The sequence below is a fragment of the Pan paniscus genome, chromosome 5, assembly GCF_029289425.2.
Source record: "Pan paniscus chromosome 5, NHGRI_mPanPan1-v2.0_pri, whole genome shotgun sequence".
Lineage (NCBI taxonomy): Eukaryota > Metazoa > Chordata > Mammalia > Primates > Hominidae > Pan > Pan paniscus.
Genome location: NC_073254.2, coordinates 129396587 through 129973302, shown reverse-complemented (window position 1 = coordinate 129973302; position 576716 = coordinate 129396587). Strand labels below are relative to the sequence as shown.

The 576716-nt window shown below is 41.0% G+C and overlaps 6 protein-coding genes and 2 long non-coding RNA genes across 25 annotated transcripts; 5 read left to right on the top strand and 3 right to left on the bottom strand.

Moving 5' to 3' along the window:
• Window positions 1-136495: 136495 nt before the first annotated feature.
• Window positions 136496-272094, bottom strand: FIG4 (FIG4 phosphoinositide 5-phosphatase). Of its 2 annotated transcripts, none has more exons than XM_003805509.4 (23): window positions 271814-272094; window positions 247910-248008; window positions 246518-246641; window positions 235758-235914; window positions 230328-230378; window positions 227727-227875; window positions 224558-224686; window positions 221492-221592; window positions 219769-219931; window positions 219269-219366; window positions 202387-202520; window positions 200564-200680; window positions 198783-198828; window positions 197617-197765; window positions 195882-196048; window positions 184696-184834; window positions 176762-176820; window positions 175341-175488; window positions 172025-172108; window positions 170131-170326; window positions 169039-169121; window positions 165030-165113; window positions 136496-136835 (listed from the first exon to the last, which is right to left on the bottom strand). In XM_003805509.4, exons 1-23 carry the CDS (start codon window positions 271877-271879, stop codon window positions 136658-136660), a joined length of 2721 nt encoding a protein of 906 aa, XP_003805557.4. In that variant the 5' UTR covers window positions 271880-272094; the 3' UTR covers window positions 136496-136657. The 2 variants fall into 2 exon arrangements, with proteins under 2 accessions (XP_003805557.4, XP_054970014.2); XM_055114039.2 differs by lacking the exon at window positions 271814-272094 and adding an exon at window positions 261592-261842.
• Window positions 245127-246077, top strand: LOC134730545 (uncharacterized). The gene is made up of 2 exons (XR_010112333.1): window positions 245127-245799; window positions 245849-246077. It is a non-coding gene; the product is annotated as an uncharacterized LOC134730545 (long non-coding RNA).
• AK9 (adenylate kinase 9) lies at window positions 272069-471603 on the top strand. Of its 2 annotated transcripts, none has more exons than XM_057302574.2 (41): window positions 272069-272168; window positions 287240-287367; window positions 288734-288797; window positions 290823-290875; window positions 290975-291071; window positions 300309-300421; window positions 303560-303745; window positions 306003-306131; window positions 318227-318301; window positions 321299-321397; window positions 329569-329708; window positions 329803-329983; window positions 342611-342755; window positions 347379-347474; window positions 347563-347676; window positions 349768-349851; window positions 351346-351494; window positions 378696-378852; window positions 379530-379641; window positions 385146-385222; window positions 391241-391393; window positions 399986-400075; window positions 400550-400750; window positions 401118-401233; window positions 414523-414735; window positions 418367-418627; window positions 422325-422449; window positions 430948-431167; window positions 435361-435423; window positions 447796-448008; window positions 448365-448583; window positions 450003-450216; window positions 455079-455280; window positions 457656-457802; window positions 457910-458130; window positions 465203-465399; window positions 466481-466650; window positions 466883-466981; window positions 469014-469116; window positions 470357-470471; window positions 470887-471603. In XM_057302574.2, exons 2-41 carry the CDS (start codon window positions 287251-287253, stop codon window positions 471087-471089), a joined length of 5733 nt encoding a protein of 1910 aa, XP_057158557.2. In that variant the 5' UTR covers window positions 272069-272168; window positions 287240-287250; the 3' UTR covers window positions 471090-471603. The 2 variants fall into 2 exon arrangements, with proteins under 2 accessions (XP_057158557.2, XP_054970013.2); XM_055114038.2 differs by having other exon boundaries at window positions 272142-272843; window positions 470887-471597.
• Window positions 457604-470347, bottom strand: LOC134730507 (uncharacterized). Its single transcript, XR_010112296.1, has 2 exons — window positions 469884-470347; window positions 457604-457779 (listed from the first exon to the last, which is right to left on the bottom strand). It is a non-coding gene; the product is annotated as an uncharacterized LOC134730507 (long non-coding RNA).
• A 9675-nt stretch (window positions 471604-481278) lies between the features above and the next one.
• On the top strand, window positions 481279-498913 carry ZBTB24 (zinc finger and BTB domain containing 24). 3 transcript variants are annotated; one of them, XM_008972076.5, is made up of 7 exons: window positions 481279-481491; window positions 482499-483478; window positions 487601-487768; window positions 488273-488356; window positions 489049-489132; window positions 496785-496866; window positions 497945-498913. In XM_008972076.5, exons 2-7 carry the CDS (start codon window positions 482527-482529, stop codon window positions 498666-498668), a joined length of 2094 nt encoding a protein of 697 aa, XP_008970324.1. In that variant the 5' UTR covers window positions 481279-481491; window positions 482499-482526; the 3' UTR covers window positions 498669-498913. The 3 variants fall into 3 exon arrangements, with proteins under 3 accessions (XP_008970324.1, XP_008970331.1, XP_034818579.1); XM_034962688.3 differs by having other exon boundaries at window positions 481287-481448; XM_008972083.6 differs by lacking the exon at window positions 487601-487768.
• MICAL1 (microtubule associated monooxygenase, calponin and LIM domain containing 1) lies at window positions 498551-520605 on the top strand. 8 transcript variants are annotated; one of them, XM_034962683.3, is made up of 25 exons: window positions 498551-498855; window positions 510277-510577; window positions 510671-510878; window positions 511149-511253; window positions 511901-512005; window positions 512115-512270; window positions 512815-512915; window positions 513960-514217; window positions 514432-514547; window positions 514734-514860; window positions 515036-515117; window positions 515637-515784; window positions 516123-516313; window positions 516682-516770; window positions 516923-516964; window positions 517205-517288; window positions 517416-517572; window positions 517873-517949; window positions 518255-518531; window positions 518805-518896; window positions 519138-519251; window positions 519377-519470; window positions 519672-519771; window positions 519869-519942; window positions 520328-520605. In XM_034962683.3, exons 1-25 carry the CDS (start codon window positions 498842-498844, stop codon window positions 520474-520476), a joined length of 3261 nt encoding a protein of 1086 aa, XP_034818574.1. In that variant the 5' UTR covers window positions 498551-498841; the 3' UTR covers window positions 520477-520605. The 8 variants fall into 8 exon arrangements, 7 of the variants coding, with proteins under 7 accessions (XP_034818574.1, XP_063461049.1, XP_003805558.1 ...); XM_063604979.1 differs by having other exon boundaries at window positions 498691-498855; window positions 517873-517966; window positions 518792-518896; XM_003805510.4 differs by lacking the exon at window positions 498551-498855 and adding an exon at window positions 507996-508795.
• Window positions 520606-520747: 142 nt separating this feature from the next.
• On the bottom strand, window positions 520748-523983 carry SMPD2 (sphingomyelin phosphodiesterase 2). The gene is made up of 10 exons (XM_003805514.5): window positions 523496-523983; window positions 523214-523310; window positions 523039-523115; window positions 522600-522693; window positions 522368-522457; window positions 522042-522124; window positions 521783-521915; window positions 521586-521690; window positions 521247-521400; window positions 520748-521150 (listed from the first exon to the last, which is right to left on the bottom strand). Exons 1-10 carry the CDS (start codon window positions 523543-523545, stop codon window positions 520762-520764), a joined length of 1272 nt encoding a protein of 423 aa, XP_003805562.1. The 5' UTR covers window positions 523546-523983; the 3' UTR covers window positions 520748-520761.
• Window positions 523984-524028: 45 nt separating this feature from the next.
• PPIL6 (peptidylprolyl isomerase like 6) lies at window positions 524029-571979 on the top strand. 7 transcript variants are annotated; one of them, XM_003805516.5, is made up of 9 exons: window positions 524078-524212; window positions 528461-528556; window positions 533342-533530; window positions 537535-537597; window positions 537698-537845; window positions 545471-545527; window positions 561585-561662; window positions 564533-564668; window positions 571777-571979. In XM_003805516.5, exons 1-9 carry the CDS (start codon window positions 524078-524080, stop codon window positions 571886-571888), a joined length of 1014 nt encoding a protein of 337 aa, XP_003805564.2. In that variant the 3' UTR covers window positions 571889-571979. The 7 variants fall into 7 exon arrangements, with proteins under 7 accessions (XP_003805563.1, XP_003805564.2, XP_008970362.1 ...); XM_003805515.3 differs by lacking the exon at window positions 561585-561662 and having other exon boundaries at window positions 524029-524212; XM_008972114.4 differs by lacking the exons at window positions 528461-528556; window positions 561585-561662.
• Window positions 571980-576716: the final 4737 nt, after the last annotated feature.

Here is a 576716-nt window from a genome sequence, read left to right as displayed (position 1 = left end):
CTCCATGGCTAACCCTTGCCCACCTTCCTTCCATTCTCAATGCTGCATACAGACAGCATTGCTGAGGTGGAAGTCAATTCTGTTCCTCCTCTGCTCAAAGACCTCTGAGACTCGCATCCCACCAGGCCCTGCAGTGGCCATGCAGGCTCGCCATGGTCTGGCCTCCCTCTCTCCTCTCCGAACACAGCTGCCACTTTCCTTTCCCTCCCTCCACTCCTGGCACATGGGTCTCCTTGTTCTTCCTCCAACACAGATGTGCATGCTCCCCAGCATAGGGCCTTTGAACTGGCCACTCCCTCAGCCTGGAATGCTGTTCCAGTAGACATCACAATGAACTCCCTCACTTCCTCAGAGTCTTTGCTCAAAGCCACCTTCTTGACGAGGCCCTCTGTGACCACTCTATTGACAATTGCAACTCACCCTGCCCCATGGCTCTCTGCAGTCGTCTTCCCCACTCTGCCTCTTCCCCATGCTCCTTATCAGATTTAACATGCTATATGTTAGTCATTTATTATGTTTCTTGTTCAATGTCTCTCTCACAAACACTAGAACCTAAGCTCTTTGAGGGCAGTGTCCCTGTATTGTTTACTGATGTATCCCAACTGCCTAGAACAGGGCCTGACACATGTCATGTGCCCAGAAAATATTTTCTGAGTCAATGAGGAGAGTGCCTGCAGCCTGCAAACCTGCTCATCTGTGGGTTTGGGGCTCTGGGGAGATTTCAGGGACCCTTTCAAGGTCCCAATGAGCTATGGTCCAGGGCTGGTGGAGGGAAGGCCCCACAAAGCTTCCTGGGCTCCAGGGGGAAGCCCTGTGTGCTCTGCTGGTTTGGCTGAACCATCGCTGCATCTGTGCAAAAGCGAGTGGCTTTATTGTGGTCTCACACTGCATCTGGACATTTTTTGAAATAAATGTACTAAGAACAGGAAATTGTTGGCAAATGCCATTTTGACTTACTCATGCAGACTGCCTTAGAGGAGGGAATATACGTCAAGTGTTTAGCATGGTGCTCGGCACACTTGAAGTGTCTGTAAAGGTCAGTTGTGGTTACCATTATCTACCTGTCTATAAAAGGAGGGAATTCTGGCCACTGCCATGAGCTTTCCTTCCTGTTTTTCCAAAGCAGCTCCATTTCTGCCTCCTGCCTTTGGGGCAAGGCTTGGGCTCAGACATCAAGTGCTATCTAGGAAGTGACTTAGCTGGAACGTAGTGATGTAAACCTGCCAGTCTGTGGAGGGAGACACCAGCCTGCAGCCAGAAAGCAGGACTGCTGAATATCGCCTCTCTCAGAGCTCAGAGGAAGCCTTGGGCAGATTGCCCTCTGGTTCAGGGGCCTTCTAACAGCCTCAGAGACTGAAGGGAAAGTAAGCCAATTTCTTTAGCAGCCGTAGATTTTACCACTTTAATATACCCCTCCCTCCAGACCGTCTCTAGGTATCAGACCAAATAGCTACGCAGTCCATCCAACTTGACCTCTTCTTTCTTCTGTCTGCCGCATGCACTGGCCGAGGCCCAGCTCTGAGGTTGCAGGAGTAGCCAAGAGATCCATTTCCACAATATTTCCAGTTGATAGGGGTGTGTTTGTTTGTTTGGCTTAAAATAACACAAATTTGTTATCTTGCAGCTCTTCCACCAAAGTCCCACATGGGTCTCACTGGGCTAAGGTCAAGGTATGGGCAGGGCTGCATTCCTTTCAGAGGCTCTAGTGGAGAATCGATTTCCTTGCCTTTTTCAGCTTCTTGAGTCTGCCTGCATTTCTTGCCTCCTGGGCCCTCTCTCCATCTTCAAGACCAGGAATTTCTCATCCTTCCAACCATTCTTCTGTGGTCACATCTCCCACTGATGACAGCCAGGAAAGGTTCCCTGCTTTCAAGGAACTGGGTAATTAGATGCCCTCCACCCCGCCCTGGACAATCTAGGATGCTCTCCCTATCTCAGGGAACTTAATCATATCCTCAACATCCCTTTTGTTATGTAAGGTAACATATTTACAAGTTGCAGGTACTGGGACAGGGGTCTCTTTGGGGTCCATTATTCTGCCTATCACAACCATCAAGATAAAATTGTCTTTTGGTCGTAAAATCATCTCTGTGTGTATGAAAGACCATCCACCCCAGTTTCACCTCTCGTTATCTCCAAATACTGGAACACATGCTAGCTGTTTTTGTTACACTTTGATAGGTTTTTCAAAGATGTCATTAAATGATTTTGTCCTCCTATCCTGACGCCTTGAGGATCTTCTATTAAGGGCAATGTTACGTCTGTCCTTTCTTTAGTGTTGCTGGAGTTCAGGAAGGGCCTTCCTTTTTTTTTTTTTTTCTAGAGCTGGAGGCTTGCTCTGTCACCCAGGCTGGAGTGCAGTGGTGTGATTTCGGCTCACTTGCAGCCTCTGCCTCCTGGGTTCAAATGATTCTCCTGCCTCAGCCCTGAGTAGCTGGGATTACAGGTGTGCGCTAACATGCCTGGCTTATTTTTGTATTTTTAGTAGAGACAGGGTTTCACCATGTTGGCCAGGCTGGTCTTGAACTCATGACCTCAAGTGATCCACCCACCTTGGCCTCCCAAAGTGCTGGGATTACAGGTGTGAGCCACCATGCCTGGCCTGTGAAGGGCCTTCGTTAAATGTAGAGGTGAGAGGCTCCAGCCAAGCCTGAGTAGCCAGGGAGGGTTCTATATGAATCAGGAACAGCAAAGGGGTCTGAGGCATGGGGTCTAGTCAGCTCCAGGACTTGTTATCTGGAATCAGTGTCTTGCAGGTGGACCACCTGGTAAAGGCAAGTCTAGATGGGGAAGAAGCAAATTCTGCCCCCTTTTGTCCACTGCTGGGGTGAAAAGACATGGGGGAAGGGAGGCTGATGAGAGTTGACTGGAAAGGTGAGTAATTTTTGATGGCTTCCTCCTGATCTAGGTCTGAGAAAAATTGTACAAGGACTGAAGAAGAGAATTTACCCTTCAGGTGCCTAAATGGCACAGAAATATATAATATTTTATTTGCTACTTTGGGTCAGAGCAGATGCTGGATAAAGGAGTGCAGGATGGTTGATGCAGAAGAGGCAAGAAGGAAGTGCGGGCTGGATGACCATCCCTGGACGGGAAGTGGGAGACAGGGCAAGGCATTAATGGAGATTGAGGGGGGCTCTCAGGGAAGAGCGGAATCTACTGAGAAATGGAAAGTTCCGTGAGGAGTCCTGGAAGCCCCATTCCTCTCCTCTTGGAACTTTAGACAAATAAACCTACTAGAATGCTGAGGAGAACTTTTTCCACCTTTCATTTCTGAAGAAGGCCCTGACTTTCTCAAAAAGCAGTTCACTTGTGAGTTGTACAGTAATACACCAGCTCTCTAGGAAACTCATCCATCAGAAACCTGACAACTGATGCCTGCATTCTATGCACAACATTTCTTGCCCCTTTAACCATAGGACAACCCCTCACTAGGATGCACTTTTAATTTCATCACAACTAGGGCAAGCTGAGGTCTTATTTTGAAGCAACATTTTAGAAAGCAAGGAGAGGGACTGTGGCCATGCTCAGAAGGACAGCTGGGAGCCTAATGGCAAGGATGATTCAACTTTCATAACCAGAACACAAGCTCCAAGGGTAGCCTAGGCTGGGACTTTGGAGTAGGCACAAACATCCCTCTACTTCCCAGGATACCAGGAGGGTTTCCTCTCCTCAGCACAGTACAGTCACTCTCACTTACAATCATGGCCCCAGCTCATCAGGAAAAGGTGAATTTGATCATTTAGCAGGAAGCTGGGAAGGGTGTCATGTGTTTTCAAACTTTCCATCAAATATGGAAGCTACTGAGAAACTCAGCTACCCAGAATGACACACTGCCTGAAAGCACTTGATGGCCAAAGCTTTTCTAAACTGTGGGAAGAGAACAGAGAAATTCACATGAGTGTGGCTCTTGTAGGCGGCAGCATCTTACCACCCCCTTATGACTCTCCAAGGTAGAGTTGAAGACATTCTCAAGCTGCAGAAGTTGTGCCATGTGTGGGAGGCTAAAAAACTGGGAGTTAACCTTGACTCTGCCTTCTTGTCTCATCCCATTTTTCTTATCTTGTCTCTTCCCATCTCATTCACTCATTCATCAAATGTTGGGTGCCTCCTGTGTGCCAGGTACTACTCTAATGCTGCAGATATATCTAAAAATAGCAAAAATCCCTCCTTTGATGGGAACGTTGGCTTTCACTGTTGGTGAGGTGGTGAGCCTTCAGAAAGTTTTGAAAGAGAAAGGATGGACTTATATTTTAACAAGATCACTCTGGCTTCTGTATTGAGGAGGAAAGACAAGTTAGCAGACTGTTATAATAATCTAGGAAAAAGATGAGGCCTCAAGGGCTTAGACTAAGCTGATAGCAGTCAAGATGGGGACTCTACATATATATATATATATTTTTTTTTAATGTTCTGAATTTTACATTTCATTTTAGTAACACTTTTCACACTAAGGTCTTATTATTTGTAAATTTTTTAGGATATAACAAACATGTTTTTTTCAACTTTTATGTTAGATTCAGGGGGTACATGTGCAGATGTGTTATTTGGGTACATTTCATGATGCTGGATTCGGGGTGTGAATGATCCTGTCACCCAGGTACTGAGCATAGTACCCAATAGTTAGTTTTCCAACCTTTCCCCCCTTCCTCGCTCCCTGTTTTAGTAGTTCCCAGTTTTGATTGTTGCCATCTTTATGTCCATGAGTACCTGATGTTTAGTTCTCACTTATAAGCGAGAACATTTGGTATTTGGTTTTCTGTTTCTGCATTGATTTGCTTAGGATAATGGCCTTCAGTTGCATCCCTGTTGCTGCAAAGGACATGATTTTGTTCTTTTTTATGCCTGTGTAGTATTCCATGGTGTGTATGTGCTACATTTTCTTTATCCAATCCACCACTGATGGACACCTAGGATGATTCCATGTCTTTGCTATTGTGAATAATGCTGAACATACAAGTGCATGTGTCTTTTTGGTAGAACAATTTGTTTTCTTTTGGGTATATACCCAGTAATGGTGGTTCTGTTTTAAGTTCTTGAGGAATCTCCAACAGCTTTCCACAGTGGCTGAACTAATTTACATTTCCACCAACAGTGTTTAAGCATTCCCTTTTCTCCACAGCCTCACCAGCATCTGTGTTTCTTTGACTTTTTAGTAATAGCCATTCTTACTGGTGTGAGATGGTATCTCATTGTGGTTTTGACTTGCATTTCTCTGATGATTAGTGATGTTGAGCATTTTTTCATATTTACATGTATATTTTGAAGGAAGTGCTAACAGAACTGGATTGGGGTAAGGATGACTCCAAAGCAACTAGAAGGATTTAGTTGCACTAACTGAGATGGAGAAGACTCTGGGAGGAACTGGTTTGCAGGGGAAAATGAGTTCAGTGTTGGACATGGTAAGTTTCACATGCCTGTTGGACATACCCAAGTGGCATTGCTGAGGAGTTGGATTTACCAGGCTGGACTTCAGGGAAGAGATCTGAGCTGGAGCCACCAGCTTACAGGTGATATTTAAGGCCACAGGACTAGATGTAATTACTGGGGCAGTGAGGGATAGAGACAGAGAAAAGTAGGGGTGCAGCTTCTGTGCTCTGAGCCTTTCTGTGTTAAAGAACAGAGGGATGAGGAAGAAACAGCAAGGGAGACTGAGAAGAAAGAGCCAGTGAGGTGGGAAGAAAACCAGGAGAGTATGATGTGCTTGAATTCAAGTAAGGGAAATATTTTCAGGGGAAAATGATCAATGGCATCAAATGCTGATGACGGGTCAAGTAATGCAAGGACCGAGAATTGATCTTCAGGAGAAAACAGTTCATTTGAGTCACTGAATGCTGTAGATTCTTTCTCCACGTTATTTTTCAAGTCAAGCCATGCTGCTCACCCCCTTGTTTCAAGCCACTGTCTTTTCTTGCCCTGCAATTGCTGCAGCTCTTAACTAGTTCTACTTCTAGTGGTGCCCTCAGTCTAGACCTGTGCTTTTCATTTCAGGAGCTGCTGGTCACACACGGGTGTTGAGCAACTGAAAATGTGGCCAGTCTGAATTAAGATGTGCTGTAAGTACACACTGGATTATGAAAACTTAGCATGAAAAGATAAAAAATTAAAAAGTAGACGTCTTATGAACAATATTTTATATTAATTTATGTTGAAATGAAAACAGTGGGAAATGAGAGCTAAGTAAAATATATTTTTAAGATTACTCACACATGAGATTTTTTTCTTTTTACAGTTTTTAATGTGGCTCCTAGAAAATTTGAAATTACATCCTTGACTTGCATTTGTGGCTTGTGTTATATTTCTATTGGATAGTGCTGGGACAGACCGTGTATGACCCTGCACCCAAAGTGATCTTTTAAAAGAACAAAATGACTGTGTCATGCTTCCTACTGCTTTTAAGATAAATCATCTCATCTTGAACGCAAGCCTCTGTGAAAACAGGGTTCTGTGTGTCCAGCCTTTCCTTGGGTCACTCTATTCCCCATTGCCTGTGCTCAGGGCACACTGACCACATCCCTTCTCACCCGGGCCTGCTAATGTGCACTCCACTCTGGCTGAAGCCCTCTTCTCTAACTTCTTTGCCTTGCCAGTGCCTACACATCTGTTGGGTCTCAGCTTAAGTGTCACTTCCTCAGGGCATCCTTCCTTGGTCCTCAAACTAGGTTAGGTGCTCCACTCCTAAGTCCTGAACTTTTCCTTTATAGTACTTTTTTCCCATCGTTATTTGCCAAATTAATTTTGCTCTTCCTCTACTAAACTGTTTGCTCCTTAAGGTAAGGGTTGGTGCTGTCTTGCTCATTAGAACATCATCTGCATCTGATGCTGCAGACAGAAAACTGAGTCTATGATTTTACATTACTGTGCTGTTCCTTCCTGATATTTCTTCATTTTTTTTTAAGTTGTTACATCAAACCTACTGATGTGGTGTTTTAGAAAGTGTTCTTGTTTTTAAGGGGAAGAGAGTTGCTTTCTGTTTTGTTTTGGGTTTGGGGTATTTTTTGCAATTTATTTTTCTTACTCTTTTAAAAAACTAAGGTTAAATTTGCATAGACACAAATGCACATGATATGGTTAGGCTGAGTCCCCAACCAAATTTCATCTTGAATTGTAGCTCCCATCATTCCCACATGTTGTGGGAGGGACCTTGTGGGAGATAATCAAATCATGGGGGCGGTTTCCCCCATACTGTTCTCATGGTAGTGAATAAGTCTCACGAGATCTGACGGTTTTTAAGGGGAAACCCCTTTCACTTGGCTCTCATTCTTTTTTGTCTGCTGCCATGTAAGACGTGCCTTTCACCTTCCACCATGATTGTGAGGCCTCCCCAGCCATGTGAAACTGTGAGTCCATTAAGCCTCTTTTTCTTTGTAAATTACCCAGTCTTGGGTATGTCTTAATCAGCAGTGTGAAAACAGACTAATACAGCACAAATATTAAATATATGATTCAGTGACTTTTGGCAAATTAATATATCCATGTAATCAACATTCCAATCAAGACATTGAAGATTCCCATGACTCCAAAGAAAGTGCCCCTTTATAGTCAATCCCTGCCCTCAAATACAACCACTTCCTGATTTCTACCATCATAGATTACTTTTGCCTCTTCATAAGCTTCATATTAAATAGAATCAGACAGTGCATGCTTTGTTCTGTCTGGCTTCTTTCACTCAGCGTCGTGTCATATGGTTCCATCATTTGTTCCTTTTATTGCTGAGTAACTGAATAGATATATTATAATTCGTGTGTCTATTTGCCTCTTTTTTAAAAATAATTTCAACTTCTAATTTAGATTCAGGGGGTACATGTGCAAGTTTGTTACATGGGTGAATTGTGTGATGCTAAGTTTTGAGGTGTGGATGACACCATCACCCAGGCAGTGAGCACAGTCCCCAATAGGGAGTTTTTTATCTCATGCCCCTTTCTCTCCCCTCTCCTTCTGGTAGTCTTCAGTGTCTTATTCCCATCTTTATGTCCGTCTGTACACAATGCTTAGCCCTCTCTGATAAGTGACACCATGTGGTATTTGGTTTTCTGTTCCTGCATTAATTTGCTTAGAACAATGGCCTCCTCTTTTTGTTGTAATGTCCTTATCTTCCTTCTCTCTCTTTTATGATGGATTTTGTGTAATGTTGGCAATATTTATAGATGTCATCAGAGAAATAATCTGAGCCTGGAATTTTCTTTTTGAAAAGGTTTGTAATCACATATTTCATTTCTTTAATACAGGAGATATTACTAGAACTAATATGTGAATTAGCAAAGTCACAGAATACAAGATCACTAATTCAAAAATCAATTGTTTTCTTATATTCTGGCAAAAAAAGAAAAATTTAAATACCCTTTAAAATAACATCAAAAACATAAAACATTTAGGAAAAAATTTAATGAAAGCCTACAGTTTGAAAACTGCCAAACACTGTTGAAATTAATATTTGCCCTTCTTTGTCCCTTTCTGTCTTCTTTTGCATTTAAAATTGGATTTTTAAAAGTCGTTTATTTTATTTCTTCTATTAGTGTTTCAGCTATACCATCTGTATTCATTAGTTGCTTGGTGGTTTTTAAATATGCACCAGTAACTTTTCACGGACTACTTAGAATTAATATTATTTCATTTCACTTATAATGTAAGAAGTTTATAACAGAATATTCAATTTATTCTTTCTGGTCTTTGTGCTATTGTCATATACTTTACTTATACTTACATTATGGAAGCCACAAAAAGTTATTTTTTTCTTTAAATAATCAATTGTCTTTCAAAGAAATTAGCAAATTTAAAACATTTTTTACATTTACCAACATCTTTGCTATTTCTAGGAATCTTCATTGTTTTTTGTAGACCTGAATTTTCATCTGATATCATTTCATTTCCTTTCAGTCTGAAGAACTCCTTGTAACTTTTTTTTTAAAGAGACAGAGTCTTGCTCTGTTGTGCACACTTCAATGCTGTGGCACGATCCTAGCTTGCTGCAGCCTCAGACTCCTGGGCTCAATAATCCTCCTGCCTCAGCCTCCCGAGTAGCTAGGACTGTATATAGGTACATGCCACCATGCCTGGATAATTTTTCTTTTTGTTTTTTTTGTAGAGATGGGGTATGTAGCCCAGGCTTGTCTTGAACTTCTTGTCTCAAGAGATTCTCCTGCCTTGGTCTTCCTTTTAGCATTTCTTACAGCACAGTTCTGTTGGCACTTAATTCTCTCAGAATTTATTTTTCTGAAAATTTTCTGAGACTTTCTATCTGTTGTCTTTCTGGCATCCATTGTTTCTAATAATATTACAAGTATCTTTCTTATCATTGTTCTTTTGTATACAATAATGGGTTTTTTTCTGGATGCTTTTAAGGTTTTCTTTTTATCTTTGGTTTCAAGAGCTTTATTATGACGTGCTTAGATGCATTTTTGTGTGTGTGTTTTAAAATTAATAGGAACTTAAGAAAGAAAAATCACATTTATAGTGCATCTACCTTCTGACAAATACCATAGAATGCACTGATACAGAAATGATCTCTTCTAATCCTTTCTGTGGATTAATAGTACCTCATTGATGAGGAACCAAGGCTCATTGGTTATGTATCCAGCCAAGACAGAGTGACTGATAATGGACCTATCATTTGGCCATAAACAATAATACAATCAGACAAGATACAGGAACCAACTGTTTCAGGCATTGGACAAAAGACAATACAAATCCATACTCTACACACCTACTATGTACTCACAAGAATTTTAAAAATAAAATAAAACAAATAAACAAAAAACCAAATCTGGGCTCTTTGAGAGAAAGGAAGACCCAAAGTGAGCTCTGCATTCTACTCCTACCTTATCCCTTCCCTCCCTTCTGCCCTGCTTTCTTAGATCTTGGTGCAGATAGGTGGAGGTTAAATGGAAAGCTACAATTTTACTGGTTGTGGGGAGCAGAGATCAGAGTTGGGGGCTTCTGGTGGTAGTGGTGCACTGGGATATGGAGAGTGGATTCTTCTTGGGCCCTGGGCCACTGAGTCCCAGAGAAGCAGGGGGAGACTTCACAGGGCCTGAGAGGCAGATGGTTGGAGGCTGAGAGCTGAATGGGGATACCAAAGATTGCCCAGTGCTAGGAGACACAGGAGTTTTGGCTCAGCCTGAGCAAAGAAAACTTGCTGAGACTCCCAAACATTCCATTGAGATCTGAGAAATGCTACATCTTAAGAGAAAGGACCACATTCAGAGGCAAGGGTTCTGCACTAAAACGAAGTACAAAGCTGAACTAGATATGCCCATTTCCCTTCACCTCACTCTGCATCCAATCACACTAAAGATAGTCAACACTTACTGCATGCTTACTATGTGCCAGGTAGGCTATTATTATTTAACTTTCATTGATTGAACATATCACCCCAACAACCCTGTGAGGCAAGTAATATTTTTATCTCCATTTCACAGGTGTGGAAACTGAGGTACGGAGAGAGTAAATAACTTGCCCAATACTGTACTGCTAAGCAGTAGTAGAGCTGGAACTCGAACTCACGTGAGCTGACTCCAAAATCTACACCTTCAACTACAACTCTCACTACTTCAGTGTTCTCTGAGTCGTTATTTCTAGGCTGAAAAATCTATAATGTCTGCTTTCCTTCTCCTGATGCACTGTCACCAGAACCTCAGTTCAGACGCTCCTCATCCCTGGCTGTATTAGTCCATTCTTGCATTGCTACAAAGAACCACCTGAGACTGGGTAATTTACAAAGAAAAGAGGTTTAATTGGATCACTGTTCCACAGGCTATACAGGCAGCATGACTGAGGAGGCCTCAGGAAACTTACAATCATGGTGGAAGGCCCTAAAGGGGAAGCCAGCATGTCCTACATGGCTGGAGCAGGAGGGAGAGAGAGAAAGGGGAGGTGCTGCACATTTTTAAACAAGCAGTACTAGGAGGATGGTGCTAAAACAATAGAAACTGCCCCCATGGCCCAATCACCTCCCACCAGGCCTCTCCTCCAACCCTGGGAATTACAATTCAACATGAGATTTGGGTGGGGGACACATAGCTAAGCCATATCACTTGCCTAGACTTTTATAATGATCTTCCTATAGGTTTCTCTGCCTCCATATTTTCTCAGAGGTGTATTTCTAAATTGCACATTCCATCATATAAACTATTTTCTGCTCAAAATCTTTGAATTACAGTACCTAATGTTCACTATGATCCACTCCCCCTCACCTTCCTATCCAGAATTTCCCCAAGTACTTTCTCCCACGTTTCTCTTTCTCTGTTTCCTTCTCCACCACTCCAGTAGTACATACCACTTGTGGTTTAACGAACCATGGTATTCATGCCTCTGAGCTTCTGCCCATGTTATTCCCTCTGCCTCAAATACATCCCCTACTTGTCAGCCTGGCAACCTTGCCTCATCTCTGAAGCTGTCTGACTCCTTCCAGGCATATGGGGGCCTTTCTTCCTCCATGAATCACAAACAGGCATCCACTAGCCCCCAACACAGAGCATGGCAAAGCTGTCTGTCTCTGGACATCTCATCCCTGGGGGTCTTAGTTATTGCCTAGCACCCAGCACAGGCTGGGCACACAGTAGGCACATAACAAATGTTCTTTGAAATTGCAAACCAAAAATAAAATTCTAAGGCCCCCCCCAACCATCTGAATAGACCCCTCCTCTTGGTCAAGGGCATTCCAAAGTTAACCTGAAAATCTAGTTCAGGCCATCATGGGAAGGGGGAGGTTCTATATTCCTCTTTACATGCTCCTCGCTTTTGGAATTCAGGAAAAGCTGACCAGCATTAACGTCAACACAGACCTTAAGTCTGTTAAGAAACATTTACACTCTATTCTCTCTGAGGCCTGCTACCTGGAGGCTTCATCTGCACAATAAACACTTGGTCTCCACAACTTCTTATAACCCAGACATTCCTTTCTATTGATAATAAGTCTTTCAACCAATTGCCAGTCAGAACTTTTTTTTTTTTTCTTGAGACGGAGTCTTGCTCTTGTTGCCCAGGCTGGAGTGCAATGGCACGATCTTGGCTCACTGCAACCTCTGCCTCCCGGGTTCAAGCAATTCTCCTGCCTCAGCCGCCTGAGTAGCTGGGATTACAGATGCACGCTACCACACTGGGCTAATTTTTGTATTTTTAGTAGAGATGGGGTTTCACCATGTTGACCAGGCTGATTTCGAACTCCTGACCTCTTGATCCACCTGCCTCGGCCTCCCAAAGTGCTGGGATTACAGGCATGAGCCACCGCACCTGGCAGTACATTTTAAAATCTACCCATGACCTGGAAGTCCCCCCACCCCCAGCTTTGAGTTGCCCCACCCTTCCAGAGTGAACCAGTGTGCATCCTGCATGTATTGATTGAGGTATTCTGTGTCCCTAGAATGTATAAAAGCAAGCTGGACCTTGACCACCTTGGGCACATGTTGTCAGGATCTCCTGAGGCTGTGTCATGGTCATGTTCTTAGCCTTGACAAAATGAACTTTCTGAATTGCTTAAGTCCTGTCTCAGACATTTTGGGGTTCACAAAATGTTATACACATCAAATTCCTAACGACAGCTGAGTGACATCATATTTTCTTCTCCTCAGGAAGGCAGAGAAGGGGTGGTACAGGGAGTCCTGAGAAACCTGCAGGCCTCAGGAGAGGAGGCGAGGAAGGTGGGAAATGTCTTTCTCAGGGGCGGCTCTGCTCTGTTAACAGAAGGTCAATATTCTCACAAGAATGAGAGACGTCTCTTTTCCTTGTTTCTAGACGAAGCTGAGATGTGACTTCAGCATTTCGTTGTTCTCTGGTCTGCATCCTTGGCCTAAAAGTTTTTCCTCGGAATTGTCTTTCTTTCAGAAGGCAGAGTTCACAAGACACAACTGATCACAAAGAGCTCGGTAATAGCTCCTTTGCGGGTGGCTCCTCAGCCCTGCGGCGCTGGGACAGTGGGAGTGGCACGGCCTCTTAGACTCTGTGCACCTGCAGTCCTCCTCCTGCCCATGTGCTGTGAATGGGGAGGGAGCATTGTCACTGTAGGTGCAGCTGAGCTGGCCAACCCACCTTCTCACTCCACCTTGCCAGAAAATTGGGTCAGTAGGAGAGTTTTTGTTTTTGTTCTTTAGATACTTTGTTTTTCCCCTCTACAGCATTTTTCTAAGATTCTGAGAAGGCGACTGTTAGACGAACATGCAGCTGTGACTCCTCATCTGATAGGAGAACTCATCAGCCAGCCAACCCTGGTGACCATGCTGGGGCAGGAGCTTTAGCCAGGATTCCCTCACAGAACAATTGCACTAAGGTTGGACTGTCCTGGGGTGGGTGGCAAGGGCCAAGGTGCCTCGTGCAGGGGGAAGCAGGCCTGTCATCTGGGCCCGCCGAGGCGCTCTGGATCCCTCTGACTGTTCTGCAGGGAGGAAGATTTTCACCCCCAGCTCGGGTCAGGTACAGCATTACACTGCCTCTCGCCACAGTATTTTTCTTTCACAGCACTCCCGGAGTTTGCAAGATGTAGTTGAAGGATTCTTTCATGTAATAATTATGTTTTCTAGTATTTGATGCTTTGACATCTATGTCTTGCAGTTCCTGGAGGGATTGCCCCTCCCAGGGCTAGCCAATTGCTGAAGATTAAGTAAACAACTCACCTGGGAGCAGATCCTTCCTATGCACAGCAACCAAGCCTGAGCCCCTAAGCCCCAACCACCTCCTTCTGCAGGCCCTCACACTCCTGGGCCAGTATTCCCCTGCCCTCATCAGTCCAGGGCCAGAGCCCATTGAAATTATTCAAACTTGCCAATGCTAAGCCTTCCCACCCTGCCTCATCTGTTCCTTTCCCGCCTCACCTGTTCCTTCCCTGCCTCACCTGTTCCTTCCCCGCCTCACCTGTTCCTTCCCCAGGAAGCCACAGTAAAGACTCTTGCCCATGTTTTCCCCTCCCTCCCTCCCTCCGCCTCCTGTCCTGACTTACCCTGCTGCTTTTCCTCATGGCCCTGCAGAGCATGCCCTGCCTCCTGTTTCTAGGGATCGGTGAGTACAAAAACTCCTTTCTCATGACAGTCATTTCCAAGTCTGCATGTCTTGCTATACCTGATTAAAAGAAAGCCTGGCTACCTTTACAACATCTTATTAATGATTCTCTCGTTCACTGGATGGTGACCTCCATGATGAAACAATGTATCTGTTTAATCCAGTCCCTGGCCCAGCACCTGGCTTGTAGCATTTGTTGAATAAATGATTGAATGAATAACTGAATGTTTTCAAGTTCCCTTAGCAATTCAGGGAAGAGGAAGAGTTTTATAAAATTTTTTTCATCTTAATGTATTGTCCATCTTTCAACAGACTGACACTCCAGTCCTTACTGATTGAGACGAGGCCCCTTCTGACCTGCTGTCCAGGAGTGGAGGTGGTTGGCCACATACTCAGCCCAAGCCAGTTTCCCCCTTTGCTGTGGACTATGCTGGACAATATGGCGGGGTACTGGGTAGAGCTTTACTGCAAAAATAAATAAGGAGAGGGAATCACTGCTTCTATGGGGTCTGCAAGACTTTGAGAAGAAGATAGTACTTAAGCTGGTCTTGAAGAAATGAAAGGACTTTAGCAGATTATGGAGCACCTTCCGTGTACCAAGCGCTGCTGATGTTTTATTTGTGTGACCTCCCTTGGGCTGAACTGCATCTTTGAGATATCTTTAATTTCTTTTTTAAAGATGAGGAAGTTGAAGCTAACTAAAGTTAAGTAACTTGTCTAAGGTTACACCATTACGTAGCAGAAGCAAAATTTGAATCCAAGAAGACTTTAGACCAAAGCCCATGATCTCTCTATTATGCCAGGCATGCTGTGTGTTCGATGATACTACCATGCCCAAAATTACATGTGCCTGGCATGCACAGAGGTCACACACATCATCTAATCTAATCATCTTCAAAACATGGGGTGATATTCTGACTATCTTCATTATACAAATTCCAAAAACAGGCAGAGAACAGTTTAATAACTTGTTTAAGTTCATACAACTACTAAGTGACAGAGCTAGGAATTGAATCCAGGCTGGTGTCAGAATCCACGTACTTAACCCAATCATTTAGTTTGTTCATATATGCACATGCGTAGGGGTTTGGGAATGGCATGGAGGGCAGGGGGCAGGGAGGAGTGGAGGCTGGATGCTGGCAGTTTTATCAATTTTGGCAAAAAATCTTTTTAGGATAGGATTGATTGGCAAAATTCTGTGTGAGCAGAAACAATAGTAATAATCAGCAATGATAAATATAGCTGAAGATTTGTTTTCTCTGAGGCAAACCAATTAGGGTAAGGACAGTGTGTCTCCCTAACTCTGCACTCCCAAATGGACACAATGTGCCTGGTATTTCTGGGATGGAAGGGGCTATGAACTGGGACCTGAGGTAGGTACTTCGGTGACTCACAATCCTTGACAATGCCACAGAGCCCTGGGCTCCTCTGCCTCACAGCTATGTCTGCTACCAAACTCCACAGCCAACAGCCAGCCATCAGCCTGGCAGTAAGAAAGGGGCTCGAGGCCTATGGCTGCAGGAACCTGTAGCTAGGGGCAGTGCCCTGGCTCAGCAGCCCTGGCCTCCTAGGCCGTGAATGTGCAGAATGGCCCCCTTCCGGCTACAGCACCTGGTGAGTCATCAGTGCTCCATCACTGCATGTTAAAGGTGAGCCTCTGTAGGAAAGATAGAACTTACATCGCTCTGTGCCATGAGTGCTCTCAGAAACAGGCCCTGGGCCTCCCTAGCTTTCCTATGTCTGCTGTCATCACCAGCAGTACCCACAGGAGCCTGGCGTGCTTGCTAGGCAACAACCCATCTTGGCATCCTCCTCCAATCTGTAGATGTCTTTACTCAGATTCCCTGTCTCTAGGTTCATCCTTCCTGCAGGAGAATTGGCCAGACCGGGGTCAGAGATTCTGTAGGACTCCTGCAGGATGCTTGGGTACTTCATCCAATAAAAGCCTCCCTTAGAACCAATCACTATCCCTTAGGTGCCTTCACCTTTCAGTATTTCCAGTGTTTTCATTTTCTAACATTGAAAATATGTGTCTTCCAGAGGCAATTCATTATGGAGAGGTTTATTAGCTCATGCATGAGTTATCTGGAAGTATTCCTCTTCTCTCTCCTATGGTTACTTTTATGGCCATTTTCTGCTAGGAACCAGAGGTCTGGGAGTAACAGAAGGGTAACCTATGTTTTATGACTTACTGCTGCTGGTTTTGGAGGCAATGTGTTATTGATTGAGTTAAAAAAATATATTTCTTTGGTCCGTGGTCAAAGGTGAACAGGTTGCAAAATTAAGAAGTAAAATATTGGCCAGGCATGGTGGTTTATGCCTGTAATCCCAGTACTTTGGGAGACCAAGGTGAGCAGATCACATGAGGCCAAGAGTTCAAGACCAGCCTGGCCAACATGGCGAATCCCCATCTCTACTAAAAATACAAAAATTAGCCGGGCATGGCAGTGCAAGCCTGTAGTCTTAGCTACTTGGGTGGCTGAGGCAAAAGAATTGCTTGAACCTGAATTGCTTGAACCCAGGAGGCGGAGTTTGCAGAGAGCTGAGATCACATCACTGCACTCCAGCATGGATGACAGAGCCAGACTCTGTCTCAAAACAAACAAACAAACAAATAAAAGGAGTAAAATATTAAATAAATTACCACCCTCCCCACCTCCCCACCCCCTATAACCTTCCCTTTCCCACCTGAGTCTTTTTCCTACTTATGAAGACAAAGTGTGTGGCCACTCTATCAGGAGGACCTGCAAAGATTGCACAGGCTGCCTTCATTTCTCCTCAATCTGCCATACTCAGTGGGGCTTCTTGACCCTCTGGCTTTAAACCTCATTTGCATTGCTCTGGTGAAACTCACAAGCAACACAAGACTGAAGAAGGTGGCAACTGGCAAGAAAGTACTGTTCAGACTTTTTAACACCAACAGGGGCATTTCTATCAAATATCCCAGAACCCATGCATGGGTCTTATTGGGCTGGACTCCACCAAACACATGCCCCACAACCCTGTCCCAAGGAACAGCATTCTTTGGTGTGCACCTCTCTCCCTCCCTGTCCATTAAAGCAGCTCTCTCTCCCCCCAATTTATTTGCCTCTATCTATGGAAGAGCCTGGCCTCCCGAAGGAGGGTGGTCTTAGGAGTAAGAGTTGAGGGGAAGAGAATCGGTATTTATGGAGACCTGTAACTGGCCAGGCAATGTGCTAGGTGCCTTCTCTACTTTTTTGCATTAAATCCTTAAAATAATCCTATAATGCATAAATCATAGTTTAGAAATAAGGAAGCAAAAACTTAGAGAGATTAAGACATTTCTTCTTATACCATCACACAGCTGGCAAAATCCCCAGCCCACTTGCCCTGTTTCTCAGCCAGTTCTTTTCACTAGAGGGAGTCTCCAGAGAAACAGGGGCTTGCTAATCCTCACACCTATCCATGACAATCATCCATGGTGCAAGCATGGAGAGAAAGGGAAATGGAGGGGTGGCAGCCAGGTTTCAAGCTCAGGTGCTAATACTTGCAATTAGCTGGCAAACAAAACAGAACTGACCAGAAAGCCTAGAAGAAGAGCAGAGGTTTAAGAGAAAAGCCAGCAGCAGGTGACAGGTTTCCATTCTCTTCCACCCCCTGGATGTCCTTGGGAGAGTTTGAAAATGCAGCCTTGAGGACCCTGGCTGTGTTTCCTGAACTGGTAGATCTGGAAGTTGAGTGGCGGTTACAGTATTCCTAAGAACATGATCATTTCCTTTTCAAGGAGAGCTTTAGTCTGAAAAGGAAGAATTCACCTACTACGTTCTATGATCCAGCAGAAGTGACTGACTTGAACTGCCAGCCTCTTGTTGCTATAGGAACGATTTCCTACCCATTTTCTGAAACACACGGGCCTGGGTAAATGCTGCCATTATTCATGAATGTACTTCCACTGGTGCAATTGGAAAAAGTCCGCCAGGTGGTCACCTATCAAAGACAGAACCTGAAGACCTCTTTCTAATGTGAAAACTATGTAACAATCCCATCTCAAATCACAGGGGTGTTTGTAGATTCTGTCCTGTGGTGCACTCAAACTTTCCTCTCAGCTTGTTTCCCAGGTAAACAATGATTGGTGAAGGAGGTGCTGTGAGATTCAGTTCAAGGAATGCAACCTGGTGGATATGACTCATCCGGGAGCCAGGGGTTCAGTGCAAGCACAAAGGAGCTGAGGATGAGTGGTGTGTGCACATACTCATTCAGGCCACACACACACACACGCACACACACGCAGCCCCCACCTTAATTGTTGTTGTGCTCCACTATGTTCCCTTCCTGGAGGTCACATCACATTTGGTCAACAGAAATTCCTCAGGGTGAGCCACCGAGCCTTAGGACTCAGACAAAGTTTGCTGCCTCCCTGCATTGAGACCCACGGTCCGCACACAATGTCTATTTTGCATGCGAGTGCAGGACATTTCCATTTTTTAAAGGTGGAATTCTCTATGTGGAGGCAGCCTCAACATAAGTGGAAAGGGGACTGGATTTAAACTCAGAAGACTTGCCATCCACTGAGCTAGCTCTGGGACCTTGAGCAAGTCGTCTGGTTCAACTGGATGACATTTTTCTCATCCATGAAAATGGATGATCAAGCCTCCTTCACAGGCCGATTGGCTCAGATAAGTAAATTGATTCATGCATTCAATAGTTGCCTAGGGCTGGGGATATTTCAAATGAAGATGGGAAAAGGTCCTGCTCTCATTCTAACATAAGGAAGTGAGAAAAATAATAAATAGGGGTAAATAATGTGAAGATAAATAACAGGGGAGTATGAAAGAGAGGATCTGGCAACTGCTTTAGATTGGGGGGTCCGAGAAGGCATCTCTGATGAAATGGCACCTAAGCTGAGATCTGAATGACAGGAACCAACCAGTCACACATGGGGGAAAAGCAATCAGCAGAAGGAATATGCAGTGCAATGACTGTGTTATGGGAATAAGCTTGGACTGTTTGAGAAAGCAAAAGAAAGGTGACACGGCTGGAGCATTGTTGGGGAGTGGGAGGGGGAGGCAGAGGCCAGCCCTGCAGCACTTTGTAAACCCAGGTAGTAAGCTGAAATTTTATTCTCATATATAGGAAGTCATGATAATGGTTTGAGAAAGGACAGGGCTGCATGGTTTGTTTTTAAAAGATTTCTGTGCTCACTCTAAGGAAAGTGGATTTAGAAACAAGAAAACAAGTTAGGAGGCAATTGTACTAGTCCTGGCAGAAGACAAGGGTGGGTTGGTCTAAGGTGATAGGAGAGAGATGCAGAGAAATGGGCACTTTGGGGCACTGTGTTGTAGATTGTGTCAATGAGTTCTACTCATGGATTGATATGTGGGGAAAAAATAATAGAGGATAGGTCAGATTTTGGGCTTGAGAAGACTGTTGAGTGAGATGAGGAAGCCTAGGGGAGGAGTGGGTTTGGAGGGATCAATAACTCTATTTATGATGAGCTTCTGCTATGTTTTAGATATCCAAGGAGAGACGTTATCTGGGCTGTTGATTACATGGTCTAAAGCTCAGGAGGCAGGTCGGAGCTGGAGATAGAAACAAGGAGTTTGTGAGCATAGAGAAGGTGTTGGAAGCCATGGGACTAGATAAGGTCACCTAAGGAGAGAGGAGAGGTGCAAGGGCTGAGTCCTGGCTCTCTCCAATCTCTAGAGATGATGTTTGAGGACAAGGATCCAGGAAAAGAAACTGAGAAGTAGCAGTCACTGCAGTCAGAGGAAAAGCAGAAGAGTGTGGTTTCCCTGAAGTCCTGTCACAAAATTGGTCCACCAAGAGGCCAAGTACAATGAGAAAAATAATGAGCCTGCATTTGGCAGCATGGAGGCAGTCTCACTGGGCAGCCATGTGGAATGTGAAAGTGCTTTGGAAACCGTGAAGTGTTATTGGTGCTTCTCAAAAAGGGACATTTGTGCAGATGTACCCAGGGAGAGCTTTTTCAAAATGCTCATGCCTGCACCTTAGCCCCTGATCAACTGAATCTGAATCTGAATCTTTAGGGTGCTTAGAAAGTTCTGCTGCAGCCCTAGTTAAGAGCCACTGTGCTATATGGCTATAAGTTACTGTTGCTATCACCTGCATGTCCCACTCCCAAGTATATTCTGAGCTACTTTCAGCCTCTTTGCAGATATCTTATGAACATCTCTGTGGGAGGATGGTTTATGTTCTTCTTACCAGACACATTGATAATATGTATAGAACAATCCTATTCAATGCCCCGACTGTAATTGTTCACACAAAAGGGTTCTTTGCATTGTCTAAATACCCTTGGAGCTCTGGAATTAACAACTGAAGAGTTCAAATTAAGTGTTGCAGACAGAGGTCTTCTTTGATTTGGTTTATTTATGAAATTTCCCTGCTCAAACATGAGTTCCAGTTGATTTAGATGAGAACATTAGTAGGTAATCCAAAATGCCCAGCAGACACATTTCAAGGCACAGCAAACAAGGCATGTTCCAGCCGATGGCAGGCAGGCATAGTGACCCCACAGAAAATTTGCTCATCATCCCACTTCTCTTCCCCCAGCTCTGTGCCTTTCACTTTGTTATTCTTCCATTTTAGGGGCTCTGGATCCATAAGCAGATGTGGATAGGGTGGAATGGTGAAGGGAATATTTTTAAAAATATCTCGCCAATGCTTAATTGATTTTATAAAATGTCACTCTAAAAGTAACTCTAATACTTGTCTGACGATTGCTTCTGAGAAGTCTGCTGAACGTTTGGGGAAACAGTTATGAACACATCGTTATGGCAATGATCACACAAATAATCAAATAGCTTTCTTCTCACACTCATACACCTGGATATGGCTCAGGAGGACTGTCACGGGAGTCTGCTCTGCCATGATATCTTTATTAATAAGCAAGAAGCAGAGGTAAATATTGTGCTAATTAGATCTACTGTGGATACTCATCTAGAAGGCACAGTTAGCCATGGGAAGCACAGATGCCGCACTAACTCACTCTGAGCGTTTTAAATATGTGGAATGAGAACAGCATAATGAGTTTTGATGACAGAGAATGAAAATGTGAGGGGAAAAAGATTCTAGATGTTCAGATTATTGGAAAGATGATAGGAAGAAGTAAACACCGACTCTTACCATTATGGCTCAGCAAGAACACTGAGATAGCATGGCCCTGCCCACAAACTGGATCTCCAGGGAAGACTGGAATATTAGCTGGAAGTTTAGTTTTTAAAGACAGAAAAGAGAAAGCCAGGGTGGTTTGAGACCAGATTTACTGAAAGGGAGCGGTTAAGATCAGGTCTGCTGGGCCCTGCTAGAAGATGCAGAGACCAGTTGAAGAGGCTTGTTTTAGAGAAAGAAGTTAAGAGGCAACTGAGGAAAAGGTGAATTAAGGTAGGACCTCTTTTCCTCAGGGTCCTGGGGATAAATGGTCAGTGGGAATCTTGCTGTGCAGAGATTGACATTAATATATGGGGATTGTGCCCAAGAGGGAAAGGCAGGTAAGTGTTTACCGCCTTGGTAGCATCAACCTCTTTTTACCTTTTCTTCCTTTTTTCCAAGCTCTCATCCCTTTAGCGGTACCCCCCTTCTGTCAGCCCTGGCCCTGGCCCCAAGAATGACTGTGAAGAAGATTTCCAGGAACCTAAAGAATTAACTAACCTTTTTCTGCTCCTTGCAGCACTTTCTGTGTCCGAAGAGACAACCCACCAACAGGCGGAGGGTTTAGGGAGAGGTGAGGACAGCAACTCTGACACGGACCACTGTGTCCAAACTCTTTGGAGGTGGGCCCCATGAGGAAGACTTGAGCCCTCCCCAGTAAAAGGCCAAATTCATCCACTCAATTAAATTCTATACACATTTACTGGGCAACTGCTAGTGCCAAGGTGTGTGTTAGGATCTTGGGACATAAGGAAGCAGAAAGAACAGATACATCAACAAACCATGTCAACACTGAGAGGTAAGCTCAGGCAATAGCCTGCCCATGCCCCAAGAGTGGCACTGAGGAGGGTGCAAACCACTTATTGTTGGGGGCAGAGGGCTGTGAGGGAAGGCCCCATAGCCTTCAGAACAAAGTGGGGTGTACTAGTCTGTTCTCACACTGCTAATAAAGACATAGCCGAGACTGGGTAATTTATAAAGGAAAGAGGTTTAACTGACTCTCAGTTTCACATGGCTGGGGAGGCCTCACAATCATGGCAGAAGGTGAAAGGTATGTCTTACATGATGGCAGGCAAGAGAGAGAACGAGAACCAAGTGAAAGGGGTTTCTCCTTATAAAACTATCAGATCCCATAAGACCCATTCACTACCATGAGAACAGCATGGGGGAAACTACCCCCAGGATTCAACCATCTCCACCAAGTCCCTCCCACAACACATGGGAATCATGGGAGCCACAATTCAAGATGAGATTTGGGTGGCGACACAGCCAAACCATATCATGGGGGGTTGGGTAAAACCAAGTTTCCCAGGAGATGTGCTGGCAGAGAAAGAAAGAATGGGATAGATGGGAGAGGGGAGGAGAGAGGTGTTCTAGAGAGTTGGAGCAGCACGTGCAAGACACAGGCATGGCATGGCAGGGTATGCTAAGGAGGGCACAAGGTTTTCAGCATGCTTAGAGCACCAGGGGCACCAACATCGGTAACATCTGGTTCTTTCTTTCCTGACCACACAAGAGACTACACTTCCTACCTCCTTTGAGTAGGGTAGGACCATAGTGAAGTTCTGGCCAGGGAAATGTGAGTGGAAGTGATGTATGTCACTTCCAGCCAGAGGCAGTGGAAGCCTTTGTGTCTCTAGTCTCTCTCCTCCTCTGTCTGAAAAACAGAGGACCAGATTGAGAGGACTGAGCCACAAGATCAAAGTGGCCTGAATCTCTGAGTCACTCTACCAAGGTTAGGTTCCTGGACCCACAGCAGTCTTTGCATGAACATAAACTTCTGGTATGTTATGTCACAGAGATTTTAAGAGCTGTTTATTCCTGCAGTAGATCCAAGCCTATCCTGACTCACAGGGGAATGTGGGAAATGGTAAGGAGTAGGGCTGGGGAGACTGGCAGGGGCCAGATCTTGGATGAGGATTACGGGGACATTTTCTCTCCCAGCTTAAGAGTGTAAATATTCTAGGCCATAGGGAGATGTAAAAGGTATTTTAAACACCAGAGTGACACGATCAGTTTCGGCAACTGTTTGAAAGGGTGTGAGAGCCGGCAGAGAGGCCAGGTAGGAGCAGCAGGGTGAAGCTAATGGCTTGAATAAGGTCATGGCAGTGAGGATGGGAACATGCTAGTATGCTAAAACTGAAGGCCTTGGAGATTGCTTAGATGGATGAAGAGAGGAGGAATTAATTCAAATGACTCTTTAGTGTTTGGCGTCAGTGATCGGATGGTTAGTTTCAGGATTTGGGGTAAGAATGAGTTTCGGTGACAGGTTATTTATCATTTATTTATTTTTCCCTGTAGCTTAGTGTTACATCCGGTAAAAGCCTCAGTCTACAGAGTCTAGCTTCCAGGTCCTTCCTCAATGGTGTTTCCCAGCCACAGCCTGGGCCTGGACCATATCTAGTTATTCCCAGTGTATCTTTCATCACCTTCCTGTCCCACTGATGGGAAAACCTGTTGAGACGTCAACGGCTGGGCTGTAAAATTAGGATCTCCCCAGCCTTCAAACCACACACTTGAGGCTTCTGGTGAAGTTATATCACTTGGAACAGTCAGTAGTAATGAGTCAGACCATGTTATACTCCAAAGCCTTGGAAGGCACCATTCACCAAAAGGAGGTGAGCCAGGTATGACCCTTGGCCCAGAAAAGTCACTCCAAAATTGTCTTGGTGAAAGGACTCTCCTGGACAGTTACCTAGGACCTAATGACTATCAAACACCAGGAGCAGTGGCTTCTCCATATATTACTTGGCCCTCTTCACCCCATTTCCATGTGCCTTTGGAATTCTATGGCTGAGTTGATGGGGCCTGGTTGTCACTTGGAACAATCATGTGCTAAACGTAAGAGTTTGGATATTGCTACCAATAATAACAATAATGAACACTCATTGAATACTGGCCCAATATATGGAGGCACTCAGCATCTGGACTCCCTGGTCAGCCTCTGGACTTATAGTTGGGTGGGCACATCCTACCCCTCAGGCTGTCTGTCCAGATTAGTGCAGGGTTCAAATTAGGGGTGGAAGGGAGGTGGGGAGAACTGGCTATTTACTTATTTTTTTATTATTATACTTTAAGTTCTAGGGTACATGTACACAACGTGCAGGTTTGTTACATCTGTATACATGTGCCATGTTGGTGTGCTGCACTCATTAACTCGTCATTTACATTAGGTATTTCTCCTAATGCTATCCCTCCCCCCTCCCCCCACCCCACAACAGGCCCTGGTGTGTGATGTTCCCCACCCTGTGACCAAGTGTTCTCATTGTTCAATTCCCACCTATGAGTGAGATGCAGTGTTTGGTTTTCTGTCCTTGTGATAGTTTGCTCAGAATGGTGGTTTCCGAGAACTGGCTATTTCTGATTGGGAATGAGAGTGTGGACCAAGAACCTAGTCAGAAACAGGTGTGGAAAGAGAGACAAAAAGTAACGGAGAAAAGGTGTAGCTTGATGCTCACATGACTGCCACATGGCTGCCAAGTGCATTCCACCCTCTGCTCACTGAGACGTTGGCTGGATTTGCTTGTCTCCCCTGGGTTTGGCAGCAGGAGCAAGCTACATCTATGGATAGCTGAGCAGGACAGGGTGGGCAGGGACAAACAGTGACCTCCAGGAGAAAAGTGAACCTGCAGTGCAGGCGACTTGCCCAGCCCAACACCTTTCTAGGGTTCCAGTCCTCTGAAAAGAAATATATGGGAAGTAGGGAGTATGATGATCATGGGGCTCTTGGAGCTGGCATTCGCATGCTCATGCTCTGCCCCCCTTGCCATCTTTGGACCTCATTGCAGCAGCTGAGGTCATATATTGAAGTCACTACTGCATATTTTTATATGTCATGTTTGAAAATGGTCACTTAACCTCTCTGAACCTTGTGTTTCTCAACTAAAAATTGCAGATATCAACACCTAATTGCAGATAACAATATAGAATTATTGTCGTGAGGATTAAATAAGATGATAAAGGTCTAGGGGAAGGTCCCCCTTCCCATCAGCAACATTATTCATGGAAAAGTGGTCTAAGAAATGAAGGATAGGGCCTGAGCACGGCAGCTCACACCTGTAATCCCAGCACCTTGGGAGGCTGAGGCAGGCGGATCACGATGTCAGGAGTTTGAGACCAGCCTGGCCAACATGGTGAAACCCTATCTCTACTAAAAATACAAAAATTAGCTGAGCGTGGTGGTGGGCAACTGTAATCCCAGCTACTCAGGAGACTGAGGCAGAAGAATCACTTGAACCCAGGAGGTGGGTGTTGCGGTGAGCTGAGATTGTGCCACCGCACTCCAGCCTGGGTGACAGAGCAAGACTCTGTCTCAAAAAAAAAAAAAGGATGGGAGCCCCCACCTGGGGCAGTTTTCAATAATGGAAGAAGAACTTGGAAAGCAAATGCAGGAAGCAACTGGTGGCTATAGACTTGGGTCCTACTAAGGCCTTTATATCTCTAATCTCTTCCAACTACAAATCTCTAGTATCAACTTGGTCAGAATCTGCATCCAGATACACTGACTTGCCTAGGGTTTTCTTTCATTCTTGGTTGCTGTGAATAAGTTCCATCTATGCGGTGCATTTTCTGCTTAGAAACATCTGCCCAGCAAGCTTAATACAAGATAAGTATTACCTTAGGCTGCAAAACAAGATCTCACTGCAGCTCCTGCAGCCACACAGGCTCTCTGAGCTCACACTGAGGGGAACATTTCGGCTCATGCCCATAGCCTCTGATGATGAGTTTGTAACACTGAATTGGATCATCATTTCAAAGAAGAGAAGTGAAGCAGAAGCCCTAAGCTAGCTGAAAATCTAGCTGATTAGCATAGCGTTTTTTAAAGATTAAGCGCATCAGAATCTCCCAGATTGCTTATTAAAAGTCAGATGTGGCCAGGTGAGGTGGCTCACGCCTGTAATACCAACACTTTGGGAGGCCAGGAGGGTGGATCACGAGGTCAAGAGTTCAAGACTAGCCTGACCAATATGGTGAAACCCTGTCTCTACTAAAAATACAAAAATTAGCCTGGCGTGGTGGCACGCACCTATAGTCCCAGCTACTTGGGAGGCTGAGGCAGGAGAATCGCTTGAACCCAGGAGGTGGAGGTTGCAGTGAGCCAAGATCATGCCACTGCACTCCAGCCTGGGTGACAGAGCAAGACTCCATTGGAAAAAAAAAAAAAAAAATCAGATGTGTGGGCCTCCCTCAGACCTACTGAATCAGAATCTCTGAGCTTGGGAGTTGGTACATTCCCAAATAAATTCCCTAGTTAATCTGATATACAGTAGTGTGAGAACTACTATAAGACCTATAAGGATGGAAGGGAAAAAACATTCACTTAAATAGAGTAAAACCAATTTGGTAGATTGAGTGGGTTAAGGGCCCCATTGTTCACCCCTTCCTGGATCCTTCCATTTGCAGGATCTTCTCTTACTCCAGGCTCAGCCATGTGAGTTGTTTTAGCCAATAGGATAAACTATACACAATCGTATAGTAAATGCTATATGAACAAGGACTTCTAAAGGGTTTGTGCAATTGGACCTCTGTTCCTGCACCTGCCATTTCCATGAGAATGCTACCTGGGCTAGCCTGCTGGAGGATGAAAGATACCTGGCTCGGAGTCAAGTCCCTCAGTAGTCTCAGCTAACAGACAGCCAACCCTACCCTGTGTCAGTGAGCCCAGCCAACATCAGCTGAGCTGCCTAGCTGGCCTACAGCTGACTGAAGATGTAGGAACAAGCCCAACTGACATCAGCAGAACCCTGCAGAATTGCTAGTTATATAAGTGTTTATTGTTGTATGCCACTGAAGTTTTGTGAGGTTTTTGTTGTTGTTATTGTTTTTTAAATGCAATTTGTGTTTATTGTATGCCACTGAAGTTTTTTTTTTGTATTTGTTTCTGTTTTAATGCAGTTTGTGTGTGATATGGTTTGACTGTGTCCCCACCGAAATCTCATCTTGAATTGTAGTTCCCAACATCCCCATGTGTCGTGGGAGGGACCTGGTAGGAGGTAACTGAATCATGGAGGCAGTTACCCCCATGCTACTGCTCTCATGATAGTGAGTGATTTCTCAGGAGATATGATGGTTTTATAAGGGGATATTCCTGCTTCACTCTGCACTTCTCCTTCCTGCCCCCATGTGAAGAAGGACATGTTTGCTTCTCCTTCCACCATGATTGTAAGTTTCCTGAGGCCTCCCCAGCCATGCTGAACTGTGAGTCAATTAAATCTCTTTCCTTTATAAATTACCCAGTCTCTGGTATGTCTTTATTAGCAGCGTGAGAATGGACTAATACAGTGTGTACGGCTTTTTTTTTCTAAAAGCAGACCACTGTAGCCATAGATAATTGATACAATGGAGGCAGGAAGTAGAGTTTGGTAACTAAAAACTTTGACTCCTGAGAAAGCCTGTACGACCTTAACTCCTCATCCCTCTGTGTGTGTGTTATGTGGCTATCGGTAAATTATGCAACCTTTCTGTGCTTGGATCCTTATCTGTAAAATGGAGGTGATGATAGTATCAGCCCCATAAAACTGTCCTGAGGATTAAAAAAAACTTAATGCACATAAAGTTCTTAAATAGTGCCTGACACACAGTGCTCAAAAATTACTAGCTATTTTTGCTGCTTTCTAAAGTGTACTCTCACTCTTGGGCAGGAATTCCTGTGTCTGTTAGTGAAGCAGTAAGCATTTGTTTCCCACCAACGATGTGCAGGGCCTGGGGGTGCTCACAGAGACACTTGCTCACCAGAAGGTGATCTGACCATTATTTGTTCTTTTATGCTATGATGATTTCTTCAAGGCCCAGGTTTTCCTCAGCTCACATCATAGTCTTAAGAGGTTGGTCAAAGAGGTGTGTGTTTCTATAAAAATATTATGGAACATCATCTGTGAGTTGTGCCCCTGTGAGTGGAATCCCTGGGATTCCAGCTTTTCCAAGCTATGACTCTGGGAAAATCACTCAACCTTTTAGAACCTTTGTTTGCTGCCCTATCAAATGGGGGCAAACCCTAGCTCAGAGGCTGGGAGAGGAGTAAACATGTTAACACTCACAAACAGCTCAGCATGGTGTGGGCCCTGCAGCAGGTGCTCAGTACACGTTAGCGCCCTCTTCCTGCACCCCCAGCCCCTCCCTGCAGCACCGGGTGCCTCCTGCATCCACTGTGCACAAGTCCTTCCCCATGTCAGGCCTGGTGGGGCCCTGACCTGGCAGCTTCCCCAGCGCTGCTCCCATCTCTCTGGATGGGTTAGGAGGGGTCTTCGAGATTGTCACTGGATTGCGTGTGTTCTCCAGCTCCACTGATGAGGGCCACTCCTCTCAGCCCATGAATGGGAACCGGCTCCCTTGTGTCAGCACTGCTGGGGGCTGCATCCCTGAGCTGCCATAGCTGTGGCAGGGCCAAGGTCTTCCCTCCCTCCCCATCCTTCCCAAACCAGTCACTTCATGGTTCCAGACAGGGCTTTCAGTTTCATGTAGCATCCCCTGAGGAGCACACCCAGGTTCATGCAGTTTCTCCCTCACCATGCTGGAGAATTTAGGACACTTTCGCTTGAGGCAGGGTCAAAGGTCAATGCAGAACAACACATGGGGGCCCCTCAGAAACCTCCCTCCCCTCCAGCAGCACTCCATGAGGGATTTGGCGCCTCGGTGCAAAACTCCCATAGCTACGTCCCCAGCTCAGGGGAGTCAGCCTCCAGGAGGCTGGGAGGGGCCTCTCACCTCTCCTCCTCCCATGGCAGCTACTGCTTTTGCAGCTTTCTGCCCACCTTCTCCAATCCCTTCTCCTGGCTGAGCAGGGGCTGAATAGTGGCCCTTAGGCTGAGCCAGATCCTAGGCCAGCTGAGAGGGGTAGAGGTGGGCTGAGAGGCTACTGTCTGCAGTCTAAAGTGGACTTGGATGAGGGGGACAAATAGAAGAGGAAGTATTTGAGGAAGAAGTCAAGTCAAAAAGTTGGCTTCACAGAAAGAAAGAAATAGGAATCAGCCTGAGCAGTCCATGCACTCCCTGAGCCTCTGCAGCCAGGCAGGCTTGTTTTCTTTTTTCTTCTTTTTTTTTTTTTTTTTTTTTGAGACAGAGTCTCGCTCTGTCACCCAGGCTGGAGTGCAGTGGCGCAATCTCGGCATACTGCAACCTCCGCCTCCTGGGTTCAAGCAATTCTCCTGCCTCAGCCTCCCAAGTAGCTGGGATTACAGGCACGTGCCACCACACCCAGCTAATTTTTGTATTTTTAGTAGAGACGGGGTTTCACCATGTTGGCCAGGCTGGTCTTGAACTCCTGACCTCAGGTGATCCACCCACCTTGGCCTCCCAAAGTGCTGGGATTACAGGTGTGAGCTACTGCACCCAGCTGGGAGGCCTGTTTTCTAAACCAGGCCTGTCAACAAACTTTTTCTATAAAGGACCAGGTAACAAATATTTTAGGCTTTGCAAACCATACAGTTGCATAGCAGTTGCTCAACTCTACCAATATAGTGCAAAAGCAACCATAGACAATATGTAAACAAATGAATGTGGTCGTGTTCTAGTAAAGTTGTATTAATTAATTCCAATAAAACTTTACTGAAAAATAGTCATGGACTTGTAAATATTTATGGACCTTGAAATTTAAATTTCCTATAATTATCATATCACAAAATATTCTTATTGTTTTTACGTATTTAAAAAATCATTAAAAAATGTAAAAGTATTCTTAACTTACAGGCCTTATTTAAAAAGGTGACAGGCCAGATTTGGCCTACAGTCCATAGTTTGCTGATCCCTGGTCTAAACGGTCTGTGGGCCATGGACAGGGCCAGTCCCTGGGCCTCAGAGACCATACTTGTTTCCTCTCATGAGGCCCATTGGATCCTCAAGGGGAATCCCAGGCAAGTAAAGGCAGTGTTTTTCAAACTGCAGATTTCCACCTACAGTACATATATGGGTTAGAAAATCAATTTAGTGGATTGCAACCAGCATCTTTTCAGTGAATTAAAATAAAGTAAAAAAGATTAGATTGCACTGTTCATAGTAAGGGTAAGTAATGCTTCATTAAATTTTCCTTTCTTTCTTTTTGTGTTTTTCTAGAGGCAATGGGTCTTGCTATGTTGCCCAAGCTGGACTTGAACTCCTGGGCTCAAGTGATCTTCCCGGCTCAGCCTTCAAAAGTTCTGGAACTACAGACATGAGCAACTACATCCAGCAGTTACATTAAATATTAATTTCATTTATATACATGTGTGATGGTTAATATTAGGTGTCAACTTGACTGGATTAAGAGATGCCTAGATGGCTGGTGAAGCATTATTTCTGGGTGGGTCTGTGAGGGTGTTGCCAGAAGAGATTGACATTTGAGTCAGCGAACAGGGAGAGAATGTTCAATGTGGGTGGCCACCATCCAATCAGCTGCCCGCATGGCTAGAACAAAGCAGGTGGAAAAAGGCGCGATAGCTTTGCTTGCTGAGTTTTCTGGCTCTCTTTTTTCTGCTGAGATGCTTGCTCCTCTCCTTCTGCCCTTGGACATCTGACTCCAGGTTCTTCGGCCTTTGGACTCTGGGACTTGCAGCAGTGGCTTCTGGGGGGCTCTCAGGCCTTCGGTGGCCTGAGACTGAAGGCTACACTGTGGGCTTCTCTGTTTTTGAGGCTTTCAGACTTGGACCGAGTCACTACCATTTTCCCTCTTCCCCAGCTTGCAGATGGCCTATCGTGGGATTTCACCTTGTCATCCTGTGAGCCAGTTCTCCCTCATAAACTCCCTTTTATATATACATATATCCTGTTGATTCTGTCCCTCTGGAGAACCCTGACTAATACAATATGTGATTGTGAATGGCTGTGTGTGTGTGTTTGAACAAGATCACCACATAAAATGTATTTCTTACTGAGGGTCACCATCCAAAAGTTTAAAACACATTACTTTAGAATTCTGTCTTTTGTTGTTGTCTTTGTGGTTCTGTTTTATCCCAATCTTACTTCCCAGTTCATATTTGATGCTAGATGATATTGGAATGGACTTGCCTTCCTTACCCACAAAATAACTGATGGCAGGACAGGAAGCCGAAGACCTCCTGGCATCTTATCTGCTTCAGATGATACACAGAGTAGAGCAATAGGCTTATGTGAATCAATGGGCCTGTGCCATGCAGACAAGTAGCATCACTTGAGCATGGCCTAACCCATAACTGGGAGCTGGAGGTGGTAGGGAAAGAACTAAACCTGGCAGCTGGACAGGCCCTGCCCCTCCAAGAGCCCTCTGAGATCTCTCTGCTGACTGTCCTATGAGTCTTGCTTCTTTTTATTTCTCATCTTGCCCCAAATAGCAAATCACTCATCACTCGCTACAGACTCCTGGCTCACTCACACCTTTGGGCCTTAGTTTGCTATTTCCTCTCTCTGCATTGCCTTCTCACTTTCCACCCTTCCCAACCTCAACTCAATCAACACTTCCTTCTTCCTAAAACTCTGTCTAGGTACTACCTCTATAAGGAAACCTTTACTGGTGACCTCTACCCCTCCCTAGTCTGAGTTTAGCCCCTTCCTCAGGTCCATCCTGACAACCTTGGCCATCAAAACCTATCATAGCTTTTACTACATTGCTTCCAAGTGACCTGTCTCCATATCCAGCTCTGCCACAGGGAGAAGCGAGTGGTGTATATTTATCTCTGCATCCCTAGAACCTAGTGCTGTGCTGAACAGATAAATGGGTGAATGAATGAATGAATGAGTGAATGCCTCAGTGGAGATGATGCAGTTAGGATTTGACCTTCCAATCTTGAAGATGGCCTAGAGTAGCCTTGTAACTAGCCATGCTATGCTGCTGGATGCTCTGCATCCTAGACATGAGGACCTAGTCCTCAGTTTTGTCTGATTTCTAGAGAATTTGCTGTAGCTTCAGGTCATTGATCTTGTAGACACACACTCGAAATAAGTTACCATTGCCAGAGGGTGAGAACAGGAAGGGAGTTGAGTAGAAGCTAGACTTTCCTGAATGAACCTTGTTTTAGAGTTGAATTTTGGAACCAGTGAATGTTTTATATAATTTTAATTAACGAAATAAAAAGAATTCCCTCAAAATCACAAACTGAAAAAGGAAATCTAATTATAAATCTAGTTTTTTGACTTGACCACACACAGAAGCCTTATTTCAAATGGCTTGAGACCACAATATTTTCACTACACATCTCTCGTGGAGTCTATCTTGAGAACCAAAAAGAACCACAGACATATCAATAAATCTTACTCTGCATTCAGTGGTCTTATTGTAGGTAGTATAATACAGTGATATTGTTATTTTGATACCAGAAAATAAGATAAAACAGATATATTTCTTCAATATTGTTAGGATAGAACCCAGATTTACAGTGTAAGGAGATAAAACATAGAGGTACAAATTATAAAATCAGGAAGGTTAAATAAAATCCTGTAATTCTTACTTTAAATTGAAAATATCAGTATCAACTCATGATTTTGGTGGGTTTTTTTGTTTTGTTTTGTTTTGTTTTTTGATTTTTGAGACAGAGTCTTGCTCTTGTTGCCCAGGCTGTAGTGCAATGGCGCAATCTCAGCTCACTGCAACTTCTGCCTCCCAGGTTCAAGCAATTCTCCTGCCTCAGTCTCTGGAGTAGCTGGGATTACAGGCACCTGCCCTACGCCCAGCTAATTTTTGTATTTTTTAGTAGAGATGAGGTTTCACCATGTTGGACAGGCTAGTCTCGAACTCATGACCTCAAGTGATCTGCCCGCCTCAGCCTCTCTAAGTGCTGGGATTATAGGCGTGAACCACCATGTCCGGCCTCATGATTTGTTTTTGTTTTCCTAAAAAATTAATATTTTCTAGTTATGTCCACTGAAAGCATTTAGAAGAAGCAATAACTTAATAACAAGAAACACCCCTAGTTCTTATACTGTGGACTCTAAATGCCATTTTCCACTAAAAAGAATAAGGACTTCTTGATCTGGAACATCTTGTCATACCTAAAAGCAAGGAAGCTGTCAAAGATTACTGTGATCATATCAAATGATATGGTAGCCAACTTGAAGGGGTTCCCATTGACCAGAGATGAGACAGCTTGAACATTTAAAACAATTACAACAACTGGCCAGGTGCAGTGGCTCAGGCCTATAATCCCAGCCCTTTGGAAGGCCAAGATGGCAGGATTGCTTGAGGCCAGGAGTTTGAGGCTTCAGTGAGCTATGATCATGCCACTGTGACACTCCAGTCTTGGTGATACAGCAAGACCTTGTCTCCAAAAATAAGTAAAATAAATAAAATTTACAGCAACGGATTGAAATATATTAAATATACAAAAGTCTCTGGGTTCAAAAATAATACTCCTCATCCCACTTCACTCTTCCCCCTCTGCCAGAATAGGTAAAACCTCCTTAGTCACCTTTGATAGTTGCTAGGACACCAACTCATTATTCTGAAAACTGACTAATAAAGAAAAAGAATCAAATAATTATCCTGCCTTCCCTATACAAACTGTACCTTATAACAATCAAATAGTTGCTATTTGCTTTTTTAGAGAAGCACAAGTAGTAAATGCAACCAGAATGATAAAATTGCAAAATCACCAGTTCTCAAACCCTAAAGAAATAAAGATTCCAGGCAACAGCCATCAATGACTGCTAAAGCCATTAAGTTAAAAGTTGCTGAGAAATTCTACATTGCATGGATCGAGTTGATACCACCTGAACTCAAAGGTCAAGGTTAAACTGGCCAGATGTTATGTGCACCCTGATGGATACAAAAGGAAGTATACAACATCACCTATGAAGTATTATCATGGAGTATTATTCTCCCCACCAAAAACCCAAGAACCTGAATGTAATGAATTATGTAATGAACTCCCAGTTCATAGGAAATATGAGACAGAGAAGAATACATTAAATGACACCATGAATAATGAATTGGAAATATTAAGTACATGGGAAATTCAACAGGTCAAATTACCTATTTTCATATAAAAATAAATGGCTCTTTTTAAAAAGAGATGGGAAACAATGACAGATGAAAAGAGATTTAAGAGACATACCAACTTCAGTAACTCTCGTTGAAAGGTAGACAGGTGTTCATTATACTATTCTCTCAACTTTTCTGTAGCTTTGAAAATTTTTCAAATTTTTTAAAATTAAAAACATATCTGCCAAATGTCATGTATAATCTTGTTTAGATGCTGATTTGAACAAGCCAACTAAAAATATATGTTAAAAATAAACAAATAAATAAATATGTGTATTTGAGACAACCAGGGAAAACGAAACATGGGCTTTATTGCGAATTATTGTTAATTTTGTCAGGTGCAATTACTGTACTGCAGTTATGTTTTTAAAAGTTGTTATTTATTAGAATGTACAGTTAAGGCCGGGGGCAGTGGCTCACACCTGTAATCCCAGCACTTTGGGAGGCCGAGGTAGGTGGATAACCTGAGGTCACGAGTTCGAGACTAGCCTGGCCAACATGGTGAAACCCCATCTCTACTAAAAATACAAAATTAGCCGGGTGTGGTGGCAGGTGTCTGTAATCACAGCTACTCAGGAGGCTGAGGCAGGAGAATCACTCGAACCAGGGAGGCAGAGGTTGCAGTGAGCCAAGATCGTACCATTGCACTCCAGCCTGGGCAACAAGAGTGAAACTCCGTCTCAAAAAAAAAAAAATTTTATGTATATAGTTAAGTAGTAATAAATGAAAAGATATTAACATAGTGCTAAGGTCATGAGGTACAGGAGGAGGAACCTGTTGGGTGTTGTTAGAGTTAGGATTTGGGCTCAAATCCTGGTATCGCCACTTTTTAACTGGGAGAACTTGAGTGAGTTTCTTGGTCTCTCTTAGCCTCAGTTTCCATCAAATACCACCTGCCTTGTAAGACTGTGGAAATTAAATGAAATAATGTTTATGTAAATGCCTGACACATAGTTGATATTTTTTTTTTTTTTTTTTTTTTTAGATGGAGTCTCGGTCTGTCACCCAGGCTGGAGTGCAGTGGTGCAATCTCGGCTCACCACAACCTCCACCTCCTGGGTTCAAGCGATTCCCTTGCCTCAGCCTCCTGAGTAGCTTGGACTGCAGGTGTGTGCCACCACACCCAGCTAATTTTTTGTATTTTTAGTAGAGACAGGGTTTCACCAAGTTGGCCAGGATGGGCTCGATTGTCTGACCTCATGATCCGCTCACCTTGGCCTCCCAAAGTGCTGGGATTACAGGCGTGAGCCACCACACCTGGAAGTTTATTTTTATCATTATTTTTTAATGTAAAGGGTTATCCCTTACAGACAGATTTGCATTTAGCCAATGTCAACATCTTTAGTGGCTCATGACAGATTTGCAAGCATTCAGTAAAGGTTGATGACTAAGTTATTCCTTACATCACATGAGCCCAGGTCACCTCTAGTTTCCATTGGTCCTGAAAGCATTACACTATAAATCAAGGAGAGACTTAGAGGAGTAGGCAGCCTGCACTGGTCATATCAGTGAGGTGGTCACACAGTGGTCAGATTAAATGAGTTAACATATGTAAGATGTTTGGAACAATGCCTGACTCATGATAATATTGTGTAAACATTATTATTATTATTAGAAATATCTAGCAGAATATAAGCCAACTTCAGCTTCTGCAAACTCCTACTTTTTCTGTTTCTCTGAACTCCCTCTCAGGTGCTGAGGTGACAATCTATAAATTGATATATTTTTTCTACGTTTAGAAAGGATGACTCAATCTCTTAATTCACAGATTCTGCTCTTGCCTTGGGCTTGAACCATTTTGAGTTTCCATTTTGACTGCATTATCGCTAATGGGTCTTTGACTCTCAGACTACTGCCTTGACCCATAATGATGAGGGAATCGATGGCCCCATGGAGTCTGCCCTCCAGGCTCATCCTGTTGCTCCAAGGGAAGTCTGGTCCTCATTGTAGCCAGTGGTAATCAGAGATAGATACACGATTAGTCTTTTACTAATACACTGAGAAGTTCTCAGAGGAAAGCATAGGCTATCACCCTAAGAAATCTGCCAGTTTGTAGCCTTTTTGCAGGGGAGGAAATTTCTATGTTTCGAATTCTTTCCCTGACCATGAGCTGCTCAGTATAAATCTCCATGTAATGTATTCAGTGAGCTGCTCTACGAATCGTCATTTTGGGCTTTGAACTTGGAGCTACTTCAGACAACGAATGTGGACTCAGAAACATGACCTACACAAGGACTTTGTGACATTGATGAAAGGGATCACCCTAAGACAAATGAGTCAGCAACAAGACCTATGATTCTGGGGCTACATCAGCCTGGGAGGAAAACATTTCATTGTCTTCACCTCAACCTGAAATTGCATGGACCTCAGCTCCCTCGAACCCACTACTGCCTGCTATTCCTGGATTCTCCAGGCCACGTCTCACATTTTCTCACAGTCCAGCCCTCCTGGCAGGGTGGTGACCAGCATTTGCCTCTTCTTTCTCTAGGCTCTCCCCACTGTGTCTCCTGCCTCGAGGTACCTCTGATGCTCACCCAGAGCAGTGTGGTTCCAATGTCACTATAAAGCCTCACTGTCCTCCTGGGACCTACTTCTGATGCTTTCTGGCCATCTGATGTCACATTGCTTTAAATTAGCAAGAATCCAAGTGAAATGAGGGCCAGTGTTGCTGGCTGCTTACTGCTTGGAGAAAAGCATCCAGTTAAGATGGCAGGATGGCTAGATCAAGGAGCCACTGAACCAAATTTGCTAGTGTTGATTGGTGAGGCCCCATCAGGGTGTGGGCTTCAGAGTGGCCAGGAAGAGAGGTCAGCAGAGCCTGGTGAAGGACTTTGAAAATAGCATGAAGACATCTTAATCTCACCCAAATGGAAAGTAGCAACCCTCTGCTGAGAGCAGCCCAGCAGAAGCTATCTAGCCTTGCTGGGGGTAAGTGACCTGAATTAGTGCAGTTGTCTTCCCAGCACCCTTTTTCTAGGAATAGCTGAATATTTTACTATATGGCAATCTCCCACTCCACCAGCATGTCATACACACATCCATTTCAGAGCCTCTGCTTTGAAATTACACTATTTGAGTTCAAAACCTGTTAGCATTGGAAGGTATCTCAGTCACATGGCACCAAAATATGTTACCAGTGGTGAATCCATACAGGTCTGCAGCGACCTCAATTCTTGCCTCCTCAGAAGAAAGAATTCAACTGAGAGGCAAGGAAGATTTTAGAACAGGAGTAAAAGTTTATTCAAAGCTTCAGAGCAGGAATGAAAGGAAGGAAAGTACACTTGGAAGAGGGCCAAGTAGGTGACCTGGGAGATCAAGTGCACGATTTGACTTTCTGACTTGGGGTTTTCTACACTGGCATACTTCCCAGGTCTTGTGTTAGTTCTCCCAACTCCTGAGATCTTATTGGGAAGCTGTGATCACCAGTTTCAGCTGTCTTCTATCTATTAGGAGACTGCCTTTCCCTGGTGCTGTCTGCGACTAATTATTACATTAGAGAGACTGTTAACAACAGCCCGACTATGACCTGACGGTCGCCTGACACTCCTGGTGTGTGTGGGAGCCCTCTCCTGCCCTGCTTATACCCGACTAGCTACCCACTGTAACAAACCTGGCTCTGACACAATAGAAATGTCTTTGGACTTATCATTTACCCTCTCTCAGCCTCAGTTTCCTCGTCTGTTGGTTGGTTTAAGTATCACAAGAATACCTCCCCTGTAGTATTTTTTGAACATCAAATGCACCTACACACTTAGCATAGAGCCTGGCGCATGGTAAGCATACCATCAGTGTTTTATGTCATCATTATAAATCACCACTGCCATTCTCAGTGCTTTTATTATTATCCCAGAATTTTGTGCCTGATATTAATAAAGCTTGCCATACTCACAACATGCCACAGATTACTACTTTAGAAGTGAGCTCCCAGTCACAGCTCTTGAATCACATGCAAATAGGACAATCGGTCCTGTTCTCTGCATAGGGTCGGATAGAAGTGTCCAAGAGCCAACATTAACTATAAAGGTTTCCCATGTTTATTCCAATATTTACTCACATTTCCTGAAGAACTTGAAAGAGATTCCAGTCCACAGCCCACCACAGTCTACTTCTGATCCTCCCCAGTTCCCTCTCTGCCTCAGCTTCTCTGAGGTCTCTTTCCATGCAACCCATCACCCCAGCACTCTGCCATACCTGGTCTGCTTATTTTTCTTCCTTTTGTCTTTCCTCCTGCCACTGCCTCTTTTTAACCTCTGCAGCCTCTCCCATCCAGCCTGTCTCTTTCCACCCTTTTCTCCCTCATTAAAATGTAGAGCAGGGCTGATTGGCCAAGAGGCAAGTCTTTTTAGGCAGCAGCTTGGGGATTTCTGTGATGAATTAAAGTAATAGAAATAATGTCACTAAAAATGTATATAGCGCCTTAACATATATTATCACATTTAGTTTTTAAATTTAATGCGGAGGGGATGACACAACATTCTCTTTGGAGGGCAGGGAAGGTAGAAAAGAATAAAAAATCAGAAATACCAGCAGGTTACTAAATCTTGGCTCCAAGAAATATACAGCAAGCATGTCCCGGGTGTTCTTCTGCCCCTCAGGCCTTTGCCAAAGCTCCTTGCCCCTCCCTCTTAGATCAAAACCTGACTCCCAGCTTTCCTTCCTAACCTTTGGGTACTACTGTGGCATTCTCATGGGGGGTGGGGGGGTGGGACTGCGAGTCCTGCGAAGGGCTTCATTTGAACCCAAGTGAAGTCACCACACTTGGCTTTCCAAAGGCTTGTCATCCCTACAATCTTCGGGGGACCTCCTCTGGGGATCTCCAAGCCACTTCTACAGCCTGATTGTCCTATTTGCATGTGTGATTCAAGAGCTGTGATTGGGAGCTCACTTCTAAAGTAGCAGTCTGTGGCATGTTGTGAGTAATAGTCATTTATTTCCACAGGTGTTACTATAGAAATAACACCTATAGAATTAATTATACTTTCCTTTGTAGAGAATCCATATATATACTTTATTTTTTAGAGTAGTTTTAGGTTCACAGAAAAATTTATTAGAAAGTACAGAGATTCTCCACATTCCCCTCTCCACCCTACACACAACCTCCTGCACTACCAGCATCCCCAGCAGAGGGGTCCATTTGTTATAACTGATGAATCTACATTGACACATCATTATCACCCAAAGTCCAGAGTTTACATTAGGGTTCATTCTTGGTGCTGTATATTCTATGGGTTTGGACAAATGTATAATGTGTGGGTTTGGACAAATGGTTCACCCTTGTAGTATCATACAGAATAGTTTCATCCCTGAAAATCCTCAGTGTTCAGTCTATTCATCCCTCCCTAACCCTGATTTCTTTACTGTCTCTGTAGTTTTGCCTTTTCCAGAATGTTAAATAGTTGGAATCATACAGCATGTAGCCTTTTCAGATTGGCTTCTTTCACTTAGTAATATGCATTTGACGTTCCTCCATGTCTTTTCATGGCTTGATAGTGCATTTCCTTTTAACACTGAACAATATTCCATGGTCTGGATATACTATAGTTTATCCATTCACCAAGTTCAGGAAGTCTTGGTTGCTTTCAAGTGTTAGCAATTATGAATGAAGCTGCTGTAAACATCTGTGTGCAAGTTTTTGTGTGGCCATAAGTGTTCAGCCTCTCTGAGTAAACACCAGCAGCAGGATCGCTGAATCATGTGGTCAAAGTAAGTTTAGTTTCATATGTGTTTTTAATGCACGTTGTCTAGTTTTATCTTGAAAGATCTAGTGTCACTTGGATGACTCTCCCATTTTGCATTTTAGCAACTGAGACTCCAAGGGGTGAAGGGATTTACCCAAGGCCACCAGACTGAGATGTAAATCTGCTGACTTGGAAGAGAATTCCTCCTTTGCCACCGCTGAATTTCAGCCCCTGGTGTCTTAACCCCTTGCCAGAAAGCCCTCTAAGCTGGCTCCCTCCCCACCATTCTTCTCTCAGGCTGTGGTTGACCAGGATGCCTAGAAAGGGAGGGGGGTTCAGCAAATCCCACTGCCCTTTCAGGGACTTTACTTAAAGCAACTCGTGCCCATTTCTCACTGCTCCCTCCCCTTGCATCCAGACTTTGCAGGGTCAAGAGACCATCTTTTTTCTTCAAGGCTTAGGGGTCTGCCTGGGGATTCATACACATGGATCAGAATTGGCTCAGACCACAGTTATCACCTAGATAGAAAACCCTTGTCCATTTCACAGTGCCCTACATCTGGCACTGTTCTGTGGATGCCCATGGTGAAAACCTGTTCCACGCCAGGAAGAAGGCTGAGTAGGGAGAGAGTTGCAGTTTATCACCATCCTGCTGCAAATCTGTGCAACAAGGGAGGCTGGAGTCTCGTTTCCTTTCTGAAGGACAAGCGACCTACGACAATAGGCAATCAGTTATCTTGTGGGTGTCTTCCTTTTTTTAAACTTTCTTTCAAGCTCTGTTCCTTTAGCAATTACTTGTTTAAAATCGTTTCTTCAGAATTGCCTGTTTATACTCCCCTAAATGTAGAACTTTGTGTTTCCTGTACAGTATGTCCTCTCCTGGGGACACAGAGAACCCATGCTAATAAGGGCTATGCACATTTTGTTGTTCTTTAAAATTTTTTCTCAGAGGGCAAAGCACTGAGAACCTGGGAATTTTCTTTTTGGTAAGAGAGATGAGCAATTGCAAGTGGTGTGATTAGGACTGTCTCTTCACAAATATGACTGAGATCAATTTATCTAGCCTGAGTAGCTCTAGGAAAACAGGAGGGTGGAGCTGCAGGGGGACAGAGCCATTCATCTCATTGCCACATCTTGATTTCTTCTTATTCCACGCAATAAGGAGACAGATGCAAAAGGAGGCAACAAAATGGCTTTTAAATGCTAACTAAGCATCAGGTGCACCCTGATTCCATGGCGATAGAAGCTTCTGCATTTGGGACCCTCCCACCTCCCAGACCTTGCCCTGTTCCACTCGGCTGTTGACTCTTCCATTTGGCTGTTCCTGAGTTGTATCCTTTATAATAAACCATAGTCATAAGTATTTAAAAAACAAAAAACAAAATTAACCTGCTGGGCACAGTGGCTCACACCTGTAATCCCAGCACTTTGGGAGGCCAAGGCGGGTGGATCACCTGAGGTCAGGAGTTCAAGACCAGCCTGGCCAACATGGTGAAACCCCGTCTCAACTAAAAATACAAAAAAAAAAAAAAAAAAAAAAAAAGCTGGGCGTGGTGGCAGGCGCCTGTAATCCCAGCTACTCTGGGAGGCTGAGGCAAGAGAATCACTTGAACCTAGGAGGCAGAGGTTGCAGTGAGCCGAGATGGTGCCATTGCACTCCAGCCTGGGCAACAAGAGTGAAACTCTGTCTTAAAAAAAAAAAAAATTAACCAAGTATCAGAATATATGTTGATCACTAAAGTGAGGATGGTAAATGTTTGCAATGATCTTTTTGAGAAGCCATTCCAGTGATTCAGAACTCTTAAAAATCTGATGAGTGAAACAGAAAGGGTGGACAAGGACAATGACTGTCCAGCCGTTGACAACCCTATCAGTCATCATGACAACACATCCTTCCAGCATGTAAATGCGGTGCTGGGCCTGTACCTCGGAACAGTGAGCATCGCATTTCTGACAACATGGATTCCTCAGGGCCAGTGATATGGCCCTTCTGTGTTTCTGTGCTAGGGAGAGCAGGAGAATTACTGGTCGATACCTTCATCGAAGGAATCAGGCACTGCGCACTGTGGAATCCAGGGGCAAAGAAAGGGCTGAGTGGCGGGAGTGGGGAGTGGGTCTGGTAAAGCTTCATAGTGGAAGGGACTTTTCTGTAGGGCTTTCGCAGAGAGAGGACATGTACAGGAGAGGAGGGCTTCCTGGTGTGTGCTGGGCTGAGGGGGTGTGAGATGAGACACAGGGTGAGAGAAGGAGTGCAGAGCTCTCTGGGCTGAAGAGTGATCCCGGGTGATGATGATCTTGGAGAAACAAGGTGTGTGACATGGAGTCAAATGGCAAGGGGACAGTGAGAACACTGTCATTCATACTAGGTGAGCAGCGATTTCCATTTCAGGCCCTAACCTGTACAGCTTGAAAAATGCTTTGCAAATGGTGAAGGGAGATCCTAGTACTAATGCTGTTGCCCTCAGCCAAGGTTTTTTTTGTTTTTGTTTTTGTTTTTTTTGGTAGAGATGGGGGTCTTACTTTGTTGCCCAGGTTCGTCTCAAACTCCTGGCCTCAAGCGATCCTCCCACCTTGGCCTCCAAAGCACTAAGATTACGGGCATAAGCCACCACGTCCAGCCCTATTAGCCAAGGTTTTTTTTCTGGAAGAAGCATAAGGGGCGTTTCTGCTTTTCTTTAGTTCTTTTCTCTCATTTAGTAAGAAAAACATGTTCTATTCAACTGTGGCCAGAAACAGAACTCACTAAACTGAGAATGTTTACCCTCTATCTCCAGGAAGTTTAAAAATGTTTTCAAAACCTTTAAAAATATAAGAATAATTTTATTAGAGAGGCTTTCAGGATGCTCCTATTAATGTATGTACATTTCAACAAATATTTATACACCTGTGTCATGTATGAGGTGCCCAGCTAGGTGCTGAGAATAAGGTGCACAGCAGGGATGAGAGCAGGAGTCAGGGCACACAGCACCCCAGAAGGACAACAGGAGTCAGGGCACACAGCACCCCTGGTGGGACGGCAGGAGTCAGGGCACACGGCACCCCAGAGGGAGAGCAGGAGTCAGGGCACACGGCACCCCAGAGGGACAGCAGGAGTCAGGGCACACAGCACCCCCGGTGGGATGGCAGGAGTCAGGGCACACGGCTACCCGCAGTGTGAGAGGACCACGCTACAGTGTGTGCACGCCAGAGACACAGGCACCCCTGACCGTAGTGGAGCTCCGCTGAGCCACTCCCTCTTCCAGCTTTTCTCTGAAGCCTATCAACACTCCCGGTAGACACCATGGACTCTTTCTTCACCTCTTAGCATCTACAAAATGGAGATAAGAATAATAATACCTACCTCACAATGTAGTGAGAATTAAATACAGTCATGCTCCATATAATGACTTTTTATGGTCAACAACGGACACATATAATGTCCGTTGTTGACCATATATAATGGTGATCCTATAAGATTATAGTGGAGCTGAAAAATTCCTATTGCTAGTGAAGTCATACCTTTTCTATGTTTAGATACACACAGAGTTACCATTGTGTTACAATTGCCTACAGCATTCATACAGTAACTTGCTATAGAGATTTGTAGCCTGGGAGCCATAGGCTGTACCATTATAGCCTGGGTGTATGGTAGGCTACACCATCTAGGTTTGTGTAAGTTCACTCCATCTGCACAAGGACAAAATCGCCTACCCACCCACTTCTCAGAGCCTAGCCCCATCATTAAGCAACGCATGACTGTAATTTAATACAGCCGAAGTAGTTAGAACAGTGCCTGGCACATAGTAAGCACCAGTAAGTGTGAGCGCTTATTATCAATTCAGTCTTAGGAGGGGATGGGAGGCAAATGCATCTACTTAGGCCACCAATCTTGAATCAGAAACTAGCATAGACATTAGCATAGAAAATTAGCATAGAAAAGCACATTTAAATTTTTTTAGAAAACAGGTTACCAAATTATAATTACATTCTAATCCTCATTTTGGGGAAAATGTGTCTTTATACATAAAGATTAATGGGTATTATGGGCTGGATTGTGTTTCTTCCCATGTCCTCAAAAAAATATGTTGAATTCCTAACCTTCATGTTTGGAGGTAGAGTCTTTAAGGAGGTAATTAGGGTTAAGTGAGGCATTTTGGGTGGTTCCTAATTCAATCCAATGGATACCTTTATAAGAAGGGGAAATTTAGACACAGACAGTATGTGTGCACAGAAGAAAGACCTCATGGGGACACAGAGTGGTATAGCCATGAGCAAGCCAAAAAGAGAGGCCTCAGGAGAAACCAAGCCTCTTGACACCTTGATCTTGGACTTCTGCCTCCAGAACCATGAGAAAATCAGTTTCATAGTTTTAAGCCACCCAATCTGTGTACTTTGTTATTCTCAGGGTAAAGGATTTGCAGCAGAGTTCAATTCAATTTATTTCCCAATTAAACAAAAAAACCCACTAGTTCTTCTATAAGAACTAGTTTTCACAAAGAATTACAAGACAAAGGAGTACCCTCAGGCTGAGCTCTTCAAAAGTTTAGATTTCAAATCTGTTTGCTGCCATTATGTCCCCTGGCTTTGTGCTTCTCTGGCTTGGAGGCCTGGTTGAGTGAGTGACTGGCCTGGGGCCAACCTGCCATGGTCATTACTCAAACACTATCATGGGTGTCCTCACCATAGGGTTTTCCTAGAAATTGAGCAGGGCTTCTGAAAATTATTCCATTCTAAAGAAACGATGGTCCATTTTTACCTAGTGAATGTTTGAGTCTTTGTTACATCCAAAATGTTAACTTTGGCTGGGCACCATGGCTTACGCCTGTAATCCCAGCACTCTGGGAAGCTGAGGTGGGCAGATCGCTTGAGTCCAGGAGTACAAGATCAGCCTGGCCAACATGGGACCCTGTCTTTACAAAAAAAAATTTTTAATTAGCCAGGTGTGGTGGCCCACACCTGTAGTCTCAGGTACTCAGGAGGCTGAGGTGGGAGGATCGGTTGAGCCTGAGAGTTTGAGAGGGCCATAATTGTGCCACTGCACTCCAGCCTGGACAACAGAGTGAGACACTGCCTCAAAATAAATAATAAATAAATAAATAAAATGTTAACTCTTCTTGTGGGAATTCTTCAGGGCCCTATCAGAAATACTCCAGAGCCCTGAATTTCCCGGCTCAGGTCCCTGGCATGGATCAGCGCCCTCGTCCATATGAACAACCTGCCTCTGTCACTCCGAATGAAAGGGCGTGAGACCAAATACCCTCTCTTCACGAAGCTCTTAGCAGCTTTTGCCTTTTTCTTGCACAAAACAGCTTTGATCCCTTACCTGAGGCAGCTGGACTTCAGCCAGATGAAGGGAGTGGTGGAAGGAGAGGGGGCAGTCAGACCACCGAGGGCACCAGCAGCCTCCACCCACATTTCATTCCATCCCCAGAGTAAAACCAAATAGATGAAAGCAAATCTGTGTGGAAGGAAGAAAACAAGAGCCCAGTTTCCCTCAAGGGTCCAGCCTCAGCTACTGCATGAACCCCTCACTGCCCCACCAAGGTAGGGGTGGGTGTCACCGAGGAGGGGTGTGTTGGCAGTAGATACCCCCACACAGACACTCTAATTTGCCCCTGCTCGAGCTGAGGGCTTCATTATCTCATCAGCAGGAGGAGAAGCAGGAGAACCTTTCCACCAGGCAGATGCGTCAAGCTTTGGGAAACTGTTAGTTCCTAGAGAGCCATTTCTGAGGAGGGCATTAGAGGGGAAGGCTGGGAGGGCCTGAACTGCTCTGCTGACCTAGCAAGAATAGGGTCAGAGGGGTGATTGGAAAGGCTGCTCCGTGACCTCCGAAGACTGCCACCTAAGCCAGAGAGAGCCAGCCATGTCCAACATTACTGTGGCTGAAGGCTGAGGAATGGTGCCCAGTATCCCATTCTATTTCTGTCCAGAGTCCAGCAGTGAATGTTTCTCCAGGGAGAGAGTAGCATCTACTGAGAAGCACCTCACATCAGCCGCAGCTCTGAGTTTCCACATACATTATCACCTATATCACCGCATGCTGGAGTTAACATCCTGAGCTAGTAAGCTCAGGCTTTGTGACTTCAACAAATGGCAGCTTGGTTTCCTCATCTATAAAATACAGATAAGAATGTGCATACCTCATCATTTTGTCAGGAGCAGGATAATAAGCATTCAATAAGTAAGCCATGATTAAAAATGAGGCAGAGCTACAGTACCAATATGGAAATAGCACTAAGCTATCTTCAGAAAAGAAAAAAGAAAAAAAGAGGGTTGGGGATGGTGGCAGAAGACAGGATACCCAGTACAAGCACACCTCAGAGACATTGTGGGTTCCGTTCCAGATCATGATGATAAAGCAAATATCGCAATAATATGAGTCTCATAGGGCCGGGCGTGGTGTCTCACGCCTGTAATCCCAGCACTTTGGGAGGCTGAGGCGGGCGGATCACCTGAGGTCAGGAGTTTGAGACCAGCCTGACTAACATGGTGAAACCCCATCTCTACTAAAAATACAAAATATTAGCTGGGCGTGGTGGCGCATGCCTGTAATCCCAGCTACTACGGAGGCTGAGGCAGGAGAATTGCTTGAACCCAGGCGGTGGAGGTTGCAGTGAATTGAAATTGTGCTATTGCACTCCAGCCTGGGCAACAAGAGTGAAACTCTGTCTCAAAAATAAATTAATAATTAATAAAATAAAATAAAATGCTTTATTGTTAAAAATGCTAAGGATTATCAGAGCCTTCAGCAAGTTGTAACCTTTTTGCTGGTGGAGGGTCTTGCCTCAATGCTCATGGCAGCTGATGGATCAAGGTGGTGGCTGCTGAAGGTTAGGGTGATTGTGGCAATTTCTTAAAATAAGACAACAATAAGCCTGGGCAATGTGGAGAAGCTCTGTCTCTACAAAAAAAAAAAACAAAAAAAAAAAATTAGTCTGGCATGGTGGTGCGTGCCTGTAGTCCCAGCTACTCAGGAGGTTGAGGTAGGAGGATGGCTTGAGCCCAGGAGGTCAAGGTTGTAGTGAGTTGTGATCGCACCACTACCCTCCAGCCTGGGTGACAGAGTGAGATTCTATCTCAATAATAATAATAAGAAGAAGAAAACAATAAGGTTTGCTGCATCAATTGACTCTCCTTTCATGAAAGATTTCTCTGTAGCATGGGATGCTGTTTGATAACATTTTACCCACAGTAGAACTTCTTTCAAAATTGGAGTCAGACCTCTCAAATCCTGCTGCTGCTTTACTAAGTTTATGGAATATTCTAAATCTTTTGTTGTCATTTCAACAATGTTCACAGCATCTTTACCAGGAGTAGAGGCCATCTCAAGAACACTCTCTCTGCTTATCCATGAGAAGCAACTCCTCATCTGTTCAAATTTGATCACGAGATTGCAGCAATTCAGTTACATCTTCAGGCTCCACTTTGAATCTAGCTCTTGCTATTTCTACCAAAGCTGCAGTGACTTCCTCCAGTGAAGGCTTAAAGCCCTCAAAATCATCCATGAGGGTTGGAATCAACTTTTTTCCAAACTTCAGTTATGTTGATATGCTGATTTCCTCCCATGAATCATGAATGTTCTTAATGGTATCTAGAATGATGAACGCTTTCCAGAAGATATTTAATTTACTTTGTCCAGATATAGGCGAGAAATCACTGTCTATGGCAGCTATAGCCCTATAAAATATATATCTTAGATGGAAAGTCTTAAAAGTAGAAATTGTTCCCTGATCCACAGGCTGCAAAATGGATGCTGTGTTAGCAGGCATGAAAACAACATTCATCATTGTCTTCTTTTTATTTTTAAGGGACGATGTCTCACTCTGTCACACAGGCTGGAGTGCAGTGGCATGATCATAGCTCACTATATCCTCGAACTAACTCCTAGGCTCAAGTGATTCTCTCGCTTCAGCCTCTCCAGTAATTAGGACTACCGGCACATACCACCATGCCCAGCTAAGTTTTAAGTTTTTGGTAGAGATGTGGTCTCACTATGTTGCTGAGGCTGATCTCAAACTCCTAGCCTCAAGAGTTTCTATTACCTTGGTCTCCCAAAGTGTTGGGATTATAGGCATGAGCCACCGTGCATGGTCAATTTAGCACAATTCTTAAGGGCCCTAGAATTTTCAGAATGGTATATAAACATTGGCTCCAACTTAAAATTACCAGCTGCATTAGCCCCTAACAAGAGAACCAGCCTGTCCTTGAAACTTTGAAGCCTAAATGCCAGGCATTGACTTCGCCTCTCTAGCTATGAAAGTCCTGGATGGCATCTTCTTCCAATATAATAGTGTTTCACTGACACTGAAAATCTGTTGTTTAGTGTAGCCACCTTCATCAGTGACCTTAGCTGAGTCTTCTGGATAACTTGCTGTAGCTTCTCCATCAGCACTTGCTGCTTCACCTTGCACTTTGATGTTATGGAGACAGCTTCTTTCCTTAAACCTCATGAACCTACCTGTACTAGTTTCAAACTTTTCTTCTGCAGCTTCCTCACCTCTCAGCCTTCACAGAATTGAAGAGAGTTAGGGCCTTGCTCTGGATTAGGCTTTGGCTTTAAAGGAGTGTTGTGGTTGGTTAGTTCTTCCAGCCAGACCATTCAAACTCTCTCCACATCAGCAATAAGACTGTTTCACCTTCTTATCATTCTTGTGTTTACTGGAGTAGCATTTTCCATTTCCTTCATGAAAGAACATTTTCTTGGCATTCACAGCCTGGCTAAGTGGCAGCAGAGGCCTAGGTTTCAGCCTACTTTGGCTCTCAACATGACTTCCTCACAAAATTTAACCATTTCTAGCTTTTTAATTAAAGCAACAGATGTGAGACTCTAACTTAGACACTTAGAGGCCACCATAGGGTTATTAGGTGGCCTAATATTAATATTGTTGTGTCCCAGGGAGTAGGAAGGCCTGAGGAGAAGGAGAGAGATGAGAGAGCAGCCGGTCAATGGGGCAGTCAGAACACACAACGTTTATGAAGTTTTCTGTCTTATATGGGTGTGGTTTGTGGCACCCCAAAACAATGACAATAGTAATATTAAAGATCACTGATCTCAGATTACCATGACAGATATAATAATAATGAAAAGACTTGAAATATTGCAAGAACCATCAAAATGTAGCACAGAGACATGAAGTGAACACACACTATTGGGAAATGGCACCCTAGGCTTCCTTGATGTAGGGTTGCCACAGACTTTCAATTTGTGAAAAAATGCAATATCTGTAAAGGGCAATAAGGCAAACTGCAATAAAATGAGGTCTGCTTGTACATTCCTATCTATTTAAAATGACAAGGATGCATAGGTGTATGTACATGCTTGTGTGGCTGAAGCATAGTCTGAGATTTTAACTTAGGTCTTTGTATTCTGTAAATTTTCCTCCTTTGCCTTGGGCCTGTTGGTCAGGAGAGCAAAGAAGGCAGCTTGGCAGCAATTCTCCACCTGCAGCCTCCTTCAACAGCCCTGGAGCCCTGGGGAAGCCAATGATACTCTCCCTGGTGTCAACAGCTCCAGTACCCCTGGTCAGGGCCTGCAATGGACAGTCCTTAAGCCAGCAGCCAAAAAAGTGGACTCTGCTACATCCCAGCCAGGGGCCTGACCCTGTATATATGTACCCCCTGGCCCCTGCAGTGTCCCAGCATAACCAAGAATTGTAGGTGGGCCCTGGATACCTGGGAAGGGACACCAGGGCACCCTGCCCCTCCAGCTGGGGAAAGACATGAGAACCTCTGAATCGTGGTTCTCTGGAGAAGGGCTCTGGGGAACTGGGAGTGGGGAGGAAGACTAACCTCCCTGAAGCCCTCTCCTCCCTCTTCACTCCCTTTGGCTCACCCCCTGAGTGTCACCTTCCACTGGGAGCTTCCCATGTCTTCTGGTATTCCATCATGACTCACATCTGCCCCACCTAGCAGAGGTTGAGGGCCTGTGGGTCCGGAGTATGAATCTCAGCTCCATCACTGTTATGACCATGAGAAATTACTTAATCTGTTTCCATTAGCTTCTGCATCCATAATATGGTGAGAATTATAGTATCGACTCTATAGGGTCCTAGGTGTAGATTAAATAAGATAATGCAGGTAAATGCACAACACAACAGCTGGCATGTAGCAAGCACTTAGTAAACATTCACTAGAATTACTGAGGACAAATCTTGAAACCAGTTGAATAATTTAATTACCTTCTATGTTAAGTGAAAGGGGCAAAAAGGGACGAAGAGAAAGTGGACAGAGGAGGGGGAGGGGAGGGGGAGGGAGAGGGAGAGGGAGAAGGAGGCCCCTCAGGACACAGGGTTGTGTTCTCCCAGCAAGCAGAGCTGTGTCCTTTTTGTGATGGGGGAAAAGAGTGGATGTGACGTCCCATGGTGCCTCCCAGCTCTGCTACAGTGAGAAGGAAGACTATGCCTGGCACAGGCAGGTGCTTACTAAAGTTTTATTGGTTGGTGTTGGGGAAATATAAGGAGTCTTCTCCTAGCTCAGAAAACCTCTCCACAAAGGTAGTAGAGACAAAATGGTTTTATTATCAAATAAGTGAAGGAAATAATGTATACAGTGGCCCATTTCCAAGACAAAGTGTCTTAAATAGGCTCAGGTCAGCAAACTACAGAAGAAACAGGATATATTAGGCCCCTGCTTGAATAATTGATGCCTGCTTGTCGGCCTCCCCCTTTCTCCCCCTTCCCCCGGGCTTAGTTGCCCTCACCCAAACCAAAGAAGTTTAGTCTAAGATAAAAGTTAACCGGTCTGTGATATAGCTCACTTTTTCTGTTCTTATCAGCCTGCCCAGCTGCTTAGGTCATTAAGTCAAATACTTGAAAAGCCCCTGAGCTAACTAGAATTGCATTGTGGGCTGCAACAAAATGCAGCAAGACAATCCCCGCCCCCGCCTCAAAAAGGCACCTAAAGCCCCTGTCTAACAATCAATAGGTGACGTCCAGGAAGATTGTGACCCCATAGTACTCAGCCTATGAGGAACCGGGGGAGGGACCTGCACACTAGGGGATAAATTGCTTGTTGAAATTGTGCTTGTTGAAATGCTGCCTGCAAGCCAGACACCCAATCTTGCAAGACCATCATTAAAAGTCTCACTTTCGCTGTTCTCTGGGTCTCTGAGTCCATTCTTTGGGTTTCGACAGGTGAGTTTGTTTCTCACAACAAGTATTAAACCAGAAAGTGATGCACAGTGAAGAGGTTCAGAATATGCCACCCCAAAATGTGCCACTCTGGCATAAGGATATTTTGCACTGAAGGCAACTGAGAAAAAGCAGACACAAAAAAAGCTCCCTCCTTCCCACCTCTACCATGGAAAGACTACTTGAATTGGCTTTAGCTGCAGGAGAAAAAAACTTCTCTCATCTTTATGACAGGAAGCAGTTTTGCAAATTGGAACAAGGTGCCCACTGAATTAGATGTCTACCCTTCCACAGTAATTGAGAGACAGGGGCACTATCTCATTTAATGCTCACATTTCAAAAAGACGTTTCCCAGGTCCTTGAGGAAACATTTCTCAGTGAGACTGGCAAGAGGCTTATTTTGTTATTATAAAGATTTACATACATTTGAAAAAGACAGAAAAAAATTCTGAAACAAAAAGGGAGAGGTAGGGAGAAGTGTCTTCCCTTATTTTCAAAATGGAGAACTAAGCTTTTATTTTAAATGTGTGCCTGCCTCTACAATCAAACTATGATTAAAAAGTAACAATAAATTAGTTAAAAACATTATTGAGTGCTTGTTAAGGGACAAATAGGTATTAACTGATTTAGTACCCACAAAACCCTATAAGATCCATACAATTATCCCCATTTTACAGATGAGGAAACTGATGCACTAGGAAACTGTTTTACTTGTTTATGGTCACATGGAAATGGAGCATGAACTTAAATCCAATCTCTCTTGATAGATGTATTAATGAGTGGATGAACAGATAAAGGAATGCAATCTGCCAAGAAATCAAGAATATTTCAAGCTGCAATTGAATTTGAAAATTGAGGCAGAGGGCTGTGGGAAGTCTGCAAAAGATGATACTTGTCTGAAAATAAATATTTTCTCTAAGTTCAGCAAGGTAATTCCTTCTCCATGACCTTTTCACTCCAGCATCTGAGTTCAGTACTCATCTCCTCCAATATGCCTCCAGCAGTAACAGTTTTTGATGTGTCTTAATGATAAAATTACAAAATCAGATGATTGCTGATTTTAATCTTTGCCCACACATCATGCCTTCAATGATTTATTCTCTGTGTCTACCCCAGCCTTCGCAGCTTGGGAAGAATAAGCTCAGTTTCGTTCCCCAGCTGTCACCACACACACTCCAGGGCTGCTGTTTTCTGCAGTCCTCAGGACAGAGGTGCTGAGGTTCTACTTTCAATGACCCTTTATCTTTAATTTATCTCCCCCATCATACTTAATCATGTCAGAGGATTCACTTGCGGGAAACAATGTCTTCTTTTTCTTGTCTCAGAAATTTGGTTCTGCATTTTGGGAATGCTAATTTTAAAATGTTTTTAATATTGCTTTTAAACAATGTCTTTCCACAAAGAACATAAGATTTGCTGGACGGCATTCTGATATTGTGCAGTGTAGATTGTAAAATTTAAATTGTGTTCAATCCTGCTTCCAGGCTGACATTTCCATTCTCATTTACCTGATTCACTATGGGTGTTTTAGGCAGATGTTTATAAAAGACATTGGATCACAACCTAAATGCATTTAGTCGGGCCCCATGGTACATCAAATGCTGAAATCGGCTTGATGCTGAATGTTGCTCAGAGTGGTCTCTGCTCCATCTACTCTCTAACAGGACAGTGAGGCAGGGGACAGCCTGAGAAGAACAGGAGGGAAGGAGATGAAACAATGACCCTATCCATGAGTAGGCCACAAAGCAGCATCACGTGGACATTAGCTGGGAGGTCAGCACACATGGAGCCAGTTCACTGTTGAGGTGGGCTGTGTAGGGTGAGTTGTGTAACCTCCCAAAAAAGACAATATTGAAGTTCTAACCCCTAGTACTTGCGAATGTGACCTTATTTTCAAATAAGACCTTTGCAGATTTAATCACGTTAAGATGTCATTAGTGTGGGCTTTGCTCCATTATGAGTGGTGTTCTTACATGAAGAGAAAATTTGAATGCAGACACACAAGGAGAATCCCATGCAAAGATACAGAGACATGCAGATACAGAGGAAAGACTTGTGAAGATGGAGACAGAGATTGGAGTGATGTTGCCACAAGCCAAGGAACACCTGTGGCAACCAGAAGCTGGAAGAGGCAAGGAAGGCTCCTTCCCTAGAGACCTCAGAGGAAGAATGGCCCTGCCACCATCTTGATTTTGCACCTGATCTTAGTCTGTTTGTACTGCTATAACAAGATTCTTGAGACTGGGTAATTTATAAAGAACCAAAATATATTTCTCACAGTTCTGGAAGCTGGGGAGTCCAAGATCAAGGTGCCAGCATAGGTGTCTGGGGAGGGGCAGTTTCTGCTTCCAAGATTGCACCTTGTTGCTGTGTCCTCACATGGTGGAGAGTGGAAGGGAGGAGGCCAAATGTTGGGAAACCTGTTTTATAAGGGTTTAATCTCATTCACTCAGGCTCTGCTCTTGTGACTTAATCACTTCCTAAAGGCCCCACCTCTTAATACTATGGATTTTGGAGGGGACATAAACATTCAAACCATAGCCTCTGTGGTACAGTGGCTTTAGGAAATTATTACATGAATTCCATATTATATAAGCAGAAACCAACTTTATTTTCTTTCCTCCACTGCTATTTTACACCCATACTATTAGACCATGCATCCCCAAGCCTGGATAAAATCTCGGGTAGATCCCTTAACTTTTCTGGTCATTTTGAGCTATTGAAAGTCAAATTCTATCTAAAATCAAAACTTTAGTCCTCATCCGATTTAGAGCTTCTTCCCATTCTGACTGTAGGCTTAACTTAAGCTCAAACCTGCAGAGGTAAAAGGCAACGTGGCTGCTTTTTCACCGTTTCCCACCTGCCTGTACACCCCTTTTTCCCTTTACACATCATATGGCCTCCAGTGTTGGAGCAAAGGGGAGAAATGAGGGAAAAAAGAGTATCTTTATGAAGCTACACTTATTGTCTGATAATGGGCCCTCCAAATAAGACCGAACCAAAGTCTGGCTTTTTCTTTTATGGGGCTCAGGATATAGTCACCCCAAATAATGGATCTACCCTGCAGGCTCTTGTTAGCTGGGGCCTTTCTACTCCAGCATACCCCAATATGGAAGATGGTCTTTCAGACAGAGCATTTATGACCCACCCCAGTGATACACCACCAGCCCCTGTCTGCTGTGGTTTCCGCTTCCCTTGCAGGAAGCTACAAAAGACACAGTCCTAGCCACTTCTCTTAGGCAAAGGTCTTACATTTCTCTAAAGAAATATACCATTGGAGGAGGAGGAGGAGGAGGAAGGAAGGAAGAAGGAAGGAGGAGGAGTCATTAAAAATAAAAATTAAAACAAAACGTGTTTTTTTTCATATGTCAAACTAACAAAGATTTTACTTTTAAATTACTCAGCATTGGTGAGGATACAGGTACAGTTTTATCCTCTTGCTAGGCATATGAACTAAAACAATGTTTCTGGATGATACTTGGACATACATATCAAAGTGTTAAAATAGGCACACCAGATGGCTGGAGAACGCTTACATTCCTGAAAGCCTTAAATTCAGGCACAAGCCATGAAGGAGTTTTCCTGAAGGCCAAAAAGAGGACAATCCTGGGAATCCTGAGACTAGCCTGGAGTTAGGAATATCCAATTTTTATCAAAAGAACCCAGCTGCACCCCATCAGAATTCCTGTTGCCATTCAACAATTTGATCTATAAAGATTTTCCTCTATAGGAAAACTGGGAGCCAGCTGTTCTGAAAGTTGGATTCCTTGGCACATGCTTTGCTATTGTAGGTAATAATTCTACTGAGTCCTAAAAAATCATTTTGAGTTTTTATTTTTCTTTCACAAAATGTATTGGTTTCTTGATGAGAAAAAAAGGCATTTAAAAATGATTTTTTAAAAAAGAAAACGTTTCTTGATTATCTCCAGAAAAACTAGTTTTGGATGTTCTATAATTAACAAAACAAAAACCCTATGTATCTCTGTAGATTGGGTCTGTCTTTGGTGCCCTATTCTAATTCACCTATTTGTTGCAGTTACTTAAGGATCTCTATTTGTAGAAGAGGTAAAAACTAGTCAATTTTGCCAGTTAGAACATTCAGTTAAAATGGCAGTCAATTTATTTTATTTTTATTTATTTTTATTTATTTATTTATTTTGAGATGGAGTCTCACTCTGTTTCCAGGCTGGAGTGCAGTGGCACAATCTTGACTCACTGCAACCTCCACCTCCCAGGTTCAAGCAATTCTCCTGCCTCAGCCTCCCAAGTAGCTGGGATTACAGGCACCTGCCATCATGCCCAGCTAATTTTTGTGTTTTTGTTGACCAGGCTGGTCTCAAACTCCTGACCTCAGGTGATCTGCCTGGGTTGGCCTCCCAAGTCAATTATTTAAAAAAAAAAAAAAAAAAAAGGCCAATGGGCAAAAGATCTGAACAGACACCTGACCAAGGGAGACGTACATATGGCAAATAAGCGTATGAAATACATCGTATCACTAGGGAATTGCCAACTACAACTATGAGATATTGTTACATCTAGAACACTGATAATGCCAAATGCTAATGAGGATATGGAGCAACAAGGAGTCTCATTCATTGCTGGTGGGAATGCAAAATAGTACCGCCACTTCGGAAGACAGCTTGATAGTTACTTACAAAACTAAGCATACTCTTACCATATGATCCAGCAATCATACTCCTTAATATTTACCCAAATGAGCTGAGAACTTATGTTCATCAAAAATCTGCACATGGATGTTTATAGCAGCTTTATTCATAATTCCCAAAACTTGGAAGCAACCAAGATGTCCTTTGGTAGGTGGATGGATAAATAAACTATGGTACATCCAGATCATGGAATATTATTCAGTGCTAAAAATGAATGGGCAATTAAGTCATGAAAAGACATGGAGGAAATTTTAAATGCATATTACTAAGTGAAAGAAGCCAATCCAAAAAGGCTGCATTTTTAATTATTCTAACTATATGGTGTTCTAGCAAAGGCAAAACCATGGAGACAGTGAAAAAAAAATTCCGTGGTTGCCAGAAGTTGGGAGGCAAGAGAGAAGGATGAATAGGGGATTTTTTAGGGCAGTGAAACTTCTCTGCATGATACTATTATGGTGGTTATATGTCATTATACATTAGTCTAAACCCATAGAATATACAACACAAAGAGTGAACCGTAATATAAACTATGGACCTTAATCAATATAATAGTAAAAAATATCATTTATTTAAAATAATATAATTTAAAGACATATAATTAAAATATAATAATAAATAAGGTATCAATATTGACCAATCAATTATAACAAATGTACCGCATTAATGCAAGACATTAATAGGGGAAACTGTGGGGGTGGGGCAGAGGAGTATATGAAAACTCTGTGCTTTCCACTCAATTTTTCTATAAACCTAAAACTGCTCCAAAAATGAAGTTTATTAATTTTTAAAAAAGTGTCAAGTTGATTGTTTTATTGAGTTAGTGCCTCAGAAAGGTAGATCCAGGATTTCAACAGAATCTTGGGGTAACTATATAATCTGTGGGGAGATTATTTTTTCTCTAGGACCCTAGACTAATATGACTGCATGTGTTAATTCTGTTGTGACTATATCCACAACTTTGCTATGGTTAGCGAGGACATTTTCAGGAACTGCAGTGGTGAAGGTAAATGGTTTCTCTCTGAATGTTTGGTTTGGGGTTGTCCCCAGTGGCAAGAATCTCCACATCTCTCCTTTTCCCCCTGCACACATCCCCACCTTCGCACAGCCTGCCTCCAACTGATGGAATGACATCGACTTCTCTAACTTGTCCTGAAAGCTCAGCTTCTTTCAACTTTTTCCCGTTTTTCATGTGTGAGAGAAAAAGTAGTATAGTGTTGCCTCATTCCCATAAAAACAGTCTTCTCCTACCCCCAGAGTGCATTCATGTGGGTCGGAAAGGCTGTAATTGTGCCTGTCTTGTCATTGGGTAGGCTGGAAGAGTACCCAAGCTGAGGATAAACCAGAACTCAGAGTGAACATTTGTGTTCATGGCTTCACAAGAATCTGTGAGACTGGACCTTGGAAAGGGCCTGGAGAGAGATGTGGCAGGACAGTCTGTGCAGACGCATATTGGTCCTGGGCTTCGAACCCCATACATAGGCTGCATCCCAAGTACTGGACATGGCCAGTCAGCCAGCCAGAAGGTCAGAATCCCAGACAGTTCTCACCGTGGGAGCAGGCAGCAGGCTGGAGACAGCATCAGGGGTCTGTAGCTGTAGGGGAGGCATGTGGCACATTTCCAAAGTTTATCCCTAAGTGCATGAAGCCATTCCTAACCTCCAGGGCTGCTTTGCAAAGATTCCCTGGCCAGCCTGGTTCTCCTCCTACCCCTACCACCTTCAGCTGGTAGAGCCTGTTCTTTAGCTCCTTTGCTTTTTTTGTCATCTGTATCTCCTTTTTTTAAAGCACCCTAATTTAGTACCTGAAATTATAATTGGGAAGAGGACATCCAAGAAATTTCATTTTATATGACTGAAATTGACTAGACCAGGGTGCAAAAGTGATCTGTTGGCCAGCATGCATTCCCTCAGCCAGTATGGATCAAGGGCCTCCTCCGTATCAGGCTCTGTATTTGATGCTAAAAATAAAATGGTGAGTTAAAAAAAAAATTTTTTTAAGCCCCCACCCTCAACAACTCACAGTCCATGAGAGAGACTGACACTAAAGAGATGAGTACCCTGGTACCCCTCCAGACAGTTTCCTCTACATGAAGTTGTAGCATATCCCTTATGAATTCTAGTTCTGATATCTATCCATTGAATCATCTCATTTGAGGTCATTAGCAGGGAGGGGAGGGAAGAAGACAGAGCTTGGGGCTGAGAAGAAACAAGGGAGACACTATGAATGGCAGGGGAGAAATGGAGACATTTTCAGTGGAACCCAGGGGAGAAAGCAAGGAAACTGAGGCAACACAAATGAGGAGCCTTCTTACAGAGGAAGACGAGAAGAAGTAGAGATGTTTATCAGAGAGGCTCACTGCAAGGGATTTGCGTGACACTATCATGGACAGAGCAAAGGCTAAATGACTTGTGCAGGAGGCAGGGAGTTAAGCCACTTCCATGCAGCCAAGTTTCTCAATGATCCACGCTGTTTGGAACCAGTGAGAGCTGGGCGACAGGAGTCAATAACTCCAAGATACAAAATCAGAAAAGCTTTGAGTGTTTGGGTAGAGAAGCAGGCAGAAAAGTACATTCCTTTTATTGGGCAAACTATCTATTTAAAAGTAAAATTTTTTCTTTTAATTATTTTATTGAAACAGCCAAGAAAGAAGAGCCTCAAGATTTTTCTTTCAACAAATGGATGTTAAGCATATAATGTACATTACTGCTAATGCAGAGTATGTAAATGTTATTAATATTTCTTTATATAAGGTACTGTCTTTATTATTTAATGGATGTAATAAATAGAGTGATAATCACTTATAACCTCTACTCCCCAAGGTACATTTTAATACAAGGTGCTAAACTTCTAACTATTGAATTATCTGGGGGTTTCTGGGGCCTGTGATATATAGCTAGAGAGAAATCTTATGGTGGGTACTAGTGTAGGACAAGGACAAATTCATTTTGACCTGGGGAATCCAAGGGTATCTTCTCAAGGAGATGATTTTTAGGCTGGGTCTTGGAAGATGAGATTACATGAGCCCAGGTGACTAAGGAGACATCATTGCTTTCTCATGCCTGCATCCTTCTCATGGTCACAGATCGTTCTGCCCTTATCTAGATGTGTTTCCAATTTAAGAAAGAGTTGAGTAGGGATGTCAGAGAACAGCAGTAATAATATTAGCAAACCACCCCTACCTACATAATCTCATTTGAGCCTCGCAAAAACCCTGTGAGATAAATACAAAGAGCCCATTTGATAAATGAGGAAGCTGAGGCTCAAAGAAACTGACTCAGTTGCTTAAAATTACACAGGTAGTGAGTCATAGAGCCAGGATTTTTCTTAGGTCTTCTGATGCTCAAACCTGTATACCATCAATACTGTTGTTGTTTTTTTTTATTACACTATGTATGTTGGGAACAATATACCATATCAGCATGGATGTACTCTATGTGACTAAAAGTGTACTGGATCAAAAGGGGACATTTAGAACTATTTTAGATTGGAAAAATCCATTTTTTGAAATCTTAAAAAAATATTTTGACGTAGATGCCTCCAATAAATGATGCTAAACAAGGCAAGTGGAGAAAGAGACAGAGCCAAAACCAGCATTACATATTTAGAGTAATATTAGTTGAAGCAACTTCTACAAACTAACAATAAAGGAAAAGTAAAGAGAGCATCAGAAATCAATAGCACAATTTTAGTGTTTGCTGCATTTAAGTGAGACAGCTCTGACTCATTCAACATGTGATGTCAGAACAAGCGGGTTGTAAGGGGCAAAAACGTATTTTTGGGAAAAGTTGGAAAAGGAACAAAAAATTTGAATATACCACATCTTAGCCACTCATCCCTATGGACAAAGATTTTTTAAAAATTTTAAGGGATCTTCCTGGAACCCTGAGGACTCTGTATCCATTCTTAAGTCTGCAGAGCAGGATAGAGCATGCACTGCCCTGTATAGGAAGCCAACACAATATGCAAATCACTGACAATAAGTGGAAGATGAAGGCTGGTAAGTCTGAAAGGGAGAAAGTCTTAGGGACAAAATGATGCTATGAGAAGAGTCTCAGTCGGTAGAACCCAGTTCCTTTAATCCCTACAAGCAAGGAGTGATCTAGGCCATCATAGGGAAGAAAAAGTAACAAAGAAAGGAGGGTCTCTAATGGCTCTTGGTGGTCCTGTCCACACTTTAATCACAGTTGCTCTCAGGAAGCATCTTCTTAATCCCTTGTTACATACAAGGTCAGCACCTGCCCCATCCGTGAAGTCTCTCCTTCTCCTTTCTTCGTTCTTTATCTCCTTGCTCTAACCAACATCTATGCCAGGGCTCCTTTCGTGTTGCTGTTGGGAGATGGGACTGACTGTTCTATCACATAACTGATGCTGCTGTTTTACTCTGACAGGCATAATTTGACCAAGGACTCTCAGTGCCATGCAATAAAAGATCTGTGTAGTTTTTGTTTTATTCTGCTTGCATTTGTTGTCGTCTTTGGTTGGGAAGGATGCTTCATTCAACACTATTCATGAGTTCCTTCCCTACATTATAAAAATTTCTGTTATGAATCTTACTTTTCTAACAATTGTTTTCTCCCTGCTGAATTATAGGAAGCTCATAGAAGAGAAAAGATTGTAAGATGGGCTATGAGATTTTAGTAGACCAGAGAAGGTGACTTTTGAGGCAGCTCTGCTTGGTTTATAGCTAAATTTATAGCACGGAGACTGTGTCTTCTGGGTACAGGCAGGAGAAGCTTCAGAATTGGCCCTTTGACTCCAGCATGAATGGAACTGAAGTCGTTGCTGACTACTGGTATGCCTTCCAGCTGTGAAATTGCTGCAGAGGCCACGGCAGCTTAACTGCGTTGATGGCCACTGGGGTTATTGCACCCTGCACTCCATGTTCTTGCAGTGCCTCTGTGTCTGTGCTGACAGGCCAGTCCAACCAGGAGCTGTAACTATGCACCACACCACTCCACTTTCTAAGTTGTTCGGGTTTTCCATCTCTAACACTCTCTCCTTAGATAACTGGGACCATGGGTGCCATGAAATAACAAATTTTCTTTTGAAATTCTTTCTTTCTTGTTACCTTGCAAAGGGCAAACCCACCCACACTTGTGGGTTTAGGCTGTCAGAAGCCTGGGAATGATTCATATCCACTGTAAAATGAAGTGTTTTTCATGATATGAAATACTATTGTTCAACAAGAAACCTCTAGATTGTTTATCCCCTTTTGCTTTATTGTGTTTTTTTAATACAAAAGTTATCCATGCTTGTTATTATAAATCCTACTGGAGAGAAGCTAATGTTTGATCAGTTGCATCCCCACCTCTAGCCCTACCTCATCCCCTTGCAGTAAAGTGTGTCCCAGCTGTGTGCACCCTTCTATGCCTTTCTTCAACACACATTCCAACATGCACACACAGGTGCATAAAGCTCAAATTTTGACCTCTTCTAGGAGCCTCTCCAACCTTTCCAGTTTGAGATCAGGTTTTCAACACTTCCATCATCTTAGGCATTTCCATCGCGTTCAGCATTCCTAGAATAGCCTTTACTCAATCTGCTGGGGAAACAATGAAACATGGTGGAAGAGTGACAGTCCCTGGGGAAAGCACTCTCTTCTTCCTGAAAGGCCAGTGGTCAAATAAATCTGAGTCACCGAACTCCTCTCTGAATCTGAACTTGTTGAAGGTGTGAGGATTGGCACATGAGATACCTGTGTAGACCCTGGGGCAAAGAGCAGATTGTAGAGGCTTCTAACCAAGCAGGAGAAGCCGGATAAAGGATGGTTGTTGCAGTTTGATAGCTGATTCTGGAATATTCGGTGACAGTGAGTGGATAATTCCTGACTCTTACTTCTCCTCCTGGGCCTCCTGCTGAGGACAGTGTTAGGGCTCATTAGCACTTCCACTAGAGGCGAGCCCTTGCTGGGAGAAGAGGTGAGAGCAGTCGATTTTGCCACTCATTAGCAACTCTGGACAGACAGTGGTGGGAAGATTGAACCTATTGGCAAAATGAGAGTTTGCTTCTCTGGGGGCACAGTTACCCATTCTAGTCCTTTCGCCATCAGCGTATCACCCAGAGTTGATTTTCTGCTGGTCTCACAGAGCAATGAGCAAGACAATATTTTTCAAAGGATTAGTTGCTTTATATAATAACTCAGTGAATAGTCAATGTTGTGACCTTCCAGTGGTGAGACTGAAGAAGGAAAAATGTCTCCTGGAAAACAGATGCCACAACCACCTTCGTGGTCTTACTGTTCTGGCCTAAAGGTCAAAGATTAAGTTTGTGAAGGACAAAATGTGTGTGTGTGTGTGTGCGCGCGCAATCTGGAATGCTGAAGTAAGTTTGCCAATGGATGCAAAACTGGTTAATATTCTATAAGACAACGCATGTTTGTTGGCATATTTCTACTGGGCAGAAAACTATCATATCTCTACTGGACACCAGCATTTACGTTGCTATGGATAAGAATAATTTCCATTACTGTTTTCTTCAACTTCTATAGTGTAAAATTGCTGGGTCATTAGAGAGACAGAGGGTCTACTAGACAATGCCCAGCACATCATTGAAAGGACACACAATGATGTTAATCTAAAGACAAAAAGATCTATAAACAAATCTTCAACTCCAATTTAGTAAAGGTGTTGTTGGTAGAGGTATGAATGTAGCAATTCTGGAATTATGTTGTGCTTTATTAGTGCAGCACTAAGCAAAAAAGTAAATAATTTGACTGTGGGCCAGGAGTGGCAGAGGGATTCAGGATTCTCACCATGAAAGAAAGAAGATACAAGCATAAACTAGGAAAAAGCAAAGAAGAACCATGTGGTATTGAATTGGGATTAGTGGTTACTCCTGGCTCTGTCCATTGAAATGGCAGTGACATCCCAGTAGCAATCAGCAGAGATCTTGGTTTCTAAATACCACTGCTGCCAAAAGAAGCCAGGACTTTTTGGAGAAATGGCTGATTCCAGGGTGGGGCAGGGCAAGTATAAGAACATTTGGTTGTTCTTAAAAGTAAGAAAGTGCTCATAAAATGATGGGAGGATGTTGCAAGAATATAAAAAGCAACTTGAAGGGCTTCCCAATGGCCAAATCTGTAATAATTTGATTATCAAAACAAATAAGAATAGTGATGAATTCTAACCCTTGGAAAAATAATATTTCATTGATTCATATTATACTAAATAAATAAATGAGAAAGAGAGGAAGGCTCTTCTTTAAAATAGAAAGCCAACTAATAAAAGTAAAATAGATAATGGAGTTAGATAATCAACATTTTGCAACATTGTAGTAGTAATTGATTCACACAGGAATTATTAATGGATGCTAAGACAGTGGAAGTCTCAAAGTATTTCTTTAGAGATGACTTATTAATTTCTTTCTTTTTTTTTTTTTGAGACAGAGTCTTGCTCTGTTGCCCAAGCTGGAGTGCAGTAGTGCAGTCTCTGCTCACTTCAATCTGCGCCTCCTGAGTTCAAGCGATCTTCCTGCCTCAGTCCCAAGTAGCTGGGATTACAGGCATGTGCCACCACACCTGGCTAATTTTTGTATTTTTAGTAGAGATGGGGTTTCACCATGTTAGCCGGGCTGGTCTTGAACTCCTCACCTCAGGTGATCCACCCATCTCAGTCTCCCAAAGTGCTGGGATTACAGATGTGAGCCACCATGCCCAGCCATGACTTATTAATTTCAAAGAGAAAAATAGTAACTTCATATTAGAATAACTTGGCTGACACTACTCTAACTAATTGATCAACATTAACATCACTAACGATGATGTGATACGCTGAGGACAAAACATGACTTATGTTATAAACCGCATAACCTGCATATAACCATCTAGAAACACCAGACACATTTAAATTGTGGAAATTCTACCAAATGCTTGGCTTGTGTTCTTTAAGATTGTCAATGTTATGAAAGACAAAGACAAAATAATTCAGTAAATTTTCCAGATTAAATGAGATAAGAGAAACAGGACAACTAAGTGTAATGCAAAATCCTGAATTAGATCTTCAATTTGGGGGAAAGTTGCCATAAAGGGCATTATTGGGGCAATTGGTGAAAGCTGACTATAAACTGTACCTTATCTTAAATAATAATATTGCATTAATGTTAAAGTTCCTAAAATTGATCATTGTACTATGGTTATGAAGAGAATGTCCTTGTTCTAAGGAGATCTATGCTGAATCATTTAAGGATAAAGGGGCATAATATATGCAATTTTCATTCATATGGCTCAGTAATACTAATTATAATAATTATTAGATATAGATAGAGAAAGCTGTGTCAAAATGTTAATTAGTAAATCTAAGTCAAGAGTATATGGGAGATTACTATATACCTTTTGCAACTTTTCTGTAAGTTTAAAATATTTTTCAAAATAAAAAAGGATTTTTTTTTAAGTATTGTATTCTGCTTTTCTAATCTCTCTATTGGAGAAATGAGGATTAGACACTTCAATTAGAACTGAAGATGTGGTCTGGGCGCAGTAATGCCTGTAATCCCAGCATGTTGAGAGGCTGAGGTGGGAAGATGGCTTAAGCCCAGGTGTTCAAGACCAGCCTGGGCAACATGGTGAAACACTGTCTCTACAAAAAATACAAAAATTAGCCAGGCATGGTCCACAACTGTAAACCCGGCTACTTGTGAGGCTAAGATGGGAGGATTGGTTGAGCCCAGGAGATTGAGAGATTGAGTCTGCAGTGAGCCCTGATTATGCCACTGCACTCCAGCCTGGGTGATAGAGCAAAACCCTGTCAAAAAAAAAAAAAAAAAGAATTGAAGTTGTGTGGAATCCCCAAAGAGGTCGGGTTGTGTGGGCAATATGCACCTTGCTAGGAAAGAGGGTCATCAGGGCACTAAAAATCCTTTTCTCAAGGTAATGTCCTGGGATGCCCAGTCCCCCAGCTGTGCTGGGTTGAGTTATCTAGGTGAACTGCAGGATTTTGGAGAAAGAAATGGTATTTTCCATGTAATTACTGTAACAGAAATGTGGGAGTCACCCTCAGTGCCAATCTCTCATTCAACTCGTCACCAAATCTTATGTATTGATTCCACCTTTTAGCTATAATCCAAATGTGTCCCCTCCCCTCTATGTCCTCTGCCAAGGTCCTCACTTCCTTGCCCACATTTCTGTGTCACCTCATCACCTGTCACCTGGTCTTCAGTGGCATCCCTCTGACCTATTCTTCCCACCCAGCCAGGTGCACAGTGAGTGAAGCTTGGTGCCTTGGTAGGGTGGCAGAGAGTGCCACCATGCCTGCTCCTACCTCTGCTGGAAATATCTCCCACCACCTCCTACCATTTCCTGCTGCCCTCTCTCCAACCCTCAATCCACACAGCCTTTGCTCCAACAATTTTGCACTATTTTTGAAGCCACCTTTGCAAAAATTATATCAGTGAAAAAATTATGACAGTGATCTGAGCTAACCCACCCCCATCTTGCCTTTCCTTTAATTATTCCTAGGCTATTGGGTCAGGATAACTCTGTTTTGTTGTTGTTTTTTTTTTTGAGACGGAGTTTTGATGTTGCCCAGGCTGGAGTACAATGGCACCATCTCAGCTCACCGCAACCTCTGCCTTAAGTGATTCTCCTGCCTCAGCCTCCCAAGTAGCTGGGATTACAGGCATGCACCACCACACCCAGCTGATTTTGTATTTTTAGTAGAGACGGGGTTTCTCCATGTTGGTCAGGCTGGTCTCTAACTCCCGACCTCAGGTGATCCATCTGCCTCGGCCTCCCAAAGTGCTGGGATTACAGGTGTGAGCCACCACACCCAGCTGGGCTGAGATAACTTTGAGAGGCATTTAGCCTATAGCTTAAACAATAATAGGCCTACCCCCAAACTCAACCACTTTTGCAAAACTAATGGGAGGTGATCAGGCTGGTGGGAGGAGGGGAGCCTGAATCCTGCCAAGGCACAGACATAAATGATTGTCAGCATTATTCCGGAGGTTATAAGATAGGCAACTTCCCAATTTCTCCTGAAAATAACATCACTATTGTCAAACCTAAGATTGGCCTTTTGATATCACTTTTCAGGTGTTTTGCATGTCTGACACCCATGGCTCCACTTGGACCAGCCAACCCTGCTCCTGTGGCCCCACCCAAAAGTGATTCAGCCCACAAGAGGACAGTTCAGCCCCCTGTGATTTCATCTCCACCCCAACCAATCAGCAGGAAGCACCTGTTACCTGGCCACCCCCAACCCCTTCCCCACAACTGCATTTGAAAAACTCCTAACCTAGGAGCCAATGTTAAATGAAATGATTTGAGTATGAACTCCACCTCCCACGTGGCATGACTGGTCTTGTGTTTATTAAACTCTTTCTTCACTGCAATGCTGTGGTCTTCAGCAGTGGACAGAAAGAATCCCTCAGGCAGTTACATTTTTATTAATAGTTTGCCGAACACATTGTCAAGGCCTCTGTGGAGTCCTGATAAGTAAGCAACAAGGAGGAAGGGGCCCCAGGTAGGGGAGGGCCCCAGATCAGGGAAGGCCCCAGATGGGAAAGAACAATGAACAACTGTTCTAAGAGATGGCTGATCACAAACTACCCAAGGGTATGACTACCTCAGTGGGCACAATGAATGGCTTCCTTCCTCAGGCACAAGAACCCTGCATGGAATCCCCTCCAGTACAACCCTAGAAAACTTCCCTCCAGCCCCACCTCTTTGCAGACAGCCCCTTTTCTGCTGTGCTGCCTGTTGTAACCTTTGAATGTATTTTCATACTTTCTCTAATAAATCTGCTTTTCTTTGCCTAGACTGCCACCCCCTCTTCCTGGCTCATGTTGGGAACAATTTGGAAAATAAAAGAATTAAGAAATTAAAGAAGTCACAGATAAAGGGAAAAATATGAATGGCTGAGTGAGGCTAAGCTGGAGGGTGTGGTTCAGGTCTGTCAGCCAGCAAGCTGGGGACAGCTCTGGGCAGAGCAAGCTACCTCCACCTGCCCAACTCACTCTGCAAGAGCTCCAACACCCAATGAGACAAAGCTCTCCACCTCCCCAGAGACCAGGAGGTATAGGGGCTAGGTTTGTGCTGAAGGAAATCCCTCCTGCGGGCTCCCTCTAACACGCCCCAGGCTGCAGCCTGCCCCTGTACCTTGTCTCAGCCTTCCCTCCCTGAAAAGCCGGGAAGTGAGCCGTCATCAGAAGCAGACCATGTGGGCCACCCTGATCTCAGGCTTCAAGCCTCCAGAACTGTGAGAAAATAAACTTTTCTTGCTTAAACCTCCCAGTCTATGATCCTTTGTTGTGCCAGCCTGAACAGACTGAGACATTGAGCATGTTCCATGTAAAGTTAATCACATCTTCCTTAGGTCTGTCTCCTTATATGAAACTTAAAATTTGTCTCCCAAATCAGATATTTATGTAATTTTGAAAGCCAAGTTATACCGAAAGCTTTATAATGAAAATAGTAGTCTACAGCTCTTTTCCTAACTCCTATTTTCAGCCCAGCTCTCTGGGGAAAAAAGCACTCTCCACTTTCTATTGTTTTTTTGATTAGGCAGACCACTCGGTGGTTCCAAGTAATGTTTACACCATGAATACCGGTGTCAAAAGAAAAATCTTGACCAAATTAAGTTTAACAAAGTTTAATTGAGCAAAGAATGATTCACAAATCAGGCAGCCTCTCAGGCCAGAGTAGGCTCAGAGACTCCAGTGCAGCCATATGTTGGAAGATTTGTGGAGAGTAAAAGCAAAGTGATGTACAGGAAATGGAAATGAGGTACAGAAACAGCAAGATTGGTTACAGCTCAGTGTTTGCCTTATTTGGACCTGGTTTGAACACTTGGCCACCTTTGATTGGCCAAAACTCAGTGATTGGCACAAGATTTGGCTACTGAGGACTAAGTTCTGATTTTTTCATCTTGCACAAATTCCTATCTAAAAGGTCTGGGGAGTCATGCCCTACAAACCATAACTTCTCATTGGATGGGTTTTACTTAATCCTCTATACTGTGACTTACTTTCCATCCTGACTCTGGTGTAATATTACAAAACAATGAAAAAAAGAAAAATCAAAATATTTTATCCCAAAACATGTTTCTTTGCCATATCTTGAAATGGCCCTTCAAAGCTGTCCTTTGCGGGGGAAAATCTCCATCTGTAGAGAATCTATTAACATAGCTAGATCTTTTCCTTCCAGGCCCTCCCAATCCTAAAGAGATTAACTAAAAGTCTCACATCTTTTAAAGATTTGAATAGGAAACATTTGTCATCTATTGTCTCTAAGGGAAGCCACTATAAGATTTCAAAGGGACCTTGTTCTCCAAAATATTTTATCTTAACCTGAACATTTCCTTTCTATCAATCCCAGGTCTTATACAAAATCAACCAATTGTCAACCAGAAAATGTTTAAATTTACCTATAGCCTGGAAGCCGCCCCCCAACCTTAGAGTTGTCCCACCTTTCTGGACCAAAGCAATGTATTTCTTAAATGTATTTGATTGGTGTCTCATGCCTCCCTAACATGTATAAAACCAAGCAGCACCCCGACCGTCTTGGGCACATGTTCTCAGGACCTCCTGAGGGCTGTATCACGGGCCATGGTCACTCATATTTGGCTCAGAATAAATCTCTTCAAATATTTTACAGAGTTTGGCTCTTTTCATTGACACTACAGTCTGTATACAACTCTATTTGGGTTATAGTTCATGGTGTAGAGAGGAACATTTAGGCTGAACTTAAAATATGTAAGGAGGCAGCTATCAGCTAAACTTGATTGAACAATTTCCTACTTTGGGTCATCCTCTCAATTTTGACAGATTGGCCAAAACTTTAGTCATTGATGTCACTATTACCATTGTCTGTACTTACTTGGTTTTGAGACCCACTGGGAAATAGCCGAACAGTGGGGTTTGTAAGGTGGGAATAAGAACTTTAGGGTTTTTTTTGTTTTTGTTTTTTGTTGTTGTTGTTGTTGTTGTTGTTGTAAGGTTTAGAGTAGAGGGTATCTCCTTATGCTGGAATGTGCTATATACAGAGGAAAAAACAAAAGCTAATCTGTTCTAGGATCGATGTGTTTCCTTAAAGTTTTACTTTGGTTATGTCACATTTAGTATGAGAGACTCCATTTTGGTTTGGTCTGGTCTGTTGCAGCCTAGTGCATAAGCTCAGTCCAAAACAATGGCCTTTCCACAATTTTGTTTAAAAATTCTCCCGTTTTGGTCAGGTTCTCACTTAGGTAAGAGTGTGACTGAAAATTAGGGCCTTAGCACTACTCTCAGTTACCATGATTTTGGGTTTCTGGTCTCAGCACATAATTCATAGGTTACAGTGCCCTTATGGTCACACATTTTTTCAGCTCTTGCCATTCCACTTGAAGACAGTGGAATGACATTCTAGAGATGGCTGCATGCAAACATTTAAAACTGTTGAGAGAATACAGCACACCAGACAGACTACTATTATAACTATCAGAAGGATATTACCAAGAGTTTGGAGTATCCTCCTTAGCCAGGGTCCCCATGAACCAAACCAACTAAAATCAAATAGGTCAAAGAACAAGCTAGATAAAGAATCTACTCACTTTAACTAAGCAGTCTCTTTGTTAATCCCCTACAACTGAATCTCTGTAATACCCAGTGTGATGTATTTCTCTATGAGCAATAAGAAGTGATAGCAGCTGCACAAATGAAGCAGAAGATACAGAAAAAACAAAACACAAGTTTTTCTTTTTCGGCCTCCCCCTTCAGATTCTTCTCCCTTACCATTGTTCCTTGTTCTGTTCTTATAATTATTTTTGCAAGTTTTGTAAGTTCCTGTTTTTCCCCTTCTGTGCAGCATTGTAAGGTCACAAGATATGCTTGAGTTACAAAACCTGTCACTGTTCAACAACTGCCTTTGTTCTGCTTCTGAAAGCTTGTTTGCCCGCACTACAGGTTTCGTGCCATCAAACTGGCCAACCTCCTCTCAGATGCATGTATAAAAGTCAAGCCCTGTCTTTGTTCGGGCTCAGCCTTCGGATGTTAATCTGCTGGGCCGGTGCGCTCCTAATAAAATCCTCCTGTCCCACTCATTGGTCTCTCCTGTCCCTTGATTCATGTAACATTTCTGGGGGCTCATCCAGGATTGGAGATGACAGGTTTGCTGTCTCCTTTGCCTGTGGGTCTGGGGACCCAAGCCAGGGGGAGACACATGACCTCAGGCGTGCCAAGGGGGGAACTTAAACCCAGGTGAGAGATGGGCTCTCCTGTCACCCAGTGCCCCTCCCCATCAGTGCAACAGAACCTAAGGGGCTACTGGATGATTCCAGGAACAGCACGCTACAGGACTGCAGTAAGGTTTGGGGCTCGAGGCAGGACCTGTCCCATAAGGATGGAAGGGGAGTCTGATCAACTCCCGGGATGTACCTAGTAGTCCAACCCAGGACATGAGAGTGGCTCGCTAAGTTGGTTGAAACCTACACCCCAACCTGAGAAGAAGAACTGGGAGTGGGAGAGTGTGTGAATGTGTGTGAATGAGTGGAGTGGAGCATGTGGGACTGCAAGTCTCCTAGTGTGAGACCATATGTCCCGAGCAAGTGTGGGACTGACTGGGACTAGTGGTGAACTGCATACAGCTTATGGAGGCTCCCCACAATTTAGTGATTGTGGGGTCCAGGTTTGGGGTTTATACGAACCCTCCAATGCTAAATGGCATCTGAAATACTCCCACGAGGGAGGTGGTCTAATTGGTCTGAAGTGAAAGCAAAAGAGAGTGAGTTGCCCCATAACTGGGAGGAAATGGGAGGGAAGCCGTCGAAACTCACCCCATTAGAATGTATGTTAAAGAACTTTAAGAAAGGTTATACAGGGGATTATGGGATCATGTTGACCCCCAAGAAGTTAAGAACCCTTTGTGAAATAGAATGGCCCTCTTTTCGTATCGGATGGCCAGCCGAAGGAACAATAGATGGGGGAACAACTGGCTGTATACATTGGGTGGTGACTGGGGTCAGAGGACAGCCAGGGCATCCAGACCAATTTCCTTATATTAATAGATGGCTGAATATAGTCCAAACCTGACCTGCATGACTACAGCCCTGCCTGGTGGCTAGTTACAAAATGCTTGTGGCTTGAGCCAAACCTAAAATGAAAGAAAAATCAGCTTCACCAGAAGCTACAGGGACAAAGGGAAAGCCACAGGAAAGACAGGAAAAACCGGTTTTGCAGGAACCACTGGAGGAAATAGAAATCCCTCCTCCCTATACCCCAATCTACCCCCCTTTACCAAGGCTGGCCCCTTAGGAGTCAGGTTCAGATAATGATGAGCCCCAGGCTTCACCCGAAAAGGAAAAATCAGAACCACTGCCCCAGGAGGTCAAGGAGGAAATTCAGGCTGATCAAGCAAGCTGCCTCCAGTCTGGCCGCACCTGGGCTTTGCAGATGCCTCTCTGGGAAACTTGGGGACCCCTCTATTATGATTAATATGGCCATATCCAAGGGGGGCAATGGACCTTCATCTACCAGCCTTTTTCAACCACTGATCTCCTAAACTGGAAACACCATACTCCCTCACACACAAAGAAGCCCCAGGCCTTCATAGATCTAATGCAGTCCATTTTTCAGACACATAATCCAACTTGGCCAGATTGCAAACAGCTCCTCCTGACACTGTTTAACAACGAACAGCGCCAAAGGGTGACCCAAGCAGCCCTCTGCTGGCTAGAAAACAATGCACCAGAAGGCACACTTAATGTCCAGGCATACGCTCAGGGCCAATTCCCAGAAGCAGACCCACACTGGGACCCAAATGTTGCAACCCAATTATAGCACCAGCAGAGGTACCGAGAGGCACTCTTGCAAGGACTAAGGGAGGGCGGAAAGAAGGCAGTCAATATGGGAAAAATCTCGGAAGTGCTTCAGGGAACTGATGAAAGCCCTAGCCAGTTTTATGAGAGACTCTGTGAGGTGTTCCAGCTCTACACTCCGTTTGATCCTCAGGCTACTGAGAATCAGTGCATGGTGAATGCGGCATTTGTAGGACAAACCCAGGGGGACATCAGGCAGAAACTACAAAAGCTAGAAAGTTTCACAGGCATGAATGCCACCCAGCTTTTGGAAGTGGTCACCAAGGTGTATGTTAACTGTGACCAGGAGGCAAAAAGGGAAGCAGATCAGAGACTCAGGAAGAAAGCTGATCTGCTAGCAGCAGCACTCATGGAAAGAGGAACGAGTATCACGAGAGGATGTGGATGCGGACACAGATGAGGAAGGGGCCAAACTGGGCAAAGACCCGAAAATTGGCCAAGACTGGATAGGGACCAATGTACATGATGTAAGAAGAAGGGACACTGGAAGAATAAATGTCTGAGGATGACGAGGGAAATGACAGAGGCTATAAAACTAGAAGACTGCCAGCCAAGGGCTACTGTACCCCAAAGGAGCCAGACGCCAACCTTATCGGGCTGGCAGGGACTGAAGGGTATGAAGACTAGGCAAGACCAGGCTCCATCTCCTTAGGCCCCCAGGAGCCCATGGTCATATTGGAAGTAGGGGGTCAAGTGATGGACTTTATGGTAGACACCAGGGCTGAACACTCGGTAGTGACACAGCCCATAGGGCCACTATCCATACATCGTGCAACTATTGTTGGAGCTGCAGGGGTCCCAGAGAAGAGGCCATTTTTCCGGCCTAGGAGTTGTGTCATGGGGGAAGAGAAGTCCAACATGAATTCCTATAACTCCCAAATTGCCCAGTTCCCTTGCTGGGAAGAGACCTCCTCCAAAAACTGCAAGCACAGATTGCTTTTGGGCCACAAGGGGATATGACTTTAAATCTGACTTACCCAAGGGCCATGGTGTTAACTCTTACCATCCCACAGGCTGAAGAATGGAGACTGCACATCAAGGAGTTACCAGAACTGGGACTGGATGAACTGTATGGGCTGCTTTGTAAGATTCCTGGAGTATAGGCCTAGGACAACCCACCTGGGCTAGCTGTAAACCAGGCACTGGTGATAGTAGAGCTAAAATCAGGAGCAACACTGGTCAGGTTCATCAATACCCACTACCCCAAGAAGCCATACAGGGCATTCAAGAACATTTGAAGTGGCTCTTGGAACATGGAATCTTAGCCTGATGCCAGTCATCCTGGAACACTCCAATTTTGCTGGTACAAATACCAGAGAGTAATCAATACAGACCAGTGCAGGACTTGCATGCTGTAACCAGTGCAGGTTACAGACCAGTGCAGGACTGAATGAACGAATACAGACTGGTGCAGGACTTGCAGGCTACTGTAACCATCCATCCAATGGTACCAAACCCGTACACATTGATGGGACTCATTCCAGCTAGTGCAGCCTGGTTTACTTGTCTGGACTTAAAAGACGCTTTCTTCTGCCTTCACCTGCCACCAATTAGTCAGCCCATTTTTGCATTTCAATGGGAGGATCCAGTCACAGGCAAAAAGGAACAGCTCACCTGGACTAGACTCCCACAAGGATAAAAAAAACTCTCCCACAATCTTTGCAGAGGCATTGGCTGCTGACCTCAAGGCCTACACCCCACCGGACGATAACTGCACCTTGCTACAATATGTGGATGACCTCCTTTTGACGGCCCCAACACGCAAGGACTGCTACTGAGGAACCCAAGGCCTCCCCCACCTCCTATAGAAGGCCAGATATAAGGTGTCCAAGAGAAAAGCTCAAATTTGCCAACAGAAGGTCAAATATTTGGGCTTCATAGTGACCCAAGGGGAACACCAGCTAGGCATTGAATGAAAACAGGCTGTTTGAACACTCCCAATTCCAACTACCTGGCACCAGATAAGAGAGTTCTCGGTGGTGGCAGGGTTCTGCCATATCTGGATCCCAAATTTCTCACTTATGGCCAAGCCCTTATATGAAGACACAAAAGGTGGGGAAAGGGAGCCCGTCCTCTGGGAGGCTGATCAGTAAAAGGCATTTAAACAAATCAAAGAAGCCATAACTTAGGCCCCAGCCTTAGGACTGCCGGATATAACTAAGCCTTTCTTTCTATATGTCCATGAATTAAAGGGAATGGCTATAGGAGTCCCGACTTAAGTCATAGAATCATTGCATCACCCGATGACATATTTATCCAAACAACAGGACTCCATGGTGCTAGGGTAGCTTCCTTGCCTTAGGGCACTAGCTGCCACCACCATACTGACACAGGAAGCTGACAAATTGACTTTAGGGCAAAACTGACTATTTGGGTACTGCATTCGATTATAACTTTAATGGATCAGAGAGGGCACCATTGGTTATTGAATCCAAGGATGACTCAGTACCAGGGGCTCCTATGTGAAAATCCCCACATAACTTTAGAAACAGTAAACACCCTTAACCCGGCCAACTTGCTCCCAATCGAACCGGGAGCCCCACTTCATAACTGTGTGGAAACAGTAGATGAGGTATTCTTGAGCCGGGAAGATCTCATGGACCACCCCCTTAGAGACCCAGATGTTGAATACTTCACAGATGGAAGCAGTTTTATACTGGAAGGGGTCCACTGGGCTGAGTATGTGGTGGTAACATTGGACTTAGTGGTGGAGGCTCAGCCTCTGCCCACCAGAACATCAGCCCAGAAGGCAGAACTAATATCCCTGACGAGGGCCTGTTTGCTGGCGAGGGGCAAAAGGGTCAATGTTTATACTGATTCTAAATATGCCTTTTCCACATTGCATGTTCATGGAGCTATATATAAGGAGAGAGAACCTTAACTGCTGGGGGTAAAGAAATAAAGTATAAGGAGGAAATTCTACAACTCTTAGATGCTGTATGGGCCCCGACGAAGGTAGCTATTATACACTGCAGGCGGAACCAAAGGGCAGGAACACTGGAGGCCAGCCCAAAGGAAACAAAAAGGTAGACAGGGAAGCAAAATGGGCAGCTATGACCACTCCGCATCTTAGGGAAGAAGCCCTGGCTATGGCCCTCCTCCCAAAGCCTCCCCTCCCGGTGGTCCTAAGTTATTCTCCAAATGCGAAGGCCTGGTTTGGCCGAGAATCTGGAAAATACATTGAGGGAGGTGGTGGAGATTCTCCAGTGGGAGATTAGCCATCCCTGAAATGGTGGCCCCCAAATTTGTAAAACAATTCCATCAAGGAAATCATATGGGGAAAACGGCACTGGAAACGCTACTGGGACACCATTTCTATGGACCACAGCTCACAGCCATCACCTGAGCCATTTGTGAACAATGTCTAATTTGTGCTCAGAACAACCCATGACAAGGGCCTACTCGGCCCCCGGGGATTCAGAAAATGGGAGCCACACCCTGTGAAAACCTACTTATAGACTTCACCGAGCTGCCCTGAGTGGAGGGCTGTCAGTACATGCTAGTATTCATCTGTACCTTTTTGGGATGGGTCGAGGCTTTCCCTATCCAAACAGAGAAAGCACGAGAAGTGACTAAAATACTGTTAAGAGACATTATCCCCAGATTTGGACTGCTCCTGGCTCTAGGTTCAGACAATAGACCAGCATTTGTAGCTGAAATATTTCAGGAACTAACATGGCTGTTAGTTCCTCACAGAGCTCAGGAAAAGTAGAGCACATGAACCAGACACTCAAACAGCTACTAAAGAAATATTGCTAGGAAACTCGTCTGAGATGGGGTCAAGTCCTGCCCATGGTCCTCCTCTGAGTCAGGTGTATCCCCATCAAACAAACTGGGTATTTACCCCATGAGATCTTGTTCGGCTGGCCACCCTCAATCATAGGTCAAATTAAGGGTGATGTCCATGAACTAGGGGAATTGACCTTGAGAAGGCAAATGCAGGCCTTAGGGATAGGCATGCAAGGTGTCCATGGCTAGGTACAGGAGAGAATACCCATAAGCCTGACAGACTCAGTATGCCCCCTTTAAACCTGGGGACTCTGTTTGGGTTGAGAAATGGAATCCAACCACTCTGGGACCCATATGGGAGTGCCCCCATACTGTGATCTTGGCTACTCCCACTGCTATTAAAGTTACAGGAATTGTGCCTTGGATCCACCACAGTCGGCTAAAACCAGCAATCCAAGACAAGTGGACCAGCCCACAGGACCCAGACCATCCAAGCTGGCTGATCCTACGACGGGACCAAGTTGCCATTAGGGACGACAGCAGCTTTGCTCTGGTCACTCCGGAAGCTGACCTGTCTATGCACAGCTGAAGCTTGAGGAGGCAACAGCCCTGCTCCAGTCACCCCAGAAGCAGACTAGTCTATGCACAGCCGAAGTTAGAGTGGAACATGCAAGTACGTCAACAATACATACTTCTTTTTCTCCTAACTATAATACTACCCTTATCCGTGTTGGGAGAGGGACCCATAGAAGGATGGCCCCCTGCACTCATACTATGGGGTCAGGGAGCACCATAACCAGAACTCTGTTGTATCACACTTATTATGAGTGTACAGGGACCCCCTGGGGGAACCTGTACACACAACCAGACAAACTACTCAATCTGTGACCCAGAAAATGGCCAGCCTTATATATTTTATGACCCTAAGTCCTCACCTTCTGAAGCCTGGTTTAAAGTTTATGTTGGGTCAAAAGAAGGAAGACTTCTGAACCAAACCAAAGTCCCTCCCTCCCAGGGGGAGGTCATTTCCTTATATTTTGATGCCTGCCAAGCAACATACATAGGTCCCTATCTCGTAGTCTCCTGTGGTAGCCTATCATGGGAGAGATGCTATAGTAACTGTCACAAATATATATGTGCTCCAAGGAAAGGAACCAATCAATAGGGAACCCCTCTTTGCGCCCCCTACTCCCCAGAAAAAGACTGTCAGGACTGCACAACATGGTCCACAGACCCTGTGGAAAGTGCAAGAACACCACAGGGGGCAGAAACTCTTACCAAAATGCCAGTAAAATCACATTGTAAGACAAAAACTTGCAATCCTTTAAATTTTGCTATCTTAAAGCAAGATCTTCCCATAGGGACTACAGGTTACCCCATGACATTACAGATCAGCGGTCAAGGAACAGATCCAGGAGTCTATTTATATATTATCCAAAAAAAACCCGGATTAAGCATTCAACCCAACAATTTCGAGTTTTTGAGTCATTCTATGAGCATATCCATCAGGAGTTGCCTAAACCCTTTCTCTTAGCCAGAAACCTGTTCACCCAACTGGCTGAAAACATAGCCAGCAGCTTACACATCTCCTCATGCTACATTTGTGGGGGAACCACCATAGGGGACCAATAGCCATGGGAGGCAAGAGAGCTGATGCCCCAAGATAACTTCACTCTGACTGTCTCTTCCCCTGAACCTACGTTCATGAGCCCAAGCATTTGGCTCTTAAAAACCTCTGTTATTGGGAAGTTCTGCATTGTTCACTGGGGAAAAGCATTTGCAGATCCAGTAGGAGAGTTAACTTGCCTAGGACAACAACATTACAATGAAATGCTAGGAAAGACTTTATGGTGGGGCAGAAAGAATGATTTCAAATCGCCCCACCCAGGTTCATTCTCCCGTTTCCCCTCTTTAAACCACTCTCGGTATCAACTTGAAGCTCCAAATACCTGGCAGGCGCCCTCTGGCCTCTATTGGATCTGTGGACTGCAGGCATATTGGCAGCTGCCAGCTAAATGCTCAGGGGCCTCCTGTCCAACCCATTGGTCTCTCCTGTCCTTTGATTCCCACAACACAGACACTTCTTTTTTCAGCCAGTAAGTCATCTAGAGCAATTCTATTATTTATCATAATGTTCACAAAAGAATTTAAAGTCTGCCTTGACAGTAGAATCTGCTATAGAACCTATCACTACGGATAAATTTCTAAACATTGCTTCACTTACTCCAAATCATAAAAAAAAAAAAGACCTAACAAATGACGCCCTTTAGAAGAGTGAAGGCCTCCTGGCAATGTTCTCTTCAACCCATGATGTAGGTAAGATGAGTGCATCAGTGTTTTGTTTCTGACTGATCATGAGTACGTACCATCGAAATTTCTCACCCACACTGGGCCTTCATCTTCCATATATCAAAGTATAAGATTAACCATGTAGAAGGCTGGCTGCAAAATCTTTCACAAGTAAAAGTAAACCCCATGAATTCACAAAACAGACCCCCTTTTCACTTCTATTGTTCATAGAGGCATAAGCAAGGGAAAAAAAATTAAAGAATCTCATAATAGTAGAGAAATCTTGATCTGTGATCTTGGGAAAAAGCTGTCCACATCAAAGATGCCATCTTCTGGGAAAAAAACTTCCCTGTTTAGCTTTACCTTAAGGTTTCCAATAGGTGTACAGTTCCAAGAATGTAGAGGGACCCTTCCGAGTTGTGAGATTATGAACCTAAAACTTTGGGTCAAGGTCCTGAAGTTTTGCTGCAGTGTGTATGGCAAGAACAGTCTTTCTCTGATGTTCTCAAAAGATCCAATCTTCAGGTTCTAGATTGTGAAGAGGTTGATTTTCCCCAGTCAGTAGACCATGAAGAGGTTGATTTTCCTCACTGAGTAGACCATGTATTTTTTTACCTGGTGAAAATATATATACTTTTGTAAAGTGAGCTATTACTGTTACAACAGCTCTCTTGCATGGGAAAGTTTTTATACAACCAGAAAACATGCACTGAAAATGACAATTGGCCAGGCGTGGTGGCCAATTACACCTGTAATCCCAACACTTTGGGAGGCCAAGACAGGTGGATCACCTGAGCTCACAAGTTTGAGACCAGTCTGGGCAACATGACAAAACATCATCTCTACCAAAAATATAAAAAATTAGCCAGACACGGTGGTACATGCCTGTGGTCTCAGCTACTCAGGAGGTTGAGGTGGGAGGATATGGCAGAACCCTGCCGCCACCAAGAACTCTCTTATCTTATCTCTTATCTGGTGCCAGGTAGTTGGAATTGGAGTGCACAAAGAGCCTGTTTTCATTCAATGCCTAGCTGGCTTTCCCCCTGGGTCACTATGAAGCCCAAATATTTGACCTTCTGTTGGCAAATTTGAGCTTTTCTCTTGGACACCTTATATCTGGCCTTCTATAGGAGGTGGGGGAGGCCTTGGGTTCCTCAGTAGCAGTCCTTGCGTGTTGGGGCCGTCAAAAGGAGGTCATCCACATATTGTAGCAAGGTGCAGTTGTCGTCCGGTGGGGTGTAGGCCTTGAGGTCAGCAGCCAATGCCTCTGCAAAGATTGTGGGAGAGTTTTTTTTATCCTTGTGGGAGTCTAGTCCAGGTGAGCTGTTCCTTTATGCCTGTGACCGGATCCTCCCTTTGAAATGCTCTCAGGTTCCCTGGTCAACTTAGCCAAAGATTTTTTCCTACTTGAATGCACAAGAAAAATAAAACAAAATGGGTAAACACAAAAATCCCTGCGAATTTCCAAAAGCCAAATTTTACAGCTACAGCCCCTGCAGTATTGCCATTCAGTCCTCCATAAGAATCATCTAACTGGATTCAAGCCAGTTAATTATCAGATCCAATTCAATCCTGGACCCAGTCCAGTTTCTGTTGGGACTTCCAAACCCAGTTTGGATCAGAAATTTACTCAAAGAAACTCAGAGAGCTCAAAATACAAATCCATAGAGCTTTGGAATTCAAGAGGGAATTTACCACAATCTCCAGCTGCTCTGAGAGAGCAATGTACATAATGGGCCCGGTGGGTACCTCACTTGGTCACTCAGCGCTCGGGGGGTTGTTAGAAGCTCTACTTCAGATCTCACTTCTCACACCATTTGTTAAAAGAATAACCTTAGCCAAATTAATTTTAAGAGTTTAATTGAGCAAAGAATAATCCACAAATTGAGCAGCATGTTAAGCCAGAGTAGGCTCAGAGACTCCAGTGGAGCTATGTGGTGGAAGATTTATGGACAGGAAATGGAAAGTGACGTACAGAAAACAGAAGTGAGCTACAGAAACACCTGGATTGGTGATAGCTGGGTGTTTGCCTTATTTGAACATGGTTTGAACACTTGGCCACCTTTGATTGCCCAAAACTCAGTAATTGGTACAAGAGTTGGCTATGGTCTGTATCAAACTCCATTTAGGCTATAGTTCACGATGTACAAAGAAACCTTTAGGCTGAACTTAAAATATGTAAGGAGGCAGCTGTAGGCTTAACTTGATTTAACATCAAATTTATCTACTTGATACATTAATTATTGACTTCTTATTATAAGGATTTGACACTTTTATTTTATGTCCTACTGCCACTTTCCCACCTTCCAACTCAGTGATAACAATCATTTTCAGTCAATGTTCAGTGTTTCTGCTATTTTGATCACATAATTGTTATTCACTGCCAAGCCAAATAATATAATTCTATTTTCTTTCTTGTACAACATTTTTGTGTTTTCCCATAGATACTGACATTTTATTTAAGCTTAACTTTATATTACTAGCACAAATTCTTCACAAATTTTCCAACAAAATTATAGAACTCCTCTGACTGCTATTTTTCATAGAGTTAAATCATCAGTTAGTCAGTTTATTTTTTGTTTCTGTTCCTGCTATCGTATTTTTAATGTCCATGAGTTTTTATATTGTTCTCCCAACATTCCTCTTTAATAGAAAACTCTTCTTGGTTTGAGGATGCTTTCTCTCTTCCAGGCTGTTGACCAGTCAGGCACTATACAACGATGTTTCAGTCAATCACAGACCACATATACGATGGTGGTCCCATAAAATTATAATGAAGCTGAAACGTTCCTATTGCCTAGTGATGTCCTAGCCGTCATAACATCATAGCACAATGTATTACTCACGTGCCTGAGGGAATAACTATGTAAACAAATCTACTGCATCACTAGTCATATAAAAGCACAGCACATACAATTACATACAGTACATAATACCTGTAATGATAATAAATGACAATGCTACTGGCTTACGTATTTACTATACTACATATATTTTTACATTTAGTCTTCACTTGAAACTCATATACTATACTTTTAATCATTATTTTAGAGTGTATTCCTACATATAAATACATACATATAGTTAACTGAAAAGCAGCCTCAGGCAGGACCTTCAGGAAGTATTCCAGAAGAAGGCGTCATTATCACATAGAAAATGACAGCTGCACATGTGTTAGTGCCCCTGAAGACCTCCAGTGGGACAAGATGTGGAGGTGGAAGACAGTGATATTGATGATCCTGACCTTGATGATTAGGCCTTGGCTAATGTGTGTGTTTGGGTTTTCATTTATTTTATTTATTTATTTTGAGATGGAGTTTCGCTCTTGTTGCCCAGGCTGGAGTGCAATGGCCCGATCTCAGCTCACTGCAACCTCCGCCTCCCAGGTTCAAGTGATTCTCCTGTCTCAGCCTCCCAAGTAGCTGAGATTACAGGCATGCGCCACCACACCTGGCTAATTTTGTATTTTTAGTAGAGATGGGGTTTCTCCATGTTGGTCATGCTGGTCTCAAACTCCTAATGTTAGGTGATCCGCCTGACTCGGCCTCCCAAAGTGCTGGGATTACAGGCATAAGCCACCATTCCCAGCCTGCATTTTCATTTTTAACAAACAAGTTTACAAAGTAAAGAATATTTTAAAAATTAAAAACAGAAAAAAAGCTTATAGAATAAGGATATAAAGAAGGAAACTATTTTGTATAGCTGGTAAATAGTTTAAAATAAGTTTCCTTGACTTTGAAAAACAAAACAAGGATCAGCAGTATTCCAAGCAAAAGACAAAAAGGTTGCTTCAGCTTTCTGAGTTCAGTCCATTTAGTTAACTCTTGTTTTGCTTGATATTTGTGAACATTTCCGCTCTTCATGAGTCTTGTACATTTTCCTTTATTCCAATGTTACAATCTCTAAAGTTATCAGAAGCCTGTATTTGAGACCTCCTGTTAAAGTTCTATAGCTCATTATAAACTGTAGAGAGTAGAAAAGTTCTTCTTCAAAGCTCGTCTTGGTTTAAAAATAAAATAATAGACACTAGGAATAATAGTTCCTTACTCTAAAGCCTCCTATCAACTATTAGTTCTTACACTTTAGCCCAGTTAGTTGCTTTGGCTTACTCAGGCATGTCTGGACAGGCCCAGGCAAGTCTTAGCTCATAGCTTATGCCCCTGGCTTATTTGGTAATGTTATTGCTTCCTTAAACCTTCTGTAAGCAACTTCCTCTCCTCCTTTGTTCTTCCCTGCACTTACCTATTTAGGAAAGTTTTAGGCTATTAGCAAATAGGGTATCAGTTTAAGAGTGTGAGGTCCAACTCCAGCCAATGCATACAGGACACAGCAGTAAGGATGACCCAAATCCATAAGTGATAAATATGTCTGCTTTTCCTTTGTTCAGGTGTGCTCTCACCATTGTTCCATCTGCGACTGAGCATCCTTTCTGCAGAAAGTAAAGATTGCCTTGCTGAGAGATCTTTTGTCTCCATGCTGACTCTTCTTCGTGGCACCAATTATCTATTTCTAACAATTTTGGTATTTTAACATAAACCATCTATGAAAAGGATTAGAACAAGACAACAATTGTCTGTGAATATCAAAATGTCCAGGATAGTTACAATTAGAAACACAATTGACAAATGTGGCACATATACACCATGAATACTATGCAGCCATAAAAAATGATGAGTTCATGTCCTTTGTAGGGACATGGATGAAGCTGGAAACCATCATTTTCAGCAAACTATCACAAGGACAAAAAACCAAATGAGAGGTGACAGCGTGCTGGCAGTCCTCACAGCCCTCACTCGCTCTCGGTGCCTCCTCTGCCTGGGCTCCCACTTTGGCGGCACTTGAGGAGCCCTTCAGCCTGCTGCTGCACTGTGGGAGCCCCTTTCTGGGCTGGCCAAGGCCGGAGCCCACTCCCTCAGCTTGCAGGGAGGTGTGGAGGGAGAGGCGCGAGCGGGAACGGGGGCTGCGTGCGGCCCTTGCAGGCCAGCTGGAGTTCTGGGTGGGCGTGGGCTTGGCGGGCTGCACTTGGAGCAGCCGGCCGACCCTGCTGGCCCCGGGCAATGAGGGACTTAGCACCCGGGCCAGCAGCTGCGGAGGGTGTACTGGGTCCCCAAGCAGTGCCAGCCCACCGGCGCTGTGCTCAATTTCTCACCGGGCCTTAACTGCCTTCCCGCGAGGCAGGGCTCGGGACCTGCAGCCCACCATGCCTAAGCCTCCCACCCCCTCCGTGGGCTCCTGTGCAGCCGAGCCTCCCTGACGAGTGCCACCCCCTGCTCCACGGCCCAGTCCCATCGACCACCCAAGGGCTGAGGAGTGCAAGCGCATGGCGCGGGACTGGCAGACAGCTCCACCTGCAGCCCTGGTGCGGGATCCACTGGGTGAAGCCAGCTGGGCTCCTGAGTCTGGTGGGTACGTGGAGAACCTTTATGTCTAGCTCAGGGATTGTAAATACACCAATCGGCACTCTGTATCTAGCTCAAGGTTTGTAAACACACCAATCAGCACCCTATGTCTAGCTCAGGGTTTCTGAATGCACCAATCGACACTCCATATCTAACTGCTCTGGTGGGGCCTTGAAGAACCTTTGTGTCCATACTCTGTATCTAACTGATGTGATGGGGATGTGGAGCACCTATATGTCTAGCTCAGGGATTGTAAACGCACCAATCAGCGCCCTGTCAAAACAGACCACTGGGCTCTACCAATCAGCAGGACGTGGGTGGGGCCAGATAAGAGAATAAAAGCAGGCTGCCCGAGCCAGCAGTGGCAACCCGCTCGGGTCTCCTTCCACTGTGTGGAAGCTTTGTTCTTTCGCTCTTTGCAGTAAATCTTGCTACTGGTCACTCTTTGGGTCCACACTGCTTTTATGAGCTGTAACACTCACCGTGAAAGTCTGCAGCTTCCCTCCTGAAGCCAGCGAGCCCACAAGCCCACTGGGAGGAACGAACAACTCCAGACACACTGCCTTAAGAGCTGTAACACTCACCACGAAGGTCTGCAGCTTCACTCCTGAGCCAGCGAGACCATGAACCCACCAGAAGGAAGAAACTCCGAACACATCTGAACATCAGAAGGAACAAACTGCAGGCGCGCCACCTTAAGAGCTGTAACACTCACCGCGAGGGTCCGCGGCTTCATTCTTGAAGTCAGTGAGACCAAGAACCCACCAATTCCGGACACACAAACACCGCATGTTCTCACTCATAAGTGGAAATTGAACAATGAGAACACATGGACACAGGAAGGGGAACATCACACACCAGGGCCTGTGGTGGGGTGGGGGGAGGGGGAAGGGATAGCATTAGGAGATATACCTAATGTTAAATGACTAGTTAATGGGTGCAGCACACCAACATGGCACACGTATACATATGTAACAAACCTCCATGTTGTGCACATGTACCCTAAAACTTAAAGTATAAAAAAAAAACCCACAATTGACAAAGAAGTTTGGTTATCTCTGTGGTTTACAATAACTTAACAACCTTAATTATGATTGGTAGCATATACTTAGACATTAGAATTTTAGAAAGTTCATACAATTTTGGAACATACATTAACATTGTTACTGGCAGGTCTTTGCTCCCAAGATGGTGGTGGTCCACTCCCAAGATGGCAGCAAGCCTCTTGCTCTCTGACCTGGGATCCTTGGCCTCACGGATTCCAAGAAATGGAACCTTGGGCCATGCAGTGTGTGTTATAGCTCTATTAGAAGCCATGGGTCACGGAAGAGAACCGTGGAACCCAGCAACTAGTGTTCAGCTCAATTAGGATGAACCCGGGCACTTAGCCACGGAGGAACAATGGTGAGCCTCTAGCCCGATTGGGAGCGGCAATGGGTGCCTCGCTGACTCAGAAGTGCAGCAGACACCCTGCCAGATCCAGAGGGGTGGAAGTCAGTGGCAGGTCTGCGACGGTGGTGATCAGCAGTGGTGGACGGCGAGCGAAAGCTCAGCTCAAGCCGGAACAAACACGGACCAGAAGAGTGTGCAGTTGCAAGATTTAGTAGAGTGAAAACAGAGCTCCCATACCAAGGGAGGGGACCCAAAGGGGGTTGCTTGATCCGGCTCGAATGCCTGGGTTTATATCCCAATCATTGTCCCTCCCCCTGTGCTCTCAGGCGATAGATGATTGACTATTTCTTTACCTGCTGCTTTTAGCCTAATTGGTATTTTAGTAAGCTGTCTTTACTACCTGATTGGTCGGGTGTGAGCTGAGTTACAAGCCCTGTCTGTGTTTAAAGGTGGGTATGGCCACCTTCCCCAGCTAGGCTTAGGAATTCTTAGTAAGCCTAGGAAATCCAGCTAGTCCTGTCTCTCAGCATTATTCACAAAAATATAATCTAAAGAATATTGAGCGTCATTTTGGCAATCCTATGTACCTAAACATGTCAAATAATCTTGTTTACCACTCTTTTTTGGACACTTAAGGGGCCCTCTGAAACATCTGAAAAGTCAGGCGCCAGGGAAGACAATTTTGAAACTGAACTTTGATTTTGGGAAGGCTGTTAAATGTTTGAGGTTTAAAACACTTGATATTATGAAATAGAATCCCAAATTACCATAAGTTATTTATTTTGCCAATATCGTGACTCAGAAATTTTAAAGAAGCAAAAACCTTTCATATGCCTTTACAAATTTTGCCAAAAAGCAGATTAGTGCCTTAGGAAAACCTTTTTATGCTTTTATTTCAATGCTCAATTTACAGAAAAATCATATAATACCCTTTTTTGAATTTAGTCAATATGTTCACACAGAGAACCTCTTTTGCAAGATTCAAGTTCCACAATTCTTCCACCACTTCTTTGAACCTTCAGCTTTTTCCCTCAAAACAATCCTTTAACCCTAGGAAAAGTTCACATTTCCATGCCTTCTTACAACCTTTTACTAAAAAACACAGTTTACTGTTCCCACACACCTTGCATGTAAATCTATTTCTAGTAGTTTCAATTAACTCCTAGCAAATTTTCACTTTAAGGTAAAACTTGTTAGGTTGCTTTAATTGTGTGCTAACTGCAGCCAAGGTTTGCCTTCTTAATTAAGGGTGCGGTTGGTTCCATATGTCCCCAGGCCCTACCAATTGTGAAGCTGGCACGTCAAATAGTTCTCAAAACCCCAAAAGCAGTTTATAACCTTAAAACACTTAGCAAACCTTGCATCTGACCTGCATTTTACCAATAGTCTTTAGGGCTGTCTTATTTCTTAAAGATTAAAGTCTCGTGAACTGAAAGGTACGACAGATTTTATCTTCCCTTTAAAAAATATTAGATCCAAGCACTCGTCTTTCTTTAGGCCAAATTAATTAGAGCTCTTTTTATAGACATTACACACAGTATACACACAGACAGGCAGAAGAAAACCCAGTTGCTGTGTGGGGCCCTTTAAGAGACAGTGTTGCGGGATTTTTAAGGAATCAGAGAGACTGATGGGGTTCAGGAGGATATTTATCATTTAGGTGCACCAGCCCAGTCGGATTAACATCCAAAGGACTGAGCCCTGAACAAAGAGTTACCTTTTAAGTATTTCGTGGGGCGGGGGGGGATCTGTGCAGGGGGAAGCATACTACAGAAGCGAGAAACACAGGCAGTTATCCAGTTAATTGAAACATGCATTACATCATTTCTTACTTTTCAAGGAAAAACATGACTTGCGTTTATCTGTCTAGTGACCTTGCAGCTGCACAGCTAGGGAAACAGGCTCTTCACAATGCCTAGGAAAGGAGGAGAGACAAGGCTCATTAGCCACAGAAAAACAGGCAGTTAATTTTTAAAGGACTCCAGCTCTCTCTCTTTCTCAGGGAGAATTGGGTTTTCTTACATACAACTGAGTTTCTGCTTACACACTGTTTAATTTCTTTTAATTCCTGTTCCAACAGGGCTAGGAAAACATGCAGATACGGAACATGAGAGGGCTCATCCCCTCCGGCAGGATTGCCAAACATAGCCTTGCCAAGAGGTTACCAGCCATGCCCTCCGGATGTAAAACAAGATGGAGGCTTGATTCCACCACCAAAACTTTGCAGAGAATACAGTGATAGTTGGGGGGTCCTAGCCTAGTACAATATCTTCTAAGAGAAAGAAAAATCCTTTTAAAAGTTAACTTGCTGATGGGGTAGAGAAGGGGAAAGAAAAGGCTTAAAAATGCCTGGGGAAGAATCGCTTATTCTTTTGCAAGTGGTTCCTCCACCAGGGAGAAAAGTTTAATTACTGTCCAATGGAGCTGAATCTCTTAGCCAGAAAAAGAGACTCCAGCGGCTCTTGGGGGAAAACGCCAGCCAGCCGCCCCTGGAACCTTGGGTCACGTGTTTCAGCCCCAGCAGGGAGGGGAGAGCGGTGGGGAGCTGCTGCTCTCCAATCTGTCCTGAAAAAGGAAGGAAAAGGCCATGAAAAGGCCCCAGAGCGATGAGGGTTGACGGCATGGTTTCCCCCACCCTCAAAAGTCCGAGGGTCTGAGGATGAAAAGGCTTAAGAGCAAGAGTGAGAGACTTTGAGTCCTCATTTCACTTGCGGCTTCTGGAGCCCCCAAGTTGCGCACCAAAAATGTTGCAGGACTTTTCCTAAGTTCAGCTAAAAACAGGGTTCTTTTTCCTGTGAAAGAAAAATACCCTGGGCTCCCAAAATCACTAAGGAAAACTCAAGCCGGAAACTGCTTAGGGCAAACCTGCCTTCCATTCTATTCAGAGTCACTTCTCTGCTCACTGAGATAGATGCATATCCGATTTGCCTCCTTTGGGAAGGCTAATCAGAAACTCAAAAGAATGTAACCATTTGTGTATCACCTATCTCTGACCTGGAAGCTCCTTCCCCGCTCCCAGTCTTCCTGCTTTGGCTTTAAGTTGTCCTGCCTTTTCCGACCAATCCAATGTACTTCTTACATATATTGATTGATGTGTCTTGTCTCCCTAAGTGTATAAAACCAAGCTGTGCCCTGACCACCTTGGGCACATGTCGTCAGGATTTCCTGAGGCTCTGTCACGGGTGCCTCCTCAACCTTGGCAAAATAAACTTTCTAAATTAACTACGACCTGTCTCAGATATTCTGGGTGCACAGTCCCATGGCCACACAAATTCAGGCTGGCAGACAATGTAAATGGTGAGTACAACAGGGTTTCACTGGGTAAAAAGGAAGAAAAGGGGGAAACAGGGACCCTCGCAAGACCAGAGTCCCTCTGCTAGAGCACTTCTCTCCAGCTGCTTGAATCCCAGGTTCCACCCAGGAAGAGGAGGGGCCAGGCTCCTCCCTGCTGCAAATGTCCTGAACTTCCCCAGGCTCCACCTCAGTGGGCACCTGGCTGGAGTTACTCCAGGGACCCCCTCCCACCGGGCTATCTCATCTGCACCCTTGGGATGCGGGGCAAAGAGGGCTGGGAGTCTTCCAGTTCAGCAGGTCAAGTGCCCTCAGTATGGCACTTTGCCCCACTCTGTGCTGTGGAGCCCCTCTGGATCCTCCTCTCCAAGAATAAGTCTCTGCTTGGGTAGGGAGGAGTGGCCTCCTAGCTGCTCCGGATGGTGAACAACCTGGGGTCTAATATCTACTTAAAACAGAACTTCAACCAAAACCTCTTGTTTTTCACTTTATGCCCATCATGACCTCTGATAGCTTATGTGTCTCCAGTTCTCCACCCTCTCTTTGGGTGGAGCTGGTTTCTCTGATCAATATCACCTCTGCAGGCACTTTGTAGTCAGATTTTTCTGTTCCTCTACTTCCTTTAGTTTCCATCCTACCAAATCCAATGGTGGTTTTCATTCATTGTGGTGTCTTCCCCAATTCTCTTGGTCCTTTTGGGTTTATGTATATTTATTTTTATTGCTCTTCTCTCATTTTAGTGCATTTTTCAGGACAGAGCAGATAAACATTCATGTACAATTCACCATCTAATAGGAAAGTCATTCCATGGTCCTCTAGCTCCAATGTATTTCTTCTGCTTTGAGCTCCTGCTCTGTGCTCTATCTAATGTGTTGTTACTTGTCTACCACCCCTGTGGTTTTCCTAAGGGTGGTGGTCACTTTGCATTCCCAGCCCCTATTATAGATCTAGGGCATGTGATAATTAATTATTCAGTTGAATGCAACTTAATTTACATAATTCGTGCTGTCCACCGGAAAGCTGGAGAATAAAGTAAATGACCACATAAGGCCTCTTCATCTCCCTTTCTCTATTAAAGATAGTGTCAATGAAAGAAATTTTCCAAGATTGAAGCAGAAATAGCAAACTCCTACTCATAGAGTGTCTTATTTACAGTATGCACAGCTTTATCTGACTCTTTCAGAGAAGTGCTTGTTTTACTTAGAAGTAATTGCTTTTCAAAAGCTGGCAATTATTATTAGTTATAAAGTGAGTGAATCTAATAAGAAAGGTCTCCTGACTGAGCTAGGAAAAGCAATGGAACAAAATGTATAGTGTGGGGGTTTTTTCCACCTTGCAAACCAAATAGGTCCTGTGTACACATAATTGAAAAAAAATTGACATGGATGGTGTAAGATGCATTTTTTTCCTATGCACACAAACAAAAGTGGGCATGCAAGACAGAGTCCTTTGAGGTCCAGTAAAGGCTGCACTGATGAGTCCATTACCTCTTGCAGAGCATCGTTTCACTGCTTCTGGGGTCAGACTTCTGAAACAGTTCTGAAACTAGCAGTTTCCCAGAGCTGCTGTAATAAAATCAAGATGTCAACAGGATTGATCCTTCCAGAGGCTCTGAGAGAATCTACTCCACGCCTCCCTTCTAGCTTCTGATGGGGCTGGCAGTTCTGAGCATTCCTTGGCTTGTAGTTGCATCACGGCAGATGGATTCCTGCCTCCATCTTCACATGGCCTTCTTCCCACTGTGTGTGTCTGTGTGCCTTCAAATCTCCCTCTTCTTATGAGGGCGCCAGTCATTCGCTTTGGGGTTTACCTTAATCGGTTCCAGTATGACCTTGTCTTCACTTCATTACCTCTGCAAAGACCCTATTTCCAAACAGGGTCATATTCTAAGGTTCCAGGTGGATATAAATCTTTTGGGGGACACTATTCAATCCAGCATATGGCCTAAAACTCTTTTTTCTTGCCCCCTACTTTGAGTTATAATTTTGGAGACTGCATTTGTAATCAAATGCTTTCAGACAATTCACGTAAGAGAAGACACAGGAAACTCCTGGAGAAGGTGCCTGGAAATCAGGTGAGGCTCCCACTCTCTGGCAAGAGTTCCTAATCTTGGCTGCACACTAGCATCACTCTGGTTTTTAAAATCCTGCTGCCTTAGGCATGAGTAGTTTTTAAAGTATGCCAGGTTGTTCCAATGTGCAACCTAGGATGCAAGCCACCACTCCAGGGACTCTTCCTGAAACCCTTGCTGCTGTGGCTGCCTTGTCTGAACTCCACTGGCCTCTGCTGCCGTGGGCCTTGCACCTGTGTGCTCTTGCTGACTGTGGAGAATTTAGCAGCAGCACATGTGGATTTTATTTCTGCTCCTTCACTTGCTTTGAAGGAGAACAGCTCCCTTGATATTGAAAACTCAAAAGGTATTAAAGAGAAAGAACATTTGTAGGAGAGTGTGGATAAAGAGGAGGTTTAACATTTAGTTTTATATTTCAGAAACAATTTTTAAGTTTATCAGAGTAACAGGTACTCATCATAGAAATTTGAAAACCCCAAAAAGCACAGAGAAGAAATCACCAATAATTCTATCCTTCTGAGAAAATGGTTTGGTGACTGTTCTTCTAATAATTTTTTTCTATGCATCTATAAATATATACTATGTATTTTATAAATGGGGAATTACGTGGTTTGGGCACATACATTACTCCTTTAGCAATACATCATTACACATATATCAATATGTGCATATCAATAAATATTTCCCATTAAGTTGTCCTTGGATTTTGAATGGCTACATTTTATCCATCATGGAGAATATTCTATGATTATTAAACCAATCACTATAAGACAATCTCAAACAAAACTTCTGTTGTTTGACTATTGGCCATAAAGCAAAGAGGCAAAGCATAGAGGCCCTGCCCGGCTCTCCATGCTATGGTCAATTCCACACTCCAGTCCAACCCCACAGTGCTCAGCCTCCTCTCCCCGGCCCCATGCCCACTCTCACTCCAGTCTCTATGAGCCCAAGATATGAAAACTGGAGGAATTAGGGAGTTTCTGACCTAGGGGAAAATGCTCCCCAGGCCCTGATCCAGATGAATCATAGAGTTTGGGAGTATTGTCGAAGAGAGACAGGCATCTCATTTTCTGAACATTTGCTTAAAGAGTGTATTGCTGATTCAGATTCTCTATCAGTTGAGCAGAAAAAAAGGAACTGGCTAGAGATGGCACCACAAAGAGAGGAAGCACTTGCTCTTGCTCCCACCTCCACCTTATTTGGTATGATAGGGATGCATGAGTTGCCCGTGGCCAAGTGGACACCGTGGAAGGAAGCCAGGCTTGTGCCGCCTTTGCTGACACCCTGCCTGGATATGACTCCCTACAGGGAGACAGACTGGCAGCAAGAGCCTCTGGGGTTCTCTAGCATGGGCTGGAGTTGGGGAGCAGGGGCAATAGAAGCACATGTTCCCTGTGAGGCACCTATGTTGAGGGAGGCATCCCAAAGACATCCCAAGGGACTTTCCCAAGTGCTCCACAAGAGACCTAGTGTATTCATGTCTAACACTTGGAGGACATGAAACCCCAAGAGATGACCATACCAGGTAAAAAGACTTTTGTCCTTTTCCTATCTTTTCCACCCCTCCCTAAACCCTGCTCTGGAGGACTTGGAAGCAGCAGAGTGAGGGGGAGGAGGAGGCAGGAAAGAGCAGTCCAAACCCCCACCCCAGGGCAGTCCCCAAGCCTGGAAGAGGAAGGGCGTTGAATGAGAAGCGGGTTTTGATAACCTGGTCATGTGAATCAGTGATCTCTAAAACATGCATGCCACTTGACCCAGCAGATCCATCTCTAGGAATTTATCTAAGGGAATAATCAGAGCTGTGTAGAAATATTTATGTAGTAAGATAATTGCCATGCATGAAAAATATTTCCATGCATCCTGTAAAACCATAATTTATTGCATTAAAAAAACCCTTCTTTCAATAATTAACAATTAACAGAATTCTGAGGGCCTAATTTTTATATACATTTGCAATATAATGGCCCTTAAATAGAATAACTTAAAGTAAAGAAAATGAGTTTTAAACAGCTGATCATTACACAATGTTGAGGACATGTGTTCTGGTTACTATTCCTGTGAAAAGCTACCCCATTCTCAGCAAACTAACACAGGAACAGAAAACCAAACACTGCATGTTCTTGCTCATAAGTGGGAGTTGAACAATGATAACACAGAGACACAGGGAGGGGAACATCACACACCGGGACCTGTCAGGGGGTGGTGGGGGGAAGGGGAGGGAGTACATTAGGACAAATACCTAATGCATGTGGGGCTTAAATCCTAGATGATGGGTTGATGGGTGCAGCAAACAACCATGGCACATGTATACCTATTAACAAACCTGCATGTTCTGCACATGTATCCCAGAACTTAAAGTAAAATAAAAATAAAAATAAAGAAAAGCTACCCCAAGTACATTGGTATAAAACAAAAGTCAGGAGATAATGCCCATAAATTTTGTGGGCCAGGAATTTGGTTGGCATGTCTCTGCTTCAGGATTCTGGGGCCTCAGCTGGGAAGTTGAATGGTTAGGGTGTCTCAAACATCTGGGGGCTGGAAACATCTGGAGGCTTCTGCATTCACATGGCTGGCACCTGGCAGGGATGACTTAATGGTCTGGCTCAGCTGAGACGCTTGACCAGAACACCCGCACATGGCTCTGCCTTGTAGCTGGGGTGTCTCACAGTATGGCAACTGGATTCCAAAAGGGATCCTCAGAGCAAGCATTCTAAGAAAGAACCAGATGGAAGCTGCATGACCTTTTATGACCTAGCCTTGGAAGTAAATGTGGAGTCCTGATAAGTTAGCAACAATGAAGTAGAGGCCTTTGGTGGAGGAAAGCAATTGTTCTAAGAGACAGCTAATCAAAAACATCTGTTTTCAAATACCTCTCTCTGCACATGGCCCCATCAGCATGATCCTATCTGCACATAACCCCTCCAGCACGACCCTATAAAACTTCCCTCCAGCCCCTGTTGCATTGCAGGCAGCCCCTTCTCTGCTGTGTGGCCGGTTGCTTCTTTGCAATGTGCTTTCTTTCTAATAAACTGGCCTTTTTAACTCATTATTGTTTTGGTAAATTATTTTACCACCTGCAACACTGGCCCCAGCCAATTGTCACCCATGATGGTAAATGGTGTCACTTCCACTACACATTCTTGGTTAAAACAGTTATAAACTTGTTCACATCCAAGGGAAGGGACATGGACCGTATCTTTCAACAGAAGGAATGTTAAACTGCCGTAGAATTCTTAATATTTAACAAAATTGGAGTAAATTCTGCAGTTAGAGCCAATTCAGGCTTTATGCTTTGCCTCAATTATTAGTCTAGTATATACGTGGTGGTATTTTTCCACAACAAATACAGTGTCCCAAGACCAACCAATTCTCTCATACCAACTGGGTGTTAAACAATTCAATTCAATTCTGACACTAAGTATCCGGAAACAGTGCAGGCCCCACAGCTTAAGGGCTCAGTACTACAAGACTGCCCTCACTTCAGACGCCAGTCACAAGTCCCAGGTCCCCAGGCTACCTACATGTCTGTCTAACCTGGAGACACATTTGGGGGCTCCCATGACTCCACTTCAGGGTTGGTAATATGCTAGAACAATTCACAGAACTCAGGAAAGCACTTTAATTACAATGACTGGTTTATTATCAAGGATAAACTCTGGAACAGCCAAATGGAAGAGACTCATGGGGCACAGTATCAGGGGAGTGATGGGGTACACCCCTGCCCAGCATGTGGATGTGTTCATCAACCCAGACGTTCCCTTAGCCTCATAGTGTCAATCAAAACCTCATTACTTAGACATGATTGATCGAATCATTGACCATTGGTGATTGAACTCAACTCCAACGCCTCTCCCCTTCATGGGGGCGGTGAAGTGTAGAGCTGAACATTCTAACCCTCTAATCATGTGATTGATTTTTCTGGTGATCAGCTGCCATCCTGAAGCTATAACCCCTGCTACCCCACCCCTTGAGTCCACTCACTAGCAGACAAATACATTCCTACCACTCAGGAAATTCGGAGGTTTTAAGAGCTCTGAGCCAGCAACCAGAGAGAAAGACTAAATATATATCTTATTTATTATATCGCACCATGATGCTCATTATCTGTCTGTGGAGCACAGAGCTGGGTGCTGGAAATCTAAAGAGAACCAAGACACAGTATCTGTTTTTGAAGAGCTCAGAACCTAGGAGGGGAGACAGGAATATAAACAAATTTCTGCAAAATACCATGAAATAAGCACCTACATGGACTCAAAGGAAGAATGAGTAAGTGCCGAGGAAGCATGTGCTTTTAGAAATTTTTTTCACAAAAGAAGCATATCTTGTTCATACTCCCCTGACTGCTCAGAAGGCTGCTGCAGGAGTGTCAGCATCAGCAGACTGCTCACAAAGTCACTGTGTTCATCCAAGGGGGCCACGTGACCATGGGAGCACATGCATTTCCAAGTCAGGCAGTGGAAAATCTGCTAGGGAGAAATGGAAATACTCAGGCACCTTCTTCATAATACACAACAAAAATGCAGAAAGCCCCTTGAGATGCGAGGACAGGCTGGGCTGTGTATTTTACATATGCAGCACTGTGTACACCTGAGCACTGCACTCTAAACCTTGTGAAAGAAAAATAAATTTGGGGGCCCCCAAATCACTAAGCTAAAGGGAAAAGTCAAGCTGGGAACTACTTAGGGCCAACATGCCTCCCATTCTATTCAAAGTCACCCGTCTGCTCCCTGAGATAAATGCATATCTGATTGCCTCCTTTGGAGAGGCTAATCAGAAACTCAAAAGAATGCAACCGTTTGTCTCTCACCTACCTGTGACCTGGAAGCCCCCTCCCCGCTTTGAGTTGTCCCACTTTCACTTTGAGTTGTCCCGCCTTTCTGGACCGAACCAATGTTCATTTTACATATGTTGATTGATGTCTCATGTCTCCCTAGAATGTATAAAACCAAACTGTGCTCTGACCACCTTGGGTATGTTGATTGATGTCTCATGTCTCCCTAGAATGTATAAAACCAAACTGTGCTCTGACCACCTTGGGTACATGTCATCAGGACCTCCTGAGGCTGTCACAGGCATGTGTCCTCAACCTTGGCAAAATAAACTTTCTAAAGTAACTGAGACCTGTCTCAGATTTTCTGGGTTCTCAACCTTCACGGGCCACTCCTAACATTTGCAAACTGGGGAAGGAATACAAAGGAAGGCCACATACCATGCCTCCAACTTCTGAGGAGTTATAAATCAAGTAAATAAACTGCCAAGTAAAGTATGTTCTATCTTTCTATTTTGAAAAATATATCTCAGGACACCGTGGAAGGGCCAGGTTCAAATTTAAAATCTCAGCGCCATGCCTGAATGACCTTCAAGGGCTGGCCTATGCATCATCTCAACCTTGCTTTCAGAGCCCACACATGTGGACAACCCAACATGCATGCCCACACGCCTGTAAATGGCCACCATCAGCCACCCCTTAGCTTCACGGGTACAAGCACCAGCACAGGGGTCAGGGTGGGAGGATGCCTTGGGGAAGGGGCCCACTCAGGGCCCAGAAGTGAGCCCAGGGCTACTGGGATAGGGAATACTGGGTCCCATATACCTGGTGCCTGGCCCAGAAGGGGAGCACACTGGCTCTGAGCGCAGACATCCTCTTGACCTTGTGAATTCCTGGCCCCTCTAAAGCTCAGAAATCCTGGGTTCAAGCCATCCTTCCACCTCAGCCTCCTGAGTAGCTGGAGTGCAGGAATGCACCATTGCACCCGGGTGACTTTTTTTTTTTTTTTTGAGATGGAGTTTCTCTCTTGTTGCCCAGGCTGGAGTGCAATGGTGCGATCTTGGCTCACTGCAACCTCCGCCTCCCAGTTCAAGCAATTCTCCTGCCTCAGCCTCCCAAGTAGCTGGGATTACAGGCATGTACCACCTCGCCTGGCTAACTTTGTATTTTTAGTAGAGATGGGGTTTCTCCATGTTGGTCAGGCTGGTCTTGAACTCCTGATCTTAGGTGATCTGCCTGCCTCAGCCTCCCAAAGTGCTGGGATTACAGGCATGAGCCACCGTGCCTGGCTGACTTTTTTTTTTTTTTAATAGCAACTTACTGAAAGTCTGTTAATACAGTAATTGTATGAATTAGGACATTCCCCCCCACCCCCACTGAATTTCCTGGGCTCAAACCAACATCATGAGCATCTTTGCTTCCCAGAACTGAACGATATTGGCTAAATAAGAAAAAAAAAAACACTCAAACCACAAAACTGTGCTTAATGTGTACTTAATGGCAGCAAATAAACCACTAAACAGGGAGGGAAGGAAAAACACTCCGTGAGCAAAAATAAATCTGGTTCCCACAGAGGGAGGCAGAGCCAAGATCAGTGGTTGAAACAGAGAGTTTTTTTTTCAGGTTACTGAGACATATATTGCAGCAACAGGACAGAATCAAACTAAACTGACGAGTAATTTTTAGGAAAAAAGATTTGAAGGAAGCACTGAAATCGAAGAAGAAACTCTAAGCCACACATAAGAATTTGCTAATTCAGCCAAGCTCAAAGACCAAAACCCCTTTCTTTCATGAAGCATGTTCCTGGAATTGCAAGGTGAATTGCTAAATCAGAACTTTCTAGGAGGTAAGATCCTTCCAGTGGCCAAAGGACCACTGTGGTGCCCAAGGTCACACCACAAGTAGGTGACAATGGTGGTAATTTAGGAGATGTTAAACCTACATCTCCTAAATTCCTAGTTACTCTCCTTCCACCTATCAGCACTCACTGGTTGTTAAAAAAAAAAAAAAAAAAATCCATGAGCAAGATTTGATTTACTAGATATAGTTAAAAATAAAAAGTGGAGAAATAATCTCTACCCATAAAAAATATAGCCAAGGGGCTTTCTGTATTTTTGTTGTGTATTATGAAGAAACTGCCTGAGTATTTCCATTTCTCCCTAGCAAATTTTCCACAGCTTGACTTGGAAATGCATGTGCTCCCACAGTCACGTGATCCCCTTGGACGACGAACACAGCGACTTTGTGAGCAGTCTGCCGATGATAACACTCCTGCAGCAGCCTTCTGAACAGTCAGGTCAGAGTCTCAGCCAAGAAAAGAGACCAAAACCCCTTTCTTTCATGAAGCTTTTTCCTGGAAGTGCAAGGTAAATTGCTAAACCAGAACTTTCTAGGAGGTAAGATCTTTCCAGTGGCTAGAGGACTGCTGTGGTGGCCCCTGTTCCATGTCTGCCTGCCACATACACAGGCTGAGAACAGATGAGAGCTCAGGCCACAACAAGTAGCCATAGGCACACACTTCTCTGGCTGTACTTCTTCTAGAACAACCGCCAGTCATGCATCCATTCAGCATGTTTTCCTTGAACATTCAATACTAGGCGTGTGTTAGTGCTGAGGTAGACACAAAGAAAGGTAAGGAATCATCCTGCCCCCAAGGAGGCTGTGGTCTGATGATATATCGCATCAAATGCAGATGAAAGAACACAGGCAAGAGGTGAGGGTCCTGACTTGGTGATTTGGAAATCACCCAGTGACTCAGTTTTCCCATTTAGACATTGAGGGTTTCAGGCTGGAGGAGAGGCCATGGTGCTTCTATGCCATTTGCTCTTCTCTTGTCACTGTGGGTGCCACTTAATTTTATATAAGCTCCTGTGCTCAGGTCTCTGAAGAAAGCAGAATAATTCCATAGGGTGGAACTTGAAATTCTAGACACAAACTGTATTTCCATAGGTCTCACTAAGCTTGGGGCAAAATGACCAGTTAGAAATAATTGGGCTTGCCCAGGTACAGTGGCTCACGCCTGTAATCCCAAAACTTTGGGAGGCTGAGGTGGGCAGATCACTTTGAGCTCAGGAGTTCAAGACCAGCCTGGGCAACACAGTGAAATCCTGACTCTACTAAAAATACAAAAATTAGCTGGGTGTGGTGGTGTGTGCCTGTAATCCCAGCTACTTGGGAGGCTGAGGCAGGAGAATCGCTTGAACCCGGGAGGCAGAGGTTGCAGTGAGCCGAGACTGTGCCATTGCACTCCAGCATGGGCAACAAGAGCAAAACTCTGTCTAAAAAAAAAAAAAGAAAAGAAAAAAAGAAAAGAAAGAAAGAAAAGAAAAGAAATTAAAGAAAAGAAAAGAAATAGTGGGGCTCTTGCTCTTTTCCACCTCTCAACCTGGGGCATCCTTGCTCCTTTCCAAGGAGTCTCTCAGGTACATCTTGGGACCACAGGTAGATCTCACAAATGCTCATAATCCCCTGGCTGCCCAGGTCCCTGCACCCCCATGCCACGCAGGGGCGCTGCAGCCTTCCCATGGTGTCTGGTATTGCAGGTGTTCCTTCCTCCCACAGCTACTGAAGCCCCTAAGACTTCACTGCCTCCTCTCCCAAAGGTGCAATTGCTGCTGCTCCCTGGAGATGCCCCAGTACCCCCACAGCCTTAGAACAGGTGGGGCCCTGACGTGACCACTGCCTCTGCCCCCAGTTGTCCACCCATTAAGGTGTTGCGTGTCAACATTCTCTGTGCTGTTTCAAAGGACTTCCCAGGGAAAGTTCTTTTCCCAAAACTTTTGGCCACATTCTGTTATACATGTCCCAAAGCAGCCCTACCTTGTCCTGGGGTTTGGTGAGAGACAGTAGAGTCTGGGCAGAGTGGTGAAGAACTCACAGTCAAGGGCCAGAAGGTCCGGTTTGAATCCTGGTTCCTCTACTTAGAAGCTGTGTGATGTAGGGCAAATTGCTTCTCCTCTCTGGGCTTCAGTTCCTCTTGCATCAAATGGGAATGACAACATTATTTATTTCAAGGGGATTGTGACAATCCATTGAGTCATCACATATCAAATGTTTGGAGCAGCATTTGGTGCACAGTAAATGCTTGATATGTCCTTGTATTTGTACTTTTAAAGATGGTGAATTCTCAAAGAGCCAGCAAGAGCTTGTGTTTATTTCTGTTTGTAGCTCTAGCTCATAGCACCTGCTTTGCACAGGACAGGTGCCCATTTGGTGAACAAGTGAGTTCATGAATAAATGAGTAAAACAAACATGAGCCCAGAAGACTGGATAGAGGAAGGCCATCAACCTGGAAAACAACCACAATGCCACCACTGGAAAGGCTCAAGGGCCTCAGAGGATTCTGGGAGAGTGACAGAGGAGGCAATGGGAAGAACAGAGCTCCACCCAGTTCATCCCTACACCCATGGTAAACTCCCAGTAACACACCCAGTAGTGGAGCCAACATGGATAAGAGAAATTTGGCTACACTGTGAATGGTTCCCATCCTCAGAGCAGCCCTGCCCTCAAAGGGTGGGAAGATGTTGTCTTCCTGGGGAGACGGAAAGTTAGGAAGGATGGGCATGGAGGCCTTAGGAAGAGATAGCCTTAATCATCTGAAACTTTGAGTTCCTTGTATAGTCAGTTGTGTATAAGTTTCACTTTATTTCTGTGCTTTTTGTGAGAATACAGACTGAAAAAATGGTTTTATCCACTCACATTAGGACAATTGAAATTTTCAGACTTCACTTGCATGCATGGCAGGGTTTCACTGTCCATATAGTTCTTGCCCCCACCTCTTAAAAGCATGCCCAAAGCTAAGACACTATAGATCTGGGTGACAACCTGCAGCTCCAAGCCTCTCTCGACAAGACCACTGCCCCCTCCCTTTTGTCTCCCCGTCTTACTTTTCTCTTCCACCACATCTGCCAACCACAGTTTTATTTTTTTGTATGTCCCTGCCTCTCCTGCAAGGAGTTAAGGGACTGGGTCACTGTCCTAGAACTGCTGACCTATATCTGTGCTATGAAAAGCAGCAGCTCATGGCTCAGGCCCTCAGGAAAAGTGACAGCAGTGATCTTGTGTGTTAACATCACTGCCTTCCACATTCATAGCTTCACATACTGCATCATTCATTGAAAAATTAAAATTCATCATCTTTCCCCAGAATGAGGCTAACAGACTTTAATTGTAAGAATCAGGAAAAGCTGTGACATTTTAATTATAACAGTTTTTAATTAAAGGAGTATTACCTCATTTGATCTGTTAAAGAAAAATTATTCATGATACTTGTCAAAGATGGCAAGGTAGGCTTTATGCAAGGGGTCCATGGTGATTGGCATCAGGTCTTGTAGTGAGGGAAAAAGACTGGACTCAACTCTGGCTCCAAAAAGGATAAGTAGGGATTTATTACAAGGAACAGGGTGGAGGTCAATAGATGGAAAATTACTATGAGGAATTGTTAGGGATAAGGGGTTTCTGGCTAAACTGACTTGACAGTTTATCGCTGAAGGCAAGGGTGGTCAGATACCAGAGCAGGGGTCTTGGTTAATTTGGCTTAGCAGGATTCTTGCTCAAACTGGATTCTGGCCGGGCATGGTGGCTCATGCTTGTAATCCCAGCATTTTGGGAGGCTGAGAAGGGCGATCACGAGGTCAGGAGTTCAAGACCAGCCTGGCCAACACAGTGAAACCCCATCTCTACTAAAAATACAAAAATTAGCTGAGTGTGGTGGCAGGTGTCTGTAATCCCAGCTACTCAGGAGGCTGAGGCAGGAGAATTGCTTGAACCTGGGAGGCAGAGGTTGCAGTAAGCTGAGATCACACCACTGCACTCCAGCCTGGGTGACAGAGCTAGACTCCGTCTCAAAAAAAAAAAAACAAAAAAAAACTGGATTCTATTATACAAGGACAGAGAGGGAAGCCCAAAGTCTGGCCTAGTCAAGCAAAGGGCTTGCAGAAGCTTGACTGACGTTTTGATGGAAGAGTCTTTGTCAGATCCAGTGCTATAAAGTAGCATTTGAAATTTTCTTTCCCAGTAATGCCAGGGTTGGAAAGTGGTTGCATAAAGTCTTGAATGTCCAGGGAACCGTTTGATGTCAAAATCAAACACTAACTTTTTGTGTTACCTTCTAGTTACCTCCAGTTGTTTTGCTTTGTTTTCTCTTATTAATGGCTTGTACCAAATAAAACATTCTCTTCTGCTTTGTCCCAGCAGAACTAGATAAGCTCACTACATTAATTTCAAAGTTGATTCTATTCTCTCTGTACCCAGGATTTCTCAGTATCAAAGTCCTAAGCATCCAACTATAGACTCAACAGAAAATATTCTTGAAGCATTTCAAGCTCTATATGGAGATAGATACATAAGCTCTTTCCTTTCCAGAATAGCTGTACCATGCTGGAATGATCTGATTTGTAAAACAGAAAATGTTTAACATAATTTTTAATCTCACATCAACCCATGTTAAATTGCTTAAAAAATTGAAACTACAGGAAAATATGTAGAAAAAATTTTAATTCACCCACAATTCTACTGACCAGAGGCAGCCATAATACAATTTTTTTTTTTTTTAAGAGTCAGGGTTTCATTCTGTCACTCAAGCCAGAATTCAGTGGCACCATCATGGCTCACTGCAGCCTTGAATTCCTGGGCTCAAGTGATCCTCCTGCCTTAGCCTCTTGAGTAGCTGGGACTACAGGAACACACCACTAAGCACAGCTAATTTTTTAATTTTTATTTTGTAGAGATGGAGGTCTTACTATGTTGCTTAGGCTGGTCTTGAACTCCTAGCCTCAAACCATCCTCCCACTTCAGTCTCCCAAAGTTTTGGGATTACAGGCATGAGCCATCATGCCCAGCTACATAATATGGTTTTCTTTTTCTTTTTTTTTTTTTAGATGGATTCTCGCTCTGTCACCAGGCTGGAGTGCAGTGGTGCGATCTTGGCTTACTACAACCTCCGACTCCCTGGTTCAAGTGAATCTCCTGCCTCAGCCTCTTGAGTAGCTGGGATTACAGGCATGCCCCACCACGCCCAGCTAATTTTTGTATTTTTCGTAGAGACAGATTTTCCCATGTTGGTCAGGATGATCTCTATCTCCTGACCTTGTGATCGGCCCGCCTTGGCCTCCCAAAATGCTGGGATAACAGGCGTGAGCCACCGTGCCTGGCCCATAATATGGTTTTCAATGAAACACTTAAAGAATCAAACTTGAAGTTTAAGTTTGGTGTGTCTTTAGGACATGTGGTAGGTGCTAAGACCATTCCAATCTCTCTGTAACCTTTCAAATAAGAGATTGTCTGAAAGGCCATGGATAAGTGCTACTTTGTGCAACTTAACCTGGTACAGTAGTTTCAAATCTTATAAAATCTGTGTTTGTAAAACAGCTATATTTTTGCAGGAAAGCAACCTTCTGTTGGGGTTCCAAACTTCTCAGATGGTAGTTGTAATATGGAGGAGCAGTTTGGTACAATGTAGTGCTACTGTCAAAGAGCAAAATTTTAGCAAATTGAGTTTTAAAGATCTAATTGGCTTTTATTAACAATTCATGAACTGGGAAGCATCCATTCTACAAAATAGGAGCTCCAAGGAGCATGGCAAGACATTGATTTTTGTGAGGTAGCTTGAGCAGAAACAATGAAACAGAATGGTGCAAAAAGTGGATTGGTTAACATCAGATTACTTCAGGTTTCTTTCTCCATATGGGGTAAAGCAGAAGGAATTTTCTTATCATGCTGGCTCAGATTGACTGGGTCCCTTTCTATTAGTTGCTGTGAATCTCCTGTTTATTTATTTATTTATTTATTTTGGAAAACGGGCCTGTTTAGGGATTTGGCTATCATCTCTCCCCTGATTTCTGGGAAAGTCAGATCTTTTTCTTTTTCTCTCTTTTTTTTTTTTTTTTTTTTGCGGGGATCAGAGGAGACAGGTCTCACTCTGTTGTCCAGGCTGTAGTGTAGTGGCACAATTTTGGCTCACTGCAGCCTCAACCTCCCCAGCTCAAGTGATCCTCCCACCTTAGTCCCCCAAGGAGCTGGGACTACAGGTGTGCACCACCATGCTCAGCTAATTTTTTTGTATTTTTTATAGAGATATGGTTTCACCATGTTGCCCAGGCTGATGTCAAACTCTTTGTCAGGCCTCTGAGCCCAAGCTGAGCCATCATATCCCCTGTGACCTGCACGTACACATCCAGATGGCCAGTTCCTGCCTTAACTGATGACATTCCACCACAAAAGAAGTGAAAATGGCCTGTTCCTGCCTTAACTGATGACACTGTCTTGTGAAATTCCTTCTCCTGGTTCATCCTGGCTCAAAAGCTCCCCAACTGAGCAACTTGTGACCCCCACTCCTGCTCACCAGAGAACAAACCCCCTTTGACTGTAATTTTCCTTTACCTGCCCAAATCTTATAAAACGGCCCCACCCTATCTCCCTTCGCTGACTCTCTTTTCGGACTCAGCCCGCCTGCACCCAGGTGAAATAAACAGCCATGTTGCTCACACAAAGCCTGTTTGGTGGTCTCTTCACACGGACGCGCATGAAATTTGGTGCTGTGACTCGGATCGGGGGACCTCCCTTGGGAATCAATCCCCTGTCCTGCTTTTTGCTCCATGAGAAAGATCCACCTACGACCTCAGGTCCTCAAACTGACCAGCCCAAGAAACATCTCACCAATTTCAAATCCGGCCTCTTTTTACTCTCTTCTCCAACCTCTCTCATTATCCCTCAACCTCTTTCTCCTTTCAATCTTGGCACCACATTTCAATCTCTCCCTTCTCTTAATTTCAATTCCTTTATTTTCTGGTAGAGACAAAGGAGACATGTTTTATCTGTGGACCCAAAACTCTGGCACCGGTCATGGACTGGGAAGGCAGCCTTCCCTTGGTGTTTAATCATTGCAGGGACACCTCTCTGATTATTCACCCACGTTTCAGAGGTGTCAGACCACGCAGGGACGCCTGCCTTGGTCCTTCATCCTTGGTGGCAAGTCCTACTTTTCTGGGGGAGGGGCAAGTACCCCAACCCCTTCTCTCCATGTCTCTACCCCTTCTCCACCTTTCTGGGGGGCAAGAAACCCCCAACCCCTCCTCCTTCACTCTTAGCGGCAAGTCCTGCTTTTCTAGAGGAGGGGAAAGTACCCCAACCTTGTATCTCTGCACCCCAATCCCTTATTTCCACACCCTGACCTCTTATCTCTGTGCCCCAAACCCTTATTTCCATGCCCCGACCTCTTATATCTCTGTGCCCCGATCCCTTATTTCCGTGCACCAACCTCTTATATCTCTGTGCCCTGATCCCTTATTTCCATGCCCTGACCTCGTATCTCTGCGCCCTGACCCCTTTCCCGCTTTTCTGGAGGGTAAGAACCCCCGAACTGCTTCCCTCCATGTCTCTACTCTCCCTTTTCTTTAAACTTGCCTCCTTCACTATGGGCAACCTTCCACCCTCCATTCCTCCTTCTTCTCCCTTAGCCTGTGTTCTTAACTTCAAACCTCTTCAACTCTCACCTGACCTAAAATCTAAGCGTCTTATTTTCTTCTGCAATGCCACTTGACCCCAATACAAACTCGATAGTAGTTCCAAATAGCCAGAAAACGGCACTTTCAATGTTTCCATCCTGCAAGATCTAAATAATTCTTGTTGTAAAATAGGCAAATGGTCTGAGGTGCCTGACGTCCAGGCATTCTTTTACACATCGGTCCCTTCCTAGTCTCTGTGCCCAATGCAACTCATCCCAAGTCTTCCTTCTTTCCCTCCCGCCTGTCCCCTCAGTCCCAACCCCAAGCGTTGCTGAGTCTTTCTAATCTTCCTTTTCTACAGACCTATCTGACCTCTCCCCTCCTGGCCAGGCTGAGCTAGGTCCCAATTCTTCCTCAGCCTCCACTCCTCCACCCTATAGCCCTTTTATCACCTCCCCTCCTCACACCCGGTCCCGCTTAGTTTCGTTCCATGACTAGCCCTCCCCCACCTGCCCAGCAATTTACTCTTAAAAAGGTGGCTGGAGCTAAAGGCATAGTCAAGGTTAATGCTCCCTTTTCTTTATCCCAAATTGGATAGCGTTTAGGCTCTTTTTCATCAAATATAAAAAACCCAGCCCAGTTCATGGCTCGTTCGGCAGCAACGCTGAGACAGACGCTTTACAGCCCTAGACCCTAAAAGGTCAAAAGGCCGTCTTATTCTCAATATACATTTTATTACCCAATCTGCTCCCTACATTAAATAAAACTCCAAAAATTAAATTCTGGCCCTCAAACCCCACAACGGGATTTAATTAACCTCGCCTTCAAGGTGTACAATAGAAAAAAGTTGCAATTCCTTGCCTCCACTGTGAGACAAACCCCAGCCACATCTCCAGCACACAAGAACTTCCAAATGCCTGAACCGCAGCGGCCAGGCGTTCCTCCAGAACCTCCTCCCCCAGGAGCTTGCTACAAGTGCCAGAAATCTGACCACCAGGCCAAGGAATGCCTGCAGCCCAGGATTCCTCCTAAGCTGTGTCCCATCTGTGTGGGACCCCACTGGAAATCGGACTGTTCAACTCACCTGGCAGCCACTCCCAGAGCCCCTGGAACTCTGGCCCAAGGCTCTCTGACTCCTTCTCGGCTTAGCGGCTGAAGACTGACGCTGCCCGATCGCCTCAGAAGCCCCCTAGACCATCATGGACGCCGAGCTTCGGGTAACTCTCACAGTGGAAGGTAAGTCCGTCCCCTTGTTAATCAATACGGAGGCTACCCACTCCACATTACCTTCTTTTCAAGGGCCTGTTTCCCTTGCCTCCATAACTGTTCTGGGTATTGACAGCCAGGCTTCTAAACCTCTTAAAACTCCCCAACTCTGGTGCCAACTTAGAGAATACTCTTTTAAGCACTCCTTTTAGTTATCCCCACCTGCCCAGTTCCCTTATTAGGCCGAGACACTTTAAGTAAATTATCTGCTTCCCTGACTATTCCTGGATTACAGCTGCATCTTATTGCCGCCCTTCTTCCCAATCCAAAGCCTCCTTTGCGTCTTCCTCTTGTATTCCCCCACCTTAACCCACAAGTATAAGATACCTCTACTCTCTCCTTGGCGACCGATCATGCGCCCCTTACTATCTCATTAAAACCTAATCACCCTTACCCTGATCAATGCCAATATCCCATCCCGCAGCATGCTTTGAAAGGTTTAAAGCCTGCTATCACTTGCCTACTACAGCATGGCCTTTTAAAGCCTATAAACTCTCCTTACAATTCCCCCATTTTACCTGTTCTAAAACCAGACAAGCCTTACAAGTTAGTTCAGGATCTATGCCTTATCAACCAAATTGTTTTGCCTATCCACCCCATGATGCCAAACCCATATACTCTCCTATCCTCAATACCTCCCTTCACAATCCATTATTCTGTTCTGGATCTCAAACATGCTTTCTTTACTATTCCTTTGCACCTGTCATCCCAGCCTCTCTTCACTTTCACTTGGACTGACCCTGACACCCAACAGGCTCAGCAAATTACCTGGGCTGTACTGCCACAGAGCTTCACAGACAGCCCCCATTACTTCAGTCAAGCCCAAATTTCTTCCTTATCTGTTACCTATCTCAGCATAATTCTCATAAAAACACACGTGCTCTCCCTGCTGATCGTGTCCGATTAATCTCCCAAACCTCAATCCCTTACAAAACAACAAATCCTTTCCTCCTAGGCATGGTTAGTGCGGTCAGAATTCTTACACAAGAGCCAGGACCTCACCCTGTAGCCTTTCTGTGCAAACAACTTGACCTTACTGTTTTAGCCTAGCCCTCATGTCTGCATGCAGTGGCTGCTGCCGCCCTAATACTTTTAAAGGCCCTAATACTTTTAGAGGCCCTCAAAATCACAAACTATGCTCAACTTACTCTCTACATTTCTCATAACTTCCAAAATCTATTTTCTTCCTCATACCTGACGCATATACTTTCTGCTCCCTGGCTCCTTCAGCTGTACTCACTCTTTAAGTTCCACAATTACCATTGTTTCTGGCCTGGACTTCAATCCGGCCTCCCACATTATTCTGGATACCACACCTGACCCTCATGACTGTATCTCTCTGATCCACCTGACATTCACCCCATTTCCCCATATTTCCTTTCCTGTTCCTCACCCTGATCATGCTTATCTATTGATGGCAGTTCCACCAGGCCTAATAGCCACACACCAGCAAAGGCAGGCTATGCTATAGTACAAGCCACTAGCTCACCTCTTGGAACTTCTCATTTTCTTTCCGTCGTGGAAATCTATCCTCAAGGAAATAACTTCTCAGCGTTCCATCTGCTATTCTACTATTCCTCAGGGATTATTCAGGCCCCCTCCCTTCCCTACACATCAAGCTCTAGGATTTGCCCCCACCCAGGACTGGCAAATTAGCTTTACTCAACATGCCCCGAGTCAGATAACTAAAATATCTCTTAGTCTAGGTAGACACTTTCACTGGATAGGTAGAGGCCTTTCCTACAGGGCCTGAGATGGCCACCACGGTCATTTCTTCCCTTCTGTCAGACATAATTCCTCAGTTTAGCCTTCCCACCTCTACAGTCTGATAACAGACCAGCCTTTATTAGTCAAATCAGCCAAGCAGTTTTTCAGGCTCTTAGTATTCAGTGAAACCTTTATATCCCTTATGGTCCTCCGTCTTCAGGAAAAGTAGAACGGACTAAAGGTCTTTTAAAAACACACCTCACAAAGCTCAGCCACCAACTTAAAAAGGACTGGAGAATACTTTTACCACTTTCCCTTCTCAGAAGTCAGACCTGTCCTTGGAATGCTACAGGGTACAGCCCATTTGAGCTCTTGTATAGATGCTCTTTTTTATTAGGCCCCAGTCTCATTCCAGACACCAGACTAACTTAGACTGTGCCCCAAAAAAACTTGTCATCCCTCCTATCTTCTCTGTAGTCATACTCCTATTCACCCTTCTCAACTACTCATACATGCCCTGCTCTTGTTTACACTGCCGGTTTACACTGTTTCTCCAAGCCATCACAGCTGATATTTCCTGGTGCTATCCCCAAACTGCCACTCTTAACTCTTGAAGTAAATAAATAATCTTTGCTGACAGGACTATGCTGAACCTCCTTAGGCACTTCCTAATTAGATGTCCTAGGTCCTCCCAATTCTTAGTCCTTTAATACCTGTTTTTCTCCTTCTCTTATTCCGTTTAGTTTTTCAATTCACACAAAACTGTATCCAGGCCATCACCAATAATTCTAAATGACAAATGTTTCTTCTAACAACCCCACGATATCACCCCTTACCACAAAATCTTCCTTCAGCTTAATCTCTCCCACTCTAGGTTCCCACGCCGCCCCTAATCCCGCTCGAAGCAGCCCTGAGAAACATTGCCCATTATCTCTCCATACCACCCCAAAAAAATTTTCACCGTCCCAACACTTTACCACTGTTTCATTTTATTTTTCTTATTAATATAAGAAGACAGGAATGTCAGGCCTCTGAGCCCAAGCTGAGCCATCATATCCCCTGTGACCTGCAAGTACACATCCAGATGGCCAGTTCCTGCCTTAACTGATGACATTCCACCACAAAAGAAGTGAAAATGGCCTGTTCCTGCCTAAACTGATGACATTGTCTTGTGAAATTCCTTCTCCTGGTTCATCCTGGCTCAAAAGCTCCCCCACTGAGTACCTTGTGACCCCCACTCCTGCCCATCAAAGAACAAACCCCCTTTGACTGTAATTTTCCTTTACCTGCCCAAATCTTATAAAATGGCCCCACTCTATCTCCCTTCGCTGACTCTCTTTTCGGACTCAGCCCACCTGCACCCAGGTGAAATAAACAGCCATGTTGCTCACACAAAGCCTGTTTGGTGGTCTCTTTACACGGACGCGCATGAAACTCTTGAGCTGAGGCAATCCACCTGCCTTGGCCTCCCAAAGTGCTGGGATTATAGGTGTGAGCCATCACACCCAAGGAAGGTCAGATCTTACAAGTAAACAGGTTAGGTTTCAGTTTGGTGACATGGAATCTTAGCACAGGTGACTCCATCTTGGGTTCATATGTTGGGGCCTAATGCAGCAGCTCAGTCCAAATTAGTGGGCTCCCATAGATTTTATTTAACACTAGTTAAGAGGATAATAGATTTTCCTTGAAAGTGCCCTGGAGCAGAGCCAGTTTCATGGGCATGTGACTTGTGCATGCGTACAGGGCTGGATGTTTAGAAGGATCCTATGTTTAATTTAATGCACTACTGTTGCTCTCTTGAAATTCTTGATAACTTTTGGACACAAGGTCCTGCATTTTAATTTTGCACTGGGCAAATTCTGTAGCCAATTCTGCACTGGAGTCCAACAAAACTGGTTCAAACCCTGGTCTACACATTATTATTACTACTACCACTTTTACTATTGTGCAACTATTACTACGGCTAGCTGTCATTTTTGGAGCACAATGTCAGAGCCTGTGCTAAACGCTTTTCAGGTGTTAATGCATTTAATGATCATCACAATTCTATGTGCTAGCTACCATTAGAACCCCCATTTTATGGATGATAAAACTGAGGCACAGAGGAATTAAGTAACTTTCTAAACTTGCATAAGATCCCAAACAGTTTAATTTCAGAACCCATGCTCTTAACCACTGTACTATTTCATCTGACTAGATTTGTGACTTTGAACAAGTTACTTCAAAGTTACAAGTAACTTTGAACACGTTACAAATTCAGAGGGGTCTGAACCCAAGGTCTCCTAAATGTAAAATGGGGATATACTAGTGAGAACAGAACCCACTGGCTCCCACACTCAGCCTGGATACTTAGAACCCAACCTGCCTTACAATCTAGTTAACAGGATTTCCCTACCTTCATTAGCAAATCTTTAACAAATCTTCATTAGCATGACTTTACTTTGATGGTATCCTCCAGCCCAAGGAAAAGCTTTCGTTGTCCATTACAGAAATTTCCTGTAAAAATTCTTTAAATTCCACTGCGCATGGTGGCTCACGCCTCTAATCCCAGCACTTTGGGAGCGGATCACCTGAGGTCAGGAGTTCAAGACCAGCCTAGCCAACACAGTGAAACCCCGTCTCTAAAAAAAAAAAATTAGCTAGGTGTGGTGGCATGTGCCTGTAATCCCAGCTACTTGGGAGGCTGAGGCAGGAGAATCGCTTGAACCTGGGAGGCAGAGGTTGCAGTGAGCCGAGATCGCACACTGGGCAACAGAATGAGACTCTGTCTAAAAAAAAAAAAAAAATTATTTAAATTCATCATCAACTAAATCTTCAATAGAAAGCATCAAAGACAAGATTCTTTGAATCTCTCATCTTGCTATTTCCACCAATCCTGTACTGTTGGATCATGACTACCCAAACCTAATCAAGTCCCACATTGTAAGACCTGCCTTAAACCAAGCTTCTAATTCTCAATCAATTTTTACCTTACCTTTTCCCCTCTGAGACACTGCCAAGTCAAAGGTGGCTTTCTCTTACTGCGTTGAGATGAACTCATCTGTCTTATTGACGATGACTCATTTGTCTTATTGACAGATTCTGTGGTATTTGGGGAGCCAGCTTTTGACAGTTTGTACAAATCTAACACCACACACTCATGTGTATATGAAATAAAAACATATAGAACTCTTTAGTTCTCTGTAATTCCATTTCTATATGTGGCCCCCATGTTCCTCAGGGCGATAGAGATTTAATTTCTGTCACTTTTGTGTCCTTGCCCTACATGTTATTGCATGTTATGAAAGTCCTAGGTGGTTCTCAATGTCATAAGCCTGTGCAGGCATCTACTAGAACATCTGTCACGCTCTCTGTGATTGGCCACAGGTTTGCACAGATCACCACTAAAACCTGTTCTGTTCCCTTCTGCAGGTTGTCCACACTGGAAGGCAATTTGTAACATCTAAGTCTCATATGGCTTGGGACCCACTGGAATAGAATGCCAAGATGTTACTGGAGAAGTCCAAAGGCCAATCTGCCTAGACACACCAGATGGTCATTCCCCCTCTGGATCAGGCCTTGTAAGGCCTCTATCCCATCTGCCTTTCCTCCCAGATCTTGGCAGCCTGATGCAGGAAAAGTGCAGGCATTGGCCGAGCCCACACTTCTGCAGGACACAGCATTCCCACCTCTGTTCCTTCTGTTGTCCAAGACATCCCCAACCCCCAGCCCACCTTGGCCTCCTCTGTACTAAGTGTAGGCTCCTTATAGGTATGGACCATCATGAGACTCTTGCTTTTTCTACAAGCAAAGCCGGAGAAGCATCTGTAGGAGAGGAAAGGTTTCTTTTCTCACTCATTGCTAGGTTCATGGCTGAAGCATTTATAACAAAAGACTGATCAACAAGATAAAAGCATACACATTGATTTAAGTTTTATGTGACATGGAAGTGTCCAGAAATGAAGACCCAAAGAAATAGAGAAGCCCATATATTTTTATGCTTAGGGTTGATGAAGAGTGGACAGTCATGCAGAAGTATGATTGAACAAAGAGGGTATGATCTAATGGCAATTAACTGGGGGAAACTTAGAGAGACCTGTTTGTTCAGATTCTTCTCTGTGTCCCTGTATCTTCAGTGATAAGGATGTTGCTTTCCTCTTGGTTTAGGGAGCGCACCTGTGGAATGAAGGTTTTATGACCTGCTTCATGGGAGAAGGGCAAGGGGAAAGTGAGAGTGACCTTCCTGCTTCTGCTGTTTTCTCAAATGCCAGGTGCCATATTTTGGGGAAGTATGTCCTGAACCCTTTCATAGGCTTGCAGTGCCCTTAGTAGGAGCTACCACCTGGGAGAAACGACAACTAAATACTGAAATAGAAAGCATTTCAACCTCTTCTCAGCACGCTGGTTCTTCCCTTTGCCCCAAAAAGTCTTGTCCCCAATCCTAGGGATCCAGAAGGGCCCTGTGGCATTAGAGGCATAGCCCAAGGGTTTTTAGTGGTGTCCCAATTCTAGGGGGCTTGCATATTGCCAAGCATTGGATGGGGGTGAGGCAGGGAGGGGCGTTTTGTCCTCAGTGCTGTCTGCTCACACAGGCTTTTTCAGAACCTCCTCTTCCAACTTTGGTCATCTGCCCTTAGAGGTCACCACTTCTTTCCCATTTGTATTAGTCAGGGTTCTCTAGAGGGACAGAACTAATAGTGTGTGTATATATACATGTTATATGTCTAATAGGATACATGTACAGGGGAGTTTATTCAGTATTAACTTACACAATTGCAAGGTCCCACAATAGGCTGTCTGCAAGCTGAGGAGCAAGGAGAGTCAGTTCGAGTCCCAAAGCTGAAGAACTTGGAGTCCGATGTCTGAGGGCAGGAAGCATCCAGCATGGGAGAAAGATGCAGCCTGGGAGGCTAAGCCAGTCTCTCCTTTTCATGTTTTTCTGCCTGTTTTATATTCACTGGCAGCTGATTAGATTGTGCCCACCAGATTAAGGATGGGTCTGCCTTTCCCAGCCCACTGACTCAAATGTTTATCTCTTTTGGCAACACCCACACAGACACACCCAGTATTAATACTTTGTATCTTTCAATCCAATCAAGTTGACACTCAGTATTAACCATCACAAGTCCACCCCTTGTCAACTTGAACACATACACACCTCCTGAGATCATACATATCTTCAAATAAAGACAATAATAAGGTCATAATTACACCTAATATAATACAGCTATCCTTCATACAACCGGAAATGCACCAATCCCCAACCCAAATACTATTACACAAAGTTAACAATATGTAAATGCTGATATGAAGTAAAATCTTATGTCACATGATAAAGGAAAAGGAAATAAACTACAGATATTTTCTCAGTAAAAATGTATACTTGCACAAACATGTTTTTCGCAAAAGAAGAAGGAAATGCCCATGACAATTACAGTCCCCATTTCTGCAGCTGGTCACGTGGTCGTAGCTGGTATTGATGACTACCTTCTTTTACTACCCATTCTGTATTCCCTTTGCCTACAGCAAGCACCTCAGCAGGTCATGGTTTTTTTCCTGGTGGAGTGACCCAAACCTTCATTCCTGAGGGGTCTGGGCCATTTGTAGTCCTGCCTGGATTGGGTTGTTGCAGTTACCCATTGACCTTAATCATAGTGCATGGTAATACCAAGGGATGCCCTAATGGATCTCCTGTATTCCATGCATACTCTTCCTTATCTTCGTTGTGGATTAGTAGACTGATTTCATCTTGATAGTTCAGGTCAATCACCCCAGCCAACACTGTAACTCCCTTCTTAGCCTGTTACCTTAAAGGTAGGAGGAGCCCAAAGTGTCCACGTGGCAATCTTAACTTCCCGTTTAATGGAATGGTTGTTGTGTCTCCTGGTGGCAGCATTCCTCCCTCTGGAATTAAGGCCTCTAGGCCAGCAGAACGTAATGTCGTGGGAACCGGAAGCAAAAATTTTGCTAGTGGATCACTACGGGTGATGGTAAGTGATGCCACTTCTACTTCCACCCCTTGATTCCTGGACCCATGAATCCTGGCTATGGGAGAAAGAGTACCATATATTGAACACTGATTCAGAGCATACACGGCCTTCTGGAGAATTTTGCCCCAGCCCTGCAAAGTATTGTCACTTAGTTGGCATTGTAATTGTGACTTCAAAAGGCCATTGCACTGTTCTATCAATCTAGCTGTTTCAGGATGATGAGGAACATGGTAAGACCAGTGAATTTGAAGAGCATGAGCCCACTGCCACACTTCTTTAGCCATAAAGTGAGTGCCTTGGTCAAAGGTAATGCTATGTGGAATACCATGATAGTGGATAAGGCATTCTGTGAGTTCACGGACGGTAGTCTTGCCAGAAGCATTGCGTGCAGGATAGGCAAACCCATATCTGGAGTAAGTATCTATTCCAGTGAGGACAAACCACTGCTGTTGGGTGCCATATTGAGGGCTCAGTGTTGGTCTCTGTTGTTGGCAAATTGGGCACTCAGCAGTGTCTGTAGCCAGGTCAGCCTTGGTGAGTGGAAGCCTATGTTGCTGAGCCCATGCATGACCTCCATCCCTGCCACCATGGCCACTTTGTTCATGGGCCCATTGGGTGATGACAGGGGTGGCTGGGGAAAGAGGCCAAGTGGTGTCCACAGAATGGGTCATCCTATCTACTTGATTATTAAAATCCTCCTCTGCTGAGATGACCCGTTGGTGAGCACTCACATGGGATACAAATATCTTCACTGTTCTTGACCACTCAGAGAGGTCCATCCACATACCTGTTCCCCAAATTTGTCATCAATTTTCCAATCATGCTTCTTCCAAATCCCTGACCATTCAGCCAAATCATTGGCTACAGTCCATGAATCAGTATATTATCACACATTTGGCCATTTCTCCTTCCACGCAAAGTGCACAGCCAGATGCACTACTCAAAGTTCTGCCCATTGGGAAGATTTCCCTTCACCACTATCCTTCAGGGATGTCCTACAAAGGGGCTGTAGTGCTGCAGCTGTCCACTTTCGGGTAGTGCCTGCATATCGTGCAGAACCATCTATGAGCCAGGCCCTAGTCTTCTCTTCCTCTGTCAACTGATCATAGGAAACTCCCCATGAGGCCATTGGTACAGGCTGGGGGAGAGAAGGCAGGGTGGCAGGAGTGGAGACTATGGGCATTTGAGCCATTTCCTCATGTAACTTACTTGTGCCTTCAGGACCTGCTCGAGCCTGATGATGTATATACCACTTCCATTTGATGATAGAATGCTGCTGTGCATGATCCACTTTATGGCTAGATGGATAAGAAAGTACCCAGCTCATAACAGGCAGTTCAGGTCATATGGTGACTTGATGACCCATAGTCAAACGTTCAGTTTCCACCAAAGCCCAGTAACTGGACAAGAACTGTCTCTCAAAAGGAGAGTAGTTATCTGTAGAAGATGGCAGGGCCTTGCTCCAAAATCCTAGAGGCTTCCACTGTGATTCACCTAGGGGGGCCTGCCAAAGGCTCCAAGGAGGATCCCTATCTACCACTGACACCTCAAGCACCATTGGATCTGCTGGGTCATATGGCCCAAGTGGCAGAGTAGCTTGCACAGCAGTCTGGATGTGTTGCTGAGCCTTTTCCTGTTCTGGACCCCACTCAACACTGGCAGCCTTTCAGGTCACTCGATAAATGGGCTGGAGTAACAGAGCCAAGTTAGGAATGTGTTGCCTCCAAAATCCAAATAGGCCCACTAGGCTTTAGGCCTCTTTCTTGGTTGTAGGAGGGACCAAATGCAGCAACATATCCTTCACCTTAGAAGGAGTATCTCGACAGGCCCCACACCACTGGACCCCTAGAAATTTTACTGAAGTTGAAGTTCCCTGAATTTTAGTTGGATTTATTTCCCAACCTCTGGCACATAAATGTCTCACCAATAAGACCAGTGTGTTTGCTACTTCATCCCTTCATATCTGTGCCATGCTTGCAGGTAGAGGAATCATCCTGCTAGTTCCAGACCATGGTAGGCTTCCAGAATCTAAGAGGCTGTCCAAGGCCCTGTCTACCATCATGTAGTTATTCTGTCTCTTAGATCTTACCCTAGAGCTCTCGGGAAGTACAGATCCTCTGTTCTGGCATTCTCAAATCCAAGAGTGTTTACCAGTTCCCTCAGTCCTGGTGAAAGAATACTGGGCCCTGTTTCAATTATTTCTGCATAACAAATTACTGCAAAATTTAGAGTCTTAAAACAACCACTTGATTATGCTCATGGAATCTATCTGTCAGAAATTTACAAAGAGCACGTGGGGACACCTTTCCTCTCTGCTGTGGTACGTGAGGCCTCAGATAGGCTCAACTTGATGGCTGGAAGCAGGAATCATCTAGAGGCTTCTACACTCACATGTGTGGTTGTTGATGGCAGTTGTTCAGCAGGGACCTCAGCTGGGGCCTGAACACCTCCACAAGGCCCCGCCATGCGACCTGAGCTTCCTCACAGCATGGCTGCCCTGGACTTACAGGTGAGAGTCTCAGCTCCCAAACCAGAGCTGCATGGCCCTTAAGAGCTACTGCTGCCAGAGTCTCCAGATTGCTCAGGACCACAGAAGGGGAAACCGGCCCCACCTCTCTTTGAAAGGTGTCACACTCACATTGCAAGAAGAGTGTGTGAGATGGGAGAGGTTGTTGTGACTCTCTTTAGACAATGGAACCTGGTGTAGCCCCTCTCTCCAGGGACCTCTAAAGGCCATTTTCTATTTATTTATTTATTTTCTAGAGGCAGGGTCTTGCTCCATCACCCAGGCTGGAGTGCAGTAGTACAATCATAGTTCACTGCAGCCTTGAGCTCCTGGGCTCAAGCAATCCTCCCACCTTAGCCTCCCAAGTAGTTGGAACTATAGGCATGCACCACCATACTTGGTTAATTCTTTTTTTTTTTTTTTTTTTTGGTAAGACAAGGTCTCACTAAGTTGCCTAAGCTGGTCTTGAACTCCCGGGATCAAGTGATCCTCCACCTTGGCCTCCCATACTGGGATTACAGGCATGAGCCACTGTGCCTGGACCCAAAGGTTATTCTTACTTCACCATCCTCTCTTCCCATTCTTTTCCTAGTGGAGAGTGGGTGTGGCAGGTATGCAAAAGAGAATTCCTCCTTAAAAAAAAAAAGTAAATCCTCCAACATTCTGGAAATGCCGATAGTCCTCTCCTTTCTCCAATATCACTGGTTTATGGAAACCAACATAGAAACGCTTCTTTCATTCCCTTTCCAATGGCATGGTTCCTAAAGCCTGGCCATGATAGGAGAGAGGGAGTGAAAACATAAACTGAAGAGGGAAAAGGTTACTATCCCAATATTCCCCTACCACAAGGAAAATAATAAGTATCTTATAAATGCATTGTGAGAATTAACATGAGAATGTATGCAAAGCCCTGGCGATTGAGTGAGGGTTCGCATCTGCCCTTACTCTCTGTGGAGACAACTCCATGTAGGTGTGGGCTCAGCAGTGGAGGAGCTGGTGCTGAGCTGGGTTAACTTGACGACAGTGAATTAATATGAACTTGGACTTGATGGTGGAGTTGACTTACATAACTTTTTAAAGAGCATTTGGAGAGAGAAATGCTATTTCCTAAGGCCCTTTATGGATCTAAAGTGCCTTTGCCGTTCTGAAAGCCCATTGTACTTAGATGCTTCCCACTGCCCTGAGAGTTACTCTGGCAGCTCCTCATTTCAGACTAGATCATCTTTGTGAGCTGATGGGAAAGCCCGTCTTGGGGGGCATTCAGGTCTAGTGCAGCATGGTGCTTTTTCAAAATCAATGTCTGGGTCTCCAAAGAGGAGAGTCTTCAAAGCTCTCCAGCCTGGGAGGTGGCTGCTAAGCACCACACCTGAGGATACTAAATGTGGGAATATAAGCAACCTTGGTTGGCAGGAAATCACTTTTCTCCTCCTCGGTGGGGGCCAACTTGCAAGGCGCTTGGCCACGAGTTGTGTTTGCTCAGGGCTCTTGCCTTGAAAGTCTTTGTGGATAATTTGTTGCCTGCAATGCCAAAGAATTTGTTAGTATCTCCTGTGCCCTCCTTTAGAAAGTAGGAGTAAAGTCAAACTCATAATGAAAACAATTTTTCAAAATATGGGTAGAGAAATTGCTTTGTCATTTACAGCAAAAGAAAAAGTTTGCCTACATTCTTTCATAAGGTGAACTTTTTACCCTCTCAGAGCAAGGAAGACATACATAATGGGCTCAGACCGAACTATTTGTTGTTACTGATGTTGGAAACAGAAAATGACACCTTTGCTTCTTTGTGATTTAGAATGTAATGCAGCAATTCTCAATTTTTTGGTGATCACAGCATTCTTTTTAATACCAACATGTTTGGTGAGGCACTAAAAGATGAAAACAATGCAACACCAATCAACAAGCTTTGCAACACAAACCTTACCACAAAATATCTATATATTGATATATATATCAATATATATCTATATATATTGATATATATATCAATATATATCTATATATATTGATATATATATCAATATATATCTATATATATTGATATATATATCAATATATATCGATATATATTGATATATATATCAATATATATCGATATATATTGATATATATATCAATATATATCTATATATTGATATATATATCAATATATATCTATATATTGATATATATATCAATATTTTTTAATATATATCTATATATAGATATATATATCAATCTATATATCAATATATTATTGATATCTATATCTATATATAGATATATCTATATATCTATATATATCAATATATATCTATATATCAGTATATCACATATATATCTATATATATGTATATATATATATATATCACATTTTCTTTATCCACTTGCTGATTGATGGGTATTTGGGCTGGTTCCATATTTTTGCAATTGCAAATTGTGCTGCTGTAAACATTCATGTACAAGTATATTTTTTGTATTATATAATGACTTCTTTTCCTCTGGGTAGATACCTAGTAGTAGGATTGCCGGATCAAATGGTAGATCTTTTAGTTCTTTAATGAATCTCCACACTGTTTTCCATAGTGGTTGTACTAGTTTACATTCCCACCAACAGTGTGTAAATGTTCCCTTTTCACTGCATCCATGCCAACATCTATTATTTTTTTATTTTTAAAGTATGATCATTCTTGCAGGAGTGAGGTGGTATCACATTGTGGGGTGTTTTTTTTTTGCTTGTTTTTTTTTTGTTTTTGTTTTTGAGACGAAGTTTCGCTCTTGTTGCCCAGGCTGGAGTGCAATGGCACAACCTTGGCTCACTGTAACCTCTGCCTCCCGGGTTCAAGAGATTCTCCTGCCTCAGCATCCTGAGTAGCTGGGATTACAGGCACCTGCCACCACGCCCAGCTAATTTTTGTATTTTTAGTAGAGACGGGATTTCGCCATGTTGTCCAGGCTGATCTCGAACTCCTGACCTCAGGTGATCCACTGACTCGGCCTCCCAAAGTGTTGGGATTACAGGCATGAGCCACCATGCCCAGTCGCATTGTGTTGTTGTTGTTGTTGTTGTTGTTGTTGTTGTTGTTGTTTGAGACGGAGTCTCGCTCTGTCACCCAGGCTGGAGTGCAGTGGTGCCATCTCTGCTCACTGCAAGCTCTGCCTCCCAGGTTCACGCCATTCTCCTGCCTCAGCCTCCCAAGTAGCTGGGACTACAGGCACCCACCACCACGCCCCGCCAATTTTTTGTATTTTTTTTTTCAGTAGAGACGGGGTTTCACGCATTGTGGTTTTGATTTGCACACAGAATCATGGTAAGTAGTTTGATGCTTTTGGCAGTATGGTCATTTTCACAACATTGTAGATTGCTTTTGTCAGTATGGTCATTTTCACAATATTGATTCTACCCATACAAATGGCCAAAAAGCATATGAAAAAATGCTCAACACCACTAATTATCAGGGAAATGCACTGTGGTTTTGATTTGCGTTTCCCTGATAATTAGTGATGTTGAGCATTTTTCCATATGCTTGTTGGCCATTTGTAAGAGCAGAATCAATACTGTGAAAATGACCATACTGACAAAAGCAATCTACAAATTTAATGCAATTCCCATCAAATTATTACCATCATTCTTCACAGAACTAGAAAAAGCAATCCTAAAATTCATATGGAATCAAAAAAAGAGCCTGCATAGCCAAAGAAAGACTAAGCAGAAAAAAGAAATCTGGAGGCATCATATTACCTGACTTCAAACTATACTATAAGGCCATAGTCACCAAAACAGCGTGTTACTGGTATAAAAATAGGCACATAGACCAATAGAAAAGAATAGAGAACCCAGAAATAAAGCCAAATACTTAAGGCCAACTGATCTTCGACAAAGCTAACAAAAATATAAAGTGGGGAAATGACACCCTACTCAACAAATTGTGCTGGGATAATTGGCAAGCCACATATAGAAGAATGAAACTGGATTCTCATCTCTCACCTTATACAAAAATCTGAGACCTGAAGATAACATTGGAAAAGCCCTTCTAGACATTCGCTTAGGCAAAGACTTCATGACCAAGAACCCTAAAGCAAATGCAACAAAAACAAAGATAAACACATGGGACTTAATTAAACTAAGAAACTTCTGTACAGCAAAAGAAACAATCAGCAGAGTTAACAGATAATCCACAGAGTGGGAGAAAATCTTCACAATCTACTAATAACCAGAATCTACAAAGAACTCAAACAAATCAACAAGAAAAAAAAAATCCCATCAAAAAGTGGGCTAAGGACATGAATAGACAATTCTCTTCCTGTATACTTTAAGTCATTTCTATATTACTTATAATATTTAAAACAATGTAAATGCTATATAAACAGTTGTTATAGTGTACCGTTTAGGGAATAATGACGGGAAAATATGCTCATGTTCAGTACACACACAATTTTTTTCTGAATATTTTCAATCCATGGTTGGTCTAACTTATGGATGTGGAATCCATGGATAAAGAGGGCTGATTGTGTGTGTGTGTGTGTGTGTGTGCGTGTACAGATACTCCTCCACTTATGCTGGGGTTATGTTCTGATAAACCCATCATAAGTTGAAATATTAACTCAAAAACATCATAAGTCAAAATGTATTTCATACATCCAACCTACCAAACATCATAGCTTAGCCTAGCCTACCTTAAACATGCTCAAAACATTGCCATTAGCCTAGCATTGAGCAAAACCATCTGGCAGTGCAGTACACTGTAGAGTATCCATTGCTTACCCTCATGATAGTGTGGCTGACTGGGAGTTACGGCTCACTGCCGCCGCCCAGAATTGCAAGAGACTATTGGACTACCTACCACTAGCCCAGGAAAAAAACCCAAAACTTAAAATTCAAAGTACAGTTTCTACTTTTACATCATTGTAAAGTCAAAAGTTGTAAGTGGAACTACCACAAGTTTGGGAATGGTGAGTGTGTGTGCGCGTGTGTGTGTGCATGTGTATATACATGTATATATATATATATATATATATGTATGTATGTATGTATTTCTGTTTCTCTGGAGAATACTGACTAATACAATAATGCTTACCATTATGAAGCTTAAGTGCCCTTTTCTTGCCTGTCTTTTTCACCAGGCTGTAAACTCTTTGAAAAAATGAGCTGTCTTGCTTGCCAGTGTGTTTTCAATCTCTAGCAAAGAGCCTAGTAATAGTAGATATTCAGGTCTAATCCTGTAATTGTCGTACTTTGCCATGTATCAGGGCTGCCTTTTCTTTTTGGTAGCTGGCAGACACATGTGGGGAGACCCAGTCCCTGCCTAACTCTCCAGCCTCTGTAGGCTTGCATCCGGCCTAGCACATAGAAAATACACACACACACACACACACACACGAGGTCTATTGAATGAATTAGCTGAAAGCATACTTAAGCCAAGGTGTAAATGGATGCATTCATAATAGTTAAGCAGCCGTCTTCTCACAGACTTGGGGGGCATCAGTTGGAGGAGAATGGGGACCTCTTGAGATGGGAAGAGTGACATAGAAGGCTGGTGGTTGTGTGGTGGGGGATGGGAAGGGTCAGAGCTCAGAGGATGGGGTTGTGGGACCAGCAAGTCAAAGCAAGAGGGAGAGAAGAAATCCAGACAGAAAGCTTTGGGCTCTTAAAGCGCTGGCAGTGTTCATCTCTAGAAGTGTCGAGATTTGTAGCTCACTCCTAAGGCTGAAGAGGGCTCTAGGTTTGTCTAATTCTTAGGGCAAGTTGCTTGTTAGTGATGCTTCCACCAGCCAAATATGAGCACCGGGGCTCCGGATTCCTTTTGTTTTCTTTGCTTTGTGGTCTCTGCGATAGAGGGTCAGCCCAGCAATGCCCACCACATAACAGCTGGACAGAGCTCCCCATTCTAAGTGTGCTCCTGAAAATACTACTTTTTTTTTTTTTGGAGATGGAGTCTTGCTCTGTCGCCAGGCTGGAATGCAGTGGTGCAATCTCGGCTCACTGCAACCTCTGACTCCCTGGTTCAAGTGATTCTCCTGCCTCAGCCTCCCAAGTAGCTGGGATTACAGGCGCATGCCACCATGTCTAGCTAATTTTTGTATTTTTAGTAGAGACGGGGTTTCACCATGTTGGTCAGGCTGGTCTCGAACTCCTAACCTCGTGAGCTGCCCACCTTGGCCTCCCAAAGTACTGAGATTACAGGTGTGAGCCACCGTGCCTAGCCCAATGCTACTTTTTAAAAGAGGAAGTCCATCCTACTGTATATTCCTCCACAGGAAATATTTGCCCCATTATAGGTTTGTTTATATTTTTATTTTCAATAGACAAATAATAATTGTATATATTTATGGGATACATTGCAATTATTTCATAAATGTTTACAACATACTATTTCATAAACATATTTGTCAAAAAAAAGAAGAGCTAAAATTGCTGGCTGCAGGAGTTCCAACCAGAAATCTTTTTCATGTTCAAGAATGCACACCTGTGTTTTTCAAATAGGTAGGTACTTTTTTCAAAGTTAGTTAAAAGGTAATCTACCTATTTGAAATAATAATTTATAATATTTAAGTTATTTAATATTTATAAATTATTTTAAAATGAAAATAAATATTTATTAAGTTATTGAATAATTATTTAATATTAATATTTAGTAATTCCAAAAATAGTATGCATAATTATATGTAAATTCACTGCTTCATGGGTTTCATTAAAAACTCCTTACCAATCACCTCTCTTCAGCCTCCCTTCCCCCATGTCTTTTCACCCCAGCAGTGGACAAAAGGGGGCAGAATTTGTTTCTTCCCCATCTAGACTTGCCTTTACCAGGTGGTCCACCTGCAAGGCACTGATTCCAGATAACAAGTCCTGGAGGTGACTAGACCCCATGCCTCAGACCCCTTTGCTGTTCCTGATTCATATAGAACCCTCCTCGGCTACTCAGGCTTGGCTGGAGCCTCTCACCTCTGTATTTAAAGAAGGCCCTTCACAGGCCAGACGCAGTGGCTCACGCCTGTAATCTCAGCACTTTGGGAGGCCAAGGCGGGCAGATCACTTGAGGTCAGGAGTTTGAGACAGCCTGGTCAACATAGTGAAACCCCATCTCTACTAAAAATACAAAAAAATTAGCTGGGTGTGGTGGCACGCACCTGTAATCCCAGCTACTGAGGTGGCTGAAGAGGGAGAATCTCTAGAACCCGGGAGGCAGAGGTAGTAGTAAGCTGAGATTGTGCCACTGCACTCCAGCCCGGGGGACAGAGCAAGATCCTATCTCAAAAAACAAAAACAACAACAAAAAACTGAGTTGACATGTATTAAATGGGATAGTCACAGATCCAGGACCATGTACAACCCTGATTCTACTCCATGTAGGGGCCTTGAGGAGTATATCTGGCAGACGGGGCTGCTCTGGCCCCCATAACAATGAGCAGCTGTCAGACAGTGCCAGCCACCATTTCCCTGCTCCTTCTAGTGCAGAGCTGGGCCTGAAACTGAGTTTTGAGGTTTGCAGCTCAGTGTGCCTGGGACCCAGTAAGTACTCAATAAATGTTTGTTGTCCAGCTCAATCAGATTGCAGTTGCTAAAAGGAGAGCCTAACATATGTAATTTTTAAATGACCTTAGATTTTCACATGGGGTTTTTGTGGGCACTAGATCAGCTTATCAGCAACTGTACCAAGAGGATTTTCAAAAACAGAAATGAAATTATCTCTAAGAGTTAGGTGAAGCATACCCTGGGGTGGCACTCCTGCTCTCCTCACTGGTGTATGTGACTCAGCTTAGCTCCACATTGTAAGAATCATCATTGATCCTATTGGGTCACTCCAATTATTCAGTTACTGGGTTGCTCTGCCCCCGCTCCCAAACAAAGAAGTCCTTTTTTTTTTTCTTAAATTCACGTGCACATGGCATCCCCAGGAGTTGCAATCCTGACATGTTTGCTGAGGTGAGGGGAGCATGCCTTCCATTCACCTCTTCCTAACTTCTCAGCAGAGCATCTTTTGGTGGAGAGGGCCAAGTGGTGGGCTGTGTCCTAGAGTTTGGAAAACATCTTGTCTTATCCTATCTGCATGGTTTCAGCTGAGGGAAAGTCCAGGGTCACTTTGCTCTGGGCTGCCGAGTCCAGCCACCAGGGTGATGATCTCCTGTGGTCTGGAAGCTCCTGCATCAGGGGCACAGGGTCTGGAGGCTCTGGTCAAAGATTCAGGGCACGATGGGCAGGGCTGGTAGCATCCACTGTGCAGCCGGGTTATGGAGAGGCAGGGATAGTGCTGCCCCACTGGCACAGTGAGAACAGCAACAGACTGTCAGGCTTCTAATCTCAGGCATTTGCCCTCAGTTCTATGTTACTCCTTGGCTTCAATGGCATAACCAGCCCTGTCACTGTGCCAGCCTTTGGAGATGTGCGTGTGTAACCCAAATACAACTGGGCCACCTCTAGAAACAGTCTCTGTATGGTGTCACATTAAAAAACCCAGCCATCCAGACCCCTCCCTCCAAACACAGCTCAGCCATGCTGAGCTGTAAACCTCAAAACTCAATTTCAGGCCCAGCTCTGCACTAGAAGGAGCAGGGAAATGGTGGCTGGCACTGTCTGACGGCTGCTCATTGTTATGGGTGCCAGAGCAGCCCCGTCTGCCAGATATACTCCTCAAGGCCCCTACATGGAGCAGAATCGGGGCTGTACATGGCCCTGGATCTGTGACTATCCCATTTAATACATGTCAACTCAGTTAGTTAAATTAATATAGTTAGTCAAATAAATATATTTATGTAAACAAACACAAATCCATACTCAAAAGCTAGTCAAATCCCATTTCAGACTCGGTTCTTGACCATCCTTTTCAGACAGCTCTCACTTTCATCTCACATCTCCCTCTCTCTTTACCACCTCCCCCAACGGGACTCCTCTCGCCAGGATGCTCTCCCTGGCTTCTTCCCCACCAGGCCTCACTGGTCAAGCACTCCATGCCCCCAACATGTGATCTCCCCATTGCATGCATCTTTCTTTCTCTAATCATTTTCCTAGTGAGAATCTGCCGCCCTGCAATTATGGTAAATAAGAATTCTCCACTTTGCTATATGCAGATGCATCAAGCCACCCAACCATGTCCTCCTCCCAAAGTCAGGGTGTCTCCCGTTTAGGCTGGCCTTCTCAGCCCATAAGATTGTTGGAAATCCCAGCCTTAGCAGCTTTGTGCCCTTCTTATAGCAAATATTTTCCAGTCCAGCAAAGGGGTTGGGCCTCCTTGCACAGTTGAAAGAACCATTCTAGGCCCTGCTTCCTCGGAGATATGTCCCAGGAGTGAGGTGCATTGCAATACATGGGTACTGCTCATCACCAGGAGTTTACTGACACCTAGGGCCATGTATGAGGGTCACGGGGGTCTCTCTGAAAAGTGCCCCTCAGCCATCTTGCTTGTTAGTTCTGTGGTCAAAACTCTTCTTGACATCAGTAGCCTTCCTCGGCCTCTCACCACCTCCCCACTATGCTTCTTCTTGTCTTTGGCTCTAAACCAGAGCAGAGCTAGGTGCTGAGATATGGAAGACTGTCTAATTTTTGTAGACTTCTCAGACTTTCAGCAAAGTACACCCCAGCTGGAGAATCTCAAATGGGCTTTAGTTTTTAGGAATACTAGCATATAAAAGTGCTTGCTATTATGGGCCAGGAATAATTCTAAACTCCTTACATAAAATGTCTCATTTAATCTTCATAAAATCCAAATGGGATTCATACTATTCTAAAAGTCATATCCCAGGCCATTTAATAGAAATAGAAAATGTGGCCGACAGAGGTTGAATATTGCTTGAAGTCCCTTGTTCACCAAGTGCTGGACCAGGGACTTGAACCCATGTTCTCTCCCAATCCCTGCACTTTAACCAGTTATTAGACAGGGGTCTGAGTTGACACTGACAGTTAGGGATGCAAAATGTCATCATGGCCCCACTGCTAGAGGGAGGGCTCACAGGGGCCAGGTAATAAATGCAGTCCAGGCCACAGGCCAGCACACCATGGGCCCCTTGGGCCTGTGTGGTCATTTTCTCCAGACTTGAGTGTATAGTTGGAACTGATACACCGCAGTGAAGAGTAACTTCCACATTAGATCCTTGGACTGCAGTTCAAGACCTCTCAGTGTGGGGAAGGTCAACTAGAAACTTTTGAAACTCCCCTTTCCTAGGGCCAGGATTGTGAATAAAAAATTCACATCCCAGGGCAGAAGGAGATTAGTGCCACTTTTAAAGAAAAAAGTAGTTTTCATAGAGCCCTAGATTGGTCCTAACCCCCAGGGTACATGAAGTTCCCCATATATAGAAATGCCCCCATATAGGGCACTTCTACTCGCAGCCAGTTCTGACCCAAGAGTAGATCCAGAAGAGTCCCTCACTGTGGCTGCCAACCTCCAGCAAGTTGATTTTGTTAAAAATAATTTTTAAAAAACTTACCCTAGTAAGGATGTAAAATAGGAGTCCTTTGTATATGTAATAATTTGAGTTTCCTGAATAGACATCTACATTTTTTTAATGCAGAAGACTCTCAGAAGATTTATAGAAACATCTGATTTAATTCTATCCCCAAAGATTTCATGAGGAAAAGATAAAATGGATTTTTACACAAGTTTAATTGACCTGAAACAATGATTCAAAAGGTCATATACTTCCATTTACTAAATGTTTTCTGTGAACAAGCTGACCTGTGAATTTCTCTCTCTGAAGATACAGACAAAATTAAATGTTTTATTGAACTGAATTAAAGATGACTTCATAATTAGGGAACAGCAATTCATAAGGGTTCTTTTCTATCACACGTGATTTGCCAACATGTGGTATCTTTTCTCCAATTTATTTTTCAGAGTCGTTGGATTTTATTAAGGCAGAACCAAATTTAACAAAATTGTTATCCATGTATCTTGCAAAAAACCAGACCTCCGTAGCTAGTCTGGAAGTGGAGAGTTACACCGTAATTCATAATTCTCCACAATTGAGTAAATAGCAAAATTTTAAAAACATGTTAATATAATTTATACAGGTGAGGGATGAGAAATTACTTTATGGGTACAATGTACATTATTAGGGTGATGGCTCCACTAAGGGTCCAGACTTCACCACTATGCAAGATATCCATGTAACCAAACTGTAGGTGAACCCCCGAATCTATAAACATAAGAAATATAATCTATAGATTATCTTTCTCTGCTACAAAACCTTCAAGAGTAAATAAATAAGAATAAAAATACATTGCCAAGAATTTTCAACATTGCTAATATAATTTTTATTATATTTCAATGACCAAGTCCAACGAAGTTAAGGTTCTGCACTAGTTGATTGTCTCGGATGTGATAAATAAAAGTGAATTGTATATTTACATAAATTTCTTCCCTCAAGAAAGACAAGCCATCTAGTCTGTATGCAGAACATTCCTGGGTGGTAGTAGAAAGAGGTATGCCACAGGCTGGGAAGACAGGGATTAAGGAAGGTGCAGTTACATCTTCCTTGGACATCTTTTAAAACAGGAATGAGTTAACATCTTTCTAAATGGATTAGACACTCAAAGGCAAGAGGATGATTGAAATCTCCTTCCGGCCCTGAGTTTCCAGAGTCAGTGCTGCTGCAGCCATCCTCAGGGCACTCACTCAACAGCATTTCTTGAGTGCCAGCTAAGTGAGCTCTGGGCTTGGGAGATGATGTGTGTGAATTAGTCTCTGCTCTCAAGATGCTCAGTTTTCTTGGGAGACAGACACATAAACACCACTGTTACAGAAGTGCGGTAAGTGCTGTAAGATCCGAAGTGCTGTGAGCACCCAGAGGAGAGTGTCTAACAGAGGCATTCTCTTTGAGACCCTCCATGGGTCCCAACTGTCTACAAGTTAGCACCCTGAGCCTGTAATCCCTTAGCATAGAGGCTCTCAAAACGTGGCTCGTAAACCCAGGGGAATTCCTGAGACCCATGCAGGCAGTCTGCCAGGTGAGAGCTATTTGTAGAATGATACTAAAATGTTATATGCCTTTTTCATTGTGTTGACATTTGCACTAATGGTGCAAAAGCGGTGAGGGCACAACTGCTGGAGTCAGCACCAATCAAGGCAGGGACATGAAAGCTTATTGGTAGTATAGTGTGCCTCACCACCACACACTCTCAAGAAACAACTGCTTCTTAAGTGAGAATGTCCTTGATGAAGCTAGTAAAATTCAATTTTATTAAATCTCTACCTTTGAGTATAGTCTTCTTAAATATTCTATGTGATATGATGGGAAGTATGCCAAAAGCACTTCAGGCTGCACACCCACGTGTAATGCTTGCCTTAAGGAATACTGCAACTGTTTGAGTTGCGAGCCACTAGCCACTTTTTCATGGAAGACTATTTTTACTTGAAAGAACAATTGTGAGACAAACTATAGTTATTCAGACTTGGGTATTTGGCAGACTTTTGCTTGAAAGTGAACAAAGGAAGCCTGCCTATCATTACGAGGAAAACTCTCAGTACTTGTTGCCAGTGATAAAATTTGAGCTTTTCAAACAAACATTAGAGTTTTGGAAAACTTGTATTCACCACTATGAGTTTGGCAGCTTCCCAATGCTTAAAAGCTTTTCTACAAGATGGGTTGGCTGTAAATGAATGTGTCAACATTTGGAAGATCTGCCAGGGACTCAGTGAACCAATTATTTTCCAAATTATCAATGCATGGTATTACACAGTCATGCATGGGTAGAAAAGCCAATCTAAATTCAAAATTAATCAATGGATTTTAATGTCTCACACTGAAAAGTTCATTGATAGTTTCAGATATCACAATGCAACTGACCTTTAAGAATCTATTGCTTAACTATCGCAAGGACAAAAACCAAACACCGCATGTTCTCACTCATAGGTGGGAATTGAACAATGAGAACACATGGACACAGGAAGGGGAACTTCACACACCGGGGCTTGTTGTGGGGTGGGGGGAGGGGGGAGGGATAGCATTAGGAGATATACCTAATGTTAAATGACGAGTTAATGGGTGCAGCACACCAACATGGCACATGTATACATATGTAACTAACCTGCACGTTGTGCACATGTACCCTAGAACTTAAAGTATAATTAAAAAAATAAAAATAAAAAAAGAATCTATTGCGTATTGAGTTTAGTATATTAAGAAAGAATATTCACAATTATCTAAAAACGCTATTTATTTATTTATTTTTTGAAACACAGTCTCGCTCTGTCACCAGGCTGAAGTGCAGTGGCACAATCTCAGCTCACTGCAATCTCTGCCTCCCAGGTTCAAGCGATTCTCCTTCCTCAGCCTCCCGAGTAGCTGGGACTACAGGCACACGCTTTCACGCCCAGCTAATTTTTGTATTTTTAGTAGAGACGGGGTTTCATCATGTTGGCCAGGATGGTCTTGATCTCCTGACCTCATGAACCACCCGCCTCAGTCTCCCAAAGTGCTGGGATTACAGGCGTGAGCCACTGTGCCCAGCCAAAAGGTCATTTAAATATTCCTTCCTCCTTTCTCCATCTTCATATCTGTGTAAAGATGGATTTTCTTCATGTGCTTCAACCAAAACAACATATCAAAACAGACTGAATACAGAAGAAAATGCAGGAATACAGCTGTCTTCCATTAAGCCAGATGTTAAAAAGATTTGAAAATGTAAAACAATGCCAATCTTTGTTAATCTTTTTGTTTTGGAAAAGTTATTTTTCATAAAAAATATGCTATTTGTGTTAGCATGATGAGTTTATTATGGTTCTTTTAAAATTAATAAATATTTTAAAAATCATCAGTTTCAATTTCTAAATGCGGTATACATCAATAGATAGAACCCATGTAAACAAAAGCGCTTCAGGCGTCTTCAACAATTTTTATGTTTGTAATGGAGTTCTGAGAGCCCCATTTGAGAAACACTGAGTTAGCATATCAAGCCCTTCACAATCTCACCAGACCTATCTTCCCAGCATTATTTCCTGACCTTTCCCTTCCCATCACCACCCTCCCCTTCCACTGCCATTCCCATGTCCAGAAATACCTGATGACTTTCAGGCCCCCTGTATTAGTCCGTTTTCACACTGCTGATAAAGACTTACCTGAGACTGGGAAAAAAAAGAGATTTAATTGGACTTACAGTTAGACATGGCTGGGGAGGTCTCAGAATCATGGCGGGCGGGGGAGGTGAAAGGCACTTCTTACATGGCAGTAGCAAGAGAAAATGAGGAAGAAGCAAAAGCAGAAACCCCTGATAAACCCATCAGATCTCGTGAGACTTATTCACTATCACGAGAATAGCATGGAAAAGATTGGCCACTATCATTCAATTACCTCCCCTTGGGTCCCTCTCACAACATGTGGGAATTCTGGGAAATAAAAGTCAAGTTGAGATTTGGGTGGGGACACAGCCAAACCATATCATTCTACCCCTGGCTCCTCCAAATCTCATGTCCTCACATTTCAAAATCAATCACGCCTTCCCAACAGTCCCCCAAAGTTTTAACTCATTTCAGCATTAACCCAAAAGTTCAGTCTAAAGTCTCATCTGAGACAAGGTGAGTCCCTTCTGCCTATGAGCCTGTAAAATCAAAAGCAAGCTAGTTACTTCCTAGATACAATGGGAATAGTACAGGTATTGGGTAAATACAGCCATTCCAAATGGGAGAAACTGGCCAAAAGGAAGGGGTTACAGGACCCATGCAAGTCTGAAATCCAGTGAGGCAGTCAAATTTTAAAGCTCTAAAATGATCTCCTTTGACTCCAGATCTCACATCCAGGTCATGCTGATTCAAGGGGTGGGTTCCCATGGTCTTGCCCCTGTGGCTTTGCAGGGTACAGTGTCTCTCCTGGCTACTTTCACGGGCTGGTGTTGAGTGTTTGTGGCTTTTCCAGGTGCATGGTGCAAGCTGTGGGTGGATCTACCATTCTGGGGTCTGGAGGATGGTGGCCCTCTTTTCACAGCTCCATTAGGCACTGCCCCAGTAGAGACTCTGTGTGGAGGCTCTGACCCCACATTTCCCTTCCACACTGCCCTAGCAGAGGTTCTCCATGAGAGCCCTGCCCCTGCAGCAAACTTTTGCCTGGGCATCCAAGTGTTTCCATACATCTTCTGAAATCTAAGCAGAGGTTCCCAAACCTCAATTCTTGACTTCTGTGCACCCTCAGGCTCAACACCAAATGGAAGCTGCCAAGGCTTGGGGCTTCCACCCTCTGAAGCAACAGTCCAAGGTGTACATTGGCTCCTTTCAGCCATGGCTGGAGAGGCTGGGACACAGGGCACCAAGTCCCTAGGCTGCACACAGCACAGGGACCCTGGGCCCAGCCCATGAAACCAATTTTTCCTCCTGGGCCTCTGGGCCTGTGATGGGAGGGTTCCCATGAAGGTCTCTGACATGGCCTGGAGACATTTTCTCCATGGTCTTGGGGATTAACATTAGGCTCCTTGCTACTTATGCAAATTTCTGCAGCTGGCTTGAATTTCTCCCCAGAAAATGGGTTTTTCTTTTCTACTGCATAGTCTGGCTGCAAATATTCCAAACTTTTATGCTCTGCTTCCCTTATAAAACTAAATGCCTTTAACAGCATCCAAGTCATCTCTTAAATGCTTTGCTGCTTAGAAATTTCTTCTGCCAGATACCTTAAATCATCTCTCTCAAGTTCAAAGTTCCACAAATCTCTAGGGCAAGGGCAAAATGCCTCCAGTCTCTTTGCTAAAACATAACAAGAGTCACCTTTGCTTCAGTTCCCAACAAGTTCCTCATCTCCATCTGAGACCACCTCAGCCTGGATTTTATTGTCCATATTGCTATCAGCATTTTGAGCAAAGTCATTCAAGTCTCTAGGAAGTTCCAAACTTTCCCACAATTTCCTGTCTTCTGAGCCCTCCAAACTGTTCCAATCTCTGCCTGTTACCCAGTTCCAAAGTCACTTCCACATTTTTGGGTATCTTTTCAGCAATGCCCCATTCTACTGGTACCAATTTACTGTATTAGGCCATTTTCACGCTGCTGATAAAGACATACCTGAGACTGGGAAGAAAAAGAGGTTTAATTGGACTTACAGCTCCACATGGCTGGGGAAGCCAGGGAATCATGGCAGGAAGCAGAAGTCACTTCTTACATGGCAGTGGCAAGAAGAAATGAGGAAGAAGCAAAAGTGGAAACCTCTGATAAACCCATCAGATCTTGTGAGACTTATTCACTATCAGGAGAATAGCATGGGAAAGACTGGCCCCCATGATTCAATTACCTCCCCCTGGGTCCCTCCCACAACTCGTGGGAATTCTGGGAGAGATTCCAGTTGAGATTTGGGTGGGGACACAGCCAAACCATGTCACCCCCAAATAGGCTACATTTCTTATTTCCATTGTTCTTTTGAATGCCCTCTCTACTACCCCTATGTGTCAAGTTTCTACTGGTTCTCTTAAAATCAAATTTAGTAAAATTTTCCTCCATTATCCTACAAAGTAAGTTACACCCTCCTGGGGCCCTGGGAGCTTTGTGCAGAGCTGATGATCCTAGGAAATCATTTTGTATTAGATTGTGTATTAGTCTGTTCTCATGCTGCTAATAAAGACATACCAGAGACTGGGTAATTTATAAAGAAAAAGAGGTTTAATGGACTCACAGTTCCACATGGCTGGGGAGGCCTTGCAATCATGGTGGAAGGCAAAGGAGGAGCAAAGTCACATCTTACATGGCAACAGGCAAGAGAGAGAACCATGTGCAGGGGAACTCCCCTTTATAAAACCATCAGATCTTGTGGGACTTATTCACTATCACTTTCCTGACCTGCCTTCATGATTCAATTACCCCCCACTGGGTCCCTCCCACAACACATGTGAATTATGGAAGCTAAAATTTGAGATTTGGGTGGGGACACAGCTAAACCTTATCACATTGTTTACACATCTGTCTTTCCTCTGTGCAGTGGGCTCCTCAGGTAAAGGAAGGGTATTCCAAAAAAGGAAGAGGAAAGAGAGAAGCAGAAATTTCATCTCACTCTCCTGCCCTGACCTAATGACTCTGGGTCAAAGGGAGGGCACATGGTTGTTGGTGTGGAAAAGGGGCAACCCCCTCAAAAAAGGGATGTGCTAGACAAGATAGGAGATATACACTTGAGCTACTAAGGGTAGCTGCCAGGCACACATAAAAACCTTCTTTCCCCAACACACTTCCAGAAATGTCTTCTTTTAACATGAGCCAAAGTTGTCCACATACAAATTTAATTATGCACCCCCTCCCCATAGGAAACCACCCAGAGAACTATCCAGCTATTGTAACCATAGGTGAGGTCAGGATACCATTGTTCCCAGAGTGCAGGATCTTTAGGATGCATCTGTGTTAGGTATTCTGCCAGCTTGGGACCAGATGGAAAATTTAATCACCAGCCCAATCATCTCTAAGACACAATGACTGGGGGTTAGGGGAGGAACAAGAGAAGAGAACTTTGTTTTCAAATTATAATTCCCATCTTAAAAGGAAAAATGATGGTGTTAGAGGAGTGCTGGACTTATTTGCTTCTTAGCAGAAAAGAAAATGCAAGTGAAATAATTTTCCTTGTCTCTGCAACTAACCTTGAGGCAACACCATTTGAGGTTCCTCTCTCCCATTATCCATGCCACGTTTCCCTGGCTTTTGACCAGAATCTTGGTTGCTGCCTAATTTAGCAAATCTGATTTCCTGGCCCTTCTCTTTCTCTATAAACTAAGGCAAGTGGTTTAGTTTTGTAATTTTTTTGTGAAAGAAATCTTCAACCCATGGGGGATCAATTAAGACAACAATTTTTATTTACCAGTTGGATTGCAATTACATTGGTGTTTCCTTGAATGTACTGAAGAAATGAACCCAAAAAAATTCTGTGTATGGGTAGCAAGAGTGAAATGACAGCTTACTATTCTCTATTAGCAAATGACCCTCAACTTCTGAAACGGAAAAGGGAGACTCAAAATTCTGTTAAAGAAAGCTGCTCAAGTGCAGATAGAAAAAACTGACCTATGCTAGGAGCACCTCAGAACCATGCAGTTTCTGAAATAATCCATTGTCTCTTCCAAAGGGAGGGTGATAAGTCTTGAAATAAGGAAAACAGATCATTTTTCCTTCAATAAACGATTCATTTAAGCAATACTTATCTCAACAGAACATATAAAAAATGCTAGGGGGCCAAACCAGAAAAAGAGAATGTATCTTTAAACTGATTTTAAAAGAGCAAAACATGATTTCAAGAAAAAGCATGTTCAGGACATAAGAACATCTTTGCCTTCTCTGGCCACTCTAAGCAATCTCATTCTGACCAGCTAACCTCGAAGGCACGTGTGGAGGCAATCGTGAGGCACATTACTTTCCAAAAGGAGAAAATACTTCTGATTCAGCATCTGGTAAATTCTAGGAAGAAGAAAACTCAGTGAGTTGGAGAAAAAAAGCTTTACTGTGAAACATATAATAAGATACAGGACAATTTTCGACTAAAGTTGGAATCTCATTTTCAAGTGGCATCTAATTTATTCACATGTAAGTGAAGAATAAAGTCTATTTGGATTCTAAGTGGAATCACTTTTCTATGGAGAAATGAACTTCACATAAAATAATTTCCATTTGGATCCACAAAACATAAGATTAAACTCTGAGGACAGAGCACAATCCTATGAATTCTGCCTCATGACAAATGAATGCTTTTCCATGCCAGAACAATTTGTTCAATACATGTGTCCAGTCTTCCCAACAGCATGGCAGGGAGTGTATAAGCTGGAAAAGTCCAACCAAGACGGAAGGATCTCCAGGTTTGACAAAATGATACATGACTTCCTCCGTAGTGGTGGCTAGATTTATATACTAAGTGGCTTTAAGAGACATGCCCCTCCAACCCTATCCTCCACCATCACACACACACACACACACACACACACACACACACACACACACGCATACCCTTAGGAAGTTCACATTGTTATTTTAATGTGAATGCTTTGCCCTTGGGTATACAACCAACAAAATTTTATTTCATGGGATCTCGCCATAATTTGCTGAGATTTCAATTTATGACCTACTGTGTCTCCAGATTCATTTAGATTGTCTTATTTAAAGAATTAAAATCTACAATGCCAAGCTGAACTAGGACATCTTCTCCTTTTTCAGTGACTAGGACATGGTGAGCATTAATATATAACCTTGTTCCGAGATGATGCTCAGGTACCAGGTTAGCAAGTGCTGGTGATTATATGTGATCAGTGATCTTTTAGTGAATATTTACGCTGTGCTAGACACCATGCCCAGTGCTTTACAGGTATCTTCTTTCTCTCAGCAACTATCTATACTAGATGAAAAAATTGAGGATTAGAGATGCTAAGTGATTGCTCAAAGACCCACAGCTACTAGTAAGTGATGGAGAGCAAAACTCCTGCTCTTAACCATATTTGCTTCCCTTTGGGTCTACAAATAAGAGCAGTTTCTATATTTTCCATGACATATTAGCTTTTTAGTACTTTCAGATACACATTTACTTTGTTTACATGCTCCTTGAGATCACTAACCTTTTTCTAGAGGTTAAATGTTATGTCTGGTTTGCTACCAATTTGTAAAGCCTTCCTTGTATATCCAAAGTTAAGTAATCTGAATGTCAAAAGTAATAGCTCAGATACCATCTTGTTACATCAAAATTGTGTTAACTCTGAAAAGGACATACACAGATGCCTTAAATTGAAAATATCGGGGTGTTGGTGCTGAGGACACCACCACTGTCACCAATACCAACCACTGCCATCATCAACAGCAGCTACCATTGACAGCATCATTTATGTGCCAGGAACCATGGAACCATGGCTGTATGTTTTACATGCAGAGTCTCTTAAGTGCCATAATAAGCCAGTAGAGCAGGGATTATTATCCTCATTTTACAGCTATGGAAAGTTAAGCTCAGGGAGGTTGTGAAAGAAGATCTGGATTTCAGATCTTCTCAAAGAACTTTAAGTTCATTCTTTTCCTAAGTAGGTGGACCTCTAGAAGCCATGTTAAAAATAAATTTTAAAAATGAAGATCAGTGTCTGATCTATAATTGGCACCTCTGCAGCAATTTGGGATTATTCTTTGACTTGGGAAGATTTATGTGAGATCCCACCCCCACACACAACAGCAAGCTATTGTGTTAGATATTCAACCTGCACCAAGGCAAAATTCCTCTTACCTATTATTTTGTCATTCTCTAATCTTTACTTCATGATGGCATCAATCAAAAATATCTGTCAAATGGGGACTTAACCTTTCTTTGCAATATAAAACCTTCCATAGAATCCCAGCATGTCAGGGTTGGTGATAGCTCACAGGTCATTTTGGCTAACCAGTTTTCCTTCTCCCATTAGAAGGCTTGGCTTTCTTCTCTATATTGTTTATGGGGAGGGAGAATGGGACAGTCTGTAACAAAAGTATAGACATAATGAGATCAAATCATTTGTGGTAAACTGTTAGGAAATGCAGAAAGTTGTCCACATTCATGTTTGACTATACAGAGAACAAAACACGTGCTGTGATCAGTCAACACCTGACTGAACACCAAATGTCAAAGTATGTAATGCAGCTGCATGCCACAGGAAGTCAACTGGAATAATAATTTTAACAATTTATTTTGATATAATTTTTTTTTTTTTTTGAGACGGGTTTCACTCTTGTTGCCCAGGCTGGAGTGCAATGGCCGATCTTGGCTTACTGCAACCTCCACCTCCCAGGTTCAAGTGATTCTCCTGCCTCAGCCTCCCTAGTAGCTGGGATTACAGGCATGCGCCACCACGCCCGGCTAGTTTTGTAGTTTTAGTAGAGACAAGGTTTCTCCATGTTGGTCAGGCTGGTCTTGAACTCCCGACCTCAGGTGATCCCCCCGCCTCAGCATCCCAAAGTGCTGGGATTACAGGCGTGAGCCACTGTGCCCAGCCTTGATATAATTTTATACTTACAGAAAAGCAGCACGAGTAGCTCAAAGAACTCCTGTTTACTTTTTACCTAGATTTACAAATTATTAATATTTTGCTTCATTTGATTTATCATTCATTCTTTTTATCCTGAACCACTGGAGAACACTTTTTTGACATCTTGTCCGTTTATCCATAAATATTTCAGCATTTGTTTCCTATAAACAAGGCCTTTTAGAATAATGAAATTTCTGATCAAAATACAAAGTTAACATAGAAGCCACCAGAATAAATGTCAAAATGTTAACTACAAGGAAACAATACTTTGCTTTCACAGATAAAGATAAGAAAAATACTTTGCCTTCATTCCTCACAAGAGAGGAATTTTTTGGCCTGTTTTGCTTACTGGGATGTTCCTAGACCTTGCCATGGTGCCTGGCACACAGCAGGTGCTCAGCAGATACCTGTGAATTTCTTAATGTGATGGTGTGATAGTATATTGACCACATTTGTAAACAAAGTATTTCTAAAATAAAGCAAAGGCAACAACAGCAAATTATCTAGTCATCTTTATTAGCTATAATTTGGAATTTGCAAGTGACAGAAAAGGAGAAAGGCTTCAGACGCAAAGGACTTTTAATAAGTTACCTTTTGAAGATGAGACAAGACAGGTTCTAAGCTAATCAGATGTGTCCACCAGGTGGACCTGCGCTCTTTTCACAGGTAGCGGTTCCTGATGTACTCTCGGTACATGGAGGAGTCCTCTTTTCCTAGGGGCTGCATGATACCTTGGCTGGCCTGGATGTGGGCTTGGAAGATCTCTGTAGATTTTCTGTCTACTCTTGGGGGCTGAACTTCATAGATGTTATCTTGCGAGAAAGCCGAGATGGGTGTTCTATAAAAGATGAATAAAGAGAGGGCTGCATTAAAGAAAATATAAGGAAGGACCACAGGGAGCAGTCTCAGAAGCACTTGAGAGTCGCTGGCATTGAATAAGCAGGCTGACTTTTGACAAGCTGCTGGGATGACCTCCCCAGTCCTTGCGAGGCTGGTTCTCTTCTCTGCCTGGAGGAGAGAGCTGGACCAACACCTCTGGGAGCCTTACCTGATTGCACAGGCAGGGCACACCCCTCTCCTCTGTTTCCACATCTCTGTGTACACTCATGTCTGCGCACCCATCTGTCTCCCTCACATGACTGGGAGCAACTTTAGCTAAGGCTGTATAGACTTTTTGCTCTTTTTCCTTGGCACACGCTAGGGACTCACTGGTTTTTAAGGGAAGATATAGTAGAAATCAGTGAAGCAAGGGAGAATAAGAATGCCTACCTCACATAGTTGTAAACAGGAATAAATGAGCTTATATGCATATTTACATGTATAAAGTGTTCACTTAGCGTACTGCCTGGGAGCTCAGTAAATGTGAACTGTTGTTAATAATTACAGGTACAGAATTTCTTACCGCAATTCTGAAATCCTAAAAGCTGAAACAACCAGAAGTTACTTTGCTTGCAAAATATAACCCAACTGAAACTCATTTTGTGGCACATCCTAATGAGCTGACAATAATCACCCCCACTTCCCGTGAATATTAATGTGTCTAACTATTGGACATGGCCTCCAATCACACTGGGGATGTATTAGAAGGTGTATGTACCATCCCGCTATGCTGATAATTCGGAATTCTGCGACTCATCTAGCCTCCGGCTTTTGGATGATGGCTTGTGGGTCTGTAATAGGCCACTTCCTTCCTTTCTGGGGTAATTTGAAAAGCACCCAATAATCTCTCTATTCAAAAATATCCCTCCATTCCCACCCCACTTGGGCTGCCATAGGCTTAAAATTTCCATCCACCCCGTGGGGAAGGCACTGTCTCCAGAAAGGCCTTGTTGAAATGCAGCTCCGTGTCTGACATCCTTAGCAAGAGGTAAGCCTTCAAGGGATGAGTCCACCAACAAGTCAGGTGTGATGCAGAGCATGTGTGTGTACGGAGTGTGCATGCACACGAGCATGTCCAGGAAGGTCACAAAAAGGGGACGATGGTAAGCTAACAAGGCAGTGTGAGGGGCTGGGGGGCACAATGACAACACACTCCGCTACTTGGCTCAGGGCTGGCCCTGTGAGAATGCGGGTGGTTGGCCATAACAGGGTGCCCAAGATAACACAGGGAAAGAAAATCTGGAGAATCTATTCTGCTGAGCTGAGACCTCAGCCTTGCTAGGGTGCATCTTATCAGAGGAATCAGAAACGCACCCTGGATGCCAAACCGTTTGGTCAGCTGGGACCCCTGTGGAGATTCCCTGCAGTCAGACACAGAACTGGACCTCAGACCCAGCTGGGTCTGTACTTGAAACATCAACATTTCACTGGACACTAGATAGTACGGTGACATACAAAGGAAGATGGAAGTTGTACAGTAAAACCCCCCCAAAAGGGCTCTATCTTCATAGGATGCGCTACAATTAAATGTGGGTCTTTTTAATGCTCCCAGCAAACAGCCAAGATAGCTTACTGTACTTTGCTTTTATCCACAACAATGACACATCCTGAGATGACTGGAGACTACATTCAATTGCATTAAAATAACACAGAACTAGGGGTGACCAGGGGAGCAGGTTGTCTGCTCATGAGGCCCTTCAAAGGATCAGTAATAAGGAATTTCAGCTCCTCAGAGTAGGCTGGGTCTTTAAAGACTTTGATAGGAAGAGAGTCGGTGACATTTTGGTTATAGAGAGAGCATGAGGACAGCAAAACTCTTACTGTACGTGTTTCTCAAACACTGATCTGTCTTCAACCTGTCAGGGAGCCACGTCAATGACAGACCAACAAGAAAGACACTGCAGTCTGGCAAAGGTTGAGGATTTTATCGCCAAGCCTAGGCAACATCAACAGCACAAAAAAATTATTTACAGATCAAAGTATACAATGACATTAATAGATATTAAAGAAATTTATGCATTTGTTATGTTTAAGGCTGCTAAACTCTATCTTTTGTAGACTCATTTGTCATCAGATTCACTAGATTAAAAAATAATGTGTATGCATGTGTGTAGATGAGATATGGTGTGTATATATATATACACACACTATATATATATAGTTATGCTTTATATCTATTTATATATGTATATGTATTCTTTAAAAACAATGCTGAAGCGATATATATATATATATATATACACATATACATATATATACTTCAACCATCCCCACCAAGTAATGTGCTTTAAGTGAAGCCATGTGAACTTTTATAATGGTCATTCTATTGTGCAGATATTAGAACAAAAATATAGTTAATAAGCATATGGGATTTGGAGCCAATAAATCTAGATAACATACTGTAAACCCTATTATTTCCTAGGTAAAGCTGGAACATCTTGTCCTTAAAATGTGACTGTTTTTTACACTGTTATATAGCAAAGATCAATGAAATACACAATAGAGATTTAGAGGCTGCTACAAGGTTGGTAAAGTTTTCAGTTGAAATACCATTATGTATACATTAATTAAATATAAAAACTAACAATATTTACCCAATATTTATCATAGAAAAACTACTGTGTTTCAGATTTATCAGTGCTTTTCACTTTTTTATTGCAAAATAAAATCGATACAGAAAATCACACAAAACAAACACATAATTATTATAAAGTGAACATCAGCCAGGTCAACAAACAGAAATTCTGACAACCAACCCAAAAGCCCCTTCCAGGTGCCCCAACCCCATCACAATCCCCTACCCTGACTCATAAGTAACCTTATCCTGACTTCTATAGTAGTCACTTGTTTGCACTTTTAAAAAAAGACACTGTCGTTCAAATGTGCATCCCTAGATTCTATAGTCTTGCTCATTTCAAAAGTGTGATATGCTTTTTAAACTACAAATGCTCTCATCTTTCTTTTTCTTTCTTTTTTTAAGACACAGGGTCTTCCTGTATCTCCTAGGCTGGAATGCAATGGAGCGATCATGGCTCAATGCAACCTCGAACTCCTGGGCTCAGGCGATCCTCCTGCCTTGCCCTCCCAAAGTGCTGGGATTACAGGCTTGAGCCACTGAACCCGGCCTCTCACTTTTCTTTTTCTTACAATTTATCTGTTGAAGAATCTGGGTTGTAGAGTTTCCCTCAGTTTGGATTTAGCTGCTTGCATAGTCAAGATGCAGTTCAAAGTGTTCCTCTGCCCTTTATATGCGCTGTGGGTCAGCAGTTGGACCCAGAGGCTGGTGAGATGCTGTTTTGATTGCTTTGGTAACACTATGGCTGGTGGTATATTGCTTCATCAGGAGGGTCACAGTCTCTAGTTGCTTATCTTTTTTATGTTAACAGTCATTGAGGTCAATGCCTAGATCCAGTAACCCATTGGGACTTGTCAAATTATCACTTGACACTTTGTCTGCAGTCCTTTTTAATGTCTTTCTTCATTTTGAAATAGTATGTTTCTGTTTTAACCTCTTTTATTAACTTGTCTTTCTGGCATGATTTCGTTGTCTGTAGGAATGTTATTTTGCTCTGTTCTTTATAATTCTATGATGAGATTGGCCCTTGATACTTTTCTGTTGCTTATTGTGCAAAATTAGTTTTGCAGAGCTGTAAGAAGACGTTGCTCAGGAAAGATTTACTTAACTTCACAGAACTCTCTTTGGTTGTTTCAGTGAAGTGTTGAAAACTGCCACAGCTTGCTCTCTGAGGTTTCCTCTCTGCTCCCCTTCCTCAGTGTTGTCTGGGCTTTCTCCTTCCTTCATCTCCATTGTCCTGCTCAATTTTAATGCCACTATCAGCAATTTCTCCTGCCATGTCCAGGTAGGGAGCTTTGGCCGTTTGGGTTCAAGAGTGTATGTGGCCCAGACGGCCTCAGCCCCTTTCAGAACTCACCAAAAATCCCTTGCACTCCCCTGGTATTGAATTGGGTGAACCCCTTCTGTTTCAGCTTCAATGATTTCTGGCGACTACCTGTGAGCTATTTTGGGGTTCTCCTATTCTCAGGCCTCTCAGATGCCCCACTGTTTCCTCCTGATTCTTCCTCTTGCACACACACTGCTATCATGCAGGTCTTATGGCTGTGGGGGGTTTACCTCCACATCTTCTTTAGATTTGGGGGTGTGTGGGGATACTGTATCGCACGGTTTTGAGGTAAGTGTTGTCTGTATGTGCCTGGTTTTGCTAACCAGTTGTTCTGTTTTTTTGTGTGAGTATTCAGAGAGATTTTAAAATGATGCTGCTGCTGCTGCCTTCTTCCAGAACCGACCAGGCTCTATTTTTAAAAGTGTATTTTTCACCCATCCCTCAAACTGAGCCCTACATTTGCTATACTGTCAGCTGCAGGGCTCCATTTTCCTTGTTCTGGAGATCGGCACTGCCACACCACCCCTCCTTACCCAGGGCTGCTCTCAGAGAAGCTCTTTCCCAGCTCAACTCCCACGTCTACTCTTGCTGGACCTGTTCCCTTCAGAGACAACGCATACTGCAGATGTTCAGATGGACTGGCTATCTGAGTGATGGGAGACTTGGGGGGTGCGGGTGAGGTGGTAACACTCTTAATCTCATGGTTCATCTGCATGTGGCTAATCAGGTATTGCCTACATAGCAGTAGAGGTACAAGAAGAGTTAGAGAAATGTTTTAAATGACTACTTATCAGATATACTTTTATTGCAGTTAATAGGAGATGGTATACCATCTATTCTCATGTGGTCTCAGAAGCATTTGACAGTCGCTAGATTGAAGAAGCAGGTTTACTATTAACAAGCTGCTGGAATGACCTCCCCAGTCCACTCAGGGCTGGTTTTTTTCTCTGCTTGGAGGACAGAGTTGGACCAGTACCTGCCTGGGAGCCCTGCCTGATGCATAGGTAGGGCAAGCCCCTCTCCTCTGTTCCCATAGCCTTGTGCACACCTATGTCTGTGCCCCCATCTGTCTCCCTCATGTGAGTGGGAGCAACTTTTGCTGAGGCTGTACAGACTTTTTGCTCTTTTTCCTTGGCATATGGTAGGGACTCAATGGCTTTTTAAGGAAGATTTAGTAGAAATCAATGAAGTAGGGGATACTAAGAATTCCTACCTCACACAGCTGTTGAGTGGAGTAAATGAGTTTAAGTTTATATGTATAGCATAGTGCCTGAGTGCTCAGTAAAGGTGAACTATTGTTAACAATTACATGGCCATGGTGGGTCATGCCTATAATCCCAGCACTTTGAGAGGCTGAGGCAGGCAGATCACTTGAGGTCAGGAGTTCGAGATCAGCCTGGCCAATATGGTGAAACCCCATTTCTACTAAAAATACACAAAATAGCAGCTCGTGGTGGCGGGCACCTGTAATCCCAGCTACTTCAGAGGCTGAGGCAGGAGAATTGTGTGAACCCGGGAGGCGGAGGCTGCAGTGAGCCGAGATCAGGCCATTGCATTCCAGTCTGGACAACAGAGTAAGACTCTGTCTCAAAACAAAAACAAAAACAAAAACAAAACTATAGATACATAATTCCTATCTGCAATTCTGAAATCCCAAAAGCTATAATAACCAAAAGTTACTTTCTGGCAAAATGTGACCCAACTGAAACTGATTTGGGCCTTAGGCTTCATGGACAAAGGAGCCCTGGATGGCTACCCAAGGACCTCACTCCACTATCTGAGCAAGGTGCCTTTACCATTGTTGCCTAGTGGGATGAGGTCACTACTAAGGACAAATAGCAGTTCTATGTTTCCCATACTCCTCCTTTCTGAATGAGAGTTTTAATTTTCCTTTGCCACCACTGTATATCGGGAGCAGAGGCAGTCTTTATTTATAGGTCACTAGGTGATAAAAAGCTCTATCTGGACCTAATGAAGAGAGCTACACATACCCAGAGATCCTGGACTTTGAATGGGATGCAGAAATTTACAGGGAATGGAGTGGGTCCTACTTATAGCAAGAAGAGTATGCATGGATAACCGGGAAGCTAAAGGGCAGACAGTGACATATGACATAGATGAGGCTCCTCAGCATCCACTGCATTCCCCGTCTAGTGTGCAGCAGCGGAAAAGCAAAAACTAATATCCCAGGATCCCTTGCAATTCAGGTTCAGAATGCAATTTAGGTTCTACCTGCGACTTGTACTCAAGTGCTTTGATTTGAAACTGGGTCATATGGAAAGCAGCAGGATGCAGGGTATGTGTTTTGCCGATTAGTGGCACAGGTGATGTGCTCTTGAGTTGGGCACTGTGGTAATGGCTTTTTGAATACAGTAGTTCCCCCTTATCCTTCAGGGATATGTTCCAAGACCCCCAATGGACGCTGGAAACTGCAGATAGCACCAACCCTCATATATCCTGTTTTCCTGTACATACATACCTATGACATGGTAATTTATAAATTAGGCACAGTAAGAGATTAACAGCATACCTAATAATATAATAGAACATGTATGACAATATTCTGTAATAAAAGTTATGTGAGGCCGGGTGTGGTGGCTCATGCCTGTAATCTCAGCACTTTGGGAGACTGAGGCAGGCAGATCACCTGAGGTCGGGAGTTCGAGACCAGCGTGACCAACATGGAGAAACCCCATCTCTACTAAAAATACAAAATTAGCCGGGCATGGTGGTGCATGCCTGTAATCCCAGCTACTTGGGAGGCTGAGGCAGGAGAATTGCTTGAACCCAGGAGGTGGAGGTTGTGGTGAGCCAAGATCGCGCCATTGCACTCCAACCTGGGCAACAAGAGCGAAACTCTGTCTTAAAAAAAAAAAAAAAAAGTTATGTGAATAGCGTCTCCATCTCTCAAAATGTCTTACTGTTCTGTACTTCAGGTAACTGAAACTGCAGAAAGAGAAACTGTGGATAAAGGGGGACAACTGTATAGCTGAGGTGGCTTGTTTTGGAGCCAGCAGCTGCTGTGATAGCTTCCTGATGAAGGCAGACACAGCAGCTCCTCTGATGGTTTGCCATATGGTTTTGGGAGTCATTTGTGGAAGTCTGGTCTAGGGTCTACTTCTTCAGCTCTCCAGTGATCCTGAAAGCTACCTAAAATCCTATAATAAATCACTTTCTATTTAATTTACCTAGAGCAGATTATGCTTTCTGCAGCTGAACCCTGGCCAACACAGCCAAGCTAACAGGTAAAGAAATCCAGCACCAGCCCTCTTATTTTAACCAGGAGCAAGCTCCCAGGCCGCCAGGAGACCTGTGTTCCTAGATGCTTCTGGCAGAGAGTGGACCCTTTCAGCAGCTGAGCACATGTATGTTTGCTCCTCAAGGAGAGAGAAAGGACAGTCTGCCATACGCACATATATGAGTGGCAATGGTGGCACTTTTTATGTTTTAGCCTTTGCCATTGATATTTCATGTTGGTCCAGGTATGGTAGAATTATACTGTTTTTTTTTTTTTACACACTCTCTGAGAGCTGTAAAATAAAAAGGTTATTTGTATTTTAAAAATAACTTTTGGCTTTAGAGAAATAAAGCTTGATGATTTTCTGACCTGAAATAGGTAAAATGCTTCCAATTCAGAATGCAATTTATAAACAGTACAATTTCCCTCCCATATGCTGGACATATTGTCTACCTTAGTATAAAAAGAAGTGCAGTTTTTCTCTGTTTCAGCTGCGTTTATTATCACAAACACTTGGGAAGCATCCACCAATATTCGGCTGCATTGTTTGTAGGCTCTAACTCAAACATTTCGGCTGTTGTTTAATGAGAGAGGGCTTGGCTCTGAGCCACAGGCAACATGGACTGGTTCTCCTGCACAGTACTGGGTCTGCTCTGAAAGGGCTTTTCTGCCAACAAAGGACAGGTGGCACATCAAGCACACAACAGCTGTTCTCAAAGGGCAAAGAACGTAAGTGCTCCTACCAGAGTCATCCTTTCTCCCTGCCTGGATGCAGGGCCAGATGCTTCCTCTGCACAACTGGTCATCCATCAGACATTTATACGGCGACCTTTTGGAGCAATCAGTCCCTTCTGTCCTCACGTTTCCTAGAACAGAAGCAGCGGTAGCCACTCCTGCTGTCACTCCTGGAAACTCAGACCAATGGATTGCAGTAATGGCGTGTGTCTTATCTCCCACATGGAGGTGATGACGCCCTACTTAGGTTCTTCATGTGCGTTCTGATAGTCTCATCTTTTTCTGGTTATTTATAAAGAGCTACCATTGACTTTGTCATGTCACATCATTACATTTCTTGTGACTTCCATCTTCTTTCTAATAAACTTTTAATTTTAGAACCACTTTAGATTTACAGAATTATTGTGCAGAGGACAGAGAGTTCCTACATATTCCATGTTGTTTAATGAGAGAGGGCTTGGCTGTGAGCCACAGGCAACAAGGACTGGGTATCCCACACAGCACTGGGTCTGTGCAGGATACAATTTCCTGTCTTATTAACACCTTCTTCCATTAGTACGGTACATTTGCTATACTTCATGACCCGATAGTGATACGTGATTATTACCTACAGTCCATACTTGGTTTTTGCCTAACGTCTTTTTACTGTCCCAGGATCCCATTTGGGACACATTTCATTTAGTCATCACGTCTCCTTAGGCTCCTCTGGGCAGTGAGTCTCAGGCTTTACTTGTTTTTGATGACGTTGATGGTTTGGAGGGATGCTTAACCTGCATCTTTTCAGAGTTTTCCTAAGAATCACAGAAAACTGTTTTTTGGAAGAAGGTATCAGTAGGATCATGAGCCTCCAAAACAAGACCTAAGTGTCCTGAGGTTGCAGACGGATGAAGTCAGGGGTGCTCTGCCCAGTGGATGTTCCATCGGCTACTGAGGACATTCCTGTGAAGGATCCAGTGGAGCAGCTCCCCAGCCTGGCTTATTGTTATATTCAAATGGAGAATTGTACAAAGCACAGATTTCCAGGCTTTGGCCCGAGTGTACTGGATTAGAATCTCTAGCAATGGGGCCTTGGATTCTGTATTTTTTTATCTTTTAAAAAATAATAATGCTAATTATTTTTAATACTGGCAATTATAAAGAAAACATGGCCTATAATCTGTTAGTATTATTAATATAAATAAAAGTGTAAATGTGGAAAATTTAAACAGTAGTCAAAAGTCAAAAATGAAAACTGAGTGCCCCCCCCATAATCTAAACATGCTCTAGGAACACTCTGGTTGCTCCCTGTTTTTATTGTTGTTTTTTTTTTTGTTTGCTTGCTTTAGAATTTGCATTTCAACAAGTTTCCTAAAATATGCCAGTATAACTGGAAAACTGGAACCCACTACTACAGAAAAAATGAAAAATTCAGCTGTTGGGGAGCACAATGTCCCTTTCAGTGCCGATGGCCTTTATGTGATCATAAAGCCGTGCTCTTCCCCTTCTCCACTGCACAGGCCAGTCCTAGAGCCCTCAGATGGGTATAATCTGCATGGAGAGGCAGCCTGTGACAGTCTGGGGGATGGTGGTACCAAGCAGCATGAGGAGGGCACTCTCATTAACGGGGGGGGTGGGCAGCCTGGAGTGGGGAGTTAGAACCCAGGCAAGAGAAGGCCATCCCTCCAGAGGACAGATCCAGTGTAGGGAATGAGAACCTGGATGGGGAGAGGAGGGCATGCATGTGGACGCAGCCGGAGGAAGTATGTCAGAGCCCAAGCAGGGAGAGGCAGGCATGGGAGTCCATATGGAAGGGTGGCCTGGAACCCAAGGAGAGGAGGAGGGCATCCCTGTGGGTGGGTGTCTCCATGAGTGGAGTCAGAGCCTGAAGGAAGGGCGTTCATGTCGGGGAAGGGGTGGATGCAGTGGTGACGGCCAATTGGTTATGTATGGGGGAATAAATCAAATAAACATAACGAGGGTAATGGGAGTCCAGTTTCCTAACTGTTGGAGAAGGCTAGAATAAACCCTGGATACCCTACAGTTAGAAGAATCAGTATGAACTTATGGATTTAAATATATATTTAGCTATATTTTATTTATAAAAATATTTGATATAATATATAAAATAGATATGCATGTATATACTTATACATACATTTACACATATATGTACATGTACACATAAATTTGTGAACGTTTTTTGAGTGGGCCTGGGGGCAGTGACCCTCCAATTGCAACAGGTATACCTAATGCTCAGATCTTGGCTTTAATGTCATTTTCCACTAAAAATAGTCAGGGAGCCTCAGAGAAATGATTTCAGGGCTGGGACAGACAAAGGACATGATGAGCCTAGAACATCTTGTGCCAGAAATCAAAGAAGTATTCAAACGCTGATGAGGACATATCCAAAGAACACAGAAGCCAGGCTGAGGAGACTCTGGTGAAATTTGGAACACTCTGAGCTTCACGACAAATAATGTCAGTAACAAAGTATATCCCATTGAATACACAGGACGTTAGGATCTCATAGTAAGAAAAACAATGAAAAAAATGGAAATGTGGTGAAGGATTTTTAGTTTCAAAGTACCTCCCATAAAATATTTATTAATTACAAGAAAAAAACAAGCAACTTCACAGTAGAAAAGCTCAGATGACATTGCTTACTCAAAGGATAAAAAAAAAATCATTAGGCCAGGCACGGTGGCTCAAGCCTATAATCCCAGCACTTTGGGAGGCTGAGGCAGGAGGGTCACTTGAGTCTGGGAGTTCAAAATCAGCCTGGGCAATATAGTGAGACTCCCATCTGTACAAAAAATAAAATAAAAAATTAGCTGGGTGTGGTGGCATGTGCTTGTGGGCCCAGCTAGTTGGGAAGTTGAGGTGGGAGGATCGCTTGAGCCGGGCAGGTCAAGGTTCTGTGATTATACTACTGCACTCCAGCCTGGGCTACAGAGCGAGACTGTCTTTAAATAAATAAATAAACATCATCAGTAATGGCACAGACTGAATTTGTGTGCCCATGGTAGGATGCAATAAAAAGAACTCACCATCACTTTTGTGATATTCCTGTCTGTATTTGTGATGTACCTTAAGCCAACGTTTATTATGTCACAGTTTCTGGAGGTCAGGGATCTGCGAGGGGCTTAGTTTAGTGGTTCTGGTTCCAGGTGTCCCAGGAGGTTGCAGTCAATCTGTTGGTTACAGCTACTGTCAACTCAAGGCTTAACGGAGGCTGGAGAATCCTCTTCCAAGTTTACTCACTTGGTTGACAGGCTCCAATTTCTCACTAGTTGTTGGCTGGACACATCAGTTCCTTATGGGCCTATCCATATGGCTGCTCACAACATGGAAGCTAGTTTCCTGGAGCAAGTGATCCAAGAGATAACTTTCACAACCTTATCACTTCTGCTGTATGCTCGTGGTCACAAAGACCAATCCCGGTACCATGTGGGAGGAGATTACAAGAGGATATGAATAACAGGAGGTGGGGCCAACTTGAAGGTGAGCTACCACACTGTTATCCCCTGATTCATAAGCTGAAGATAATCATAACAAACCCAAATCAATGCCTATTCTATAAAATAACTGGCCTGCATTCTTCAACGTGTCAAGGTCATAAAAATCAAGGAAGAGTGGAGAAGTGTACCAGAATGAAAAAGGCTAAAGAGACATGACAACTAAATGCAACATCAGATGCTGGACTGGATCCCTTTGCAATTAAGGACATTTTAGGGAGTACTGGCAAAAACTTGAATGGGTTTGAGGATTAGAAAGTTGCAGTGTACTGAGGTTAATTTCCCGATTTTCCTGATTGTATTGTGATTTTCTAGGAGAATATTCTTATGTATAAAAATACCCACAAAAGTGGTAGAGAGAGAGAGGATATCAGGCCTGAAACTCACTCTCAAATGATTGGCAGTGGGGAGGGAATGGTCTCTGTTTTATAATGGTAACTTTTAGATAAGCTTGAGATTCCCAATTTAAAATGTATATAAATTAAAAGGACCTATAAATATAAAATTGTCTAGGTTAAAATATTAGGTAGAATTATATGAAACTGCTACTTTTATAGGTAAAAAGTGTAAATATTGGTGATTTCATATGGTTCCATTTAATATGAGAAAATTACAACAAACTAATCAACACCAAAGATAATGAAATTCTAGATTTACATAAGAATACAAAATGATTCAGTGCCTTTTCAAGGATCTCTCTCCTGCAGTTATTCACCCTGTCCAGTGCCCAGCATCTGTCTCTGCCATCAGCATACAGAGAATCTGCTGTGTAACTCCTGTCTGAGGAACGATCATTCCTCAAGTTCATATTCCCCTCCAGATACTGTCCTATTCCTCTGCACCCCTTTATAGTAACATTTTTTGAAAGAATGGCTTCTACTCCTGATGCTCTCTTACTAGCCATTTTTTCCTAAATTCATTCCAAGTGGGCTTGCAAGGCTACCACCCACAGAAACGCTCTCATCAGGATCATTAATAACCTTCCTGTTGCCTAAACCAATAATCATTTTTCTGTATTCAACACTGCTGCCCATTTTCCTTCTTGAAACACTTTCTTCTCTTGGCTTCCATGAAACCAACTCCTCTTGAGTTTCCTCCTATTTCCCTCTTTGCTTATATCCTTGTCCACTACAATTCAGAAAGCACCCATGGTCATCTTTTAGAGATGTAAATCAGAGATGCAGCTCTCTACTTAAAACCTTCTGGATGAGTTCAGAGTAACAGCTAAGCTCCTGTGAGAGGTTCCCTGAGATCTGGCCCCTACCTATGCCTCACTCCATCCCACAGCACATGCCTCTGTGCCTTTGACCCAGGCTTCAGCTTGCATATTAGTCCATTTTTACACTGCTATAAAGAACTGCCTGAGACTGGCTGATTTACAGAGAAAAGGGGTTTGCTTGACTCACAGTTCAGCATGGCTAGGGAGGCCTCAGGAAATTTACAATCATGGAAAAGGGGAAGCAAGGCACCTTCTTCACAAGGTGGCAGAAAGGAGAAGTGACAAGTGAAAGGGAAGAGCTCCTTATAAAACCATCTCAAGAGAACTCACTCACTATCACGAGAACAGCATGGGGAAAAACCATCCCTGTGATTCAATTACCTCCACCTGGTCTCTCCCTTGACACATGGGGATTATAATTCAAGATGAGATTTGAGCGGGGACACAAAGCCTAACCATATCAGCTTGCTTCTCAAACATGCCAAGTTTATTCCTGCCCTGGTCTTTTGTGTATGTTCTCTCTGCTTCAAACACTCTTCCCCAGTCATCTCATGTAGACTGCTCTTTTTCATTAAGTTCTCAGCTTAAACATTAACTCCTCGGAGAAAACTTTCCTCTAAGCCTAATTTAAAACAGCTCCTGACCTGTACCTGCTCCAAGCACTCTCTCGCATTCCCCTGCTTTGTGTTCTTCAGGGTATTTACCCTAATATGAAACTGTCTTACTTATACATTTATTAGGTCAATACCAGTCTGCCTACTCTAAAACAGAAGGGCCCTGGGGAATCTTGTCAGTCTTGTTTTCTACTATGTCCCCAGTGACTAGAACAGTGCCTGACACATAGTAGGTGCTTAGGTATTTGGTGAATAAATGAATCACCTAAGTTCTTTCAAGCTGTTAATGATTCCAACTATTAGATGACTTGTGGCTATGATAATAATTATAGAATCTTTAAATGACCTTTATTCCAATCATCTTGTCCAACCTCAAACCAAATGAAGATGCTCTCCATCACATTGCTGATAGAAGGTCATCTGCCTCTGCTTGAGTACTCGAGTAATGGATACCCAGGACTTTCAATCATGGAATGTTTACAGGTCATTGTCGATAGCTCTGGTTGTTAGAAAGATGTCCTCTTCAGCAACCCTAAATCTTCCTCCCTGTATGTTTCACTTATTGGTCCCTGAAGCAACTCAAAAAGCTCTGCTTCACTTGACAGTGATTCGAATATTACTTGAGGGAATGATCACATGATTCCTAATTCTCTTTTCTGAGATAAATACTCCCAGTTATCTCAGCACTGCATGTGACATGAAAAATTAACCAACACTGCACATGAGAAAGGTCTGTGAAATTTTACCAGCTTGGTTTTAAAAAAATAAAACCTTTCTAAGCATCTTATCTGGGAACTACAACACAAGAGTGTCCTTGGATATTCCGAGAATGTGGTCTCATTTCTCACAGCTGTCTTTCTGTTCTCTGACCAGCCTGGTTCTCTGCCTCATACTCTTTCTGATACTGAGGGAACTGGGACAACTATAGACAGCTAGGCCCACAAGCATCTTTCCTGGGACAAAGACTTACCTTTTTCAGAACGTATTTTTCTGTTTTCATTTCTAAACAAATTTTATATTTAATAAGATGAGGGAAAACTTGGACTGCTCACTAATAAGCTTTGTGGCAAGGACTCTTTGCTGAGGGCACTAAACAATTTATTGCATGAGTATTCCATGAGTGAACAAACAGTTTGGATCTTAATTCCCATTGGGCTTTGAATGTGTATGCAGCACAGGAGGAAGAATGTCTGTCGTGGCTAAACAGGCAGCATTTTAGTGCTGATTTGTACCCTTCACGTGACTTAAACAACTGAGTGAGCACTCAATTATTATTGAATGGAGTGAGCAAGGGAATAAATGAACCAATGAACCAGACAATCCCAGAACTAATGCTCTAGCCCATGCACCAGCAAGGCAGCCACGACCTGGACAGGCAAGGACTCACAGCTCAGCAGCGGAAGGAATGGGATCAGATCCCAGGGTGCCTGATTCTCTGGCCTAGAATTCTTTCCACAGATTCATGCTACCTCTCTTTTTGGGCACCTGTGCAAATGAATTTCCAGTTAACTGGAAAAGTACAAAGGATTTTGTTTTTAATAACTAAGTCACTGTGATCAACTTCCCTACATCCATGCACCCTGAATGAGTATTCTAAGCCAATCACCATCAGCCCATACATAGCCTGGCAGTAACATACTTAGGGGTTAGCATGTGACCCAATCCTGGCCATTTGACATGAGAAATTTGCTGAGCAGGTTCTGGGACTCCTTGCCCCTAAGGAGGAGACACAGAGTCAATGTTTCCCTTCTGCCCTGGGCACTACTGTGTCTGACTGTGGCACCTGGAACTGCTGTGGCCATCTTCCTACCGGTCTGAAGATGGGGCAATACTGACAATGGGGCAGCAGAGAGATGGAAAAACCTGGGCATTTCATGATCACACGAAGCCCCTGAATCCACCAGCTCTGGAGCTTGCCCATCTGCAATCTTTCAGGGAAGTAAGATAATAAATTATCTTACTGTTTAAACCAGTTGAGTTAGAGGTTCTGTTATTTGGAGCTGAAAGCATCCTAAGAAGTTCAGACAGTTTTTGATAGAACCCTTTAAAAAGAGAACATTTGCTTCCTGAATTCCTTAAAAAATCATAAATCATAGAAAATAAGATTTCTTCAACCAGTCACAGATATCATCCTGCTGGCAAATACTGAGCAAGACTGTAACATAATAACGTCCCTGGTTGCCTTAGTAATGCATATTGACATAAATAATCAACTACCCTATGCGAACAAGTTCTCAAACTTTTCAGTCTCAGAATCCCTTCACACTCTTAAAAGCATTACTGAAGACCCCAATTAGCTTTGGTTAATATGGGTTATATCTAGTGATATTTACCATATAAGACATTAAGAAGAAGTTAAAAAATAATTATTAAAATAACAAACCCAACACATGATAGCATAAACAACTTCTTAATGAAAAATAACAATTTTTAAAACAAAAAAATTAGTGGCAAAAGAAGCAATGTTTCACAGCTTGCGAATCTTTTCTATATCTGGCTTAATAGAAGACAACTGGATTCTCAAATCTGCTTTTGCAGAATCTGTCGTGATACATTGTTTTGGTTGGCATATATGAAGAAAATATGGCCTCACAGAGATAAGTGGTTAGAAAAGGAAGCAGTATTTTAATAGCCTTCCAAATAAGCCTTCAAATATTTTTATTTGATACTACAACAAAATTTGACAAGTTTCTTAAAGGTTAGTTGCAATGTAGAACTGAAACTATATCAATGAACTTCTCATACTCTCTTATCCATTGATGCATGTCACACTTGGAATGAATGCTTTTTACCCGCGCATGAGTTTTTAACAGCATATATTGATCATTTGGAAAATACTGGTTCACCCAGATATGAATATCTTCTAAATGGTAACATATCTGATTATACATCAAAAAAATCACATTTGTTAAGACTGCTACTGATCTCATAAAACAATCTTAAGTATTGTTCATGGTGGTAGATATACGTGTTCAAAAATTCTAATTTTCACTCAAAAGATCTACTTTATCATTGGTAACAAACACTGTAAATTGTTTTTCTTGAAGTGACAGGCTTACTTTGTTCATTTTTGAAAAAGTGTCTGTCAAATATCCAAGCCCAAAGAAACACAGTTTGTCTGTCTGTCATTATTTCAATTGGTGTTTGGTGAAAAAAGCAATTAGCTCACAAAAAAAAAGCAATGAGTTAGCTCACAACTTAGACAATCACCACACAAGTCCTTTTCCTCAAGATAACCATAGTACTTTGAAATACAAGTATTATGATATGCAAGAAGTGCCTTATGCATATTTTCCATTTTGTCACAAAGAATACTAAAAATACATGCATTCAAGTGTTGATATTTAATAATTTTTACTGCTTTGTCATGACTTAATAAAACTGGCATTTTTTTCTTTCTTCTCTCTTTTTCTTTTCTTTTTTTTTTTTTGCTGTGAGTGTGTAGGAGTGAAGAAAATAATGATCACCAACATACTTTGGTGCCACTGCCTTGCTATCACAGACCCAATGAAAGGGTCTTGGAACCAGGGCCTACAGACCACATTTTGAGGGTTTTGCAGACCACCTTTTGAGGACCCTTGCTTTATGTTTTCTATCTTTTCCCTCTTCTTCTTTTGGTGACAGCTGCTAGCCATTTGCTCACATGGATATTTGCTACTCACCATGCTTCCTGTGGGTGCTCCTCCACTTTTAGCTGAACCCAGTAGGTGCCCAGGTTGGGTAAATTCCAGGTGCCTGGCTCAGCAGATTGTGTTATTGGACTTTCTGTTTGAGTCCCAAAGAAATGAATTTGAGTGCCAGCTTCACCACTTAAAAGTAACTCTGATCTGCTCTGTTCAGAACAGAGGCCTCAGAAATAACATCACACATCTACAATCAGCTGATCTTTGACAAATCTGACAAAACAAGCAATGGGGAAAGGATTCCCTATTTAAAAAATGTTGTTGGGAAAACTGGCTAGCCATATGTAGAAAACTGAAACTGGACCCCTTCCTTACACCTTATACAAAAATTAACTCCAGATGGATTAAATACTTAAACATAAGACCGAAAACCATAAAAACCCTAGAAGAAAACCTAGGCAATACCATTCAGAACATAGGCATGGGCAAACACTTCAGGACTAAAACACTAAAAGCAATGGCAACAAAAGCCAAAATAGACAAATGGGGTCTAATTCAACTAAAGAGCTTCTGCACAGTAAAAGAAACTATCATCAGAGTGAACAGGCAACCTACAGAACGGGAGAAAAGTTTTGCAATCTATCCATCTGACAAAGATCTAATATCCAGAATCTACAAGGAACTTAAACAAATTTACAAGAAACAAACAAACAAACCTGTCAAAAAGTGGGAGAAGGATATGAACAGACACTTCTCAAAAGAACATATTTATGCAGCCAACAAATATATATTAAAAAAGCTCATCATCACTGGTCATTAGAGAAATACAAATAAAAACCACAATAAGATACCATCTCATGCCAGTTAGAATGGTGATCATTTAAAAGTCAGGAAACAACAGATGCTGGAGAAGATGTGGAGAAATAGAAACACTTTTACACTGTTGGTGGGAGTGTAAATTAGTTCAACCACTGTGGAAGACAGTGTGACGATTCCTCAAGAATCTAGAACCAGAAATGCCATTTGACCCAGCAATCCCATTATTGGGTATGTACCCAAAGGATTATAAATCATTCTACTATAAAGACACATGCACACATATGTTTATTGTGACATTATTCACAATAGCAAAGACTTGGAACCAAACCAAATGCCTATCAATGATAGACTGGATAAAGAAAATGTGGCACAAATACACCATGGAATACTACGCAGCCATAAAAAGGATGAGTTCATGTCCTTTGCAGGGACATGGATGATGCTGGAAACAATCATTCTCAGCAACTAACACAGGAACAGAAAACCAAACACTGCATGTTCTCACTCAGAAGTGGGAGTTGAACAATGAGAACACATGGACACAGGGAGGGCCTGTTGGGGGTTGGGGGACTAGGGGAGGGATAGCATTAAGAGAAATACCTAATGTAGATGATGGGTTGATGGGTGCAGCAAACCACCATGGCACATGTATACCTATGTAACAAACCTATGCATTCTGTACATGTATCCCAGAACTTAAAAGTATAATTAAAAAAAAAAAAAAAGTAACCTGAATGAACTACTGTCCCTCTCCAGGACTCCTTATAAAATCAGAGGATGGAATCAGATGATACCTAATCATCTTCCAGTTCTCAGATTTCATAGTCTTAATACACTACACAAGCACATGCACACACACACACACTCGTGTGTGCACACATGTGTGCACATTATGGGGCATCCTGAAAATGCCATCTTGCACCTCTCCACACAAGTCTGATTATCCCTTTGTATCTTTAGAAGTCATTATAGAGCGGCTTTGGGAATAAATAAGTATGTGAATAATTCAGATTACACCGATTGAGTTTCTTATTATGGGTCTGCAGGGAAACATGTCCAAGGTTCCAGATAAACAAAAATAAAATTAAAGGTTGAACAATAAACCTAATAAACAATAAACTAAATTAAATCACCTACATGATTTATAAACAAACCAGTAACTGATTCTGTTATAGCATGACAAAGTCTAAGAAGAGTTAAAACTGTTTAAAACAAGTAAAAGCAAAATCTTTAGGCCAATAGGAATAATAATGAACAGATAAGCTGTGCAAAACAAAGTTACTGGGCCTAAGAAACTTCAATATAATTTTATGTAGAGCTGTCAAAAAGACATCTAAAATTACATTTTTTATTTTTTTCTATCTGTTAAACATTTACTGAAGCTTCTGAGATTATCAGAACGATTTTCCTAGCTCTATTCTATTATCAAAAATAAATGTATTTGAGCACACTAACTCTATTAAATGTACTTTTGTATTTTCAAGTCACATAATAAATGAGCTACCAATTTAGTTATTTATATTTTGAAATAAGCCTAAAAGTTTTATTGTAAAAAAAACTAATACATTTCTCTGATATACAATGCTTAAAAAGCATGAATTCATTTTATTTTGACATTAATACATTTTTAACATAAAGAGTAAAACAAAATCGTTAAGAAAGTCAAGATGGTCTCAATTACTTTTCTGAATAAGGACAGGATACATTTTATTCAGACATTTCAGGATTTAATTAGGATTTTGGTGACATCACACATACGGAATAGAAACTGCAACCCTTTAGTAATGGATGTAAAACCATCTTATAAAGAGTTTTTTGCAAGTTAACAGAAAGTGGGTTTGAGAGGCAAGATTTTTAAGAATATAAAAATTTCTACTCTTTCCAAGTAAGATCAAACCACAATAGTTGTCTAAAATCATAGGATTCTAAAAGTAAGTTAAATATAAAAACAAAGCAAATCCTCTTTTAGAGCTTCATGTATTTGGAAACAATAGGCAAATGCAAATCAGGAAATCATGGTTCTTCTCCAGTTATGTTGATTAAGGGACTTCAAGAGCTAATTGCCTATGGGAGGAAATTCTCTCATTAAGAGCTTCAGACATTTGGTAGCAGTAGGGAATCTAAAAATCAGAAAACCATGGTCCCTTGTAGCCTGTCCTTCTAACACAATGTGTAACTCAACTAATAAGGACAGGAGTAGTTTGTCAGTTGGGAATATCAAGGGATTCTGCTCAGAACTCTGAGCTGCTACACCTAAAACTGAAAATAAACCATAGTAAAGTAAAAACTTACAAATATTTATCATTTGCCTTGCCATTTGCTCCAATTTGTTAACCCTTGCATCTCTCCCTCACAATTACTGCATAAAATTCCTAAAAGAGGTAAAATTGTTGAATGCCAAATATTCCTCATTCATAATTTAATGTTATTAGTATCACGGTACGGACTGGGGATACAAAGACAGATGGGCCTTGCTCTCAAGAACTCAAAGTCTCTTTATATTAGTTTTAGATTAACAATACCACATAGTGGGTTCCATTTACAAGGACTTTCTGTTCCCATAAAATTGGGAGGGATAGCAGAAAGATGTTTATAAAATATGAGCAGATCTTTAATTATGAAAATAGAATGCAATTGATTTCCAGAGTATGATTTCTCAAATTTCTTCATAAGACCCTAAGGAAAATAAGTAATAATATTAAAATACTTAACGTGGAAAATTGCTTATATAATACTAAAAGATTTGTTGGTAAATTTTAAACACAATTTGGACTTAATGAAGTTTGAACTTTTTAAGGTTCTGAGTAACATGCAAAGGGCAGTGTGACTATATTTAAATATAAAATTGAAATGTGTTTTCTTGTATTTCAGCCAAAAGTTTATCTTAACTGAAAAGACTTCTAGTATATGCTCAGAGAAGACAAGGGCTATAAATACATCATACCTGGACACTCATCTTCATTGTACAAAAGGAATGGTTGTCAGGAAGCCATGGTGACACAGCACAAGGCTCAATAATCACTCCATCTGCCCCAAATCCTCCCACTCACCTTCCATACACAAAACTGATGATAATTTGGTAAACTAACAAAATAATAAAGGTTAAACCACTAAAAAATGTGGTTCTTGTATACAGAGCAAGGAAAACCAATGAGTAATACCCCTCATATGACCACATCAGATATCCAAATCTGCTCCCCCAGATTAACCTGCTTGCTCATGTAAAAGGTAAGAGTGTCTTATGAGACAAAAATACATTAAAAACCATAAAGTCTTCATCTCTATCAGTCATTAAAGAATGTTTTCCCTTTAATCTGACAAGAATCCATAGAAAATGTTTAAACCACATATAAATAATCTATTTAACTTGGGCCCCTTTAGTTTAGAGAAAGTTAAAGAAATTTAACTTGCGATAGTTTGCTGAGAATGATGGTTTCCAGCTTCATCCATGTCCCTACAAAGGACATGAACTATCAAACACAGCATGTTCTCACTCATAGGTGGGAACTGAACAACGAGAACACTTGGACACAGGAAGGGGAACATCACACACTGGGGACTGCTGTGGGGTGGGGGGAGGGGGGAAGGATAGCATTAGGAGATATACCTAATGTAAATGATGAGTTAATGGGTGCAGCACACCAACATGGCACATGTATACATATGTAACAAACCTGCACGTTGTGCACATGTACCCTAGAACTTAAAGTATAATAAAAAAAAAAAGAAAAAAGAAATTTAACTTACTTGCTTTTTAAATCAAGAGCCGAGAAAACCCAAATTATTGAATCTCTCTAATCTAAAACCACTTGAGGCCCAGACATATCATCTTAGGTTTCCCATTATTGTCTGAAACTCACCACCTTAGCCCCCAAACTTGCCCTTGTTGTATATTTGCTATCCTGGCAACTTGCCACTATAGCTGGTCAACCAAGCTATAAAACCCCTGGCCTCTCAAATATTCCTGAAACCCAATCCACTAACAAGTTTTGAGAAGACTTACAGATTCTACCTTTGTAAAAGAATACCCCATCTCTATTTCAACTGCCAACAGCAGACTCCAATCACTTTCTTGTCCTGATGTTTCCAACAGATATGTTGTTTATCGCCCGCCCTGCCTCTAATCCACTCTCCACACTACTTCCAGAGTGACCTTTCCAAAACGCAAATGTAAGCCTATTGCTCCCCTGATTAGAACAGAGCTTTTAGGATAAAGGCAATACTCTCTCCCTTAGCATCTCTTCCTGATCTTGTTTCTACCTGTCCCTTGGATTAAACACACAGAATTATGTATGGTTTTCCAAAAGTGGTGCAACAGGACCATCTCCCCATGTGAAGGGGGTACCTAAGCTCTGACATGAGCCCATGAAAGCTCTCGTTCGTGGTATGCTTTGTACTCACCAAAATAAAACGGGCAATATGTTAAATTGTAAAAAAAAAAAAAAAAAAAAAAAAAGGCTTTTTCATTTTGACTTTCAGCTGGGAGCTTCTTACTATTTTCTTCCCTCACATGCTTATCCCAGCTCCCAATTCACTGGAAATAATGGAAGCCTATTTTCCAAGGCCTGCATTTATTTTATCCACTATGGATGTATCACAGAAACCACTTACTCCTCTTCTCTTTTTCTAATTATCCCCAACAGGAGTCATTCACATGTCTTTCATTCATTCAACAAACAAAAAGTGCCTAGATGCCAGGAACAGAGCTAAGTTTTCTAATTCTTGTGGATCCAGAAGAGATGCATTCATATAAATCCAAACGGTGAAGTCACTCACAGTAAGAAATACATGTTGCATGGCAAACTGGTACACACATGCTAAACTTTTGCACAGAAACACAAGTTTCATGAAACAAGACTTATTCATAATATGTGCCTTGTGGTCATACTTTATATTGTATTCAGTTCAGTGCTATTTCATTTCACTGCATAGGCCTACTAAATTAATTTCACAACTAATTTTCAGAATTGTCCGAAAAACACTGACCTAGAATATGTATGGCAGGAACTTGTGTTTGGGAGTAATTACTGTATTTTTTTAGAGCTATAAATACCCTGGAGGGGATACAGAAAGGACAGTGAGGGGGAAGGAAGAAAAGCGAAAGGAAGGCAAAAATAAACAGGGAGGGGAGAAAGAGTAATTAGAAATAGAAAAGATATCTGGAAAAAGTCAGAGATGGGTAGAGGAAAAGAGAAAAGAAAGTAAATGTCAGGACAAAAGAGGAAGAAAGCCTATCTTGGTAATTTCTGGAGTGAGAGGAGAGGTCACATCCCAGTTTCCTTGGGCTGAGGAGCTCTTATCACTTATTATCTCCGCCTGTGGAGGGAATTAGCTGATTAATCATTGATCACTGCCTCCAAGCTGTTCTAATCCTTAAATGTTTGAAGACTGTATTCCAGGTGTTTGGAAAAGATAACAAGAATTATCCATTAAGGCAGAAATACTTATTCAGCTTGCTGCACAGAGACCACAGCAGTATCTACAAAGTTCCAGATGAAATCAATGGAGGTGGGAGGTCCTGGGTGTGACTTGTATGTGAAGAATGTGTTACTGAAAATTAACATCATGAAAAGTAAATGAAGTTGAGTTAATCGTGGCCATTGTGTCATGCCCATCTCATCAGTGTGAAGAAGTGCTCTAATTCTGTGTAACAGCATGCTCTGATCTGTAAAACACTTCCCCTGGTAGAAGCCCACACCGAAGGGCATTCACCCAGTCTTGAATGAATACCACTTTTTATGAGAGATTCTTAGGGGATAAATGCGACCGTATGGTCCTAAAACTGTAAGCGCACTTATTATTATTTTTTTTTGAGATGGATTCTCGCTCTGTAGCCCAGGCTGGAGTGCAGTGTCAAAATCTCGGCTCACTGGAACCTCCACCTCCTGGGTTCAAGCAATTCTCCAGCCTCAGCCTCCCGAGTAGCTGGGATTATAGGCGCCTGCCACCATGCCCGGCTAATTTTTGTATTTTTAGTAGAGATGGGGTTTCATCATACTGGTCAGGCTGGTCTCGAACTTCTAACCTCAGGTGATCCACCCTCCTCAGCCTCCAAAAGGGCTAGGATTACAGGTGTGAGCCACCACGCCTGGCCAAGCACACTAATTTACCCTGCATTACATGTCAGCTTATCCTGCGCTGGAAGAGTCCTAAAATACATGGTATTTATACAAACTGTATTATATTTTGAACCATTTCTTAGAGGTGATTTTTAAATGAGACATATTACTAGAATAGGTGAACCATAGAAAAGCAAGCACTAATGATATGTGTTCATGCCTTTTCAACCTACCACTGATTGGCTTAGTTAAAATCTCTCAAGAACTCATAGGAGTGAAAACGAGAACGTGTTGGTCTTGCACGAATATAGTGAATCACTGCCTGGCCCCACAGCACCTGCCTGCCAGGCACAGCAAGTCCTGCCACTCCGGTCCTTCTCACCTGGCATTTGGTCACAGGTGCAGTAGAGGCAGACTAAAGGGGAAAAAATGCTAACAACTTGGTGTGCTTATTTTTTTTTTTTCTCTCTCAGAAGGCAGCAGGGGAACAAAAAAACAGGAGGGGCAAAGGGTTTATAAGGAAAAAAACACAATAGAGAAAGAACTAAAAAGTGTTCAAGGATGCCCCCTTGAAAACCAGTGGGACATGGACGGAGCATTCTAGGGATGCTCATGGGGCCTCAGCCAGGCCCTGATGGTCATGGGTGTGATGGGGGATGAGAGTCAGTGCATTTCAGTAAATATTTACTGAGCACTCAATTTAAGTTACTGTTCTAGAGACACAAAGATGGGTTGCCCTCTAAAAATGTATAACCTTGTAAGATTATAATAATATCAGCAACACTGTTCCAGTGGTGGCTAATCAACCTCCATGCCATGTTACCAAATCAGTCAAGCAAAGTATGCTTGCCCAGGAAACTTAAGTGTGTCTACATTAGGGACAGTATGCTAGGTACTGAGGAAAGAATAAAGGTATGTTCTCCTTAAGTATTTTTTAAAACTCAAGATCAACAGAGCAGAAATATTAGAATTTCTGAATATTTCTGAATATAGAGGTGTCTAAAAATCCAGGTCATGTCAGATGCCCAAAATGAGGTCTGTTAATGCTAATAATCCAGCATTGCTACCCCAGTGATTGGAAAGCAGCTGGCAACAACGGGCATTGATAGCTTAGTGATGGAGATCATGGGCTCTGGAGCCATCCTGTGTGGGTTTAAATCCTGGTTCCTCTACTTGCTAGCTGTATGACCTTGGGCAAGTTACATAACTTCTCTGTGCCTCAGTTTCCCCATCTGTAAAATGGAGATGATAATAAGATCTACTTTATAGGGTTATTGTGAGAACTTAGAACAGGCTATGGTACACAGAACAGTGCCCATCACACAGTGTGTTCGGTCAATGTTGGCTGATGCCCTTTCTCCCTGATCACCACCCCTACACTCAGGGAGTGGTTATGACTCACAGGGAGGTGTCCCACTCACACAAACTACAGCTTAGGGTGCCTGGGCTGACAGTACAGACATTGACCAGTTTGGGGTTTAACATCCACTTCTAAGCAAAGTCCTACAAGACCGTGGTTGAAAGTGTCCAGCTGCCCATTCATGTCTCTGCACGCTCATTTCAAGAGCCCCTGTTCCACTGGCTTCTTGCCAATTATTTACTGTCAATATTTTTTACATTTGGTGTTATAAATATCTCATATTTAGAAAAGAAAAAAATGGTTTCTTCATGATTTCAAGAAAAACTGAGTAAGATTATGAACTATCCAGAGATGAGTAGATGCATATGTGTATGAACTTGAACTTATTATGACTCTTAAATATACTAGAAAATAAAACATAGCAAGAGGAGAATTTCAAGAATCCCATATAAATGTAATTTCTCTTGGTTTGGGCATAGCTTTAGAAATCTAAAAATGAATAGTCGACATTTTAAGAACCTGACTACAGTTTCAATTTAAAGCACGTCCCTGTGCACACGTGCGTGCACACACACACCCCCCAAAAACACCAAAAACATTCTTGGGCAGTTGCCATGACAACGTAATGCTGAGCTACCAAGCTCTTTGTTATCTTGCTGAAGATGCTGTGTAAAAACACCATTATGACAGATTCTTTACTAATTAAGTGGAAAAGGTTAAAGAATTCTAGATCCACGTGGTTTTCATCTGTGCTAGGACTCACAGGCAAATACTAAATATTTTAAGAAAAAGAATGCGCAAGTAGTAACTGTAAGATCAATTACAGATCAAATCAGAAATAATGTTGAGAAAACAGGGGGGAAATGTTTTGTTTTTATTTTGTATGCTATGTTCATTTCATCATCTCCTCCTAAGTTGTATCATATTATTTTAGTGGAATAATCACTTTGTATAATACAATTTGGTTAATAGAGTCTCTTATTTTACTAGCACATTTAAATAGTTTCCTTCCTTGGCCATATCTATTTCAATTCATTTGAGAGCCCATAGTTCCATATGCTAAATAGTTATAACAAAACAAAGTGGTCTCTAAATTAATAGGGGCTTATATGCCAAACAAAAAAAAAAGAGGAAAAAAAGAAAAAATAGTGTTGGGGAGAGAAAGAAGGATAAACAGCATTTTTGAAGGCTGTGATAAAATATGGTCTGGGGTTCTTTCCACTTCTCTGATTAGCCATCTCTGTTTCCCTTGTAGGTTTTTCTATGTCTCTGTCTCAGCCATTAGACCCAGATCCCTGCCAAGATCAGCTGCAGACTGTTCTCACTGTAGTCTCACTTCCTAGGTAGTCTTATCCTTAACTTATCCTTGACTTTCATTATTACTCATGAGCATTTACATCCCCAACCCAGGTTCTCTTCTGAGTTCCAGATTGGTTGATCCAACTGTCTCCTAAACTTCTCCACTTTGATGCTACATTAAAGGCAAACCAGGTCCTCTTGCAGTGCTCCTAACCTCAGTGAATGGCAGCTTTAAATGGTCCTAACACAGACATATTCAATACCTATATGTTGAATGAGTAGGCAAATGAATGCATGAATCAATCAAAACTGTTACACAAACCAAAAAACCTAAGGGTCATCCTTAATAACACCCTCTTGTTCCCCACTCTCTGAGTCAGGATCCAAGTTCTGTCCATTTCACCACTTAAGATTATTTTCCAGATCCATCCCATTCTCAAAATCCTCACAGTCACTACTCTCTAAAAGGCTTTTGCTGTATTACTGTAATAGTAATTACTATGAGCCATTACTAATAGTAATTACTGTGAGCCATCAATTAAGAACCTGCAGATGTGAGACACAGAGAAGTTAGGCAATCAATACCTATTCAAATAAACAATTAATTGATCAAACTGATAAAATTGATCAAGAAAAAGGAAGAGAACATTTACTAAATGTCAAGTGTATGCCAGACACTGATCTAGATGCCTCACATATACTACCTCACTGAATTTCCACAGTGACTCATTTTTTTTTTTTTTTTTGGAGACGGAGTCTCACTCTGTCACCCAAGCTGGAGTGCAGTGGTGCAATCTCGGTTCACTGCAACCTCCACCTCCCGAGTTCAAACAATTCTCCTGTCTCCACCTCCTGAGTATCTGGAATTACAGGCACGCACCACCATGCCCGGCTAATTTTTGTATTTTAAGTGGCCACCGGGTTTCATGATGTTGGCCAGGCTGGTCTCGAACTCCTGACCTCAGGTGATCCACCCATCTCAACTTCTCAAAGTGCTAGGATTACAGGCGTGAGCTACCATGCCCCGCCCACAGTGACCCATTTTATGGAAGCAACTCAACTGAGCATATGGCATCAGGGAGCCTCTTCTGGTCACAACCCTTTGCTTTGTTAGGTCCCAACAAGCAGGCAATAATGATGAATATGAAGAGGATGATGATGGTGATCACAACTATTTCAGAACGTATTCTAGACACTACTCTAAGCACTTTGTGTACATTATTTCATTTGAGTCTCATCACTGTCCTACAAAGTAGGTGCTATTATTCCCTTTTGCAGATGAGGAAACTCAACAACACAGCAGTTAAGTCATTTGCTCAAGGTAAAAAACTGGGAAGTAGTATGATTTGAACATAGTTCCATTTATTTAAGATTTCACAAAACACCTGTTTAACTTACAGCAAGTTATTAGAACTGATGGGGATATACAGCTAGAAGAGACAAATCGATCCATATCCTCAAAGGTCTTGTATTAAACTTGAGCATGTCTCCAGGATCAGAGCTGTTTCACCATCCCACTTCTACCCAGTGGAGGGCAGAGTTCATGGTTGGAAGCCTCCAACAATGCCAAACCCACCTCCAAAGATGCATTTCAGGACCATTAGGGCTGCCAACCTCTTCCCTATCCCTCAGAGACCCAGTTTTCCTCAAGTAAGGTACCACAAGGAGACACTTTGGTGCTTATACTAATTTGGTGACAAGAGTGAATCTTTTTCTTAAAAAGTCTTTAAAGAAAGCCCTATGAGTGGCATGAATACAAAGATTTCTTTAAAGATCTAATCTAGTACTTACAGTTTTATAACTCCATCTGAGCACCTAGAACAGGGCTGCTGGCTATTGTCTTGTTTATGTTGACTCTGCCCCAGCTGAACAAATCTACAAATTACAATGGATAAGAGTCAGCTAAAGAAGGGAGTACTTGCAATTAATTCAGTAGATCACACAAAATGGTGTAAGCTTTCAAATTTCAGTAGTATGCTTATTTCAGAAAAACACCTAAGAGTACTGTATGTAACATAAGACTTTGCCTGATTTTAAAGTGGGCTTGTTAAAAGTAGGAAAAGGGATTCTACTTAAAATGTAAGTCATAACCATGGATAAAAGAATGAAATCAAATGTGCATGCCATTGAACTTCTATTAATTTAAACATGGTGCAGAACTTGAACAGAAATGTTCCTGAAGCCAGGAAGATGATCTTGCAGAGCCTCACACATCTAAGGGTGACAAATATCTAATGCGTGGAATGCAGGAAGCATGGGGGGAAGCATGCAGGATGGTGCTGGCAGTGAGACAAGTGACATGGAAAGGGCAGGATCAGGCTGGGGATCCACCTCCTGAAGCAGGGACACTGCTAAGAGCCGGCCACAGACTAGGTTTCCTCTGGACCACAAGAATCCCCCCACCAAGTACTCTAGCCACTTCAAAGAGGAACACTTTCAACCAAGGATGGGGAGACCCATTGATGAGCACAACGGCCATAGGACCTCTTCTGAAAGGTCTTGAACAGCACTTCTCAGACTTGAACAGCACTAAGGCAGGCTTTGAGCTAAGAGCCAGAGGAAATGGCCTGGGCCAGCTCAGCAGGCAGAGAGGATACCCAGCAGCTTTCTGGAGTGCATATCTGCTGGAAGCCTGCTTGGACTGCATGGATCTGTCTTTCCTTCAAGGATACGGTTTTGTAGTTTTGTTCTAATTTGCCCATGGGAGGTTACAGGGCAGGACTGAAGAACTGATTTCCAGGCCACGCGCAGTGGCTCATGCCTGTAATCCCAGCACTTTGGGAGGCCGAGGCAGGCGGATCATGAGGTCAGGAGATCGAGACCATCCTGGCTAACACGGTGAAACCCCATCTCTACTAAAAATACAAAAAATTAGCTGGGCATGGTGGCATGCACCTGTAGTCCCAGCTACTCAGGAGGCTGAGGCAGGAGAATTGCTTGAACCCATGAGGCTGAGGTTGCAGTGAGCCGAGATCACGCCACTGCACTCCAGCCTGGGTGACAGAGAGAGACTGTCTCAAAAAAAAAAAAAAAAAAAAAAGACTGAAACCAAAAGAACTGATTTCCTTTCCATTTTTTTAACTACTTAAAAGTATTTTCTTTGAAGACTATGGAAAAGTTTACAATTTGTTTTTCATTAGCTTTTTTAAAGGTCAAGAAAGTGTTACAGAAACTACCAATTATTGTATCATTAGAGTGCTAAAGAAAAACTTTCAAACAGCTTACTTTTATCCAACTTTATATCTTCAGCAAGTAAAAAATGTTGATCCATTTTTTGGGAAGAATGCTACATAGTACTGATTATTTGTACAGAACTTTAAACTTCTTAAATCAGGTGTACAATCACTGCCAGAGTTTTCTAAAAACTGGCAAATGTATGAAGCTTTGAGGAAGTAAGTAGAAAGCTTTCAGGTCTGGTAAAATAGCAAACCAAAGATACTAGAAAAGGTGAGGGAAAAGGAAGACATAGACAGCGGGGCTCAGCAATTAGAATAAAACTACAAAACCGAGAAATCCTTAGGAGTCCAAAGGTGGGCAAGGCCTAAGGTAGGAAAAACAGGCAGAAGAATGGGAAGCTGGAAGACAGGCTGCGGAAACCACTTCTAGCTGTGCGACTTCCCTTCTCCACAGTGTTCTGTGATAGGCCAGGTGGGAGCTGTTACATGCAAGCCAGGCTAGGTCACTGTCTACTATGTGCACAAACATAGCCAGCCAACTGAGTGCAGAAACGGGGTGGCAGGGGCACCTGCCAATTCAGCGCAGAACTACCTGGGCTCTAGCCCTGCCTTGAAACTCTCCCCTTTGGATCAGAGGAGGCACTAAGAAAGCTCCAGAGCCTAGTTGAGCCAAAAGTGGGTGCCAATCAGTCCCTGAACATCCCTTGGTCACCCTCTGGCACAGTTACCCCACAGATACTGATGGAGGGAGGATTCCTCTGCCTACTGCAATGCCCATGGCAGATGGAGAGGGGAGATATTCCAGGGCAGGCAAGGCAGTAGGGGCAGTGTGCCCACAGGAAGGGGTGCTCACAGGGAAAGAATGGTCAGCCCCCTGTTTCTCCCCTTCCCCCAAGGTCTGCATCATAAGCAGAGGCAGCTGATTATGATCAAGAGAACAAAAAGGAGGGAACAGCCTAAAATCCCACGGTACCCAGAAACACAGGATATGACTGCCGGATAAGGCACTAAATGGCTCTACTTGCTGCGCTATTAGCCCATAAAAGGGGATAATATCTTTTTAATCTACTACAGAATTGCCTAAAGAACAAACAAAACAGTGTAAACTGTTATACAATGAAAGGAGGTATTATCTTCAGAATATCAAACACAGAATTTTATTCTAGGACATGGGTTCCTCCCTCCCCTGAAGTAACCCCTTCAATCCTTGGCACATACACTCATTCCCTCTGCAATAAACAAAGTCATATTACTCAGTCAGTAACTTCAGATAATTCATTCTTCAGGCCACATGGTTTGTAAAGGCCCACTTCAACTACTACAGAGTTTGGCTACAGAGTTCTGGCAGCCATGATGAATAAGTACTGTGTGTTTGTGTGTCAGAGTAAGGAGGGTGTGGCTGTGCTCTGATGACTAAATTGGCTTCCAGTCAATGACGCATATTCAAAAAAGTGCAAGTTACAGGAGCTGCTTTGGCAGTCAGGAAATGCTGTGCATTTTATATTTTATATATTATAGAGTAGTTTTTATTAATTGAAATGAAAAGCTGACAATATCTAATTCAATGGATTCTGTAAATGAAATGCCCTCATTTAAAAATAACTGAAGATCAGTGCTCATTTTATATTATACAATTTACATTTTACAGACACATTTACAAATTTGTGTAAGTGGAACTGTATTCATATGCAATAATCAAGTCTTCTAAATCCATGTATTAAGCTGAGGAGGTGTTTGCAATGTTCTCATCAGGTTCGTGGGGATTTCTGAGTGAAGGATTCTTTTAAGAATCTGCTAAATCTATCTTCTCAAAAGGACACACATACACACGAAATTATGCACATGATTTCAGGGAATGCCTTATGGGTATCCCCTCCTTTCAACTAGATTTGCCTAATAAAGGCCTATAACATTGTGAATTAGCACCCTATTATTACTGTTTTCTTTTTCCTCCTCAGTCACCACTCCCACCAGCATCCAGGACCTAAAGTGATGCAAGGTCCTCATTTGTCAATATCCCAGATTTATTTTGTGAGAAGGGACTTTGATCTTGAGGATTTAGAAATGCAGGAATGTACTGGTACTTTGGTTTGTAGTTTACATATGAGCAGTGCAGATACCTGCATGCATCATAAATTTTTATCATTGAGGGGCAGAGTCTCAGGCATTTAGCACTTTAACTCTGTATATAAATCAATGTTTCAGAATTTGACCGCCTCAGTGCTGAAACTGCATTTTAAGTGGAATTCATTTTCTTCTGTATTGTTGACTATTTTCATTTCTTAAAAGTTATATTAGGCTGGACGCAGTGGCTCACACCTGTAATCTTAGCACTTTGGGAGGCTGAGGTGGGCGGATTGCCTGAGCTCAGGAGTTTGAGGCTAGCCTGGGCAACACAGTGAAACCCCGTCTCTACTAAAATATAAAAAATTAGCCAGGCATAGTGGCGTGCACCTGCAATCCCAGCTACTCAGGAGCCGAGATCATACGACTGCACTCCAGCCTGGGCAACAGAGCAAGACTCTTGTCTCCAAAAAAAAAAAAAAAAAAAAGGTATAGTAGTTAGAAGTTACTGTAATTATAAATATTCATTTTTCTTTAATATCTACATGAAAGTATCTCACCTTGAATAAATGGAGAAATCTTCTTCTGAGAGGCCATCTGAGAGGTTAATTCCATATAGCTCCTTCATGGGTTGGACCACATTCTGGGGTTTAAAAAAAAAAAAAGAAGAACCAGGAAGAATTTTTAGACATATAGCATATCAATAATTTCCCAAAAAAAATGAAACTGTGAATTTTTCCACAAAAGCAATCACAGTGCTTCTTTAACCTGTTCATTAAACTTCTTAGTTGATGGTTTTAAAAAATTTTGATTTCTATTTCTGCTAAAAATAGTTTATTCTAGGATTTTAAAAAGCTGTTAAATAATTACTAGGTGTTTTTGTATAATGCAGGAGTTGGCAACCTTATCCTGTAAAAGGCCAGATAGCAAATATTTTAAACTTTTTTGGGTTATGCTGTCTCTGTTGCAAATACTCAGCTCTGCTGTTATAGTGCAAACGTAGTCACATACAATGAGTAAAAAAACAGGCATGGCTGGATTCCAGTGTAATTTTATTTACAAAAAAAGGCATCAGGCTGGATTTGGCCAATACGTCATAGTTTGCCAACTTCTGGAACATGGATTCAGCTCTTGTATTAACACATTTTTATTTGCCTTATCTATTTCTAAATGAGTTTTGGATATTTCTAGAAATCAAATTTCCCCAAAGCTAGAGTTAGTCCTTTTGTTGCTTATTTCTATTTGTTTCCCCCAATCTATCAGTAATATTGAATTGAACAGGATGAATTTCCCATTGCAGCCATTCAAACATTGTGAAGGCCACGTCTAAATCCTGTGATCCAACAATGTGCCCAGTAAGAGAATAAATGGACCTCAAGCGGATGGGCTGATCAAAGAGGGCCAGAATTTACTTGAAAATTCTGAAAGGATCAGAAATTCACCATTACACATGCGAGCAAAAACACCAATTTTATTTTGAAATGAAATAAAATCATGTAAATGCTAAATGTATTCATCTTATGCAGTGCCTCAAACACAACAGTGAGATAATGTGACATTTTCTTGCTCTCAGCCTTTTAACTGAAAGCGGAGTTGTAAAGATCATTTTCCAGGGCTTCAGGCTGGATGCCACAGGCTTCCCTCCCCCGCACCTCGGTCACTTTGGCACTGTCTCCTGCATCAGTCATCTTCACGGGAGTGGAGCGCTGAGACACAGAGCCCTCTTCTTCCCGATCAGTCCCAGAGTCATCCTCAGAGCTGCTGGACACAGCCTCCTCGCTGGGGGGCGGCGGGGCGCTGGCTGCCGTTTTCCGCTGTAATACAGCTTCTTCTCTATTGCTTTTGTTTCTTTTAAAAGAATAATATGGAAGTGAAGCATCTTTAAACTAACCCTCAACACCCACTGTCTATCACTCTGTCCCAAAGCCTTAGGCCTAGTGAAGCATAAGAAAATGACTGTGACACTAGCTTCTGGATTCAGGTTGTGCTACAGGGAAAAGGTTCATATTTCTCCATGTCCATGCACTGACCTTATATGAATATAAGCCCTGTTATAAATTCAAAAAATAAATGAAAATTACTTGCAGAGCGTGAAAAAATCTTCTCACCACTTGGTTACCATGCCTTCCTTTGGTAACTGATATCAATATTCTCAAAACTTACCCTACAATTATAGAAGACTGTATGTTTGGGATATTATTACAATTAGCTGTAACTCATAAAAGGTCCAAGAAAAAGTGGGTAGCCAAACCTATGTATATTTCTCTCCCTCCTATAAATTTTTTATCAATCATAGTGTATCCAAATAATGAACAACTGATGAACATAAACTACATTTTAAATTTTATTGTGTTATTAGTAAACAAGTGTATTTGCTGAACATTCCCTTTAATAGTAGGGAATAGAAGGGGGGAAAACCCTACACTTATAAAAGTATTTACTTTCATTTTAATGCCAAATTGGAAGAGTAGTAAGAATGCTGTTTTTTAAATTCAGAAAACCATTTATAGTAATACTTTTTGCTTTATGAAAAATGTTTAATATTTCACTCTTTAAAAAGTTCTCTATAAGGAGCTAAAAATACCATAATATTTTGAAATGTTCTAGGAAAGGAAAATGCAGTTTTATGTGACCATGAGTTAGATATTGCAGAAAACAAGCAGTCTCTGACCTTTTGCAACTAAAAATTAAAGTTGGTAACGTTTCTGTGACACACACTAATATAGCTGGTCATTTACTTATTTGTTCTGGGAATTCCCTGAATTCCAAACTCCTGAAGACCTTCCTTCTTTTAAACTCCTCATAGCATCTGGTCAGGGCTTAACATGAGCTATTTAAAGGCTACATATAAAAGCCACAGAAATAGTGTTTCTGGAAAATATCAATATATGTCCCATTGGATAAATCACACATAGCTAGAATACAATTAAGATTCCATACAATTAGGACTCTGTATCGGCAGTCTGGCTGGGGTATGTGGCCAGAGTCTAGAAGAAATCTGTCACTGAGACTAGGCAGGTCAGTGGAAGGGAAAGAGGTTCTCATGCCAGGAAACAATACATTTCACTCCAGTCTCTTAAGCATGAAGATGCAAACACAGTATATCTTCTTCTTTACTGGACTGAATAAAATAATAGTCTCCCCCCAAATAATGTTATAGCAATGCACAGAAAAATCTATTAAGTTCCGTAACAGGGTATATTTGCTTTTATATTACTGAGGATGCCAACAAAATAAATATAATAAATACAAATTTTTACTTAACTATTTCATGTTGGGAAACAGAGAATGCTGAGTTATTTATAAGACATCATATCTGTCACCTGCCTTTATGTCATCTGTTATATTCCCAATTTAAAACAATAAAATGCACTGTATTGCTGAAACTCCCATAAATTCTACTTTCAGTATTGAACACCTTAGTGATCCCAGTGTTATTAATAAACTATATATGACCTGAAGTTATTAGTTTTTGGTGGAAATCATATTGCAAGTACTATTCTTTTACACAAATCTTTAAAGTTTCGTTCTATACACAAATCTTACCCCAATACTGATTTTCCAGTTTCATCTGGTTTACGCACAGTAAATGGACTTGGATCAATTCCAACGGTCTTAGGCATAAAGTCACTAAAGAAAGGTGAAAACACAATTACATATGAATTACTGTCCATCCAGATGATATTGGCTTCCATCTCAGTTCACACTCTTACAATATTCCTTCTTAACTCTAGGAGTTACATATTATATATTCTGAGCCAACTGCTCAGGGACATAAAACCATGAATTAACAGTACTAGATAATTTCAGTGTTATCAGTCTTAATTGTGAATTCTCTATGATCACGAGGCCCAGTAGGGACATAAAACCATGAATTAACAGCACTAGATAATTTCAATGTTATCAGTCTTAATTGTGAATTCTCTATGATCACGAGGCCCAATAGGGACATAAAACCATGAATTAACAGCACTAGATAATTTCAATGTTATCAGTCTTAATTGTGAATTCTCTATGATCATGAGGCCCAGTAGTTTTGAATTTAAGTATCATCTACTATAACAGTGTTGACATCTGAACTTCTGCTAAGATGTATACCATCTGGTTAATCTGGTTATATATCATGATTAGTTCTCAGGTAAAATTTAAATTCCTAAAGGCCAATGACAAAACACTAAGCTGTTCAGTTTCATGGACAACATTTTTAAGCTATACCACCTAAGGAGGTAGACATAATGATCAAAAACACAGTGGTATGAACTGAAATATCAACATCTACCTCATTAGGCTGAGGTTAATTCATTAAAATACTGCCGGAACACTTTAAATAGACACTCTTTTAATTTACCACTTACTGAGATAAGCTAAAGCTTCCACATTATGCAAAGGCCACCTCACCATTACTGCTGAAGCCAGACCAGATTCCACAGTAGATGCCAAAAACGCAACAGTTCCAGGATTTCTGATGGATAAGACTCCTGGCTTCTGGCAAGGACACTGCTCCAAGCGTGTGACTGAATATCACATTATTTGAAGGAAAAGAAAGTAATCTTGATTCTGGCCTAAAATAGCTATTTTAACATTTGAAAATGTTTCAAAGATGTAACTGGCTTAAATTCTTTTCTTTTTGAACATACACAATTGATCCTTTTCATTTGCACATTCCATGTTTGTGAGACTGCTTGCTCACTAAGGTGTATCTGTAACCCCCAAATCAATCCTCGTGGTACTTTCACAGTCACTGCAGACATGTGCATGTACAGAGTGGTGAAAACTTTGAATCCCTTGCTTATGTTCTCAGCTGAGGCTGAACAAGGGGTACTCTGCTTCTTAATTTCTGCTCTCCTATCATAAATGAGTGTCTTTTTCACAGTCTATTTGACACCATGTTTTTCACATTTCTGGTGCCTTTTTTGGTGATCTTGCTATTTAAGATGGTCCCCACACATAGTGCTGAAGCTGTTTAGTGTTACTAAGCACAAGAAAGCTTGGATGCACCTGACAGAGAAAACACGTGTGTTAGATAAGCTTCATTCAGGCATGAGCTATAGTGCTGTTAGCCATGAGTGTTATGTTAATAAATCAACAATATACAGATGCTCCTCAACTTAGAATGGGGGTTACATCCTGACAAACCCATAGTAACTTGAATATGTATTTAGTACACCTAACCTACTGTACATCATAGCTTTGTGTAGCCTACCTTAAAAGTGCTCAGAACATTTACATTAGCTTATGGTTGTGCAAAGTTATCTAACACAAAGCCTGTTTTATAGCAAAGTTATTATAAAGAATTTTGAATCAAAATTCAAAATTCGAAGAACAGTTTCTAGCTAATGCATGTAACTTTTGCACCATCGTAAAGCTGAAAAATCGTAAGTTGAATCATTATAAGGCAGGGACTGATTGTATATTAACTACGTTTCTGTCTTTAAACAAAAACATACACAAAACTAGGTTATGTATTGATTGGTTGACAAATATGATGTGACCAGAGGCTCTCAGGAACCTAATCCTGTATTTCCCTTAGAAGCAATGGTCCAGTATTTACTAATTCAGTGTTTGCAATGACTTTATAGAACACAGCTACCACAAACACAATTAACTACAGTAAGTCCTCACTTAACGTCATTGATAGGTTCTTGGAAACTATGACTTCAAGTGAAACAATGTGCAGCAGGTCCTTAAATAATGTTGTTTTTTCCGACATCATTTCATTTAAAGTCAGTTTCCAAGAAGCTGTCAAAGATGTGAAGTGAGGGTTTATATGTATATAAACACATATACCTAATGTCATTTATCTTTTGCTAAGTTGAAAACTTCTACAAATGACAAAGGTCTCATAGTTAAAACTGCTAAACCTTAACAAGTTTACTTGAAAAATCAAGCAAGTAAGAATTTCAAACTGTTCCTAACTATCTGAAACTGAAGCAAAATGTAGAGTGATTTCTAGGAAACAAAACCACAGAATATGTTTCTATGTACCACACAAAGTATAAGCATATAAATACCACATCTGAAGAAAATGTGAAATATAAAAAATTAAATTTTAGTATAAAATATAACAAGTAATTTTCTTTGCTCGATTTTCTTATTCTGGTCCCAGCGTTTTTCCTAAAGGGTCCCATCAAATTCTAAAAGAGATACAGAAAATGAAATGTGTCTGAAGGTGAGAGACTAGGATGGAGAGAGAATGGAAACCATGCCACATAAGTTATGGAAGAACAAATGAAGGATATTTACCCTGAAAAAATGAATATTGCTTCCTCAAATATCTTGAGGCAAAAGAGAAACTAGATTTGTCCTATGACTAATAATAATAGTAATAATAATAGCTACCATTTATTAATCACCTGCCTGTACCAGGCACTACAAAGGCACTTGCGGGGCATGTGTGTGGGGGGGAGAGAGAGAGGAGAGAGACAGAGAAAGACAGATTAAGAAAATAATGCTCAGGTAAGTTGGATAATTTTCCCAAGGTCACACAGGAAGTGGCTGAACTAAGATGCACATCCTAGCCTTTCTAGTACCAAAGATGATGCTTTTCCCACTAATTTATGTCAACTCTCAATTTCTATGTTCAGTGAAAAAACTGAGTTTATTCCAAATGGCAAACTAGGACTAATAGGAGGCAGATTTCAACCTATCAAAGGGGAGAAATCAACTCCAACTGTCAATAGAACAATAGAAGGGGCTGCCTCTTGAAGTAGTGGGCTCCCCATCACAGGAGGTATTGAAAGGTGGACTACCCACCTGACAGAAGGCCTACAGAATAGATTTCTGGTAAAGACAGACATATATATACAAACTAGGAAAACTACAGTTCTCAAATACTTATGGTATCAGAATACACACAACATACCGTGCTGAGCTTGTCATAGCCAAGCAAAAGGTATCATCAAAGCTGCTCAACTCATATGGCCGAAAGAACTCATTGTGGATATCAATCTCTTCTTCATATTTGTGGAATTTCTTCACTATCAACTTCTTTAAGTTCGCAGCACAGATAACTAAGAGAGATACTGCATGTTACTTTTAAAGTCTGAGATTATATCAAGCAAACATTTCCATAATATTAACTGTGTTCACAGACAGCACTGTGATAAGCTCTGTGCGGGATACAGCCCTGACCGAGGGTAAGCTCCTGCCTCCAACACTTACACAGTTAGAAAGGAGATGAGATAGATGCATAGAAAATACAATGCAAAGCTGAGTTCAACAAGCTCTAAGGAGCCAGGAGGGCCTCACGAAGTCCAATGGGAGCAGGGAGTTATTTAGAGGAGGCTCTTTAAATTCCTTTTTGCTCTTAAATAAATGCCCTTTGTGTTTTAGCTAAAAATTGTACAGCTTTTTCCCTAAGTTTCCCTTTATATTTCAAATTCTGTTAATAGCCACTGTTAGTTAAAACCCTTTCCTTTCTCCCAGAACAACTAAACCTTTTCAGCAATATGAGTAATGATTTTGCCCAGAATTTCAAGTTACAAATACCTTCCAAAATGAATTTATAACTTAATAAGAACCAAAAATACTTTGTAATCTTACTTTCTGGCCTTCCCCACCCAAAGTTGGGATGCTGAAGCATGACTAGATGGAGTCCTCAACTGGAGCATTCCAGATTCGCAGGAGATCTTGCTAGGAACCCTTTACCAAATGGAAAATGAGCTTGCTCAAGGTCAGGGGAGTTAGTAACAAAGCCAGAACTAAGCTTTATTTAAAATTTGGCAATTATTTAAATTTGGAAACATCATTCTAATGTATTATACACTTGAAGGTATTCCTTTAACATAGAATGTTTCCTGCCCCTCTGACAAATTAATGAAATTTAATTTAAATGTGACTAAAATGTACTTTTATACATGCATCTGTACCTTTTTTCACTGCTTATTAGCACAGGAAAAAAGTTTTAAGTTCTCCTTGTGAATGGGTCCTTACTTCCTCCGCATTCTCCCAAAACATGTAGAAATATAAACTGTACTAGTTTAAAGTGATGAGCCGATATATCATATTTTACTGACTAAATATTTGACAGACACATAATAATTGTAAGACACAATACAAGGTATTGGCCTACATAGATAAAAAGAAGTATAATATAATTCCTGCCCTTTAAAAAGCTAAGAGATGTTATAATATCCTATCTATTAAAGCAGCAACATAATACTGAACAGCCATTCATTTGTTTCTAATAAAATACTATGTGCAAAGGATTTAATGCTTCAAGTTCATTAAGGTATAATTCCAAAATATGTTAGTGTAAAAACTAAAACACAAACAGTTACCTACCTTCATCATAGGGCAATGGTAAATGCTTTATCACCTCTGGAGTCCACCAGTAAGTATAACTATAAAATAAAAATTAAAAAAAAAAGATGAACCAAATGTAAATGTTGGTTTTCTAAAATTTACTGGATAAAATAATTTATATGGTCTATAGTAACATGTTCCTACTTCAAAGTTAATATTTTTCTTTTTAAAACATGTTTGCAAAGCTTTTGACACAGTAGGTCTTCAACATGGTAATTCCCTTCCCAACTGCTTTCTTCCTTCAACTATGTTGCAGATCTACAAAAATGCCATGAATATACCTGAGAGTCAAGATGCTCTGATATTATTTACTTTTAGCTAAAAAGGATTAGAAGGTAATAAGCTGACTCTATGAACTGCTGTTAACTTCTCCCAGGGACTGTGCCTACAGTGACTTACTCTGCCACCAGGTGAGTAGTGGGACCTTGACCCAAGTCCTACAACCAGGATTCCCTTGCGTGTAGTTATCTGATAGTTAGAATCTACTCTGCTGTATAGTACACACCTGTGTGTATAGTTAAAACAGTTAAGCAAAATCATTAAGGAACGAATTAGACAGTCCTAATGAACAAGTTCCCTTAGAAAGCAGTATAGACCGTTATTCTTTAACTGTAAATATGTGCTACTTGATTACAGAAGCTAGTCAGAGTAAGAGTAAAGAATGTCACCTGTCTGGATTTCTGCTAGAAGGCTCGTCTGCTATAAGCAAAGAATCTGAAAGAATCCTAAGTGGCCTTCTCTCTGAACACCTAATTTAATTCTCAATCAAATTCTAATGAAATGAATATTTAGAGGAAAAGGATATATGTCAAAGTTCATGAGAGCTAGGGAGGAGAAGAATTTTTTAAAAATCAGATTTCTAAAGATTAAAAAAAGAGCCTATAGCCAAAAATTGCTAAAAAGAGATTTTAATATAAATGAAAGGCTTTCTAAAAATATAAAGCTGAAATTACAATCTTGAATAATCCTGATTATGAAGCAACGGGAAACTGGCAACATAGGGAACTCTCCTAGAGATGGCAAGCAGAATACACAACCACTAATGATGAAAAAAGGAATATGAAGCCTAATGAATTGTGTGGGGCAAATCACTGTTCTAACAGGAAAGGTTCCTAAAGTTTTGTTTTAGACTGAAGTTATGCTTTACAGCAGTGCTACTCAAAATTCAATGTGCATGTAAATCACTTTGGGATCTTGTTAAAAGGCAGATGATTCAGTAGGTGGGGCCTGAGATTCTGCCTCTATGACAAACTCCTGAGCAAAACCAAAGGGGCGGATCCTCCAACCCCTTTTCAATAACAAGGCTTTGAATATGAAAAGAACAGAGCAAGGATAAGGCTCTTGCTTGTGAAGAATTCATTCAGTCATTCCACATTTATTAAGCACCTGCTATGTGTCAGACACTGCTCTATGTGTTGAAAGTGCCAAGCTGAAAGCAATGACAGAGAAAGTAGAGCTACTTAATTCCAGTACTGTTTCTATCCTCCCTAGCCATAACAAGTTTCGCACCTGAAAGAAAAAACACAAGAGGGAGCTGTGTATAACCCAGAAGACAGAAGGAGGCGCTAGAGCGTCTCTACAAGAGGCTAGTGTCCCGGTGTAGCTGAGATCTATAATCTTTACGGAACAGTGAAACATGGAGCTGATACTGGAAATGGGCCAATGCAGTCTTTAATTTTTACATTTAGCAGAATTTATTTATTTATTTACTTTTTTCAACTTTCATTAAGTTCAGGGGTACATGTGCGGAACGTGCAGGTTTGTTACATAGGTAAATGTGTGCCATAGTGGTTTGCTGCACAGATCATCCCATCACCTAGGTATTAAGCCCAGCATCCATTAGCTATTCATATTGATGCTCTCCCTTCCACCCTCACCACCGCAGGCCCTGGTGTGTGTTGTTCTCTCCCACCATGTGTCCATGTGTTCTCATCATTCAGCTCCCACTTCTAAGTGAGAACATGCGGTGTTTAGTTTTCTGTTCCTGCATTAGTTTGCTGAGGATAACAGGAGTCTTGATGCTCAGCAGTGAGAGGGTGACAGATTCCAAAAACCAGACATCAACAAGTGATGTAAGTGATGTTGATCCCAGCAACATAACAGAATCAAAAATGAGATCGAGATGTGTTGTAAGTGACCTAAAAAGATGGCCAATGCATTCTCTGAATTCACATCTATTCACAAAAACAAGCCACACCAAGCTAATATCATTTCCTTTCCTAATAGGAAAATCAGACTGTCAGATCAGGGGAATGAAAAAGACATGGACTAATTGTTTAAGAGGGGTGTATGCATGTGTGTATGCATGCATCTGAGTAAATCTAATTCTGTGATGATCTAACACTGGCAGACGAGTAAAGTAGAGAAGTTATCAGTATATGAGAAATTCCCTAAAGAATGTTGCTTACAATCAGCTTGCTTAGGAATAAGTAGACATTACAAAAAATGTGTTTTAACTCAGAATTCTTGTGGTGAGCAAAAATGAAAAGATAATCATGTATTCATGATTTAAGACCAGGCCATAAACTTTTAAAAAATATTACTAAATTGTATTTCCCTTACAATATGTAGCAATTTAACAACACTTTTAAAAGATTCCAAGTCTTTTGGGTGAGTCTCAGAAGCAAAGAAATATCTGCCTTGGGGAAGATAAGCTAAAATGGATGGAGGATAAGAGCATCTAAGATGACTAAGCCCAAGATAGGGGAATCTTTACCACCTCCACTACCAGGTACATTTATCCAGAGGAATAACAATGCACTGGGTCAGAAACCTGCTTTGGGACCAGGGATCAGAAAACAGGAGATTGCAAGTTAGTGTCACTCCCTTCTTTGCATACAAAAGAGCTAGTAAGTCGGATTCTCTTTTCTTTTTCAGTTCCTAGTATTATTAAGAGTTCTCGGTTCCACAGGAAGGTTAGGGAAAATTTTTACACTGTCTAATTTTCCTAGCTAACTTGGGAGCCCCCTGAAACATTCATGAATGTCAGCAGAGCAATCAATATTTGTGAACAAGACAGACTAATATGGGCAGGGCAATAGTATAGTTAAGTGAAATTACAGCTGTTTAAATGATTACAATCAAAGGCACTAAACAATGTTATGTGGAAGGAGTTGTCTGTGGGTAGAAATCAATGGGTTCTGCCATTTACCCTACTGTACTCAACATTTTTCATCAAGTACTTGAATTAGGATCAAGATGGTCAACTGATTAAATCTGAAGAAACTATAAAGCTAGAAGTATTCATTAAAGGTACACATTTCAATACTTTTTTTGGAAGTAGGCAAAGCATATACGAACATGACAAGAATGGTACAGATGTGGCAGAGCGGCAGCGGCACATGTTAAAAAGACTTAGGCGTTCTAACAGACAGGAAGCTTGGAGAGTGCACACTGTGATGGCAACACTGAGGATGGCTGGTGTGACCTTATGCTTATCAATGAAAACACAGCATCCAGGACAAAGGGAGTGATGGTCCCAGTGGTCTCAGAACAGCTAGCACAAATCAGACCAAATGCTGACCATTATTGGACCCAGATCTGGGGGCCACAGTTTAAGAAGAACATTGACCTCAACTGGAATATACACAGAGGAGAGTGTTGTTCCGAATGCTGGAGGGCCTTGAAACCACAGCATATGAGGAACAGCTGAAGAAACTGGGGCTATTTAACCAGTAGAAGAAGAGATTTTGAAAGTGTATGAACTCAACTTCAAATATTTAAAAGATTATCAAGTGGATGAGGAAATCTTGTTTTTAAGGTCTTTAACTAGGATTAATAGGTAAGATTACAGAGAAGCAGATCTCAGCATGACATGAGGAAGAATTGTGTAAGTGAACTGTTCCAAAACAACCGCCTCTTTAACAGTTGACAAACAAGAGCTTGTCAAGCATAGGCCAGATTACCTCTCTCTCTCCCTAGGGAAACAGAAAGGGAACTCACATATCAGACAGGGGGCAGGCCAAGAAATCTCCCAACTCTAGGAGTCAATGAAATAATTAATGCTTAATACCTAAAAACATCTTGGTGACATTCTAAACACCAGTTCATTAGATGGAATCTTAGATGATTGTATGCCATATTAATCAAATTCAGAACAAAGCTTCAATTAGTGGTTTCAGGCAGATCAGTCAATGTAAGATTTTGTGTCATCAAAGTACTTATCTCAAGAGGACCTTGTTCCAATGAACCCTAGGTAGAGTTAAGTTTATTCCCTCTTCCCTTATTGTGCAAGAAAAGTATTATTTCATGGCATAGATATGCCACGCCATTATCTATACCATTCCTGTATCATTGATAAACACAGTATAAGATACAGCATGCCACAAACTTCAAAACACTCATGAATAAATAATAAAGTCTTTATTAATATTACATTAATAAGTCACATTATCTAAGTTTCCAGACTTTATGGGCATCCCGTATGATCTTTAATAAATGTTAAAAACTAGGGAATGTTATCTCCTTAAAGAATAGTAACAGGTCAGGTGCAGTGGCTCACACCTGTAATCCCGGCAATTTGTGAGCCAAAATGGGCAGACTGCTTGAGCCCAGGAGTTGGAGGCCAGCCTGGGCAACATGACAAAACCCAGTCTCTACCAAAAATACAAAAATTAGCTGGGTGTGGTGGTGTCCACCTGTGGTCCTAGCTACTTGGAAGGCTAAGGTGAAAAGATGGCTTGAGCCCTGGGAGGCAGAGGCTGCAGTGAGCCGAGATCACGCCACTGCACTCCAGCCTAGGTGACAGAGCCAGACTCTGACTCAAAAACAAAGACAGTAACAATACTAACACCTATTGTATTTGCTAGGTGCTAACCATTTATATGATCTCATCTGATTCTCAGAGAAAGCTGTAAGTTAGGTACTACTATTGTCTCTATTTTAATGATGTGGAAACAGAATGAGACCAGTTAAGTGACTTGCCCAAGGTCACCCAGGTATTAACTGGAGGCAGGCTTTCCAGAGCCTGGCTACTTCAGTACAGGGTTTATTCTGTGTCAGACCCAGTATTAAGTACTTTCCATATATTTTCCCATTTAAGCCTCAATGACCCTGTGAGGTATGTATAGTCATCTCCATTTTATAGGTGAGAAAATGAGGTTGAGAGGTTAATGGGTCGCAGGCCACATACACTTGCAGAAATTCCAACTCAGCTCTACGTGAGCCTGAGCTCTGTGCTCTTGTCCTGTTGCTGCCTCTGGGTAAACTGTTCATTTCTTTTGAGAACTGTAATGCTGCTTTAACTGTCAGCAAAATAACCTGTACAGGTGGGTGACACTAGAAAGTTTTTTAAAAAACCCACTGAAATTTATCTTACAGTATTTATAAAAATTGTTTATGCACAGTATCAATTCCCTCTTCCCCTGACACCAAAAAATGGTTTTCAGAATTTTGACATTCTAGAGGAAAAACAAACAAACAGAAAAAGGAGACCTAAATCAACTGAGTAAGCCATATTATCTACTTTGATACAATTTTATTTTCAGTGGTAGGCTTAGAGCTGATTCTCACTGAATCATCTCACTCAATAATCTTAGCCAAGACATTATCTCTGCACCTCAATTTCCTTTTTTAGAAAATGGGGATGTAATACCAGCTTCCTTTTATTCCCACATATAAACTCCCAAACCACCTGCCTTTGTTATGTAACTCAAGGTGAGCAAGGGGTTTAAATTATGCTTTTAATACATAGCTAATTTCTGCAGTGGAAAATTGAGTTATGGCTGTTCCCAAGCTGTATCTAAATAGTTTCAATACTTTAAAGTAATACAAAATTTCAGAAAATCAACCATATTTACCTATGGTTAACTGTCATCAATAAATATAAATATAGGTATTTATATCCATCTCTCAACAAATAAAGTTTCAAATTTTTTGTCAGCAAAAATTCATGTAAATAATATTTTATTAACAATAAATTTAATGTAAAAATTAGCAGTGCTCCATTTATAGGGACAGTAAGCTCAATTAAGTTGGTTATTCCAATAATATGCATTGATAAGAATAAATTTGAGAAACATACAAATTCTGAGACCTTCCAAATATTTTAAATATTCCTGAAGCAACACAGAACTTAACAACAGCTGCAAGAAGCCGGGCACGGTGGCTCACGCCTGTAATCCCAGCACTTTGGGAGGCCAAGGCAGGCAGATCACGAGGGCAGGAGATCAAGATCATCCTAGCTAACACAGTGAAACCCCGTCTCTACTAAAAATACAAAAAAATTAGCTGGGCGTGGTGGTGGGCGCCTGTAGTCCCAGCTACTCGGGAGTCCGAGGCAGGAGAATGGCGTGAACCCGGGAGGCAGAGCTTGCAGTGAGCTGAGATGGCGCCACTGCACTCCAGCCTGGGCCACAGAGTGAGGCTCTGTCTCCGGGAAAAAAAAAAAACAACTGCAAGAGCTGTACTTGCAACTCTGTCTGTTGTTCATGGTCCCATACACACAATTAGCACAGACTGGCAATGATTCCTGTAGTGTTTAGTAGGTATCTTTTTTTTTTTTTTTTTTTTTTGAGACGGAGGTTTGTTCTTGTTGCCCAGGTTGGAGTGCCGTGGCACCATCTCGGCTCATGGCAACCTCTGCCTCCTGGGCTCAAGCGGTTCTCCTGCCTCAGCCTCCCGAGTAGCTGGGATTACAGGCACGTACCACCATGCCCAGCTATTTTTTGTATTTTTTTTTTTTTTAGTAGAGATGGGGTTTCACCATGTTGACCAGGCTGGTCTTGAAGTGCTGACCTCAGGTAATCCTCCCGCCTTGGCCTCCCAAAGTGTTGGGATTACAGGCATGAGCCACCACGCCCGGCCTGGTAGGTATCTTTGCGCAAAATTAGGGCTCTATCAAACTAATGCTGTAAGAGAAAAGCACGATGGGAGAACTTGACATTAGAGGCCTTTGAGTGCAATGGACTAGGCTCTAACTTCATGTATGGTATGTAAAAAATTTTGTTCATGTGGCAAAATTGATTATATTATTATAGTACATGACTCCTCAGTTAAAAACACTAAAAAGCCTCCTCATTAAATCCTCACAATGACTCTGTGAGGTGTGTCCAGGCATTTACATTTTCAGATAAGGAAAATAAGGCTTAGAGAGTTTAAATTACTCGACCCAGGTCACAGAACTGCAGAGATTCCAACTCAACTCTACCTGATCCTGAGGTTCACACCACAGAGCATCACACTAAACTGCTTCAGGTAAACTGTTTGTTTCTTCTGAGAATATTATATTACCAATTTAACTGTACTCGAAATAACCTGTACTGGCAAGTGACTCAAGCATGTGAGTGGTGGGGACATGAAAGTGGTTATCTGACGCTAGCTAGTAACACTGCTCTAGCTTCCCGTCTTCCCAGTGTCACTGAGACTGGTTGTTTCCTGGAGGAGAGAATATTGGAATTACAAGGTACATGCTGCTTAGCTGTCACACTTGAAAAATCTAAGACTGACTCTCTGCATCTTAGAGTCCTTGAGAGTTTCAAGTTTGTAGGAAACACTCAAAGATGATACTGTTGGTTTGCTTTAGTGGAGCTACAACTTCTGTTTAACAAGGAAGTTCTGAAACTTCATATCTTAGAGAAAATACAAAACAACAATTGCTAACCACATTTTCCCCAACCTACTATCAGGACATCAATAGTACGGAACTCATGGCAAGCATGTGGCCAGACTGACTGCTTTATGCATCGGAGGATGGATACCCCATTCTCCATGATGTACTTCCTTCCCATTGCATGCCTGTATCAAAACACTTCATGTACCCCATAAATATATACACCTACTACGTACCCACAAAAAATTTTAAACATTTTAAAAAATAAAACTACTTTAGCCTATGATTTCTCAAAATGAAAAGTATCTCATATTCAAAATAACACCAAATGGGAGTTTATATTACAGACTAGGAAGAAAAATACCTTCTTCTTGTTGGCAAAAGTCTCATGGTATTTTTGTGATGCAAATAAAAATCTGTTGGGAGCTCCCAGAGATGAGGTTTCCCTTCAGTGGGATGGAAAACTCCCAGGAAGAGATTAATGGAATCTTGTCTATCGGCATCTAAAAAGCAAAATATATATTTCAGAAAATCCATTACTGATGGATATATAACTCAAGAGAATATTTTCTTAGGAGGATAGTGGTACAAAAGTAGTATTTATAGTTCAAATACATACAAATACAAATACTTCATACACACATACATGTTACCAAGATTTGGAGCAGAATTAAAATCTTGCTTCAAAATGTTTCCTCTTTGTTCCATACCTCTCATAAAATATACAGATGATAGCGAACATAAACTGCTTGTTGAATTTGGAGACACTTAAACATCTTTAAGAACTCAGATAGTAAATACCTTAGATAGCGATTTTATTTTTAAAATGAAAATATATCCTCACCATTTGTTATTTTACCTGAAGTAAATGTATCTTCACTTTATTGCAAAGACAAGCAGAGACTTCAGAGACAAATAAAATGACCCAATTTCTATCCATATTCTGTTGCACAACCTTGAACAAGTCAGTTGCATTGTCTCCACTTTTAATCCTTGAAAAGATACTCTCCCTTTCTTTAACAGAGACAGTGTTTACAACACATTTTGTCCCTGTCAGCTGTGAGCCTGGCACATTCTCTTTTGTGGTTGAAAATGAAGGCAAAGAAGGCACATGATAACAGCCTCATTCTAACTATTCAAGCATTCCAAAATTACCTTTTAAACTATACTATGAAGTAACAAAACTGACTCTGTGTATGTTTTACTTCCTCTTCCTTTTCCTAATTATCTTTTGGTAACAATGATAATCTGCACTGAAGTGGTCTCACGAACCACCCATCCCATTCTACATTCTCCTCCCTAGTGCCCTTCGTTCTTTCTCCTCGTTTCCTTCTTTCCATTCTTGTCTCAGAGCCCTGTATATTCAAGTTTGTGGCAGACATCCACAATATAAATAATAACCTCTTTCCAAAAATGAGCATAGAACTAAAAAGATAGCACAGTAGAAATGACTGCATTTGGAACAAGGTAACATTATTATAAAATCAATTTTCTTCCAACAGTTATAGCGAGCAAGATATACCTGAAATTAGCAACATTGTTCTCATTGGGTTATTTGGTCATTACAGCAACACTAAATGAATGAAATATGAAATACGGTACATCAAACATGTATTTCAGATATTAGACAGGAAGCATTCCATTAAAACAGCACTTACCTTTCGGGCTAAAAGTAATATATAAAAAGGGACATGTTTATATGCTGAGCACGTTTGGGGACTTTCTTTGCACTTGTTGAGAGAAAACATCAAGCATTAAATAATGCATACATTACTGCCCCAATTTGTACCCTCTTTACATAATACAAAAGTAAACATGATGCTCTTATGGCAATTACATTCTTTCTGCTTCTTAAATAGCCTTAATAGCACCTAATAGTTCATTCTACGTAGTACCTCAAAATATCTTAATATAATCTAGAGAAGCTTTCCACTTTTCAGCCACGTTTTCTAGGAGTTTCTTTCATCCTTTAACAGCAGTTACCTTTAATTTTTAGCAAGTATGGTAAAATGTAAGATGTGAGAAACATAGCCAAAAAAAGAATATTCTTTCAAAGGATCATAAAGAAGCCTTTTTGGAAGTACTGCTGCTGCAACTGAAAATACATGTATGATGTTTACGGTCACTTACTAAGCTTGAGATATAAGGCCAGCCCTAATGAGCCCAAGGATCTTCTCCTGGCTACTTCTGACTGCAAATAAAACAATCACCTCCAGGAAGATGGTGGTACTCTGGATATGAACAAGGGTTTAAAACTGGTAGGCTCTCTGTGGTTGTGGATAAGAAGAGGGCGAAATGATTAGCCACTTTTATGTTTAATTGTGCTTGAAGGGAAGAAAGAATATGCACCATTCAAATACCATTCAAACAGGTTAAACATTAGCCAATTTTACTACTGACTACATTTAAATAGATCAGGTTTAAATATAACAATTCTTTTTAATTAGAGAAAAAAATTCATTTTTGAACTGAAATAGCTCTTATTCTAATATTAAGTTTATGATACAGTGTCCTCTGAAATCAGCAATGAAAGGAAGTATTATTCAATAAACAGTACAATAGTATTGGGGTGGGGGCAGAAGGGACAATGATGTTAGACCCCTACCTCACATCAGACATTGAAATAAATACCAACTAAATGTAGGAAAGACACAGATTAACCCCTAATAGAAAAAGAGGTACACACAATTTTCAAAAGAAACAGAAACAGCCAATGGATATATAAAAATCCAACTTCGCTAGTTATCAAATACTGCAAATTAAAACAACATACCATTTTCTGTCTGTTAAGTTGGCAAATACATTTCAAAACAGGCACTCCCATACTCTGCCAAGGGGAACATTAACTGTTTACATCCTTTCTGAAAGGCAATTTGGCAAATATATATCTATATAATATATATATAGATAGATATTTTAAGCCCTAAAAATTATTTTTACCCTCTGACCTAATAAATTTGCTTCTGAACTTTTCATAAGATCAAAATATGCAAAAAGGTATATGTTCAAAGATGTTTGTTTAGAACGACTCTAAATGCACAAAGCAAATAACTAAATTATGATGCTTCTCAAAGATAGAGTACCATAGGGCTACTAAAAATCATGTTATGGAAGAATATTTAAGGTTATAAAGATTCGTTACATTATCTAAAAGAGCAAAAGCAGATTATAAAGTACAGGTATAGTAAAACCAGAAGGATCATGTTCCCCTAAATATACAAGTGGCTATCTCTGGAAGGTGGGGATCATATGATTTATTTGTGAGCCATTCTGTACTTTGTATAATTAACATATATACTTTAGTAGTTGAAAAAAATGGCCAGGCATGGAGGCTCATGCCTGCAATCCCAGCACTTTGGGAGGCCGAGGCAGGCAGATTGCTTGAGCTCACAAGATTGAGACCAGCCTGGGGAACACAGGGAGATTCTGTCTCTACAAAAATAATAAAAAATATGAGCTGGGCATGGTGGCACACGCCTATAGTCCCAGCTACTTGGAAGGCTGGAAAGAGGGAGGATCACTTGAGCCCAGGAGTTAGGAACCAGCCTGGGCAACATAGGGAGACCCTATCTCTACAAAAAAATAAAAATAAATAAATAAATAAAAATTAGACGAGTGTGGTCCCAGCTACTCAGGAGGCTGAGGTGGGAAAATCACTTGAGTCTGGGAAGTCAAGGCTGCAGTAAGCTGTGATAGCACCACTGCACTCCAATCTGGGTGGCAGGGTAAGACTTCACTCAAACAAACAAACAACAAGAATAGCAAACCCCTGCAGCCATCCAGATAACAGTGGATGGCTGTGGCTGTGTGGACTAGCGTGTCAGAAGTAGGGATGAAACACAGAAGATATTATTTTGGAGGTATAACCAACAAGATTTGTTGATAGATGGGATTGGGGAACAGTGATGAGGAAAAGAAATAATGCAGGGAGAATTCCTAGGTTTTCTGAATTGATCAATGGGTGTTGAAGTAGAAAAAACAAGTAGAGAAACGGACTTGAGACAGAGTCAAGAGTTTCTGTCTCAGAAATGGTAAGTTTGTGATTTTGTTAGATTTCTGTGGTAGGAAGAAATTTGGCCCCCAAGACCTTTGCTCCCTAGTGTCATACCATGAATATTTTCTACTATATGGCAAAAAGGACTTTGCAGGTGTAATTAAGGTTACTCATCATCAACTGCAAGATAGAAAAATCCTAAATCATCTGGTTGGGTCCACTGTAATCACATTAATCCTTTAGAGGCTGAAGAGGAAGGCAGGAGGGGAAGGCAGAGAGATTTGAAGCACAAGATGTATTTGGTGCACTGTGGTAGGCTTTAAAATAGAGCAGGCCACAAGCCAAGAAATGCAGCAGCCTCTAGGAACTGACAGTGACCCCCAGCCAACTGCCAGCAAGGACATGGGACATCAGTCCAATAGCTGCATGGAATTCTGCCAACAATGAGAATGAGCCAGGAAGCCTCCAGGTAAGAGCCTAGGTCAGCTGACATTTTGACTTCATTTTAACGTCATGTGACATCATTTTTACTCTAGTCTTGTGAGAACCTAAGCAGGGAATACAGCTCAGTAATGCTGTGTCCATAGACTTCTGATCCTCAGAAACTCTAAGATAATGGGTATTGTTTTAAACCACTGAGTTTGTAGTAATTTGTCATGGCAATGATAAAAAACTAATTCAATGGCCAGGCATGGTGGCTCATACCTGTAATCCCAACACTTTGGGAGGCTGAGGCGGGCAGATCACCTGAGGTCGGGAGTTCAAGACCAGCCTGACCAACATGGAGAAACCCTGTCTCTACTAAAAATAAAAATCAGCCAGGTGGTGGCACATGCTTGTAATGCCAGCTACTCGGAAGGCTGAGGCAGGGGAGTCTCTTGAACCCAGGAAGCAGAGGTTGTGGTGAGCCGAGATTGCGCCACTGCACTCCAGTCTGGGCAACGAGAGCAAAACTCCACCTCAAAAAACAAAAAACAAAAAACAAAAAAACTAATTCAATATCCAGAGGAGATGCTAGGTAGACATTTAGATAAATGAGTCTGGAGTTCATGAGAAGTTAAAGTTAGAGATAAAAATCTGAGTGTCAAATGCACGGTGGTCAAAAGCTGAATGTGATATCCCTAGGACAAAACTGGAAAAAGAGAAGGGTTTAGAAACACAGCAGGGGAAGTCAATAGGAGACTGAGACTCTCTCCTATTGACAGAGATCTCAATATCCCACTGAGAGATCTCACAAAGTGAAGTTCAAGAAAGAGGAAGTGGTCAACTGTGATGAAAGTTGTTGAAAGGTTGAGTAAGATGGAGTCAGAAGAGTAAACATTAGATTTGGCAATGTGGGAATTGTTGGTAACCTGGACAAGTACAGTTTCGGTGTCATGGCAGGGCAGTTGCCAAGTGGAGCAGGTGGAGAGAACACAGTGGAGACAACCCTTTCAAGAGGTTTTGCTCATGAGAGCAGAAAAATAGGACTGTGGCTGGAGGGGCATGTGGGATTAGGAATAGCTGGAAAGGGTGGATGGAAAATGCTAAGGTATGCTTTTATGTTAATGGCAATGATGCATTAGAGACAGAGAAACTGATGATGTACAGCAACAAGCATATAGTTAGGGAACACAAGAAGGCATGGGATTCAAAGAAAAAGGCAAGGCTTGACTTAAGATGGAGCAGGGCCACCACAAGCATTGTAATACAATATAGGGTAGAAACTATGGGTGCAGAAAAGGATGGCCTCTGCATTTGATGGTAGAATTAGAGGAAGTCCTGGCTAACACGGTGAAACCCCGTCTCTACTAAAAATACAAAAAATTAGCCGGGCGCGGTGGCAGGCGCCTGTAGTCCCAGCTACTCGGGAGGCTGAGGCAGGGGAATGGCATGAACCCGGGAGGCGGAGCTTGCAGTGAGCCGAGATAGCGCCACTGCACTCCAGCCTGGGCCACAGAGCGAGACTCCGTCTCAAAAAAAAAAAAAAAAAAAAAAAGAATTAGAGGAAGTTCCCTTCCAATAACTTATTTTCTCACTGAAGCATGAAGCAAGGTCATCAGATGAGATTGAGGTGTTGTAGTTTTAAGGAGAGAGGACAAGTTATGAAATAGTCATTTTGGAGAGTGGAAGAATGAACTTACTATGGAAATGTCACAGGACAGTCAGTTGTCCTTTGGAGAACTGTAGTCAGTTTAAGAGTAATAAATTACAAACTGTTCTCTTGCCATGTACAACTGCTTTGGTTGCAGAAGAGGTGAAGAGTTGGGCTTTAACAAAAGTTACCAAGGGTATTAAAACAAACGTTATTAAAACAAAACATTTTTCCAACTGTTTTATTTCTGCTATTGCCAAATACAGCTTATTCACTCACAATCTGCTGTTTGAAGGATAACCTCATAAGGCTATCTCACTATTCTTGATAAATTAAAATGTTCTCAGCATGTTCCCTTTGATGTCCCTCTTTCAGCAGTGAGCAGAAAGGGGAAGAAACTGCTGGCAGTCCTTTAGAGTACTATCATAATGCCAGGTGAAGCCACCTCAGCACCATCTTCTGGGATCACTGTCTTCCACACGGGATAAGCTTTGAAATCCTGACCCTGTGATATAGTTTGGATATTTGTCTCTGCCGAACTCTGGTGTTGAAATGTAATCCACAATTTTGGAGATGGAGTCTGGCGGAAGGTGTTTGGGTTGATGCACTCCTTGCGATAGTGAGTTCTCAAGAGATCTGGTTGTTTAAAAGTGTGTGGCACCTCCTTCCCCTCACCCCTTGCCATGTGAGACACCTGCTCCCCCTTCTTCTGCCAGGATTAAAAGTTCCCTGAGGCCCCACCTAGAAACTGAGAAGATAATGGCACCATGTTTCCTGTACAACCTGCAAAATCATGGGCCAATTCAACCTCTCTTCTTTATGAAATTACTCAGTCTCAGGTATTTCTTTACAGCAACGCAAAAACAACCTAACACACCTTGGGAGCTTTTCTCTTTAGATCCCTGTTGAGAACATGATTCCCCTCCATGCATGCATACACACATTCACTACATTTAAATTATTATTATTATTATTATTATTTTAATTATACTTTAAGTTTTAGGGTACATGTGCACATTGTGCAGGTTAGTTACATATGTATACATGTGCCATGCTGGTGCGCTGCACCCACTAACTCGTCATCTAGCATTAGGTATATCTCCCAATGCTATCCCTCCCCCCTCCCCCCTCCCCACCACAGTCCCCAGAGTATGATATTCCCCTTCCTGTGTCCATGTGATCTCATTGTTCAATTCCCACCTATGAGTGAGAATATGCGGTGTTTGGTTTTTTGTTCTTGCGATAGTTTACTGAGAATGATGGTTTCCAATTTCATCCATGTCCCTACAAAGGATATGAACTCATCATTTTTTATGGCTGCATAGTATTCCATGGTGTATATGTGCCACATTTTCTTAATCCAGTCTATCATTGTTGGACATTTGGGTTGGTTCCAAGTCTTTGCTATTGTGAATAATGCCGCAATAAACATACGTGTGCATGTGTCTTTATAGCAGCATGATTTATAGTCCTTTGGGTATATACCCAGTAATGGGATGGCTGGGTCAAATGGTATTTCTAGTTCTAGATCCCTGAGGAATCGCCACACTGACTTCCACAATGGTTGAACTAGTTTACAGTCCCACCAACAGTGTAAAAGTGTTCCTATTTCTCCACATCCTCTCCAGCACCTGTTGTTTCCTGACTTTTTAATGATTGCCATTCTAACTGGTGTGAGATGATATCTCATAGTGGTTTTGATTTGCATTTCTCTGATGGCCAGTGATGATGAGCATTTTTTCATGTGTTTTTTGGCTGCATAAATGTCTTCTTTTGAGAAGTGCCTGTTCATGTCCTTCGCCCACTTTTTGATGGGGTTGTTTGTTTTTTTCTTGTAAATTTGTTTGAGTTCACTGTAGATTCTGGAGATTAGCCCTTTGTCAGATGAGTAGGTTGCAAAAATTTTCTCCCATGTTGTAGGTACATTTAAATTATGCACACGCATGTGGGTGTACATATTTATGTTAGGCATATATATACACACACACACATATATATACAGCAGATCTATTATTAACTGCTGTAGGTTTCTTATCTTTGTTTTATAATAGGATTTAAATTCAACAAGCTCCAGCAAGAAAATCCAGGCTTAAAAATTTGCATTTAAAAAAAAATAGAAAGAGCTTAGCAAGGCCCTTAAGGGAATTAAAAGCTCTCCCTAACATCTGAAGAGATACCTATGCTTTCCCTGTAAAGCATCCTCCAACTCCCTATGTAACTAGTTATATTAAAAACTAAAAGGTGCTTCCTAGACCAACATGCATGCTAGCATGTGAAGCCTCAAGAACAGTTTTTAAAATGAATAGAAAAAAGGGTCAGGTGAGTTGACCCCATAGCATCAGTCCATCCACATAAACCAAGGGTAAAATTCCTAACAACCTAATTTCACTATTCTAGTTGCTTTTGTTTGCTTGTTTTTTGAGAGACAGTCTCACTCTGTCACCCAGGCTAGAGTACAATGGAATGATCATAGTTCACTGCAGCCTCGAACTCCTGGGCTCAGGGGATCCTCTGCCCTTAGGCTCTCACATAGCTGGGACTACAGGTGTGCACTACCATGCCCGGTTAATTTTTATATTTGTTGTAGAGATGGGATCTCACTATGTTGCCCAGGCTGGTCTCAAACTCCTGGGCCAAGCAGTCCTCCTGTCTTAGTCTCCCAAAGTGCAGGATTACAGGTGTGAGCCACTGTGCCCAGTGCTTTTTTTTTTTTTAATCTAGTTAATCAGTGTGTTCCTGCCTAGCCCAGAGGCATAACATGAAAAGATTGATTAAGTTTTGCAAAGTTGTCTTGAGTGGTTTAAAGAAAATTCTTCTATATTGTCACCATTATATAACACCCATTGTAATTTAAAAATAAGTTGTACACCCCAATGATATCATGCTTCTTAAAATAAAGAAGCCTGTTTTAGCCACATTATTCATAAAATCATTCCTTTCACAGTAGTTCCTCTTTCAGTTGTGCATAATTTTGCCTTACCTTTCCATTTGTGCACATCATTTTCTCAGAATATCTTTATCTTTTATATTACTCCTTTCTTTTTTAAACATGGACAGCTACACAGTCATTCTGTCTGTCCTCTAGTCTTATTAAAAAGCACATTACACTCTGGAGGCTGAGGCAGGAGAATCGCTTGAACCCGGGAGGCGGAGTTTGCAGTGAGCCGAGTTTGAGCCACTGCACTCCAGCCTGGAGACAGAGCGAGACTCCCTCTCAAAAAAAAAAAAAAAAAAAAAGCACATTACTTGATCCTTAAGTGTCAATAATGACCCCTATTACAGGGACAATGACCACAGGAGAGGGCAAAAGAACAAATGCCCTTTTTCATGGTGATATACACCCTGAGGGATATGTACATATTAGCACATGACAGAAGTAGCCGATGAGGATTCTCCTCTCTGGATTTTCAGAGGGAGCATGGCCCTGTCGACACTTAGATTTCAGACTCCTAGCCTCCCGAACTGCAAGACAATACATTTCTATTGTTTTGAGCCACCGGTTTGTGCTGTTTTGATACAGCAGCCCTAGGAAATGGATGTGGATTTCCCCCGTGTGTGTGGGCAGGGGCACCTATGATTTGCTCCTGACCAAAGAAATACGGCAAAGATGACAGGACGTCACTCCCATTATTACATTACATTTATAAGAATCAGTCTTGCCAGCACACTCATCCTATTGTCAGCTGTGAAGAAGCACGCTGCTGTGAGTCCTACAGCCACAAGGAACTGAATTCTGCCAACACGTGGGCTGGGAAGTGGTTCTTTCTCAATGGCAGCCTTGAGAGACCCTAAGCAGGGGACCCAGTTAAGTTGTGCATAAATTTCTGATGCACAGAAATTGTGAGATAATGCATGTGTACTGTTTTAAGCTGCTACATTTACAGTCATTTGTTACACAGCACAGAAAACTAATACAGTTGGACAGGAGCATAACAGACCAGCTTTGCAAACTCTCTGGGCCTAGAAAATGTGGACAGCTGACTCTGATGGATGCTTTCCCAGATGCTTCTGAAGCTGCCAGAGCTGGGGACTCTCTTACAATTCCCTTTTATCAGGCAGTTTCTTGTAACTCCTTCCTTGGCTCCTTAGGTATCCAGTGTTTACCTCCTGGATCTTGCTGCTAAGGTCTCTCTGTCCTTCCAGGGGCCTTACTGGCCAGGACCCAGGCCAACCTTCCAGGGGCCTTACTGGCCAGGACCCAGGCCAACCCCATGCTGGCATCCTCCTCCATGAGGCCCACATCCGATTACCAGTCAACACTCAAGTATCCTTTGGCCTACCCAACTGGAGGAATGCAGACAATTCCCAATGTGGCACACTCTCCTCAGCCCATCCCTCTGCTTCAGATCTGCTGTGCAACAGTCCAAGGCCTACATGCTGTGTCTCTTCAACAGCAGGATACCATGTCAAGCTCACCCAGAGTCCTGTTGAAGCCCATTCTCTTTTCACTGAGGGTGGGTGTTATTGCAGGCAATAGTTCACTCCTAAGGACCTTTTTTTTTCTTTCCGAGATGGAGTCTTGCTCTGTCGCCCAGGCTGGAGTGCAGTGGCGCAATCTCGGCTCGCTGCAAGCTCTGCCTCCGGGGTTCACATCATTCTCCAGCCTCAGCCTCCCGAGTAGCTGGGACTACAGGCCCCCATCACCACGCCTAGCTAATTTTTGTATTTTTTTTAGTAGAGACGGGGTTTCACCATGTTAGCCAGGACGGTCTTGATCTCCTGACCTCGTAATCTGCCCACCTCGGCCTCCCAAAGTGCTGGGATTACAGGCATGAGCCACCACGCCCAGCCCCAAGGACCTCTTTACTAATCTCCATATTGTGTAAACTTTTCTATCCTTAATCTGGTACAAGAGCTGAAGACTCATAAAATCAATCACTGAGCACTTCCTTCATAAATTCTGTGCATGGGGGTTTGTCTCACAATCACTTTGGTCTGTGATACCTATTGTATTGGCAATTCCATCAGAATGGAGGCAGGAAAAGCACCATTTCAACACCCTGTTACATGTAGTATTCACAAGTCATAAAACAGTAGAATTTAATGAGTATAATTTAGTGCTAATATCACAATTTGTTTCTAGTTGACATTTAAAAAATTCAGTGATATTTACACTCTTAGACAATTGTCGAGACTTTGAACCCTATTTAAAAAAATGACTCAACACCCTCAAAAAATTTTATCTATATACTGCAAGCAGAAAAATAGAAAGAAGACAGAAGCCAAGGAATTAAAGTGTGTTGCATTATATAAAAACTCTAATTATGGGTACCAAAATGCAAAAGTGTCCTATTTAAAATACAAATGTTTATTCATTCATTTATTGGACAAATATTTACTGAGCACCTTCTAAGTGACAGACTGTTTTATCTAAACTTTTAAAATATTAAATTTTAATTTCACTTAGCCAGATAGCTTTAAAAGACGTATAAAAAATGCACGTCAGAGTAAGTCTTAAAAATAGCTATTACTTCAGAATTACCTGAAAAAGCATTGCTGTAATATCTAGACAGGGTTTGCATTATGTCTTTGGAGTGCTGGGTCCATGGTGCTATCTTTCTGTAGGTTTTCACACGATGAACAAGTTGAGAACCACCATACTGAAGGGATAGGGTATCACCATGATCTTCATAGAGTTCCTCAAATAACCTAAAAAAAGAAAAACCCGCATTAAAGAATTTCACCAAAATCAAAGCACAAGTTATTCACTTAGCCAAACTCCAAACAAGTCTTATACTTTAAAAATTCTTCTGAGTCTTTCAAGTTAGATTCTTCAATATCTTGCAAATAAATGCAAACGCTAATATATTTTAGAGTGATATTCCAGTAAACACCAAAGCCATAGAAAACACTAAAATGGAAGCAGGGGCACCAAAAACCTGGCCCACCAAAGCCAGACCAGGTTGTTTCTAACCATACTTAAAGACTCCTAACTTTCTGCAGCCTGCCAGAGCAATTCACTTCCCGTAACAGAATGTACTGTGCTCTCTGAATTGCCTCTGAAAAAAGAATATGCTCCTGTCACGGTGTCAGTCCATTCGAGCTGCTGCAACAAGACACCATAAACTGGGTGGCTTATAAACAGCAAACATTTCTCACATTTCTGGAGGCTGGGAAGTACAAGATCAAGGAGCTGGTAGATGTAGTGTCTGGTGAGGGCCCATTTCCTAGATCACAGATGGTCTTCTCACTGTGTCCTCACATGATGGAAGGGGCTAGCTAGCTCTCTTCAGTCTTTTATAATAAGGACACTAATCCCAGTCATGACGGTTCCTCTCAGCTCTACTCATTTTCCAAAGGTCCCACCTCCTAATACCATCCATTTGGGGGTTAGGGTTTCAGCATATGAACTTAGGGAAGACACAAACATTCAGATCACAGCAGACTAAGAAACCATATTCTTTCTTAGATATGTACTTTTGAAACCTGTGTTTCTTCAAGTGTCTGTTAATATTTCCAGTGCAGTGATATCTGTTGGTGTGGCCATTTGTAAACTGATTACTTTCCTCAGCTGAGCCTTTATGACAATTTCCGATGACCAGTATCAGCTATCATTAATTGTATTTTCAAAAAATAATACTTCATGGACTGTCATAGATCCAATAGACAGTGAAGAAATAGTAATCCTTAATGAAAAATCAATCTTTTATACATCTTAGATTTTTAGTATGTATGAAGACACAGTACTCTTTTTTAAAATGCCATCTGGATTTGTTTTAAAACAATGCCCACTAGTTTGTCTAAGTACTTTGGATTTATCTAAAGAATGTGGTGTTTGTTCATAATTAACACAAGCAAAAACAACAACAACAACAAAAGAAAAACCCAAAGCCCAAATCATGGCAAGAATACACAAATTTTTAATAGAAATATTTATTCTAAGACACCAAGAACATTCACTGGGGAAAGGACACCCTCTTCAACAAATGGGTGCTGGGAAAATTGGATATTCATATGCTGAAGAATGAAACTGAACCCCTGTCTCTCATCGTATACAAAAACCAACTCAAGACAGATTAAAGACTTAAACATAAGACCAAAAACTATAAAACTACTAGAAGAAAATATAAGAAAAACAGAATTAGTTTGAATAATGTTTTCTAGCAACATAATTTTTGAGAAGCTAAAAGTAGAAACGCTTTCATAAAAAAACTTATTAGTAACCAGGTTTGCCTTCTGCCATTATCAGCATTCAAATAGCAAAAAATAAGACTTACCTAACTGCATCTGTATCAAACTGTAGATTAGGTTTGTCAATCAGTCCCAGTGAATACAGCTGATAGGCCAGAGCACATTTTCCCACCATAAACTGTGCTGTGTTGGTGCGATCTAAACAGTCCACACAGTTGGTTCGAAGGATGCCAGTCTAAAGAGAAATACCTTAAGATTTTCAATCATTATTCCATCACCAAAGAACTTCCATACTACTTTAGATTTCTTTAAGAAACAAAAACAAAAACAAAAACAAAAAAAGTCTGTGGGCAGGTATTATTCCTGAACAAATATTATTCAGTTTTATGTAAAGTCAAAATAATGAAGAACATGTTTAAAGTTGCATAAGGTTATACATTGCTGTAACAGCACCGTTAAATCTTCTGGTCTATATTTGAATTTACTTTGTTAGTTTAACAAAATAAAACAAATAGCTAACAATTTGCTAATTTACCAGTTAGCAAAATATGGGCTTTTTTCTGACCTATCTCCTTATTATACAACGTAAATATTCAGTGGTTAGGGCCATATCATTCTTAAAGCATAGTTAACATATATAGTATATACACTTGGCTTCTTTTCCAAAGTCACTCTAATTTATTCTTTTCATGTTCTTGTTTGTGTTTCTATTTCCAGTAATAACATTTAATATATAGAAAAATTCCATAGGACATATTATTTCAGCTACACATTTTTCTTTTTTTTTTTTTTCTTTTTGAGACAGAGTCTTGCTCTGTCACCTAGGCTGGAGTGCAGTGGCATGATCTCGCCTCATTGCAACCTCCGCCTCCCAGATTCAAGCGATTCTCCTGCCTCAGACTCCCAAGTAGCTGGGACTAGAGGTGCATGCCACCAAGCCCGGATAATTTTTTGTATTTTTAGTAGAGACAGGGTTTCACCATGTTAGCCAGGATGATCTTGATCTTCTGATCTTGTAATCTGCCCACTCCGGCCTCCCAAAGTGTTGGGATTACAGGCGTGAGCCACCGCGCCCAGCCAGCTACACATTTTTCTTAAGCATTAAAGACTAGAAGTAAGGCTTTTAACAATCTTCTCAAATAATAATTCTGCATTAAATAAGACACAGGTCTTTCCATGATTGCTTACAGAAAACATACAGTACACAATGGATACAGATTCTATTCATTAAGAATTGTAATATTGTGTATACCTGCAGGCGACCAGTGGGAATCACACATCCTCCTAGTTCATTCCACCTGTGTTTAAAAATAAACACTTTTAAAAAACTTAATGGCAGAATACATATTTATTTTCAGTACCAGATCCTTGTTAAGAATCATAGAATTAAAGTAATAGAGCTGAAGGCTCCTGAAAAATCAGCTGATCCTGCCTACTCTCATTCTTTCAGGTAAGTGAACATGCAAATGACTGAGGCAGACTGCTTACCACACTCTCCTCAAAGACAGTCCAGGAAAGGGGCATTTTAATTTGCCTGAGTGCCCACTCTGGCATTTTGTTACCCATGCTCAACCAAAATCTCCCTTGCTTTCATTCAAACCCAATTCCTGTTTGGTCTCTATACACATGAATAATAATTGTAGGGCATCTTTCTAATAAAATCTTCCAAGCCTTAGCCTTCCCAACTCAACATTAGGATTCTCTACCTCCCCCAGCTTTTACTCATGGAGGCTTTGTTGTATTTCTTTGGTTGGTTTTGTAGATTTCCTTTTAGAGACTACTTATTTTCTCCATGTGCAATGAATACATAGGAATATGTTTTGTTATGAAATACTATAGATGATGTTAATATTTTAATTATTTAAAAGAAGGTGCTGTGCAGAAAAGAGTTAACCTAACAGGCCTAACTGCTATCCTTAGAAAGTCCTGCTTATAAGGTTGGCCCTTGGCCAATGTCTGGCAACTTAAATTTCAGGAGGGTTTCCACCATTCCCAGAACTGATAAGAGTGACTCACTGTGTTGAAATGGTTTGTAGAGATAATATGGTTTTTCCTGAATACCTTCTTTCCCTCTGGAAGTCAAGAATTTTGGTATATGCCAGGCAGAGGCTGCCTATGTGACCAGCCTCCAGTAAAAAAACAGAGTCTCCAACATGCTTCCTTGGCTGGCAACATTTCACCCATGCTTCACAACCTGTTTCTTGGGGAATTAAGTGTGTTCTATGCAACTCCACTGAGGAGAAGACTCTGGAAGCCTGTGCCTGGTTTCCTCTGGACTTTGCCCCTTTTGCCTTTTCCCTTTGTTAATGTCACTTTATATCCTTTCACCATAATAAATTATAGCCAGAATACAATAGGCAGAGTCCTTTCAGTTCTCCTAGTGAATCACTGAAATCTGGGACTAGTCTTGGGGGACCCCTGTCATGGGTACCCTAAAATTCAAACAATAAACAAGTGCAAACAATGCAAACTATAACAAAGGGATTACTTCCAAAGACATATACACTAGTAGTTAGTTCTTTTTTGTTGTCTTATGATTGTAGTTAACTACATTAACTGAAAATAAAATGCCATAAATACATAGTATTGGTTTCTTAAAAGATAAAGCATAAATCCTTGATCTGAAGAAGCTCCCAAAATAGTAATAAAAGATTTGTGAGTGAATAACTATAATACAATAATACTATTTTTATAAAAATGTTAGTATGTAATCTATAAGAAAAAAATGTCTGTTTCTATTCAATACTGAAAAATATTTCACTGTTGAAAATTTTACTTACAGAAATATTTTATGTAACATTTGTTCTATGAAGCAAGAGATGCAGATCCCATGGCTTACATCTCAAGGTATGTAGGTAACCACCAAAGGAATTCCCATGCCCCAGTGAACATTCAGCACTCAGTCATGTGAGCAGTGTGCCTCCCCGCAGGACTAAATTCATCCAATTTCCAAGTAGTACAAACTGCTGTATTTAGAATACCCATAAGAGCAAAAATCATCATTTATTATAAGTTTTAAAATACCATACATACTTTTCATCTGGCCGCAAAATGCTACAGTAAGAATCAGGGCGGTTTACAAAGAAACCTGTTTTCTTCACCACACTTTCTGCAATCACATTTAGTCGATCAAGAACATTACACAGCTTGCTGAGGAGAGAAGGAAGAATGAGAAAAGTGAGAAGCCAAGTTTTAATATATATTTATCCTTATATCTAAAGCCAGTAAAGTCTATAGCAATGATATTTAAAGACGTAATTTTTAAAATCTCTTGGCTGGTACTTGATAGAAACATGTAACAATGTCTAGAATATAATGTGTACTCAGTAACCAGCAACATTTGATGTGAAAGAGACACAAAAGACCTGCAACTTAATATCAAATATTGGTGATCCTTAATCTTGGCATATAACATCCCTGCCTGAGCTTTCTCCAAAGCCTTTCACTCCTCAAGAGTTGTCAAGTCAATATACATTCATAAAACAGTTGTGAAAAGAGCACCATGCACAGTGCAGGTGGCAGAGAAGAAAAAACTGGAAAATAATATGAATGGCAGCTGGGTGCAGTGGCTCACGCCTGTAATCCCAGCACTTTGGGAGGCCAATGCAGGTGGATCACTTAAGGTCAGGAGTTCGAGACCAGACTGGCCAACATGGTGAAACCCCATCTCCACTAAAAATATAAACAATTAGCAGGGCATGGTGGAGGGTGCCTGTAGTCCCAGCTACTTGGATGGCTAAGGCAGGAGAATGGCGTGAACCCGGGAGGTGGAGTTTGCAGTGAGCCGAGATTGCGCCACTGCACTCCAGCCTGGGCAACAGAGTGAGACTCCATCTCAAAAAACAAAAACAGAAACAAAAACAACAACAACAACAACAAAAAATTAGCCAGGCACGGTGGCACATGACTGCAGTCCCAGCTACTCAGGAGGCTGAGACAGGGGAATCGCTTGAACCCGGGAGGCAGAGTCTGCAATAAGCTGAGATCATACCACTGCACTCAAGCCTGGGCAACAGAGCAAGACTATGTTTGAAAAATGATAATAAAAAAAATAATATGAATGGCAATAACTCGTAACCAAACTTATACTCTGAGAAAGTGTGTGTGTATCTAACTGTATAAAATGACTCAGAAAAAAGTACAATAAGTACAAAACGATATAGTAACATCTTAAAAAATAAGACCTTAAGTAAACCTACAGCTTGTATGATTCTGTAGTAAGTGAACAAAAAGACAATGCAAGATTTAACAAAAGTAAGTTCCTTAGAAGAGATGAGTTTTGAATCAGATCTTGAAAGACAAAAGAGAGGTGGGAAAGCATCCCAGGGAGGGTGAAGAAGAGGAATGGAGGCTTAGGATGGGACTTTGGCTGCCACATTTGTGGCAGAGCATGAAAATTCAGTTTTCTGGAAGAGAACAGCCCTTGGGATAAATAAAAAGTGGTCACATTCTGAAGCCAACCAGATGACGAGCCTTTGACATTACACTAAGGAGTTTGGATCTACTATATACAGTCAGGAATTATCACAGGTTCATCCATGAGTGACATCTGAGAAAGTGTTTAAATAGTGAGACAGAATGATATAGAAAAAAGCAAAACTAATGCCTTTAAGGAACAGTTGCAGAGATGTTCTGAAATGACTAAATATTTCAAACAATTTGCAAATGGTTATATGATAGGCAAAAAGAAAAAAAAATGTTTGGTTAGTTTCTTGATGCACTCAAAACAGCCCCTCAACAGGTTCATGAAGGAAATTAACAGGGTAACATTTACTTTACCACAGAGGTCAGCTTCCTGTTATTTCTCATTACAAGAAAAGGAAACGATCATAGCCAGACAGATGAGTATCATTCACCTTTTGGTATACTTGGCCATGTCCCAGGGAATATAAACAATAGTGTGCTCAGGAGGCAAAAATTGGTTGAGATAGGTCACAGCAGCAACAAGTTCTTCACTCAGAATTCTTTCATGCTTTCTTTTCTCTCGTTCCTTTATCAAAAATTAAACATTTTCAGTGTTCTAATTTCCTTAAATCAGAGGAACAGGCTCAACATGTTTACTTTTAAGCTAAGCTAAGACAAAAAAATCCAAGTCTTAAATATACTAAAATGAAACCTAGCTACAATAATCAGAAATAATAAGAACACAAAGAAATAAATGCTCCATTGGATTAAAGTGAACAGCTAATGAACTTTGAAGATTCTAGGAGATCAGATTTCTTCCTGGTACTCTCCCTGCACCCTGAGAAACCCAGCTTACCCCACATGGGCCATGGCCCACACACTCCACACCTGACTCTGACAGAGGAGATCCCTCCCAAGGACCAGAAGAACGGAGCCCCCAACTTTAGCCAGCTGGAGGCCAGAAAGAAATCAACTAGTCTGGATGAACAATTCCCAAACTAGCACAGCAGAAAGCAGCTTCTCAGCCTTCACAGGACTTCATAAATTAGACTTGCAAATACTCTGTGAGATAACCAAGACAGGCATTTCTTTTTCTTTTTACACTGTGGTTGAATGAATTGAGGTTGAGAGGCATTCATGGAACTAAACCTTGCCTTCTGCCTCCTTGCCTGGGGCATCTCTTTAGTTAGACACTGCACTGCTTCTCATTCAAGAGAAGCTAGTACTTTACTGTACAGTTCTGTGGTTGGAATGGTGACTCTGCCACTCACTAGCCATGTGACCTTGGGCAATGTTCTCAATTTCCCTAGGCCTCCATTTTTTCATCTATAAAATAGGGTAAAAACTATCTTCCTTACAACATCAATGTGAGACTTAAATGAGATAGAGCATGGTGAGTTTTTTTTTCTTTTTTTTTTCTTAATACTTTAAGTTATGGGATACATGTGCAGAACGTGCAAGTTTGTTACATAGGTATACACGTGCCGTGGTGGTTTCCTGCATCCATCAGCCCAATATCTACATTAGGTAGTTCTCCTAATGCTATCCCTCCCCTAGCCCCCAACCCCCGACAGGCCCCAGTGTGTGATGTTTCCCTCCCTGTGTCCATGTGTTCTCATCGTTCAACTCCCACTTATAAGTGAGAACGTGCGGTGTTTGGTTTTCTGTTCCTGTGTTAGTTTGCTGAGAGTGATGGTTTCCAGCTTCATCCATGTCCCTGCAAAGGACATGAACTCATCCTTTTTTATGGCTGCATAGTATTCCATGGTGTATACATACCACATTTTCTTTATCCAGTCCATCACTGATGGGCAGTTGGGTTGGTTTCAAGTCTTTGCTATTGTGAATAGTGCTGCAATAAACATGTGTGCATGTGTCTTTATAGTAGCATGATTTCTAATCCTTTGAGTATATACCCAGTAATGGGATTGCTGGGTCAAATGGTATTTCTGGTTCTAGATCCTTGAGGAATCACCACACTGTCTTCCACAATGGTTGAACTAATTTACACTCCCACCAACAGTGTAAAAGCGTTCCTACTTCTCCACGTCCTCTCCAGCATCTGTTGTTTCCTGACTTAAATAATCACCATTCTAACTGGCGTGAGATGGTATCTCATTGTGGTTTTGATTTGCATTTTTCTAATGACCAGTGATGATGAGCCTTTTTTCATATGTTTGTTGGCCACATATAAATGTCTCCTTTTGAGAAGTGTCTGTTCATATCCTTCGCCTACTTTTTGATGGGGTATTTTCTTGTAAGTTTGTTTAAGTTCCTTGTAGATTCTGGATAGTAGCCCTTTGTGAGATGGAGAGATTGCAACAATTTTCTCCCATTCTATAGGCTGCCTGTTTACTCTGATGATAGTTTCTTTTACTGTGCAGAAGCTCTTTAGTTTAATCAGATCCCATTTGTCAATTTTGGCTTTTGTTGCCATTGCTTTTGGTGTTTTAGTCATGAAGTCTTTGCCTATGCCTATGTCCTGAATAGTATTGCCTAGGTTTTCTTCTAGGGCTTTTTTGGTTTTAGGTCTTACATTTAAGTGTTTAATCCATCTGGAGTTAATTTTTATATAAGGTGCAAGGAAAGGATCCAGTTTCTGTTTTCTGCATATGGCTAGCCAGTTTTCCCAGCACCATTTATTAAATAAGGAATCCTCTCCCCATTACTTGCTTTTGTCAAGTTTGTCAAAGATCAGATGGTTGTAGATGTGTGGTGTCATTTCTGAGGCCTCTGTTCTGTTCCATTGGTCTATATATGTGTTTTGGTACCAGTACCATGCTGTTTTGGTTACTGTAGCCTTGTAGTATAGTTTGAAGTCAGGTAGCATGATGCCTACAGCTTTGTTCTTTTTGCTTAGGATTGTCTTGGCTATACGGGCTCTTTTTTGGTTCCATATGAAATTTAAAGTTTTTTCTAATTCTGTGAAGAAAGTCAATGGTAGCTTGATGGGGATAGCACTGAATCTATAAATTACTTTGGGCAGTATGGCCATTTTCACAATATTGATTCTTCCTATCAATGAGCATGGAATGTTTTTCCATCTGTTTGTGTCCTCTCTTATTTCATTGGGCAGTGGTTTGTAGTTCTCCTTGAAGAGGTCCTTCATATCCCTTTTAAGTTGTATTTTTAAGTTATTTTATTCTCTTTGTAGCAATTCTGAATGGGAGTTCATTCATGATTTGACTCTCTGTCTATTATTGGTGTATAGGAATGCTTGTGATTTTTGCACATTGATTTTGTATCCTGAGACTTTGCTGAAGTTGCTTATCAGCTTAAGGAGTTTTGGGGCTGAGATGATGGGGTTTTCTAAATATACAATCATGTCCTCTGCAAACAGAGACAATTTGACTTCCTCTCTTCCTATCTGAATACCCCTTATTTCTTTCTCTTGCCTGATTGTTCTGGCCAGAACTTCCCATACCATGTTGAAGAGGAGTGGTGAGAGAGGGCATCCTTGTCTTGTGCTGATTTTCAAAGGGAATGCTTCCAGCTTTTGCCCATTCAGTATGCTATTGGCTGTGGGTTTGTTATAAATAGCTCTTATTATTTTGAGATATGTTCCATCAATACCTAGTTGAGAGTTTTTAGCATGAATGGGTGTTCAATTTTATTGCAGGCCTTTTCTGCATCTGTTGAGATAATCATGTAGTTTTTGTCATTGGTTCTGGTTATGTGATGGATTATGTTTATTGATTTGCGTATGTTGAACCAGCCTTGCATCCCAAGGATGAAGCTGACTTGATCATAGTGGAAGAGCAAATAAATTCAAAAGCTAGCAGAAAACAAGAAATAACTAAGATTAGAGCAGAACTGAAGGAGATACAGACATAAAAAACCCTTCAAAAAATCAATGAATCCAGGAGCTGATTTTTTGAAAAGACTAACAAAATAGACTGTTAGCCAGACTAATAAAGAAAAAAAGAGGGGGAGGAGCCAAGATGGCCGAATAGGAACAGCTCTGGTCTACAGCTCCCAGCATGAGCGACGCAGAAGACGGGTGATTTCTGCATTTCCATCTGAGGAACGCAGTTCCTCACCAGCAATGGAACAAAGCTGGACGGAGAATGACTTTGATGAGTTGAGAGAAGAAAGCTTCAGACGATCAAACTACTCCAACCTACAGGAGGAAATTCAAACCAAACACAAAGAAGTTGAAAACTTTGAAAAAAATTTAGACGAATGTATAACTAGAATAACCAATACAAAGAAGTGCTTAAAGGAGCTGACGGAGCTGAAAGCCAAGGCTCGAGAACTACGTGAAGAATGCAGAAGCCTCAGGAGCCGATGCGATCAACTGGAAGAAAGGGTATCAGTGATGGAAGATGAAATGAATGAAATGAAGCGAGAAGGGAAGTTTAGAGAACAAAGAATAAAAAGAAACGAACAAAGCCTCCAAGAAATATGGAACTATGTGAAAAGACCAAATCTGCATCTGATTGGTGTACCTGAAAGTGATGGGGAGAATGGAACCAAGTTGGAAAACACTCTGCAGGATATTATCCAGGAGAACTTCCCCAATCTAGCAAGGCAGGCCAACATTCAGATTCGGGAAATACAGAGAACGCCACAAAGATACTCCTCGAGAAGAGCAACTCCAAGACACATAATTGTCAGATTCACCAAAGTTGAAATGAAGGAAAAAGTGTTAAGGGCAGCCAGAGAGAAAGGTCGGGTTACCCACAAAGGGAAGCCCATCAGACTAACAGTGGATCTCTCGGCAGAAACTCTACAAGCCAGAAGAGAATGGGGGCCAATATTCAACATTCTTAAAGAAATTAATTTTCAACCCAGAATTTCATATCCAGCCAAACTAAGCTTCGTAAAGGAGAAATAAAATACTTTACAGACAAGCAAATGCTGAGAGATTTTGTCACCACCAGGCCTGCCCTAAAAGAGCTCCTGAAGGAAGCACTAAACATGGAAAGGAACAACCGGCACCAGCCACTGCAAAATCATGTCAAAATGTAAAGACCATCGAGACTAGGAAGAAACTGCATCAACTAACGAGCAAAATAACCAACTAACATCATAATGACAGGATCAAATTCACACATAACAATATTAACGTTAAATGTAAATGGACTAAATGCTCCAAGTAAAAGACACAGACTGGCAAATTGGATAAAGAGTCAAGACCCACCAGTGTGCTGTATTCAGGAGACCCATCTCACGTGCGGAGACACACATAGGCTCAAAATAAAAGGATGGAGGAAGATCTACCAAGCAAACAGAAAACAAAAAAAGGCAGGGGTTGCATTCCTAGTCTCTGATAAAACAGACTTGAAACCAACAAAGATCAAAAGAGACAAAGGAGGCCATTACATAATGGTAAAGGGATCAATTCAACAAGAAGAGCTAACTATCCTAAACATATATGCACCCAATACAGGAGCACCCAGATTCATTAAGCAAGTCCTGAGTGACCTACAAAGAGACTTTGACTCCCACACAATAATAATGGGAAACTTCAACACCCCACTGTCAACATTAGACAGATCAACGAGACAGAAAGTTAACAAGGATACCCAGGAATTGAACTCAGCTCTGAACCAAGCGGACCTAAAAGACATCTACAGAACTCTCCACCCCAAATCAACAGAATATACATTTTTTTCAGCACCACACCACACCTATTCCAAAATTGACCACATAGGTGGAAGTAAAGCTCTCCTCAGCAAATGTAAAAGAACAGAAATTATAACAAGCTGTCTCTCAGACCACAGTGCAATCAAACTAGAACTCAGGATTAAGAAACTCACTCAAAACCGATCAACTACATGGAAACTGAACAACCTGCTCCTGAATGACTACTGGGTACATAACGAAATGAAAGCAGAAATAAAGATGTTCTTTGAAACCAACGAGAACAAAGACACAACATACCAGAATCTCTGGGACACATTCAAAGCAGTGTGCAGAGTGAAATTTATAGCACTAAATGCCCACAAGAGAAAGCAGGAAAGATCCAAAATTGACACCCTAACATCACAATTAAAAGAACTAGAAAAGCAAGAGCAAACACATTCAAAAGCTAGCAGAAGGCAAGAAATAACTAAAATCAGAGCAGAACTGAAGGAAATAGAGACACAAAAAACCCTTCAAAAAATTAATGAATCCAGGAGCTGGTTTTTTGAAAGGATCAACAAAATTGATAGACTGCTAGCAAGACTAATAAAGAAAAAAGAGAGAAGAATCAAATAGACGCAATAAAAAATGATAAAGGAGGTGTCACCACCGATCCCACAGAAATACAAACTACCATCTGAGAATACTACAAACACCTCTACGCAAATAAAACTAGAAAATCTAGAAGAAATGGATAAATTCCTCGACACATACACCCTCCCAAGACTAAACCAGGAAGAAGTTGCATCTCTGAATAGACCAACAGGATCTGAAATTGTGGCAATAATCAATAGCTTACCAACAAAAAAGAGTCCAGGACCAGATGGATTCACAGCCGAATTCTACCAGAGGTACAAGGAGGAACTGGTACCATTCCTTCTGAAACTATTCCAATCAATAGAAAAAGAGGGAATCCTCCCTAACTCATTTTATGAGGCCAGCATCATCCTGATACCAAAGCTGGGCAGAGACACAACCAAAAAAGAGAATTTTAGACCAATATCCTTCATGAACATTGATGCAAAAATCCTCAATAAAATACTGGCAAACTGAATCCAGCAACATATCAAAAAGCTTATCCACCATGATCAAGTGGGCTTCATCCCTGGGATGCAAGGCTGGTTCAATATACGCAAATCAATAAATGTAATCCAGCATATAAACAGAACCAAAGACAAAAACCACATGATTATCTCAATAGATGCAGAAAAGGCCTTTGACAAAATTCAACAACCCTTCATGCTAAAAACTCTCAATAAATTAGGTATTGATGGGACGTATCTCAAAATAATAAGAGCTATCTGTGTCAAACCCACAGCCAATATCGTACTGAATGGGCAAAAACTGGAAGCATTCCCTTTGAAAACTGGCACAAGACAGGGATGCCCTCTCTCACCACTCCTATTCAACATAGTGTTGGAAGTTCTGGCCAGGGCAATCAGGCAGTAGAAGGAAATAAAGGGTATTCAATTCGGAAAAGAGGAAGTCAAATTGTCCCTGTTTGCAGATGACATGACTGTATATCTAGAAAACCCTATTGTCTCAGCTCAAAATCTCCTTAAGCTGATAAGCAACTTCAGCAAAGTCTCAGGATACAAAATCAATGTACAAAAATCACAAGCATTCTTATACATCAATAACAGACAGAGAGCCAAATCATGAGTGAACTCCCATTCACAATTGCTTCGAAGAGAATAAAATACCTAGGAATCCAACTTACAAGGGATGTGAAGGACCTCTTCAAGGAGAACTACAAACCACTGCTCAAGGAAATAAAAGAGGATACGAACAAATGGAAGAACATTCCATGCTCATGGGTAGGAAGAATCAATATCGTGAAAATGGCCCTATTGCCCAAGGTAATTTATAGATTCAATGCCATCCCCATCAAGCTACCAATGACTTTCTTCACAGAATTGGAAAAAACTACTTTAAAGTTCATATGGAACCAAAAAAGAGCCCGCATCGCCAAGTCAATCCTAAGCCAAAAGAACAAAGCTGGAGCATCATGCTACCTGACTTCAAACTATACTACAAGGCTACAGTAACCAAAACAGCATGGTACTGGTACCAAAACAGAGATATAGATCAATGGAACAGAACAGAGCCCTCAGAAATAACACCGCATCGTCTACAGCCATACCACCCTGAACGCGCCGGATCTCGTCTGATCTCAGAAGCTAAGCAGGGTCGGGCCTGGTTAGTACTTGGATGGGAGAAATAACACCGCATATCTACAACTATCTGATCTTTGACAAACCTGAGAAAAACAAGCAATGGGGAAAGGATTCCCTATTTAATAAATGGTGCTGGGAAAACTGGCTAGCCATATGTAGAAAGCTGAAAATGGATACCTTCCTTACACCTTATACAAAAATTAATTCAAGATGGATTAAAGACTTAAACATTAGACCTAAAACCATAAAAACCCTAGAAGAAAACCTAGGCAATACCATTCAGGACATAGGCATGGGCAAGGACTTCATGTCTAGAACACCAAAAGCAATGGCAACAAAAGCCAAAATTGACAAATGGGATCTAATTAAACTAAAGAGCTTCTGCACAGCAAAAGAAAGTACCATCAGAGTGAACAGGCAACCTACAAAATGGGAGAAATTCTTCGCAACCTACTCATCTGACAAAGGGCTAATATCTAGAATCTACAATGAACTCAAACAAATTTACAAGAAAAAAACAAACAACCCATCAAAAAGTGGGCAAAGGATATGAACAGACACTTCTCAAAAGAAGACATTTATGCAGCCAACAGACACATGAAAAAATGCTCATCATCACCGGCCATCAGAGAAATGCAAATCAAAACCACAATGAGATACCATCTCACACCAGTTAGAATGGCAATCATTAAAAAGTCAGGAAACGACAGGTGCTGGAGAGGATGTGGAGATATAGGAACACTTTTACACTGTTGGCGGGACTGTAAACTAGTTCAACCATTGTGGAAGTCACTGTGGCAATTCCTCAGGGACCTAGAACTAGAAATACCATTTCACCCAGCCATCCCATTACTGGGTATATACCCAAAGGACTATAAATCATGCTGCTATAAAGACACATGCACACGTATGTTTATTGTGGCACTATTCACAATAGCAAAGACTTGGAACCAACCCAAATGTCCAACAGTGATAGGCTGGATTAAGAAAATGTGGCACATATACACCATGGAATACTATGCAGCCATAAAAAATGATGAATTCATGTCCTTTGTAGGGACATGGATGAAATTGGAAATCATCATTCTCAGTAAACTATTGCAAGGACAAAAAACCAAACACCGAATGTTCTCACTCATAGGTGGGAATTGAACAATGAGAACACATGGACACAGGAAGGGGAACATCACACTCTGGGGACTGTTGTGGGGTGGGGGGAGGGGGGAGGGATAGCATTAGGAGATATACCTAATGCTAAATGACGAGTTAATGGGTGCAGCACACCAGCATAGCACATGTATACATATGTAACTAACGGGCACATTGTGCACACGTACCCTAAAACTTAAAGTATAATAATAATAAAAAAAAAGAAAAAAAATACTTAAAAAAAAAGAAAAAAAGAGAGAAGAATCAAATAGACACAATAAAAAATGTTAAAGAGCAGATCATCACTGATCCCACAGAAATACAAAATACCTCCAGAGATTACTATAAACACCTCTATGCAAATAAACTAGAAAATCTAGAAGAAATAGATAAATTCCTGCACACATACACCCTCCCAAGACTAAACCAGGAAGAGGTCAAATCCCTGAATAAACCAATAACAAGTTATGAAATTGAGGCAATAGTTAATAGGCTACGAACCAAAAAAAGCCCAGTACCAGACAGATTCACAGCCAAATTCTACCAGAGGTACAAAGAGGAGCTGGTACCATTCCTTCTGAAACTATTCCAAACAACAGAAAAAGAGGGACTCCTCCCTAACTCATTTTATGAGGCCAGCATCATCTTGATACCAAAACCTGGCAGAGACACAACAAAAAAAGAAAATTTCAGGCCAATATCCCTGATGAACATCGAGGCAAAAATCCTCAATAAAATACTGGCAAACCGAATCCAGCAGCAGAGCATGGTGAGTTTTTTTTTTTTATTATACTTTAAGTTTTAGGGTACATGTGCACATTGTGCAGGTTAGTTACATATGTATACATGTGCCAGCATGGTGAGTTTTTATAGAACAGCTGGCATATGGGAAGTACCTTATAAAAATTTGCCATTTTCATTATTACCCTGATCAAGCCTTCACTTAGAAACAAAGAAAAACAATTAATTTCACAATAGTGAGACTGAAATGGTGTTAAGGCACTATTGTTGGCATCAAAATTAGATTGTGCTGTTTTCAATCATGGAGATTACTTTTCAATTGTCATGAATTTAATGAGATAACTACTGTAGAAACAAAAAGGGGTAGCTATTGAGCACAGCTGAATACATCAAATGAAATAATTAGATAAGAATTAAGAACAGTGTTAAATCAGTTTAGGATGAAAATAAATTTTGCTTATTTATATATCTGAGAAAATTAAATTATATATCTGAAATTTTTCTCAAAAGCATTTAAAATCAACTAGGGAAACAAAATCTTTTTGAAATGCTTATATCAAATCTGACACTTCGTGGGATGGAGAGGAAATGTTGTTTGAGCAACCTTCGTTATCATCTCTGTGTGAAGAATCTGCTGTATGCATTGTCTGTCCATAGTGGAATAGTGTTAGTGGGTTGTTAGTCAACCTCTTTAGAGCCACAGACCCCTAACAAGTAAAGGAAAACTACTACACAAGTGATTTTGCATAACGTTTCTTTTTTCTTTTTTTATAAAGAGACAGGGTCTCACTCTGTCGCCCAGGCTGGAACGCAATGGTGCAATCATAGCTCACTGCATCCTGGAACTCCTGGACTCAAGTGATCCTCCCACTTCAGCCTCCAAGTAGCTGGGACTACAGGTGTGCATCATGCCCAACTAATTGAAAAAAAAATTTTTTGTAGAGACTGCGTCTCCTATGCTGCCCAGGCTGCTCTCAGACTCCTGGCCTCATGCAAGCCTCCCGCCTGTTTCCCAGGTCACTGGGATTATAGGCATGAGCCACCACATCCAGCTGCATATCATTTCAAAGGGTTCCAAGATCCCCCTAACAGCCATGCATGGCCCACAGATTAAAAACTTCTGATGTACAGTTATACTTGATCCTAGGTTGGCCTTCTGTTGATACAGTAGCAGCATTGAAGGCACATGGATTGCTGCAAACTGTCTTTCAACCAGTGCCTCAAACTTTCACAACTGGGAAGAAGTTCGCAACACAGGGTAAAAGAGAAATGAAATCATGAAAAGCATTTCGCTTTATTAACTTCTTCATATGGTGGTAGAATAAAGAGTGAGTATCCCCTAGGTATCATTCTATACACACATGTATTCTTTGGCTCTTTAATCACAATTAATAAGGTCTTCTACCAAGTGGCCTGAATAAACATCTTCTTTAATCCTATGAATAAAACTACTGCTATCAACAACCAAATATTTTCCTATTCCATGAAACAGCAACTTAATCTCCAAACTATTTCTGTAGCTAACTTCTAGTCATTGTCAGGATTTTTATTGCAATAGAACAATAAACAAGTACAACTTTAAAATCCACTGACTGACCTTTAAATATTCAAAAAAATAAATGTACATGTGAGATACCTGGCAAAGAATACATTATGATCACATGTATATGATAGTATTTTTTGAGTGTGCACAATTAATAGAGAATTATTTCAAGCATTGTAGACATGAATCTCCATTTAATGACAGCTTTTCAACCACACTATACGAACTCTGTAAAACATGAACTTATTTTATTTTATTTTATTTTATTTTATTTTATTTTATTTTATTATTGAGGCAGGGTCGTGCTCTGCCTAAATCCACTAATTTAAATCTAGGTTTCTAAACCAGTAACACTTTATAATTTAACACTTTAGCAATAATTTATTTCCATACTAACAATATCTTATTTTCTATAAATTTACTGGAAAACTGTCCATGAGCATTTTCACTAAAGTTTTCATATTTTAAATTTGCAATTATGTATACTACAGCTACTGTTTAATACTAGGCTGAGGTTAGAGATTATCCACCTTACATTATTCTGAGTTGATATGGAGAGAGATGTGAATATGAAACTTCTGAATTAATATGAACAAATGTCTAGAAAATGATTAATATCTGAATGATTTATTTTACAAAGTCAATCCCTAGTGGGATACAATTACAAAGAGCAACACAGGAAGAAATAAAGCTGACTGCCTCACTGTTTCACTCTTCTCCCCCAACTGCCAGTTTGGGGACATATTCCTCCATACTCTTGATTTAAAACACACACACACACACACACACACACACACACACACACACACAGAGCTCCTTTGAGCCCATGCATGTAGTTATACAGTCCTCTCCTAGGAACTGTCTCTTCCCCACCCCAAGCTTTGCCTCCATCCTGGGTGATATGGTTTGGCTGTGTCCCTACTCAAATCTCATCTTGAATTGTAGCGCCCATAATTCCCACGTGTTGTGGAGGGATCTGGTGGGAGATAACTGAATCATGGGGGTGGTCTCCCCCATACTGTTCTTGTGGTAGTGTATAAGTCTCACGAGAGCTGATGATTTTATAAGGGGTTTCTCTTTTCGCTTGGTTCTCATTCTCTCTTGTCTGCCGCCATGTAACACGTGTCTTTTGCTTTCCGATATGATTGTGAGACTTCCCCAGCCACGTGGAACCGTGAGTCCATTAAACCTCTTTTTCTTTATAAATTACCCAGGCTCAGGTATGTCTTTATCAGCAGTGTGCAAACAGACTAATACACTGGCTGACTTTCAGTATCTCCACCTCCTTTTCCATTCTAAATCCCCATTCCCACTCTCATATCTTACACCAATTCATTATCACAGGCTGCTCTTTCTTCAACATTTCTTACTCGTGACCTCTTTTATTTCCACACTGCTTGCTTTAAATACCCCACCTCGTGAGGACTGCAATCCACTGACATCTCCACTTTCTCCAGCAGCCTTGTTCTTTAAGCCCTGTCCTTACTTGGCTCAGATTTCATGGACCACTTCGATCACAGTATTGCCAAAATCCAAAATGCCTTTCATCCTGTCTTTTCATGTCACACCTGTCTGGCAAAACTAAATAAACCCAATTATTATTTTACCTGTGCTTATACTCATTCACAAGCCTGCTGGAAGAAGGCAGGCAAGAGCAAAATGGTTCCATTTAAGAAATCATGATCACCAACTTGAAATTGGCTCTTGGTACTTCCTGCAGGTTTCTAGTCAACTTACCCTCCCACGTACAAAAGACTTAAACCTTCTCCACTCCCTTCAAAGCTCCACTCTCAGCAGATGACCATTCCTCCTACCTTAAGGAGAAATTAAAGCCATCAGAATGGAATGTGCATGCTCACAAATACACACATGCCCGAACCCTTACTATTTTCTGTCTCTCCATTAAAATAATTCCAGCCAGGTGCCATGGTTCATGACTGTAATCCCAGCACTTTGGGAGACTGAGGTGGGAGGATTACTTAAGGCCAGGAGTTCAAGGTTGCAGCGAGCTATGATCTTGCCACTGCACTCCAGCCTAGGTGATAGAGCACGACCATGCCTCAAAAATAAAATAACAATTCTACCATGTATGCTTCAGATTTCATCATTTCCTACTTTCTTAAGTACATGAAATCACTGATCATTCCTTTTCTCTCCTGTGTCATACAACTATCCCTTTCACATGTATCCTCCCCATAGGCTTTTAAACATATTGATATGATCTCTTTCAAAAAATAAAAATGCCATCTTTCACTGGGTACTCCTATTGGGGGAAAAGTACAACACTTACTCACTGTTATCCCACACTCGGTCTACTTCAATCAGTGCCCTCCATGATGCTAACACTAATGGACAATCTTTCCATCCTCATCTTACTTGACCCCTCAGCATTTGATGCTGTTGATCATTTACTTCCTTCATTGTGAAACACGCTTTCTCCTGGCATTCCTGACACAGCACTTTCTGGTTTTCTTCCTACTCCTCTGGATGTTTTTTTCTCTGACTCCTTTGGAGATTCAGCCACTCTAAATGGGCATTAAGAGCAGGAGATCCCCAAGACTAGCTCTGAGGTTTTTCCTTCTCACTTTATACTCTCCACATGGGCATCTCATCCATGCCCATGCCTTCAAATGTCATCTGTACACAGAGTTACAAAAATCACATCTGGGCCTAGACCTCTCCTCTGAGCTCCAGAACCATGCCCTGACCTGTTACCTCCGTTTAGAGGACTCAAGCATCGCTTCTCGGCCTTTTGGCTAAGAACAAGTGTAGAGGACGCAAGCATACCTCAAACCTCACTCAGCATGTCCAAGCTACACTCATGATCTTCCCCCAACAAACCCAGTCAGTGTTCTGTATTTCAGTGAATGGCATCACCATTCACCCACCTGAGTAAGCCAGAAACCTGGGAATTGAGCCTGACACCCCCCACTCCCTCATTTCAAATCCAGCCCATCACCAACTCTACTGACTGTCCACTTCTCTACATCTCCACCACACCACCCTGGTTTAAGGCATAATCACCTCTTTTCTGGACAATTATAACAGCCTCCTATCTGGTCTTCCAGCATTGACGTTAGCCTTGTACTGATCCATTTGTTTTCTATGTTGAGGTCACAGTAATCTTTTCAAAACATAAATCTGACAATGATCCTCTCAACCACGCAAGACGCTTAATGACTTTCCATTACTCTCAGGAAGAAGGCCAGGCTCATTAATGCAGCCTACAATACTCTGCATGGTCTGGCCATAACCATCTCTTTAGCCTCATCTCAAAACAAGCATCTTGTCCTCACCCTCTGGGCCCCAGCCACAGGGAACCCCCTTTTCTTCCTCCAACCCACCACACTTCCTCCTGTCCTAGGGCCTTTGTACATGCTGCGCTCTGAGTTGAATACCATTCTTTCCCAGTGACCTGGTTAATGCCTCTTCCTTCAGGCTGATGCTAACTCATCCCGTCCTCAGGGAAGACTTCTCTCCATTATAAACTCTTATTGCACCATTTACCTTATATTGTTGCCTCTGCATTACCTCACCATCTCCTACAACAGGCTGTTAGCTCAAGGCAGGAGCTGTTTCTAGAACTGCCTTTGCGCATAGGAAACTCTCAAAAATACTTGTTAAATACTGACTATAAAGTGTAAGGAAGGGACCCAGTTTCAGTTTTCTGCATATGGCTAGCCGGTTTTCCCAAAACCATTTATTAAATAGGGAATCCTTTCCCCATTGCTTGTTTTTGTCAGGTTTGTCAAAGATCAGATGGTTGTAGATGTGTGGTGTTATTGCTGAGGCCTCTGTTCTGTTCCATTGGTCTATATATCTATTTTGGTACCAGTATCATGCTTTACTGTAGCCTTGTAGTATAGTTTGAAGTCAGGTAGCGTGATGCCTCCAGTTTTGTTCTTTTTGCTTAGGATTGTCTTGGCTACATGGGCTCTTTTTTGCTTCCACATGAAATTTAAAGTACCTTTTTCTAATTCTGTGAAGAAAGTCAATGATAGCTTGATGGGGATGGCACTGAATCTATAAATTATTTCCTTACACCTTATACAAAAATTAACTCGAGATGAATTAAAGACTTAAACGTAAGACCCAAAACCATAAAAACCCTAGAAGAAAACCTAGGCAATACCATTCAGGACATAGGCATGGTCAAAGACTTCATGACTAAAACACCAAAAGCAATGGCAACAAAAGCCAAAATTGACAAATGGGATCTAATTAAACTAAAGAGTTTCTGCACAGTAAAAGAAACTATCATCAGAGTAAACAGGCAACCTATAGAATGGGAGAAAATTGTTGCATCTCTCCATCTCACAAAGGGCTACTATCCAGAATCTACAAGGAACTTAAACAAATTTACAAGAAAAAAACAACCCCATCAAAAAGTAGGCGAAGGATATGAACAGACACTTCTCAAAAGAAGACATTTATATGTGGCCAACAAACATATGAAAAAAGGCTCATCATCACTGGTCATTAGAAAAATGCAAATCAAAACCACAATGAGATACCATCTCATGCCAGTTAGAACGGTGATCATTTAAAAGTCAGGAAACAACAGATGCTGGAGACGATGTGGAAAAATAGGAACACTTTTACACTGTTGGTGGGAGTGTAAATTAGTTCAACCATTGTGGAAGACAGTGTGGCGATTCCTCAAGGATCTAGAACTAGAAATACCATTTGACCCAGCAATCCCATTACTGGGTATATACCCAAAGGATTATGAATCATTCTACTATAAAGACACATGCACATATATGTTTATTGCAGCACTATTCACAATAGCAAAGACTTGGAACCAACCCAAATGCCCATCAATGATAGACTGGATAAAGAAAATGTGGCACATATACACCATGGAATACTATGCAGCCGTAAAAAAGGATGAGTCCATGTCCTTTGCAGGGACATGGATGACGCTGGAAACCATCATTCTCAGTAAACTAACACAGGAACAGGAAATCAAAAACTGCCATGTTCTGACTCATAAGTGGGAACTGAACAATGAGAACACATGGACACAGGGAGGGGAACATCACACACTGGGGCCTGTTGGGTGGTGGGGGGATAGGGGAAGGATAGCATTAGGAGAAATACCTAATGTAGATGACGGGTTGATGGGTGCAGCAAACCACCACGGCACTTGTATACCTATGTAACAAACCTGCACATTCTGCACATGTATCCGAGAACTTAAAGTATAATAAAAAATAAATAAATAAAAATAAATGACTGACTAAATGGACACACAGGGTAACAGGCTTCCTTGGTTTTTCAGTAAACTCATTTACATTTATTAACCAACCTCTCAGAATAACCTCAGACACTACTAGATTGTTGGACACCACCAAGAGCACATAACATGACAACACCCTTGCTTTTCATACTCTCAGGGTCTTCTTGGCTTCTGACTGAGAGTCTTTCAATTCACTTGGCTGCAACAGATGCAGATAAAACTTATTCTGTGGTTCCCTGCCTCCTATCCTCAGCCTTTGACCTGTATGCCCATTCATATAGATAGATACGCTGACCAGTCAGTGTACTCTGCCAAGAAAGCAGGGAACTACGAGGCTAATACCACCTTGTCTGGGCTTCTCACATGCCCACCTGATCCTTCAGTCACAACAGTACCCCAGTTTATGAATCTAGCCTTTGATCCTATTACTATAAATTAATTTGCCCAGGGGAGCTTATGGATTTTCAAGGGAGATGACTGTAAAGGTGAGGCTGTGATAGTTTGATTTTCATGCTTCTTTTTCCAAGTTGTCCTGGAAACTAAGGCAGAAATTTGACCTATATCTAATTCACACAAGGAAATCAGGACACAATGATTTCCTGATATACTGAATCACTCTACTCCCTTAGAGATATACTACTCATTTTTTTCAGCCATGCAGAGAAGAAGCCACATGGAATCTGAGGCCAAAGAAAAGTGACTCAGCTCAGACACAGTGAGCTGTCCCAGCATAATAATCTGCACGTCTCTCCACTAGGAAGAGGGAAAGCATGGCTTGTTAACCCCCTCTGTGTTGAGGAAGAGGCTTCCCAGAGTGTCTGAATCTCATAACCAAACAGATGAGCACATCATACCTTCACTAAATTCAAGATGATGATGGGAGAGCCAAACCTCTGGAACATCTGGTCAAAGTGAAGGGCAGCCACATGTGCAAATGGATCTGCCTGATCCACTGAGAAGGAAAAAAGATGAAAAAGCACCTGAATGAAAATTGCAAAGCAAAATAAAAGCAGCATAGGGTTTTTTTTTTTAAAGAAATGCAATTCAACTAATCTTTCAATAGTTTCACTTCCCAAACCCTTCTTAAGGTGCTCACTAGACACTTATTCATCATGTATTTATTACATTTGAATGATTCTTACATTTCTGAAGCAAAATAAAAATAATTTACTAACAGTCAAAATTAAACATAAATTTATTACATAAGAATAATGGAAATTCCTCTTCTAAACTATCTACCTTCCAGGACTAAAACCTCCTGAAAACCTAAGCATTTATGAGATTTCTGTGACAACAGTTCATTATCTCTAAATGTGAGGACAGGAGTTATTATTAAAAACACGGCTCCACACACATGTAATAGGTGGTTTAGGCATCATAGTTGAAATGTCCTGAGACCAGTATAAGGGCACAGATCCTCTAACTTGTACATATGAAGAATAACTTCCTGCAGTAAAAGACATCACAGAAGCATCGCAGAGTATTTGTTCAGTCTCCACTTCATTTGCAACATCACCCTGAAAAGAAAGGTGCATTGAAAAATATTTTATGTTATTAGAAATGTTTAATGAAATAACTTTCAATGAAGTTATAATTCCTATTCTTTCAATGAAGTTATAATTCCTATTCTTTGAAAGTCTTGAGAGGTAAATATTGATCAATATTCAATATGCACATTAGAAAAGCAAAACCATTAAAATATAATAAAGAAGGCAATTAAAAGTAGCAGAGAATAGACTAGAAAAAAATTAATCTCTAATAATACGAGTCAGATAGGAAACAGCTGGTTTAAATAAATGGGAGAGAGGGAAAGAAATGACAATTACATGAAATTATACAGGAGGTGAGGAAGACTAGAAGAATATCAAAATTCAATTCTGAAGACCAAAGTGAAATGAAAGGAGTGAGATTCAAATAATGCCTAATGGACAAAAGGAAAAAATAGGGTTTTGAGGTACTTACAGAAGTATATAAGGACATAATAAAGAATAATTTTAGAGGCAGTAATAACATGTCTGATTATCCTTTGAATATTCAAAAGTAAATAATATAGCTGCAAAATTCTGATATTTTAAAGCACCAGCTGTAACCATTTTCACTGTTGATATAATTTTAAGAACAATGTTGCTATTTTAAGCCAGGATCAAAACCCAGTGCCTCACTCAATCTGTCCACCGAATCACACATCCACTCAAGACTCAAGTTGTTTATTGCAAACAGAGACAGAGCACTCAAAGGACAGAACACGGCTGATAGAAGGATGGCTGCATTTTTGCTGTTGTTATTTTCTAGCGATGAACAGAAAAAGGAGTATGGGCAAAAAAGACGAAGAGGGCAAAGGGTTTCCTGAACCTTGCTCCACTTCGTCTTCTTATCAAGAATTGACTTCCCGTGATGAGTGCTGCCTTCTACTTGGGTGGAGGTGCTTTGCTATTTTTGTCTCTACATTAAACATGTACCGCATTTCATATATTATAGAAATGGCTCACCCTCCACAACATTAGACATTTTATAATTCCTCAAAGCACTGCATAACTCTAAGATAGCTGACTTTTCAGAACATCTGTATATTAGTCATATTTCCCACATGTTTCAGATGCACTGGAGTATTAATTATTGTCAGCCCCCCACATCCATGGGTTCCCTCCACAGAGTCAACCAATCTCAGACAGAAAATGTAGTTAGGCCTACGATGGTTGCATCTGAACTGAATATGTGCAGACCTTTTTATTGTCATTATTCCCTTAACAATACAGTATTAGAACTATTTGCATAGCATTTACATCATATTAGATATTAGAAGTAATCTAGAGATGATTTAAAGTAGACAGATGGATGTACATAGGTTATATGCAAGCACTAGGCCATATTATATAAGAGACTTCAGCATCTGTGGATTTTGGATGGGAAGAGGGTTCCTAGAACCAATCCCTTGTTGATACTAAAAGGCAACTGTATTCTCTTGATAATATCCCAAACTAAGAAATACCACTTTTTAAAATTTCACTGTGCTTCTACATCAGCAAAGCTGATATAAAAGGTTAAAAGGTCAGTGGAGATACTATTTGTCATCTTACCTCACAGTTTGCACCTCTTTTAAGAAAACGGGTGCCAGCAAATTTACTGGATCTTCTAGCTATTAGAGTGACATACACTGGTCGTCCATAGATCAACAGCTCTTAGAAATCAAGTTAAGGTTGTTTAGCATTCATGATTGTCACATAAGACCAAGAGAGTCATTATTCCTTAAATAAATGTTTAGATACAGCTTGTCCAACGGCTTAAAGAACACCAAAAGCTCCACCCAAGAATGGAACAGCACTTGATCTAATGGTTCTTCAGAATTGCAGTGCAGCTACAAAGGGAAGGCAACATCCAACCTGACTAAGGACTGCTTTCCATAAATTTCAGAGGAAATGGTAACCAGGTGTAGGAAAGCCCTATGGCCAAGTAAGGATGTAAACAAGTACAACTAATCCTTCTGATATGGTTTCGCTCTGTGTCCCCAGCCAACTCTCATTTCAAATTGTAATCCCCACGTGTCAGGGGAGGGTCTGGTGGGAGGTGATTGCATCACGGAGGCGGACTTCCCCCTTGCTGTTTTTGTGACAGTGAGTTCTCACAAGATCTGGTTGTTTGCAAGTGTGTGGCACTTCCCCCTTCGCTCGCTCTCTCTCTTGCTCTGCCATTGTGAAGACATGCGTGCTTCCCCTTCACCTTCCACCATGATTGTAAGTTTCCTGAGGCCTCCCAGTCATGCTTCCTGTTAATTAAACCTCTTTTCTTCATAAATTACCCAGTCTCAGGTAGTTCTTCATAGCTGTGTGAGAATGGACTAATACACCTTCCTTAGTCTTCCAAGATCATACACCTCTCAAAGAGAACATGTGTCATTTAATAGGCTGTTTCAATTATGAATAATATGTAATACTGAGGGGACAAACTGAGTATGAGACTCTAAAAGCAGTCAAAATTTGTCACCTACCTGCAAATTCTGAACACTGAATAATTTATTGTGAACTGCTTAACCAATATACAGCTTACTAGTTATGTCGCCTTACTTAACTTTCTGAGCCAAGTCTCATCTTCTATAAAATGGAGTAACAGTAAAGTAACCAAAGGAGGACTAGGTGAAGTAATGTGTGTACAACTAATGCCTGGCCTGTAGTATTCATAAACTACTCTTATCAAAAGCTACTCTTTTTATAATCATATAGAGTTCCAGAATTCATTAAATGCTTGATAACCAGGAAACTAGATTCATTGTTTAAACTTATGAGCTTTAAAATGATCATCTATGATGGTGCTCACTATTTTAAAAAACAAACATTTATTATGTTTAATATGTGCCAGGCCCCGAGTTAGCTCTTGGAAATACAAAACAGCTTAGAACTATCTTTTAGGAACTACCTTTAGAAATTGTAGCACATTCTTTTTGGTATCCTTGGTGGTGAAAAACCTGTGTTCTTCCCAGGTAGAATTTACTTTTGGAAAGAGAAAAAAGTAATTCAGGATCAAATCTCTTTATGCAGTAATGATCAACCAGATAATACCACTCACTGGTTGAAAGTGATTCTAAAGTAATGAGCCTGATTTTCAAGTGTAGCACATAAATCTCACTGATCTTCATTTCAAAATCCCTCTGTGCTTTTATCTAGCCTTTCGTCCCCCTCACAGAAGGCAGCCCTGCTGCTCTTCAAGGCTAACCTCGCCAGCTGTGCCCTTGGCACCACTCCTCTCAAATGCTCCTGGTACAAGAAAGCATAATAATGGTCAGTCACATTCACCCACTTAATAGTCTCAAAGCAACCACTCCTTTAAATTTTTTTTTGTACATTATTATTATTATTATTTTAATATAGATCTGTAACTTCGGTTCCAAGTACCAAGGGGGGCCAGGGCTGGCCTGAGTGGGGCCTCACAATGCGCTGGACAAAGTGACCGGTTTTTCTTCATAAATAAGACAAAGAAACCCTGGGGATCTGGAGAAAGATGTGAGGCCATTAAACTGCAAATCCCAACTGAAAATGAAGAAGCAAAAGTTTCTTTTTTGGTTCTTTTAAATGTCTAAAGAGAATAAAACTAAGAAAAATACAAATCCATTACAAATACTTCTTATCTGTGGGGGGAAAATGTACAAACGCCTTTTTCTTTAAAAGCCTAACATACTACAAAACATGCTGAATGCAAAAATGCCCTACATGATCTCAAAAGGTGATAGAAAAAATCGAAAAACCACTTCTAGATGGTACATGCTGCCTTCTTAAATCCCATAATTGCACTTTATTAAAAGGCTTCAATGTAGCTACAAATTAATGAGACATGAAGCTACTGAAGGAAATAAAAGTTTTTACAAAATTGAACTCATCAGCTTAACCCAAAGCTGAACCTACTTCTCTTTAATCTATTTTGCCCTCTTGCCTGGACTACTGCAATCTTTTCCTAACTCATGTTCCTTGTTCTAGTTTCATTTTACTTAATCCAGCTTGAAAACGGCTGTCAACTCAAGCATCCTAAATACTACTTTGCAAATGTCATTCTTCTGCACAAAACCTTTCAAAAGTTCTAGCACCAAACCCAAAGTCCTCAGCTTGACCACCAAGGCAATCTGGTGACTGGCCATCTGACTCCCACATACCAATCTCCTTCCCACTATATCCTACCTCCCGGGAGTTTTATGCACAAGCCATGAGAACACTCCCATGTGTTTTTCCACCTCTACACACACAGTGTTTCCCAGGCTGTGATCTCTCTCTCTCTGCTCGGCCTGCTGATCTCTCTCACTGCTAAGGCACTGACTTTTGTTTAGGGCCCAGGCCAAGTTCAACTATTCCCATGGGCCTGTCCCATCCTCTCCAACTATCAGTAATTCTCCTCCTTCTCCCAGATAAGCATGACACTTATTACCTATATCACATTGCATTTTCTTCCTTGTTATTTATTCATCTTTATGTGTATATAACAGGCCTGTTCAAATAGTCTGCATTCTTTTTGTATTTCTGCTACATAGTATCATGGGCAGGTTTTCCTGTTGGGGTGCACAGAGTGGTATTATAATCATATAATTCATATGTAGCTGTCTACAAATTGATACATCATAAGTTTAGTAATATGTATCTTACGTTTTTTTTCAGAAAGGATACTTGACTGCCCACAGAATCCATGAATAATATACAAAAGCCAGTCACGATGCACAGTACTTTTAATTATATCCAGAAGTTCACCATTCCATACATATTTCATATAAGGCTTACTACAGATCCCAAATACCCCTGAAAAATAAAAGTCTGTATCAGTCCATAAATACATAAAATATTTTGTATAAATTAAAAAAAAAGGTTGGTATCAGAAAGATATGGAAATTGGCTGACATTCAACTCATTTTTAAGTTAACTTCTGTTTTTAACTTCAAAGTAACATGCTTGGTTAATAGCATTGCCATTTTCAGTGGATATCATTCCTTTCATGCCCAGAACATTGTGTTGATTCTGTAAAAAGTCAAAGAAATCCCTTTTCTGACTTGTGAGAGTTCTTGAGAGAAAAGAAAATGACAAGGAAATTGAGGACATGTTACAAATATATAAATAAAGTCAAGAGGTGGCAGGAAGTAGCGGTTGAGCACACGGTTATGAGGTCAAAGTTCCTGGATCCAAATCCTGGCTCTGCCTCTCATCAGCAGGGTCAGGCACAATCAAGAGTGTTACTTACAGAGCACGGCACCTCTGCTCCCTCACCTGTACCATGTGGTTGTTTTAAGGATGAAATGAATTAATAATGCACGTAAGGGGCCTAGAATAAGCCTAGTGTATTACAAATACTTCCAATAGGTGGCAGTTATTATTATGTCAGGCCTTTTCTCTATGAATAAATTAATTTCATCAAACATAATTTTAGCATATCCAGATAAATGTATTAAACAGCAATGAGTTTTACAAAACTTACATGAAGTGAAAAATTAAAAGTATGTTTATAAGATAATAGCTTAAAAGACTGTAATGGTTCTGAATAGCAGTTAATAAAGACCTTTTTTTTCTCAAAACATGATCTGTTAAGAGTATTTGTTTATACACTATACCACACTTAGATTTGATTCATAAAAGCTAAACTTTCTCTGCCCTTTCAATGCATTACACGAGAGAATTAATAATAAAGACATCAATAGGAGTCCTGTTTTGTCACTTACTCTGTGACTTTAGGCAAGTTACTTAATGTCTTTGAATTTCAACTTTCTAAACTAGAAGATGATGTTAATACTACTCACCTCAAAGATATTGTTCAGATTAAATAGTATATGCAAAGTACCTGACATGCAGTAAAGATTATTTTAAAAATTTATTGTTTTCCTTTTCAACCTACTCTCACACCTTCTACCCTCACTCCCTGTTTCTTATCAGTTTACCCCTGTGCGATAAGAGAATAATCTCACCTTCGACAAAGATGTATGCAGGCTAATCACCAGAAACTGTGAATATGAACTGTTACGTTACATGGCAAGAAGAAATTAAAGCTGCAGATGAAGTTAAGGTTCCTAATCAGGACCTTGAGATGGGAAAATTATTCTGCATTATCTAAGTGGGTCCAATATAATCACAGGGTCCTTGTAAGTCAAAGAGGAAAATAGGAGTGTGAGTGTCAGGTAATGTAATGTAGCCTTAAAGATGGAAGGGAGCCATGAGCCAGGGGATGAATGCAGCCCCCAGAAGATGGAAAGGGCAAGAAAACTGATTCTCCCCTGGAGCCTCTGGAAAGGAATACAATCCTGCTGATATGCTAATTTTGGCTCACTGAGACCCACTGTGGACTTCTGTAAGATGATACATTTATGTTATTTTAGCAACTAAGCTAGGTAATCTGTCACAGCAACAAGAAGAAACTAATACACCCTGTTATTCATATCTATCAAGTAGAATTGCTCCAGAGACGGCAAAAAATTTAGTAGCATTGGAGGCTTAATTCACATCCCAGAACAGATATTCAAATTCAGATTTTGGATGGCATGTGGGGCAAATTTAGTGATACTTTCAGCTTTTGTGTTACAAATTGTGACATTCAGAAGCGTTGCAAGCAAATATTCAAACACACCAGTTGTCTTGCCCTCTATCTGTCTCTAGTGGTATGGGTTACCACCAGAGTGTCTGAACCAGGGCAAATGTATGTGATCTAATGATCTGGGAGTAGGGAGGGTGCCCTGGGTTTGACCTTAGCTCAAGTGATAATCAAGTAAACTAACAAGAGTCAAGGGGAATGCCAGGGATAAATTCAGTTTAAGTAACAGCCTAAACCTTTTTAGAGTTGATCACAACCTTTGGCAAACCATTAACAGAACACAGCTTCTTTTTGAGAGTGCTGCAAGGGCAGATCTTCTGGGACTACTTTAGATTGGATTCTACTTCTGCACCTCTGCACCCACATGTTCATCACTATCATTTAAGTTGCACAGAGCAAGGAGCCCAAAGACACTACTGACTTACTTTCCACAGTCAGCTGAACACAACTAAAGTGTCTTAACTATTGAAATACTTCCCTTACAACATTCATACTAGCAATGCCTCTAGCTTTACAGTGCTAGACCAACCCAAAAATCTGGCGATAAAGGTATTGCGTGACTGGTTTAGTCCAGGATTTCAGGGGCACCCTAGATGAGGCACTGAGTGGTCCCACAGTGGTCCTACAGCAGTCCTGCAGAGGCAAGACCTACGCAGGACTGATGGGTCAAGCTGGGACCAATCAAAGTAATAACGACCTCTGACCTGCTGCATTGATTCCCTGACATGGCTGTATGATCTTCATTTCCAGGCCTCCGTTTCCTACTTAGTCTTTAATTCTATAAAACTAGCATTATACCTACTAAGCAGATTTTTTATGAGGATTAGAGATATTACATGTAAATGTCTAGCACATAATAGGCAACCCATGGTAACTCTTTTTCAAAACTCAGACCATAACAAACTGGTCTCTGTGAAGGAAAATAAGTAGTGTGTATTATCTAATATTAAAAAAAATTATCCATGTAAACTTCACCTCTGCACACCATGTAAAAGTCTAGGCTTGAATGTATTCAATAAAAAGTACGTGAATAATTGCTAGAAAATGTCAGCATACAATTTTGTGGCTGGCCTACAAATGAAACCACATGGTGATTAATATCTCTATAAAAATGAATTGATCAACTTCACATATCCAAAACAACCCCACGTAAGGACAAACAGCAAAGAGGGATGGACAAATATGAGGGAAATGTGAGTGAATTTAATAAGATATCACTTCATGGATACCACATTAATATACATTAGATATATCAAGACCACCTACCGCTTCCACCTTGTGTAATTAATCCTTCATCTTCAAAGATGTCAAAGCTCTCTTGGCGATTCTGGGTCGTTTCTGACTTTAACATCTCCAGGGGCATTCGCAAGACAGTGAGATTATATTGAAGTGAGTGGGACAAATCATAGCTGTAACTGAGAACAGAATTGAAACTTAATAAGAATTACAAAAGCAAAGCATATTTCATGGTCTTGGCGCCCATATAGAATTAAAATCTGTGAACTAAATTACTTAGCACCTATTACTTTATTTGGAAGCAATGCTATTCAAATAAGCACTGTAAAACACAGCAAAATATAAATGTAATTGGAAATAAAAATCTCACTGCATGACTAGGCATCTGCATGACTGGAAATATACAATACAATGTCAGTAACCTACATTATTTGATTTGTACAATGTGCATTTTTTGCTTCATACTGAAATCAGTCTAAGTTGATGGTCTTGTGCAAACAGGGTCACACCTTCTATGAATCTGTATGGGGTTTTATAGATCTATAATATCCACTGCAATACTGCATAGTTCTGTACCCTAGTTTACCCAGGAGCAAAAATAATTCTATTAATTATTAATGGTGGTATCATAACTGACTTCATAAAACAGAAATAAGCAAATAATATAGGCCATTACAGTGAAACATGTTTTAGAAGAGTAAAAGGCATTTCAAAAATATAACCGTCTCTGTGCAAATTAAATTTCATTACAATTTTGATCTCACATAATACCTTTTAAATAAGCATCTCTAGCTCTCTCTCTATATATAGCTAGAGATATTTTAAAAGTATCTATATATAAATATATTTATACTCTATATTTATATATAGTATTTATATATGCATACTCTATATAAATATGCATATATAAATATGCATATATACATAGTTGTGTATATATACTATACTATATATATGTATAGTGTGTGTGTGTATATATATTTCTTAAGTGTTGAGGGGGCTTTCCAGTTTTTACTAGAAACTCTAAAGGAGCCTAGCTATATATTTTTAGCACAGAATTTCAGAAGGTATTTTGAATATTTTATACAAATTTGTTTTTAAAGTATTTTAGTCATATTTTAAAATGGTTACAATTGTGTCTGGAGAGTCACACACATTATTTTAATTATTATTTATTCATATAATTTGATTGAAATTGATTTGTTTCATCTGTGAAGTTCAATTGTATCACATTTGCTTGATGGATTCATTCATTTTAACAGCATCTAATCTCAAAGGGATAAAAGCTATATTAAGAAGTTGGTTTCTGATTTTTAACAATCAATTATTTCTATTTAAAACAATTCCTTTTTTCTAGAGAGTCTTAAGAATATATTATAACCTTTTTAAAAGCCTACTTATGAGGCACAAAAACTTTAACCTACATGTATTTACTTATAGAATGACTTGATCACAACTGAGTATAAAAATACAGACAAAACTGAGAAATATGAAGAAGGCCATTTCTAACAATAGCACTGAGCTTCAATAATAATTCACAAACACTACAAAGTTAGGCATAAAGACTGAAAACTAGAAGATGGCGAAAAATACAATGAAAATATACATTCAATAAACGTGTGTGGCAGTAAAAACTATTTCTTTAGGAGCCCTTCACTCCATTTCTGTTAAAATAATCAACTTCCTTCAGGTTTGCATCAATAAAGACATAATTCACCCCATGTAGTAGACATGTTTTTCTTTGTTTCATAAAGAAATAGTTAACTATATTAATAATTTAAAATAATTTTTAATGCAAAGCACCCTGTCAGTAGTATGTGACACCAACAGCTACAAATGCTCTAGGTCCTCCTTTAGTCCTTATGACTCAAGTCCTTACTGTGTTCTATTTTTATTTTGGATATTATAGCTGATAGAATTTTCCATCTATCACAATAATTGCATCTATCAGGCCCACATACTGGTCACATCAATGGTAGTAAAATACTTATCATGATGCTGTAATAATCTACTTGCCTGTTCTTCAATTATCAATATTTGGGATGTCCCGGGATTATCTGGTTTGCTTGTTTGGGCTATTATAAATAGAGAAGCAATAAATGTCTCTTTACCAATGGAGAGTTGTATTTTTGCTCCTGGTTATTTTCTTAGGACATATTTTCATATATGTTCAATGCCATTCAGGAAACTGTTAATTTACAATGCCACCAGCAGTACACCAGTATTGCAACAGTTCTTCCTATTTTTAATTTATTTTTACCCAATTTTGCCAGATTATTTACTAAAAGTTGAACAATGAAATTGTTACAACTCTTACTACAGGCTGAATGTAAATTTCATTTTTGTAATTTAAGATTACAAAATGAGAATATTTCTTTAAAATACATTAAGTCCTACCTAAAACAACGATGATTTTTATAATGAGAATAAATATCCTTTAATTTATCCATTTGGATTTTCAAATATAAGATTTTTAAAACGAAGAAATAGCCATATTTTAATGCTTTTAGATAAAACAAGTTGACTAAAAAGAAACAGAAGTACTACTATGTTCTCATTCTGCTTTTACCCGCTGCAAAATAATATAAAAGTTTATGTGATTGATAGGAGCAAAACTAACCTCACACTTACCTAAAGTAAAAATTGCTAGATAGGTCCACATTTTGAAATATTCGTATATACCTAAAAAAAAAAAAAGTACATTTCATTTGTCCAATACTATTATTTCTCACAGTTTAACATGAACCCATATGTACATTTATATTTGTAAATATGCTCATTAAAGCTGAGGAATTCAAACCATATCTAGATTACATCCAAAGCAATTCTAGGTCTGTTGATCATCCCTTTGGAGACCTTTAACTTTATAGTTTGGCTGTTCCTTACCACTGATTATGCCAGTGAGAGGCAAAGTCGTGCATCTACATGTAGGGGGCACAGCAGACTTTGGGCAAGACAGAAGTAAATGCTGTTTTTGCTTTTACAACATGCTTTGCAAATGCTTTGAGGATGGAGAGAGGAGAGCAACAACAACAAGCGCAATGTGGGTCACCACAATTTTAAGTTGGTAAGTTTTTACACCAAAAAAGGTATAGAATAAAATGTTCACATTTCTGTCACTCATGATTAATAAGTGTTCACATTTTAAAATATCTATTTCAACCTTTTTAAGATAAATAACAAACAATTTAAAAAGTTAACATTCCCTTTAGACTTCCCCAGTCCTGTTCTCTCGCTCCAAATGCAACCATTTTCCTGTCACTGATGTGAATCCTTCCAGTCCATGCATCTCTTTACTTTTATCACATTAGAGCCATCTTTAAATAATACATAGCATTATATTGTATATTTAAAATGTGTATGCAAATCATTACAAACTTTGTATACTGTCCTACTTTTTTCACTCATTTTTTGAAACCTAGTTACGTTGAAAGTTATAGATTTAATTTGTTCACTTTGTAATCAATGTTTGGTCTTCACTATATACAGTCATCCCTCGGTATCTGTGGGGGGTTGGTTTCAGGTCCTCCCTCAGATAACAAAATCTGCAGATGCTCGAGCACCTGATATAAAATGGCATAGTATTTGCACATAACGCACAATACACATCTTCCTGTATACTCTCAATTACCTCTAGATTACTTCTAATACCTAATACAATGTAAATGCTATGTAATTCTATAGTTGTTATACTCTATTGTTTAGGGAATAATGACAAGAAAAACATCTGTACATGTTCAGTACAGACACAATTTTTTTCAAGTATTTTCAATCTGTGGTTGGTTGAATTCACAGAGGTGGAACCCATGGATAAGGAAAGCCAACTACACATGACACACTTTATTTATCCATTGTCTGCTGATAGACCATTAGGTTCTTCCTAGTTCTCCACTATAAGATACAATGCTGCCAAGAGCATCCCATGCATGTTTTCCCATACACATGTGCAAGAGTTTCTCTAGGGCAGATACATGGAAACAAGAACCACTGTGCACTGTAGATAACGTGCATTTTCAATTATGCTGGAATTGCCAAAGTGTTCTTCTAAGTGGTTAAAATATCACTCCAACTCATAGTGTATAACTCATAGTATACAACTCATTTCCCACATCTCTGCTATAATTTGATGACAGCAGATATTCTGATTATTCCCAAACTGACTAATGAGAATAAAATGGTACCTTTTTAATTTGCATTTCCCAAATTACTAGGTAAGGTTCAGAACCTCTACTGTGAGCTGCCTGTTCCTTTTAACCATTTTTCAGTTATGTTGCTTATTTTTTTCTCACTGATTTGTAGAAATTCTTCCCACATTCTAAATAATAATCATTGTTATATGTTACAAATATCTACTTTCAGACTGCTGCTTGTTTCCTAAAATTTGTCTAGATTATAAATACATTTTGAATATTTACAGTATCAAATATAGCATTGTTTGCCTTATGGTTTACGCATTTTGTATTTTGTTTGTAAAATCCTTTTCCATACCAGGATTATAAAAATATTTACCTTTATTTTCTTAAAATTATCTTTGTACTTCTGGAATTGCTTCCTGAATATTATCAGAGAATGGAATCAAATTTCATTTTTGTCCAACTGGAAAACCAACACTATTTATCCCATCTTTTCCCCCAATGACTTGTAATGCTCACTCTATCATATTCCAGTTTGCCACATAAAATGGATCTTTTTCTAGGCTTTCTCAACACTGTTCATTGACCCCCATCAATTCCTCCACCAATACTTAGCAGTCTTATTTACTATAGCTTACTACCTGATTATCTTAATTATTATAGGTCTTACCATCTTGTTGACTTTATCCCTTCTTGTTTTTCTTGTTTAAATTGTCTGGACCATGCTTAGACATTTGCTTTTCCATATGACTTTTAAAATCATGTCAAGTTCCATTCTCAAAACATCCTCTTGGAATCTGGATCAATGTTACATTAAATTTATAAATTGGCCAGGCCCTGTGGCTCATGTCTGTAATCCCAGGACTTTGGGAGGCCAAGGTGGGAGGATTGTTTGAGCCCAGGTGTTCAAAACCTGCCTGGTCAACACAGAAAGACCCTATTTCTGCCAAAAATACAAAAATTAGTCAGGCGTGGTGGCATGTGTCCGTAGTCCCAGCTACTGGGGAGGCTGAGGTGGGCGGACCACTTGAGCCCAGGAGTTCAAAGCTGCAGTGAGCCAAGATTGCACCACTGCACTCCAGCCTGGGTAACAGAGTGAGACCTTGTCTCAAGAAAAAAAAATTATAAATTAATTTTGGAGAAAACTAACATCTTCAAGATATCAAGCCTCATCCATGAAAAAGGGACATCTCTCCAATTATTTAGAGATTTAAAAAATCTTTTAATAATGTTTGAAGTTTTTTCCATAAGGTTTTGGATAGCTTTTGTTATATTTATTGGCAGGTACCTTATACATTTTCTAGTTCGTTACTGCTAGTGTGTGGAAATATTACTGGTTCCTGTATGTCTTACATGTTGATCTTTTCTTTTTTCTTCTTTTAATCTTTTTTTTTTTTTTTTTTTTTTTTTGAGGCAGGGTCTCACTCTGTCACCCAGGCTGGAGTACAGTGGCACAAACATGGCTCATTGCAGCCTCAACCTCCTGGGCTCAATCATCCCACCTCAGCCTCCCAAAATACTGGGATTACAGGCGTGAGCCACCATGCCCAGCCATCTTTTCTTAGTCACCTTACTGAACTCTTTCATCAGTTCTGAGAATTTGTAGATATTCTCAAATTTTCCAAGTAGGAAATGATGCTGTTTGCATAATGACAGTAATTTTTCTTTTCAAGCTTTATGCCTTATTTTTCTAGTCTTGTGGCACTGCCTAGGGACTTTCAGTATGAGGCTGAATGTTAGTAGTGACGGCAGATACCTCTGTATTGTTCCTTACCTTGATTAAAAGTAATGCTTTTAAAGTTTCACTTCAAAGAACAATTTTGGATATAGGTTTTTAATAGGTATCATTTATCAGACTAAGAAAGTCTGCTTATATTCCTAGTTTGCTAAAACCTTTTATCACAAATGGGTATTGAATTTTGTCAAATATGTTTTCTGCAAACATTAAGAAGATAATTTTTCCAGCAATATTTTAATGTGGTGAACTGTTCTAGTAAATTTTCTAACATTGATAACAATCATGCATTACAGAGATAAACATTATGTATGAAATGTTTAATAGTACTGTATTTTATTTCCAAATATTTTACCAAATAGTTTTGCTTAGATACACTATTGGATTATATAGTTTTATAAGTGTTAAAAGTTTTTCCTATTTAGTAATATTACTTCAGTTTACCTATAAAAAACTATTAATATAATTGTATCTTATTCTGAATAAGTCCATTTACTACATGTTATTACTCATAATTTTACTCTTTAAAGATATCCAAATCACTGTATACAATAACATAATTTGTATTAGCATTCTTGGCTAAAGTATCATAAAGATGAGACTTATAAACAATATTAACTTCTTGAACTTTTCCTATCCCTGGGTTCGCATGCTCTGGTCAATCTGATTCACTTTTAGTCAATACACTGTATAGGCAGGCCTTCCTATCAGCTGTATCAGATATAACTTTTTTCAGTTAGTGCAAGAAAAAGGTCTACTCTGATAAACTGTACTTATCCTCAAATGAAACAAATTATTTTCTAATAACCGCCTTCCAAATCATCATCAAAAGCAACATCACAAGGGCCCAGAAAACCACTGTCTAAGATGGTCTCAAGCAACAGGGCTGCATCACCTTTAAATTTTGGTTCATGTATTGGAACACTACAAAAGTACAGGATATAATTAAAATCTAAACTGTTACCTATCCTAAAAACTCATAAATATTTCTTTGTTTCATTTTAATCTTCATAATATTAAATCAATTCAACCTTTACAATTTTATCAATTTGTTAATAGCTTTTCCCACGTTTCCAAGGTTCCAATAATTCCTCCAAAACTTTTGAACATTTCAGATATACAGGAAAAATTGCAGGGAAAAAAAAGTACAATTAACACCACTATGCCCTTCTTCTGAATTCACTTTTAGCGCTCTCTCCTTAAACACACAAACAAATATTATCTCTCTTTAAATATACAAGTACATTTTATTTTTCTAAACCACTTGACTGTAAGTAGCAGACATCATGACACTTCACTCCTAAATATTTTAGCATGTATCTGTTATAAACAAGGACAATCTCCTCAGTAACCGCAAACCATTATTATACTCCAAATTTAAATACTGATTCAAGATCACTAGTATGTAGTCCACATACAAACTGTCCAAATAAAGCCCTTTAGATCTTTGTGTGAGGATGTGTGTACAAGTACATGCACTTTTAACCCAGGATCCGACCAAAATCTGCATTTAGTTGTCACGTCTGTTTAAAAATCTGGAACAGTCCTTTGTTTTTTGTCTTTGATGACTTTTACATTCTTTTAAGAATCTAGGCCAGTTATCTTGCAGGAAGTCCAGTGGTATGTATTTATCTGATTAGTTCCCCATGCTTAGATTCAAGTTAAATATTTTTAGCAATATTTAACTACTAAGGTAAACTGTGTCCTTCCCACTGAGAGTCAAACAATGTCAGTTTCGTTTCATTATTGGTGATGCGAAGTTTGATTATTTGGATAAGAATGTCTGCTGTTTTTTTCATCATAAAAATACTTATTCCTCTGTAAATAACAAAGAGATCCATGGAGTTTAAAATGTTGGGACTATGTGATTATTCTATTCCTCAATAACAACCTCTCACCTAATAGTAGCCATTGTTGATTCTTGCCAATTGCTATAATGGAGGTTTTTAACAGCTCTTAACAAAAGTTCTAAAATTCTGAGCCAACATTTGATCTTTTTACATAACATTCGTAATATCTAAACTGTATTTTGTTTTCTACCTGATCTACGACATTAAAAAAAAGTACTTGAGCCTGGGAGCCCAAGGCTACAGCAAGCTATGACCATGCCATTATATTCCAGCCTTCCAGCCTGGGCAACAGGGCAAGACCTTGTCTCCAAAAAAAAAAAAAGGTAGTTACCACCATACATACCTAGCTTCATCAGGATGAGTAACCCGTACAGAATCATTGGGTATATAGATCATATTTGTATCTTCGACCTTATAGATTGCATGACCTCCAATATCCGCCATCTTCCTCCTTTTAGTTATTAACACAATATAATAGCCTTCTAAGAACCTGACAAAACCTATGCAACAAAAAATAAAGAGAAATATGCTTTATGAACTTAGTAATGGCTTTTAGATGCCTATTTAAAAGGCCAAAGACCTTTGATACATTTCTCACTTTATTATTTCTATGATTTATAGCCATACAAATTTTCAGGTGTCTTAGAATTATTCTCTAAGACTATCTATACTGACATTTATCTCACTTAAAAATATTACTGTAAACAGAGCCAAATCATGAGTGATCTCCCATTCACAATTGCTACAAAGAGAATAAAATACCTAGGAATACAACTTACAAGGCACGTGAAAGACCTCTTAAAGGAGAACTACAAACCACTGCTCAAGGAAGTAAGAGAGGACACAAACAAATGAAAAAACATTCTATGCCCATGGGTAAGAAGAATCAATATTGTGAAAATGCCCATACTTCCCAAAGTATTTATAGATTCAATGCTATTCTCATCAAGCTACCATTGACTTTCTTTGCAGAATTAGAAAAAACTACTTTAAATTTCATATGGAACCAAAAAAGAGCCCGCATAGCCAAGACACCAAGACAATCCTAAGCAAAAAGAACAAAGCTGGAGGCATCACACTACCTGACTTCAAACCATACTACAAGGCTACAGTAACCAAAACAGCATGGTACTGGTACCAAAACAGATATATAGACCAATGGAACAGAACAGAGGCCTCAGAAATAACACCACACATCTACAACCAACTGATCTTTGACAAATCTGACAAAAACAAGCAATGGGGAAAGGATTCCCTATTTAATAAATGGTGCTGGGAAAACCAGCTAGCTATATGCAGAAAACTGAAACTGGACCCCTTCCTTACACCTTATACAAAAATTAACTCAAGATGGATTAAAGACTTAAATATAAAACCTAAAACCATAAAATCCCTAGAAGAAAACGTAGGCAATACTATTCAAGACACAGGCGTGGACAAAGACTTCATGTCTAAAACACCAAAAGCAATGGCAATAAAAGCCAAAATTGACAAATGGGATTTAATTAAACTAAAGAGCTTCTGCACAGTAAAAGAAACTATCATCAGAGTGAACAGGTAACCTACAGAATGGGAGAAGATTGTTGCAATCTCTCCATCTCACAAAGGGCTAATATCCAGAATCTACAAGGAACTTAAACAAATTTACAAGAAAAAAACAAACAACCCCATCAAAAAGTGGGCAAAGGATATGAACAGACACTTCTCAAAAGAAGACATTTATGCGACCAACAAATATATGAAAAAAAGCTCATCATCACTTATCATTAAAGAAATGCAAATCAAAACCACAATGAGATACCATCTCACACCAGTTAGAATGGAAATCATTTAAAAGTCAGGAAACAACAGATGCTGGAGAGGATGTGGAGAAACAGGAAAACTTTTACACTTTTGGTGGAAATTAGTTCAACCATTGTGGAAGACAGTGTGGTGATTCCTCAAGAATCTAGACCCAGAAATACCATTTGACCCAGCAATCCCATTACTGGGTATATACCCAAAGGATTAGAAATCATGCTACTATAAAGACACATGCACACATATGTTTACTGCAGCATCATTTACAATAGCAAAAACTTGGAACCAACCCAAATGCTCATCAATGATAGACTGGATAAAGGAAACGTGGCACATATACACCATGGAATACTATGCAGCCATAAAAAAGGATGAGTTCATGTCCTTTGCAGGGACATGGATGAAGCAGGAAACCATCATTCTCAGCAAACTAACACAGGAACAGAAAACCAAATACAGCATGTTCTCACTCATAAGTGGGAGCTGAACAATGAGAACACATAGACATAGGGAGGGGAACATCACACACCAGGGCCTGTCGAGGGGTGGGGGCAAGGGGAGGAAGAGCATTACGACAAATACCTAACGCATGTGGGGCTCAAAACCTAGATGGTGGGTTGATAGGTACAGCAAACCACCACAGCACGTGTGTATACCTATGTAACAAACCTGCACATTCTGCACATGTATCCCAGAACTTAAATTTAAAAAAAAAATTACTCTAAACAATTTAATTCATTCATTCCTCTTAGTCTCACTGCAAATAGGACTGAGGTGCCTTAAGCACAAATAGATATAAGATTAAGAGGAGTTGTTGTTCCATGGGTATAGAGCTTTAGTTTTGCATAGATGAAAAAATTCTCAAGATCTGTTGCACAAGATGCATACAGTTAACACTGCTGTACTGTGCACTTAAAAATGATTGTGACAGTAAATTCTGTTTTTTACCAAAATTAAATATATATATATATATATGTACACACACACACACACACACACATACACACAAAGGATTATAAAACTGAAGAGGAAATTACAGTAAAAGAAATAATGTTTAAAAACATAGTAAGATGAGTCCAAGAATAAAAGTTGTACATAAGAATGCATCTTAAGATCCTATGTACTATTCCCCACATTTGGCTCTCCATTTTCTAACAGATAATGCAAAGAGGAACACACATCCAATTATACCATGCACAGTGGCTGAAAGATAAAAACTAAACCACTACTTGGAGAAGCTACAGTAGTTACAAGAACTGGGAGACAATTTCAGAGTGAGTCCACATAAAAAGATATGTGCTGTAGAGAACAACCTCAGGAGAATTCTCCAGCGATGTCAAGGACACATTTCTCAATGCTGTTTCATATGCCAAGGCACAATTCAATAAATGTAATTCTTTACAAACTAAAAGAATGCAGGCAAGGTACACAGCTGAACAGAGGTCTAATTTCATCTGAAGATAAAAATCTAAGTATCTCTGGTAACATTTCCCCAAATGTGTTCTCCATGAAATATTAGTTAATGGAATCCCAGCGGGGAGAGGAGTGGCAGTGAGCAAATAATACTGGACTAAGAAACTTAAAACAAAAATCCTGAGAACCTTATAGGACTGTGCTAAAGTACACCGTGAATCTTGATGGGAAATAAAAACCAAGTGCCTTTCCAGATTCGTTTGTTCATGGAACCTCCTCCCACCCCCTGCCTTAAAACAACAACAACAAAAACCAATGGATATACGTTCTGAGGAACATATTTTGGGAAATATTGCCCAAAAGAACAAACTTCATGGACTCTTGATAATTAATGTCAAAAACCAATTTGAGCCAGCTTAAACTAAAAAAAGGAATTTATATTAAGGATCCTGAAGTGATCCATTCCACACATGGGAAACAGTGTGACTGGGCCTCAGAAAAAGCCTAGTCAAGATATGTTTCCGAACATCTACTCCATTCTTCTCTCTCTCCATAGACCAAGCTCCTCCACTTCTCTGGATCATGTGGTAGGAAACACAACTGCTGACAGCTCTGGGCTTTCCATCCAAAACCTTTACTGGGAAGAAAAGGACATTTTTATCAAGTTCAATTTCAGAATTCCTGGGGAAGAACTTGGACCGACCCAACTTGGTTCAGGTGCCCAGCCCAGGCCCAATCAACTATGGCCAAAAAATAGAATCATGCAGCATTGGAAGCCATTTTATATGATAACTAGGTGGCCTAGATGAGGCCAGGGGACATGGTGCCAGTTCCCTGGAAAGTGAATAGGTTGGGCAAACAAAACAATGTATCAAGTAAATTACATATCCTTCATGCAATCTTCCACAAATATCATTTCTGATAGTTCAGTTTTTAAATGAATATTGGAGAGTTATAAATAGAGTTATATTTTATGTCAGATCATTAGAATATAGAGGTTCTATATTGGTGACTAAAGAAAGAGCCATATACATTAATGTTCAGCAGCATTATATTCTCAGCAACACACTAGTTGCCATACAATCTTGGTCAAAAACTTTCAGGTTCCCTGAACTTTGCTTTGGGAGTTAAAACTAACTTTCTTGGTGGTGGGGAAGAGGGGACACTTCTGAAATAGCAATGCAAGGAGCTCAGCAGACTCCTTCCTAGGAAAACAACCATAACTAGTAAAAATAATAAAAACAAAGGAAAACATTAAAAGTTTCTGGAAACTGCCCTAAGGGCATACAGAAAGTGGAGAAACATTTATCCAAGAAAATCTAATAAATCTTGTTAAGAACAGCAAGTCTGTGGCATTTGGATCATGGCCTGCTCCCCTTCCACACTGCCTCCCAGTTCAGCGTGACAGGATATCTACTCTGGGCAGGTGCAGCCAAGAAGGCAGGGCTCCTTCCTCTCTCTCCAGCTCCCAGTCTAGGACCACAATTGCTGCTCATGAGGGGTAGGCCACCAGCTTTTCTCATCCCCACCAACTCTGTGTTGTAAAAGCTCTATTCCAGGCAAGCATGGCTAAGGTCTGGGCTCCTTCCTTCAACCAAGCACCGACTCACAGGGTAGAGGCTCTACTCCAGGCATGTCAGGCCAAGAACACAAGGTCCCATCCCTGCCCAGCTCACTCACTCACAGGGCAAGCTAGATACAGTCATATACAGCTGTCTTCTCATCAGAAGCAATGAAAGCCAGAATGAAGAGGGATGCCATAAAGTACTAAAATATATATATATATAAGAATCTTATATCTAGCTATCTTTCAAAATGAACTTTCTTACACATACATTCTCTTTGTTTCTCTCTCTGTATGTGTGTGTGTGTCTCTCTCTCAGAGTGTTATAGTCTATAAAGTCTAAGCTAGGATCCTGGTGCTCTGTCTGAATTTTTGCTCTAGAATTGGCAAATACCTATGATCTATGTCTTGCTATTCTCAGCTGATGAAAAAAGAATGACTAATTGAATACATTAACATAAATGAGCTGAAATCTATAATGGAAAGATGCCTCAAGAATCTTATCGGCCATGCCACTGCGAAAAAAATGCTATTAAAATAATGAAAAATATTTGTATTTTAGAAATCCACAAAACACAAAGTGTTTTTTAAAAAAGGTTAGAGACTAGCCAAAAATGACCTCACTAAAGTTGAAGGACACAGGAATGGGAAGGAAGGAAAAAAAAAAGCTGATGACAACTTCACTAAAAGCAACTTAGGAAGTAGTCATCCTTTCAGAAATATAAAACTTACAAAAGTAAGCATTTCAGAAGCAGCACACACACCAAAAAACTTAAAAATGGAATGTAATTGGGATTAAATAATAAATATTTACAAGATAAATTAGTTTTCCTTTTATTCTTACTGTATATTTATTTTTTAGATAAAAATTCTTAGTAATAATTTCTCTCAACCTGCATTCTAATTGAATTTTAATTTTATGTTTTTAGCGCCAGGCTATTTATATCATTCTACACTTCCCTTCATAATTTGTATAAGGGAAAGTAAACATACTGCACAAAAGAGACACTCTTCTTCCAGCACAAATGGCTTCAGTATATTATAAATGAGATTATTTTCCACTTCCTTGTTACTACCAATTGGAAATGTCTCTCAACAATTAAAGGCTTCAGTTTGGCATAGACATCCACCAAGAATCAGCCTGTTCATCCCTCTAACATGATGAACACCAGAACAAGTTTCTTCATCTTCATTCTATGTACTTCTGACCCCAAACCAATTTCACTGAGTACTTTCCAGAAGACAAGATGATGGTCATCATGCAAAAGTGATTTCTCTCTCCAAAATAAAAAAGGCTGTGTCACTTGAGAGGGAAGCCAAGCAAAGTATATTAAAAAGGACAATAAGAGAGAATGGAGTAGTATGCAATTCTGGTGGCTGGAGAGGACCCTCATCAGCCCACTAACAGGGAATAGTGTAATATCCTGTATGGGGGGTCACCATGCCAGCCAGCTATTATCTTGAAAGCCTCCAGTGAGAACAGCACTCCAGCAGAGAAGGACCAAAACCCCCCACAAGGTACCCAGTGCCTTTGTACAACAGAGCTCTCTGGAACCAAAGTGACATCTTTACTATCAAATCATACTGCCCCCTAACTAGTCTGAGACTCACACTTTTTTGGTGTTTTCACTGTTATCTCGGATCTGCAGTCTATTTGTAAGGGTATTGTTTTAAATAATAGCTTAGTCCATCACAGTGTACCGTATTGACACTTCTTATTTTGCCACTCCCCTTCAACATACTAGAGGCTTAGAAGAGTGTCGTCTGACAGACGACAGTGGCAGAAAAAGGACACGTACCTAAGGGCTATGTATCAAAAGGAGCTGGGATGATAACAGAACTGAGTAGTATGGACTATAGGTCATTCCATTCATGTGCCCTAGGACCACATAAAACAACTTAGTGATGGATGCTCACGATCCCATCCAGTGGTTTCCCAAACTTCCTGCTGGCTGTCAAATAACAAAGGAACAGATCAGGAATTGGCCAGGCAGCTACAAGACTGGATCAATCCGTTTATAGCAAGGAAAACCCTCTAGGTCAGTAATATTCAAAATATGGCCTAGGGACCAGTGCTGGTCCATGAGCTTTCAGAACTGGCCCATGAAAAGACAAGTAAACAAATTGAGAGGAAGGATTTAGAAACTTTAGAACAATTTAGATTGCCCCACAACATCTGTGTGCATGATCAGTGAATCTGCCCTCACACAGGGCATAGACTAGTTTGGATAGTATTAAACTCGTGTTTTAAGTCACATGTGGTGTTGGTCTGCAACATGTGATATATGTGAGGGAGGGGGAGAAAAATGGTCCTTTATTACAGATCCTAGAGAAGTATTGTTCTAGATTCTCATGACGTGTACTAAATAAACCATGACAACAATCCAAAACATTCCAACAAAAATATTTTCCACCAATTCAGCATGTTCAAAAAGTTAGTGAAGAAAATATTTTAGCCACAGAATAGAACACAACCATTCTAGTCATTTCACACGTGTTATTTTAACAACTAGACTACACATTTTTCAAAGATAAGTATTTTGTGTTAATAATTTCAGTATCCACTACATTTCTAAGCTTGTACTAGAAAAATCGTAGACTTTTATTACTCCCTGTTTACTTTTCATGGATTCTTAACTTTATTTACATGATGAAGTAGGACACATAAGGCACATTTCCATAAAAATACTAAATGTTTACCAGTACATTATTGTCTTACTTTACTTGCAGGTTAATCTTACAGTGACTTCACCATACATGCACAGTCTCAAAGCTAAAAGGGCTCTAACTTCAACAGAAATAGCTAAGAATGTCACCTTTAAAAGAAACATGGGGACACCTTCAGCCCTCACCCAGAGTTTATTAACCAAAACTTGTGTGTAAATTAAACGTCTGGTTACAAACTTGGTTATCAATTGATTCAAAGAAAAGTTCTAGTTTTACAAGCTTGGTTATCAATAGATTAAAAATGAGGCTAGGAATATGCTAAAAGCAAACATGTCAAGAACAATAAAAGGTGACCAAAGTATTAAAAAAAAACAAAACAGTCCAGCAGTCTAGAGGCCATTTAATGTAAAGTCAAACAGCCCAATACAACTCTGGAATACCCAAGGACAGCTATTTTTAAACACAGTTCAGGCTGGGCACGGTGGCTTATGCCTGTAATCCTAACACTTTGGGAGGCCAAGGCAGGAGGATTGCTTGTGCTCAGCAGTTTGAGGCCAGCCTGGAAAACAAAGTGAGACCACCACCTCTAAAAAAAAAAAGAAAAGAAAAAACATTAGCTGGGCGTGGTGGCATATGCCTGTAGTCCCAGCTACTCAGGAGCCTGAGGCAGGTAGATCATTTGAGCCCAGGAGGTTGAGGTTGCAGCGAGCTATGATTGGCCACTGTATTCCAGCCTAGATGACAGAGCAAGGTCCTGTCTCAAAAAAAAAAAACACACACACACACAGACACAAACACACAAAACAAAACCCACGCAGTTCAATAAGTGATTTTCACTTTGTTACATTTAATCATCAAGAAAACTTCAATTTTGAATAATAAAATTTGGCCAATAAGGCATTCAATAGTATATACACATTACGAAATGCCTATCAAAAAAGTTGTGGCCAGGCATAGTGACTCACATCTGCAATCCCAGCACTTTGGGAGGCTGAGACAGGCAGATTGCTTGAGGCCAGGAGCTTGAGATCAGCCTGGCCAACATGGCAAAACCCCATCTCTATAAAAAATGCAATAACCAGCCAGGCATGGTGGCGCACACTGGTAATCCCAGCTACTCGGGAGGCTGAGGCACGAGAATGGCTTGAACTCGGGAGGTGGAGGTTGCAGTTAGCCAAGGTCGCGCCACTGCACTCCAGCCTGGGTGACACAGCAAGGCTCTGTCTCAAAAAAAAAAAAAAAAAAAAAAAAATGTAATAAGGTATCAACATTTAAGCTTAAACTATTAAGTAACTATTATTTAAATTAGAGTCTACTATATTTTAAACACATTTTATTTACAGTATTTTTTTCTTAAATTTAAAATATAAGCAGGACTGAAAGTGGAATTTAACATACTGGCATTTATGGCATTTAAGCACATGAACTCACATGACACATACAGACATACACATTCCCACAAACACTCATCCATTCAACATGTAACCTCAAGGGCCTTCTCAAGACTAAGCAAAAGGCATAGAAAAGGGGCCAGGCCTGAGGAGAAGAAACCAGTCATGTTATACTACTCTTTACCTTCCCCTGCAGCCACCTAACACACAAAATGAGCCTAAAGGGATTACGTATGAAGAGCAACGACAGTATTCTTAGAAAAGCAAACTCCAAGGATGGCAGAATATAATCAAAGTTTTCATAGACATACAGTCACAAAATAGAAAGTGCTAAACAGAAGACCCAAAATAAGAATCTGAAAACATATAGCATAGTCAAGTCCATATTAATTTTGTTAATATCTGTAGAAACCGCTGATATGGTTTGCATTTGTGTCTTCACACAAATCTCATGTTCCATTGTAATCCTCCATTGTTGGAGATGGGGCCTGGTGGGAGGTGCCTGGGTCATGGGGGTGGATGATTGAATGGTTTACAACCACCCCTTTGGTGCTGTTCTCGTGATACAGAGTTCTCATGAGATCTGGTTGCTTAAAAGTGTTGCTTAAAAATGTGTGGCACCTCCCCCACCCTTCCTTAATTAAGCTCCAGTCATCTAAGACACACCTGCTGTCCCTTCCCCTTCTGCCATAATTGTAAGTTTCCTGGGGCCTCCTAGAAGCAGAAGCTGCTATGCTTCCTGTACAGCCTGCAGAACCATGAGCCAATTAAGCCTCTTTTCTTTATAAATTACCCAGTCTCAGGTATTTCTTTATAGCAATGCGAGAACGAACCAATACAACCACTTAATATTACACACAGTCCAGTAGGTTTAAGAAACACAGAGATAATTTCCTAAGTGTTTACAGAAAAAAAGACTCAAAATAAGGTGCTGGCAGCAGAGATGCTAAAATACAATAGCCCCCTGCTTTGGCTTTCAAAGCCCAAAGCAATCTGGCCTTGCCTGACTACTCCCCAGCATTCCCAGCACCTCTGGGTACCTTCATGCATGTGCCTCTGCTGTCACCCTTACTGGAGTTCCCTCTTTTCTTCTCTGCATTTATCCATACCTTGTTCCTCCTTCAAGGTACAGCTCAAGTCTCATCTACTATAGGAAATCTTCCCTGGCCATTCCAGGTCCAAGTAATTTACCTCTTCTGTGACCTCCAACACCATTTAATTCATACTACACAGCTTGGCTCTTACTTATAATCTTAGAGTTGTTTTATGTACATTGGATTTTGTCCTCTGCCACAGACCAATCAGGGACAAACCCATAGTACAGTAAAGACAGGTTTATTGATCCACCACAAACAGGGACAATGCATATCAGAGAAACCATGGAGCATCTTGCTAAAGTAAAGGAGTTATTACAGAATTGGGGGAAAGGTGGAGCTTAGGTAAAATTTAAATGAAGAGGCTCAAACCAAAGCAAGGTGATATTTAAAGAGATCAATATCACGTTTGGACTATGAAGTAGACCAAGGGTCCTGTTTCCTTGAAAACAACACGTTTGGACTATGAAGTAGACCAAGGGTCCTGTTTCCTTGAAAACAACAGAATCATCATATCTATGGACTACTGTGTTCAGAAACCTTGTCTCTGAAGCTCTGCACCTGAGTTGGTAAACCAAAGCTGCTTCTCTGTGTCACAGTGACTTGGGTTGTCCAAGTAAATGTGGGATGTTTTATCTTACTAACACAATTTCAAACAGTGAAGTTTCTGATGGTCTGTGATTTTAGAAACCAAAGTTTCTCAGTGAGTAAAAAAAAAAAAAAAAAAAAAAAAAGCAGTCATCCAAAGAAGGGGGTTATGACATTTTATAACTATAGACTAACCTCAGGAGAAATTCCTATTAATTTTAAATCCAGTTTTATGTGATTTGTTACTCCAGCTGATGAATGGCAGGGTGGATGTTTACAGTCCAGTCCAAGCTAATTTTTACTTTTTCATTCATCAATGAGACAGACAGCAACTTCCTCAAAGGCCAAAAACATTTTGATATTTGTTTGTATCCTAAATAAAACTGAGCAGTGCTAAGTGCATAAGCAGATGCTACAGAAACACTGTTTGCTATCTGATTGATGGATAATGAAGTTTTAAATAACCAAAGCTACAGGTAATTATAATTTTAAAGCTTTATAGCCTTATAAACTCCTTTAAGTAGTCTATGTAGAGAAAACAAAAACAAAAAACAAGAGATTGTAAGAAGGGGGGCAGATTTCTTACCCACAACACCAAAAGCTGAAACCGCTCGAAATAAGCCCGAGGATCCTTTCTGTCCCATCTTTGTTCTATTTCCAAGATCCAAGCGGCCAAGAAGTTCCCTTACTTCTTGTTGAGTATAGACATGCTAAGAATAAGCACATTTACTCTGTAAGGTTGTACTTAGACTTTAGATTATTTATTATTTGTGCCTGAAAGTTAAAAAGTTACCTACAAGCATCATCAGCTATTTCATACAGAAGTATATAATAGTACACAAGTAAGCTACAATTTTAAAAAGCTAACAAGTTCTTTAACATTAGCAATTAAGGTTGGTTATTGGATCATGCTGCTATACTAAAAAAAGTGTCCAAACCTTATACTCTAAACCAGAGATGCAGAGATTTAAGGGATCTACAGGTAAATTTCAAGAGTCCATGAATCCCTTAAAACTATGTGCAAAATTTTGAGTAAATGTGCATCTTTAACAAGAAGGCCCATAGATTTTCTTAACATTTCAAAGGGCTCTCTGACCAATTGCTCCCATCTCCAAATAAAGCCAAGAACCATTACATTATATTGTTAAAAATGCTCAGATAGGTGGGGAGTAGAATGGACCCCAGGAGTAGCATGGGAAATCATAACAAAGAATTTATCTAAAATTATTACAACACAGAAAATAGTTTTGTTACAAGTAGCTTAGTGAAAATGGATTCCACACTGTAGTTACTACATATTTGAGAAACCAGGAATCTTTATGAATTCCGAAATATTCACAGACAGGAATTTCAACACAAAAGATAACTTGAGTTCTTTTGTGTGAAAAGTTAAACTTAACTGTTCAAACCACCATATAGTATTTCACTTTTGACTAACAGCTTCAGGTTTTTGTGACATCTGAATTTCAGCCTCTGTATTCTTGACTCTGGATAATCTAACTCTGGATAAGAACAGCTTAACATTTCCTTAGTGTATAGCAAATCATCAGTAAAGGTCCTAGAGGTGATTTTTAGGAGGAAAATAAAGTCTGTAGCATAGAAGTCCTCCCTGACTTCAAGTAGCTTGATATTAAAGAACCATAACAGATCGTCTCTTTGGCAGATGCAATATTAAGTTACACTGAATCTTTAAAATGTCAGCCCTCTTTAAGAAACAATACTCATTATCTTATCCTAAGAGTGTGTTTTCGAAAACAAGTCAAAACAAGGGGCAAAGTATAATTCTGGCATACTTCTTGACACCAGTGATTTCTAGAAATCAGATTGGAGATTCAAATTCTAGCCAACCAAGAAAAATAACGGAAACTTTTAGATTTATGATAAAAATAATATATCACTAAAAACTGTAAGGATATTTCATGTCCTTTAAACAACAGGTATTAAAGTTTTTTTGCAGTCAGGTTTGGAGGATACTTACCCTGTCATCAATTATGACCAAATCTTTTGGTTCTGTTCTATCAATCTTCAAGACACGATATTTCGTTTCTGCATTATTGCTCCCAACTAGAAAGTATCTCTATAAATAAAAAGGAATGTCATTAGTTTATCAAGGCATTTTGCCCTATACACATTTTATACCACTTCAGTTTTTGAAATTAAATACATTAATAAAGTCAGGTTACTTTTTAAAGAAATATTTCTGTTATGTATAACTGGCAGATTAAAGAAAAGCTGACTCCAAAAGGTCAATTTTAAAATTAAAATATTCCTAGTGGTTTCATGATAAAGATCAGTCTGATGTCTGAAATGTGCCCAGTAACCAGGTCAGATGAATTTAATTGTCATAAATTTAGAGATTAATCTAACTGATTGGAGGCTGATGTTTAAGCTTTACCAGGAAGAAGCTCTGGTAAAAATTCGAAAGCTCAACATATAATTAGGAATGCTTAGGCAATTATAGCTACTAAAGTACTGACAGCTTATCAAAAAACTACTTACAAATTTTCATAAATGTCTGCAAATGTCTTTAATATAGTAACTATAAAATCTACCCCAAAGTCCCATAAATGATTAAAATGGTTGTCCTTCCCAAATGACCTTTTATAGATAAGCTACAAGAAATTATCATCATTCTTTCTTTCCTAAAACAGTTCCTTGGAGCATTCTGACTAAACACAATCACATTAGTCTTATTAAATAAATACTGGAGGGGTGCTGGGCAAGATGGCTGACTAGAGGCAGCCAGGCGGAACAGCTGCCACCAAGGGACCAGGACAACTGGAGCACTCCTAACAGATCTTCAGAGGGAAGGCACTGAGAGTGGTGGAGGGAAGACACAGAAGCTGGGCTGAAGAGGGAAGAAGCTGGGAACCCTGCATGGGACTACCATGCACTGGCATTCATTCCTGGCCCCCAGTGACTCTGGGGGAATGGGTGAGTTGAACTGGTAAGGAGAAACTTACTCTCGCCAAGGCCTCTGGAATCCTGACAGAAGGAGACTCCCTGACCATCACAGACACTCGAGTTGGCAGGAAGAGCTGCTCAGAGAAGTGGTAGGGGCAACACGCTGGCTTATGCAGAGCCCAGAGGGTTTGGTATGGGAGCATTTGTAGTGGAGCACAGCCAGGGACACTCATCCCCCTAGGGTTGACTTGTTCCCATAGGAGACTTTAGCCCTAGGGGAACTGTCGGACCTGAACTCTGCAGGGCGCTCTTGCCCATCAGACTGGACAGTCGACCTGAGCACCCCTTGGTCTGCTGACCTCTCTCCCAGGGCCCCAGCCCTGCTTGCAGGGAAGCCTTAGGTGTCCTGGGGGCCTGCATCAGAGACCCTGTGCTGGTGGACTGGCACCTGATTGGTGAAGAGCTCTAGTGGGGTGGCCCCCACGGCCACCCAGCAGCCCACCCTCTCCCTCCCTCCACTGCAGCTTCCCGCAGGCTCACCGCCACTTCCAACATCACTCTGCCAACATGTGTGTGCGCAGGTGGGTTTTGTCTTCCTTGCCCTACCAGTGCACGTGTGCGCATGTACCCTGTCCTGCCACTGCTGCAGTTGGGGGTGCAATCCACCTCCCTCCTTCAGCTGCACTGCCATTGCAGCTGGAGCCTTGGTGGGCACAGAGCCAGCCTGCCCCGTCCTCATCCCACCCCTGTGCCAATGCTGCCATGGGAATGAAACTACGCACAGAGGCCAGTGGACCTTCCCCAGCCCTCAGTGACCACCACTGCCTGCAGCACACAGAGAGTGTATATAGACCTGCACCTACCAGTGCCCTGCCCCTGTGCTAACAGGATCACCATGATGACTGCATGCACAGTCACCAGCAGGGCCTCCCCCACCCCCTCAGCCATGCTGCCTCTGCTGCTGCTGTGAATGCCCACATGGAGGCAGGCACCTGCTGGCACCCTGCTGCAGCCACCATGCTTTCGCTGCCACTGGCACATGCGAATGAAGACATATCCCACCGCCACCGCACCATGAAATGCTTTGGCTGACACCACCCATCAAAGCATAGTGACCAGCAGTCACTACACGTTGGCACCCTCAGCGCATCGGATACCTAACCTCGAGGAGCCAGAGAACAAAGTCAGAGCCCAATACGAGTATTCCAGAGTTAGAGCACACAGTCCAGGAGTTGGCAGCTGAACGTTGGCCCCCTATAATCTTCCAGAAACAATACCTGTCGACTGAATCCACCTGATCCCACAATCGAACCCTTAAGGTCATCAAATAGGATAAAAGAAAAAAAGGCCATATAAAGGTCAACAGCTTCAAAGATTGAAGAAACATTAGCCCACAAAGATGAGAAAGAAACAGTGCAAAAACTCTGACAACTCAAAAAGCCAGAAGTGCCTTTTTTCCTCCAAAACAACTGCACTATTTCTCCAGCAAGGGTTCTGAACCTGGCTGAGATGGCTGACATGACAGAAATAGAATTCAGAATAGGAATAGAAATGAAGTTCATTGAGCTACAGGAAAATGTTGAAACCCAATCCAAGGAAGCTAAAAATCATGATAAAACATGACAGACAAAATAGCCAGCATAGAGAACATTTCTGACCTGATAGAACTGAAAAACATACTACAAGAATTTCATAATGTAATCACAAGTACTAATAGCAGAACAGACCAAGCGGAGGAAAGAATCTCAGAGCTTGAAGACTGGCTTTCTGAAATAAGACAAGAATAGAGAAAAAAAAAGAATGAAAAGGTATGAACAAACCCTCTGAGTAATGTGGGATTATGTAAAGAGACTGACTCTACGACTCACTGGTATACCAGAAAGAGAATGGAACCAACCTGGAAAACATATTTCAGGATATCATCCATGAGAAATTCCCCAACCCATCTAAAGAAGCCAACATTCAAATTAAAGAAATGCAGAGAACCCCAGTCAGATACTTCACTAGAAGATCATCCCCAAGGCACATTATCATCATATTCTCCAAGGCCAAATGAAAGAAACAATGTTAAAGGCAGCTAGAGAGAAAGGTCAGGTCACCTACAAAGGGAAGCCCATCAAACTAACAGTGGACCTCTCAGCTGAAGCCCTAAAAGCCAGAAGAGATTGGGGGCCAATATTCACCTTCTTGAAGAAAAGAATTTCCAACTCAGAATTTCATATGCAGCCAAACCAAGCTTCGTAAGCAAAGGAGAAATACATCCTTTTCAGACAAACATGCTGTGGGAATTTGTTACCACCAGAACTGCCTTGCAAGAGCTCCTGAAAGAAGCACTAAATATGGAAAGGAAAGACCATTCTCAGCCACTAGAAAAACACCCTGAAGTACACAGACCAATGACACTATAAAGCAACCACATAAACAAGTGTGCAAAATGACCGCTAACATCCTGATGATAGGTTCACACGTATCAATTCTAACCTTGAATGTAAATGGACTAAATACCCCATTTAAAAGGCACACAGTGGCAAACTGGATAAAGGACTAAGACCTATCAGTATGCTGTCTTCAACAGACCCATCTTACATGCAATGAAACCCACAGGCTCAAAATAAAGGGACAAAGTAAAATCTATCAAGCAAACGGGAAACAGAAAAAAGCAGGGGTTGCAATTCTAGTTTCTGACAAAACAGAGTTAAAACCAACAAAGCTTTAAAAAAAAAGACAAAGAATGGCATTACATAATGATAAAGGGTTCAATTCAACAAGAAGATATAACTATCCTAAATATATATGCACCCAACACAGGAACACTCAGATTAATAAAGCAAGTTTTTTGTTTTTTGTTTTTTTTTGAGATGGAGTCTTGCTCTGTCGCCCAGCCTGGAGTGCAGTGGCGCAATCTCGGCTCACTGCAAGCTCCACCTGGGTTCATGCCATTCTCCTGCCTCAGCCTCCTGAGTAGCTGGGAATACAGGTGCCTGCCACCACGTCCAGCTAATTTTTTGTATTTTGTTAGTAGAGACGGGGTTTCACCGTGTTAGCCAAGATGGTATCGATCTCCTGACCTTGTGATCCACCCATCTCAGCCTCCCAAAGTGCTGGGATTACAGGCATAAGCCACCACACCCGGCCATAATAAAGCAAGTTTTTAGAGACCTTCAAAGAGACTTAGACTCCCACACAATAATAGAGGGAGACTTTAACACCACACTGACAATAGTAGACAGATCATCAAGACAAAATTAACAAGGATACTCAACATCAGAGCTGAACTGAAGGAGACTGAGACACGAAAAACCATTCAAAAGGTCAATGAATCTGGCAGCTATTTTTTTTTTTTGAAAAACTAATAAAGTATATAGACCAGAGGCTAGACTAGTAAAGAAAGAATATTCAAACAAACACAATCAGAAGCAACAAGGGGGATATTAATGCTGACCCCACAGAAATACTAACAACCATCAGAGAATAGTATGAACACCTCTATTCACATACACTAGAAAATCTAGAAGAAATAGATAAATTCCTGGACATATACACCGTCCCATGACTGAACCAAGAAGAAACTCAATCCCTGAACAGACCAGTAATAAGCTCTGAAACTGAGGCAGTAATAAATAGCCTACAAGCAAAAAATGACAACAACAACAACAAAACAAAAATCCAGGTCCAGACAGATTCCAAGCTGAATTCTAGAAGATGTACAAAGAAGAACTAGTACCATTTCTACTGAAACTATTCCAAAAAAACTGAGGAGGAGGGACTCCTCTCTAACTCATTCTATGAGGCCAGCATCATCCTGATACCAAAACCTGTTAGAGATACAACAAAAAAAGAAAACTTCAGGCCAATATCCTTGTGAACACCAATGCAAAAATCCTCAACAAAATACTGGCAAATTGAATCCAGCAGCACATCAAAAAGCTTATCCACTACGATCAAGTAGGCTTTATCCCTAGGATGCAAGGTTGGTTCAACATATGCAAATCAATAAATGTGACTCACCATATAAACAGAACTAAAGACAAAAATCACATGATTATCTCAATAGACCCAGATGCTTTCAATAAAATTCAACATCCATTCATGTTAAAAACTCAATAAGCAAGGTATTGAAGGAACATACCTCAAAATAATAAAAACCATATATGACAAACCCACAGCCAACATCATACCAAATGGCCAGAAGCTGGAAGCATTCCCCTTGAAAACTGGCACAAGACAAGAATGTCTTCTCTCAACACTCCTATTCAACATAGTATTGCAAGTGCTGGCCAGGGTAATCGGGCAAGAGAAAGAAATAAAAGGTATCCAAATAGGAAGAGAGGAAGTCAAACTATCCCTTTTCGCAGATAATATGATTCTATTTCTAGAAAACCCAACAGTCTCAGCCCAAAGGTTCTTAAGCTGATAAACAACTTCAGTAAAGTCTAAGAACACAAAATCAATGTGCAAAAATCACTAGCATTCCTATACACCAACAACAGTCAAACTAAGAGCCAAATCAGGGACAAACTCCCATTCACAATTGCCACAAAAAAGAATAAAACACCTAGGAATACAGCTAACTAGGGAGGTGAAAGATCTCTACAAGAACTACAAACCACTGCTCAAAGAAATCAGAGATGACACAAATAAATGGAAAAACATTCCATGTTCATGGATAGGAAGAATCAATATTGTGAAAATGGCCATACTGCCCAAAGCAATTTACAGATTCGATGCTATTATTAAACTACCACTGACATTTTTCACAGAACTAGAAAAAACTATCTTAAAATTCATATGGAACCAAAAAAGAGCCCAAATAGCCAACACAATCCTCAGCAATAAGAACAAAGCTGGAGGCATCATGCTACCCAACTTCAAGCTACACTACAGGGCTAAAGTAACCAAAACAGCATGGTACTGGTACAAAAACAGACACGCAGACCAATAGAACAGAATAGAGAACCCAGAAATAAGGCCACACATCTACAACTATCTAGTCTTTGACAAACCTTACTAAAACAAGCAATGGGGAAAGGATTCCCTATTCAATAAATGATCCTGGGAGAATTGGCTAGCCATATGCAGAAGATTGAAACTGGACCCCTTCCTTACACCACATACAAAAATTAACTCAAGATGGATTAATGTCTTAAATGTAAAACCCAGAACTACAAAAACTCTGGAAGACAATATAGGCAATACCATTCAGGACATAGGCACAGGCAAAGATTTCATGATGAAGATCCAAAAGCAATTGCAACAGAAGCAAAAAATGACAAATGGGATCTAATTAAACTAAAGAGCTTCTGCACAGCAAAATAAACTATCAAGAGAGTAAACAGACAACTTACAGAATAGGAGAAAATTTTTACTAACTATACATCTGACAGAGATCTAATATCCACCATCTGTGAGGGACTTAAACAAATTTACAAGAAAAAAAATCATTAAAAAATGGGCAAAGGACATGAACAGACACTTTTCTAAAGAAGACATACATGCAGCCAACAATCATATGAAAAAAAAAGCTCTGCATCACTGATTATTAGAGAAATGCAAATCAAAACCACAATGAAAGCCCATCTCACACCAGTCAGAATGGCTATTACTAAAAAGTCAAAAAACAACAGATGCTGGAAAGGTTGCAGAGAAAAAGGAACACTTATACACTGTTAGCAGGAATGTATATTAGTTGAACCATTGTAGAAGACAGTGTGGCAATTCCTCTAAGACCTAAAGACAGAAATATCATTCGGCCCAGCAATCCCATTACTGGGTATACACTCAAAGGAAGAGAAGTTGTTCTATTATAAAGACACATGCACGTGTATGTTCACTGCAGTACTGTTCACAATAGCAAAGACATGGATTCAACCTAAATGCCCATCAGTGATAGACTGGATAAAGAAAATGTGGTACATATATACCATGGAATACTATGCAGCCATAAAAATATCCTTTGCAGGAACATGGATGGAGCTGGAGGCCATTATCCTTGGCAAACGAATGCAAAAACAAAAAACCAAATACTGCACGTTCTCACTTACAAGTGGGATGAGAACACATGGACACACAGAGGGAGCAACAGACACTGGGGTATTTTGGAGGGTGGGAGGAGGGAGAGGATCAGGAAAAATAACTAATGGGTAGTAGGCTTAATACCTGGGTGACAAAATAATCTGTACAACAAACCCCCATGACACAGTTTTACCTAGGTAACAAACCTGCACATGTATCCCAAACTTAAAAGTAAAAAAAAAAAAAAGAATACTGAGAATAAAATGAATAATCAAAATGTAGAAAAATATATTTAAATGAAAATGCTTTTAAGAAAAACTAAATGAAATGAATTATTCTAAAATTATATCTAAAAAATAAGTACTTAATTAGCAAAAATAAAGATATTTTGCTTCAAAAAGTCCTTTAAAAAGTGACACTTTTTAAACATTGCAAAAATTGAGAAAACACTGCCATAATCAACTCACATTGTGCCATTTACTATTGGACATATAAGGTGTAGATACACAAAGCAACTAAATAACAAACAAGTCTTTCGATATTAAAGGCCAAAATGAAGCATGTAGACCACAGGAAATCAGCGCAGGAAAGATTAATGTGGTTTACTATAGATGAGAAAAATGTCAGACGAGTTGGGTCTAGAATTGAACCTTCAAGAATAGGTAACACTTTAAAAGGTAAGAATTTACTGTATATTACAACATGAACACTTGGATATAGTTTTAACTTTAAATCTGTAGAAATACATGGAATTTTTACTATTAAGTATATATATGTGTATATATATGTATATATGTGTATATATATGTATATATGTGTATATATGTATATATGTGTATATATATGTATATATGTGTATATATGTATATGTATATATGTATATGTATGTATATATATGTGTATATATGTATATATACGTATATATATGTGTATATACGTATATATACGTATATATGTATGTATATACGTATATATACGTATATATGTATGTATATACGTATATATATACGTATATATGTATGTATATACGTATATATATACGTATATATGTATGTATATACGTATATATATACGTATATATGTATGTATATACGTATATATATACGTATATATGTATGTATATATGTATATATATACGTATGTATGTATATATGTATATATATACGTATACATATATATACATACACACACACACATCAGTTTATAAAGGTCTGATTTACTGATAGGTTATGAAGAGCAAAACAGTCTGTTAAAAATGATGGGTTAGCCTGACCTCAAGAGGAAAGCTAGTCAAGAAATTCAATCCCTCATCTCCTAGGAGAGGTACAGTCTAGATGACACTATGAGTTATAATGAGGTAGAAATAAAGCAATTATAATAAAAATTAGTAAACTAAGTTGGGACATCCAGTGACAGGATTCGATGTACTGGGGGTGCAGTTAGACAGACAGGCAAACAGGAAGAGAAAGGAAGTCAAAGAATCTCAGCCAGGCTTCAGCTAATTCCTGTCCGTGACACCCTACCCACCCACCACTGAGAGGAGAGGGGGTAACCAATCTAACAACGTTCACCTAAGAAGAATGGTTTGTAAACTATACGTGCTTGTTAGCAGAAAAGGGAGCCCTTCTTGAGGACTTAAAAAATGGCTTCTAGGAGAGGAAATAGCAAGTGCAAAGAACTGAAAAGGGAAGAAACTGGTATGTTTGTTACAGGCACAAGAATAAGCGAGAAAATGTTCGTTCACAAAGCACCTAACACAGTGACCACAGCAGTCAGCACAAAAAAGACACTCAATAAGTGTTAGTTCCTTTTCTGTCCTTCACTTTGTAAGATGTCAGTGAGACTATGCCGTTGTATTTGAGGAAAAAGACAAACGCCAGAGGAAAACAGAGAGTAGCTCAAAGGGAGGAAAGCATGTTCAGGACCAGAATGGACCCACAATGGGAGAATGCGCCAATCCGTTAGTAGTCAGTCTATGTCCTCGGGGGAGAAGAGCATGCAAATTGACAATCATGAATAGCATGCTATAACAGAGGCATGAACTAGATGCCATGAGAACACAGGAAGGGCACTTGACTTATCTGGGGATGGTCAGAGCAGGCTGGTGTTGTCCTGATTCTGAATTTGGCCTTGAGGAACCTCTAAGCAGGACTTTGGGCACTGAGCCAAGACAAGGCCAGTGAACCACCCATGTCCACCTGCACCAATCCCTACTCATCACCTGTTCTCCCCAAAGCACTTTTGTTTCTATCTAAATGTAGTACTTACTTCTGAAAGTCTTGTCTAAATTTGTTTGGGGCTTGTCTGCCCCCTACTATAAGCACCTCGGGAGACTGGGGCTAACTCCTTAACCTCTGTGGATTTTAATTCCCTAGTCTAGTAGCACAATATGGTGCCTCAGGCATTGGCTAAGTGTTAGGTGAAAGAACAACTATGTACCAAAGAGTAATCATTTCTGTGCTGGGTAATTTTCTAAGACATTTATACTAACCCAGCTTTTCTGGGTAAGCACATAGAAAAATGGCTCTTTTAAGTCAACCACTCAGTAAGGAGGAACATCCTAGGTTTAAAAGAGGTAAAATCCCTAAATGAAATTCCCTAGAATTTTATTTTTTAATTTTAACTTCTATTTTAGGTTTGGGGGTATATGTGAAGGTTTGCTACATAGGTAAACTCGTGTCACAGGGGTTTGTTGTACAGAATTTTAATAAATCCTATGAAACCTAAAGATTAATTGCAATGGGATGATACTTTGGCAGTTTGTGATTTTAAAAACAGATATAAATCCTGACATGCTCATGGGCAAATGCATTATTGGACTTCGAAACACATACTTAGGAAGGCAGATCTGTACTTCCAATATCTAGATCCTTCCAAAGAATCCATGAATCAGAGGAGCCAAAGGCTAAAACCCACAGAATCTGGAAATAGATCAGAGTGGAGGGAAAGAAATGGGAAGCACTATACCTACCCGCATTCTCTCTCTTCTCAAACAGTCTAAGAATCCTAAAAACGTTTTGTGCAGAGAATAGCGACCTCATGTGGAGCCAGTTATGAGGGAAAGAAAACCCCTGCTTTTCAGCGGGCCTACTGTAGACCGCGGAATCACTGCCTGCACTGCCCTCTGGTGGGCCGCTGACCATCCACTTTCACACCAATTTTTTAAGAGGTAACTTCCAGAAAGGCCTTGTTTCTACTCGTTCTTATTTCCTTCCTATTGAATATATCAACACTGTATATCCTCAGCCTTTGTTACATTTAATAGTATGTTTCAAAATGGACCTCAGCATTTTGGGGATTAAAAATTTCCCTAAAGTTTCCCTCCACTAAATTTTTCTCCACTGTTGATTTTTTTCCCAATTTTTAATTTAAAAAAATCTTCAAAGACAACAGAACAGTACAATGAACACCCATATACCCTTCATCTAGACTCACCAACTGTTAACATTTTGTTGCATTTGTTTTCTCCCTCCCCCACTCCTGATAGACGCTTTCTTCCTCTGAACCTCTGGAAATGAGTTGCAGGTATCGTAACACATAATCATAATATCATCAATACAATATATATGTACAATTTATATTCCAATTTTCCCCCCATCTCCCTATAATACCCTCTATAGCTGGATTTGATAAAGCCAGAATCTAATCAAGGATCATGTATTACATATCTTTATGTAAAGTTATGTTACATCTTTTTAAATCTTTTAATCTAGAATAGTTCGTCAGGCTTTGTTTTTCATGACTTCCCCATTTTTAAAGAGCCTACTTTTTTTTTTTTTTTTTTTTTTGAGATGGAGTCTCACTCTGTCACCCAGGCTGGAGTGCAGTGGTGTGATCTTGGCTCACCAGAACCTCCGCGTCCTGGCTTCCCAGGTTCAAGCAATTCTCCTCCCTCAGCCTCCCAAGTAGCTGGGATTACAGACGTGCACCACGACACGTGGCTAATTTTTTTTGTTGTTGTTGTATTTTTAGTAGAGACAGGGTTTCGCCATGTTGGCCTGGCTGGTCTTGAACTCCTGACCTCAAATGATCCACCTGCCTTGGCCTCCCAAAGTGCTGGGATTACAGGCATGAGCCACCATGCCTGGCCCCAAGCCCACATTTTTTTACATACATTTTCTTGGTGTTTCTATTGATGTCACTCATTGGACCACTGACTAGTAAATGCCTCATATGTGTCAGGCACTAGGCTCGATGCCTGAGGAAAAAGATAAACTGAAGATATATTTTGGATATATAACTTACTGGTAGATGGGATTAGGAAGGAGAGTAATAGATCCAATTACCTTTAAGCAGATAGCTAGATGATGGTGCCACTTACTGATGTCGAGATGACTGGAGAAGAAACAGGTTTGAAGGGAAACCAAGAGTTCTGTTCACAACATGCCCAGAGAGGCCAAGTGAGAACTCAGTGGGTAAAAGAGCTCAGTGGGTGCCATCAGCATGTATGCAGCATTTAAAGCCATGGGACTGGGTTAAACCTACTAGAGAGAGTAGGGAGAGTGACGAGAGCCCAAAAAAGCTAGCCTGAGGAACTCCATTATTTAGAGGCTGGATACGGAGAAGGAACCAGCTGAGAAGATTGGGAGGAATGGCTGGTGAATGAGAAAACCCCAGCACGAGGTGGACTCGTCAAAGCAAAGAAAGATCATCTGGGAAAGGAGAAAGCAGTCACATCAGATGCTGCTGAGAAGTCAAGTCGATAAGGACAGAGCATCTGATGACAGGCGCTTGTGAGTGGCCCTTCTGTGGGCAGTCTCAGGGACAGAGAGGGGGCAAGATCCACAACAGAGAAGTCTGAGGTGCAAAACAGGTAGAATCCTGGATAAAGATGGAGGAGTGGACACCTCTGGTCCTCCCAAACATCTTACTAAAACCATAGTAAAGTTTTTTATGTTTGTTTTTAGGCTCAAGCCCCAAGAGCAAAAGGAGGAACAAAGAAGATAAAGGAGAAAAATAAAAACCATTTGAAACTGAAAAGCATGTGTAACAAAGCTGACTCCTAAACTGGCAATGGAAAAGTCAAGAAGCAATCCAATTTACACAATAGAACCTCCAAAAGGCTTGGGAATTTGAAGCCCCTGATACCTCTGTAGTGTCAGAAGAAGATAAAAAGAAGAGAGCACAAAAAGAAGTTAGCACAGCTTCTGAAAAGAAAAAAAAAACAAGCTTCAAACTAAAGATCAAGAACAGAGTAACATTAGAAGCTCTCAGCAACAATGCTGGAAGGTGGAAGAGAATGACATAAGGCCTTCAAAACTCTAAAGGAAAATTCATTCCAATCCTTAATTCAGTATTTATTTTATCAATCAAACCTGAGGGTGGCATAGGACATTTTTAGATACTCATGGGCTTAAAAAAAAAAATGAACTTCTATGAACCCTTTCTCATGAAGTAATTAAAGGAAGTACTCTACCAAAACGAGGCCATAATCAAGAAACAGGAAGTGATGGGATCCAGGAAAACAGGGAAACTGTCATAGAGAATATGATATAGGGTAACGGTGAAGGGAAACCCCAGAATGGTGGCTGTAGTGCAGGCCTTGGGAGCATCCAGTCCGGACTAAAGCCATTGCTTCAAGATGAAACCCAGAAGAATACTTAAGGGGTGTGAATGTGTTGAGAGATGTTTACATCTAGGGGAAAGTCAGGGTTCAATTTATTACAAATTTGTAGTAAGAACTAGGGATTGAAAGAAGACAGAAAAGTCATCTCAAGTATTGGCAGAGTCTGAAGAAGCAAAGGGCCCCTAGTTCAAATGGTAGGGAAAGGAGATAAATAAAATATCCAAGAAGAATAGGGAAGGAAAGGGAGCAGTAACTGGAGCACACAGGATTTCCATAGATCAGGCATGCCTCAGCCAGACTCCCTAAAGGCATATATACATGCAAGTAGGTGCCTACGAATCAACACCACTAGGGAAAAGGTTTGTGTGTTTGTAGATATGCTGGGGCTTGGGATTTGGCAGGAGTTCAGGTGGAGAATTAGGATACCAAAGAAAAAAGCTACATTGAAATAATACCTGTTAAGATAGAAGATGAGCTAAGCTGGCTCTCTTCTGAAAGTTAAGTGTCATTGTTCAGGCAAAAGCTTACAATTTCAATATAGCTTTAATAGAGGTGACTTGGTATAAAGATGAGTATTTCTAAAATATATATGTGAAATCCAAATAGAATACAATAGGTAATCCATTTAACAGGAAATTCAGTATCTACTAACATTATCTTCTTTTATAATGACAGGCTAATTAATCACTCACTTTTCATCTGAGGGAGGAAAATCAGCCTTCTTGAAAGAAATTTTAGGTTGTATGACAGCTTCAATTCATGTTAAACTTCACTTGAACTTTCAGATTAAATGTATTATTTGTAAAGAGCACCATGAAGTTGCTTCTCCCAATCTAACAGTATTGCAAGACTGCCTCCTCACTTAGTCCAGTAATCCCAGTAATTGGGTAATGCCGCCCAGAAAGGGGAAGTGAGTCTCAAGAGAGGTCTGCAAGGCTATCCATTTGACCTTCAGGGCTTTACTCTGGGGAAGCTTCAAATCCTCTGTAGAAACAAATGTGAATGTCACCTCCAACCACACACTCTAAACCAGTTATTAATATAATCGCTGTTTCTCTCTCTCACTTTATATACTTTGGTTTCCTTTTCCAATCCTTAGTCAACTACACCCTATATTGCTCTCTCCCATTCCCTGATTACACAAATCAAGGCTAATTAAGAAAGGTGCATTTCCTCACCATGTGGTTCTTGTTTTATTCTACTTTCTGTGATGAGGGTGGGAGGGAGCTTCCTTAAATCCTTTTGGAACAAGGCAGGCAATAAATGCATACATATATGCTAACAATCTTGAACAAGTAAGAGTAAAAATTATCCTAATAACTTTCATCTCCCCGTCCCCTGCAAAATAGACACATGCAGACCTAGTTCTGTTTAGCTACCAATTTTAACGTCAACTATTATGTGTTCATTTCTTTGTTATGAAATGGTCACTTATTGTGATGCTAAGGTCCCTATGTCATCACATATTAAGCAAGGGCACCTTCTTGTAAAGGCAAACTGCAATTTCACCCAGGATAACTTCAGGTTGCTGAATCTCTGCTGGAAACTCCTAGTTGCACTGGGCTGTATGACTGTTAGTGCTGCGTTAGGCCTGGGCCACAAGGCATATTAGGGACCACAGACGAGTCACAAGAGCTAAGGAGCATATTGAAGGTGCTAGGTGCCAAAAAGAATAGGTTAGTTTGGGAAAGGGCCAACCCTCACAAGCTGGAACTACACTTCCTGCATGTCATCTGCCAACACAGCTCCCTTTCCTCTCCAAATGTTCCTCAAAATCCACCTCTATACACAGAGAACAATAACGACCTGAACTTCGCCTCCAGAGCAAGTCTACCCAATTATATTTCTAAATGAAGGCTCAGGACAAGAGACAGCCCATCTTGTCCACTGGCTCTTTTGCTTCTTAATGTGTCTCCTAATTCCTTTATAACTAATTAAAGGTAGAGTGTCCCTTATCTGAAATGCTTGGAACCAGAAGTAAATAAGATTTTCTGTTTTCTTAGATTTTGAAAATATACATAATGAGCTATCCTGGGGATGGGACCCAATCTAAACATAAAATTCATTTATGTTTCATATACACCTTATAGACATAGCCTAAAGGTAGTTTTACACAATGTCTTAAATAATTTTGTGCATGAAACAAAGTTTGTGTACACTGAACCATCAGAAAGCAAAGACATCACTAGCTCAGCCACCCATGTGGACAATCCATAGTTGTTGGCATTACCACTTGCGGTGTCATGTCATGTCCAAAAAAATTTTGGATTTTGGAGCATTTCAGATTTCATATTTTCAGATTAGGGATACTCAACCTCTAATACACCCCCACCAACCAAAATAAGAATGCCCATTTCTTTCAAATACTTCCCAGCAATGGCTTTGGCAAATCTTTGCCATTCTAACAGGCGGAAAAAGGGAATCTATTTTCATTTTATTGCTTTAATTATTTGCAAGTTGAACATTTTTTCATATTCAAACTTCTTTTTAGTGAGCTACTTGTTGATATCCTTGTCCTTTTTATTGGGTGTTTTATTTTTCAGATTGATTTTATAAGATATTTTTGCATGTAAGGATATACTGCTTTATCTGTTGTTCAGGCTACTAAGACTTTCACCATCTGTCATTAATCTTTTGACTACTTTTAAATTTACATTGATAGTTTTAAATGTTTTATATTAGAAAAAAATTAAGTCAACGGCATAAATTTCTATCTTATGAAGCTAGAGAAAGATAAGTTGATTGCTATGGTATACATGTCTGTGTCCTCCCAAACATTTAAAATTCATATGTTGAAACCTAATCCTTAATGCAATAGTATTCAGAAGTGGGACTTTTTGGAAGTGATTCAGTCCTGAGAGCAGAGCCCTCCTGAATGGGGATAGTGCACTTATGAAAGAGGTTCAAGGAAGCCTTATTTGCTCCTTCCATTGTGTGTGGACACAGCAGGTCCTCACCAGACACTCGATCTGCCAGTGCCTTGATCTTGGACTTACCAGCCTCCAAACTGTGAAAATCATAAGCCAACTAGTTGATGGGATTTTGTTACAGCAGCCTGAACGGAATAAGACACTGATTAATCCAAAATGCACATGAGAGGCCAGGCACGGTGGCTCACACCTGTAATCCCAGCACTTTGGGAGGCTGAGGCAGGCAAATCACTTGAAGTCAGGAGTTCGAGACCAGCCTAGCCAACATGGTGAAATCCTGTCTCTACCGAAAATTCAAAAAATTAGCCGGGCATGGTGGCGTGGGCCTGTAGTCCCAGTTACTTGGGAGGCTAAGGCAGGAGAATCACTTGAACCCAGGAGGCAGAGGCTGCAGTGAGCCGAGATCGAGCCACTGCACTCCAGCCTGGGCGACACAGCAAGACTCCGTCTCCAAAAAAATAAAAATTAAAAAACAAACAAACAAAAAAAAAACGCGTATGAGGAAAAAAAATAAGCCTAGGAGCAGAAATTAATTAACCAGAAAATACACAATAGAGAAAATTAACCAAGTCAAAAGTTTATTCTTTCAAATCCCTAGCAAGATGAATCAAAGCAAAATCAAAGAGAACACAAAACACCAATGTCAGAAATAAAAGTGAAAATTTTACTACAAATCCTATAGACATCAAAAGGATTATAAGGGAATATTATGGGCAACTTAATGCCAATAAATTCAACAACTAAGATGAAATGAACAAATTCCTGGAAAAATATAATTTGTCAAAACTGATTCTAGGTCCACTGAAAATGTGTATAGCCCTATATCTGTTATGGAAAATGATTGATATCATTATCAAAATTCACCCCACAAAGGAACTCTATTCACAAATCTTTCACTGGTGAATCCTAGCAAACATTGAAAAATAGAAGCAATACCAATCATATAATCACTTTCAGAAAATGAACACTTTTTAACTCATTTTATGAAGCTAGAGTTATCCTGATATCAAAATCAGACAAAGACATTAAGAAAATGATAGACCAATATCCTGAATGTATTAATAAAAGCAAAGATTCTTAACAAAATATTAGCATATAGAATCTAGCAATATATAAAAACAGTAATAAATCATGATCAAGTAGGGTATACCTCCAAAATCCAAGGTTTAACATTTGAAAATGAATTAATGTAATTGGCCATAATATGCAAATAAAGAAAATGTCAAGTGCAGATGTGAAAAAAACATTGGACAAAATTCAACATCCACTCACAATTTCTTTATAAAGTCTCATCAGACCAAAGCAAGAAATATTCCTCAATCTGAAAAAGGGTATCTAACCAATAGCTAACATCATACTCAACAGTGAAAGACTGAATACTTTCCCTCTAAGATAAAAAACAAGACAAGAATGTCTGTTCCGGTCACTTCTATTCAACTTTGTACTAGAGGTCCTGGCCAGGGCCATAGGTCAAGAGAAAGAAATAAATGGCATCAAGATGGGGAAGCAAAAAGTGTTCCTCTTTCTAGATTATACAATTTCAATTATCCCGAATTGGTCTACAGATTCCATGAAATTCAAATCACAATCCCAACAGGCTTTTTATTAGAAGTTGACAAGCCTATTGTAAAATTCATATGGAAACACAAAGGTTCTAGAATAGCCATAATAATTTGGGAAAAGAATAAAGTTGGAAAACTTCCTGATTTTAAGACTTACTATAAAACTACAATTATCAAGACAAGTTGGTAATGACACTAAAAAATAAAAAATTAAAAAAAAAAACAGGCCAGGCACGGTGGCTCAAGCCTGTAATCCCAGCACTTTGGGAGGCTGAGGCGGGCGGATCATGAGGTCAGAAGTTCAAGACCAGCCTGGCCAACATAGTGAAACCCCGTCTCTACTAAAAATACAAAAAATTAGCCAGATGTGGTGGTGTGCACCTGTAATCCCAGCTATCCGGGAGGCTAAGGCAGGAGAATCATGTGAACCCAGGAGGCAGAGGTTGCAGTGAGCCGAGATCGTGCCATTGCACTCCAGCCTGGGCGACAGTGCAAATCACCGTCTTAGAAAAAAAAAAAAATTGATCAATGGAAAGAGTTTAAGAAAAGATCCACATTTATTCAGTCAACTAGTTTTTTCAAAGGATGCCAAAGAAATTCAACAAAGGATAGTCATTTTTACAAATGATATGGGACAACTGAGGTACAGACAAAAGTGAACTTTAATCTCTGCAGCCTCCAAGAACTCTTAATGATTCTTGTCTCTTGGTATTCATGTCCTTCGTATGGCCCCCTTCCATATACTCAACAGGGCTAATCTGTGTAAGAATATTGTAGAAATGATAAGAGTGTGACTTCTGAGGCTCAGTCACAAAAGACATTGCAGTTTCCTCCTTGTTTCTCTTGCATAACTCTCTCTGGATGAAGCAGGCTACCACATTGTAAGGACAGACACTCAAGGAGTCCTGTGGAAATGTCCATGATGCAAGAAGGCAAAGCTCCTTGTCAACAGTCAGCTCAACTTGTCAGGCACGTGAGTTAGCTATTTGGGAAGTAAATCTGCCATTTCTTTCAAGCCTTCAGATGACTGCAACCCAGTTGAATCTTGACTGCAACTTCATGAGACCCTGAGCCAGAATCACTCAGCTAAGTCACTCCCAAAATCCTGATCTACTGAATCATACATTTTTCCCTTTTTTTTTTTTTTTTTTTTTTTTTGAGACAGAGTCTCACTCTGTCGCCCAGGCTGGAGTGCAGTGGCACAATCTCGGCCCACTGCAAGCTCCACCTCCCAGGTTCACGCCATTCTCCTGCCTCAGCCTCCCGAGTAGCTGGGACTACAGGCGCCCACCACCATGCCCAGCTAATTTTTTGTATTTTTAGTAGAGATGGGGTTTCACTGTGTTAGCCAGGATGGTCTCAATCTCCTGACCTCATTTTTCCCTTTTTTAGGTAACATGTAATAATTGTACATATAAAACATAGAGTGATATTTTAATACATGCATACACTGTGTAATGATCAAATCAGGGTAATTAGCATATCCATCACCTCAAACATCTATAATTTCTTTGTGTTGGGATCACTCAAAATCCTTTCTTCTAGCTAAGTAAAATCTATGATAAATTATTTACCTATAGTCAGCCTACAGTGCTATAAAACACTAGAGCTTATTCCTCTTATGTAGCTGTTATTTTATATCTGTTAACCCTCCCTCCCTATCATTCCCTCTTTCCTACCCTTCCTACCCTCGAATAACCACAATTCTACTCTCTGCTTCTATAAGCTCAACATTGTTTTTTAGCACCCACATATGAATGAGAACATTTATCTTTCTGTGCCTGCCTTATTTCATATAACATAATGTCCTCTAGACTCATCCATATTTGCTGTGAATGACAGAAATTCATTCTTTTTATGGCTGAATAGTATTCCATTGTGTGTATATATACCACATTTTTTAATCCATTCACCTGTCAATTCACATTTAGGCTGATTCCACATCTTAGCTATTGTGAATAGTGCTACAATAAACATGGAGGTGCTGATATGTCTTTGACATACTGATTTCCTTTCTTTTGAATACATAAGGGGACTTGATAAAGTTCATGGAAAATGCGTATTATAAAAAAGCTATGGATTTCAAAATTTTTTTGCACCAAAATAAACTGATACTAACTTGCTATAACATGTCTGAACAGGATCTAGTTTGAAGTACTAGGAAGGATAAGAGATCAGTTTGAAAACAGCCCGTCAGAGCAACATGAATTCTGCTAAAATTGAAACATGAACAAACGTCAAATCTATGGTAAAACTTGGGTGGAAAAAGGGTGAAATCATTGATGCTTATTAAAAGTTTATGGGGACAATGCCCCAAAGAAATATGCAGTTTACAAATGAATAACTTTAAGAAGGGATGAGACAATGTTGAAGATGAAGCCCACAGCAGCAGACCACCCATGTAAATTTTTCAGGAAAAAAATTCACTTGTTTGTTCCCTGATTAAAGAGAGCAGATGATTAACAGCAGAAATAAGAGCCAACACCATAGACATCTCAATTGGTACAACTTACACAATTCTGCCTGAAAATTTAAAGTTGAGCAAACTTTCCACTTGATGGCTCCCAATGCTGTTTCACCCAGATCAGCTGCAGACAAGAGCAGAGCCTTCTATAGAAATTTTAAACAAGTGAGATCAAGATCCTGAAGCATTTCTTCCAAGAACTGTATTAAACATGGCGTTACCAGTATGATCCTAAAGTCAAAGCACAATCAAAGCAATGGCTACCAACAGGTGGCAATGGTCCAATTAAAGCAAAGCAGACGGGCCAAGAGGAAAGGTCATGGCAACATTGTGTGTGTGTGTGTGTCTGTGTGTGTGTGTATTCACTGCATTTTGCTCGTTGACTTTCTGGAAAGCTAAAGAACAGTATCTGCTTATTATGAGAGTGTTTTGAGAGAGTCAGCCAACACTTTAGCAGAAAAATACCCAGGAAGCTCCATCACAGAGTCCTTCTCCACCACAACAATGCTGCTGCTCATTCCTCTCATCAAACATGGGAATTCTGCAAGAGTTTCAATGGAAAATAATTAGGCATCTGCCTTACAGTTCCAATTTTGCTCCTTCTGACTTCTTTTTGTTTCCTCATCTTAAAAAAAAATCCTTAAAGGGCACCCATTTTTCTTTAGTTAACAGAGTAAAAAAGACTGCACCAATATGGTTAAATTCCCAGGACCCTCGGTTCTTTGTGGATGAATTAAATGGCTGGTATCATTAGTTACAAAAATGTCTTGACCTTGACGGAAGTTAGCTTGAGAAATAAAGTTTACATTTGTTATTTTTATCTTTTAATTCCATTTTCCCATGAACTCTTTGAAATCCCCTCATATACACACCCAGTAGTGGGACTGCCGGATTTTTAGTTTTTTGAGGAACCTCCATACTGTTTTCTATAATGGCTATACTAATTTACATTACCACCAATACTATATAAGAATTCCCTTTCTCCATATCCTCACCAGCATTTGATAATTTTTGTCCTTTTGAAAATAGCCATTTTAACTGAGGTGACATGATATCTCACTGTGGTTTTAATTTGCATTTCCCTGATAATTAGTGACCTTGAGTAATTTTTCATATACCTGTTGGCCATTTGTATATCTTCTGTTGAGAAATGTCTACTCAGATCCTTGCCCATTTTTAATTGGATTATCTGGGGGTATTTGCTGTTGAGTTGTTGAATTCCTCGTATATTCTGGATATTAGTCCCTTCTTGGATGAAGAGTTTGCAAATATTTTCTCCATTCTATAGGTTGCCTCTTCACTCTGTTGATTGTTTCTTTTGCTGTGCAGAAGCTATTCAGCTTGATATAGTCCCATTGGTCTATTTTTGCGTTTGTTCCCTGTGCTTTTAAAGTCTTACTCATAAAATCTTTGCCTAGACCAATATCCTGAAGCATTTCCCCTATGTTTTCTTCTGGTAGTTTTACAGTTTTGGGTCTTGCACTTAAGCCTTTAATCCATTTTAAGTTGATCTGTGGATATGGCAAGAGAGAAGGGCCTTATTTCATTCTGCACACGGATATCCAGTTTTCTCAACACCATTTATTGAAGAGACTGTCCTTTCCCCAGTATACATTCTTAGCACCTGCATCACACCTTATGCCTAGTGTTCCGTTATTGGAACGCTAAGCTTGTGGGAGTTATTTATATCCTACTGCTCAAGGTCATTGCAAAGGTCTGATTTTTCACACAAAAAAATTTGCAACCTCTGGCATAAATGGGTTAAGTAACTGCCTTAAATTATCTTTGCCTCATTTTTTTTCTTTACTAAATAATATATATAGTAGTAGAATTAACAGCATGATCTCTTAGAGGTCTTATGAGGATTAAATAATAAAATATACGTAGAATATTTTGAGCTATTATCCTCATTATTACAACCTACTACAGTTTTTGTTTTTTTAATTCATAGCATTTATCCAGTTGCCTGTAATTTTATGCCTTTTTCTTATTTATTTATACTTTGAGCTTATTAGTAAAAACAAAACAAAACAAAACAAAACCTTTCTGCTTATATCTTTAACCAAAAAAAAAAAAAAATTATTTAACAACAAAACCGAGACTCAGTGATTCAATGCAGCAGACATTTTCAAGGGTGGTTGCCCAGCCCCAACCATTTGCTGAAACAAAGAGGATCCTGATTCCACAGCTAAATCATTCCTGCCAGAACCCCCCTGGCCATGAATGATTTGTCCACTCAGGGGATGATAACCAATCATAGTTGAGTCAATCAGATTCTTTCTCCCAGCACCTACACTGTTTTTGGCAGTACTCTGAGAGGGTTCTCAAACCTGTTATCTCTTTCCTGCTTTTCCAGAAGCTGGATACCATGCAATGGCTCCCCTAGCATCCCTCTGATAAATTTACCTTTTGTCTCTAAGCTGGCCAGAGTTAGTTTCCATTACTTAGGCGGTTGAGAGGGGTCACAGCTGAGTTCTGGAACACACCTCTATCTCTTTGTGTTAAAGCTCCTTAATCCACATCTATTGAGAGACTACTGTTTGCAAGGCATGACCAGATATGTGCTGTGAGGATCAGCAAGGTTTTGACAGGAAAAGAGGGGGTGTGGCATTAAGAGAATAGAGAACAGCAGAAAAACACAGGGCAGATATAGGGAACTGAAAGCAATACAGTTTTACTGCAGAATAAGGCATATGAAGGCACATGGTTGATCCTCAATAAATGTTTCATTAATTGACATTAAATTAGATGTAAAGCTAGATAGACAAGTTGAGGACAAATAATACATGGCTTTGAATGCCAAACTAAGGGATTCAGAGTTTACTTTCTTCAGAATTGGGACCACTGAAGATTTCTGAGCAGAAGAGCCCTATAATATGAATTGTGCTTTCTGAACACTAATATCTCACGCAGTCCTCATGAGTGATCAGCTTTTTAATGGGCTGAAATTTGTGTTTTATTTACGGCCAGATGCGGTGGCTCATGCCTGTAATCCCAACACTTTGGGAGGCTGAAGCCAGGAGTTTTAGACCAGCCTGGCCAACATGGAGAATCCCTGTTTTTTATTAAAAACACAAGAATTAGCCAGTCATGGTGTCACATTCCTGTAATCCTAGCTACTTGGGAGGCTGGGGTGCGAGAATTTCTTGAACCTGGGAAGCAGAGGTTGCAGTGAGTGAGCCGAGATAGCACCACTGCACTCCAGCCTGGGTGACAGAGCAAGACTCTGTCTCAAAGGGAAAAAAAAAAGTTATTTATGTTTCTAATGAGGGAAATTTAGCAGCATATTTTACAGAAAATAGGTTTCATTTCAATGACAAATGATACTTCTTTATGGCTCTCATTAGAGAACTGAAAATACTTGCAAATACAGTATATTTGATAATTTCATTTTCTGCTCTAGATCTAATCAAAGTTGTCAGCAAAATTAATTTAAGGTCAACAATTCTCTACTCATGTTAACCTGAGGGAGAGGTTATTGTGCTATTAGGACTATGTTATAACTGAGAAACTGTTAAATGCCTTCTCATACTCCTCTAATGGAGACAACCCAAGTTTCAGAGAAACAATTTATAAAGCACTCTATAACATAGTGAAGAGCATTATGCAAATATCTGGCATATGCAATCTTGTTAGCATGAAATGGGTAATATTAAACACAGTCCCTAATATCACTGTGGCACCCCAATTTAGAAGAGCTATACTGTACCAACTTTGCTTTCCACCCACAGAAAGGACCAAGTATGAAGTTCTATAAACACCATTCCCCCTTAATTGAGGAACTGGTAATCGAAATACAAACTGATCTGCTTATTCACTATTTACATGGCCATTCAAAGTAATAAAATTTTAAAAGTAAATGTTATGTTGAAAAAAGTCAAGTGAAAAGCAAGATGTTATCCAAACAAATTAGCTGTCTTTAAACAAAGTAAGTTTTCCTTTCCTTTCAAATAAGAAAAAAAGAGAACCAAAAAGTTCAGCAATAGAAGTGTAATTCACATGAATCGCAGTGATGGTATACCATGGAATAGGAAAAAATAAGTTACAAGTCATAGTTCAAATTTTTTTCATACCCCTGCCTGTACTGTAACTTGTGAACTCTAGAACTTTAACAGACTTTCTGAAAGCTGAAAAGAATCCAGTAACTCGTACAGAGAACCTCATGAACAGTTCCTCAGGTACCACAACCACCTGTTTCCAGCGTGTTCCAGCCATGGCTTGTAAGTGGACCTGCAAATGCTGCAATGTCCAGGGTACCAAAATAGGGGAAAGGCACCCAGGCACAGCTCAAGGGAGCTAGCTTACCCCAAGGCTGTGTTTGACAGGGATTTGGGAACTGGAGAGGAAGGAGGAGGAGGCAGAGTACAGCCTCTGTCCTACGGCCCCACACCCACCGGCAGACATCCATCCTCCCGCCTGCGCCCTGCCGCGAGGGGGTACTCACAGCTCTAGTCTCATACAGAACCAGCTTCTGGACCGAGCTGATGATGGGGGCGGCGGCCGTGGGCATGGCAGCGGCAAATGGGGGCCCCACAACAGGGCACGAGCCACCGGACCGCCCCAGGAGACTCGGCGAGAAAACCCCTCAGGCCCTGGACATCAAGTCCAGCCAGGAACAACACCCATTAGGCACTAAACCTATAGATGATCAGGTGTTTCCGGATCCCTGCGCCCCGCCTCCAGGCAAGCCCCGCCCCTCACGGCGGGAGCGGGGCTGGAGGACGTATCATAGAGAGGTCGGGTAGAGGCTCCCGGGACCTGCGTGCTGCCGAGAGAGGAAGCGAAGGGCACCATCTTTGGTAAGGACTGGAGGAAAACATGGGCGGAGAAAAAGTCGACGGATTAATTGAGTCTATTTATCTCCTCCCTCTCTTTGGAAAAAAGCGGAAGGTTTGGGATTGGGTAGCTTCTTTTGAAAAGGGTTCTCCGAGTTGCAGGATAGATCCCTGGGTTTTCCCTGCCTGCTGCGGCCCATTTTCCTGGAAGCCGGCCCTCTGACGGTCCTTCACTGAGTGTCAGTTTTCCCCTCACCTCTAATCCATGTTGTACCTACGCTGTGTGGCCCAAGAAATTGTTTTAAAATCACCTAAAGCTGGAAAGTGTGGCTTTGCCACACGTTTGTGCCTGAGGGTAGCCACTTGAAGTTGTCGACAGAGACTAGCGCAGTGTGGCGGAGCCGCGCTTGAAAGGAGGTTTCTTCATTTCATGTGTGCGACATAAATGGGCATGCGCGTACCCTCTCTTCCATAGTTGTGAAAATGAGTGTATTATAATTATGAATGCCAAATTAGGTACAAAAGTGACTATTTCGAATTGGAAAAGAAATGACAAAGAACTACAGCCCCGCCTCCCGAGGCCCCGCCCCCCCAAGCAGAAGGTGCGCGGCGGCCAGAGGTCTCCCCGGCAACCGCCCGACAGCCCCGCGGAGTCCCTGGAGGCAGTTGCTTCCCTGAGGAGGGTCCGGCTGCGGCCAGGTAAGGAGCCTTCCGGCGGCCCGCTGGGTCGTGGTCCGCCCTGGAGGCATCTTGGTATCTGTTGCACGGAACCCCGCCTCCTGCGGGGACCCCCAGACCAGCTTCTTTTCTTGCAAAACGGTCTCTTTGTAAATCCACTTTTTAAAACCACGTCTCCTTTCAACGACTGAAGTATTTATTCCACAAATATTTACTGAACACCTACTGCAAGAGTATAAGTTGTAGGGGAGAGGCAGCTATCCTATCTTAGGCGGCAATTTTAGGTTTCCCAGGAAACCTCTAAACCTCAGAAACCTCTGCTAGAGGGCTTCTCAACTGCTAAGTGTAAGGAAACTTTAAAAAAAATTTATAGAATTATAGCATACCCAGATAACATTCATGTAATACCAAAGATCATATTGTAAATTAAAATTTGAGAAATTACAAAAATTTTAAAGAAATACTTAAGTCTATGTTATTTTGCGCTTCGTTCCCCCTGTAGTTTGGTACTCCTTTTATTAAGAACTAGAAAGATGGCGGTGTCCGTTCTGGCATTTTGGACTTGGATCTTTTAACTGGGAAAAATAGTTAGCTGTGTTCTGTTTCATAATGAAACCAACTCTTCTGAATATTAGTTAAATGTTTGCACAGTGTTTTTATCTAGGATAGCAACTCTTAAAATACCTGAAGGATTCTAGTTTTCAATTATTATAGTTTAGCACTTCCATTTTAACTTTATCTTAGTTTCTTTCACCCGGAATCAGATCCTAAGACAAAACTTTGAGGGCAGGTTGTTTATATGAGACGTAATCCCAGGAAACAGCAGCAGGGAGGGGAAGAAAACTAATAAAGGAAATACTACCAAAGAAATTTCTTTGTGGGCTGAATTCACTAGGGAATACTGGGAGGCATGTCTCAGTTATCCCCTCTTGAGGGGCAAGGAAGCTGCAGTATTTATTCGCCAACTTCCATCAGTTATTGGATGAAGCCTGATAGGGCAGAACATTGATGCCCTAGAACTTCCAGTCTACCCTGTGTTCAGGGAGAATAGGTTCTGGCAGCCAGAGAAAGCCCTTAGGCAAAAAGTCACACATGCTAACATTTTGGAAGTTGGGCTGGTCGTGCATAGAAAAGGTGTATGTCAAGTGGATATGGGGAAGGCACTAATAGCAGCTGCTACATTCCACCCTTTGCAGCACTCGTATCCATTCTTCCTCCACATCATGTTCACACCATGCCACCCTAATTCTTTAAGGTAGTGGCTAGTCTCAATTTTTAAAAGAAAAGGACTTACAAAAAAAAAAGATTAATGGGACAAGCTGCAGAATCCACTACTGCAATTAATCTGTAATTGATCATCTCCTTCCTCTAACATCATTCTAGATTTTCCTTACTCTTGGCCAACACTTCTGCTGGTCTGTGTTTGCCCAGCAGGATAACAAGCTTTCATCCCTGAGGAGCATAAGCCCTTGGTTACTGTGTCATTGTAAGGTTTTGGTTGCTGCAATTACCCATTCACTGGACATGAAAGCATCAAGAGCTGTCTCAGAGAATCCCCTGAGTTCAAGAAATGCATCCCCTATCCCACTTATCTAGCAGTTTATGGCCATACCACCCTGAGCACTCCCAATCTCATCCAATCACATAGCAGCAACCCTATCTCCATCTGCCAGTGCAATAACTCCTTATGAGCTTTTGGAGTCAAAAATGACCAGGTGGCAGCAGTAGTTTTAAGATTTAATGAAACCTTTACTGGGTCCCCTGATAGAACCATCTCTCCCCTCCACCAGACCCAGGACCTCTTGTCCAGAAGTGAGGTGCAAATTTCCCAAGTCAATCACTGAGAGTATTAGTGAGAGGGGTCACTCCTACTTCCAGCCCTTGATTCAAAGCGTGTTCCTCATCTTGAAGTACATTGTCTCAATCCCACACAATCCCAAGCTAGCGCCTTAGCTGTGCCTTTAAGAGACCATTCCAACATTCTGTCAAACCAGTAGCTTCTAGGTAAAGTGGTATTGTAAAAAGGGTCCTCTGATCCAAGGCAATAGTATATGAGATCTCATGAAGATAAATGAGACATACTCTAAACCTTTAGGTAGTGGTGCTGGCCAAGGCACTGCAGGTAGGAAAAACAAGCCCATATTAGGAGCATTTGTCACTTGCCCCTTTAAAGGTGAAGGGGTCCTGTGTAATCAATTTGTCACTGAATGAATGTTTTGTCTCCTAAAGGGGTTGTACCATATTGAGGGCTCAATATGAACAGGTCTCAATTTGTAATCAGTTTGTCACTGAATGAATGTTTTGTCTCCTAAAGGGGTTGTACCGTATTGAGGGCTTCATATGAACAGGTCTCTGCCATGAACAGGTAGAACATTCAGCAGCAGTAGTGTAGCTAAACCAGCCTGGTGAAAGGAGGCCTTGATATGAGCCCATGCCTATCCTTCATCACCTTCATCCCTGCCACCATGCCTACTTCATTTACAAACCCATTATGCAAGCATTGAGGTGACCAGAAGCAAAGATTGGCTCATGTCTACTGGATAAATTATCCTGTCCACCTGGTTTTTTCAGTGCCTCTTCTGAGGTGGATGCTTTCTGAGATACAAATATCTATGTATTTTACATCCACTTACATTAGTTTTCTATGCTGCATAGCAAATTACTGCAAATTTAGCAGCTTAAAACAACACACATTTGTGATCGCACAGTTTCCACAGCCAGGAGCCCTGGCATCACTCACCTGGGTCGTCTGCTCAGGGTTTCACAAGGCTGCAATCTGGTGTTGGCTGAGATGTGCTTCCATCTGGAGACTTGACTAGGGAAGAATCCACTCCCAAGCTGATTCACATTGTTGGCAAGCATCATCATTTTGTGGTTGTAGGACTGAGGTCCCTGTTTTCTTACCAGCTGTTGGCAGGGGCTGCACTCACGTGCCACCCACTCTTCCTCATCACGTGGTCCTCTCACAACATGGCAGCTTACTTCTTCCAAGCCAACAGAAAGTCTCCCTCCAGTCCCCTAAAATGGAGTATTATACCATGTAGCATATTCATGAGACAGACATTCTGTCACCTTTGCTATATTTAGAAGCAAGTTACAGACCCCACTCCCACTCAAAGGAAGAGGATGATGCAAGGGTGTGACTCACTGGAGGTCAGATTAGGGTGTGTTTGCTACACCACCCTCATAGGCCCAATCACATGCTTCTTCCCCAGAACTCTTTTTCTCTTACCTTCTGATCTTGCACCTTCTAGGCCCTTGATGAAACCAGTCCGCATTGTCCTCCAAATTGAGGGCCTAGGAATACTGCTTAAAGCTCTGCCTGCCAGGAAGATTTCCCCTAATCACCATTTTTCAGGGCTACTTGTGAGAGGAACTAATGTCTGGAAGCATTACATTTACAGCTTTTACCAGTATATCGTGATTCATCCATGAATTTTGTTTTCATTTTCTGTCAGCTCTTCTTAGGGAATTCCACATGAGGTGTGAGCTGAAAGAGACATTGGTGCATGAGACAGGTGACATGGGCATATGGGCTGCTTATTTATGAAATTTATTTGTGCCCTGAAGACCTGTTTGAGCCTGATCCCATTGTTCCATTTTTATCATTTAATGGGTTGCTGCAGTGCCTGCCTGACTTTAGGACTTGACTTGTCTGACATAACCAGCTCATAGTGGATACTTCCAGTTGCATAGTCACTTGATATCCCATGACCAGGCATTCATTCTCTACCAGAGCCCAAGAGCATGCCAAGAGCTGTTTTTTGAATGGGGAATTGTTCTCTGCTGCAGACAGCAAGGATCTACAGAGAGAGGCTCCTGTTGTGGCTTTCCTAAGACTCCAGAAGGTATCCTTACATACCACAGCATTGTGGGACCTTTAGTATTGTGGGATCTAGCCAGATGTATGGCCCAGGAAGCAAAGCCTCTGGTACTACAACCTAAAACTACAGAGCTCTTTCTTGCTGTGTGCCCCACTCAAAAATGACAGCTTTCCATGTCACCCACTAAATGGGTCAAAACAGTATTCTTTAGTGCGCTTCATGCTCTCTTTGAAAACTAAAGAGGCCTACAAAATACTGTGCCTCTTTTTTAGAGGTTGAAGGTACAAGGTACAGTAACTCATCCTTTACCTTGGACAGAATGTCCCAGACCACTGGCCTTTTAAAACTTTACCAAAGTAATAAGACCTTCAAACTTTGTAGGTTTATCTCTCACTTTGTACTTACTGCTCATGTGTCTTTATAAGGGGATCCGGGACACTTGCAACTTCCTGCTCACTAGGTCTGATATTGTCAATATTGTGGATCAAGACCCCTTTATACTATATTGTCTCAAACAGCAGGAGAGTCCTTGGGTAAGACTGGATGTTCACTGTCACTGCTCTAAGTGAATACAAATTGCTTCCGATCCTCTTTCTTGATAGGGATTGAAAAGGATGCACACATTGCCAGATCATCAGCTGCATAAAAAATACAAGAGACTGTGTCTATCTAGTAAAGATCCCATCTGCACAGCAGTTGCAACTGAGACTACCAGCTTGTTAAATTTGCAGAAGTCTACCCTCATCTGTTGTGCTCTGTCTAGCTTCTACAAAAGCAAGACTGGAGAAATAAGCAGGATTGTACATCTTTTAAATTGTGGTTGGTATCACTCTTCATTCAGAATGATTTACTCTTGGTTATCTTGCCCAGGGGTGGAGGACCCAGTATGCAATGTCATGAGCTTCCACTTGGCCTTTTCTTTTTCTTTTTTTATTATTATATTTTAAGTTCTGGGGTACAAGTGCAGAACGTGCAGTTTTGTTACATAGGTATACATATGCCATGGTGGTTTGCTGCACCCATTAACCCATCACCTACGTTAGGTATTTCTCCTAGTGTTATCCCTCCCATAGCCCCCCACCCCCGAAAGGCCCCAGTGTGTGATGTTCCCCTCCCTACGTCCATGTGTTCTCATTTTTCAACTCCCACTTATGAGTGAGAACATGCAGTGTTTGGTTTTCTGTTCTTGTGCTAGTTTGCTGAGAATGATGGTTTCCAGCTTCATCCATGTCCCTGCAAAGGATGTGAATTCATCATTTTTTATGGCTGCATAGTATTCCATGGTGTATATATGCCACATTTTCTTTATCCAATCTATTATTGATGGACATTTAGGTTGGCTCCAAGTCTTTTCTGTAGTAAATACTGCTGCAGTAAACATATGTGTGCATGTGTCTTTATAGTAGAATGATTTCTAATCCTTTGGGTATATACCCAGTAATGAGATTACTGGGTAAAATGGTATTTCTGGTTCTAGATCCTTGAGGAATCGCCACACTGTCTTCCACAATGGTTGAACTAATTTACACTCCCACCAACAGTGTAAAAGCGTCTCTATTTCTCCACATCCTCTCCAGCATCTGTTGTTTCCTGACTTTTTAATGATCGCCATTCTAACTGGTGTGAGATGGTTTCACATTGTGGTTTTGCGTTTCTCCAATGACCAGTGATGATGAGCATTTTTTCCATATGTCTGTTGGCTGCATAAATGTCTTCTTTTGAGAAGTGTCTGTTCATATCCTTTGCCTACTTTTTGATGGGGTTTTTTTTTTTCTTGTAAGTTTGTTTAAGTTCTTTGTAGATTCTGGATATTAGCCCTTTGTCAGGGGGATAGATTGCAACAATTTTCTCCCATTCTGTAGGTTGCCTGTTCACTCTGATGGTAGTTTTTTTTGCTGTGCAGAACCTCTTTAATTTAATTAGATCCCATTAGTCAATTTTGGCTTTTGTTGCCATTGCTTTTGGTATTTTAGTCATGAAGTCTTTGCCCGTGCCTATGTCCTTAATGGTATTGCGCAGGTTTTCTTCTAGGATTTTTATGGTCCTGGGTCTTACGTTTAAGTCTTTCATCCATCTTGAGTTAATTTTTGTATCAAGTGTAAGGAAGGGGTCCAATTTCAGTTTTCTCCATTTGACTAGCCAGCTTTCCCAACACCATTTTTTAAATAGGGAATCTTTTCCCCATTGCTTTTTGTGTCAGGTTTGTCAAAGATCAGATGGTTGTAGATGTGTGGTGTTATTTCTGAGGCCTCTGTTCTGTTCCATTGGTCTATGTATCTGTTTTGGTACCAGTACCATGCTGTTTTAGTTACTGTAGCCTTGTAGTATAGTTTGAAGTCAGGTAGTGTGATGCCTCCAGCTTTGTTCTTATTGCTTAGGATTGTCTTGGCTATGAGAGCTCCTTTTTGGTTCCACATGAAGTTTAAAGTAGTTTTTCCCAATTCCATGAAGAAAGTCAGTGGTAGCTTGATGGGGATAGCATTGAATCTATAAATTACTTTGGGCAGTATGGCCATTTTCACAATATGATTCTTCCTATCCATGAGCATGGAATGTTTTTCCATTTGTTTGTGTCCTCTCCTATTTCCTTGAGCAGTGGTTTGTAATTCTCCTTGAAGAAGTCCTTCACATTTCTTGTAAGTTGTATTCCTAGGTATTTTATTCTCTTTGTGGCAGCTGTGAATGGGAGTTCACTCATAATTTGGCCCTCTGTTTGTCTGTTATTGGTGTACAGGAATGCTTGTGATTTTCGCACATTGATTTTGTATCCTGAGACTTTGCTGAAGTTGCTTATCAGCTTAAGGAGATTTTGGGCTGAGACAATGGGGTTTTCTAATATACAATCATGTCCTCTGCAAACAGAGACAATTTGACTTCCTCTCTCCCTATTTGAATACCCTTTATTTCTTTCTCTTGCCTGACTGCCCTGGCCAGAACTTCCAATTACTATGTTGAATAGGAGTGGTGAGAGTGGGCATCCTTGTTTTGTGCCAGTTTTCAAAGAAAATGCTTCCAGTTTTTGCCCATTCAATATGATATTGGCTGTGGGCTTGTCATAAATAGCTCTTATTATTTTGAGATACGTTCCATTGATACCTAGTTTATTGAGAGTTTTTAGCGTGAATGAGGTGTTGAATTTTGTTGAAGGCATTTTCTGCATCTATTGAGATAATCATGTGGTTTTTGTCATTGGTTCTATTTATGTGATGGATTACATTTATTGATTTGCATATGTTGAACCAGCCTTGCATCCCAGGGATAAAGCTGACTTGATTGTGGTGGATAAGCTTTTTGATGTGCTGCTGCATTCAGTTTGCCAGCATTTTATTGAGGACTTTTGCATTGATGTTCATCAGGGATATTGGCCTGAAATTTTCTTTTTTTGTTGTGTCTCTCCCAGGTTTTGGTATCAGGATGATGCTGGCTTCATAAAATGAGTTAGCGAGAATTCCCTCTTTTTCTATTGATTGGAATAGTTTCAGAAGGAATGGTACCAGCTCCTCTTTGTACCTCTGGTAGAATTTGGCTGTGAATCCGTCAGGTCCTGGACTTTTTTTGGTTGGTAGGCTATTAATCACTGCCTCAATTTCAGAGCTTGTTATTGGTTTATTCAGGGATTCGACTTTTCCTGGTTTAGACTTGGGAGGGTGTATGTGTCCAGGTATTTATCCATTTCTTCTAAATTTTCCAGTTTATTTGCTGAGAGGTGTTTATGGTATTCTCTGATGGTAGTTTGTATTTCTGTGGGATCGGTGGTGATATCCCCTATATCATTTTTTATTGCATCTATTTGATTCTTCTGTCTTTTATTCTTTATTAGTCTGGCTAGTGGTCTATATATTTTGTTGATCTTTTCAAAAAACCAGCTCCTGGATTCATTGATTTTTTTTTTTTTTTTTTTTTTTTTTGAGACAGAGTCTTGCTCTGTCACCCAGGCTGGAGTGCAGTGGCCCAATCTCGGCTCACTGCAAGCTCCGTCTCCCGGGTTCACGCCATTCTCCTGCCTCAGCCTCCCAAGTGGCTGGGACTACAGGCACCCGCCACCACGCCTGGCTAATTTTTTGTATTTTTTTAGTAGAGATGGGGTTTCACCCTGTTAGCCAGGATGGTCTTGATCTCCTGACCTTGTGATCCACCCACCTAGGCCTCCCAAAGTGCTGGGATTACAGGCATGAGCCACCACGCCCAGCCAATTCATTGATTTTTTGGAGGGTTTGTCGTGTCTCTCTTTCAGTTCTGCTCTCATCTTAGTTATTTCTTGTCTTCTGTACATTTTTAATTTGTTTACTGTTGCTTCTCTAGTTCTTTTAATTGTGATGTTAGGGTGTCAATTTTAGATCTTTCCTGCTTTCTCTTGTGGGCCTTTAGTGCTATAAATTTCCCTCTACACACTGCTTTAAATGTGTCCCAGAGATTCTCATACGTTGTGTCTTCATTCTCATTGGTTTCAAAGAACATCTTTATCTCTGCCTTAACTTCATTATTTACCCAGTAGTCATTCAGGAGCAGGTTAGTTTCCATGCAGTTGTGTGGCTTTGAGTGAGTTTCTTAATCCTGAGTTCTAATTTGATTGCACTGTGGTCTGAGAGACTGTTATGATTTCTGTTCTTTTGCATTTACTGAGGAGTGTTTTACTTCCAATTATGTGGTCAATTTTAGAATAAGTGCAGTGAGGTGCTGAGAAGAATGTATATTCTGTTGATTTGGGGTGGACAGTTCTATAGATGTCTATTAGGTCTGCTTGGTCCATAGCTGAGTTCAAGTCCTGAATATCATTATTAATTTTCTGTCTCATTGATCTGTCTAGTATTGACAATGGGGTGTTAAAGTCTCCCACTATTATTGTGTGGGAGTCTAAGTCTCTTTGTAGGTCTCTAAGAACTTGCTTTATGAATCTGGGTGCTCCTATATTGGGTGCATATATATTTATTATAGTTAGCTCTTCTTGCTGCATTGATCCCTTTACCACTATGTAATGACCTTCTTTGTCTCTTTTGATCTTTGTTGGTTTCAAGTCTGTTTTATCAGAGATTAGGATTGCAACTCCTGCCTTTTTTGCTTTCCATTTGCTTGGTAAATATTCCTCCATCCCTTTATTTTGCACCTATGTTTGTCTTTGCATGTGAGATGGGTCTCCTGAATGTAGCACACTGCTGGGTCTTGACTCTTTATCCAGTTTGCCAGTCTGTGTCTTTTAATCAGGGCATTTAGCCCATTTACTTTAAGGTTAATATTGTTATGTGTGAATTTGATCCTGTCACTATGATGCTAGCTGGCTGTTTTGCCCATTAGTTGATGCAGTTTCTTCATAGTGTCGATGTTCTTTACAATTTGGTATGTTTTTCAGTGGCTGGTACCAGTTGTTCCTTTCCATGTTTAGTGCTTCCTTCAGGAGCTCTTGGAAGCCTCGTTTTGACAAAATCTCTCAGCATTTGCTTGTCTGTAAAGGATTTTATTTCTCCTTCACTTATGAAGCTTAGTTTGGCTGGATATGAAATTCTGTGTTGAAAATTCTTTTCTTTAAGAATGTTGAATATTGGCCCCCACTCCCTTCTGGCTTGTAGGGTTTCTGCAGAGAGATCCACTGTTAGTCTGATGGGCTTCCCTTTGTGGGTAACCCAAGCTTTTTCTCTGGCTACCCTTAACATTTTTTCCTTCATTTCAACCTTGGTGAATCTGACGATTATGTGTCTTGGGGTTGCTCTTCTCAAGGGATATCTTCATGGTGTTCTCTGTATTTCCTGAATTTGAATGTTGGCCTGCCTTGCTAGGTTGGGGAAGTTATCCTGGATAATGTACTGAAGAGTGTTTTCCAACTTGATTCCATTCTCCTCATCACTTTCAGGTACACCAACCAAATGTAGATTTGGTCTTTTCACATAGTCCCATATTTCTTGGAGGCTTTGTTTGTTCCTTTTTATTCTTTTTTCTCTAATCTTGTCTTCTATCTTTATTTCATTAAGTTGATCTTCAGTCACTGATATGCTTTCTTCCACTTGATGGATTCGGCTATTGAAACTTGTGTATGCTTCATGAAGTTCTTGTGCTGTGTTTTTCAGCTCTGTCAGGTCATTTATGTTCTTCTCTACACTGGTTATTCTAGTTAGCAATTCATCTAACCTTTTATCAAGGTTCTTAGCTTCCTTGAGTTGGGTTAGAACATGCTCCTTTAGTTCAGAGGAGTTTGTTATTACCCACCTTCTGAAACCTACTTCTGTCAGTTCATCAAACTTATTCTCTGTCCAGTTTTGTTCCCATGCTGGCAAGGAGTTGTGATCCTGTGGAGGAGAAGAGGCATTCTGGTTTTTGGAAGTGTCAGCCTTTTTGTGCTGGTTTCTCCCCATCTTTGTGGATTTATCTACCTTTGGTCTTTGATGTTGGTGACCTTCGGATGGGGTTTCTGAGTGGACGTCCTTTTTGTTGATATTGATGCCATTCTTTTCTGTTTGTTAGTTTTCCTTCTAACAGTCAGGTTCCTCTGCTACAGTTCTGCTGGAGTTTGCTGGAGGTCCACTCTAGACTCTGTTTGCCTGGGTATCACCAACAGAGGCTGTAGAACAGCAAAAATTGCTGCCTGTTCCTTCCTCTGAAAGCTTTGTCCCAGAGGGGCACCTGCCAGATGCCAGCGGGAGCTCTCCTGTATGAGGTGTCTGTCGGCCCCTGCTGGGAGGTGTCTCCCAGTCAGGAGACATGGGGGTCAGGGACCCACTTCAGGAGGCAGTCTGACCCTTAGCAGAGCTCAAGCACTGTGCTAGGAGATCCCCTGCTCTCTTCAGAGCTGGCAGGCAGGGATGTTTAAGTCTGCTGAAGCTGTGCGCACAGCCACCCCTTCCCCCAGGTGCTCTGTCCCAGGGAGATAGGAATTTTATCTATAAGCCCCTGACTGGGGCTGCTGCCTTTTTTTTCAGAGATGCCCTGCCTAGAGAGGAGGAGTCTAGAGAGGCAGTCTGGCTACAGCGGCTTTGCTGAGCTGCGGGGGTGGGAGGAGGGCTCCGCCCAGTTGGAACTTCCCCAAGGCTTTGTTTACACTGTGAGGGGAAAATCACCTACTCAAGCCTCAGTAATGGCAGACTCCCCTCCCCCCCACCAGGCTCCAGCATCCCAGGTCACTTGAGACTGCGGTGCTGGCAGCGAGAATTTCAAGCCAGTGGATCTTAGCTTGCTGGGTTCTGTGGGGGTGGGATCCGCTGAGCTAGACCACTTGGCTCCCTGGCTTCAGCCCCCTTCCAGGGGAGTGAACAGTTCTGTCTCACTGGCGTTCCAGGCGCCACTGGGATATGAAAAAAATTCCTGCAGCTAGCTTGGTGTCTGCTCAAACAGCTGCCCAATTTTGTGCTTGAAACCCAGGGCCCTGGTGGCGTAGGCACCAGAGGGAATCTCCTGGTCTGCGGGTTGTGAAGACTGTGAGAAAAGCATAGTATCTGGGCCAGAGTGTACCGTTCCTCATGGCACAGTCCCTCACGGCTTCCCTTGGCTAGGGGAGGGAGTTCCCCGACCCCTTGCACTCCCTGGGTGAGGCGATGCCTCACCCCGCTTCAGCTTACCCTCCATGAGCTGCATCCACTGTCTAACCAGTCCCAGTGAGATGAGCTGGGTACCTCAGTTGCAAATGCAGAAATCACCCACCTTCTGTGTTGATCTCGCTGGGAGTTGCAGACCAGAGCTGTTCCTATTCAGCTATCTTGCCAGCCTCCTGCGTTAATCTTTTTTGGGGGGCGGCAACTAGTTAATATTTTTTAGTCAAACTTTTCATTTTGAGATAAGTGTAGATTTACATGGAGTTGTAAGAAATAATATAGAGGAATCTTGTGCCTTTATTTCTGTTATGATAATATTTTGCAAAACTATAGTATTGACATTGATACAGTCAAGATACAGAACGTTTCCATTCCATATGTTGCCCATATATAGTCATACCCACTTCCTTATTGCTCTACTCCCTGCTAACCCGTGGCAACCATTAATTTGTTCTCTATTTCTATATTTTTGTCATTTCAAGAATGTTACATAAATAAGACAATATGTAAACTGTGGGATTGACTTTAGTTGTTGTTTTGCTCTGTATAACTCTTTAGAGATTGATACACGTTGCTGCATGTATCAATAGTTTATTCATTTTTATTATTATCATATTCCATGGTATGGATGTACCACAGTTTGCTTAATTGTTCACCTTTTGAAGAACATCTAGGTTGTTTTCAGCTTTTGACTATTTTGAATAAAGCTGCGATGAACATTAATGTATATGTTTTTATGTGAACATAAATTTCCCTTTCTTTGAGATAAATGCCAAAAAGTGCAATGGCTAGTCATATGTAGTTGCATGTTTAGTTTTTTAAGAAACTTCCAAATATTTTCCAGACTATACCATTTTATATTCCCACCAGCAATGTATGAGGGATCCAGTTTCTCTGCATCCTCACCAACATCTGGTGTTGTCACTATTTTTTATTTTAGCCATTCTGATATGCATGTAATATTATCTGATTATTATTTTAATTGCATTTCTCTAATGGCTAGTGATTTTTAACATCTTTTCATGTGTTTGTCATCTGTATATCTTCTTTGATGAAATGTCTCTTCAGATATTTTGTGCATTTTCCAATTGAATCATGATATTTTTTTCCTGTTGACTTTTTTAAACTCAGTGAAAAGAATTCTGTTGACCTTTGATAGTTATTTATGCATAGCCAATTATTCTAAACAATTTATTTTTTATTCACCAATTTTAAATGCCTCCTTTATCATATTTTAGGCATGTATATATTTAGCAGGGCTAGGACTCCTTCATGCATGGCTCTTCACACACACATCACACACACACAGACTCTTAATTTTATGTATTAATTTGAACATAATAGATATCTTTACAAATTAAATCCTCTCGTCCAAAAATATATTACGGTTTTTTCTTCTTTAGTGTTCATCAGCAAAATGTTATAGTTAGTGCACATGATATATCACTAATGCACATTTTTACTAAAATTATTCATACCTTTTTATAGATTTGTGCAATTATGAGTTTTTGTTGTTATTAGTGTTGGTCTGAAAGAAAATTACTATTTTTAAAAAATATTTTTGCTATATCATTTTATTTTATTTTTTAACTTTTAGGTTCGGGGTACATGTGCAGGTTTACTATATAGGTAAATTGCATGTCATAGGAGTTTGGTGCACAGATTATTTCATCACTCAGATAATAAGCATAGTACCCAATAGGTAGTTTTTTGTATCCTCTTCCTCATCCTACCCTCTACCCTCAAGTAGGCCTTAGTATCAGTTGTTCCCTTCTTTGTGTCCTTGTGTACTTGATGTTTAGTTCCCACGTATAAGTGAGAACATGTAGTATTTGGTTTTCTGTTCTTGCATTAGTTTGCTTAGGATAATGGCTTCCAGCTTCATCCATGTTGCTGCAAAGGACATAATCTTATTTTTCATGGCTGCATAGTATTCCAATATATATATACCACATCTTCTTTATCTAGTCTACGTCTGATGGGCATTGAGGTTGATTCCATGTCTTTGCTGTTGTGAGTAGTGTTGTGATGAGCATATGTGTGCATGTGTGCAAAGGACATGATCTTGTTACTTTTTGCTATATCATTTTAACTAAATATTTAATAATACTATTATTTTGCTAATATTTTATTTCCATTTTAAAATTGTATTGATCAAGTAATATTTAGAAGAATATTGTTTTCATTTTTCTTTTTAATTTTCAACAATTAGGGATTTTTAAAAATACTTTTATTACTATTTTTTACATTATTTTATTGTGATCAAGAGATATGTCTCATGCTATTTTACTGTTTACATAATAGAAATATTCGATGGATATATATAAATATTTTATGAACATAAATATGTAGTCTACAAGTGCTTGAAAACAAGAGACAGTCTTTTTTCAAAAACAAATAAACTGTTATGACCTTATTTGTTTCTGATTGACTCCAAAAGAGTTGGACTAAGTTGAAAACTGTTCATGTTAAAATACTGAGGACTCAAGCTTCTGTGCCTAGAAATCCGCTTAAGAGCAAATCAAAATAGCAAAAGGTTTCTGAAAACAACTTTAAAATAAATATATGTTCTTACAGATATTTATAAAATATTACAAAAGAAAAAATGTAAAAACGACATTACTTTTGGAAAAGTTTTCTTCATGGAATTAACCAAAGCTTCCTAAAATATGAAAATATGAATCTAATACATTTAGCCAACATTACCTTTTCTATTTCTGGTAAAATTTATACATGCACCTATGTTGCATGTGCATGTACAACATATTTAACTTTAATTTGGTTTTTAATATAATACACACAAATCTGTATTTTTTCCTCAAGTTAGTCTTTCAGAAACACTTTGAGCTCTCTTTTATACAACATATAGTTGGATTTTGTTTTTGTCTCAAACTAAGAGCTTACTATTGTTTTTATAAATGAGTTAAACTTATTTGCAATTACTGACAAAATTCATGTGTTTAATGGTACGAAATGACTTCTGGGCTAAGAAAACTCACAGGTTATTTCAATTGTTCCTAGTCACCTCATCCAACCAAATTAGACAAGTTAACAATCTTACCCTTTTTTATTGTAGTATTTTGTGTCATGACTTCTCAAGAGAAGACAGAAGAGTATCCTTTTGCAGATATATTTGATGAAGATGAAACTGAAAGGAATTTTTTGTTGTCCAAACCTGTTTGCTTTGTTGTATTTGGGAAACCAGTAAGTTATCTCTTATTATTTGGTATAATTTTTTTTATTTTTAAAATCACAATTTTCTAAGTTACCATATAAAAATAAAAACCACATATTGTGCTCATTTTTTGAGTGTCTGATAAGCTTTTATTATATGACTTAAAATCTGACATAATATTGGTTATAAATTCGTAACTATCTCTTGCACACATGCATACATATGCTCATCGCAACATTACTCACAACAGCAAAGACATGGAATCAACCTAAATGCCCATCAGTGGTAGATTAGATAAAGAAGATGTGGTACATATATACCATAATACTATGTTATATGTTATAATTGAGAAGGAACCCAGACTATATTTAAATTTGCTTTTATATTATGACAAAATTAACTTACCAAAACACTGCACATGACAACTGTTAGTAATGTGTAATCTGAGGTTATTTCAGACTTGATTTGCATATGAAACTTCCTTTGCAATTTGTTTTGAGGCTCTGTGGATATGTGAAGGTAGGACACCATCAAGATGAGCCAGGAGGTTCTCCTGTTAATATCTGAGATCCTGAGAGGCACCATGCCTCAGGCTTTACCTACAGCATGTTAGGGGACCTATGTGTTGACTTTCCACAAATCAGAAAGAAACCAAAATGGCTATTATAATAAAGTTTGCTTTTCTAGACATTTCTAGTAAGAAACTCTAGATAAAAGCTACTGACAGCCACTGAGCTGGTTGATTAAAGAGCCTCTCCAGAATAGCAGAGATTAAGAGCTAGATCCCATCCTTGACTTATTTTACATGGACCCTGGGACAGGTACCAATAAATGGTTTCAACAACTTTCACTATGTTTCTAAAAACATAATGGGTTTTAAAAAGTCAACAGTGAAAGCAACCAGACACAAATGTTACTTCATCAAAACGACCTTTTATCTTTAAAGTATGATACTTTCCAAAGATGTCAGTTAAGAAGGATCTTTTTGCTCATCAAAATTACTAAATGGAAGCCTGTCAAAACATTCATGATTATGAACTTTAGAAAGGAAATAAAATGATGACTCTCCAATATAATCACAATGATTTGTAATCAAAATTATAAAAATTGACAGTTAAAATTGTGCAGTACCATAATGGTATAGCTTCTTGATTTTAGGGCTATGTACTTAATATTAAAAAGTTTATTTATATTACTTTGGGAGATGTGGCATATGCAAAAATTAGTAAAGAAAAACTAAACTGTACGTATCTAGGGTCATTCTTCATTTTTTATGGGAAAAATTATAACATTGATGTAATAGTAACTAGCAATAGAATCTTTAAAAATTGCTGTATCTGTTTCAGTGGCAAGTAACTGTTCTATTGGGCTTTAAATAACATTTTTCTTTTTAAGGGTGTTGGGAAAACAACATTAGCCCGTTACATAACACAGGCATGGAAATGTATTCGTGTTGAAGGTAAATTTTATCTTTTTTCTCTAATATTTTATTATGAAAACTTTCAAATATTCATAAAATGGAGATAATTATACAGTGAATGCCCATATACTCACCATCTAGAGTCTGTGATTAACGTTTTGCTATATTTGCTTTATCACACATTTGTCCACCTATCAACCCAGTGAATATTATCTGCTTGGGTTTTTATTTATATTTAATTTAATTAATTATTATTTTTTTTTTTTTGTAGAGACATGGTCTTGCTTTGTTGCCCAGGCTGGTTTCAAACTCCTGGGCTCAAACAGTCTTCCCACCTTGGCGTCCCAAAGTACTAGATTACAGGTGTGAGCCACAACACCCGGCCCAATATTATTTTTATAACAGCATTATCAATCCAATAATGTTTTGCCCTTCTGTTTGTCCTAGTTTTGTTCATAGCATTTATGAAATGTCATCAACTCTATTCTACTACCTCCAATTCTCTAATTTCGTAATTTAGAACTGTTTGGGATATGTGTGTTTGGGTGCCTTTTTATGAAAGCTCAAATGAGATGGAACTCTCACAGCTTTTCTTAGGAACATTTTTCAGAACTTAATTGTCTTCAATGATAACTTTTATTTTTTATTTATAAATTTTCTTGCATTCTTTGCAATATATAAGAGAATGGGTTGATATCTTTATATATAAATATTCATTTAATTAATAAAACTATTTATGCCCTAATAGAAAAATAAGAAAAAGAATGAATAGGCAATTCATAAAAGTAGAAATAAAAATAAACAATATAAGAAAAAAGAGTTTAACATCATTCTAAGAACTGTTAATTAACATAACACTGGTCCATATTTGCCTATCAAATTGGCAGTGAATCTTTACAATTACTACAATCACTGTAGGTAAGGATGTTATGAAATGGGCATTCCACATGCTGTTAGTAAAGTTGCAATCTGGTACAATTTTTTTGGAGAACAATTTGTAATACATAACACACACACACACACAACTCTAAAAGTTTCTTCTTTCTTTGTTCAAAAAGTTTACTTCTAGGAAATCTTAAAGAATACCAAACATCCCATAGATTATTAATAAATAATGATATAACAACTCTCCTGGGTCCTCCCCTGGGTCATGCCCCTGTCATTCCTATCCCAGGATGTCCTCTATCAAGGAATGATACATTTCCTCTTTTAAAGGAAATAAATCATTGGAATTTCAGCCTCAAGTACCCTCTTTCTAATCAGTGTTTACCCATTTTAACATTTCTTGATTCATTTCCTTTTACACCATGTGCAAAAGTAGCAGGCTTTGGATGTAATTGTATGGTTATGAAAATCTGGATTAATTAATACCAGTGCATACTTTTGTAACTATACTTAATGATTTAGAAATCACTGTCATATATACCACCTGATTTCATCCTTACGTTCTATTGTACACTACACAGTACATATGCATCCAAGGTGCAGAGGTGTTTACGGAGTTAGCTCCCCCAGGATTCTTTATTTTTTTATTTTTTATTTTTATTTTGAGACACGCCCTCACTTTGTCATCCAGGCTGGAGTGCAGTGACATGATCACAGCTCTCTGCAAACTTGACCTCCTGGGCTCAAGTGATCACCCCACCTCAGCTTCCTGAGTAGCAGGGACTATAGGCATGCACCATAATGCCCTGCTAATTTTTTAACTTTTTGTAGAAATGTAGTCTCCCTATGTTGCCTAGGCTGGTCTCAAACTCCTGGGCTCAAGCAATCCTCCTGCCTTGAACTCCCAAAGTACTGGGATTGCAGACATGAGTCACCATGTTCGCTTCTCCAAGATTCTTAAGCTTAGTAAGTGGCAGAGACAAGTTCTCTATGGAAGACATTCTGCTGCTTCTGCTTTGGTTAGGCTTAAGTGACGTAATATGCATACATTTGCATTATAAATTATAAAGTGATGCACAAATGTTAATCTTTGTTACCAGTTACAAGACACTAGAATGTGTTTCTTATTTTGGTGATCTTAATATCAGTCTGTATTAATATTTTGAATTCATGTTTTAGCTTTGCCAATTTTAGAAGAACAGATTGCTGCTGAAACCGAATCAGGAGTTATGGTAAACAAACCTAAATTTCAAAGTAACTATGATTACAAAAAAAGCTCTGTATCATAGATATATTATACAGTAATGTACAATATCTATGCTTGTCCTTAGTTGCAATCAATGTTGATCAGCGGTCAAAGCATTCCAGATGAACTTGTCATAAAGCTAATGTTGGAGAAGCTCAACTCCCCAGAAGTCTGTCACTTTGGTATGTTTATTTTAATATATTTACAGCCCACAAAGCAGCCTTAAAACTCATGCTTTATCTGAGGCAAAAATAGTTTCTGGAGTTGCCCTTTCTTTTGCCTTAGCACAAGAATCTCATTATCTCTATTCAGTTGAGCAGCTCAGATGGTTTTATTTGCTTGTTTTTATTTCTCAGATTGTACATTTGTTTTAAAAATAAGTTTATATGACCCAATCTTCTTTAACATTGTGTTATCCAATAAAAGCATCAGAAATCTGCTGTGGTCCATCTTGCAGTACTGCTAACTCTGCTGACTGCTTCCTCATACACCTTGGGTTATATCGCTAAGTCCTGACAATGGCTTGGGTTGTCTGCATTAATCCACACTTAGAAGGCGGGAATGGGAAGTGGAATGCCACTATCTTACTGTTGAGCTCCAGATATTGTCAGGCTTCAGCCTGTTCTTCCAGTCTGCCCTCTGACTCTGGACCTGAAACCTCTCCTGGTACTCAAATGGATGCTGAGCAAGGGCTTTGGATCTAATTTTTCAAGACAAAGACCACTGAAGCTCAAAATGATTAAAAAGAAAAGAGCAAACTCTAATACCTCTGCAAAAGAAGAGGAGAAGAATAATGACAAGTTTGGGATAAAATCATCCACCTGAAATGGATTTACTGAATGAAAAAAGAAAAATTAAGAAAGTTGCTTTATATTCTTAGGAAGTTAGAAGAAGACATTGTAACTATTAATGCAGGAATAAAAATACAGGAAAGTAAAAACCATAACTGCCAAAGCAAATCAATGATGGAAGCAGCAAACGCAGCCTTGTCAAACTGTATTTACTGGTCTCTATCTATAGACAAAAAGATTCCTCTTCATATAGCTCATATGTATAGAGAGATGATACATAGAATGTCCCATATCCACATATGTAGACAGGTCTCTATATGGATATATGGGTTTTTATATATAATACATATATAGAGATTAATATATATGGATTATAAATACATTATAAGTAGATAAGGTTTCTCTGTAAACTATCTACCTATCTATCCACTTATTACCTATTTGTTCAGCAGTGATAAAGAGACTGAACGGCAAAATATCCAGAATATGGAAGGCTGGATAGGTAAAAAGGCAAACAGGAATCACAGAATTCCAAATTACGTCAATAAATGACCTCAGAAAACATAGTATTTGAAACAGATATGTATATAGGTAGGTAAGTAAATACCTATTTGTTAACCTCACCTCTTGAAAAACTTAAATTGGTTTACATGGCTACAAAAAAGATGACATAAATTATAAGTATTGGCAAAAGGAGAAAGAAAAAAAACAACACGAAGAAACTCAGTTGTGCCTCTCATGGTGTTCATAATGTTTTACAGTTGTTATTAGGAAATAGTTCAAACAAAAGTAGGGAGATTAGTATAAAGATGCTTCCACATTACCACTCAGGTTCAGCATATGTCCAAAACCAACTCTAGTCTAATCTCGTTTCATCTACACTTCTACTTACTCCCTTCTCTCAACCTATGTTATTTTGAAGCTAATCCATATCATATCAGTTCATCTGTATAATGTTCCATTTATATCTCTAAAAGATAAGGACACTTAAACCTATTACACATTACCATTATCACACCTAAAAAATTGTTATTCCTTGATATCATCTACTAGATTTCATTAATTACCTCATAGATATTTTTTAGTTGATTTTTTTTTGAAGCAGGATCTAACCAGGTTTCACATAGTACAAGTGATTAGTATGTCTCAAGTCTCTTTATCTATAAGTTTCCCCTACTTCTTTCTATCTTATTGTTTCTTCTCTGATGAAGAAAACAGGTCATTTGTCTTGTAGAGTTTCCCACATTCTGGATTTGGGTGATTACATTCCTCAGACCCCAGTACTTCCTGTATGCCGATACTTGTCCTAGGAGCTGGCAGAGGAAAAGTGATATAAATGGTTTCCTGAGTCTGGGGGCCACACCCTCACCATTTGGTTACAAGGCCACGTTCTAGGCATGCACAAATGAGCTCATTTAAAGGCTGCAGTGGAGATGGAACCTAAAGTGCCTTCTGCCCAGCCACCCCTTAACCCATCCTGTAGCATCCCACAGGAATTTTTTTAGAACCTAGCACTCTGCTAAATACAGTTTGAAAATCTTTGCCCAAATTCCCAGCAAGGCTTCTCATCCTGATGTTTGCTCTCAACCCGTAGCCTGGTAGAAGGTAGAAGCAAAATTGGAAGTGAAGGGTTTTCAAAACAGGGATATAAACTTGATTAGGTCAATAGATGCAGAAAAGGCCTTCGACAAAATTCAACAGCCCTTCATGCTAAAAACTCTCAATAAATTAGGTATACATGGTATGTATCTAATCATAATTAAGCTATTTATGACAAACCCACAGCCAATATCATACTGAATGGGCAAAAACTGGAAGCATTCCCTTTGAAAACTGGCACAAGACAGGGATGCCCTCTCTCACCACTCCTATTCAACATAGTGTTGGAAGTTCTGGCCAGGGCAGTCAGGCAGGAGAAAGAAATAAAGGGTATTCAATTCGGAAAAGAGGAAGTCAAATTGTCCCTGTTTGCAGATGACATGATTGTATACCTAGAAAACCCCATCGTCTCAGCCCAAAATCTCCTTAAGCTGATAAGCAACTTCAGCAAAGTCTCAGGATACAAAATCAATGTGCAAAAATCACAAGCATTCTTATACACCAATAACAGACAAACAGCCAAATCATGAGTGAACTCCCATTCACAATTGCTTCAAAGAGAATAAAATACCTAGGAATCCAACTTACAAGGGATATGAAGGACCTCTTCAAGGAGAACTACAAACCACTGCTCAATGAAATAAAAGAGGACACAAACAAATGCAAGAACATTCCATGCTCATGGATAGGAAGAATCAATATCGTGAAAATGGCCATACTGCCCAAGGTAATTTATAGATTCAATGCCATCCCCATCAAGCTACCAATGACTTTCTTCACAGAATTGGAAAAAAACTACTTTAAAGTTCATATGGAACCAAAAAAGAGCCTGCATTGCCAAGACAATCCTAAGCCAAAAGAACAAAGCTGGAGGCATCATGCTACCTGACTTCAAACTATACTACAAGGCTACAGTAACCAAAACAGCGTGGTACTGGTACCCAAACAGAGATATAGACCAGTCGAACAGAACAGAGCCCTCAGAAATAATACCACACATCTACAACTATCCGATCTTTGACAAATCTGACAAAAACAAGAAATGAGGAAAGGATTCCCTGTTCAACAAAATGGTACTGGGAAAACTGGCTAGCCATATGTAGAAAGCTGAAACTGGATCCCTTCCTTACACCTTGTACAAAAATTAATTCAAGATGGATTAAAGACTTAAGTGTTAGACCTAAAACCATAAAAACCCTAGAAGAAAACCTAGGCAGTACCATTCAGGACAGAGGCATGGGCAAGGACTTCATGTCTAAAATACCAAAAGCAATGGCAACAAAAGTCAAAATTGACAAATGAAATCTAATTAGACTAAAGAGCTTCTGCCCAGCAAAAGAAACTACCATCAGAGTGAACAGGCAACCTACAGAATGGGAGAAAATTTTTGCAACCTACTCATCTGACAAAGGGCTAATATCCAGAATCTACAAAGAACTCAAACAAATTTGCAAGAAAAACCCCATCAACAAGTGGGTAAAGGATATGAACAGACACTTCTCAAAAGAAGACATTTCTGCAGCCAACAGACACATGAAAAAATGCTCATCATCACTGGCCGTCCAAGAAATGCAAATAAAAACCACAATGAGATATCATCTCACACCAGTTAGAATGGCAATCATTAAAAAGTCAGGAAACAACAGGTGCTGGAGAGGATGTGGTGAAATAGGAACACTTTTACATTGTTGGTGGGACTGTAAACTAGTTCAACCATTGTGGAAGACTGTGACGATTCCTCAGGGATCTAGAACTAGAAATATCATTTGACCCAGCCATCCCATTACTGGGTATATAGCCAAAGGAATATAAATCATGCTGTTATAAAGACACATGCACACATATGTTTATTGTGGCACTACTCACAATAGCAAAGACTTGGAACCAACCCAGATGTCCAACAATGATAGACTGGATTAAGAAAATGTGGCACATATACATCATGCAATACTATGCAGCCATAAAAAATGATGAATTCATGTCCTTTGTAGGTACATGGATGAAACTGGAAACCATCATTCTCAGCAAACTATCACAAGGACAAAAAACCAAACACTGCATGTTCTCACTCATAGGTGGGAATTGAACAATGAGAACACTTGGACACAGGAAGGGGAACATCACACACTGGAGCCTGTTGTGGGATGGGGGAGAGGGGAGGGAAAGGATTAGGAGATATAGCTAATATAAATGACGAGTTAATGGGTGCAGCACACCAACATGGCACACATATACATACGTAACAAACCTGCACATTGTGCACATGTACCCTAGAACTTAAAGTATAATTAAAAATAAATAAAATAAAACAAAATAAAAATTAAGCAAATGACAACTAAAATAGTAACTTCAAAATGAGATTAATGGAATAAAATAACAAAGAGAATTAAAAAAAAAAAACAACTTGAGTGGGGGGCTGGGTGAGGATGGATAATTGATGACTCCAAAATCCCTGAAGAGATATGTGCACTTCCAGGGACATCACACAGCAGAGTATTGCCAAATTCATCTTAATTTTGTTTTATACTAGAGCCCTTTTAATAATTGGTGTTTCCATCACTATTTTAAAAGGGCCTACACGATCTATAATTATCTTTTCATTCACAATCTGTTGTGTTGTTTTGGCCCTTAGCCAAAATCAGCTTCTCGGAGCTATATCCTTACCCAAGAGAAACAGATAGAGTCAATATGTGGCATCCTAAAAGCTCACTGCTCCCTGCTTCTTGATTCTGGAAAATCTCGTTTTCCCCAGTGAATGAACAGCCCCAGTCTGGGCATTCCCTGCCCCGAGTATATCTTTATGAATAGTCTTGCAAGTCATTGGTCACCAATGTGTCCACTCATATCAGCCTGGTCTGAGGTCAGATGGGTAGAAGAGATGGCTGGACACAAGGCTACATCAGCCTGGCCAGAGGTCAGATGGGTAGCAGGGATGGCTGAACACAAAGCTACCTGATGTCTCTGAATCTGTCATCACTTCAATCTGAAAGCAGTAGTCTGCCATCTTCATTTGTATGGAAATAGAAAATGCCTTCTTCCCACTGTGCCAAGAAATGGTGGCAAAGTGATGGTATGGGCCTGAGACAAGTCAGTTTCCTCTGGGCAGTGGTCTGGACAGTCTTACAGTTTCTCATTGGTTGGGCTAATGAGAGCTGGGCAATGGCCTACAAAGCACCTACTCTGCCTATGATGGAACATGCAAAGTCTCCCAGCAAGGACTGGCTTGGGGTGCGCCACTCCTCCATCGTTAGTGTGGAAGGGCAAGGGCTTGGTAATGATCTCAAGGATATGTGGGGTGGGAGCGAGGAGTTCCTCATCTGTGCTTTCATCCTCACATGTCTCTGGAATTGGAAAGGTTGACACTGGGCTCAGTAGTTCTGGTCTGTTTAACAAGCAGTGTGTCCCTGGGATCTTCCAGAATTGGGACTAGAGGACTAATCTATTCCACTTTACATCTGCAATGGTGACACAAACTTAGATGACGTAATTATCTATCCCACACCTCCTCCCATAGATACACCCCTAGGCTCTGGAATGATAATACTAGACATCTCTCAGAGGGTAGAGCCCCACAATTCATAGCTCAGAACATTCAGGCAGCCCAAACAATGGCCTTTCAAGAGAGAGCTAGATCAATGGAAATTACTTATTCTTCTGCCATTTCCATCAGTAAAGAGACCAAGTATGAACATCATTCCAATATACATGTACACCAGAAGTTCAGCATTCCTGCAAACAGTTGCACGTGGAATGCCTGACAAGCTCTCCAGGCAGTGGCAGTGGCAGTGGCTGTAGGAACAGGAAGGTTTTGGCAAGCACAGCAAACAGTGCCAAGCATCTTTCTGTGATCCACTTATGATACACAGATGTTGGGAAGTATTACCAGCATAGGGAATGGCAGGGAGATATTGTTGCTTTTGCTTACAAGGCAAGGGCAAGGACTCTGGAGATAGATGGTCTCTGGAACTGTCTAACTTGGAGGAGTTAGCTGGCCAAGGTCTGAGTTCCATCCAGAGCTAGGCATGCAGTCCCCTTCAGTGTAGTACCTACCATCACAATGTGTCAGACCAGGAGTTAATGCCAGCCATCGTGTCCCAGAGGAGATACTGGTCAAAGTCTTAAAAACCAGTTCAAACATGTTGTTAAGTAGAAGCTAGACTCACAACAAGAGCAAAGATGCCAAACCAAATGAGGGTGGTGTGGAGCCAGAAAAGCAGAAAGAGAACAAGAAGAGGCAGGTAGAGAAAGGTCTGGCCCTATTCTTGAGACAGTGCAGGCAGTGTCTACATTTTTTTAGGGATGTACTGAGCTAATTTAATGAACCTCCAATAGGATAGATGCCTTGGGGATACCACGCTATGTTTAAGACAATAGCAGGAGCATGTAAGTAAGTCAAGTTGGACACTAAGGATCATAGCAAGACAAGAGGGAATCATACCTACAGTTCATATATCTAAAACAAAGATGACAAGGTCATGCTTTCTGCCTTTTTAAGTTAAGTTAGGTAGGATTGCTTCTCTGGATAGAGCCCAACACACTGTTAGCAGAAAGTAAAGTGATCAAAAAAGCTTAGGAGACATTGTGTATGCCTAAGCATTTAATTAGGTTTTGAATTAGCATGATGGTTCTTGGTCTTCTTCTTCTTTATTTTTTTTGAGACAGAGTCTCGCTCTGTTGCCCAGGCTGGAGTGCAGTGGTGCGATCTCGGCTAACTGCAACCTCTGCCTCCAGGGTTCAAGCGATTCTCCTGCCTCAGCCTCCCGAGTAGCTGGGATTACAAGCACCCGCCACTACGCTTGGCTAATTTTTGTATTTTTTTTTTTTAGTAGAGATGGGGTTTCATCATGTTGGCCAGGCTGGTCTTGAACGCCTGACCTTGTGATCCACCCTCCTCGGCCTCCGAAAGTGCTGGGATTACAGGCATGACCCACCACACCTGGCCTGGTCTTCTTTTTTAAAAATAAAAGATTGTGGCCTGATGTGGTAGCTCATGCCTGTAATCCCAGCACTTTGAGAGGCGAGGCAGGCGGATCACGAGATCGGGAGATCGAGACCATCCTGGCCAACATGGTGAAACCCTGTCTCTACTGAAAATACAAAAATTAGCCAGGCATGGTAGCATGCGCCTGTAGTCCCAGCTACTCAGGAGGCTGAGGCAGGAGAATCACTTGAACCCCGGAGGCGGAGGTTGCAGTGAGCCGAGACCACACCACTGCCCTCCAGCCTGGGTGACAGAACAAGATTCCGTCTCAAAATAAATAAATAAATAAAAATAAAAATAAAAGATTGTGATGAGCATGTTCTGAGGTGAGGAATTTTAAGTTTGTTTTACACACATTCATTCACTCGTCTATCAACAGGTGCTTGGTAACTTTTTTTATTATGCTATTCTAGGCATTGCATTAAGATAGTGGTTCTCAAACTTTTGGGGCACAAGACTCTCTTACACTAATAAGAATTGTTGAGGCTCCATAAGTTGTTGTGCTTACATGGGCTATATGTATTTATATTTACCATATTAGAAATTAAAACAGAGACTTTAAAAAATATCTGTTTAGAAATCATAAAACCATGACTTGTTAACATAAATTGCATATTTTATGAAAGATAATTTTTCAAAACAAAAAATTAGAAAAGTGGCATTGCTTTACATTTTCACAATCTCTTCAATGTCCAACTTAATAGAAAGCTGGATTCTCACACCTGCTTCTGCTCAATCTGTTGCAATATATTGCTTTCGCTGAAATACATGAAGAAAATGTAGTTTCACATAGATATATTCTTGGAAAGGGAGGAGTATTTTAATAGCCTTTGGAATAATTGTGGATATTCTTGATTCTACATCAAAACCCAACAGGTGGAAGTTTCCTGAAGGTTGGTTGCATTGTGGAATCTGAAACTGTATCAGTGAACTTTTCAAAACTTGGTTACATTAAAATCCATTGGTCTGTCTTGCACTTGGAATGAGCCTGTAACCCATGCCTAATTTTTGTGGCACCATGCATTGGTCATTTGGAAAATGTTGGTTCACTGAGTTATACAGATCTTCCAAATGTTGACACATTTTACTATACAGTATCAAGAAATCACATTTGTTAATGTCACCACCAGTCTCATCAAGAAAAGCCCATTATTAAGCTTTTCTTAATAATGGATGTAAGTTTTTCAAAATTCAGATTTTCACTTGAATATTATAACTGGCAACAAATGCTATCAGTTTTTGTCCTTGCAGTGACAGGGTCATTCCATTCACTTTTCATAAGATTTCTGCCAAATACCCAGGGCTGAATAAACATAGTTTGTCTGTTGTTCTTCCAAGAAAAGATGTACAAAAGTAAGCTGAAAGCTTTTAATTCCCACTGAAGGAATTGAGACTTTATTAATAAGAGAAAAGTTTCTTGAGCAAGACAGTAACATAATTGAAGAAATATATTAAGGAAATTAATATGATGATGGTAAACGGTGAATTTCAGTGAGAAGATTGAGATTTCTGGGTGGGGATACAAGCCAATAACTGCACTAAACCAAAATCATATTGGCTGTTTAAAAAACAGAAAATTATAGTGTGTCCATGGGTGTTTTATTGCTCTCATAACTTATAAAAACATTATACACACATGTTCTACAATATTATGAAATATTAATATGAGAAAAAATAAATATGGCATGCAACCCCTATAATATACCTTTACCATTCATATGAGTAAACTTTCCTAACATGAGTTAAAATAATTACTAGCATGAAATTTCCTTCCCTAGGCACCTCATCTGTCTAAAATAAATTGACTTGGAGTTTTCAAAAATGTCTTCTTCTAGTCCAGTGATTTCTTTATCATCAGAAAAACATTATTCATAGTTACACTTCATGTGGCAATAACTTTAAGTGTTAATTTAAAATTTTTGACAGATAACTTTATGATAGATGAGTATAAAGTAATAATATAGTAAATATATATATAATACAATAAATCCATGCCCTCATATGTTGATAATTTTATAAAAGTTTTAAAATTATATTTTACTTTACAGGTTATATTATCACTGAAATACCATCACTTTCACAGGATGCCATGACTACCTTACAGCAAATAGAATTAATTAAAAACTTAAATCTGAAACCTGATGTTATAATCAATATAAAGGTAAGGATATTAATTGTTTTGCTAGTAGAGTAAACCGTTCTTTTTGATAGTAGTTAAATTCAAGGAATGCTTTAAACATTTTTAAATAGTTATGGAGATAATAACTTATGCATCAATCACAGGAACTGAGTCATACTTTCTCATAGTTCTGTGCTCTTGCTCCTACAGCTCCATCCACATGAGATACCTTCTTGCCTCTTCACCAGGCTTCCTCATAGCCATCCTTTGAAAGTCAGTTAATACATCATCTCTTTAGAACTTTCCCTGACAACTACCCCGCTCCACCACCTCTCTTTCTGTCTCTCCCTTCCACACCTTACTTATCATAAAAGAGTTAAATCCTTCTCTGATGACCATTCGTGGTGCTCTCCGCTCCCTATCATGTTACTCACCTTACTATATTATAATTATCCATTTTCCTCCTAGACTGTGTCTTACTTGAAGGTAGGAACCATGTCTTGCTCATATAAACATCAACCAGTATATTACGTGGTACGTAGTGGCACCTAGTAAGTTTACTAATAAAATGAAAGAATAGACACATGACATGAATGTATGAATGTTAAAGAACACTACTACATTAATTACGACTTAAGGTTGGGTCTTGTTCCTAATTCTCTCTTTTATTATTAGAATTTGGTAAATCACATCTAGAAGTCTTGATTTCCTTTTTACAAAAATGACAATAGCTGCCTCATGGGGTTGTGATAAGAATTTAGCAAGGTGGTGTCTTCTTGTTTATGTCAAAATGAATGATAAGCTTTTGTATCCATACTCGGCCAGGGTTTATGACAGCTCAAATAAACTAGATGGTTTTCAGCTCAGATGCTGGGACCCAGTGGAGTGTCAGGGTCAGCTGTGAGAGAGAGGTGGCCTTGCAGTGCTGAGTGTGGTGTAATCTGCAGCCCCAGCCACCACTCATGGCCAGGGGTCAATCACAATTGTGAGTGAACTTGAGAATGTCACACATGTGAATGTGGACATAACAGAGAGATCTCATTCAACTGAAACCACATACAAAAACTAAACCTAGGAAAAGACAGATTCAATAGAAAATTAAGATCTAATTGAGAGAGAGCACACAGTTGTACAGGCCAGAAGACCCCAAATGCTTACTAAGTTTGGGTCATAAATTTGGTTCTAGGTTTGATGAACTAAAGTAAAAGGGGAAATGTGACCAGTTATAAAATTCACATTGTCCATTAGAAGACAAGCCATTCCTCAGGCAAAACAAGACTGCCATTGAGAATGAGAGAAATACCTTAGATGGGTCTTAATGTAAGAGACTGCTTAATGTAGTGAATAAAGTCCTTAACCCCATTCATGTTATAAGTGTGATCATGAAGTGTCCTATGGCAGTTTCTACAGGGTAACCAGAGTATCATCAGAGGGCTTAATGTGAGACAGAATTCAGTGCAACACACATTTTTTGGATAGTTTGTCCTTATTGGGGAATAAGCCTGGAATTTCTAGAGCAGAAGCTCTTAGACCAAGATCCATAAATCCCTAAGCATTCATGAACCTCTTGGAATTATACATAAAACTTTATGCATATGTGAATTTTTCTGATGCAAAAACCTATGGCTTTCATCATATTCTAAAGGATTCTGTGCTACCAAAAACCTGGTTAAAGGCTAGCAATCTACTAGAGCAGTAGTTATCAGAGAGTGGTCCCAGTTCCAACAGCACCCAGAAGCTTAGTAGAAATGCAAATTCTCAGGCCCTACCCCAGAACTAAGAACCAGAATCTGTCAGGTGGAGCCCAGCTATTAGTGTTGCAAAGCCCTCCAGGTGACACTGAGCACTTCTGCTCTGAGTTATATCCTTCAGACTCACACTTTCATTAGTCACTTCCTGCAAATGAGAACGGGAGACAGCTGAAGGAGATAGTCCTTGTCAAGGTCCTAGAAGGTGGGTATCCTGGGTTGTAAAACAGATGTTTTAAAAAATTACCTGTGTAGGTTGAAATTCTTTTTGTGAAAAATTAGGAAGCCTAACAAAAGTCTTACCTCAATAATTACCCATCCCATCTCCACCTAGAGATGGCATGAAGAAATCAGAAAATGAGCAATGAAGGTTCCAACATTCCTGGCTTCCTTTGTTTCTCAATGTGTGGTACATGAACTGCCAGCATCAGAATCACTGAGGATGCTTGTTGAAGAATCTAAGCCTCACTCCAAACTTAATAAATGACAAGAGGAGCTGCAATTGATTTAACAAGCTCCTCAGATAGAGTTACATGCTCATATATCAGAATCACTGCCTCAGAAAACCATCTAGATTTTTTTTTATCCTGAAAAACATTCAGAGCACAATTTACAGCCTCAAACCATCATCATTAATAATGCACCATAGACCGTGGACTACAATCAGAAGGCTTGGTTCCAAGTTGCAGTTCCTCCATGTGACATTGTGACCTGAGATTGGTCTCTTAGTCTGCCATAGCTGTACTTCTCTGACCTGAAGGATGGTTTTAATTGTAATTTGGATTGCTTATCTTACAGGGTTAGTTGAGAATTCAGTAAAATCGCACGAGTGAAAGCACTTTGGAACAAGAAACTTACTTGTAGACTTTGGTTTTGGCTTTTTTACTACCTGGATTCAGTTTTCTCATTTACAAAATATAAATGTTATACTAGAATAGATGATCTTTGAGGTCCCATTTATGACTGGCATTGTATAAAACACCTCACCCATAAAGCTGTAAGTGATAGTAAATATTACAAATAAACAATATATTTTATTGGAAATATGTGGCTATTCCCCCCATTTTGCTCCATTCGTAAACTTTTCAAGCTAATCATAGAATTCTGTGTACCTTTGCAGAGTTAACTGATTTTCTATTCCATTTCTCTACTTTTTCTACTTTTCCAATCCTCTTTTCTCATCTTAAGACTTGTAATACTTTTTCACCTATATTAATTTTGGACAAATAAAAACATATAGCATAAAATTAGTGTCTGAGCCTCTCTTGGCATGTAATGAAACCTGATGCAAAATGCCAGTCACAATATTGCATTTGCTCAGGTTTTAAAGGAATTTTTTGGTTTATGTACTGTACAATATATTCAATAAATACACAGGGAATTAAAAGCATATTCAAAATGTTTTAAGTGATTTAATAATGTTGTTTCTTAGTGTCCTGACTATGATTTGTGCCAGAGAATTTCTGGGCAAAGACAGCACAATAATACGGGATACATATACAGTAGAGACCAGTGGGATCCTGAAGTCATTGAGAATCATAGGAAAAAGAAGAAAGAAGCCCAAAAGGACGGAAAAGGAGAAGAGGAAGAAGAGGAAGAAGAGCAAGAAGAAGAAGAGGTAATATCTCAATAGGTAACTACCATACACTACACTTTTTAAAATTGCTATAATTAAGGTAAATGATGGTATAGGTAATAGGAAATAGTAGATGCTATACATTTTCTTTAAGTTTTTATTGAGTTTGGGGGAAATAAGCAAAAATCTTTCATGTTTTCAAGGATTATGAGATCATAACCTTGAGGTCAAGTTTAGCCTTCCTGTCAGCATAGACGTGTCTCTACATTTCTGATGTTCTGACACCTAGTGTGCTTCATTTCATAACGATGGAGTTATTGGTCACCTACTGTGTGTCAAGCACTAGGCAAGGTAGAATAAGAAGTTAGAGCATTTCTTAGTCTATTTTCTGTTACCTACAGCAGAATACCTGAAACTGGGTAATTTATAAAGAGTGACTTTTTTTTTTTAATTTAAGCTTCATGCTTTTTAAAAGCAAAAAGAAACAAGTGAAAGTCATTTGAATAATGTATTTAATTAAATATATTAAAAAATTTTATTTCAACTTACAATCAACATAAACATTCTGAGAATGACATGTTCTATTTTCATCTAAGTTTTTGAAATCTGGTATGTATTTTACATTTACAGCACATTCCAGTCGCACTTGCCACATTTCAAGTGCGCAATGGGGAGATGTGGCTAATACATGCTGGATAGCCTAAGTCTAACCCTTTGCCCTGTTTTATTTTCCTTATAGCACTTATCACTTTCTGAAATTATGTTACTTTTGTTACTTGCTTATTATCTGTCTGCCCCACTGAATGAAAACTCTATGCAGCAGGGACTGTCTCCAGTGCCTGATAGTGGGTACTTAATATGAAGATGTGTAATGGCTGAATGAATGAACACCAGTGTGCTAGCAAAGCCCTCTACTAGGGAGAGAAGAATGGTAGCTTCTTTTGGAAAAGACGTGTATTAAGCCACTTTGAAATGTATAACCTTTGGTCCAGTAATTCTACTTGTAGGAACTATTCTAAGGGAAAATATTAGCCATATAAAGATTTATCTATGAAGCTACTTATTGCAACATTATTTGTAATTGTGAAAAGCCTGAAACATTGTTGTCCAACTATAGAGTAATTAAATAATTGTACATTCAAGGAAATTAATATATTATTTGACTATTAAAATAATACTTAAAACAGGTTATAAAATGGCTTATATAGAGAATATGGCTCAAGTAAAATATGTATGTGTGTACATTGATTAAAAATGGGAAAGAATGAATAATTAGCATCATAAATATGATATGGAACACTTATCCTGTGCCAGGCCCTGGGATGAGAACTTTTACACACGCTGTTCCCTCTACCTTAAAATGTTCTTTCTCTAGAAACTTGTGTGGCACATGTTCTCACTCATAGGTGAGAATTGAATAATGAGAACACTTGGACACAGGAAGGGGAACATCACACACCGGGGCCTGTCAGGGGGTAGGGGGAGGCAGGAGGGATAGCATTAGGAGATATACCTAATGTAAATGACGAGTTAATGGGTGTAGCACACCAACATGGCACATGTATACATATGTAACAAACCTGCATGTTGTGCACACATACCCTAGAACTTAAAGTATAATTAAAAAAAAAAAAGAAAGAAACTTGTGTGGCAGTTCTCTCTCCCTTATTTCCTTCAGATTTCAACTCAAATTCCATTTCTCTAGATAACCCTTTCATGACCACTTGATGTAAACAGCATCTTCTCCCACCACTCTTCATCCATGCTACCCTGCTTTATTTTTCTTCCTAGTACTTACCACCACCTAATATATTATATATTTATTTGTGTACTTGTTTATGCTGCCTTCCTCAACTGCAATGTGTGTGAGTGCTATGAGCCCAGGGTGTTAGTTGGTTTTGTTCACTGTTCTATCCCAAATCCTTAGAACAGTGCCTGATGCATAGAAGGCACTCAGTAAATTCTTGAATGAATGAACTACAAGCTCAGGTGTTCACAGGAAATCTAATTTCTCTATTTTGTCTCTGAAAATCTGATGTTCTTCCCCTACTCGTCCCTATTTATTGGGGAACAAACAGAAATGAGTAAATATCCAGGTCAATTTAAAGCTTTATTCCATCTGATGAAGACCCGTTAGGAGTCTTCCATTCTCTTAAATAAAAATCCTTAATCTTTAATCGTCCCCTCCCCCTGCTTCTCACCCCAAAATGATATCTAGGTGTAAGGAGTGGGGAATGTGGCTTGTAAATTGAATAGTCATTGACCTAAAGATATTTGAAATCTCTTCTTTTCCATTTAGGCATTTATTGCCGAAATGCAGATGGTGGCTGAAATTCTTCATCATCTAGTTCAGAGGCCTGAAGATTATTTGGAAAATGTTGAAAACATTGTTAAGCTTTATAAGGAAACAATTCTCCAAAATTTAGAAGTAAGAACAAAATATATTGCTGAAAATGAATATTGATATTTGTGTTTCATCACTGGTTAAGTAGCTTTCACATGTCTTCATCCCCATGTGTTATTATCTGTCTGATTCTCCCCTTGAGCTTTGTAGAAAGCTGTCAGAAAAAGGCCTCCATCCCAAAGACTGTTTCCCAGAACAATATTATTTTACTCTTACAAAGCAACTCTGTTACTGCAAAGTGACAAATGAACTGCATTTTTCAAAAGCCAGTGAGGAAATTCCTTTATAGATGGGAGTTGGGAAATTCATGTTAAAAGACTATGCTATAAAAGCATTTTCAATCTGTAAGTTATAGCTTTATCAAAACAAATATACATTTAAGGTACACCTTTTGTTTAAAAGGAATTGTTCATTTAGTTAAATTGCAATCTAAAGAATTTGTTACACTGATTGGTCTATGGTTATCCCATTATATGTAAACATGGTAAGACCATTATATAATGTAATAGGAAGGTTTTAATTAAAATAATTAGTATTTTTAAAGTATGATGACTGAGATTACAAGTGGCAAAAAGCATATTTTATATGGTAAAAAGTCCAGTTAAGACTCTACCAAATGTAATCATTTGTGTTGGAGATTTAGTCAACAAACATTTATTGAACTTGCGCATTTAGCCAGACTCTATGCTAAGCAGCAGAACTGTGAAGACAAATAAAACACAGTCCTCCAATTGCCTGTTCCCATATGACAGAGAAACTAAAGAATGTGTTTCATGCTGTCTCACAGTGTTTATATTATTTTAAAGATAAATGAGTGGATCATTTTCATTCTCAACATCCATCCCCCAAAATGAGAACCACACTTAATTGCTTTCATATGTATGACTTCTATTCCTCCCCACCTCTCCTATCACTGGCTTATAAACGTAGCTTCTGAAGCGTGAAGTACACGACTATCAATAACATCCTTTCTTCCTTCAATAAAAGTATCTTGACTACTCCTTAAGTGGCTGGCACTGGGTATGAAATAAAGCCAAATTAGAATCAGATTCAGAAAGTAGAAAATTGTATTTATGGGGGGAAAATGCAGAGGTTATCTTTTTAAGAACAAGCACCAGGTTATACTTCCTCACATTTGGGCAGTGCAGTGCCCAAAGTCTGGCAAGCAGTAAATACTTAACAAATGTTCATCAGCACAAATGACAAGATACAAAGGAAAAAGAATGATAGCTTCAATTTCGTTAAATGTACAACTTCCGGAAATTAAATAGATGAAACCACACTCAAACTAAAAGACAATAAACTGGAAAAATATTCACGTTAACTATGATGAAAGATTTAAAGCTTTGATATATTAAAAGGTCATAGAAATGATTTTTTAAAAACCTGTAAGTTCACTCTGTCTTGAGATAAATGGACAACAAATATGAGCAATTAACAAAAATGAAGAATGATAAGCCTGTAAAAAAAATGTTCAGCTTCACTGATAATAAAGAAATGCTAATCTAAGTAATGAAATATCATTTCCATGATGAAAATTTAAAAGATGAACAGGTAGTAAGAATTCCTGATGCTAGCAAGGATATGGTAAAGAACTCTTATACCCCAAATATGAATTTGTATGGCCATCCTTTGACAGGTTGTCCACAAAAACACCCAGAAGTAGAAAACTTCTAGGCCCTGCAGCAAAATATAGATAAGAATTCATTGCCCTAGTGCAACAAAGCAGTATTTCAAAGCCAAGAACCTAGACTTTAGGCCTAGATGACACTTGCTGAATAGCCAAGCAATTGCCTTATATGTTGAGGGAGGAGACCCATAAAGGGTAAGACCCTACAATTCCAGTCTCCTCTGACCTGGCTGAGATGTTACTTCACTTTTAGACCAAGACCACTAAAGTTCAGTGTGTCTCCAAGAGATACAAGGAAAGCAAGCAGGAGCAAACTGAGCTGCATCACTTTCTGGTATACATTCTGCAAACTGCTTCAGGGCTAAGCCAACACCATGTTCCCATTTTGGCCTGTCTTTGAATCCCAACTCAACTCCTGGTGCAGGTATCCATTTCCTTAAGAGTGTTGATACTCTCCAACTTAGTAGTTCACTCTTAAGATTGAACCTAGCTTAAGGAAACAGTAAAAAATATAGAACAGGCCGGGCGCGGTGGCTCATGCCTGTAATCCTAGCTCTTTGGGAGGCCAAGGGGGGTGGATTGCCTGAGCTCAGGAGTTTGAGACCAGCCTGGGCAACATGGTGAAACCCCATCTCTACTAAAATCCAAAAAACAGCCAGGCATGGTGGTGCAAACCTGTAATCCCAGCTACTTGGGAGGCTGAGGCAGGAGAATTGCTTGAACCCAGGAGACAGAGGTTGCGGTGAGCTGAGATTGTGCCTCCAACCTGGATGACAGAGCAAGACTCTGTCTCAAAAAAGAAAAAATATATATATATTATATATAAAACAATGCGATGTGAAGCCTTGTTCAAAACATGATTATTTATTGGTAAGTGAATAATGCTGATATAATCTGTTGTCGGTCTAGAGGAAAACACGTGGAATCTAACCTCACACAATATTGTGAAAAACAAAATACACTGGATAAACAGATGATTTTGTTCAAACTTGCAATAAGGAGAATGTTCATTAATAAGGACCTTCTAAAAGCAATGGAAGAGAGCTGGGTTTTATGGAAGCAGGTAAACAAGGGAGCCATCCTTGAGTCATGAGAAAAGATGGAGACAGACTTTATCTGAGTCCTTGAGGAAGGATGGAGGTGGGTCTTATTTCTCAGCCATCCCTGCTTTCCAGGAACACAGGGCTCAGAGTTCAACATTGTTGATGTACACAAATAAAATCCAGTAGATATTGGATTTTGTATTAAAAATAAAAACAAATAGTAGAAGAAAATTTAGAAGAATATTAATATAATCTTGAGATAAAGAAAATCTAATTTAGGCCGGGTGTGCTGGCTCATGCCTGTAATCCCAACACTTTGAGAGGCCAAGGTGGGCAGATCACTTGAGCCCAAGAGTTCAAGACCAGCCTGTGCCACATGGCAAAAAACATGGTGAAACCCTGTCTCTACAAAAAAGAGAGAGAGAGAGAAAAAAATCTAAACAAGAAAGGAAATCTACAAGTAATGAAAATGTATATTTGATTATAAAAATATTTTATCTTGCTGAAGATACCATAAATACATTCAAAAGATAAATCATAGAAAGGAAAAATGTTTGCAATCCACATGCCAGATAAGGGTTAAAAACTTTCCGTGAATGTCAGAGAAAGGAAACAATCCAAAAGAAAAATGCATAGAGGCTATGATAAGGCAGTTTACAGAGATGCATATCTGAATGCTGAACCTCGCCACAGGAATAAAAAGTAAAATAAACTGATTCCATTTTTTAACTCAGTTTGGCAGAAATTTAAAAGCTAAGATAACCAGTGATGGCAAGAAGAAATGAACCTTCTCATACGTTGCGGGTTAGGGCTTTGAATTGCCACCACCTTTGGAAAAACAACTGGCTATACCTACTTGTATTAATATTAAAACCTACTTTTGCCAGGCGTGTTGGCTCATGCCTGTAATCCCAGTACTTTGGGAGGCGGAGACGGGTGGATCACCTGAAGTCAGGAGTTCGAGACCAGCCTGGCCACCATGGTGAAACCGCCTCTCTACTAAAAATACAAAAATCAGCCAGGCATGGTGGCAGGCACCTATAATCCCAGCTACTCAGGAGGCTGAGGCAGGAGACTCACTTGAACCCAGTGGGTGGAGGTTGCAGTGAGCCAAGATCATGCCATGCAGTCCAGCCTGGGTGACAGTGAAACTCCGTCTCGAAAACAAAAAAAAAACACCTACTTTTACAAATCTGGCCCATATATCCAATATATCAGGATATACCAAAGGATATTCTGTGTTACTGAACATTTATATGTGTGCATATATTTATATCAGTGAGGTGAATGGTTGTATAAAAAGACGCACTGGGTTGTGCGGGCAGCATGGAGGAGCAGGGAGAAGTCGTGTTAACTGTTTCTATGTACTTTTTTGCATTCCTTCACTGGTTGCAGTTAGTACAAGTTATTTTTGTAATTATTAAAGAAGAAAGTAATTTTTAAAACTTTCATAAAAAGAAATGCTTGAAAATAACTAATAAAATATTGTAACATACCTAAATGTCAAACAGCAGAAGAATATGAAATAAATTATGCTATATCCACAGTACATAATCTTATAAAACCATTAAAATGTTACATTGACAGTGATCTTATAAAAAGTATAGGGGAAGTTTAGTTATAATGTTAAGTGAAAAAGTAAGCTCCATTATGATCTCGAACTCCTGAGCTGTGGGTTTGTCATAAATAGCTCTTATTATTTTGAGATGCATCCCATCAATACCTAGTTTATTGAGAGTTTTCAGCATGAAGGGCTGTTGAATTTTTTTGAAGGCCTTTTCTGCATCTATTGAGATAATCATGTGGTTTTTGTCTTTGGTTCTGTTTATATGATGGATTACATTTATTCATTTGCGTATGTTGAACCAGCCTTGCATCCCAGGGATGAAGCCCACTTGATCGTGGTGGATAAGCTTTTTGATGTGCTGTTGGATTCAGTTTGCCAGTATTTTATTGAGGATTTTTGCATCGATGTTCATCAGGGATCTTGGTCTAAAATTCTCTTTTTTTATTGTGTCTCTGACAGGCTTTGCTATCAGGATGATGCTGGCCTCATAAAATGAGTTAGGGAGGATTCCCTCTTTTTCTATTGATTGGAATAATTTCAGAAGGAATGGTACCAGCTCCTCTTTGTACCTCTGGTAGAATTTGGCTGTGAATCCATCAGGTCCTGGACTTTTTTTGGTTGGTAGGCTATTAATTATTGCCTCAATTTCAGAGCCTGTTATTGATCTATTCAGGAATTCAGCTTCTTCCTGGTTTAGTCTTGGGAGGGTGTATATGTCCAGGAATTTATCCATTTCTTCTAAATTTTCTAGTATTTATAGTAGTCTCTGATGGTAGTTTGCATTTCTGTGGGATCGGTGGTGATATCCCCTTTATCATTTTTTATTGCATCTATTTGATTTTTCTCTCTTTTCTTCTTTATTAGTCTTGTTAATGGTCTATCAATTTTGTTGATCTTTTCAAAAAACCAGCTTCTGGATTCATTGATTTTTTTTGAAGAGTTTTATGTGTCTCTATCTCCTTCAGTTCTGCTCTGATCTTAGTTATTTCTTGCCTTCTGCTAGCTTTTGAATTTGTTTGCTCTTGCTTCTCTAGTTCTTTTCATTGTGATGTTAGGTTGTCGATTTTAGATCGTTCCTGCTTTCTCTTGTGGGCATTTAGTGCTATAAATTTCCCTCTAAACACTGCTTTGAATATGTCCCAGAGATTCTGGTATGTTGTGTCTTTGTTCTCATTGGTTTCAAAGAACATCTTTATTTCTGCCTTCATTTCGTTATGTGCCCAGTAGTCACTCAGAAGCAGGTTGTTCAGTTTCCATGTAGTTCTGCGGCTTTTAGTGAGTTTCTTTTTTTTTTCTTTTAATTTTATTATTATTATTCTTTAAGTTTTAGGGTACATGTGCACAACGTGCAGGTTTGTTACATATGTATACATGTGCCATGTTGGTGTGCTGCACCCATTAACTCGTCACTTAGCATTAGGTATATCTCCTAATGCTATCCCTCCCCACTCCCCCCACCCCACAACAGTCCCCAGTGTGTGATGTTCCCATTCCTGTGTCCATGTGTTGTCATTGTTCAATTCCCATCTATGAGTGAGAACATGCAGTGTTTCGTTTTTTGTCCTTGCGATAGTTTGCTGAGAATGATGGTTTCCAGCTTCATCCATGTACCTACTAAGGACATGAACTCATCATTTTTATGGCTGCATAGTATTCCATGGTGTATATGTGCCACATTTTCTTAATCCAGTCTGTCGTTGTTGGACATTTGGGTTGGTTCCAAGTCTTTGCTATTGTGAATAGTGCCACTATAAACATACATTTGCATGTGTCTTTATAGCAGCATGATTTATAATCCTTTCGGTATATACCCAGTAATGGGATGGCTGGGTCAAATGGTATTTCCAGTTCTAGATCCCTGAGGAATCAAAACACTGACTTCCACAATGGTTGAACTAGTTTACAGTCCCACCAACAGTGTAAAAGTGTTCCTATTTCTCCACATCCTCTCCATCACCTGTTGTTTCCTGACTTTTTAATGATCACCATTGTAACTGGTGTGAGATGGTATCTCATTGTGGTTTTGAACTGCATTTCTCTGATGACCAGTGATGATGAGCATTTTTTCATCTGTTTTTTGGCTGCATAAATGTCTTCTTTTGAGAAATGTCTTTGCATATCCTTTCCCCACTTTTTGATGGGGTTGTTTGTTTTTTTCTTGTAAATTTGTTTGAGTTCATTGTAGATTGTGGATATTAGCCCTTTGTCAGATGAGTAGGTTGCGAAAATGAAAATTTTCTCCCATTCTGTAGGTTGCCTATTCACTCTGATGGTAGTTTCTTTTGCTGTGCAGAAGCTCTTTAGTTTAATTAGATCCCATTTGTCAATTTTGGCTTTTGTTGCCATTGCTTTTGGTGTTTTAGACATGAAGTCCTTGCCCATGCCTCTGTCCTGAATGGTATTGCCTAGGTTTGCTTCTAGGTTTTTTTATGGTTTTAGGTCTAACATTTAAGTCTTTAATGCATCTTGAATTAATTTTTGTATGAGGTGTAAGGAAGGGATCCAGTTTCAGCTTTCTACATATGGCTAGCCAGTTTTCCCAGTACCATTTATTAAATAGGGAATCCTTTCCCCATTTCTTGTTTTTGTCAGATTTGTCAAAGATCAGATAGTTGTAGATCTGCGGCATTATTTCTGAGGCCTCTGTTCTGTTCCATTGGTCTATATCTCTGTTTTGGTACCAGTACCACACTGTTTTGGTTACTGTAGCCTTGTAGTATAGTTTGAAGTCAGGTAGCGTGATGCCTCCAGCTTTGTTCTTTTGGCTTAGGATTGCCTTGGCGATGCGGGCTCTTTTTTGGTTCCATATGAACTTTAAAGTAGTTTTTTCCAATTCTGTGAAGAAAGTCATTGGTAGCTTGATGGGGATGGCATTGAATCTATAAATTACCTTGGGCAATATGGCCATTTTCACGATATTGATTGTTCCTACCCATGAGCATGGAATGTTCTTCCATTTGTTTGTGTCCTCTTTTATTTCATTGAGCAGTGGTTTGTAGTTCTCCTTGAAGAGGTCCTTCACATCCCTTGTAAGTTGGATTCCTAGGTATTTTATTCTCTTTGAAGCAATTGTGAATGGGAGTTCACTCATGATTTGGCTCTCTGTCTGTTATTGATGTATAAGAATGCTTGTGATTTTTATACATTGATTTTGTATCCTGAGACTTTGCTGAAGTTGCTTATCAGCTTGAGGAGATTTTGGGCTGAGACGATGGGGTTTTCTAGATATACAATCATGTCATCTGCAAACAGGGACAATTTGGCTTTCTCTTTTCCTAATTGAATACCCTTTATTTCCTTCTCCTGCCTGATTGCCCTGGCCAGAACTTCCAACACTATGTTGAATAGGAGTGGTGAGAGAGGGCATCCCTGTCTTGTGCCAGTTTTCAAAGGGAATGCTTCCAGTTTGTGTCCATTCAGTATGATATTTGCTGTGGGTTTGTCATAGATAGTTCTTATTATTTTGAAATATGTCCCATCAATACCTAATTTATTGAGAGTTTTTAGCGTGAACGGTTGTTGAATTTTGTCAAAGGCCTTTTCTGCATCTATTGAGATAATCATGTGGTTTTTGTCTTTGGTTCTGTTTATATGATGGATTACATTTATTGATTTGCGTGTGTTGAACCAGCCTTGCATCCCAGGGATGAAGCCCACTTGATCATGGTGGATAAACTTTTTGATGTGCTGCTGGATTCAGTTTGCCAGTATTTTATTGAGGACTTTTTGCATCGATGTTCATCAAGGATATTGGTCTAAAGTTCTCTTTTTTTGTTGTGTCTCTGCCAGTCTTTGGTATCAGGATGATGCTGACCTCATAAAATGAATTAGGGAGGATTCCCTCTTTTTCTATTGATTGGAATAGTTTCAGAAGGAATGGTACCAGCTCCTCTTTGTACCTCTGGTAGAATTTGGCTGTGAATCCATCTGGTCCTGGACTCTTTTTGGTTGGTAAGCTATTGATTATTGCCTCAATTTCAGAGCCTGTTATTGGTCTATTCAGAGATTCAACTTCTTCCTGGTTTAGTCTTGGGAGGGTGTATGTGTCGAGGAATTTATCTGTTTCTTCTAGATTTTCTAGTTTATTTGTGTAGAGGTATTTATAGTATTCTCTTATGATAGTTTCTATTTCTGTGGGATCGGTGGTGATATCCCCTTTATCATTTTTTATTGTGTCTATTTGATTCTTCTCTCTTTTCTTCATTAGTCTTGCTAGCATTCTATCAATTTTGTTGATCTTTTCAAAAAACTAGCTCCTGGATTCATTAATTTTTTGAAGGATTTTTTGTGTCTCTATTTCCTTCAGTTCTGCTCTGATCTTAGTTATTTCTTACCTTCTGCTAGCTTTTCAATGTGTTTGCTCTTGCTTTCCTAGTTCTTTTAATTGTGATGTTAGGGTGTCAATTTTAGATCTTGCCTGCTTTCTCTTGTGGGCATTTAGTGCTATAAATTTCCCTCTACTCACTGCTTTGAATGTGTCCCAGAGATTCTGGCATGTTGTGTCTTTGTTCTCGTTGGTTTCAAAGAACATCTTTATTTCTGCCTTCATTTCATTATGTACCCAGTAGTCATTCAGGAGCAGGTTGTTCAGTTTCCATGTAGTTGAGTGGTTTTGAGTGAGTTTCTTAATCCTGAGTTCTAGTTTGATTGCACTGTGGTCTGAGAGACAGTTTGTTATAATTTCTGTTCTTTTACATTTGCTGAGGAGTTCTTTACTTCCAACTATGTGGTCAGTTTTGGAGTAGGTGTGGTGTGGTGCTGAGAGGAATGTATATTCTGTTGATTTGGGGTGGAGAGTTCTTTAGATGTCTATTAGGTCCGCTTGTTGCGGAGCTGAGTTCAATTCCTGGGTATCCTTGTTAACTTTCTGTCTCGTTGATCTGTCTAATGTTGACAGTGGGGTGTTAAAGTCTCCCATTATTATTGTGTGGGAGTCTAAGTCTCTTTGTAAGTCACTAAGGACTTGCTTTATGAATCTGGGTTCTCCTGTATTGGGTGCATATATATTTAGGATAGTTAGCTCTTATTGTTGAATTGATCCCTTTACCATTATGTAATGGCCTTCCTTGTCTCTTTTGATCTTTGTTGGTTTCAAGTCTGTTTTATCAGAGACTAGGATTGCAACCCCTGCCTTTTTTTGTTTTCCATTTGCTTGGTAGATCTTTCTCCATCCCTTTATTTTGAGCCTATGTGTGTCTCTGCACGTGAGATGGGTCTCCTGAATACAGCACACTGATGGGTCTTGACTCTTTATCCAATTTGCCAGTCTGTGTCTTTTAATTGGAGCATTTAGCCCATTTACGTTTAAAATTAATATTGTTATGTGTGAATTTGATCCTGTCATTATGATGTTAGCTGGTTATTTTGCTCGTTAGTTGATGCAGTTTCTTCCTAGCCTTGATGCTCTTTACAACTTCGCATGTTTTTTCAGTGACTGTTACTGGTTGTTCCTTTCCATGCTTAGTGTTTCCTCAGGAGCTCTTGTAAGGCAGGCCTGGTGGTGACAAAATCTCTCAGCATTTGATTGTCTGTAAAGGATTTTATTTCTCCTTCAGTTATGAAGCTTAGTTTGGCTGGATATGAAATTCTGGGTTGAAAATTCTTTTCTTTAAGAATGTTGAATATTGGCCCCCACTCTCTTCTGGCTTGTGGAGTTTCTGCCAAGAGATCCACTGTTAGTCTGATGGGCTTCTCTTTGTGGGTAACCCAACCTTTCTCTCTGGCTGCCCTTAACATTTTTTCCTTCATTTTAACCTTGGTGAATCTGACAATTATGTGTCTTGGGGTTGCTCTTCTCAAGGAGTATCTTTGTAGCGTTCTCTGTATTTCCTGAATTTGAATGTTGGCCTGCCTTGCTAGGTTGGGGAAGTTTTCCTGGATAATATCCTGAAGAGTGTTTTCCAACTTAGGTCTGTTCTCCCCGTCACTTTCAGGTACACCAATCAAACTTAGGTTTGGTCTTTTCACATAGTCCCATATTTCTTGGAGGCTCTTTCATTTCTTTTTACTCTTTTTTTTCTAAACTTCTTGCTTCATTTCATTCATTTGATCTTCAATCACTGATACCCTTTCTTCCACTTGATTGAATCAGCTACTGAAGCTTGTGCATGCATCACGTAGTTCTCATGCCATGGTTTTCAGCTCCATCATGTCATTTAAGGTCTTGTCTACCCTGTTTATTCTAGTTAGCCATTCGTCTAACCTTTTTTCAAGGTTTTTACCTTCCTTGCAATGGGTCCGACATCCTCCTTTAGCTCAGAGAAGTTTGTTATTACCGACCTTCTGAAGCCTACGTCTGTCAACTCGTCAAAGTCATTCTCCATCCAGCTTTGTTCCATTGCTGGCAAGGGGCTGCAATCCTTTGGAGGATTAGAGGCACTCTGGTTTTTAGAATTTTCAGCTGTTCTGCTCTGGTTTCTCCCCATCTTTGTGATTTTATCTACCTTTGGTCTTTGATGATGGTGACTTACAGATGGGGTTTTGGTGTTAATGTCCTTTTTGTTGATGTTGATGCTACTCTTTTCTGTTTGTTAGTTTTCCTTCTAACAGTTAGGACCCTCAGCTGCAGGTCCTGGTGTAGTTTGCTGTTGGAGTTTGCTGGAGGTCCACTCTATGGATACCCTGTTTGCCTGGGTATCACCAGCAAACGCTGTAGAACAGAATATCAAATATTGCAGAACAGCAAATGTTGCTGCCTGATCCTTCCTCTGGAAGCTTCATCTCAGAGGGGCTCTTGGCTGTATGAGGTGTCAGTCAGCCCCTACTGGGAGGTGTCTCCAAGTTAGGCTACTCAAGGGTCAAAGACCCACTTGAGGAGGAAGTCTCTCCATTCTCAGAGCTCAAACTCTGTGCTGGGAGAACCACTGCTGTCTTCAAAGCTGTCAGACAGGGACGTTTAAGTCTGCACAAGTTTCTGCTGCCTTTTGTTCAGCTATGCCCTGCCCCCAGAGGTGGAGTCTACAGAGGCAGGCAGGCCTCTTTGAGCTGTGGTGGGCTCCACCCAGTTTGAGCTTCTGGCTGCTTTGTTTACCTAGTCAAGCCTCAGCAATGGCAGATGCCCCTCGCCCAGCCTGGCTGCTGCCTCGCAGTTGGATCTTGGACTGCTGTGCTAGCAGTGAGCAAGGCTCCGTGGGCATGGGGTGCTCTGAGCCATGCGCAGGATATAATCTCCTGGTGTGCCATTTGCTAAGACTGTTGGAAAAGCGCAGTATTAGGGCAGGAGTGTCCCGATTTTCCAGATACCCGTGGAAACAGTTTCCCTTGGCTAGGAAAGGGAAATCCCCCCACCCCTTGTGCTTCCCAGGTGAAGTGATGCCCTGCCCTGCTTCGGCTCGCCCTCCATGGGCTGCACCCACTGTCCAACCAGTCCCATTGAGATGAACCAAGTACCTCAGTTGGAAATGCAGAAATCACCCATCTTCTGCATCGATCACGCTGGGAGCTGTAGACCGGAACTGTTCCTATTTGGCCATCTTGGAACGATCAAAATACGTTGTATCTTCTAAATGATGCTAGTATCTATGTGAAGAAAGTCTGTGACTTAAAGTTTAATCAGATGCTTCCATGGTTTAGAAACCAAATAGCAAAGCTATGAACATATGCAGATAGATGCCCCAAAACATTTTGTATTGGAAAAAACATTAAGGCATCAAAGTAGAGAAAAAAGATTTTTTTTAACAGGAAAATAAAATTCATGGTGAGAAGATTAGTTTGAGCTTTTGCAAAAGATCTCTTGAGCATTGAAAATAACATACATTATAGCATGTATAAGGCAAACAATTTACTTTAAATATATCTGCACAGTATATTAAGATTCTGATCTTGTATTCAGTTTTTCTAGTGATCCTGTATTATAAAGTTTCTTTTCTATTATCTGCAGGAAGTAATGGCTGAACACAATCCCCAGTATCTCATTGAGCTAAATGGAAATAAACCAGCAGAGGAGCTCTTTATGGTGAGTGCAGTGTTAAGCAGGAATACTTCACAGCGTGGAAAATTTAAATCTATTGACAGTATTGTACTTCTTTTAATAAACAGAAGCATATTTATATTTGAACACCATTTATCTTTGAACAATCTGTCTTAACACTTAAAATTTTGATGTTCTGTTTATTCATCTGTCCATTTTAAAATCAAAACTACATTCGAATTTAAAATCTCTTTCAAAAGGCGTCTCAAAGAAAAGTAAAAGCAATGGTAACCAAAAGCACACGAGAAGATGCTGAACATCATTAGTCATTAGGGAAAGGCAGGTCAAAACCATAATGGGGAACCCCTTTTACCTTCTAGGTTGACCAAAGTAAAAACAAACAAACATAAAACAAATAATAAAAAGTGTTGGTGAGGATGTGGAGAAATTGGAACCCAAAAATGTTTTACAAAAATAATTCAATAATACAAAAATATAGTAACTATCTCTTAAATGTCAAATAAGTGTCTGGCATTATAATGGGCTCTAGGGATAAAGATAGGAAGGAGGCAGAAGGGTCCACACATCTCTCTGCTCATGCAGTATCCAATATGTTGGGGAAAATAAATCTCTAGAGAGCAGTTTGTGTTACAGTCAGGGATACACATGCATGGTATTATAGCAGTTCATAGCATAAAGACAAAACCTAGTCTGGTAAGGAGGACCACCAGTCTGAAACTATGTTTAAATAGAAACTTAAAGGACCAGTAAGAACTAGACCTTGAAGACAAGGGGAGGTGAGGGAAGTGAGACAGTGTTCCATGCTGAGGGAAGAGTCTGTGTCAAGGACCCAGAGGCCAGAAAGAGCATAGTGATTTGCAGGTACTGAATATAGGACTGGAACGTAGGAGGATGGGGCCGGAGGGGTGGAATAGAGCCAAGACTAGAAATAAGAAGGGGTTGCACCAAGAAAGACCTTGTAAACCATAGTAAGGAGTTTAGACCTTAACATGAGGGAATAGGCATCCAGTGAAAGGTTTTAAGCCAGAAAGTACAGATGATCCTATTTCTGTTTAAGAAAGTTCGCTCCGTTCCAAGCAAGGAAAAAAACGAAAGGAGAATCAAATTGGTGGTAGGAAAACTAGTTTTGGCTTTTGCCATTAATCAGGTATGAGATAGTGGCCTAACCTAGGGTAGTGACCACAGGAATGGACAGAAAAGGACAGATCTGAGAGACATTTAAGAAATCTACTTGACAGGACTTGGTGAGTAACTTAATATGGGAATTAAGGGAGAGAGAAAAGTCAAATATAATGCCCAGATTTCTGGCTTGATCTGACTGGTGGCAGCATGGTAACAGTGCATGCTAGTGGTGGAGCCACCTCAGGGAGAAGCTCCTCACTTCGGACATGCTCTTGCCAAGATCACCTGTGATCTCATGACCAAAGTCACTGCTCATTTTTCAGTCTTCATCTAATTCAATCTATAATAGAAGCAGCATTTGACACAACAGATCACTTCTTTTTTTCTGCACCCTTCTTCCCTTGGCTTCTTGGACCCCACACCACAGTAGTTCCATTACACCTCACTTCACACTCTAATTCGCTAACCTGCAGTGTTGCAGGACCCCAGAGTTCACAAGGCATGAGCCCTTCTCTGTTTACCCTCACTCGTTAAGAGATTTCATTCAGTTAGTAGCTTTAGATATCTTCTAACCACTGACATCTCTTAAATTCATGATGCTGTATCAGATCTTTCCCCTGAATTCCACACTTGTATACTTAATGGCTGCTCAACTGCTGTTTTTCCAATTGGATGTCTGCTAGTCATTTCAGATTTAAGTGTGCAAGATAGAACTTCACCACCACCACCCTGCCCCCAATGTGCTTCTCCCACCATTCTCCTTTTTCAGTAAATGCAAAAACCACCCAGCCAGCTGCCCTCCTTGACTTTTTTTTCTCACATCCCACATCCCATTCACCAGCATATACAGCAGGCTTCTCCTTCAAAATATGGCCAGAATTCTACCACTTTTTACTACCTGGGACACACTTTCCTCAAGGTAGAGGGCAGAAGCTCCAAGGGGCCTGGCTGGAACTTGCCAAACCTGTGAAGGTGCCCATGGGAACTGGTACTCTGCACTTCCACCCACATTCCATTGGCAGAGCAGGCTACATGGAGAAGCTTGACATTAGTGGAATAAGGAAGTGTACTCCACCCAGAATGAACTAGGGAATTAATCAGTGAAGGTTGCATTGTAACACAGTCTGTCACAGGCTACCACACACCATCAGGATTTTGGCCATCTCACTATCTCCCATCTCATGATCTATGTGCTGGCCTCTTTTATTTTTCCAGATTCTTCCATGTAGTGTCTGCATTAATTTCCTGGGGTTGCCATAACAAAGTGCCACAAACTGGTAGCTTAAAATGACAGATATTTATTCTCTCACAGTTCTGGAGGCTAAAAGTCCAAAATCAAGGTGTTGGCAGTGCCATGCTCCTTCCAAAGTCTCTTGGGGAGGCTCTATTTTTGTTTCTTCCAGCTTCTGGTAGCTCCCGACATTTCTTGACTTATGGCAGTAAAACTCCAATATTTGCCTCCATCTTCACATGGCAATCATCCCTTTGCCTGAAGAGGTCCCAGAGACCAAGACCTCTAAGGACATGAATATCTGGGGACCAGAGGGCAGACTGTTATGAGTTGAAATGTGTCCCTCAAAAAGATATGTTGAAGCCCTGAAGTCCAATACCTATGAATGTGACCTTATTTGGAAATAAGGTCTTTGCCTATAGATTAGGAGAAGAGACTCAGACACACAGGGAGAAGATGTTTCTGTGACAACAGAGGCAGAGATTGGAGTGATGCAAGCCAAGACATACCAAGGATTGTCAGCAAACAGCCAGAAGCCAGAAGAAGCAAGCAAGGATTTGACCCAGAGTCAGGGGGAGCATGGGCTTGGCTCATAAGCCCACCACTGTTTCAGAGTATTTGAGATATTCAGATGCCAATGTAGTTAAATATCTGTTCTTTAAATCTAGATTGTTATGGATCGACTTAAATATCTGAACCTGAAAAGAGCAGCTATTCTAACCAAACTTCAGGGTGCAGAGGAAGAAATTAATGACACAATGGAAAATGTAAGTTATATGGAACTGTCTGAAAGTCTAATTTTCAATATATGTTGTGGGCAGGGTGCAGTGGCTCACACCTGTAATCCCATGGGAGGATCACTGGAGCCCAGGAGTCTGAGACCAGCCTGGATGACCTAGTCAGAACCCATCTCTACAAAAAAGAAAAAAAAAAAAGAAAGAAAGAAAAAATTAGCCAGGTGTGGTGGTATGCACCTGTAGTCTCAGCTACTCAGGAGCTGAGACAGGAGGATTGCTTGAGCCCAGGAGGTTAAGGCTGCAGTGAGCCATGATCATGCCACTGCACTCCAGCCTGGGCAACAGAGCCAGATGCTATCTCAAAAAAATTATATATATATAAATGTATATATATATTTATTCATATATATATGTATGTTGTGGCTTTAATTTGTATTCTTTTATAAAAATGGATGTGATTTCTAGGAAGAAGCTGTAATATTAGCACAATATCCTTTTAGATATTAGACACAACACAAGTTTTGAAACAAAATCATAACAATTACATGTAGGAACAGTAAAAAAGAAAGAAATCCAAGTTCAGTTTAAAAATTTGCAGCACCAAAGAACGTGAAGACCTAAAAATTCTTAACTCTATTTCTTTAATCATTCAACCAATTTTTTTGAGTAACTAATGTGTTCCTGGCACTGATGTGCTACATATGTGATGGGTATCAGATTATAACTGCCAATTGCCAAAAGTGCCACAAGGAGTTTTAATTGGAGGATTTGACCTATTCTGAGAAGCTCAGTTTCACCTAAATGAGTAGAAATTATTTTTAAAAAACGCATACCAGGACTGGGCACAGTATCCCAGCACTTTGGAAGGCTGAGGTGGAAGGATCACTTGAGCCCAGGAGTTTCAGACCAGCCTGGGACATAGCGAGACTCTGGCCCTACAAAAAATAAAAAAAAAATTGGGGTGGAGTTCCAAGATGGCCAAATAGGAACAGCTCCAGTCTGCAAGCTCCCAGCGGGATCGATGCAGAAGATGGGTGATTTCTGCATTTCCAACTGAGGTACCTGGTTCATCTCATTGGGACTGGTTAGACAGTGGGTGCAGCCCATGGAGGGTGAGCTGAAGCAGGGCAGGGTGTTGCCTTACCCAGGAAGTGCAAGGGGTCCGGGGATTTCCCTTTCCTAGCCAAGGGAAGCCGTGACAGACTGTACCTGGGAAAAACAGGACACTCCCCGCAAATACTGTGCTTTTCCAACTGTCTTAGCAAACGGCAGCCCAGGAGTTACTATTTCGTGCCTGGCTCGGCAGGTCCCACGCCCACGGAGCCTTGCTCAGTGCTAGGGCAGCAGTCTGAGATTGAACTGTGAGGCAACACAGTTTTGGTTCATATGGAACCAAAAAAGAGCCCGCACTGCCAAGGCAATCCTAAGCAAAAAGAACAAAGCTGGAGGCGTCATGCTACCTGACTTCAAACTATACTACAAGGCTACAGTAACCAAAACAGCATGGTATTGGTACCCAAACAGAGATATAGATCAATGGATCAGAACAAAGGCCTCAGAAATAACATCACACATCTACAACCATCTGATCTTTGACAAACCTAACCAAAACAAGAAATGGGGAAAGGATTCCCTATTTAATAAATGGTACTGGGAAAACTGGCTAGCCATATGTAGAAAGCTGAAACTGGATCCCTTCCTTACACCTTATACAAAAATTAGTTCAAGATGGATTAAAGACTTAAATGTTAGACCTAAAACTGTAAAAACCCTAGAAGCAAACCTAGGCAATACCATTCAGGACGTAGGCACGGGCAAGGACTTCATGACTAAAACACCAAAAGCAATGGCAACAAAAGCCAAAATAGACAAATAGGATCTAATTAAACTAAAGAACTTCTGCCCAGCAAAAGAAACTACCATCAGAGTGAACAGGCAACCTACAGAATGGGAGAAAATTTTTGCAATCTACACATCTGACAAAGGGCTAATATCCAAAATCTACAAAGAACTTAAACAAATTTACAAGAAAAAAACAACCCCATCAAAAAGTGGGCAAAGGATATGAACTGACACTTCTCAAAAGAAGACATTTATGCAGCCAACAGACATATGAAAAAATGCTCATCATCACTGGTCATCAGAGAAATGCAAATCAAAACCACAATGAGATACCATCTCACACCAGTTAGAATGACGATCCTTAAAAAGTCAGGAAACAACAGATGCTGGAGAAGATGTGGAGAAATAGGAACACTTTTACACTATTGGTGGGAGTGTAGATCAGTTCAACCATTGTGGAAGACAGTGTGGCGATTCCTCAGGGATCTAGAACTAGAAATATCATTTGACCCAGAGATCCCATTACTGGGTATATACCCAAAGGATTAGAAATCAGGCTACTATAAGGACACATGCACACCTATGTTTATTGCGGCACTATTCACAATTACGAAGACTTGGAACCAACCCAAATGTCCATCAATGATAGACTGGATTAAGAAAATGTGGCACATATACACCATGGAATACTATGCAGCCATAAAAAAGGATGAGTTCATGTCCTTTGCAGGGACATGGATGAAACTGGAAACAATCATGGTCAGCAAACTATGGCAAGGACAGAAAACCAAACACTGCATGTTCTCACTCATAGGTGGGAATTGAACAATGAGAACATTTGGACACAGGGCGGGGAACATCACACAACATGGCCTGTCGTGGGGTGGGGTCTGGGGGAGGGATAGCATTAGGAGAAATACCTAATGTAAATGACAAGTTGATGGGTGCATCAGACCACCATGGCATATGTATACCTATGTAAAAAACCTGCACGTTGTGCACATGTACCCTAGAACTTGAAGTATAATTAAAATTTTTTTTAAAAATTAACCAGACGTGATAGCACATGCCCATCGTTCCAGCTACTTGAGAGGCTGAGGTGGGGGGATCAGCTGAGCCTAGAGGTTGAGGCTGCAGTGAGCCATGATTGTGCCACTTGCACTCCAGCCTGCGTGATAAAGCAAGACCCTGTCTCAAAAATAAAAATAAAATAAAAAACAAAAACATATGCCAGGATCATAAATAGACATAATTCAAATTTTAAAATCTTTGAAGAAAGAGGTCATTTTGTTATCCTGTATCATAACAAGATCTCAGTGGGTCAACATAACTGGAATATGTGCTGGGACCCCTGCAATATGAACTGGTGCTGAAGAGGAAGAAAAGTGGGCTTGGTCAAAACAGAGGCTGGGAAAAATAAACTGAGTACTGAGGCCTCCTGTTCTAGGTCATCAATGAAGGAAAGAGAAAAAGTATCTATAAAACCTGCAGGAAATTTCTGAGCCAGAAAGTTTGTCCTTAGAAAGCATTGCATGCATGGGGCATAGGTGTAAGGTTGTAGTTCATAAGCTGTATGACTAGGTGAACCTGCCTCCTTTTTCATAAAAGGGAAGATGTGGCTGTGTACGCTGGAGTCATTATTCATATCCCTTAAGCAGCATTTCTACCTGGCAGTCCAGACCACCTCCAAAAGAATCACCTGGGAACCTTACTACAAACACAAATTCCTGAGGCCCAAATCCCAGACTGGTTGAACCAGACTATCTGGAGATGGAACCTGAAAATGTATTTTTACAAAATCTAGAACAAATTCCTATGCCCACTTAAGTCTGAGAACCCCTGCTTTAACTCTTGGGACACCAAAGGAGCCTGGTCAATTAAAGTTGATTAATCTACAAGTTCCTATGTTTTTAAAGGACTTTAGATGAATAATATTCAGCTAAAGGCAGGTGATTTTTAGAGAATCAATATAATGGAAATATTTAAAGCAGTGAGTCCCAGCCCTGACTGCAAAACGGGGTCATCTAGGAAGTTTTTTAAACATTACAATGCCCAGGCCAGTTAAAACAGAATTTCTAGGGCAGGGCTCTGTCATTAAGTGAAACAAAACAAAATAGGATATGACATCAAAGGCAGAGACTACAAAAGAAAAATACAAAAAAACTTTTCTGCATCAGCACTATCAGTAGAAGCCGGGCATGGTGGCTTATGCCTGTAATCCTAGTACTTTGGGAGTCTGAGGCAGGCAGATCACTTGAGGCCAGGAGTTTGAGACCAGCCTGGCCAACACGGTAAAACCCCATCTCTACAAAAAAAAAGGAAAACACATCAATCAATAGAGTAAAAAGACAACCCACAGAAAGGAGAAGAATACTTGAAAATCACATATCTGACAGGGATTACTATGCAGAATATGTAAAGAACAACTACAACTCCACAGCAGTAAAAAAATCCAGTTCAAAAATGGGCAAAGGATTTGAATAGACATTTCTCTAAAGAAGATATATAAATAGCCAGTAAGTACATGAAAAGATGCTCAATATCACTAGCCATTAAGGAAATGCAAATCAAAACTGCAATGAGATGCCATCTCATATCCATTGGGGTGCTATTATTCAAAAAATGAGAAATAACAAATGTTGATGAGGAGAAATGAGAACCCTCTTGCATTGTTTGTGGGGATGTAAAATGGTGCAGCTGCTGTTTAAAGTAGTTTGGTGGTTGCTAAAAAAGTTAAACATAGAATTCTCATCTATCCAGCAATTACACTTCTAGGCATTTCCCCCAAAGGATTGAAACCAGGAGCTCAAACAGATACTTGTACACCAATATTTATAGCACCTTTATTCACAATAGCCAGAAGGTGGAGATAACCCAATGTCCATCAATGGATGAACTGATAAACAAAATGTGTGTGTGTGTGTGTGTGTGTGTGTGTGATGGAATATTATTCAACCTTAAAGAGGAGTAAAATTCTTCTATATGATAAAATATGATCCATGAAAACATACTAAGTGAAACAAGCAAATACAAAAGGGCAAACATATGATTCCACTTATACGAGATACACAGAATAGACAAATTCATCGAGACAGAATGTAGGATAGAGGTTACCAGGGGCTGGGGGGAAGGAGAGTTATTTCATGAGTACAGAGTTCTGTTTGGGATGATGGAAAAGTTCTGGAAATGAATAGAGGTGGTGGTTGCACAACACAGTGAATATACTTAATAGCACTGAATTGTATGCTTAAAGGTGGTTACAAAAACAAATTTTATGTGATGTGTATTTTACCACAATTAAAAAAACAAAAAATAAACCCAAAAATCTTCCCTAGGAGATTCTACTATGCAGCTCAGGAAGAGAACCACTGGTTTAAAGGGGTAGGAAAGCCACAGAGACCTTACTGTAGACTCCAGCTCCCTGGTGAAGAGTGAGAGAGCTATAGCATCTGCTGAGTTGCAGGAGAGGAGGGGCTGTGCAGGTAGATGAGGACATGGGCATGGGTTTGTGCAGTAGGAGGAAGGACAGGGTCAGACTGGCACCTAGCACAGTAAAAATTTTGGCTTTCGAGTCACACAGACCTGGATTTGAATTCAGCAGTACAGCCTTTCAGACCTGTGACTCTGCTTAACCTTGCTGCCCTTTATTCAATGGTATATATTTAAAAAGGAGCAACAATCCCTATGGCATCGTGTTATTGTAAAGATTACATGAGATTATGCTTTTAAAGTGCCTAGAACCAATGGTGATATTTTAAAAATTTAACAGCTGCATTGCAGGGGCAGGGTTGGCTTCATGAACTTCACACAGGACCATGTGCTTAGTTTAATACCCTGCTGCTGCAGTCCTGAAATTCTTAATAATTGTAGAACAAGGGTCCTGTAATTTTCATTTTGTTCTGGCCCTGGCAAATTAGTTTGTGCGGTGCAAGAGCATTCACCCAATCACAACAGAGCTGGCAGAAGTGCTGAAGACATTTGCCAGGCATTAACCCTTAGTTGCTGGACCATGGAAAGGTCCAGAGTTTCTTCAGCAAGAGGATGGGTAGGAGTAGAGCTTGAGGGTAGTGGTTATAGTGGCCAACTTCCTTCTGCCCCTGCCCTGCTACCTTGGCTGTGTCTGGGGTCCCTCACATGCTCCTCTGGTTAAGTGGCTCCAGAAAGTATGCTTCTGGTCTTCTCACTGGGAGAGAAGTGGTGGGAGGGGACCAAGTGGAGTAGGAGTGGCTCTGGCACTAGCACCTTCTTTCAAAGATTTCCAACCAGTTACACTGTTTTCTGCTCTCCATTCATTCCCCTTCAGAGGTACCTGGTATCACAGGGTCCCATGTCTTTCCAGGGTTTTGCAAAGTGAATCCACTGACTCCTTGTTGTTCTTACCCCTCCAATACCTATCTTTGCTCTACAGATATTTAGCTTTCACCTATCTGATATAAGTCAGTTACCACTCATCCATCTGCTTTCTAACTTACAAAACTGTGTAGCTGTAACTGGTGAGCTGTCAGCCCTGATCAGCACCTCTAGTCTCTTCTCCCATTCTCTGCGTCCTCATGAGTTTCTTTTTTTTTATTCTTCTACTGTCATTTTAGTGAGGTTTTAGGAAGCAGCAAACATAAATTCATGTTTTCAGTCTGCTTTGTTTAACCAGAAGCCAGTCCTTATCATTTTTAAGCCTGTAATATCAAATTCATTCAAAAGCTCATCTTCTCCTCTCCCTTCGGCACCTGCTGAACGTGTGGCCCCATGGGCATGAAGTTGAGAGAGGAACATGGTCTGCTGTTCAAATACTTAACCTTTTAGAGAATACTTATGGTCTATTCAAATACTTTTTTCATGTATGGGCGGGAAATATGGATGATAAGGAAAGAGAGACTGCCTCCTGACCTAACTGGGCATGGTTTCAGTCCCTAGCTCATTGTCCAGGAACCCTGTGGAGAAGGCCTGTAGCTTAATGTGCTCCATGGATGAGGTTCTCAGTCTTATACAACTCTCCTAAGCATTGACAGTTTCCTTAATATTTACTATCACTTCCAGCTCTCACTTGGGAACATTCATGCAGTATCCCTGCAGTGCACATGCCTCTTTGTTCTCTGATGCTGCAGTGGTCCATGGAAGATCATAGCTCACAATCTCATCTGCATTGCATAGTCAACTCTGAAGCAAGCATATATCATGTGTGACCCACATCTGAGGGTTGGGGGGAGCAGTTTTCCCCTCGCCATTGCACACTCTCTTCATTTTCTTTTGCTATAGCAGAATACCACAGACTAGGTAATTTATAAAGAAAATAAGTTTATTTGGTTCACAGAAATAAGTTTATTTGGAGCCTGGGAAGTCCAAGTGCATGGCACTGGCATCCGGTGAGGGCCTTTGTGCTGTGTTTCCCATTGTGGAAGGTGGAAGAACAAAAGAGTGCAAGAGCCAGAGCCAGGGCAAGAGGGGTTAACTTGCCTTTATAATAAGTCCACTCTCAAAATAACTTACCCACTCCTGAGATAAGGACATTAATCTATTCATGAGGGTGGAGCACTCGTGACCTAATCACCTCTTAACAGTCCTACCTCTTAATACCATCACAATGGCAATTAAATTTCAACCTGAGTTTTGGAGGGGACATTCAAACCATAATACTCACCATGCCATCTCTCACCAGTTTTCTCATCCCCTGGTAAGGAACCACAAGGACAGATGAACCTTTCAAGCAACCTTTCTATCATATGGGAAAGTAAGCATAAATATAAAATAAAATAAGCATGTTCCCAACTGAGAATTAGCAGTTTTCTACAGAATTTTGCGGTCTGTAGAAAAGTATTTCTTAACTTATCTGGAGGTCACCAACAGAAAGGATTGCTGATGAAGGAGACTTTAAATTTTAAGAATTAAAGAACTGCTTATAGCTAAGTAAATGCAAAAACAATCTGTACATAACATCTTAGGTATATGTGAAAGCCAAGGTAAATTAGCTGAGAATCTGGTACATTTTCCAAAATTTTTAATAAGAATTTTTCAGAATCTGTTTTCTAAGGAAGATGATAGAAAATGCACTATCTACCTTATGCTTATTTTACCATATGATAGAAATTGCTCAGTAGAATTTAAAGATTTTTTAACATAAATGTAAACTAGTTCTTTGTAAAACAAGGGTCCTGTAATTTTCAACTAGTTCAAACTAGTTCTACACTGTCTTATTAAATCAAGGACAAGTGCAGGATGTTGCAATTAAGAAAAAAGCCAAAATTTGCTTTTTAAATTATTTCTTAAATAGTAAAGCACTATAAAATTATAAATGAAATATTTAATGCTCCTAATTTCAGCAAAATTTATGCCCATATTTTTAATGTAGTATTTGCAATTCACAGGATGAGCTATTTCGTACTCTCACATCTTATAAACTTATTGCACCAAGATACAGATGGCAGAGAAGTAAATGGGGACGTACATGTCCTGTGAATTTAAAAGATGGTAACATTTATTCAGGATTACCAGATTATTCTGTGAGGTAAGTAAGATTTTCAGAACTTAATTTTAAATCTTCCTCATTAAATCTTCCTCATACATCTTTTCAGTTGTTTACTAATATGGCATATTTTAAGTTTTCTAGGTAAAATCTACTGTCTTTCATCAGAAGAAGCATTAAAACCATTTTTATTGAACCCACGTCCCTATCTGCTTCCACCTATGCCAGGACCACCATGTAAAGTATTCATACTTGGACCTCAATATTCAGGGAAAACAACACTTTGCAATATGCTTGCAGAAAATTACAAAGGAAAGGTGACTAACTAACTATCTATCTGTCTATCTATCTATCTATCTATCTATCTATGTCTATCTGTCATGTATCTATACTCGATTATAATTTGTAGGATTTTATTTGTACTCAGTTTTTAAAATTTCATGTTTTAATTGAATAATTGTTCCGCTGGGCTTGGGGTAGGGAAGGCATTCTTTTTGTTGTTTATTGCTGCTTCCAGACCAGAGTCCCTCCCTGCTTCCCAAAAGCTCCCACATGTGAATATCGTGTCATTCAGACTCTGCCACCTATTAGCTTTCTTGGTTCTACTCATCTTTTGTCCCCTGGGTTTCACTTCTCCTGGCTCACTCTCACTCTCCCCATATAATCACTCCTGTCCTAATTCTTGGTGATTTCAGTATTACAAAGATGATCCTCCCAACACCTTGACACCTCCCTCAGTAATCTTGTTCTCCACTCTCAGTAAACAAAATTATTTTTAGCTTAGACAAGAGTGATAGCAGTAAAAGTGGTATGAAACAAGCATATTTGGGATATAATTTGAAGACAAAGCTGAAAGATTTGATGAGGGATTGGAATGTGGAGGAATTCTAGAAGGGGCAGTGTGGCTTGAGGATTGCCTATGCAAGAAGGAATGGCACAAGATCATGGCTAAAGACAGAGCAATTCAGGCCACAGAAAGGTGTTAGAAGTTGTTCAAAGTGCTGTTGCATTCTTTTAAGCACTGGAGTATCATTTTCTATTTGCTTTTAACTTTTTCATTGTGAAACATGACAAACATACAGAAAAGTGAAGCCCACTGAGTTACCGCAAAATGAACCCCCATATAACCACCAACCAGGTCAAATCTGGAATGTTGCCAGCACCCAGAAGCCCTCTCATGTTTCTTCTCAATACCAGTCTCCTCTCCACACAAAGGTAACCACTGCCCAGAATTTTATGGCATTCACTTCCATACTTCTCCTATGGTTTTGCCATGGAAGCATACATCCAAATACCATAGGCTAGTTTTGCATGGTTTTTTTGAATTTTATAGACTTAAACAATTTATCTTCTTTGTGCCTGGCTTCTTTCACTTAACATTATAATTATGATATTTGTCCAGACTATTGAATGTAGCTGTAGTTTATTCATTTTTATTGTTTTATTGTATTCTGTTGATTGACTTATACCATAATGTATTTATCCACATTTGAGCACTAATAAAACTTGGATTGATTCCAGATTGGAGTAAATAACACTACTATAAACATTCTTGTATGTGTCTCTTGGTGCACACATGGACATATGTTCAACTTGTGTAGATAATGCCAAATTGTTTTCCAAAGTAGTTCCATTATTTCACAATACTATCAGCAGTATATGAGAGTTCTGTTATTCCATATTCCTGCCAACTCTTATTATGGTCAGTCTTTCTAATTCTAGCCATTTTAGTGAGTGTATAATAGTATCTCACTGTGGTTTTAATTTGCATTTCCCTAATGACTAATGAGGTTGAACCTCTTTCATCTGTTTACTGACCATTTAAATATTCTCTTTTTGAAGTGTTTTCTCAAGTGTTTTGCCCATTTTTAGTTGTGTTTTTGTATATTATTAGTAAGAGTTCCTAATATTATCTATATACAAGTTATCTGTTGATTATAAGCATTAGGACTATTCTCTGTCTCTCGGTGGTTTGCCATTTCACTTTTCTAATGGCATCTTTTAATAAACAGAAGTTCTTTGTTTCAATGAGGAATGATTTATCAACCTTGTCTGTTATCATTAGTGCTTTTTATGTCATACTTAAGAAAATTTTTCTGCCCAAACATCATGAGGATATTGTCCTATATTAACTGCTAAAAGCTTTATTGTTTTGACTTTCACATTTAGATATATAATCCACCTAAACTTGACTTTCTTATGATGTGAAGGACAGGGTAAGTTTTACTTTTTCCCATATAGATATTCAGTTGTTTCAGGATCATTGAAGAAAACATCATCCTTTATCAACTGTTTGCCCCCTTTGTCTTATATCATGTTTTTATACATATGTGTGTCTCTTTTGGGGCTCAGTGGTCTATTTCTTTTTTTTTCTTTTCTTTTTGAGACAAGGTCTTGCTCTATTGCCCAGGCTGAAGTGCAATGATACCATCATAGTTCACTGCATCCTCTAACTCCTGGGCTCAAGCAATCCTCCCACCCTAGCCTCCTGAGTAGCTGGGATGACAGATGCACACCACCATGCCTGGCTAATTTTTGTATTTTTTTTGTAGAGATGGGGTCTTGCTATGTTGTCCAGGCTGATCTCAGGAGCTCCTTGCCTCAAATGATCCTCCTGCCTCAGCCTCCCAAAGCACTGGGATTACAAGTGTGAACCACCATACCGAGCCTCACTGATCTATTTCATCATTCTATTAGTATTTTGCCAATACTACATTGACTTAATTATTTTAGCTTTACAATAAATCTTGATGTCAAGTAGAGCAAGGTCTTCTATCTTATTGTTCTCTTTCAGGAGTGCATTGGCTATTCTTAGCCCTTTGCAATTTTATGTAGAAAAATCTTTTGAGATTTTAACTAGGATAGCATCACATTTATAGATCAGTTGGAGGAATGGACATCTTTACAATATTGACTCTTCTAGTCCATAAACATGATACATTTTGCCATTTATTTAGCCCCTCTTTAATTTATGTTAGTAATAATTTGGAGTTTTCTGTGTAGAAATTTGCACAGACCTCTGGGTATATGGGTTTTGATGCTATCCTAGGTAATATCATTTTTAACTAATTAAAACTTCTCTCTATTATCTTGTGTGTTATATATTATTTTCTTTAAAGAGTCACCCAAGAAATAATGCCTGACATATTACTTTCAATATAAATTGGTACTTTCATACTTCTTAGATAGTGCAAGGGTCTTATAATTCAAACATACCCTTAAAATGTATTCCCACATAATGTTTTCCTGTAAAGCATCACCTGGTTTTTAATGTGCAAACATCATAGACCACACATATCTCCCGGTGGCTCACGCCTGTAATCCCAGCACTTTGGGAGGCCGAGGCGGGCAGATCATGAGGTCAGGAGATCGAGACCATCCTGGCTAACATGGTGAAACCCCGTCTCTACTAAAAATACAAAAAAATTAGCCGGGCATGGTGACGGGCGCCTGTAGTCCCAGCTACTCGGGAGGCTGAGGCAGGAGAATGGCGTGAACCTGGGAGGCGGAGCTTGCAGTGAGCCGAGATCGCGCCACTGCACTCCAGCCTGGGTGACAGAGCCAGACTCTGTCTCAAAAAAAAAAAAAAAAAAAATTTCAAATACTGTTTATATTTACATCTCCAAAAGAAAATTCTACATTTTAAATTTATAATATTCAGGAAAGATGGTGTGATACATTTCAAATACAAGTAGTAGACTGTCAAAATCAAGTGTAAGTGTTTAGAAAAACTTCCTCATGTGTCAGTAACGGAGTCTCAAATGTTGCTGGCCCTAAGAAAGGCCATTTTACTGCATGGAAAACAAATGTGTATCACCAATAATATTAATTGTTTGGTGATCACATAATGATGTTTTAACCATTTTGCATCCAAACATGATTGCCTATTACTTGTAATAGGCCTTTGCTTATGTTTTAGTTACATTATAGAATTTGAGTCAAGGTATAATGCATTATAAATTTCCCATTTAAAATAATGAAAAATCAGCTGGCATGGTGGCTCATGCCTGTAACCCCAGCACTTTGGGAGACTGAGGCAGGAGGATCCCTTGAGTCTAGGAGTTTGAGGCCAGCCTGGGCAAAATGGTGAGACCTCTTCTCTAAAAAAGTAAAATAAAATAAAATAAAATAAAATCATGAAAAATTATTATTTCTGACCCTCAGAAACTGAAATAATAATTTTTGTTTAAGTCCTTAAGTTTTTAGGTACTTTGTTATGCAGCAATTAGAAAATACCCCAAAATAATTTTTTAAGATTGATAATTATATTTCATCAAAGTATAAAACATTTCTCTCTGATACAAGGCCTTTTTTTTTTTAAATGAAACCCAGTAGCCTGGGAGATCTTTGAAACAAGTATAACTAAAAACATGTTTCTGGCACTGTATACTTAGAGCGCCTACAGATCAAAAGGATAAAAATAGGCAATGCTAGGAAAATAGACAACAGATAGCTAGAGAAAAACCACAGAAGATGAGTTGTCAGTGGAAAAAACTTATGAAAGATGCCTAACCTCATCAGGAAATAGGTAACATAAAATAATAGTAAGATGAAAATTTTCACCCATATCAAAAGAATGACAACCTTTGTTCTAAAGAGAACATGTATGAATGGGAAGTTTTAAAAACTATTGATGGAACTGTACATGGCTACCATCTTTTTAAGAATCTTTAAATTCCAGCCATGACAGTGAACTAACCCTCCTAACATGTGATCCCTGCAGGAAGAGAAACTCATGAGGTGAGCTCCATGGTTACCTCAATTGTCTGCATGGATAGGGACAGTTTCCTGACAGGACAAGCAGAGCATGGTGCTTCCATGGAGCTGAGGAGACTGAGCTCAGTTCTGAAGCAGCCTGCACTGTGAAGCAGAGCAGCAGGGAGAAGGGAGCTGCTTGTGAGTAGGGTGGGAGCAAGGCCCAAGTGTGTGTGGCCAAGAGCTTCTCAAAGGAGACTTCACAAAGCTTATCGAAGGATGGCTCCTACAGGTTGTGAACAGAACAGATACTGGAGGTTAAGCAGTGCAGGGACTTGAGACATCTGGCCCAGTTGCAAAGGAGAGGCCTTATTACTAGAACATTGAGCTGACACACTGTAAAGGCCATCCCTTGGGTGTAAGGACCACAACCTAGATTAAGGCCTACTCTACACCCTCCCTTACCAAGCCTACAACCACTCCTCAATAAAATCTGGGGGAATGAATTTGGGGATTGAGCCCTATCAAATTGGGAAATACTTGGGGGCTTTCCAAATTTGGATTTAATAAAGCATAAAATAGAAGTTCAGGCCAGTTGCAGTGGCCTGTAATCCCAGCACTTTGGGAGGCTGAGGAGGGCAGTTCACTTGAAGCCAAGAGTTTGAGACCAGTTTGGCCAACATGGTAAAACCCTGTCTCTACAAATACGAAAATTAGCCAGGTGTGGTGGTGCACGTGTGTAATCCCAGCTATTCGGGAGACTGAGGCAGAATTGTTTGAACCCAGGAGGTGGAGGTTGCAGTGACCAGAGATTATACCACTGCACTCCAGCCTGGGCGACAAGGAGAGACTCTGTCTCAAAAAAACAAAAAACAGAAGTTCAGTGTGGTAAACCAATACAGTCATGTGCTGCATATACAACAGTGGTCCCATAAGATTATAATGGAGCTGAAAATTTCTCATCGCCTAGTGAAGTCATAGCCATTGTAGCATCATAGCACAAGTTACTCATGTGTTTGTGATGCTGCTATAAACAAACCTACTGTGCTGCCAGATGTATAAAAGCATAGCACATACAATCATGTACAGTTATGTCATACTTGATGACAATAAAAAACAATGATGTTAATGGTTTAGTATTTACAATACTATACTTTTAATCATTATTTTAGAATGTACTCCTTCTACTTGTAGAAAACGTTAACTGTAAAACAGCCTCAGGCAGGTCCTTCAGGAGATAATCCAGAAGGCATTGTTGTCGTAAGAGATGACAGCTCCATGCGTGTTCTTGTCCCTGAAGACCTTCCAGTGGGACAAGATATAGAGGAGGAAGACAGTGATATTGATAATCCTGACCCCATGTAGGGCTAGGCTAAAAAAAAAAAAAAAAAAAAAAAGCTTAAACATCGAAAAATAGAAAAAAGCTTATAAAGATACAAAGAACCTATTTTGTACATCTGTACAATGAGTTTGTGTTTTAAGCTAAGAATTGTTACAAAAGAGTCAAAAAGTTTAGAAATTTTAGAAGTTTATAAAGTAAAAAAGCTATAATAAGACAAGGTTAATTTATTATTGAACAAAGAAACAAATTTTAAATAAATTTAGTGTAGCCTAAGTGTACATTGTTTATAAAGTCTATAGTAGTATACAATAATGTCCTAGACCTTCTTATTCACTCACCACACACTCTCTCACCCAGATCAACTTCTAGACTTGCAAGTTTCATTCATGGTAAGTTCCCTATACAGCTGTAGCATTTAAAAAATGTTTATGCCATATTTGCACAGTACCTTTTCTATATTTAGATATGTTTAGACATACAAATCCTTAACATTGTGTTACAGTTGCTTGCAAAATTCAGTACAGCAACATGCTGTACAGGTTTGTAGCCTAGGAGCAATAGGCTATACCATATACCGTAGGTGTTTAGTAAGCTGTACCCTCTAAGTTTGTGTAAGTACACTCTATGCTGTTTGCACAACAACAAAATCACCTTATGACACATTTCTCAGAATGTATCCCCATTGTTAAGCAACACATGACTGTAACTGAACTGCCTGATAGAACAAAAGTCAACACTGACAGTCTTCAGAGGAAGATAACAGAATTCAAAGTCCCTAATAATGTATCATCCACAATGTCCAACATGTAATGAAACGTTACAAGACATGCAAAGAAACAGGAAAACGTTAACCATATCAAGAAAAAAGGAGACAATAGAAACTGGCCCTGAAATGGACCAAATGTTGGATTTAGCAGATAAAATCTTTAAAGTGGCTATTATAAATAATGCTTAAGGTCTTTATAAGAGAATAGAGAATCTCTTAAGATAAATGAAAAAACTACTTAAAACAGAACCAAATGGAAATCCTGCACTAAAAATATAAAAACCAAACTGAGCGTTTTACTGAATTAGCTTGACTGCAGATTGGAATTTGTGGAAGAACTTGAAGACAGATCAATAAAACATTTCCAGTCTGAAAAACAGAGGGAGAAAAAAATATTGAAAGAAATGAACAGAGCTTCAGGGACCTGTGGGAAAATCAGATAGTCTAATGTGAGTAAGTGGAGTCCCAGAAGAAGATGATAATGGAAATAGGACAGAAAAAAAATACTTGAAGATATTGTCAACATTACTGAAATTAAGAAACCAAGCAAAAACCAAAAAATTATAGATTGACTTACAGGTCCAAGAAGCTCAGCAAGCCCCAAACAGGATAAATACAAGGAAAACCACACCTTACACACATCATATTTAATGGTGAAAACCCCAAAAGCAGCAGTCCCCAACCTTTTTGGCACCATGGACTGGTTTTATGGAAGACAGTTTTTCCACAGACTGGGTTGTGGGGGTGGAGGATGGTTTCAGGATGAAACTGTTCCACTTCAGATCCTCAGGCATTAGATTCTCATAAGGAGCACACAAACCAGATCCCTCGCATGTGCAGTTCACAATAGGGTTCGTGCTCCTATGAGAATCTAATGCTGCCACTGCTCTGACAAGAAGCAGAGCTCAGGCAGTAACGCTCATCGACTGCTCACCTCCTGCAGTGCCCCTCAGTTCCTACCGGTCCATGGCCTGAGGGTGGGAGACCCCTCCCCTAAAGCAGTCACAGAAAAATTGATATGTTAAATAGAATAAAACATTGATACAAATGACAGCCAACTTGTCATCAGAAGCAATGGCAATCAGAAAACAATGAAACAAGAGCTTTAAACAACTACAAGAAGAAAAGCCATCCTAGAAGTATATAGCAAGCGAAAATGTCCTTGAAAAATGAGTTAACACAAAGACATTTTTGGATAAAAGACACTTCTGGCCTTCTGATGACTACGAGTTTCATAATATAATTGCCAAGCCAGATCACCTAAACACTAAACAAACAATACTCACGCAAATGAAGTTTCCAATTATTAACATGCTCTGGAAAATAAGAGTAATTATTGAATCCAGAAACTAGATCAGGATATTAGAAACAGAAAAGGGAACATTTGGAAAACAAAAAGGGTCCTTTGAAATTAAAATATATGCAAGATGAAAGAACATTAAAAAAGAAAATATAACACAAATGAAAAATTCAATAGAAGAGTTAAAAGATAGAAATTAAAGTTACCTTTTAGGTATTAGTATAAACTGACAAATGGAAAAAAGAATAGAAAAGAAAAGAAACTATAAGGTCAGTCTAGGGTGTTCATTTTCCATATAGGAATTCTTGTAGGAGCCACCAGAGAAAAGAATATTACCAAAGAGATAACTGCAGAAAATTTCCCAGATTGAAGGACATGCTTCCAGATAGAAATGACACAGTAAATGCCCAGTAAAATGGATGGAGAAAGACCTACACGAAGGGACATCACTTTGAAATTATAAGACAATGGGGGCAAAGATCCAGAAGCTTCTGTAAAATGAGCCTAGAAGACTCTGGAGAGGAAAACTAGGTCCCATGGAAAGGACTGGGAATTCCAATAACATGGAACTTCTCAACCCACAACTCTGGAAGCCAGAAGACAATTTTTGGGGGGAGTGGCTGATAGCCTAGAATTTTATATTCAGGCAAATGAAGTCTAATAATAGAATGAGGGCATTTTCAGTCACACACACAAAAAATTGCCTCTCATGTATTCTTTGTCAGAAGCTACTAGAAGATGTGGTGCATCAAAATGGGGGCCTAAACCAAGATGGCGACATGGGATCCAGAAGCAAAAGGGCATCTATGCATCCCTGACAAGGAAGAGGGTTAGGAAATCCCAAGATGGTGGGGGAAGGAGAGCCCATGATGTCAGTTGTTCTGCAGGCCTGGAAGCCTAGAAAATAACCAATCCAGTTTGGGGTAGGAGAACAGAGGGGTCCAGAAGAGATAGCTCCAGGGAGATGATAACCTGATGTATTTTCAAGCAGAAATTTATACTTGTGAAGAAGAGTTTGGGAATTCATTATTGATAGGTATATAGAAAACTAAGCAACCCCCACACAAAAAAAAAAACCTGCAGGAACAGAAATATGAACATGTTCTACGTAATTGTGAGTAATTGTTCTATAAGCATAATAACATGAATAATGCATATTATTTTTTAGAAATGTATTATCTAATTCTTGGGGGCTTACGGAGGGATGTGGGAGAAGAAATGTGTGTGTGTGTGTGTGTGTGTGTGTGTGTGTGTGTGTCTAAGATTCCTAACTAGTTCATCATTTGGGGAAGAAAAAGTTTTATCCAGGTAATTTCAGATTATTTAAAGTGTAAATTAGAAGGAAAAAGGAAAAAAATTAGAAGGAAAGTAAAACTTTTGACAGCATACAGAGGAAAATACTGAGTATATATTTGCCATGTGTGTGTTTTTCATTTATTACTGCATAAAAAATTACCCTAACACCTTGAAACAACAATAAGCATTTATGATCTTGCATAGTATCTCTGAGTCAGGAATTCAGGAGTGGCTTAGCTACATGGTTCTGTCCTAAATGCTTTCATGAGGTTACAGGTAAGATGTCTTCTGGGGCTGCACTCATCTGACACTAGGCTGGGGCTGGAAGATGGCTCAATCACATGAATGAGACCTCAGTTCTTTTCTATGTAGATCTCTTCATAGGACTGCTTATGTGTCCTCATGACCTGGCAACTGACTACCCTCAGAAAGAGTTAATCAAGGAGGAAGCTATAATGTTTTTCATGACTTAGTCTTAAAAGTCATCCACTATCACTTGCATCGTACTCTATTTAAAGCAAGTCACTACTAAGTTCTAGTTACACTAAAGAGGAGAATTAGGCTCCACCTTCTGAAGGGAGGTGTGTCAAAAGATTTGTGGACTTATTTTAAACCCATCACATCATAATATGTGTCAGATAAAGGAATTATCATTTTAAAATATAAAAAGACAAATCAATATGCAGATAAAGCTTCAATAGGAAAAAAAATCAAACAGGCAATTCACAGAATAATAGATACAAATAGCCATTAAACATTAGCAAAAGGATACCACCTCCCTGATAGAGAGATGCCAAAAAACAGAGACTTGTCATATCAATCTCATTGTAACAGTTAAAAGATTACTAAAAACACCCAATTTCGATGTATACCTAGGATGGGAGAAGTACATTCTCGTAGACTGCTAGTAAGAGTATAACCATTAGGCATAGAAATTGGAAATACATATGCAAACCTAAAGTCCATGCATATCCTTTGAACTGCCAATTCTGTTTTATGGATTTTTCTAAAGAAACTATCAAAGATGTAGATAATTGTGTTCATCGTAGCCTAGTTTATGTACCAAAAATGTATATACCAAAATATAGATAATATATAATATGTGTGTTATATATTATCTACATTTTATACATATTATCATATATCATATATGTATACATTATGTCTATAATACACATATTATATATTATATACATATATTTTATGTCTATAATACACATATATACATATATAGCATACTATGCATATATTATATATTAATATACAATCTAATATGCAATTTAATATTAATATATTATTAATGTATTATCCTGATTTATAATAGTAATATAATATTAACACTATATTAATATATATTATATTAATATTATACATTGATGTATAATATACTATAGTATACTATTATACAAATATATATTACATATTATATACATAGTATACTATACGATATAGTATGCTCTATATACTATATATCTGACTATAGTATATACATATACATATATGTACATGTATGTGTATGTATACATATGGAGACTCCTGATTCTTTTTCTTATAGGAATGTATATGTATATAATATATAATATAATATGTATATTATATATAATGTATAAAATATATACAATATGTGTATTATATAATGTATAAAATATATACATTATATAATACACATATATAGATAATATATAATACACATATATTATCTATATTTTGATATGTACATTTTTGCAACTATAGGCTATGATGAACAAAATTATGAACATATCTTTGACAGTTTTTTAAGAAAAATCCATAAAACAGAATTGACAGTTCAAAGGATATGCATGGAATTTAGGCTTGCATATGTATTTCCAATTCCTATGCCTAATGGTTATGCTCTTATCAGCAAGTATATACATATATATGTATATGTTTGTATATGTATATATATGAATAGTATATATAGTATATGGTGTATATGTATATGTATGAATAGTATATATAGTATATGGTGTATATGTATATACTATTATGTGTATATAGTATACCATACATATGTATTGATATTTTAGTTAAGTAAGTTGTAACATATTCATCTGATGCAATACTACGCACGTACTAAAAACTGAAGATGTGGATGAAGAATTATTGGCATGGAATAAAACAGTGTAAGCCTACCAAAAGAAAAGCAGAATGGGAATATAGGGATCTGTAAATATTAATTAAAGACACATAGAATCCTATTTTTAAGATCCCAATATTCTGTATTAAATCTATTATCTACCTGACAAGTTATATCCAGAACATAGAAATTATTCTAACACAATTTTAGGCAAAAGCTGAACATATGCTTAAAGAGAAAAAAATAAGTGAATAAGCATATATAAAGAAGTTCAAAAGTATTCATGATTAGGGAACAGTAAATTTAATCTACAATGAGATACTTCTTCACACCCACTAGAAAATTTAAAAGCTTCACAAAACCAAGTGTTGGTGAGGATGCAAGGAAACTAACTTTCATATCTTTCTGGTAGAGATGTAAAATAGTTCAACTGTTTTGGAAACAGTTTGATGGTTTATTATAAAGTTATATACACACTTACCATATGACCCAGGAATTTCACTCCTAGGTATTTACCCAAGAGAAGTGGAAACACATAATCACAAAAAGACTTCTGTACAAATGTTCATCACGGCTTTATTCATAATAATCAAAACCTAGAACACAACCCAAATGTCTATCAATAGATAAATGAATAAAAAACTGTAGTATATTCATACAATGAAATCCATTCAACAATTAAAAGGATACCCACAATAACACTGGTGAATCTCCAAAACATTCTGCTAAGGAGGGAAAACCTGAAAAAGATCACATACTGTATGCTTTCATTTATATGAAATTCTAGAAAAGGTAACACTAAACTAATTTATAGCTACAGAAAGAAAGTAGTTGCCAGGGGCCAGGAATGAAAGCTGGGGAAGGAGTAAGGCAGGAAAGGATTGACAACAAAGGAGCATAAGGGAATTTAGGGAGTGATGTAAAAGTTCAGGCTGCTCTTGAACTCCTGACCTCAAGGGATCCTCCTGTCTCAGCCTCCCAAAGTACTGGGATTACAAATGTTAGCCACCACACCCCGCAAATGTTCTATATCTTGATTGTGGTTAATATATATATATGTATATTTGTGAAAACTCATCAAACTGTGTACTTAAGATGTATGCCTTTTATTGTATGTAAGTTATACATATAACATGGATTTAAAATATATATATCTATGTTTTAACTTTTGTTAAGTCAAAATATATACATAATCTGAATATATATACTACATGATAAATACATATATAGACATATATCCTACATGAAAAATATGGCTGAATTTCTATTAAAGCAAGTACTCAAAAATAGGTGAATTCTGAACATAACTCCAAATATACCTCAAGCAGTATTAATATTTTTGGAATAGAGATAGAAATATAGATAGATATACATAGATAGATGAACAATGTGTTTAATAGTCACAATAACTCCTGCTTATGTTGATTTTCTCAAATATTCTTTGCAGGTAGTCGACTATGCCCAACTTGTTCAGCCACGTTTTGATAAAGCCCGTGAAACATTAGTAGAAAATACCATAGCTGAGGCCACTGCAGCAGCAATTAAAGTTGTGAAAGAAAAGCTTCTCAGGGAACTGCAAGCTAGAAAACAAGGTGAAACATCTTTTTTAAATGTGTGTTTTAAGTTTAGGTAAAAATTAAGCCTGGCTACTTGAAAGCAAGGACTTTGTTTAGCTCATCTTGGCATTCTTGGCACTTTACACATTATAGACTCTTAACAAATGGTTGAAGAATGGATGTACATAAACCAATTCAAAAGCAGAGAAAAAACTTTCAATTCTAGACCTCTAAGGAAATGAACCAGAATGAGCCTCTAAATTTGGATTTCTTTCTCCAATGGGTCTACCTTACTGGGCAGACTGTTTGATCAGGATTTACACCTTTATCTACACCAGTCATTAAAACAACAGGAAGAATCCACCTGACTCTTGTGGAGCTTCTTGTTGTTTTAGACTTATATGGCAGTCCTGATTGTGACTAAATCTTTCTATTTGGGAAAGATTAATTTAATGCGATGAAACTAGAAGAAGCCTTAGTGATCACTTAACACCCTTCTCTAATTTTATAGTTGAGAGAACTGAGGTTCATGGAGGTTGAATGGCTCCCTGGAAATCACCCAGCGGGTGGCATAGCTGAGACTTGATCCCTCATTTCCAAAGTCCTGGTGGTCTTTCTCCTGACCGTTCTGCCTCTTCTGTGTCTCACTGACTGTTGATCACATTGCAGAATAGACAAAAAGGGTTTTTTTTTTTCTGTTTTTCTCCAGGAAAAATGAGAGTTCTCATTTCATGACTACTTTTGATGTTCATTGATTGGTTTTTGCAGACTTTCTATCTCTAGTTGGTAGTCTTGTAACTAATCATATTAGAACACATGAAAGTAGCTTAATCTAAACCTCTCCTCTTAATGGAATGCCCTTAATGCAACATTTCCTATGTACAACATGGGATCTTCCTCACTTTCAAAAATCTAAATCCAAAATCTGGGATTAGCTTCAGCAATTTTAGCTAGATTCAGTCACCACTGTTCAGAGTCCCAGAAGCTATGGCAGTGCACTGTGTGGCCATCAGTGCATCCATTCCAAATATCCTTTTCCTAATTATGTTTTTCTGATGACAAAAGTAGTAATAGCCATTCGTGATGCATTTACTACAGGCTGGAGCTATGCTAACTGCGTTGCATGTATTATCCTATTTAATCCTCATGACAAGTTTGCACGGTAGATGTTCTTACGGCCAATTCTAGTGGTTGAAGAAACTCAGAGGGATTATTTAAGAGTCCACAGCCAGCAAGTGATTGGGATTAAAATAAATGTGCTCTTCTTTACTGTGTCTCTCAAGTGAGCACAGAAAACCAGAAAAAGCAGATAGAAGGAAAACTCACTCATACTTAGAACGAGAACCATTCTTGTTCTTTGCTGCTCTCTTTTTTTCTATTCATGTTTGTAATGGTTAATTGTGATCCTATGGTATACACAAAATTACATTCACTGATTTTAAAATAATACTTCTTTCTAATTAAGATGTAATTATTATAATACATTTTGTATTAGATATATCTCTAAATTCATTATTTTTCCCAAATGCTGAGCCAATGTTACAAATAACAATTACTAAATTATCCATAATTTTACTGGAGGTTTGAAATGCCAACTTTATCCTAATATTAAGTTTGTGTGTGTATGTATAAACTTCTGGAATTTCTATTCTATTGATATTTATAGTACAACTTTTAATACATAATGTAATTATCAAAGCTTTATGATACATTTTTACTCTTGTGATAATATAAATCCTCCCTCAAAACATTTTGTTTTAAATTGTTTCCTGATTATTTCTTCATTTGTTCCATGAAATGGGTGCTTATTGTTTGCCAGAAACTGTACTAGATGTTAGGATGTTTGTAGAATTTTTGTCAAGTTCTACAACAAATCCCAATGGGAGGATTGTATTAATATTATACAATAATTTGGTAAGAGTTCTCATATTTACTATTAGATCTTCTCATGCAGACATGAAATCTCCATTTTTTAGTCTAGTTTTGTCTTTCCATAATATTTGGTAGCTTTCTTCATGTGTTGTCTACAGTTTTCTTAATAAGCTTATTTCCAGATATTTTGTCATTTTATTACTAGTGAATGGGATCTTTTTATAATATTTTCTAAGTAGTTATTAACAGTATGTTGGAAAGCTATTTGATTTTCATATATTTATTTATAACTATCTAGTTTATTAAACTTACTTTCTAGTTCTGATGGACTTTCAGTTGATTCTCTTGGGTTTTCCAGAGAGCTAATCATATAATTTGAAAAGAAGTATAGTTTAAACCCCTCTTTTTCCAATACTTATATTTATTTCCTTTCTTGACTAATTAGGTAGGTGAGCAATTCTAGAATGTCAAATAGTGGTTGTGATACTGACCATCTTTAAAGGGGTTCTGGTCAATATTTCTCCATCAGGTTATTAAGTATTTTTATCTGGAATAGATATTGAAAATTGCCAAAAGCAGTCAAGGTCAGTGGCTCATACCTGTAATCCCAATGCTCTGCGAAGCCAAAGTGGGAAGAACTCTTGAGGCTAAGAGTTCAAGATCAGCCTGGGCAACAAAGGGAGACATTATTTCTACCAAAAAAAAAAAATTAGTTGGGTGTGGGGGTCCACACCTGTAGACTCAGCTACTCAGGAGGCTGAGATGGGAGGATCACTTGAGCCCAGGAGGTTGAGGCTGCAGTAAGCTATGATCACATCACCACACTCCAACCTGTCTCAAAATAAAAAAGAAAGAAAAAAATGAAAATTATCAAATGTATTGCCAGCATCTTTCAAGATAATCATTAAGTTTTTAATCCTTTGACCTATTGATTTGATCAGTTATACTAATGTATTTTCCAACATTAAACAATTCTTGTATTTCTGAAATAAACCTTACTTCGTTTCAGTTGGACTTTCAGTTGATTCTCTTGGGTTTTCCAGAGAGCTAATCATATAATTTGAAAAGAAGTATAGTTTAAACCCCTCTTTTTCCAATACTTATATTTATTTCCTTTCTTGACTAATTATGTAGGTAAGCAATTCTAGAATGTCAAATAGTGGTTGTGATTTTTTTTTTTTCTGGCAGAGACAGGGGTCTCAGTATGATGTCCAGGCTGGTCTCTAACTCCTGGCCTCAAGTGATCCTCTGGCCTTGGCCTCCCAAAGTGCTGCGATTACAGGCATGAGCCACTGTGCCTAGTTTCATTATTCTTATAACATTTTTTTTTAGTTTTGTTTGTTTATTTAGGACTTTTTCCCTACATTCTTAGGTGTGACTGGTTTATAGTTGAGCGGGGGAGATGTTCTCTATTTGTCAGAGTTTGCTATCGTTTCTTTTTTAACTTTTTATATAAATTGGGAAGCTTCTCAACATTTTGCATGCTTGAAACTATTTAAATAGCAAGGAAATTACTTCTCTGTACATGGCAATGTTGAGTTTTTGCTAGATGAGAACACAGTATTTACCTAATAAATCTGCCTCTCTTCTTTCTCAGCCTATAAACAAATAAAATAATTCAACATGGTGCCCAAGAGATTACAAAAAACAACAAAAAGACCAGCACTGAAATTGCATGCCATCCAAATGGTTATCCAGACAATCTAGAGTGAAGTTATATTTTTAGTATAATACCTTCAAAATTAAAATTAAAATTTTAAAATATCTCAGTCAACTTACAAACTGAAGCTGGAGAAATATTGGCTCAGTCTACTAAAGTGGCTTGTTATTCAACCTATTTAAGGCTGGACAAAATGAATTTATTAATTCATTCAACAAATACTTGAATACCTACTTTGTATTAGACTTTATTCTAGGCACCAGCAATACAGATGAGAACAAGACACATGAAGTCCCTATCCTTGTGGTGCTCACATTTTAATAGAAGGCAAAAGGCAAAAAAAAAAAAAGCCAAGGGAACAGATGGAAAAAAAATACAACATGGTAATGGGGCAGACAGTGATTGGAGTAGGGATACTGAAGTGTTGGGATGCCCAGGGAAGACCTCTCCAAAGAGGGGACATTTGACTGAGACCTGGACCAAGGCAGGAAGTTAGCCGGGCTCCTGGAGGAAGAACAGTGATCTGTAATGTTTCTTTCACGTTAAATTATAACATTAAATCATAGATTTTACAGCTTTCCACAAATTGCCTTCTCCCACTAGAATATAGAAATAGATGCTATCTCTCATATGCTGCAAACTTAAAAGCCTTTTTATTTTATTTTCCAAATTCACTAATTATTCTAAATCTGACAATAGGAGTAACTCTACTTAAAATTTTAAATTGGAATTTTTTGCTATTGAAGTTTGCCTCAATATATTTTTAAGAAAAATTTGTCATGGAGAATATTGAGGTTTTTTTTAACATAAAAATTACATGATTATACAGAGGATGGCAGCTAACATGATACAGCCTTCCTGTGTGCCAGCATTTTCCAAGTTAAGTATTTATATTCATTACCTCATTTAATCCTCACAGCAGTGCTTTCAGTTTAAAGATCCTCATTTTGCCTAGAAATTGAGACAAAAAGATCAAGTGATTTACCAAAGTCACACAGCCCTTACAGCTTATAAGTCAGAACTGAAACTCAACTGTGTCTAACTTTGAAGCAGGGGCTTTTGGTCACTCTACCTGTTTTTCTATCCCCAACTACGTTTTGCTAACACCACCCATTGTTATATTTCAGCTGAAACAGGTTTAAGAGAATTTCAAAGGCAATATGAAAAAATGGAGTTTGGAGTATTCCCAGTGGAGGCAACACACTCATCAATTGATGAAGAAGGTAAAGAAATATATTGCTGATGTTATTGACCAAATCATTCCTAATATAAATAGATTAGCTGATAAAGTATATTATTCTTTCATTGCAGGGTACATTCAAGGCTCCCAAAGGGACAGAAGCAGCTCTTTAGTGGACACCGAAGAAGCCAAAACAAAGTCAGAAAATGTCCTCCATGATCAAGCTGCTAAAGTTGATAAAGATGGTAACAAAGTGAACTGCTAATCCCACGTTTGTGGATCTCATTTTCATTTATTTCATATTTGATTATGTTTATATTTATGCTTAAAATTACCCCCAAAATTGGAAACTTCAGGAGGAAAAAAGCTAAATATTTCCTTATGGATTTAACCTGAACAACTGTAGAACAGAAGTCAATTTATTAGAATAAAGAAGAAAACATATAAATGGGGAGTCAGATACAATTAGAGCCCAAAGAAAAATGTTTGAATGTTTCCAATGTTATAAAATCATTATCATATCATAAATTCTTTTTTAAAAGCTCTCTACTTTAACGTATTGGAAGCAGAGCATCTTAAGGCCACAATTTTAGCTGTGAAATTTTATCATTTACCCATTGTGCTATTTATCCTTATAAAATTTTTCTATTCATATTTGAACATAAGAGCATATAGCATTACATTATATAATAATTATATGTAATATATTATAGAATAGCTGTAATATATTATAGAATAGCTATAATATAAACTGTTTTTACATTTTTTTACTTATAATATACCATTTAATTATATTACTTCATTGGGAAATATTTTAACCTTCATTATAAGTTACTGCACAATTTCTCTAGAATTCCTAGGGATTTCTAGGAACTACTAAATTAATAAATATGAAGCTATAGACAGAGTCAAATTGCTTTGCATAAAATTGTTCCAAATTATGTTTCCCCAGTAATATACAAAATCCATGTCATTGTTTCCTCAGTATTTTCTGTTGTTTTAATTTTTACTTCAGAAATTTATATTCATATTTGTTAACCATTTATATTTCTTCTTTTTTGAGGTGACTATTTTTGTCTTTTGCCCATTTTTCTAAATGGTTATATCAATTATATAGTCTCTGTATAAACTTTCTATATTAGTCTCTTATTTTTCATATATTTTACAAATTGAGTGGTTTGTCTTCTAAGTCAGCTTGCTGTTTTTGAAGTAAAGGTATTTTTCACATTTTTGCAGTCAAATCATTATTTTCTCTTTGTTGCTTTCTTCCTTCACTTTTAGGCTTAAAAAGTCTTTCTCTCAATCAGGCATTTATATATCTATTAAATGTCTGAGAGGATAGATTATTATTATATCTAAATGTCTGACTGAGAGGATTGATTGATTATATCAAATTCTATAAACGTTCAATTAATAATATATAATATATAATTACATAAATGAGAGGAAGACATTTTTATATATAAATAATTGAAAGGACACATATAAATAATAGCTTTATATACATAAATTTATATGTATTTGTATAAATTTTTATATAAATATATATTTGTGTAAGTTTATATATATAAACTTATATTGTGGTTTTTTATTCAGTTTTAAAGTGCATCTATCATTTATTTTGTTAAATAATGTAGAGCTGATTTTTTGTTTAGTTTCTCCTACTAATTCAGACAGATGTGCTTGCCTGCTGTTTATTTAAAGCCTAGTAAGAATTGAAAAGGGCACTGTCAGAAACTCACGTATGGCACTCCTCCTCCCTTAACACACACAGCCTTCACAGAACGACCCCACCCCCTATACATTAAATTTTTGACCATCAGATGGCAGCTGACAGCCTCATCTTTGCTGCTGTGGAGTTCCCAACTCCAATCCACAAAGAAAGCCCTGCCCCAAGACTGTCTGCTCCATCTTTGGGGGAGGCAGTCCAGGTTGGAAGCAGGCAGCAGTACCTCTATCCACTGCTGGAAGGATGCCAATATTGCCAGTATCCATGGGTAAGAAGGCATTCTTCTGCCCTGTGTCTCTGAGGTAAGCACAGCATTGACCTCTAGGAGTCAAGAGGGTGTTAGTTGCCTCAGGAAGGGCACTGTTGATTGTTTTTTTCTATTTAGATCCATTGGCATTATAATAAACTGAAATTACTCCTGGTTTTGTTATTATGTTCATTATCTGCTGCTAGATATATTTACCCATTTAAATGTTAGGGTTGTTATTTTAATTAAAAATTGGGAATGTGAGTCCTGGTTCCCTAGGCTTATATTACAATCTTCCTTGGGAATCACCTACATTTTTTTAATACCGTTCTTTAGGCATTCACAATGTTTTATTCACAGATGGAAAAGAAACTGGTGAAACATCCCCATTTAAAAGGCATTCTCAAGATGCTAGTCAAGATGTAAAGTTGTATTCAGATACAGGTAAATTAATATTTGTATAATTTGATTCTTTTAGATTGTGGTTCTAAAAAACACAAGTAGTTCCCTCAGAATTCAGAAGAAGAAATGTGTGATTTTTTAAAAAAAATAAAAGCATGATTAATACCCAAGTACTCTATTTTAATGGCTACTCTATTATGTTGGACATGCAAGAACATTGAAAAACTAATACTTGATATGTTGTTTTGGTGAAAAAGAATGTTGGGAAGACAGGCAATCTATCTTTCTGCTCTGCCAGCCCTGGCACACAGCTACTATAATAGGCCACAAGATGGCTACTGGAGCTCCAGCCATCACATCAGTGTACCTAGCAGGAACACTGGAAAGGGAAAGGAAAAGGAAAGGAAAGGACAAAAACTGGCACTTAGCTGAGTCAGCCAAGTGTGAGGAGCACATGTGCATGCGAGTGCACACACACAAACGTGCACACACACACACAAACTCTGCTTGCCTCTTGTTGGCTGTCCAAGCTATAAGGAAGTTGAGAGATATAGTTTTTCAGTGGGGCACACTGCTAGCCTTGACAAAATCAGGGTTGCTGTATGAAGGAAGAGGCGAATGGATATTGGGTGGACAATTAGCGGCTTCTAGCACATTTCACATCTTTGCCTGGCTGTTTCTGCTTCACTATGCACCCGCTCCCATGGGCACAGTAAGATCATGGGTTCTTGACTATTCTGCTCTGGCTTTCCAGGAACTGTGAGTCTTTTGATCCCTGAGAACACTTTCAGGCAGGGAGGGCAGCAGGCAACTGCTTTTGAAGACCCTTTGGGATTTTTCTGGGTTGGGATCAGTCTGGCTCCAGCTAGACACCCTGACAGATGGAGCCCTGAGGCAGAGGCTCAGAAGCTTGACTGCAAATGCAGAATTCAAGGAGTCAGGTGAAACTGCCAAACTCCTATCTCATTAGAGTAGCAGATGAACAAACATTTACATTGTGATGCAGCCTGAGAGCCAACTCAGCCATGCAAGGACACACTTCACACCAAAAAGGACAAGAATCAAGTGTAACACTTGAAACACCAGGCTATGCCACCTTTTCTCCATCCCCTCCAACTTGCCTACCTCTTGTCCCCTCACTGTCCCTTGTAGTCTCATGCTAGTAACTGGAAGTATTCATCTTGTTTTTTGACTCATTCCCTGGATGCTTATGCTTTCACTTGATTCCTGGAATCCTCTGGCCCCTACATTTCTTCCCTGGTTTTGACTCCTGCCAGACATGACTTTCTTCTTGCCTCTTTCACTTTCATTCTGCTGTACTGGCTTTAAGTCACTTCTCTGAGAGTTTGCGGTGCTGTGATTCCTGACCTAACATTTCCTCTCCAGAGTCTTATTTCTCCCTCCTTCCAACATGTGCTGCGGTGACATGAAAATAATACTTTCTTGGGTCAGATATTATCAATCATGTTTTATTGCAAGTAGTATTGTCCACTAAAATTATTAATGGCATTAATTTATCAGCTTATTTTACTTTAGCCCCAACAGAAGACTTGATAGAAGAGGTAACTGCAGATCATCCAGAGGTTGTAACCATGATTGAAGAGACTATAAAAATGTCACAGGATATAAACTTTGAACAGCCATATGAAAAACACGCTGAAATCTTACAGGAAGTCCTTGGAGAGGTAAAAAATCTAGCTGGGTAATTCTTATCAGTGACTTAACTATTACTGAGAAAATGTTAATCTAGTATGTGTATAATTATTTTAGAGTCTTATGGTGTTGAAATTTGTAGCCTTCAAATTCATGTACATTTTGTAGTCAGCATTGTTAAGTGCGAAGTACCCCAGTGAACAACTACTGATGCTCTTTGGTAAATTTTCAATTACAAACAAAATTATGTAATATAACTTTATGCTTTGAAATTAATTCTTCATTAAATTTTATTGTCTTTGATTCAGTTCAGTTAGTTAAAAGATGATGCATATTGGTACTAGGTACCAAAGTTATATGTTTCATCTACGAACTAATTAGTTATAAGCCAAGACAAATTTTGACCCCTGGTTAATTAATTTCATCCAACCAACTTGAACATGGGTTCATAGGGGAGATGAGAGGACACACACGTGCTGTTCCAGTCTAAAGGGGAAAAAATCCTCAAATGCTATCTATCAATGGCAGATCAGAAGGCCTACTGTTTGTTTATAAAGAACAGGATATTCATATGGGTCTGTTTTGTACAAAGATCTTAAGTAAATATTCAGAGCAAAAGTCAAATGCAGAACTAATCTTTTAGGCCCTCGATGAACTTCTGTATATCTCTGTGATTTAACTTAAAATGACTATGTGAAAAAAATATGTAGGATGTTAGAGTATGGAACCTCTTTGTAACACATTGGGTGGTTTCCTCAAGTCCCCGGCTCTACCAGCCTCTCTGACTCTGGGGTTCTCATGGCTCCCTTTGGGCTTCCCATACAAACTTTTCAAAGTTTTCTGCATACCTATCTTCAGGTTGTTCTATCATCCGTTTAGTCCTTCAGAAATATTATGAGTACCTACTATCTGCCCTATACCGTGTTAGATACCAGGAATCTGAAGATGAATTAAACACAGCCCTTTCCTTTAAGGAGCTATCCGTCAGGTGGGGAAGACGGAACTGACATGTAAACCAATAACTGAGTTATCATGTGCTAGTGGCAGATAGATGTGTATGAGGTGTAGGAATTCCATGAAGGTCAGAGCCATCATCTCTGCCTGGGAGGTAAGAGAAATCATCCCAGAGGAGATCTGCAAGTGAGGGACATGTTTGGGACTGTGGAATTTCCATATTTGCCCTTGAGTGAAATTTTTCTCCATTCTCTTCAGAGTTTATTCTGGAGGATATAAATCTACAAGGAATCCTACACTTCTGATATAGGAATATATATAGTATTAGATGGTAAACTGTAGCTCTGGGACTGTAGTTTAAATCGTATGAGATTTTAACACCCAAGCTCATATCAGGTTGTCATTTCTCAAAAGACCAGAGACCTGTGCAGGAGACAGTTTTACCTGTCATCAGTTCTATGATCTTTATGATTAGAAGAACTATTTTTCATAAACAGCTAGAGATATGCTCCTTTGAGATGGGCCTGTACAAGTCATATGCCCATGTTGTTTTGGGGTTTTGGGGGTTTTGTTTTTATTTTTTAAATTGGATTGTTTCTTTTTTGATTCATGTTTTGTTTATGTATTCTGAGTATGAGCTCTTTGTTGAATATTTTGCAATTATCTTTACAAATATCTTCTGTCTTGAATAATAGGAGTTAATTTTAATGAAATCAAATTTATTAATTTTTCCTTTCATAGTAGTTAGTGCTTTTCATGTTCCGTTTCAGAAATATTTGCCTACCCAAAATCAGGAAGATATTCTCCTAGGTTTTCTTCTGGAAACCTAGCTTTATCTTTCATATTTGGATCTAAGGTCCATTTGAAACTAATTTTTGTGTATCAAAAACAATATTCAAATGGCCAATATACATATAAAAAGGTACTTAACATCACTAATCATTGACCACAATGTGGTCAAGTTTTATTTTTTTTTCAAGATAGATAGCTAGTTGCTGTAACACCACTTATTGAAAAGACCATCCTTTCTCCACTATCATATATCAAGTGGCCATATATGTGTAGTCCCTTTATAGACTCTTCGTTCTGTTCCATTAGTCTGTTTGTTTGTCTGTGCCAGAGCCACATGTCTTAACGACTGTAGGTTTTTTTTTTTTTTTTTTTTGAGCCAGAGTCTCGCTCTGTCACCCAGGCTGGAGTGCAGTGGTGCGATCTCAGCTCACTGCAACCTCCATCTCATGGGTTCAAGCAATTCTCTTGCCTCAGACTCCCGAGTACCTGGGACTGCAGGTGTATGCCACCATGCCTGGCTAATTTTTTGTATTTTTTTAGTAAAGACGGAATTTCACCATGTTGGCCAATGTGGCCTAGAACTCCTGACCTCAAGTGATCTATCTGCCTTGGCCTCCCAAAGTGCTGGGATTACGGGCATGATCCACCATGCCTGGCCCTGCTGTAGCTTTATAATAAATCATGACATCTGAGAGGGTGAATCCTTCAACACCCTATTTCTCCTGTCATTGCATCCTTCTCTGTATCATACGTTATGTTTTCTTCTGCTTACTTCTTTAAGATTATCTTAGCTATTATATGTCCTTTTTACTTCCACATAAATTTTAGAATGAGCTACTCAATTTTCACACACACACACACACACACACACACACACACCTCTGCTGGGATTTTGATCGGGTTGCATTGTATCTATTAGATAAATTTGGTTACAATATTGAGTCTTATAATCCATGAACATAAAATATTTGTACAGCCATCCCTCAGTACCCTCAGTGGATATCCTCAATGGATTATTTCCATGACCCTCACAGATACCAGAATCCATGAATGTTCAAGTTCCTTGTATAAAATGGCATGGCATTTGCATATAACCTATGCACATCCTTCCATATACTTTAAATCATTTTTAGATTACTTATAATGCCTAATACAATGTAAATGGTATGTAAATAGTTGTTTACACTATATTGTTTAGGGAATAATGACAAGAAAAACAAATCTGCACATGTTTAGTACAGACATGACCATCCTTTTTTTTTTCCAAATATTTTATATCCATGGTTGGTTGAATGCACAGGTGCAGAGCCCATGGATACAGAAGACTGACTGTAATTAATTTAGGTCTTCATTAATTTTTCCCAGAATTGTTCTGTAATTTTCAAGGTAAAGCTCTTCAATGTCTCTCATTAGGTTTATTTTTTATTTTTAGGTATTTGATGTATTTTGATGCTTCTATGAATGATATTAGGGTTTTATTTTATTTTCTAATTGTTGCTGCAACCATTTTTTATCCCATTTTAAAAACTGTGCCTCCCATTAAATTGCTTTTTGTCTGAGGCTCACAGCCCATGTATAGAATGGATATGATTGATGCACTTGGACCTAATGTATGATCCAGTCCAGGGAAAGCAAATAGGTTATATTTTACTTGCAAATGGATCAGTTAAGCATTTTTTAAATAATTTTTTAGAATTATAGTTTAACAGTATTTTAAAGCCTTAAAAATATAGAAATAATGATAGATATTGTTTCTACCAAAGGAAGAGAAGAGTCACTCCCTTGCCATGGAGAATGCACAGAAATTATTTTGTTCATACCAAACCATTCGCACTTCTCCCTGTTCTCTGCCTTGACCGGCTACGGAGCACCCAAGGGAAGCAGAGGCAGAGGGACATGGGACCTTACTCTACAGCAGCTGTGTTTTCTGCTTCTGCTCTGAGCAGTTTTGTTGAGTGAAGCTGTTACACTGGCTATATGAAAGGTACTTGCCCAGTACCTAACAGAAAAACAGTAGCAACCTCTAGGGAGATGGGCCTTTTGTGTCAAACCTGCCACTCTGTGTTTTGCCGTGGAAGCTCGTGACCTGTTATCCAACTGCACATCTAACCATAGCCTGTTCTTTTATCTCTGCACCCTTCTGTGTCATTAACATGATTTGCTCTGCTTCTCTGTCTACATGGTTTCCCTCTAACATCTGTACCTATCTATTCTTGTTCATTTCTGTGTACTTCGCACCATGTACTTGGCACTGTCGTTATGTCTTTCTGTGCCTCCTACATCTCTCTGGGTCATGTCCTATTTCCTCTGCTTCCCCCAGTCTCGGTCTCCTATCTATCTATCTGTCTATCTATCTATCTATCTATCTATCTATCTATCTATCTATTCACAAGTGATAAAATATAAAGTAAACATACAATAGTATAGAGTAAGGGAATCCAGAAATAGTATGTTTAAATGCAGAAAAAGTAAATATTTTAAGTTTAAATCACAGGAGGATAGAAGAATGAGTAATGTATAAAAATGTTATACCATTTTTGTCAAAAGGAAGTGCCACTTTAATTTTATTTGATCAAACTCTTGAGAGTTTGATTTCCATGATTCTCTCTGGTGACACCAGACTGGACATAGACCACATGTAAAGGCTTCTCAGGGGCCCTTGTCCTCACCACTCTCCCAACAGGCACAGTCCCCCAGCCTCAGAGCCTTCTCACCCCTCTGCCTGGCCACATACTCTGGAATTCTTTGGAATATGAAATCCTGGGGAAGGTTTTCACCTTCTCCCCACAGTTATCCCAACTAAGGAATCACCTCAATATATTCCCAAAATAAAGCTGTGTGGCCGATTCATCCAAAACTTGCATCCTCAGGTACCCAAGTCCTCATCCCTCAAACCTTTCCTCACCTCAGCTTTGAATGTTCCTGAACTTGAGCAACTTGGGCTACTTCAACAACAGTAGCACCTCTCCTTTCAAGCCACCTCTTTTCCTGAAGCAATGGGAGATGCCCATCATGTTTCATTTCTCTCTTTCTTACTCCAAAATTGCTCAGTATTTGCTCTTTATCCATTTGCATCAGAATCATGTGGGATAAATTGAAATCAGAAAGACATCTAATGCATTCAGCTCTGCCACACAAACTTCTCCAAAAAAGGAGCTTGGAGATCCTGGCTCCCTTCTCAGAGTGGGGATGAAAAAAAAATAGCAAGAAAAAACTCAAATGAATAACTCAATAAATTATCTTGTCACATTAAGGATAGCAGAATACCTTATTAACATGACAAATGAGTTTGGCTTCAGGCTGCAGACCACATAACCTTAAAGTCAGAAATAAGACAATGATATTCCTATCACACTCATTTATTTTTTTAGGAGACAGGGCCTTGCTATGTTGCCCAGACTGTTCTCAAACTCCTGGGCTCAAGTGATCCTCCCACCTCAGCCTCTCAAGAAGCTGGGACTACTTGCCACCATGCCCAACTGCTGTCACTCCCATTCTTAATGATTTATAGAAATTTTAGCTTTATACAATGCCTTGAAACATAATAACAGGAATAATTATTAGAATAGAGGAGAAACATAATCATTATTTCAGTTGATACTATTTACTTTTAAAGTATCCAAGAAAATAATCTAAAAAACAATGAGCTAATAATTTCATTTAGAAATAAGGTAGCCAAAAGAATTTGAACAATCCACATGTGACAAGAACATAAATGTAATGTAACTAAGTTTGAAATAAAGATGAAGGATCTACATCAATAAAATTATTAAACTTTTAATGTGAACAAAAGCAGATATCAATAAATAGAGACATAAATTCTTAAATGTAAAGCCAAAATCTTATTAAGGTATCTTTCTCAGTTAATTTATAGATTTGATACAGTTCTAATAAAAATATCAAATTTTTTAAAACTGACAGCATCACTCTAAAGTTTCTCTGGAAGAACCAATAATTGAGACTAGAACAGTTCAACAAAGAGGTATGATAGAGGGAGACTTAATCTACTAACTAGTAAAATATGTTGTAATGCTAAAATGGTATATAGGCCTGATAAACATGCCAGAAGCAACAGAACTACAAAGAGGGTACAGAAACAAACTTCAGTATGGATAAAAATTTAGTATATGCCAAAGGTTACATCACAATCCAAAAGGAAAGAATTATTTAACGGTGTTGATAAGATTAACTGTTGGGAAGAAACTATTTAGATTCTCACTTTCTATCAAAATAAAAATAAATTCCATATATATTAAATAGTTAAACGTAAAAATGGTATTTTATTTAAACTAGTAGAAAGTGTATTAACATTGAAATAATTTGGAATGGTCAAGGATTCCAGACACAAATGCAATGGAAGAACTTGTAAGGGAAAATCTCAATAGACCACTTAATAATGACCAACTCTCTATAAAAAAATTTACACGGCGGTTCCAAGATGGCCAAATAGGAACAGCTCCAGTCTACAGCTCCCAGCGTGAGTGACGCAGAGGATGGGTTATTTCTGCATTTCCAACTGAGGTACTGGGTTCATCTCACTGGGGCTTGTCGGACAGTGGGTGCAGGACAGTGGGGGCAGCGCACCGAGCATGAGCTGAAGCACGGTGAGGCATCACCTCACCTGGGAAGCAAAAGGGGTCAGGGAATTCCCTTTCCTAGCCAAGCAAAGCTGTGACAGAAGGCACCTGGAAAATCGGGTCACTCCCACCCTAATACTGCGCTTTTCCAATGGTGTTAGCAAATGGCACACCAGGAAATTATATCCCGCGCATGGCTCGGAGGGTCCCACGCCCAGAGAGCCTCACTCATTGCTAGCACAGCAGTCTGAGATCGAACTGCAATGCGCCAGTGAGTCCGGGGGAGGGGCGCCTGCCATCGCTGAGGCTTGAGTAGGTAAACAAAGCAACCAGGAAGCTCGAACTGGGTGGATCCCACCACAGCTCAAGGAGGCCTGCCTGCCTCTGTAGACTCCACCTCTGGGGGCAGGGCATAGCCAAACAAAAGGCAGCAGAAACCTCTGCAGACTTAAATGTCCCTGTCTGACAGCTTTGAAGAGAGTAGTGGTTCTCCCAGCACAGTTTCAGATCTCAGAAAGGACAGACTGCCTCCTCAAGTGGGTCCCTGACCCCCAAGTAGCCTAACTGGGAGGCACCCCCCAGTAGGGGCAGACTGACACCTCACACGGCCAGGTACCCCTCTGAGACAAAGCTTCCAGAGGAACAATCAGGCAGCAACATTTCCCATTCAGCAATATTCGCTGTACTGCAGCCTCTGCTGCTGATACCTAGGCAAACAGGGTCTGGAGTGGACCTCCAGCAATCTCCAACAGACCTGCAGCTGAGGATCCTGACTGTTAGAAGGAAAACTAACAAACAGAAAGGACATCCACACCAAAACCTCATCTGTACGTCACCATCATCAAAGACCAAAGGTAGATAAAACCACAAAGATGGGGAAAAAACAGAGCAGAAAAACTGAAAATTCTAAAAATCAGAGTGCCTCTCCCCCTCCAAAGGGATGCAGCTCCTTGCCAGCAACGGAACAAAGCTGGACAGAGAATGACCTTGATGAGCGGAGAGAAGAGGGCTTCAGATAATCAGACTTCTCTGAGCTAAAGGAGGAAGTTCGAACCCATCGCAAAGAAGCTAAAAACCTTGAAAAAAGATTAGACGAATGGCTAACTAGAATAACCAATGCAGAGAAGTCCTTAAAGGACCTGATGGAGCTGAAAACCATGGCACGAGAACTACGTGACGAATGCACAAGCTTCAGTAGCCAATTCGATCAACTGGAAGAAAGGGTATCAGTGATTAAAGATCAAATGAATGAAATGAAGTGAGAAGATAAGTTTAGAGAAAAAAGAATAAAAAGAAATGAACAAAGCCTCCAAGAAATATGGGACTATGTGAAAAGACCAAATCTACGTCTGATTGGTGTACCTGAAAGTGACAGGGAGAATGGAACCAAGTTGGAAAACACTGCAGGATATTATCCAGGAGAATTTCCCCAACCTAGCGAGGCAGGCCAACATTCAAATTCAGGAAATACAGAGAACGCCACAAAGATACTACTTGAGAAGAGCAACTCCAAGACACATAATTGTCAGATTCACCAAAGTTGAAATGAAGGAAAAAATGTTAAGGGCAGCCAGAGAGAAAGGTCGGGTTACCCACAAAGGGAAGCCCACCAGACTAACAGCGGATCTCTCGGCAGAAACTCTACAAGCCAGAAGAGAGTGGGGGCCAATATTCAACATTCTTAAAGAAAAGAATTTTCAACCCAGAATTTCGTATCCAGCCAAACTAAGCTTCATAACTGAAGGAGAAATAAAATCCTTTACAGACAAGCAAATGCTGAGAGATTTTGTCACCACCAGGCCTGCCCTACAAGAGCTCCTGAAGGAAGCACTAAACATGGAAAGGAACAACCAGTACCAGCCACTGCAAAAACATGCCAAATTGTAAAGACCATTGATGTTAGGAAGAAACTATCAACTAATGAGCAAATTAACCAGCTAATATCATAATGACAGGATCACATTCACACATAACAATATTAACCTTAAATGTAAATGGGCTAAATGCTCCAATTAAAAGACACAGACTGGCAAATTGGATAAAGAGTCAAGACCCATCAGTGTGCTGTATTCAGGAGACCCATCTCACGTGCAGAGACACACATAAGCTTAAAATAAAGGGATGGAGGAAGATCTACAAAGCAATTGGAAAGCAAAAAAAGGCAGGGGTTGCAATCCTAGTCTCTGATAAAATAGATTTGAAACCAACAAAGATCAAAAGAGACAAAGAAGGTCATTACATAATGGTAAAGGGATCAATTCAACAAGAAGAGCTAACTATCCTAAACATATATGCACCCAATACAGGAGCACCCAGATTCATAAAGCAAGTCCTTAGAGACCTACAAAGAGACTTAGACTCCCACACAATAATAATGAGAGACTTTAACACCCCACTGTCAACATTAGACAGATCAATGAGACAGAAAGTTAACAAGAATATCCAGGAATTGAACTCAGCTCTGCACCAAGCAGACCTAATAGACATCTACAGAACTCTCCACCCCAAATCAACAGAATATACACTCTTCTCAGCACTACACCACACTTATTCCAAAATTGACCACATAGTTGGAAGTAGTAAAGCACTCCTCAACAAATGTAAAAGAACAGAAATATAACAAACTGTCTCTCAGACCACAGTACAATCAAACTAGAACTCAGGACTAAGAAATTCACTCAAAACTGCTCAACTACATCGAAACTCAACAACCTGCTCCTGAATGACTACTGGGTACATAACGAAATGAAAGCAGAAATAAAGATGTCCTTTGAAACCAACAAGAACAAAGACACAACATACCAGAATCTCTGGGATACATTTAAAGCAGTGTGTAGAGGGAAATTTATAGCACTAAATGCCCACAAGAGAAAGCAGGCAAGATCTAAAATTGACACCCTAACATCACATTTAAAAGAACTAGAGAAACAAGAGCAAACAAATTCAAAAGCTAGCAGAAGGCAAGAAATAACAAAGATCAGAGCAGAACTGAAGGAGATAGAGACACAAAAAACCCTTCAAAAAATCAGTGAATCCAGGAGCTGGTTTTTTGAAAAGATCAACAAAATTGATAGACTGCTAGCAAGACTAATAAAGAAGAAAAGAGAGAAGCATCAAATAGACACAATAAAAAATGATAAAGGGGATATCACCACTGATCCCACGGAAATACAAAGCACCATCATAGAATACTATAAACACCTCTACGCAAATAAACTAGAAAATTTAGAAGAAATGGATAAATTCATGGACACATACATCCTCCCAAGACTAAACCAGGAAGAACTTGAATCCCCGAATAGACCAATAACAGGCTCTGAAATTGAGGCAATATTTAATAGCTTACCAACTAAAAAAAGTCCAGGACCAGACAGATTCACAGCCGAATTCTACCAGAGGTACAAGGAGGAGCTGGTACCATTCCTTCTGAAACTAATCCAAACAATAGAAAAAGAGGGAATCCTCCCTAAGTCATTTTATGAGGCCAGCATCATCCTGATACCAAAGCCTGCCACAGACACAACAAAAAAAGAGAATTGTAGACCAATAACCTTGATGAACATCGATGCAAAAATCCTCAATAAAATACTGGTAAACCAAATCCAACAGCGCATCAAAAAGCTTATCCACCATGATCAAGTGGGCTTCATCCCTGGGATGCAACGCTGGTTCAATATACGCAAATCAATAAGCATGATCCAGCATATAAACAGAACCAAAGACAAAAACCACATGATTATCTCAATAGATGCAGAAAAGGCCTTCAAGAAAATTCAGCAGCCCTTCATGCTAAAAACTCTCAATAAATTAGGTATTGATGGGACGTATCTCAAAATAATAAGAGCTATTTATGACAAACCCACAGCCAATATAATACTGAATGGGCAAAAACTGGAAGCATTCCCTTTGAAAACTGGCACAAGACAGGGATGCCCTCTCTCACCACTCCTATTCAACATAGTGTTGGAAGTTCTGGCCAGGGCAATCAGGCAGGAGAAAGAAATAAAGGGTATTCAATTAGGAAAAGAGGAAATCAAATTGTCCCTGTTTGTGGATGACATGATTGTATATCTAGAAAACCCCATCGTCTCAGCCCAAAATCTCCTTAAGCTGATAAACAACTTCAGCAAAGTCTCCAGGATACAAAATCAATGTGCAAAAAATCACAAGCATTCTTATACACCAATAACAGACAAACAGAGAACCAAATCATGAGTGAACTCCCATTCACAATTGCTTCAAAGAGAATAAAATACCTAGGAATCCAACTTACAAGGTACGTGAAGGACCTCTTCAAGGAGAACTACAAACCACTGCTCAAGGAAATAAAAGAGGATACAAACAAATGGAAGAACATTCCATGCTCATGGATAGGAAGAATCAATATTGTGAAAATGGCCATACTGCCGAAGGTAATTTATAGATTCAATGCCATCCCCATCAAGCTACCAATGACTTTCTTCACATAATTGGAAAAAACTACTTTAAAGTTCATATGGAACCAAAAAAGAGCCTGCATTGCCAAGTCAATCCTAAGCCAAAGGAGCAAAGCTGGAGGCACCATGCTACCTGACTTCAAACTATACTACAAGGCTACAGTAACCAAAACAGCATGGTGCTGGTACCCAAACAGATATATAGACCAATGGAACAGAACAGAGCCCTCAGAAATAATACCACACATCTACAACTATCTGATCTTTGACAAACCTGAGAAAAACAAGCAATGGGGAAAGGATTCCCTATTCAACAAATGGCACTGGGAAAACTGGCTAGCCATACATAGAAAGCTGAAACTGGATCCCTTCCTTACACCTTATACAAAAATTAATTCAAGATGGATTAAAGACTTAAATGTTAGACCTAAAACCATAAAAACTCTAGAAGAAAACCTAGGCAATAACATTCAGGACATAGGAATAGGCAAGGACTTCATGTCTAAAACACCAAAAGCAATGGCAACAAAAGCCAAAATTGACTAATGGAATCTAATTAAACTAAAGAGCTTCTGCACAGCAAAAGAAACTACCATCAGAGTGAACAGGCAACCTACAGAATGGGAGAAAATTTTTGCAATCTACCCATCTGACAAAGGGCTAATATCCAGAATCTACAAAGAACTCAAACAAATTTACAAGAAAAAAACAAACAACCCCATCAACAAGTGGGCGAAGGATATGAACAGACACTTCTCAAACGAAGACATTTCTGCAGCCAACAGACACATGAAAAACTGCTCATCATCACTGGCCATCAGAGAAATGCAAATCAAAACCACAATGAGATACCATCTCACACCAGTTAGAATGGTGATCATTAAAAAGTCAGGAAACAACAGGTGCTGGAGAGGATGTGGAGAAATAGGAATGCTTTTACACTGTTGGTGGGACTGTAAACTAGTTCAACCATTGTGGAAGACAATGTGGCGATTCCTCAGGGATCTAGAACTAGAAATACCATTTGACCTAGCCATCCCATTACTGGGTGTATACCCAGAGGATTATAAATCATGCTGCTATAAAGACACATGCACACGTAGATTTATTGCGGCACTATTCACGATAGCAAAGACTTGGAACCAACCCAAATGTCCAACAATGATAGACTGGATTAAGAAAATGTGGCACATATACACCATGGAATACTATGCAGCCATAAAAAATGATGAGTTCGTGTCCTTTGTAGGGACATGGATGAAGCTGGAAACCATCATTCTTAGCAAACTATTGCAGGGACAAAAAACCAAACACCGCATATTCTCACTCATAGGTGGGAATTGAACAATGAGAACACTTGAACACAGGAAGGGGAACATCACACACCGGGGCCTGTTGTGGGATCGAGGGAGCGGGGAGGCATAGCGTTAGGAGATATACCTAATGTAAATGACGAGTTAATGGGTGCAGCACACCAACATGGCACATGTATACATATGTAACAAACCTGCTCGTTGTGCACATGTACCCTAGAACGTAAAGTATAATTTAAAATATATATATAAATTACACAAGTCAAAAATTTAAGGCAAAGGACAAGCTGGGGAAAGTATCTGTAATAAATATAACATTAATTTCTTAGAAAGCTGTAGAGAATCTAATATCTGATCAAAAAGCAAGCAAGGGATGTAAGCAGATTTTATCAAAGAAGAAATACAAATGGTTCACTGAAAATGTTTAGGCACTGGGTTTCTCAAGTTGCCCACTTGGCCCTCTTCCAAGTTGTACTTTCCTTTTTTTCTTTCCTTTCCTTTCTTTCCTTACCCTTCTAAAGCTTTTTAATAAACTTCCACTTCTGCCCTGAAACTTGCCTCTGTCTCTTCTTCTGCCTTATGCCCCTCAGTTGAATTATTTCTTCGAAGCAGGCAAGAACTGAGGTTGCAATAAAAAAAAAATTTTTTTTTGAGACGGTGTCTCTCTCTGTCCCACAGGCTGGAATGCAGTGGCGCCATCTCAGCTCACTGCAAGCTCTGCCTCCCAGGTTCACGCCATTCTCCTGCCTTAGCCTCCCGAGTAGCTGGGACTACAGGCGCCCGCCACCACACCTGGCTAATTTTTTTGTATTTTTAGTAGAGATGGGGTTTCACCGTGTTAGCCGGGATAGTCTCGATCTCCTGACCTCGTGATCTGCCCACCTCGGCCTCCCAAAGTGCTGGGATTACAGGCATGAGCCACCGCGCCCGGCCAAAAAAATTTTAAAGAAAATTTTTAACGTTTGTTTCAATAAAAATTAAAACAATGAGATACAATTTCTCATCTAATTGGCAAAGTTTTTGACAATCGGTAATAGTGAGGCTGTACTGATAGAGTCACTTTCAAACACTGTTAGGAAGTATGAAAATTGATACAGATGCTTTTGGCAGCAGTGTGGCAATGTGTATGAAAAGGCTTTAAAATGTTTACTCTTTCATTCCGTTTGACCTGAAGTCATGTGAGGAATCTAGTCTGAAGAAATATATAATATTTGGACAAAGATTTACAGATGTTGTAAATAAAAAACACAATGTTAGTAAAATAAAGATTTTCTATATAGATTTTCTTCACAGTGTCATAATAAAATTACAAATGACATAAATATTTAACAGTAAGGGGTGATTAAACAAATTAAGGTTTATTTGTTTGATAAAATACTATAAAGCCATTAAATTTTATTTCAAAAAAAGGTTGAATGAAGAACTAAAAATAGAACTACAGTACGATCTAGCAATCCCACTACTGGGTATCTACCCAAAGGAAAAGAAATCACTATATCAAAAAGATACCTGCACTCATATATTTATCGCAGCTCTATTAATAGCAATGATATGGAATCAACCTAAGTGTCCATCCATGGAGGACTGGATAAAGAAGATGTGGTATAAAACCCAGTCACTTTGTTTAGAAGCCTTAGCCACCCCTCCCTTCCTGTTCACAGATTTCATTGCAGTGGCACTCTCTTCACTTCATGCCTGTCATATTTCTAGGCATTAGGCACACCTGCTAGCCTGAATTAGGAGTCTGAGCTACCCCTCCCTTCAGGTGCAAACATCTTGGTGCAGCAGCATCCTTTCCACTCCATGCCAGGACACATCTCCAGGCATTTGGAGCATCCACTCTTCTAGGTCCTCCAAATGAGGAGCTTAGGCTGCCCTAGGATGAGGATGAGGAGTTTGGGCTGCCCCTCTTTTCCCAGGCAGAGAACTTGGGGCAGCAGATTTCTCCACTCCATGACCTGGCACGTCTGTGGGTACTTGGTAACTATGCCCAGATCCCCTCTTGGAGCTGGTGCTGGTGCCTGCCATTGGAAGACATGTAGGTGGGTCAGCCCAGTTAGGCTTCACTCAGCTTGGTCTCTTCTCCAGGGCTGAGCAGGAAACTGAGACCACTCTGCCTTCCACCTGACAGCCCATTGCCTGAGGCAACAGAGAGCTTCTCACGATAAAGATCAAGCAAAGCATATACCCATCTGCATTGGCTGCAGCTAGCTCTTATCTGCAAGTGCCACCTGTTGGCTCAGAGGTTGAACTGCAATACCCAACAGAAATAGATTTTTTTCGTTTTTATTTTATTTATTTATTTTTCTTTTTTTTAAATTATACTTTAAGTTCTGGGATACATGTGCAGAATGTGCAGGTTTGTTACATAGGTATACACGTGCCATGGTGGTTTGCTGCACCCATCAACCCATCATCTACATTAGGTATTTCTCCTAAGGCTATCCTTCCCGTAGTCCCCTACCCAATGACAGGCCCTGGTGTGTGATGTTCCCCTCCCTGTGTCCATGTGTTCTCATAGTTCAACTCCCACTTATGAGTGAGAACATGCAGTGTTTGGTTTTCTGTTCCTGTGTTAGTTTGCTGAGAATGATGGTTTCCAGTTTCATCCATGTCCCTGCAAAGGACATGAACTCATCCTTTTTTATGGCTGCATAGTATTCCATGGTGTATATATGCCACATTTTCTTTATCCAGTCTATCATCGATGGGCATTTGGGTTGGATCCAAGTCTTGGGTATTGTGAATATTGCCACAATAAACATACATGTGCATATGTCTTTATAGTAAAATGATTAATAATCCTTTGGGTATATACCCAGTAATGGGATTGCTGGGTCAAATGGTATTTCTGGTTCTAGATCCCTGAGGAATCACCACACTGTCTTCCACAATGGTTGAACTAATTTACACTCCCACCAACAGTGTAAAAGTGTTCCTACTTCTCCATGTCCTCTCCAGCATCTGTTGTTTCCTGACTTTAATCACCATTCTAACTGGCGTGAGATGGTATCTTATTGTGGTTTTGATTTGCATTTCTCTAATGACCAGTAATGACAAGCTTTTTTTCGTATGTTTGTTGGCCGCATAAATGTCTTCTTTTGAGAAGTGTCTGTTCATATCCTTTGCCCACTTTTTGATGGGGTTGTTTGTTTTTGTCTTATAAATTTGTTTAAGTGTCTTGTAGATTCTGGATATTAGCCCTTTGTCAGATGGATAGATTGCAAAAATTTTCTCCCATTCTGTAGGTTGCCTGTTAACTCTGATGATGGTTTCTTTTGCTGTGCAGAAGCTCTTTAATTTAATTAGATCCCATTTGTCAATTTTGGCTTTTGTTGCAATTGCTTTTGGTGTTTTAGTCATGAAGTCTTTGTGCATGCCTATGTCCTGAATGGTATTGCTTAGGTTTTCTTCTAGAATTTTTATGGTTTTAGATCTTATGTTTAAGTCTTTAATTCATCTTGAGTTAATTTTTGTATAAGGTGTAAGGAAGGGGTCCAGTTTCAGTTTTCTGCATATGGCTCACCAGTTTTCCCAACAGCGTTTATTAAACAGGGAATCCTTTCCCCATTGCTTGTTTTTGTCAGGTTTGTCAAAGATCAGTTGTAGATGTGTGGTGTTATTTCTGAGGCCTCTGTTTTCTTGCATTGTTCTATATATCTGTTTTGGTACCAGTACCATTTTGTTTTGGCTACTGTAATCTTGTAGTATAGTTTGAAGTCAGGAAGTATGAAGCCTCCAGCTTTGTTCTTATTGCTTGGGATTGTCTTGGCTATACGAGCTCTTTTTTGGTTCCATGTGTAATTTGATAGTTTTTTCTGATTCTGTGAAGAAAGTCAATGGTAGCTTGATGAGGATAGCATTGAATCTATAAATTACTTTGGGCAATATGGCCATTTTCATGATATTGATTCTTCCTATCCATGAGCATGGAATGTTTTTCCATTTGTTGTGTCCTCTCTTATTTCCTTGAACAGTGCTTTGTAATTCTCTTTGAAGAGGTCCTTCACATCCCTTGTAAGTTGTATTCTTAGGTGTTCTATTCTTTTTGTAGCAATTGTGAATGAGAGTTCACTCATGATTTGGCTCTCTGTTTGTCTATTATTGGTGTATAGGAATGCTTGCAATGTTTGCACACTGATTTTGTATCCTGAGACTTTGCTGAAGTTGCTTATCAGCTTAAGGAGATTTTGGGCTGAGACGATGGGGGTCTTCTAAATATACAATCATGTCATCTGCAAAGAGAGAAATTTTGGCTTCCTCTCTTCCTATTTGAATACCATTTATTTCTTTCTCTTGCCTGATTTTCCTGGCCAGAACTTCTAATACTATGTCGAATAGGAGTGGTGAGAGAGGGCATCCTTGTCTTGTGCTGGTTTTCAGAGGGAATGCTTCCAGCTTTTGCCCATTTGGTATGATATTGGCTGTGGGTTTGACATAAATAGCTCTTATTATTTTGAGATATGTTCCATCAATACCTAGTTTATTGAGAGTTTTTAGCATGATGGGGTGTTGAATTTTGTTGAAGGCCTTTTCTGCATCTATTAAGATAATCATGTGGTTTTTGTCATTGGTTCTGTTTATGTGATGGATTTATGTTTATTGATTTGTGTTTGTTGAACCAGCCTTGCATCCCAGGGATGAAGCTGACTTGATCGTGGTGGATAAGTTTTTTGATGTGCTGCTGGATTTGGTTTGCCAGTATTTTATTGAGGATTCTTGCATTGATGTTCATCAGGGATATTGGCCTGAAATTTTTTTTTGTTGTTACGTCTCTGCCAGGTTTTGGTATCAGGATGATGCTGGCCTCGTGAAATGAGTTAGGAAGGAGTCCCTCTTTTTCTGTCATTTGGAATAGTTTCAGAAGGAATGGTACCGGCTCCTCTTTGTACCCCTGGTATAATTCAGCTGTGAATCCATCTGGTCCTGGGCTCTTTTTGGTTGGTAGGCTATTAATTACTGCCTCAATTTCAGAACTCATTATTGTCTATTCAGGGACTTGACTTTTCCTGGTTTAGATTTTAGAGAAACTCAATGAGATCCAAGAGAATGTTGAAAACCTACACAAAGAAATCAGAAAAACAATTTAGGATATGAAAGATGAGATAGATTTTTCTAAATTCTAGAAAGAAAAATTTATTGAAGGAATTGCAAAATACAGTTGAAATCTTTAACAATAGCCCAGCACAAGCAGAAGAAACAATCTCAGAGCTGCAAGACAGGGCTTCTGAATTAACCCAGTTAGACAAAAATAAAGAAAGAAAAGTAATAAAGTCTTCCAGAAATATGGGATTATATATAGTGTCCCAACCTATTAGTTATAGGTATTCCAGAGGAGAAGAAGAAAAAGTAAAAAGTGCAGAAAACCTATTTGAGGAAATAATTTAAGAAAACTTCCTTAATTTTGTCAGAGATCTAGACAGCCAGATATAAGAAGATCAGAAAACTATAGTAAGATATAGTGCAAGAAGTACCTCACCAAGGCATATAGTCATCAGACTATCTAACGTCAATGTGAAGGGAAAAAAAAATCCTAAAATCAGAAAGAGAGAAGCATCTAATCACTTATAAAAAAAATCCCGCTGGGCACGGTGGCTCATGCCTGTAAAACCAGCACTTTTGAAGGCCAAGGCGGGCGGATCACGAGGTCAGGAGATCGAGACCATCCTGGCTAACATGGTGAAACCCCGTCTCTACTAAAAATACAAAAAATTAGCCGGGCGAGGTGGCAGGCGCCTGTAGTCCCAGCTACTCAGGAGGCTGAGGCAGGAGAATGGTGTGAACCCGGGAGGTGGAGCTTGCAGTGAGCCGAGATAGTGCCACTGCAGTCCAGCCTGGGTGAAAGAGCGAGACTCCGTCTCAAAAAAAAAAAAAAAAAAGAAAGAAATCCCATTAGACTAACAACAGACTTCTCATCAGAAACCTTATGAGCCAGAAGATATTGGAGTCCTATTTTCGGTCTTCTTTAATCCTTTTCCTATTTGCCCCTAGAATACTCACTGGTGGCAATTGCAGCTGCAGTGTTTACCCTGAGATAACTTTGCCATGAAATACCTCGCTTTTATTATTATTTTTGTGTTTTGCTGTAGTATAGCAACTTTGGAAATAAAAGACATCATTCTATTTACAGAATTCTGTTTTTAGTAGTGGTATTTCCATTTACAAAATATAGTAATTCTCGATTGCTGAAAATGTCAAATCCTAGAAAATGTAGCATTCCTACACGTGATGTTAACATCAGTCTCAAACAGTTTTTGGCAAAAGATTCATTTCATGAATCCAATTTTTCTGAAATAGACAATTCTAATGATTCAGATGATTCTGATGTTAGTTCTGTTTAGAAATAACTCCAAGACCAGTTTTTATACTTTATTTTCACATTGAAAATCAGTCAGATTTGCTTCAGTCTCAGAGTTCATTTATATAAAATCAAATGAGTGCTGGCAGTGAACTGCATTTTTTTTTTCTAAATGGGAAAAGGGTTTTAAAAAATGCCAGGCAAGAATTTTATATCCTGCTAAACTAAGTTTTATAAATGAAGGAGAAATGAAGTATTTCCCAGGCAAGCGAACAATAAGGGAATTCATCACCACTAGACTGTACCTACAACAAATGCTCAAAGGAGTTCTAAACATAAAAGCAAAAGGGTGATATTCAGCATCATAAAAACACATGAAAGTATTAAACTCTTTGCAAGTATAAGACCTCTTTGCAGGTCTTATAATGCAGTTACACAATCGAGACTGTAAAGCAAGTAGGTAATAATTAACATGACGAGGCTATCAATACTACATATAATACTAACATTAAACATAAATGGGCTAAATGCTCCACTTAAAAGATATTGGCTGATGGAATGGATTTTTTTTAAAAAATCCAACCATGTGCTGCATACAAGAAACCCACCTAACTGGTAAATACATTTACAGAGTCAAAGTAAAGGGATGGAAAAAGATATTCCATACAGATGGAAACCAAAAGCAAATAGGAGTAGCTATACTTACATCAGATAAAACAGATATTAAATCAACAATAGTTTAAAAAAGACAAAGAAGGTCATTATATCATCATAAAAGGATCAATTGCAGAAGAAAAATGCCATTTCTAAATATATATGCATCGAATACCACAGCACCAAGATTCATAAAACAAATACAACTAGACCTAAGAAAAGAGAAAGACAGCAATGCAATCATAGTAGGGGACTTCAGTACTCTACTGACAGCACTAGACAGATCATTAAGGCAGAAAATCAACAAAGAAACTCTAGGCTTAAATTGGACTCTAGACCAAATGGACCTAACAGACATTTACAGAACATTCTACCATACACCTGTAGAATATTCATTCTTCTCATCTGCCCATGGAACATTCTCAAATGACCATATGCAAGGCCACAAGGCAAGTCTCAAAAAAGTTTTAAAAATTGAAATAATGTAAAGTACCTTCTTGGACCAAAGTGGAATAAAACTAGAAATCAATAACAAAAGGCACCCTCAAAGCCATACAAATGCATGGAAATTAAATAATCTGCTCCTGAATGATTGTTGGATCAATGATGAAATTAAGGTGGAAATTTTTTAAAGTTTTGAAACAGATGAAAATAGACACAACATACCAAAAGCATTTGACGTACAGCAAAAACAGTGCTAAGAGGCAATTTTATAGTGTTAACAGCCTACATCAAGAAGATAGAAAGATCTCAAATTAACAATGTAACATCATACCTCAAAGAACTAGAAAAACAAGAGCAAACCACATCAAAAGCTAGCAGAACTAAATGAAATTGAGACCAAAAACATTACAAAGAATTAATTAAAAGTTGTTCTTTGAAAAAATAAGCAAAATTGATAGCTAGATAATCAAGTGAAAAAGAGAACATTCAAATAAGCAAAATCAGAAATAATAAAGGTGTCATTACAACTGATGCAACAGAAATACGAAAGATCACTAATGACTACTATCAGCATCTCTGTGCATACAAGCTGGAAAACCTAGAGGAAATGGATAAGTTCTTAGAAATATACAACCTCCCTTCTAGATTTTCTAGTTTATTTGCGTAGAGGTGTTTGTAGTATTCTCTGATGGTAGTTTGTATTTCTGTGGGATCGGTGGTGATATCCCCTTTATCATTTTTTATTGCGTCTATTTGATTCTTCTCTCTTTTTTTCTTTATTAGTCTTGCTAGTGGTCTATCAATTTTGTTGATCCTTTCAAAAAACCAGCTCCTGGATTCATTAATTTTTTGAAGGGTTTTTTGTGTCTCTATTTCCTTCAGTTCTGCTCTGATTTTAGTTATTTCTTGCCTTCTGCTAGCTTTTGAATGTGTTTGCTCTTGCTTTTCTAGTTTTTTTAATTGTGATGTTAGGGTGTCAATTTTGGATCTTTCCTGCTTTCTCTTGTGGGCATTTAGTGCTATAAATTTCCCTCTGCACATTCCTCGACACATACACTCTCCCAAGACTAAACCAGGAAGAAGTTGAATCTCTGAATAGACCAATAACAGGAGCTGAAATTGTGGCAATAATCAATAGTTTACCAACCAAAAAGAGTCCAGGACCAGATGGATTCACAGCCGAATTCTACCAGAGGTACAAGGAGGAACTGGTACCATTCCTTCTGAAACTATTCCAATCAATAGAAAAAGAGGGAATCCTCCCTAACTCATTTTATGAGGCCAGCATCATTCTGATACCAAAGCCTGGCAGAGACACAACCAAAAAAGAGAATTTTAGACCAATATCCTTGATGAACATTGATGCAAAAATCCTCAATAAAATACTGGCAAACCGAATCCAGCAGCACATCAAAAAGCTTATCCACCATGATCAAGTGGGCTTCATCCCTGGGATGCAAGGCTGGTTCAACATACGCAAATCAATAAATGTAATCCAGCATATAAACAGAGCCAAAGACAAAAACCACATGATTATCTCAATAGATGCAGAAAAAGCCTTTGACAAAATTCAACAACCCTTCATGCTAAAAACTCTCAATAAATTAGGTATTGATGGGACATATTTCAAAATAATAAGAGCTATCTATGACAAACCCACAGCCAATATCATACTGAATGGGCAAAAACTGGAAGCATTCCCTTTGAAAACTGGCACAAGACAGGGATGCCCTCTCTCACCGCTCCTATTCAACATAGTGTTGGAAGTTCTGGCCAGGGCAATCAGGCAGGAGAAGGAAATAAAGGGTATTCAATTAGGAAAAGAGGAAGTCAAATTGTCCCTGTTTGCAGACGACATGATTGTTTATCTAGAAAACCCCATCGTCTCAGCCCAAAATCTCCTTAAGCTGATAAGCAACTTCAGCAAAGTCTCAGGATACAAAATCAATGTACAAAAATCACAAGCATTCTTATACACCAACAACAGACAAACAGAGAGCCAAATCATGAGTGAACTCCCATTCACAATTGCTTCAAAGAGAATAAAATACCTAGGAATCCAACTTACAAGGGATGTGAAGCACCTCTTCAAGGAGAACTACAAACCACTGCTCAAGGAAATAAAAGAGGATACAAACAAATGGAAGAACATTCCTTGCTCATGGGTAGGAAGAATCAATATCGTGAAAATGGCCATACTGCCCAAGGTAATTTACAGATTCAATGCCATCCCCATCAAGCTACCAATGACTTTCTTCACAGAATTGGAAAAAACTACTTCAAAGTTCATATGGAACCAAAAGAGAGCCCGCATCGCCAAGTCAATCCTAAGCCAAAAGAACAAAGCTGGAGGCATCACACTACCTGACTTCAAACTATACTACAAGGCTACAGTAACCAAAACAGCATGGTACTGGTACCAAAACAGAAATATAGATCAATGGAACAGAACAGAGCCCTCAGAAATAACGCCGCTTACCTACAACTATCTGATCTTTGACAAACCTGAGAAAAACAAGCAATGGGGAAAGGATTCCCTATTTAATAAATGGTGCTGGGAAAACTGGCTAGCCATATGTAGAAAGCTGAAACTGGATCCCTTCCTTACACCTTATACAAAAATCAATTCAAGATGGATTAAAGATTTAAACGTTAGACCTAAAACCATAAAAACCCTAGAAGAAAACCTAGGCATTACCATTCAGGACATAGGTGTGGGCAAGGACTTCATGTCCAAAACACCAAAAGCAATGGCAACAAAAGACAAAATTGACAAATGGGATCTAATTAAACTAAAGAGCTTCTGCACAGCAAAAGAAACTACCATCAGAGCGAATAGGCAACCTACAACATGGGAGAAAATTTTCGCAACCTACTCATCTGACAAAGGGCTAATATCCAGAATCTACAGTGAACTCAAACAAATTTACAAGAAAAAAACAAACAACCCCATCAAAAAGTGGGCGAAGGACATGAACAGGCACTTCTCAAAAGAAGACATTTATGCAGCCAAAAAACACATGAAAAAATGCTCATCATCACTGGCCATCAGAGAAATGCAAATCAAAACCACTATGAGATATCATCTCACCCCAGTTAGAATGGCAATCATTAAAAAGTCAGGAAACAACAGGTGCTGGAGAGGATGTGGAGAAATAGGAACACTTTTACACTGTTGGTGGGACTGTAAACTAGTTCAACCATTGTGGAAGTCAGTGTGGCGATTCCTCAGGGATCTAGAACTAGAAATACCATTTGACCCAGCCATCCCATTACTGGGTATATACCCAAATGACTATAAATCATGCTGCTATAAAGACACATGCACACGTATGTTTATTGCGGCATTATTCACAATAGCAAAGACTTGGAACCAACCCAAATGTCCAACAATGATAGACTGGATTAAGAAAATGTGGCACATATACACCATGGAATACTATGCAGCCATAAAAAATGATGAGTTCATATCCTTTGTAGGGACATGGATGAAATTGGAAACCATCATTCTCAGTAAACTATCGCAAGAACAAAAAACCAAACACCGCATATTCTCACTCATAGGTGGGAATTGAACAATGAGATCACATGGACACAGGAAGGGGAATATCATACTCTGGGGACTGTGGTGGGGAGGGGGGAGGGGGGAGGGATAGCATTGGGAGATATACCTAATGCTAGATGACGAGTTAGTGGGTGCAGCGCACCAGCATGGCCCATGTATACATATGTAACTAACCTGCACAATGTGCACATGTACCCTAAAACTTAAAGTATAATAAAAAATAAATAAATAAAAAAAAAAAAAAAAAAAAAAAAAAAAAAAAAAAAGAAATATACAACCTCCCAAGATGAACTAGAAGAAATAGAAAACCTGAACAGACCAATAAGGAGTAGTGAAATTGAATCAGTAATTAAAAATCTCTCAACAGTAACAAAAAAGCCCAGGGCCAGATGGTTTTACAGCCAAATTCTGCTAAATGTTAAAGGAAGAACTGCTACCAATTCTACTAAAACTGTTCCAAAACATCAAGGAGGAGTGAATCCTCCCTAACTCATTCCATGAAGCCAGCATCACTCTGATACCAAAGCCAGACAAGGACACAACAAAAAAGAAAGCTATAGACCATTATTCCTGATGAACATAGATGCAGATGTCCTCAAAAACATACTAGCAAACCAGATTCAGGAACAAATACACAAAGAAAATCCAGCATAATCAAGTGGATTTTATTCCAGAGATGCAAGGTTGGTTCAACATGCACAAATCAATAAATGTGATTCACCACATAAACAGAATTAAAAACAAAAAACTATGTGATAACATCAATAGATGAAGGAAGAACATTCAATAAAATCCAGCATCACTTCATAATAAAAACCCTTACCCAACTAGGCATAGAAGGAACATACCTCAAAATAATAAAAGCCATATATAACAAACCCACTGCCAACATTTTACTGAATGAGGAAAAGTTAAAAGCATTCCCCCTAATAACAAGACAAGGATACCCAGTTTCACCACTGCTGTTCAACATAGTCCTAGAAATCCTAGCTATAGCAATCAGGTAAGAGAATGAAATAAAAGGCATCCAAATTGGAAAAGAGGAACTCAAATAATCTCTACTGATGATATGTTTCTATACCTAGAAAACCCTAAAGACTCCTTCAAAAGACTGCTAGATTTGATAAATGACTTCAGTAAAGTTTCAGGATACAAAATCAACATACAAAAATTGCCATTTCTGTACACCAATAACAATCAAGCTGAGAACCAAATCAAGAACTCAATCCCATTTATAATGGCTATGAAAATAATAAAATACCCAGGAATACATTTAACCAAGGAGGTGAAAGATCTCTACAAGGAGAACTACAAAATACTGATGAAAGAAACCATATATAACACAAATAAATGGAAAACATACCATGTTCATGGATCAGAAGAATAAATATTGTTGAAATGAGTATAGTACTGAAAGCAATCTACAGATTTAAGGCAATTCCTATAAAATTACCAATGTCATTCTTCACAGAATTAGAAAAAATAATAATGAAATTTGTACAGAACAATAAAAAGAGCCCAAATAGCCAAAGTAAACTTAAGCAAAAAGAATAAAGCTGGAGAAACCACATTGCCAGACTTCAAATTATACTACAAGGCTATAGTAACCAAAACAGCATGGTACTGGTATTTTAAAATGACACTTAGATTGATAGAAAAGAATAGAGAACCAAGAACTAAAGCCACATACCTACAACTAAGTGATCTTTGGCAAAGTCAACTAGAATATACACTGTGGAAAGGACACCCATTCAATAAATGGTACTGGGAAAACTGGAGAGCCATATGCAGAAGAATGAAACTGGACCCCTATCTCTCACCAGATACAAAATTAACATGGGTTAAAAACTTAAATGTAAGACCTCAGACTGTAAAAATCCTGAAAGAGAACCTAGGAAAAACTCTTCTGGACATTAGGCAAAGAATTTATAACTAAGTTGTCAAAAGGAAATGCAGCAAAAACAAAAATAGACAAATGGGACGTAATTAAATGAAAAGTTTCTGAAGAAATAATCAACAGAGTAAACAGAGAATCTACATAATGGAAGAAAACATTTGCAAACAATGCATCTGACAAAGGGCTAATATCCAGAATCTACAAGGAACTCAAACAACTCAAGAAGAGAAAAACAAATAACCCCATTAAAAAGTGGGCCAAGGACATGAACAGACATTTCTGAAAAGAAGACATACAAGAAGGCAGCAAACATATGAAAAAAGTCCTCAACATCACCAATCATCAGAGAAATGCACATTAAAACCACAATGAAATAGCATCTTACTCCAGTCAGAATAGCTATTATTAAAAAGTCAAAAAACAGATGTTGGCAAGGATGCAAAGAAAAGGAAATTATTTATACACTGTTAATGGGAATGTAAATTGGTACACCTTTATGAAAATGGTATAGAGATTTCTCAAAGAACTAAAAATAAGACTACCATTGAACCGCAATCCCATTATTGAGTATCTGCTCAAAGGAAAAGAAGCCTTTTTATCAAAAAGACACCTGCACTAGTATGCTTATTGCAGCGCTATTAACAATAACAATGCCGCGGAATCAACCTAAGTGTTCATTAGTGAAGAATGAAATCATGTCTTTTGCAGTAACATGGATGGAACTGGAGGCCATTATCTTAAGTGAAACAACTCAGACACAGAAAGACAAATACCGCATGTTCTCACAATTGGGAGCTAAACAATGTGTACACATGGAAGCAGAATAAGGAATGATGGACAATAGAGTATCAGAGGGGTGGGGAAGTGGTGGATGATGGGAGCTTGCTTGGCTGATACAGTGTGCCTTGCTCTGGTGATGGATGCACTGAAAGCCCTGACTTCACCACAGTGCAATATATCAATGCAGCAAAATTGCACTTGTAACCCATGAATATACACAACAAATAAATAAAGTTGAATGAGGTGGAGAAATTATAAGTTATATCTCAATGTTGTTTTGTTTCAAACAACAATTGAAACATTGTAAAATTGTTTGAAAATTTGTTTCAAAAATACAGTTTCAAATTTGAATGGTTAAATTTGTATTAACCATTTATAGGTCTTCTTCATAGCTTTCCTTTTTCCCTAATTCTCTTATGTTAAACATTTCAAAGTGCTTAAAATTATTTTTTAAAAGACTGCTTATTCAGATAATAATTCAAAAAGCAAGATGGACATAGTGGTGCAAGCCTGTAGTCCCAGCTACTCAGGAGGCTGAAGGGGCAGGATTGCCTCAGCCCAAGAGTTCTAAACCAGCCTCGGCAACATAGCAAGACCTCGTCTAAAAAAAAATCAAAAAGCAGATAATTTTAAATTCTGCATAGGCCTGTCAAGAGGGTAATATTGGCCCTCTTGACATCTCTTCCCCTTTGACTTGTAATATTTTGTGATTACCTAATGGTACACAAACTTGTTTGAAGCTCTCAGAATTGGTGTTTTCATAGATACACATTACTAATTTCCAAATATGTGTTGAAACTATTGCTATTGGAGAGAAGCAAGAAGACAAGAATTTAGCAGAATTCTCTAAGCACCTGCAAAGTTTGTTTTGTTGTTTTGACTCCATGCTTCCTACGGCCATCAGTAGGAACCATCTCAGTACCTTTTAGCTCTCACACTGAGAAATGAAAGCAGAAGAGAAGTGAAGGGTGTTGTCACTGAAAAGGCAAACTGGACCAGGAGCTTTCTACTTAGAGTGGTCCAGGCATCATTATCACCTGGAAGCATGTTAGAAATGTAGACTCTAGGGCCATTCCCCAGACCTTCTGAATCACGATCTGTCCTCTGAGTAATATATAGCAAAAATGTATTATTATATTTATTTCACAAAGTCTGTTCTTCCCTTTGTTAACTTTTGTTGTCATTGTCTCATTAGAGACAGGGTCTGACACTGGTGCAGTGGCACAATTATAGCTTACTGCAACCTCAAACACCTGGGCTCAAGCAATCCTCCTGCCTCAGCCTCCTGTGTAGCTGATACTACAGGCATGCACCACTTCGCCCAGCCTCCATTCTTAACTTTTTAAACTTACGATTTTATTGCTTTAAAATTAAGTTTAGCTTCAAAAATTGTCACCCTTTTCTTTCCTTTTGAAAGAAGAACTCAAAAGATACTTGTTTAAGATCCACAAAAATTACATATCAAGGTTGCATCCTTGACTTGTCAAGCTATGATAGTAATATCAGTGTACAATTTTTCACAGATAATGGAAGAAAACAAGGATAGGTTTCCTGGTGCCCCAAAATATGGAGGCTGGATTGTGGACAACTGCCCTATTGTAAAAGAATTGTGGATGGCCTTAATCAAGAAAGGAATTATACCTGATGTGGTCATCTATTTATCAGATACAGAAAACAATGGTTGGTAAATATTTATTATGTAAATTTGAAAGTGAAGTTTTGTTATTGATATTTTTGGTTAAATATAGAACGGACAACTCTCCACTCTTCCTAGATAGAAATACCCACCCCAGCAATCCCTGCAGGAACTAGAGGTACACAAAATGAGGCTTCCATATACTGAGAAGGTGGCCAGGAATAAGTGCCGGATGGTTGAATGTTCTAGCTGGCCGTTGTAATTTTTCTTTAAAGCTTACAGTTTAGCACGCACACACACACAACTAGAAGCTATAACTTCTAAATGAATAACATATAAGGCTGAGGGCAAAGACTAAATGTTAGTTCTTCTTCACCTCAAGTAGGAAAAATGAGGTACATAAATTTAGCAGAGCTAAATTTTAATTATTCTGTTTGCCTCTTAAAGTAAGATATTCAAAATGGGAATTGCCAGGAGAAAAATATAATATACTACCTCTTTTCATGTTTTACTTATTTCTACTGTATTCATAATACCTTTTTAAAAGAATTTAAGATGATCTATTAATATTTTAAAGAATCTGGGCTCTATTTAGATACATGCTTAAAGGAAAATATATTTAGATATAAGCAGAAATAATGTTTGTGTTAATCTTCAAAATACATCTCACTGTATTTTATAAGCTACAAAAGTAATATTAGTCTCCTTATCTGTATTTCAGGAAAATGTTTATTTAATAGAATATATTTACAGAAGAAATCTGAAATTGACTCTAAGATTTTAGAAAGATTATTAGAAGAGCTACAAAAGAAAAAAAAAGAAGAAGCAGCAAGGTAAAATCTGCCTAGAATGATAAAACAGATTAATGTATCTGTTATAGCAGTTAAATATCTTCTTGCAATTATACTTATAGAATATATTTAATATTGAAATAATTTATTATCTTGATCTGATTCTAGTTAATTTTAAGAAAAGCAGCGATTTCACAAATACTTCCAGAATCTCTAAAGCACACAGTTGTGATGTTTTCACAGCCCATATCAAACTTATTCTAAATCAAGCATCTGCTCTTAAAAGACACTATTTTAAAAATGAGCATGGGTAAGAGATATATATTGTTATGATATTTGTCTGTGACTTAATTTTGTTAACTAGCATTTACAAATTGAAGAAACAATATCATAGGAAGCAGATGAAAATATATAGTACTTGTGCGACATGACTAAAATCCAAAGCCTGACTAAGTTCTACACATGGAAAGACCAGGCTAATTATTTATGTTTGACAGGTTTAACATTGAGGGCTTATTCTCTAATCTGGGTATAATGAATGACTTTTTAAAATGTGACCACACAGTTATCTGTTCATGGCAGGGGTCAATACTAAACTTTAATAAACTATAAGTCCTTCAGATTGAAGAATAAAATATTAAAAGAAACAATGACTTAGTTTGCTAATTGTTCTTCCTTACTAAAAAATTCTCTTTAAATACTTTACATTTTAATTTGTCCACTGGGATTTCTACTATTCAAAGTAATAAAGGCCTAGACATTTAAGAATTAAATTTTTCTGTGTAAATCCATGGAACTTCCTACTATTGATGATGGCACCTATGGCTTTCTTAAATGCTATTTCCTTTTCCCTTTCAAATATTAGCTATTTGAGCTGAGACTTAGGAGAGCTCTTTAAACCCTAGAAATGAAGAAGCTGGGAGGTGGATAATTACAGAGGTAGAGAGCAGTTTAACTGATATGTGTGCCAGAGGATTTTATTTTTTAGTGTTCATTATTCATTTAAGCTAGTCACTCCTTTAGAAATTTAACACACAAATATGTATGATTTAGTTAAATTAGTTAATAAAATTATTATGTGAAATATTGACCAAACAGTACTTTAACTCAGACAATAATTACAAACTTACTTATATTCCCTTTTAGCTTTGAAAACTTTTGTTACAAATCTACTAATTAGCTACAATCAGCTATACTCAATCTACAGATCAGCTATAATCTGTTGATAATTAAGGAATTACTTAATCTTTTTCCAGTGTGTGAGAACTAGTCCAATCTTTGAGAACAGATGGAGATCTCAACATAAGAGTAAAACAAAGTTGATGTGATTTCTAGACTGGAGATCTGCTACATTTTAAATATATTAAAAATATGTATACCTTTAACTTTTTTTAAAAAGGAAAAGATATCTTCTCCACTTTCTGTCAATTCTACCTTCACCTCTTTAACCATATGGAATTCTCTAAGTTATTTTTATAATCAATCTTTACTTCTTTTGATTCTAAATTTTTACGTCTTTATAAACTCCTTAATGTCACCTGCCCAGATTGAAGCAGGCTTTTCTATGTTTTTATATGTTGATTTTTAAAATTCAACATGAGTTTTTCAAAACAAACTTTTTTCCTTTATACTTCAGAAATAAAATTTAAGATGGTTTTTAAAAAACTGTCAGACACTCACTTAAAGGCCTTATAGGTTGGTTAGAAAAGAGAGGAACTTAACAGGATTAAGAACTGCATCTTGATCAAATATCTAAAGACATGCTAAATTTTAAAACTTTTCCAGCATCAGTTTCCAAATATGCTAGTCAAATGGCAAGATAATTTCTGTCATATTGTTAGTCGTTGGATCATCTATCCAAGTGGGTTACAGAAATTTCTAAGAACTGGCAGCAAAATTCTTCCTTGTTCTGTTCAGGTCTTAGATTCTCAGCAGCAACATACTTGATCCAGGATTTGGATAAGGAAGATGTCACAAAGAGCCCCATCTGAGGTACAGGCATAGCTTGGAAATATTGCAGGTTTGGTTCCAGGCCACCACAGTAAAGCAAGTCACATGAGTTTTTTTGCTTCCCAGTGCATATAAAAGTTATGTTTACACAATATTGTCATCTATTAAGTGTGCAATAGTATTATGTCTAAAAATGTATATACCTTAATTTTAAAATGCTTTAAAATAACATGGTGATGATCATCTGAGCCTTTAGTGAGTCAATCATTTTCCTGGTGGAAGGTTTTGCCTCAGTGTTGATGGCTGCTGACCGATAAATGTAGTGGTTGCCAAAGGTTGGGGTGGCTATGGAAATTTCTTAAACTAGGACAATGATGAAGTTTGTTGCATCTGTTTATTACTCTTTCTTTCCCAAAATATTTTTCTGTAGTATGTAATGTTGTTTGATAGCATTTTACCCACAGTAGAACTTCTTTCAAAATTGGAGTGAGTCCTCTCAAACCCACCACTACTTTATCAACCAAGTTTATGTGGTATTCTAAATTTTTTGTTGTAATTTCAACAGTATTCACAGCATCTTCACCAAGAATAGATTCCATCTCAAGAAACCAATTTCTTTTCTCATCCATGAGAAGAACTCTTCATCTGTTCAAGTTTGATCATGAGATTGCAGCAATTTAGGCTTCACTTCTAATTCTAATTATCTTGCTATTTTCACTACATCTGCAGTTACTTCCTTCATTACAGTCCTGAACTTATTGAAGTAATCCATGAGGGTTGGAATCACCTTCTTCCAAATTCCTGTTAATGTGGATATTTTGACCTCCTCCCACAAATCATGAATGTTCTTAATGGCTTCTGCAATGGTAAATCCTTTCCAGAAGGTTTTCAATTTACTTTGCTCAGATCTATTAGAGGAATCACTATCTATGACAGCTGTAGTCTTATGAAATGTGTTTCTTAATAATTAGACTTAAAAGTCAAAATTACTCTTTGATCCATGGGCTGCAGTATGGATGTTGCATTAGCAGGCATGAAAACATTCATTCTCCTTATGTGTCTTCATCAGAGCTCTTGGGTGACAATGTGCATTGTCAATGGGCAGTAATATTTTGAAATTAATCTTTTTTTCTAAGCAGTAGATCTCAACAGCAGTTAAAATACTCAGTAAAGCATGCTGTAAACAGATGTACTGGCATCTAGGCTTTGTTCTATTTGTAGAGCACAGGCAGAGTAGATTTAGCATAGTTAATTAGGGGGCCTAGGATTTTTGGACTGGGAAATGGGCATTAGCTTCACCAGCTGCACAAGCCCTTAATAAGAGTGTCAGCCTGTCCCTTAAAGCTTTGAAGCCAGGCATTGACTTCTCCTCTCTAACTCTGAAAGTCCTAGATGGCATCTTCTTCCAATAGAAGCCTGTTTGTTGACATTGAAAAATCTGTTGTTTAGTGTAGCCACCTTTGTCTATGGTCTTAGCTAGGTCTTCTAAATAACTTATTGCAGCTCCTACATCAGCACTTGCCTGCTTCACCTTGCACTGCATTTTGATATTACAGAGATGGCTTCTTTCCTTAAGCCTCATGAACCAACTTCTGCTAGCTTCAAACTTTTCTTCTCCAGGTTCCTTGCCTCTCTCAGCCATCACAGAATTGAAGCGAATTAGGGCCTTGCTCCTGATTAGACTTTGGCTTAAGGGAATGTTGTGGCTGGTTTGATCTAATCAGACCACTCAAAAACTTTCTCCATATCAATAGTAAGGCTGTTTTACTTTTGTATCATTAGTGTATTCACTGGAGTAGCACATTTAATTTCCTTGAAGAACATTTCTTTGGCATTCACAACTTGGCTAACTATTTTGCACCAGAGGCATAGCTTTTGGACTATCTCAGCCTTCAATATACCTTCCTCACTAAGCTTAGCCATTTCTAGCTTTTGATTTAAAGTGACAAATGTGGGGCTCTTTTTTTCACTTAAAAAGCTGGAGGCCATTGTAAGGTTATTAATTGGCCTCATTTCAATAGTATTGTGTCTTAGAGAATAGGGAGGCCTGAGGAGAGGGAGGGAGTCAAGGGATCAGCCAGTCAGTGGAGCAGTCACAACACCCACAGCATCTATCAATTAAGTTCACCGTCTTATATAGATGTGGTTCATGGTGCCCCAAAACAATGATAATAGTAACATCAAAGGCCATTGATCACAGATCACTGACACATAATAATAATGAGGAAGTTTGAAACAGAGTTGCTCATTGCAGGGTTGCCACAAACCCTCAACTTGTAAAACAAAACAAAACAAAAAAACAAAAACAAAAAAAACAAACATGATATCTGTAAAGCGCAATGAAGCAAAGCACAATAAGGCAAGGTATGCCTGCAGAATAACTGCCTGTTCACACACAGACAAAATGGGAAAGGAGTTCAGAAACAACACTCAGTAGCCTCAGAGGGCTGAGTCACGAGCAAAGAGAACTTGAATTATGCCAAGACTTCCGGCAGGAACACAGGATTTGGAATGCAGTGAGAGAATGTCCTCCATTAACAGGCAGCCGACCTGCTGGGAGAAGAGGTGTAGTAATGTCTTATGTGTAACTAGCTTTCAAAAGAAGGGAAAATGGATGCAAAGAACGCGGAGTATGAGAAAATAATAGGTCTGAGGAAAGCTGTGCCCCCAGTGTATGCTGCTGACATGAATGGGCTCTTCCTTAACCGATGAATACCTGATATAATTTTTTGTTAAAATTTTTTAAAGATTCAGTCAACATTCTTTTGTATGTTTCTTTGTGCAGTAGTATTCCTGTTTCTGAGGGCTAAATTCCTAGATATAGATTTCTAGATCAAACATTTTAATTTTTAATAAATGTTGCCTTTCTCCAGCATTTTACTAACTTTCCGTCCACCTTTCTTTACCATCGTTAAGGCAGGTTTGGTGCTTCAATCCTAATGAAAAACAGATTCCCTCCAGGTTTTTAAGTCTCCGTATTCCAGGTCTCTTTAAATTTCATCACTACTGTGTTAAAAATAAAATAATTAGGGTTTTTTTCTTATTAGAAAGATAAATTTACAAATGTTCTGCTTATTCAATATAGAAAAAATTTTAATGCAAAAAGTTAAAGAAAACTTAAAACACTTATATGCCATCATCCATGTTGACCATTTGATTGGTTTTCTCCTAGACTTTTAATCCTCATTTATATGCATTCTAAATACCAAATTAAAATTATATTATACATATAGTTTTATATTTGACTTTTCTTACTTAACATTATATTGTGAACATTTACCATTAAATCAGAGGAAAAATGCTACAAATCCTTCCATTTGCCTTTTCAACGTACAGTTAGGTAATCCTTTCTTATTTTTGACAGGTTTCCTAATTAATAGACAAAGTTTTTCAAAGTATAACATTCCAGTTTTTCTCCCCCAGAAGAAAATGCTGAAAAGTAACTAGTCTCAACATGAGTAATTTAAAAATATACATTGTAAAGTAAGTATAATAAGATTTAATCTTTATTTTTAACACTATAAGCATTTAATCCTGTAATAGTGTGAGAAGTCTGAATTTCCAAAGATAATTAAATTTGAACCTTTTCATTTCAGAAAAGCCACAGAAGAGGAATTGAGACTCGAAGAAGAAAATCGAAGGCTACTGGAACTTATGAAAGTGAAGGCAAAAGGCAAGCACAGATTGCTATGACTGATGATGTGTCATGGTATTGTTACTGCAAGCAATTGCAGTATTTCAAGTGAATTATAGACTGGGTGATCACATTTCCCAATTTGTCCATGAAAGCCCAGGTTTATGCCTATATTCTTGAAGTCTTTATAGTACCTTTTATTCTTAAAGTGTTCCAGTTTGTATACTAAATAATATTGTTACTGAAGTAATGGATTCATAGGAAAATGACTCTTGACAGAGATACCTACTCATACACCTTCTGCAAGTGATACACAGCAGAATAGCACACACAGCTTGTCTTTAAATCGTTGCTCTTGACACAGGTGACACACAGCTGTTGGAATTACTTCGTTAGAACCATCCTACAGGAGTTGAGAAGACAGCAAATCTCTTATTACCCACTTACTCTCTTTATGATTAAACTCCCATCTTCATTATATAACTCACTGTAACAGTTTCTTTTAAGATTGGAGTTTTTCAGTGGACTTAAACTACACCCTAGAGCAAATAGATTTTACAGATAATTACAGAACATTCTACCCAACAACTGCAGAATATACATTCTGTTCATCAGCACATGGAATATCCTCCAAGATAGATCACATGATAGGCCACAAAACAGGTCTCAGCGAATTTAAGAAAATCAAAATTATACCGAGTACTCTCTCAGACCACAGTGGAATAAAATTGGAAATAAACTCCAAAAGGAACACTCAAAACTATACAAATACATGGAAATTAGACAACCTGCCCCTGAATGTTCTTTAGGCCAACAATTAAATCAAGAAGGAAATTTAAAAATTATTTGAACTGAACAATAACAGTGACACAACTTATCAAAACTTCTGGGATGCAGCAAAAGTGGTCCAAAGAGGAAAGTTCATAGTATTAAATGCTTACATCAAAAAGTCTGAAAGAACACAAATAGACAATCTAAGGTCACACCTCAAGGAACTAGAGAAGCAAGAACAACCCAAACCCAAACCCGAACCCAAGATCCCCAAAACAGAAGAAAAGAAATAATGAAGATCAGAGCAGAACTAAATAAAATTGAAACAAAAAAATAAATAAATAAAAGATAAATGAAACAAAAAGCTGGTTCTTTGAAAAGATAAGCAAAATTGATAGATCATTAGTGAGATTAACCAAAAAAAGAAGAGAGAAGATTCAAATAAGCTCAATTAGAAATGTAACAGGAGGCCAGGTGTGGTGGCTTATGCCTGTAATCCCAGCACTTTGGGAGGCTGAGGAGGGCGGATCACTTGAGGTCAGGAGTTCGAGACCAGCCTGGCCAACATGGCGAAACCCCATCTCTACTAAAAATACAAAAATCAGCTGGGCATGGTGGCTCATGCCTGTAATCCCGCACTTTGGGAGGCTGAGGTGGGTGGATCATCTGAGGTCAGGAGTTCAGGACCAGCCTGGCTAACATGGTGAAACCCTGTTTCTACTAAAAATTTTTTAAAAATTAGCCAGGCGTGGTGGTGCACGCCTGTAATCCCAGCTACTTGGGAGTCTGAGGCAGGAGAATCACTTGAACCTGGGAGGCAGAGGTTGCAGTGAGCTGAGATCGTGTCACTGCACTCCAGCCTGGACAACAGGCTATCTAAAAAGAAAAAAAAAAAAAGAGAAAGAAAGGAAGAAAGGAAGAAAACAAAAAAGAAAGAAAGAAAGAAAGAAAGAAAGAAAAAGAAAGAAGAAAGAAAGGAGGAAAGAAGGAAAGAAAAAGAAAGAAAGAAAAAGAAAGAGAGAGAAAGGAAGGAAGGAAGGAAGGAGTTATTACAGCCAATACCACAGAAACACAAAAGATCATTCAAGGCTACTATGAACACCTTTATGCACACAAACTAGAAAATCTAGAGGAGATGGATAAATTCCCGGAAGTAAACAACCCTTCTAGATTAAATCAGGAAGAAATAGAAGCCCCTAACAGACCAATAACAAGTAGCAAGATTGAAAACAGTAATTTAAAATTTTCCAACAAGAAAAGGTCCAGGACCAGATGGATTCACAGCTGATTTCTATCAGGTATTCAAAGAATTGGTACCAATCTTACTGAAACTATTCCAAAAGATAGAGAGAGAGGGAATCCTCCCTAAATCATTCTATGATGCCAGTATCACTCTAATACCAAAACCAAGAAAGGACATTTTAAAAAAAGGAACCAGACCAATATCCCTGATGAACATAGATGCAAAAATCATCAACAAAATACTAACTAAATTCAATAGCATGTCAAAAAGATAATACACCATGATCAAATGGGTTTCATACCAGGGATGCAGGGATGGTTTAACATACACAAGTCAATAAATGTGATACACTATGTAAACAGAGGTAAAAACAAAAATCTTATGATCATCTCAATAGATGCAGAAAAAGCATTTGACAAAATCCAGCACCCCTTTATGATTAAAACCCTCAGAAAAATGGGCATAAAAGGAACACACCTCAAGGTAATAAAAGCCATCTATGGCTGGGCACAGTGGCTCACACCTGTAATCCCAGCACTTTGGGAGGCCGAGGTGGGCCGATCACAAGGTTGGGAGATTGAGACCATCCTGGCTAACACGGTGAAACCCCATCTCTACTAAAAATACAAAAAACTAGCCAGGCATGGTGGCGGGTGCCTGTAGTCCCAGCTACTCAGAAAGCTGAGGCAGGAGAATCGCTTGAACCTAGGAGGTGGAGGTTGCAGTGAGCTGAGATCATGCCACTGCACTCCAGCCTAGGTGACAGAGTGAGAGTCTGTCTCAAAAAAAAAAAAAAAAGAAATCTATGACAAACCCACAGCCAACATTATACTGAAAGGGGAAAAGCTAAAAGCATTCCCACTGAGAACTAGAACAAGACAAGGATGCCCACTTTCACCACTGCTATTCAACATTGTACTGGAAGTCCTAGCTGGAGGAATCAGACAGAAGAAAGAAATAAAGAGCATTTAAATCAGTGAAGAGGAAGTCAAACTGTTGCTGTTCATTGATGATATGATCATATACCTAGAAAATTCTAAATACTCATCTGAAAAAGCTCCTAGATCTGATAAATGAATTCAGTAAAGTTTTGGGATACAAAATCAATGTACACAAATTAGTAGCACTGCTATATAACAACAATGACCAAGCTGAGAATGAAATCAAGAACTCAACCCCTTTTACAACAGCTGCAAAAAAAAAAAAAAAAAAGTATATATATGTATATACACCTAACCAAGGAGGTGAAAGATCTCTACAAGGAAAACTACAAAACACTGCTGAAAGAAATCATGAATGACACAAACAAATGAAAACACATCCCATGCTCATGGATGGGTAGAATCCATGAGCATGTGAAAATAACCATACTGCCAAAAGCAATCTACAAATCCAATGTAATTCCCATCAAAATACCATCATTATTCTTCACAGAACTAGAAAAAAACATCCTAAAATTCAAATGGAACACAAAAAGATCCCACATAGCCAAGGAAGACTAAGCAAAAACAACAAATCTATAGGCATCACATTACCCAACTTCAAACTATACTTCAAGGATATAGTTACCAAAACAGCATGGTACTGCTATAAAAATTGGCACATAGACCAATGGAACAGAATAGAGAACCCAGAAATACAGTCAAATATTTACAGCCAACTGATCTTGGACAAAGAAAAAAACAAACAAACAAAACATAAAATGGAGAAAGGACACCCTATTCAACAAATGGTGCTGGGATAATTGGCAAGCCACAGTGAAGAATGAAGCTGGATCTTTGTCTCTCACCTTATACAGAAATCAACTGAAGATGGATCAAGGACTTAAATCTAAGACCTGAAACCATAAAAATTCTAGAAGATAACATCAAAAAACTATTATAGACATTGGCTTAGGCGAAGAGTTCATGCCCAAGAACCCAAAAGCAAAAAGATAAATAGATGTGACTTAATTAAACTAAAAATCTTCTGCACAGCAAAAGAAATAATCAGCAGAGTAAACAGACAACCCACAGAGTGGGAGAAAATCTTCACAAACTATGGATCTGACAAAGGACTAATATCCAGAATCTAAAAGGAACTCAAATCAGCAAGAAAAAAAAATAATAATCCCATCAGAAAGTGGGTTAAGAACATGAATAGACGGTTCTCAAAAGAAGATATACAAATGGCCAGCGAATATATGAAAAAATGCTCAACATCACTAATTATCAGGGAAATGCAAATCAAAACCATAGTGACATACCACCTTACTCCTGTAAGAATGGCCATAATTAAAAAATCAAAAAATAATAGATGTTGGCATGGATGTGATGAAAGGGAAACAGTTTTACACTGCTTGTGGGAATGTAAACCAGTACAACACTATGGAAAACACTATGGCAATTCCTTAAAGAACTAAAAATAAAACTACCATTTGATCCAGCAATTCCACTACTGGGTATCTCCCCATAGGAAAAGAAATCATTGTTTGAAAAAGACACTTGCACACACACGTTTATAGCAGCACAAGCCTAAATGCCATCAACCAACAAGTGGATAAAGAACATGTGATATATATATATTCCATGGAATACTACTCAGCCATAAAAAGGAATGAAATAATGGTTTTTGCAGCAACCTGGATGGAGTTGGAGACCATTATTCTAAGTGAGGTAACTCAGGAATAGAAAATCAAACATTGTATGTTCTCACTTATAAGTGAGAGCTAAACTATGAGGGCACAAAGGCATAAGAATGATATACTAGACTTCGGGAATTTGCGGGGAAGGTGGGAGGGAGATGAGGAATAAAAGACTACACATTGGGTACAGTGTATAGTGCTTGGATGATAGGTGTACCAAAACCTCAGAAATCACCACCAAAGAACTTTTCCATGGAACAAAACACCACCTGTTCCTCAAAAACATTTGGAATAAAAAAATTTTAAAAAGATAAGACAGATGTTAAAAAAAAAAGACTGGAGTTCTTAACCTAGGGTCTATGGGTAAAATTCAGGGGTGTGTGAACTTAATTGGAAAATAATTCCGAATTTATTTTCACTAACATTTAACTGAAATTTATTATTTCCTTCAATGTGCAATTAATATAGGCAACAAACCACAATAATATTAGCAATACCTTGACTTTGTCACCAAAAGAAATGAAGATGTTTTCATATCACATTATAGTTTTACATATCTTTATATGTTTATCACTGTTCCAAAATTGTGGTAGTTATTAAACCGGCTACTAGTTCTGGGTTGTTTGTTTGTTTGTTTGTTTGTTTTGAGCCAGAGTCTCATTCCATGACCCAGGCTGGAGTGCAGTGACACAGTCTCAGCTCACTGCAACCTCTACCTCCTGGGTTCAAGCGATTCTCCTGCTAAGCCTCCTGAGTAGCTGGGGCTACAGGTGTGTGCCACCACACCCAGCTAATTTTTGTATTTTGTATTTACATTTAATATATTGATTAATACACTACATGATTTATTATTTTTAGTTAGCTGTAAGAAAATCAATCATTATATATATAATCTAACCTGGTGCTACCCATTAGAAACATAAGCCACACATGGAACTTTAAATTTTCTAAAAGTCACATATTTTATATTTAGTTTTTCATATTAAATCTTTAAAATTCACTGTATGTTTTATACTTACAGTATATATCAATTTGGACTAGCCTCATTTCAAGTACTCAATAGCCACATGTAGCTAGTGGCTACTATATTGAATGGTGCTGATGTAGCCATTTCTTTGGACATTGGGCTATTTCTAGATTTACTGTAAGGATGTTTGGAACTGCCACAAACATTTCATTTTTGAATGAACCCCTAGTCTGGTACTCATACAGCACTCTGAGCAGATGACTATCATCCTTTACCACTACATGTGAATAGCTATAATAAATAGATAATTTTTCTATCTCCCCCATTAAACTACATACTCTAGGAGGGCAGGGACCATTTCATATTCTTTGTTTGGCTTCAGCACTTATCAACACCCAATAAATATTTGTTGACTTCAATCAAATGATAATTTATTTCTTCAAATTTTTTTAGAAGCTGAAGAGACTGATAATGAGGATGAAGAGGAGATTGAAGGTGATGAGTTGGAAGTTCACGAAGAGCCTGAGGCATCTCACGATACCCGAGGGTCATGGTTACCTGAGGAGTTTGAAGCATCTGAGGTCCCTGAAACTGAGCCTGAAGCAGGTTAGACTTTATTGATAGCAAGTTCTTAATTCTACTCGTGTGCATTAATGTGTCTGTTTGGGTATGTGTATGTATACCTGTTGGTAAAATGGAAGCTGGCTGAGAATGGAGAGATGAGCCCCCAGAGAGCAGCCATTGAGTCCAAATCCCACAGTTTGAAGTGTGGTAGGAAAGCAGAGTCTGCTCTGCCCCAGCACTGGCACACAGGAGCACAGCTGGCTATGTAATTTGTGGGGCATGTTGTTCAAAAAGCAGGAAAAAAGTGTCATTAAAGGTAGTAAAATATAACGGTTTTTCCTTTCTTCCATAGTCTGTCTCTCAATTTGTCATGCTATTTTTTTGCTATTTAATGTTGCTCTAAGTAAAGAAAAATTAAATTAAAATTTTAAATTATTAGCATGAATTTTACAGTTCATCTTTATGGTGTGCAATGCCATTTTTAAATGCAAATATAAGAGCATTTTAAATGTTAATATGAGAGCATTAACTCTTTAAGCCCTACCTCAGAGGTCTCATTTGGTGGATGGGGCAAGGCAAGAAGGAGTCTGTAGGCAATGAAAACCACTCCAAGGACTAGAGAGTGGGCTTAAAGCAGGAACATAGGGTACCCACCTGTGGTGGGAAAGAGGCTTGCAAATGCTTTCAAGCAGAGTTAGTATTGAATCTGAAATTCATCCTACAAACTAAAAGGTCTTCAGATACCTGTAACTGGATGCTAGTCTGGAGCAGTTAAGGGCCTGGAACTGCTGTGAGCTTATAAAAGAAGCAAGACTAAGGGAAATTAATGAAAATTACACAATTCATATTTCACAGCTTATATGTGCATGTGTTTCATTCTGACAAGTATATTAAGTATTATGCATATCTAAGAGCCCCAGGCTGGTTTGTTCACTTAAAAAGATATTGAAGCCCCAAGCATCTTCTTTCCTCCTGTACTTCTCTCCAGTATCTGACTCCATCCTCACAATCCATAGGTGGCTGCTGCATCCAGACACAATGTCTCCTCTTGCAAGCTTTTACTTTTTATTTCTAATTCAAGAAATAGATAGTTCACAGAGACTTTCACCTACATTTCATTGAGCAGAATATTGTATCGTCGTCTACCCCTACTTGCAGGGAATCTGGGAATTTAATTTGGACTTGGCTTCCTTGCCTAGATGGTAGAAGCCAATGGAATAGAAGATGAGAGGGGGGTTGAGGGAGCCAACCAACAGTATCTATCATACTGCCTTTCCACAGATGCAGGTTGCAGGAATGCCTAGGCGCACATTCATTATTTCACCCAAGAAATAAGTAATCATCTGCTCAAATTCTTAAATGCTTAACTGAGACTTTAGAGTTTCACATAAAAGAGAAATATTTTTTCATAGTATAGGTGGTAGATCAGCTGTATCAGAATCACCTATGGTTCTTATTTTAAGGTAAGCCTCTGAGCTCTATGCAGGCTCTGGTTCAGTAAGTCTAGGATGGAATTTAGGAATCTACATTTTAATGAACACCCCAGTGATTCTTATACATACTAACAGTTGAGAACTACTGCTATAGGAAAAACATTCTGCCTGAAAAATAAGTTTTGTCAATTATTCCTTATATCATGGAAAAAGCACAGTAGCATACCTGAGAAAAATCTGATCCTGAAAATAAAAACTCTAGAATCATTTAGCTGTACACTGTATCTGCAGGTCAAAATTAATGAATATATTGAATAGAAATTTGAAAAATGTCTATTAAAGACAGTGATCGTAGTTTTGATACAGTTGATGTTGAACTGTGTGTTTCAAAATCATACATCTATCCAGGTTTGATAAAAATATGTGCTAACTATAGAAAATACAGAAATTATACAAATAGAAAGATGGGGGAAATCGTCATTGATCTGACAACAAAAGGCAATGATACTTAACATTCTAATGTATTTCCTTTTAGCTTTTTTAAGAATGGTGTTTTGTTTTGTTTTTATCTAACTGTGATCCAATTAGACTTTGGCTTGAGAGAAAGGTTTCCTCTCGGACATTTTTAAAGTCCTACAAGAGAGTTATTTTCAATAAACAATAACTATATGGAAATTATTTGTTTATAAACTTCCTTCAGATAGCATTTTGGAAAGAGGCATAACTTCTCCACATTGTTGAATGCTCATGAGTGTGGCCAGTTTTGTCCAGTCCACTAGAACAGGCTGTGGATTTCTGTAGCTATGTGGTATTAGGATAATGATAATTCCATTTGGATTTCTCCCAAATTCCACATGACCTTATTCTTGAGATTTTAATTTTGATTCATCTCTTAGTCATCTGGTCTACATCTTTGAGCAACTTTTTAAGGATCCAGCGTGGCATATTTTGTAATTTTTCTGCAAATCTATTGCTTTCACACATATAAAACAACTTAGAGTCTATTAAATCATTGTCATAACCTTTTCTTCTCAGAATTCCTCATGTTGACATTGCTTCATTGTCTTCTACACATGGAAAAGTCAAGATATTCCCTCATTTCTGTTCTTTCCGTTCTTTTCCTGCAGGGGTGCTCAAAGGATCCTTTTCAATGCCATTATTTGTTAAAACTTTGCTGGTATGTGAATGATTTACCCTGGAATTCATTGAGCTCTTTTTGTCTTCATATCACAATCTTTGTCTAGCTCAAAATGCCTTTCTTCAGTTATTGCTTCAGATTCCTTTTTCAGGATCGTTTATTATTTTTGGTCAGATAACTATTGTTTCTCAACCACGTTAATCTTCTTTTTCCTGATAGTTCTCATCTCTTTGTACTTTTTCTCTGGATTCTTCAGAGACTTGTTATCCTCCATGTCACTGGTTTACCTTCTCCACCTTATTGCCTCTCTCCTAATGCATTAAAATTTTTTTTTATTTCAGTAGTTTTAGGGGTACAAGTGGGTTTTGGTTACATGGATGAATCACATATAGTGGTGAAGTCTGAGGTTTTAGCATACCTATCACTCAAATAGTGCATGTTGTATTCTATAGGTGGTTTTTCTTTTTATTATTATTATTATACTTTAAGTTCTATAGAGGGTACATGTGCACAACATGCAGGTTTGTTACATATGTATACATGTGCCGTGTTGGTGTGCTGCACCCGTTAACTTGTCATTTACATTAGGTATACCTCCTAATGCTATCCCTCCCCCCTTCCCCCACCCCACGACAGGCTCCAGTGTGTGATGCTCCCAACCATGTGTCCAAGTGTTCTCATTGTTCAATTCCCACCTATGAGTGAAAACTTGCAGTGTTTGGTTTTCTATCCTTGTGATAGTTTGCTGAGAATGATGGTTTCCAGCTTCATCCATGTCCCTACAAAGCACATGAGCTCATCCTTTTTAATGGCTGCATAGTATTCCATGGTGTATATGTGCCACATTTTCTTAATCCAGTCTATCATTGATGGACATTTGGGTTGGTTCCAAGTCTTTGCTATTGTGAATAGTGCAACAATAAACATACGTGTGCATGTGTCTTTATAGCAGCATGATTGATAATCCTTTGGTATGTGCCCAGTAATGGGATGGCTGGGTCAAATGGTATTTCTAGTTCTAGATCCTTGAGGAATCGCCACATTGTCTTCCACAATGGTTGAACTAGTTTACAGTCCCACCAACAGTGTAAAAGCATTCCTATTTCTCCACATCCTCTCCAGCACCTGTTGTTTCCTGACTTTTTAATGATTGCCATTCTAACTGGTGTGAGATGGTATCTCATCATGGTTTTGATTTGCATTTCTCTGACGGCCAGTAATGATGAGCATTTTTTCATGTGTTTTTTGGCTGCAGAAATGTCTTCTTTTGAGAAGTGTCTGTTCATATCCTTTGCCCACTTTTTGGTGGGGTTGTTCGATTTTTTCTTGTAAATTTGTTTAAGTTCTTTGTGGATTCTGGATACTAGCCCTTTGTCAGATGGGTAGATTGCAAAAATTTTCTCCCATTCTGTAGGTTGCCTGTTCACTCTGATGGTAGTTTCTTTTGCTGGGCAGAACCTCCTTAGTTTAATTAGATCCATTTGTCAAGTTTGGTTTTTGTTGCCATTGCTTTTGGTATTTTAGTCATGAAGTCCTTGCCCATGTCTATGTCCTGAATGGTATTGCCTAGGTTTGTTTCTAGGGTTTTTATGGTTTTAGGTCTAACATTTAAGTCTTTAATCCATCTTGAATTAATTTTTGTATAAGATGTAAGGAAAGGATCCAGTTTTAGCTTTCTACATATGGCTAGCCAGTTTTCCCAGCACCATTTATTAAATAGGGAATCCTTTCCCCATTTCTTGTTTTTGTCAGATTTGTCAAAGATCAGATGGTTGTAGATGTGTGGTATTATTTCCAGGGGCTCTATTCTGTTCCACTGGTCTATATCTCTGTTTTGGTACCAGTACCATGCTGTTTTGGTTACTGTAGCCTTGTAGTATAGTTTGAAGTCAGGTAGGATGATGCCTCCCACTTTGTTCTTTTGGCTTAGGATTGTCTTGGCAATACGGGCTCTTTTTTGGTTGCATATGAACTTTAAAGTAGTTTTTTCCAATTCTGTGAAGAAAGTCATTGGTAGCTTGATGGGGATGGCATTGAATCTATAAATTACCTTGGGCAGTATGGCCATTTTCACAATATTGATTCTTCCTATCCATGAGCATGGAATGTTCTTCCATTTGTTTGTATCCCCTTTTATTTCGTTGAACAGTGGTTTGTAGTTCTCCTTGAAGAGGTCCTTCACGTACCTTGTAAGTTGGATTCCTAGGTATTTTATTCTCTTTGAAGCAATTGTGATTGAGAGTTCACTCATGATTTGGCTCTCTGTTTGTCTGTTATTGGTGTATAGGAATGCTTGTGATTTTTGCACATTGATTTTGTATCCTGGAGACTTTGCTGAAGTTGTTTATCAGCTTAAGGAGATTTTGGGCTGAGACGATGGGGTTTTCTAAATATACAATCATGTCATTTGCAAACAGGGACAATTTGATTTCCTCTTTTCCTAATTGAATACCCTTTATTTCTTTCTCTTGCCTGATTGCCCTGGCCAGAACTTCCAACACTATGTTGAATAGGAGTGGTGAGAGAGGGCATCCCTGTCTTGTGCCAGTTTTCAAAGGGAATGCTTCCAGTTTTTGCCCATTCAGTATGATATTGGCTGTGGGTTTGTCATAGATAGCTCTTATTATTTTTAGATACGTCTCATCAATAACTAGTTTATTGAGAGTTTTTAGCATGAAGCACTGTTGAATTTTCTTGAAGGCCTTTTCTGCATTTATTGAGATAACCATGTGGTTTTTGTCTTTTGTTCTGTTTATATGCTGGATTATGTTTATTGATTTGCGTATGTTGAACCAGCCTTGCATCCCAGGGATGAAGTCAACTTGATCGTGGTGGATAAGCTTTTTGATGTGCTGCTGGATTCAGTTTGCCAGTATTTTATTGAGGATTTTTGCATCCATGTTCATCAGGGACATTGGTCTAAAATTCTCTTTTTTTGTTGTGCCTCTGCCAGGCTTTCGTATCAGGATGATGTTGGCCTTATAAAATGAATTAGGGAGGATTCCCTTTTTCTTTTTTTTTTTTTTTTTTACTTTAAGTTCTAGGGTACATGTGCACAATGTGCAGGGTTGTTACATATGTATACATGTGCCATGTTGGTGTGCTGCACCCATTAACTCGTCATTTGCATTAGGTATATCTCCTAATGCTATCCCTCCCCGCTTCCCCCACCCCACAACAGGCCCCAGTGTGTGATGTTCCCCTTCCTGTGTCCAAGTGTTCTCATTGTTCAATTCCCACCTATGAGTGAAAACATGCGGTGTTTGGTTTTCTGTCCTTGCAATATTTTGCTGAGAATGATGGTTTCCAGCTTCATCCATGTCCCTACAAAGGACGTGAACTCAGAGGATTCCCTTTTCCCATTGATTGGAATAGTTTCATAAGGAATGGTACCAGCTCCTATTTGTACCTCTGGTAGAATTCAGCCGTGAATCTGTCTGGTCCTAGACTGTTTTTGGTTGGTAGGCTATTAATTATTGCCTCAATTTCAGAACCTGTTATTGGTCTATTCAGGGATTCAGCTTCTTCCTGGTTTAGTCTTGGGAGGGTGTATGTGTCCAGGAATTTATCCATTTCTTCTAGATTTTCTAGTTTATTTGCGTAGAAGTGTTTATAGTATTCTCTGATGGCAGTTTGTATTTCTGTGGGATTAGTGGTGATATCCCCTTTATCATTTTTTGTTGCATCTATTTAATTCTTCTCTCTTTTCTTTTTCATTAGTCTTGCTAGCAGTCTATCAATTTTGTTGATCTTTTCAAAAACCCAGGTCCTGGATTCATTGATTTTTTGAAGGGTTTTTTATGTCTCTATCTCCTTCAGTTCTGCTCTGATCTTAGTTATTTCTTCCCTTCTGCTAGCTTTTGAATTTGTTTGCTCTTGCTTCTCTATTTCTTTTAATTGTGATGATAGGGTGTCAATTTTAGATCTTGCCTGCTTTCTCTTGTGGGCATTTAGTGTTATAACTTTCCCTCTACACACTGCTTTAAATGTGTCCCAGAGATTCTGGTATGTTGTGTCCTTGTTCTCATTGATTTCAAAGAACATCTTTACTTCTGCCTTCATTTCGTTATGTACCCAGTAGTCATTCAGGAGCAGGTTGTTCAGTTTCCATGTAGTTGAGTGGTTTTGAGTGAGTTTCTTCATCCCTATAGGTGGTTTTTCATCCCTCACTCCCCTCTTACCCTGCTCCCTTCTGAGTCTCCAATGTCCATTATACCACTCTGTATGCCTTTGCATACCCATGGCCTAGCTTCCACTTGTAAGTAAGAACATTCCCAATGCATATGTTAACTCTACTATTGCATTTTAGATTTCCTTGCATTGTTTTCTTATTTCAGTTACCTTTCCTGTATTTCTGCCTTTATTTTAATCTATCTTTATGCCTCATGATTTTTATTTCATAGACTCAGTTGTTCTCTTGTGTTTTTTAGTACTCCAAGCATACATCTTGTAAAATTTACTCTGCTTTATATAAGAAATTGTCTTCAGAAGTAAAATTTTCATCTGAATCTTTGAATCAATACTCTCTTTTGCTTCGTCGATTTTGTTTTTGTTGTTTTTGTGGACTTATTCTTGGATGAAGCAGAATATATCCAACTCTTGCATTTACCAACAGGAAGGGTAGGTAGAGTATTTATAAGAACTCTGTCCCCCTACCCTGACTCCCACACACGTGTACTTTTCACTTAGACTTCTTGCCTGGCATTCTCAGATATAGACCTGTTATATCTGATATAGGTTAATGCAAATCAACCTAGTTCAAGTTGTAATATTTAGTAAGTACTCATCTTGTATGGCTCTTCTAGACTGAGGCTAGATCTTCACCCCCAACTATTGCAGTCTTTGATTAAGCCAGAGAAGCTAAGGCATTGTAGAATTATCTGTATATTCTTGGTGTTCTTTTCTCTTCCATGGTTTATAATGATTTTCTTAATTGAGCAACCTACAGTTAAACATGCCACCACCAGACCAGCCCCAGGCTTGTCCCCTTCTACTTCCTGCTCTATTGAGTATTAAACATTATAGATCCTGTTGAAAGAGGACCCAAGTATTATTTTAGCTAACTCAGAAGACAGTTTCCACCGTGTTGCAGAATGTGTGTGTGTATATACATACGTATATATGCATATAGATATATGTACTTTTGTCTATGCAAAACTTGTGTTTCAGAACTAGGAGCAGACTAGGATGAAAAGACAGATAATTAGTCCTGCCTTCCCTGAAACTACCTCTGCTGGATCTGTATGTGCAGCATGTCTTAACATCCTTCAGGAAAACAGTTTTCAACCTATATCTTCAACCGTGAAATTAGTTGAGATTCTCTTAAATCTCTCCATGCCTACACCTACAGCTGGGACTTTGCAATATCATCATCTCTCACTGACACTTTGTGGTCTTTTTTGGTGTACCTTCTTGAAAATTATTTTTTTTTTAAAGAGATCGTGTCTTGCTCTGTCACCCAGACTGGTGTGCAGTGGCACGATCATAGCTCCCTGTAACTTGAACTCCTGGGATCAAGTGATCTTCCCACCTCAGCCTCCCATGTAGCTAGGACCACAGGTGTGAGCCACCATGCCTGGCTAATTTTTATTTTTTGTAGGGATGTGGTCTTGCTGTGTTGCCTAGGCTGGTCTTGAACTCCTGGCCTTAAGTGATTCTCCCACCTCTGCCTCCCAAAGGCTAGGATTACAGGCACAATTCACTATGCCTGGCTTCATGGGTATTTTTAATAAGAAATTAAAAGGAATATCAGGCATTGTTAGTCTACTGCCAAATTAAAAGAAGTTTGATTAATATTTAACAAATTATCAGCCAGAATTGTATGTGCCATGTGTCAATTATTATTCTAGTCCATGTCCTTTTATGTGTTTAAGAATATTCTTTATTTTCTGCCTTTTTTATTATGTATTCTTATGCCATTCTTTCCCTAACAAGAACTTTGCTTTCTATTAGACATTTCATATACAATTTAAGCTATATTTTGAAATGTTCTTTGTGCCAAAACTTTCATAAAGGAATAATGTTTTCAAATTTAAACACTAACTATTAGATTTCTTTCTTAAGTATCTGAGCCTATCGAGGAAACTACAGTGGAAACAGAAATCCCAAAAGGATCCAAAGAGGGCCTGGAAATTGAAAAATTATCTGAAACAGGTTAGACTGTAAAATGAAAGTAGTTCTTGCATAAAAGTACTTTTCATATTTTCTTACAAAGGGTCCCTAATTTTAGGCATAGTAGGTGCTTCATACTTATTTCTTTCTATGTTGTATGCTAATTGACATACATAAATATTTGGCTTACTCCATTAAAAGTGTATCAAACCAGATTATAACACTGGTTTTTACACAAATTTGTTTTATACATTTTTTATTAACCGTTAAAGTTTCCTTAAGAAACTCATGTTAATTATCCAAAAGCTTGAGTTTTAGTAACAGGTAAATATACATCTACAGCAAATATAAGAACAAAGCATAATTAAATTATGAATTTATGAATGTATATTGTTGCTTAGAATATTATTTTTTAACTGTTTAAAAAAATTACAAAGTATAAGCTATTTTGGCAATATGGCTAAAGATAGGATATTTAAAGCCCCTTTTTTCTTTCCTTTGTCTTTTACTCCAAAGTTGTACTACCTGAGTTTCCAGAAGACTCTTATCCTGATGTTCCCGAAATGGAGCCATTTAAAGAGAAGATTGGTTCTTTCATCATCCTCTGGAAACAGCTAGAAGCAACAATTAGTGAGGCTTACATTAAAATTTTAAACTTGGAGATTGCTGACAGAACTCCACAGGAATTACTTCAAGAAGTGGTTGAGACTATGGAAAGTAAGGGCTTTAATCATAACATTTATTATCAACAGCAGGTGATAGTATTAGAAGCATTTTGAAACTTGAAAGCCTTCTTTGATGGTTTATGAAGTAAACGTTCAATATATCCAAGGCTGATGTATAAAATACTTAGCAACTATCACTGTGCAGGTCCTGACCAGTCAGAACAGCTATGTGGCCCAAACACCTCTGGCCATACCGGCCAGTTGTCACGTAAGGAACTTATAAAGGCCTATTTGCATACATATTTAATCTAAGAGACTAATAATAATAATAATTAATTTTCCCAACATTTGACTATAGTAATATGCTAATAACCTTTTTTACTAAAAATATTTTCCCCAATGATTCTCTTTTTCTCCAGAACCATTTCAATATACTGCATGGGAGTTAACTGGGGAAGATTATGAGGAAGAAACAGAAGACTACCAGACTGAAGCAGAGGTTGATGAGGAGCTAGAGGAAGAGGAAGAGGAAGAGGCATGATTCTTTTATTTCTACTCATTCTCATTTGTGAAGTCATTGAAAATATGCAAATAAGAGTGGTAACTACCACTTTTGGACCCCAAGTGAACAGGCATTCTCATTTGCACACACATTCTCCCTCTGCCTCAGCTTCACTTGACCCCCCTGAAATTCCAGGCTATGTAGTATGAAAAAAGACTCATGAAAAGATAAAAGGAAACTATTTTGCATGGAAAAAAAAGTTTAAGTTTTAAATACATAAATATTTTATAAATTTAGCAGAAGTGGTTGTTGTAAGTAAAAGAGGCTGCTTGCATGATAATAATGTGCAGTGTTCTCAATTAGGAGCAACCCATATTCAGGCCCCATCCACTCCCTTGGCATCAGAATTTGGACAGCCATTCTCATTTGATAGCTGCCCAGTTCAGACATCTATCAGTAATGAAACAGGAAGCAGTTCTTTTCATTTGAAGCTTTATAAGTAAAAAGTAATATTATTAAGTTATATAAACATAGACTTGTGATTAACTGGGTTAAGTTGCCTGACTTAAACCCAAATATATATGTGTCAAACAACAAACAATATGTAGTGTGATTCTGATAACAGCTTTTAGTACTTTATCACTAAGGAACTGGAGAGCCTTTCTTTGGGATGGCTAAAGGATGCGGGTTTTGTCCCACTCAGATTCAGATTCTTTTCTTTCATCATCCATCCTCTGCCATGTCTGCTGTTGTTCTTCTGTGTCCCACTCTGGTGCACCATAAAATGGTCTCTGGTATCTGCAGACAATTATCAGGCCGGCTGTAATACTCAAAGCTTATATTTTAAAGTATAGTCTTCATTAATAATATTTAAAAAACCCTCCCAATTCACAGAGCATTGGGTAGGGTACTAACAAGAGCCTAGCCTTAGGAATGGGGAATAACTAGACCTAGCATAAATGAAACTTTGGCCCCCCCATCAAAAAGCAAGAGCCAAAAGGATCAAACTGCTTCCAAGTAATTTAACTGTGTCCAAGAGCAATGCTCAAGAATATTTATGGGAATATAAAGTAAAATTCTAGCAGTCACTGAAGGATTGTGTGACCTGCAAACAGGCAGAAAAATATGACTCACAATGAGGAGAAAAAGTAATCAACTGAAATGGATTCAGAACTGACGAAGGTGTTCTTAGATGACAAGGACGGTAAAACAGTTGTTATTCTATATTTTCAAAAAGTTAAACAGAGATATAGAAGATATAATAAATACCTAAGTTGAACTTTTAAGATTGAAAAGTACAATATATGAAATGAAATATACATTAATGGTATGACCATAGTTTAGCCACTGCAAGAGAAATAGCAATAGAAACTATCCAAAATGAAACAACAGAGGAAAAAGATTCTGAAAAAAAATGAGAAGAGCATCAGTGATCTGTGGGACAACTTCAAGCAGCCTATTATACAGAATGCTTGGGACCAGAAGTGTTTCTGATTTTAGACTTTTTCAGATTCTTGAATATTTGCACAATACATACCAGTTGAGCATTTTTAATCTGAAATCCAAAATGCTACAGTAAGCATTTTCTTTGAGTGTCAGATCACTGCTCAAGAAGTTTCAGAGTTTAGAGCATTCCAAATTTCAGATTTGGGGATTAGGGATGCTCAACGTGTACATATAGTTCAGATCTACAAAAAGTATGTGTGAGGGGGATTGAAGAGAAAATGGCCAAGTTTTTTCTAAATTTTGAAAAAAATTACAAACTCTCAGATTCAATATGCCCAATAAATAAATATGCTCAAGCACAAGAAACATGAAGAAAATATTATAATAGCACCAAGTACATCATATTATTCAAATTGCTCAAAAACAGTTTTAAAAATAAAGGAGAAAACATATGCCACATACACAGGAACAAAGATAAGGATAACAGCATATTTCTCATCAAAAACAATGCAAGAAGAGAGTGGAGCAACATCTTTAATGTATTGAAGGGAAAAAAAATGTCAGCCTGGCACGGTGGCTCATGCCTGTAATCCCAGCACTTTGGGAGGCCAAGGCAGGCACATCGCTTCAGCTCAGGAGTTCAAGACCAGCCTGGGCAACATGGCGAAACCCCATCTCTACAAAAAATACAAAAATTAACCAGGCATGGTGGTGCACACCTGTAGTCCTAGCTACTCAGGAGACAGGTGGGAGGATCGCCCGAGCCCAGGAGGTCGAGGCATCAGTGAGCTGAGATCACACCTCTGCACTCCAGCCTGGGCAACAGAGTGAGACCCTGTCTAAAACAAAACAAAACGAAACATAAAATAAACTGTCAACCTAGGATTCTAAGTCCACTGAAACTCTCTTTTAAAAACAAAGGCAAGCTGGGCATGGTGGCTCACGCCTGTAATCCCAGCACTTTGGGAAGCCAAGGCAGGCGGATCATGAGGTCAGGAGTTCAAGACCAGCCTGACCAACATGGTGAAACCCCGTCTCTACTAAAAATACAAAAATTAGCCAGGTGTGGTCATGCGCACCTGTAATCCCAGCTACTCAGGAGGCTGGGGCAGGAGAATCGCTTGAACCTGGGAGCTGGAGGTTGCAGTGAGATCATGCCATTGCACTCCAGCCTAGGCAACAAAGTGAGACTCTGTCTCAAAAAATAAAAATAAAAAAATTAAAACAAAGGCAAACTGAAGACTCTGTTAGACATACAAAAGCTGAAAGAAAGCAGCCAGACACAGGTGGCTTCCCTGATGAATTCTGCCAAATCTTGAAGAAAGAAAGAAAACCAATTCTATACAAACTGTTCCAGAAAATTGAAGAGGAGAGAATACTTCCTAGTCATTCTATGAGATCAGCATTATTCTGATACCAAAACCAAAGACATTAAAAGCAAGGAAAGAAAAACAAACTGCAGTCTAACATCACTCATTAACATAGATATAGACATTCTTAACAAAATTTTAGCAAATCAAATCCAAAAATACACAAAAAGAATAATACACCGTGACCAAGTGGGGCTTATCTTGGAAATTCAAGGTTAGTTTAACGTTTGAAAAGCAATCAATGTAATTCATCATATTAACAAACTGAGGGGAAAAAACATGATCACCTCAATAGATATGGAAAAAGCATTTGACAAAATTCAAAATCTATTACTGGTAAGAAAAAAAAATGAAGGGAACTTCCTTAGCTTGATAAAGGGTATCCACAGAAAGTCTCTAACAGCTAATGTCATACTTAAGGGTAAAAGGCTGAATGCTTTTTTCCTAAGATCAGGACAAGGAAAGGATGTTCATTCTCACCACTTCTATTCAACGCTATACTGAAGGTTTGGTTACTGCATTCAGACAAGGAAAAGAAATAAAAGGCATTCAGATTGAAAAAGAAAGATGCAAATATCTTTATATGTAGGAGATAAGATTTTCTATTGTGATAGGCTGAATAATGGCACGCCAAAGAAGTTCATGTCCTAAGCTGTGAATTGACACCTGTGAATGTTACCTTATATGGCAAAAAGGATTTTGCAGATATGACTAAATTAAGGATCCTGAGATGAGGGAGTTATCATGGATTATCCACGTGGACCAATGTAATCACAAAGGTCCTTGTAAGAGGAAGACAGGAAGTCAGAGAGAAGGTGCTTTTAAGCCGGCTTTGAAGATAGAGAAAAGGACCATGAGCCAACCCTAGAAGTGGAGAAGCAGGAATGGATTCTCTCCTGAGGCCTCCAGAAAGAATTAACCCTGCCAACAAATTCACAGTAGCCCCATAAAATTCTCTGGGATTCTGATCTCCAAAACTGTAAGAAAATACATGTTTGTTGTTTTAAGCCACTATATTTGTGGTAATTTGTTAAGCAGCATTATGAAATTAATACATCTATGTGGAAAAGCCAATGGAATCGACAAAAAAAAAGCTACTAATAATTGAATTTAGCAAAGTTTCAGGACATAAAATCAGTATTCAAAAACCAATTTTATTTCTATGTGTAAGCAATAGACAATCAGAAATTGATTTTTAAATGCCTTTCAAAATAGGATCAAGAATATGTAATATGAAGGGATAAATTTAGCAAAAGATCCAGGAACAATACACTAAAAACTACAAAACTGTGCTGAGACAAATTGAAGAAAGCCTACATAAATGGACAGATAGATATACCAGGCCGGGCGCAGTGGCTCATGCCTGTAATCCCAGCACTTTGGGAGGCCAAGGCGGGCAGATCACGAGGTCAGGAGATCAAGACCATCCTGGCTAACACGGTGAAACCCCATCTCTACTAAAAATACAAAAAATTAGCCGGGCGAGGTGGCAGGCGCCTGTAGTCCCAGCTACTCGGGAGGCTGAGGCAGGAGAATGGCGTGAACCCAGGAGGCAGAGCTTGCAGTGAGCCGAGATCGTGCCACTGCACTCCGCCTGGGCGACAGAGCGAGACCCCATCTCAAAAAAAAAAAAACAGATAGATATACCGTGGCTGAGTATGGTGGCTCACGTCTGTAATCCTAGCACTTTGGGAGGCCGAGTCAGGCGGATCACTTGAGGTCAGGAGTTCGAGGCAGCTTAGCCAACATGGCGAACCCCCCTCTCTACTGAAAATATAAAAATTAGCCGGGCGTGGTGGTGTATGCCTGTAATCCCAGCTGCTGGCAATGCTGAGACACGAAAATCATTTGATCTTGGGCAGTGAGCCAAGATTGTGCCACCACACCCCAGCCTAGGTGACAGAGCAAGGCTCCATCTCAAAAAAAAAAAAAGTAAATATACCATGTTCATAGGTCAGAAGACTTAATATTATTATATCAATTCTCCCCAAATTTATCTACAGATTCCATGTAATCAAAATTAAAAACCCAGCAGACTGTTTGGTAGAAACTTATAGATTGATCCTAACATTCATTTGAAAATCCAGAGTACTTAAAATAATGAAAACAAATTTTAGAAAGAATAACCAAGTAAGAGAATTAATACATTTGATTTCAAGATTAATTATAAAGTTATAGCTATCAAAATAGTGTCATTGGCACAAAACAGCAAACAGATTAATAGAACACAAGGGAGTCCAGATATAGAGCCACACATATATGGACAATTGATTATTGACAAATCTACAGAGGCAATTTAGTGGAGAAAGGGCAGTAGTTTTAATAAATAGTGCTGGAACAATTGGAGATCTATATGCAAAATAATGAACTTTGAACCAAACCTCACATGATATACAAAAACTAACTTAGAATGTATTATAGGCCTAAATGTACATTACAAAACTTCTGGAAGAAACATAAGAGAGAATCTTTGAGACCTTGGATTAGGCAAAAATTTCTTAGACATGACACCAAAAGCAGAATCCATAAAGAAAAAGAATGATAAATTGGCCTTCGTCAAAAGTAAGAACTAAACTATTTTTAAAAAAACACTATTAAGAGAATGAAAAGACAAACTTGGATAAAATATTTGCAAATCACAAATCTGATGCAAGTCCTTATATCCAGAATAGATAAAGAACTCTTAATACTCAATGAGAAAACAACCCATTTTTTTAATGGGCAAAAGATTTTAACAGACACCAGATACTTCACCAAATAAAATATACAGATGGCTAATAGGTACATGAAAAGATGTTCAACCGCATTAGTCATTAAGGAAGTAAAAATTAAAATCACAATGAGACACTATTAGATAGTGATTAGAATGCCTAAAATCAAAGACTGACCATACCAAGTGTTAGCTAGGATGCAGAATAACTTGAACTCTTATATACTGCTCGTGGGAATATAACTTGGTACGACCACTTTGGAAAACAGTTTGGCAATTTCTTAAACAGATAAATATACACCTACCATAGCACCCAGTCCTTCCACTCCTAGGAATTTATCCCAGAGAAAGGAGAGCACATGCCCATTCAAAGACTTGATGAGTGGTCACAGCAGCTTTATTTGTAATAGCTCCAAATTGGAAACCATTCAGTAATTCATCAACATAGGAGGAGGGGTGACTGCAGTCTCTGCAAACCAGCAGACTTAGCCTCTCCTCTTGGTAGTTCTGAGGAATCCAGGCAGCCCAGATGAGTGGGTTTCCCTTCAGCAAAACATACCCTCTCCACCAAGGGACAAAGTGCTTCTTTAAATGGGTCTGGCTCCCTGTGCCACCCAACTGGGTGAGACCCTCTAACAGGGGTTGTTAGACATTCTATACAGGAGCGATCCTACTGGCATCAGGTTGGTGTTCAAGGTCAAAAGTCCCAGGAGAAGGAGCAGGCACCCATCTTTGCTGCTCTCTAGCCCTCTCGAGTAACATCTTCAGGCACGGGGGCAAATCAGATGAGTAGTGTCTGAAGTGAACCCCCAGCAAACTGCAGCAGCCCTACAGAAGAGGGACCTGACTATTGAAAGAAAAACAAACAAGTAGAAAGTGACAACAACAGCATCAACAACAACAAAAAGGCCCCCACAAAAACCCCATCCAAGGGTCAGCAGCCTCAAAGACTGAAACTTGACAAACTCACGAAGATAGAAAGAATCAGTGAAAAAATGCTAAAAACCCAAAAGGTCAGAGTGCATCTTCTCCTCCAAATGATTGCAGTGTTTCTCCACCAAGGGCACAGAAATGGATGGAGGATCAGATGGATGAACTGACAGAAGTAGGCTTCAGAAGATAGGTAATAAAAAATTAAGATGAGTTAAAGGAGCATGTTAACCTTGATAAAAGGTTGGAGCAATTGCTAACTAGAATAATCAGTTTAGAGAGGAACATAAATGACCTGATGGAGCTGAAAAACACAGCATGAGAACTTTGTGAAGCATACACAAGTGTCAACGGTTGAATTGACCAAGCAGAAGAAAGGATATTGGAGTTTGAAGAACACCTTACTGAAATAAGACATGCAGACAACAATAGAGAAAAAAGAATGAAAATGAATGAACAAAGCCTCCAAGAAATACGGGACTTCATAAAAAGACCAAACCTACAATTGATTAGAGTACCAGAAGGAGACAGGGAGAATGGAAACAAGCTGGAAAACACACTTCAGGATATTATCCAGGAGAACTTCCTCAATCTAGTGAGACAGGCCAACATTCAAATTCAGGAAATACAGAGAACACCATTAAGATACTCCATGAGATCAACCCCAAAACACATAATCATCAGATTCTCCAAGGTTGAAATGAAGGAAAAACTGTTAAGGGCAGCCAGAGAGAAAGGTCAGGTAACATACAAAGGGAAGCCCATCAGACTAACAGTGGACCTCTCAGCAGAAACTTTACAAACCATAAGAGACTGGGGGCCAATATTCAACATTCTTAAAGAATTTTCAACCCAGAATTTCATATCCAGCCAAACTAAGCTTCATAAGCAAAGGAGAAATAAAATCCTTTCCAGACAAGCAAATGCTGAGGGATTTCATTACCTCCAGGCCTGCCCTGCAAGAGCTCCTGAAAGAAGCACTAAATATGTACTGGAAAGGAAAAACTGGTACCAGTCACTGCAAAAATACACCAAAATATAAAGACCAGTGACACTACAAAGAAACTGCATCAACTAGTGTGCAAAATAAGCAAATAGCATCATGATGACAGGATCAGAGTCACACATATCTATACTAACCTTAAATGTAAATGGGCTAAATGCCCCAATTCAAATGTACAGAATGGCAAGCTAGATAAAGAACCACAATCTATTGGTATGCTGTCTTCAAGAGACTCATCTCACATGCAAAGATACACACAGGCTCAAAATAAAGGGATGGAAGAAAATTTACCAAACAAATGGAAAGCCAAAAAAAGCAGGGGTCACAATCTTAGTCTCTGACCAAACGGACTTGAAACCATTAAAGATCAAAAAAGACAAAGAAGGAGACTATATAATGGTAAAGGGAACAATTCAACAAGAAGAGCTAACTATTCTGAACATATATGCACCCAATACAAGAGCAGCCAGATTCATAAAACAAGTTCTTAGAGACCTACAAAGAGACTTAGAACCCCACACAATAATAGTGGGAGACTTTAACACCCCATTGTCAGTATTAGATCATTGAGACAGAAAATTAATGAGGATATTCAGGACTTGAACTCAACTCTGGATCAAGTGGACCTAGTTGACATCTACAGAACTCGATACCCCAAATCAATAGAATATATATTCTTCTCAGTGCCACATGGCACTTATTTTAAAATCAAACACATAATTGGAAGTAAAACACTCCTCAGCAAATGCAGAAGAACTGAAATCATAACAAACAGTCTCTCAGACCACAGTGCAAGCAAATTAAGACTCAGGATTAAGAAACTCATTCAAAATCACACAATTTCATGGAAATTGAACAACCTGCTCCTGAATGATTGCTGGATAAATAATGAAATAAGGCAGAAATCAAGAAGTTCTTTGAAACCAATGAGAACAAAGAGACAATGTACAAGAATCTCTGGGACACAGCTAAAGCAGTGTTAAGAGGGAAATTTATAGCACTAAATGCCCACATCAGAAAGCTAGAAAGATCTCAAATCGACACCCTAACATCACAATGAAGAGAGCTAGAGAAGCATGAGCAAACTAATCCAAAAGCTAGCAGAAGACAAGAAATAACTAAGATAAGAGAAGAATTGAAGGAGATAGGGACACAAAAAAACCTTCCGAAATACCAATGAATCCAGGAGTTGGTTTTTTAAAAAATTAACAAAACAGATAGACCACTAGCTAGACTATTGAGAGAGAGGAATCAGATAGACACAATAACAAATGATAAAGGGGATATCACCACTGATCCCACAGAAATACAAACTGCTGGGCCGGGTGCGGTGGCTCATGCCTGCACTCCCAGCACTTTGGGAGGCCAAGGCGGGCAGATCACCTGAGGTCAGGAGTTTGAGACAAGCCTGGCTAACATAGCGAAACCCTGTCTGTACTGAAAATACAAAAATTATCTGGGCATGGTGGTGCACGTCTGTAATCCCAGCTACTCGAGAGGCTGAGACAGGAGAATAGCTTGAGCCTGGGAGGTGGAGGTTGCAGTGAGCAGAGATCACACCATTGCACTCCATCCTGGGCTACAGAATGAGACTTTTTCTCCAAAAAAAAAAAAAAAAAGAAAGAAAGAAAAGAAATACCAACTGCCATCAGGGAATATTAACACCTCTATGCAAATAAACTAGAAAATCTAGAAGAAATGAATAAATTCCTGGACACATACACCCTCCCAAGACTGAATCAGGAAGAAGTTGAATCCCTGAGTAGACCAATAACAAGTTCTGAAATTGAGGAGGTAATTAATAGCCTACCAAGCATAAAAAGCCCAGGATCAGATGGATTCACAGCTGAATTATACCAGAAATACAAAGAGGAGCTGGTACCATTACTTCTGAAACTATTCCAAACAACTGAAAAGGAGAGACTCCTCCCTAATTCATTTTATGAAGCATCAGCCTGATACCAAAACCTGGCAGAGACACAACAAAAAAAGAAAGCTTCAGCCAATATCCCTGATGAACACCAATTCAAAAATCCTCAATAAGATACTGTCAAACAGAATCCAGCAGTGCATCAAAAAACTTAAACACCGTGATCAAGTTGGCTTCATCCCTGGGATGCAAGGCTGGTTCAACATACACAAGTCAATAAACATAATCCATCACATAAACAGAACCAAAGACAAAAACCACATGATTATCTTAATAGATGCAGAAAAGGCCTTTGATAAAATTTAACATCACTTCATGTTAAAAACTCTCAATAAACTAGGTATTGATGGAACATATCTCAAAATAAGAGCTATTTATGACAAACCCACAGCCAATATCATATTGAATGGGCAAGAGCTGGAAGCGTTCCCTTTGAAAACCAGTGCAAGACAAGGATACCTTCTCTCACCACTCCCATTCAACATAGTATTGGACGTTCTGGCCAGGACAATCAGGCAAGATAAAGAAATAAAGGGTATTCAAATAGGAAGAGAGGAAGTCAAGTTGTCTCTGCTTGCAGATGACACGATTTTATATCTAGAATACCCCATTATTTCAGCCCAAAAATGTCTTGAACTGATAAGCAACTTCAGCAAAGTCTCAGGATACAAAATCAATGTTCATAAATCACAGGCATTCCTTTACACCAACAATAGGCAAGCAGAGAGCCAAATCATGAATGAACTTCCATTCACAATCACTACAAAGAGAATAAAATACCTAGGAATACAGCTAACAAGGGATATGAAGGACCTCTTCAAGGAGAACTACAAACCACTGCTCAAGGAAATAAGAGAAGACACAAAGAAAAACTTTCCATCCTCATGGATAGGAAGAATCAATATCATGAAAATGGCCATACTACCCAAAGTAATTTATAGATTCAATGCTATTCCCATCAAACTACCATTGACATTTTCACAGAATTAGAAAAAACTAACTTAAATTTCATATGGAATCAAAGAAGATCCTGTATAGCCAAGACAATTCTAAGCAAAAAGAGCAAAGCTAGAGGCATCACGCTACCTGACTTCAAGCTTGCTGCAAGGCTACAGTAACCAAAACAGCATGGTACTGGTACCAAAACAGACATATAGACCAATGGAACAGAACAGAGACCTCAGAAGTAATACCATATATCTACAACCATCTGATCTTCAACAAACCTGACAAAAACAAGCAATGAGGAAAGGATCTCCTATTCAGTAAATGGTGCTGGGAAAACTGGCTAGCCGTATGCAGAAAACTGAAACTGGACCCTTTCCTTACACCTTATACAAAAATTAACTCAAGATGGATTAAAGACTTAAATGTATAACCCAAAAGCATAAAAACCCGTAGAAGAAAACCTAGGCAATACCATTCAGGACATAGGCATGGGCAAAGACTTCATGACAAAAATGCCAAAAGCAATTGCAACAAAAGCCACAGTTGACAAATGGGATCTAATTAAACTAAAGAGCTTCTGCACAGCAAAAGAAACTATCATCAGAGTGAACAGGCAACCTGAAGAATGGGAGAAAATTTTTGCAATCTACCCATCTGACAAAAGTCTAATATTCAGAATTTATGTTGAACTTAAACATATTTACAAGAAAAAAAACAAACAACCCCATCAAAAAGTAGTCCAAATATATGAACAGACACTTCTCAAAAGAAGACGTTTATGTGGGCAGCAAACATGAAAAAAGCTCAACATCACTGATCATCAGAGAAATGCAAATCAAAACCACACTGAGATACCATCTCACGCCAGCCAAAATGGCGATTATTAAAAAGTCAGGAAATGACAGATGCTGGTGAGGCTGTGGAGAAATAGGAATGCTTTTACACTGTTGGTGGGAGTGCAAATCAGTTCAATTATTTGAAACACAGTGTGGCGATTCCTCAAGGATCTAGAACCAAAATACCATTTGACTCAGCAATCCCATTACTGGGTATATATCCACAGGAATATAAACCATTGTACTATAAAGACACAAGCACACATATGTTTATTGTCACACTATTTACAATAGGAAAGACATGGAACCAACCCAAATGCCCATCAATGATAGACTGGATAAAGAAAATGTGGTATATATACACCATGGGATGCTATGCAGCCATAAAAAAGAATGAGATCATGTCCTTTGCAGGGACATGAATGGAGCTGGAAGTCGTCATCCTCAGCAAAGTAACACAGGAACAGAAAACCAAAATCACATGTTCGCACTTATAAGTGGGAGTTGAACACTGAAAACACATAGACATCAAGAGGGGAATAACACACACCAGGGCCTGTTGGGGGTAAGAGGAAGGAACGTAGAGGATGGGTCAATAGTTGCAGCAAACCACCATGGCACATGTGTACCTATGTAACAAACCTGCACATTCTGCACATGTACCCCCCCTTTTTTTTTTGGAAGAAATAAAGAAAAACTGAAAAAAAATTATAAGGACTTGAAAGGATTTTACCCCAAATAAAATCAATTACTAAAATATGGGCTTAGGAAGAAAGATAAAAGCTAAACCAAAATAATAGATGGGGGAGGCTTTATAGGTCATTTCTTACATACACCTTCACTGATTAGATAAGTCCCTGTATTTTTTGAACATCATAGGAAAAAAATCATTATTTTCCAGCTCGTTTTGAAGCTTGCATTTTTTTTTTTTTTTGAGATGGAGTCTCACTCTGTCACCCTGGCTGGAGTGCAGTGTGCCATCTCGGCTCACTGCAGCCTTCACCTCTCGGACTCAAGTGATTCTCCTGCCTCAGCCTCCTGAATAGCTGGGATTACAGGCACGCGCCACCATGCCTGGCTAGTTTTTATATTTTCAGTAGAGAAGGGGTTTCACCATGTTGGCCAGGCTGGTCTCGAACTCCTGACCTCATGTGATCCACCCCACCTCGGCCTCCCAAAGTGCTGGGATTACAGGCATGAGCCCCCGCACCCAGCCAAGGCTTGCATATTCTGATATTAATATCAAGTAAGAATAGTAAAAGGAAAGGTTAGTCTCATTTTTGCACCTTTGTAGAAAGTTTGTTGTATCTTGTTTTGTGGAAAGAAGTATGATGTAAATAAGTATGTAAAGTATTCCCTTTGTATTTTTAAAAATACTATATATGTGCCTAAATATATATCTATTTTTATAGGCATATTGGTAGGATTTTTTTAATGAGTCTGGGAGATAAAACTATTAAGAATGCTAACATAGTACTGGAAGAAAAAAGGTGAAAAGAGATTTTCACTTTTTATACATTGTGATGTGTTTTGAATATTTTTACAGTAAGCATGTATTTTATATCATAAAAAACATTTTTTAAGTGTATTTCCCTTGCTTTAAATAAATTGAAAGAATCCTTAATGGACTTTGCAATATTTTCTTTATCATAAATGAAAATACATTTTACACTTTCAATTGAGCTAAATAGGATATTTCCAAATTATTATTTGATCATATATCCACTTAATACCAAAGTAAATCCTGAGGCATCTCTCATTTAATTTGCCATGGGTAAGAAGTTGTGACCTTGACTCAGCTTTTACTTTTAGGGAATAATTCTATTTTAGAAACTGACCTCACAATGACCCAGCATCAACACATCCCGGAGTTTTTCATTACATCTATGTTGGTAGAGGACTGGGGGCACCTTCATTCTCAGTGCTGCTTTATTTTCCTCATGAAAATAAAGAAACTTAGAATGTGCACTTAGAGTAATATATGAGAAACTGATTTTTAATTAATTAAAATAATGTAAGGACTGGCTTTTTGTGGATAGTTTTCAAGTTGCTACAGATTAAATATTATTCAAGAAGCATTTTAAAAAATTCTCTGCATCAAAATACTTTTTTAGTTTAATGTTCTCCAAACTTTGAATACCGTTTCTAGGGTGAAGATAAAATGAAGGAGAGAAAGAGGCATTTGGGAGACACAAAACACTTTTGTCCGGTGGTCCTCAAAGAAAACTTCATCCTGCAACCAGGAAACACAGAAGAAGCAGCCAAGTATCGAGAAAAGATCTACTACTTTTCAAGTGCTGAGGCTAAAGAAAAGTTTTTGGAGCATCCTGAGGATTATGTGGCTCATGAAGAACCATTGAAGGTGAGACAGTATTCCTATCTTAATGATTGCTCCCACAGGATTTTTTTGGGACTGATTACAAATCACCATCAATTTACTTAAGGGTGAAATCCCCAATCTGATATTACAATATAAAGAAAATATCTAAGTTCAAAGAACAACTTTTTGGAATATAACATAAAATAATTATCTATTTTGATTTCTTTAGTAATGACTTGTGTCAAACCAGCACTTAATATCTGCCTTTTTAGCTGAAATAAAAATAAAACAAAACACAAACACAAACAAACCCCACAGATAGATTAATTCCTTACTATAGTGAGGCCAGTCATTCTGGTTAGTCTCTCAGAGCAGAGCAGGATGATGGTCTTTTACAGGATTTTGGAGAAGAGTGGAATTCAGGGATTGGTGAACTTTCAGAGGCATAAGTGGGTTGACATCTATGGAAGTAAGATTACTCTAGTGATGCTGCTGTTGACTGGTTCACACTCAGAGAATTGTTATAGGGGTAAGTCCATCCTGACTGGTTGAGTTTCGAGAGTGAGGGCTGACACTGGTTGGTTGGATTGCAAAAATGTATTCCCTGAAGTGAGTTTACCCTGATTAATTAAACCAATTTAAAATTGGTTGAGTGGCTATTGTTACCATGGCTATACAATAGTCATTTTTTAGTGGAGCATTGTTATAGTGGAGAGGGACACTTTGGTGAATCTTCCCTGGACATTTTTCTGTTACAGCTTTGGCTGACTTTCTCAAAGCACTCTCATCATAAGCAGATATTATTGCTCTTTGGCCCTCCAGAAGCTCAACAAGGAAAATGCATTGATCCTCAAAAAAAGACCTTTGTGCTTGACCAGTCCACTTTTGCTTTGACTGGACCACTGCCACCTCTTAGTAGCCATTGCTTTGATTGTGCTTTGTCTTCAGGATCATACTGATAAAGCCATGTTTCATCTCCTCTACAATTCTTCAAACAAATGCTTCAAGATTCTGATCCCATGTGTTTAAAATTTCCATCGAAAGCTGTTTTTGTCAGCAGATGATCTGGGTGCAACAGTTTTGGCAATCATAGAGTAGAAACTTTTTTCAACTTTAATTTTTCAGTCAGAAAAATTGTACACTGAGCCAACCTAGATGTCTAGGTGTTTTGGCTATTGTTTCTGCTGTTAATCATCAGTCCTTGTCAATTAGGCCACAAACAAGACAAATTTTTTCCTCACAAATTTAAGTGGATGGTCTGTTACTGCGGGCTTCATCTTCAACATTGTCTTGTCCTTTTTTCAAACAAATTGTCCATTTGGAAACTGCTGATCTCTTTAGGGCATTGTCCCCGAAACTTTCATAAAGCATCAATGATTTCACCATTCTTCTTCTCAAGCTTCACCATAAATTTGATGTTTATTCCTACTTCAATTTTAGCAGAACTCATGTTGCTCTGATAGGGGCTGTTTTCAAACTGATGTCTTATCTTTCTTAGTGCCTCAAACTAGATCCTGTTCAGACATGTTATAACAAGTTCATATGAGTTTATTTGGTGCAAAAAAAAGTGAATCCATGCATAGTTTTGTCATAATATGCATTTTCCATCAACTTTTTGAAGACCCCTCATATTTTTAGATTTTTGAGAAAATTCCGTACTGTTTTCCATAATGGCTTTCCTACTTTACATTTCCACAACAGTGTACAAGTGTTCCCCTTTCTTCACATCCTCATCAGTATTTGCTATTTTTTTTTGTCTTTTTGATAATAGCCATTCTAATTGAGGTGAGATGATATCTCACTGTGGTTTTGATTTGCATTTCCCTGATGATTAGTGATATTGAGCATTTTTTCATACACCTGTTGTCCATTTGTATGTGTTCTTTTGAGAAATGTCTGTTCAGGTCTTTTTTCCCCATTGTTAAATCAGAATATTTGGGTTTTTTTTTTTTTGCTACTGAGCTGTTTGAGTTCTTTATATATTCTGGTTATTAATCCCTTGTTGGATGGATACTTTGCAAATCTTATCTCCTATTCTGTAGGTTTTCTCTTTACTATGTTATTTTCTTTGTGATACAGAGGTTTTTTTTAGGTTAATGTAATCCTATGTGTCTATTTTTGCTTTTATTGCCTGTGTTTTTGAGGTTTTACCTGGAAAAATCTTTGCCCAGACCAATGTCCTGTAGCACTTCCCCAATGTTTTCTTCTAGCAGTTTTATATATTCAGGTCTTCCATTTAGGTCTTTAATCCATTTTGAGTTGATTTCTGTATAGGTGAAAGATGAGGATCTAGTTTCATTCTTCTGCATATGGATATCCAGCTTTCACAGCACCATATATTAAAGAGACCATCCTTTCTTCCATGTATTTGGTGCTTTTATAGAAAATGAGTTGGCTATAAGTGTTTTGGCTTTCTTGAATTACTTTACTACTGTGCTATGCTATAGCTCCCTGGGATAGGATTACTGGAGCAAGATATATACATCACAATATATTGCCTTATTACTTTTGATAATATCAATGCCTTCTTAAAACGAACACATGGAACACAATCTAAGCTCTTCTGTATAATTTGGGCCATTTTCATGAACCTCAATTTTTTATATAGTGCCCATGAGACTACTGAAGTATGTGGATGGTTGTGCCCTCACAAAGAAGCCCCAATCCACTGGTGATGGGGGTCATTTAAGGACTGTGGCCACTTACCCTTTTCTGTTGTTGTTGTTTTCAGCTGTAATTTCCGCTTAGTCTGGTTTGCTGTTTGTGATCTATTGCCTTGTTTTACACAAATCCATATGGATAAGATCCTGAAATCCTGACTGTATTTCCATAGTTTTGCAAAGCATAAAATGAACTGGGTTTTCCAGAAACATTTCCCTTCCCTACCATAGGGTACCTGAATACAGTCTGAGCACCAGACAGCCCTAGTTGCGAGACGTTTAACTGGTGGGTGAGTGAAGTGTTAATCCGGTAGTTTTATCACGGAGAGGTTTAAAATGTGATTTAAAAGTACGGTGTGAGGCTGCAGCTATATAATTTCATGTCATTCTAATTTTTCTCCTTCCCCTTGCAAAAACTCCAGCCCCTTTGAGGCTTATCCTACTCGGATATATCAAGAAGCCCCGTTCCTCCTTGCTGCTGTCACCTACTAATTTCTTAGTATTTCCTCACAATCACAGAAGACTTAGCTGCTGCTTCATTCCAGTACTCACCATTGTTCTTGACAGTTTCAGCATCCCGTGGGTGATCCATACAATGTGAGTCCTGAGATTACTGGAATAAATGGAGAAGGCTCTAAATTTTTATTATTAGTGGGCTTTCTGTTTGATAGATTTATTTTATTATGTTAAGAAAGTATCTTTCCATTCTGTATTAACTAAAACTTTTGTCAAAAACAAAAATAAGTAAACTCTATTTTATTAAATGCCTTTTGGCATATGATACCAAGATAATCATATATGGTTGTTGGTGCTCCCTGAGGACCAGTGTTGATGGAACTAATTATGTTAATTGAAATCCTGATATCTAAGCATCCTTGAGTTCATGATGTGATCATTCCTACCCCATCTTAGGGAGGGCAGTTAATAAGTCTTATGTGTTCTAAATTACTCAAAACTGCTTTTCCTTCACTCTCCCTTTATCCCACCCCTCCCTGACCCACCCCCTGTGACAGGCTCCTCCATTAAGAATATGCCTTGTCGGCCCCCAGGGCTCTGGCAAAACTATGTGTGGAAGACAGTTGGCAGAAAAATTAAACATTTTTCACATTCAGTTTGAAGAAGTTCTTCAAGAAAAACTACTACTCAAAACTGAAAAGAAAGTGGGACCTGAATTTGAGGAAGATTCTGAGGACGAGCAAGCTGCCAAACAAGAACTTGAAGAGCTTGCAATTCAGGCCAATGTCAAAGTTGAGGAAGAAAATACAAAAAAGCAGGTAGTAATCTCTTTTTTTGTTTTTTGTTTGTTTTGTTTTTGCTGTTGTTATTGTTGTTGTTTTTGAGACAGGGTCTCCATCTGTCACCCAGACAGGAGGGCAGTGGCACAATCACAGCTCACCAAAGCCTCAACTTCCCTGGGCTCAGGTGATCCTCCTGCCTTGGTGTATTAGTCCATTTTCACACTGCTGACAAAGACATACCGAGACCAGGCAATTTACAAAAGAAAGACATTTAATGGACTTACAATTAGTTCCATGTGGCTGGGGAGGCTTCACAGTCATGGCAGAAGGCAAGGAGGAGCAAATCACATCTTACGTGGATGGCAGCAGGCAAAGAGAGAGCTTGTGCAGGGAAACTCCCCGTTATAAAACCACCAGATTTTGTGAGACTATTCACTATCACAAGAACAGCATGGGAAAGGCCTGCCCCCATGATTCAATTACTTCCCACTGTATCCCTCCCATAACATGTGGGAATTCAAGATGAGATTTGGGTGAGGTCACAGTCAAACCATATCACTTGGCCTCCCAAGTAGCTGGGACTACAGGTGTGCACCACCATGCCCAGCTAGTTTTGGTATTTTTTGTAGAGATGGGGGTCTTGCTATGTTGCCCAGGCTGGTCTCAAATTCCTGGGCTCAAGCCATTTACCCACCTTGGCCTCCCAAAGTGCTGGGATTATAGGCATGAGCCACTGTGCCTGGCAGTACTAATCTATGCAGACAGCTGTGCTTACTGGTGTTACTCTGGGGTAGTGGTAGTATAAAACTCTATAAAGTTTCTAAGAAGAGAAAATAATTAGCCCATAAAAATCATTTAAAGAGTCATATTCATCATATGCTAAATACAAATCTTCCAGCTCTTCTAGAATATAAAGTACTGAGTTTTATATGACTCCAAAAAATTTCAGAAAAATTTTCCTTGACAAGGCTGTTTTATAGCATTTATTTGGAAGTATGATATTTGGTATATCTGACTTAGACAATAAACTTTTCCATTATTGTGTTCTCTGATTTCTATCAAATAGCATAAAAATCTGCCCCAGCCTTAGTGGAGATCTCAAAATATTAATTTCTAATGATGCCTTACCAGAAAGTTTGTACTGTATTAATCTGTTCTCTCGTTGCTATAAAGAAATACCTGAGATTGGGTAATTTTTAAAGAAAATAGGTTTAACTGTCTCGCAATTCTTCAGGCCATACAGGAAGCATAGTGGCATCTGCTTGGCTTCTGGAGAGGCCTTAGAAAACTTACAATCATGGCGGAAGGTGAAGGGAGAGCAGACACATCACATGGCCAGAGCAGGAGAAAGAGAGAGTGAGGTGGGAGGTGCCACACACTTTTAAACCACTGGATCTCATGAGCACTCACTCACTACAGTCATGACAGTACCAAGGGGGTAATGGTGCTGAACCATTCATGAGAAACTGCCCCCATGATCCAATCACCTCTCACCAGACCCCACCTCCAGCATTGGGGATTGCAATTCCACATGAGATTTGGGCGGGGAAACAGATCCAAACCGTATTGACCTCTTACATGGCTTCTATCTGGAGTTATACAATGAAAGTTCTTCATTCTATCTCACATTTTAACCATTTCTGATATAGATAGGCCATTTGTTCTCAAATGATCCAAATGCAGTTATATGTAACACTCAAAGTTGAAGCAGGGTTGGATAGTGAGTGACATATGGTGTTCTAGTAGGTAATGAAGTACCTGATCAGACATATTCTTTTTTCTTTTTGAGACAGCATCTCCCTCTCTTGCACAGGCCAGAGTGCAGTGGTGTGATCTCGGCTCACTGCAACCTCTGACTCCTGGGCTCAAGCGATCCTCTCACCTCAGCCTCCTAAGTAGCTGGGACTGCAGGCATGCACCACCATGCCAGGGTAATTTTTGTATTTTTTGTATAGATGGGATTTCATCATGTTGCCCAGGTTGGTCTCAAACTCCAGACCTCAAGTGATCCACTCACCTCAGCCTCCCAAAATGCTGGGATTACAGGCGTGAGCCACCTGTGCCTGGCCTTCAGACATATTCTTTAAATGTTTTTCAGCTATATTTAGTAGCGTTCAGGAGAAACTGATATCCTATTAATTTAAAAAATGTATATCGGGACAGGCACGGTTGCTCACGCCTGTAATCCCAGCAATTTGGGAGGTTGAGGCAGGCAGATCACTTGAGGTCAGGAGTTCGAGACCAGCCTGGCCAACATGGTGAAACCCCATCTCTACTAAAAGTACAAAAATTAGCCAGGCGTGGTGACACATGCCTGTAATGCCAGCTACTCAGTAGGCTAAGGCAGGAGAATCACTTGAACCCGGGAGGCGGAGGTTGCAGTGAGCCAAGATCGCACTGCTGTGCTCCAACCTGGGCAACAGAGCAAGACTCCATCTCAAAAAAAGAAAAAAGTATGTCAATCCAGATTTTTTAACTTAACAAGTCTAGATTTTAAAGTGCAACAAATATCTCCTGCTTGTCTACAGTTTTTTGTTTGGTTTTCTTTTATTGTTTTCTGAATAACTTGTCAGAAAGCAATTAAGGGATTTTATTTTTAGATAATAAAATTAATCCTGCTTCCCGGTAAGCAGCAGTTTATCATAACTTAGCTATTCAGTTTTAGAATTTTGGATGACAAAAGTACTCAACAAAAATGTTTCATTTTTGTAAGAACTGTTGTTTTTTACTATCTATTCAAGGGTGGTCCTACTTTAGAGAGACTTGACCTCAGTTAATTATCACAATGCTTTCTATTTGTTATTACATTATAATCCTCTTCTAGTTTGTATTTCAGATGGCTGCCTGTTTGGCTTATCCCATAATCAGGATCTAGGTTGGAGAGATAATACTATAAAATTATAATATAAATAACAAAAATCAGTTAAGCCTTATAGGCGTGTTTGTGATAAATTGAAAAAGGTTTAGCAAAAAGTAATGAGATATGACCCCAAGGCCATGTATGAAAATCAATCATATTATTACTTATAATTTATCTTAGCTGTAGTAAATATTATTTACTATAGGTTGGTGCAAAAGTGGTTGTGTTTTTGCCATTACTTTTAAAGCAAAAACCGCAATTACTTTTGTACAACTTGTATTTCTAACCACATTAAATAATTGGTTTATAGAAAATAGCCCAAATTTGTAAATGTTTATAAGCAACACTACAAAAAAAGACCTCAGAGAAAATAACAGGTCTCATTCTAATCAGCTACATAATACCATATTGTTTATGAATATAGATTTTGGGGTTTTCTAAATTGGTATTTGTACATATTTATGGGGTACCTGTGATATTTTGTTACACACATAGAATGTATAAGGATCAAGTCAGGGTATTTATGAAATCCATCACCTTGAGCACTTATCATTGCTATGTGTTGGGAGCATTTCAAGCCCTCTCTTCTAGTTATCCTGAAATACACAATACATTGTTATTAACTATAGTTTCCCTCTGTGCTATTGAACATTAGAACTTACACCTTCTATCTAACTGTATGTTTGTACCCATTATCCTGCCTCTCTTCATGTCCTCTATCCCTACCACACACCCTTCCCTGCCTCTGGTAACTTTCATTCTACTCTCCACCTCCATGAGGTCCTCATCTTTAACTTTCACATATGAGTGAGAACATGCAATTATTAGCATAGAGTTTTAAAACTTGTTTTGTTTTCTGATTTTTGTTTTTAGCTTCCAGAAGTACAACTTACAGAAGAAGAAGAAGTAATCAAATCAAGTCTAATGGAAAATGAGCCCTTGCCTCCTGAAATTCTTGAAGTAATTCTTTCTGAGTGGTGGCTTAAGGAACCAATACGGTATCTTAATTTATATAGAATTGTACATTTATTTGCTTTTATTTGTTCTTAAAAGTTAAAAATGTAGTTTAACATACATTTAAGAATTTTCTCCTTTATATTCATGTAAGCTGGTGATTTTTCACTTGAGATACACATTAAAAACATCTGTAGAGTCTTTAAAAATACCGATGCCAGGACCCCACACCAAAATAATTGAATTTGAATCTCTAGGAGTGTGAGCCTGGGATATTTTTCAGTACCCTCAGGTTATTCTAAAGTGCATTTGTGGTAAAACTGTAAAAACCTAAACAAAATAGCTAAATATTATGCACCATTAAAATTTATTATAGGGCCGGGTGCAGGGGCCCACGCCTGTAATCCCAAAACTTTGGGAGGCCAAGGCAGGTGGATCACCTGAGGTTGGGAGTTCGAGACCAGCCTGACCAACATGGAGAAACTCTGTCTCTACTAAAAATACAAGATTAGCTGGGTGTGGTGGCACATGCCTGTAATCCCAGCTACTCTGGAGGCTTAGGCAGGAGAATCACTTGAACCCGGGAGACAGAGGTTGCAGTGAGCCGAGACAGTGCCATTGCACTCCAGCCTGGGCAACAATAGTGAAACTCCATCTCAAAAAAAAAAATTATTATAATGAATAATGTGTAATAGCATAAGAAATGTTATTACATAAAGTTAAAAGATGTAAAACTATAATATAATAGAGAATGCACACATGAAGAACCAACTAGAAAGAAATAAACTTTTAATAACCTCTGAGATATGGGATTATGGATAATTTCTACCTTTTTATTAAGGCCTTTCTCTATTTTTTCCATTTTTCTATAGTGTGACTTATTGCTTTTATAGTCAAGGAGAAAATAACACATTTTGAAAAGGTTATTGGATTAGTCCCGGAGAGATATACTAAGGGGCTTGAATTAAGGGAGAATTACAGAAATAGAAGTGTGAGTACAGAGGAGGACATGCCAGGACTTAGCTATTAAATGTAAGAAGGAAGAGGGAGCCAGGGGAGAGGGCCAAAGGTCTCTAACAGGTAGCACGTGAGTACTAGTGGGTCAGAAGGAAGAGCAGTTTGGAAGGCTAACAGTATGATTTTTGACAGTATAATGTGTGTATAATTCCAGAAGGGCATTCAGATGGAGAAACTCCACAACTTTTTGAAAATTTGGAATCAAAACTCAGAAGAGAGGTTGGGTGTAGAGGTAAAGATTTGGAAGTCATTGACAAAGAAATGACAGCAGGAACAGTAGGAATGAAATTGACCCTGCCAGAGAGACCAGACTGAAGGCACCTCTAAAGAAAAAAACATGGAAATAGCTCAAGTCTACAGCTCCCAGTGTGAGCGACGGAGAAGACAGGTGATTTCTGAATTTCCAACTGAGGTACCAGGTTCATCTCAATGGGGCTTGTCAGACAGTGGGTGCAGGACAGTGGGTGCAGCCCACTGAGCGTGAGCCAAAGCAGGGCAAGTCATCGCCTCACCAGGGAACTGCAAGGGGTCAGGGAATTCCCTTTCCTAGCCAAGGGAAGCTGTGACAGATGGCACCTGGAAAATTGGGTCACTCCCACCCTAATACTGCGCTTTTCCAATGGTCTTAGCAAACAGCACACCAGGAGATTGTATCCTGTGCCTGACTCAGAGGGTCCCACGCCCACAGAGCCTCGCTCATTGCTAACACAGCAGTCTGAGATCGAATTGCAACATGGCAGCGAGGCTGGGGGAGGGGCACCCACCATTGCTGAGGCTGCAGTAGGTAAACAAAGCGGCCAGGAAGCTCTAACTGGGTGGAGCACACTGCAGCTCAAGGAGGCCTGACTGCATCTGTAGACTCCACTTCTGGGGGCAGGGCATAGCCAAACAAAAGGCAGCAGAAACCTCTGCAGACTTAAATATCCCTGTCTGACAGCTTTGAAGAGAGTAGTGGTTCTCCCAGCACAGAGTTTGAGATCTGAGAACCGACAGACTGCCTCCTCAAGTGGGTCCCTGACCCCTGAGTACCCTAACTGGGAGGCACCCCCCAGTAGGGGCAGTATGACAGCTCACATGGCCAGTTACCCCTCTGAGATGAAGCTTCCAGAGGAACAATCAGGGAGCAACGTTTACTGTTCAGCAATATTCACTGTACTGCAGCCTCCGCTGCTGATACCCAGGCAAACAGGATCTAGAGTGGACCCCCAGCAAACTCCAACAAACCTACAGCTGAGGGTCCTAACTGTTAAAGGGAAAACTAACAAACAGAAAGGACATCCACACCAAAACCCCATCTGTACGTCACCATCATCAAAGACCAAAGGTAGATAAAACCACAAAGATGGGGAAGAAACAGAGCAGAAAACCTGAAAATTCTAAAAATCAGAGCGCCTCTCCTCCTCCAAAGGAACACAGCTCCTTGCCAGCAATGGAAAAAGCTGGACAGAGAATGACTTTGACAAGTTGAGAGAAGAAGGCTTGAGATGATCAAACTTCTCCGAGCTAAAGGAGGAAGTTTGAACCCATAGCAAAGAAGCTGAAAACCTTGAAAAAAGATTAGACGAATGGCTAACTAGAATAACCAGTGTAGAGAACTCCTTAAAGGACCTGATGGAGCTGAAAACCATGGCACAAGAACTACGTGACAAATGCATAAGCTTCAGTAGCCAATTCGATCAACTGGAAGAAAGGGTATCAGTGATTGAAGATCAAATGAATGAAATGAAGCGAGAAGAGAAGATTAGAGAAAAAAGAATAAAAAGAAATGAACAAAGCCTCCAAGAAATATGGGACTATGTGAAAAGACCAAAGCTATGTCTGATTGGTGTACCCGAAAGTGACAGGGAGAATGGAACCAAGTTGGAAAACACTGCAGGATATTATCCAGGAGAATTTCCCCAACCTAGCAAGGCAGGCCAACATTCAAATTCAGGAAATACAGAGAACGCCACAAAGATACTCCTCGAGAAGAGCAACTCCAAGACACATAATTGTCAGATTCACCAAAGTTGAAATGAAGGAAAAAATGTTAAGGGCAGCCAGAGAGAAAGGTCGGGTTACCCACAAAGGGAAGCCCACCAGACTAACAGCGGATCTCTCAGCAGAAACTCTACAAGCCAGAAGAGAGTGGGGGCCAATATTCAACATTCTTAAAGAAAAGAATTTTCAACCCAGAATTTCATATCCAGCCAAACTAAGCTTCATAACTGAAGGAGAAATAAAATCCTTTACAGACAAGCAAATGCTGAGAGATTTTGTCACCACCAGGCCTGCCCTACAAGAGCTCCTGAAGGAAGCACTAAACGTGGAAAGGAACAACCGGTACCAGCCACTGCAAAACATGCCAAATTGTGAAGATCATTGATGCTAGGAAGAAACTGCATCAACTAACAAGCAAAATAACCAGCTAATATCATAATGACAGGATCACATTCACACATAACAATATTAACCTTAAATGTAAATGGGCTAAATGCTCCAATTAAAAGACACAGACTGGCAAATTGGATAAAGAGTCAAGACCCATCAGTGTGCTGTATTCAGGAGACCCATCTCACGTGCAGAGACACACATAAGCTCAAAATAAAGGGATGGAGGAAGATCTACCAAGAAAATGGAAAACAAAAAAAGGCAGATGTTGCAATCCTAGTCTCTGATAAAACAGACTTTCAACCAACAAAGATCAAAAGAGTCAAAGAAGGCCATTACATAATGGTAAAGGGATCAATTCAACAAGAAGAGCTAACTATCCTAAACATATATGCACCCAATACAGGAGCACCCAGATTCATAAAGCAAGTCCTTAGAGACCCACAAAGAGGCTTAGACTCCCACACAGTAATAATGGGAGACTTTAACACCTCACTATCAACATTAGACAGATCAACGAGACAGAAAGTTCACAAGGATATCCAGGAATTGAACTCAGCTCTACACCAAGCGGACCTAATAGACATCTACAGAACTCTCCACCCCAAATCAACAGAATATACATTCTTCTCAGCACCACATCGCACTTATTCCAAAATTGACCACATAGTTGGAAGTAAAGAACTCCTCAGCAAATGTAAAAGAACAGAAATTATAACAAACTGTCTCTCAGACCACAGTGCAATCAAACTAGAACTCAGGAATAAGAAACTCACTCAAAACCGCTCAACTACGTGGAAACTGAACAACCTGCTCCCGAATGACTACTGGGTACATAACGAAATGAAAGCAGACATAAAGATGTTCTTTGAAACCAATGAGAACAAAGACACAACATACCAGAATCTCTGGGACACATTTAAAGCAGTGTGTAGAGGGAAATTTATAGCACTAAATGCCCACAAGAGAAAGCAGGCAAGATCTAAAACTGACACCCTAACATCACAATTTAAAGAACTAGAGAAGCAAGAGCAAACACATTGAAAAGCTAGCAGAAGGCAAGAAATAACTAAGATCAGGGCAGAACTGAAAGAGATAAGACACAAAAAACCCTTCAAAAAATCAATGAATCCAAGAGCTGCTTTTTTTGAAAAGATCAACAAAATTGATAGACTGCTAGCAAGACTAATGAAGAAGAAAAGAGAGAAGAATCAAATAGATGCAATAAAAAATGATAAAGGGGATATCACCAACAATCCCACAGAAATGCAAACTACCATCAGAGAATACTATAAACACCTCTACGCAAATAAACTAGAAAGTCTAGAAGAAATGGATAAATTCCTGGACACATAGACCCTCTCAAGACTAAACTAGGAAAAAGTTGAATCCCTGAATCGCCCAATAACAGGCTCTGAAATTGAGGCAAGAATTAATAGCCTACCAACCAAAAAAAGTCCAGGACCAGATGGATTCACAGCCGAATTCTACTAGAGGTACAAGGAGGAGCTGGTACCAATCCTTCTGAAACTATTCCAATCAATAGAAAAAGAGGGAATCCTCCCTAACTCATTTTATGAGGCCAACATCATCCTGATACCAAAGCCTGGCAGAGACACAACAAAAAAAGAGAATTTTAGACCAATGTCCCTGATGAACATTGATGCAAAAATCCTCAGTAAAATACTGGCAAACAGAATCCAACAGTGCATCAAGAAGCTTATCCACCATGATCAAGTGGGCTTCATCCCTAGGATGCAAGGCTGGTTCAACATACGCAAATCAATAAACACAAACCAGCATATAAGCAGAACCAAAGACAAAAACCACATGGTTATCTCAATAGATGCAGAAAAGGCCTTTCACAAAATTCAACAGCCCTTCATGCTAAACACTCTAAATAAATTAGGTATTGATGGGACATATCTCAAAATAATAAGAGCTATTTGTGACAAACCCACAGCCAATATCATACTGAATGGGCAAAAACTGGAAGCATTCCCTTTGAAAACTGGCACAAGACAGGGATGCCCTCTCTCATAGTGTTGGAAGTTCTGGCCAGGGAAATCAGGCAGGAGAAAGAAATAAATGGTATTCAATTAGGAAAAGAGGAAGTCAAATTGTCCCTGTTTGCAGATTACATGATTGTATATTTAGAAAACCCCATCATCTCAGCCCCAAATCTCCTTAAGCTGATAAGCAACTTCAGCAAAGTCTCAGGATACAAAGTCAATGTGCAGAAATCACAGGCATTCTTATACACCAATAACAGACAGAGAGCCAAATCATGAGTGAACTCCCATTCACAATTGCTTCAAAGAGAATAAAATACCTAGGAATCCAACTTACAAGGGATGTGAAGGACCTCTTCAAGGAGAACTACAAACCACTGCTCAACGAAATAAAAGAGGACACAAACAAATGGAAGAATATTCCATGCTCATGGATAGGAAGAATCAATATCATGAAAATGGCCATATTGCCCAAGGTAATTTATAGATTCAGTGCCATCCCCATCAAGCTACCAATGACTTTCTTCACAGAAGTGGAAAAAACTATTTTAAAGTTCATATGGAACCAAAAAAGAGCTTGCATTGCCAAGTTAATCCTAAGCCAAAAGAACAAAGCTGGAGGCATCACGCTACCTGACTTCAAACTATACTACAAGGCTACAGTAACCAAAACAACATGGTACTGGTACCAAAACAGACATATAGACCAATGGAACACAACAGAGCCCTCAGAAGTAATAGCACACATCTACAACCATCTGATCTTTGACAAACCTGACAAAAACAAGAAATGGGGAAAGGATTCCCTATTTAATAAATGATGCTGGGAAAACTGGCTAGCCATATGTAGAAAGCTGAAACTGGATCCCTTCTTTACATCTTATACAAAAATTAATTCAAGATGGATTAAAGACTTAAATGTTAGACCTAAAACCATAAAAACCCTAGAAGAAAACCTAGGCAATACCATTCAGGACACAGGCATGGGCAAGGACTTCATGTCTAAAACACCAAAAGCAATGGCAACAAAAGCCAAAATTGACAAATGGGATCTAATTAAACTAAAGAACTTCTGACAGCAAAAGAAACTACCATCAGAGTGAACAGGCAACCTACAGAATGGGAGAAAATTTTTCCAATCTACTCATCTGACAAAGGGCTAATATCCAGAATCTACAAAGAACTCAAACAAATTTACAAGAAAAAAGCAAACAACCCTGTCAACAAGTGGGCAAAAGATATGAACAGACACTTCTCAAACGAAGACATTTATGCAGCCAAAAAACACATGAAAAAATGCTCATCATCACTGACCGTCAGAGAAATGCAGATCAAAACAACAATGAGTTACCATCTCACACCAGTTAGAATGGCGATCATTAAAAGGTCAGGAAACAACAGGTGCTGGAGAGGATGTGGAGAAATAGGAATGCTTTTACACTGTTGGTGGGACTGTAAACTAGTTCAACCATTGTGGAAGACAGTGTGGCGATTCCTCAAGGATCTAGAACTAGAAATACCATTTGACCCAGCCATCCCATTACTGGGTATATACCCAAAGGATTATAAATCATGCTGCTATAATGCCACATGCACACGTATGTTTATTGCAGCACTATTCACAATAGCAAAGACTTGGAACCAACCCAAATGTCCATCAATGATAGACTGGATTAAGAAAATGTGGCACATATACACCATGGAATACTATGCAGCCATTAAAAAGGATGAGTTCATGTCCTTTGTAGGGACATGGATGAAGCTGGAAACCATCATTCTCAGCAAACTATCGCAAGAACAAAAAACCAAACACCGCATATTCTCACTCATAGGTGGGAGTTGAACAATGAGAACATTTGGACACAGGAAGGGGAGTATCACACACTGGGGCCTGTTGTGGGGTGGGGAGTGGGGGAGGGATAGCATTAGGAGATATACCTAATGTAAATGACGAGTTAATGGGTGCAGCACACCAACATGACATGGCACATGTATACATATGTAACAAACCTGCACGTTGTGCACATGTACCCTAGAACTTAAAGTATAATTTAAAATATATATATATATATATATTATGGCCAATATATGGAAATTTGCCTCCTTACTAAGAAAGGAAAATTCACATTTTTGAATTAACAACTTTGAAGGCTGAAACTGTCAAATGTTCATGAAAGTCCTATTTGTATTAAGAAGAAAATATATATTTAAATGTAAATATTAAAAACAAACCAAATTTCAGATAAGCAGGAGAAACAAATTCTACAGGAACCAGTATTGACTCTCTCAATTAAACAAAGCTAAGTTTTCAAAGCTTGGTTGTTTTATAAGTGCTCTCTAATTAAAATGTATTAACATTCCAGTTATTTTCCTGATTCTTTTTTTTTTTTTTTTTGAGAAGGAGTTTCACTCTTGTTTCCCAGGCTGGAGTGCAATGGCATATTTTCTTGATTCTTAAAGTCTCATCACACTTGGGCAAGTTTGACAATCCCATTTGAATATAATCATCTTGCCCATAGGAACCAGGATACATACATTAACAATTGTCATCAGTTACAAGGAGACCCAGGGAAGTGGGTATGAGTTGTCTCATGAAAGGAAGCACTGTTAGAAGAAAAACTGCCAAAGGTGAGGGCTCCCACTACAATTGGGCTGGCCAGGTGTACTCTTTAAATAAAGAATACCACATTCATTAGGCTGGGCACCGCTCCCAAACAGAGAACTTATTTTCTCTTTTCCTATGGTCTTCTCACAACTTTTAGTAAACTTTCAGTTAATAGTAATTGTCTGTAAACTGATTGACTACAATTTTATATTATAAATATATGTATGGAATATTGTAATTTTAATCCAACTTGATGTATTTTGAAAAAGAAATGTCACGTATACAACTAGAAATATTAAAAGAAATAAAAGATAAATTTTTAAACTATTCATTACATACAGAAAGTTGATATTTATCAATGCTTTTTTTACTGTATTTTTTTCTTTTAAAATATTTCATTGACAAGTAAAGAATGTATATATTCAAGGTGTAATGATGACTTAATATACCTTGTATAATGATCATTACAGTCAAATTAATGAACACATCCATTACAACATTTTAATGAAATAAAGTAAATTATGAAAATTTCCACCAGTTCCACAGGTTTTATATTAGATGGTTTCCCACGATATCCAGAAGAGGCCCAGTTTTTGGGAGATCATGGATTTTTCCCAGATGCAGCTGTTTTTATACAAGTTGATGATCAAGATATTTTTGATCGCCTCCTTCCTGCCCAAATTGAAAAGTGGAAACTAAAACAAAAGAAGAAATTAGAAAGGAAGAAACTGATCAAAGACATGAAGGCAAAAATCAGGGTATGTATCTAGCAAAAATGCATTGAATAAATCTGTTCAGCATCTGTTTAGTGATCTATTATAAAGTGATCTTCACAAAAAATATAGTATTCTAATTTTAATACCACAGTAAGCATGAAATATTTTTCATCGAATATTAAGACTATAATAAGAGTTAAGCGTTATTTCAGGCTTTTGTGGTGATCAATGTGTTAATGCTTCTCTCTTTATGGCAAACAAAAGATAGTGGTACTGCCAAGACTTCCCTCTCCCAGACATGGGAGCAAAGTGGAAGAGGTAACAAACAGAGATTTGAAACACAAAGAAGTAAAATTTCAGAGGTCTTTTTCGCTGCCCCTGGAGCGATGACACCATCCATCAAAGACATGTGAGCCTGTAGTGAAACCAGACCAAATTAGGTTAGAACATTGTACCTAAACCTACATTCTGAGGAGTATTCCATAAAATGTTCAAAAGTGTCACAGGGAACCAGCAATTCCACTCCTGGGAATCTATCTAACAGAAATGAAAATATATGTCCACATAAAAAGTTACATGTGAATGTTCATAACCATTATTCATAATAACCAGAAAGTAGAAACAACCCAAATCATCAGCTGATGAATAGAAAAATAAAAGGTGGTATATCCTTAGAATTGAAAAACTACTCGGCATTAAGAAGGAATGACCTATTGATACATCCTGTAACATGGATAAAAATCAAAACCATTGTGCTGAGTGACAGAAGCCAGGCAAAACAGGAGTGCATCCCATACAATTCCATTTACATGACATGCCCTGAAAAGGCAAACCTGTAAGTCTGGGCTGAGGTAGAAAGAATGGGCTTTTGAGTCTGGACCTAGGATGGCCCAGATGAGGCATGAGAGCAGTGTTAAACGTCTGAAGGGCTTTCATACCGAAGAGAGCTTGGAGGTACTCCACGTGGCCTCAAGGGAAAGAACTACCATTGGTAGGAGGAAGGTACAGGGAAAGTATATTTCATTCTTAGCAAGACATTTCAAAAAGAACCAGGACTGAAGGCAGGGAGCTCCTTGCCAATAAATAAGCATAAACTAGGCGAACATTTGGCAGGGGAGAATGGAAAAATGTGTCAGAGAGCTCATCTATTAATTTCAATTCTGAGATACTAAGACTTAAATTATGTAATACATTCTCACAACTCAACACCAATTAAATTACAGACTGCCAAAGTGTTAAAACCAAGCAGTTCCTCTTTCATTGCTCAGACATCGTTTTCAAATTCTTTTCATCTTGGGGTTAGCCAGAGGAAATCCCTTCAAGGCCATTGCCATCCATTCCTCTCCCCCACCACACTAAGGTTGCATGTCCCAGGCCATCACTGGTCTGCACAATATCAAGGCAGGCAGAGTTCTTAGCCATCTAAGAACTATGGATGTAAGGAGGGAGACGTGGGAAGGTACGTGGCTCCACACTGTTCTTGATGACGTTCAGGCCAAACTGTCTGCTATGCGAGAGATTCTGTAAGTATGAGAATGGAAAAGAAAGAGCCAAAGATGAGAGCCTACCAAAGCACATTCATATGTTGTCTCACTGTGGGGCCTGGAATATCTAGGCCAGTGCTAACACAGAAATCTCCATGATGACAGAAATGTCCTGGATCTGTGCTGTCCTGTACAGGAGCCAGTAGCCGCAGTGGCTGTTGAGCACTTAAAATGTGATTAGTGTGACTGAAAAATCAAATGTTTAATTTTGTTTAATTTTAATATAAATAGCCACACACAGCTAGTGGCTATTGCACTGGACAGAACAGCTGTAGGGCAATGAAGCCACATCCTAGATATCACATGCTTTAAGAATTTTAGGGACCTAGAATAGGAAAGCAGCAGGTTTCTGGAGCTAGTTTATCACCCCAGGCATTTGCCCCTTCCTTTCCTCACCCAATAACTCTATCTCAGTTCAGAGCTTTCTTGGCTGACACCAGCGCTCCTACAGTGACCTAATTGTCCTCCCTGGCTTCATCTCTCTGCCTTCCAGACCATCCTCCTGACTACCTCCACACGAATTTTCCTAAAACTCCATTTTGATCAAGCCACCCCATTAAGGTCTGAATTCTCAATCTTATCCCAAATTCTAATTTTTTTCTCAGTATTTCTCAAATACAAACCCTTCTCTGCAGCAGCCACCACATTGTATGCTTTGGCAATCCCGTATCTGGTAGTTTCTTTTCTTTTCTTTTCTTTTTTTTTTTTTTTTTTTTTTTTGAGATGGAGTCTGACTCTATCGCTAGGCTAGAATGCAGTGGCGCAATCTCAGCTCATTGCAACCTCTGCCACTTGGGTTCAAGCGATTCTCCTGCCTCAGCCTCCCGAGTAGCTGGGACTACAGGCATGCACCACCATGCCCAGCTAATTTTTGTATTTTTAGTATAGATGGGGTTTCACCATGTTGGCCAGGTCAACAGATCGAGACCATATCTGGTAGTTTCTAAAAGCATCCTCACACTAATTGTGTGACATTACGTGAGTTAAACTCTGAATTTCTGTTAACTCACCTCTAGAGTGGAGTAATGCCTTGCAGATATGTTTTGAGCAGAAAGTGAAAGAATATATATTATAGTGCTCAGGACAGTGCTGCCATCTGGGAGATGTACAACAATTAGTCAAACCTCACTGACTATTTATTTGAGTGAAAGGAGCAGAGGAAAAGTAGACTCGGAATGTGTATGAGTGCTATTGTGTATAGTTTGCAATTTTTTGGTAATACAGTGGTCTTTATGTTTTATGAAAACACAAAAAAAGACTGTTTTCACAACTCCACATTTAAAGAACCTATAGTAAAAATATGTTTTTATAAAAGGAAATAATGGAAGTTTTTGTAAATTCTCACCAGTTAAGAGCCATAGAATCTTTCTGGGGCTCATAAACCAAATGAATTTTATTCAGTTCAGTTTTATAATTCTATCTACAAATAATTCTTGCATGCCTACAAGGCATAAGTTCTCAGGAATGTGTACTCAATAGCAACCAGACGAAAGCACCCAGGTTCTGCTCATCTGCACCAGAGCCCCAGAGCATGTCCTCAGGCACCACTCTATCCTCCCGGTATTTAAAGGGAGACCAGTTTACAGAGTCCTGAGCCAATAAGCCCCCAAACCTGAAGAAAGCAGATTAGTTTTCATGGAGACCTTGGAGACCTATCAAAGGGGATCCATTGTGTTAGATTTAGAGGATTCTGGGAAGGTTGGAGGACTATCTATATATCAAGTCTGTGACTGTCTGCCAACCACATACACTTTCCCCATGTGGACATATGTATTTTTAGGTTTGTTAGGCCAGGGGTTCCCAACCCTTGGGCCATGGATGGATACCACTCTGTGGCCTGTGAGGAACCAGGCCACACAGCAGGAGGTGAGCAGTGAGTGGGCAAGTGAGTGAAGCTTCATCTGCATTTACAGCCGCTCCCCATCACTCACATTACTACCTGAGCTCTGCCTCTGGTCAGATCAGCAGCACATTAGATTCTTATAGGAGCACAAACTGTAATGTTAATTGTGCATGCAAGGGATCTAGGTTGCACACTCATGAGAATCTAATGCCTGATGATCTGTCACTATCTCCCATCACCTCCAGATGGGACCATGTAGTTGCAGGAAAACAAGTTTAGGGCCCCCACTGATTCTACATTATGGTGAATTGTAAAATTATTTCTTTGGATATTACAATGTAATAATAATAGAAATAAAGTGCACAATAAATGTCATGAGCTTGAGTCATCCCAAAACAATCCCCATCTTCGGTCCATGGAAAATTGTCTTCTGTGAAACCAGTCCCTCATGCCAAAATGGTTGGGGATCACTATGTTAGGCTATTTAATAGTGTGTTAAAAGCTTACCATTTTCAGTGAATTGCCTCCAAGTATTTCCCTATTTCCTGCCACCAAAACCAAACAAACAAATGAGCGATAAATTTTGAAAAGGAGTTCTAAACTTTGTGGAAAGAGTAACTGACCCCAAGTGCTGTTTATCCCTCTGGAAGAAAATAGCTGATCAAGAGGTTCAGAGGTACAAGGATGCAAGCCAAGCAACATGATTACCGCCATCGCATCCTTTCCTGCAAAGTTCACTGTACTTCTGCCCAAACGTTATTCCTACTTTATATAAAAATATATTAATACAGAGAAAGCCACTTTTATCATTCTCCATTACAATTTTTTAATGTCTCTTTCTTTAACAGGTTGATACGATTGCTAAAAGAAGGGCTGAACTTATATTAGAGAGAGATAAAAAAAGGAGGGAGGTAAGTAATTTTTTTTTTTTCAAAACAGGGTCTCACTCTGTTGCCCAGGGCAGGGTGCAGTGGCACAATCATAGCTCACTGCAACCTCGAACTCCTGGGCTCAAGGGATCCTCCCACCTCAGCCTCTCAAAGTGCTAGGATTACAGGCATGAGCCATCACACCCAGCCTTTGCCTTCTGGCTTAAGACACTATTGTAACAGCTTTTCAAGGCTGACCCTCTTGTAACCTGATTTCCATCTGTATAAAAATGTCCAGCCAAACAAGGAGAAGAGAAAAAGAGGAATATCAGAAAATACAACTTGCTACAAGTGCAATCACATGTCACCCTGGTGTGAATATGCTGGACTTCCGTACAGAGGACTGCTGATATTATACAGTGCAACTGCAACTGCAACTGCAGGCACAAAGCATTGCAGAAGCAGGGCCAAAGTAATTGTTGCTTTGTCAAAACAAAATATTCACAACCAAAAGTAGATAAGAAAAAACCATTGGACTGAGAAAATTATGGCACCATGTAAGAATAAGAACCCTCCTCTTAATTATTTACCTCGATTTTCATTCATTTATTCATTCAGTCCATCAGCAAACATTAATTGAGCTTTGTGTCTGACACTGTTTCAAATACTGGCAAATCAGCCATGAGCAAAACTTACAGAAATTGTAGCCTCATTCTAATGCTCATTTCCCTCATCAAACATGTTCTGAAAGTTTACTCTGTTTAAGGTGTCATGCTAATGTTTAGGATCAAAAAGATGTCCTAACCTGGAATTAAGTACAGTTAACTACTTTAAGCCCTTGGGAGTCCCTAGTGGTCCCCTTCTGAATCACTTCAAATGTTTCAGCAGTGAAGGAGTCCAGGCTTTGCAGTTAAACACACCTACGCGGTATCCATTCTCCAGTTCTCACTGACTTTGTTCACTGCTCTCCAGTGCCTGGTGGAGTGCTGACACATGTGACATTCAACTTCAGTTGTTTCGCTGAGGTTGTATAACATTGAGTAAGTCACTTAGCCTCTGTAAACCTAGGGCTTTTTATTGTAAAATGGGAAAAATTAATACATTTAGTTTCCCTAATTAATAATAATTTAATTTCCCTTTGCTACTCTTTAGTTAAATCTTCTTTTCTTAAGAATTAATTTTCAGGATAAACTTTAAATGTTCTTTATAATTTTTTCATTTGTTAACATTAGAATGGTGTGATTTCTTCTGATTTCTCATTCAGAAATTCAATATTCTATGTAGAGGTTAAATAGGATTTTGTAAGTCAGCTCTCCTGAGACTTCGTGTTTGTAAAACTGTCTGTGTATCCCACAAAACTGATACAAACAAACTCGCAGCACAACTCCTGAGATGTCTGATGAATAAAAAATTAAAACTGTATGTGGGGTTTTTTTCTTCCAACTCCTTTGATGGAAATTTTATATGTCCTGCTACTGACTCAGACAATAAAGTAGACAAAATATAGCATCTCAGGGATGAGTTAGTGTGCTTGTTACTATTGGTCAGTGTGCCACCCTAAGTGGCATCCATCCCGACTCCACATCTATACTGGAGCTCACTTGCATGAACAGATCCAGGGGGTTTTCTCACATTTGCCTTCTTATGCAGAATATGCAGTTCTGTGACTTGCCTTTTTCAGACTAACTGGGGAATCCCTGGCAGAGAAAGCCCTTCCCAGGTTTGTCTTCTTGCCCTAAACAAAATCATTGCCTTTACTGTCTTTTTAGCACTGAATGGGACATTTCCAACATTAGAAATCACTTCAATATCCCAGTCATTACTTGCATTAATTTCATAGGGAAATGTCGCCATCTTGTGGACCTGTAGTCTCAGAATGTGACTGTAAGGCAGCCCCTGGCCTTGCTTGTAATCCTCCCTCTCTTCCTGTCCCCTGGCTCCGTCTCTGGGTCTCTATTAGGTGTTGGGTAGCCACTGGGAGGTGAAAGCAAGGGAGGGCCAGGACAGGAAGCCCGGGGAAAAAGTGAGCACAGTGTCAGACTACGCCTCGGAGAAGAGTAATAGAGACACATTGATCATAGGTACTGAGGGAAGGCCCAAGTCAGGGTCCACATGAGGTTGAAACAAGGGTCTGGACCAAGTACCAGGCCAAAACCATCTCCAGGATCCTCTAGGGAGAAGACAGAGTGTTTAGACCCAAAGGTTGATACACAGAGGGCTCTTCAGGATGAAACAGCAAGCAAAAGTGTGCATGGGTATACGGGTTGGAGACAGATTCAAAGCACTGAAAACCAAGTAGTTCACAATAGCTGCTCCACAGGCAGTGTCAGTCACACCACAGCATAATAAAGAAATTTGGGATCTAGATAATGAGCACCTGTGTCAGGAAGCCCTGAGAACTCTGACAGGTCTTTTACTTCTTCTTCCATTTCTTCATGCTTTCCTCTTCCGTCCCTTCTCTAATCATAAAAAAATCCATCGCTCTCCTGGCACAAGCTTCTGTCCAGATGTAGCTTCCCCTGTCTTCCCCTACCAGTAGACAGTTGTAACACAGCTTACCCCAAATCTAGTCCTGTCTCTCTGAGACTATGAATTTATTTGCTTTCTGCTTGTCCCCTCTGTTTTCTGTTTCTCTGTTCCCCTTTTCCGGCCTTCCTTGGATTATTTGAATATATTTTAGAAATTCATTTTAATTATCTATTGCCTTCTTTTCTTTTGAAAAGTGTGTAAAATTTTTATTTTATTTTTTTCTTTTTCAATTTGTATTTTAGGTTCAGAGGGTACATGTGCAGGTTTGTTACATGGGTAAATTGCATGTTGCCGGGGTTTGGTGTACAAATAATTTTGTCACTCAGGTAGTGAGCATAGTACTCAATAGGTAGTGTTTTGACCCTCACTCTCCTCCTACCCTCTACCCTCAAGTAGGCCCCAGTGTCTGTTGTTCCCCTCTTTGTGTCCATGTGCACTCAAAGTTTAGCTCCCACTTATGAGAACATGCAGTAGTTGGTTTTCTGTTCCTGTGTTAACTTGCTTGGGATAATGGACTCCAGCTCCATCCATGTTGCTGCAAAAGATATGAATTCATTCTTTTTTATGGCTGCATGGTATTCCATGGTATATATGTACCACATTTTCTTTATCCAGTCCACCATTAATGGGCATCTAGGTTGATTGCATGTCTTTGCTATTGTGAGTAGTGCACTGCATGTGTGCATGTGACTTTTTGGTAGAATGATTTCTATTCCTTTGGGTGTATACCCGTTAATGGGATTGCTGAGTTAAATGGTAGTTCTAAGTTCCTTGATAAATCTCCAAACTGCTTTTCACAGTGGCTGAACTAATTTACATTCCCACCAACATTTCCTTTTCTTCATAACCTCACTAACATCTGTTATTTTCTGACTTTTCAATAATAGTCATTCTGACTGGCATGAGATAGGACACCATTGTGTTTTCGATTTGCATTTCTCTAATGAGTAGTGACATTGAGCATTTTTTCATATGCTCGTTGGCTGTGTCTATGTTTTCTTTTAAGTGTCTGTTTATGTCTTGTGCCCATTTTTTAATGGGGTTGTTGTTTTGGGCTTGTTGATTTGTTTAAGTTCCTTATAGATTCTGGATATTAGACTTGTGTTGTACGCATAGTTTGCAAATATTTTCTCCCATTCTGTTGGTTGTCTGTTTCTTCTGTTGATAGTTTCTTTTGCGTGAAAAAGCTCTTTAGTTTAATTAGGTCCCACTTGTCAATTTTTGTTTCCGTTGCAATTGCTTTTGGAGACTTTGTCATAAAATATTTGTCCAGAACCAAAACAGCATGGTACTGGTACAAAAACAGATACATAGAGCAATGGAACTCAGAAATAAAGCTGCACACCTACAATCATCTGATCTTCGACAAGGTCGACAATAACAAGCAATGGGGAAATGACTCCCTAGTAAATAAATGGTGCTGGGATAACTGGTTATCCATATGCAGAAGAATGAACCTGGACCCCTTCCTTTTACTATATACAAAAATCAAAATGGATTAAAGACTTAAATGTAAGACCTGAAAACATAAAAACCCTAGAAGAAAATCTATTGCCTTTTTAAGTATACCTCTATGCTTCGTTTTTTAGTAGTTATGCTAGAATTACAAATACATCCTTGGCTTTTCACGTTCTACTTAGGGTCAATATTATTCAATGTAATATTGTAAAAACCTTAGAACTGTCTAGCTCCATTTGCCCCACCCATCTCCAATCCACTAACATCCTTTATGCTCTAGTTGTGATGTGTTTTACAACTGAATACATTACAACCCTCAAAAGAAATAGTTCTAATGTTTATATTAAATAGTCACATGTATTTTCAAAAAATTAATAGGAAAGTAAGCCTTGTTTTCCATTTATCCAGATATTTACTATTTCTGATGTTCTTCATTCATTCCTCTGGTATGATGGAAATCAGAAGGATGGGAATGCTGGACATCTGAATTATTGTTCACCTATTGTCTTTCTTTTTTCTGTATCTATGGTTTTCAACAGTTTGGTTATGGTGTACCTACATATCATTTTCTTCATATTTAGTTTGGAGTTCACTAAGCTTCTTTAATCTGTAAATTTGTGTCTTTCACTAAATTTGGAGAAACTTTAGACATTATTTCTTTAGACATTTTTTCTGCCTCATTTACTCTTTGTCTTCTCCTTATAGTACCCCAGTTATACATAGGTTAGACCTTTGCTGTTGTTCCACATGTCCTGGGAACTTTGTTGATTTTTTTCCATCTTTTTTCTCTCTCTTCTTTAAGGTAAATAATTTAAGCCCAACCAACAATTTTTTTAATTTCAAATATTGTATTTTTAGTTCTAAAATTTCCATTTGGTTTGTTTCTATATTTTCTATTTCTCTCCTGAGATTTCCTATCTGTTCATTTATTATAAGTGTATTTTCCTTTTCCTCATTGATCATTGTAATAATAACTTCTTTAAAAGTTCTTGTTTGGTGATCCTAACACCTGGGCTGGGTATTTGATTATTATCTTTCTTTATGAGGATGGGTCAAATTTTCATAATTCTTCATATTTTGAGTAACTTTGGATTATGTTCTAGAATTGTAAATGTTATATTGTGGGGATTCTGGACTTTGTTATGTACCTCCAAAGAGAACTGAGGTTTTTGTTTTAGCAGGCAATTAACTTGGTAAGATAAACTTTAAAATTCTGTCATGCCTGCAATGAATGGCAGCTCAGTGTATACTGTTCTTGAACTGCCCATATGTACATGGTTCACAGGCTAGCCAGAGTCTTGGACAAATTGACTTTGGTATTTCCTTCTCTGGCTCTCTCATCTCTGGCATTTACCCTCACTCTCCAGTGGCCCTGGTTTTGGCTCCTTTCTCTGGTTGCTCCATCCAGAAAGTCAGTTGGCTTTCTACCAAAGTTTTAGTCACACTGAACCACCACTACTCTGAAACTGCCCTCTCGGCAAATGCACAAAATTAGAAAACTCACCCTATGCCAATTGCTTCCTCCAAATTTTGACTGCTCTTCAAAATCTGCTTTTCTTGCTCCAAAGACCTCAAAAATAATAGAGAGAGAGGAGTGTTGTTTACAGTTTATTATTATCTGCTAGAGGTTAAATAAACTTATTTCTTCATATTTGAGGCAGATCTTCAAGGCCATGAAGTTTAGAATATACACTTCCAACTTGAGGACTAAGAGATGCGTGATGTCAGGGAAAACAACACTGTTCTACAAGATTAAATGACCATTTGCAGAAAAATGAAAAAAAATTTTCCCTAGGAAGAATTAACCTGAGAGCCTCTTAGATGATCTTTTGTGAAGATTTTTAGGATATTTTTAGGATTTTTTTTAAATCAATATTGTACTACAGGTGTGAGCCAAAGCAAAGTAAGAAAAAGAAATAGCATACATATTAAAAAGTAAGAATAAAACTCATTATTTGTATATAATTTGAATATCTAGAAAGTGTAAGAGGGTAAATTGCAGAAAAATTCCTTAAGGTCACCTCTACCAGCCCTTCACTTAACAGTGACATTTGCCCCATAAAGAAAAAAGGTAAATCATTTCTAAAGGGATGAAATAATCTGTCTGGAAGATTCTAGGTCCACAGAATGTTGGTTGATACCTTTTATTTTTGGGGCAAGATCCAGGCTTCCTGCATCTTCTCATCTTCACATCTTAAATAGAAGTGTGATACAACATTACCTGCTCATATACAGAAAGCATGCAGTTGCTCTGAACTAATCAATTTAATCCTTCATTTATAAAAATGAATAGCCAACCAAGGGTTACCATATACTTGAGGAAAATCACCAACAAAAGGGAAAACCAACATAAACAAACAGAACAATTGATCATAAAACAAGTGGACAACCCAGGAAACATCATTAAATATTAAAAGAATTTCACTTTCTCTCAGAAAATTCAAGAAGAAACTTATATCCATAAAACAGGAAGAAGATGCTATAAAAAGTCAGAGAACAAAAAAGAGTTAATGAAAACTAAAATAAGTTAAAAGTTAAATTGAAAAAAAGGAAAAGTCCAAGAAGTTTCTCAAATATAAAACAAAGTGCAAGAGATAGAAAATACAAAAGAAAAAAACTGAAGATCTATGAGGTCAATCCAGGAAGGTCAACATCCAATATGCATTTCAAACAGTGGAAACAGAAAATAAAGAAGGAAATAATCTAAGAAATGTTAGAAGAAAAGTTCCCAGTATTGAAGAGAGCAGGAGGTCTTCAAATTGAAAGGGCCCATGGAATGCCAAGCAGAATAAATAAAAAGAAATGTGCATTAGACACATCCTTATGAAATTTGAGATTGGCGGGTATAAAGAGAAGCTCCTACTTGTTTCTAAAATTTTAAAAGGATATCTACAAAGGAATGGAGGTAAGACTTGTATCAGACTTCTCAGTAACAATACTGGACAGTAAAAGACAAAGATAACGCTTGTAAAATTCTAAGTGAAAATGGTTTTCAGCCTAGAACTCTGTACTTAGCCAAACTGTTTATAATGAGAGAAAATGAAATGGAAAAATTTTCAGATACTTAAGATCAGTGAAAATTAGCCTCTTTTATATTCTTCCTGAAAAGAGTATCCAATTGATATGGTGAATAACACTGCTTCTGCTCACAAAATAAACAACAATAAAACAAACGAAAAAACCCTAGAAATATGGGGGTGGGGAGAGACAATAAGAGTATTATTCAAATATGGGGCAAATGTAATTGTAGCATGATTTTGAATAAGAAGAAAAAATGATGCTTGGTCTTGATACTAGAAACATTCTACTTAGAATATTGCATGTTTCTTGATATAGAATTGCATTCCTTGTATTACTAACTCCAGCTGTAGTGAATAAGGGTTACGTAATTTAACATAGCAGGTGCTGTTTATTGGATTTCCATATTCAGAATCAATCAAATGCTGTTTGCTTACTTTTAATTTTTAGAATCAATTTCTACATGAAGCACCAAATACTGAACTCCAATTATAGGACAGGGACATAAATGTAGTAATATTGGAGACAAAATACTTAGAAACTGAAGAAAGGGAGACTTGGAAGGAAGAGTAAGGACATCTTCTTGATGGGGAATCAAAACAGACATCTAAAGAGGACAGCTCAATAAAATAGAGATTTGGATATAATATTTAAAGTTATAAGCACTCGATTACAAAATAAAGAGTGAAAATATGACTAAAACTGGGCAACAGGCAGAAAGAGGAGTGATGTAAGTTAGCTAAATTCCTCATCATCACTGGCAGGAAAGAGGAACCAAATATCACAAGGGTCAAAAGTGATTACCGTTTACTGTTTGTTTTGTTACTTTCTAAACTGGTTTCTATAGAAAAAACACACATTTTTAAAATAGAAGAATGATTAAATGAACTGTGATACTATGAAATACTATGTGGCTGTTAAAAATATTAAGATGCAAAGAACAATCAGTGAAGAGAAAGAAACGCATCCAAATAGGAAAAGAAGTTAAACTATCTCTTTACTGACAGTATAATTCTATACCTGTAAAACCCTAAAGACTCTGCCAAAAGGTCACTGAAACTAATAAACAACTTCAGTAAAATTTCAGGATACAAAAATCAATGCACAAAATTAGTTGCCTTTATACTAGTAATGTTTAAGCTTAGAGCCAAATCAAGAATGCAATCCCATTTACAATAGCCACCAAAAGAATAAAATACCTAAGAGTACAGCTAACCAAGGAAGTGAAAAATCTCTCAAGGAGAACTACAAAACACTGCTGAAAGAAATCAGAGACAACACAAAACAAATGAAAAAACATTTCATACTCATGGACTGGAAGAATCAGTATCGTTAAAATGGCCATACTATTCAATCTACAAATTCAATGGTATTCCTATCAAACTACCAATAACATCCTTCACAGATTTTTTAAACTATTCTAAAATTCATATGGAACCAAAACAGAAGCCCCAAATAGCCAAAACAATCCCAAGAAAAAAGAAGCCAGAGGCATCACACTACCTAACTTTATACTCTTAGATTACGGTAATCAAGACAGCATGATACCAGTACAAAAACAGACACATAGACCAATGGAACAGAATACAAAACTCAGAAACAAAGCTATACACCTACAACCATCTGATCAACAAGGCCAACAACAACAACAAAAAATAATAGAGAAAGGATACCCTATTCAATAAATGGTGCCAGGTTAGCTGGCTATTCATATGCAGAAGAATGAAACTGGATGCCTACCTTTCACCATATAAAACAATTAACTCAAGATAAATTAAAGATGTAAATATGAGACCTCAGACTGTATGATTCCTAGAAGAAAACCTGGGAAACACCATTCTGGACATTGGCTTTGGGAAATAATTGTGACTAGGTCCTCAAAAGTAATTGTACCAAAAACAAAAATTGACAAGTGGGAGCTTAGCTCCCACAAGGACCTAAGACTATGGAGCTTCTGCACAGCAAAAGAAACTATCAACAGAATAAACAGGCAACCTAAAGAATAGGAGAAAATATTCACAAACTATGCATCTGTCAAAGGTTAATATTCCAAATCTATAAGGAACTTAAACAATTGAACAAGCAAAAACCAAATAACCCCATTAAAAAGTGGGCAAAAGATGTGAACAGACACTTTTCAAAAGAAGACATACATGCAGCCAACAACATCTGAACAAATGCTCAGTGTCACTAATCATCAGAGAAATGCAAATCAAAACCACAGTGAGATACCATCTCACACCAGTCAGAATGGCAATTTTTTTTTTTTTTTTTTTTGAGACAGGATGGAGTGCAGTGGCACCATCACAGCTCACTGCAGCCTCAACCTCCAGGGCTCGAGCAGTCCTCCTGTCTCAGCCTCCAAGTAGCTGGGACTGCAGATAGAAACACAGTTAGCTATTTTTTTATTTTTTATTTCCGGAGAGACAGGGTTTACCCATTTTGCCCAGGCTGGTCTCAAACTCCTGGTCTCAAGCAATCTGCCAGCCTCAGCCTCCCAAAGTGCTGGAATCACAGGTATGAACCACCATGCCTGACCTAGAATGGCTATTATTAAAAGGTCAAAAAACAACAGATACTGGTGAAGCTGCAAAGAAAAGGGAATACTTATACACTCTTGAGGGGAATGTAAATTAGCTGAGCCACTGTGGAAGGCAGTTTGAAGATTTCTCAGATAACTCAAAACAGAAATACCATTCGACCCAACAATCCCATTACTGGGTATATATACAAAAGAAAATAAATTGTTCTACCAAAAATACACATCCACTCATATGTTCATCATAGCCCTATTCACAATAGCAAAGACATGGAATTAACATAGGGGCTCATCAGTGGTGGACTGGGTAAAGGAAATGTGCTACATATGTATAATACCGTAGAATACTACATGACCATAAAAAAGAACAAAGTCATATCCTTTGCAGCAGTGTGGATGCAGCTGGAAGCCATTATCCTGAGCAAATTAACACAGGAACAGAAAACCAAATACCCTGTATTCTCATTTATAAGTAGGAGCTAAACACTGGGTACTCATGGACATAAAGATGGCAATAATAGACACTCAGAACACCTAGAAGGAGGAGGGTTGGGGAGAGGGTTGAAAAAATAACTATTGAGTACTATGCTGACTATCCAGGTGACACAATCAATCATACCCCAAACTTCAGCATCATGCAATATACCCTTGTAACAAGCCTGCACACGTACCCCGAATCTAAAATAAAAGCTGAAATTTTTTTTTAATTCATTGAAAAAAAATTGAGATGTATGTTCTGATATGGAAAGAAATTTAAATATATTGCTAATTTTTTTAAAGTTGTAGAAAATAAAATAATCCCATTTATGTTTAAAATATGATGTAATTAAATATATATATAGTAAAACATTTGTAAGGATCCTAACCAAATTGTTAACCAAAATTAATTCCAGGTAGGAGGGTAGAAATAGAGATAGCAGTGTGATGAAAGACTTCTACTTTTTATCTTATACAATACTATATAATTTAATTTCTTTATAATAAAAATGAATTTCTTTTTAAAATTGTACAATTTCAATTTTTAATAAAAAGTTGTAGGAGCTATTCAGTGGAGCCAGAGAGGTGAGAACAAGTTCATCTGGAACTAAGATGTCCCAGCTTGTAGTGTAGACCTATCCCACTATACTTGCAATGATCCTTAGAAAATTAAATATCAGGATAGAAAATTGACAAGCTATAATAAAAAGGAACAAGTCGTAAGGAGACTAAATGATCTGAAACTTCTCTAAAAGGAACCAGAACTGAAAAACCCTGCTCCATAGCCAAGCTCCTTTTGGAGAAAGGGGAGATTGGGCAGGAGCAGGAATGGGTCCTGATGCTCTCATCTTCCTCCCTGCCCTCACACACCCAAATCCCATCTCCAGGCACTTTTCACTAAACTAAATGACCAGAGGCCTGGTCATTTAGAAAGATTAGGAAGTAGCCAGAAGATTGCAGGCAAGAGACAATGTGAAGGCAAACAGTGGAGAGGGGCCACAAGGGAGGGAGTGTTGAGCATTGTTTAGGATTACAGTCCTTTGTAACCCCCCATCCCTTCCCACCCAGGACTCTCATCCTGGGAGTCTAGATAACTCCCAGGTTTCAGGCTGGAGGGCAGTTCTCCAACTGAAACAAGGAATACTACAGGGAGAACAGTGTGGAGGCAGTGCAGAGGATGATTATTATAGGGTTCAGTTTTGTGCAAAGTGAACTATAGCACTTAAAGCCTACACAATACGACTTAGTACCAATATCCTGTCATGGTCTTTAATAATCATTAATGTATTATTCTCGTTTTCTCAGATAGGCTATAGCCTCCGAAAAGGCATCTGCTGTTCTATTTGTACACTGCTTTACACAAAGTGACAATAATAGCTATAAGAGCATAATAATAGGTAACGTTCACATACTTACCATATGCCAGACATTTTTCTAATGGCTTTGCATGTATTAACTAATTTAATGCTCCCAGCAACCCTGTGAGATACTTTTATTATTCTTATTTTACAGATAAGGAAACATCTTGTCCCAGTTAAGATAGCTAGTGTTTTATACTCTTTGAACTGCATTAAATATTGTTCCTGAAGACCATCAAAAACATGTAACATTTTGACAATCATAGACATAAATAACATTTAATATTTTGTCTCTGTATTTATTTATGGGACCACTTTGGGGCCAGAGTCTTGAAAGTATTAAAATTCTGAGTACCAAAGAAATTTTTAAACAATTTTTCCAAGATGGCAGGTTGGAGGCAGTGTTAGCATGCCTCCCCAACTTGGAAAGACAAAATAGGGTGTAGAGATACACTCTGAACGTTTTTCCAAGAAGCAACACAGGAACTTAACAGGAAAACTGAAAGAAACCACAGACCCTTTGAAAGAAGCAGTGGGCTATAGCCTACACCAGGAGCCAGGCAGAAAACTGAGACAGTGAACCCGCTCCACATTGAGCACACTGCTACTACAACCAGCAACTGAGAAAGCCATCATCCAAAGACTACCACCAAGGAACTCAAGCACAGAGGCTTCACCAATGAAGGAACACAGAAGTTGCAAGCAACTATAAACATAAAGTCACATCCTCAAGGAGAAAAAAAAGAAATTTTTAAAAACCAGTCAAATCCAAAATAAATTCAAAAATAATTAGAAGAAATAGTCTACCTAAATGAGAAGGAACCAGAAAAATAATTCTGGCAACGTGACAAAAAAGTGTTCTATAACACCCCCAAAAGTGTCAGATATTTAAAACCTTATTGCGTTACTAGATGAATGTCAACATGCAATACCAACCAATATCGAGCCATTACAAAATATTCCAGATGATTTGTTAATAGTGTCTTTTGTTACATATTTTACATGTATAGTAAAAGAGAATGTTTTCTTCCTTAGAATGTTGTTAGAGATGATGAAGAGATTAGTGAGGAAGAACTTGAAGAAGACAATGATGATATTGAAAATATCCTTGAAGATGAGTTTCCAAAAGATGAGGAAGAGATGAGTGGCGAGGAAGATGAAGAACAGGAAACTGATGCAATTGAGCGCCTGAGAGGTGAACTAGCAGAAAAATTTGAAGCAGATACACATAATTTACAAATAATACAGGTTATTACTTTTCCTTCGCTTTTTATAATTCAAAAGTAATATTTGAGAATCAGACTAAAGCAATTTAGTTCACGGCATTTCTTTATAAACATTTTAAAAATGTATATTTTAGGGCTGTATTTCCTTTTATCGGTATCATTTAACAATTATGCAATAAGTCCATAAATTAAGAGCAATGTGGAAGCCACACAGGGTCAGAGTAAGTTTAGTCACCAACATGCAGCCACTTGGAAGCTGAAAAATATTTGTGTTCTGGACTGAAGTAGTCAGTCACCAGCAGTGTCTACATGCTGTGACTAAATACTACCAGCCTTTTTCTCACTAAATATATTTGTTTTTATGACTTTTCTTATCAGGATGAACTTGAGAGATATTTGATACCAATAATTTCCGTTAATGGAGCTCGGAAAAATCACATTGTACAATATACATTGAATATGAAACTGAAACCACTGGTGGAAAATCGTGCAAGCATTTTTGAGAAATGTCATCCAATACCAGCACCCCTTGCCCAGAAAATGCTCACCTTTACCTACAAGTATATAAGCTCATTCGGCTATTGGGACCCTGTAAAGGTAATTTCAGCAAACGCACCTGAAAGCCATGTTCCTTATTTATTTTTTTCAAAGGTATGTCTTTTTTAAAGGAAAAAGACTGGATAATTTCAAAAATTGTAAGTATTGTGTAGTAGTCTCATCTAGCTATAAAAATACTTTGGGATTTAAAATGGAATCATTAAACTTTCAGCTTTTCTTTTATCACCAACTGTGTAACATAGAGCAGACACCCCTACCTCCCCCTGAGTTTCTCCTTATCTCTAGCATTTACTCCCATCCATGAACTTCACTCTAGCCCAAGAATTATAATGTTGACACTACCATTGATCTGTAACAACTGTCTTGAGGTAGCTCTCAGGGAGGAGCAATATTGCCATACTGTTTCACACCTACTCTGTCAAGTCCAGGGATGGCTGACACTTGCCCATCTGATGCTATAAAAAGATATTCAAACGTAGCATTGATCAATTGCCCAGTCTTCATCATCACCAGTGCAAAGATGTGGCACCACTCCTCCAACTTCATTCCTACCCACACCTTAGGTTGCCTTTTATGGGTATTTTTCCCTTTCATGATAGCTCTTAATGTTTATGTGAGTGGGATTTGAACTATACAAAAATATAGAAGAGAACCCAGTGGGATTTGCCCTACTAGTATACCCCTGAAAGATAACCCAAGAACCCAATTGTATTAGTCATCTCTGGCTGCCGTTACAAAATACCACTTGGTAGCTTAAACAACAGAAATTATTTTCTCACAGTTCTAAAGGCTAAAAGTTCAAGATCAAGGTGCCAGCAGGGTTGGTTTTTCTGACAAGGCAAGACCTCTCTCCTTAACTTGCAGTTGGCCACCTTCTATCTGTGTCCCCACGTGGCCTTTTCTGTGTGCCCACCCCGATGTCTCTTCCTCCTCTTGTAAGGACACCAGTCCCACCAGATTCAGGTTCCATCCTTCTGACCTCATTTAACCTTAATTTCCTCCTTTATTAAAGGCCCTGTCTTCAAATGTAGTCACTTGGGGTGCTAGGGCCTCAAACAGAAATTGAGGAGGTAAGGGAGAAACAATTCAATCCATAACATCACCTTAGGAATGGACCTCTTTGTGAGGATAAATTGGCCTGTGAATAAATGCAAACAACCTTAGGCTGTTTGACAGAAACATTCAGTATACACTAAACACACTATAAATGAAGTAGAAGGACTATAATTGTCATAAACTGAAGGCCAATTAAGAACTATTGCATTCATTACATACGGCTGTAAAATAATGTGTACTTTTCCACAGTTGTTTAATATTAATCTTTGATTATAATTAGTTTTCTTATTCTGTAAGGAATTTTTTTTTCTTATGTCACGAATTGTTTTTTTCAAATGTGTTTCAGGGAAGTGCTGTAAAAATTCAAACTAACTTTCAAATTCAACTGTGTATATGTTGCAGCTAAGTGAAGGAGAGACAATCAAGCCAGTTGAAAATGCAGAGAATCCAATTTATCCTGTAATCCATCGTCAGTATATTTATTTTTTATCTAGTAAAGAAACAAAAGAAAAATTTATGAAGAACCCAATCAAATATATCCGCCAACCCAAACCTAAGCCTACTGTGCCCATTAGGATTATAATTGTGGGGCCTCCAAAATCTGGGAAAACTACAGGTGAGCGTATGTTTGCCTTTGTTTTCCTCAAGCATAAAAGAATCTGCTTGTACCCAATGCACATGGCAGGTCAATTCACCAAGACACTGGGTTGCAGCAGAAAAAGACATTTAATCTTAGGGTGGCTGAGTGAGGAGACAGGAGGAAATCTCCAATCCATCTCTCTGAGGAATCTGGGGCTAGGGTTTTTAAGAGTTTTGGAGTGGGCTGAATTGAAGTGCAAAAATCATTGATTGGTTGAAGAATGCAGGGTGAAGTCATGGGACAGGGAGATGAAGAAACTGACTTCTGCTGATTCGGTGGGGGTTTTAAACCTCCTGTTGGTGTCAGCTATTCTGCTGGCATTTAGGTTCTGCTTAAGGAATTCCTTAACAACAGCCTTATTATTCTAACATCAGAGATCCTATCTATCTTAAACAAAAGCCTTGTGCATCTGACATCAGAAATCCTATTTATAGGAATGATGGGGATGCCAGTGGTCAGTAGCTACTGCTATGTGACTTTCAGTTACAAGGAAGTGGGTCAAAGGTGCAGCCTGATTCAGGCTTATTTTAACTGTATTTCTGTCTAGAATTCTTGTTAATCCTGTGAGAATGACTGAAAACTAGTGCCACTTCTTCAGAAAACCAACTATGAAGATTGACTCAAAACGAGATAGAAAACCTAAATAGACCAATAACCATCGAAGAGAAGGCATTCAAAAATATAACCCAACTCTGAAATGGCCCAGAATCAAATTGTTTTAGACAAAAATTATAGGAAATTTTCAAAGAACTAAAAACTCAAGAGATAATGCCTGTATTTTTATAAGCTCTCCCATAGCAAGGGGAAAGAGTAAGTTTCCCAAGTTATTTTTATTTTCTTTTTTATTAAGGAATATGGTTCATACAGTCAAAAAGGCATATAGGATACAAATCCATTTTTTAATTAACATGACCCTAATATCAAAACCTAACCAAGACAATACAAGAAATTACAAACTAATATTCATAATTATAGTCAAATATGCTAAGTATATAAAGTATATGAAAATATTTTATAAATATAATTTACTATACTAGGCACAGTGGCTCATGCCTGTAATCCCAGCACTTTGGGAGGCCAAGGTGGCAGGATTACTTGAGCCCAGGAGTTCAGGACCAGCCTGGGTAACATAGTGAGACCTCATATCCACAAAAAAATTAAAACATTAGCTGGGAGTGGTGGCACATGCCTGTAGTCCCAACTATTTAGGAGGCTGAGGTGGGAGGACCACTTGAGCCAAGGAAATTGAGGCTACAGTGAGCCATGATTGTGCCACTGTACTCCACCCTAGGCAACAGAGTGAGAGCCTGTCTCAAAACAAGTAATAATAGTAAATCAATTATCTTAATCATTGCTGGAAAGGCATTTGATAAACTATATTCCTATAATGTTTTGTGTAACTTTGGACTTTAAGGTAAATAGTCCAAAACTTGGTTGGTTGTAGTATTTCAAGATGACATGATAACAACAAGAACAGTGGGTGGTCACAATGAGAACAGAATGGAAAGGGCAGATATAGGATACATTTCCAAGGAAAACAATAAGTCTTAATGACTGACTGAATAGAGAAGAGAGATAAGGGAATTTTATGTTCCAGCTCTTCAGATGAAAAGTTTATTTTGGCTTTATAAAGTTCTTAACATGACAAAAGAGTCTATAATTGTTACAGGAAAGGGGTCCAGAACCAGACCCCAAGAGAAGGTTCTTGGATCTCATGCAAGAAAGAATTCAAGGCGAGTCCATAGAGTACAGTGAAAGCAAGTTTATTAGGAAAGTGAAGGAATGGCTACTCCATAGACACAGCAGCCCCCAGGGTTGCTGGTTGCCCATTTTTATGGTTATTTATTGATGATATGCTAAACAAGGGGTGGATTATTTATGTCTCCCCATTTTAGACCACATAGGGTAACTTCCTGATGTTGCCACAGCATTTGTAAACTGTCATGGCACTGGTGAGAGTGTGGCAGTGAGGACAACCAGAGGTCACTCTCATTGCCATCTTGGTTTTGGTGGGTTTTAGCAGGCTTCATTACTGCAATCTGTTTTATCAGCAAGGTCTTTATGACCTGTATCTTGTGCTGACCTTCTGTCTCATCCTGTGACTTAGAATGCCTTAACTGTCTGGGAATGCAGCCCAGTATGTCTCAGCCTTATTTACCCAGCCCCTACTCAAGATGGAGTTGCTCTTGTTTGCATGCCTCTGACATAATCATATCCTAAATGTTCACAAAGATAATGATATTTTCCAAAGACGCAGAATGTTGACATGCAAAATAAGATCCCACATCCAGAGCACAAGGTGAACATGTAGATTACCTGGTATCTCATTTTTTTGTTGAAATGGTGGTTGATTTTTAAATAAGGTGTCAAATTTTAGGAGTCTAATTATTGTTAGAACTTTAAAAAAAACAGATTTTGTTCCAGCATTTGTGCAAAGCTGAAGTTATATGCTCTGTGGCTCTCATAGGAACTTCTTTATTGGGTGGTCCTGATGGTGGTCCCTGGTCAATCATCATCCTCATGGGATGAGTAGGGTTCTGAGTATCCTCCACCCACTGCTATCTCCACACAGTGCTCAGGCAAGGAATATACACACAACAGAGCACACCCACATTTACTAGCTACTAGAAGCCATTTATCTGTCTGTTGTCTCACTCAGGAGAAGCCAGTGTGAGTCTTCTTTCAGCCAGTGGCAACATCTATGTAACCTTGGACAAATCAGTTCCCCTCATCTATAAAACTGGAATTTCAATATCCATTCCACCCACCTGATGAAATAGTTAAAAATTTCAAATAAAGTCACAGAAGAAAAATTCCTCATAGGCTGTAAGTCACTATTAAAATGTCAAGTGTGCCATTATACATTTTAAAAATTATTTCCTAGAGGATTAACTGAGATCTAACTGTATAGGGTATGCTATGGTGGTTGCATCATGGAGTCCATAAATGGACAGAAAGGGGAATGATACAATTCAGTGAAACAGGAATATTATATTGTTATTTGGGGCATACTACCAGATAGTAAGAGTACGTAAAAGATGACTTGCAAAGCTCTCAAAAATTTTGCCACCTCATGCAGAAAAAAAACCCTTAAAATTGGTTTGTTAAGGAAAAAAAAAAAAAAAAAAAAAAAAAACAAGCAGATTTGGCTCATTAACCAGATCTATCAGCCACATACCTGAAGTACTGTTAATGACTGACCTTTGACAGTTATTAGTTCCGTAAAATAGGGCAATTTTAATTTTTGAAATTTCATTGAGAAATGTGAAAATTAGCTTGCTGTTGATATCATTAGCCAGAGTCTAAAACTAAGGTGAACTGATAAATTTGTGAAATGAAATAAATTTAGAGTTTTGTTTTTTACTATCTATTGGGTACTACTGTTCTGGTATCTTTGGGTTGGATCTTTTCTGGCTTGAAACCTCTGTGGCTGCAGCACTTTTGCCCAAATTCTTGTCCTGCATCCAGGAAGAATGAGGTAGGCAGACAAGTGAAGAGTGAACAAGACAAACATGAATTGAGTGTTGTAGCAGCTCAGAGGAGACCCACAGTGGGTGACTCCTCTACTTAGGCAGGTCATCTGTCCAGTGTTCAGTTCTCAGCAGAGAAGAGGCCCTGGAGAGGGTAGCTCCTCTCTGCTACTGGTTGTCCTGATGTCTGGTTGTCCCGATGTCTGCTGCTCTCAGCAGAGAGGAGGCCCTGGAGAGGGTGGCTCCTATCTGCTGTCAGGTCATCTCTGCAGCTCTCAGCAGAGAGGGTAGTTCCTCTCTGCAACTGGTTGTTCTGTCATCTCCAGCTATCAGCAGAGAGGATACTCCTCTCTGCAGCTGGTCGTCCTGTCCTCTCCAGCTATCAACAGAGAGGGTACTCCACTGTCAACAGAGAGGGTACTCCTTTCTGCAGCTGGTCATCCTGTTATCTCTCTGCCCTCTTCGTCCTCTGGTCATCCTCTCCCCTGCTCTGGCTGAGCCCAGGGCTTTTATGGACCTCAGAGGGGAGGAAGTGCCTGCTGATTGGTCCATGGGTGGCCCTAGGTAGGCCCAGAAGAGGCACCACGAGTCCCCACTCCTGTCCACATACCGGCATCCCAGCCCCCAGCCTTCAGGCCCTCCCTGGCCTGAAGCTGGGGCCTTACTAGGGACCCACCCCCTTCTGCCCAGGAATCAATCTGCCACCCACTGCCATTTATGGCCCCTGGGGCTTGGCCCCAACCCCTGCTCAGAGATGGGAGTAGGGCCAGGAGCAGAGAGAGGCCAGGCAGCGGGAGCAGACACCCCTGAGCCTGCAGGGGTTGGGGAGGTTCCCAGGCCCCTGTGGATGCAGGCTGCAGAGATGCAGAGATGCCTGGGTCCTGCACCTGGGAGAACCCCCCAAGCTGCACCCAGGGAGCTCCCACCCCACCAACTCACAAGGGGCAGGGTTCCTGCTTGTCCACGGCTCCTGCCTGCTCCATGGAGCAGGAGGCCCAGAGCTGCAGCCGTGGGTCAGGTGACTGCAGCTACACCCAAGAGGGCAGGTCTTACTTGCTCCTGGCTGCCTCCAAGAGCACAGGGAGGCTCAGACCCATAGCCGCAGTTTAAGTGACTGTAGCCACACCCAGGAGGATGAGGCTGCTGCCTGCTCCATAGAGCAGGAGGCCTGGGTCTGCAGCATGGTTTGGGCAGCTGCAGCCAGTGTGATGGCAGCAGCCACTGCCATCACTATGTTTGCTACTTGGGGGACAGGATCATTAGAAGCCCAAACCTGAGCATCACGCAATATACCCATGTAACAAAACTGCACATGTCCCCCCTGAATCTAAATCATTTAATTTAATTTAAAAGTTTTATGTTTTTCAGTTGCCAAAAAAATTACAAGTGAATATGGGTTAAAGCATTTATCAATAGGAGGAGCTTTGCGTTATGTACTAAACAATCACCCGGAAACAGAGCTGGCACTTATGTTAAATTGGCATCTTCATAAAGGAATGACAGCACCTGATGAACTGGCTATTCAAGCCTTAGAACTTTCTCTGATGGAAAGTGTGTGCAATACTGCAGGGTAAGTGAATGGGGTGAGAGGATGGGACAGAGGGAGTTAAATCTTTCAAGAAACTGCTCGCTTGTGATTTAAAACACTTACATAGGGCTTAAAGCTCTTGTAAAGGGTGTGATCTACTTCTCTCAAACTCTGGGCACCTATGTGGTTACATATTTGAATTTTCTGTCAAGCAAAAACTTGGCTTGAAAATTCACATGCCAGATTAGCAGGCAGGCCCCTTCCCTCTCTCCAGCAACCCCTGAGTTGTCCAAAAGCCTTCAGACTTAAACAAAGGAGGCTGATGTGACTTCCACACTCCAGGAGTTCTTCTCACTGCCCCATGAAGTTATGGAGAAGTGGCCCTCCCCCATCCCCCAGGTGCTGGTCCAGTGGAGATGGTCTATGTCTGGCCCAGCTCTCTGCACGGGTAGTAGTGCCTCTCCCTTAACACCACATTTGGACAAGAAAGCTATGCACTTGAGCTGTCTCTTCCATTTACACTTCTCACCTTTGCTCCTCCAGCACAGCCACGGGCCATACCCAGTAGTAAAAGCCCTCCCCATGAAACCTGAAGCCCTGGTCTTGAGCACAGGTCACTGACCTAGAACCCCCCTGATTTACTCAAGGTTTTCTATTAGAAGCCCCTTTGACTTTCCTTGTCTGTGACCCATAATTAAGTCCTTGAACAGTTCTCGAGTTCATTTACTGGGGAGCAGCTTCTGGGGTGTCAGACTTTATCCCCAGAAAAGGCCTGGGACTTACCCAGATTGAATTACCTCCTCCCTGGTGTTCAGCTTTGCATAAGAAGGACCTCAGTGAGGCAATCATGGTTGAGTCAAAAAGATTTCATTCCACCTTAATACCAGGACAATGACTGCTCATTCACCCTGAATTTCCCTAATCCTGAGGGTCACTCAAGTGACTCTTCACAGGACAAAGAAGTTGAGCTACTCTTGATTAAAAAAACAACAATTGCACCCTCATACATTCTCTATGAGGCCAGCCTAGCCAACAGTCCCCTCTGCTGTAGAATTGTAGGCCAGTGCCTAGAGACTCAGCTGTTATAAAAGAAAAACTTCAGCTGAATTAAATTCAAAGGAGTTTAAGCAATGAACAATTCACAAATCGGGCAGCCCCCAGAATCACAGCAGATTCATGGAGACTCCAGCGAAGCCACATGGTGGAAGAAGATTTATAGACAAAAAAGGGAAATGATGTACAGAAATTGGCAGTGAGATACAGAAACAGCTGGACTGGTTACAGGTTGGTGTTTGCCTTATTTGAACACAGTTTAAACACTTAGCAGTCTATGAGTGGTTGAAGTATGGCCGCTGGGATTGGCCAGGACTCAGTTATTGTTACAGGCACATACTCCTAAGTTAGGTTTTCAATCTTGTCTGACTATTAAGCTAGGTTACAGTTCATCCACAAGAACTCAAATATAGACGTATGGCCGTATTTAGTTTGCTTTAACAGCTGGAAAGCACTGAGGCAGGGGGTCCTGTGGCTTAGGTCAAACCAAACTTCCTGATGACCACCAGCCAGCATGCCCAGCTTGCTCCCACCTCACAGGGAGTTTCCTGAGCTTGGGGGCCACTCCTCCTGGAAGCTATAACCAGCCTTTTTTTTCCTCCTCTCAGTTTGATAGTGACAATCTCATTATCTCAGCCTATTGAACTAGTTTAAATTTTCCTTGTCATTTCTGCTCAGAGGCATGCATCATGGGTCCTGATGGAATGATTCCCACTCAAATATTATAGGGCCACTCTCACCAACTCTCCCCCAGCTGCACTCCCAGCCTCCTCACAGAGCATTTACTACAAAAAGCAAGCTTAGAGCACACTTTTTTTTTCCATATTGGCTTAGTCTCTTACTAAAATACTACTTCTTGAGCATCTAATATGTACCAGGTCCTACTCTAGTTGCTTTACATACCTGATCTCCAATCTTTAAAACAACTCTTAGAGTTAAACATCATTTCCTCTCAGAAAGTTCAAACCAGGTTTTAAATCTAAAGTTATCTGCCTCTAAAGCTATACTCTTTCATGTTTAGATTAACAGCACCAATTGAACACAATATTCAAGGTACTGTGGGAGTTATCTCTCAAATTCTGCCAAAATCTATCTCCAGCATGCTGAGTGTAGAAATTCAGAGCTCTCTCCTACGCCCACCTTCTGAACTGTGTTTGGATGTGTCCTGCCCACCTCATGGCTCTTGGCCTGACTGAGATTAAAGATGTAGAGATGAAGAGGGCAAAGTGTGAAGAAAATAAATTGAGTTACATAAGGAAAATCATGAGCTACTCCTAAAGAGACAGACTGGTTCTGGAAGACAGAAAGGAAGTACTAGAGAAAAAGAAATGTGGAATTTTTATTTTCATGTTTTTCCTTGTTAGTGTTGTCATCGATGGATATCCTGTAACTAAACATCAAATGAATCTCTTGGAAGCTAGGTCAATCATTCCCATGGTCATCTTTGAATTGAGTGTGCCTTCCAAGGAGATTTTCAAAAGATTGCTCCTAGAAAAAGAAAATGAACAAAGGTAATGTGCATGATGAAGACAACAAAAAAGGAATAAACTTTAATCATACAGGGGGAAAAGATATGTTTTTAACAGCTTTTTCCATTCCTTCTCTGTTTCCCTATTAGATTGCCTTATCCATTGCACAATAGTGCACAAATTATAGCTGTCAATAATCTAAAGTATCGCAAAAATATTGATGAGATTAGGCAATATTATCAAGAACAGCATCAGAACTGGTATGTGATTGATGGATTTCACAGCAAATGGTGGGTATGGAATGAAGTCATTAAGAATGTTCAAATGGTGAATAAATACATGCAGACATACCTGGAAAGAATAAAAGCAGGTAAGATAGCACTTTTTAAGGTAGAATAAAATATTAATTTCAAGTGTAAACATGCCTGACTCGTGTTACTGTAATTCATTCCATTTGAACATGAGTCAGGCGTGACTTAATAAGTATTTCAATACTTATTATCCAATACTATATATAATAGTATTATCCAATTATTGTGATGCTATGGTCTGAAATTTGTATCACCCAAAATTCATATGCTGAAACCGAATTCCCAGTGTAATAGTATTAAGAGGTGGGGCCTTTAGGAAGTAGTTAGATCATGAGGGCTCGCCCTCATGAATGGGATTAGTGCCCTTATAGAAGAGGCTTGAGGGAGCCTGCTTGTCCCTTCTACCACATGAGAATACAGCAAGAGAGCACCATCTATGAGGAACAGTGCCTCGCCAGATACCAGATTTGCTGGTACCTTGATTCTGGACTTCCCAGGCTCCAAAACTGTGAGCAATAAATCTCCGTTGTTTATTAATTACCCAGTCTGTAGCATTTGGTTATAGCAGCCAAAATAGATTGTGACATGTGGGCATGTTTGTTCTAATAAATGACTGCCACTACCCAAGCTATCATTTATTGAATGCCTATGTGAATCTAGGACATAAAAATAATGCATGATCTCTCACTAAAAGGGTATATAGTGTTTGGAATAGTGAGAAGCTATTTTTCAGAATGTGTGCAGTAGTTATACGGGTCCATGATTGCAGAGTGACACCTGGCAAAATTTTATTTAGGAATCTAGAATTAAAATTATTTTTACTATTTACACCCATTATAGTATGATATAAATGTTGAGTCCATAAAAAAACTAAGCTTGTTCATTAAAATGTCTTTTAATCTATATTAGGAATTCACAGAAGCACATGTTTGATTATATATTCTTGTTAAATAGTTTATTGACTGTTCTCTGAAAATACACAAAATACAAGGAAAGTTATCTACATCTGATATCTCTAAAAAGAGTGATGACTACAAAGATGTGATCTGTAGGGGTCTCACAGACATCTGTTTAATGATTGTGTTTAACTTCAGAAACTACACAGAAGGTATGATGAGGTTTATGGGAGCAATGTGACTAAGAGAGTCCTATACAAAGAAAAATGCAGTGAGGATTCCAATAATAACTGCATCACTGTATCTTGAGTTGCTTCACCATGTGGGCATAACCAGTATTTCTGGTTCCTGTTTGTTTACAAATTGGGAATCTGTTTTCACCTAAAGATCATAAGGCATGAAGATAAAAGTGCAAGGGAAGGGAGAATTGAATTTTTAGAAATATCTCAATAAGCTCTGGATGGGATCGCACTGGGAAACACTCCACAGCAGACTTTGAAAGCGAAAGCTGTGCCTCATTCATCTTTCTGTTACTCTATTTCAGCCTCCCTGTCTTAGACTGGGTTCCCTAGAAACAGACTCAAGATGAAAAGTCATGTGCAGAAGTTTTATCAGAAAGTACTTTCAGGCGTAGAGTTGCCAGATTTAGCGACTAAAAATACAGGACACCCAGTTCTTTTTTCTTGAAGGAGTCTCACTCTGTCACCCAGGCTGGAGTGCAGTGGTGTGATCTCTGCTCACTGCAACCTCCCCTTCCCGGGTTCAAGCGATTCTTGTGCCTCAGCCTCCCGAGTAGCTAGGACTACAGGTGTGCGCCACCATGCCCGGCTAATTTTTTGTATTTTAGTAGAGACAGGGTTTCACCGTGTTGACCAGACTGGGCTCAAACTCCCGACCTTGGGTGATCCACCCTCCTCTGCCTCCCAAAGTGCTAGGATTGCAGGTGTGAGCCATCATGCCTGACTGACACCCAGTTAAATTTAAATTTCAGATAAACAATAACTCTTTAGTATAAGTATATCCCAAATAATTGCATAGGGTATACTTATACTAAAAACTATTAATATTCATTGCTTATCTGAAATTCAAACTTAAACAGGTATTCTTTAATTTTATTTTTTATTTTTTGAGACAGGGGCTTGCTCTGTTTCCCGGGCTGGGGTGCAGTGGTACAATCATAGCTCACTGTAGCTTTGAACTCCTAGTCTCAAAGGATCCTCCTGCCTCAGCCTCTCCAGTAGCTAAGACTACAGATGCATGCCACCATGCCCAGCTAATTTTTTAAATGTTTTTATAGAGATTGGAGGGGGCAGTCTTACTTTGTTTCCCAGGCTGGTCTCAAACTCCTGGCTACAAGCGATCCTCTCACATCAGCCTCCTGAAGTACTGAGTTTATAGGCGTGAGCCACTGCACCCAGCAGTGTCCTTTATTTTATCCAGCAACTCTAATCAGGAGATACACCTGTGGACAAGTCAGGATGGTCAAATTGGGCAGAGGGAGAAACTAACCTGCAGTGTGGTGGGAACAGAAGCCCTCAGTAGATCCTGGGGAAACACTGGTGCTGGGAGGGACCTTCAAAATGTCCCCAAAGTGGGGGGAGGGTCCAGGCTTCGTATCCTCTCCACCCTCGCATCAGCCTGTCATTGACCGCAGGCCACCCCGGGAGGGAGTATAACTTGCGTAAGCTGTGACAGAAGGGCAATTTCCAGTCCAGCTGTGAGCAATCAGCGCCAGGTGCCCAGCAGCTGCAGGGTGGGTATGTCAGCCCTAGAGAGGGAACTGAGGATCCACTACATGATTCCAGTGCCTGCCTCTGCCACACATAGTTTCATCTCAGTGAAGTCTGTCCTGTTCTCTTCTGCTTCAGCGTCCGCCTGATAATCTAGCCTGTACCTGATTGTTTGAATTTAGTTTTGTTTTTTTTCATGCTCTGTTTCCTTTGTTTACCGTTCAAATGATCCTCTCCTACCAGGAGGCCAAGGTTTACCCTGATCAGTGAGATGGTACAAGGCTGGGGCCTAGAGAATTAAAGAGATTCCTCCTGCCACATTCCAGAAGAGGGTACCTAGACATTGCCAGATGTCATCCAGAATATCCCAATAATTAGAAAAAGAGACATTTGGTTGTCTTTTGAGACTTGAAGTTACACGATTCTAAATTACCCTGTCACTAAACCTGTCAGGATTGGTGAGGTTCAGTACATCTGAGCTAAAGAGCAACCAAGAAATAGATAGTATTAGAATACTATAGCACCACATAGTATAATATAATAATACTTTGTATTATAATACTATATACCTTAATAATACTATATATTATTGTACTATAGTACTACATATTATAGTACCACTATAGTATCATAGTAGTGTAATATTCTTTGTAGAAAATCAATATTGGAACTTCTTAGCCTTTTCATCTGTGTCATAAGCAACAGATAGAATAGTGTATTTGTTATCTATTGTTGTGTAACAAATTAGTCCAAAACTTAGCAACTGAAAATAATACACACACACACACACACACACATACAGTTCCTGTGGGTCAGAAATCTGGACACAGTTTAACTGGGTAGTCTCTTACAAGGCTACAGTGAAGGTGACAGCCAAGACTATGGTCTTTTCTGAAGGCTCAACTGGGAAAGAGCCCACTGCCATGCTCACTCGTGTGATGTCGGTAAGATTCCGTTCCTTAAGTGTTACTGGACTGAGGACCTCAGTTCCTTGCTGGCTGCTATTGGCCAGAGGCCACCCTCAGTTCCTTGCCATGTGAACCTCTCCAACATGGCAGCTTCCTTTATCAAGTGAACAACCTGAAAGGGCAAGAAAGAGTGTCCATCTTTTGTAATTGTTTTACTTAGGGCTGCTGAAACAAACTGCCACAAACTGGATGGCTTAAACAACAAAAATGTATTGTGTCACAGTTTTGGTGGCTAGAAGTCCAAAATCAAGGTGTTGACAGGGCCATCCTCTGCCTGAAGGTTCTAGGGGAGGATCTATTCCATGCCTTTCTGTTTTTCCAGTGGTGCCAGAAATCCTCAGCATTCCTGAGCTTGTGGACACATCACTCCAGTCTCTGCCTCTGTCATCACATGGCGTTCTCCATGTGTGTGTCTTTGTGTCTTCACATGTCATTCTCCCTTCCGTATCTGTCTGTTTGTGTGTATTTCTCTGACCCTATTTCCGAATAAGGTCATATTCATGGGTACTGGGGGTACTTCAATATATCTTTTTGGGAAACGTAATTCAGGCCATAATGGTAAACTAATCTTGGAAGTGACATCCCCTCACTTTTGCCATATTCTGTTTATTCGAAGCAAGTTACTCAGTCCAGCCCACACATGGGGGAGGAGATTACACGAAGGCAGGAACACCACAAGGCAGGGATCAAGAATACCACTGGAGTCATGTCAGTATCAGCCCACCCTGTGGCTTCCAGTGATACACATGATATGATGATATGGTGAAGGAATTCACAATCAGATTTATGTTCAGATTAATCGGGCAACTGGGAATGTTAAGTGACAATAATTTTATGTGGTAAGGTATGGTAAGGTTCAAAGTCATTTGTTTTAAGGCCAATAATGCTCTCCTAGAAAGCCCTCTGTTAACTCTGTGAAACAGGCACAAAGACATTCAGGAGATCCCACCCAGCTGGCTCTCAGCTCTTCAGAGAAGACCAGAACCTAATGATACGGTCAGGATTCATTCATGGCTGGTAGCCTTTCTTCTGGGACTCAGAAGTTGAGTTGGGGATTCTAATTGACCTCTGTTGACTCTGATGAGTCTTAGATGTTACCATTTGTAAAATACTGTCACTTTATCAGTTTATGTCCTAAAGACCTTGTTAGGAGTAGTGCTGATGACACACTGATGATTCTTTGCCTTCAAGAGATGAATAGAGGATGAGAGCCAATAAGCAATGGTTTTAAATGCCTGCCTTATTGAAGGAGGGCTGTGATTGCTTAAAGGAATGCCAGTTAATAAAGATCCCTTCATGTTGTGTATGTTCCTTTCCCCCTCTCCTACTCCCTGTTTAAAAGCAGGATTGTGGAGAGATTGCATAATGGAAACCTCTTTGGGCACGGTTTCCCAACCATCTCCTTTTCAGGATTACATGTGGCCTTTTGAAGAGTGGAAATGGTAGTTGGTATCAGGGGACATCATCTCCTGGACCGCCACACCCTCCTCCCCAGTATAGGCAGGCAGATCAGTGAGGCAATCACGTGACATGACACCTCTGGCCTGTGATTCCAAAATCCAAAAACCTCTAAAAATATCAAGTTTAGTTATAAATCATTTGAGGGCAAAACTTCACATGAGCGGACATATGGCTATTTACAGTCTTTTTATGAAACCCAGTAAGTGGGGAAGGGTCAACCTATTTGGTTGCAGAAATTTCATCTTATCGATTACAGGGTGCTTCTCCAGACACTGTGAGGGTGTGATGTATTTCTTTTCTTTCATTTTGTTTGTTTGTTTGTTTGAGAGTCTCACTCTGTTGCCCAGGCTGGAGTGCAGTGGCTTACTGCAGCCTCCACCTCCCAAGCTCAAGTGTTCCTCCCACTTCAGCCTCTCAAGTAGCAGGGACTACAGGCATGTGCCACCACAGAGGGCTAATTTTTGTATTTTTTGTAGAGACAGGGTCTCGCCATGTTGCCCAAGCTGGTCTTAAACTCCTGGACTCAAGCGATCTACTCACCTCAGCCTCCCAAAGTGCTGCGATTACAGGCGTGAGCCACCACACCTGGCTGAGTGTGATGTGTTTCCAAAATCTAAAATATTCTGAATTATCCAACATATCTGGCCCCAAGGGTCTTAGATAAGGGATTACAGTGCTGTAATAGTACATTGCAGATGAGATCATTTCTATCCTAACAAACAAAAAACAAACTATATGATTTTTGCTTCATAATTTTATGGTTAATTTAGGACCTTCCTAGGCATAATCTTTTAAAAAGGTAAAACTTTTCCTTGGTAAAAGGACAACTAACAAAATGTACTGGCTATAATAAGTCCACTCATTATAACTAAAATGTATTTAAAAAGTAATTTTATTTTCTATAACATCTTATATTGCTTTGAAGTCCCCATTCCAGTGGAGTATTAGAGAGAAAACTCTCTTTTTTATGTGTGTACTTACATTTTTGTTCTGGGTAAGCATAGAGAGAAAACTCTTAATCTTGTTCATTAAAGGAACTTGGGCACTTTCTTTTTAAATCTACTCTTTAGAATAAAGTCAATCACTTTTGGATAAATGTTTGTTTTCCTTCTCTTGGGTGGGATCTGGGCACAGGGAGAACTTTGTGTGAGTAACATCATGTCAACAAACTATTTGCACTTCCTGAAATCTAGCCCATAGGTTTTTTTTAAATGTAGCAAGTTTATAAATGTGCGGGTATACACACGTATAAATTGTGTGTGTGTGTGTGTGTGTGTGTGTATCATATGTATAGTCTATAATAGCTAAGAACTAAAACGGCCAAAACATTCACCAATAGATAAATGGTTGAGTAAACTACATGTATGTTTATACAGTGGAATACTATGCATCGATTAAAAAGAATTAGGTAAATTGGCCAGGCACGAAGGCTCATGCCTGTAATCCCAACACTTTGGGAGGCCGAGGTGGGTGGATCACCTGAGGCCAGGAATTCGAGACCAACCTGGCCAGCATGGCAAAACCCTGTCTCTACTAAAAGTACAAAAAATTAGCCGTCTGTGATGGTACACGTCTGTAATCCTAGCTACTTGGGAGGCTGAGGCACAAGAATCACTTGAACCTGGGAGGCTGCAGTGAACTGAGATCGAGCTACGCCACTGCACTCCAGCCTGGGTGACAGAGCGAGACTCCATCTCAAAAAAAAAAAAATTAGGTAAATTATATAAGCTTATATGAAAAGAGGTCAAAGACCATAACTGACTGATAAAAGCAAGTTGCAGAATAATGTTTATAGTATAGTGGCACAAGCATACTATATGCAAAAAAGTATGTATGTGAAGGTATAGAAAAAAGACTGAAAAAGATACAAATCCAACAGTGATGATTACCTCTCAGGTTAAGTATTGGATTGAAACAATGGAGATGTGAATAGTAACTTTTACTTTTTACTCTATTGTTTGGAATTTTATAATGTGTATGTATAGTGCTGTGTAATTAAAATTATTTTAATTTCTAAAATCATTGCGTTCTCTATGAAAAATATATACATGATAATAGTTAATATGTTAATAATAGGAAAAGCTGCCTGCATTGACAAGTTATGTATCACACCTCAAGAGCTGCTTTCTCGCCTGGGAGAATTTGGACAGTTCTGCCCTGTCAGCCTGGCAGAATCCCAGGAATTATTTGATTGCTCTGCAACTGACTCCTTGGAATTTGCAGCAGAGTTCAGGGGGCACTACTATAAAATGAGTTCTCAGGAAAAACTGAATGTAAGTTTGCTCCTAACTCCAAATATTTACTAAAGAAAGAAAATGTCTTATCTTGGAATTAATCAATAGGAAGGGATAGGCACCCAGAAACTTGGGACCAGGAGCCCCATTACTGGAACTTGTGACTCTGGGACCAGTGAAGCAACTCAGCGGTGAGTTCCAAAACTGCATCCCAGGATATAATTTGAAACATTGCAGGAGTCCAGGGTCAATGATGGGCTGTTGGCCTAGGCCAGCCTAACGGCTAAGGAGAGCCAACAGTGAGCCCCATCAATGGAAGAGATGCTGAACGTCAAGGACTCAGCCTACTGAGGATCCAGGGGATTCAGCACCCAGGGGTGCTGAAGGGATTCAGAGTCAGTAGAAATGAAGCAAGAGCTGACGTATGTCTCCTGTGCTTTAATTTTTTTTCTATCACTAGAACTCTTTATATACCTTATATTTCTGCTTAATGGAACAGAAAATAGATTTCGTCTCATATTATAATGTCCACAATTTGATGATTTTAAAAGATTGGTAGTTGAAAACAACAACAACAAGAAAAAACAGATGCCTCTGAACATTTTATTTCCTTGCAGAATTAGAATTGTTGTTCCCTTTATTATGAGATATTTATTTCTTCCTGCTTACTTAAATGGTAATCATAGAATTTTTAAAACTGGAAGTGACATTAAAGGCCATGTATCTGGCCCACCCCCTCCATTTTACAGAGCAATACCTGAAGCTGGAGAAGTTAACTCACCTGCCAAAGGCACCCAACCGGTTAATTACACAGCAGGACAGGAATACGGGCTGGCAGGGCCCTGCTCTCTCCAGTGACTGTAGTGTAGTAGGAGCGCAACAAGTGTTTTTTGTAGGAATGAATGAATGAGTGACTGAGATGAGGATAAATCTTGGACGTGATCACTTGGGAGTATTCCTGTAAGGAACTTCCTTTCAGAGGAGAGGTTATTTACAGTTTGAGGAGCAGCAGAACGCTGCTACTGAAAATGGGGAGGGTGCAGGAGAGCCTCGGTGGCCTTCTGATTGGCATAGCATTTCTGGTTTAAATCATGTTGCTACTGGAATTCTTTTTTAATAGAAATTCTTGGAGAACCCAGAATTGTACGTGCCTCCCTTAGCACCTCATCCACTCCCATCTGCTGACATGATCCCCAAAAGACTGACACTGTCAGAGCTGAAGAGTCGATTCCCTAAGTGTGCGGAGCTCCAGGGCTACTGTCCAGTGACCTATAAGGATGGAAACCAAAGGCAAGTCCTGGCCTTCATGGAAGTATAGAATGATATTGCTACGCCAAAGAAGTGGCTCATGTAATAATCTTAACATATTGGTCAAAAGGTCGCTGTTGTTTAATTGGAAAAATATTCTATTTCTTCCTTGAGCTACATAGGTAGAAAAATAAAATACTTTTGACTTTTTATTTACACAGGACTGCATATTAATTATACAATAGAGGTTTTGTTTTGTTTTTTGGTCTTCCAGATATGAAGCTCTAGTACCTGGTAGCATTAACTATGCTTTAGAATATCATAATCGTATATATATTTGTGAGAACAAAGAAAAACTCCAGAAATTTTTGAGGTGAGACCATTAAATCACAAATATTTACTGAAAATCTGTGTTGCATGCAACATGCTGGGAACGGGGGAGAGGAGTGTGAGAGTGTGTGTGTGTGTGTGTGTGTGTGAACAAGCACTGGTCCCTTTCATCCCAAAGCTGTCCAGGGTAAGATGGATTTTGAGTGCCTGATAACAACAGAATGTGATGGACTTTAGGGTGGGGAAATGCCTGGACTTCTGAGAGAGTGTAGCCCAAAGGTCTAACTGAATTGTGTGTGGGTGTAAGGTCAGGATAAGGAGTGGGAATTGGCTAGATGAAGGAAAAGAGGGACATGTTCCAAGCAGAGGGACCTACAACAAACCTGGCCTAGGGTATTCCTGAACTGTAAGAACTTCAGCATAGCTGGATGTGATGTGGAGAGGGGACAGAGTGAAGGCGAGGCTGGAGGTGGAGGGCAGGGCCAGAGTGTGGAAGGTCAAGTAAGACCACCATGAAGCGTTTGCAGTTTCATGGACTCATGCTGTGTACACAGTTTGTGTCCTCATAGTGATCCTGAGGGCAATCTGAGCACATTGACTGATTGTAAGTGAGGTCCATGTTGGAATCAAATTTGCTCTGGGGTCAGACCACTACTAAAGTGCAGACCATGGGTTGGAGTCAGACCACTACTAAAGTGTAGACCATGGGTTGGACTACCAGTGATGAGGCTGCCAGAGTGATCTTGTCTGAAATATGATAGCATGTTTGAGCTCATCCGTAGTTATGTGGGGAAGGCAGTGGGCTTGGGACCACACCCTGAGAAACACCAACGCATGAATGTCAGAAGAGCTTACAAGGGAAACTGAGAAAGAAGAACCACAGAGACATGAAAGGAGAGCCAGGATGAGGAGGGTTGAGGGAGGCGGAGGGGAGGGATGGCATGGCAACAGGTTTAAATGCTTCTCAGAGGTCAAGCAAGACAAGGGCTGAAAAGCGTTTGAGATTTAGGGTGTAACAGGTCATTAGTAATCTTGCCAAGAATGGTTTTGTCAAGTGACGTGAGAGGACATGACTACAGAGCTCCAAGGAGCAGAGCTGAGGAAACTGAGCTCTTGCCTGTAGTCCAGAGGCTACAAACAAACACAGTGCCTGCAGCAGCCAGGAGGCGAGGGACTTGAGGCAAGCAGGCTGGGTGTGAAGACACAGGAGTCAGGGGGCCTGGTGCAAACTGGACTGCACATGGCCGGCTGAAGGGACCAGAGCTGCCCATCTACTGCTGGAAGAAGCTGGAAAGTATTATTGCTGTTTAAATTGTTCACATTCCTAAACATCCACATCTGATTCAAATTTAAAAATAAAATACATGTGGATCAAATCCCATCTGCAGATAAAATTTGTGTGGTAGCTTGCAATCTCTAGTGAAGCCACTGTTTGAAGAAGTTTTAATTATAAAAAGAGAAGAGATGTTCGTTTCTGGAAGGCATATAGGATTTAAGGAGTAAAAATGGTTTTTCTTTTTTTTTTTTTTAAATGGGGAATTATGAAGATGTTTAAATGCATATGCACGGGAAGGACCCAATAAAGAAGGAAGTGGCAAAGATGCCAGGGCAGGGAGCAAGCAGGTGCTGTAGTAAGATGCCTGGAGAGAGGGAGCGGTGGGACCAAGGGACCTGGTCTCAGATGGGAGGCACCTCCACCATGGGAAGAGAACAAGTGGGTAGCTCTGCTTGTGATGGGCTGAGGAAGTCCCATCCTGATGGCTTCTCTCAGTACAGCATGGCATCTGCCTGGGGGTGAGGGGGCATTTGGGAGAGTCAGAAGTTTAAGGAAAATAAAGAAAGTTTTATATAATTGCTGTGAAAAATGAGAAAACTGAGTCGAGGTGAGTAGGGCTGGGTACCCAGTTGACATGAGTGGCTGTGCACTTCCAGGAGCCCCAGCATTCCCACTTGTATCATTTTCTCCAGTGCAGAAAAAGTAGTGAACTTTATCTTCTAATAGTCTCTTGTCTATTCCTATCTATACACACTGAGTATAACTGTGAGCATCCATCTAATGAACTTTGTGTTCTTAGGTCGCCACTGAAATACTGGGAACAGAAGCTTCCACACAAGCTTCCCCCATTAAGGGAACCGATACTTCTTACTAGTCTTCCTTTGCCTGGATATCTGGAACAGGTTCTTTTACTTAATTTTCTGTTATATATGTTAGAAGAATACAATGACTTCTTCTTTTTAACACTAATTTTCATTTTGGGAACAATAAAATTCAAGGCAGAGTTTTCTGATTTTAAGCTGCAAATTCTCTCAGCCTATTTTGTTTATATGTAGTGGTTAAAATAAAATTGTGAAAATCCCCTGCTTCCATAGCTAATTCCCAAATATCTGCACTAAAGTGAAGAGAAAGTAGAGCGCCACAAAATTGTTTCCATTTGAATTAGATATGTAGTTTGGTTCTTACTTTTGAATTTCAATGTCTGTGAAACTTTTCATAATTTGAAATGTGCAGATTCAGTCCGTGAGAGGATCATTCACTGACTACCCAAAAGAGTTACAGTGACACAACCAGACCAAAAAGCCCATATTTTGCCCCACATCCAGATAAAGTCAGTTTTATTTACTGTTATTTACTTATTCTACTTAAGTTATACTTTATTTATCCAAGTATAACTTTTTAAGAATAGCAAAACTTAGCAGCAGCCAACTGCTATCTTTACTATTTTATTTTATTTTTACTATTTTTAAAGCTTTTTTTAAAAAAGTCTACAAAACAAATGCTTAGGGCACAATTTCAAACCTTTGTCAGCAATTCTTAACCACTCTGATTTTTGCAACTTGCCTATAAGGTTAGCCTTCAGTCTTGTTTAACATCAAAATGCCAGATGAGGCCCACCCATAGGGGAGTATTCTCATGAAGGCCAATTTTTATCAGGAGGGCCTCTTACCTTCTTCTGGGCTCTGGAATCTTGCCAGCACTGACTACTGTGGTCTCTGGAATTACTTGTCAGGTAGCCAAGGGTCCTCAGAGTGGGAGGCAGTCTGGCCATTTCTGAGAATGAAAGCAGATACGGGCCAAGATATCGCAAAGCCTAGGGTCCCCTTCTTTCTTCTCTTAACTTTTTGTTATAAAAAATGTCAAACATATAAAAATAGAGAGACTTGTGTAATGAAGCCCATACTCCTATCCATCACTTAGCTGACACTAAGTCAGTTTGTAATTTTCATTTTTCCTAATCAAATGTATTTTGTATTTCTTTCCTGTTGGCTAACTTGTCATCTAACCATATTTATAAGCCCCATCCCCACTCCAGGGGGCTATTTGAGGCAAAGAAATAATATTTGCCTGTTTATCTATTGGCACTAAGAAAAGAAACCAAACTCAAGTATACACAGAATTTGAATTGTTCCCTCCCTGCAGGGTATTGCAACTTCTCTAATTAAAGCAATGAATGCAGCGGGATGCTTAAAGCCCAAGTTCCCCTTTTTAAGTATAAGGAGATCTGCACTGCTATATATAGCACTTCATCTCAAAGGTATGTCTTTTTTAATTATTTACTACTCAGAACAAATTTAACATTAATGGTAGTATAAGTGATGAATAGGATTGTTAAACTGTGTTGCCTGCTTGGTGAGAGAGAAAGAGAGAGTGTTAGTAGCAAATACAATACAGGGCAAATATTTTAAATAAAATGTCAAAGTTAAAATTCTATTTTCAAAGTAGAGACTAAGTAATACAGTCAGCTGTCAATAATCCATGCCATAAAGAAGGGTGAATAGAGGCAATTATGACCTAAAACAGAATAATCTCCAGATTTTATTTGGGATTTGGATATCTTCTCAACCATAACTGTGTAACTAACTCAACCACACATCCAGGTCTCTTTCTCTTTCATTTAATGACTCACTAACTAGCAGAAATTATTCACAGTTCTGTAAAATTTTCTACAGCATTTAATCCCAAAGGTTCCGAATACACAAGAAAAAAGTATAAGAAGAAGATGGAGCAGTTTATGGAGAGTTGTGAACTCATAACATACTTGGGTGCCAAGATGACCAGAAAATACAAGGAACCTCAGTTCAGAGCCATTGACTTTGATCATAAGTTAAAGACCTTTCTCTCTCTCAGAAATATAGACCCAATTAATGGGTAGTTTACTTAGGTGATAGCAGCCTGAATCTCAAGAGTTATCTGAAAGTGATAGAGGGAAACTGAGAGAAGTAGATTGAAAATCTGGGCCTCTTGGGAGTACTTTTGCCTCCTGAGCAAGGTACCATGGCTGCCAGACTTCAGGTGAACTCAAAGGTCTGCCAGCCAGGAGGGAGCACTCTTATGGAAACAAGTTTTAATACAATTTTAAAATGTATTGCTCTTTGCCTGAACTTTGATGCTTTAACAAAATAAACATTCTATTTATAATTCCATATAGAAAAGTTAAGTGACTTATTTAATAAATGTATTATTTTCCTTTTTAACATTTTCAGTAGAAAAGTCAGTCTCTGTTAAAATTACTCATTAAATGTTAGAAAGCTTTAAGACATTTAACGTTGTTATAAATGAAACCAAAATATGGGTTATACATTTTACATACAAAACTATTTGTGAACTTTGTGAACATAAGATACTATCATTTTCCCAATAAAATAAATGGATTTTGCAACAACTTACTGGCTGCCTCTTTTCTTTTTCTTAAGTATTCATTGAAGCATGCTTTATACCTTATTTTATAATTAGAAATTACCTGGAATTTTAAGAAGGATGAAATCTAGAGTCATTATATGACTCAGTATATGCTAGAAGAAAACTTACTAAATTGAATTTAATGAGATTTTTAAAATAACAATTTTCAGCAGCAATATAAAAGGATCTGGAATAGGAAACAGCAAGATTGACTCTTAAAAAATAAAAAATATGACCATTAACTGCGTAACCTTGGGTAAATTTCTCTGAGCCTTCATTTCTTAATCTCCACGATAGATGGTTTAGCTCTTTGATCCCTATAAATTCAATAATGTTAATTAAAAACTAGAAGCCTTTTTATATATCTTTTGCATTATATATTTCATAATAAAATGATTTTTAAACAAAAGCTGGAAGCCTATTGCCAAAGTTAGGATAAACCTCAAAAGCCTTTACTTTTTCAGGAGGCTGGGAGTTGCCAATAGCTACCAAGTTTTGCTGGCAACTTAAGCCCCATTTTTGCTCCCTGCCCATTTCTTAATGCCTGTAATTTACCATCTTTCTATCACCAACTGAAATCTACTGGCTTTTTCATTCTTGACAAGATATAAATGTTCTCAGGTCTCTTCAGCCTATGGGTATGATGAGTTTGCTTTAGCAGTTAAACCCAAACTTCATTGCTTCAGTGCCCCTGCCTTTACGAAGGGCAGCAGTCCCTGCAGAATACCGCTGAGTGTTTCTTGGGGTCTCCAGGGAGTGTCCCATGTGCTCCAGAGAAAGTCCACACCCACTGCACATCTCCTGGGGATGAAGTTCTCTAGTATGGCTTCGCCCTGAGAACTCTATGAGCCCAAGGATGCTGTCTTCTGAGCTCTAACATCTCATGCATCATTGTTCTGGAGCTGCTGAATTCTGCACAAAACTAGGGCAAATGCCCTTTATCTTCTTAGTAGGAAGAAGCTCAGTCCCTGAGCTGAGTCAGCAACCAAAAGCCATGTGATTCTCCCTTTTCACCTCTCTCTCCATAGAGTTTCTTCCTCTGAGTAAATATATACAACAGAGTATAGCAGGTAGGAGGAGTGGGGAAGGAGTAAGGAGTCAAATTTCCTAGAGTAGCTTCTAGTGCTGGACACCCCAGGTCCCTCCCATTCACATGCAACTACAGTTAGCTACATTTGGAGCCTTATTTAGAATAACTACTGACACAGCTACTATTTCCCAGCTGCTTTCTATGTGGCCAGAGAGAGCATGCTAGTGGCTTTTCATGCATTATCTCATCTCATTATTACACATGAGAAGAGCTTCCTACCCAAGATCACATAAGTACTATCCAGATTCAGACCCTGATCTGCCTTACTACAGAGCCTTGCTCTTACCCCTACCACTTCCGGCACTGTAAGCACATCTTGCAAACCACCATCACAGTGTCAGTGTTCTTAAGTAGTGTCAGTAGTGTCCTTCGTGTGTGTCTGTGTGTATGTGTGAGTGTACTTTAGAGTACAAAAAAAATACGGGAGACCCTTGGGAAAGTCGTCTTGCTGGAGCCTGAGAACCACTCCCCTCCAGGCCCATTACATACGTGCACTCACACCCACCTATCATGTTTGCTTTCCTTCTCAGGGGAGCAAGCTGTGTTTTCCATGTCAAGGGGTCTGTGTCCCTAACAAGGGAGAACAACATTTCTGCAATAAGAACATGTATCCTTTAAAGCTTCTTATTGAAATTCTGCTTTTGTTTAGAAATTATGCTTGCATATTATTACAAATAATCCATTAACTAGCGTCCCAAATATGATGAAAGAATATTCTGAATGGGTGTCCAGGGACCCTTAAACCTTCCCTACGTGAAACAATAACAGAGTGGGTGGCCAGGCCACAGTGCTCACTGAGGCTGAGAGAGACTCCTTTTTGCCCACCCCCATCCTCCAGCTGCTACCGCAATCCTGACTGCTTCAGGAAGAGGCTGAGGCAGTGCAGCTTTAAGGGCAAGGGAAACTCCAACCAGCCTATGCCTCTCCATGGCTTGTCTAGATGTCATTTTCACAGCAACAATAACTTCACCCAGGAAGGAGAAGCAGTCTCCATTTGACAGATCCTAAGTCAAACAGTAAATGAAATGTGGAAAAGTAGGAAAAGGATTTTGGAGTACTTCCTTTCCTTCTTTTTTTTTTTTATAACAGTTACACTCAGATCCACACTGAGTAGATACGCTATATTTGACCATTCCTATTGCTGGACTGTGTACTGTTGTACTAAATTTTAAAATACTACGTTGAGGTTGGGCACAGTGGCTCATGCTTGTAATGCCAGCACTTTGGGAGGCCAAGGTGGGAGCATCGCTTGAGCTCAGGAGTTTGAGACCAGCCTGGGCATGTCTCTACAAAAATTTTAAAAATAAATAAAATACTGTGTTGAATCTTTCCCTCTTATATTTAGGATTATTAGCCTGATATAAATTCTGAGAAATAAAATTGCTGGGTTAAAGGGCATGACTATTCTTAAATGGATATTCACAATTCATATTACCAAGCAACTTTCCAAAATAATTACAGCAATTTATACTGCTTCCGGGAGCACCCAAGAACACCAATTTTAATACTTCTTTACAATCACTTGGCAGTATCTTCACATTTTTTTTCTTTAATGGGTGAAAAGCAGAACCTTTTTGCTTTAATCTGAACTAATAGTGAGATTGTATATTATTGTATATGTTGGTCACCAGTTGCATTTTCTCTTTTGTGAATTTTTATCACATCCTTTGCCCTCTAACTTATGCAGCGTTTAAAAGTTGTTCTGCCTGAGTTCTTTATGTAATATAGACATCGACCTTTTGAAGTACATATATTCCATTTTTTAGGTATTAACATAAAACATGTTCATCATTCCTTTCTGATTTTTTTTTTTTTTTTGAGATGGAACCTCGCTTTTTCGCCCAGAGTGCAGTGGTGTGTTCTCAGCTCACTGCAACCTCTGTTTCCCAGGTTCAAGCAATTCTCTTGCCTCAGCCTCCCAAGTAGCTGGGATTACAGGCACCCACCACCATGCCTGGCTAATTTTTGTATTTTTAGTAGAGATGGGGTTTCACCATGTTGGCCAGGCTGATTTTGAATAGTCTTCTAAGCTCTGGAAATTCTTCAATCTCTAGAAATGGAATATTCCATTCTGTTTTCTTCTACTTATTTGTGTTTTTAAAAATATATATTTGGCCGGGTGCAGTGGCTCACGCCTGTGATCCCAGCACTTTGGGAGGCCAAGACGGGCGGATCACGAGGTCAGGACATGGAGACCATCCTGGCTAACACGGTGAAACCCCATCTCTACTGAAAATACAAAAAATTAGCCGGGCATGGTGGCAGGCGCCTGTAGTCCCAGCTACTCGGGAGGCTGAGGCAGGAGAATGGCGTGAACCCGGGAGGCGGAGCTGGCAATGAGCCGAGATCGCGCCACTGCACTCTAGCCTGGGCGACAGAACGAGACTCCATCTCAAAAAAAAAAAAAAAAAAGGAAAAATAAATAAATAAAAATAAAGATATATATTTAATTCTTTAAGTCCTCTAGAATTTATTGCAGGATATGGTGTGAACTGTGGTTTTAAATTCTTCAAAACTCAAAGTACAGTAATAAATATTATATTTTTTAAACGTTCTCAATTTTATTATATATTTTTCACTTTATTTGCAATTCATTTGGTAATTTGTTGAATTCAGGTAATTCATTAAAATTTCACAAATTCAGTGATGAAGGGGAGGAAGTTCAAGAACAGGATAGGCTGGGCGCGGTGGCTCACACCTGTAATCCCAGCACTTTGGGAGGCCAGGGCGAGTGGATCACAAGGTCAGGAGTTCGAGACCAGCCTGGCCAACATAGTGAAACCCCCATCTCTACTAAAAATACAAAAATTAGCTGGGCATGGTGGCGCACACCTGAAGTCCCAGCTACTCGGGAGGCTGAGGCAGGAAAATCGCTTGAACCCGGGAGGCGGAGATTGCAGTGAGCCGAGATCAGGCCACTGCACTCCAGCCTGGGCAACAGAGCAAGACTCCGTCTCAAAAAAAAAAAAAAAAAACGGAAAGAACAGGATAGGAATGAGAGATATATTTTACACATGAACACCTTTGTCTAGTTGTGGGTGATTTTTTTTTTTTTTTTTTGGTTTGTTCTTACTTTTACAAATGAAGATCCGGGTTAAAGAATATCAAGCTACAAAGCCTGAGAGCCCTTAACTATGGGTGGTTCTGGGAAGAATTATCAGAGGGAGTGACACCTGAATTAAATGGACTTTTTAAAATCAAAGCAGGTAAAATTTTAAAAAAAATAAGTCAAATTTGAGATTATAACCAGGGGGTGAAAAACATTCCAAGAATTAATTTGTGAGCACACGTATTCACCAAACCTGTGAGACGCATGTTGAAGACTGCTTAGCATATGCAAGCATGTGTATATTTACAAGAATTCTACCAGTCTGTGTACAGTAGGAGATTAAAATATAAGCAGATACACGCCCTGCCCTTGTGTAGTACAGGACACATGGGATCTGGAAATTGGAGCACTACTGGATTAGTGCTATAAAATCCCTCTAAAGATGCACTATTGGCACTGAACATTGACAATTGTCCTTCTGTTCTCCCCAGATCCCTTTAAGTCATAATAAGCCTTGGACTATAGTTCCTTCCAGCCACAGTTATCAACCAACCATCCCAGGCTACACAAATATTTTTGATGTCCTTCATCATGACAAAGGACTTCCACTAACCTTTAATTGCCAGATGATCATGACCTTCTCCTTCCTCCAATCTGCCAGATTCTCCATTGACTCAATACACCTGGAAGCTAGCCGGCACAGGACTTTGATGATGAAGTCCTTGAGTCCCTGTAGCCTCCCAGGGCCAAAAAAAAAAAAAAAGGAGAGAAGAATGGAGACTACATTTGGAGAGGAAAGAGAAAAAATCTGGATAGCCTTTTATCAATATTCACTCTGTAACTGATCTTACTTACAACAATTTATAATCTATGCTCTGATAACTCCATTATTAATATCTCAATTCTGTTCTCAGCTCTGAACTCCAGATTGTTACCTATGACTGCCTACTGTACTTGGTTATCTAGTTAACATTTCAAATTTAATATGTCCACCCCATACTTGTTATCCAACCCAACTTCTCTTCTTCCCGATCAGTTAATGGTAACACCGTACACTCTGTTGATTTAGCCCCAAACCGAGGAGTCAATCTTGATTGCATTGTTTCCGTCACTCCGCACATCTATTCTCAGCAAGTCCTCTCAGAAAGACCTATCCCCCAAATCTACCTTGAATATGGGCTCTTGTTATATTTTACACTGCTGTCACCCTCATATCCATGCCTCCACTCATGTCCCTCCAGGATCTACTCTTCATCTAGCAGCTGGAGTAATTTTTAAATACATAAGTCAGATTCCACAGTCCTTTTGAATAATCTTCCAGTGGCCTCCTATTTCAGTTAAAATCCAAACTCCTTTTTCTTGGCATAAAAGACTTTACATGATCTGGCTCTTCTTGCCTTTAACATTCTCTCCATCCTTTTATTTCTCTCTCTCTCTTTTTTTATTATTTTTTTTTATTTTTTATTTTTGGAGACAGAGCCTTGCTCTGTCGCCCAGCCTGGAGTGCAGTGACATGATCTCAGCTGACTGCAACCTCCGCCTCCTGGGTTCAAGAGATTCTTGTGCCTCAGCTTCCTAAGTAGCTGTGCCACCACGCCCGGCTAATTTTTGTATTTTTAGTAGAGACGGGGTTTTGCCATGTTGGCCGTGCTGGTCTTGAACTCCTGGCCTCAAGTGATCCGCCCGCCTTGGCCTCCCAAAGTGCTGGGATTACAGGCATGAGCCACTGCACCCGACCTGGCATTGACCAATAACTTTGAAATGCCATTATCTCCTCTACAATGTTTGAAGTATGCACTCTATTTGTACCAATTAAGTGGCTGTCCCTTACTCTTTCACCATGTATATGTAAAGCCTCAAGGTAATCAATAGCTGTACCCTTAAAACACTGGAATACTGATACCCAGCTTCCCATCTTAAATGGTATTTTCATTCAATATTTTAGATCTACTCTATTTGTTTACTCTCCGAATTAGACATTATTTTGCATAATCAATGTTTGTTTAGATTTCCTTCATACTTACTTTTTTCTCTTTTTTTTTTTTTTTTTTGCTTACAACTCCCTCTTATACCTCAGACTTTCCTCTTGGTGTTATTTTCCTTCCTATGGTATGGGTTTGTTGGAGGTTAATACTTCTATTTTTTGTTTGACCAAAATTGTCTTGATTTTGTCCTTTTCCATGATAATTGTAGTCTATAAAAAAGATTCTAGGTGAATTTTGAAAGTATCATGCCACTAACCTCTGGCTTCTACTATTGCTGTTGAGAAACCAGCCGTCATTTTAACTGGTTTTCTTTTATAGGTACAGTCATGCATTGCTTAATGACAGGGATATGTTCTGAGAAATGCATCATTAGGTGACTTCGTCACTGTGCAAACATCACAGAGTGAACTTACACAAACCTAGATGGTATAGTCTACTACACACCTAGGCTCTATGGTACAACCTATTGCGCCTGTGCTACCAACCTGTACAGAATGTTATTGTACTGAATACTGTAAGCAGCTGTAGCACAGTGGTATTTCTGTATCTAAACATATCAAAACATAAGAAAGACACTTAAAATACAGTATACTAATGGCTCATGCCTGTTATCCTAGCACTTTGGAAGGCCTAGGTGGGCAGAGCACTTGAGCCCAGGAGTTCAAGACCAGCCTGGGCCATATGGCAAAACCTCATCACTACAAAAAATACGGAGAAAAAAAAAATAGTGGAGTGTGGTAGCATATGTCTGCAGTCCCAACTACTTAGAAGGCTAAGTGGGGAGGATCGCCTGAGACCAGGAGGTAGAAGTTACAGTGAGCCGAGATCATGTCACTGCACTCCAGCCTAGGCAACAGGGTGGGATTTTGTCTCAAAACAAAACAGTATAAAAGAAAAAAAAAAGTACACCTGTGTAGGGCACTTACCATGAATGGAGCTTACAGGAATAGGAGTTGCTCTGGGTGAGTCAGTGAGTGAGTGGTGAGTGAATGTGAAGGCCTAAGACATGGCTATACACTACTGTAGACGTTATAAACATTGTACGCTGTAAGCTACATTAAATTTATATGAAAAAAAATTCTTTGTTGGCTGGGTATAGGTGGCTCATGCCTGTAATCCCAGCGTGGGAGGCTGAGGCAGCATTTATTTTTTTAAATGGGTGTCCTGTGTCTTTATTTGTGAAATCTGGCAACTCTCCATCCATCTGCTGCCCCTCACTCACTGTGCTCCAGCCACACAGTCCTTGCCGTTCATCAGATGCTCCTTCCCAGTCTGAGCCTTTATGCTTGCTTTTCCCTTGCCTATAACATTTTTATTCCAGATCTTCCCACAGCTGTCTCCATGTCATTCAGATCTCAGCTTAAATGTCACCCTATCCTGATTTCACTTCCCTGTCAGTCTCCATCATCATTCTTTATAAAATTTAACACTTTCTGAAACTATGATTCATTAGTTTACTTGTATATTTGTCCTGTCTCCCCTTAGTAGAATGTAAGCTTCATGAGAGCAAAGGCCTTGTTAGTTGCTGTATCCCCAACACCTGACGCCAATGTCTGGCTCTTAGTAGACACTCGATAAATATCTGTTAGATGAATGTATGACACCCCAAATCCTGTTCTGCAAGATTTAAAGTTAAGAAGACCTGTTAGGGGTAGACCAGCTGGCCTTAACAAGAAAAAAAGTTTTGAAAAAGTCAGTATGGATCCAAAACAAAATTGCCTTGAAGAAAGGGCTAGTCTGTGTTGTGGGTGGCTGATGCTGGAAGATCCTCCAGACTCAGTCTTTCCTCGCAGGATTATGCTCCAGTGAGCAATGATTGAATGAGGAAATGGAAGTACCTGGCTTACCTTGGCACTGAGTCTTCTTATGCCATTGAGGACCTCTGGAGGGACAGTGATTTGACTGCAACCCTCGTAGCAGCAAGAAACAATGAGGTAGCTAACTTCCTGCTGGTATGCAGAAGTCAGGGAGCGCTCCCCATCCCACTTGTACCCCCACAAATCCAGAGGACTTAGAGACAATTCAATATGAAAGGGAAACCTCAGAGAAGGAGCATGTGTGGCTTGAGCTAGTTTTAATAAAATGTAGTAAAAATGTAAGAGCCAGGTTGCTAATTACACCTCCGGTTCAAGATCAGGGAGGCTATAGATGGCATGTTGGGAATCTGGAAATGGGCAGAAAAATAAGTAATTAGGTATTGGCTAAGAGAGAGAAAATGCTGAAATAAATGGATGGAAGCAGGTGGGGAGTAGATCTGGATGGGGCTTGTAGACCACATTAAGAAGCCTGGACTTTATCCAGAGGGCATGTGGGAGCCACATGGATTCTAAGCCAAGGAGTGACTCTAGTTTCTGGATCTCATATGTGGAGAGATCCTCTCTACTCCACAATGGATTCTAAGCCGAGGAGTGACTCTAGTCTCTGGATCTCATATGTACTTGGAGAAATCCTCTGTACTTCTGCGAATTAAAGAGAACAACGCTGCAGCTGAGACCAGTTAGAAACAGTCTATTGAACAAAGATGATGAAAGTTTGAATAATAATGATCATTTTAATCACAGCAGACGAATTAAACCAGGCATTTCCTAAGCCCATTACATACTTAATTTTGTTTATGCAATAGCAACCCTACCAAAGTGGCACTAGTGTTAACATCTCCATTTTACAGGTAAGGTAAAGAAGTTGTGAGGGTAAGTAATTTGCCCAAGATCTCTCAGAACCCAGGTTTCTCTGACTGCAGTGCTCTCTTCATTCCCTTAGACTAAGGCATCAGGAGTGGGGAGGAAAAGGAGGCAGATGTGAAAAACATTTAGGAGGTAAGTAATAGTTATTATATTAGCACTAGATAATGACGATGGTGATGATGATGACAATGATGATGACGGTAAGGGGGATTTCATGCCTTTATACATTCAAGAACAACACCAGATTCGGTGTCGGAGAAGAGATAAAATTAAGGTATTGGCGTTGAGCTAACAGTTTAATACGATATAAAACTTCCCAAAGGGAGGGGTCACAACGCCTCTCCTGTCCATTGCCCCCAATTCACCGCAAAAGTCGCTCCTGCCTGGGCTCCCCGGCAGTGCCACACGCAGGACCTCGGGCGCCGACACCGCCCCGCCCCTGGCCGCGCCCCGCCCCGGCCACTGTCCCTCCTCCGAAGCCGCGCCCCTCCCCGCCCTGCCCCGGCCCCGGCCCCGGCCCCCAAGCCCCAGGCCTGCCATCTCGCCCCGCCCCGCCCCGCCCCGCCCCGCCCCGCCGCGGCTCCCCCGACCCCAGGCCTGCATTCTCGCCCCGCCTTGCCCCTCCCCTCCCCTGCCACGCCCCAACCCTTGAACTGCCTTCGCGCCCCGCCTTTCCCTGCCTTGCCCCGCCTTGCCCCGCCTTGCCCCGCCTTGCCCCGCCTTGCCCCGCCTTGCCCCGCCCCGCCCCGCCCCGCCCTGGTCCCCGGCCTGCCATCTCGCCCCGCCCCGCCCCTCATCTCCCTTCCCCTCCCCGCCGCTCTCGTGGCCCCCACCTCCAGGGGCGCCTCTGCGGGCCACGTGGTTCGGCGTCCGCGCGCAAGCGGCTCTTGGCGCCGCGCTTCCGGGTTGGCTGTGGCTGTGGCTGCTGCGGCGCCGCAGGGGCAGAAACCGGTGCGGCGCAGAAGCCCCAGAGGCGGGCGGAGGGCCAGCGGGCCCCGGCGCGGGTCTCCCGCCAGGCCGCCGGGTGAGTTGGCAGCGACCCGGACCCCACCGGGTGCCCCTGAGAGGTAGGTCTGCCGCGCCGACCCCTCCCCCGCCGTCTGCTCCCCAGTCGGGCCCGCGGGGCCTGGGCGGGGAGGTGGGGGTCTTTCCGCGCCACCTCTCCCTGCTGGGACCACCCGGGGCTGCGGGGGGCTCCGCGCCGCCCCCAGTGTGTCTGGCGGCCCCACGCAGCTTAAGTTATTAGTATTTTATTGCAGCTACCTCACATTCACTCTGCACGTGCACATTTCTTCACTCTTCACATTGGTTCCCACATACGAAATGGCTAATAATCTGGGAGATGGAGGCAGCTTCGTTCTCCCTGAAATAGTTGTGCAACCATAGAAAGTTCGTGCTTGCGGAGGATTTTGGAGATGGTTAATCCCATTCCTTCATTTTATAGAAGGTAGACCCTGAACCGTTCCATGAATACTGGAGAGTCACTCAGCTAGTTAACGTGCGGCAGGAGGCTGAGGGAGAGAATTGCTTGAACCTGGGAGGCGGAGGTTGCAGTGAGCCGAGATTGCGCCACTGCACTCCAGCCTGGGCGATAGAGCGAGACTCCGTCTCAAAAAAAAAAAAAACCCGAGCTAAGTTGTTTTGTTTTTGTTTTTTGAGGTGGTGGTCTCGTTCTGTGGCCCAGGCTGGAGTGCAGTGGCACGATCACGGCTCACGGCAACCTCGAACTCCCAGGCTCAGGTGATGCTCCTGCCGCAGCCTCCTGAGTAGCTGGGACCACAGGCGGGCGCAACCATGCCAGGCTAATTTTTGTATTTTTTGTATAGATGAATTCTCTCCATGTTGCCCAGGCTGGTCTCAAGTGATCCGTCGGCCTCGGCCTCGGCCTCCTAAAGTGCTGGGATTACAGGCGTGAGGCCACTGCGCCCGGGCCCAGAGCTAAGTTTGTAGACAGACAAAAATGGTAATGGTAAAATTCAGTTAATGATGTGAAGTGAATAGGAAGTTCATGTGGGCTGGCATTAACCTTTTAGACAGTGCTTTCTCCTTTTTAAACCTTGTTTTCTTATTTCAGATTTAACCCTTAGTGGCTTCTGAAGAAAATGGCAGAAACATCGCCAGAGCCTTCTGGGCAGCTTGTTGTACACTCAGACGCTCACAGTGACACTGTGCTGGCCAGTTTTGAGGATCAGAGGAAGAAAGGCTTCCTCTGTGACATTACTTTAATCGTGGAGAATGTTCATTTCCGGGCCCACAAAGCCTTACTTGCTGCCAGTAGTGAATACTTCTCAATGATGTTTGCAGAAGAGGGGGAAATCGGCCAATCCATTTATATGCTGGAAGGCATGGTTGCAGACACCTTTGGTATCCTGCTGGAATTTATCTACACAGGTTATCTCCATGCCAGTGAGAAAAGTACAGAACAAATCCTGGCTACTGCTCAGTTCTTAAAAGTCTATGACCTGGTAAAGGCTTACACAGACTTCCAAAATAATCATAGCTCCCCAAAGCCAACAACTTTGAACACTGCTGGTGCCCCAGTGGTTGTTATCTCTAATAAGAAAAACGATCCTCCAAAGCGGAAACGGGGAAGACCAAAAAAAGTCAATACATTGCAGGAGGAGAAATCAGAACTGGCTGCAGAGGAAGAAATACAGTTAAGAGTGAACAATTCAGTTCAGAATAGACAAAACTTTGTGGTTAAAGGAGACAGTGGTGTACTGAATGAGCAGATTGCAGCAAAAGAAAAGGAAGAATCGGGGCCTACTTGTGAGCCAAGTAGAGAGGAGGAAATGCCAGTTGAAAAAGATGAGAACTATGATCCCAAGACCCAGGATGGCCAGGCAAGCCAGAGTCGATACAGCAAGCGGAGGATTTGGAGATCCGTCAAACTTAAAGATTACAAACTTGTTGGGGATCAAGAGGACCATGGTTCAGCCAAGAGGATCTGTGGAAGGAGAAAGCGCCCTGGAGGCCCTGAGGCCTGCTGTAAAGACTGTGGCAAGGTCTTTAAGTACAATCACTTTTTAGCAATCCACCAGAGGAGCCACACAGGTAATGATGTTTTCAAAGCTGATTGCAGTGTGTTTCAGAATTGGGAGTAGTGATGATAATAATAGCTTCCATTTACTGTGCAACTTCTGTGTGATGGGCATTGTAATAAAGCCTTTATACATGTTATTGCAGTTAATTTTCTCCACAATCCTGCAAGGTGGGTAATATCCTCATTATACATCATATGGTTAAAATCATATTTACTCATATGTAAGAGAGGGTTGCTAAAGTGCATAGTTTACAGATGAAGCAACCAAGTTCTAGGGAGCTTAAATAACTTGCCAGAGTCACCCGTTAGTGACAGAGCTGGGATTGAACCCAGGTAGCCTGGTTCAAGAACCCCTCTCATTTGTAGTTGTTGAATGAATCCTTTAATGTCCACTTATCAAGATCTAGCCCAATGTACCCTGCTTTCTGATTCTTGAACATTCTTCATCTTGACCATAACCATGCTTTTGCCCAAGTGGATCACTTTGTAACTCAGCTATCTAGCTTTAAATACCTTCTCATTTTTGGTCCCTCCAGCCCAGCGCTGACCAATGGGACTCTTCTGTGATGATGGAAATGTTCCTACATCTCTGATGTCCAATATGGTGGCCAGTAACCACATGTGGTTTTTGAGCACTTGAACTGTCGCTAGCGTGACTGAGAAACTGAATTTTAAATTTTATTTTAATTCATTTAAATTTGAATAACCACATGTGGCTAGTGGCTACCGTATTGGACACTGCAGTCCTAGCGAGAAATCCCTTCCTCCTTTGAGCCCTTTCAGGTGCTTAAAACCCACTCTGCTTTGGATCACATTGTTGTTACCACTTGTATATCCCTCAACTTAATTGTAATCTTAAGTATAGGGACTGGGGCTTAAGTCTTCTCCTGTGATCCAGCAGTATCTGGTGCTGTGGTTCTCAGCCTGCAAATTGGAATCACTTAGGGAGCTTCTAAAACTACCAGTGCCTAGACCTCCACCCCAGAGCTTCTGATTTAGTTGTCTGGAGCCTTGGTGCTTTTAAAAGCTCCCTAAAGACTTTAGCTACAGATAGGTTGAAGAGCTTGAATTCAGGTACTTCGAACAAAGTGGATACTTGAGAAATATTTGTTGAACTGTAATAGGTTATATTTTAGCTTTTTTTTTTTTTTAAGATGGATTCTCGCTCTGTCACCCAGGCTAGAGTGCAGTGGCGGGATCTCGGCTCACCGCAACCTCCGCCTCCCGAGTTCAAGTGATTCTCCTGCCTCAGCCTCCTGAGTAGCTGGGATTACAGGCACACGCCACCACGCCCAGCTAATTTTTTGTATTTTTAGTAGAGACGGGGTTTCACCATGTTGGTCAGGCTGGTCTCAAACTCCTGACCTCGTGATCTGCCTGCCTCGGCCTCCCAAAGTGCTGGGATTACAGGCGTGTGCCACTGCGCCCAGCTGGCTATTTTTATCAAAAATTTTATGTGCATAGTTTAGAGTTAAATCATTATACAAGACTTAAGAAAAAGCATGTAGGATTGTTCTTCCCTTATGTCCCCAGTACAGACAGTCCCCGACTCACAATGGTTCAATTCATCTTTACAATAGTGTGAAAGCAGTACATGTTCAACAGAAACTGTACTTTGAATTCTGAGTTTTGATCTTTTCCCGGTCTAGTAATATTCAGTATGATCCTCTCATGCCATGCTGGGCCACACAGTCACGTGGGTAAGTGACCAGTACTCTGCATTTGGTGCATTCATACAGTACTCTGTATAAGTGCATTTTTCCTTATGATATTTTCAGTATGATGGGTTTGTTAGATGTAGTCCCATCATAAGTCAGGAAGCATCTGTATTCTGAATTTTGCAGCCCATCACTTTAGTATGGGTCTGTTTTCTTCCATCTGGGTAGATAACAGGTAGATTCATAAGGTTTGGAAACTGTCTTTCAGTTCCGGAAAATCTTGAGTTATTTCATAGATGATTTCTCCTCTCTGTTTTCTCTGTTCTCTCTAACTTTATTTTCTCTTATATTTTCCATCATTTTTGGCCCCACCCTCTGGGGGATTTCCACTTTGTTTTTCAGCCCTTTGAGGTTTTCTGTTTCAACTCTTATTTTTTTCCCCCTTTAGGAGCTCTTTTTTTTTTCTAAATGTTTTAATTTGAATGATCTTTTTATTTCACAATGTATTATCTTACCTCTATGAGCATGTTAATGATAACATTTTCCTCACTGGAGGCAAGTTGCTTTTTTTTTTTTCTTGCTTGTCTGTCACTATTACAAAAGGCTTTCCTTGAGTGCCTGGTGTGTTTTTTTTAAATCATATGTAAGGGTGGGTTGCTAAAAGCTACTGGCAATGCTGCATGTGTGGAGAGAGCCTGTATTTTATTTATTTCTTACGCTGTTGCCCAGGCTGGAGTGCAATGGCGTGATCTCCGATCACCACAACCTCCGCCTCCTGGATTCAAGTGATTCTCCTGCCTCAGCCACCCAAGTAGCTGGGATTACAGGCACGCACCACCATGCCTGGCTAATTTTTTTTTGTATGAGAGAGTCTGTAAAACTGTGACCTTGTTCCCAGATCACACTGAGAGTCAGGCTGCTATTTCTTGTGGCCCAATAATGAGATGCAGATGAATTGGGGAGGAAGAGAGTTTTTATTTCTATAACCAGTTACAGGGAGAAGGCCTGGAAATTATTGCCAGACCAACTCAAAATTACAGAGTTTTTCAGAGCTTATATGCCGCCTAAGCTGTATGTCTGTCTGTAAGTGTGCATTCCTCTAAAGACGTAGGTGATTAACTTCTTTTAATCTATATCCAAGGTCTGCGTCCCAAAGACCTTCTTCTGGAGCCTCAGTAAGTTTACTTAATCTAAATGGGTCTAGGTGCTGGGGTGATTACCCTTATCTTCTGCTAAATCACGGAGATTTGGGGAGTTCCTTCAGATCCCCAGTAAAACTTGTTTAATCCTAAGTGGGCCCTGTTAAGAATTCCTTCGTTATTTTGTCATGCTTTAAGGCCCAGGAGAAGCCTAGGGAAAACTCTTTGGTGGGCTTTTGTTACATTCCAGCCTTTGTTTAAGGGCACTGGCTTTTAATGTTTAACTTAACCACTCAGTCAGTACTGAAACAGTTGTATGGAGGCCTGTCATAACCTCACTGGAGGTGGTGTGGCTGTGCCCCATGTCCTTACTGGTGCCTGGCTTCCACATCTTTGCTCTCTCACCTTGGACCTCTCATGTTCCACTGGAAGACGCTTCTGCTCTCCCACTTGGAGGCACTAGGCCTGGCTGCTGGCCTGTGTCTAGGACAGGATGGGGAAGAAGGAGTGGGGGAGTCTCATCATCCCAGATGGAAATGTTGACTTACTCTCCCTGTGGTGATCCCAACTCAACTGTGCCTAGAAACTCCTAATCCAAAGACCCCTTTTTCTTAACCCTCCTCAGTGAACACTCTCCATCCTCTTTTGGGGAGAGGGACAGTCTCCTGGCTGTGTAGAGTGGAAGATTTGATCAGGGGTCTAAGTACCTTTGAAACAGACTTTCATTTACCCTCCCTCACCCCTGTTTCCAGAGATAGCAGGTGCCACCAATTCCTGAGCCTTAGGAGATTGTGTCTTAAAAATTAGGTTGTATTGGGCTGGGTGTGGTGGCTCATGCCTGTACTCCCAGCAATTTGGGAGGCCGAGGCAGGAAGATTGCTTGAGCCCAGGAGTTGGAGACCTGCCTGGGCAACATAGTGAGATCCCATCTCTAAAAAAAATTAAAATTACAATTAAAAAATTAGCTGGGTGTAGTGGTGGCACACGCCTGTGATCCCAGCTACTCAGGAGGCTGAAGTGGGAAGATCATTTGTTCCCAGGAGGTTGAGGCTATAGTGAGCTATGGTAGCGCCACTGCACTCCAGCCTGGGTGATAGAGTGAGACCCTGTTACAAAGGAAAAACAAAAAATTAGGTTATGTTAGTGCTACTCACTGCTGGCTTCAGATTCATCTGTTCAGCTTCCAAAATTTTATTGCTGATGTCTCTTGTGTTCATTGTTGGCCTTTTGGATGTGTGCCTTTTAAGAAAAATCCTTAATTGTTTTTTTAATTTGGGAGAGACAGAAAAATGTGTGGATTCTTACTTATACCATGCTTCTGGGGCTCTTCTTCCAGGGGAGCGACCTTTCAAATGTAATGAGTGTGGAAAAGGCTTTGCCCAGAAGCACTCGCTACAGGTCCACACCAGGATGCACACAGGCGAGCGGCCGTACACCTGCACCGTGTGCAGCAAGGCTCTGACCACCAAGCACTCACTGCTGGAGCACATGAGCCTGCACTCAGGTAGTGGGGCTTGCCCAGAGGGCCAGCTTCACCAGAATCCCATTCCCCAGGGTGGGCATTACCAACACCTAAATGGTGTTTTCTCAGCCTAGTATCATTTCCAACGTGGTGTCATTGAAAGACAGGATTTTGCATCTGTCTGAGTGCAGTTTAGAGTTCTGCACGGATCATTAAACTAGAGCTTATAAACTGGCTGCTGGGAGTTTAGTGTGCAAGCATGTTTTATTAAACCACCAAAGTTTAGAATTGTTTTACTTTGAACGCCTTTGGGGGAAACTTAAATTCTCCAGTTCTACCCCAGTCTCCAATACTCCCGATTGCCTTACGTACCTTTGCACATTTATGTTTCAGTGGTAGATTGAAGGCTTCTGGGTATGTAAACAAGTCGCTTGTATCATTTATAGAAAATGGGGACCTGGACCCACTGTAGTATTTACCTTATTAGTGAGCATTCCAATTCTTTATAATTTTTTACATGTTTTAGTGTTTTGGTTTTTTTGGCAGGACAGAAGTCTTTTACCTGTGATCAATGCGGAAAATATTTCAGCCAGAACAGACAGCTAAAGAGCCATTACCGAGTTCATACAGGTACGATAAAGTGAGAACATTTAGATTGGGGGGGAAGAAATGCAAATAAAAATTGTTTCTGAAACATTAGGTTCATATTGTTCTGCTCTTAGCACATATCGTTCACATAGGGTATTTAGGGAAAAGTGCCTTAAGAGTCTAAATTATATGTTTTTATGTTATTGTCCGCCACCATGTGAATTATGTTTTATTTGTATACTACAGTTTTGGTGCCACACACAGAAACCCTACAGAATTGGCATCTTTCAAAAGTGCCACTTGCACAGGGGAGCTTCAGTGAATGGTTGTTAGTGGTGCCTGGGCAGAGACATCATCATCCCATGGCTGTCAGCCCAGGCTTTCTCTCCCCTGGTTCTACCTGTTGTCCTTTTTCTTTCCTGCCAACTGATAAGAAATGAATGTGGGTTACGAGTGTCATTTGAGGTCATTTGTGGCCTCAGTCACACCAATACTTTGAGGAAAAAAGGAGAGACTACATTTAGAATTGGAAGGATCCTAACTCTCTTGGAGGAGGCAGTGAGTTGAGGTGCTTAGGAAAATATTAACAGTTACCAAATTAATGAAAAAATTTTTGTGGTTAAAGTACTATATTTAAAGTGATTATTTTTCAGGGAAGTGCTTTAACACAAATCACTGAAGAAAAGGCAGGGAGAGCATGTATGCACTGACACTTTTTTTATTGTTGCGACAAGGCCACTCATTACCGGAATGCAAAGACTGCCATCGCAAATTCATGGATGTGTCTCAGCTAAAGAAACATCTGCGAACACACACAGGTAAAACTCCATCTCGTCTGTCCCCCCAGTACACGGGATGTTTTCAGGAGAGTGAAGAATGAAGTTCTCTGAGTGCCCTGCTAAGCCTGTGTTTGGAAATGTTTATTATAAATTGGATGGGAGTTGTGTAAGAAGATAAGTTAAAAGTTGGAAGGCAGAATGTTGTCAGCACTGTCTTTGGGGAAATCACATCTCTTGTAGATGAGCAAAATGGAGATCACTTACTGAGCACTATTCGTATGTCACAATTCATTTAATACCGCAGAATAGTGAGTCTGAATCTGGTTCTATGTTTCACTCTTAATTTACTTCAGCATTGAAGGTGATATCAAGACTTTTTTTTTTTTTTTTTTTTTAAAGATAAGGGCTTGTGCTGTCATCCAGGCTAGAGTGTAGTGGCACGATCACAGCTCACCACAGCCTCGACCTCCTGGGCTGAGGTGATCGTCCCACCTCAGCCTCCTGGGTAGCTGGGACCACAGGTGCAAACCACCACACCTACCTAATTTTTTATTTTTTAATTTTTGTAGAGATGGGTCCCACTATGTTGCCCAGGCTGGTCTTGAACTCCTGGGCTCAAGCAGTCGTCCTGTCTGAGCCTCCCAAAATGCTGAGATGACAGGCATGAGCCACCATGCCCAGCAAGATAAATTTCCTTTTTTATTTTTGAGACGGAGTCTCGCTCTGTTGCCAGGCTGTAGTGCAGTGGCGCGATCTTGGCTCACTGCAACCTCTGCCTCCCGGGTTCAAGTGATTCTCCTGCCTCAGCCTCCCTAGTAGCTGGGACTATAGGTGTGCGCTACCATGCCCAGCTAATTTTTTGTGTATTTTTAGTAGAGATGGGGTTTTACCATGTTGGCCAGGATGGTCTCGATCTCTTGACCTTGTGATCCGCCCACTTTGGCCTCCCAAAGTGCTGGGATTACAGGCGTGAGCCACTGTGCCTGGCCCAAGATTATTTTTTCAGAAAAGACAGCCAAATGTAACAGACACAAATGTAGCATAGACACTGAGAATGTTTCCACTTTCTCCCCTAGAACCAACACTTAAACTTAAGCAGCACCACCTCCAGAAAAATCAGTTTCAGAGATGACGAGGAGGCAGCATTGATTAGGGCAGGTCATTTTTTTTATGTAAGATCGGAAAATTGGATCTTTTATACCTTTTGTCAAAGAATGTATGTTAAAAATAAGCCTATTCAATTTTCTAAGAAAAACTTGCCATTACAGGTTATTTAATAATTCTGTTGTCTACTGGAATTATCTAAATAGCAAATTGATTTATGGTGCTTTGGACTTTTTTTTTTTTTTTTTTGGAGTCACTGTCTCTGTCGCCCAGGCTGTTGTGCAGTGGTGCTATCTTGGCTCACTGTAACCTCTGCCTGCTGGGTTCAAGCAATTCTCCTGCTTCATCCTCCCGAGAAGCTGGAACTACAGGTGCGCACCACCACGCCTGGCTAATTTTTGTGGGTTTTTTTTGTAGAGACAGGGTTTTGGCATGTTAGCCAGGCTGGTCTCGCTCAAACTCCTGGCTCAAGTGATCCACCCTCCCAGCCTCCCAAAGCGCTGGGATTACAGGCGTGAGCCACTGTGCCTGGCCTGGATGTTGTTTTTTAAATACAAGTTTTTCGTCTTAGATTCAGTAAACATCTGATAGGATATGGATTTTAACACATGTACTGAGCACTTACTGGGAACCAGACACTGTTTTAGGCTTCGAGGATACAGCAGTGAATGAGATGGACAGGCCCCTGCCTTAAGGGGCCAACATTCAATAGGGAAGGCAGAGTACAGACAAGTATATAACACATTTGGTGTTGTGAGTGCGTTGAAGAATAAAATGCAAGGTAGAGGGGCGGGATGCGGGAAAGAGAGCTGCTCTTTTATGCATGGACTGGTTTGGGAAGGTCTCACAGATGAGGTGGCATCTTGGATGGAGATGAGAATGCAGTGGGGGAGTGAGCCAGCCGGCCATTGAAGATGTCCAGGAGAGAGCATTTTAGGCAGGGGGACCCCTGGGCACAGGGCCCTCAGGCAGGAATAAACGTTTTTGACAAGCTGGAGACGTGCTGGGAGGAGCATCAAGGCAGCCAGAGAGCTGGGAGTAGGAAGTCATAGTGTAGGTGGATGTTCTCAATTTAGCTGCATGCTTTTTACCACCTGGGAAGCTTTAAAAAAAAGCCTTGTCCCAACTGCCAAGATTCTGATTGACTTCACCTGGGCAGAGCCTGGGACTTGGTGTTTTTTAAAGTACCCCTCAACAGTTGTAGGGTGCACTCGGGCTGAAGTACTTTGAAGGCCACAGTAAAGATTGGATTTTATTCTGAGGGAGATGACTTTACTGAGATGAGTGACATGGCATGACTTAGGGTTATAATAGGGTCACTCTAGCCACCCTGTGAGGTGGGGGCGAGGCCAGGGTGGAGGCAGAGAGACCCATCAGGAGGCTGTGCAGTAGTGGGGCTCGGAACAGCACAGTAGCAGCAGAGGTGGTGTCAGGTGGTCTAGTTCTGGATATATTCCAGGGAAGAATTCATGTGATTCGCTCATGATTGGATGTGGGAGTTGAAAGAGGAGGCAAAAGCCACTGTAAGGAGGAAAAGCTAGGGAAGACTAAGAAGAACAGATCAGGAGTTTGATTGTGGACTGGTTGGTGTCTATTTGACATCCATGTGCAGGTGTGGGGTAGATCATTAGATTTCCAGGTCTGGGGAATTCGGGGGAGAGATGCAGCCAGAGCTCTGGATTTCCACAGGTGCACATGTGCCTGCAAATAGTGGGTGGCGCTGTGCTGAGTTCCCTAGGGAGACAGCGGTGGTGGAGGAGCGTGGAGCTGGCTTGGTCATGCTGAGCAGTGCCAGAAGAGGCACTTCCCCTTGGTTCTGTTGCCTGAGCATAAGGGGGAGTGAGGTTTCTGGGCTTTGTGAGTAGCAGTAGGACTTGAAGTGGGGATGAAAAGGAACAGAAGACCTCCCCCACTATAATTCCAGCAAACTCTTCTCAGCCTGTCAACTTTGAGAAGCAGAACAGAAAGTGGAAGATGTGTGATGAGTTAAAAAGGAGACAGACGGGCCTCTGTGGTTTGCATGACTTAGAAATATGAAAAGAAATTGAACCTATCAAAAAATTGGGGTTCTTCAAGAGCAGCAACTATGACCCATCTGTCCCTAGCATCAGCATGGAGAATCTGCTTGAATGTTGGTGAAGGGCATTGGCGTGCCATTTCCCTGCTCCCTGGGCATTCAGAGTGAGAAGTGCCAGTCCTACTCTCAGGGCCATGCTCAGCTGGAAACCAAGACTTCATCTCTTAGAGATGAACCGTCATTCATCTCTTAGATCTTTAGGCACAAACTCTCTCTGGGTTAGATGTCCTGCACCAAGCACTGGAGAAGTCAAAGGCAAATTAGAGACGTTACCTTTCCTAGGAGAGCATCCCCAGTGAGGGAGGTGAACACATTTTGACATGGAGGCAAAGTGTCAGGCAGACAAGCAGTACCTGCCAGGTCACCACATCTCAGGCCCTCCTGCTCACATCTTGTCCCCATACCTGGCGCTGGTCAGGTTTACAGGGACCCAGTCAAACCAAATGAGTTCACAGGACAGATAAACCAGAGGATATATCAACTCAATAGAGGGATTACACCTTTCTGTTGCCCACAGCACCTCCTTCCTCACATTAGTGACCCGAAAGCCAAGTTAGTGATCAGAAGATTGCATGGTGAGCTGGGAACAAGTCAAGGGAATTAGCCCAGGCCACAGAGAAGCCTGGTGAGTGACCTCTGACCCCACAGCACAGTCCCACCCCGCCAGTGTCCCTGTTCCTGGATGGTGTTCCATAAACTGATTCTGCCCTGAGGGTTCCTACTCACAGGTAGATGGCCCTGTCAGGGAACAAATGACAAAGTTCAGTAAGTCACAGTTCTGTTCACAGCCTCATTGTGGCTTGAAGTTGAAGCTTCCCAAATCTCTTCAACTGTGTGTTGAGACCATCCATTAACGTTGAGACCTGGGGGTCTTCCCATCTTCCTGAGACCTGGGGGCCCCTCACCATAACATGCCCTTACAGAGTCTACGTGCCATCTACTATGAAACAGTATGGCGTGGTCAGAGCCACAGCAGAGGTGTGAACACAGGACAGGAAACAGCTGAGAAGACCATATAGGAATGCCAAGTACGCAGGTGTCAAACCATGCTATCCACAGTTATCATGGACATGTGTCCCTTTTTTGCCAAGATTGGCAAGTACATGAGGAAATGCACATCTTTATTTATTGTTGGTGGGAATATAATTTGGGAACCCCCTGGAAGGAACTTTTGCAATACTTACCAAAACATAAACCGCACAATTGTGAAAAGATGTTTGCCTAAGGATATTCATCATAGGCAGCATTGTTTATAACTTAACAAGCTTAACAGCCACCTGAATGTCCCAGGAGGGGATTAGATAGGTAAATTTGGGGCAGTATACACAATGGTACACAGCACAGGGTTTTAAAATGGCGTGTGGCTTTACTGATGTGACAAACGGCATGCATTGGATGACCTCACAGAGTAAGACCGCAAATAAACAGATTTGTCTGTAAAGATATTCGCCATTGTTAACTGGTTGTCTCAAGAGATGAGAATAGTGGAGCAGTTTTAATATTCTTTGTATTTTCAATATTTGATTCTTTTACAATGAACACAGTAATTTTTTAAGAAAAACAAAGCCATGGTCCACAGTGGGAGGCAGGATGCTGAGGGGTCCAGACGGACGGAACTGGACTGCCAGGTGAATGTGACAGCTGAGGGAATGGGAGGTGTCACTGTGATTGTTGTGCCTGGCTGGACAGGGGCTGGGTGATGTTGTCATTAACATGTCATGCCCCATGTTATTCTGGGTTTCAGCAGGTGGGCATGGGAAATCCAGCTGTGATGCCAATAAGCAGTGACTCATCGATCCTATCTGGAGTGGGGTCCGGGATTTAAGTCATTGGGGAAGGGTACGGGTGGGATCGGTGGAGTAACTGCTGAGAAGAGGATCTGGAAGTACACCCTGGAGCTGTTTCAGTACTTCTGTTGACATCACCCTGGGTGGGATCGGTGTAGTAACTGCTGAGAAGAGGGTCTGGAAGTACACCCTGGAGCTGTTTCAGTACTTCTGTTGACATCACCCTGGGTGGAACCTTTCATCACACTCCTGTCTCTGCCTTTTCCTTTAATCGCTATTGTCTAATCCTCTTGTAACACACTTCTTTCCGGTCCCCATGCCTCTCAGGCCCTGTCCTATTACCTTATCCTTCTCCGTCTGCCTCCTGCCACCTCCTGGTCCAGGCCTTGTGCATAGCCTGTTAGAGGTCCTCCTGCCTCTAGCCCACCCTCCTCATCATTCCCAGGTGTATTTTCTTAGTACTTTCAGCATGTCATTCTGCTAAAAACTTCCAGAGGCTCCACAGGTCCCCTGCCTGGATTTCATAGCTCCTGTTGCTTTGGCCTCCTGACTCCTGACAGTGATCCTTGGTCACTGGTGCACACCGTGTAGTCACTTCTGACACCAGCTTCTGCTCATACTATTTAGACTAGTACCCTGGCCCAGGCTTCTTTCCAGTCTAGCCAGATCCTGCCCACCCCATCCAGCACCCTGTCTGCACTCAGAATTGTTGACGCCACTTGTTTTAATGTTCAGTGAAACACAGCCCTATGTTACTTAATTAGTTTGTGCATCTCCTCAAGTAGATTAGAAAAGTTTCTTTTTTGTTTCTTAGCTGTGTACTTTATTGATGGTCTATCAGTGTTTGAGAACTAAATAAATTTAAGTAATGGGTGTCTCCGTTGAAGGTGGTAGAGCTGTACACAGGGGAACAGATCAGAAACCACTAAGCGGGAAGACCCCCTGCAGATTGACCTTGGCTAGGGAAATTTGCCTTCCCACTGTCCTGCTCACTCCCTCAAAGAGCTTCCACTGCAGGATGTTGCTCCTGCAAACACTTACCCTCAAAAAACATTTGCCATCAGACAGACTTTCTGAAATAGAAACTCAGCTGGAGCTGAATGGTATAGTTAATGTTGTTATGGATGATTGTTGTTCTTTCTCTTAAAAACCTGAAAACTGCAACAAGAATTTTACAATCACAAGCAAACAGCAGGTACTCAGTCTTTGAATCTGGAGAGGGAGAAAACCAACCAAGATCAGAGAAGGCCCCAGCTCTGATGTAGAAAGCTATAGACAGATTATGGCAGTGGCCTGGTTTTAATCTTTGTAGTGGTAAGAGTTCATGATGCAAAGATGCAGATTCATCCGAGTTGTTACAGCTGTCCTCTGCCTTGAGGGAGCTTGCAGAAATGTCTTGCCTGAATTTTCCAGTAGATGCTGTGAAAGGGAAGCTCACTGACCATCTTCCATTTCAAATTGTACTTATCCTTTGCTGTTCTCCTGTTCTCCAGTTAAGTGGATTTTGCTGCTTGCTTTTTTTTTTTTTCTTTTTTTCCAATTTAGTTTTCTTGCCTGCATTGGATTACTTAATTTTGTTTCTGGGGAACATGAACAGTCTGTCATTGTATGTTCAGCATGCAAACACACTGAATAAGCACTTGCTGTTAGTGAAGCCTGGTGGGTTCTGGAGCAGTTATAGCATCTCAGCTGTGCCACTCCCATGAAGTTCATTCAGCAGGGATTTCTGAAATGGCATGCCAGGCCAGATTCTTGGCACTGGGGTACTAGGAGCGGACATACCCACAAGTTATCTTAAAAAGGAAGAAATGGATAATAAATAACTTATACATTATATGAGGCAGCAATAGCATTGTGGAAAAACTAAATTGGAGAATTGGACTAAGGAGTGCGTGGCAAGGTTTGTAGTGCTCTTGGTGGTGATGGAGCCTCACTGATAAAATAACATGTGAACAGAGACTTGAAGGAGATGAGGAGAGTGAACCATGCTGGGAGACACCCTGAGATGAGATCAGGGAAGTTTGGGGTGAGGAGTAGGGTTTATGGGGTACAGATCTATGATGGCTTGTAGGGCAAGAACTTTGGGTTTTATCTTGGGGTGGGAAATCATCAGAACATTTGCAGCCCAAGCATAAAATGACCTGACTGCATCAAGGCTCACTCTGGTGGCCATATTGATAGTTTATGGCAGGGAAGCAAGAGCAGAAATGGAGACCCCATAAGAGGCAAGAGATGGTGGTGGTGTGGACCAGAGAGTGGCAGTGGAGGTACTGAGCAGTGGTCAGATTCTGGATATATTTGGAAGGTTGATATAAACATGAATAATACATATCTCACCCTAGCACACAGGAGTCCTTTCAGGGTCAAGTGGGCTACCTAGCCAAGCAATAAGGCAGGAGAGCATAGGTGCTGTGATATCTAAGGGGAGAAAACAGGAGTAAATAGGGTGTAACTCACTTCCTTGTTGCAGTTTTCAGGTTTTTAAGAGAACCATGCCTTACGATTTCTGTGTATGCTCTTGGCACTCGGCACACAGTGCTTAGGTTAGTTACAGAGTAGATATTTGGTGAGTGCATCATTCGTTTACGCTTATGGAGGGGATTGCCTTTGTTCTGTTTATAGTGTGAAACCGAAGTGTTTTTTTTATTTTGTCTTATGCTGAATGTATATTGTTAAATGTTTTTTTGTTTTGTGTTTTTTGTTTTTGTTTTTGTTTTTTTTAGGTGAGAAGCCATTTACTTGTGAAATCTGTGGCAAATCTTTCACAGCAAAGAGTTCTCTTCAGACCCACATCAGAATCCATCGGTAAAGTTTTGCAGATATTTTTCTCGCATGGAGGCCTCATTCAGTTCTGCTGTTCAGTGAGGTGACATGTGTTACCTATATAGTTTTCTCCCAGTTGTTACTTTGCAGAATTTTGTGTGCAGTTTATTACTTTGGCTTTGTTTTGTTTGTTTGTTTTGAGACAGGGTCTCACTGTCGCCCAGGCTAGAGTGCAGTGGTGTGAGTGGAGTGCAGGTGGGAGTTCAGGTGATTCTCCCACCGTGGCCTCCTGAGTAACTGGGATACCACACCCAGCTAGTTTTTGTATTTTTTTGGTAGAGATGGGATTTCACCATGTTGACCAGGCTGGTCTCAGACTCCTGACCTCAAGTGATCCGCCTGCCTGGGCCTCCCAAAGTGTTGGGATTACAGGTGTGAGCCACCGCACCTGGCCTATTTTGTTTTATCTTTTCAATAATGAAATTCCTCACCTAGGTAAAAAGGAATGCTGATTCTGGCCAGTAAAAGTTTACATTACTGATTTCATTTATTAAATTTTGATTGGGGCTAGGGATTGGTCCAAAGCTTAAATCTTCAATCAAAAATAAGTATTAAATTTGATGTTTTCTGAATAAATGTTTTTGTTTACACAGTTATCCCCAGGTTGGACTTAGGAGTTCTTCTGACAGCATCACAAATAATTAGAGGATGCTTAAATTTTTTAAATTGACATTAATCATAGATACTTATTGGGCCATTAGAGTCTAAAAATTGGCTCTGAAAACTAAGACAAAACAAAAGAGAACTATATGTTTATTGTATAAATATTTACTCTCTTTTCTTATCTGAAATACATACTGTGGAATCATAAAATTTTATCATATCTAGCCGTGCCCCATCTGCCACCCTTCCTCAGGCACCACCCACACCCTATTTTCAGATTAGAAACTGCCCATGGAAGCGAGACTTGCTTCAAGTCCTTGAATTAGTAGGTGAACCCATGACTTATGACTTGCAGTCTAGTTAATTTTCCACTACTCTTGATTGCTTCCCCCTAAATAATCAGGAAGTAGTAAGTAGGTATTTCCATTTTAAAAATAAAATGTTTATTTTCTTACAGAGGAGAAAAGCCATACTCGTGTGGCATTTGTGGCAAATCCTTCTCTGACTCCAGTGCCAAAAGGAGACACTGCATTCTACACACTGGCAAGAAGCCTTTCTCCTGCCCTGAGTGTAACTTACAGTTTGCTCGCTTAGACAACTTGAAGGCTCACTTGAAAATTCATAGCAAGGAGAAGCATGCGTCAGATACCAGCAGCATTTCTGGCAGTAGTAATACAGAAGAGGTCAGGAATATTCTTCAGCTACAGCCATATCAACTCTCTACCTCGGGAGAGCAGGAAATTCAGCTTCTCGTAACCGATTCTGTACATAACATCAATTTCATGCCCGGTCCTAGCCAGGGAATCAGCATCGTGACTGCAGAGAGTTCCCAAAACATGACTGCAGACCAGGCTGCTAATCTTACCCTGCTCACGCAGCAGCCAGAGCAACTGCAGAATTTAATTCTTTCAGCTCAACAGGAGCAAACAGAACACATTCAGAGCCTCAATATGATTGAAAGCCAGATGGGGCCCTCACAAACAGAGCCAGTGCACGTGATCACTCTGTCCAAGGAAACACTGGAACATCTTCATGCCCATCAAGAGCAAACAGAGGAGCTCCATTTAGCTACAAGTACTTCAGATCCAGCTCAGCACCTGCAGCTGACACAGGAGCCTGATCCGCCACCACCCACTCACCACGTGCCCCAGCCAACGCCACTTGGCCAGGAGCAGAGCTGACCTGTAAACACGTTTGACTGCTTGATTGGGCTCTTCTTATAAGCCAGCTCTGACTGGATTTTGAACGCTTGAAGTCAGGCTCTCCACACCATCGACTTGCAGATGCTTCTGTGAGAGCTGTGATGGCTAACTGATGTTTATAATGCCCTCCATCCAGGTAGCAAGATGTGTGTATGTCTTGTCTAAGGTACTGATTTGTATTGAGCATTTCAATATTATTGAATGGTTTTCATTTTCATCTGCAATGTCTCATAAAGACTCGGGTAGTTTTTCTTTGGGGGCATTGATCTCAGTTTTTCTGTAAGGTTTAAATGTTCACAGCCATAGGTTATGGTCTTGCCAACCTCCCCAGTTATGTTTTTTTATTTTCTAGGACAAAGGGAGTCATTTTGGTTGAACTGGGCAGAATGGTTTGTTCTATTTTCTTATTTTTCTTAGGCAACACAGTTGTTACCACAAGACAAGTCAGGGCTAAATATGACAGATCACAATGTATGGGGAATTTGTCCTTTTAATAATTTCCAGTCCCCTAAGACAAAGTAACCCTCAACGTTTTATCTTTGTGCAGTACAGTGGGCTTATTGTGTTAACACTTCAGAAAGATTAAAACTCATAAACTCAGTATTTTAACTCAAAATTCATGTAACAAGATAGCCAAAAGCATAGGATTTTTTAAAATTCTGAATTCGTCTTTTCTGAGAAACATAAATTTACATATTTTTTAACAGAAGGCTATCAAAATTTTAATTGTTTAAAATACAAAATTGGATCAAGACATTCACCCTAAATTCTGAATTTTTGTCAGAAAAGAGATTTGATTTTCATGAAGGTAAAGCTTTCTTCACTATTCTGGAACATAAAACTTTATTCAGTGTAATTTAAGTCTTATATATACTCTACTGAATTCTAACTGATCTCCTGAAAATGTTGATCTACGTGTTGTGTCTGATAACTTTCTGGAGATGGAAGCTTATTATAATTCATTTTTATTGCAGACTAGTTAAATCCCACAAAGTGAATATCTTCTCCTAATCTTTCCTTTTTTAGAGACAGGGTCTCACTCTATCACCCAGGCCAGAGTGTAGTGGCACAATCATTGCTCACTGTAACCTCGAATTCCTGGGCTCAAGCAACCCTCCCACCTTAGCCTCCCTAGTAGCTGGGACTACAGGGATGTACCACCACACCCAGCTAATCTTCATCTAATCTTAAAACTTTGAGCCTCAGAGACTTTGTAGCCAGCATGTGTCTGTAATTGTATGATTTTTAAATCATCATCAAAAGATTAAATTATGTTTGGGTTAGGTTTTCAAGCTAAGCTTATTGAATTCTTTTACCACTTTCATGTAAGCTGGTAGGGGATTTTTGAGAAAAGAAGGTGGGCACTAGTATATCTAAATTAACAATGCTGATGGGGAGTAGGGGGTAATCTACTGTAAAATTAATAGAGCCTTTCCATCAATTGTTTTGTTTTAGACATCCTTGATTTCTCCCTAAATCAAATAAGTTATTTGGAGGTTAGAGTAATAGAGAATTGTTCAGGTTTGAGAGAAGATAAAAACATTTTGGTTGCATATTTGCTAAGCTATATTTTATTATATGTAATTCACAAAATTTCCAAAATGATATATATCTTATATTTATCAAGCAAACTAATGTTAAATCAGGCCTGACTAGAGCAAAGATAACAATTTTTTACAAACACTGTTAAGCCCTAAGTATTATTTCAGGTTCTCGTTTAAACTGTTTAATTTTATTCTTAAAACACAAAGTTTTTACCAGCTTTTCAAAGCCCACCAATCCACATTTTCTCCAGGAAATTAAGTATTTAAGTAAGTGAATGTTTACTCACTCTGGATAGCTAGGTGATTATTCAGAAAATACGGTTACATAGCTATTTATAAGTCAAGTTTCACTGGCTCTGTAACAGTCTACCTCTACACTAAGAGAACTATAATGTGAACAACATAGGTCACTTTAAATGTTCTAGTAGCAACTTTTAAAAACATAAAAAGAAGCAGGTGAAAATGTTAATAAAAGTTTATTTAATCCAACATTTGCCAAATATTTCAACATATAAAAATATATTAGTGAGACATTTTACATTCTCTTTTTCATACTAAGCTTTCGAAATCTGGTGCGTATTTTACACTTTCTGCACATCTCCATTTGGATGCTAATGTTCATTGGACATACTTGATCTGTATTTAGATTTCATACAACTTACAGTTGAAAACAGATTCTCATATCAAGTAGCTAAGACAACAGTTTTTTTCAAGAATTGAAATAAGTATCAGTTTAAAAATTTATATTAAATTTATTAAAATTAAAATCCAGTTCCTTGTTACATGGGACACAGTGCAAATGCTTGATAAGCACATGTGGCTAGTGGCTGCTATATTGGACAGCATGGGCCACCTGTTTCTAGCTTGAGCATCAGTCCTAGCTATGCCTGAATTATTTGACCAGCTGTCAAAGAGAAACAAGGAAATGATAGCTTTGTTAATCTAGCCTCTTTCTTTGTCCCACATATACATTCTACCCCTTTGAATAAAAAAGTTCAATGACGCCGGGCGTGGAGGCTCATGCCTGTAATCCCAGCACTTTGGGAGGCCAAGGTGGGCGGATCATGAGGTCAGGAGTTCGAGGGCAGCCTGACCAACATAGTGAAACCCCATCTCTACTAAAAATACAAAAATTAGCTGGGCGTGGCGGTGTACGCCTGTAATCCCAGCTACTCGGGAGGCTGAGACAGGAGAATCACTTGAACCCAGGAGGCGGAGGCTGCAGTGAGCTGAGATCACGCCATTGCACTCAAGCCTGGCGACAGAGCGAGACTCCGTCTCAAAAAAAAAAAGTTCAATGACTTGAGTACCCAAAAGAAATGTCGTGAACATGAAAGTACTTCTTATGTGTCCTTGAGAAATGATGTTGCTAGTGCAGTGTTTCACAATTCATTTTCTACTAAATGTGTACCATTTTTTAAATTGTTTTAACAGAAATATAGAGTGTGTTTCTTAGGAAATAGAATGTTATGCTTTGGGGCTCCTGAAACACCTCGTTTTGAAGGTGAATCTTTGGTTTTCTCCCAGGAGAGGGTCTGCCTTGGGATGACTGGAGCTCTTACCATCAAAATCAGTTATTCAAGTGCTTGCCCAGTGCTTCTTGAAACTCACCTCTACTCTGTATTTTCTACAGTTGGTTCTTGTGTTATAAATGTTGTGAGCAACAGATTAAATGATGCTGAGGAATGAAAAAAGATTCTCATTATAAATGCTTACCTAGGATTCTCATTATAGATGCTTATCTAGGTTTTCATAAATGGGAATGTAACAATATCTTCCAAATATGGAGTCCTTACTATTGGCCAGGAGCCAAGCCAGGTCTGTTAAATCTGTATCATATCTTACTGGGTCTCAAACATCTTCCATGTCATGGCACACAGATTTACAATATAGCACCCTCTGGTTGGAGGACTCCAGTCCCCTCTGGTCATGACTGGTATATTAGTTTGCCATGACTACCATAACAAATACCACAGACTGGGTGACTGAAAAAATAAAAGTCCAGGATCAACGTGTCAGTGGGGTTGGTTTCTTCTGAGGCCTCCCTTCTAGTTGTCTTCCCCTGCCTGTATCTTCACATGTCCTTCCCTCTGTCTTACTCTCTTTTAAGAACACCAGTTTTATGGGATCAGCCCACATTAATGTCCTCATTTAATCATCTTTTCAAATACAATCCCATTCTGAGATGCTGGGTATTAGGACATCAACATGTGAATTTGGAGTAGGGGGACACAATTTACCTCCTAACAACTGGCATCTGAGTGAGGAGGGGAGCAGTGTCTGGGACACACCTTAACCACTGGAGGCATGTCTCATCTTAATCTTCATGACATTCTGGTGAGGTGAGTAATTATTATGCTTATTGGACAGATGAGAACATGGAGCCCAAAGAGAAAGTCTGTTGCCAAATGTCATACAGTAAGTGGTAGAACCAGAACTAGGGCACAGGCTTTTAAAACTTTAAGCTGGATTTCTTATTCCCAAGGTTAATAGAACCAAAAGAAAAGGACAATTTTCTTATTAAATAAGTAATTTCTTATTTATTATTAAATATGTAATTTATTTCCCACTTATTAAGTTCTTATTAAAAATTACATATTTAATAAGAACTTACTAATTAAGGAATGTGACCTGCTTAATGTAATAGAACTTTTTGACTAAAATTGAGGGTCTATGTCTGGAATTATAGCATACTTTTTTCTTTTTTTAAGTGGAGACAGGGTCTCACTATATTGCCCAGGCTGGCCTCAAACTCCTGGCCTCAAGCAGTCCTCCCACCTTGGCCTCCTAAAGTGCTGGGATTACAAGCATGTGCCACCTGCATACAATTATAACTTTTTTACATAAAACAATAGTAGTGAAAGTTACGGTCTACAGAAATTCAGTAACTACCATATAATCATGTTAGTGTTTCACTACTATTGATTTAAAGCTTAATTGGTAAGAAAATGTGGCACATATACACCATGGAATACTATGCAGCCATAAAAAAGGATGGATGAGTTCATGTCCTTTGCAGGGACATGGATGAAACTGGAAATCATCATTCTCAGCAAACTAACACAGGAACAGAAAACCAAACACCACATGTTCTCACTCATAGATGGGAATTGAACAATGAGAACACTTGGACACAAGGCAGGGAACATCACATACCAGGGCCTGTCATAGGGTGGGGGGCTGGGGGAGGGATAGGATTACGAGAAATACCTAATGTAAATGACAGGTTGATGGGTGCAGCAAACCAACATGGCACGTGTATACCTATGTAACCTGCATGTTGTGCACATGTACCCTAGAACTTAAAGTATAATTTTAAAAAAAGCTTAATCGAAATTTGCCAGTTGGATGAAAGTTACTGGTAAGGTGAAAATGTCTTAGTTAACAGGAGCCTCTGTAAGTGAGCCCTTTTTTCAAATTTTTGACTGAGGATATTTTAAGTTTAGGGTAGGTTTGTTTTATTTTTGTTATCCTTAATAAGCATTAAGGTAAAATTTCATTTTCAGTTTCTAAACTTAAGCCTAAACTCTTAAGAATTGAAAGAAAACTCTTTGTCTTGCTTTTGTAAATAGCAGATAAAGAGGAATGACCTGTGAAAAATCTGCTTGCCTTGCCTTTTGTAAATAGCAGCTCTCAAGGAGTGACCTCTAAAAGAAGCTGGAATGTCATGATAGTTTATCCTGCTCTCAAATCCTTTACACATAATTAAGCAGCAAAAGACTTTAGCTTACTGGAGAGTGTGTGTGTGTGTGTGTGTGTGTGTGTATTTATATATATATTTCATTCTAACTTGAAACATGGGACATCAACAGCTTTTAAACTAAAGCTCATTCGATTACATTTCTTTTTTTTTTTTTTTTTTTTTTTTTTTTACGTAGGGTCTTGCTCTGTCACAGGCTGAAGTGCAGTGGCATGATCATGGCTCACTACAGCCTCTTAGCCTCCTGAGTACCTGGGACCACAGGCATGCACCACCACCACACTCAGCTAATTTTTAGATTTTTTTTTAGAGACAAGGTCTCACTACGTTACCCAGGCTGGTCTCAAATTCCTGAGCTCAAGTGATCCTCCCACCTCAGCCTCCCAGAGTGCTGGGATTATAGACACAAGCCACTGTACTCAGCCCACATTCTCAGTAATACAAAATGTAGGAATTTAAACACATTTTGGTAACAGCAAGGGATCTTAGCTTTTTTATGTGAGTCTGAAAAGTGGTACTATATTCAGTGTGAAGTGTGAAAAAAGGAAAAAATTTGAGCAGGGGTCAGGATAGAGAACTTTTATTCTGAATTCGTAATATCCATAATATGTCACTTTAAATATAATTCAAAGATGATTTTCCAAAAGAATAGTTTGGGTATTGGTTTTAGTTCATTCATATGACTGTATCCTTGTTAAATGAAAAGTCAAACTGAAGCTTCCTTAGACTAAATCAGAGTTAAAAACAAAACTATATTTTAAAAATCCACCTGTCAGGATAATTTTAGTTTGGTTAAGTGGCTTCTGGATAAATGTTTCTTATAATCTTAGTGTTTGAAGGGCAAAGGCAGTCTTATTACAAAAATATGGGCAAGTATTTAACTGATCCTGAACCTATTTATGTGTTTAATCTTTGCAGCCTCTCAAGGTAGAGTCCTTGTGTTATCTCAGAATCTATGAAATCATAATTGTGCTTTGACTTCTGGGGAAGGTATTGAGTAAAAAGCAGCATACAGAGGAATAAGGTGGGAAGGAAAAATAGGAAAGAATGGGGGCCCCAAGTTTGTGATTTACCCACTCCAAGCCAAGAGACAAAGCTGGGTGTCATTCTTGAAGGGGCCCACCTCACCCCCACACCCAATTCATGGCCATGTTATGTCAGTTTCACCTTGAAATATCTTTTGACTCCATCCACTTCTCCCATCCTCACTATACCATGTCACTTGCCTGTACTCCTGAGAAAGACCTGATTGATCCTTTCTACCACCTCCTGCTGAGCTTTCTCCACTGGAAGTGGTGATCTGTTTGGGCTCACCATTGTACCCTTAGCTTAGCATCAAACAGAGTGCCTTGCTAAATGAATGGATTTGCATTAGTTATTAAGATAAATATGACCGTGTCTCTGCTCTGCTTAAAATCCTTCTACAGAGTTTCCATTGGCCTTTAGAATAAAATCTCCAACTTCCTCTTGGGACCCTCTTCCCCATTCTCATTTCCAGTCACGTGGTTCCTTGGTGTTCCCCAAACATACCCAGCTCTTTCCTGCCTGAAGGCTTTGTGGCAGGTGGTTTCTCAGCCTTGAAAGTTGTCTGCCCCCACTCTGATTCATGACTACTCATCTGTCCTCTAACCTCAATCAAACCATGTTGTCACATCCTCTCATGGCACTCTCTACACCTTTGGCACAGATGTCACTTTTTAAATCATGGGCTCTGTCTCTGGCTATACTGCAGCCACAGCTTCCCGGCCCAGGACCATGGGTTTGTTGCTTGAAGATACTGGCCTGCAGGTACAAAGCCATATTACAGGTGACTTAAACATGTCACCTACAGTACTAGGGACCCAGTTTCTGGGCCCAGGAGATAAGAAATTGGGAGGTGACAGAATATGGTATGGGGCAGAGGAAGGAGGATCCTGTCTTAATGGCTCAGGTTTTAACCTAGGCTACTGCTAGGTTTTACCGTTTGCAAAAACATTAGAATGGGACTCCTTTTTTTCTTTTTTTGGACGGAGTTTCACCCTCGTTGCCCAGGCTGGAGTGCAATGGAACGATCTCAGCTTACCACAACCTCCACCTCCCGAGTTCAAGCGATTCTCCTGCCTCAGCCTTCCTGAGTAGCTGGGATTACAGGCATGTGCCACCATGCCCGGCTAATTTTGTATTTTTCATAGAGTTGGGGTTTCTCCATGTTGCTCAGGCTGGTCTCGAACTCCCGACCTCAGGTGATCTGCCCGCCTCAGCCTCCCAAAGTGCTGGGATTACAGGCATGAGCCACTGTGCCCAGCCTTAGAATGGGACTCTTTTTAAACTGACTTCATGTGTCACCCACTTATTTGATCCAATATGAATTGGCCAATGTGATTGTGCCAGTATTTTTAGTTCTACATACACATAATTTGAATCATGACTCAAGATTCTAATTAAGGAGAGAAATTCTTGTGGTTAATAAATAGCTTTAATAGAGTTTTTTTTTTTTTTTCTTGGAAGAAATTCTAAGTAGAACTTGGTTTGGGTCTTCTAGTCTGTTCATTTCTTAGGACAGCATTGAATGATAGGATTTTGGAGTAGAAATGGGCTGAGAAGGCTGAGTAATTAAACTGCCTCCATTTAGAGATGGGCAGACGAAGTGTGGTTGGTGACATCCAAGGTCACACTAGGCTAGCGTGAAGCAAAGCTGGAATCCAACCAGACCTTCTGGATTCCAGAACAATGTATTCCCTGCTGCTTTATGCCCCCATGTTAAGTATTTAATTAGCATAAGTTGAAACTTCAAGTCAGCAGTTTTTAGCACTGATGAACTCATTATTGTTCTCTGATCTTCTTTAAAGACAAATTTTATGATGTGTCATTCATAGAGCCACATGACCCTGCTTGGCAAAAGGCATTGAGTCAAGCCAGACCCCACTAAGCCTTTGCAAAGTGGAGCGGCTAGTTGTAGCCGCTGTAGTTGTAGTAAGTGGAGCGGCTAGTTGTGTACCATCTGCTAGTGAAAGGGAAATGAGATTATTCTAGAAGCCAGGGACTGTCTCGGGATCTCTTATGGTCTCTGGATCTCAAGGACAGCAACCCTCCTCTTTATTCCTCGGTTTTATTAGTGTTTCCAGCGTGACAGTTCACTTCCTCTAAACAAGACATAGCTTCGTATAATGCCAGTCTTTCACGCATCATCTTGAATCAACCCTGGGGTGGTGGAGCCCAGGGTAAACCAGCTGTAGTGGACTTTAGAACGTTTTTACACCATGTATTTAAATATGGGTGTGTCTGATATTCGGCAAATTCATTTCAAGCCAAATGACGTGTCACTCAAAAGCTAGGATGGGCCCAACTGAGAGGCTGCCCTAGTTTTCTGAGCGTGACCTGGCTGAATTCCCTCGCCTCTCCTGGCAGAGAACAGGCATTTCCCCTTGCTTTCGTCCCACTGCCTGCTTCTCAGCTCGAGCTGGGAACAGTGAGTGTTCAGGTCTTACTGGGTCTCAGATATTTTCCAGATGAAATGCAAAGTGAGAATAAAGGGAGAGCCCTATTCCCTCCCAGCTCTTTATGGTCTCTGGATCTCAAGGACAGCAACCCTCTTATTTATTCCTGGGTTTTATTAGTGCTTCCAGTGTAACAGTATCACTTCCTCTAAACAAGAAACAGCATCTTATAATGCCAGCCTTTCATGCGTCATTTTGGGTCAACCCTGGGGTGGTGGAGCTGACAGACCTGGGCCCCCAAACAGCTCTGCCACTTGCTGTGTGCAGATCACAGAACATCTGTGACTCAGTTTCCTTTTTGGTAAAATGGGACTGTTGCAAGCACTGATATTGAGGTAATACTCATAGGATGACGGTCAATAAATGAGACGATGTTTTTTATATTAACTAGCTGAAAGACTGGACGCGTCCCTTCACTTTAGGCGCTGTTCCTTATCGGGAATACGACGAAGCTGATCCCAAAGGCCTCTCCAGCCCTTTTCAGCAGACAGTCCCGTGGGTCCTCACTCTAAGGCATTCTTTGAAGACTTGGTCTCTCTTCCACACACCCCTCCCATTCCCCATCTCTTAGTGGTGGTCTAACCCGCCCCGCCATCCCCTTCCCTCTCACTTCTCATATCCATTTGGAAGCTGCAGATTGCTGAGTTTCCAGGACTTTAATCCGCGCCCTTTGCCCTCGGCCCGGGCTTAGGGGTCGACCTCTCTCATGGGAGGCGCACTCTGCGCTTGGATCCATCCTGGGGCGCCCGGGCCGTGGATCTCCAGGTGGGAAACCGGAGGGGAGCGCAGACGTTCCGGCGCCACCCTCGGACCCGCCGGCTTTTCCAAACCTCTTGAGGAGCCTGAGCGCCCTCTCGGCCCGGCGCTGGGAGGCTGCCAGCGGACCTGGGACCGCGCCGGGGGCGGGTGGTCCTCGCCTTGCCGCGGGGAAAGAGCTAGCCTTGCACGCGCAAGCACCGGCAAGGAGCCCAAGCCGAGGGTGCGCGGTCCAGCACTGGGCGCCCTGACCCTCGAGCTCCTCAGCCCCCAACAGGCCAGACCCACCCAGAGGCCCCAGAGCGGAACGGGGTGTCCGCAGCGCCACGCCCTCGGGCGCCACCCTGCAGGCATGGGCGGGCCCAAGACTGTCCCCGCTGGAGGCGGTGGAGGGATCCAGAAGTAATGAGATGCTAATGAGTCGCGAATAAAGCCCGGGCGGCGCCCCGCGCCCCTCGCGGAAGCCCACACTCCGCGCGACTTCAGGCGCACGCCCCGGGCCGCCCCGCATCCCAGCATCCCCGCCCGATCTCGGCGTTTCCGCCCCCGCCCCTGCCCCCGCCCTCCCACCCGCTCAGACCTGGTTGCCAGCCCAACAGGAAGCGGCCCCTCCCGGCTTCGGAGCCGCCGGTAAGTCGTCCAGCGGATCCGGCTGCGAGCCCCGCGGCCGGGTGGGGTGAGGTGGGGTGCGCTTCCGGGGAAATGCAGCTGCGGTCGCTCGGGAACCACACCTGGCAGGTCAGGCAGGTCTTCCCTCAGCCCAGCCCTGCTCACCCTGCGTCCGGACTTTGCCGTCCAGAGTGTCGGGGACCCCCACTGCTGCCGCCCGCGGTCCAGCTCCCTCTCCATCCTTTCAGACCGCTCCACCCCTCTCACAGCCTTTGTCCTGGCGTTTCCAGGCTGGGTCGCTCCTTTCTCCCCTTTCGCCGAGGTCTTCCTCCTTCCACCCTCCACCCCCAAGAAAGATCTTTGCCCTTCCGTCATGAGATTCCGTCTGCCCTCGTCCGGGCCACCCGCAGCGGGAGGCTTTCATCTCCTGTCTCGGCGCGGCGGGCTGGGAACGGAGGGGCAGCTGGATGGTGGAGGGGCCTGAGCCTCAGGGACCTGCCCCCACTGCTGCCATTCACCCTCCCTAACGCTGCCGTGGACACCCGCCTCCTCCATACCCTCTGATCCCTTCTGGGCCCCGCGTGAGAAACCCCCTCGGGCACTCTTCAGGTGGCGTGGGAGGGGGCGACAAAGCGAGGCCTTGTCTCCGGAGATTCCTGGGAGAGCGCGCCCGGGCGCACAGGGGGCGGGGCGGGGTAGGGGTCGATCAGGGAGGGGGGAACCTGGGAGGGGCGAACCCGGCTGCGGTCGACCCCCAGCCCTACCCACGGCCCCCTGGAGTAGGGCACATTCACAGAGGAAGTGTTTTGACCACAGTGCGTCAGAAATAGACCCAGGCCTCCGTTCCCCAGTCAGTCGCAACATCCTCCCGCCGTTTGTTGAGGCAGTTTGGTGGAGGGAAGTGGAACCTACGCCGACAGAGGCTGTTTCTCTGTCAGGAGGCAAGCACGAGTGCTGAGGAAAACTTTGCCCTTGCCATGAGACACTTCTCACACCCAGCGTGGCACTGAGGCCATCAAGGGGCGCCGGCACAGGGACGCTTGGAGGGAGATGGGGCAGGATGTATGCTCAGCAGCTGGGGTTGTGGGTATCAGATCTGTCCCTGTGTTGCATGCAAAGGCAGCTCTGTCCTCTCCACATCTAAGAAATCCCCGCACGCCCTGATTCCAAGGCCTAAGGAAGGCAGGCTAAGAATTCCTACCCCAGGGCTTGGAGATCCCTGGACAGGGAGGCTGAACTGGAGGCTCCCCTGGTGTCCCATGTGCCCTCTGTGCCCAAGACTAATGTTTTTCACTTCCAAATTTGGCAAATTTCACTTGGAGTGGACGGGATAGCAGCTGTCTCTGGAGCAGATGCTGGCAGGGGAATGGGCTGGGAGGAGCAGAGCCAATCACTGGTGAATCCCGAGCTCCCTGGGGACACCAGCCTGCTCTCTTCGCCTCCCCTTCCTTTTTATTTCTTCTGTTCTCCAGCCTCTTCCCCTTCTTTTTCCACCTCTCCAGCCACTCGCCTCTGCCCAGCTGCTGCCCTCCCCAGGAGGCCTCCATGGCTTCACCTACCTCCACCAACCCAGCGCATGCCCACTTTGAGAGCTTCCTGCAGGCCCAGCTGTGCCAGGACGTGCTGAGCAGCTTCCAGGAGCTGTGTGGGGCCCTGGGGCTGGAACCCGGTGGGGGGCTGCCCCAGTACCACAAGATCAAGGACCAGCTCAACTACTGGAGCGCCAAGTCACTGTGGACCAAGCTGGACAAGCGAGCAGGCCAGCCTGTCTACCAGCAGGGCCGGGCCTGCACCAGCACCAAGGTGGATACACGGTGCCTGGGATGGGGTGTGGAGCATGCGGGGAGTCAGAGGAGGGACAGGATGCCATGCCCTCACTGCCCTGTGTGTTCACAGTGCCTGGTGGTGGGTGCTGGACCTTGCGGGCTGCGGGTCGCTGTGGAGCTGGCGCTGCTGGGGGCCCGAGTGGTGCTGGTGGAAAAGCGCACCAAGTTCTCTCGCCACAACGTGCTCCACCTCTGGCCCTTCACCATCCACGACCTGCGGGCACTCGGTGCTAAGAAGTTCTACGGGCGCTTCTGCACTGGCACCCTGGACCACATCAGTGAGCACCACGTGGTGGCCTGGAGGGGCGGGTGAGCCTGGGCCTAGAGGCAGGCCAGTGGGGAAATGCTGGGCCAGCCAAATGTCGAAGTGGACAAGATCCGTATCAGCCAGGTGACCTTGAAGATTCAGGTCCCCCATCTATAAATGGGCTTTTGGGCTGAGTGATTGCTAAGACCTTTTCCAGTCTGACCCTGACCAGGCACACACTGGTACATAGGGAGCTTGTGCTGCCCTAGGGTCCCTGTTCCTAATGTCCTCTCCCTTCCAGGCATCCGGCAGCTCCAGCTGCTTCTGCTGAAGGTAGCATTGCTGCTGGGGGTGGAAATTCACTGGGGTGTCACTTTCACTGGCCTCCAGCCCCCTCCTAGGAAGGGTAAGTATTTCTATGCTCCCTGGAATCTCCCCCTCCCCCATCAGGAACTTGGCCAGTGTCTGAAAAAGGGTGGGCCAGGAGTGTCCTTTTCTGTTTTTGTTTTGAGACAGAGTCTCGTTCTGTCACCCAGGCTGGAGTGCCGTGGCATGATCTCGGATCACTGCAACCTCCGCCACCCAGTTTCAAGTGATTCTCCTGCCTCAGCCTCCTGAGGAGCTGGGATTACAGGCATGTGCCACCATGCCCAGCTAATTTTTGTATTTTTTTAAGTAGAGACGGGGTTTCACTGTGTTGGCCAGGCTGGTCTCGAACTACTGACCTCAAGTGATCCACCCACCTCGGTCTCCCAAAGTGCTGGGATTACAGGCATGACCCACCATGCCAGCCAGGAGTCTCCTTTTCTAATAGTGTGGCCTTGGGCAAGCCACTCTGAGCCTGAGATTGAGCATTTGCAAAACAAGAATAACACTTCCTTCCTCACCTGCCTTCCATAGCTGCTGTGAAGGTGTAATCTGATAGATAATATATCATTGCTTTCTAAACCAGAGAGTCCTTTACACATTTTGATGATTTCACTGGTTTGTCCTGAGAGTATAGGGGCTCTTACGACTTCTACACCTTTGTGCCTCTCATACCCCCTGCCCTAGGGAGTGGCTGGCATGCCCAGCTCCAACCCAACCCCCCTGCCCAGCTGGCCAACTATGAATTTGACGTCCTTATCTCGGCTGCAGGAGGTAAATTCGTCCCTGAAGGTGAGTGATCACTTCCCTCAAAGAAGCCAGCATCTCTGGCACATCCTGGGCCTTTCTAGATTGTTATAACCCCCTCCTCCTGCCATTGTTCACCTACCGCCACCTCTAGGCTTCAAAGTTCGAGAAATGCGAGGCAAACTGGCCATTGGCATCACAGCCAACTTTGTGAATGGACGCACCGTGGAGGAGACACAGGTGCCGGAGATCAGTGGTGTAGCCAGGATCTACAACCAGAGCTTCTTCCAGAGCCTTCTCAAAGCCACAGGTCAGGGACCCTCTTGCTGAATTTCCCCTCCCCCGCCTGACTGTGGCCTGGCTCCTGCCTCTGCCTTCCAAACTTGTCCTCACTGCAAGGAACTCCACACTTTTCTGTTTTTTTGGTCTCAGCAGCAAAGGAGAAGGAACCTGTCCCCTCAGGGATTAAGCAAGCACAGCCCTAGTTGACCACCCAGCATGAAAAATCCTGGAATCTCTCACAGATGAACCTGTGTATGGGAGTTTTGCTTAAGTGGTACTTCAAGAAGGTGCCTCTGTTTACTTTGGTTTTGCACTGCCATGCGACCAGGTGGTGCAGGTCTCCCAAATGCCACCCCCCTCCAAGCTTCCCTCTTTGCTCTAAGTCCTCAGGCCTCCTGGGCCTGGGACAGATGGTTGTTTGTGTCATCAGAACTTGTGGGGTTCTATGCTTGGAGCACTCACTGCAGCCTAAGCTGGGATCCCAGCTCAGAGGTCAGGCCATGTTGGGATGTTTAGGGAAGGTGATGCATTATCAGGAGACATATCTACTGTCCCCTGCCCTGTACCCCCAGGCATTGATCTGGAGAACATTGTGTACTACAAGGATGACACCCACTACTTTGTGATGACAGCCAAGAAGCAGTGCCTGCTGCGGCTGGGGGTGCTGCGCCAGGTGAGGCCCAGTCCTGGCCAGGAGAGGCTGGGTGGTGAGCCCCAGGAGGCAGGGGCTAGGCTTGGACATAGTTGACACCTGGGTGTGGGGACCCCGTCCTCTCCTGCCTTTGTCCTGGCATTAACTTTACCTCTAAAAGTTCTCTTGGCCAGGCATGGTGGCTCATGCCTGTAATCCCAGCACTTTGGGAAGCCGAGGTGGGTGGATCACCTGAGGTCAGGAGTTCAAGACCAGCCTGACCAACATGGTGAAACCCCATCTCTACTAAAACTACAAAAATTACCCGGGCTTGTTGGCGGGTGCCTGTAATCCCAGCTACTCAGGAGGCTGAGGCAGGAGAATCATTTGAACCTGGGAGGCGGAAGTTGCAGTGAGCCAAGATTGTGCCACTGCACTCCAGCCTCGGCAACAAAGTGAAACTCTGTCTCAAAAAAAAAAAAAAAAGTTCTCCCCTGGGATTTACAAGGCAAGGCAACAGGAATCATATGCTGGGCTAAACACCTTATACCAGCCACAGTAGATGTGTGTCAGCTCCATGAGGGCAGGCATTTTTGTCTCTTTGTCTGTTGCTTGCTGCTAATTGCCAGTACCTGGAACAGTGCCAAATACATAGTAAGCGCTGGGTATGTATTTGCTGAATGAATGAACTAGTTGAGTGCCTACCATGTGCTAGATACTGTGTTGAGAGTTAAATTTGCATCTCTCATCTAATTCTCATGAGTACCCTGATAAATTAGGCATGTTGTCTCTAAGTGATGGACAAACTAAAGCTCTTGAGTTTGTGGCAAGTATATGACAGTAATGATATGGGCAGAACAGAGCCTGGGACACCCAGCAGCAGGGTGAGTGCTGAAGAAAGGGCTTTGAGAATTCCAGGCTGCTGGAATTCTAGTCCCAGCTCAGCCTTCAACTGCTGTGTAGTCTAGGGCAGCCCCTTCCTTCTCTGGGCCCCAGGATGTGCACCTTCTGCGCCCAAGGGGGTGGCACTGGCCCACTGACCCTGCTCTCAGAGGTCTCTGAGGTTCTGCTCTGTTGACCATACAGGACTGGCCAGACACCGATCGGCTGCTGGGCAGTGCCAATGTGGTGCCCGAAGCTCTGCAGCGCTTTGCCCGGGCAGCTGCTGACTTTGCAACCCATGGCAAGCTCGGGAAACTAGAGTTTGCCCAGGATGCCCATGGGCAGCCTGATGTCTCTGCCTTTGACTTCACGAGCATGATGCGGGCAGAGAGTTCTGCTCGTGTGCAAGAGAAGCATGGCGCCCGCCTGCTGCTGGGACTGGTGGGGGACTGCCTGGTGGAGGTGAGGGGTTCAGGAGGCACAGGGGTTTCATGGTTAGGGGAGGGAGCTGCCTAGTATGGAGGAGGGGATAAAAAGGTCTGCCTGCAGAGGGGAGGAGCTAAGGGCTGCCTGGTGTGGGGACAGCCCCTTCTGCTGTGACCTGGGTGGATATCTGGGCTTGCGATGTGCCTTTTGGATTCTCCCTGAGCTGCTTCCTATTCCTTTGACACTGCAGCCCTTCTGGCCCCTGGGCACTGGAGTGGCACGGGGCTTCCTGGCAGCCTTTGATGCAGCCTGGATGGTGAAGCGGTGGGCAGAGGGTGCTGAGTCCCTAGAGGTGTTGGCTGAGCGGTAAGACCTGAGTTCAGGGGGATGTGGGCAGGGCAGGACATGTGACAAGGTTCAGGAAGAGGGGCAGGGGTGCTGGGTGAACAGACGGAGGAATAGGCAGAAGAAAAGGCCTGGCAGTTCCTGAGGGGTGGGTGCTGACAGGTACCCTCCCATTCATGCCCCTGCCCCTTACCCTCACCCCCTCAGTGAGAGCCTGTACCAGCTTCTGTCACAGACGTCCCCAGAAAACATGCATCGCAATGTGGCCCAGTATGGGCTGGACCCAGCCACCCGCTACCCCAACCTGAACCTCCGGGCAGTGACCCCCAATCAGGTCAGACCCCTGACACACCCACCAGCCTTCCCAAGCCAACCCCCTTCCCCCAGGTCAGGCCTTCCCTGCCCAGTCGCTGCCCTTTGGGGTCAGTCCTACCCCCGGCAGGCCCTTACCCCTGGACTCAGGGGCTGTGTGGCCAGCCTGCCTTGAGACCTGAGCGGGGCTGCCTTAGGTACGAGACCTGTATGATGTGCTAGCCAAGGAGCCTGTGCAGAGGAACAACGACAAGACAGATACAGGGATGCCAGCCACCGGTGAGCAGTCCTTCCTCCCAAGGGGTGACCAAAATATGTACTACCCAGCGAGGCCCAGGTGGTCCCCGCAAAGCAGCTGCAGCCTCAGGACAGGAGCAGCGTGCCGGAGCACTCATTGTTGGCTGGTGGGTTAGTTGGGGGCCTGCTGGAGGAACGGAGGGGCAGCACCGCACAGGCAGCAGTTGGCTGCCAGTCTGAATGTAAGCGCATTAGTGTTTGAACCACTGTTACAGCCATAGTGGTGCGGGCAACCTCCCCTGCCCCCAGTTTAGTCTGCTGCCCTCTATGTGGCCAGTTGCGATTTCACTTTATTCACTCCTCTACTTTATTCCAAAGAGATTGTTTTTAAAGAGAATTGGGATGGAGGGCTGCTGATAGTGAGCTTTAGGCTGGTACCCTAGTAGAGGTGGGTCCCTGACTCCTCCTCCCCTACAGAACTCCCACATGCAGCAGCTGGGCTCCCTATATGCCTGGGATGGGCAGAGGGGGCCTTGGGCACAGCGCAGCCTTCTTTCCCAGGGTCAGCAGGCACCCAGGAGGAGCTGCTACGCTGGTGCCAGGAGCAGACAGCTGGGTACCCGGGAGTCCACGTCTCCGATTTGTCTTCCTCCTGGGCTGATGGGCTAGCTCTGTGTGCCCTGGTGCACCGGCTGCAGCCTGGCCTGCTGTGAGTCCCTGGCAGACCCACCTCTCTCTCATGATCTCAGTGTAGGAGTTAGCATATCCAGTTGAATCCTAGAGACACTGTGCTTCCCTGCATCTGCCGACAGTCTTGTGAGACTCTAATGCATTCAGATAGTGGAGAGCTTTGTGAATGGCACAGGCCCCCAAAGCCAGGAGTAGTGTCACTGGGTTGGGCACTGGGTAGCAGAGACTACACACCTACCTTCAAGCCTTCTTGTACCCCAGCTGCTGCTTGCTGTCCCTCCCCTCCTGCTGCCCTTCCTCCCCTCAGTGGGGCTAGGTTCTTGTCTCTAGTTGGCTTTTCTCCCTGACATCCCACAGGGAACCCTCAGAGCTGCAGGGGCTGGGAGCTCTGGAAGCAACTGCTTGGGCACTAAAGGTGGCGGAGAATGAGCTGGGCATCACACCGGTGGTGTCTGCACAGGCCGTGGTAGCAGGGAGTGACCCACTGGGCCTCATTGCCTACCTCAGCCACTTCCACAGTGCCTTCAAGAGCACGGCCCACAGCCCAGGTGACCTGAAGGAAAGGCGGGCAGGATAACTGGGATGGGGAGGTGTGTGTGTGTGTGTGTGACAGAGGGAGAAGGCGCCGTGTGTGTGTGTGTGTGAGACAGAGGGAGAAGGTGCCGTGTGTGTGTGTGTGTGTGTGTGTGTGTGTGTGTCAGAAAGAGGAAGAAGACGCCCTCTGAGGGCCAGCCTGGGAGAGGTGTCCTTCTGTGTGTGTGTGTGTGTGTGTGTGTGTGTGTAAGACGAAGAAGGTGCCCTCTGAGGGCCAGCCTGGGAGAGGTGTCCTTCTGGGTTGGAGAGTGACTGTCTGTCTGTTCTGGGAGTACAGTATTGGCACCCCCCATCCACACTGATGCCCTGGCTCTCCCCACAGGCCCTGTCAGCCAGGCCTCCCCAGGGACCTCCAGTGCTGTATTATTCCTTAGTAAACTTCAGAGGACCCTGCAGCGATCCCGGGCCAAGGTGGAGAGTTTAGGCAGGGCTGGAGCTGAGCAGGGAGGAGTGGGCAGGGGGTTACCCAGTGGAGATCCTGGGGTGATGGTGAGGACATTCAGAAAGTGGGGAGGACTGGGAGCTCAAAACATCACACTTAGAGCTGTTAGGACTTATTGCAGGAAAATGCAGAGGATGCTGGTGGCAAGAAGCTGCGCTTGGAGGTGAATGCAGGCAGGGGTGGGTCGGTCTCCTACCCCACATTTTATCCCCTTTCCCGGTACTGTCTTCCCTATTTCTCATCCCATGTCTTGTTCCCCACCCCAGGTCCTATAACCCCCCCATCCAGCTTCCCTGCCTAGTCTCACTCCCCTTCCCTTCAGCCCCTTGTGTTCATCTGTACGCATCCCCTCCCAGCTGGCCCTGCCCCTCTACCCTCCCTGCCTGAGCACTTACCTCCTTAGATGGAGGCCGAGACCCCAAGTACTGAGGTGCCACCTGACCCAGAGCCTGGTGTACCCCTGACACCCCCATCCCAACACCAGGAGGTGAGAGCCAGGCTTCGTGTGCAGGCAGAAGCCTGGGGAGGGCAGGGCAGGGGCGTTTCATGGGAGGGAAAGAAGTTTGGAGCTGGCCTTGGCTCCACCTGACCCTGTGTCCTGGGGGTCCACGCAGGCCGGTGCTGGGGACCTGTGTGCACTTTGTGGGGAACACCTCTATGTCCTGGAACGCCTCTGTGTCAACGGCCATTTCTTCCACCGGAGCTGCTTCCGCTGCCATACCTGTGAGGCCACACTGTGGCCAGGTGGCTATGAGCAGCACCCAGGAGATGGTGAGTGGGCCTGGGAGACCTCCAGAGAGACTCTGGGCCTGGCCCTGCTTGGGGGACACAGAGCTTGAGGTAGAGAGGCACAGGATGGAAACAGGCTCAAGATGGCACTTCGGTCTCCTGAGCTCAGGGTCTTCTCTGTCCCCTGCAAAGCTCCAGATGTGTGGTTCTGAGGAACAGGAGGCTGGCAGAAATTCACCTGCAAATCTGTCTTGTTTTCCCCACCTTCCTTCATAAACTGTTGCGTGTCTGGGCACTGGGCTGCCCACACCAGATGCCTCCTCCCCTCTCTACCCTTTCCAGGACATTTCTACTGCCTCCAGCACCTGCCCCAGCCAGACCACAAAGAGGAAGGCAGCGATAGAGGCCCTGAGAGTCCGGTAAAGACTGAAGGCGTGTATGTATATTGGGGCATGGGAAGAGGAAGAGGGTCTCGTCAAACCAGCACTTTGCTGGGGGTAACTGACTGTCTTCTTCTACTAGCATGTAAGCTCTGTGAAGGCAGGGATGCCTGTCTGCTTACACTTCTTGTTCTCTCAAGTATCTAAAACACAGCCAGACACTGTAAATGGTTTTAAGCGAATGAATGCCAAGGCTCACCTTTGCTCCGAAGGGGTAGCCTCACCCCCCGACCTCACTCCACCCTGGGCAGGTCACTGACCAGACCACATGGTGGCTTTTCCAGGAGCTCCTCACACCAAGTGAGAATAGCATGCCACCAGGCCTCTCAACTCCCACAGCCTCGCAGGAGGGGGCCAGTCCTGTTCCAGATCCCAGCCAGCCCACCCGTCGGCAGATCCGCCTCTCCAGCCCGGAGCGCCAGCGGTTGTCCTCCCTTAACCTTACCCCTGACCCGGAAATGGAGCCTCCACCCAAGCCTCCCCGCAGCTGCTCCGCCTTGGCCCGCCACGCCCTGGAGAGCAGCTTTGTGGGTTGGGGCCTGCCAGTCCAGAGCCCTCAAGGTAACCCATCCTCACAGATGTGCTGACCCAGGGTGGGACAGGGTGGGAGCACTGGCTTCCTGCAGAGGAATTCTGGGGAATACAGAGGGAAGTTGTGGGGATCCCAGGCCGTGGCAGCCTCTCCTCTGCTCCATTCTTCTCAGTTCCTCCCATGCCCCAACACATACATTCAGTCTTTACCAGACTTGCAGGGCCTCCGTCACCACCATGCTCTTTGTTGCCTGACTGGGGCAGGCGCTGGAGGCAGTAGAACTTCTCAGTTCTTCTTCTTAGCTCTTGTGGCCATGGAGAAGGAGGAAAAAGAGAGTCCCTTCTCCAGTGAAGAGGAAGAAGAAGATGTGCCTTTGGACTCAGATGTGGAACAGGTGAGTGGGCCAGCGTGCAGCCACAAAACGCTCTCCAGCCCACTACAGGAGAAACCTGCACTGGTCCACTGCACCCTTCTCTTGGAATGTCCTCTCACTTGGCCTGTCATATCTCTGGCCTCTACCTTTTCTACCAGAGCTTACCCCACTTCAGCACGGGTTATTTTCTGCCTTTCCAAACAACACTCCTATCCACCAGGGGGCCCAGGCCCTATCCCTGACTGGCCTGACCCTCCCATAGGCCCTGCAGACCTTTGCCAAGACCTCAGCCACCATGAATAACTACCCAACATGGCGTCGGACTCTGCTGCGCCGTGCGAAGGAGGAGGAGATGAAGAGGTTCTGCAAGGCCCAGGTGAAGCCCAGGGGTTCCCAAAATTCTGATGGGGTCAAAGTTCTGAGACTGAGATCAGAGTTCCTCCAGTGCTCTGTTCTTGAGCAACCTAGAGACTCCTGGATATTCTGTCTTGTACCCCTCAGACCATCCAACGGCGACTAAATGAGATTGAGGCTGCCTTGAGGGAGCTAGAGGCCGAGGGCGTGAAGCTGGAGCTGGCCTTGAGGCGCCAGAGCAGTGAGTGACAAGCTAGGACACCCCTCTGCCTTCTAGCACTGTGTTCAGCTCCACGCTCCAGCCCGTAGGAGTCCCAGTGGCTATGCCACACAGCTAACACATACCTGTGACACCCGGCTCTCCTGTCTCCCCTAAGCCTATAACTCCTGTGGTGCTGGCTGGAAGCCTCCTGATCACCCCACCCATCTTCCTTCTTCTCAGGTTCCCCAGAACAGCAAAAGAAACTATGGGTAGGACAGCTGCTACAGCTCGTTGACAAGAAAAACAGCCTGGTGGCTGAGGAGGCTGAGCTCATGATCACGTAAGGGGAAGGGGATGGTGACAGTGGCCCATGAGCCAGGCTCCAGCCTCTTGGGCACCTTAGACAGCTCTGCTTCTACAATCCCTGACCTCCACAGGGTGCAGGAGTTGAATCTGGAGGAGAAACAGTGGCAGCTGGACCAGGAGCTACGAGGCTACATGAACCGGGAAGGTAGGTGAAATGTGGGGAGAAGCAGACACATCCCAGGGATGTGTCATGCAAGCCTCATGATCTCAGATACTGACCAAGCAGCATGATGCTCTAGTCTGTGTACCTCTGAGACAATTCAGGAGGAAGCCAGAGGAGGGGGCTCCAAAGCCCCTTCTCACTTCAGTTCAATCAGAGCTGCACAGTTGGCTTTTATATAAGATCTCCTTCAAAAAAAATCGTGCTGCTCAGTAGTGCTAGAAAACCACTGGTGTTGGCAACCCTCCTAATTTGGCAGCTTAGGAAACAAAGCCCGGGTTATAGAAATCACATAGGCTGGGATTAGGTTGTGGCCCTCCTGCTTCCCTGCCCAGTTCCCTGTTCTCTAAGCTTTGTCTCCTCCTTTTAGAAACTCTAAAGACAGCTGCTGATCGGCAGGCTGAGGACCAGGTCCTGAGGAAGCTGGTGGATTTGGTCAACCAGAGAGATGCCCTCATCCGCTTCCAGGAGGAGCGCAGGCTCAGCGAGCTGGCCTTGGGGACAGGGGCCCAGGGCTAGACAAGGGTGGCCTGTCTGCTTTCGTTCCCACAAAGAAACCACCTCACCCCAGCACAGTGCCACCCCTGTTCATCTGGGCTGCCTGGCAGAGAGCCTTGCTGTTTACAATTAAAATGTTTCTGCCACAAACAGCGTTCACACTGCCTACAGGTGGGAGGTGGGGGCGTGTATGGGGACAGGAGAAGATGTGTAGGAGCCTTAAGGTCTGTAGTGTGACAGTCACACTGACCCCTGGCTCCCATCGCCTCTACAAGGAAAAAGGCAGAGCCACTAAAGTGCCAAGCTTTATTGTTCTTTAGTTCTGTCCCCCTCCTGCTGCCCCAGGAGTAGGGCTGGCTGAGGCTCTGGGCCCAGATCCTGGGCCTCCCTTGCCCTTCCTAGCACATGCTGGAGCTCAGCCTGGGCCCTATATAAGCCATTGACTTCCTGTACGTGGAAGAGGTAGAATGCACCTGCCCACAGCACCAGCCCTACACTGGGGGTCCAGAGCAGTATGGCAGCTTCCCCGGCCCCTCCTCCAGCCGCCAGGACACACAGCAGTGCCAGGAGAAGCAGCCCCAGGCCAATCACATAGCTAGCGAAGGTGGCCCACCAGCGAGCCTGAGCCATGCCCAGACCCAGCTCCGTCCAGGCCTCCTTTAGCACACACATCAACGGCGACCTCTCTGCTGGTCCTACAACAGGGCAGGGCAGTGGGGCAGGAGAGAGTCAAGAGTGGAAGGGCTGCTTCAAGCGGGGCAAGGGCCAAGGAAAGGGTGGGGGTGACTCACCGTGGGTAGAGCTGGGGTTCTGCTGTGGGGGGCTGTGCCTCACAAACAGAGTAGCCATCAGGGCTTCATGATCAGAGAGGGGGGTGCCACTGTGAGGGTCAAAGCCTGTAGTGGTTTCAAGACTCTTACAGGAGATGTAAAACCCAGAAACTGCCTAGGAAAAGAAAGGGCCAGAGAGAAGCTTATATATGAGGGCCTCTTCCCAGAGAACCAGCTCCCAGCTACCCCACTTTCCACCCATCAGTGGTCCAAGACTAGAATAGCTGAGCAAAGGATCTACACAGGTTGGTAGACAAAGAGACACAGCATATGAAAGCATGTTGAAGGGAGGAGCCTGACCTTGTAAAGCACGTAGTCAATGCGGACACCAAAGGGAAATGGCTTCAGCTCCTGCTGGCTGACGTAGCAGTTCTTGGGTACCATTGTGTTGCCTTCTTCAGAGCCCTAAGGGAATCATTGGCTCATGCTAGGATGTAGGGGAGGAGGAGGGAGAGAAGCTGGGGATATAGGTGGGGAAGTAATAGGCAAGTCCTCACCTTGAAGTCCCGAGTTTCAAGATAGGCATCATGAAGCCCTGTCCACTCCTTCAGCAGGCAGCAGCCCAGGTCTTCTGGGTGCATGTTGAGGTCTCCACACAACAGAACCACGTCTGCCTTCTTGGATGTGTGGCTGGGGGAACCAGGTTGGTGAGGCGGGAGTTCTTCCATCACCAGCTCTTCCCCATGACTGGAGCCTTGTTCACCCTCAGCCCCTGGGTCCCATCCCACTTCCCATTTCAAGCCCAGGCTCACACACTGGATGAACTGGGCCAATTCCCAAGCTTGGGCCACACGATGTGCTAGGTAGATGTCCTTCCGTCGATTGTATTCGGCATGGAGCTGAGCAAGATAGATGAGATCACAGCAGATAAGACTGAGGGTCCCAGGGGTATGTCTGAATCAAGCCTGTATCTGTCACTTGGCATGGTGTTTGGTATACAATGGATAAGCCTTGCCCATTGCTTCCTTATAAGATCTTGCCCCCACACCTCATCCCCAGGTATGAGAGCTAGAGAAGTACCATCTCTCTGTCCCAGGACTGGGCTGCATGTCCCAGCCCTAGGCACTGCCAGCTTCACTCACATGGGTCACATAGGCGTTGAGCACCATGCCGCTTAGATGGAGCACCAGCAGCCCCACAGCCTTCCCACTGAACCAGTCACCATGATGGATCTGCAGGCAGGAGGAGATAGAAACTCAGGGCACCGCCACCATCTTTCTGCCCATCCCCTGCAGCTCTCAGAGGGCTGCCTCCTCTACCTTGTATTACTGGAGGTGGGGAAGGGAGGTGGAAGAGGTCAAAGGTCTGCCTTACCATGTAGGGGTAGCCATTGAGAGTGTAGATGTGCTGGGTGAGCTCCTGGATTGGATGTTTGGAGAAGACACAGAGGCCACTGCCAATGATTCCGCTGAAAGCCAAGCCCTGCTTAATAACCAGAAAAACAGGGAGAGACACCCAGCCCTCTTCCCCTCCCTTGTCTTCCAGCTCTGATCAGCTATTTTTTTCTTTTTCTACTGCTGGGACTAGCCCTAGAACCAAGGCGACAGCCTTTGGAGGAGTATAGGGCAGCCAGAAAACAAAGCTGAAATGGGCTGAAGTCATAGGACCTTCTTGGTTCACCCTTCTCCTTCTCTCACATCCAGAGGGAGAGGAGGCTGGAGGAGACTGCAGAGTGCAGGCAGGATAGGGAAGGGCTGGCAGGGCCAAGAGCCTCCTGGGATGAGAACAGGCTTCAGGCCAGTGGGCTTCTCACCTCCGGAAGTGGTGTGCAGCTGGGTAGGTAGGTGACAGCTTCTGTCTCAGGTACTGGAAGTCCTGCTCACTCCACACCTGAGGGAAGCGGTGAGGATGCCTGCTTGGCCTTTCCCCAGTGGGACGGTCTGTCCCTCCTCCCAGCCTGGGTTCCGCACCGTGCTGCACAATCTCACCTCCTCCAGCAAAGCCAGGTCGAAGCTCTCCTGGTTCAGAAAGTCTCCCAGGCGCCTCATGCGGTTGGCCCGGTGCTTGCTCAAGTACGGAATGCCCCTAAGGAAGGGAAGAGCGGGGCAGGGGAGGCGACTGCTGGGACCACCGGCGCTGGGGCCAGATGTGGACTTTGGAGGTTCGGGTTTTCCCTACACCCTGAGATCGTGGGGCGGGATAGGGGGAGGAAGGCTGCATGGGTGCGAACGGAAGGTGGCCCCCAGACCGCACTCCGCAGGCGCACTCACCAGCAGTTGAGGTTGAAGATCCGCAGTCGCAGGGAGAAGTTGGGCTTCATGGTTGGGGAGCTCCAGGGGCGCTAGGCGGCTCGAACTCTCCAGCGACGGCCGCGGTGGGGACGGGGGCGGCCGGCGGCGCCTTCTCCCCGGACCGTTCCTTCCTCGCAGGCGGCGCGCACAGGTGGGCACCAAGCCTGCGTGGCTCAGGTCGGGCCCGACTCCCGCGTTCCCCCGGCAACCGGCCGGCTGTTCCCAATCAGGCGGGCCGCCAACCCGGAAAGGCGATCCGCTGCCGAAATCCGGACGCCCAGGCTCGGTAAGGGCCGCGCGCTAGGACCCTGGGGGTCCGGAGAGCGCCCCCGGGTGGGCGGCTCCCGGTTCCTTTTCCTCCGAGCTCGTCCCCGGCGGTCGCGGCCGCCCGCGCGCCGGCGGCCCAGCAACAGGCCCAAAGTTGAGGAAAGGCCCAGCCGCCACGGGCCGCCCTCGGCCCCGCCCCTGGGCCCCGCCTCCTGCGAGCGGCGGAGGCGGGGCCGCGCGGTTGCCGGAGCGACGCGCAGTGTTTGGGGTCACCGGGCGTCCCCGGGCGCGGCCATGGCAAGGCCGCAGCCGTGCGGGCCCCCGCACGCTAGGTGCGGCTCGCCGTCGCTGCCGGAGCGGCCGCTGCAGGTGAAGGTGGTGGGGCTCTTCAGCTGCCCCAACTTTCAGATTGCGAAGAGCGCCGCTGAGGTAACCACAGAGAAACCTCCGTCGTGGGCGGACCTCCCCGCTACCCGCTCTCGGCCGCGTGGACTGCAGGCGCCGCGCCTCCTCGAGGCGGCGGGGGTCGAGGCCCCACCGGCCGAGGAAGGGGCTGGCGTGTCCTGGCCGGGCGGGCTCCGTCTGGAGGACCGGGAGGAGAGTATAGGGGGGCAAGTGCGGGTCCGGGGGCGGGCGTTCCACTTGGCGACCTTTAAAGGGAGAACTGAGCGAAGGAAGGGTTCAGAACCGCGCTGGGAGATAAGGTAATCCCCTCCGAGACACACACACACACACCCGCAGATTTTGTTCTACGTCAATTTTTTCCTTAATTAGAGATATTTAAATTTATGGAAAAATGATTACTATATAACTAGCTAATTTTTACAACCCCGCCACCTCGGCCCAAGCGATTTTTGTAAACTATTCATGCGGGGAGATTCTTTTCTTTGAATTTTATAGAGCCGTCACTGCGTTCCAATCGAACTAGATGCTTCACAAGTGCTTTGGAAAATCATTTCTTTGTAAACACTCAGAACGATACTAAAGGAAAAGCACTTGAGGAAACTGGAAGAATTTGGCCAGATCAGTCATGCTGCAGCACACTTACAACCTGAAATGCAGGAGAAATGTATGAAATGTCGGCATGTAGAATTCAGCCCTTCTTACAGGGTTTGCTCCAGAAATGCTGTCCATGGCAAACTTCTCGCCGAAGCTCACTTGACTCCAGGACCATGCCTTAATTAATGTTTTTAACTCCCGAAGTACCCAGCTGGATACTTGACAACAAAATGTTCCCAAATAGAAGATATCTTGGCGCGGTGACTCACGCCTATAATCTCAGCACTTTGGGAGGCAGAGGCGGAGTTCTAGACCAGCCTGGCCAACATGGTGAAACCCCGTTTCTACTAAAAATACAAAAAATTAGCCGGGCGTGGTGGCGGTCTCTGTAATCCCAGCTACTCAGGAGGCTGAGGCACAAGAATCGCTTGAACCCGGGAGGCGGAGTTTGCAGTGAGCTGAGATCGCGCCATTGCCCTCCAGCCTGGGCGACAGAGCCAGACCCCGTCTCAAAATAAATAAATAATAAAAAGAAAACAAGTGATCAGAAGTCTGTGAAAATAATACATGAATCATCAAAAGTAGAAATTGTCTGTGCTGCTTGGGCAGACGGGATCAGCAACCTTTTATTACCAAAGTTAATGGCCATGAAGTTAATTACAAAGTTAATGTATTTAATGAGTTTCAGAGATTTTTTTTTCTCTTTTTTTTCGCTCTTTTTCTGAAGGCACATATTTTCTGTGCCGACTCCATATTGTAAAGAAAGTGTTGACAAGTTTTTTTCTGTAAAGTCCAGTTAGTAAATATGTTAGGCCTTCTTGGCAATAGGGTCTCAGTCACACCTGTTTAGCTTTTTCCTGTGTTGCAAAAGCAGACACAGAGATGGAAATGAATGACAGTATTCCAGTAAAACCATATTATGGACACTGAATTTGACTTGCGTATAATTTTCACATAACGTGAAATACAATTCTTTTGATTTTTTAGAACTGTTTACAGGCCGAGCGCGGTGGCTCTTGCCTGTAATCCCAGCACTTTGGGAGGCTGAGGCGGGCAGATCACGAAATCAGGAGTTCAAGACCAGCCTGGCCAACATGGTGAAACCCCATCTCTACTAAAAATACAAAAATTATCCAGGCATGGTGGCGGGCGCCTGTAATCCCAGCTACTCGGGAAGCTGAGGCTGGAGAATCGCTTGAACCCGGGAGGTGGAGGTTTCGGTGAGCTGAGATCGTGCCACTGCGCTCCAGCCTGGGCAACAAGAGTGAGACTGTCTTAAAAAAAAAAAAAAAAAACTGTTTACAAATCTAAAAATTATCCCTCTCCAACCCCTGATGTAGAAGACAGTAGGTCGAGAAAACAATATCTTTATTATATTAATAATGTCAATTTTCCCTTTCTTAAACTTTACCTACTGTAGTTATATTCAAATATGAAAATTCAGCTAGTTTTTTTTTTCTTTTTTTGGAAGAGCTGGGGGTCTCACTGTGTTGCCTAGGCTGGTCTTGAACTCCTGGGCTCAAGCAATCCTCCTCGACCTCCCGAAGTGCTGGGATTATAGGCATGGGCCACCACGCCCAGCCTCTAGTTCTGTCATAATAAAGGATATCTGAATGTATTCCTAACATGATAATTTGTGAGCGATCCCAGATGCCTGATTAAATGACAAAGATTTAGATTTGTGTTGAATGTTCCCAACACAAAGAAATAATAAATGTTTGAGATGATGGATATGCTAATGATAAGTATACATTATATGTATGGAGACATCACTACCCCATAAATATGTGCAATTATTATATGTCAATTGAAAAATAAAAAACAAAATGTAAAAACCAAACACACAAAAGATTGAAATTTGTAGAGAATAGGAACAAATATTGCATACATTTTCATTTGGATATAGTCCGTTCTACAACAAATACTAAATTACTAAAAAGACATGATGTGTTTCATTTGAAAACTGCTGGATTTATAGTTTATTCCAGATGGTTAGAAATAGCAGTCAACCGGGCCAGGTGCGGTGGCTCACGCCTGTAATCCCAGCACTTCAGGAGGCTGAGGCAGGCAGATCGCCTAAGGTCAGGAGTTCAAGACCAGCCTGGCCAAGACCAGCCTGGCCAACATGGTGAAACCTCGTCTCTGCTAAAAATGCAAAAATTAGCTGGGCGTGGTGGTGGGTGCCTGTAATCCCAGCTACTTGGGAGGCTGAGGTAGGAGAATTGCTTGAACCCAGGAGACGGAGGTTGCAGTGAGCTGAGGTCACACCGCTGCACTCCATCCTGGGCAACAGAGCAAGACTCCATCTCAAAAAAAAAAAAAAAAAAAAAGAAAAGAAATAGTAGTCAACCTGCAGTATTGCCTCAAACTGAGCACAGACACTGGAACTGAGAAACAAGATGCGTCAGCTATTGCTTGGGGACAGAAGGAAATGGCCTAATTATTGTTGCCCTCTTCGTGAGTATTCCCAAAGTAGGCCACACTCACATCCTGGTTTTCTCCCCTTGGAATACTTACCCCTGATGACCTGTGCTAGGCCAGCACCCTCTTTTGGACCACGACAGGACCTCCAGGCACTGTCCCTAGCAGGGAAGTGCCACCTGCAGCAGCTGTCACTTTTCCGTTTGGTCCATCTACTTCCCAAACCCACTCAGAAAAGAGGCCTGTTACTGCTTCACCTGCGTTCTCTTGCTTTAGAGGGAGACAAAGTATAACGAATATCAAGAACCAAGCCTGGATTGCTAACCAATAAGAATTTTCTCTGATTCCTGCAGACAATCTATGTCAAACTAAAACATATTCCGTATCTAAACCTAAACTGATTTCATACTTCTCTTTTTCCTAAGGGGTATAACCACAACGTTATTATCTTTTTGGTCATCCCCCATTCATCAGTGAATTAAAGCAAGAACATTTATTTATTTATTTTAGTTATAAGTAAAGTGTCTGTAGATCCACCGAGGTTTAGCAAGAGTTGTACTTAGGGAAAAACTAGTCTTAAAGAACATAGCATATCACAAAGCTATTGGCGTTAACCCATTTATGTATTCCTTTCTTTATTCAGCTGCTGTGTGCCAGAGATTGTGGCAGGTGGGAATATAGGAATACTAAGACAGAGTTTTTTTTGTTTGTTTTGTTTTTTTGTTTTTTGTTTTTTGAAATAGAGTCCCACTCTGTCACCCAGGCTGGAGTGCAGTGGCGTGATCTCTGCTCACTGCAACCTCTGCCTCCCAGGTTCAAGTGATTCTCTTGCCTCAGCCTCCCAAGTAGCTGGGATTACAGGCACACACCCACCATGCCTGGCTAATTTTTTTGTATTTTTAGTAGAGACACGTTTTTGCCATGTTGGCCAGGCTGGTCTCAATGTCCTGACCTCAGGTGATCTGCCCACCTCAGCCTCCCAAAGTGCTGAGATTACAGGTGTGAGCCACTGCGCCCAGCCTCTAAGACATAGTTCTTGGCTTCGAGGCACTTATACAAATAAGCTCCCTGGACTGGGGAGCAACTTGGAGGTGAACACAAGGGCCTCTGACAGCGAGCAAGGAATATCTCAGTCAGACTGCATGGCCTGGGCGTGTGTTGTATAAAACTTCTGGAAACCCCGTAAAAATTGGGGAACATGATTTTGACTTTAAGAGAGAACTAACTCTAAAATAATTATTCTATTTCAAAATCCAGAATCTGAAGAATAATCATCCATCCAAATTTGAAGATCCTATATTAGTTCCTCTTCAAGAATTTGCATGGCATCAATATCTACAGGAGAAAAAAAGGGTAAAGGATATTTGGGGTGTGGGGGATATAGACAACAAGCCAAGTTTTGCCTGAATTATTTATGCGTTGTTTTGGAAAAACTGAAAGAGTAATTTTAGTGTAACTAGATTTTATTTCTCTACATTATGTACTTTTCCTAAGTTGTATTAATCATTTACCAAGCTAGGTGTTTTGTTTTTGAGACAGAGTCTCACTCTGTTACCCAGGCTGGAGTGCAGTGGGGCGATCTTGGCTCACTGCAGCTTCAACCTCCTGGATTCAAGCAATCCTCCTACCTCAGCCCCGCAAGTAGCTGGGATTACAGGCACACGCCACCACACCTGGCTAGTTTTTGTATTTTTTTAACAGATGGGGTTTCGCCATGTTGCCCAGGGTAGTCTCAAACTCCTGAGCTCAAGTGATCCACCCACCTCGGCCTCCCAAAGTGCTGGGATTACAGGCGTGAGTCACTGAGCTCGGCCACCAAGCTGTTTTTTGTTCTTGTTTTTGTTTTTGACTACAACATTTGGGCTGGGTGTGGTGGCCCACACCTGTAATCCCAGCACTTTGGGAGGCCAAGGCAGGCCAATCATGAGGTCAGGAGATCAAGACCATCCTGGCCAACGTAGTGAAACTCCGTCTTTACGAAAAATACAAAAATTAGCTGGGCATGGTGGCGCGTGCCTATAATCCCAGCTACTTTGGAGGCTGAGGCAGGAGAATCGCTTGAACCAAGAAGTCGGAGGTTGCAGTGAGCCAAGATCCCACCACTGTACTCCAGCTTGGTGACAGAGTGAGACTCTGTCTCCAAAAAAAAAAAAAAAAAGTGCAACATTTACAGAATTTTCCTTTGGAAAGCATGAGATAAAGGTAAAATCAATGGTGCCGTTTGCCGCTGATGATGGTTAGTTACCCTGTCTCCCTGCACATCACTTATACTTCCTCTCACACCCTGGCACCGAGCAGGTTAATGTGGCCTGGCCCTCTTGGCCCTTAAACTCTGGAAAGTGTTGATGGTGTACATCACAGAGACAGCCAGGGGCTTCTGTGGGACTGTTGCCTGGGGAAGCTCTGATGACAGACACCAAGCTCCCACAGGGCAACCCTGTCCTAGTTGAAGCTTCCTTCTCTGCATTCTCCCCTCTATCTATACCCTCAGAGAACTCCACACCTTAGGGCTAGCAGAGCTTGTCCAGGGATGATAGTTTTCCTGTTGGGTGACAACCTGTTCAGTTGGTAGTGCTGCCTGGAGCATGTGATGAGAAGAATGCTAAGGTGGCATCCTGGCTTAGCAATATCCTGTGTTGGGGAGGGTGGGATGCTTGTCACCCCTGGCCTAGTCTTGTAGATGGTCCCAGTCCTAGTTTCCCTGCCCCACCCCATCTCCCCCATGGCTGATGAAACCTCATTTCCCTTGACCAGAGCAGTTTCGATTGTTCTGTGCTGGGTTGCACAAGGATGTCCTGTGATCCTGTGATTAATTATCATGGAGGCAGCGCGGTTTTATGAGACCACTTCATTCTCTGTTCAGTCACATGAACGGTGCAAGACTGAATAAGAATACCATTTGTTAAGCCTCACATGTTCATAGCCTTAAAAGATTCTCATTGGAATTCAAATAGAACCAAACACTTACAATTCTGCTTATTATATGACAGACAGTATTCTAGACACACACACACACACACACACACACACACACACACACACACACACAAACACACATATATATTCTTTTTTTTTCTTTGTAGAAACAGGGTCTCGCTATTTTGGCCAAGCTGGTCTCAAACTTCTGGCTTCAAGCAGCCCTCCTACCTTGGCCTCCCAAAGTGTTGGGATTACAGGTGTGAGCCACTGTGCCCAGCTTATATACATAAATTATAATCCTTCCAACAACTCGGTGACAAATGGTCCTGGTTTGCCTGGGACTGAGGGGTTTCCTAGGATGTGGGAATTTTGGTGCTAAAAGTAGGATAGTCCTAGGCAGACCAAAACTGTTGGTCACCCTAACGTAAAACAATACTTTTTTTTTTTCTTTTTTATCAAACTTGTTATGTGACCTACCAGTGTAATGCTCTCCACCCACAGGAAAACTGTCTCATGGTTTGTGGTTTGCACCCACTCCTCTTTTGAATTCCCACTGGACTCTAGGAAATTGGTGTGGATTCTATTCCCCAGTTTCCCTCCCCTTTCAGCCTAGGTTACCTCAAGATGTTTTGTGTTCTCTTCCTCCTGCCTTTCTCATGGGTCTTGAATGAGGCTTTCCAGTTCATCATTGCTGCTTCGTTCCACCTGTGATATTCCTTATCCTTCCTTTCATCCCCCTCCCTCCCTTGTCCTCTGGCTGTTTGTTACCTTAACCTTTTCTTCCTTCTCAGGTAGTCCCTTGTCCTTCATCAATGTAAGTATTGTGTCTTGTGTCATAAGTAGTGCTTCTTAGCTCATTTGGTCTCTCTGAACTCACTAGGTTCAACTGGCCTTAGGCTTCAGCAGAATGAAGTGCCACCCTAAGTGGATGGCTTCAGGGCCATTGGGAAGGTCCCTCTCTCTGCTCCAAAGAAGGCAGCCTCATACTCTTAGTGCTGAAGGCCCTAGAAACCATCAGGTCCATGCTGTTCACATGAGGCAGGCGAGCACACCTCCCTAAGTATAGAGGAGACAGAGGAAGGCATTTACATCTTTAGCCTCCAAATAAAACATACCTTCTACTGCATTTTTCCTACCAAGCTAGCTAAAATATCCACAGTGACATTTTTTTCTCCCGTTTAGAAAGTTCTGGGTCCTGGCAGGGTGTGGTGGCTCACGCCTGTAATCCCAACACTTTGGGAGGCCGAGGCGGGCAGATCACCTGAGGTCAGGAGTTTGAGACCAGCCTGGCCAACATGGTGAAACCCCATTTCTACTAAAAATACAAAAATTAGCTGGGCATGGTGGCGGGCGCCTGTAATCCCAGCTACTCGGGAGGCTGAGGCAGGAGAATCACTTGAACATAGGAGGCAGAAGTTGCAGTGAGCTGAGATCACACCATTGCACTCCAGCCTGGGTGACAGAGCAAGACTCGGTCTCAAAAAAAAAAAAAAAAAAAGAAAGAAAGTAAGTTTTGGGTCCTGTAAAATATGATGACACTGATAAATTTAAACACTCCAGGAAGTATCGACCCACTGGCTCTATCAGTGATTTATAGTTCAGCATAAGCAAGTCTCTTCTCTGCCTAGAAGCAGGTTTTGATAAGGGCATAGGAAGCAAGCAATAGGATATTAAATCTGCTGAGGAGAATGAAGCAAGTTGGCAAGTTGAATGTAAACTGTTCCTCAACCTAGTATTTCTCCAAGTGCAGTCTCTAGAACAGCAACATCAGCACCTCCTAGGAGGTTGTTAGAAATCCACATTCTGGCGGGTTACAGTGGCTCACACCTATAATCCCAACACTTTGGGAGGCTGAGGTGGGAGGATCTTGAGCCCAGGAATTCAGGACCAGCCTAGGCAATATAGTGAGACTTCATCTCCAAAAAAACAAATAAATAAATGCAAATTCTCAGGCACCATCCTAGAATGAGAATATTGGGGGAAAGGGAGAGGGGACTCAGATTCTGTGATTCTGAGAATCTGAGATCAATGAGAATCTCAGATTCAGTGATTCTCATTGCCCACGAAAGTTTGAGCATGGCTGTTCCAAATTATTCATGGTTTGCCTGGCTGGTACTGGGTAATAATAAACCAGATCTCCTCAGAGGGGATGTCCCTCAAGCCCACCGGAGATTTAGAAGGTTTACCATCAGCGTTGTGTTGATGAAAACACTAACACACTGCATTTTGAGGGGCTGAAGGCACTGTGCTGAGGAAGGTGAGTTTTCTTCCTCACTGCTCCTAGTTGTGCCCCAGAAATCCCTGTTGACCCTCGTAAGTCATTTCCTAACCTTAAGCCCCACACTACCCAAAAAACATTTTCCCAATCCTCTGCATTGAACCCCATGTCTTACCTGGACCCCCTATCCTTTCCAAGTATGCACACAGTAAAATGTGCTTTAGGAATGAAGACAGAGACTGAATTTTGTTTGCAAGTTAATATAACAGGTATGCCAGGCTCATGATGATTTTTGTTACCAGATTACCATTTATCTTCTATTAATGTGTCGACCTAAAAGGAAGAAGCTGAAACAAAATTAATATAGAGTGTTAATTTGGGCCAAGGTTGAGGACTGCAGCCCAGGACACATTTCCAAGTTGCCTTGGGGAGTGCTCCAGAGAACAAAATAGAGGCTCAAGTGTTTAAAGAAAAAAGAATGAATCAGAAGAAGGGGCGATTACAAAAGCTGTTGGTCAGGAATTGTCATTGATTTACAGAAATAACATTGGTTAGCAATTGGCTATATGTTGTTGAACTATAGGGTGGATGGCTTTTTATGGCTGTTTGGTGTCAGTCTAGAGCCCACATAGTAAGTGGAGGTAATTATTTAGCTCAAGGGAGAGTGAGACATAACTGCTATTACATTTTAAATGCCTTTCTGGGCATGATAATTTAAAGGGGCTCACATTCCTCAGATAAATTTTTTTTCATTTGTAACATTTTTATGATACTTTTTAGATCATTCTTTACTTTTAGTGATGTCAGATTCTTAAAAATGTTCTTAAGTTCTTTCTGAGAGCAAAATTCTGAAGGACGATAAAAACTTATTTTTAAAAGATTCAATACTAGAGTTGACAAATTCAGACCTAGAGTTGATCCTAAGCTCTGGCTTATGGGTTTAGCAAGTTTTCCCCCCACTTCTTACGTTTTTTTTTTTTTTTTGTCCTTTTCCCTTACAGGAACTCAAAAATGAAACCTGGGAATATTCTTCCTCTGTGATTTCTTTTGTTAATGGTCAGTTTCTGGGTGATGCATTGGATCTGCAGAAATGGGCCCACGAGGTGTGGGATATAGTTGACATTAAACCCTCTGCACTTTATGACGCACTTACTGAGGATTTTTCCGCTAAATTCTTAAGAGACACCAAGGCAAGTTATACTAACTTTTAAAGAAAAATCATGGAATCTTTGACCCTTTATATTGATTCAGCATTAATTATTGATGTCCTAATGAAGGAGATTATAAAAAAGTAGGAGACTAAGTTTAAAGCCTAGTTCCATTTCCATTTACAAAAGATTGTAATATGGTGGTATGTAAAGCAAGTGTGTCTCACAGCCCGTGGGCTGCACGGGGAGATCATCTCTGTGCAGACATTTTTACTTCCCATTAGAGATTTATATGCATGAATTACCTATTTTAAAATATAAAGACCACCCCCTCAGAGAAGGTAAAACCTATCATCCATTCATCTTGAGTGTGAAATATTTAAATTAAGACTGTCCAACATCTAGGCAAGAGCTGCTGAGCTAAGAGAATGGAAAGTTGTTTGAAGAAAGGTGACATTTTAAAGCATGAACACAGGCCGGGCGCGGTGGCTCATGCCTGTAATCCCATTACTTTGGGAGGCCGAGGCAGGTGGATCACAAGGTCAAGAGATCGAGACCATCCTGGCCAACACGGTGAAACGCCATCTCTACTAAAAATACAAAAATTAGCTGGGCGTGGTGGCATGTACCTGTAATCCCAGCTACTCGGGAGGCTGAAGCAGGAGAATCACTTAAACCTGGGAGGTGGAGGTTGCAGTGAGCCGAGATCGCACCACTGCACTCCAGCCTGGTGCAGAGCGAGACTCCGTCTCAAAAAAAAAAAAAAAAAAGTATGAACACATAGTTAGCAAGAGCAAGCCCAGACAGGCTGTGCCAGTGGGGAGGTTTCCAGTGGCAGAGGATAGTCATGAAGCATGAGGTCCAGGGGTGAGAGATAGTTATCAGGATGTGATGGCAGTAGGGGTGGAGGGACTTTGCAGTCCTGCTCAGAAACCTTCTTGTAGCAACAACTGCATTGTGCAGAAAATCATTTCATGCCCATGGCGGCCTGTGCCTACAGTGAGCCAATGCTAAGATCTGAGCTGTGCATAGGTAAAGGCCTTGTCTCATTCATCCTTGTTGAACCACTGCTCAAACAGACCTGAAACATAATAGGTGCTCAGTGCGTGTTTGATTGAATAAACAGTGCACTTTGACAATGCTAGAAACTCTGGGGTGTGGGGAGGCATTTAATGTTCAAACAGTTAATTCCCAAAGGGTCAGGAGTCTAGCTGTACATGCCCTGGGAATGGCAGGGGGACAGCAAGGAGGCCAGAATTTGTGGGGAAAGAAGCTGGGAAGATGAGTTTCAGTCAAGATTCTTGGTGCCAGCATTACCAAGCTCCTCTGATTGATCGAAGGCGAAAAGGTATGTATTGAAAGGATGCTGTTATCTCACAATTGACAGGAAAGCTGGACAACAGCTTTGGAAAACAGGCGGGAACCAATGAGGCCTGGCAGCAGGAAGACATGGCCAGAGTCACACTGCAGGGATGTGCTGCCAGGGAACTGCCATGGCACTGCTGGCCCTTGTTCACACCACCACCTTCAATGAGATTAACTGTTCAATGCTTCAGTGTCTTTTCATCACTCCCTGGAGACCTAAGCCCAGGCAGGAGCACCTAGCTGGCAAGGCTAAGTCATATTCCCAAAACCTGGTGCTCTCAGCATGGGGAGAGGGAGAATCTGGCCCCTTTAGGTTCTAGTGAAGGTGGTGGGACCCTGTGAGGAGTTCCCCAGATAGGAAGGGTACTCAGATTTTAATTAGGAAAAAAAAAAATCCAATAGATCCTAAAGAAAGATTGAGGCTGGATTATGATTTATTGTCCATCTGAACGAAGGAGTTGGATTTTATCCAGAAGGAAACTGAACCAACAGAGCTTTCCATAAAAGAGTATGACGTAATCCTCTGTTTTTCTGGAAAAATGTTTAGGTCTGTGCAGAAGCAGGCTGGAGTAGGGGAGAGCTTGGGAGCAGGGGATTGGATAGCAGCATGGGCTGGACATAATGAAAGCCCGAGATAATTCGTGGCAGTGAGGATAGAGGATAGTCATGAAGCGTTCCAGAGACAATAGATTTTTTTTGCACAGAGGGTGGACTTTTCTTGCTGAATAAAACCCAGGGATTTGTTTACTTCCGGTTAGAACCATATGGTAGATAAATATGCTTGCCTGTTTGGCTGCTAGATGACTGGGACATTACCTTGTGTTGCATTCATTTGAACTCTTATTGGCATTTTCAGAACTATCTATTCTGGACTATCTCATAAAGATAATATCTTGATGCGCAGGGAAGTTTAATGGTGTCTGAATGGACAGTAAGTCCATTTCCTAAGTCAGCCATGATTTCCAATATATCCTCTTTATCCTCCTGAGCCTCTGAAGTTTACTGTATTATGCCTCCTATTCTTTAGTTACACTATTCTGTTTTATACTTAAAAACTTGTAGTATAGAAGCTGAGAGGCGCAAATTAATTTTAATTAGTATGGATGGAACATTTCATTGCTAGATGCCAGATAGCACAATATTATTTCAGTCTTTTCATTAAAAAAATTAGAGTGACATAAAAAATATGATACATTTAATTTCATGTTTCCTAGATTCTTAAGAAAGAGGACAGGACAAGTTATGCACCTTGCTCAATAAGGTGGTTTTTTTTGGTTTTTTTTCTTCATAGGGTCTCACTCTGTCACCCAGGCTGTAGTGCAGTGGCACAATCATAGCTCACTGCAGCCTCAACCTCCCTGGGCTCAGATGGTCCTATTGCCTCAGTCTTCCAAGTAGCTGGGACTACAGACACATGCCATCATGCCCAGCTAATTTCTTAATTTTTTTGTAAAGACAGGGTCTCACCATGTTGCCCAGGCTGGTTTCAAACTCCTGGGCTCAAGGGATCCACCCACCTTGGCCTCCTAAAGTGCTGGGATTACAGGCATGAACCAGGGTGGCATTTTAATGTAGGAGAATGGTGCCCAAGACTTGAAATGTACTCCATTAAATGTGCTTTAGCCCCTAAATGAATGCTATTATGTTGAAACTAGCATTTTCATTTTGAATGCCTCTTTGTAGAGCTAGACAAGGTCTCACAAATGTTTTCCTCTATGAGAAAGGATATCAAGTGAAGACAAGCTGGGGGCATCTGTGCACGTGAGGGTATTATTGAATATAACTTGAAAGCCCAGCATCCTTCTCTTCCCTATCTCTGGTGCTACACCTGCTATGGATATAGGGACCTGATTTTCCCACTCAGAACAGATATGGCCTGGCTCTGGTTAGCTAATCTGTGCTGTCTCTGAAAATCCAGGACGCACAGTAACCAAATCCATGATGTTCATGATGGATCCTTCCCAAAAATAGGAAAGAAGCGAAGTAGAGAAGAATCCCCGGTCTGTTTTCTTCCCCACACTAGGTGTGGCTATTTCCACACCTAGTTGTGATGTGGTAGATATCTAGGCCATGTGTTTCACTCTTGTGAGATAGGTTAATGTTCTCCAGAGCTTTCACTCTGGAAAGGTTTTTAAAATGTATAATGTGGGCTGGGTGCGGCGGTGGCTCACGCCTGTAATTCCAGTACTTTGGGGAGGCCAAGGTAGGCGATCCCTTGAGCTCAGGAGTTCGAGACCACCCTGGGCAACGTGGTGAAACCCCATCTCTATCAAAAATACAAAAATTAGCTGGGGCTGGTGGTGGTGCATGTGTGTAGTTCCAGCTACTTCAGAGGCTGCGGTGGAAGGATCACTTGAGCCCAGGAGGTTGAGGCTGCAATGAGCCAAGATGGTGCCACTACACCCCAGCCTGGGGGACAGAGCCAGACCCTGTCTCAAAAATAAATAAATAAATAAATACAATAATAAAAATTAAAATGTGTAAAGTGGGTTATAAAAACTTGATAAAATGAAATAAACTAATACAGGTCATTCACTTAATTTTACTGTAATATTATCCATTGGTAATGTTATTGAAATCTTTTCACTAAAAATATTGTATCTGCTGTATTTTTGGTCATTTCTGAAAACTTTCTTGTAAGACTTTGACCTGCATTATATGATTCTCCTTAATCTTCACAGCATGATTTCGTGTTTTTGGACATTTGTATTGATTCTTCTCCAATTGGAAGATTGATTTTTGAGGTGATACTTTTTTTTAATATGTAAGTTTGTGGGGGTAGGATCTATAACTGTTGGAGTGTTAAATATTTAATCTTTGAAACCTTTTGTCTTTATTTTGTAGCTATACTGTGATGTGTGTCCCAAAACATGTAAAAATTTTCAGGTCTTGTGCACAGGAAAAGCAGGGTTTTCTCAACGTGGCATAAGACTACATTACAAAAATTCCATTTTTCATCGAATAGTACAGAATGGCTGGATACAAGGAGGGGGTAAGTTTAAAAACTTAAATATGAGTTAATTGCAATATCAAATGAGAAGGTCCAAACTTGCGTTTATCTTTATGAAATGTATGTAGAATTAGATATACTTAAAATTAGACGTATTTAAAGAATGCTTTATATAGCCAAATAATGAAGTAAGATATTTGTATTCTTTAAAAAACACCCTAATTATTAAAATAAATAAATCTAATTTATGTTACCAGGAATATTCCAAATTCAAAAATGACATAGGAGAGTAGGGTGACATTTTATTTTACCATTTTTATTTTTACAAATTTTAAATGCTCACCTAAATACATAGTACCTAGAAATACAGTGGTTTTAATAAGTATACTAAGAGTGGGAATTTGAAAATATAGTAAATGGAAAACAACTTATTTCTCACCAAACATCTTACATTATTACAAGTAAAAAGAAATGTCTAAAGGATTTTGGTTTCTATGTTCTCTTTCTTTTCAGGTCAGTCCTTTGGTTTTACATAGACTAGGTGTCTGATTAAAAGCATGGAATTGAATTTTGGGCGCCTTTTGGGGGATAGTCCATAGGAAGCAACCAGGCAGTAATTTACACATAATTGGCTTAGTGTCAAAGGAAATTTGCTTGAACTCGATGACACATGGAGAAGTTTAAATTAGTTTTTACCATTTTTTATATGATCTGGAACATTCTGAGGCTGACGAGGAGAAATATATAGATATATTCCAAGCATCCTACATATTAAAGCAGGTATTTTCCCTTTGGTTTCTCCACAGTGAGATCGTACCACAAATATTGTTATCTAACCTCACTTTCAAGTGTTTTTCCATTTTGTGTCTTTCCACTGAATATGTGGTGTCTATCTAACCATGCCAATGAACATAAACATACAAAATGTTTAGCATCTGCCTAGTTTTTTTTTATCATATTGCTACACCAGTTTAATTAATTCCCCATTGGTGAACATTTAGATGGTTTTCTATTTTTTGTTAGTATAAAACATTTCTCAAGGGGTCCTGTTAATATTAGGGGCTCCTGACAATGAGTTCAGTGTTGACTCTCATGTGCTAGGCTTTCAGATGCTGTGTTCTTTTTTTTTTTTTTTTTTTTTTTGAAACAGAGTCTCGCTCTGTCGCCCAGGCTGTAGTGCAGTGGCACGATCTCGGCTCACTGCAAGCTCCACCTCCCAGGTTCAAGCAATTCTCCCTGCCTCAGCCTCCCGAGTAGCCAGGATTGCAGGGGCCCACCCCTACACCTGGCTAATTTTTGTATTTTTTTAGTAGAGACAGGTTTGCCGTGTTGGCCAGGCTGGCCTTGAACTCCTGACCTCAGGTGATCCACATGCCTCAGCCTCCCAAAGTGCTGGGATTACAGGCATGAGCCACCACACCCAGCCTCAGATGCTGTATTCTTTTGTTTCGTTTTATTTTTGTTTTTGCTTAGCTCCCACCACCCTTGCAAGATTTGGGAAAAGTAGGTCATATTATTTGTTTGTGTTTTTATTTATTTAAAGTAAAATTTCCAAATAGTAAAGTGCACAGATCTTGGGTCATATTTTCAAACAGTGAGACAGCAATGTTAAGGACGGCTTGGGAAAAAGTTGGATTGCTAGATTCAAATCCAAGCTCTGATTCATGTAAGTTATACCATCTTGATAAGCTGCTTAGCCTCTCTGAATCAGTTTCTTAATCATAAAATGGGGATAATGATAAGAATATCACAGGATGTGGTGAGGATTCAATGACCTGGTGTGTTGGAAGTGCCAAACTCTGGAAACATCCTCTCTCCCTACAGATGTCCAGTTCCCACGATCCAGACCCCAAGAGAGGGTTCTTGAATCTCTCACAAGAAAGAATTCAGGGCAAGTTTGTTGAGTAAAGTGAAAGTAAGTTTATTAGGAAAGTAAAGGAACAGAAGAATGGCTACTCTGTAGACACAGCAGCCCCTGAGAGCTGCTGGTTGCCCATTTTTATGGCTATTTCTTGATTATATGCTAAAGGTGGATAATTCATGCTTCCCTTTTTGAGACCATACAGGGTAACTTCCTGATGTTGCCATGGCATTTGTAAACTGTCATGGCGCTAATGGGAGTATAGCAGTGAGGACGACCAGAGGTCACTCTCATCGCCATCTTGGTTTTGGTGGATTTTGGCTGGCTTCTTTACTGCAGCCTGTTTTATCAGCAAGGTCTTAATGACCTGTATCTTGTGCCAACCTCCTGTCTAATCCTGTGACTCAGAATGCTATAACCATCTGGGAATGCAACCCAGTAGGTCTCAGCCTCATTTTACCCAGCTCCTATTCAAGATGAAGTTGCTGTGGTTCACATGCCTCTTATACCACGGGACTATGTAGAATTTTGGAGGATAGGAGCTAAACGTGGTTTTGTGCTGTGCCTTAGGATGCCTCCAGGCGCTGTTGCTTGCCCTTTGGGACTAACAGGCTGTACCCAGTCAACACTGCCTGCCCCTCCTCCTCACATCTTATCTTCTGACCTCTTACACACTCGGTTGCACACACAGCCTCTGGCTGCCTCCTAAGCACATCAAGCATGCATGGGCCCTGAGGCCTCGTTTATTTTGCCTGGGGCACATACTGCCCAGCCTGTTCCTGCAGGTATCCCTTGTTTCACCCCCTGCCCCCAACCCCACTGTCTGTTTCTGATTATTGCCCAGAGATTATCTGAGCAAGGCCTTACCGGACCACCCTATATGAAACTGCCATCTTCCTGTCCACACACTCCGCTCACCCCTCCTGCCACCCTCCTACTCCTTACCTTGTTTTATCTTTCTTCCTAGCACTTTTCATCATTAGACATACTACCATATGTTTCTTAGTTCATTTGTTTATTGTCTGTTTCTCTAAATTCCATGGGGGCAGAAATTTTTATCTATTTTATTCACTATGGTATCCCACGTACTACAACAGTGCTTGAGATATAGTAGGTGCTTAATAAATACTTGTAGAAAGAAAAGAAGGAAGAGAGTGTAAGAAGGAAAATAGGTGGTTAAACAGGAAACATACATTCTCTGCATTTTTAAAGTCCAAAGTTAAGATAGCAAGTCATTATACCACTTTGGTTGGATTCCCCCTCTGGCTCCCTCGAGGCCTACTTCCTTCAGAAGGATTAAAAAAAATTGATACCAACACTTTGTTAATCAAAGAAAATGAAATAAACTTTTTTACACAAAAAATGATCATGTTTTACATAAGACTAATATATATATATATATATATATATATATATATATATATATATATATATGGTGAGGATATCCAGGACCCACCAAATAATTCCAGTAAGAAAATTCAAACGCTTAACAAAGATTGATTTTTCAATAGCCCATTAGTCACAGAACAATTACCCAACTATTAACAATTAAACCTACCTGTATATTAGAAATACATTTCATTTCACCCATACATCCAACATACTTTAAAATGGATAGAGGAAAATTTTATTAACTGGCTTTAGAAAAAAAAAAAGTACCTATTGAACTCATATATTATTATTATTATTTTGAGGCAGAGTTTCGCTCCATCATCCAGGCTGGATTACGTGGCACCATCTCAGCTCACTGCAGCCTCCACCTCTGGGGTTCAAGTGATACTCCTGCCTCAGCCTCCCGAGTAACTGGGATACAGGCACGCGCCACCATGCCCAGCTAATTTTTTCTATTTTTAGTAGAGATGGGGTTTCACCATGTTGGCCAGACTGGTCTTGAACTCCCAACCTCAAGTGATCCGCCCACCTCAGCCTCCCAAAGTGCTGGGATTACAGGCATGAGCCACCGTGCCCAGCTGAACTCATATATTATTGCTTAAAGAGAACATACCAAATTCTTACCTCAGTGTTCCCTTGTAAAAAAAAGTGGAAATCCATAGTCCAGAGAGACTCTTTAAGAATGAGCGCTGCTATGGTGTGAGTTGGCTGAAGGTTAAGAGATATGAATGAAAGTAGTAAAAACAAATAAAAACAGAAGAATGAGCCGCTGATAAGTACAATATGTTTATAACTCATAAAACATTTCATGTTGTGAATTTTCTCGAGCATACCAAATAATTAATATGCTTCAGGCTTTCCGTTTGACTTACATTTATAGGATTTCTTTCCAGTAGGAGTTTTCACACGACTTTTAAATTAATTGTCTAAATGAACTTTTCTGTGTTTTTCTAACTACTAGGGTTCTAATCAAGTATGCATTTTTATGTTCATAAGGTCCATCTCCAGTGTATATTATTATGTGACTTTGAATGGATTTGAGAGAAATGAAGACATTCCCACATTCTTTTTTTTTTGAGACAGGGTCTTGTTCTGTCGCTCAGGCTGAGTGTAGTGGCACAATCACAGCTCGCTGCAGCCTCAACCTCCTGGACTCAAGTGATCTTCTCAGCCTCCTAAGTAGCTGGAACTACAGGCACACATTACCATGCCTGGCAAATTTTTAAAAATTTTTTTGTAAAGACAGGGTCTCTCTATGTTGCCCAGGCTGGTCCTGAACTCCTGGACTCAAACAATGAATCCTCTTGCCTCAGCCCCACCAAAGTGTTAGGAATATAGGCATGGGTCTTAGCCTGTCACCCAGGCTGGAGTGCAATGGCACAATCATGGCTCTCACTGCAGCCTTGAACTCCTCCCACTTCAGCCTCCCAAGTAGCAGGGATTACGGGCACATGCCACCATGCCCAGCTAATTTTAAAAAACTTTTGTAGGCCAGGCACGGTGGCTCACGCTTGTAATCCCAGCACTTTGGGAGGCTGAGGTGGGTGGATCACGAGGTCAGGAGTTCGAGACCAGTCCGGCCAATATGGTGAAACCCCCCTCTCTACTAAAAATACAAAAATAAGCTGGGCGTGGTGGCATGCGCCTATAGTCCCAGCTGCTCGGGAGGCTGAGGCAGGAGAATCGGTTGAACCCGAGAGGTGGAGGTTGCAGTGAGCCGAGATGATGCCACTGCACTCCAGCCTGGGCAACAGAGCAAGACTCTGTCTCAAAAAAATAAATTTTTTTTGTAGAGACAGAGTCTCACTATATTGCCCAGGCTGGTCTTGAACTCCTGGCCTCAAGTAACCCTCCCACCTCGGCCTCCCAAAGTGCTGGGATTACAGGCATGAGCCACCACACCTGGCCACTTTCCATACATTCAGAGCTCTTCTCCAGAATGAGTTGTTTTATGTTATCAAATAGAACTAGAACACCAAAGGCCCTTACCGCATTTCCTCTATTCATAAGACGTTTCTTCAGTGTGAGTTCAGAAGGATCTTTTGAGATAAATTTAATGCATTTTATTATCATCGTCATCATATTGAGCAGAATGATGAAGATGATGATAATGAGAAGGGGCATTCTAGAAGCATGTGATGCTGCATGGGCATGACACTCTGCCAAACACTGCCTGAGTGCTCTACCTATGTTATTTCATTTCATCCTCAGAGCTACCTGTGAGGCAGTTACCATTATCCCTGTTTGTACAGATAAGCAAACAGGTTTGGAAAAAGTAACTGACATCAGCATTTTAATCAAAGATCATCTGACTTTAAAGTTTGCTTTTAACCACTATTTGGCATCTCTGAATTTGTTGTCAGAAGTATAGCAATAATATCAGATATACAAGGCTGAATTCAAGAGGGTGGATATGGCCACAAAAAAGAATAGTAAATACGGATTGAAATGGTGTCAATATAAAATATTCACCTAGGAGATCTGAAGCAGAGGACAAGAGTAATGTTGGTGGGTGTGGGAGGGAGGGGGCAAGGGAATGTGACCAACGGGTAGGTAAGTTGGCAGGGGAGAAGACCACCTGGGTGGATTTCCCTGAGAGAACCAACCCCTAGGATCTGAAGGGATTGATGGTGGGGGGGCCCTCAGCTTCCCCATTTCCAGATTCAGCCTTCAGCCATGACAACTTCCTTTCGAGAGCTGCCTGGGGCTGGGTAGTGAACCATGGCTGAGTTTTAGGTGAGTCAGGTTGGAGACTTAAGGCTTGTCAATTAACTTCTGAGCCAGCTTTCTGAGTAGTATAATTTAAATGCTGCATGGCCTTTCTGGGATAAATTCTCTCTACATGCTTGGTGTTGCATCAGTTTTCTTTGAAAAATAGCACACACACTTTTATTGTAGGTAAATTGCTCATACTGACTTTAAAAAGCATAGTCCTTCAATAAATATTTATTGAGCACTGTATTAAAGGAGGCAGCAGAATAGAGCTGAAGTTAGTAGACAGATACTGATGGGGAGGATGGGGGAGAGAGGACAGACCTCAGAGCCCGCTCTTTTCACTAGAGTTAGCTTTGCTCCTCTTTTAGCTGTGGATAGATAAAAAATAACTTGTTCATGGAGTCTTTTTATAGTGGGAGCATTGCCTAAACCAAAATATGCGTAGCATGTGAACACCTGAAAAAAACCTTGTTACATTATAGGAAACTTTATTTCCAATATGCTAGGTAAATAAATGAGTTATCACTATAGGATATGAAATTTTGAACATGAATTCTGTTTGCAGCACCTATTTTTTATTCATATTCTTTTTTTTTTTTTTTTTTTTTTGAGATGGAGTCTCACACTGTCACCCAGGCTGGAGTGCAGTGGTGCGATCTCAGCTCACTGCAACCTCTGCCTCCCGGATTCAAGCGATTCTCCTGCCTCAGCCTCCCGAGTAGCTGGGATTACAGGCACCAGCCACCACACCCAGCTAATTTTTGTATTTTTGGTGGAGACAGGTTTCACCATGTTGGCCAGGCTGGTCTCGAACTCCTGGCCTCAAGTGATTTGACTGCTTCGGCCTCCCAAAGTGCTGGGATTACAGGTGTGTCACCGCGCCTGGCTCTATTTTTTATACATATTCTAAAAATAACTTACTTTTCCTGTTTTAGCCTCTTAGTTTAATCTTGATCTCAGAAAAACAAGATAGACTGTGGAATAACTTATGAAGAAAGCAGAATTTATGTGAACATACTTTTGAAAAATTGTGACCACAATTATAATTTAATGCTTCATCCTTTCAAAAGTTTGCATTATCATGAATGTAAAAGTGCTTATAAAATACAAGTGAAATTATTATAGTAATATTTTCATAGTGTGGATATTGAATAATTAGGTAACTTATTCTATTCATTGGTATAAGTGGAATCATATTGCATTCTTTTGTTTTTTTTTTGAAATGGAGTTTCACTCTCGTTGCTCAGGCTGGAGTGCAACGGCGCAATCTCGGCTCACCGCAACCTCCACCTCCTGAGTTCAAGCAATTCTCCTGCATCAGCCTCCCTAGTAGCTGGGATTACAGGCACATGCCACCACGCCCAGCTAATTTTTGTGTTTTTAGTAGAGACAGGGTTTCACCATGTTGGCCAGGCCGGTCTCGAATGCCTGACCTCAGGTGATCTGCCTGCCTCGGCTTCCCAAAGTGCTGGGATTACAGGCGTGAGCTACCATACCTGGCTGATTCCTCTTTTTTTTTTTTTTAATCGAGATGGAGTCTCATTATGTTGCCCAGGCTGGTCTCAAACTCCTGGGCTCCAGTGATCATCCCACCTCAGCCTTGAAATCATCATTGAAAGCAAATTTTTTTCCCTGTCATTATTGTATCCTAAATTTTTTCATCTCAAAATTCTAATGTTTATTTGTTGCTATTTCTCAGATATAGTGTATGGAAAAGGAGATAATGGAGAGTCGATTTATGGTCCAACATTTGAAGGTATGTATCTTTACATTTTGTTAGTTATATATTAGTTGATTATTCAAAGTTAACAGGACTGGACAGTTTCACAATTCCAAATAAGATATCACTGGGGGCAATACTTACAGTACAAGCAAGAGGTAAAAATGAGCAGATCGGGGGGAAGCGCCCTAAGGCCCGACCAGAGCAGCTTCATACACACATATTTTTTTCACTTACCTAATGATATTATTTCTTTAGGGTAAATCCCAGAATTAGGATTGTAGAGTCAAAGGGAATTTATATTTTTAGGGCTTGTAATTTCCCGTGCTGATACTTAGAACTGGTACCTTGATAATCATTCTATTTAGATTGCTGTCAGGTGGCCAGGTATGGTGGCTCACGCCTATAATCCCAGCACTTTGGGAGGCCGAGGTGGGTGGATCATTTGAGGTCAGGAGTTCGAGATCAGCCTGGCTAATATGGTGAAACTCCATCTCTACTAAAAATACAAAAATTAGCCAGGCATGATGGCGCACGCCTCCCAGATCCTCAGGAGGCTGAGGCAGGAGAATCACTTGAACCTGGGACATGGAGGTTGCAGTGAGCTGAGATGGTGCCACTGCACTCCAGCCTGGGTGACAGAATGAGACTCGGTCTCAAAAAAAAAAAAAAAGAAAAAAAGATTGTTGTCGGTAGAAAAACCCTGTATAACATTTACAACAAAAGCAGGTGACAAAGTATCTACCTAAATTCCAAAATACAAACAGTTAAGAACAAACAGCAAACCAACAGCCATGAAATCTGCACAGTATCAGCATCTGTGTAGGGGAGGGCAGGGCTTCCCAAGAATAGGGTACTTAGGATCCCCTAAGTAGCCAATAGTGTGTGAGTACAGGGGGCCCCCAGGAAGGTTGGAAGAGGCAGGAGCAGTCTAACCCCTGTGTACTCTCGAAACTGATCTGACAAGGCTCTCTTCCAGGACAGGCTCCCATGCAGATGGAACTGTTGGGAATGGCATCAAAATTATCCAGGATACAGGGACAATCATGACAAAGAGGGAATAGGAACAGAGTCAGAAATTTAAGGAAGAAAGCCACATGCTTCAATATGCAAGATTTTCAACATGCAAGAGGGAGCTTTTTGAAACTAGAAAATCTACTTTCTTTCTAAAGACACATCTTCTAAACATTTAGGAAAACTAATGTCACCCTATATAACAAAGAGAGTTTCTCTGAAAGAAAATAATGTTTATTCAGGAATAGGGTATTGCTGTAGGCATACATGTGCCATAGGAAACGATGTGCATATTCAGGAAGGTAAAGGGAGACAAAGGGTTTTAAAGGAAAATTGGGGAAGATTACGTAATTGTTTTGAAATGATTATCCTTGGCTATAGCGATCAGTAACAAGAGTCCAAGGTTGGACTGGACAGGTGTCCCTGCAGAAGTATTAATATTTCCTGCATAAGGTCGCAATGGCCTTTATGCAAGGTTGTGGCTTTTGTAGTTCTTTGTGATTGTTTTGCTATCAGGCATACAAGTTCTCTGTTCATAGCTTTCCTTGGCTCTATTTGTCAGCATTTTTTAAACATGACTACATTTTGATTCTGACCACTATTACACTAATTTTATATTAGAATGAACAATAGAAGTTTCAAGGTGATTATAAGAATAAAGAGAATAAGGAGCAGAGTAACATCAGTACTGATAGTGAGTGTACCCTAGAAAGACATGCTCATAGGATACAGTTGACCCTTGAGCAACATGGATTTGAACTGTACGAGTCCACGTAAAGAAACTTACAGTCAGTTTCTTTAAAAAAAAAAAAAATAGAGACAGGATCTCACTGTATTCCCCAAGCTGGACTTGAACTCCTGGGCTCAAGCAATCTTCCCACCTTAGCCTCCTAAGTAGGTGGGACTACTACCTACTTGGAGGACCATTTTTTGGAGAAGCTGCCACTGCAGCTATACCATCAGGTGTGAAAACCTTGCACTTTTTTGTGAAATACTTTTACCTTTTTTTTCTTTTTTTTTTTTTTAAGAGACAGGATCTCACTTTGTCGTCCAGGCTAAAGTGCAATGGCGTGATCATAGCTCATGGTAACCTTAAACTCCTGGGCTTAAGGGATCCTCCTGCCTCAACCTCCCAGGTAACTAGGACTACAGGTGCATGCCACCACGCTGGCTAATTTTAAAAAAAAGATTTGTAGAGATGGGGTCTTGCTCTGTTGTCCAAGCTGGTCTCCAACTCCTGGGCTCAAGTGGTCCTCCTGAGTTGGCCTTCTGAGTCATTGGGATTACAAGTGTGAGCCACCAAGCCTAGCCTGCAAAATACCTTTTTTGTCTTGTATTGAAAATGCAGCTTTTATGTGGGCACAGGATGGCTATAAGAAAGGCAGACCTGTAGACTCTAATATGATTTGAGAAAAATCAAAGCTATTATATGACAACTTAAAGCAAAAGGAAGGTAAAAGATCTAAAACTGGATAATTTAATTCCAGCAAAAGATGGTTTGATAATTTTAGAAAAAAGTTTGGCTTTAAAAATGTCCAGATAACAGGAGAAGCAGCTTCTTCTGACCAAGAGGCAGAAGATGAATTCCAAGATGTCATTAACAAAATGAGAAGAAAAAGGATATCTACCTGAACAAGTTTTATGGCAGACAAAAGTGACCTATTCTGGAAAAAAAAAAAAAAGCCACAAAAAGGCCAGGCGCAGTGGCTCACACCTGTAATCCCAGCACTTTGGGAGGCTGAGGCGGGTGGATCACCTGAGGTCAGGAGTTCAAGACCAGCCTGGCCAACATGATGAAACCCTGTCTCTACTGAAAATATAAAATTTAGCTGGGAGTGATGGCAGGTGCCTGTAATCCCAGCTACTTGGGAGACTGAGGCAGGAGAATCGCTTGAACTTGGGAGGCAGAGGTTGCAGTGAGCCGAGATCACGCCACTGCACTCCAGCCTAGGAGACAGAGTAAGACTCTTGTCTCAAAAAAAAAAAAAAAAAAAAAAGCCACAAAAGACATTTATTAGTAAGAGAAGCAAGCACTATCATTTAAGGCAGGAAGGAATAGGCTAACTGTACTGTTGTGTGCCAATGCAGTTGGGTTTATGATCCAGACTGCTCCTAACCATAAAGCTGCTAACCTAAACACCAACTGCCAGCCTTTTGGTTGTACAAAAAGGCCTGGACAATGAGAACCCTTTTTCTAGAATGGTTACATCAATACATTCTCCCTGAAGTTAGGAAGTACCTTGCCAGTAAGGGACTACCTTTTAAAAAGTTCTTTTGATATTGAACAATGATGCCCCTGGCCACCAGAACACCATGAGTTCAACACCGAAGGCATCAAAGTGGTCTACTAGTCCCCAAACACAACATGTCTAATTCAGCCTCTAGTCAGGGGGTCATAAGGACCTTTAAGGCTGATTACACATGGTACTCTATGGAAAGGATTGTCAACATTATGGAAGAGAACCCCAATAGAAAGAACGTCATGAAAGTCTGGAAGGATTATACCATTCAAGATGCTATTGTCGTTATAGAAAAAGCCATGAAAGCCATCAAGCTCAAAACAAGTTTCTGCTGGAGAAAATTGTGCCCAGATGTTGTGCTTGACTTCACGGGATTTATGACAGAGCCCATCAAGGAAATCATGAAAGAGATTTGTGGATATGGCAAAAAAGATGAGGGGTGAACGTTGTCAAGATATGGATCTTGGAGAAATTCAAGGCCTAATATATACCACAGCAGAGGCATTCAAAGATGAGTTGATAGAGATGAGTGCCTCCGAACCAGTGCCACATCATGAGGAAGAAGACGTAGAAGGAGCAGTGTCAGGAAACAAACTGACACTAGACAATCTGGCGGAAGGGTTCCAGTTACTCAAGACTACTTTTGACTTCTTTTACAACATAGACCCTTTTATGATAAGAGCAACGAAACTAAAGCAAAGAGTGGAAGAAGGATTGATACTGTATGGAAACATTGCTAGAGAAATGAAAAAGCAAAAAGTCAAACAAATTATAATGTATTTCCGTAAAGTTAACACTGAGTGTGACCACCTTTCCTGCCTCCCCTTCTACCTCGTCCACCTCTCTGCCTCTGCCACCCTGAGACAGCAAGACCAACTCCTTCTCTTCCTCCTCCTCAGCCTACTCAGTGTGACAAGGATGAAGACTGTTATGATGATCCACTTCCACTTAATGAATAGTAGATATATTTCCTCTTACTTATGATTTTCTTTATAACATTTTATTTTCTCTAGCTTATTTTATTGTAAGGATACAGTATACAATACATGTAACACACCAAATATATGTAATCGACTATTTATGTTATTGATAAGGCATCTAGTCCATTGCAGACTGTTAGTAGTTAAGTCACTGGGGAGTCAAAAGTTATATGTGGATTTTTGACTGCTCCGAGGGGTTGGTGTCCCTAACCCCCCGCATTGTTTAAGGGTCAACTGTAGATCAAAACTGTAACAGTCTATATCAAAATAAGCTAAAAGAAGCCTGGGCAACATGGCAAACCCCATCTCTACAAAAAATACAAAAATTAGCTGGGCATAGTGGCACACACCTGTAATCCTAGCTACCTGGGAGGCTGAGGTGGGAAGATTGCTTGAGCCTGGGAGGCAGAGGCTGCAGTGAGCCAAGATTGCACCACTGCACTCCAGCCTGGGCAACAGAGCAAGACCTTGTCTCAAAAAAAAAAAAAAAAAGCTAAAAGACATTAAGAAAATGATACAAGACATGAAAGAGCTCATAAATCAGAATTAGAAAAACTTAAACATGATGTGACAGAGCTGAGGAAAGAAGGGCTGAGGAAAGCAATGAAAGAAAAATAATTTCAGAAGTGAGTAAACTACAAGGAACACAAGAGGAAATAAAAATACAACATATGTCCTGAAAGAAGTACAAGGTAGGCAGAGGAATTTTTTTGTTTGCTTTAATTTTTGTGGGTACATAGTAGGTGTGTATCTTTATGAGGTACCTGAGATATTTTGGTACAAGCAAGCAATGTGAAATTATCACATCATATAAAATAGGGTATCCATCTCCTCAAGCAGTTATCCTGTGTGTTACAATCCAATTATACACTTTTATTTTAAAAGGTACAATTATTATTGACTATAGTTGCCCTCTTGTTCTATCAAATACGAGGTCTTACTCATTTTTTCTTTTTTTTTGTGCCTATTAACCATCCTCACCACCCTCCTTTAACCCTCACTACCCTTCCCAGTCTCTGGTAACCATCCTTCTACTCTCGTCTCCATGATTTTATTTGTTTTGATTTTTAGATCTCACAAATAAATGAGAACATGTTATGTTTGTCTTTCTGTGCCTGGCTTATTTCACTTAGCATAATGACCTCCAGTCCCATCCATGCTGTTGCAAATGACTGGATCTCATTCTTTTTTATGGCTGAATAGTATTCCATTGTGTATATGTACCACATTTTCTTTATCCATTCTTCTGTTGATGGACACTTAGGTAGCTTCCAAATCTTGGCAATTGTAAACAGTGCTGCAACAAACATAGGAGTGCAGGTATCTCTTTGATATAATGATTTCCTTTCTTTTGGGTATATACCCAGCAGTGAGATTGCTGGATCATATGGTAGCTCTATTTTTAGTTTTTTGAGGAACCTCCAAACTGTTCTCCATAGTGATTGCACATTAGTTTACATTCCCACCAACAGTGTACAAGGGTCCCTTTTTCTCCACATCCTTGCCAGCATTTGTTATTGCCTGTCTTTTGGATAAAAGCCATTTTAACTGGAGTGAGATATCTCGTTGTAGTTTGGGTTTACGTTTCTCTGATGATCAGTGGTGTTGAGCACCTTTTCGTATGCCTGTTTGCCATTTGTATGTCTTCTTTTGAGAAATGTCTGTTCAAATCTTTTGCCCATTTTATAATCTGATTATTAGGTTTTTTTCCTGTAGAGTTGTTTGAGCTCCTTATATATTCTGGTTATTAATCCCTCGTCAGATGGGTAGTTTGCAAATATTTTCTGTGGGTTTTTGTTTGTTTGTTTGTTTGTTTTGAGACAGAGTCTCACTCTGTCACCCAGGATAGAATGCAGTGGTGCCATCTCAGCTCACTGCAACCTCCGCTGCCTGGGTTCAAGCAATTCTCCTCCCTCAGCCTCCCAAATAGCTGGGATTAGAGGCGCACATAACTACACCTGGCTAATTTTTGTATTTTTAGTAGAGACAGGGTTTCACCATGTTGGCCAGGCTGGTCTTGAACTCCTGACCTCGTGATCCACCCGCCTCAGCCTCCCAAAGTGCTGGAATTACAGGTGTGAGCTACCATGCCCAGCCATGTCTTCACTTTGTTGTTTCCTTTGTTGTGCAGAATCTTTTTAACTTGATATGATCCCATTAGTCCAGAGAGTTTCCTCGATGTTTTCTTGTAGTAGTTTCATAGTTTGAGGGCTTAGATTTAAGTCTTTAATCCATTTTGATTTTATTTTTATATATGGTGAGAGGTAGGGGTCTAGTTTCACTCTTTTGCATATGGATATCCAGTTTTCCCAGCATTATTTATTGAAGTCTTTTCCTCAGCTTATGTTCTTGGCACCTTTGTTGAAAGCGAGTTCACTATGAGTTTGTGGATTTGTTTCTGGGTTCTCTATTGTGTTCTGATGGTCTATGTGTCTGTTTTTATGCCAGTATCATGCTGTTTTGGTTACTGTAGCTCTGTAGTATAATTTGAAGTCAGGTAATGTGATTCCTTCTGTTTTGTTCTTTTTGCTTAAGATAGCTTTAGCTATTCGGGGTCTTTCATGGCTCCATGTAAATTTTAGGATTGTTTTTTCTATTTCCATGAAGAATGTCATTGGTAATTCCTTTTTAGAAGAAAACAGCTTTATTGAACAGGCAGTGTTACAGCCCCAGTGGTGTTATAGCTCTGTGACTGCTCCTGCAGAGCAGGGCTACCCTGTAGGCAGACAGTAGCAGCTCAGGACAGTTTTACAGTCACATTTATACCCACTTTTAATTGCATGAGATTAAGGGGCAGTTTATGCAGGAAAGGGATAGTAACTTTTGGATCATTAGATGCCATGGAAAAGGCCAGTAACTCCCAGGTGTTGCCTCGGCAACAGTAGATTGACATGGCACATTGATGGACAGGTCTGATTGAAAGGTGCTTTCGCCCTGGCCCTATTTTAGCTAGTCCTCAATCTGATCCCCACCTCTGGAGTCCTCAATCTGAGCCCCACCTCTGGAGTCAAGTCCTGCCTCCTACCTCATTTTCCCCTCAGAAATTAGATCCTCCTCCTTAATATTAAGAGGGCTGCAGAAGGGTGAAGGCCAGTCTTCTGTAACTGCTTGCTGCTGAGCTCATGGCCATAGGCCCTGCCTAGCACTGGAGGAGTAAAAAAATCTCTGGATACCTGTTGTAACGGGCCCACAGGCAGGACACTTTCATTCTCCAGGTCAGTAGATGGGATAGGTTGGAAGCCTTGTGCCAGCATTGTTTTTTACCTGGAACTGTTGTAATCTAGAAAACACAAACTTTTACTAAGAGGTTAAATAAGTAAGGGCCAAAAATTAGAAACAAGAAGATAACTATCCAAGGTTCTATGAGAGGTAAAAACCAGGTGAGACTTGGGAAAGCACTTGATAACTGACCAGCTATAGTTGGGGTCAGTGCCCTGGTTATATCTGTGTAACCAGGTAGCTTGTTCATAGATCTTTTGAATGTTAATCTCAACTTGCCTAGAGTTGTTAAAATATGTGCAGCAGGTTTTATTAATAACTACACAGACTCCACCGTGTTCAGCTAGTAAATAATCCAATGCTAGTCTGTTAATGAGAACTGCATTTGCCAAAGAGCCTAAGGACTCTTGAATTCCCTTTAACGCCTGACCTGTGTTGGTGGCTAAGGATTCTAGGGATTGAGTCAAGTTCATTAGAGTTGACTCATGGTAGGCAAAGCTGCCCCGGGGTGCTGCTAGTCCTATCACTGCCAATTCCTGCCAGAATTACTCCTATTACTTACTTACTTCTGGTATTCTTGGGTGTTATGCGGTTATAGACAGTGACTCCTGGAGGGGCAAGAGTGGCCAGCATACATTCACCTCTGTTCCAAGTTTTTGATATACAAGGGAAAGCTACTCCTAAGGGAAAAGGTGACTTCCTAGGGAGTTGGGAGCAGTTCAGGTTGTAACTTCTTCCCATTCATGCCACAAACAAAAATGAGCCGGTTGGGGCACAAACAGAAGCCCTATGGGATGTGGTATTTATGCTTTACTGTGAAATTGTGTCTAGAGAGATATTTTTCCCCTGTTCCGATGGGGGTGGCGGGACACCCTTTGTTTTCTGGAAGGGGGCAGTACTCCCACCTTCCCAGACTAGGCAGTTGTTTTTCCCTTATATGTTCTGATCCAGAAGGCACCATATGTGGTCTCCTCACTTACAAGTAGAATCCCATTTACCTTGCTGTGGCCTTGGGAATGTGGCAACTAAAGTTGAATCAGAGCATCACAGGGAGGCTTCCACTCTTGTGTCATGAACACAACAGTGAATGCAAAAGATAGAATCATTAGTGCGCTAGAGATATAGATACCCAATTTCCCAGGTCCAGGTAATGTTGGCAGGGGGTTCAAGTGGAATCCGTTAAGTGGGGGAGAGTTCCATTCAACAAGTAGGAGTTTGGGATTTGAAGATCACTATTTTAGGAGGTCAGCGGGGATGGTAGTGAGGTTTCTTAGGTAAGCCAGAAGACAGAACTCTCTATCCTGGGAATGTTCATGACAATCCAGCAGCCATGAAGATGATTCCCTGATGCAATACTTGTCGAAATATTTATTATAGAGTTGTGTTCCCACCCATACTGGACCAAGGTGATTAGGAGAGCAAACAGGATGAACAGTGACAACATGGTGTTCCGTTGGGCCTTAGCATGGCCTCTACACCCAACAAGGACAAAAGAGGTGTTTCCCAGGAGCTTGGCTAAAGCTACAGAAAATAAGTATTATAATCGGGAAGGAGAAAAATATTAAAGCTCCAGCAGAAATGGTGCCAACTGATCTTCCACATGGGACACGGGTGAAGATCTCTCCAGGATACCTCAGCTGCGATGGGCTCAGCGAGGCTGCCTCAGTGGGAGGGGCTTGCATCAGGTGGTAATCCATGGGTCTGCTGGTCAGAGAAGCGGGCCCTACACGAGGCAGATGGCACTATGGCCACCCTGCTAGTGGGCTGTCATTGGTATTTTGATAGAGATTGCATTGACTCTAGATTGCTTCGGATAGTATGGACATTTTAAATAATATTGATTCTTCTAGCCTATGAACATGAAATAGCTTTCCATTTTTTGGGCATCCTCTTCAATTTCTTTCATCAGTGTTTGTATAGTTTTCATTATAGAGATTTTTCACTTTGGTTAATTCCTATTAATTTAGTTTTATTTGTAAGTGGGGTTACTTTTTAGATTTCTTTTTCAGATTGTTCAGTGTTGGCATATAGAAATGCTATTGATTTTTGTATGTTTTTGTATCTTGCAACTTTACTGAATTTATTTATCAGTTCTAATAGACTTTTGTGGGGAGTCTGTAGGTTTTTCTAAATATGAGATCATGTAATCTATAAACAAGGATAATTTGACCTCTTCTTTTTTTTTTGAGATGGAGTCTCACGACACTGTCGCCCAGGCTGGGGTGCAGTGGCGTGATCTCAGCTCACTGCAACCTCTGCCTCCTGGGTTCAAGTGATTCTCCTGCCTCAGCCTCCTGAGTAGCTGGGATTACAGGCATCTGCCGCCCTGCCTGGCTAATTTTTTTGTATTTTTAGTAGAGATGGGGTTTCACCATGTTGGCCAGGCTTGTCTGGAACTCCTGACCTCAAGTGATCCGCCTGCCTTGGCCTTCCAAAGTGCTGGGATTACAGGCGTGAGCCACCGCACCTGACCTGACCTCTTTCTTTCCAATTTGGACCCCCTTTATTTCTTTCTCTTGTCTGGTTGCTCTAGCTACATAGTACTAGGAGAACTATACCCAGTCTTTTGAGGGTTTTTAATCATGAAGGGATGTGAATTTTATCAAATGCTTTTCAGCATTAATTGAAATGATCATATGGTTTTTATCCTTCATTTTGTCGATATCACATTGATTGATTTGCATACATTGAACCATCCTTGCATCTCAAGGATAAGTCCTGCTTGGTCATGATGCATGGCCCTTTTAATGTATTGTTGAATTTGGTTTGTAAGTATTTTGTTGAGGACTTTTGCATCAGTATTCATCAGAGGTAGTGGCCTGTAGTTTTCTTTTTATGATGTGCCTTTGTCTGGTTTTGGTATTCAGGGTAATACTGGCCTTGTAAAATGAGTTTAGAAGTATTCCCTCAGGAGGAGGAAATTTTTTTAAACCAAAAGTAAATAAAGAAAGGTAAAAATTATTTACAGGAAAGTGACAAATATTAAAGAAAGAGGAGATTTAACATTTAGATGATACGTATCTCTAAGGAATTAAATTAATGCAGGGGAACAGAATGAATGCTAAGACTATAATTAAAGAAAACTTCCCTAAAATATAAAAAGGATTTGAGGTTCTATATCTTATTTTAGGTGGTGGTTATACAGCATCAAACTGATCATCAAATATGTATTTATTAAATTTTAATAAAATGCATATATCTTAGATGTTTGATGCATTTTGACAATTGTGTATACCTCAAGCATATGTTTATACCGTAAGTAGAAATATTTATATATCTCAAGTGAAAATGTTTATACCTCAAATAAAAGTATCTAAAAAATTGAAACCACTTATTGAAAATGCATACCATGAACCTGACAATTTGAAGCAGAACAACCAACACCAAGACATATTTTCCTAACATTATTGGACATTGAAGAAAAATTATTTGGGCATCTAGGGAAAAAGAGCAAGTGATTTATAAGGGAAAGAAAATTAGATTATCATATTCTTTGACAGCAACACTTTATGCCAGAAGAAAATGGAATAATATATTTATGAACTCAAGCAAAGGAAATGTGAGCAAGGATTTTATATCCAGTCAAACTGATGTTGAATTATAAAGGGCACACAGGTTTATCAACATGCAAGACTTCAGGGAATAGTGTTGCCATGAGCCCTTTCTGCAGAATCTCCTGTAGAATGAATTTCACACAACCAAATATTAATAATGAGAGAGACCTTGACACACAACTGGTGGTGAGCATTAATCATATTATTATTTGTGAATTTATTATATTCAGTGAGGAGTACGCCAGGTGTGGCAGCATGCACCTTTAGTCCCACCTACTTGGGAGGCTGAGGCAGGAGAATTGCTTGAGCCCAGAAGCTTGAGACCAGCCTGGGCAACATAGCAAGACCCCATCTCAATGGGTGAGAGTATGCTGTATGATGATATGCTTGGGCAGTGGAGACAAAGTCTATTTAAAAAATAGAAGAAAATGAATATATACAAGTTTTATTTTTAACTATTCTCAGTAAAGTACACTGGTGATGGTATTATTAGTATTGTTATTTTGAGACTGTTGTATATGTAATGTGAGATAAAGTCATTGAGTAATTATGGAATATAAAAATTTCATCATTTTGTTTGTCCTTGAGAATCAGGATTCTCAATGTGGAAGAAAGAAGATAGAGATGAAATATAATCGAGGCTAATAAGAATATTCCATAGTCCTGGCCAGTCGCGGTGCCTGTAATCCCAGCACCTTGAGAGGCCGAGGCGGGCAGATCACGAGGTCAGGAGATCGAGACCATCCTGGCTAACACGGCAAAACCCCGTCTATACTAAAAATACAAAAAATTAGCCAGGCGCGGTGGCGGGCGCCTGTAGTCCCAGATACTCAGGAGGCTGAGGCAGGAGAATGGCGTGAACCCGGGAGGCAGAGCTTGCAGTGAGCCGAGATAGCGCCACTGCAGTCCGGCCTGGGCGAAAGAGCGAGACTCCATCTCAAGAAAAAAAAAAAAAAAGAATATTCCATAGTCCTGAACATGACTTTAAACTCAAGAAGTATCAAATGTGTATATATATAGCTCTGTCCACTGAAAAGGTCTATAAACAACGGCCACAACCCAGTAGCAACGCATAGTCCTAGAATTTAGATTGTTGTTTTGAAATGTCATTTCTTACTTAAAGAAACCAGAGTCTCTGGGAGAAATGGCAGATGCCAGATCTCACGGGGGAAATCTACAAAATGAGCCTGGAACCTCATGTTCTATTAGATAGCAAAAGTGGCCTTTGTTGTACGATGCTGCAAAGTGTGGAGATTTCTTTTCTGAAAGATTACTGGGTTCATGTCAAAAGGCCTCAGGAGCCAATTTGAAGAGGGTCTCACTGACCAAAGATGGAGTAATTGGGGCTTCACAAACAATAATAATTGCAGTTGATCAAAACCCAACAAATATTTCAAATCTGTGAGTTTATAATGATATTATAAAATAAAGGCTAATGGGTTACCTTTGGAGGAATACTAGAAAATGAATTTATCATGAAAAGTGGTAAGTATAGGGAAAGAATCAAGCACCACCTTTCCTATATGAACTGTACTAAATTGTAGGTAAGGGGAGAAACATCTCTTTATAAAAGTATTGCCACTGATAAATGAAAAGGAAATAATAGAATTGGAATGTCATCATTTTGCTGCCCCCGGTGAAATAATGGATCTAAGCATTTGCTGCATCAATCTGCTAATTTCACAAAAACAGAGACAACCAGACATGATGAGGCTTCTGTTGAAAGAACACACTACCAAAGAATATGAGTCTGACTAAGCCTCTGGACTCAGCTGCCGATTTGCAAGAAATACAGTCAGTTCTGTTGTAATGCGATATATGTGTTCCTAAAAAATCTCCACACTTTGGCCAGACATGGTGGCTCATGCCTGTAATCCCAGCACTTTGGGAGACTGAAGTGGGAGGATTGCTTGAGCCCAGGAGTTCAAAACCAGCCAGGGTAACATAACGAGATCCCATCTCTTTAAAAAAAAAAAAATTAGCTGGGCGTGGTGGCATGCACCTGTGGTCCTAGCTACTTGGGAGGTTGAGGTAGGAGGATCTCGAGCTGGGGAGGTCCAAGGCTGCAGTGAGCCATGATCATCATGATCATGGAGCCATGATGGACTCCATCCTAGGTGACAGACTGAGACCCTGCCTCAAAAAACAAAACACAAACCAAAAAAAATCTATACTTTGCAGCATTGTACAACAAAAACCACTGAGTTTATTGTGAAAATGAGGTTTAAGAAAAACTTTCTTGATGGCATTAAAAAACAGGATAGTAGCCCAAAAAACCCAGCAATACAGTTTTACATATGTTAAATGGTCACGAAACATACATACCTTGCAAAAGACCTGAAGTTCATGAAGGTGGGTATGGAAAGAGTTGCAGCTTTTGAGCAATTTTGAAGTGGCGGAAGGAGGGTTTTCTGCAATCAGAACCCTAGGTGTGGGTGGGAGAGGCTCAGAACAGCTCCAGGGTAGCTGGTAGATATCTGAGGTGTGTGTGTTCCTATGTGGCTCCATGTAGCTGAATGCAGTTTTCATTTCCCTAGTGTTTCTCATGGTGGAAGAATGTAAGTGGGGGTGAAATCCATAATGTACAAGGCTTTCCCTAATATATCCATCAAGTTGAAGCAAATGTGCATTTTCAAAACAAGTATTATAGCAGAACTGACAAGACAGAGGACAGAGCAACATGCTGGACTGTACCATGTGTGCAATCAACAGACTCCAGACTGGGAGAAATTCTCGAGGTTAAACAGCTCAGGTTCATTAGTAATAGATAAATGTAAGGAAAAGAAAGGGATGGAGGTAAGAACCTGCAGATTAAAAGAAGCTTAAAAGCATAACCAATTTTTTTTAAATGGGAAAGACTAAACTATAGTGCTTAGGAATGCATATTTGGATGTTAAAACTATAAGGAAACATTAAGTGCATGGTTATATAAAAGTTGGGGGAATGATTCCTTTTGGGTGAGAGAGGGTCTTGACAAGGAACTTTGGGCAGAAGCCAGCAAAGTTTCTTTTCTTGGCCTGAGTGGTAGTTAAAAGGGTATTTGCCTTATGATAACTTTATACCTTAGTTTTCTGTGGCTTTTTGTGTCTATATTTGAATAAAATGAAAAGGTTATGAAAAGATATCTTTTTTTTTTTTCCTTTTTTGAGACGGAGTCTCTCTGTCACCCGTGCTGGAGTGCAATGGCATGATCTCGGCTCACTGCAACCTCCACCTCCCAGGTTCAAGTGATTCTCCTGCCTCAGCCTCCTGAGCAGCTGGGATTACAGGTGTGTGTCACCATGCTCAGCTAATTTTTTTGTATTTTTAGTAGAGACGGGGTTTCACTATGGTGGTCAGGCTGGTCTCAAACTCCTGACCTCGTGATCTGCCCACCTCGGCCTCCCAAAGTTACAGACGAGAGCCACTGCGCCCGGCCGAAAAGATATCTTTATTGAATCGATGGCCAAAGTGAAAGGGAAAAAGTAATAGCTACTTTCCTTCTGAATTCCTGCAGACAGCTCTATCAAATGAAAACATGCAAGTGACACCATTCCTTTAGTCATTCATAAAATACTAAACTCCAAAGTAGGTGCTCACATGGTGCTAGGGCCTGTGGCAACAAAGATGGTATAACCGAGTTTCTACTCGGAAGGCTTGTAGTGGTTTTGTGCAGACAGATGTTAAAACAGATCAACTACAGGTGCTGTGCCAGTTGCTGTTAGAGAGGAGGGAACTGAGTGCTGTGGGAAAAGAAAGAATAGCTGCCTGGAGAGTTGGGTGCGGCAGCACAGAGAAGCTTTGAGTTGGGTCTGCAGCAACACGTTGCAGATGGAGAAAGGACTCTCCTGGCCCCAATCCCTGATGAGAATCCACTGTACCTCTCCACCCCACAGCCATTATCAGAGCACCCAAATGCTTTGTGCTCGGAGGCACAGCCTCAGATGGAACGTGGGCCTCCTGTCCAGTAGGAGACTGATCTGTTCACTCATCTCCTTGCCTGACCTCCTAGACACCCCTGAGTCTCTGCTGATTATCCCTCACCCCATCCTTAGACTGTTGTAGTATCTGCTCTCCAGATAGAATCTTTGCTGTCCTCACTGTGCCCATGGAGTCCCAGTGCATTCAGTGAAGTTTTTATTATTCGGTTGGTCTGGTAGGACAAAATTAGAAAAAATCCAGGAAGCAATCAAGTGGGAAGAAGAGATGTTCCAGAAGGAAAGATGAGTAACTGTGAAAGCGAGAGCACAGCTAGTCCTCAGAACAGCTAAGGCATGGGTCTTTCTCCCTCATCCCTTCACCTGCCTGGGAATGTGAATGCAGCAGCCAGCCAGTCCTTCCTCCACATTTCTCTCATGGGTTCCTACTTCCATGAGATGCAGAATTAAAACTGGGGCTGTGAAAAACTGCAACCACAAAACTCACTTTTATTAAGCTTAACACAAAAATAATGCAATAAGTAATGTATCATTTAATTAGATTATTTTATAAATGAATTAATTTTTTTTTAACCTAGGGAAAGTCTGTTTTGCTTTGTTTTGAATCACAACTTTTAAAGTCCTAAATAAATAGGCTGTTTCTACTTAGGCAAGTTTCAGCTATTGGTTTCTGTGTAGGTTGTTCCCACACATACTTTATCCCTGGCAGAAGCACTCAGGAGAAAATAGGCTTGAATCAAACCTATTTACTGACCAGTGGCCTCACTCCTCACCAAACAAAGAGGACAGAAATTCCTCTATGGGGGCTTTCACTCTGTTTAAACCTAAAGAGGCTCAGCCCCCTTCAGCAGTGCTGTTTACTGCCAAAGGATGCATTTTGATATCATGGAAGTATAAAGCAACTTAATGTTTTAAGTGTTAAATGAAATGTACCAAAAATTTACTATTAGAAAAAAAATCAGGGAACTTTATGTTGGTAAATAATTTTTAAAAAAAAAATTAGAGCTAGCCAGGTGTGGTAGCACACACCTGTAGTCCCAGCTACTCAGGAGGTTGAGGCAGGAGGCCTTGAGCCCAGGAGTTCAAGACTAGTCTGAACAACTAGCAAGATGCCTTCTCTAAAAAAATTTAATTTAATTTAAATTTAAATTATAGCTCTTTAATTTTAGAGCTTTATGGAAGCTTGAAAAGAAGTGTAAAGAGGCAGAAGGAAAGCAGAGGGGTTGGAAAGATCGAGAAATACCGAGGTGAGCAGACGGTTAAAGAGTGAGTCAGAGAGACACGGCAGAACAAAATAACACGTAAATTACCCTTGTCTTGTAATACTTTATGTCTGCAAAGCTAGTTAGAGTTAATATTTAAAACGGTTCTTTCTTACACATCATTTTATTTGATGCATACAAGATCATGCCAAGTAGGCCAGTTACGGCATGACCACTGAGCGATTTCCGTAGGCCCTGGCATTACTGCCTGGCTGGAAGCAGCATAGCCTCGGGTTCTTAAGATTCACATACACATTCTGGACTTAGAGAATCCACACATAGTGGTTTAGTTTTCACACTTTTTTTCAGGTCCATACATTTTTAAGTTTCTAAGTCAGGGACTACCTGCACCTTTTAAAAATATAATTTATTCTGTCCCTTTATAGCAATGGTTCTCAAATTGTCTCTAAGGATTTCCATGCTGTTAAATAAATGTGTTCAGGAGATGAGAGGGCTCTAGGCACTTTTTTTTTTTTTCTTGAGACCGAGTCTTTCTCTGTCATCCAGGCTGGAGTGCATTGGCGCAATCTCAGTTCACTGCAACCTCCGCCTCCTGGGTTCAAGCGATTCTTGTGCCTAAGCCTCCTAAGTGGCTGGGATTACAGGCATGTACCACCACACCCAGCTAATTTTTGTGTTTTTAGTGGAGACGGGGTTTTGCCATGTTGGCCAGACTGGTCTCGAACTCCTGGCCTCAAGCGACCCACCCACCTTGGCCTCCCAAAGTGCTGGGATTACAGGCATGAGGCACTGTGCCTGGCTGCTCTAGGCACTTTTTGCACTGTTTTATACATGGGTTTTCACATAGGTAGCAGTTTCTTTGATAGGTATTATGATTAACTGCTTTAAAATTATCCCACAATCACAGAATTTTTTATAAAAATGTTACAACTCTTATCAATTTTCTTTCCCAATTTTTAAAGAATTTAAGAAAAATAAATCAGAATATATAAAAGCAATGACAAATACCATTCTGTTAAAACTCTCTGAATCTGGGCCGGGCGCGGTGGCTCACGCCTGTAATCCCAGCACTTTGGGAGGCCGAGGCGGGTAGATCACGAGGTCACGAGATAGAGACCATCCTGGCAAACACGGTGAAACCCCGTTTCCACTAAAAATACAAAAAATTAGCCAGGCGTGGTGGTGGGCGCCTGTAGTTCCAGCTACTAAGGGAGGCTGAGGCAGGAGAATGGCATGAACCCGGGAGGCGCAGCTTGCAGTGAACCGAGACTGCACCACTGCACTCCAGCTTGGGCAACAGAGCGAGACTCCATCTCACAAAAAAAAAAAAAAAAAAAAAAAACTCTCTGAGTCTTTGCTGTGGGCAGATTTCCATTTCATGCAATTTTCTGTGAAATTAATGAGTTTTTTTCTTTATTTCACTGAAATGAATAAGGAGCATCAGCGTAATTATATAGACTCATTTGTACAAACATGCCTCATCAGCATTTCATAAGGTTTCAGGGGTCTTTATTCAGTTTTCAACTTACCAGGCTGAAAGTAACTACCCAGATATGGCTTAATCACTTAGTTTGCTTAGTTTTGAAACTTAATAACAGCAGTTGCAGTTTAATAAAATCTTATAGACAGTTAATATTCATATTTCTCAGTTATTCTCAGAAATTTATGAAGTTATTGAATGAAAAATTTCACTGAATTTCTCATCCATTATTTCCTTCTGTGTATTTGAACTTGGAGGCAAAGCTGGGAATGGTACCTCTTCAAATTGGTAGCCTAATAATCACCATACAACTCTTTTTACTTCTAAATCTTACACTAAAAAAGCTATTGCTTTCCACAAAATCTTGGTCAATCCAAATAAGGTTTCAGATTAAAATTTATTTGAAGATTGGCCAGGCACGGTGGCTTACGCCTGTAATCCCAGCAGTTTGGGAGGCCGAGGCAGGCGGATCATGAGGTCAGGAGATCGAGACCATCCTGGCCAACACAGTGAAACCCCGTCTCTACTAAAAATACAAAAAAAAAAAAAAAAAAAAATTAGCCGGGCATGGTGGCGGGCGCCTGTAGTCCCAGCTACTCGGGAGGCTGAGGCAGGAGAATGGCGTGAACCCAGGAGGCAGAGCTTGCAGTGAGCTGAGATCGCACCACTGCACTCCAGCCTGGGCGACAGAGCGAGACTCCCTCTCAAAAAACAAAAAAAAAATTTTTATTTGAAGATTACTAAAAATAAACAATTAATTTCCTTTCATCATCAACATTTTTAAACTACATGGAATGGGAAAGTACATGGAATGGAAATCTGCCCAAACATTTAGGGCCACATTTATGCCAATTAATGTGCTGAGAAGCCTGGAGCTAAAGCCATGAGGAGACAAGGTTCCTGCCTTCACCTACTAGAGAAGAAATGCCATGTAAACCAATAATTACATCGAGTGTTATAAGGACTGTCCAAGAACGATGTGTAAGATGCTTGGGGGGTTCGGGGGAAAGGTCAGGTCCACAAAAGACTTCTCAGAGGAGGTGTTTTTAATGAGTATGGTGGTAGTTTGAAAGAAATACCAAAACAGCACGAGAAAGTTTGCTGACCTTTATTCTTGATTAGAATACTGTATATATTTCCTTGTACATTATTAATTTTCTTAGCACACTTGTTTATGGTAAAGACAAACTAAAGCTGAATGTTCAAATAGTTCTAATAAGGTTTTACAGGTTTTTTTTAACAGCCCATTTGCATGTTTGAAAATAATTTGAAATAAATAGAATATTTACAATTTGGAATCCATTGATAAATATGATTGAGAGTGTTACCAAGGGTTCTATTTGTTCCTTATATGTTACAATAAATTGAGATAATAGAAATGTGCTAATGACCTACTGATTATTGTCTTTCCTAGATGAAAACTTTTCAGTTCCTCATAATAAAAGAGGAGTACTTGGAATGGCCAACAAAGGCCGTCACAGCAACGGGTCACAATTCTATATCACACTGCAAGCAACTCCTTATCTAGATAGAAAATTCGTGGCTTTTGGGTATGTATATTGTAGATCTATTTATATAATATTCACACCTGTAAAAATGTCATTTAAAAATATTTGGATAAGTATTGTATATAGTGTATAGGTAGCTAAAAATAGGGCTTAAATGCAAAAATAATACAAATAGAGACAAAAGTATTTAAGAAATATTTTGCAAGAAGTTTGCTATCTATAAAAACACAGAAACTGGCCAGACACAGTGGCTCAGGCATATAATCCCAGCACTTTTGGAGGCTGAAGTGGGAGATTGCTTGAGCCCAGGAGTTCAAGACCAGCCTGGGCAACATAGCGAGACCCCATCTCTACAAAAAGATTAAAAATTATCTGGCTGGGCATGGTGGCTCATGCCTGTAATCTCAGCCCTTTGGCAGGCCAAGGCAGGTGAATTACTTAAGGCCAGGAGTTCCAGAGCAGCCTGCCCAACATGGTAAAACCCCGTCTCTACTAAAAATACAAAAATTAGTCAGGCATGATGGCATGTGCCTGTAATTCCAGCCACTCCGGAGGCTGAGGCAGGAGAATCACATGAACCTGGGAGGTGGTTGCAGTGAGCCAAGATCATGCCACTGCACTCCAGCCGGGGTGACACAGCAAGACTCTGTCTCAAAAATAAATAAATAGGCCGGGTGCAGTGGCTCACACCTGTAATCCCAGCACTTTGGGAGGCTGAGGCAGGCAGATCACTCGAGGACAGAAGTTCCAGACCAGCCTGGCCAACATGGCGAAACCCCATCTCCACTAAAAATACAAAAAATTAGCCAGGCGTGGTGGCATGCACCTGTAGTCCCGGCTACTCGGGAGGCTGAGGCAGGATAATTGCTTGAACCCAGGAGGCAGAGGTTGCAGTGAGCCGAGATCGTGCCACTGCACTCCATCCTGGGTGACAGAGCAAGACTCTGTCTTAAATAAATAAATAAATAAATAAATAAAAATTAGCTGGGTGTGGTGGTGTGTGCCTGTAGTCCCAGCTACTGAAGAAGTTTCGGTGGGAGGATTGCTTGAGCCTGGGAGCCATGATTGTGCCACTGCACTCCAGCCTGGGCAACAGAATGAGACCCTACCTCAAAAAATATATAAGACAAAATAAAAAAATAAAAACAGAAACCATTTAGGCATAGTCACAATAATGTTCTTTCTGTGTCTCTATCTATCCATCTATCAATCTTCAGCCTTAAGGATATTATCAATTCTTTATTACTATGAATCATACCACAGTGCTTAATAATATACTAATATGTAGAAGTGAAGAGGTGAAGTCATTTAAATAATTGTCCATGGACATTATGAAGAGGTAGATGAAAACTATTCAAGTTACATATAACTTTTTTTACTGAACGATTTTAAATATGAAAACATCACAGGTAATAGTTATTATTAGAATATTATTAGCAAGATGCTTAAAGCCATGTGGACCTAAAATGGATGATAGAAATACTTTTCATCACTCCAGTGTTTCATCTCTCTCTTTAATTACTGAGTGAATATGAGGCAGGGCTTACTTCTTCTTCCCTGAGATAATGTAAAGTGTTTGTATTTTTCTGAATAACTGTTAGATTTATTCCACCCACTCCATAGGGATAATTATTGACTCTCCAGCACCTGGAATGTCATGCCAGTGTTCATTTTAACCACAGTAATTCCTTTAGTGTAATGCTTTCTGTGATACTTCCAGGTTGAAAAAATAGAAAATGTATTTTCATCCATAGGATATCTTTAAAGAGATAACATTACATTAATAGATGCATAATGTAAAACAATGACTTGTCTTAAGTTTTCCCTGGTCCCCAATAAATTGTATTCTGATTTCGAAAATGCATTATTAAATTAGTTTTAAGGCTGGACGCGGTGGCTCACGCCTGTAATCCCAGCACTTTGGGAGGCCAAGGCGGGTAGATCATGAGGTCAGGAGTTCAAGACCATCCTGGCCAACATGGTGAAACCCCATCTCTCCTAAAAATACAAAAATTAGCTGGGCATGGTGGCACACACCTGTAGTCCCAGCTACTCAGGAGGCTGAGGCAGGAGAATTGCTTGAACCCAGCAGGGGGAGGTTGCAGTGAGCCGAGATCGCACCACTGCACTCCAGTCTGACGACAGGGTGAGACACCATTTCAAAAAAAAAAAAAAAAGTTTTAAATCCAAATAACATTTCTTGAATCATTTAAATCCAAATAACATTTCTTGGACCATTTAAATCTCTGTCATGTTGCTGACAGTCTCTGTCCTCTACCAACTTCCTGGTGATCCTTTATATCTCAGCTAAAGGTACCTTTCTCAAACACAAACATGACTACTTTAAAACATTTAGTGCCTCCATTACCACCTCCACATCTGCACAGCCTGAAGTCTAGAGTGGCATTCCAGGTCCTCTGGCCCCACATCCTTTGTTCAGCCTTCACTTCTGCTGTTTTCCCAACTCATTCAAGCAGAATTTCTTTAGGCACCTGCAGTATGCCATTCATGGTACTCAGTGCTGGGGAAAAAGAGCAACAAGGTACAATCCCTGCTCTTCAGCGAGCTTAGAGTATGTTATGAAAACAAGGTCAAATAGCCAATAGCTATGTGACAGTGAGACATGGGCCATGCAAACTGTGTACAGGGTGCATTGGGAGATGGGTAAGAAAACACCCTCCAACTCCCTTCACCAAAGCGAACACAGAGCCTTACAGGGCGGCAATGGAGTGGAGAGCACTTGGTCTCCTTTTGATGGTTCCTGTTCTCTATGATCCACCTTCCTCTTGGAGAAATCTCTAATTTTTGTTATCACCACTCTGTCCTCAGGGAGGCACTGCCCTCCTTCTATTCTGCTATTCTGCCTCAAGTATGATCTCAGTGTATTCCTTAAATCTCCAAATTAAAAACAAAGTCTCCAAATCACAGTTGGGGCTGGGCTGGAATATTTAAATAAGACCTTACAGAGTGCTAAGGGAGAAGCAGAAAGGTAAAACATAATAGGCAACTAGATAATCTAGTTAAACTAATGAAATAGAACTCCTTCAGGGATACCTTCCTTCCCAGTTGTAGGGCTGCCTCTTCCCTATCATCTCTCAGTATCCCCAGGTGTGTCTGAGCTTTTGGAAGCCCAGACATGGTTAGCAAGGTCCAGAGAGATAAAGAATATTCCTCTCTGATCCGAGACAGGCACTCCTTCCAAGCCCAGTTTCAGGTACATGAACCTGCTGCTCTCTCAGATGGATGACACTGGGAATGTCCTTCAGGAAAGACTGTAGCAATCCACAGAGCATGGCTGGCCCAGTGGGCTCATAGGGAAAGAATATCACAAAACAAGCCTGTAAGCTCTCCATTCACGTGCACCCATTGTAGAAGGGGTTTGGGGGAGGGCAAATTATTTCATTTTAAGAGACTTGTAAGGTGGGAGGGGGTCATGGAAAGTTTCATGAGAAGGTGAGCTGAGGAGTGAAATGTCACGTAGAAGTTAGCCAGATAGAGAAGCTAGAAATCACAATGAGTCAAATCAGTTTTAGGAAGAGTGAAGAGGTTTCGCAGAGAGGCCCTGAGGAGTAAGAGAGCATCTTATCTACAAGTCATCTGTTCTGGGCAGAGCTTGGTACTTAGGGGAGAATGGAAAGGGTGGAGGCCGGATAAGAGGGTCAGCAAGGGTCCAACTCCCAATGGACTGCGGGTGCCATGCTGCTGAGCAGGAACCTCACGCAAAGGTGATGGGGGCCATGGGAGAATTTTACATTGTGAGCGACATAACCAGCTTCTCATTTTGAAGAAAAAATCTCTTTAGCAGAAGTGAGGAATGAATTGGCAAAGAATGAAAAGGAAGTAGCAAGACCACTTAAGAAGCTATGGTTATAACAGGCCATAAATGAAGTCCTGCTCTAAAGCATCAGCAGTACAGATGAGCAGGTGATAAGTGGACAAACTCAAGACATTGAGAAGTTAGAGTAGAGAAGCACTTTGGGAGTCCGAGGTGGGCCGATCACGAGGTCAAGCGATCGAGACCATCCTGGCTAACACGGTGAAACCTCATCTCTACTAAAAAAAATACAAAAAATTAGCCGGGCGTGGTGGCAGGCGCCTGTAGGCCCAGCTACTTGGGAGACTGAGGCAGAATGGTGTCAACCCGGGAGGCGGAGCTTGCAGTGAGCCGAGATCGCACCACTGCACTCCAGACTTGGTGACAGGGTGAGACTCCGTCTCAGGAAAAAAAAAAAAAAAAAAAGAGATGGAGACCATCCTGGCCAACATGGTGAAACCCCGTCTCTACTAAAAATACAAAAAGTTAGCCACGCATGGTGGCAGATGCCTGTAATCCCGGCTGCTCGGGAGGCTGAGGCAGGAGAATTGCTTGAACCTGGGAGGCGGAGGTTGCAGTGAGCCGAGATTGCGCCACTGCACTCCAGCCTGGCGACAGAGTAAGACTGTCTCAAAAAAAAAAAAAAAAAAAAAAAAAAGAAGTTAGAGTCGAGGGTGAGGGCCTGAGAGGAGTCCAGGCCAGCACTGTCCAGTAGAACTCTCTGTGACGATGGAAATGTCCTGTATTCTGCACGGCCCAGTATGACAGCCACTGGCCACATGTGGCCACTGGGCACTTGAAATGTGGCTGGTGTGACTAAGGAACTATATTTAATTCTAATTAAGGGTTGTTTTTTTTTTGAGACAGGGTCTCACTCTGTCACCCAGGCTGGAGTGCAGTGGTGCGATCTCAGCTCACTGCAACCTCTGCCTCCCGGGTTTAAGCAATTCTCATGCCTCCACCACCCAAGTAGCTGGGATTATAGGCATGCACCACCATGCCCAGCTAATTTTTGTATTTTTAGTAGAGATGGGGTTTCCCCATGTTGGCCAAGCTAGTCTTGAACTCCTGACCTCAAGTGATCCACCCGCCTCAGCCTCCTAAAGTGCTGGGATTACAGGTGTGAGCCACTGCAACTCCCAGCCTATAATTAAGTTTAAATAGCGATATGTAGCTAGTGGCATCCATATTGGGCAGTGCAGGTCTAGAGTAACTCCTAGGATTTGGGAACTGGTTGGAGGGGTGGTACCATTCACCAAGACAGAGAATATAAGGAGGAGGATTTGGGAGAGAAAATCATGAGTTCAAGTTGGACAAGTTTCATATTAGGATACCTATAGGATAGCCAGTTGGTGGCATCCCAGGAGGTGGATATTCAAGCTGAGTCAGAGCTGGAAATGTAATTTGGAAACAATTTGTAGACTGGCAGCCAAGCTGCAACTAGACCATAGTACCATCACTCCAAGAATAGTCCCTGTGCCTTTGCTTATCTTGTCTTGTTGGAGAACAGGCTTCATACTCTCTTTGGACAGAAATGAATCTATTTATCCTCTGCCCTTCATCCTCAGAATGTTGTCCTGTGTCGTGGTTTTTTATTGGGATGGCAAAAATAGAGCCCAAAGGCAAAGAGAGGGCTAGAGTACACTTGGTGTCGGCACTGACCATGCTCCTATAAAGGCTCATGAGATGGAAGTTGCACCCTTCCCCTCAGCCACTGTCCAAGCCCAAGCACTGACAGAGGGCACCAGTCCTATGTCTTGGCCTGTCTCTCTGCCCTTTTTTAATTGAAAGAACCATCAGAAGTCTAGCTCCACTCCCCAGGAAGTTCTAGCTCATGGCCAGCAATTGTCTACAGAGATCTAAACTAGCATGGCTTTTTTTTTTTTTTTTTTTTTTTTTCTTGAGATAAGTCTCGCTCTATGGCCCAGGCTGAGTGCAGTGGTGCAAACTCAGCTCACTGCAACCTCCACCTCCTGGGTTGAAGCAATTCTCCTGCCTCAGCCTCCTGAGCAGCTGGGATTACAGGTGTGCACCACCAAGCCCAGTTAATTTTTGGTATTTTATTAGAGACAGGGTTTCACCAGGTTGTCCCCAGGCTAGTCTCAAACTGCTGTGCTCAGGCAATCCAGCTGCCTTGCCCTCCCAAAGTGCTGGGATTACAGGCATGAGTCACCACATCCAGTCAAAACTAGCATGGCTTTGAGCTGTCTTTTATTCATCACTCAGTGGATGTTGTCAGGTGCCTGGTAGTGCCAGGCATTATGCTAGGCACTGAGCCTGAGCACAAACATGATCCCTACCATCATGGGAGAATTAGAAATCAATCAAAGAAGCATACAAATAAATGTAAGGTTTCAACCCTGGGAACTTCTCTAAAGGAGCGACAGAGAACTTAATATAAGCAAGGTGGCCTGGGAAACTTCCCCCAAGGAGGTGATGACTGGGCTGAGGTCTGAAGGAAGACCAGGAGGTGACCATGCCAAAGGGTAGGGGTGGGGGAGTAATGCAGGAGCTGTGGAAGAAGGGAGTGTGGAGCTCTTGAGGTACTGAAAGCCAGTCTGGCTGTAGCAGAGAGCAAGAGGAAGCATGTGGCCCGACCTCCCCGAGAGGCCGTGGGAGATAGACTGTGCAGGCCCTGGTAGGCAATGGCAGGGACTTATAGTCTTCATCCTAAGGATAATGGGAAATTACTGTCGTGTTTTGAGCAAGGAAATGAAAGCAGATTGCTATTTCTAAAAGACCATGCTGGCCAGGTGTGGTGGCTCACACTTATAATCCCAGCACTTTGGGAGGCCAAAATGGGAGGACTGCTTGAGGCCAGGAGTTCAAGACCAGCCTGGGCAACATAGCAAGATCCTATCTGTACAAAAATAAATAAACAAAAATATTGGCCAGGCCTAGTGGCACACACCTGTAAGCACTGGCTACTCAGGAGGCTGAGGCAGGAGGATCACTTAAGCCAGGAGGTCAAGGCTGTAGTGAGCTAAGATCATGCCACAGCACTCCAGCCTGGGCAACAGAGTGAGATCCTGTCTCAAAAAAAAAAAAAAAATCACCCTGACTGCAGGGAGAAGAACAGAGGGGAGGGTGCCAAGCAGATGGAGGAAGCCAGCTTAGAGCTGCGGCAGGAGGCCAGCTGCCTGAATGATGGCCCTGGATACTGCAGGTGTGGTAAAGTGCACACATCCAGAGAGGTTTAGGATACTTAGAGCTGATGTTCATTCAATTTGTAGGAAATAGTCTTAGCTATAGCTGGGTAGGACCCCATTTCGGAATGTTAAGCTAAATATGAAAACTTATGACTGACTAAATTTTCCATTTTTTTCTCCTATGTAGGCAATTGATTGAAGGAACAGAAGTGCTTAAACAACTAGAATTAGTTCCAACACAGAATGAAAGACCAATACATATGTGTAGAATTACTGACAGTGGAGATCCTTATGCTTGATTTTCATATCAATATTTTCTGTGATAATTTATTACTTTGTATCTGATCAGCTGTTTGTGGATTTAATTAAAAAGTACTTGATAAGTTGTAATTTGAAAGCCGTGGCAGACACTGTAGGTTGCCTCATCTACACCCAATCCCTCCCCATCTTCCTTTCCTGTCTCTGTCATAGAGACTGTGAAAGGGTGGTACTCAATTTCCTAGACTCCTTTGCAGCCACGGGTGGCCATGAGAGATGGTTCTGGCCAGTGGGACAGGAATAGAACGCCAGTGGTCTTGCCCCTTCCCCTTCATCCAGTCTGGAATGTGGAGAGGCTGGAGCTACAGCTGTCATCTTGTGGCCATAAAGAAAAGGCTGAGGCCAGGTGTGGTAGCTCACGCCTGTAATCCCAGCACTTGGGAGGCCGAGGCAGGTGGATCACAAGATCAAGAGATTGAGACCATCCTGGCCAACATGGTGAAACCCTGTCCCTACTAAAACTACAAAAATTAGCTGGGCATGGTGGCATGCACTTGTAGTCCCAGCTACTTGGGAAGCTGAGGCAGAAGAATCTCTTGAACCCGGGAGGCGGAGGTTGCAGTGAGCCGAGATGCCGCCACTGCACTCCAGCCTGGCGACAGAGAGAGACTCTGTCTTACAAAAAAAGAAAAGGCCAAGTACTGCAGAGCTGTCAGCCCCAGTCTCTTGAGCTGCGGGACCAATACCAGCAACCACCTACTCTGGACTTCTTAGTATAGGAGACTAACAGAGCCCTGTGTTGTGTTGTTTATGTTACTGTTGGTTGAGAATTTTGTTACTTGTGGACAAAAAATTCTTAATTTAGCAACACACCTGATAGCCTAAGACATTTGTAATAGAATTATGTTCTTGTTTGTAACTACATGTACTCCTAGAAGAAGCTTGGTAAGTAACCAAATAGGAATGATGCAGAAGAAAAAGCAATTCATTGTAATATTTCATTGTTTATACCAGCATTCAGAAAGAGTATCTACACTTTGGATGTTTTCATATATGACATGAACATCATCCTTCTCTCTCTGAGCCATACCAACCCTATGAAAACCAAGGGCTTGTTTTACAGTGTCCGTGGTGGCTGACTCATGTGATGTTATTGGAGATTCAGCTTTATCACTACTCTGTAATCTAAAGTTCTCAAGCTCATATCACCTGGGGAGCTTTTAAAATGTAACCTAACAGACCTTGTCCTTGACCTACTGAGGCAGAGTTCCCAGGCGTGGGGCAGAGATTCTGTGTTCATTTGGTTCTTTCCTCAGGGTTCCCAGGCGTGGGGCACAGATTCTGTGTTCATTTAGCCCTTTCCCCAGGGTTCCCATTTAGACAGCTGGGCACTAGTCATCTGGGAATCACTGCAAGACATAAGGAACTGGTTCCAGTCCCCATGGTGTAATGTAGTCAGCAGAGTGCTTGACTCTGCTATTGGTGACCTTGCTCAGCTCCTGTTACCGCCACTACCCTGTGCCCCTGCTCTGCCCAGACTGAGTGCTTTTCTATTTTTTTTTTTTTTTTTTTTGAGACGGAATCTCACTCTGTCGCCCAGGCTGGAGTGCAGTGGCACAATCTCGGCTCACTGCAAGCTCTGCCTCCCCGATTCATGCCATTCTCCTGCCTCAGCCTCCCGAGTAGCTGGGACTACAGGCGCCCGCCACCACGCCTGGCTAATTTTTTGTATTTTTAGTAGAGACGGGATTTCACCATGTTAGCCAGGATGGTCCCGATCTTGTGACCTCGTGATCCGCCCGCCTCGGCCTCCCAAAGTGCTGGGATTACAAAGGCGTGAGCCACCGCACCCGGCTGAGAGTGCTTTTCTTACCCTAAGCAGAATGAGGTTTGTCTTCCAAGAACAATCTCTATTTACATCAGTCTTAAAGAGGCAGGCTTCTAATGGATATGTGGCTTGCCAAAAGTAGGCGTAGGCTTTTTTAACTTTTTATTTTGAAATATAGATTCACAGGAAGTTGCAAAAATAGTACAGAGCAGTCCTGTGTACCTTTCACCCATTTTCCCCAGTGGCTACGCTTACAAAACGGTAGTACAATATCAAACCAGGCAGCTGACATTGGTACAATGTGTGTGATGCCATTTTATCATGAGTATATTCATGTAACCAACACTATAGAGAAAATATAGAACCTTTCCAGCACCTCAAAGACCCCCTTCCAGTACCCCTTTACAGTCACACCCACTCCCCTGCCCTCTGCCATCCCTAACTCCTGACAACTGGCATTTGCTTTTTCTTTTAATGACAGCTTTATTGCTATATGACATATGCTTTATGCTAAGACCTGAGGTGGATGGGAGGAAGCAGACCGCCTGTTACATTCTCAACTGACCCAGAGCAACATAGTGTTAAGAATGTGTGTTCTAGGGCCAGAATCCTGGCTCTGCCATTCCCTAGCTGCACAAACTCAGGCAAGAACTTTTCTGTGCCTCAATTCCTTCATCTGAGAAACAGTGGTACCTACCACATAGGATTGCTGTGAGGGTTCCATGAATCAATAATTTCTATAAAGAACCTATAAGAGACCTGGTCTGCTGTAAGCACTCGATAAATTTAATAATAAATTACTAATGTGTAACCTTCAGGGTGTAGCCTCAGAGCTTGGACTTTTTGAAAGCTCTCCAATGACTTTGATAGCCAGATTTGGGAATCCCTGAGGAGAGTCTCCCTCTTCCTGTACTCGCAGACTTCTGGGCAGTCTGAGAACTCAGGTGATTTGTCTAGAGCTTCCAGACCCTCTCGCTGGGCCTTTGCCCAGGTTCCTCAGGTCATACTGGGGACATCTCAGACAAAAGGGAGCTGGGCTTGCCACCAGGATTCAAAACAATTGGTGAATGAAAACTGATTCTTTGCAAGGAGCCTGGTTAAAACACATGACAAGCGTTACTCATGTAATAACAAACAGCAGGGCAGTTCTTACTGGTGATGAACCTATATATTAATGGCATTAGGCATTTTATCTGATGTTGTGAAAGAACTGGGATATTTGTGTGGGTGTAAGAAACTGATTCCAGCTCCCTTTGTCAGCAGCAATAGAAAGGTAGAACTCTGCCAGTCTTCTCAAGGATGGCGAGTTCATGGTCCCTTTGTTCACTCTAACTTTCCACTTCTGGGCTGTGGAAACCTCAACCACAGATCTATGCAGTGGTTCTTATCACCAGCACTTAAAAGCATACACGCTGATACTTCTGTGCTAGAATGATTTGTATGTTTAACCTCATAGTTGAAGAAACTGATTGTTAGAAGGACTCAAAAGTTTACTCCAATGAACTCCACATGTAAGACTTTGATTTAACCAAACTGAAATACACTAATTAAACAGAAGGGATTCTAGATTTTTCCACATCTACAAATAGGACAATAAAGGCCTTCTGATGATTTACACAAAATGCTAAGTTATATGTCTAAACTTGCCCTAACTGCTGATATGGCAAAGTCAAGTACATACGCTGTATCTTATACTAGGCCGTGTGAATAAGGGAGGGCATATCTAAACATTTTTCTTATATGGGGAGATTTGAGGTAAATATTTAAAATTATATCCAAGGAATTTGTTTGCCCCTACTGCAAACAGTGCCGGTTATTTGTTAAGGAATGGATAATCTGGCAACCTCAGGATTCCAGACCCTGAGTTTTTATACATATTTTAAATGAAGCATTATTTGTTTGAGAACCACCTGTCCAGCAATGTGATGGTCAAATCACTTAACCTTTCACTCCCCATTTGTAAAAATAACAGAAGTTGAGTTGCTAGCTTTCTTCTGGCTCTAAAACTTCAGTGATTTTTCTGAGGAAACGCATAAAATCAACAATTTTAAGTGAAATGGGGGTACATCTGTCTCAGTGTTCTGAGGATTGACACAGCAGGTGAATCTATTCACAGCAGGTGAATTATGAGAAGCACAGCACAGTGCTTCTAATAATGCTTGGCACACAGCAGATATTCCTTAAGAATTAGTTTCCCTTCAGAAATGTCTCCCCACGGAAACCAGTCAAGCTACCACTGACAGAATATCATCATCCTAATTTCAAGAAATATCAAGCTCTTTTTATACTGAGTATTAGCAGTTCTCACTCACATCAGATTAACTTTCAATCAGCTGAACTAGTTCAAAGGTATATCTTTAAAATTAAAATTGGTCTCTACCACACCTAGCAATATTCTCCCTTATGGAGACTCATTTTTTAAACTATATTGATCTTACCATCCCCTACACTTCCCAAAGTGGAATCACCACCACTTAAATCTGGCAAGTCTTAAGACTTTTGTATATCATACGAAATATTGGTGACTGACTCAGTAGTAATGTATACAACATGAATTACAAGTTGCATATTTGATAGAGGGCTTTGTAAGGTGATAAATCACAGGTTCTTTTACTTTAGCATGCATCAGAGTGCCTGGGCCTGTCAAACAGATTGCTGGACCTCAGAGTTTCTGATTCAGTGGCACTGGGTTGGGCTGGAGAATTTGAACAAGTTCAAGGTGATGCTGCTGCTGCTGCTGCTGTTCTGGAGACAACACTTTAAGAACAGATGGGATATATTAGATCTCTCATAGATCTGTGGCACACAGGTATGTAGAAGAGAAAAGTCATAACAGTAAAGTGTAACCTACAACAGAAAAGGAAGAATGAAGGAAACTGACAAGAAACCTTGATTTCATCAAGGCAGCAGAGGAGGTACACATACGTTGACCAATTAGACAGTGACCAGAATCCTGTTGCAAGGTCCTGAGGTTCTTAGCAGGGCCAGATGTGAGACCTCCAGGTGCTGGGCAGTGGCAACGTGGTAGTCAGGTCCTTAGG

Bases quoted from the DNA above. Each gene is read 5' to 3' on its own strand.
- FIG4 (XM_003805509.4), bottom strand. From the start codon at position 271,879: ATGCCCACGGCCGCCGCCCCCATCATCAGCTCGGTCCAGAAGCTGGTT. The intron at 197,766-198,782 runs GTATACACAATA...ATTTCTCTTTAG, and splicing joins TTCCCACTGGTCGCCTGCAG to ACTGGCATCCTTCGAACCAA. The intron at 176,821-184,695 runs GTATTTTTCTTC...TTTATTTTATAG, and splicing joins CTTTTGCCAACAAGAAGAAG to TTATACTTACTGGTGGACTC.
- AK9 (XM_055114038.2), top strand. From the start codon at position 272,645: ATGAATGCCAAATTAGGTACAAAAGTGACTATTTCGAATTGGAAAAGA. The intron at 378,853-379,529 runs GTTGGTAAATAT...TCTGTATTTCAG, and splicing joins ATCAGATACAGAAAACAATG to GAAAATGTTTATTTAATAGA. The intron at 435,424-447,795 runs GTAAGTAATTTT...TTTCTTCCTTAG, and splicing joins GAGATAAAAAAAGGAGGGAG to AATGTTGTTAGAGATGATGA.
- ZBTB24 (XM_008972076.5), top strand. From the start codon at position 482,527: ATGGCAGAAACATCGCCAGAGCCTTCTGGGCAGCTTGTTGTACACTCA. The intron at 483,479-487,600 runs GTAATGATGTTT...CTCTTCTTCCAG, and splicing joins CCACCAGAGGAGCCACACAG to GGGAGCGACCTTTCAAATGT. The intron at 489,133-496,784 runs GTAAAACTCCAT...TGTTTTTTTTAG, and splicing joins ACATCTGCGAACACACACAG to GTGAGAAGCCATTTACTTGT.
- MICAL1 (XM_063604979.1), top strand. The intron at 514,218-514,431 runs GTGAGGGGTTCA...TTGACACTGCAG, and splicing joins TGGGGGACTGCCTGGTGGAG to CCCTTCTGGCCCCTGGGCAC. The intron at 515,118-515,636 runs GTGAGCAGTCCT...CTTCTTTCCCAG, and splicing joins TACAGGGATGCCAGCCACCG to GGTCAGCAGGCACCCAGGAG.
- SMPD2 (XM_003805514.5), bottom strand. From the start codon at position 523,545: ATGAAGCCCAACTTCTCCCTGCGACTGCGGATCTTCAACCTCAACTGC. The intron at 523,311-523,495 runs GTGAGTGCGCCT...TCCCTTCCTTAG, and splicing joins ATCTTCAACCTCAACTGCTG to GGGCATTCCGTACTTGAGCA. The intron at 521,401-521,585 runs GTCAGGCTCCTC...TTCTTTTCCTAG, and splicing joins TTGACTACGTGCTTTACAAG to GCAGTTTCTGGGTTTTACAT.
- PPIL6 (XM_003805516.5), top strand. From the start codon at position 524,078: ATGGCAAGGCCGCAGCCGTGCGGGCCCCCGCACGCTAGGTGCGGCTCG. The intron at 528,557-533,341 runs GTAAAGGATATT...TTTCCCTTACAG, and splicing joins ATCTACAGGAGAAAAAAAGG to GAACTCAAAAATGAAACCTG. The intron at 545,528-561,584 runs GTATGTATCTTT...CTTTAATTTTAG, and splicing joins TTATGGTCCAACATTTGAAG to AGCTTTATGGAAGCTTGAAA.